At 44.0% G+C, this 541,838-nt stretch overlaps 2 protein-coding genes across 5 annotated transcripts; one reads left to right on the plus strand and one right to left on the minus strand.

Annotated features, from left to right (window-relative positions):
• Nucleotides 1–16,241: 16,241 nt before the first annotated feature.
• tmem117 (transmembrane protein 117) lies at nt 16,242–414,919 on the plus strand. 4 transcript variants are annotated; one of them, XM_041216475.1, is made up of 8 exons: nt 16,242–16,362; nt 55,245–55,553; nt 121,863–121,995; nt 190,884–190,983; nt 279,339–279,436; nt 337,886–338,045; nt 411,089–411,218; nt 413,385–414,919. In XM_041216475.1, the coding sequence occupies exons 1-8, from the start codon at nt 16,320–16,322 to the stop codon at nt 414,065–414,067; spliced, it is 1,656 nt and encodes a 551-aa protein (XP_041072409.1). In that variant the 5' UTR covers nt 16,242–16,319; the 3' UTR covers nt 414,068–414,919. The 4 variants fall into 4 exon arrangements, with proteins under 4 accessions (XP_041072409.1, XP_041072410.1, XP_041072413.1 ...); XM_041216476.1 differs by lacking the exon at nt 16,242–16,362 and adding an exon at nt 45,191–45,217; XM_041216479.1 differs by lacking the exon at nt 16,242–16,362 and adding an exon at nt 54,407–54,578.
• Nucleotides 354,717–355,048, minus strand: LOC121293413 (stress-associated endoplasmic reticulum protein 1). The gene has a single exon (XM_041216481.1). The coding sequence runs from the start codon at nt 355,012–355,014 to the stop codon at nt 354,814–354,816; it is 201 nt and encodes a 66-aa protein (XP_041072415.1). The 5' UTR covers nt 355,015–355,048; the 3' UTR covers nt 354,717–354,813.
• Nucleotides 414,920–541,838: the final 126,919 nt, after the last annotated feature.

Here is a 541,838-nt window from a genome sequence, read left to right on the forward strand (position 1 = left end):
ATACTTGGTGTCGATACCAAAGTCAATCCAACATATAATAAAGAAAGATGCGAAATGTTTAATTTTGGCGAAATGTCATTGACCTGAAACCTTAACTTTGTTTCTCTATAAACAGATGCAGCCTGACCTGCTGAGTGTTTCCAACATTTTCTGTTTTTGGTTCTGACTTAATTTGTTAAATCATTGTGCTAACTTTCCAGGAATAGCTATAAAGAAAAGCAAGGCTTCTCATCTCCCATCACTCGTTTTCACCAAAATAAGTTATATTGTTTAAGTTATAATCAAAGACTTTATAAATATTCTTAACATACTGATAATCCTGATTTTTAAAGCTCGATCTTGGTAAAAAAGCAAATGATAAAATTTTTAATTTGTGCTGTGCTAGTTGAAAGCCACATGCACCCAGAGATGATCGCAATATTGTTAACCCTACCTTCTCATAAATCAAGGATTTGATTTTCAATTCAGGGTCAGGGATCGAACACCCGGATAATTTCTGGGACCTGATCCTATGATGCAATCTAACTGAGCTGGAGCTGAGTGTGGTGCCTAATTAGCCTTTGAAGCTATCCGCTGGTTCCCACCATGGACTTAATCAGGGTAGAGGTGGGAAGGTGGTGGGGTCCCCACCCTCCATCTTCCTGTTTGATTAAATGTCTGCTCTACCATCAAACTTGTCACAGGAGAGGATGCAAGATTCCACCTGATATCACTGCATCTGAAAATGCTTTACAAAAATATTTGAAGATCTTATCTGCAATCACTATGTTGGGAAAGGGAGTGATAGAATGGGAGGCAAAGTCATCCTGTCCTCATTATTGAATGTTCATCTTCTGTTTGTGCAGCTAATGTGCCTCATTCCCACATGGATAGGGTAGGGGGGTGTAGAGGTTCGTTAGCAAGGGAAGGGAGCTGTCTCCCAGCGGGCTCCCCACTTCCTGATGTCAGGTCCCTTGATCAAGCACTGAGTGCCTTTGAGGCTGTCCATGAGCCTCTCCCCTGGGCCCTGGCCTTAACCATCAATCAGATTGATAGTAGAAAATAAATCCTGAGATTTGAGAATTCTATTGTGTATTGTTGAGTGAGGCTTAATTTTATGTAAGAATCACAGCTCTTGTGACAAATGCTCAAGAGTTGACAAAGCTATAATTGCTTTCAAACCAGCACTGGGGAAGGTCTGGCCTATACATCACCTGTTCTAGATTGTGGGTACTGCATCTCACAAGGTAACCATTTTTATCCTTCCATGGGATGTGGGCATCACTGACAAAGGCAGCACTTGTTGCCCATCCCTAATTGCCCTTGAACCAAACATTTCAAAGGGCAGTTAAGAGTCAACCACATTGCTGTAGGTCTGGAGTCACATGTAGGCCAGACTGGGTAAGGATGGTAGATTTCCTTCCCAAAATGACATTAGTGAACCAGGTGGGTTTTTTACAACAATCAATGGCAGTTTTATGGTCACCATTACTGAGACTAGCTTTACATTCCAGATTTATTAATTGAATTTAACTCCCGCCAACTGCCATTGTGGGATTAGAACACATATCCCTAGAGCATTAGCCTGTGTCTCTGGAATACTAGTCCAGTGACATTACCACTATGCCACCATCTCCTGAAGGGGAAAAAAATTACAAGCACTATGGAGAGATAGCATGAAAAACAATAGGCACTTAAATTTAATTTTATAAAATATTTTGCCAGATGTAAACAAATTGTTCCAGATATTTTTCTAATTAGTATTACTAGAAACTATTCATTTTTCTGAATATTTGGCTCACTTACTATAGGTAAAATGGTATCAATCAGAAAGTTATTTTAATTTGTTTAGCTGCTTCACAATGGTCAACATTATACTTTTTAACTAAATTGCCAGAGTAAACTATAATAATAACTTGCATTTATATAGCGCATTTAATGTGAAAAAAATCCCAGGGTACTTTACAGACTTATAATCAGAAAAAATGGATGAAGGAGACGTTAGAAGCGGTAACCAAAATCTTAGTGAAAGAGCTGGGTGTTAAGGAACATCATAAAATAGCAGAGAGAGGCAGCAAGGCTTTAGGAAGGCATTCCATGTTGTAAATTCATATGGCTGCCTTCCCAGCCACCAATACACTATTTTGCTCAGTGTCATGTTGCGGTAATTATGAAGTTGTGTTGTTTTACAGAATGTTTTCGTACACTTTTTTGCCTTCAATTTTTTAAGTCCCAAATTATTAAATGTTTATGATATCAATCATTTGTTTAGTCTAAAGGAAAACACTGCAGAAGCTGAAAACCTGAAATAAAAACAGAAAATGCTGGATTTGCTCTGTAGGCCTGGCAGCATCTGTGGAGGGGGAAACAGAGTTAACGTTTCAGGTCATAAGATGAAAGTTCATAGATTTGAAAACTCTGGGCAAAATCGTCTGGTCCCTTTGGCTGTGGGGGTCATGGCAGTCATGAGCAGACAATACGGCGAGCAGGCCAGAAATAGGTTTCATGCAGTCACGAAACCAGTTTGTGATCATCCTCTCCACCCATCAATGGTGGGCTGAGATTCCCGCTATCGCACGTCAGGAACCTAATTTCAATAATTTAGCATCTCATTATAAGCCCTGCTCACCAGAATTATCCCCCCGTCATGGTGGATCATCCAGGTACGACTGCTTGATTGCACACCAACATGTTTCACAACTGTATATAATGCACCAGGCGACCTGCACTTTGCTTGGGATTTCAAGGTTTGTTTGCCTACCTCCCTTCAGGCAGCATTCATGATCATCAGCGCCAGGTTTCGCAGGCAGCACCACATCACTTTTAGGGGAGCTCATGGGCAGGTCTCGACTTACCAGAACAGCCGTAAGGTGGGGGTGGCTTTTCAACCGCTGCACGGGTATGGCTTGCTTGGGAAAAGGGAAAAAGTGGCATCAGGCAAAGGAAGAGGCTGCAGGGCAAGGGGTGTATCGGGGAAGAGGGGTATCCCTGGGTGTGCGTGGGGCAAATGTTGATCTGTGCAAGTGGCCTCAAGATGGTGAGGGCTGAGGAGGCAGTCTCCAGAGGAGATGAAGCCAGATGGAGATGTGAGGATGCGTGTGAGAGGGTGAGTGGTAATGAGTGAGCTGGCAGTGAGTGAGATACCAGTGAATGTGTGATGGACGTGTGAGTGGGTGAGTTGAGACTGATGAGATGGTTGATTTACCCTGGTGTCATAGATGAGATCATGTATCCATTTTCTGCACTGGCTGGCCAACCTCTTGTGTGCAGCATTGGCACTGACCACCTCTGCCCCTGCTTCCCAAGCTGGAATGAGACTGATGGGCCTCCTGCGGGAGTGGGGGTAGAGGATGTCATGGTGGACCTCCATGGCGTCCAAAAGGTGTCTCAGGGATGCCTCACGGAATTGGGGGGGAGGGGTGCTTTTTAGGCTGTGTCTTTTCTGGAGCAGCCCTGGGTTGCAAGCATTGAGAGCTGTGCACACAGCTACAGTTTAAATTTGGCACCTGGCATGAAGTAACGGCATGGTGGGCAAATCAGAGGCTGGCAGCCAGCGATCATTTGCATGACTGCATAATTTATGAGGTGGGAAGAGGACAATATGGCGTGAAAACTTGCATTTGCAGCTGATGGATGAAACGCCTTTTTTCACACCCGCTACCACACTTAGAGCAAATTTGGAACGTTTCCGCTCTCTGTTTTTCTCTCTCCACAGATGCTGCCAGGTTTGCTGAGCATTTTCTGTTTTTATTTGTTTAGTCCAATCAAGTTTGTATCCTTTTTTCAAAATTGAAGCAATCAATTATTATTAAATCAGCATATTATATAGAGATTAAAAAAAAAACATTTATGCACACTTCATGTCAACTTTTTCTATGTTAATTCCTATGACCAAATTTATAATGAAAAGTGCTGTGCAAACTCATCATACTATAATTAATGTTAAGAACATAAGAAACAGGAGCAAGAGTGGACCAGACAGCCCTTTGAGCCTGCTCCACCATTCAGTACAACCATGGCTGACCTTGGGCTTCAATTCCATTTTCCTGCCCACTCCCCATATCCTTTAATTCCCTCAGAGACCAAAAATCTGTCTATCCCAGCCTCAAATGTATTCAACAATGGAGCATCCACAGCCCTTTGGGGGGTAGAGAATTCCAAAGATTCACAATCCTTTGAGTGAAGTAATTTCTCCTCATCTCAGTACTCAATGAAGAGCCCCTTATCCTGAGTCTGTGCCCCTGTGTTTTAGATTCCCTGACCAACGGACACAATCTCTCAGAGTCTACCTCATCAAGCCCCTTCGGAATTTTGTAGGTTTCAATGAGATTGCCTCTCATTCTTCTAAACGCCAGAGAATATAAGCCCAATTTGCTCTCATCATAGAACAACACCCTTCATCCCAGGGACCAATTTAGAGAACCTTTGTTGTACTGCAAGGATATCCTTTCTTAAATGTACACAGGGGAGGCAATTGGGTAGAGATATTGTCACTGGACTGGTAATCTAGAGACCCAGGGTAATGCTCTGGGGACCGGGGTTTGAATCCCAGATGGTGGAATTAAAAGTCTAATGATGACCATTAAACTATTGTCAATTGTCTTAAAAACCCTTCTGGTTCACTAATATCCTTTAGGGAAGGAAATCTGCCATCCTTACCTGGTCTACCTTACATGTGACTCCAGGCCCACAGCAATGTGGTTGACTCTTAAGTGCCTTCTGAACAAGGGCAATTAAGGATGGGCAATAAATGCTGGTCTAGCCTGTGAAGCCCATGCCCACATCCAATAAATAAAAAAAAAACTGTACCCTAGATGCAGGCTCACCAAAACCCTGTAAAACTGTACGAAGACCTTTTTGTTCTTGTCCTCCAATCCCCTTGAAATAAAGGCCAACATGCCATTTGCCTTCCTAATTGCTTGCTTCACCTGTACAAGCACACCCAAGTCTCTTTAAACATTAACACTTTTAAGTTTCTTACCTTTTAAAAAATATTCTGACAGTGGAGGTACACAGCATCACCAATGGAGGGTATAATTACAGCAAGATAAGTTTGCAAGGCAATTTTCATTATAAATATGAACATAATGCATAACTTTAAAATGGTGCCTAAGTTAGATCTGCTTGCCTGGTTTCAATTATCTCCTGGCTTCACCTGAATACTACGCGTGGACTTGGCTTCTAGCGTTAACACCACAGGAGATCAACTATAGTCCACAACTGAGGGATTTTGCATTTTTCTTAATATCAAAGCTGGGAGCAAGTAAGGTGGTATTACACAAAACTACATATTAATATTAAACATCAATTATGTGGATAGGAGCTGGAGCTGTTCTACTTTGAGAAGAAGAGATTTGATAGATGTGTCCAAAATCATGAGGGCTCCGGACAGAGGAGATAGGGAGAAACTTCTGGTTGGCAGAAGATTCAAGAAGCAGGTGTCACCGAATTAGGGCAATTGACAAAACAAGCAATGGCGACATGAGGAAACATCTTTTTATGCAGTGACTTGTCAGGATCTCAAACACACTGCCTGATATCGTGGTGGAGGCAGATTCAATCAAAAAACAACTGGATCATTATCTGAAGAGAAAACAATTACAGCACCACGGGGAAAAGGGGGCTGGGAGTGGGACTAGGTGGGTTGCTCTCACAGAGAGCAGGCACAGACTCAACAGGCTGAATGGCCTCCTTCTGTGCTGCAACTGTTCAATGATTCTATAATATTTCCTCACTGAAATCTGCTTTTTAACACTTCACAGCCAATTTACTTTAAAATTCAGAGTACAGTTCATAAATATACACCAAGGCCTGGTGCTCAGCCTTTGGATGAAACAATCATGCTCAATTTGTGTCTACCTTTATCCATCATACACACATACAGCCAATTCACTCAAGATTTGTATCATTAACCAGGTTGACCTGTTTCATTTTACATTGTTTTGGCTCAAGCTGTTGCATTGACCTATTGTAATGTAGATCCCCGTATAACCTATGCTTCTTAGAGCGTCTTGAAATAATTCCAACAGGGGTGCCACCAGCACAAAACTGGCAATATAGTAGCAGAATCAAACGTTTAACAACGTTTTATCTTCAGAAGGCTAAACCAAGCTTATTTTCATGAACTTGGGGGTCAGAGGTTGCTCAAAGAGATGTCAAATCTATTTCAATGCTAACTTTACTAAATTATCACCAGTTGGATAAAGCTGTTTGGGCCGTAACTTCCGAGCTCCCCAGCATCATATTGGGGGAGCACCCCAAAGATGCACTGGGGAAGCCCCTTCAGAAGTTCCTAGGTAAGGTTTGCACAGCAATTGCCCGGAAGTGCAAACTTCCCCTGGACAATTGCCCTGCACTGGGAACCATCCGAAAATGTGATTTAAGTTGCGAACTTCAGATGTTCCCGACTGGGTTACATCAATAGTTACCCAGAAAAAGTTAAAAGGATTAAAAACACTTCTAACTCCTGGGTAACTATTATACACATGCTGACTTCACCCACAGTCCCAACCCCCCATGGGACTCCCCCAACCCTCAACCCCCGACCCCCCGGGCCTTCTCCCACCCCCTGACCACCCACGCCACCCACACATGACTCCTCCCCCCACCCCAGCAGTCCCAACTCACCCCCATACTCCCTCCTCATGCCCAACTGGACCCAACCCAAGGCCTTTATGCCACCCCACCACCCTCCACCCGAGGCCCAATACCCTCCCCCCATATCCCTCTGAGCCCAGCATGACCTGATGCGACCTCCGACTTTCAACTGCCTGACTTCCGACCCCCCAACCTCCAACACCCCCCCCCACCGACCCCCATGACGCCCAACATCCCCCTGATCTCCAATCCTCACCAACCTCCGATCCCCCACTCTGACCTCCGATCTGCCACCACCCCCACCCCCAACACCACCCCCCCCAACCCAAATCCAACCCACTTACCTTAGACACTTACCTTCTTCCTGGTCTTTCAAGGGTCTTTAAATTTCAATGGCCCATTGAATTTATCTGGTTTAAGACAGCTAGTGCTGTAAAGAAGGGGATGTGGCTTCCTTCCCTTCGACTGTATTGGACTTCGACGCTACACGGCCTGGATCTCGCCGGGCCCTAGTCTGAAGGTCGGGCAACATAGCATCAAAAAATAATTGAGCTAAGCAATTGGGCACGGAGTGGCAATCCAACGCTTATTGCCACTCCAAGGAAGTTCAGATCCATTATTTTGTGTTTTTAACAAGGTTAAAAAAATTCATTTGTGCAATTACCATAGCAATATTTTGGATCTATTTTATTTTCCTACAAAATCAGGCCTCCTATTTTCTGCAAATTGCTCACCTTTATTTCTTTATTTTATGTTTCTCATTCCTTTCTTGAAAGATTGGCCATGGAACTCACCCCCAGATCTTTCCAGTGCTGCTGTGTAAATGGAAGACTTGGCAGAGGATGACTTGCATTTCAGCTTTCCCTTCCCAAGGGAAAGGTCCAGTTTCCACTGAGCAATTCATCCCTAATGACATCCCAGCGACACGAAGCTACAGCAAAATCAAAACACTGCGGATGCTGGAACTCTGGAATAAAAACTGAAAACACTCAGCAGATCAGAAAGCATCTGTGGAGAGAGAAACGGAGTTAACATTTCAAACATTAATTCTGTTTTTCTCATTCCACAGATCCTGTCTGAACTGCAGAGCATTCCCAGCATTTTCTGTTTTTACTCTAATCTACCCACTGGAAGTTGCAACTTTGGCAAGCATTGGATTTGACAATCTCTTTTTATGTATGCCAACCTTTTAAAAATAAAAGCTGAATATATTTTACTGGGGTTGGAATCTGTGGATCTTGCTAATCATAAATGTCCTTTCTAACCTACCAATTGTTGATGCAAACCTGCATTTTGTTATATTTTGATAGTCATTTAGAACACATTTTTGTGCCATCACTCTACCCTACCATTATTGAATAAGAAAAACATTCTGTCTCCTAGGAATCCCTTCCCCTTTCCTTGTTTTTTAAGTTTATAACAACGATCACCATTTCCTCCCAACATTAATTTAATGCCCAGACTCGTCCACCCTCTAATCAACTGCAATTAACACTCTTGTGCAAACGCTTCTTTCCATAGCTCCACCACTTCTTTTTAAAACCAGTTTATGCTGTCAGGGATCCTGGGTGTTCGTGTTCTTTACCAAAATGCTGTTATGGAGCTTAAATGTTTTCCTGTCTACTGGAAAATTAACTAAAAACTACGGCTGAGGAACAATTAGAAATATTGGAACAGTGTTTCATTTTATTGAAGAGTAAACTACCATCTGCTTCATGTTTATTTGTCATTCACTTTGACATTGAAAGTCTATTCTTCTGTACTCTGTATACTGTACTGCTTTCTTTCTGATTGTGAAACCTTGCAGCTGCCAAGAAAGGAACGACAAGGATCACTGGGGCAGTTTTCCTGCGCATGCAAGAATCCATGTAGTATATGAGCATTGCAGCCACTATCTTCAATTGTTAGATCTGCATTAATCAATATGTCTACTTACAAAGCTTCGTGAGATGGTGATAGCTAAACTTAAATAGTAAGAGCTTTTCAGTGAGTCTGTGGCAATTGCTTTAGTTCTCCATATTGATGCTGAGGCTGCATCAGTGGTTATTGAGCACAACATATGTAAATGTTCTGCTGAAGGTTGCAGACTGTTTTATTATCGAAGGAATTGAGTGCAGATGCAGAGCTCTGTGATTTGATACCTGGTTCAGGCACGAGTGAAAATCATTCCTGATTGGCTAAAAGAAGTATAATGATCTTTAAGAATGATGGGGTATTTACTGATTGGTTGACAATTTCCGAAGGTGAGCATGCCACCTGGTGCCAATGTGCACTGTGCCCATGTTTTTAAAAGTTTAACTTTAAAAGCACTTTGAAGTTTATTGGCTCTCTACTTTTTAAGAAAAAGATTAATTCTAATAACATTTATCATAACATTTAGCTTAGTATACGATTATACCTGAATATGCCTTTATAGCTTTAAAAATTACATTGATATAGATGTACTCAGTCGATCTTAAACTTTGTGAAGAACAGTTATTTAAAAATAATTCTTCCCCTATTCTATAAACTCTGTTTCTAAAAAGCAAATAGATGTTTGCTGACATTATACAGGACAATTGAGATGGCAATATTATTTTAAAATAACATTAAACAGTCAAAATCTGTGTTAAGTTAGGTGATTTGGAAGAGTCTTTGTTCTGGATCATAAAATAAATAGAATTTAGAAAAACAATTCTGATAGGGATTGCTTATTATAATTATGTTTTGTTAACTTTTATTGGCTATTATAAAAACTGAGAGTAATAACACCATTGGAAGTTGAAATTTACATTTAAATGATGTATCCCTGAGAAGTCCACCCATCAAATCTTCATTTCCTAATCACTGGCTGGGATTTTACTCTTCCGTAGCACTCAGCCTTGGAGATGGGTGGGAACAAAAATCATGGGGGTGAGGGGAGGACCGAATTCTATTATTATCATGTTGGGTTTGGATTTTACTGGCAGCGAAGGACAAGTTGAGCAAACAGTGTGAACTTCCTCAAAAGCACCAACTGAGACCTTGTTAAGATGATTAAAGACCCAATTGAATGACATTTTACAGGCCCGTTTGAATTTTACGATGTGTACGGGGGCCACAGGGCATAAGAGTCCCTGGCAGGTAGTTAAGGGCAGCAACAAGGTGGCAGCTGAGCTCATTGCTGTATTCAGCAGCGGTGGGATCAGGTAGCTGTCTTCAGAAGAAGGCTGGTGCAGCATGGAACGACCGGAACCATTGGGCAGAATTTTTGGGTCAGCGAGCGGGGATGGGGCCCGCTCACCGACGCATAAAATGACACGTGGTGACGTTGGGCGTGCGTCCCGACGTCATCGCGATATTTCATTCGGTGGGCGCACGCCGGAGTTGGCTGCACGCCCGCCAAAATGTCAACGGCCACTAAAGGCTATTAAGAAATCAGTTAAAGCAGTTAAGCGTGCTGCCTATCCAACCTTCAGGTTGACGGGCAGGCAAAGAGCCCAGGCAGCCTTCGCATTTTTCATGGAACCTCATCCACGGACGAGGTGAGGTTTCATGAAGTGTTTATAAATTGAGTAAAAATTTTTTAAAAGAATTCATTGACATGTCACATGAGGGGACATGTCTTAAAATTTTTTCTTTCCTATATTCAGCTTTTTAAAACTTAAACTAATCTCCCTGAGGCACCAAAGAGCACAGGCCCGAACTCAGGGAATCTCACCCAGCCCTCATCGGGAGCATTCAGCACTTCCGGGCGCACGATACGCTAGGTGGGCCTTAATTGTCCTACCTACGTAAAGTGGCAGGGCGGACCTGATCAGGGGCCCCCACCCATTCCCCGCACAACCACCCCCCCACCACCACCCCCCCGACGGGGGGGGATATTCTCCCCGTTATGCTGCAAAGGGGGGGTTGAGCCTCCATCATGCCATCTAGGTTCTGGCACGGGGATCAATATAGAAGGTCCTGAGAAGGGGGTGGGGTGGGCAGTGTTGATGAAACAACTGGCAAAATTTTCATACAACCTGCAGTGCCTGTGCCATGGGTATCTTCCACTCAGGAGGCGGGTCCTTCGGCAGGGAGGAGACCTTGAGTGGGAGCAACCCTGATGGTGACCTTCAGGGGTAATCTCGGGAGGTGAAGTGGCAGAAGGCTGCAGAGGGGACTGGGAGCAGCTGCCAGCGTGGAGAAGATGGGGCCGTGTAGCAAGTATGTACAGACAGAGGATGAGTTACCTCTGGAAGTCAGAGCAGCAGTGTCACCAATGACTGTGCCTCTCCTGAGAGGCCTTGACCGATCTTTGTGCCATGCTGACAGAGAATGAGAGTCATGATTACATTGGTGGTCACCCAATGCCTGTGGTTGTCAAGAGGCTACAAGTCCGGCTCATTCCAGGGGCCACCGGAGATGTGTGGCATCCCCCAATCAAATATACACCACGGCATCAAGGCAGTGACTAATGCCCTGTGCAGGAGGCCCAGCCAATACTTGCACTGCCGGACTGATGCTGCCAGTCAGGCTGTGAGAGTCAGAGGATTTTGTGCCGTTGCTGGATTCTCCCAGGTGCAAGGAGTTATGAATTGCTTGCATGTGGCCATCAGGAATCTGTAGGCTAACCAGTGGCCTCACCAACAGAAAGGGATTTTGTTCCATCAATGTGCAATTGATCTGCAACCATTACCAGCATTGTGCGCACTGTATTCAGAGAGCAACCATGATACTTACACACTCAGGCGCTCCCAGGTGCCCAAGCTTTTCCCTAACCCTGGCCCCCCACCACTGCCCCCACCCCCCCACCTCCCCCCCACCCCCCCACCCCACAACCCACTTGCCTTCAAGGATGGGTTCTGACTGACAAGGGATACCCACTGAAGAGATGGCTGCTGTTACCTGTGAGGAATTCTAGGACATACAAGGTAAGCCACGCAACAATCTGAGTCACTATTGAGTAGACCACCCTCAAGATGAGATTTGGGTACCTGGATCATTTTGGTGGGGCTGCAAGAATCTCCCAGATAGTAGTAGTCTGCTGCACTTTACACAACCTGATGCTGCAGACGGAGGATGAGTGAGGCATTCTCAGATGAGGGGGATGATGAAGAAGCTTATGACCAACTGCAGCATCCAGAAAAACATGAGGGGCTGCATGTATGGCGCCATGACATAGATGAAGGGAAGGCATGAGAGGTGCTCACTTGCATGCAATTTGGATCCTCATCCCACTGCTTCCATCCTACCAAATTGGATGGGTTAGATTTGTCCTGCTTTTTGCGGATGGGACATACTTGGGCAATTTTCCGCATTGCTGGGCAGATGCCAGTGTTGTAGCTGTACTGGAACAACTTGGCTCTGGGCATGGCAAGTTCCAGAGCACAAGTCTTCAGTACTTTTGCTGGAATATTGTCAGGGCCCATAGCCTTTGCAATGCCCAGTGCCTTCAGCCATCTCTTGATATCACGAGGAGTGAACGTAATTGGCTGAAGGCTTGCATCTGTGATGTTTGGGATCTTCAGAGGAGGCTGAGATGGATCATCCACTTGGTACTTCTGGCTGAAGATTCTTGCAAATACTTCAGCCTTATATTTTGTGACAAGACTGCAGAGCTTAGATCTGATCTGTTGGTTATGGGATTGCTTAGCTCTGTCTATTGCATGCTGCTTAAGCCGTTTGTCATGCACATAGTCCTGAGTTGTAGCTTCATCAAGCTGACACCTCATTTTTAGGTATGCCTGGTACTGCTCCTGTCATGCCCTCCTCTGCTCTTCATTGAACCAGGGTTGATCCCGTGGCTTGGTGATAATGGTAGAATGGGGGATATGCTGGGTCATGAGGTTATGGATTGTTGTCGAGTACAATTCTGCTGCTGATGGCCCACAGTATCTAATGGATGCCCAGTCTTGAGTTGATAGATCTGTTTAAAAAATTATTCCACTTAGCACGGTGATAATGCCATATAACATGATAGAAGGTATACTCAATAGAAGATGGACTTCATTTCCACAAGGACTGTGCGGGGGTCACTTCTACTGATGCTGCCATGGACAGATGCATCTGTGGCAGGCAGATTGGTGAGGATGATGTCAGGTATGTTTTTCCCATGTTGGTTTCCTCACCAACTGCTGCAGACCCAGTCTAGCAGCTATGTCCGCTAGGACTTGGCCAGCTCAGTCAGTAGTGGTGCTACCAAGCCACACTTGGTGATGGACATTGAAATCCCCCACCCAGAGTACATTCTGTGCCCTTGCCACCCTCAGTGCTTCGTCCAACTGGTGTTCAGTATAGGAGGAGTTCTGACTCATCAGCTGGGGCCGGGGGGGTGGGGGGGGGGGGGTGGGGAGTTGGCAAAACATGACAATCAGCAGGTGGTTTCCTTGCCCATGTCTGATGCGATGCCATAAGACTTCATAGGGTCTAGCGTCAATGTTGAGGATACCAAGGCAACTCCTTCCCGACTGTGTACCACTGTGCTGCCACCTCTACTGGGTCTTTCCTGCCGGTGGGACAGGACATACCCAGAGATGGTGATGGTGGTGTCTGGGACATTATCTGTAAGGTATGATTTCTTGGTAATGACTATGTCAGGCTATTGCTCAACTAGTCTGTGAGACATCTCTCCCAATTTTGGCACAAAAGGTTAAAGGTTATGAAAGGATTTGATAGATTGGGCATAGAGAAGATGTTTCCACTTGCGGTTGAGACCAGAACTACGGGCCATAAACATAAGATAGCCACTAATAAATCCAAAAGAAAATTCAGGAGAAACTTCTTTAACCAGAAGTAAAAACAGAAAATGCTGTAAATATGCAGCATGTCAGGCAGCATCTGTGGAGGAAAACCAGAGTTAACATTTGAGGTTAATGTCCCTTTATCAAACCCTTCATCCTTTGCCAGAGAATTGTTAGAATATGGGACTTGTTACTACAGGGAGCAGTTGAGGACAAACTAGATAAATACATGAGGGTGAAAAGTATTTTGATGAGGTTAAGTGAAGAATGTTGGGAGGAGGCTCATTTGGAGCATAAACACCACATGGACTTATCAGGCTGAATGGTCTAATTCTGCATTGTAAATACTTGGTAAAATTATAATGTACCCCATGAATCAGACCTGTTACAGATGGAGAGAGGAATAACATTTTCCCTTTTCCCTCATCTCTCGATTGTCCTTGTGTTTAGAGGGAGTGTTTCACCTTTTTAGCCTTAAGACTTTTATGAATAGACATGAAGCAGGCTTTCGGGTAAATTTAAATTAGAAAAAAGGATGACGTTTATTCACACAACATCTCGAAATGTGAAAACAATGAAAAACACTTGCTCCCTCATGCACGCAGACAAACACACACAAGTAAAAATTCTAGATTCTAGAGAACACTGCATGCAGCTAGAATGTTAACAGAATGTAATAAGTAAATCACATTCAAATTGAATCATTTAAGATGTACATGGTACAGGTCTGGATGGGTTCTCTCTCATGGTTCCTTGGAGATGAATGGAAGTTGGAAGTCTCTAGATTTCTACACAAGGTTATGGCCAAGTTTCTGTAGAGAAAACAAATTATTCCCCCTTGCACTGCCTGGGTTGACTGATTGCTACGTTGGGTTCTGTCCTCCTGGCTGAAGGATTGGTACCTCTTATACTGCTGATTTCCAGGCTGTCTGGTTTCCCCCCTCGTTCTTGGGTAATAAGATTCATTATCTGTAGGCAGTCAGATGATCAATATTTCTATTGTCCATCCAGAATGATTTGGAAGTCTGAAGCAATTGCTACACAATGGGGAAATGGATGGGTTATTCAGACCCGCTTTACAATGAACTGGTTTCTGCACATCTCTCTTTGTCAAACCTCAAACTTGGAGACATGAAATCTGGACTTGAATTTTGGGTGAATACCCAGTCAACAGGAGGTGTAAATTCACAAGTGGTTTCGTATTGTGAATGCCTATCCAAGGGAGGGCATTCTGTCCACAGTTATTTACGTTTTAAGAACTTTCCAGAAGTATGTCAGACATGAGTTAATCTTTTGTTTGGAAATCCCAAAATCTCACCTGAACCTTGGTGGTCAACTTGGGGAGCATTTTAACCACTTTTTAAAGTTAATTTCAAAAGGTCCGCCTTGACTGAAGTCCACACTTGAAATTTAGGAACCTAATATCCTTACTGGGGATGGCAGACCTGAAAGGCGCTTCCTTCTGGATTTCACAATAGTAACCTCAATATAGGAAAACTCTTGGCTCTCCTTTCAACTGAACCTCATTGGTACATTCATCTAGATAGTGGTAAGTGGGCTTCGGCCTGATCTATGTGGATTAGTGCTCTAGAATATGCCCGTTTACATTACAGATGGATGACAAATGGTCCTAGTTGCTGTCAGGTCATGGAAATCTATCCTACAATGTAAACATAGGGGAGGGAAATTCCAAAACATCAGCATTGGTTTAGTTGGTAGGGTCACATTTGGAGGCACAAAGTTTCCAGTTCAAGTTCAATTCTGAAATTTGGGGACACAACCTAGACTGACACTTCAGTGCAGTGCTTAGGGAGTGCTGCATTGTCAGAGATGCTGCCTTTTAGATGAGACATTAAACCAGCTTTGGTTGCCTGTCCAGACAGATAAAAAGATCCCATGGTACTTTTTGAAGAAGAGCAGGGAGTTTTTCTAGTACTACGGCCAACATTTGTCCCTTATTCAAAACAGATCAACCAACCAAATATCTTACTTTCTGTTTTGGGGGCCTTATGGACAAATTGCCTGAAAAGATGGTGAAAGCAGATTTCAACTGAATAGATGTTTCAATGAGTCACATTGGCATGGTTGGCGGAATAGCCTCCTTTTATGCTGTCTGATTCTATGCCTTGCTGTTTTGAGGCAGTTTTTAAATTATTTTCTTTTTTGCATAATAGCATAAATAAATCTTCCCAAGATATAAAAGTTAAAAGTAAATTTTGTGTTTAAAAGTAAGCATGAATCCCTGACAGTACAAATGCTATTTTGTATGGCGTTATTGATCAGAAATCTATTCAATCAAAAAAAAAGCCGAGGCTATTTTGTCTTTTAACATTTTACAAGTAAATTCTGAAATGTACATCAAGGTAATTATTAACGTTAAAAAAGCCATTCGCTGCATGTCAAATTTTTGATCTGTAGCAGTAGAATGTTTCTTTAGTTTTGCAGCGGTCCATTTATCATGGATGCAACAGCAAACTGTCAAATGCAGCAAATTGATCATTGAGGATAAACCTTTACAAAAAGCCTTTTATTAGAGTTGAAAGGTATTTAAAATCATTTTCTACTTCAGAGTAGTATTATTTTTAGAAGTGCTTTAAATGTAAAAATAATTTTATTCTTGACAATACAGCTTTAACTGATTAGCTAAAAGAGCAGCTGCCCCTCCTTTTGCAAAGATACTTATTTATACTGTACAGTAATAACACATCCCTCACATGCTTGGGGAATTTCTATAAATAATAATTCTAAATTGAGGATGAACAGTGCAGCTTTATAAACCTGACAAATCTCCAACTGCTGGAGTGATAAATAACTCTTGAAACATAATCTAAATATTGAGTTTGTGGAAAATGAAAGGACAGTAGGGGCCAAGTGCTTTATTGAAGCAAATGACTCAGCCCAGATTGTGCTTTCGTACTACAAAATCCTGGATGAAACAAGAGGCCAATAGAAGGAAAGCTGCATGACCACACTGTGACTGCCACAAATGCACCAGTCTGATACAGCCCAGAGTACAGAGACAACAGAAGAGAAAAAGGAAAGCTTTGTGAAGGCCAGGACATGAATCAGGACAGCAGAAAATGCAGGAATTTGAATATGAAAGGTAAGGGCACAGGCCATCAAAACCAATGGTTTAAATCTGAATTTAAACAATATACATTTAGCAAATAAACCTGAATTGGATGAATATTTGGTTTAAAGTAAAATAGGCCCTAATACTATTACTGGCTCAGGCTATCTCAAAGTAGCATGCTAACAGATGTCCTTGCAATTTCTATTTTACATAGCAATTGTTATGAATACTTAGTCTGTACATGTACAATAACACATGTATTATAATGCACAACTCTTTTGTTGAAAATAAAAACATATATTTAGTGATCTGAACCTATTTTATATTTAACTAGGTTCAGCTATGGAACAATACTATCAATCCATTAAAAAAAGACAAAAAGGTATCAGATTAAACTGACAAAAGATAGGAAATAGTCCAGGAGCTTTATGGGAATGATCATTTAAATTATGTATTTGGTCAGGTAAATATTAATTCCCTAAAAGCACACAATCATGGGAAAACTTCATGTATGGAATACTTGAGACGTGGCTTATCACTGTCGGCCCAATTTTTAAGCAGACCACATCTGATCTATTGTTAAACTAGTGAATACTTTACAAAGTACAGTACTTTGGAAAAGAAAACATTAGTAAGCTTTGCATTTGATGTTTGTGATGAATATGCATTAGGTATTCACAGAGGATTCTTTCACTGGGTATTGCATAGTTGTTTTTTGTGACCACACAGTAAACAAAGGGGCTCGATTGTGGCATTTTGCACCTTATCAGCCCACTGATTGTCTGTACATGATACATTTAACAGCTGTTTAAAAAATCTTTTAATGTAAAGCTATATTAGCCGATACCTAGAAACCAATCAAGGTTGAGAGCACGGTAACCAATTCTGGGGAAAAAATGGGACATTTCACTAAGGGGGCCATTGGAGGAGAGGGGGTACTGCTGGGACTGTAGGAGTCGGGGGAGAAGGCATTCAGTTTTGAATCTGGACTCAGGCCTGAGACAGCCTCCATCGCTTGACCTGGATTTATAACTACCCTTACCCTGAATAGGGCCCAAGACTGTCACTGCCAATTGTGACCACAGCCCTTGGACACCTGTTGAACCTCGTCTAACCCAAATTACCCACCCGACAAAGCTGAACAACACCCAGAGGAGAATGCCGGCCAGTGCTTGTGGCTGTGTGGGCTTGGGCCTGCACATGTGGAGCAGCGCAGTGGGCATGTGCAGACATTAAAGATTCAGACTCAAGAAGAATCTGGAACCAAAGGCATTCCAGGAAACTCAGACCCAGGAAGGGGGACAGAAAGCCAAATCCTGGGACAGTCCCAGAAAACCTGGGATGGTTGGTCACTCTGGTTGAGAGAGAGAGCACTGTGTAAGGCAGTTATGAACAGTAGGAAATGTTGGAAGGTGAAAGATCTTTTTCCTACTTGTTCTGAAAGTTATCTTTACATCATAAGTCCAACAGACTGCTAGGCACTGCGCCAATGGTAATTAGTTACAACTTTGCCAGAATATCCAAATGTCTTTTGAGACAGGATTGCTAGGGGCACATATAAAAGGATCAAAAAAAGGCTTCATGTCCATCAGCAAAGAAAAGGGCTTCATTGAAATCCAAGACAGGGGAGCCATTCCTGATCACAATGAACAGTTGGAGAGACCAGAAGACCATAAGACATAGGAGCAGAAATTAGGCCATTCAGCCCATCAAGTCTGCTCTGCCATTCAATCATAGCTGATAAGTTTCTCAACCCCATTCTCCCGCCTTCTCCCTGTAATCTTTGATCCCCTTACTAATCAAGAACCTATCTATCTCGGTCTTAAATACACTCAATGACCTGGCCTCTACAGCCTTCTGTGGCAATGAATTCCATAGATTCACCACTCTCTGGCTAAAGAAGTTTCTTCTCTTTTCTGTCCTAAAAGGTCTTCCCTTTACTCTGAGGCTGTGCCCTCGGGTCCTAGTCTCTCCTACTAATGGAAACATCTTCCCCACGTCTACTCTATCCAGGCCTTTCAGTATTCTGTAAGTTTCAATCAGATCCCCCTCATCCTTCTAAACTCCATCGAGTATAGACCCAGAGTCCTCAAACGTTCCTCATATGTTAAGCCTTTCATTCCTGGGATTGTTCTCGTGAACCTCCTCTGGACCCTCTCCAGGGCCAGAACATCCTTCCTGAGATACGGGGCCCAAAATTGCTCACAATATTCTAAATGTGGTCTGACCAGAGCCTTATAAAACCTCGGCAGCACATCCCTGCTTTTATACTCTAGTCCTCTCGAAATAAACACCAACATTGCATTTGCCTTCCTAACTACCGACTCAACCTGCAAGTTAAACTTAAGAGAATCCTGGACTAGGACTCCCAAGTCCCTTTGCACTCCAGATTTCTGAATTCTCTCCCCATTTAGAAAATAGTCTATGCCTCTATTCTTCCCACCAAAGTGCATGACCTCACACTTCCCCACGTTGTATTCCATCTGCCACTTCTTTGCCCATTCTCCTAACCTGTCCAAAACCTTTTGCAGCCTCCTCGCCTCCTCAATACTACCTATCCCTCCACCTATCTTTGTATCATCTGCAAACTTAGCCAGGATGCTCTCAGTTCCTTCATCTAGATCATTAATGTAAAAAGTGAAAAGTTGTGGTCCCAACACTGATCCCTGTGGAACTCCATTAGTCACCGGCCGCAATCCTGAGAAGGATCCCCTTATCCCCACTCTCTGCCTACTGCCAGACAGCCAATCTTCTATCCATTCTAGTACCTTGCCTCTAACACCATGGGCTGTTATCTTACTGAGCAGCCTCCTGTGCGGCACCTTGTCAAAGGCCTTCTGGAAGTCCAAGTAGATAACATCCATTGGATCTCCTTTGTCTAACCTACTCGTTACCTCCTCAAAGAATTCTAACAGATTTGTCAGGCATGACCTCACCTTGATGAAACCACGCTAAATTTGCCCTATTTTACCATGCACTTCCAAGTATTCTGAAATCTCATCCTTAATAATGGACTCTAAAATCTTACCAATGACCGAGGTCAGGCTAATCGGCCTGTAATTTCCTGTCTTTTGCCTCACTCCCTTCTTAAACAAGGGGGTTACATTTGCGATTTTCCAGTCCTCTGTAACCCTCCCTGACTCGAGTGATTCCTGAAAGATCACCACTAACACCTCCACTATCTCTTCAGCTATCTCCTTCAGAACTCTGGGGTGTAATCCATCTGGTCCAGGTGATTTATCCACCTTCAGACCTTTCAGTTTTCCTAGCACCTTCTCCTTGGTAATGGCCACCTCTGCCCCCCGACTCTCTTGAACTTTGGGTATGTTACTCGTGTCTTCCACTGTGAAGACTGATGCAAATTACCTATTCAGTTCCTCCGCCATTTCTTTGTTCCCCAAAACTACTTCGCCAGCGTCATTTTCCAGCGGCCCAATGTCCACTTTTGCCTCTCTCTTACCCTTTATATATCTAAAAAAACTCTTGCAATCTTCTTTTATATTACTGGCTAGTTTACCCTCATATTTAATCTTCTCCCTCCTTATTTCTTTTTTAGTTGTCCTCTGTTGGTCTTTGTAGGCTTCCCAATCCCCTGGTTTCCCACTGAGAGATGGTTTGAATACTACCTTCAGTTGTACTCTAGGGAGAACAATGTCACCTTAGCAAGAACTTCTTCCTTGAACAGAGGCCCAAACAATCCCCATCCACCACTACTCTCCTCTGTCTGGCTGAACTCGTTGTCTCACTGAACAATTTCTTCTTAAACTCCTCTCAGTTCCTCCAAATAGAAGGTGTGGCTATGGGTACCCGCATGGACCCCAGCTATGCCTGTCTCTTTATGGGGTATGTGGAACATTCCTTGTTCCTGTCCTACTCCGGCCCCCTCCCACAACTCTTTCTCTGGTACCTCGATGACTGCTTTGGTGCTGTTTCATCCTCTCGTCTGGACCTGGAAAAATTTATTAATTTTGCTTCCAATTTCCACCCCTCCATCATTTTCACATGGTCCATCACTGAAACTTCCCTTCCTTGATCTCTCTGTCTCAATTTCTGGTGATAGACTGTCCACCAATATTCATTACAAGCCTACCGACTCCCACAGCTACCTCAACTACAGCTCCTCACACCCCGCTTCCTGTAAGGACTCCATCCCATTCTCTCAGTTCCTTCGCCTCCGTCGCATCTGTTCTGATGATGCCACTTTCAAAAACAGTTCCTCTGACATGCCTTCCTTCTTCCTTAACTGAGGTTTCCCACCCACGGTGGTTGACAGGGCCATCAACTGTGTCCGGCCCATCTCCCGAGCATCCGCTCTCACATCTTCCTCTCCCTCCTAGAACCATGATAGGGTCCCCCTTGTCCTCACTTATCATCCCACCAGCTTCTGCATTCAAAGGATCATCCTCCGCCATTTCCGCCAACTCCAGCATGATGCCACCACCAAACGCATCTTCCCTTCACCCCCCCGGCGGCATTCCGCAGGGATCATTTCCTCCAGGACACCCTGGTCTACTCCTCCATCACCCCCTACACCTCAACCCCCTCCCATGGCACCTTCCCATGCAACCACAGAAGGTGCAACACATGCCCCTTTATTTCCCCCCTCCTCACCGTCCAAGGGCCCAAACACTCCATTCAAGTGAAGCAGTATTTCACTTACACTTCCCTCAATTTAGTCTACTGCATTCGCTGCTCCCAGTGCAGTTTCCTCTACATTGGAGAGACCAAACACAGATTGTGTGACCGCTTTGCGGAACACATTCGGTCTGTCTGCAAGCATGACCCAGACCTCCCTGTTGCTTGCCATTTCAAGACTCCACCTTGCTTTCCTGCCCACATGTCTGTCCTTGGCCGGCTGAAATGTTCCAGTGAAGCTCAACGCAAACTGGAGGAACAGCACCTCATCTTCCGACTAGGCACTTTACAGCCTTCTGGACTGAATATTGAGTTCAACAACTTTTAGATCATGAACTCTCTCCTCCATCCCCACCCCCTTTCTGATCCCCCTTTTTTCCAATAATTTATATATATTTTTCTTTTCCCACCTATTTCCATTATTTTTAAATGTATTTCCATCCATTGTTTTATCTTCACCTTTCAGCCTATTTCGATCCCTTCCCCCCACCCCACCCCACTAGGGCTATCTGTACCTTGCTCGTCCTGCTTTCTACCCTTAATGTCACCAATTAGCAAATTTCTTATCTAATATCACCACTTCTTTGTCCTTTTGTCTGTAACATCTTTTGGCAATCTCCACCTATCACTGGCCCTCTATCCAGCTCTACCTGTTCCACCACCCCCCCCCGCCCCAACTTAAACCAGCTTATATTTCACTCTCTTCTATTTTTCCTTAGTTCTGTTGAAGAGATATACAGATTCGAAACGTTAACTATGTTCCTCTCCGCAGATGCTGTCAGACATGCTGAGTTTTTCCAGGAATTTTTATTTTTGTTTTTGTTTCAGAAAGAACTTCCCTATAGGGAGCTCTAGACATCATAGAAAGCCTGCCTGTCATGGCAGAGCTGAATATTGAGCCCTCAGCATAGCTACTGACTAACGATAAATTGCCTGAACTCATCAAGCATGGGAGACCAGCAGTTCTGCAGCATCTGCACAAACTTCTCTGTCTCTGCTGAAGGGAAGGGCAGTGTCCCAGGATATCTGTGATGCAAAGATTGTGACCCTGTACAAGAACACAAGCGATCACAGTGATTACAACAACTATTGTGGCATCTCCCTGCTGAGCATTGTAGGAAAAGTATTTGTCCGTGTTGCCCTTGTCGGACCGCAGATGCTGGCTGAATGCGTCGATCCCGAATCCCAATGTGCTTTCAGACTTGTAGATCTACAACTGACATGATCTTCTCAGTCTAGCAGCTGGAAGAGAAATGCTGTGAACAAAGGAAATCACTATAAATTGCCTTCATCCATTTCACCAAGGCATTCGATCACGTGAGCAGAGGCTGTCTATTTAAGCTGCTGGAGAAAATTGGCTGCCCGCTGAAGCTGATCCATGTGATCTCCTCTTTCCATGACAACATGATGGTCAAGGTCAGCTATGACGGGCCATTCAGAACCCTTTGAGATCTGGGTCAAACAGGGTCGGGTTCTGGCACTGACACTCTTTGGCATATTCTTGTCTTTGCTGATGTCATATGCCTTCAGGTCATCTACAGAATGTGTCTACTTACATACCAGAACTGACAAAAAGCTGTTCAGCCTTACTCATAAAAGATCCAAGACAAAGGTGTGCCAAGTCCTCATCAGAGAGTTGCTCTACGCTGATGATGCTGCACTAGCATTTCATCCTGAGGAACACCTTCAGCGGCAAATGGATAGACTCTCTCAAGCACGTAAAGAGTTTGGTGTGACTATCAGCATCAGGAAGACAAATGTCATGGTCCAGGATGTTGCCATCCCACCATCTATCAGCATTGACAATGTGACACTGGCAGCTGTTGATAGCTTCACATGTGTAGGCTCCACAGTCACCAGCATTGTCACTTGATGCTGAGATCAACATACTTCATAACACCTGCAGCTGTCCCGTCCAAGCTGAGTAAGAGAGTGTGGAACAACAGCAACATGACTGAGAACACCAAACTGCATGCATCCCTGGGGCACTGTCCCCTCCCTCCAGCAGAGACAGAGAAGTTTGTGCAGATGCTGCAAAAGTGCTGGTTTCCTAAAGTTGGGGAGTTCAGGCAGGTTAGCTGAGCATTAGCTATAGCACCATGGTGCAAACCATCGTCTTACTGCCACAGGAAGGTTGCCACCAATAAAATAACCTTTGTAATGCAAAATTATGTATAATTAGATACCACATTTGAGAGAGAGAGAGAGAGAACATTGTGAAGGGATAAGGCAGTTATGAACAGTAGGAAATGTTGGAAGGTGGAAGATAGATTTTTCCCCTATTTGTTTGCTCTGAAGGTTATCCTTATATCAATCATATTGATTAGCTGAATCCATCATCTATTTGCTTCTCTAAATGGGGCACTGATGTAGACACATGCCCAATAGCACACCAAAGACTGATGCAATGTCTTAATTCACTCTGGTGACTGGGGAAGCAATGTATGTTGTAGTGTTCCGAGTTCATTTTATGTTAAATTACCAAATGTGACTTTTTTTGCCTAGAAATTGGATCACATTGCGCCATTTTTATGGATGAGGGCACAAAAATAGGAGCTGGGGTCAGTCATTTAGTCCTTAAGGCTGCTTTGCCTTTCAAAAAGATCATCTTCTACCACAGCTCCACCTTCCTGCACTATCTCCATATCTCTTAATTCCCTTAGTACTCAAAAATCAATCAGCCTCATTTGAAAATACACAGTGACTGATTACCCACAGTTCCCTGGGGTAGAGAATTTCAAAGATTCACAACCCTTTGAGTGAAGAAATTTCTCCTAATCTCAGTCACTGATTGACCGATCCTTTATTCTGCAACTGTGACCCCTGTGTTCTAGATTCCCAACCAGGGTAGGCATTTTCTTTGTGCCTAGACTGTCAAGCCCTTTAAGAATTTTATGTTTCAGTCATATTGCCTCTCATTCTTCTAAACTCCGTGGAATGTAGGCCTTGTCTCTTCATTGTAGGAAACAAGCCAATGAACCTTCATTGCAATGTTTCTAGGGCAAGTACGCCCTTTCTTGGATGGAGACCAAATCTTGCACACAAGTAGTTCAGGTGTGGCCTCACCATGCCCTGTATAATTGTTGGAAGACTTATTTACTCTTAAACTTGTCACGATCTGTTTAGGGACAGTAACTTTTGGCTTAGAGTAGACAAAGCTTGAAATCCCAGTTACTCACCAGGAGAAAGAAGCCACATGATTCCATGGCTTTAAACAAACAAAATACACATTGCTGTACAAAGCCAAAAAAGTAAAACAATTTACAATATCTATCTTATATTCTAACATTCAGAATTAACATGAGGTAAATATGAATTAATAGGCAACCTGTGGTTGAACACACCACATTGCATATTAAATGACAGATGTTACCAAGACAGATTTCTCAGCAACCCGCCCAGATGTCTGTGACCTCTGTGAGTCATATAATCTTGTTAAAACTCTGTCTCTCTCACAAGGGGTTTCAAGTCTTCACTTTTGAAGATCTAGCTCCTGAATTCCCACAAAAGCTGCTCTGACTCAGACTGTCCCGATGATTGCTCACCAACCAATAATTCAATCCCTTCTCCTGAGACTTGGTTCCATCGGATTCACAAAGTTGCAATCCTGCCTCTAATTACTGGCACACTTCTAACTCTTGCGCAAACTATTAGCTTCAGTAAGCGGGCACTGCCTCTGTGTTTCTCTGAACTCCAGTATCCCAGCTGCTCTGAGTTGAAAATCACGCCCAGGGCTTCTTCTGATCCTTGACCTGCTCCAGCACGGAATCAGTGAATGTCTGCCATCTTCTCAGCTCCCTAGGACTTCTATAAGCCGTAACTGCCTAGTGCCTGCTAACAGTTTCCAGGGGTTCTCTGTGAACTGCAAACCACACAAGGTCCAAACTGCAACCAAACCCCTCTCCCATCAAATGCACAGATAAACCAAAACCAGAGAAATTTCTTAAGCTCCGCCAATCTCCATGGCGATGAAGATTCACTGAATTTTTTTGGACTAATTTAGCTCTAACTCCCAAAACAAAACATACCTCTTGACTTTTGAGTGCGCTTCTTTGCAAGCAGTGTAGACATCACCTCTCCAAATAAGTAAGTCCACCTGCTGCTTTATGGGTCTTAACTTTCTAGATGTTAACCCCTTAAGTCAACATGACCCCAACCTTTTAAGTGTAATAGACACCAAGCTGCTTTAGCTGAATTTATCCCATTTTCTAAATTTTAACCTTCGTAGAGCTAAACATTACCTCTAAAATGTTAACATAAACCATGAACTAGATATTCCTCACATATTCCAATCTCTTCATTGAAAAAGCTAACGTACCGTTTGTCTTCCTAATTACTTGCACTACCTGAATGCTAACTTTCTGTGATTCATATGCAAGAACACGCAAATATTTTCCAGTCCCTCTCTACTCAAAAAATATTCAATTTTTAAATTTTTCCTACCAAAGTAGATAACTTCACTCGTCGCCTCATTGTATTCCATCTGCTGTTTTTGCCCACTCACCCAGCCTGCTTATGTCCTTCTGCATGCTCCTTGCACTCTCAACGCTAACTTTCCTAAACTTTGTATCATCAGTAAACTTGAATGTTTTACACTCAGTCCCTGCACTTACGTCACTAATATAGTTCATATATGCACAATGAGCATTGAAGGATCTAGTATGGCAATGGGGTGCACTTAAGGTGTGTTCATTCTATATTGAAAATGTGCTACCCCCATGTTGGTAAAGGGCAGTCTGTAAGCATCCAGTGCACATGCTGAAATGGACAATGGACAAATAGTGTTTGTTTGAGGCTCCTTTTGCAAAATGCTATTGTGACCGACTACAGCAAGCACAGCACATGCTACAATTAATTTCTTCAGGCAGCCAAAGCAGCAGTCACCAGAATGGAAAATATGGACTCTTGTACTTACCTTATTGTGGAGCTGAGAGCGCCAAGAAAGCTCCTCCCAACTCCCAGTGGAATCCATGGGCTGGTTGCCGATTGCACTCCTGCTGATTGCCTCTTCCCCAACTTTGAAGCTGGATTTTCCTGGGCCAATAGAGATGGGAAGGCTCACTGATGCATTCCCACCTCCAGGGGACTTTCCCAGGGCTGGATTGGAAACAGTGTGAGCAGTCAATTAGTCCAATTAAGGCTCCAATTATATGTCATTTTGCGCCAGCACCAGTACTTTACCAATGCGGAGTGGCCATTGTGTACGGAGACTCCTGTCTCAATTGATGTGGTCTCCTGGCAACAGGCCAGAGGGCCAACGAAACCAAAGACTTCTTGCCCCAATGACAGGGCTGCAGGGATGAAAGGCCTGAGCCCTCTCTGTGAATAGGTCTGTGAAGATGTTTCCCTTCTAACCCAATGGCCCTACTACCTTAGGGCCTTTTACTTTATTACTTCAACGCAGGCAGCTGAGGGGACCTTCATCATGTTGAGGCCCCCCCCCCCCCCCCCCCCCCCGCTGGCCTGTCTGCTTCGGCAGCATCCGCCTCTTCCTGGGGGGCTGATGGCTTGACATCACTGCAGGCCCTCTGAGTGGGCCTGCAACATTGGGAGCCCACCTGCCTTCTGATGGTGAATGTGGAGGCAGCCAATTAGGACGTTGCCTCTTGGAAGGTTGGAGCTGAAGGGCGTGCTGATGACATGGGTGGCCTCGGGACTTCCATATTGGCCTGCATTGGACACGTGACACCTACAGGAAAATCCAGCCTATTAATTCACCTAATGGTCTCGACTGGCACAGATGCTGGCTGATCTTGCTGTGCCCCAGGATGTCTGGGTTCCCTCTGGGGTTGTGACCGGCATCTATATAGCTCACTGCTAATGAGCAAATGGAGAGACCAATTTGCTACCAGCCTCATTAGGTGCATGTTTCGTGTGCGGCAAAACCCAATTTCTTGGACATTATCCCTATGGAAACATGTTTGTTAACTTTATGTAAGTTTTAATTTAATGCTTTGTTTTCAGGGTATTTGCTCAAAGAAAACAATCAGCTAAGACTAACATGATCAGCTTCCATCTTGTCAAATAGATGATTTTAGTTAATGATTTCAATTGCCACCATTGAAATAGTAAAAACATTTTATGAGGTAATGTAGCTTTTTTTAATGGAATGGTGTTAAGAATCCATATATAGCCATTTTTCTTTATCATGGTCTGATGGACTATATCACCCTGCCAGCCAGCAACATTTCTGGGAGTAAAAAGCAAAAAACTGCGGATGCTGGAAATCCAAAACAAAAACAAAAATACCTGGAAAAACTCAGCAGGTCTGGCAGCATCTGCGGAGAGGAGCACATTTCTGGGAGTGTCTGTCTCAACAGCAATTCTGACTTGGAGTCATTTACCCTACTGAGTGAATTAGTAAACTTTTAACTCTTTAACTAACACATCTATTTTGTTTGAATCAGTCAAAATGTGTTGGATGCTCCAACGTCACAAAGTGATCAGTTCACAAATGTCTGCTCAGGGGAGTACCTCTAAAAAGCCAGGTTCTATTCTACAATCACATACAAACCTGAAGAATAATCAAATGGAGTGTGCAGTAGCCACTACAGACACAACAAACAAAATTGTCTACTATTTAGTATATCCTTTTTGAGTGGAATTTATGTGAGTGGGAGTGTGAGTGGGTCTATCAGTGGAATACTTTTGCTTGTGGCACAGGAGTTAACAACAGACCTTCTAAGGCAGGCCCATTTCATAATCAGTATATTTAACTGTGAGTCACAGTTCCCCTCTATTGTCCAATTAGCTTTTGCCATAATTGACATGCCGAAAGGAATGATTACATCAACAGAATGCCTGGTTATATTGTTGGCTGTAATCATTTACCCTGTGTTTCCAAGTGGAAGCAGCTATAGAAATTTCAGTTGCTGATGACAGTTGCAAAGATCTTGACATACTTGGCAGTCCTTGCATTTCTAGCCATCTCTTGTAGTGTCAAGGCTTTCCTCTTCCAATCGTTGTCATTTTTTGATATGTTGCCTCCTAATTACAATGTGCAATCAGCCAATGTTGGCTTGTGTCTCCCAATACACTTTCAGGGCAATACCTCATGCTCGGATTTGGGATTTGCCTTTTAGCTGTTAATTAACACACCTGTTACTTACCTCAACGGAGATGTTTGCTGCTGTGACTGGAACACCCCAGTGACAAGTCTCTAAGGGAATCATTTTTGACAACATAATTAGATACATCTAAAAATTAGATTTTGCATAAATTTAAACATTATCTATATTAAGTGGCATATTGAATTGAAAGGATTTCTCTTTCTTGGTTATTTTTGTTTAATTCTGTGGCAGTTGCCAAACCTGGGCTATTTAGAGACACTGCCTTCCATGTAGTTGCAACCTTTCCTTCCAGAATTTGTCCTAACTTCATTTTACATTTTATCTATCACCTTTCACCACCTCAGAACATCCCAAAACACATCACAGCCAACAGAGTATTTTTAACTTCAAATGAAAATTTGAATGAAGTGTAGTTGCTGTTTTAAGGTATGTAGACAGTTTGCACAAAGCAATGTTCCACAAACAGCAATATAATAAGTGACTAGATTTAAAAAAAATAATGTTGGATGAAGGATAAATGAGCTCCTCTGCTCTTCTTCGAATAGTGTAATGGACTTACCTGAGAGGGAAGACAAAGCCTTGTGTTAATGTCTCATCCAAAAGATGGGATGCCTAACAATCTAGCTTTCCCTCAGTATTGCATTGAAGTGTCAGCTATATGTCTTTGAAGTAGGGCTTGAGCCCGTAGTCTCCTGACTCAGAGTTTGGGCTGCTACCAGTGAGCAAAGATTGATACTTTTTTTACAACTTAATTTTCCTTCCCTTCCATAAGGTGGCCTGGCAATTCTCTTTTACTAGATATCTCTAATACAAAACCCTCCAAAGTAGTTTGTGCTGATGTTATTATGCCCAGACACCCCTTTCCCAAGTGGGGACAGTTGTAGGCCAAATGCCTTTTGAGTAGAACTGAAATAAGTAGAGGACTCTGAAAAAGAGTCATACGGACTTGAAATGCTAACTCTTTCTCTTGCGACAGATGCTGCCAGCCTGCTGAGTTTTCCAGCATTTTCTGTTTTTATTTCAGTAGAGGAATCCACTTGTTTGTTTTGGGAGAAGAGACTCCTTGAACTGCTGCAACAATAGTGCTCTCATTATCATGTTCGAAAGGGAATTTCAGGATATTGATCCAGTGACAATGAAGGAATGACAGAATGGGTGAGATTTTCACTCACTCAAAGACCATGCAGTTACAGAGCTAAAAAAGATTCTGTCATTCAATTGTTTCAGGAATAATTCCAGTCAATGGAGGGTTTTAGCTTTGGCTCCAACATCCTCCCTATTGAAAGGGCTTGTTGGTGCAAAATAATTCAATGCTGTCTTGATATGGAGGGCAACTACTCATGCCTCTAATCTGACATTCAGCTCTTGCATCCAAGTATTGATTGAATGGTTTTTGTAGAACCTGAACTATGCAATGGTGTGCAGGCCTGAGTAGGTGTTGCTTGATGGTACTTTTGATTATTCCTTCCATTAGTTTACTGTCGATTGGGGGGCAACTGAACAGTAATTGTTCAGGTTAGATTTATCCTGTTTCTTGTGAATGGGACATACCTGAACTACCTTCCACAATGTCAGGCAGATATTTGTTTCAGATATGTACTAGAATAGCTGAGCGAGAGATTAGCCATCTCTGGTGCAGAGGTCTTAAGCAGCACATCTGGAATGTTGCCTGGGCCCATAGTTTTTTGTGGGCCCAGTCTTTTCAACAGCTTCTCAACGTCATTTGGTATGAGGAAGCTAAGGAGTGTCATCCACATAGTACTTTCAGCAGATGCTTCTCAACACTTAAACCATGGCTCTCCCACTCGCATGCTAAGTACCACTATGGTTGAGGATGAGGTCGCCCAGCTTAATGGTGGTCAAGGAATGTGCTGGACTATGAAGTTACAAGCAGTGGTGGAATACAATTCTGCTGCTGCTGGTCCTCACAGCATCTCATAACTATCCAGTTTTGGTCTGCTAAATCTGATCTTAGTTTGTGCTACTTAGCAATGTGGATAATACCACATGATGCAATGGAGAATCAATTCATGGTGGAGACAATTCTAGAATCTAACTTTGAAAGTAAATGTGTGAAGTGAATTGGTCATTCTATTTTCCTCCATAGAAACATCTTCCAATTGATACCATGTTAATCGTTCTTGTTGATCCATCCTTTTCTCATGTGGTATTTTGTTTCAGAGTTCTCAGCTGCACAGCTGCCATTTATTCGCTATCATTGTTGCCAGTGCAACTTTTTTTTGCAGAACTGCAGTTGCTACTTTCCAACTTTGGTCACTATATATCTGAACATGGTGGTTACACGTCGTCCATATAGAACTGAGTAGGAGAACTGATCTTAAACCATGCTAAATATAAACAAATGCATGTTTAAGGAAGATGAAATGAATATGTGTTACAGGAATTCTCCATTGGTCAAGTTGGAATAGGACCTGAGTAATTATAGGCTATATAAAAGCTGATAGCATGTCTCTTTTTTCAGTAATAACTTTTGCCTCTTTGCTGAAAGTTGATTGTGAAATTATCAAATTGACATATACATTTCTGAAGTTAATCTTTAGGACATTTGATCCTAACATTTTTAGGTACTCACTATGGCTGAGTTGGTCTCATTCTTGATTCTGAATCAGAAGGCTGTGGGTTCAAGTCCCACTCCAGAGACCTGAGCACAAAATCTAGGCTGATACTCCAGTGCAGTACTTAGGGGTGTTACATTGTCACTCACAAATGCACATGAAAATTCCCAGGGAACTATTTCAAGGAGCTTCGCCACATCTGGGTCTCTGCTCTTTTGTTTGGGATGAAACTGGGTGGCCAGGTATCCACTTGAAATGTGCAAGAGCCTCATTAGCCCGTGCAAATTGAGGCCCTACCCACCAATAGGACCCCAATACAATTTTGAAATTGCACAAAAATATATCACAATGTCTTTGGCAGGTGAGAATATTTTTTACAGTCCTAGCCAATATTACCCCTCAACCAACATCCCTGAATCCCCGAAAGAACAGATTATCTGATCATCACCACAGTCCGGTTTGTGGGACCTAGCCATGCCTGTGTGCATTAAAAAAGTGACTACACTTTGATTAGGTGGTAATAGGGCTTTAGCCTGATTAAAATAGCAGCAGTTCCAGCCACATCTGGGTCTCTGCTGTTTTGTTTGGGATGAAAATAGGTGGCCAGGTACCCACTTGAAATGGGCAACAGCCTCATTAGTCCATGCAAATTGGGGCCCCGCCCACCAATAGGACCCCAATACAATTTTGAAATTGCACAAAAATATATCACAATATCGTTGGGAGGTGGGAATATTTTTTACAGTATAAAATCTAACAAACTAGAGATTCCTTTTCCACCCCCACCCCACCACCACAGTGCAGTGACATAAATTAAGAAAATTAATACAAAAGCAAAATATTGCAGATGCTGGAAATCTGAAATAAAAACAGAAAATGCTGGAAATACCCAGCAGGTCAGGCAGCATCTGTGGAGAGAGAAGCAGAGTTAACCTTCCTGCAGATTGAGAGGCAGTGAATGTAAATCCCCCCTCATCCCCCACTATTTAAGAAAGGAGGGAGAGAGAAAACAAGGAACTATAGACCTGTTAGCCTGACATCAGTTTTAGAGAAAATGTATCATAAAGGATGTTCTAACGGGACACTTAGAAAATAACAGTAGATTTGGGCAGCGTCAACATGGAGTTATGAAAGGGAAATCATGTTTGACAAACACCTTAGAGTTTTTTGAGGAAGTAACTAGCAGAATAGATAAGATGTGGTGTATTTGGATTTTCAGAAGGCTTTTGATAAGGTCCCCACAGGAGGTTAATAATGTACTGGCGTGGATTGAGGGTCGAGAAAACAGAAAGTAGGAATAAATGAGTCATTCTCAGGTTGGCAGACTAGTGGGGTACTGCAAGGATTAGTGATTGGGCCCCAAATATCCACAATCTATATTAATGGTTTGGATGTGGGGACCAAAAGTAATATGTCCAAGTTTGCTGATGACGCAGTAATTGGTGGGATGTGAGTTGTGGAGCGGATGCAAAGAGGCTTCAAGGGGACTTGGACAGGCTAAGTGAGTGGGCAAGAACATGGCAGATGGAATATAATGCAGAAAAATGTAAAGTCATTCACTTTGGTAGGAAAAACAGAAATATGGAATATTTCTTAAATGGTGAGGGGTTGGTAAATGTTGATGTCCAAAGGGATCTGTGCATCCTTGTTCATAAGCCACTGAAAGCTAACATGCAGGTGCTACAAGCAAGTGGTATGTTGACTTTTATCGCAAGAGGATTTGAGTACAGGAGCAAAGAAGTCTTGCTGCGGTTGTATAGAGCCTTGGTGAGATTGCACCTTGAGTATTATAGTTTTGGTCTCCTTACCTAAGGAAGGATATATTTGCAATAGAGAGAGCGCAACAAAAAAATTCCAGACTGATTCCTGTGATGGAGGGATTCTCCTATCAGGAGAGACTGAGAAGACTGGGCCTGTTTAGAAGAATGAGAGGTGATCTCACTGAAGCATACAAAATTCTTACAGGCCTTGAACAGGGTAGACACAGGGAGGATATTTCCCTTGCCTGGGAGGGTCTAGAACCAGGGGACACAGTCACAGAATAAGAGCTGGGCCATTTAGAGGAGGAATTTCTTCACTCAGTCATTGGGTATATCCAAGACGAAGGTCCAGTGGTGGATTTACAGTTAGTGGGGCTCTGTGCTCACCTTCATTTCTGGGCCTTCCCCGGGCTGGTCTGACAGACGAAGCCAAGAAAATACACAAATTGATCAGTGTTTCTTCACTGGTAAAAACATGCCTGTATCTGGGCCCCAACTATCATAGAATTGCCTTGTTGAAATCCAAACTTACCTCTTCTCTGAATGAAGGTAAAGTTGGTAAATATTGTGACGCGAGGTGAGTGAACATAGAACTTGCTGACGAGAAAAGCCAAAAATCAAGGACAGATTATACATGGAGAGAGGGAGAGAGAGTGCCTGCAGGTAGGTGAGGGAAGCTGACTAGATGCCCACTGAAACATCGATGTGTCAGTCCGTTGGTATAGCTTTGTTCAGAGACAGAGGTAGCAGACTGGGGTCCTGCTCCGGTGCCAACAGTTTACTGAGGCAAAACAGCACATCTGTTACCTAGGAGACTCGAGAAACATTGCACTTTACTGAGATCTCATCAGTCACTGGAAAATCTCTCAGTGGAAAAGCATGAGCTGCTGTTGTGGCTTCAGGCCGGACTGCGTTACAATAATTAAAATTAAAACCAAATTAAACCTCAGCTCGAGGTTAATGCTTCAACCTCTGACCAAACTAGCTGAGGTTTCACTGAAACTCCTCCCCCCATCAAAGTTTGCTGATTATTAAGAGAGAATGGGAATGTGCGGAGTGAGGCCCTGGGACTGGCCAGCATCTTCCCTCCAACGTCCGACCATGGTCTGTTTTCCAATCCAGTTTCTGGTGCCTCTCTACACTGGACAAGATGTCTGGAGTGAGAGCCAAAGAATATTTCTGAATATTTCTGTGACTATAAAACTAGCTGATACCATGTAGCCCAGAGCAGTGCCTAACGAATTTGTCTCTATTTGTTTCCTGCCATTGAGTCTAACTTGGCATTATTGAGGTAAGAAGTTAGCTGTAAGTGTATGTGTGTGGATTACAATTCCTCCTGTCCCAGCATGGTGGGCCGATGCTTTTAAAACCACCTCAGAGCCATACCAAAATTTAAAGACTTGCGATTATATAGCACCTTTCACGACCAGCAGAAGTCCCAAAGCTGTACAGCCAATGAAGTACCTTTGAAGCGGGAATGTGGAAAACGCCACAGCCAGTTTGTACCCAGTAAGCCAATTTAGCTAACGGCCCACCTTATAAACTGACATGTCTACTTAAATGGCCAGGACCATACTCGTGACTGACTGGGACAAAATGCCCCAGCTGTAAAAGACCGGATGAGTAGCATCAAAAATTCAAGTCAGTGAAACAATGAGTGTACCAGTTTTCCAGGAAGCTGCTGAACCCCGTGTGAATTCCAAAAGCAATGAAGCAACACATCTTGGATCTTAATCTAGGCTTCGTTTTAATCAAAAGCTTCCCACCATCCCCCTCATTAACCAGTAAGCTCCCACAAACAATGTGATAATGACCAGAACAAAAACAAAAATACCTGGAAAAACTCAGCAGGTCTGGCAGCATCTGTGGAGAGGAACACAGTTAGTGTTTCGAGACTGCATGACTCTTCAACAGAACTAAGGATAATATCACCACCTTCAACACCTCTTTGTCCTTTTGTCTGTGACATATTTTGGTTATCTCCACCTATCACTGGCCCTCTATCCAGCTCTTCTTGTCCCACCACCTGCCCCTTAACCCAGTTTATATTTCACCCCTTTTCTATTTTTCCTTAGTTCTGTTGAAGAGTCATGCAGATTCAAAACGTTAACTGTGTTCCTCTCCACAGATGCTGCCAGATCTGCTGAGTTTTTCCAGGTATTTTTGTTTTTGTTTTGGATTTCCAGCATCCGCAGTTTTTTGCTTTTGTGATAATGACCAGAATCTGTTTTGTGTGATGTTAATTGAGGGATAAATATTGGCTCTTCAAAATAGCCTCAAGGGGTCTTTTACATCAAAAAGGTGGCAACTCTGACAAGTTAGCACTTCCCTGGAGAGTCTGTCTAGATGGGAGTGAGCCCAGAACTGCCTGACCCAGAGACCAGATTGCTAGCACCGGAGCCACCACTGACACCTTTAACACGTGGCCTTGGCTATTCATTCAAACAACCAGTGAGTGAGCTTCTTACTTGCACTGGCAGTCATGAGCTGAGAGGAGCGGATGAACTTCACTAATGTTGGGTAAAGCGAGTTGGCTCATCGTGTGCCCCTAGCAGTCTGCTCTAGGCTTGTTAGCAAGTGGCATGTCTTGTAGAAGAGAGAGAGAGAGAGAGAGAGAGAATGTATGTCGGGGGAGAGGGATTTATCAAAAAAAAGGGGGAAATATAATTCCTGTGGCCACCTGGTTGAAAAGGAGCAATTCCTGGCTATTGGTTAATATGCTTTCTGAACATTTCAATCTCCTTTCAAATTTGCTTTTCTAAGCAATGCTCCCCTGGTGGAATGGCAGAGTCTTACTATTTACTCTGTGACAGAGACTGAGACAGACCTGCTTTGCAAAATGATCATTTGTCAGTAAAGTGAGTGCACCTGAAAGGTGTTTTCTTTGGGTATGTTTTCGTAGCTGATCAGAGGCAGAGATGTTGCCGAGACCACTCCAGGTGCTTGTCATTCCTGTCACACACGTGACTCGGCCCCAAAAAATAATACATTTACTCGGTGCCTCCCCTTTTAAATTTGCAGCTGCATCAGTTCACACGCCCAGTTTAAATGTTTTGAAACTCGTTCATTTTGGGGCCCCCTGTTGTTTGGGGGCCCTGTGCCCAGTGTGTTTCATTGTATATCCACCCCTGCAGAAACATGTAGATACTAAAGACATCAAGGGACACATGGGGATAGTGCGGGAAAATGGCATTGAGGTAGAAGATCAACCATGATCTCGTTGAATGTCAAGAGCAGGCTTGAGGGGCTAAATGGCCTACTCCTTCTATGTTCCTAGATGATCGTACTGAGACTACAGGAGAATCCTTTACCCTTTACAGTTCAAATGATGTAGATTACAATGTTAGGTTGAGACCACAGAGTTTTCACATGATTAGTTTTGGGAATTGGGAAAAATGTTGTCACTTTGGACTTTTTACCTAATACCTCCTGAGTGACAAAGTCATGAACCATCATGGACATGATGCAAACTGTTGGAAAGAATGTGCTTAACGAACCAATTGGTTGTTTCTCAATCCTTTTTTTTTGTTCTTGTGACAGGGTCACTGGAAGTTGTTGGAGCTTTATATGTAAAACTATGATATAACTGATCTGGGAGTGCTGATGCTACTTTTAAGCCAGCAACACTTTGCCCAGAACCGAAATTTAACAGCAAAAAACTGCGGATGCTGGAAATCCAAAACAAAAATAAAAATACCTGGAAAAGCTCAGCAGGTCTGGCAGCATCTGCAGAAAGGAACACAGTTAATGTTTCGAGTCTGTATGACTCTTCAACAGATCTAGTTCTGTTGAAGAGTCATGCAGACTCGAAACGTTAACTGTGTTCCTCTCCGCAGATGCTGCCAGACCTGCTGAGTTTTTCCAGGTATTTTTATTTTTGTACTGAAATTTAACATCTTGATTTGAAGGGCTTATTTTTGAGTATTTCCTTCATGGAATGTACCGAGGCCACTGAATAAAGAAGAAAGGTTGGAGAAATGCAAGCTTTGTATCAGCCTAACCATTTCTTCACTTTTTTTAATCAGTTGGATAGCCTGTATAAATGTTTAATAGTGCCATCTATAGGATCAAATCAAAGTTCCTCTCATATTGAAACTAGGGGGCTTGCTAGTTAAAAACATGTCGCACAAAGTTAAAGAGGGGGATGGTGGGAAGCTATTGATTAAAACGAAGCCTAGATTAAGATCCAAGATGTGTTGCTTCATTGCTTTTGGAATTCACACGGGGTTCAGCAGCTTCCTGGAAAACTGGTACACTCATTGCTTTTACACTCATTGTTTCACTGACTTGAATTTTTGATGCTACTCATCTGGTCTTTTACAGCTGGGGCATTTCGTCCCAGTCAGTCCCAAGTATGGTCCTGGCCATTTAAGTAGACATGTCAGTTTGTAATAAAATCAAAATATTGCGGATGCTGGAAACTTGAAACAAAAACAAAAATAGCTGGAAAAACTCAGCAGGTCTGACAGCATCGGTGGAGAGGAATACAGTTAACGTTTCGAGTCCGTATGACTCTTCGAGTCCGTAAGGGTCACAAGGATTCAAAACGTTAACTCTGTCTTCCTCTCCACAGATGCTGTCAGACCTGCTGAGTTCTTTCAGCTATTTTTGTTTTTACATCAGCTTGTAAGGTGGGCAGTTAGCTAAATTGGCCAGATGGTTAGCATGTGATTTGGGATAAGGCCTACAGTGCAGGTTTGATTCCTGTTCTGTCTGAAGTGGATGAGACCTGCCTTCTTGCCCTGCCTCTCAGAGTTGAAGGCAATGGCAATCCGCCATTGACAAACACTGCCCAAAAATAGCTCAGGATGAAGCATCAGCAGACAATGAACCAAGGAGCTGCCTTTGGACAGAGCACACACGAATGAATCAAATGATGTAGGCCCAATGTGAAGCCGAAAGCCATTTCAAAGGTTCAGTGTAAGGGCGTTTGAGGTAGAGCTACCAATAATGGACCACTTAGTTTTCTATTTGCACTAGATTTAGTATAAAATCTGGAACTTAATTTTAGGGCAGACGGTAGCATATTCGTAATGTCACTAGACTAGTAATCCAGAGACCCAGACTAATGCTCTGGGGACGTGGGTTCAACTCCTACCATGCTGGCGGAATTTGAATTCAATTAAAAAATCTAGAATATAAAGCAAATCTCAGGAATAGTGACCATGAAACTATCATCAATTGTGGTAAAAATCCATCTGGTTCACTAATGTCCTTTTAGGGAAGGGAACCTGCCATCCTCACTTGGCCTGGCCTACATGTGAGTCCAGACACACAGCAATATGGTTGACTCTTAACTGCCCTCTGCAGTGGCCTGGCAAGCCACTCCGTTCAAGGGCTATTAGGGGTGGGCAACAAATGCTGGCCTTGCAAGTGGCATCCAGATCCCGCAAAAGAATTAAGAAGAAAAAAATAATTGCACTTAAGTTGAAATATTTGGAAAGGCAAGGTTGGTATCTGAAAGAGTGAAGCAATAGTTCAATTTGAGAGCAGCAACATCGTTTAACATTCTTTATCTGCGTACTCGAGAACTTGCAGAAGAACAATGCCTCATTATATTATTGATAAATTATGTTTTTTTTAATGGTACATCTGACTCCAGCAATCATTTTTATTTCTGATAATGCAGCAATACCCTTAAGTTATTTGATCCTGAAAGTTGCTTCATAAGTACCAGTAAGATTGATGGTGTATTTTCTACTTTGGTAAGCATATTTTGAGGACCATGCAGGATTGCAAAATCTGAAAAATGCAGCGTTTTTTACACAATTTAAAAATCTCTCACAATTGAATGATATAAAACAGTAATGGGGCCTCCTGGTGGCGATTGGAGTATATACAATAATTAAAATTTTCCACCCTTTCTTAATTGTAAGGAGCTGTTAGCCAAATGTAAATACCCTTTTAATGATGTGATAAGTAACTCTCAATCAACCTTTCTGGCACCAGAAATTAAATATTACATGTATGGAGTTTCATCCCTTCAGATTTTCAATATTTTTGGAGAGGTTTTAAAAATGTGAAATTTTAAATTAAAGCATTTATTTTCTTCCTTTCTGACCTTTTCTTCCTCTCTCACTGATTTCAATATTTTTTCCTTCTCTTAATTCCTCTTTCTGTACCCATTGAACTCCCCTCCTTTTAATACACCTTCCATTTCAATCCTTCTGCTGTTTATTTTCCAGTTATTAAATCTCATTAGTTTGGGTTGATGCCCTGTTCACTCAGGTCCTGGGTGCTCTGTTTCCCTCTCTGTGCCATTACCAACTCACAAGTTCAACAACTCTGTGGGCCAAACTTTAGCTGGAGAGCGCACGGACAAATATAACTAATGGCAACTGCTATAGGTGCCCTGCTTCTGCAAAATCTGACCCAACATTTCATAAACCCCAAGGCCAGGATTTTTCAGTTGGCGTGTGGGGGCGGGCCTGATATGCTGGCGCATAAAATGATGCGCGATGACGTTGGGTGTACGTCCCGATGTCATCGCGCTGTCTCACGATGTTTCGTTCAGTGGGTGCGCCCTGGAGTCAGTTGCGCGCCCGCCGATAATTGATGGGCCTACTAAGGCCATTAATGAATGAATTAATGTCAAGTTAACGCTGCCTGTCCAACCTTAAGGTTAGCGGGCAGGTGAAAAGGCCAAGTGGCCTTTACATTTTTTAGGAAACCTCAGACGTGAGCGGGATGAGGTTTCCTGAAGCTTTTATGAATTAAATAAACATTCAATCTCCCTGAGGCAGCTCTGTGCCACACAGGTAGTGCTAGCGCCTCCACTCACGTATTACGCTGGGGGCCTGTGTAAAATAGTGGCGCGGAGCTGATCGTGGGCGGAGGCCAACTCCATGGCCGTCCGCACCCGATCCTGCCGAGCCCGCCTGACACAGGAAAAATTCAGGTCCAAGTTTGTCGTTGCACTGCCTCAATTTGAATGTAAAGGCTTTCTGCCTGACATTGTTCTGATTCCTTTCCAATTAGGCTTGTGTGTTTCTGATTGATAAGCAAATTTACAATCCCATTAAATAGCAGGCTCCTAAACATGTACAAACCTGCCTTTTTGGTACACAACTTCTATGATTGCTCTTCTGTCTTGAAGACTTGTTTTAAACTGCGCTAGGATTGTTACACAAAAATTTTTTAAAAAGTCTTGCAAGAACTGAATTAGATTGTATCATAAAAAGATTTGGTGACTCTTTTATAAATGAGATTTAGTGGAAATATCTGTGTGTTTGCAGAATATTCATAAATTAGTTCATCCCTTGATTACAGGAAAGAAAGGGATTATGAGCAATTAAAGAAAAGATTTTTTTTTACAATTTGTTGGAAGAACATCAAATAGGAATTAATGGTGTAAACTTGTATATAAAAATGAAGCAAATATTAAGAATTAATATGGTGGAAAAACTATGTACACGACAACAGAATAATTTGGGCAGTGTGTCAAGAATATAGGAGACAACAGGTAAGGAGGTCTTTTGATCAGAAAAGGAGAACAAAAGATGTCAATATTAACGAGGCATAGATAAGCTAAAAAGCAGTTGCAGAGTCTTAAGCGTGGGCAAATAGTTAATTATATTCTAATGCTATTTTTAGAACTATTTGGTTGACCATCACAGCAAATAATTGCGATGGGCACAAAGACCATTAGACTAGATCAGATAAGACCACAAGGCTGAAAAGGGCAGGGAAAACAAAATGGCCTGAATCTTCCGAGCAGCCACAATGCTGTGCCCATTGCAGCTGTGCATGAAGATTCTCCCGAACCGACACTGCTGTGCATTTCTTCTGGGATCTTCCCGCCTCACCCATTTACCCATCTCATCTCACCTGCCGTCTGCCACAGAACTCCATCAGACCGGAGCAGAGTGGGGGAGAGAGACACCATGCCCCCTTTTTACAGCACTAGCTGCCATACTCAGGTAAGTTTAAACATTCAGCCTTTGAGCGTGGGTGGGGGTTAGTTGGGTCGGGAACGGGGTAGTCTTGTCGGATCGGGATGAGTAGGCGGATGGTCAGGAGGTAGTTGGGTCAGACTAGGGGAGTGGTTGGCTGGTTGGGGGATGTAATTGGTCTGGGGGTGGTAGTTGGGTGGCCGAGGTGTTGGTCTGGGGATAGTCGGGAGATCTGGGGATGGTTGCGGGTGGTAGACAGGTCAGGGCAATCATGGGGTCAGGTCAGGGTGGTTGATGGATGGTGGATAGTTGGGTCTGGTTGGGCTGGGGTGGGGGTAGCTAGGAAGTTGAGGTGGGTGGGGGGCAGTGGCTTGAAGGGATACACAGGCCAGAGGGGTAGCCACGTCTGTTCAGAAAATGACAAATATTTAAACATTATTCCCTCTAAGTTGCAATATTCTACATTGCTGAATTCCTACATTGGTAACTGAAATAACTTTTATATTTTGAAACTAATTTTATTTTAATGTAACTTTCTATCTAAATTACCTTCTGCCTGCCACCAGTCTTGCCTCCTGAACCTCCTGCTCCCTGATCCTCTTGGTTGCAGGAGATCATCCTCCTCCCCAACCCTCAGCATTGTGGTCACTCCACCTCCCTGGCCTTCGAGTTGTGCCCTCTTCCCCCTCTCTGATCACCCATCCACTCGTAGAACCCCCCCACTCGCTGACTCACCCTCTCGCCGCTTCCCTCTCCTGGACTTGCATTCCTGTTCAAGATCCTGCCACAACTTGGTGACTGGCGCTAGGCCACAACTTGGAGTTTGGGGAGTGGCCACAATTCGGACGTCTGGGGGGGGTGTGCGGTGTGAGGCTGCTCCAAAGTGGCGCCAGGCCATTCACACGGGAAACTACGTTAAAACAAATCTCATGACCCTCAATGAGATTTACAGGAAAGGGAGAGTTGGGGAGCGGCACTTAGCAAGGATGGGAGCCGCCACTGACTTGCAGGCCTTGCCACGAAGAACAAGGAGATAACATGTTTTTTGTAATGTTGATTGAGGGATAAATATTGGCCAGGACACCGGGGAACATTCTCCTGCTCTCCAATTAAAATGTGCTTATCCAACTGTCCTTGTGAATAATTGGTTGTAACAAATTGAACCAATTCTGGGCTGACTCAAATACAAGCAGGCATGAGAATTTCCCATCTTTTATACTGGAACTCACTTAATTCCATGTTGCCAGGGCAACCTCGCAAATTGCAATATAACAGGAATTTCGATAAAGCAGGAAACAACAAACATTGAGGCTGGGCATAACAACATCTGTTTGCCGAAGTTCACACAAGCCCCTTACAATAAAGGTGAAAAGGTTATAACACACTCGTTATACAGCAGAAACAATCGACTTTGACAAGTAGCTGGTACCGGACTCGATCGTTCAGACGGACTGATGTGTACTAAGCTTTGTCTTCATGAACCACAAGAGTGTTAGACTGAAGCTAGCACAGACCCGCTCTACAGACTCTTTTTCACTCATCTCTAAATCTAAATTACCTGTGGTATAAACTACAGGGACGAAGGAGGTTCTGGTTTTTATCCAGAGAGGTGCTTATGCTAGATCAAAGGTCATAATATTTGGCCACTGATTTAATGCAGTGAAATAGTGCATTATAATTCTAGTTACACTGGACATTACCATGCTGCTAAATGACTCAGATATTACTACGTGTCAAATAGCTGTGATAAAGATGAAGAGAATAGGAAGTAAATATGAAAATAGGAAGTGTGAGCAGTTGGTGGAACGTTAATATTAACAGGGTTAAAACTGTTAACTGCTCGCTAATTGCTGGTTAACTTGTCATTTTGAGGCAGTAAGAATGATGGTCTGGACAAGGTATATTGACTTTTCTTCCCTTCAAGCAAAGGCAGAACTGCAAGCATTATTGATTTTGGGGAAAAAAAATTGGGGACGGGCATGAGATATGGTCCTGCCATTTATTTGATTTACTTACATTACATTGAAAGAGGAAGTAGAGGGAAAGTAAGTATGGAAGAGCAGGAATGGAGAAAATATGAATTTTTGAATGAGGGGGAACTTACTGGTTTTTTTTTCTAAAGGAAAGTAACCAGGAAGGGTGTAGTGGAATTATTTATTTACACAATGGTGGAGACTGAAAACTTTGGACGATGGGAGCTGTGGGTTGGATTTATTTATTTGAAGCAGCCCAGAAATGGATCAATCTGTTGAAGGGATTCTTTCTTTCTGCCTTCAATACTGCTTTCAGTATGGTTCATCGTGAGTTGGAGGATCCAGTGTTTAATAAACCTGGGGTAAGCACTGAAGAAACCTGCTTTGGACACCATGAAGTAGGCCTTGTGGTCTAGGGTATGTTAACGGCAAATCTTTATGAATAACTCATAAATATGTACATATTTACAGTAGAGGATGCAGGAATGGAGCTGACTCCAGTCTAGGTCTTTATACATCTCTATCCATCTCTAGACTGACCCTGGCTCTCAGTCATGTGCCTTCTTACATCACTGTGTGGGCAGTACTGTACTCCCACATTAACCTTTTATGAACTAGACCCAACTACTACAATTATTGACCCCTTCTGATTGAATCATAGAATGATACAGCATAGAAGTAGACCATTTGGCCCATCATAGCAGTACACCCGTCTACCCTGTGGGTTCTCATCAGTGTGCACTATTTTCCAGAGGACAACGGAAGGCCATGAATAATTGTATGACTAGATGATGTCCTCATCACAAAGTTAGCAGAGCCAGAACACTTGACCAACCTAGAGGAGGTGCTAAGGAGGTTCATAGAAGCCAGCATAAGGTTAAAGAAGGAAAAGTGCACATTTCAGGCACCAGAAGTGACTTATCTAGGCCACAGGATGGATGCCATGGGGCTGCACCCAGTAGAAGACAAAGTTCATGCAATAAAAGATGTACCATGATCATCCAATGTAACAGATCAACTACAATAGCTGCTTCTTATCAAATCTATCAAGGCAGAGAGCTGCTCTTAACAGAACTCCATAGTGCCCATCTGAACATATCAAAATTGAAAATGCTTGTGCAAAGCTATTTATGGTGGCCAGGCATTGATGGAGATTTTGAAAACTTGGTAAAGCATAGTCTCCGCTGTCAGCAACGACAGAAGTTGCCTCTTCCAGCTCCCATACATCCGTGGGAGTGGCCTGGTCAACCCTGTTCAATTACATTTCGATTGCGTAGGACCATTCTTGGGTTCTCGTTAATTGCAGATGCACATTCCAAATGGATGGATGGACGTGAAGTCAAGTTGCCGTGTCAAACGCAATTATAGAGAAACTAAGTTACAGTTTCAGCAAACATGATCCACCTGAAGTTATCATTTCAGATAATGACATTGCTTTTACCAGCACAGAGCTTCAGAAATGTATCGGTCTAATTGGTATCAGACATATTAAAACAGCCCCTTACCATCCCTCATTGAATGGCCTAGCTGCGAGGGCAAACCCTTAAGTCTCGTATGAAAAAACTATCGGAAGGCACTCCGGAATCTCGATTTTCCTGCTTTCTTTTCAGTTATTGTACAACACAACATTCCACTGCGGGTTCAACACCGTATGAATTATTGACGAAACGCTGCCTACATACACAGTCACACTTAGTGTTTCCAAATTTAGGGGAGAAGGTAATCAAAAATTGAACCATGACATACACAGCAAAGCTCGCAAATTCACTGTAGATGACACAGTACTTGTGCAAAATTTCGGAGTGGACCCTATTGGGCTCCTGGAACCATTGTCTCAGAGTCTGGTCCATTATCTTTTCAAGTACATGTGGGAGATAGAATCATCCGTAAGTGCGTAGATCATATTCGTGCCAGAGAGACATTCCATCAAACAACCTGTGATTAACGTCGAACTGAGGTGACTGATTGAATAGAATAAACATGCCCATTGTCTCTGTAGAGTTGCCAAACCCTGAACCACCATGTTTCGAGGATGTGTCTCATGCTGCAATTCCAGAACCTGTCAATCCTGTTGAGGAACCTCAAGAAACAGAGCTACGCCGCTCCAGCTGTATAAGGGGAGCACCTCAGAGACTTGACATGTAATCACCTGAAATTGCATATGTGTATATGTTGTTAGCTGTTCAAATGTTTCCCTGTTACTAGAAATTGTAAAAAACTAAAGGAGGAGGAAATGTGGTAACTGAGGGTATAGACTCTCCTGTTATCAGTCAGGGGTCACATGATGTTCTGTTAAGGCTCTGACCAGTGAGACTTAAGCACAGGCAATCCGGGGAGTGGAGCTTCCTGATGAGAGTCCTGGCTGAGCGTGTAGCACCTGAAAATCTCTGTAATAAAGTTTAGCTCTTTCTTGTTGAAACCTGGTTGCTCCGTTGAGTCATTACAGATATGTAGTGCTCAGGGAGATTGACCCCAAGATTTATGCATTGAGGGAAAACATTTACCATGATGTTCTGGTCCCGCCCACCGCGCGTGGGACGGAAAATTTGACGGACCAGCAAATAGTCCGTTAACTTTGGGCGGGAGTTTCCGATCCCATGGTGGGCGGGACCAGAAAATACCCCCCCAATGATTTTAATATGGGAAATATGAACAGGAAGTGAGTTTTAACTTTTTTTTATTCATTCAAGGGACGTGGGCATCGCTGGCTAGGCCAGCGTTTATTGCCCACCCCTAATTGCCCTTGAGAAGGTGGTGGTGTGCTGCTTTCTTGAACCGTGGCAACCCACGTGGTGTATGAAAAATACCTGAAAGTTCAGAGCGTTGAACAGTTCTCTGACCAAGACATGCTGTAATTTTTTTTTCTCTTCACTTTCTGTCTGGATAGATTGAAGAGCTTGTGGTCTGACATAGTATGCAGGTAAACTCTTTCTATACCTGCAGGGAAGGCAAAGGTCAGGAGCATGGACAGCAAACAAAGTGAGGGCTATTTCAGAGAACTTCTCTATGCTGATGATGCTGTGCTCGTGGCTCACATGGAAACTCAGCCACAAATGACTTATGGATTGTCTCCTATCCCTGTAACTTGTTCCTTCTGACTCGGCCCATACTTTGGCCACAACAGAGAGCCTCTCTGTCGTGGTAAAAATACTGCCTGAAAATCGTAAGCCCCACCCCCAAACACATCACTTCCCATTTTTGCTGGGGCAGGAATGGGGGTACAGCGTGTTTTACACATTCGCACATAGCCACTTAAACCATCAACTACTTCCATTGAAATAGGATTTTGGTAGCCTTGGAGTGTGCAACCCTAAGTGTGCAGATTAGACCTGGTAAGAGCAGGTCTAAACTTTGTGGGTTCATTTGGATACTCTTTACCCAGGGCCATCCACCCAGGTGACATTGGGAATATCTGGCTTATCCAAATCCCCTTTTCCTGTGACCTCATCATCTCCAGCTCCACAGGCTGAGGAGGTAACAGCTGGCTCACAGCAGGAAACCCAAACCAGACCGGGGCTCTCCAGATCTTGGCCCTCCAGAGGCCGCCCGCCAAAGTCAGCACAGCAACAGGGCTTAGCAGTCAGCAGGCTGCCTCCACCTCCACTGTGGATGTCCGGGGAGCACTAAGACGTAGCAGCAGGGTTAGGAAAGTTAAGAAGATGTAGTTGCACCACATGAGCACAGGCATTAAGCCCTTGCACATAACGTTCACTATAGTAATTAATTCCTAAGAATGTCTCCTTGTCTATGGGTCCTTGTTATGATGAGCAGTGTTCGTGTCATTTAGATGTGAAAACCTTGGTTCTTGCACAAGACAAAGGCAGGTGTCTCAATCCAGGGCCTCTTCCCTGTGCAGTGTGTAACCTTCAGCGCAAAGTGATGGTCTGGCTTCACACTCAGTGGACACATTACTGAAGCCTGCACCTCAGTGGTGCTGGTCATTGCTGCCAGAATGTTGTGGGCAGGTGTCACAGAGTTCCCTCATTCTCTCTGTGTGCTGTCAGCACATTTGAGGTGGGGCTGGCCCCCCATTTCTTCAGCATCTGTGTCCGCTGATGCTGTGGTCCTGAAGGGGACAGATGATGAAGGCTGCCAAAAGATCAGGTACATTTATATTTTCACGGCTGTGTCTCCATGATATAATTCTGATCAAAGAGCACAAGCAAACTGCCCTCAGCCAGACAGGAACCAGACATTCACAGAAGGTATGTGAAGATCTATGGAGTGTCCTCACTGCATGTCGTCATCATCCTACTGGAATATTGAGACTATTAGGGCCTCCGCTACATCTCCATGACATGAGCCTGAGCACTGAGGGTATGTGTGCTGCCATCAGTCACACAGAAGTCAAATGTTCACAGATGCAAGGTGAGGATGTCAGTACTGTCCTCGCTGCATCGTGTCATCATCCTCCATGAATCTTGCGGCTATGAGGGCCTCCTGAGTGCACCTGCCTTGCCTGGCCAGTGTGATGACCTCATCGCTGGCATCCTCGCTTTCGAGGACCTCATCCCCTTTGACGTCCTCCTCATCGGTAGAGATATGCAGCCCTTCCATCTCCTCCTCAGTCAGATCCTCTCCCCATTGCAGTGCCGGGTTGTATAGCACGTAACAAGATACATGCGCGACACCCTCTGGGGACTGTATTGCAGGGCTCCAGCAGACCTGTCAAGGCATTGGAACCTTAATTCCAATATGCTTACTGTTTGCTCCACCAAAGTCCAGGTTGCACCATGAGCTTTGTTATACCATTTATCTGTTGCATTCTGAGGCCACCGCACGGTGGTCCTCTGTGGGTAGCCCTTGTCCCTGAGGAGCCAACACTTCAGCCACTGTGGACCCTGGAAGATGTCAGGGATCTGAGACTTGCTGAGGATGTAGGAGTCATGGATGCTCCCTGGGAATTGTGTGCAGACCTTTAGGATGCATTTGTGGTGGTTGCAAACCAGCTGAACATTCAGTGAGTAGAAGCCCTTGCAGTTGATGTAGTTGACTGCTTGTTGCCATGGAGATCTAATTGCCATGTGAGTGCAGTTGATGGCACCCTGCGGCTGTAGAAAACCAGAGATCGCCGTAAATCCCAGTGCTCTTGCTTCCTGTCTTGCCTGACCCTGGTCAAAATGCACAAAGTCGTGTGCCTTCTTCAACTTTGCATTCTTGAGCTCCTGGATACACTTGTGGATGGAGGCTTGCGAGATCCTGCACAGATCACCTGTGGAGCCCTGGAAGAAGCCATTGGCGTGAAAATTGAGCGCCCCCGTCACTTTCACAGTCACTGGTAGTGGGTTCCCTCCATGTCTCTGTGGCGCCAAATCCTGCAGCTGTTCCCCAGACATGCACAGTCTTTAGTGACACTGGTTCTCAGTCATCTGCAGGAATGACAAGCACCATCTATAGACCCTGGTTCTAGCCAGGCACCTATGAGTGATGGTTCACAGTGGATCTTCAGCTGTGTGTGCAGGCCTTTTACTTAAATGCATGTAGTATTCAGAACAAATAAATTAATTAATTGCACAAATAGAGGTTAATGGGTATGATCTTATAGTCATTATGGAGATGTGGTTACAAGGAGATCAAAGCTGGGAACAAAATATTCAGGGGTATGTGACTTTTCAAAAGGATAGGTAGGAAGGAAAGGGTGATAGGGTAGCTTTGTTAATACAAGATGGAATAAGTACAATAGCAAGAAAGGATCTTGTAGATGTAGAATCCATACGGGTAGAGGTAAGAAATAACAAGGGGAAGAAGACACTGGCGGGAGTAGTCTATAGGCCCCCTGACAGTAGCTATGCTGTAAGACAGAGAATAATCAGGAGATAATGAGGGCATATAAAAAATACAGTACATTAATCATGGGTGATTTTAATCTTCATGTAGATTGGGAAAATCAAATTGACAGAGGTAGACATGAGCAAGAATTCATGTTTTTGGGACAGTTTCATAGAACAATATGTTGTGAATCCAACCATGGATCAGGCTATTTTGGATCTGGTAATGTGTAATGAGGCAGGTTTAATAAATGATCTCAGAGTAAAGGATCCCCTAGGAAACAGTGACCATAATATGGTAGAATTTAGCATTCAGTTTGAGAGTGAGAGATTTGGGTTGGAAACAACTGTGCTAAACTTGAATAAGGGTAATTACAATGCAACGAGAGCAGAGTTGGCTGGAGTGGACTGGGAAATCAGTTTAGCAGAAAAGACAGTTGATGAACAATGGCAGATGTTTAAGAAAATAGTTCATGACTGTCAACAAAGATATATCCCAGTGAGGAAGAAAGATTCAAAGAAGGGGATAAACCAACCATGGTTAATCAAGGAAGCTAAGGACAGTATCAATTTGAAAGAAAAACGTACAATGTAGCAAAGATTATTGGTAAGCCAGAGGATTGGGAAAGTTTTAAAAACCAACAAAAAATGACCAAAAAAAAAGAGGGAGAAAATAAACTTTGAGGGTAAACTAGCAAGTAATATAAAAACGGACAGGAAGAGCTTCTTTAAATGTATAAAAAGGAAGAGAGAGACCAAAGCGAACATGGGCCGCTTAGAGAATGAGGCTGGGGAAATAATAAAGGGGAACCAGGAAATGGCAAAGGAGTTGAATATTATTTAACTGGAGAAAGACTGCATAAGGCTGCAGCACAGAGGGATTTAGGACTTCTTGAGAATGAATGCCAAAAAGCTAACATACAAGTTGAATAGGTAATAGGGAAGGCAAATGGAATGTTGGCCTTTATTTCAAAGGGAATGGAATATATAAATAAGGAAGTCTTGCTAAAATTATACAAGGCACTAGTTAGACCACACCTATGATAGGAGTTCTTCATTCTCAAGGACTCCTAAATCCCTCTGTGCTGCAGCCTTCTGCAGTCTTTCTCCATTTAAATAATATTCAACTTCTCTGCTGCTGGTTCCCCATTATTATTTCCCCAGTCTCATTCTCTAAGTGGCCTATGTTCATTTTGGCCTCTCTCTTCCAATTTTGTTTCCCTTAGCTAAGGAAAGATATACTGGCATCGGAGGCAGTCCAGAGAAACTTCACTAGGTTAATCCGGAGTATGGAGGGATTTTCTTTTGAGAGGAGGTTGAGTAGGTTGGGCCTGTACTCTTTGGAGTTTAGAAGAATGAGAGGTGACCTTATTGAAATATCTTAGGGGGCTTGACAGGGGAGATGCTGAGAGGTTGTTTCCCCTTGTGGGAGAGTCTAGGACTAGAGGGCATAATCTCAGAGTAAGGGGATACCCATTTAAAACAGAGATGAGGAGGAATTTCTTCTCTCAGAGGGTAGTCAATCTGTGGAATTCTTTTCTGTAGAGGGCTGTAGAGGCTGGGTCCTTAAGTATATTCAAGGCTGATTTTTAATCAGTGAGGGAATCAAGGGTTATGGGGAAAAGGCAGGAAAGTAGAGGATTATCAGATCAGCCATGATCTCAAGACTGGCAGAGTAGTCTCGATGGGCCGAATGGCCTACTTCTGCTCCTACGTCTTATGGCCATAGTGCTAGATCACCAGGCTCTAGGATCCTGATGTTCTCCTTCTGCAGGATCAAAGAGAGAGACACATGGGTTGGCATATGTGTCCTGAGAACCTCTCTTGGTTAAGTCTGAAGGCCCCTTTACGCATGCCAGAGAGTGCAGGCCAACATTTGGATGACCAGTGTGTAGTGCGCTTCATGACTATCCGAAATCCCACCCACCCACCTCCACCCCATTCCACTTGACCGATTGGTGGCAACTTTGGCCACTGGACTGCATGCTGTGCTCTCAAATCAGGCACAGACTTTCTCCTAACCTGCACTGCAAGGCTGCGCTGTCAGCTTGAACCATAATGTATACTGGTCCAAACCTTAAAGACATTGCAAGGGGCTGTGAGCACCTCCACCACTGACTGTGCCATGGCCGCCTTTCACGAAGGGATTGTACAACTTACCCAGTTGTCTAATTGCTCTGCAGACCCCTAAAATGCATATTAATTTGCAGTCTGCACCTGAGGGGTGAAAAGTTATGGGGCATTTGGTGGCACGTTCATGCTTTTGTGTTGCTTGAGTGGGCAGAAATGCTTCAGAGGCCCAACTCCAAACCTGTCAATGGAACTGCTGCTGAACAGTCTGTGGAAGAATGCTCACTTTTGACAAGCTTTTCCAAGGCTGCTTCTCTCACCATCCGTCACTGCCCCCCTCCCCCACCCCAGCATGTGCTTGTGTACTTCCATCAGTCTGTGCTGCCTTGCACCACCACCAGTCCGCACCCCCAACCCCCCCCCCCCCCCACTCCCCACACACCAACCCCCATACCCCACCCACATTGGAACCCTGGACCTGGCACCGCACTGAAGGACAGCCGTGAAAAAGCGACTTACCTGTGCCCCCACCAAGTGTGTGGTGCCTCTTCCTTGATGTCTTATGGGTGATCCTTGCAAGTGCTGTGCAAGGTTGTGTGCGCTCACCTCCAAAATCTCCTCAAAGTTCAGGATGCCAGGTGCACACCTTTTAATGGCGGTTGTAAATCACGCCGCTCTGAAGTCATGCTGATGCAGGAGGTAAATTTGAGGTGGGGGGGGGGGAGGTGTGATTCCGGTGAGTAGAGCACAATTAAGAGATGCAAATACATTAAAATTAATTTCTTGAAGTTAGATGACGGAAAACGCGGCCAGCTATTGATGGGTGGAGCAGACGTTCGCAAAACTGGTTTTACGATGGTACGAAACCGATTTTTGGCCTTCTCACCATATCGTCCACTCACGGCTGCCATGACGCCCGGAGTCATTTGGAGCGGAAAAATCTGGCCATAGACTTTTTAATTGCTTCTTTCAGTGCTAGCCTGTGATTAGTGACAAGCTGTATCAAATAAGATGGTTGTTACCTATCCCCCTCCCTATAATCTTGTAGCCAGGGCTTAAATTCATCTCAAAACAATGACAAGTTGATTTGAGGATGTGGCTGAAACCCATGGTCATCTGAGCTGTAAGTGAGTGCTTCAACACGTGTTATTAGGTTGTCAGGGTGTCACTGATACCGTTCCTCTCCTCTCCTCCCACACACACCCCACTCAAAAAAACCCCTGATAATTGCATATCACAATTTTCAAACAAACACAATTATTGCGAAGAGGTTAGAAATAGAAAACTAATTATTGCAGCAGATATTGAATTAAAACCGATTAGATACATGAATAATAGCAAACCATCAATGGTCCACTAAACCCTCAATGCTTAATTGTGATGCATATTAATGAATATATGTAGCAGACAGCTTGAGAGAAGTTGCTGGCATGCTGATGTAGTTTAAGCATGTTAACTCAGTTGGACCCAAACCATTTCAATATCTTAATCCATAGAACAATCCAAACCATCTGTGCAGAAGATAATCAAGAGTTTAAGGCTTTTACACTGTTTAAGTGTGTCTATGTTTTGCATCAGTTCATGATATGATATTTTGAAGAAGCTTGTTCATGCACACACATATACTGTCAGCAGATGTTACTGGATTAGGGCATCTTGCTGTTTTTGTACCTCTTTCCTGACCTAAGGGCAATGAAGTCAATTGCAGAATGCCGATTGCTGCTCCAGGCGTGAACCAAATCAGCACAGAACAAGGACTGAACCTCAGACATTCTTGATCCAGTTCAGCTGCTTGCCGTCTAACCATTTTTAAGTAATGGGATAGCGTTCACACTTTTTGTCATTAAACTTCCCTTTACATGTTAAAGTTAGAGCATTCTACAATCTATTTATCAGTAACACTTAGAAATTTCATAGTAATTTTAGAATTGAATGGCCTAGTGGTGCCTCCTCATTTCATTTACTGATTTTCTTTTGTTGTTGCTGAGTCAAATGATTGGTGGTTTTTCTGTTGTTTGCTCAAGTGATGGGAAAAAAGGAACTTGCACTTAAAGGCTTAGTGCCTTCCCACATCTCTCTGAAAAGTCCCCACATGTTCATAAACGATGAATTACTGTGTGTAAATCAATACCCCACCCATTTTGCACAAGAAATGTTCTCCAAAGCAGCAACGGTAAGAATGACATAGTTAATCAATGCTCAATAAACGTCAGCCATGTTCTTCAGTTTTACCTCTACTTTACCCCCTCCTTTATTCACCACTTGCTGCTTCCTCAAGTTTAAATGGTTGCTATTATCCAACCAAAGGAGAAGGTAAAATGTGATTCAGTAATTATATTAACTGATATAGATACTGGGCATTATCATACACTTGTTTCAGTGCTTTATGTTATTTCTATGTGATGGTTAAAATTAATTGCATCATAGGTTTGCTGTTTTTAATTATTATTCTTTACATTGGGGAATTCGAATTAATTTATAATTTAATATTACAGTGTAATTTGTCGGGTTCAGAATGCAACAGGCTGTGCATTTACTAATTGATCCAGTAACCCAGGCAAACAGGAACTTATAACAACTTTCATTTATCATTGGGAGGATGGAGTCTCCACATATGGCGATTATGGGCTGAATCATCTCAGATTTGCGCTAAGTGCGGTAGCAGGCGGGTAAAACATCATTCTACCCGCCAGCCACGATGGTGGGTTTTTGTGCTGTATCATCCCAAACCCGCTACATTACTTATGCATTCTTGGGAAACACGTCGTTTTCATTGCGTGCGGGATCTCATTTGCCCGCCATGCCATCACCTCGCTGCTTCATCACGCTGGGCGCCATGTTTAAAGTCCAGCCGCGTACACACATCCCAGGCCTCGACTACTGCATCGAAGATGTCCACGAAAGGCAAAAAGACTGCAGTCCCCAGGTTTAATGACATGTCACTGGAATGCCATTTGGATGCCATGGAGGCCCACTGTAATATCCTCTACTCTGCTCTGGTTGCAGGATGGGCAGCGGCATCATCAATCCAACATGGCAGGCGGTGGTCAGTGCCAATGCAGATAGAGGAAGAATGATCTCAACAGTGCAGCCAGGGTATGGCAACCATCTTATCGCTCTAAACTCACACACTCAAACCCATCACATATTCACTGGCATCTCACTCACTGCCAGCTCAAGAGACATTACCATCCATTTTCACACACACATACCCTCACATGTCCGTCTGGCCTCATTTGCTCTGGAGACTGCCTCCTCAGCCCTCACCATCTTGAGGCCACTTACACAGATCAACATGTGCCCCCACACACACGGTGGGATACCCCCCTTCCCCAACACAGCTCTTGTCCTGCAGCCTCTTCCCTTGCCTGAGGCCACTTCTCCCCCTTCTCCAATCAAGACCTTTCCCTGCAGCCATTGAAAAACCATCCACACATGGCTGATCTGATAGGTAGAGACCTATCTGTGAGCTCCCCTAAAAGTTATGTGGTGCTGTCTGTGGAGCCTGGTGCTGATGACTGTGAATACTGGCTGAAGCAAGGTGGGCAAACAAACCTCGAAGTCCTGGGTGAAGTGCAGCCCGCGAGGTGTTTTCATGTGACATCAATACATTTCATTTAAAAGAAATCCTCAGTGGCCGCTTACGGAAAGTGTAAGACACTGAGCGTAAACTTTGAAATTAGAGTCTGTGTAATTGGTATAAGTATAACCTCCTGGATGGAAGTACAGCCAATGTAAGATGATAAGGTAATATGAGCTTCATTTCATTGTGCCAGGGAGGAATTGTGGGCAGATTCCTAATTTTTTTAAATCGCAAATTGAATAGCTTTGTGAAAATGTTACTTTTGAAATACTCGATTTGTTTAGTAATATGAGAGCAGTAAATAAGTTATTTTACATGTATTTAATCTGTTGTGTTTGAGTTCAGCGGAAGTGCAGGACAGCAGCTATATTTACACCACATAAAGATATATCAAATAACCACCCCTACTTATTTTTGAAATTGTGCGCAGTGTTTAGTGAGAGTAAACAGCTCTTTCCAGAATAACTTGAGACCAAAATGCCTTCTCCTGGTAACACTGTTTAACTTATTAACTACTATAAAATTGCTTTCCATTTTAACTTTGATACTGTTTTAAAAGCTTGCATTCCATTTGTGGGTTTAACGCATTGTTGGGCATGCTTTGCCTTTGTAATTATTATGAGGTTGGTCAAACTGGCTCAGCTGCTTTCTGATTTCACTGTTTGGGTAGATATGTTTTCTGAGACTCCATCCTACTCATGCTGATGAGGCAGCGTCTGGCATTGTTTATGACAGCCTCCCAATGATAAAGGGAAGCAGTCATAAACTCCTGCCTCAGGTCACATGTTGCAGGCTATGCTTTTTGCTTTAGAGCATAATTTTAATCTGAGCATATAACAGCATGAGGAGACCACTAGCAGCCCAGAAACTTACTCCTGGAAAGGATGGGCTGTAACTTGAGAAAAGAGTAGACAGCAAGGTTAGTATTAAACCTGGCATGCATCCTACGTCATTGTAGGTGTGTGATTTTAAATATACAATTATCATTTACCGTAAATGCTGAGGCAGATATTTTGGCAGTCACATTCTGGTATGTGGATTGTTTAGACAGTGAATGCAATTTAAATAAAAGGCAGGATTCTGATCTTTTTTTAAAAAGAATGCATCATTGTGCTGCCTGTTATTTAAACTATGTGGAACGTGGGCGTTTACTTTGCCGAGCCCTTTGATGAGATGGAAATGACCAGAATTTCCCACCCAAGGGAAATTTTGTGCAATAACGCACGGCAATTGGTTGCTCTTGTGGCCAGTAAGAGTTGTCTTTCAGTTTCTTAATGCTTTTCAGGAAACAAATGAAGTTTTTAATGGCAGTCTTTCCTTCTTTGGCCATACTTTGCACCTTAATTGCCATAGAACACGCATTTTATTGAAAGCCATTATTTCTCGTCAAAACAATTGCCAAACCAGAGAAAAAGCAATTAATATTTAGAATTTCCCTCATTTGGGCATCTAGAAGAGTGTTCATTATGAAACTTTAGCGTGGTGATGCAACTTTACTGAGCAGCGCAGCAGGTAAACATCTAATCATTTTATTTACATCTACATATTACTGAATCACTAATTAATTAATCTCTCTTTCATACAGACTGCAAGTTGAAGGGACGGCCCATGTGTATGAGGATGGTTAAAGCCTTTCGTTATTATTTCCAACATCCATGGAGTCGACTGGTTGTGGCCTACTTGGTGACTTTCTTCAATTTCCTTATTTTTGCTGAAGATCCTATTTCTCACAGTCAGACTCCCGCCAATGTTGCTGTTGTTGGAAACTGCTTCTCTTTCATAGCAAATAAGTATCCTGGAGGAGGATGGAGTTTCTTAAAAGTGCTACTGTGGTTGCTAGGTATTATTACTGGCCTTATTGCAGGAAAATTCCTCTTCCATCAGCGGATGTTTGGTAAGTCACAACTGAATCACCTTGAACAGTTGCTAAGGAAGCCATTTCATTATTTTTTTTCTGGTCATTGGATTTATTAATCAAAACCAACAAGTATTTTTTTGTATTGCTATTCAATTGCATCATCTGGAATGTTGGCACTTAACCAAAGTCTGTTCCTTGGGTATCAAATTAGTTTATGGGACGGAGAAAGTGCATTTATTAGCCACCCCGAGTAAAACACCCAAATGACCAACTTACATGCTGTGTTCTTTAATCAACCTTCTCAATTGTTGGATCAGATGTTGTACCTGCACCAGAAGAAGCACTACCAGCAACAGGAAACCTCCCTGCCCTGGCAGTCCACCAACCCCCTGATACAACTTTGTGTTGATGAGATTGCAGATTTTCTTCGGTCCTTTCTGTTGGTGCTCATATTCATCCTTTTTCACCGGTCTGCTTCTTGCCTAGCTGGTTGATAACTTAATTCACAGTAGAATGAAAACTAACAGCAGAATCCGACAGATTTCTTTTCACAAAGTTTACCCTTCTATGTTTTCACCTTTCAAAAGGCAGCTTGAAAGAAGATTAAAGAGTTTCTTTCAGGCCAATTTATAGGCCAAAACCTTGTTCAAACTTCAATTAAGTTACAGGATTCCTGGATTGTTCAGGATCCTCGGAGAATATTCTTGGTAGGGTTTTTTTAACGTCTGTGAATACAAAAAGGCACAGTAAAAAAGAAAAACCCAGACCAATAATGGAAACGTTATTTGGATTTTGTGCTTCATTTTCGATGTAAATGTTTGTATTTTAACTGAACTTTTGCCAGACTCATTCCATTGCTATGGCAAGAGGCACTGCCCTTCTTTTACCAGAATCACATAATATTGGTTTAATTTATTGGAGCGGATGCTCAGTCCATGCTGACATTAATCATTTGAAAGAAAAAGTTGTGAGGCTATCATTGAGCTATATAGCAGGTACCCAGAAAGTTAAACTCTCAACAGTTTACTATGATAACTTCAAAAATAAAGTCCAACTTGTTCTGAAGCTTTCTATTTCTTCCATCACATTTCTGAGTAGACCAGTGGATGTATACATTTAGTTTAATGTCAACAAACAATGTGTAGACTGGTTATCTTGTAGCTATTGCAGGAAAATAGCAGTCTCAGTGCTGCAATGTGCATAGTCCCTTTTCATGACTTGGTGTATGTACAACTGGAAGGGGTAATGAATTACCCGCTGTGACTCAAATGTTTATTTGTGTACAGGGAAACATTTCAAAATTGGAGGGAAAAGTGTCTAACTGGGTGCAGTTGGAATCATGAATTTCAATGTCAGTCATAGGAAAAAAATGACAGGGTTATAATTTGTTAGCTGAATAATATAGAAGGGATGATATGGAAGCAATATAGACATTGCAGCTGGGTATCATTCATGGTGCCGCCTGTGTCTGTCCTTTTAGAAAGCTGTTTCGTAGAAATGATAAACTGTTCTGCCTCTTGTGAATTATGCAAATTAAACTGGTGGGGGATTGTTCACTTCTGAAAACACGGGCTAGGATTCCTTGTTTTGGAGTAAAATTCTGGCTCAGTGGGACTTCTGCCCACCCCCTAAAATCTGCTCCATCAGCTATCTCCAACTCCCAGGTATCATTTATTTGTAAAAGTCAAGTTTAGCACTAACATCGGGAAGCACGTCTTCACACAGTTTGTGCTGATGCCCTTGTTCTGCAAGCATTGTTTAACTTCAAAACTAACCAATTATTTTGTATATCTTTTAAGGCCTGCTCACATTTTGCTCCTTTCAAGACCAGGGTCCAAGTTTTTCTGACCTTTCCTCTGACACTAGAGATAATCTCATGGTTTGTCTCTGTAGTAACTGCAGAATTTAGGGGCAGAATTTTTCTCTCGCCGGGTGGGTGCGCGTCTGACCTGAACGAGTATAAAATGGCGCGTGATGACGTCGGGGCGAGTACCCTGATGTCATTGCGCACTCGCACGATATTTCAGTCGGCAGGCGTGGGCAGGAGTCGCCTGTGCGCCAGCCAACAATTAAGCAGCCTATTAAGGCCCTTATTCAATTAATTGACGAGAATCTTTCACTGCCCATCCAACCAGTTCAGTTGGCGGCCTTTGCATTTTTGGTGAAACCTCATCCATGGGTGGGATGGGGTTTTGATCAGTGATTTAAAAAAAAAACCTTTTAACACTCATATTTAACATATCCCTGCTCACGATGAGGGGAAATGTTTTCATTATTTTATGTATCTTTAATTTTACTGTTAAACATCTTCAGCCATGAGGCACAGAGCTGCATCAGGGAGCTTTTACTGCGTGAACCTGTGAGCATTTGTGAACTTCCACGCTCATCCTCCCCCCCACCATCCTGGCAACACTGAGCGCTGCAGCGCACGATTCATGCTAGCTGCCCATTAATTGGCCAGCCGGTGTGAAATTGTGTTCGGGGCTCGATCGCAGGTGGTGGTCAGCTTCCCAACCGCTCCTGGGCCTGCCCGATGACCAGAAAATCCTGGCCTATATGTTTTCCCTGTGCCTAGCTGACTAGAACTGAGCACAATATTGAAAATGTGCCTGACCAGCTTCAGTGCTGTGGCCTCATATTTGTGTGCAGTAGATTTGACTATATAGCTCACCATTCTATTTCCTTTTGTTAGTTCATGTACTGCAATGGCTGGATATGCAAAATGTTAGGACTACTATCATTCCTGGCCATCTTTCCGCTTCTCTGTACCTAGTTTGAGACCATGCATTAACTATGGACAGGATTTTTCGCATGGCGGGATTTCCCTCCCCAGTCACGAGTAGATGATCCATCTTGGCCTCCTCCAAGATGCCAGTCTTCAGTCAATTCAATTTACTCCATGTGATATCAAGAAACGGATGAAGGCACTGGATAGTGCAAAGGCTATGTGCCCTGACAACATTCCGGCAATAGTACTAAAGACATGTGCTCCAGAACTTGCCGTGCCCCTAGCCAAGCTGTTCGAATACAGCTACAGCACTGGCATCTACCTGGCAATGTCGAATATTGCCCAGGTATGTCCGGTATACAAAAAGCCGGACAAATCCAACCCGGCCACTTACTGTGCTATCAGTTTACTCTTAATCATCAGCAAAGTGATGGAAGGCATCATCAACAGTGTTATTGAGTGGCACTTGCTTAGCAATAACCTGATTACTAACGCACAGTTTGGCTTCCACAGGGGCCCCCTCAGCTCCTGACCTCATTACAGCCTTGGTTCAAACATGGACAAAAGAGCTGAACTCCAGAGGTGAGGTGAGAGTGACTGCCCTTGACATCAAGGCTGCATTTGACTGAGTGTGGCATCAAGGAGTCCTAGCAAAACTGGAGTCAATGGGGATTGGGGGAAATATCTCCACTGGTTGGAGCCTTACCTAGTACAAAGGAAGATCGTTGTGGTTGCTGGAGGTCAATCATCTCAATTCCAGGACATCACTGCAGGAATTCTTCAGGGTAATGTCCTAGGCCTTCATAAGGTCAGAAGTGGGGATGTTCACTGATGATTGCACAATGTTCAGGATCATTTGTGACTCCTTAGATACTGAAGCAACCCATGTCCAAATGCAACAAGACCTGGACACCAATATCCAGGCTTGGGCTGACAAATGGCAAGTAACATTTGCACCACACAAGTGCCAGGCAATGACTATCTCCAATAAGAGAGAACCTAACCATCGCCCCTTCAAATTCAATGGCATTATGGTATGTTGGCCTTCATTGCAAGAGGATTTGAGCTCAGAAGTAGGGATGTCTTACTACAGTTATACAGGGCCTTGGTGAGACCACAACTGGAGTATTGCGTGCAGCTTTCATCTCCCTACCTAAGAAAGGATATACTTACCATAGAAGGAGTCCAGCGAAGGTTCACTAGCCTGATACTGGGGATGGCAGGACTGTCGTATGAGGAGAGATTGGTTCGACTGGGCCTGTATTCACAAGAGTTTAGAAGAATGAGAGGGGATTGGATTGAAATGTATAAAATTCTAACAGGGCTAGACAGACTGGATACAAGGAGGACATGAAATGGGCATGGGAGGCATGGGTAAGATCTTTTGAACTTACCTTTCAAAAGGGTCCCAAATCCAGACTAAGGTTTATGACTCTCCTGAGGGGCCATGAATGAGTAATGGAGAAGCTGGCTTTATTCCACAAAACTTGTGGGGAGCTATGGGATGCCTACACCCCCTACAATGGATTTGGGAGTGCAGGATGTGGGCTTGCTGCCTGCACCATTATACTGCACCTGTGAAAATGGCCAGTGCTGGGAGTCCCAGGATTGGGTCCTGTAAACTATTTTTAAATGGCTCTGGAGTCAGGCTGTCTCCATGAAAATCAGGGCCTTTGTCCATGTTTTTGGAAATCTGTCTGTCCAACATCACATTTTCTAGGTCACATAAGAACATAAGAAATAGGAACAGGAGTGGACCATTTGGCTCCCTGAGTCTGCTCCATCATTCAATAGGATCATGGCTGATCTTCTTGTGTTTCGATTTCCACATTCCATCTAACCCCCAATCACCTTTGATTCCCTTGCCTAACAAGAATCTATCTATCTCTGCCTTAAAAAGATTCAGTGACCCTGCCTCCATCACCTTTTGAGGCAGAGAATTCCAAAGTTGCACAGTCACTCTGAGAGAAAAGAAAATCTCCTAATTTCTGTCCTAGCAAGGTAGCCCCTAATTTTAAAACAGTGTTCCCTAGTTCTGGACTCACCCACAAGAGGAAACATCCTTTTGACGTCCACCTTGTCAAGGCCGTCCAGGATCTTGCATACTTCAATCAAATCTATATAGCTGCTCCTCTTCTTTGTTCCTAGTTATCAACTCCACTACCTTGCCAGTCACTGATGTTAGTCTGGAAATACTCAGCATGCCAAACAGCTTGCTTGGATAGAGAAACAGAGCTAAGATTAAGGTCAATGGTCCCTCAACAGAACTGGAAGAAATAAGTGATTTTCAAGTACAGAGCTCAGGAACAGGAGGGGTGAGGGGATGGGAGACCGGAACAAAAGGGAATGTCTTTAATAGATTAGAAGGCAGGGTTGAGTAAATGACAAAAGGGATGATGGCGCAATGCAAAAGGGGGTGGTCATGGAAATAAAGAAAGAAAATTGCAGATTTAAATGACAATAGCAGAACCATTACCAGGACCAGCTGTTTGAGAAAATTTGAGATGTGGTTATGATCTGAAGTTATTGAGCTCAATTTTGAGGCTGAACAATGCAAAGTGCCTAAACGTCGGAACCCACCTTTTATTTGGTGTTTGTCCCATTATTATTCCCTTTTGCCTTACACCATCATTCCCTTTGCCATTTAATCAGTCCTGCTATCCACCCTGTCACAGACCTTTCCCATTGGCTCTTTCCTACCACTTCTGCTGTTTCTGCTGACTTTCCTAGTTGTTTCTAAACTGTTAAATCTCAAACTTCTTCCAGTTGAACAGTCATCAGCCAGAGCTGTTAACTCTTCTCTCTCCACACACGCTGTTGAACCTGTTGAGTATTTTCTGTTTTTCAGATTTCCATCATCTGCATTATTTTGCTTTTGTAGTACTGATGTAAGTCTAATGTTGCGCCATGGGTGTGTTTGCCACCTTTCTTGAAAATAGGACCCATGCCGACTTGATTTCAGTCCAGTTGACTACCTTATAATGATTGTCAGCACTTTGTAGCCTTTGGCCTGAATCTCATTTAGCTCTAGTATATAATACCTGGCTCTGGAGATGTGTATCCAATATAGTCTTGAGTTTAGAATGCATCCATCTCACACAAAATTAACCAGAAGACTTTTAAAATTGAATATCTTAGCATGTATTATTGACTCCTAACACATTTTAATGTAGCTTCATATTACTACTATTATATTATTTTTAGAGAATAATTGGAAAACTCAGCAAAATATCTTTTATCACATTTGCCCCATACATTTGAATGTACAAGATGGGACAGGGCAATTGTGGTCTATCTGGTCCATTACAGTATCTAGCACACACTTCTGTCACCCCAAAGACTGTACAATGACCTTGGGATGAAATAAATTGTTTTCCTTTTGTGTCTTGTGACACATGGTGCAGATGGAACATTTTAGAGCGATGCAACATGCTGAGGACCAATCCATGATGCAAATACATGCTGTAAAGTTATTAATGATAAAGGGTAGAGTACAATGAGACTGGGATGTCACACCAATGACAATTCTCATAATAAACTCTCTCAAGCATGAAAGACCATAAGTTGTACCAATCATTTGGCAGGGTTGAAAGAATCTCAACAATTAACTGTCAATGGAGCAATGTTTTATTAGCTACCTTGGATATTCACTTCCAAATGAATGTAATAAATTTGAGCAACTCTTCATAGTTTTTAAAGTAGCTACACAGTGACCAGAACAAGTGCCTTGAACCAACTTGATTTTGTTCCTTGTTTCTGTCGGGTTGCTTTGAAATAATAACCCTGAATTTCCTTGCTGGTTCCAGCAGTTGAGTGGTGTTGGAATGACGATGGAAAATTTAATAACAAGGAAACTCATGGGGAAGCCCCTTCTGACAATTGTGTGTCTTTAAGAGGCTCCCCTGGAATTTTCTCATGTTTGCGGAACTGCCCTGTGATTCCCCTATGAGTTGTCACTGGCCTGACTTAGATACTTGACAACCAGTGGGGCTGTGCACAAGGGTCTCCTGGACATAGTTCATTTCTGCACTTCGCTTAAGTTACATCTGTTGGGGTGAGTATTGCAGAAATGGATAATCTTTGTCATCCAACAGCTAGAAGCTTACAAACTTTTGTGGCATGCCTTGGCTGGTGAATTTTATTAGTTCTTAGTCAAGTCACAAGTTGGACTACCACAAAGGGGTGTGAGTTTTTTCATCTTGAGCAAGGTAGGGAATGCCATTGAGGCTTAATCACTTAACCTGCCCCAGCTGCAACTTTGTTTTCCTTTATAGCAATGAAATTGCCCATGATGGGTTGAAAGTGAAACAGTATAACTTGATTTGACATTCGAGAATGATTGACAGTGAAACCTCAGAGTAGTATAATCACCCTCTGTTCTCCTAACTTCACTTAATGGCTTGTTCCCCAACCTATTAATCAGTAATGTATAAGTTTTGTGGTTTGAAGCTAGGGCTAAGTGAATCAGGATTTCAATATGCTCCATTGGTGCATAACATTAGAGATTAGGAATGCATCATTACTGAAAATAAGCTAGGGTGATCACTCGTCCCTGTCTTCCGTGTACAGTGCCTCGATGAAGTACTGTGTCCCTGGGAAAATAATGACCCACTAAGATACCCTGGCTCATGAAACTCATCTTCAAAATGAATGCTATACTATTAACAGCCTCATGGGTTCAAATCAGGAGCCACATGACCCCGGGCTGTCCTGTGGCCAGTCAATAAAGTGGGTGGGTCTGTGGGTACAGTGGGATTGGTGGGTGGGCTATCAATCTTCTGTTTCCAACCAGTAGGAAGAGCAGACTCACAGGGGGAGTTTAATATATGTAGAAATTACACTGTGGTTGCAGTGTGCATGATCCAACTCCACAAATCCCCAGATGGCCCCTGTAGTGTGCGTAGTTTCTGAAGAAAAACCCATTTCCCAGAACCAGAATACCTGAGTAACCAGGCGGGCTGGTAATAAGACTAATGAACAATAGCTGGTACTGGGCTGAGTCAATGTCTTGATAGAATAGGATCTTTTAAATAGGAAAAGATTAACCAAAGCTAGTGTTGGCCCCCCAGAGAGTGAGTCTGAGGAATTGATGATGGAAAATGAGGAAATGGCAGAGGCATTGAACAAGTATTTTGTGTCTGTCTTCTCTGTAGAAGACTTGGAAAACTTCTCAACAATACTTGAAAGAGGTGAATGGAAAGGAGGAACTTAAAACAATCACCATAACGGGGAGGCACTGGAAAACTATTAGACCTAAAGGCTGATAAGACCCCAGAACCTGACGGACTCCATCTTAGAGTCTTAAAAGAAGTGGCTCCAGAGATAATGGATGCATTGGTTATAATCTTCCAAAATTCCTTAGATTCTGGAAGGATTGGAAAATAGCAAACGTAACACCTTTATTCAAGAAAGGAAGGATACAGAAAGCAGAAAACTATAGGCCAGTTAGCCTAACATCTATCATAGAGAAATTGCTAGAATCCATTAGTAAGGAAGTCATAGAAACGTATTTAGAAAATCATAATACAATCAGGTCAAATCAACATGGTTTTATGAAAGGAAAATCATGTTTAATTAATTTATTAGAGCTCTTTGAGGAAGTAACAAGCAAGTTGGATAAAGGGAAACCTGTAGATGAGATATACTTGGATTTCCAAAAGGCATTTGTTAAAGTGCCACAACAAAGGTTACTACACAAAATAAGGACTCATGATGTAGGGGTAAGATACTAGCATGGAAAAAGGTTTAATTAGCTAACAGAAAGCCGAAAGTAGGGATAAATGGATCTTTTTCCGGTTTTTAAGCTGTAACTAATGGAGCACCACAGGAATCAGTTCTGGGTCTCAGCTATTTATAATCTACATCAATGACTTGGATGAAGGAACCAAATGTATGGTAACTAAATTTGCCAATGACATCAAGATAGTTAGGAAAGTAAGTTGTCAAGAGGAGGTTAAGAGTCTGCAAAGGGTGATAGATAGGTTAAGTGAGTGTGTTGGCAGATAGAGTATAATATAGGAAATTGCAAACCTGTCCACTTTAGCAGGAAGAATAGAAAAGCAGTATACTATTTAAATGGAGAGAGATTGTGGAACTCGTTGGTACAGAGAGATCATGGTCTTGATATTTGAATCACAAAAAGTTAGTATGGATGTACAGCAAGTAATTAGGAAGGCAAATGCAATGTTGGCCTTTATTGCAAAGGGAATGGAATATGAAAGTAGGGAAGTTTTACTGCAGCTGTACAGGGCATTGGTGAGACGCCATCTGGAGTACTGTGTACAGTTTTGGTCTAATTTGAAAAAGGATTTTTTTGTGTAAGAAGCAGTTCAGGGAAGGTTCATTAGACCCATTCCTGGGATGAAGCAATTATCTTATGAAGAAAGGTTGAACAGATTGGACCTATACACAGTGGAGTTTAGAAGAATGAGAAGTGATCTTATTGAAACATATAAGATCCTGAGGGGACTTGATAGGATGCAATAGTGAGGATGTTTCCTTTTGTGGGGAAGACTAGTATAAGGGGACACAGTTTAAGACTAAGAGGTCTCCTTTATAAGACGAAGATGAGGAGAATTACTTTTCTCTCAGATGGTCATCAGTCTGTGGAATTCTCTTCCCGAGAAAGCAGCAGAGGCTGGGTCATTGAAATTGTTCAAGGCTGAGTTAGATTTTTGATAGACGAGGGAGTTTAACATGGGAGGCAGACAGCAGGGTGGAGACCACAACCAGATCAGCCATGATTTTATCATTTGGGGGAGCAGGCTTGAAGGGCCGAATACTCTGCTGCTAAGTCTTATGTTCCTTGGGAGCCAGATCAGAGTGTGCTTTGCACTTTCAGGTGGTGTGGATGAATGGAGGGTTGTGTGTCCCTGGAAAGCTAGCATCATGGCTATGTTATGAACTAGTAATCCTAGTAATCCAGAGGTCTGGGTTAATGATGTGGAGACATAAATTTAAATCTCAATCTGGCAACTGGGAAAGTTAAATTCAATTAATTAAATAAATGTTAATGGTGATCATGAAACTAAAGGATCTTTGTAAAAACTCACCTGGTTCACTAATACTCATTTGGAATGAAATGTGCTATTGTTACCCGGTCTGGCCTTCATATGACTCTCGACCCAGAACATTCATAACTGCCCTGTAAAAAGACCCAGCAAACCACTCAGTTGTATCAAACTACAACAAAAAATTCTAATCAGCACTGTGGATCTAACTACAACAGATGGACTGCAGAGTTTCACGAAGGTAGATCACTACCACCTTCTCAAGTACTTAGTGACAGCAATAAAGGCTAGCCTTGCCAGTGATGTCCACATCTCAAGAATTAAAAAAAAGACTCAGAAAACACGGGCCTGAATTTTACCCTTGGTGGGCGCACGTGATTGGTGGGCCCGTGACCGGTCGGGAAAAGGGTCGCTGCCTGCGATTAGCCCCCGACCGCAATATCATGCAGCCTGGCCAATTAAGGCCTGCCTAGCGTAAAACAGGCCTTCCCAATGGTTGGACAGGTCCAGGCGGGGGGAGGGGCCTGTCGGCTGCTGGGTCCAATGGCGACCTGGTGGCCTGTTTAAAAATGGCACAGGCAGCTCCTTGAAGGCTGCCAGGGAAGAACATATTTGCAGTGTTCTGAACACCGAAGTTATGGCCCCAAGTGTGGCTGGAGACACCAGGTGGGAGGGCAGGTCGGGTGGGTACTCGGCCCCCCCCCCCCCCGGTTTTCAGACGAGTGCCTCGCGGTCCTCCTGGAGGAGGTGGCTGCCAGGAGGGACACCCTTGTCTCCAGAGATGGAAGAAGGAAGCCACTGCACCTAACAAAAAGAGCTTGGGAGGAGGTGACAGCGCAGGTCAGTGACCACGATGTTGTGAGGTGCACATGAATGCAGTGCCGCAAAAGGTTCAGTGACCTGCTGTGCTTGGGAAGGGCGAGTACTGTGTTGGCATGGATCAGTGTGTTGAAGTGGTAAAGGGTCTGGCTGTCCCCCAATGGAGGTCAGGGCCTGAGTGCCAACTGTCAATGACACTGGCAGTTAGAGGACTGCTGGAGACCAGGATGATGCTGAATCAAAGGCAGATGATGAGCCTCTGGAGTCATCCATTAGGCGGCGGATGCTGGAGCTGTCTAAGGGGGTGAGCCCTGGCTGCTTGGACTGAGTGCCTTGCGGCTCAAGGGCCACGACCAGGAGTTCCTCAGGTAGAGAGTGGACTAATCCATGCTTCTCTGCTCTTTCAGGAGAAGATGAACCATAACAACATTGAAAGGTCACAGACAGGTGGAGGCCCCCCAAATCTCTGAATCCTATCCAGATTTGAGCAGGATGCCTTGGAGCTGGAGAGGTACCACAGCATCTCGGCCAACCAGCTGCAGAGATGCTGGGATGTCAGACGAAGGTAAGAGTGCAGTGCACAGAGGTGAAAGTTTCAGATGGTGCAAACATTTTTATGTAGTCTCATCATTGATGGGAGCCTCAAAACTAGATTCCCAATGATCAATGAAAGAGGATGGCACTGTGATGCAGATCTCCATGGTCCCACCAGGGTGCCCGGCATGCACAATGACAGTGTGATGACTTAAACTAATGACATGTTGTTGTTCTTCCTTAGATTCTCCAGCACTCACTCAATCGCAGGACCCCGAAGAGTCACCCCTGATGCCAGAGGGCCGCCAGGCTTCACATGCACCTGTGTTGCACCCACTCTCTGAACCAGGCACCAGCGCAGATACCAGCACCTCGGTGGGCATTAGATCCTTGGCTAGAATGTTGGAGCACAGCGGCGAGGGCACTTCACACTCACTTGAGGAACAGGCGGAGACAGAGAGTGCGAGGAGGCTGGCAGTCAGTGGACTGCTGGAGACTAGGATGATGTTCAGTCGAAGGCAGATGATGAGTCTCTGGAGTTGTACATTAGGTGGCAGATGCTGGATGTCCAGCCGGATGTGCGGGAGGATCTGGCGGAGATCCATGAGGGTATGTGGGCCAGGGTCTCTATTGTGGAGGAGTCCATATGGAGCATGAGCACTGTGTTGACCTTCATGGCCGAGCACACTGCCTCCTCCATTGAGAGAGTGGCGACTCTCATGGGGAGGCATCTCCAGGAACTGAATCAGGGGTTCCTGGGATTGCACTCAGACCTGCAAGCTTTCACACAGGCAATGACCTCAGGTGGTCAGTGCCAGTGTGGGCGATGGATGAGGCACCCAGTATCCCAGCTAGGTGCCCGTCCATCAATGGCGAGCAGGAAGGGAGCAGAGCAACCTCACATTGCCGCACGAGCTGCCCGTTGTCTCTGTGGGCTCCTCTGAGGGCGTAGTGGACGACGGCAGTAGCTCCTCCATTTCTCTGCCAGTCACCGTGGCATCTGACGAGGCTGTGGTGATTGGGGGAGATGCCAGCCGTGACACTGGCTGCTCCCTCCCAGACAGGGCCAGCACAGGCTCCACTGGCCAGAGGATGACTGCCAGGGTCATCAAGGCCAACATGACAGCAGAGTCAGCTGGCTGTTTCCAATGCCACTGCCAACAAGTGGGAGCCACCAAGATGTAGCATTCGCAAATGTAAATTTAAGGCACCATGAGCACAAGAGGGACTGGTCACGTGTGATCTTCTGTTGTGTAATGTTTTGTTTAAGTTTACTGGTCTGGGAATGAAGACCAGAGAAGGTTATGTTAATTTGTTCGGATTGTCAAAATGAGAAAAACATTGTTTTTGTCGTAATGGCCTGATTATACTTCACTTTTTTGTTCTTTTGGTGCAGGGTATGCCAGTGTGTAATACTGGGCGTGAGTGGCTCTAAACTTTATTCCACAGGCACTGCATGGACTTTGGGTTCAAATGAAAGGGTCATTTCAGACATCCAGGATGGAGGCGGCAGCCCTGGCATGAGGTGGAAGCAGATCTTTGGCAGCCTAGCTGAAGGGGTGTTGGATCAAAGCGTCCCTGGTGTCCCTGCCTCCCTGAAGGATACAGAGGTCTGCCTCAGTGTTCTCCTCACTGTGCTCCTCTTCTGACTCACCACTGGATTCATCCTCTGTGGCCTGTGGAGCTGTGTCAAGATCCTCTTCCTCCAATGTGTCCCCCCTTGCCAGTGCCAGATTGTGGGAAGTGCAGCATGCAACCAATATCAGTGACACCTGCTCTGGGGGTGTATTGTAGTGCTCCCCTGAATGGTCCAGGCATCGGAAGCACATCTTCAGAAGACCTATGGTCCTCCCTATCACATCCCTTGTGCAGGCATGACTCCTATTATAACACTGCTCTGTCTCTATTCTTGGGTGGCGGAGAGGCGTCATAGGTCACCTTTTCAATGGACAGCCCTTGACACCTAGAAGCCATCCATCCAGTGGGGCTGGAACACTAAATAGCCTGGGCTCCTGGATGTGCCTGAGGATATAAACATCATGGGAGCTGCAAGGGTGCAGGATCTGCATTCTGTGGTCACACAATATCTGGACGTTCATCGAGTAGGATCTCCTCCTGTTGACGAAGGCTGACCCGCTGGCACTTTGATGGCCACATGTGTTCAGTCGATTAAACCCTGGATGTGGGGGAACCCAGCAATTGCTGCAAACCCTCCGGCTCGCTCAGTCTGGCTGGGCTCATCTGTATGGAAATGAATGAATATCAAGAACAGAGCTTCTGTCACGAGCTTGATACAACTGTGGACAGCTGATTGGGACACACCACAAAGACACTCCTACTGACCCCTGGAAAGAACTGGAGGTATGAGGGTCACTGTGACCTTCAGAGCCACTGGCATGGGGTGCCCAACCACAGTCAGAGCTGATCTCAGATCCAATCATCTGACAAATGGAGGTCACGGTCTCCCTGGAGAGGCGGAGCCTTCTTCGGCATTGTACCTTGGACATATTGAGGTAGCTGCATTGCCGCCTGTAAACCCTGGCAGCAGGATAGTGGGGTCTTCTGTGGCCCTTTCTGCCTTAGACTACTTGCTGGCCCAGCGCCCCTTGTGCCTGCGCCTCTCCTCCCACAGGTTACTCCCTTGGAAGCTGAAAAGGGACACCTGGCCTTCTCCCCCTTCTGCCCCTCTCTTCCTCCTCAGAGGAGGTGCCTCCAGTGGAGACCACAATCCCCATTACCAGGGGAACAGAAAAAAAATATTTATTTATTTATTTATTTATTTTTTACATCTTTTATGCTCTCCCCACCCCCACTAGAGCTATACCTTCAGTGCCCTACCATCCATTCTTAATTAGCACATTCTTTTATATAATATCACCAACTTTAACTTTAACACCTATGTGTTCTTTTGGATTATTGTTGTTGACATCTTTTGATGATCTGCTTCTATCACTGCTTGTTTGTCCCTACAACCACACCCCCACTCCACCTCTCTCTCTCTCTCTCTCCACCCCCCACACACACACCTTAAACCAGCTTATATTTCAACTCTTTCTTGGACTCGAACTCAAGTTCTGTCGAAGGGTCATGAGGACTCGAAACGTCAACTCTTTTCTTCTCCGCCGATGCTGCCAGACCTGCTGAGTTTTTCCAGGTAATTTTGTTTTTGTTTTTGTTTTGGATTTCCAGCATCCGCAGTTTTTTTGTTTTTATCTCTGTGTTTAATGGACTGCCACTGCTCTTCAAGAAATGCCTACCTCCTTGAAGAAGTTCTGTTCCTCTCTGCGACAAGATTTCCGTATCTCTCTTTTGCCCTGCTCACCTTCCTTGCTTTCCATTTCCCTCCTGGTGTTTGACAAGGTGTTTACTAAAACCCGCTTTCACAGCCACATCTCCTTTCTCAGTGACTGTCTCCATCTCCGACTTACCCCACGTGGATTTCAACTGAAATTCCACCCCTCATGTTTCGAACCCACCCAGGATTACAGGTATCTCCGGGACATAAAACGTTTCTTGGACTGCTGTTCCCGTCACATTCTGAAATCCACACTCAGGGCCATGCCCCGCCATATGAACACACTCGACCTCTCCCTCCAGCAGCACCGCCGTACCCTTTTTCAAAGCTGCGCGTGCCCCCAGTTTCATTTTATCCTTCGGCTCATCCGACGCCTCGACAAGAAACTTTTTCTCTTTCTCTCAAGTGCTAAGCAACGCAAGCTCCAACAACTCATCGACACCAACACCCATCTAGGACCCTCCACCCCGGCCTGTCCCTCCGTCCCCACCCCATCTTCCAATCCCAACCCCAGCCGTGTATTCACTATACCCCCTGACCTTCCCCTCTCCGATGCTGAACGTTCAGTGCTCAGCAAAGGACTTAGTTTCATACCCTTACGCCCTCACCTCAATGAATTTCGGGCTCGGCATGATGCTGAACTCTTCTTCCGCCGTCTTCGTCTCCGGGCTCACTTCTTTGGGCAGGAGTCCTCTCCCAGTTCAACGGATCCTTTTACCCATCTCCAATATTCTCCCTCCACCTGGACCCCTCCCTCTGGATTCTTACCTTCTCTCGATCTTTTCATTGAGAACTGTCGGCGCGACATTAGTCGTCTCAATTTCTCTGCTCCTCTCACCCATTCTAACCTGTCTCTCTCTGAACTTACTGCACTCCATTCTCTCAGGTCCAACCCTGACATTGTCATCAAACCCGCTGACAAGGGTGGTGCTGTTGTTGTCTGGCGCACTGACCTCTACCTCGCGGAGGCTGAGCGTCAACTCGCAGACACTTCCTCCTACCTCTCCCTGGACCATGACCCCACCACTGAACATCAAGCCATTGTTTCCAGGACTGTCACTGACCTCATCTCCTCTGGGGATCTCCCTCCCACAGCTTCCAACCTGATAGTCGCCCAACCTCGGACGGCCCGCTTCTATCTCCTACCCAAAATCCACAAACAGAACTGCCCCGGTAGACCGATCGTCTCAGCTTGCTCCTGCCCCACAGAACTCATTTCTCGTTATCTTGACGCCCTTCTCTCTCCCCTTGTCCAGTCCCTTCCCACCTACATCCGTGATTCCTCTGACACCTTACGTCACATCAACAATTTCCAGTTCCCTGGCCCCAACCGCTTCCTCTTCACCATGGACGTCCAATCCCTCTACACCTCCATCCTCCACCAGGATGGTCTGAGGGCCCTTAGCTTCTTCCTCGAACAGAGGCCCGAACAATCCCCATCCACCACTACTCTCCTCCGTCTGGCTGAACTTGTTCTCACGCTGAACAATTTCTCCTTCAACTCCTCTCACTTCCTCCAAATAAAAGGTGTGGCTATGGGTACCCGCATGGGCCCCAGCTATGCCTGTGTCTTTATGGGGTATGTGGAACATTCCTTGTTGCAGTCCTACTCCGGCCCCCTTCCACAACTCTTTCTCCGGTACATCGATGATTACTTCGGTGCCGCTTCATGCTCTCGTCGGGACTTGGAAAAATTTATTAATTTTGCTTCCAATCTCCACCCCTCCATCATTTTGACGTGGTCCATCTCTGATACTTCCCTTCCCTTCCTTGACCTCTCTGTCTCAATCTCTGGTGATAGACTGTCCACCAATATCCATTACAAACCCACCGACTCCCACAGCTATCTCGACTACAGCTCCTCACACCCCGCTTCCTGTAAGGACTCCATCCCATTCTCTCAGTTCCTTCGCCTCCGTCGCATCTGTTCCGATGATGCTACCTTCAAAAACAGTTCCTCTGACATGCCCTCCTTCTTCCTTAACCGAGGTTTTCCACCCATGGTCGTTGACAGGGCCCTCAACCGTGTCCGGCCCATCTCCCGCGCATCCGCCCTCACGCCTTCTCCTCCCTCCCAGAAACATGATAGGGTCCCCCTTGTCCTCACTTATCACCCCACCAGCCTCCGCATTCAAAGGATCATCCTCTGCCATTTCCGCCAACTCCAGCATGATGCCACCACCAAACACATCTTCCCTTCACCCCCCCTATCAGCATTCCGTAGGGATCGCTCCCTCCGGGACACCCTGGTCCACTCCTCCATCACCCCCTACTCCTCAACCCCCTCCTATGGCACCACCCCATGCCCACGCAAAAGATGCAATACCTGCCCCTTCACTTCCTCTCTCCTCACCGTCCAAGGACCCAAACACTCCTTTCAAGTGAAGCAGCATTTCACTTGCATTTCCCCCAACTTAGTCTACTGCATTCGTTGCTCCCAATGTGGTCTCCTCTACATTGGAGAGACCAAATGTAAATTGGGCGACCGCTTTGCAGAACACCTGTGGTCTGTCCGCAAGAATGACCCAAACCTCCCTGTCGCTTGCCATTTTAACACTCCACCCTGCTCTCTTGCCCACATGTCTGTCCTTGGCTTGCTGCATTGTTCCAGTGAAGCCCAACGCAAACTGGAGGAACAACACCTCATCTTCCGACTAGGCACTTTACAGCCATCCGGACTGAATATTGAATTCAATAACTTTAGGTCGTGAGCTCCCTCCCCCATCCCCACCCCCTTTCTGTTTCCCCCTTCCTTTTCTCTTTTTTTTCCAATAAATTATATAGATTTTCCTTTTCCCACCTATTTCCATTATAAAAAGAGAAAAAGAAAAAAAAAAAATATTTATTTATTTTTTTACATCTTTTATGCTCTCCCCACCCCCACAAGAGCTATACCTTGAGTGCCCTACCATCCATTCTTAATAAACACATTCGTTTAGATAATATCACCAACTTTAACTTTAACACCTATGTGTTCTTTTGTATTATTGTTGTTGACATCTTTTGATGATCTGCTTCTATCACTGCTTGTTTGTCCCTACAACCACACCCCCACTCCACCTCGTTCTCTCTCTCTCTCTCTCCGCCCCCCACACACACACCTTAAACCAGCTTATATTTCAACTCTTTCTTGGACTCGAACTCAAGTTCTGTCGAAGGGTCATGAGGACTCGAAACGTCAACTCTTTTCTTCTCCGCCGATGCTGCCAGACCTGCTGAGTTTTTCCAGGTAATTCTGTTTTTGTTTTTGTTAACAGAAGGCTCTCTGATACCTGGAAGGGTCCAGAAGGTCAAAATCCTCTGGGGGCCTTAGAGACATCAATGATTCCTGGAATGAAACCTAGAAATGCTAAGAATGAAGCTCGGAACAGAGATGCAGCTGTCAAGTTGAAATAAGGAACCAGCAGCAAACTATCTCCTAAACTCTCCACTACTCACACTGGCAATGCTGCTGACCCTTTTTATCCCGCCCGTGGAAGGATTTGCAAAATATTGGCTGCCCACATGCCCGTTTTGCCCGTGCGATGAGCGCGAAATCTCACAGGCAACGTAAAATCTGGCTCAGTTGGGTTTCAGGGCAAACTGTGAGTCATCAATTTTTGTTATGTTTTTAATGCCTACTGCCATCTGTTGGATGGTCCAGCAACTAGTGCTAAGGGAACATACCATCAATACATTGGGCAGCTAGTGCAGAAGATGCATATGTTGCAACTTGCCAATTATGTTAATCTAAAAGATAACTTGAGTAATGCTAATGGTATATTTGAGCAAAATTTGATATAACTGCACTTAAAATAACTTGCAAATCAAAATTCTATTATTCATTTCAATAGAACTTCATTATATCCTGATCAAAATGCTAAATGCCTGTAACATGCATTTACCATTATAGCCTCCTCTGCCTATTAGCTGAATCCTTACTCTAGTATTATTCATTACAATGCAAGCTTTTTCCTAATGCTTTTAACTTGTGCTCATAGCAGCCAGGCAACTGTGAGCAGATTTGTCTGCGATATTGAAATACAGGACTAAAGATGATTGTTTTCGTTCTGTCGTTACTGACTCCGTCCCTCTCCTTGACAACTGTCAGAGGCTGAACTAGACTGCTCACAACCTTGGTGTCACATTCGACCCTGAGATGAGCGTCTGACCACATATACATGCTGTCACTAAGCTTGCCTATTTCCATCTCATTAACATCACCCAAGAGTGCCCCCCACCCCCCTTAGCTCATCAGCTGCAAAAACCCTCACCTATGCCTTTGTTGTTCCTAGATTTAACTACTCCATTGCACTCATATGAAAAATGAACAAGGAGCAGGAATAGGCCATTTGGCCCCTCGAGCCTGCTGCACCATTTAATAAGATCATGGCTGACCTGATAGTAACCTCAAATCTGCATCCCACCTACCCCCGATAATCTATCACCCACTTGCTTACCAAGAATCTATCCAACTTTGCCTTAAAATTGTTCAAAGACTCTGCTTCCACTGCCTTTTTAGGAAGAGTTCCAAAGATTCACGACCCTCTGAGAAAAAAGAATTTTGCCTCATCTACGTTTTAAATGGGCGACATTTTATTTTTAAACAGTGACCCCTAGTTCTAGATTCTTCCATAAGAGGAAGCATCCATCCTGCCAAGTCCCCTCAAGATCTTATATGTTTCAATCAAGTCACCTCTTACTCTTCTAAACTCCAGTGGGTACAGCCTAGCCTGCCAAAGCTTTCCTCATAAGACAACCTGCGCATTCCAGGTATTAATCTGGCAAACCTTCTCTGAACTGCTTCCAACACATTAACACCCTTCCTTAAATAAGGTGACCAACATTTTTTACAGTACTGCAGATGTGGTCGCACTAGTGCTCTGTATAACTGAAGCATAAAATCCCTACTTATGTATTCAATTTCCCTCACAACAAATGATAACATTCTATTAGTTTTCCTAATCAATTGCTGAACATGCATACTTGCCTTTTGCGATTCATGCACTAAGACACCCAGATCCCTCTGCGCCTCAGAGTTCTGCAATCTCTCACCATTTAGATAATATGCCTCTCTTTTATTCTTCCTGCCAAGTTGGACAATTTCACACTTTCCCACATTATACTCCATTTGCCAGATCTTTGGCGACTCACTTAACCTATCTACATCTCAGCCAGCCTCCCACATTCTACCTTTTGTAAACTTGAGGTAATCCAAAACTCTGCTGCCTGGGTTAATGTTACTCACAAGAATCCCCACTCACCCATCACCCCTTTTTCGCTGACCTATATTGGCTGCTGATTGGCTCCATTGTATTGCCCCTCCCTATCTCTGCACCTTCCTCCAGCTCACAAATCTCCAAGAAAATTGTGCTCTTTAATTCTTGCCCCGATTTTAAATGCTCCAGCACTGGTGGCCATGCCTTTAGCTACCTAAGCCCTAAGTTCTGAAATTCCTTCCCTAAACCATTCCACCTCTCTCTATCTCTTTGTTCCTTTAAAATGTTCTTTAACACCCACCTTTTTGACCATCTGCCACCAAGGATCAGGTGACCTTCTGTGATTTCTGCACAGACAAAGGATTAACTCATGTCTGAACATGTTTCCAGAAAGTTCTTAAAATGTAAATGACCGTGAGTGGAATGCCCTGCCTTGGCTTGGGCAGCGTTTTGACCACTTTTTAAAGTCAATTTTCAAAAGGCCACATTGACTAAAAATTCATTCATGGGATGTGGGTGTCGCTGGCTAGGTCAGCATTTATTGCGCATCCCTAATTGCCCTTGAGAAGGTGGTGGTGAGCTGTTTTCCTGAACTGCTGCAGTCCATGTGATGTAAGTACACTCACAGTGCTTTTGGGGAAGGAGTTGCAGTATTTTGATCCAGCGACAGTGAAGGAATGGTGATATATTTCCAAGTCAGGATGGTGAGTGACTTGGAAGGGAACTTCCAGGTATTGGTGTTCCCATGTATCTACTGACCTTGTCCTTCTAGATGGTAGTGGTCGAGGGTTTGGAAGTTGCTGTCTAAGGAGCAGGGCATCTTTGTAGATAGAAAGAACTTTTACACACATTGGGCCTGTTTTAGCTAAACAAAATAAGTGACAGCCATTCACTGGCTCATTCCCCAGGGCAATGGCTTGACCAATCAGACTTAAGCTACCTGATTTAAATTTCAAATAATGCTTGGTAGTTAACTGTCAGTCACCATCACAGGTACATTCTCCATGGCAATGCCTGTACCAATCAGAATCCACTTGCCAACCAATCAGCATTCTCTTCTCTGTTGTTTTCCCCTTATATTGGTATTCTTGTGAAGTGTCCTGATGAGTGCAAGATGAAAGCTTTGACATTTCTCTTTTTTCAGCAATATAGAAACTTTCCAGAGAAGTTGTCAACTTACCATATTAGACATCAGGTGACTTGTATGGCATGCATTTTTTGATCAGTGCCTTTTCTTTTTTTAAAGCAGGTCTTCTTTAAACAGTTCAATATGTCTGTGGTTAGCTGGTGAAGTTGTAGGTAGATCTCACTCAGTCACAGTTTTCTGTCATTGTTACCATATGGATATCAGTTCTTGTGATTGCTAGAGTCCAGAAAGTTAGAGTCTAGTGAGGATTCCTTCACAGAGAAGTTACAGTTCAGGTGGGTTCAGCTAGCTGAAGCAAGGTTTGCAGAATTCCTTTCAAGTTAATGATGACGCAGTGAGATGAGGTTGGTATGCAGAGACTTGGTCTGCTTGGCAGGCAATGGCAGGAACCTTCCAGAGAAATAGGTACCGATAAGGCTTAAACTTGATGCAAGATGTTGGTAAGTCTGGAGTCCTGCTTTGATGTTTGCAGGATGCAGTTTAAACAGCAGACTCAGTTGTGAGTCTAGAAATGTAATATTAAAACTTCCCAAAGGCCAGGAGCTTATGTCATGTGATGTTGCCCATTCATGAGTGTTATGGCATAGCCGATGATAAATGCTGAGGTGTTCAAATCCCAGAGGGAAGCTTGAGACAACTGCCACAACTATTTTTGCAATTTGTGTATTTTGAGATGTGGGCTTTGAATTCAGTAGTAAAAAGACCACTGTTTTTTTTTACAAAACTAGATTAAGCATTTATTAATAAGAAAAATTATTTTAAACACACACGTATGTCTATAAATTACTACTATAATAACTTCTAAATCCCCTAATTAATCTGACTTCCAGTTATGCCTCTGTTAAGGCAACAGTAAGATACATAGATTTTAAAAGACCCAGGCCAAGAAACATGATACCCTGAACAATCCAATTCAAAGTGAGTTTTCTTAACTTCAGTTTGTTGTGTACAGCAGCTTGAGGCATAGATGCTGAAAGCTTTTCACACTTGTTAGATCTTAAAATGCCTGCCTTTACACACAGCCTTCTCTCCTTTATGCATATTTTCCCCATTGAATTCAAATTCCCATTGTTTCACTATGTCTTTTGACTTTACCTCCCTGATCATAAAAATTTATCACAGTGACAATTTTACCAGTAATCTTTTAGGAAAATAAACATACTGTTTCTTAACTTTTGCTGGTGAAGTATAATATTTCACTCCCTCTTTTGAATTCAAGCTAGTCTAGTTTATTTAAAAATGCAAATGTACTTTTATACCTTACATTCTAAATTTCCCCCATGTTTACCTACTTAACATTTCAAACCTATCTTACTTTCTAATCCACCAAAGCCTTCAGACAAGCTGCCTTTAATCTAACTAAGTCTTTCTCTCTCTCACACATGTACACATACATGCACACACACACACACACACACACACACAGCCACCACTATTTTACAATATATTCCAGTAACATTATTATATGTTCCTGACATGAGTCCATTTCAGGCAACAAGCAGTTTCTATGTCTCTGGTCAAAATTAATTGATCACCTTAGCAAATAGATGGTGGCTTTTACTGTCTGTGCAGGTATAATGAGTTTGGATGGCACTCCCTTTGCTATCGGACCAGGCTGGGGGACAGATTGCCTGCTGGTCCCTTGGTTTTGTAGTTTTTATTATTTGTTCATGGGATGTGGGCATTGCTGGCTAGGCCAACATTTATTTCTCATTCCTAATTGCCCTTGTTCAGAGGGCATTTAAGAACCAACCACATTGCTATGGGTCTGGAGTCACATGTAGTCCAGACCAGGTAAGGACAGAAGATTTCCTTCTCTAAAGGACATGTGTGAACCAGGTGGGTTTTTCTGACAATCAGCAATGGTTTCATAGCCATCATCAGACTTTTAATTCCATATTTTTATTGAATTCAAATTTCACATCTGCCATGGTGGGATTCAAACCCAATCATTACCCTGGGTGTGGCTGAAATACTTGTCCAGTGACAATACCATTATGCCATCACAATGAGAGGTGTGAGCTTCCATAAGGATGAGGACTGAGCTTTTGTCTTGTAACTGCTGTTGGAAATTTCCACTGTAGCCAACGCGTGAATCGTGTGGTCTGTAGCAGCCATCTTTTGGTTCAATAGGGTCCACTTTTCAAATAAGCAAAAAAAAAGTCTTGATTTAAAAACGTTATGATCACTTTCATGTCTTAGGGGCATGACATTAGTGAGAGGGCACCTACATGTTGAAGCACCATCTCAGTTACTTCCAATTCTGGCTGCTGCTCCTCTCAAGCTAAAAGGCCTCTGATTGTGTCTCCAGCTTTGAGAGACTGTCTGCCTTAATTGGACAGCGAACCTGTCTCCATGCCAATTAAGGGGTCGCTCGGTCAAAATGCCAAATAGTGACTGCTTCCTGCTGGGGATTGGTTGGAACCTGGAAACAGTCCTTTTCAGCTTTCTGCCCCTAAAGTGGAAATTCAGCCCTCATCCTTCAGGGCAGAGTGAAAACAAGTGCAAGGGAGAGCTGCAAAAAAAAAATGATAATTTTTAAAAAAGCATAGAATACTCACGGAGTGAGGGAACTTACTTCAGCCTGACTGGAACAATAACATTTAAAATATCACAAAGCAATTTACAGGAGCATTATCAAACAGATTTCACCTTAAGCCACATAAGGTGATAATAGGTCAAAAGGCAAAAGCCTTGGTTAAAGGAGCAAAGTGAGGTGGAGATAGTGAAGGAATTCCAGGGATTGGGGCCTAGGCAGCTGAAAGCACACCACCAATGGTGGAGGGATTTAAATCTGAGATTTACGAGAAACCAGAATTGGTGGAGCACAGAGATCTCAGAGAATTGTAGTGCTGGCAGAGGTTGTAGCGATCGGGAGAGTTGAGGCCTTGGAGTAACTTGACAACAAGGGTGAGAATTTTAATATTGTGGTATTGCTGAACCGGGAACCATTTCAGGCCAGCTTGAAGATGGAACAGAGTAAGCAGAGAGAGAGAGACAAGATGGGATCAGAAGCATGAAAGATTCCCCAAAACATTGGGCAGAATCTTGCCGTCGGTGAGCAGGGGGCGGGGCCCACTTGCCGACACATAAAATGATGGGGAATGACGTTGGACGGAACACCCCTACGTCATTCTGCCCCATTTAAATTTTCAGGAAGGCGTGGGCACAGCAAAATAAGCTGCAGGCCCGCTGACCTGTCAGTGGTCAATTGAGGCCATTGACAGGATCATTTAACCAATTTAAGGACGGCAAATAGAGAAAACATGAAACCTCATCCACCGACAGGATGAGGTTACGTGTAAGGTTTTAAAAACTTTAATAAAGTTATTCTGTAAATTATGAACATGTCCCAACTCATGTGATATTGTCACATGAGGGGGACATGGAAGGGATTTTTTTTTTCTATTTTTATCATTTTTCAAAGTCCAGGCGATCTCTCTGAGGCTGCACTTAGCCTTAGGGAGACGTGCGCTCTTCTGTGTGCATGCGCGAAAGAGCGCACTCTTGGTTTTAGGGAATCCCCCCCCCCCGCGCCTACACAGGAAACGTATAGCGCTTCCCGCCAGACTTCACGCTGAGCAGGCCTTAATTGGCCCACCCATGTAAAATGGCGGTGCTGCCCGCTTCACTGGTGGGGATCGGCTCCGCGCCCGCCCACCCGACAGGCAAAAAATTCTGCTCGGTGAGTTTAATCTAGAGGTTTGGACAGTCGTGCAAACAAGGTATGCACGTCTAAATTACCCAGAATGCTATAATCCGTGGTTTAATTGTTCGATTAAACGTATGTATAGAATGATATATAACAGCCTCCGATCACAAGAGTTTCTGTTGATGAGTTAAGCTGATGGGGCAACTAAGGACAACAATTCTTCACAATGAATGAGTGGAATATGAAGGCTGTCATTCATTTATTAAAAAAAATCTGTGAGAGATGGGTTTGCTTCCCAGTGTGAAATGAAAGTTTTTCTCTTGGAATTGGTGTTTTTGTACAGGGTAGCAGTTTAAATGTATTCTTCCGATGCTGCACTTTATGAGCAGCATATTATGCTCTTTGTACAGCAACGTATTAAAATATTCAAATATCAGATGTAAGATAAGAGAGCAGTGTAGAATGACTATTTCTTTCATGAGTACATTAAATAGTATGTCAGACTGTATACAGTTATCACTGAAGCCAGATGTTCAGAAGCCAAATGGAAAATCCTGTTGCATTTTCACTTTAGACTGCGCTTTTTTTCTTTGACTTAGATGCTTGTTGGGTTCATAGTCGGACTCTTTGGAACAGAGTTTTTTGGCAATCTCTTTTTTGCTGTAGAGGTATCCCTGATTTATGGTGCCTGTTCTTGCAACACTGCTCCAGGCCTAAGGAATTGAACCAACATCTGCTGCTAGCTGTTAATTTTATTTAGCAAATATACCGGTATCACTGTTGTGCTCCTTATGCTGTGTAGCACTTCTAAAAGGAGAATCATGGCACCAGCTGGCATCTCAATCTTCACTTAATGGCTTGTCATATTGCAAGGTACCTGCTGTCTTGTGCCTAAATCCTAATAATTCATCTGCCTTGAAGCATTCTGACTCATTTCAGCTACAGTTAGGTTTACTTATGATGATTGCAACAGATCGTGGATCGTGTTTTATAGAAATAAAATTTTGTAGCACAGGAATCCTACTGGGTATAACTAATTAGACAATGAACTACACTGGAATCTGATCTTCACAAGATTTCTCATCATTATTGCACTTGGTAAGTATTTGTATGGCACAAATATGGAAGTGATAAGCTGGTAAGTCCAGTGGAATCTATCAGCCACATGGCAATCAAGATTTAGATAGGATACCTTGGGTGATATTTTAACTCATTCAAGATGCATCCACTTGCACAGGAATAAAATTGGGCCCTTTGTGTTTCAAATTCACAGCATTTAGGGCATCCGTATGAAGAACAATATTTATAATGTGACAGTCATTCATGAATCAGTTCCACTAATTAGTAAGTATTGGCTTAGTGAGCAAAAACATTGTAGTTTAGGACTAAATTGATGTAGACCAGAAGATGACATGTTTGAACGCTGGTCTGTGCTGATTTAGTTAATCTCTGCTACTTAACAAAGAAGTGTCAACATTTGCTTGGTATATGAAATGCTGATTTTAAAATCCTGATTTGATGTGTGGCTTTATACCTTTTAATACAGGAAGCTTCCTGCTATAGAATTGCCAGATTGCTTCGTAACTAACTAATTGTGTGTCATTTTGACTAATTTGCGCCAGAGCAATCAATTGACAAATGATGTGAGCTTTTACACTTCAGCTGACATTGTAATATCGATTAATAAAGCTAAATGAGATAGAAGGAATTGAATGTTTGCCTATGGAAATATTGAATTCCTTTTTATGCAATAATTTGTTTGCTGATAAATTAAGTGCTTTGAAAATGCTGTGTGGGCAGTCGATATGTATATTTATAATAGCACCTCTGTGTGGCTCTCTGGGGGTAAATTTCTCATCATTTCTCATCACTAAGATATTTTGGACTCTGCGGGTATGTTATATTTTGTTCAGGGTTGAGGAATTTCAGGGCTGCCTCTGGTTGGACTTAGTAACATTATTTACATCAACCAATTACAGTTTGTTTTTATAAACAATCTTCTAGTTTCTCATTCACCTCATCATATTAACCACTGATGTCTTCAACATGAGCTGATCTTGTGAAGTTTTATAATTTGCTGCTTTTTCAATTGGTTATTTCAGGGAAGAGTTGCCAAACTGCTTTACTCTGCTAATGATGTCATTACTTCAATGCTTGGTACAAACAACATAAGAGATAAGTGTGTGTCTGAGATCTGCACTTTATTTTCAAACACATTGATGGTTAGTGCGTTGAGTGTGATCTGAGATAAGGACTTGGGAATCTATGCTGGTAAAGGGGTGCTCCTGGATCTTCTGTTAAAGAGACAAAAACTACAAAAAAATGAATGGCAAGTCATGTACCAATATTGCCTCATTATGAGGAAAATACATTTAAGCATTGAAAGTTTATCTATTTCAATAGAATGGCCTAGATTTTGTGGTCAGCGGTGAATCAATAACACTCCCTGCAAACCTTGAAGAAAGCTATCCACAATAATCTAGCAATCTCTGTGGAAGGATTTTCCCTTTTTCCAACTTTAATTTGAATATGGCGCCAAATCAAAGGGATTTCCTGACACTTAACAACCGCAGTGTCATCATGCAAGGTAAGGAATCAATCGCATCGAAGAATTCTCACAGAGAGCAAATGAGGAAGTAAAATACAATGATTATCCATCACTTTTTTTAATATATTTTAGAGGTCAAAATGAAGATTAGGAAACCCATTAGAAGCTGAAATATCATAAAGTTATGATAAAATATTTTTTATTGTATTAAACAATGGAATTATTTTACTATAATGGAAAAATTTGAGTTCCCACAAATATAAAATTAGTTTTCTAGGAGCAATGAGGTCCTTCAGTAGTTGTTATGAATTAGTATGTTATATTAAAAACTCAATTATATTTCATTAACAAGGCTAAATGTTTTTGGGGATTTTTCAACAGCAACATTGTAATGTAAAAGGGAAGTTTTCATCAGTTCTGTGATGCCTAGAAGGTGATTATCTACAGGACTTCAACAGCGCTCCCTTTGGAGCAGCAAGGAATCACCGACAGTACCTTTGGATTTCCGGGTTTAACTGTGATAGATCCCAGGAATTGCTTACAGTTCTGCCGTCCTTACAACTGAAAACCTGAGCCAATATTTTTTCCGGGATGGGTGTCATTCAATTCCGAAATTTGCACAAGTAGGTTGAACTAACCGCACAGCTGGAAAATCTCAGTCTCTGTTTTCTTCTTGTCAATAAACATTCAGCACTGGAGAATGAGGTGGAAAAACCATTAGAGATGGCACTTGTGGGTTCCAGTGTGAATTCAGCAGTGCCTGAGATGATCATCTGCAGACAGAAACCTGCACGTGAACTTTCCACAGTATTCAACAGCTGTTCTCAGTAAATGGAAAATAGGCTACTCTGGAACTTGCTTTTGGTGTAGAGATGAAATGAATCTGCGCAGAAATTTTGAGTCAATTTGCATGCAAGCTAAGTATATAGGAGTTCAGGGTTCTATATTGTTGTCAAATCTGCTAAAATTTCAGTGGCTCAGAAACTTTGGGCTGCATTATGTGTGCCCTCGCTGGTTGTGTTTTCGACGGGGGCGAGCATGTAAAATAGGGTGGGTGCCCACCTTCCCTCCCAGAGCTCGGCTTACCTCCATATCAAAGTAGGTGAGTGGGCACCGAAATCGACAGCCTGCCTGCCATATCTCAATAAAGAGATCAAGGGTCAATTGGGCTTGTTAAAAGGCGAATTGGCCCCGATAATACACTGCCAATGCCGTAATACGGTTGGCATGGGCACTTGGGTAGAAGTGGGCAGGAAAAAGGACACTTTACCCACCGGCTGCAAGGTGGCTTTTCATGCTGTAGTGTCCCAATCCTGCTTTGTTAATCATGCATTCCTGGGAAGCACACCATTTCTGATTTACTCACCACGCTGTCACCTGGCTGCTTCATCATGCTGGACACCACATTTAAAGTGCGGCTGTGCACATGCCCCTCAGTGACTCCAGCCCAGGACTGCTGCAAAGAAGACATGGCCCCAAAAGGCAAGACTGCACCCCCTCCCAGGTTTAGTGATGTGTGCTTTGAATGCCTTTTGGAAGCTTAGGAGGCCCGCCATGATGTCCTCTACCCCGCTCAGGCCACAGGAGGGGCAGTAACATTACCACCCTGGCTTGGTAAGTATGGCAGTGCTGATCAGTGCCAATGCTGCACAGAAGAGGTTGGCCATCCAATGCCGATAGAGGATGAATGATCTCACCTGTGCCACCAGGGTATTGCAACTAATCTCACCACTCTAATCTCACACACTCAAGCCCATCAAACATTCGCTGGCATCTCACTCACTGCCGGCTCAAGGGACATGACCACTCACTCTCTCACACACACCCTCACACCTCCACATGGCCTAATCTCCTCTGGAGACTCGCTCCTCAGCCCTCACCATCTTGAGGCCACTTGCAAAGATCAACATTTGCCCCCACACACACCCTGAGACACTCCCTTTCCCCAGTACAGCCCCTGCCCTGCAGCCTCTTCCCTTGCCTGAGGCCACTTGTCCCCCCTTCCCCATGCAAGTCCTAGCCTTGCAGCCATTGAAAAGCTGGACCCACCTTATGGCTGGTCTGGTAGGTAGAGACTGGCCTCAGAGCCCACCTAAAAGTGCTGTGGTGCTGTCTGCAAAGTCTAGCGCTGACGACTGTGAGTGCTGCTCGAAGCAAGGCAGGCCAACAAACCTTGAAGCCCCAAGTGAAGTGCAGCTCGAGAGGTGCTTGCCACTTATGAACAGTTGTGAAACATGTCAGTGTGATGCTCAGATGATCCAGTGTGGTGGAATGATTCCGTCAAGCTGGGCTTATAATGATATGTGGATGTATTGCAATGGGATTCCCACTGATGGCGGGAAATGCAGCCTGCCATCGGTGGGTAGAGCAGACGATTGCAAACTGGTTTCACGACGTCATGAAACTGATTTTTGGTCTTCTTGTCTTATTGTCCGCTCGCGCTGCCAAGCACGCCTGACTCCAGCTGGCACAGAAAACTTCGCCCTCCATTTCCACTGTATTTTGAGGAAGAGAGTTCTAAAGATTCGAGCCCCTCTGAGAGAAAGAATTTCTTCTCATCTCTTTCTCAAATGGGTGACTGCTTATTTTATTGGCCCCTAGTACTAGATTCTTCCACAAGAGGAAACATCCTTTACACATCCACCCTGTCTAGACCCCTCAGGGTCTTGTATGTTTCAATCAAGTTGCCACTTACTCTTCTAAACTAGTCTAAGCCTAGTCTGTCCAATCTTTCCTCATAAGTCAACCCATCATTCCAGGTATTAGCCTAGTAAACCTTCTCTGAACTGTTTCTAACGCATTTACATCCTTCCTTAACTAAGGAGACCAGTACCTCCAGATGCGGTCTCATCAATGCTCGGTATAACTGAAGCATAACCTCCCTACTTTTGTATTCAATTCCCCTCGCAATAAATGGTAACAATGTACTTGCTTTCTTGATTTCTGTATACTAACCTTTTATGATTCATGCTCTAGGGCACTCAAATCCCTCTGCATCTCAGAGCTCTGCAATCTCTCACCATTTAAATAATGCTTCTTTTTCATTGTTCCTGCCAAAATGGACAATTGCACATTTTTCCACTTTATACTCCAAGGAAGAGAGGGTACTCTCTGGGCGGAGGGAGCTGCCCCCGATCCGCAAATAGCACCTCACCCCTGCAAGTTAGTACCACCCTTTCTTCCTACCTGCCTGCTCCACTAAAAACACAGCCCCACCACCCTGCCTAAATTGCCCAAACCCTCCCTTCCCATGACCCCGTACATACCTGGCTCTGGGATCCATGGGCATTCTCCTTCCTGGTAGCAGTCCCGGCAGTGCCCACCAATGATCTCTTGGTGCTGCTGCGACTGATGGAGTTGCTGGCCAATCCGATTGACCAAGAGTTCCCAAGGGTGGGACTTCCTTTCCAGTGAGGGATGGAAGCCCCACACTGGCCCTGTTTAGTTGTGGGGCAGGCTGGCATGGAGTGGGTTGGCTCCATGCCGACATTGCTTTCGGGGACACAATGGTCTGCCCCCTGGCCGTAATATTCTGCCCTCTTTGCCTTGGACAACTTCAGCCAAATCTAATTTTCTAATTCATATCCCTAATGTTCCATTTAGTAACGGTGTAAAAAAAACAAACAATTTTCAGTGATGCAGATAATTTTGTGCAGATTGTTCTCTGGTGGGCATTTCTGACAATTGGGTAACCATTCCAAGTTGTCCTGAAATCTGGTTGCATGCCTTCTCCATAAATGACTGCAGTTCTTCTTGTGATGGTACTTCTGCTAGTTCGGTAAGGAATTCCAAGATTCTGATCTAATGATAATAAGGGGAAAAATGATGATTGTTCAGATCAGGAAAAATTGTGATTAGAGGAGAATTTGAAGATTATTGTGTTCTCACATTATTTTTTCAGTGGTAGAGGTCTCCTTTAGGAAGATACAACTGCAGTAATGTTCATATGTTGCTGCAGTGCATCCTGAAGTTCATACATACAGCAGCAACAGCGGCTGCTGGTGGAGCAGGGTGGATATTGAGCCCAGTCATAGGGTCACCAATAAAGTAAATAGCCCTGTTCTGTTTTGTTTGAGTTTCTTGACTATTGTGACTATATATATCAAGGTGAAGATGAATATTCCATTAACCTCCAGACTCGATCTTTGCAGATAGTGAAGAGACTTTGAGGTGTCAGATGACATCTCACTCATCGGACTACACAGCCTTAACCCCACTCCTGTGTTTACAGTACTGATATGGCTGGTCCAGCAAAATTTCTGGACCATGGCAATAACCATAATGGTGGTGGTGGGGGACCCAACGAAGAAGGTGCCATTGAAGATCAAGAAGAAGTTGGGCCTTTGATTTTTTTGGATATTTTTGGCCCCACATCTGATCTCAGGATGAAGGGAATGTTATTGAAGCAGCTGACTGCAGTTGGATAGCTCAAACCATGCTAATGTTTGGGATTGGTGAGCAGTGATACAGTGGTGATTATGATCATGAATAGGTATGGAGAAAAGACAAAGAAACCCAAAACCATAAAAATGAAAATGTTATTATTTTCTGAAATTTCTTTAATTTGGCATATCTAATGGAGGAGGAGGGAAATGCCCTTCCCTTCCCTACCACCCCAATTATGAGGCCTGAATCAATTCTTACCTTTATAGAACATCAAAATCAGTTTCCCCCCAATTTCAACTTAAATGGAGTTAAAAATGAACATGGGACTTACCCACTTCTTCTCTGCCCAGATCTGATTACCTACATTTATAAATTGCCGATGGTGAGTATCCATCCCAAGCTGACAGGGACTTCACTTCAAATATACAGATTGGACTCTGATGATTTGTTCCAGGCCCAATCTCTAAATTTAACCTGAAGCTTGAGCAGAGATACTGTGATGGCTTCGTCTGAGAACAGTAGTCATTGTCAGAAAGGCCCAGTAAGATTAGAATTTTTCTGTTTCCTTGTTGGGCTTCCCCCACTTCATTCCCCTGATCAAGGTTCCCACCTCATACACCTGAGGTATTCTCACTGCACCCCCCCCCCACCCCCAGCTACCCAAATTCCTGCTCCTGCCCACTGACCAGGGAATGGTTCCTGACGGCTTTGGACCAGAGTCTGACTCTGAATATGGAAATGAGGCCTGGGAGCCAACACCTCACTGGGCCTCAGCATGTGAGTTTGTTTCCCGTCCTGATTTAAAATGAAAGGCAGTGATTGCTGTAACAAAAACAAAAACTAAAATTGCTGGAAAAACTCAGCAGGTCTGACAGCATCTGTGGAGAGAAAGACAGAGTTAACTGTATGACTCTTCATCAGAACTAAAGAGAAATAGAAATGTGGCGAAATATAAGCTGCTTAAGGGCGGTTCAACAGGTGAAGCTGGATAGAGGGCCAGTGTTAGGTGGAGGCAAAGGAGAGATTGCAAAAGATGTCATAAACAAAAGGTCAAAGGGTTGTTGACAGTGGTGATATTAGCTAAAGGATGTGCTAATGGTGACATTAAGGGTAGAAAGCAGGATGAGCAAGTGACGGATAGCCTTAGCGGGGGTGGGGTGGGGGAGAAAATCGAAATAGGCTAAAAGGTGGGGATAAAACAATAAATGGAAATAAATTTTAAAAATAATATTAGAAATAGGTGGGAAAAGAAAAAATATAGATAAAAATAAATAAAATAAAATAATTGCTGTAATATGGGAATAATGATGAAAATGCTACCTATAGGAAACAGGTTGCTAATGACACTAATGACACTAACTGTAAAACTAATTTTTTTAGTTAAAGATGCAGTACAAAAGCACCCTGTTCAGTTCAGTCCCGCACAACCATTCAGTGAGAAGCCTCTGGGGAAATGGGAGGCGATTTTGCTTAAACCCAGGCTGCGCACTATGGGTACCAGGAGCAGCCCCTTCTGATATATTACAAAAATGATAACAATGCTTTTGATATCTGGTGTCCTTAATCTATGTTTACAAGCTGAAACCGGCAGATGGCACAGATAATTCTACAAGACTAGCTAGCTAAGCTGCTCATGCATTTAAAACCATGTTTAATTTGTTTAGCAGCATGCAAGATAGCTTTGCACCATGTCTGACTCATTTGTGACAGTTACGAAAGACTGTGGAAGATAAATCCCTTTCTGATGTTGCGCACAAAACTAGCAAACACCTCTGGGATTCAACAAAATGTCTCCAAGATTATACAAGCTATTTCACAATTTTTTTTTGAAATTGGCATAATCTCACAGTAGTTTGTGTCCGAAGTAGGTGGGGGAAAAAACCTCAAGTATATCATTAATACCTAAAGACATTTGATGATGTGCTTCCTGAAGCTAACAGTAATGTGCAGTTTAAATGTGTATACATAAATCTTTAGCTTTCCGTAGTACAGCTATTTAATGCATAGCTCCTCTTCTGCTGCAAAGATATAATTTTAGGAGATTTTTCAATAAAAGTCTCCCTTGTGTGCTGATGCTTCCACTTTTCCATATTTCAATCAGCAGCAGCTGCTGCCCCATCACTATCATCTGATAACCAAATGCTGCTGAGAATCAGTCCAAACTCATTACTACTATCCAGCAGGTACCGTAAAGTTTAGTGTATCCATGGCAGCCACTTGTAAGTTCCCACCACCCTCGAGTTTTAAGGAAGGGCTTTTTTTTCCCCTTTCTTATTTCATTTTTATTTAAAGTTGCTACTTCTGCATCAAGCCAGGTTTAGGAAGGATTCAGGGCACCTGCTGGATCTCTGGGACACTTTACAAACTGAAGCAGGGTCAGTCTTAGAAAGCAAATGTCTCACCTTGTTCCCCAAAATATTTAATACATTTACCACCTGAGAGAAGATTTCCGCACACGTGTGTGTGTGTGTGTGTAAGGGGGGTGGGGGGGAGGTGTGTGTGTGTGTGTGTGTGTTTTGCATGCTTGAAGTTTTTTGTTTGCAATTTACAGACCATCAATATTGTGGGGTCTTGTTGGCTGCAAAACTGCTATTATTGGTCTTACTGTCAGCATCTGATTACTGCAACTTTGATCAGTTTGCATCTATTTTTGCTAACAGACTGCAATATTTAAATAAATACCTGGATTCTCGCTAATAATTTTTAAAAATGAAAGATTCAGTTCGAGTGGCTAGGTTAAAATATAAGTATCAACTTGGCTCAAATGATAGCATTGTTGCCCCTTAGTCAGAAGTTTGTGGGTTCAAGCCACAGCATTTGAGTGCATAATCAAAGCTGGTAACCGCAGTACCCAAGTGAGCGTTGTATTTGTGAAAAGTGGTGTCATTCAGGTGAGATGTTAGGCTGAGGCCTGGTCTACCTGTTCGTGTGAAAGGAAAAGATGCCTTGGCACGTTTGAAGAAGAGCAGGAATTCTCCCAATGCCCTGGCTAATGTTCATCACCCGACCATCTCCAGAAAAACCAAATTAAATCATTGACCTCACTGTTTGTGGAACCTTGCTGTGTGCAGATTGACTGTAACGTTTGCCCACTAAACAACAGGAGCAAGACTTCAAATAGTTTTCTGTGAAGCAAATGCCTAATGAATGTGAAAGATGCTTTATAAATGCAAGGCTGGCTCTCTTTCTAAATTCAAAATAATTTCCAGCTAGCTTTTAAAGTCTTTCTGATCACTTACTTGTTACTTAAAGGCCAAGTTCATTAACAATTTTTATGCACCAAGCTGACATTGCAGTTTTCAAATGACTCTTTTGGGGGTGATAGTGAGGAGAAGCAAGCATTAACTGTTCTTGGATTGAAAGAAAAGATAGGGGAGAATTTTCTCCCCGTTGGTGGTTGGGGGGGTGGGGGGGGGGTGGTGGTTGCAGGGGTGGGTGCACAGCTGATCGGTGCCCCCGATTGGTTGGGCGCTGCCATTTTATGTGGGTGGGCCAATTAAGCTCTGCCCAGCATAACGCACACCCAGCAGTGCTGTTCTTTCCCTGTGCGGGCGGAGGGGGAGGGGGTGGGGGGGCATGGAGGGGGGGTGGGTGGGGGGGGGTTGCCTGAGCCGGGAGTGCGTCTTTTTGCGTATGCGCGTGAAAGAGTGCAGAAATCTCCCTGAGGCACGGAGGTGCTTCAGGCAGATTAGTTTTAAGTTTAAACAGTTTAATAAAGTGTTTAAAAAATTTTTATAACATGTCCCCTCATGTGAAACTGTCACATGAGCTGGGACATGTGCATTAATCTTAATAAAAATTTTTCTGAAAATTTTAAATCATTCATGAAACCTCATCTCGTCCGTGGATGAGGTTCCATGAAAAATGTGAAGGACGCCTGGGCTCTTTGCCTGCCCCCCCCCAACCTTAAGGTTGGACGGGCAGCTCAGCTGTTTGCCTTAATTGCTTTTTAACAAGCCTTAAATAGGCTATTGACCGTTCGGCGGGCTTGTAGCCGGCTCTGCTGTGCTCCCGCCGAACTGAAAGTTTAAATGACGCGTGGTGACTTCGGGGTGCACAGCCGATGTCTCCCTGTGTCATTTTACGCCTCGGCGAGCGGGCCCCGCCCCCGTTCGCCGAGCTGAAGATTCTGCCCAGTGTTGTACTTTTACATTTTAAAGTGTTAGAGAGTCCAGGTAAAATATTACTGCAGTGTGCTTATTATAAACGACAATCTGGTGAGCTTGAGCACTGCGAATTTTATTCCATGTTTTCAGTGCTGCCACAAATAAAGGTGTATGTGGAATGAGTAGAAATGACATATAAGTTTCCCTCACCATTATAACTGCAGTCAGCCATGGATAGTTTTAACTATAAACTGTTAATGAATTTGCACAATACTCTCTACGCAAAAAGTACCCAAGTTATATCCTTTGGCCCAAATTCCCTTGCAACCCCTGGCAATAAATCCATGAAGCTAAGGCAACTTGACACCTCTAACATGTAGAATTTCATGTGATGATTTGTCCTATTGAGTTTCTTGGGTCTGGATGTTTGAAAAATGTTGTCCTAGGTGCTGTTTGTTCACTGGGTAAATAAGTTCTAAATTAGTGCACCAAGATCTGTTAGTATTCATAGCTTGATCCATACAAATGAATTGGTCACATGTAGCTCAAGAGGCTCTATATACACCTAAATGTCCCATTAAGCCAAAAAAACGTGGACGCTTCTACTGTTTTGTGCTTATTTCAGATATGGTTCACATGCCTGAAGTACCACAGGTAAAAATAGACTGGAACAGCTGGTCCCAGTGCAATAACCACTTTGTTGTTCCCCTGCCAAGAAATGAGCAGTCAGGAAATCTAAACCAGGCATTATTTTATTTGGCTCATGATCCATTTTAATGCCATACACAATATCAAGATTTTTAAAAGCAACCTATTATCATAATTGTTAAGTCTAATCTTCCTTAACAATATTTAGGCTATCTCGTGCATAAACTATGTATTCGAAGATTAACAAAGCGCCATTACTTTATCAGTCACCAGTCTTAATCTAATCTCCCTAAATCAAAAAGTTAATACAATGACAAAAGCCATAAGCCTGGCAACACCAACACCTCTATGATGAAAGCAATATTACTTAATTTGGATTCTCAGCTTGTTGTGAAACAGTCATCTGATGTCTCAATCTGCCATTCAATTATTTTTGGTTATACTAGATTCTTCTTATTTTCGCTTTTCCAGTTGATAAAATATAAGTCTTATCACATCTCTCAAATATATAAAATATACTTCACATTATGGGGAGCTGGTGGCATAGTGGTATTATCACTGGACTGGTATCCCAGAGACCCAGGGTAATGCTCTGGGGGCCAGGGTTCAAATCCCACCATGGCAGATGGTGAAATTTGAATTCAATAAAAACCTGCAATTAAAAGTCTGATGATGACCGTGAGATGCTTGTTGTAAAAACCAATCTGGTTCACGAACATCCTTTAGGGAAATCACTCTGAGGCTGCTCTGTTTGTGTGCAAAAGAGCCTTTGCATCCTTCATGGAAGGAAATATGCCATCCTTACCTTGTCTGGCCTAAAGCAATGTGGTTGGCTCTTAACTGCCTTCTGAACAAGGGCAATTAGGGATGGGCAATAAATGCTGGCACCCACATCCATGAATGAAAAAAAAATTATTCTAAGTGCTGATCATTGTCAAATGTTGGTGCCATTCTGTGTCAGGTGATGATTAAGAGAGGAACATTGTCCAACACATGGAAACCATTTGTTTTAATTAGTGATGTGAAATGTTTAATGTCGCATTTGAAACGACAGTAAGATTGGTGTTGCAATAAAACTGCTCAAGGAAACGTGGAAGATGAGCATTTTTGCCATCAAGTATGTCCTAGTCATGTACGTTGGGCTTTGTCAAGGAACTTTGGTGATATGTTGATTAGTGCTCATTATGCTGAGATACATGAAATGAAGGACTAAACCCTGGCCCAAATGGTCTCTATGCAAGCATACTGAAGGAAACTATGGGGGATATCTGTTGTGCACTGACTAAAGCGTGGAAAGATTCAGTAGGTACCAGAGAAGTTATACTTGCATCAGTACCAAGAAAATGATGGAACGGAACTCTTGAATAGGTTTGGCACACAACTGAATAGTATTGACTTAATAGGTAGCATTAAATTAGGAGTGAGGAGGCCTGCTTGGGTACGTCTCCGAAACTTTGATGTTGTTACAAATAAATAACAGAAGTTCCTGTAACGTGGCTTATTTGGATAAAATATTCATAAAAAGCTATTAATTAAAATGAAGTCCAGGGAAATGATACATATGTATGATGCAAAGGTTAGGCCACAATTAGAGTTCTTGTTCAGTTGTGGGAGCTTCACTGTGGGGAAAATTTTTTCCCCATCGGGCAGGTGGTTCAGGAGTGGGTGCATGTTGCCGCCCGTGATCAGCTGCATGTCGCCATTTTGGATGGGCGGGCCCATTAAGGCCCACTCAGGATGACGCGCACCTGGAAGCACTTAGCGCTACCTGTGCGGGCGGGGGGAGGAGGGAGAGTCGGGGGCCTGTGCTCTTTCACGCGCATATGGAGCGGCCTCAGGGAGATTACTTCCATTATGAAAAGTTGAATAAAAGAATTAAAACAATTAAAAAGAATTTTAAAATTTTCAGACATCTCCCCTCATGTGACTGTGTCAATGAATGTTCATAAAAATGTTTATTAAACGTATAAACCCTTCATGAAACCTCATCCCACCCGTGGATGAGGTTCCATGAAAATTACGAAGGCCGCCTGAGCCCTTCGCCTGCCTGCCAACCTTCAGGTTGGATGGGCAGCCCAGACAAGTACCTCAATTAGTTTAATAATGGCCTTAATAGGCTTTTGACAGTTCGGCGGGCGTGAAGCCGACTCTGATGCGTGCCGGCTGAACCGAGGATCGGAATGACACGTGATGATGTCGGATGCATGCCCGACCTCACCGCGCGTCATTTTACGCATTGACAAGCGGGGCCCACCCCCACCTGCCGACCAGAAGATTCAGGCCAATGGAAAGGACGTGAAACTCAGCTTTTTGTAGAGAGACTTTAAATGCTTTGGAATGTTTCAGAGAAGGTTTTGAGGCAACTTAATGGAGATTTTTGTTAAATTATGAAGGGTTTTTAAAAAGTGAATAGGGAAAGAGTATTTCCTCTAGTAGGTGCTTTAGCGATGAGGGGTGTACCTACACCACATGGACTACAGCGGTTCAAAAAGGCAGCTTACCACCACCACCTTCTCAAGAGCAATTAGGGGTGGGCAATAAATGCTGGCCTAGCCAGCGATTCCCATATACAAATAAATAACATGTAAAATTCTGAGTGAGACGGGAGGTTAGAAATTGCTGTCAAGCTAAGAAATGCTCTCTAATGGAATGGTTGAGGCAGGTTATTGCATTTTTTGAGGGAAAAATGGCAAAGTATTTGATGCAGAAGAATATACTTGGCTATGGGGAGTGAGCCGGCAAGTGAAATCAGCTTTGGATTGCTCTAGATCTGAAACAGATGAGATGTGCCAAATGGCTCTCCTTTTGCATTGTAAATGAAGCTCAACCCCTGAAATGATCAGTGACCAGAAACTAGCAATGGAATGCAAATATTCATAAAATGACAAGAAAAAAAATAAGTATTTAAGGTTTAGAATAATTATCAATGAAAAAGGCATCAAGACTACAGTTGAATCAACAAGAAGAAAGTAGCAATGAAAAGAGAATTCATCATACAACTAAATTTACATCACTTATTTGCTTGTGCTGCTAATCTTGGTGTTAGAGAAATTGTGGTTGTCAATGAATCCTAGATTTATTGGATTTCATTACCGAGCCACCAGTTCTAGGATTAATGTTTCATGCAAAACAGAGTAAAAATAGATGAAAAATATCTATTCCTAAGTAAAGAGGGGATAACTCACTATGACAGCAGCAATATGGAATTTATTTCACAAGGCTGAGAAGGTCAGTAACTCATTAGCTCTGTAGGCACCATGAATACATTAGCAACAAACCTAGTTCTGCATTTCTGCTGTCAGTGAATGATTGTTTTTACTACAGCTGCGTTCACTCTAATCATTAGTTTCATCCTCTTTAGCAGGAAATTTTAATGGTACATTTAATGTTGCAAGAGGGGAATGTTTAAATGGTCTAGAAAGAGTTAAGACTGAGTGTTGTTATGATTACCTATTATTTCCACATGTAGTAAATACTGCTGTTTTTTAAAATTTCGCTGTTAGTATTAGTTCAGACAGAGCCACAGCTCTCTCTGCCCTCGTAGAACTGATGGGCTGGAGGCGCCTGTTGATTGGCCTCAGCTGGTTCCATCATGTTTTGGGATGAAGGCAAATAAATTCTCACTTTTATGTCTGTGAGGTGGAAATCAAATTAAAATGATAAAATAGTAAAATGTAGTTTAAAAAAAAATCCAACTTGCTTAGCGTGAGTAACCCATGTGCGGGAGAGGGAGAGAATAATTCTGTGAAACGCTATTGTTTGTCTGGGTTTGTTGTCTGTATTGGGCTACAACAATAATCTTATTGGTAATAAAATTACATGATTACTTATGAAGTGCCATCTTCCAACATTCAGCAGGAGATTGCTTCTGGAAAATAGAATGCCAATTTTATGTTTAAAATAGTAGTAGAATGTTATAAAAGCAAAAAACTGTGGATGCTGGAAATCCAAAACAAAAACAAAAATACCTAGAAAAACTCAGCAGGTCTGGCAGCATCTGCGGAGAGGAACACAGTTAATGTTTCGAGTCCGAATGACCCTTCAACAGAACTAAGTAAAAATGTAGAATGTTATCTTGCACTCTGGATGCCTCTAATATAAGTGATGATTATTTCCATATAACATGGGGAATAGTAAGAAATAACATAAATATATGCTTCCCCTCCATCCTCCCCAAACGCTGTCCCATTTTCTCAATTGTTTCCTTGAAGTTGTAACTCATGCTGTTGTATAATTTTAGACACACATAGGGCAAGATTTTGACCTCGTCGGGCTGGCGGACCTGGGAGTGGTTGTGAATCCAACCACTGCCCGTGATTGGGCCCCGACCTCGATTTCATGCTGGCTGGCCAACTGACGGACAGCCGGCGTGAATCGCGCCCTGCAACGCTGACCGCTGGTGGGGGTGGGGGGGGGGTGGGGGTGGGAGGAGGGCAAGCACAGAAGTTTGCGCATGTGTGCGGGTGTGCGCAACGAAAGCTCTGAAGGCACAGAGCTGCCTCAGGCAGCTGAAGATTTTTAAAAATGCAAAGAATTTAAAAATGTTCAAAACTCTGTCACATGAGCAGGGACATGTTATAAAGGAGATTCTAACATTTTTTTTGTATTTTCAATTCCTGTTGGAAACCTCATCCCGTCCGTGGATGAGATTTCATAAAAAATTCCAAAGGCTGCCCGGGCTGATTCGCCTGAACGCCAACCGTAGGGTTGGATGGGCAGTGAAAATTTCCATTTAATTATTATTATAGTGGCCTTAACAAACCTATTCATTGTTGGCGGGCACGCTGCCGGCTCCTGCACACGCCCACCGACTGAAATATCGCACGCCATTTTACGCTCAAGCAGACCGGGCCTAAGCCTGCCCGCTCAGCTAAAAATTCTGCCCATAAGGTTTTTTAAATTCTTTCATGGGATGTGGCCATCGCTGGCAAGGCCAGCATTTGTTGCCCATCCCTAATTCCCCTTGAACTGAGCTAGGCCATTTCAGAGGGCAATTAAGAGTCAACATTAATTGCCATGCCTTAAGGTTGGCCCAAGAGGCCTTTGTGTTTTCCAGGAACCCTCATCCATGGGCGGGATGAGGTTTCCTGATGGTTTTATAAAAGTGATGCATAAATTTGGTGAACTTGACAAACCTGTCCCAGCTCATGTGACACTGTCACATGAGGGGACATGTTTAAATAATTTTTTACTTGAATTTTTACAAACTTTTATTGCCCATTCAATCTCCCTGAGGCAGCTCCGTGCCTCGGGGAGATTACTGCACTCTTTTGTGTGCGTGCGCAAAAGAGCGCTGTCTCCGACTCTCCCTCCTCCCCCTGCCCGCACAGGTAGCGCTGAGCGCTACGGAACACGCATTACGCTGGGCGGGCCTTAATTGGGCCACCCATGTAAAATAGCGGCGCACAGCCGAACGCAGGTGGCGATTGGCTCCATGCCTGCCCCTACCCGCTCCCGCCAGCCTGCCCAACATAGGTAAGATTCAGCCCAAGATTACTAATTAGTCCTGGTCGTTACATAATACTAAATCTAAAATAGCCTGTTCTCTGGTCGTTTCCTCAACACAATGCTCTAGAAAATCATTGCTAACACGCTCCAGAAACTCGTCCTCCACAGTATTAGTGCTCATTAGGTTTACCCCATCTATACGCAGATTGGAGTCACCCATAATCACTGTATTGCTGATGCTACATGCTTCAATATCCTGATCAATATCATGCCCACAATACCACTACTGTTTGGTGGCCTATAAACAACTCCTAACAATATTTTCTAGCCCCTTGCTATTTCATAGCTCCACCCAAACTGGTTCCACATTTTGTTCTTCTGATCTGAGATCCTCCCTTACTGATATACTGATCCCATCCTTTATTATCTGCACAACACCAATTCCTTTTCCTTTTTTGCCTGTCCTTCCAAATTGTCGAATACCCTTGAATACTCAGTTCCTAGTCTCGGTCACCCTGCAGCCATGTTTCCACAATGTCAATTAGATCATACCCATTTACCCCCTTTTAATCATTTACCTTGTTGCAAATGCTGCCTGCATTCAGGTAGAGTGCCCTTAGCTTTGTCTTTTTGACATTACTCCACATTCTAAGCTTAGTTGATACTCACCTTTGTTTCACCTGCGTTCTAATTTCACTTGCCACTTTTCTACTTCCCATTACCAGCTTTGCTTCCTTCTAATTTGAGCTACCCCTCAGGTTTCCACCCCTCCTGACAAGCTAGTTTAAACCCTCCCCAACAGCACTAGCAAATCTCCATGCGAAGATATTAGCCCTGGTCCTGTTAGGGTGTAACCCGTCCAGCTTGTACAGGTCCCACCTGCCCCAGAACTGGTCCCAGTACCTCAGAAAACTGATGCCCTCCCTCCTATACCAATTTTCCAGTCATGTGTTCAATCGCTCAATCCTCCTATTCCAATGCTTCCTAGCATGTGGCACTGGAGGTGAGCCTGAGATCACTGCTCTTGAGGTCCTGCTTTTTAATTTCCTTCCTAACTCCCTAAAATCTGCTTTCAGGACCTCATTCCGCTTTCTATCTATGTTGTTGATACCAATGTGGACCTCGACCTCTGGCTTTTCACCCTCCCACAGAAAGATGTTTTGCAGCCGCTCCGTGACATCCTTGACCCTGGCACCAGGGAGGCAACACACCATCCTGGAGTCATGTTCACTGCCACTGAAACACCTGTCTGATCACTTGACTATGGAATCGCTTATCACTGTTGCTCTTCATCTCTTCTTCCTCCCCCTCTGTGCTGCTGTGGCACCCGTGGTTCCACAGACTTGGCTCTGGCTGCACTCGCCTGAGGAACCATTCCCCTCACTAATATCCAAAATGGTAAACCAATTAGTGAGCAAAATCAACTTGGGGACTCCTGCACTACCTGCCTGGTTCTCTTAGACTACCTAACAGTCATCCATTCCCTCTCTGTCTGTATACTCCTAATCTGTGGTGTGACCGCCTTGCTAAACGTATTATCCACGTCGTTCTCTGCCTCACGATGCACAACAGTGACTCCAACTGCCGCTCAAGTTCTGAAACCTGGAGGCTCAAGCCCCTGTAGCTGATGATACACTCTGCAGGTGTGTTTGTCTGAGACATGTGGTGCATCTTCTCATTTTCCGCAGGGTGTACATTCCACTTGGCCGAACTGACCAAAGGAGTAGCGAAGTCTTGCTTCAATTGTACAGAACCTTGGTTAGACTGCACCTTGAGCACTGTGTGCCGTTTTGGTCCCCTTACCTTAGGATCTCAGTGCCTCAGGGAGATTTCTGCGCTCTTTTGCGCTCATGCATGAAAGAGCACAGCCCCCGACTCTCCCCCTGCCCTCACAGGTAGCACTGAGTGCTACTGGCCGTGTGTCACGCTGAGCGAGCTTTAATTGGCCTGCCCACATAAAATGGTGGCATGCAGCTGATCGCGGGCTGCAATGGTTTCCGCTCCCACCCAGCCCGCCTGACACAGGCCAAAGAAGTGATGATAACTCTGTATAAAACACTGGTTCAGCCTCAGCTGCAGCAGTGTCCAGTTCTGGGCACCACACTTGAAGAAGTGTCCAAAAGCATTGGGGAGAATGCAGAAAAGATTCAAAAGAATGGTTCCAGGAGTGAGGAAATTCAGTTATGTGGATAGGTCGGGGCTTTTTGAACTTCCTGTTTTCATTCCCGTTCTCCAGCATCTGCAGTATTTGGCTTTTATATTATTGGAGAAGTTGGGGTTGTTCTCCTTGCTAAAGAAAGATTGAGAGGAGATTTGATGGAGGTATTCAAAATCATGAACAGCCAGGACCGAGTAGTTAGGAACAGACTGTTCCCATTGGTGGAAGTATTGAGAACCAGAGGACACCGATTTTAGGTGATTGGCAAACGGAGTAGTGGCGCCATGAGAAAAAGTTTTTTTTTAAGCAGCAAGTGGTTGAGATCTGGAATGCACAGCCTGAGAGCGTGGTGGCTTTCAAAAGAGAAATGGATCATTATTGGAAGATAAACAACAACTGTAGGCCTATAGGGAAAGGGCAGAGAGTGGCACTAGACAAATTGCTTTAGGAGAGAGCTGGCACAACCCAATGTGCAAAATGACCCCTTTACAGACGAACATAAGAAGAAGGAGCAGGAGTAGGCCATTCAGCACCTTGAGCCTGCTCTGCCATTTAAGATCATGGTTGATGTGATTGTAAACTGAATTCTGCATCTTACCTACCCCCACTAACTTACCACCCCTTTTGCTTACCTAGAATCTATCCACCTCTGCCTTAAAAATATTCAAAGACTCTGCTTCCATCACCTTTTCAGGAAGAGAGTTCCAAAGAGTCACAACCCTCTAATTGAAAAAATTTCACCTCATCTTTGTTTTAAGTGGGCGACCCCTTATTTTTAAAAATAATCACTAGTTCTAGACTCTTCCACAAGAGGAAACATGCTCTTCACATCCAACCTGTTAAGACCCCTCATGATCTTACATTTCAATCAAGCCGCATCTTACCCTTCTAAACTCCAGCAGATACAATCCTAGTCTGTCCAACCTTTCCTCATAAGACAACCCACCCATTCTAGATATTAGTCTGGTAAATCTTCTCTGAACTGCTTCCAACACATTTACACCCTTCCTTAAATAATGTAACCAATACTGGACATAGTACTCCAGATGTTGTCTCACTGGTGCTCTGTTTAGCTGAAACATAGCCTCCCTACTTATGTATTCGATTCCCCTCACAATAAATGAAAACATTCTATTAGCTTTCCTAACTACTTGCTGCACTTGCATACTAGCCTATTGTGAGTCATGCGTTAGAACACCCAGATCTCTCTGCAATCTCTCATCATTTAAATAATATGCTTCTCTTTTACTTTTCCTGCCAAAATGGACAATTTCACATTTTCCCACAATATACTCCATCTGCCAGATCTTTGCCCACTTATTTGACCTATCTATATCTTTTTGTAGGCTCCTTATGTCCTCTTCATAACTTACTTTCCTACCCATCTTTATGTCATCAGCAAATTTGGCAACCATTCAATCCCTTCATCCCTTTATCCAAGTAATTTATATAAATTGTAAACAGTTGAGGTCCCAGCACTGATCCCTGTGGCACACCACTTGTTATATCTTGTCAACCTGAAAAAGATCCATTGATGACTACTGTTTCCTGTTAGCTAGCCAATCTTCTATCCATGCCAATGTGTTACCCCCTATACCATGAGCTTTTATTTTCTGCAACAACCTTTGATGTGGTACTTTATCAGATGCCTTCTGGTAATCTAAGTACAGTGCATCCACCATTTCCCCTTTATAACCATTCTATGGTTCTATATCTTGCCCAAATGAACTTTAGTTTCTTAGGGCTGGGGAATAAAGACTTGGCCTTCATCTCTTTTGAAATTAAGGTACACTGTTGAAATAGATGTTGTAACTAATTTGTGAATGGTCAAATTGACACTCCGAGCCTTTATACTACAAATATAGCATTTTGCCTTTGCATTGACCCTGATATTGTACAATGTAAATTTTGTATTAAGGCCTGGCCTGACTCCAGAATAAATTGAAACGAGATTTTCTCTTCCAGCGTGTCTTATGCTGCACTATAGTATAACATCAGGTCCTGAATCCGGATTTAAGCTGCATCTGCACTATGACAGTGACACAAGTGTTCTGAAATCCTTTGCTTTGAACAGCATGAAAATCACATAGTATTACTTTAGATAGAAAAAGATGCTGTGAGCTGTTTAATCAAATTAATGAATAGAGAACAACTATTTTATTCTACGTTACCTCTTAAGTCAGAACCTTAAGTTTTGTGATTCCGTAGTTAAGTAGGGAATAGAAACAAAATATCCTAAGCTGTATAAATAATTGGGAATATAACATCCCCTATTCAATCTTTTACAGAGCTTGCATGCCATGAAAACTTAATCTAGTTGGATTTCCTGTTGTGCTTCCATGATCCCAATTCTTTGAGGATGAAAACAAATGCAGATCTGTAGAACATTGTGTTTCATAGTTTTAATTCTTCGTTGCAATTCTTCATTTGCTAGGATGTAGAGAATTGGGTCCAAGCAGGCATTCACACTGCAGATGATTTCAGTCAGTTCATAGACAGCAAGAAATAGATTGATATTTTCAGGTCTTAACAGATGATCCAGTCGTGAAACAATAATTACAAAAGACATAATGTGATACGGAACAAAGGAAATGACCAGAACAGCCATTGCAGTTGACATCAGCAACAAAGATCTTGCTGATTTCCGACGTCTTTGTTGGTTGTGACTGAACTTTCTGATTGCTCGACATATCCTGAAATAGCAAATCAGTAGAACGGAAATTGGAAAGATGAACCCAAGGAATAACCTGAATGTGGAAAATGAAATAAAGTAACCTAAGGGATCTTGAATCATAACTATGCAAACGGTTGTATTAGTCGATTTTTCCAATTTTTCAAAGTAAAAGAAGCCTGAGAGAGATTCAGTTACCACAAGGATCCATGCACAGACTGAAATGCCTTTTACCTTTCTCGTTGTCCACCAGCTCAGAGATTTAATGGGGTGAACTACACTTATATAGCGATCAACACTGCTGAGTGTCAGGAAGAGAATGCTCCCATATAGATTCGTGTAGAAAATAAATCTTTTAATATGGCAGAATACTGCCATACTGTAACCATGCATTTTGTATGAATGCCAGTAGATAGCAAATGGAGCAGTGAAGATCCAAGCTAAATCACACAATACTAGATTGAATAAAAATATGTTATTACGAGTCCGTAATCTTGTGTAACGGATATAACTTAGAAGTGCAGTCATGTTTCCGATAAATCCCAGCACCAGGAAGGAAGAACACATCGTCTCCAGCATATTGCAGTACCATTCCAGTGCCTTATCATCTCTGCAGTAGTTTAAATAGTAAGAAATGTTCTCTGTCATCTTTGTCATCTCTGTAAAGTGGATATGACATTCATTTATCAATATTACTAGTTAATATTGCTATCACAATGCAGAATTAATTAATGCGTATATATGCATTTAAAATAACTTGCAGTTAAATTATATTCTAGTTCATTCAGAGGGAATACGAATGTGTAGCAAATCGTCTTTATGTTAAGAGGAAGAAAGCTGCTCTTTATGATGACGCCAGTACACAATTTTCATAACTAGGATATGAAATGAAGCTCTGTGTGACAGATTTGAAGTGGTTCAAGACGACAACTCACCACCACCTTCTCAAGGGCAATTAGGGATGGGCAATAAATGCTGGCTTAGCCAGCGGCGTCCACATCCTGTCAATGAATAATAAAAAATAGCCTGAATGAGATATTCTCTGATTCACCACCTTTGGACATTCCTGTAAGCAATTCCAAATATCTCCTATAATCAGTTTACGGTTATACCAATCAACTGTTAGAGCTGAAAATTGAGTCTGCTATGATCCTCTTGGGTGTGGGTCTCCTGACAGCTATCTCCTGATGGGCTCAAATTAAGTTGGCCATTCTAACATTGTGTGAATGCCACTAGAATGTATTGACAGACTCTAGTGCCTTGAACTGATATGGCATGTGAGAAACATCATTCTGCCAGGCACTTCATCCACTTTCAGCTGATGAGTTGAATGGGATTTCCCAGAGAGATTGCATATTGTGTGCATTCAACTCCTTGTGCACTAAATTTAACTTCATAGTTACATCTTGATGTATGAATTCATCCGATATAGCCAAAAACTGTAAAATGTGACTGTCCACAGATTGCTTTCTCATGAGAATGATGTCCCTTCCTTTGACAAGAACATTCTTTTATATTTGAAAATGCTGACCCTGGGACTGACTCCATAATGTTGTAGACAGTTTAAACTTTCATAATTAACTTTTTCAGATCACAAGTATTCTATAGCAAGAAGCAATATTACACATTGTTATGTCAATCAGAATCTGTACAAATGCAATTGTAAATTTTAAGGTTTAAAATTTTTCAATTTTTTCAGGTGCTGCTTAATAAATCTTACATAATGGCCTTAATCTTGAAATAATTTTTAGTTAGCTATATTAGCTAGATTAGATGAGCTCCATTATTTGTAATGTATTAATTTACGCTGGTGGCCATGGGGGTGGGAGTTGGGGGCGGGGGAGTATAGAAGGCTGGAAATTACTGTCAATTATATTAATCTGCGAGTAATTAATGCTTTTAGATAGCATTCCTCATTTTTTGTAATGAATGCATTACTGCATTAAAATAATGGGCAGAGGAAAGTCATACAAATTCATTTAGCCTTTGCCCACTAAAGTTGCCGACTGTGATTTCTAGCTTCTCATTTTCTGGAGTGTGGCTGCAGAATATGGCTTCTTTAATTGGATTTTCAGCATTGTGTTAATTCTAATATTGCAAAACATGGAGCAGTCACACAATTTATTGGCAATCATTGCAAATTGAATGGCATTTGTAAAACAAGTTCTGCAACCTGTCCCAAATCTGTATGAACTACATCTCATATTTTAACATGGATTGCAGCAACCACTGCAATTAGATGCATCTAAGGGGAGGCTAGCTAAGAACATGAGGGAGAAAGGAACACAAGGTTATGTTGATAGTGTTAGATGATGTAGGATGGGAGGATGCTTATGTATAGCATAAACCAGTTTTGCTGAATGATCTGTGCTACAATACTGTAATTCTATTATTCTACAAACCTTATGGTTAGAACAATCATATTTATAGACTTAAATTTCCCAGTGTTATGAACAAGACCTTGGTACCCATCCCTCACTGTTTCTTGGTCATGAATGGCATTTGGATCTGAGGAGCATTGAGAAAAGTGTATCAGTGAAAATTTTACAGAGGAACTCCTGTCTTCCAAAATAAGCTTTTGGGCATTTTTCAAATTTGTTTACAATTAGGTTAGTGTCTTTTATTTTTTCAAATAAACTAGTCAGCCGGAATTAGGAGTTTCACAGCTAGAGTCAGGAACAAGCAATTTGTCATCCTGTAATCCTGGATATATACACAGGCAATCTGTAGCGCACCACTACTGCTGCCCTGGCTGAGGTTAGCTAAATCCATACAATTTGGGGATTAAGTCCAGAACGTTACTAGTTCAGTGCTGTGTTATGTAGTTATTTAATCATTTGGCTTGTTGGGAGCACTAAACACGCAATTATTATAAAAACAGAAGAGGTTTGAACTAATTTTTCTCCACCTACTTTAATGAGATTTTGAACAATTTAATAGCTGTAACCAAATTTAATACCCAACATTTTGAAAAATTCTCCAAGATACTTATAAATTAAGAATTGTTTTCCAAAATATCATCCACACAATCAATACAAGTCTGAAAAACAAATATAATTATTTGGAATGCATATTAAATATATGTTCCCATATTTTTTCTCCACTGAATGTATAATCTCACCACTTGATATAAAACCACAATTCATAACAAAATTAGACCTCAAAACTCTCTGAACATTAGGTCACTGCTTTCATAGAAGTGGAGGAAATAGGAATGTCTTGTTGTATAATACTTATGTGATATGAATTGGTTATACTGGCCAATTACTAAAAGATTAGTAAAGAATCTCCTGCAAGATCATTAACTTGTTTTAAGTAAAATCCTTTTCAATTCTTTGAATTTTGAACTTTATTATCTTTGAATTTCATGGTTCTAAATTTCTTAACTGGTTATTTGTTCAGTTAATATTATTGATCATTGCTTACAAGACACCAAATTAAGTATATCACATCTGCTTAAGAGGAATAATTAGACAAAGTGAACAAGTGGACTATCTAGTATATAATACCGTTATGTGAAAGTGGTTTACGGATGGCTGCAATACCACGGGGCACAGGAACATTGCTATATTGTGTGTGCACAGGAGTTTATTGAGTTTGCTAACACTATAAGAGTCATTGATGGGTACTGGTACAAACAGCATCCTTTTTTTAATATAATGTATCAGGGAGGTCGGAAATGCTGGCAGGGCTGCATTGACTTCTCTTACCAACTTGCTTTGAGATGACTTATACAAGGTCAACTTAGTCACCTATGAAGAACTGGGGTACTATTGTAACATATTGGCAACTATCATCTTCTTCATAAATAAATTATGTAGCATTGCTTCTGTTAGTATTGGCTAATGTTCCATAAACATTTTAGATCTGTTTAATGTGTTCAAATGCACATATTAATTAACTGGTTTATAGCATAGTTATCCCTAATTTTAGTGTCTATTTTATTGAGTGGTGCCATGACTTGCTTTAAAGCACGGTTGAGTTGAACTAAGTTACCGAGCCTGGAATAATTCTAAGGCTGAAGACTCTGTTAATGCTTGGCAGCAGAGTGGGATGTCATCTATTTATGTGACAAGTGACTAAACTTGCTGCAGAGGGCCTCAGAATATAAGGTGGAATCTTACGGCCCCTCCCACTGATGGGATTTTCCAGTCCCAACGAGATCAATGGACTTTTGAATGTCTCTCTGCATTTTATGGTCCCATCCCCACCATAATGGAGTCTTAAAATTCCACCCAAAAACTTGTAAAGTATTTTCTTCTTCTAATTTCTTTATTGATCATAAACATACAGTCTGACTATATCAGCCACATTTGAACATGCTGCATTATTTTATTAGAATGGAATAATATGCATCACCTTAGGTCTTGTTCCACCTCATTTTCTTTACGAAGACAGTACACTTTAATCAGTTTTCTCCAAATTACTGTATTGGAACTGAATTAAGAATAAGTCATCCTGGGGATAGGAATAGAAAGAACAGAGGACCAATGAGCCACAGGTAAGCCCCTCCCACTATCAGAAAGTGGTATTGATGGTGGCTATGAACAATTTCTAACCAAGGTTGCCATATACTCCAGTCTGAGAGAGAAGACTATTCAGCTTGTTGTGTCCATCCTGTCTCACTGAAGAGTTAAATTCCATTAGCTCCACTCCCTCACCCTTTCCCTGTAACCTTGCAACTTTTTTTCTCTTCAAGATACATATCCTATAGCTTTTAAGAGTGACAATTGAATCTGCCTCCACCATAGTTCCAGGCAGTGCAGTCGGATCCTAACTACTGGCTGTGTAAAAAAATACTTTTCCTCATGTTGCCGAACCATACGATTCCTTCTTAAAAAAGCTTCCGATGAAAGCTTTTCCTCATTTTAATTGTATTTGCATGACAATCACCAGCATTGTTGTTTTTAAAGGCTGCACTGTAACAGTAGTGTTCATTTACACTCAATGTGTGTACTTACCAAAATTTGGAGGCTGCACATATATAAATTGTTAGCTGAATACTTTTTCTTTGATTTATCCAGGTAACAAAGTGTGGTCTCCTTGGTCCACAAGCTCCACAATGAAGCTGTGAAGTGATATTTATAGTCCCCTGCATCGGCATAATCAAAAAGCTAGTGTTTGCATTTATTTGCATCTGCACAATGTTTGTGTTGATAAAATGAAAAATGAAAAATCTAGTTGTGTTTTATACCTGTTCAATCTAAAGAAAGTAGGCATGACACTTAGTATGGAAAATCAATATAACTACAAAGTCTGTGTGTTGCAATATAATTGTCTCTGCTATTATCTTAAGTAATGGTACTTTTTACTATGCAGCATTAATACTGAAATGTATTCCTTACCTAAGCAAAATGCTGCCCTCAAAGATTCAGATTTGCCTGGGGTCCAGAGCTTTATGAGACTTTTCCTTCATCTGTGCACCTGAGCTGTTCTCTTAAGCTCTGGCAAAGAGAGATGGTTGCTCTTGGCGTTTGAAATATTGCACAAGCCAGGATTCTGGCAGCTCTGTAAATTCTGTGAACAAAAGACTATGATTTCACTGATACGGGCCAATCTGTCTACTAATCACGCTGGAAATGTAAAGGATGTGCTAACACAGTGACTACACGATGCTTAAAATAAAGGATTGGTGCAAAGCAGAGGTATCTTTATGAAATACATGGATATTTTATTTTTATGTATGTATTAAAGTCCCAGATATATACTTGAGCAATTCAGTAGACCCTAACGCAAAATCAAAATGCTACATCTGTGCGTGGGAACAAATTGGCAATGAGGCTTTTTTTCCTACACCTTTGTTCACTTGGATTCATCAATCCCTACATCATCTCCCACAATAGAATGATACCCCCAACGAAACCTGCCTGATGGCCGCTCCATGCATTTGCTGTGTTAACCCTGAGATGTTACTTTCTCTTTACGATCGTCTTTTGGGTCTGTTGCTTGACAGTTGGAGCATCATCACTGCCTCTTGTGCAAAACAAATTTCAATGAGACGAGCTTAATCCCACAACAAAATGGTCCACGGATCAATGTCAGCTGTTGGACAATACAACCAGTAGCATAAAAATGGATAGAAATTTACTTGTTAAAAGTGATAGTAAATACAAAATTCCATTGAAATCAGTGACAAACATATTTCTAGTAAGTTATCTTTCCTTCCTTTCTTCCCTTTCTTTTATTTGAGTTACTGTGCCACTCATCCCTTGTTGATGTTTGCAGTTAACCTGATGTGGAATTGTGGAGGATCTAGAATTAGGAGGCATGGTTTCACAATAAGGAGTCTCTCATTTAAGATGGAGATGAGGACAAATTTCTTTCTCAGAGGGCCATTAATCTTTGGGATTCTCTACCTCTGAGACCATGGAGGCCGGGTCATTAAATGTATTCAAGGCTGAGTTAAACAGATTTTTGATCTACAAGGGATTCAAGGGTTATGGGGGCAAGCAGAAAAATGGAGTCAAGGCCACAATCAGATCAGCCATGATCTTATTGAAAGGCAGAACAGGCTCGATGGGCTGAATGACCTATTCCTGCTTCTATTTCTTATGGTCTTTCTTATGATCCTAGGATTGAAATTTGCATTTGTGCCATTCAGTAGTTGGTCATTATGAAGTGAATTAGAGCAGCTTCTGATGAGTTACATGACATACTTGACAGCTCTTTATGACTATGATTTAGAAGCTTGTCTTGTATGGAATTTGCAATCTTGAGTCTGTATCCTACCATCCTGTGACACTGCATATGAGCTCCAATTGCTGCACTTCTGTGCTGCCCCAAATATCCAAAAGATTATTGCATTATGGCAGGTTCTGCTCAACAGAAGTCTGCCTTTCAACTGTCTCAGACTGATACTTGCTCCTTGATATCCTTGTAGGTTCTAATGCTGTGTATTGCCACAATGATGTGACTTGTACATGAGTGATATTAATCTGTAACTTCACCAGCTGACCAAAAATATACTGAACTACTTAAAAAGGACTTTTTAAAGTTAAGAAAATACACTAATTAAAGATGGCTACCACAAGTCACCTAACTTTTGGTATTGCAAGTTGAACAGCTTTTGGAAAGTTCCACTGTGAATTGTAATTCAGACATGCCATAACATCCTTCTCTGGAATTTAACACCTGAAGAGGTCAATAACCACTTCAAAGGGATTTACTGAAATGTACTGAACATTTATGTTCCTATAAGAGTACCTCTCCAGCAGAGACAGAAAGTCTGCTAGAACAATATTTTTATGAAAGATGTTTTCCTATCTCATCACGATGGATACTGACTCATTCAGGGGTGTTAATGGCTGGGACATTACAGAAATTACTCATCCCAGCCGTGAAACAAAAGCAATCATTGGTGCAGACATCAGACAAGCAAACCCTTTCTGAAATCAGTATGGGGAGAGAGAGGTCTTGTGACTCAAGTAACTGTTTTAAAACCTCTTTGCACAAACTGCTAAATACAGAAGCAGTTAGTAATCTGGAAAAGCTGCCAATGAAGCTCTCCCACATTAAAACCATTTCTCTTACAGTTTAAAAATCCAGCACAGAGATAGTGAATTTTCCATTGAAAGGAACCTCAGGTGCAAAACCCATCGACTCCTGAAAGGGATGGATTGCGGATTAAAAAGAAATTGTCTTTGGCAAATGCAATTGCATGCACTTCAACTTCCAGAATCTAAAGGAACGTGGAAAAGTTTCTGTCACGCCACAGTGACCTGCCACGGACCCATAAACAGTGAACTCTCAAGATTTTTATCTTTCAGCATTGAACTTTACTTTAGCTAAGAAAGTAACTACCCACAATATAACTTGTAAATTTTGCATGTTTGTTTGTGTGTGAACGTGGGTCGCTAAAGTTCGAGAAGTGTGGGTTTACCTTTTTAATTATTTTGCTATCTTGACCTGGGTAGGTTTTTAACTCAATAAAAACAAACCCCCTTTTTGTTTTAAACCTCAAGAAAGACTTTGCAACCAGTGCGTACATGGTGAAATACAGATATTAAGAAAATTCCTTCACCCTTCTAAATTCACAAAAAAACCTGTTCCAGTCTGGATTGGTGATAGTATCATAGGGGAATTATATTTTAGCCCCCCTCACGTGGTCCTAACAGTATGCATGCACGTTGTGCTATATGTCCTCTTATTTTTCATTTGAACTACTTCAATTCTGTCATTGCTTAGAAAGGCTGGGGTATTTTCAGGATTGTATTTTCCCCATCATTTATATACAATGGAATAGATGGTGCCCTCTCGAATTTTGCATGCCACACATTACTGGTCTATGCTTGTTACATTTGGAAGATATTTTTTGTATTGGAAGCATTGCTGACCTTTTCCTTTAAAAGAATACTAACATTGCATTTGTAAGTATTTTGGATCAATCCAGCGGGCCAGTGTTCAGATCATTTTATTTCTCTCATGTCTCCAAACACTGATAGTGACCAATTTAACCGTGACCATTTTTCGAAAGCTGTTTCTTATTATTTGGGTGCTAAAATGATGCGTTTTTTTAGGTATGTGATTTAATTCATGACAAAAATAAAATAAAAATAAATTAATAATTTGATCAATATCCTTCAGTAATTTTGGGATATGTAAGTCAACAATCTTAAAATGCAGATTCCTCCCTTCCTTTTCCACCTATTCCATCAAATATTTTCTGCATTTCTTGGCTATCTAATGCATTTTGTGATGCTCTCCAAATGCAAATTGCTTACTGGGAACCACATTTGACTCTCTACTCACAACTATTATTTCTTTAGTGCTTGCTGAACATTACAAGTAGATGCTCCAGCAGTACAGGCTGATTACCATAGCACTTGACTCCATTCGGAATGTTGGGACACGAAACTTTCATTGATGAGAACTTTCAATGATTGTTAATCTACTGCTCTGCACTCGTTTTTAAAAAATCCATTCAGGGGATGTGGGCTTTGCTGGCTGGGCCAGCATTTATTGCCCATCTCTCGTTGCCCTTGAGAAGGTGGTGGTGAGTTGCCTTCTTGAACCGCTGCAGTCCATGTGGTGTAGGGCCACCCACATATCAGCCACCAATGTGTACTGATATTAGCTACCTTGTAGTATCGTGATTGTTTTGAAAGAAGAAAATGATCTTATTTGGAAAAACGCGCAAATGAAAAATACTCAATCGGTAAAAATATAAAACCATTACGACAGGTAATCAAACACCCTGAGACAGATGAAACACCTGTGTCAATCAGCCAGAGTGTAAGCAAAATGAATAAAAATCCTGACTAAATACTCACCCAGTTCAGTGTTACCATAACTGCTGAAGGAGCATAATAAAGAGGGATTACCTTTGTGCCCACATGCTTACAATCTTACATAATATTTCTTATGTTTGCTTTAGAGGTTGTCTCTGCCTTGTGCCATGCTTTTTGAGTTCAGTCAAAATTCTTTCTCTTTCTCTGCCTTACTTTTGTCACACTATGACAAAATGCAAAATCTCCCCCGCCGCACAATGCATTGCAGCTCAACAAAGTTAAGATACAAATGCCTTTTGTAAAGAACTTACTTTTTATTTTTCTTTGTGGCTTTAAAATTGGACTATAGCTTTAAAGAACTACCATGGCTGCAGTTGAAAGACATGTCCACTGATGCAGGAAGAGGAATATCTACAATGTTCCTATCCTGGAATATAGGGCTCCATAAGAGAATAGGATGGTGCCAGAAAGGGGTCCTGGACTAAGGGGAACTGCCTGATGACAGCATTTTAATTGGCTCCTGACCAGGTACCAGGGTTTTTTGTGTGGTAACAGTGAAAGCAGAACAGCTCCTAGCCTGAAAAGAAGGAAGACCTGAAACCTCTCTCTTTCTCCTGTGTTTGTAAGATTCCAGCAATTCTGCCATAATAGTTAGCTGGCTATCCTTCACATCTCTGTAACCTGCTTTCTCTGAAAACCCCTGTCAAGAGGAAAAGGGGAAAACTCACCAGTAGAGACATTGAAAAGCAAGTTTTTCAACCAGTGAACCACAGACTGAAAGTACTGGGAGACCACCTCATGTCACCAGCAACAAACTTCAAGGAATTTGGAAGAAATCAATCAAAGTCAACCCATCTAATCCTGTACTTTGGATTGGTGCTATTGAACTGTTTTATCTCACCCTTAAAATTCATGTTTTGTGTGTCTTATCTTTATGTGTGTGTATGTGTGTGTGTTAATGTGTGTGTGTGCTTGCGTATAGGGGTTTGAGAAGAGGTAGAGTTTAAGTTATTGAGTTGGAAGTTAGCAGTTCATATTTCTTTCTTTTGTCACTAATTAAAGACAATTTGTTCAATAAACAGTTAGTTGCTTATTAAGTTTACAAACCTGATGCTCGTATTCTGTTAAAATAAATTAAACAGTTAGGTAGAATTGGGGCAAACTGGTGGTTTGGTCAAACTTTTCACATATGTCGCAGCTCGGGGAGCAGTGGGGCTCGATATTACAGCGCACTATCCCCAGTGAATTGTGACACATTCCTCAGCCACTGAACTTTATACCTCTTAAAACAAAGCTCATTGCTTAAAACATGTAAAGTTCATAGAAAAAGGTATCAATTTTTACTAAACTTAGCAGTTTGGAATCCCCAGTGGCTCTCCAAACCTATTGGATTGTATCTGTCTCCTTTCTTCCATCTGCCCTTTCCTTGCTTCGTGATTTCCAGCCAGTTGAATTTCCACAATGGTAGACCATTTGATGCCAACCCTCATGGCATGTTCTATGCAGAATCTTATCCATTATTCTGAAGAACCATTGCCAGTCCAAGGCTTCAATGAATACTCAAAGGATCTGGTTTGTGACTTTCTATTTCAAAAGAAAACATTGATACAACTGTGAGTGGTGGCGGTTTTGTTTTGGATTTGATGTTTTAGATGTAAAAAATATATAGGAGAGATATGTTATATGGATATGATGTCAAGGTGCACATTATTGGAGGTGTACCAGGGAAGAAAATTATCTTATTACACTGGGAAGGAGAGAGTTTGGGAGTGGTGGGGGAGGAGGTGGGGATGCTTTCTAAGGCCAGAATTTTTCCCTCGTTGGGCGGGCTCGGTGGGAGCGGGAGGGGGCGGTCGAGAGGCTGACTGCTGCCCGCGATCGGCTCTGGGCCGCGATTTCACGTAGGCGGGCCAATTAAAGCCCGCCCTGCGTGGATCGCGAGCAGCAGCGCTGAGCGCTACCTGTGCTTGCGGGGGGAAGAAGGGAGAGTGGGGGCTGGTGCGCAGTTTGCACATATGTGTGAAAGAGCGCTTCAATCTCCCTGAGGCATGGAGCTGCTTCAGGGAGACTGAAGCGCTTTTTAAAAAAAAGATAAAGACAGTAAAAATTTAAAAAAAACATGTCCCCTCATGTGACTCTGGGACATGTTTTTAATTCCAAAATAAAGTTTATATTTAATGTTTATTTGCTTTGGGAAACCTCATCCCATCCGTGGATGAGGTTTCCTAAAAAATGTAAAGGCCGCTTGGCCTTTTCACCTGCCCGCCAACCGTAAGGTCGGACAGGCAGGGTAAATTTGATTTGAATTAGCTTGTTGATGGCCTTAATAGGCCTTTCAATTATCGGCGGGCGTGCAACTGACTCTGGCACGCACCCGCTGAATGAAATATTGCGCAAACTACGCCATGACGTCAGGATGCACACCCGACATCATCGCAGGTCATTTTACACTCAGGCGTTTCAGGCATGCGCCCACACACCGAATGTAAAATTCTGCCCTATATCTTTTGGGAGAAGGAGTAATGATTGATGTTGAACTAGGGGCTCAATTCCCTCTACCAAAGCTTGCATTTTTTAAATCAGCGACAAAGGTATATTTGAGAGTGACTTTGGATGATTTCTCTGCCAATCTTTCTTCTTCAAGTGGTTAAGAGTCTGCAGTCTTATTTTACTTTCCTCTCGTTAGTGTGTCAGTTGAAGTCAGTAATATGCCATGTCAGAAATGATGGAAGCAAACCTGGATTAACTATACCAGCATGACATGCCACAACCACCTGATTATATTGTCACTGCAGGAATAAGTGTATTTAACTCAATTATAGATTTAGAATGTTGCGGCACAGAAGGAGGCCATTCAGCCTATTCATAATTGTGCCATTTCTCCGAAAGTGCTTTTGAAAGTTATTATTGAATCTGCCACCATTTCAGGCAGTGCATTGCAGATCATTGTAGCTTAAAGTTAAGTTCTTTTTCCTCCATGCTGCTTCTGGGTCCTTTGCCAATGAGCTTCAATCTCTCTCTCCTCCAGTCATTGACTCTACTGCATTGGGAGCAGTTTCTCCATATTTACTTTGTCAGAAGCCTTCAAGATTTTGCACACGTCTATCAAATTTCCCCTTTACCTTCTCTGCTTTTACAGAGAATGACCTCAGTTTTCTAGTTCCTCCGCATTTCTGAAGCTTTTCATTGCTGATACCATTCATATAAATTTCCTCTTCATCATCCTTAAGGCTTTGCTTTCCTTCCTTAAATGTGGTGCCCGCAATTAACCTGGGGCCTAACCAAGGTTTTTGCAAAGCTTTGATACAATTTCCCTATTTTTGTACTCTATGTCTCTATGTATATAGCCAACCATTAACATGCCTTTTTAGCAGACTTCTCAACCTTTTTTGCACCCATGGCTGTAATAGCTGCTTATTGTAGTCAAATATTGAATTCAAACATCGTTGTCTAGCAACTGCTGTTCTAAGACCTTGTGCAAATAATACACATATGCCATCGGCTCACAGAGGTGATTAACTGTCTTTGCAGGCAAGAAAAGATAATTTATTCAACTTCTGACATAAAGTTGCTGCAGGCATTTTGGATGGGGTATGTGGAATAAAGGTGTTTCTTTATGTTGACTGTTGGAGCTGCAAAGAAAAACAAGGTTAGACGAATCTTCATTAGATTCTTTGTAAAGAAAGAAGTGCATTCATAAAGCTCCTTGGCACATTTTTGGGATGTCCCAGTTAATTATTTTTTTAGAGTGCAGTCACTGTACTGTCAACACAATTGACAACCTCCATGATTGTACAGTCAAGTCCCCACAGCAGCAAGTAAGTGAATGCCTAGATACTATTTTCAATGGTGCTGTTTGAGTGCAGAATGTTGGTATGGAAAACACCCTGCCTTCCTTCAAATAGTTCTGCCTAGAAAGTACACTTGGATGATAAGGATAAGTTGCTCTGGCTTGGGCCTTGGACTGGATTTTGTTTTCTTGTAACTTGATGGATATCCTAAAATTCAAAAATGTTTTACAGAGGTCATTTTATGTAATTCTGGCTGGGAATCAGACCAGTAAGTTTATATTAAAAGAAAACAAGGGCAGAATTTAATCGTCGCAGCAGTGGGCCTGTCCACCAGCTGGTAAACCATAAAGGCTGTTCCAGGCCCCCTGACCTAATTTAATGCCAATCAGGCACTTAGCTGGTTGGTGATGGGGTCCTTGGCGTCTTCTGGGTGAACGTCTTGCCTCAGAGAGCTGCCGGCTAATCAGAAGCCGACAACTCTCTAGGGCTACCAATGTCACCACTGGAAGTGCTGGCCACTGCCGGTACTGCAGAATGCCCAGGTTGCAGTCCATTTCTCGAGCCCTGGAGGGAAAGTAGGTGCGGCAGGCTCAATGGGGCCAGACAGGAGTGCCCTCAAGAGTGGGGGCTTGGTGCAGGAGGGTCAGCTTATAGGACACACCGGGGTCTTCATGCGTGGGTGGCCCTTGTTGCCACCCAGTCTCTTCATTGGGCACAGGCTATCCAAGTAGCCTTACATGTTGCCCACATGGTGTGGCCCCTGCCCGAGGCCTTTAAGTTGTCTTCTCCTTTGACAGACCCTTGGGAGCAAGGATCACTTGTTTCCACTGCGGTCTGAAATGACTGATAAGTTCTGTACATGATCTGCAGCCTCTGCCACATGAGGTCCAGGTGGTGCTTAACGGGTCAGGTAGTTGAGTTGTTAGGAAGTTTGTGGACTCTCTCCGATACCTTGACCTTGCCTCTGCATGTTCCCGACGAAGTCTCTCGATGTGTTTGGTACCAACCTGAATGAATCTTCTCTATTTTGGTTGGTTACAAGCCAGGGTTTCCCATGAGTTGACAGGGATGTTTCACCTCTTCAAGGATTCTTTGAAGTATTTTCGCTGTCCTCCTTAGATTCTACTGATGCAAGTGAATTCCTAGTAGACCAGTTGCTTTGGGAGTCTGGTTTCAGGCATAAGAATGACATGTCCTGCCCAGCAGAGCTGGCTTTTAGTGATTATCACCTTGATGTTGGGCTTGTTGGCTTGAGAAAGGGTTCTACTGTTGGACCACCTTTTTTGCCACTGGATTTGGAGGATCTTGCGAAGGCTCCTCTGGTGGTATTTCTCCAGTACTTTGAGGTGCCTGCTGTCCGTTGTCCAAGTCTCTGAAGCATATAGGAACACAGGGATCATTGCTGCCTGGTAAATCACAACCTTAGTCTAGGGTTTGAGATCATGGTCCTGAAATATTCTTCCTGAATTGGAAATGGCCAATGGCTGAGCAAGCACAATAGAGGCGATGATAAATTTTGTCGTTTATGTCCATCTTTATCAAGAGGAGTCTCATAAGATATGGAAAATGCTCCATTTTGCTGTTGATCTTAATTGATGGTGGGAGATGTGCTGTGGGAACAGGATGGAAGAGAACTTTAGTTTTCCAGGTGTTTAGCGAAATGCTTATTTTCAAAGATCGTTTGGAGAATGAAGCAACTGGAGCAAAGTTTTGAGTGAGTGCACGTACACACGTCATCTGCATACTGGAGTTCAATGACTGAGATTGGAATGCCTTTGGTTTTGGATTGAAGGTGACATATGTTCTCATTTGTTCTGTAAACTATCTGTAAACTAAATGGGCACTTATGGATTTCAGTTGACCTCTGGATTGGGAAAGCCATCCTCAACCCTTGACTAAATATGGGGGAGTTGGGAAGGTGACAGTCTCCACTCCACACCTCCCCACCCAATTATATGGTCCCCCTCCTTCCTAATGCATGTCCGGAGAGAGCATTAAATTCTGCCCTCAGCTGTTTGCTTCTATATATTGTTTTTAAAACTTAATTAAAGTGGCTTGTATATGTTGACTTTCGAAAGATGTTTGATAAAGTGCCACATATTAGTAGCTAGGAATAAAGAGACAGTGGCTGCATGGATATGAAATTGGTTAAGGGATAGAACACAGATAATAGTGCTGAACAATTGTTTTTCAGACTGGAGGGAAGTGTGCAGTGGTGTCCCTAGTGGCTGATGTTGGCACCTTTGCTCTTTTGATATATATTAACAATCAGGACTTAGGTGTACAGGGCATAATTTCAAAGCTCGCAGATGACATGAAACTCTGCAATGTAATAAACAAATGAAGTATAGTAATAGGCCCTAAGAGGACATAGACATACTGGTTCAATGGCAGACACAAGGCTCATGAAATTTAATGCACAGAAATGTGAAGTGATCCATTTTGATAGGAATAATGAGGAGTGACAATATAAGCTAAATGGTACAATTTTAAAGGGTTGTAGAAATAGAGATCTTGGGGGTTTATTAAGTATTTGAAGGTGAGAGGATAAATTGAGAAGGCTGTTAAGCAGACCTATGAGATTCTATTATGCTCAAATCCATTAAGGAAGCAATAGCAGGGCATTTAGAAAACTGTAATACAATCAAGCAGACACGGTTTTGAAAAAGAGAAATCATGTTTGACAAATTTATTAGAGTTCTTTAAGGATGTAGCAAACAGGGCAGGTAAAGGAGTATCAGTAGATGTAGTGTACAGGGTTTCCAATAGTCTTTTGGTAAAGCTATAGGGGAGGTGATGGCACAGTGGTATTGTCACTGGACTGGTATTCCAGAGACCCACGGTAATGTCCTGGGGATCTGGGTATGAATCCCACCACGGCAGATGGTGAAATTTAAATTCAATAAAAAATGAAATCCATTGCTAATTGTTGTAAAAACCCATCTGGCTCACTAATGCCCTTTAAGGATGGAATCTGCTGTCCTTACCTAGTCTGGCCCACAGCAATGTGGTTGGCTCTTAAATATACCATGAACAAGGGCAATTAGGGATGGGTTATAAATGCTGGCCTAGCCAGAGACACTTATGTGCCATGAATGAATGAAACAAAGTAAGGTACTACATAAGATAAAGAGGTCATGGTGTTGGAGGTGAGAAAAATTAGCATGGATAGAGGATTTGTAAGCTGACAAGAAACAGAGAGTTGGGATAAATGGGCTGTTTTCATGGTTGGTAGACTGTAACTAGTGGAGTGCCACAGGGATCAGTGCTGGGGCCTCAATTATTGTAGCCAAATTTGCTGATGATACAAAGATAGGTAGAAAATCAAATTGCGAGGAGGATACAAAGAGTCTGCAAAGGGATGTAAGGCTAAGTGAGTGGACAAAAAATTTGACAGAAGGAGGAGAGTGTGGGGAAATGTGAGTTTGTTCACTTTGGCAGGAAAAATTGAAAAGCAGAATATTATTAAAATGAAGAGAGACTGAAGAATGCTGCAGTACAGAGGGATTTGGGTGTCTTTGTATAGAAATCACAAAAAATTAGAATGCAGCGACAGCAAGTGACTAGGAAGGCAAATGGAATGTTGACCTTTATTGCAAGAGGGATGGAATATAAAAATAGGGAAGTCTTGCTACAACTGTGAAGGGCATTGGCGAGACCAAGGGTAGAATACTGTGTACAGTTTTGGGGCGGGATTTTCCCCCCGTTGGGGGTGAAGTTGAAAGGTGGGTGCGCACAGGCGCGCCTCTGATTGGCGCCCCCGATTGGGGGTGTGGTGCCATTTTACGTGGGCGGGTCAATTAAGGCCCACCCAGCGTGACATGTGCACAGAAGTGCTATGCGCTCCCTGTGTGGGCACAGGGGGTAGGGGGAGTCCCAAAATCGAGAGTGAGCTCTTTCACGCATGCTCACGATAGAACGCACTCATCTCCCTGAGGCTAAGTGCAGCCTCAGGGAGATCGTCTCTAAATGTCAAAAAGCTAAACATAGAAAAATAAAATTTCCCTAAGATGTCCCCTCATGTGACACTGTCACGTGAGTTGGGACATGTCCATAATTTTTACAAAAGCTTTCTTAAAATTTTTTAAAACCTACATGAAACCTTAAGGTTGGACGGGCAGGTCCTTTAATGACTTAATTGACTCTGTCAGTGGCCTCAGTTGGCCATTGATAGGTTGGTGGGCATGCAGATGATTTTGCTGCACCCCCGCCTACCTGAAAATTTAAATGGGGCACGGTGATGTTGGGAGTTCCGCCCGATGTCACTGCATGTCATTTTACATGTCGGCGAGCAGGCCTCACCCCCGCTCACTGGCGTATAAAATCCTGCCCTTGGTCTTCTTCCTTAAGGAGGGATATACATACATTGGAAGCAGTTCAGAGAAGGTTCACTGGACTGATTCCTGGGATGAAGGGATTTCCTTATGAGGAAAGTTTGCTCAGGCTGGGCCTTGACTCACTGGAGTTTAGAAGAATGAGAGGTGATCTCATTGAAACATGTAAGAATCTGAGGGCACTTGACAGGGTAAATGCTGAGAGGATGCTTTCCTTCATGGGGGAATCTAGAACTAGGGGCCACAGTTTAAAAATAAGGGATCTCCCATTTAAGATGGAGATGAGGAAGAATTTGTTCTCTGTGGGTTGTTAGTTTTTGGAATTCATTTCCACAGAGAGCAGTGGAGGTTGGGTCATTGAATATTTTCAAGGCTGAGCTGGACAGATTTTTGATGTACAAGCAAGTCAAGATTTAAAGGGGCAGGCAGGAGAGTGGAATTAAGGCCACAATCAGATCAGCCATGATTGTATTGAATGGTGGAGCAAGCTAGATGGGCCGAATCCTGCTCTGAAGATCTTATGACCTTACAATTCCTGACTTTATAAATAGAGGCGTGCAGTACAAAAGCAAGCAAGTTATGCTAAATCTCTATAATGGTTAGGCTTCAGCTTGAGTATTTTGGCCAATTTTGGGCACCACACTTTAGGAAGGAAGTCAAGGCTGTGGAGAGGTTGCAGATGAGATTTACGAGAAAGGTACCAAGAATGAAATACGTCAGTTATGTCGAGAGACTGGAGAAAATGGGGACGTTTTCCCTTTAGCAGAAAAGGTTAAGGGGAGATTTGATAGAGTTGTTCAAAATCTCGTAGGATTTTGATAGAGTAAGTAAGGAGAGACTGCTTTCAGTGGCAGAAAGGAAGATAGCCAGGGGACACAGATTTAATGAGATTGGTAGACGAACCAGAGGTTTTATGTGGAAACATCTTTTACATAGCAAGTTATGATCTGGAGTACGATACTTGACAGGATAGTAGAAGCAGATTCAAAAAATAGTTTCGAAAGTGGCGTATAAAATAATTTGTTTAAGATATTGATCTCCAAACAGAGGCTAGAAGGTACCTATGTTACACTGTATTATGATTTTGTTAATCAATATTTCATAAACGCTTAGGGTAGGATATTGAGGTCGGTGCATGGGGGTGGGGGGGGTGGGGGGGATGGGGTGGGGGGCGGGGGAGGAGGCGGGGGGGGCGGGGGGCCTGGCGGACATCACACTGGGTGGGCCTTAATTGGCCCTCCCATGTAAAATGGTGGTGGCGCACCAGCACGCACCCGTTCCTGAACGTCCCCCCCCGACTGGAGGAAAATTCTTCCCTTGGTGTAACTTTCCTGCTTTTGTACTTCAGTGCATCTATTTATAAAGCCAAGGATCCTGTACATCCTTTTACTAGCCGTCTCAGCTTATCCTGCTGCCTTCAATAACGTATTTGTGCACCCTCAGGTCTCCCTGCTCCTGCATCCCTTTGAAATTATACCGTTTTGTTTATATCGTCTCTTCTCATTCTTCAAAAGGAATCACTTCACACTCATGAGTGTTGAATTTCATCTGTCTTGTGTCTACCCATTTCACCAGTCCATCTATTTCCTCCTGAGGTCTGAGGTCTCTTACTATCTTTCCCATTGTATCCTACATTTTTGAGTTTCCTTCATTTAAGGTATAAAGATATTGAAGCACAATAAGATGTTGAGACACAATTTGGCTTTGACAAGGTTTCGAGATGATCGATCTCGAATGACCTCGTGGTAACACTTGAGCAGTCCAATTGCGCACCAACAAACGTCCTAACATTTCCAATCACAGTCTTGACTTGTACATTTTCAGTTCTTTTACAGGACCTTGAACCTCCTTTGACTCCGTACGTCAATTAATTTCACAGTCTCAATCTAGCACTGACCTGATGTAGCTTAGACATTCCACAACAAGGTTAGATACAGAAAATAATGCTTACCAAGCCATCCTACTCTAAAGACGACATAACAATTTGAAGGCTCATGACATGGACATTTTGAGGACACGCTATTATTACAAGATTTAAGCAGCCTTTAAGTGAAGGTTGACGATAGTCAACAGAAGGCCATTTTCTACAGGCAACCTTCATAATTGCTTTTCTTACAAATTAGACAAGCATTTGAAGCGGAAAAAGTTACAGGGCTATGAAGAAAGCAGGGAAGTGGGACTAATTGGTTTCAGAGCTGGAACAGGCTTGATGGGCTGAATGACCGCCTCCTGCACTTATCATTATACGATTCTGAAGCTGTTGCGCTGTTTAACATTATGTAATTAAAATTAGAAGACCTGTCAAGGTGAGAAAAGATGATGCAACTTTCCAAAGCTCATCTCTCTCTACATTGCACTCATGTTTGTGGGTCTGCTACACTCAAATAACAAATTATTCTAAACAGCTAGCTCTTTTTGAATAAAGACGTTCTTCCTGATGTGTCTAAAATTATTTTTAATTGACATCCATTTTGCTCCTACTTTTCTGAGCTTATGGTTTTGTGATGTTATTGATTGTGGGAGAATTTATGTAAGAAGTAAGCTTATTTAAAAAAAAAGAGGCAGATCACCATAGTGTATGTTTAAAGGAAGAAATTTCTTGCATTGAAATGAAGTAAGTTTGCCTTAAATTTTTCTTGCACTAGGTCAGTTACTTCGACTAAATATGTTCCGAAAAGATCATGGCTCCTGGATGGTGATGCTTTTTTCCACTATTCTCTTCCTGTTCATCTTCTCTCATATTTACAACCTGTGCCTCTTAATTGGTGGAAATATGAGGTAAGTTTGGCAGTTTTATATTTGATTCAATCACCCATAGTGAACTCAAATTACCTTCAATGCTGGATTAGCACTAAACAGAACACCACAGCAGTAGTGAGCTCCCTAGCTGATGCAAACCTATATTTAGACTGGAACAAAAACGCCTCTTACTGCAAATTGCAGAGGAAGCACTGGACATCAGGGTTGAAAATGGCAGCAACAGTACAAAAATGGAAATGGGGAAACCTCCCATAATATAAAGCAGCTACCTGCTTGCGTTTTCCATTTTGATTTTCATAGCCAACTTCAACCTTTTTAACAAGAACTTTGGTTTGTCCTTGCGTACAAGAAAGAAATAGATAACTGAAAATAGATTATAATGGAGAATCTTAACATTCCTCTCCAGCAACCCCAAAACCTCCACTTTTTAGTTTAAAGCAGACAGCTTTTTCTGCCACAATTAATCAAAATCAGTCTAAACTGCAGTATATAAACCATTTAACATAAACAAATTACTTGTTTGGATTTTCCAGCCTGATGCTTATGATTTCGCTTTTTCGTAAATCATAAAGTGACAACTTAAGATTGTGATGAATGCTTTTGGTATATTTTATAGGGCATAGAGGGATTATTGAACTGTAGTTGTATCTAACTGCCTTCAGTGATTCTGAAACACTACACTGAACATAGATATAAAACAACTGATACCCCTGATCATAATAACAAACACAGCCCACCAGAGTGAGGGGGACATTGCATCTTTAACAATTGTACTGCTATTACTTTGATCTGCTTTTAGACTTTATAAGGATAAAAAACTATTGTAGCATGATTGTTGTTAAAAGGTTGCTCATCTGAGTGGATTGTTAAGCATCATTATCGAGCAGCAAACCTTACTTTAAATCAACCAACGTTTTAAACATTCACTCCCTCCCACATTGCCGCATTCTGGCCAGCAGTGTGTGCTGTCTAGCAAGATGCAAATCACCAACAGGACCTTCCAAAACCTCTCTCGCCTAGAAGGACAACAGCAGCAGGCACAGATACACTGCCACCTCCAAGATACCCCTCCAAGTTGCACAGCATCCATAATTTGGAAGTATATCGCCGTTCCTTCATCATCGCTGGGTCAAAATCCTGGAAATCTTTCTCTAACAGCACTGTGGATGTACCTACAAAACAAGAACTTCAGTGGTCCAGGAAGGCGACCCACCACCACTTTCTTAAGGGTACTTAGGAATGGGCAATAAATCCTGGCCTTGCCAGCGCTGCCCGTATCCTATGGAAGAATCATTTAAAAAAAAAATAAGGGGTATGTGTAGTGGACTAAATTGAACTGAAAAGGGGTATAAATTGGATCTGGGTAGGAAATAGAGGCGAAAAGGACCAGTTTTGGTGTGGTGGTGGGGAGGCAGGGTTACGTCCTGCACCTCAAAACTACCTGGAATGGATTTGACCCCAAGGTGAGGCAATTTTTTTTCAGGCGTTCCTGAGGGCCACCAAAAAAAAAAACAGGTGTTAAGTTTCTGCCTGTTGGCTGCCCTGGGCCTGCCTGCTCTGGTTTTCATGCAGTCGATGCAGCCTTACAAACAGCCGCCGTGATAAAGTGTGCTTTTCTTTTTTTTAAAAAAAAGTTTGTGTGGAGCCCACAAGAGCTAGAGTGCTCCACGATATTCCTGAGGTCCTCTGACCAAGCCCAATTGTCCCTCTCTCATTCCCCTTTCCTCCGTCCCCAGCTCTTGCCTGGCGCAAGTGGCCCAGATTGGATCCTTCAATGTGGGTGAGCTGCTTCTAGTGGCGCGATAGGTGCTGGTCGTCCACATGCATGAGGCTCAAGGCCCACTTTCGATCAGTCCTTGGGTCCTCAGTTGGGGGCGCAAGGCTGCGACAGAAAAACATCTATTCTTAACGTGATATTTGTATCACCCTTAGCCTGCGCTGTTAAGAAACTTGAGTCTGAGTTCAATGCCTCCCCTTCAGAATTAAACACTTGGTGGAAATTCTGAGAATAGAAGCACTTTCAAATTTTAGAATTATTGGGATTCATAAAAGCTGGCTTTTAAGATGTAAGCAACGCTTGCATTTTTAATATAAGCCATAATTAAAGTACATTAAGAACGTTCACTGGAAAAACAATTATTGCATAGCTGAAAAGGGCGTGTGGCCCATTTTTCAAAAGGATACAGAGGCACGGCAGAAGGTGCAAAAAAGATTCACAAGGACGATGCTAGAACTGTGAGATTATAAAGATAAGAAAAGGCAAAGAGGCTAGGGCTCTTTCCTCAGGAAAGGGAAAGTCTGAGGGGGTGTCCTAACAAAATTACGAAAGTGTTTGATTAGATAGGTGGAGAAATTGTTTCCACTTGTGTGCCTTAGAATCATAAGCATAAGATCGTCTCCAATAAATCCAATAGGGAATTCAGTAGGTGCTCCTTTACCCAAGGAGCGGTTAGAATCTGAAACTTGCTATCTCACATGGAGTAGTTGAGGTGAATAGAATGGGAGCATTTACAGGGAAGTTTGACATGTACATGAAGGGAAAGGAATAGAAGGATATGCTGATAGAGTTATACGAAGTATGGCGGATGCTGGTTCGCATGGAGCATTAACGCCAGCATAGGCCAATTGGGCCAAATAGACTGTCATAATGCTGTAAATTCTATCTATGTAATGTCCTCTTTGCTTAAATCAGGGATGGCCCAATAGATATGGAGCTCACATTCTAGCTTTTTCTTGTCTTTGCCATGAGATCAAAAGGGGGTAATTACGTGAAATACTCATTGAATTTGGCAGACAAGACCAATGGAGATGGAAAAACACAAATCATTACCTAGTATGAAGGTTCTCTGTTTACGCCTTGAGGGCCACGGTCTGTTCAACTTCTCTGACAGCAACTGAGGAGCCTCGAGCCCGCTTGTCAAGATTCTTTTGCAGGTAGTGACAAATGTTCGTTCTGGATTTGTATGGTTCTGCCCTGGAGTCTAAGTTCTGCTAAAACTTTGAGGGTCAGAATATAATAAGCATCATTATTTGTGAATTTTGTGCCTTCAGAGAACAGAAAAGATTCCAGCCGCCTCTGCATTTTTATATCTAAGAGTCTCATCAAAATTCCCAATTTTGTTTGCAGAACTTCTCCTGATTCTTGAACATCTGCTAACATCTTGAAAGAGTGTTATTTTTTCTCGAACTGGTTCATTTAAAAAGTATAAAACTCAGCCCATGATATTTGAATGATCACTGAAGCTAAAAGCAAATAGAGCCATCTTGCATCAGCAGTGGAAGTGAAATCCAGATATACCAACATCAAGCACAGGATTCTCTGCAACAGAGTTTGAAAACACAAGCAACATAACGACTGTTGAATGCCTGAGAACATCAGTTGAGTCATCAGAAACTAAGGAACTTCCAATATTTCTGACCTAGAATTTTATAGCATAGAAGGAGGCTGTTCAGCCCTTTGTCCTGTGCTGGCTCTTTGAAAGAACTGTCCAGTGAATCCTACCCCACTTTGCCCTTTCTCCATAGCCTTAAAATTTTCCTTTTTCAAGTAGTTATCCAATTCCCTTTTGAAAGTTACTATTAAACCTGCTTTCAGGGAGTACATTCCTGATCGTAACAACTCACTGCTTTTTTTTTAAAGCCTCCTCCTTATCTTCTCTCTGGTTCTTTTGCCAACTAATGTCTCCTCTAGTTACTGACCCTCCTGCTATTAGAAACAGATTGCCCCTATGTATTTTATCAAAACCCTTCATAATGTTGACCTGGAATAAAAACCGGACTGCTGGAAGTGGTTCGGCTGAATAGGCAGCATCTGTGGAGGGAGAAACACAATGATGACTGTTCAGGTCGATGACCTTCCGTCAGTACTGGCTGGTGACTAATTCACTTCTTCTAACGCTTGGCTAGCTCAGACTAAGGTGCCCAAAGACCTAGTCCACTTTTTTTTTGAAAAAAGTGCTAATTGCAAAGTCTGTTTCTTTACTGCAGAATATCAGGTTCAGAGATGGGTGTGTAGTACATGGTTGACATCAGTATGGCATATAAAACACATGGTGTGAATTCTGATGTCCTTCCTGGACCTGATTTTTTTTCTATATAAACAGAAAGAGCTTGCATTCATATAGCACCTTTTAGGACTTCACAATAAACCAAATGTTTCACAGCCTATGAGGTACTTTTAAAATACAGTCTTTACAATATAGTGAAATGCAGCAGTAAATATGTGTACAGCTATGTCTCACAAACTGCAATGAAATAATGACCAGACACTGACCCTCCTGCTATTAGAAACAGTTTTTCCCTATGTATTTTATCAAAACCCTTCATAATGTTGACCTGGAATAAAAACAGTGCTATTTATTATATCTTAAAAATGATGCTGCTTGCAAGGTAAATGTTAATCATAAACACTGCGAGAACTTGACTATTCCTCTTTGAATAGACCTTTGGGGTCCTTTATGTCCACCTGAAAGGGTAAATGGGACTTCATTTCGATATCTCATTAAAAAGATGGGATCTCTGACAGTGTAACACTCCCTCAGTATTGAGCTCAAACGTCTGCCTTGATTTGTATGTTCAAGTCTCCGCAATTTGAACCCACAAACTTCTGATTTTAAGGTGAAACATTTGTGGCAAATTTACGCAGAGATTTTTGTTTACTGGATTAATGGTGAAGACTTGTTAAAGAACAGTTGCAATGATCGTCCTGTATTTTTCTTGCTGCATCCCCACCTTGTGTACATTGCCTGCAATACCAAACATCAGCACTAGGTGGTAGTCAAACATTTGGTTTAACGTTTCCTTTCCAGCTGCCAATTCAATTTCCAGGGCCAAATTTTCGTCTGGGTGTGGAGGCACATTTCAAAACGGGCACACTTAGGCCTAGATTTTCGCCATGACAGAGAGCCTGTTTTCGCCGGGACGGGAATGGGGAGCAGGGTGCGTTTTGCACATGCGCGTTTGAGGGAGGCAGCTGGCCATTTGAATCATCAGCTGCACCCCCCAGTCTCGTCGGATTTTGGTAACCCAGGAGAGTGGAACCTGAAGTGTGCAAATTAGACCCGATTTGAGCAGGTCTGAACTTGGTGCGTTTCTTTGGATGGCCAGGGGACCCCTTTGGAGCCCTTTATTCACAGCCCCTGAAGTGACAGAAAACAAGTTCCAACAGTCCTAACCTAAGGGAGTAGGTGGGGGTGGGGTGGGCGGTTGGTGGGGAGGGGGGGTTGGGCCCTGGGGGGGGGTTGGCCCTGGTGTCATAGGGCAATTGTTTTTGCCCCCACTGACTCGTGCACCCAGGTGCCAGGAAGAACTTTGTGCTGGTGAAGGGCGCATAGCGTTTCTTGTGAATGAATGGATGTGTATGGCACCCTTGGCACAAAGAGGCCACAGCAGCCAGTCACTGTGAGCAGCCCGAGGCCAGGGGGAGGGCAGAAGGTCAGGAGGGAGAGGCTGCTACCCTCGCACCAGGGAGGAGGGGGAGGAAGGGGAGGGGGGGGGTGGGGGCAGGGGGGAACAACCAGCTACTTCCCTGTGGGAAGGGTGTACAGACCTAGGACATCCTAACTTAATATGACAGAGAACCAGTGCCGAAGGAGAGGCTAAACCGTGAGGTGGTGACGGACGCATGGTCCAGCAGCAACTTGATCCACAATCCGATGCCCTGCCAGTGGCTGTGAAGGCAACCATTGCTTTCACCTTTCTATGCCTCAGGATCTTTCCAGGCTTCATCAGGAGATCTGCCTGGCAGATCCTGGTCAGCAGTATACAGCTGCTTTAAGGATATATCTAATGCCCTAAAACATCAATGAGTGTGTCTGAATCACATTAATATGGCTGAAACCCTCGACATCACTGCTTGTGTGTGGGGGATCACATTAATTTCCCTGTACATTTGGCATGTCAGACACAGAGAACCATGGCCTTTGCCCAATTAGCAGCCTGCCCTCAGGTGCAGGGTGTTATTGATTACACCCCTGTTCCCATAAATACCCCAACTCAACATGCGGACACCTTTGTCAACCAGAAGTCCTTCCACTCAATCGATGTCCAGGTGGATTGTGACCCCCACAAGGTCTCCCTTCATGTGTGTGCAAGGTCCCCCGGCAGTTGCCATGACTCTTTTATATTAAGAAATTCCCAACTCCCTCAGCTGTTACAACCACCAAAGCAGATCCGTGTTGGCTTCTAGGGAATGAGAACTTGGATAATGACCCTGTTTAGGAACCTACCAAAGGAGGCAGAGCACAACTACAACAGCAGCCTGGTCATCACAGGGAGTACCATCAAGCGGGCAATTGGCATTTTAAAGATGGGCTTCAGGTACCTCGACCACTCAGGTGGAGTTCTGCAATATGCCCCAGGTATCAACAATAGTAGTGGTGTGCAGCATGCTGCACAATATTGCGCAGCGGAGGAGCCTGAAAATCGATGATGATGATGCCATGGGCAGAGCTCCAGCCTCTGAGGAGGAGGAAGATGAGGAGGAGGAGAGGAAGCCCCTGTTCACTCGGAAGATCTGGAAACGGGTGAGGGTGAGGAGGCACCAGTGGCAGAGCAGCTGGAAGGCATGGCCATGTAGGTAGGGCTGACCCTATGCAGGAAAGGATCAATGTCAGAGGGGTCCTTGTGCAAAATAGATTCTCATAGGGCCCTCCGATATCACAATTGCCATCAGCCAGACTCAGGTAATATACTTCTACCTAAAGAACCCTGTACATCAACTCCACAGTTACTCAAGAGACTGCCCATCCCCCACAAGGGAGAGAGTAAACATCAATGAGTTGGACTCAGTCACATTCATATGGCTGAGATCCTCACCATCAAAGCCATGGGCCTCATTATATTGCAAACAAACTTGGTAATAAGTCATTCACAACCTGATTCCCTCACACGAATGCCAATGACTAAATGAGGGGCCCCTGCTGCCAAATTGCCCAAATCAAACCATGCCCACAATGAGGAGAGTGACACAACGTCAGTCTTCAAACCCAATGCTTGCTGATAGGGTTGTATGTTGCAGCGCACATGCAGATAAGGCACCTTGCGCATGAAGAGGTGATAACTGTGCAACAACTGCTCTTTGAAAGAACTTGCACACCATCCATTCCGGCCAACATGCAACATTCCTGGCTTCCATATACCCCTGCTCACTGCACAAAGCACATCCTGTGACACCAGAAGTGGATGGGATAATGAGCATGGCACTTTTCATCTTTCATTCGCCCTCTCAGTTTTGGCAGCTAACTAAATGACTGCAAAACACCTGTACCCGGCAGCGGCAGTTAGATGATGCCACCTCCATGGCTACTATGTCTTGAGATTCCACTCCGTGGTTTCAGTGGTTCAGTAGAGTACACTCTGATTAGGCAGCAACAACGACAATTCTCCCACAGGGAAAGCCCATGAAGCCATCTGCTCCAGGGCCGGCTGATAGTTAATAATATTTACAGCTATGACACTCACCCGACATGGCAATCATGTCTCCTCCAAGGCACAGGGACTTCACCATTGATGGCCAACCTATCAAATGGGCCTTGCTGAAGGCCCGCCTTATACCTGCGGCCAAGTTGTTCAACCCGTGTTAGGCCTGCCTCTGACCCCCTAACTACTTCCGGGGCGGCCTGCCTGACCCCTGTTCTAGACAACTCCTCCCAGGCTTGAAAATCGCAAGTTCGGGCAGCCATTTTTAAAGGTTGGTTTCGCGGAGCTGGGAGTTTGTCCGCCTCTGTGCCCCCGACCCAGGGGGTGGGGGGGGGGGGGGGCGGGGGGGTGCTGCAAAATCTGGACCTTAGTTACCTCCTTGGAGGAAATGCAGTTTTCCTCCACTTTCCTGACCGGACACCATTTTCATCGGGCCTTTTTGCGGGTTGGGAATGTCTAATGTGCAAAATTGTACATCCGCCGCTCCCCCACCCCCCCCACCCCCAGTGACGTTGGGTTCCCATTTTAAATGGTTGGGGGGGGGGGGGGTGTGAAAATCGGATTTCCTCCCGCGCACCGTTTTTGTCAGGTGACGTGGCATTTTGGAAGCCCATTAAAAGGATTCCAGGTTTGAGAGTTTGTGAATAAAATGGAAAGGCTGCTGAGAGTCTGGAACATTCTAAAAGCCCTCTCCATCCTAAAAGCAGAATATAGGGAGTTAGGACGTAAGTTGAAAAGTAGGACCTCAAAGGTAGTGATCTCAGGATTACTACCAGTGCCACGTTCTAGTCAGGGTAGAAATAGCAGGGTATAGCGGGTGAATATGTGGCTGAAGAGATGGTGTGAGAGGGAGGGTATCAGATTCCTGGGGCATTGGGACCAGTTCTGGGGGAGGTGGGACCAGTATAAACTGGACGGGTTACACCTGGACCAGGACCGGGACTGATGTCCCAGGGGGAATATTTGCTAGAGTGGTTGGGGAGGGTTTAAACTAAAATGGCAGGGGGATGGGAACCTATGCAAGGAGTCAGAGGAGGGGGAAATCAAGGACCAGAACAAAAGACAGAAAGGGGCATAAGAAAAGTGATAGGCAGAGAAATCAAGGGCAAGAATCAACCAGGGCCTCAGTGAAAAATAGTGGGAACGGTACAAGTAATGTTAAAAAGACAAGCCTTAAGGCTTTGTGCCTTAACGCAAGGAGCATTCGCAATAAAGTGGATGAATTAACCGCTCAAATAGATATAAACATGTATGATATAGTCGGGGTTACGGGGACATGGCTGTAGAGTGACCGGGGTGGGAACTGAACATCCAGGGGTATTCAGTATATAGGAAGGACAGGCAAAAAGGAAAAGGTTGTGGAGTTGCATCGCTGGTTAAAGAGGAAATTAACGCAATAGTGAGGAAAGTTATTAGGTCTGACGATGTGGAACCTGTATGGATAGAGCTGAGAAACACTAAGGGGCAAAAAGCATTAGTGGGGGTTGTATATAGACCCCCAAACTGTAGTGGTGATGTTGGGAATGGCATTAAACAGGAAACTAGAGATGCATGTAATAAAGGAACATCTGTAATTATGGGTGACTTTAATATGCATATAGATTGGGCAAATCAAATTAGTAACAATACCGTAGAGGAGGAATTCCTGGAGTGTATACGGGATGTTTTTTTGGACCAACACATTGAGGAACCAATGAGAGAACAGGCCATCCTCGATTGGGTATTGTAATGAGAAAGGAATAATTGGCAATCTAGTTGTGTGAGGCCCCTAATATGATAGAATTCTTCATCAAGATGGAGAGTAACGTAGTTGATTCTGAGACTCGGGTCCTGAATCTTAATAAAGGAAACTACGATGGTATGAGGCGCGCGTTGGCTATGATGGATTGGGAAATGTTAATTAAAGGGATGACGGTGGATAGGCAATGGCAAACATTCAAAGAGTGCATGGATGAAATGCAACAATTGTTTATTCCTCTCTGGCGCAAAAGTAAAACAGGAAAGGTGGCCAAACCATAGCTTACCAAGGAAATTAGAGATAGTATTAGATGCAAGGAAGAGGCATATAAATTGGCCAGAAAAAACAACAGACCTGAGGATTGGGAGCAGTTTAGAATTCAGCAAAGGAGGACCAAGGTATTGATTAAGAAGGAGAAAATAGAGTATGAGAGTAAGCTTGCAGGGAACATAAAAACTGACGGTAAAAGTTTCTACAGGTATGTGAAGAGAAAAAGATTGATGAAGACAAATGTAGGTCCCTTACAGTCAGAAACAGGGGAATTTATAATGGGGAACAAAGAAATGGCTGACCAACTAAATACATACTTTAGTTCTGTCTTCACAAAGGAGGACACAAATAACATACCAGAAATGTTGGGGAATGTAGGGTTTAGTGAGAGGGAGGAACTGAAAGAAATCAGTATTAGTAGGGAAATGGTGTTGGGGAAATTGATGGGATTGAAGGCCGATAAATCCCCAGGGCCTGATAATCTACATTCCAGAGTACTTAAGGAAGTGGCCCTAGAAATAACGGATGCATTGGTGGTCATCTTCCGAGATTCTATAGACTCTGGAACAGTTCCTACAGATTGGAGGGTAGCTAATGTAACCCCACTATTTAAAAAGGGAGGTAGAGAGAAAACAGGGAATTATAGACCAGTCAGCCTGACGTCAGTAGTGGGGAAAATTCTAGAGTCCATTATAAAAGATTTAATGGCTGAGCACATGGAAAACAGTGGCAGAATTGGACAGAGTCAGCATGGATTTATGAAAGGGAAATCATGCTTGACAAATCTACTGGAATTTTTTGAGGATGTAACTAGTAGAGTTGATGAGGGGAAGCCAGTGGATATATGTGGTTTATTTGGACTTTCAGAAGGCTTTTGACAAAGTCCCACAAAAGAGATTAGCGTGTAAAATTAAAATGCATGGGATTGGGGGTAGTGTATTGAGATGGATAGAAAACTGGTTGGCAGACAGGAAACAAAGAGTAGGAATAAACGGGTCTTTTTCCGAATGGCAGGCAGTGACTAGTGGGGTACCGCGGGGATCGGTGCTGGGACCCCAGTTATTCATAATATATATTAATGACTTAGATGAGCAAACTAAATATAATATTTCCAAATTTGCAGATGACACAAAGCTGGGTGGGAGGGTGAGCTGTGAGGAGGATACAGAGATGCTTCAGTGTGATTTGGACAAGCTGAGTGAGTGGGCAAATGCATGGCAGATGCAGTATAATGTGGATAAATGTGAGGTTATCCATTTTGGTAGCGATAACAGGAAGGCAGATTATTATCTGAATGACTATACATTGAGAGAGGGGAATGTGCAATGAGACCTGGGTGTCCTTGTACACCAGTCGCTGAAGGTAAGCATACAGGTGCAGCAGGCGGTAAAGAAGGCAAATGGTATGTTGGCCTTCATAGCCAGAGGATTCGAGTACAGGAACAAGGATGTCTTGCTGCAATTATACAGGGCATTGGTGAGATCACACCTGGAATATGGTGTGCAGTTTTGGTCTCCTTATCTGAGGAAGGATGTACTTGCTATAGAGGGAGTGCAGCGAAGGTTTACCTGACTGATTCCTGGGATGGCGGGACTGACATATGAGGAGAGATTGAGTCGATTAGGATTATATTTGCTGGAGTTCAGAAGAATGAGGGGGGATCTCATAGAAACCTATAAAATTCTAACAGGACTAGACAGGGTAGATGCAGGAAGGATGTTCCCGATGGAGGGGGAGTCTAGAACCAGGAGTCACAGTCTGAGGATATGGGGTAGACCATTTAGGGCTGAGATGAGGAGAAATTTCTTCATCCAGAGAGTAGTGAGCCTGTGGAAAGTAGTTGAGACCAAAACATTGTATGTTTTCAAGAAGGAATTAGATATAGCTCTTGGGGCGAAAGGGATCAAAGGTTCTGGGGAGAAAGCAGGAGCAGGCTATTGAGTTGGATAATCAGCCATGATAATAATGAATGGCGGAGCAGGCTTGAAGGGCTGAATGGCCTACTGCTGCTCCTAGTTTCTGTGTTTTTACGTTTCTATGAAAAGTAAGCGTAAAGCATTTTCACACCTTTAAATGTCATTATTAGGTGCTGTATTGTAATGTAGATGTTTTTTAATGCCATAATTCATCATGGGGATCTGTCCTTTAAAGGTAAGTAGTCCCTTACATTAACCAACATTGTATATTTGTTCACATGTATTACAATACTTTTCCAATGGAAAAAGCAACATAATACATTGAAAAATATTACAAAATGTCCTGTAAGCCCATACTGTCACCTTTTCTACTATGATTTAAATGGCGCTGGATGTTTAAAAAAAACTGGTTTTGACACTTGAAAAAAGTCTAACCATCTGCTCCCTTATATTGATTGACAGGCACCAGGCTTTGAAATTGAAAAGGGAACCTTTTGTTCTTTCCTTCCTTGAGAGTAATCATTGTTTGGACACCTGTGGCAATTATCAATGCTTAGCTGAGTTTCAAGTACTCATGGGGTTCAGCACAGTAGGTGTTCCATTCATCTGAGAATGAATGACCATTTCAAGAATTTGTAATAACAGATTGTCACTTTGCTGTGATCTCTGATTTGCTGACACAAATTAATAGGATTACAAATATTACAAAGTTTTTTCAACATGGCAGAATGCATTTTTCCTCACTACCAACAGTATGAAGGCTTTTATTAGATTGCGAGAGCTTTACTTATCCCCCCAAGGAAAGTAAAATATTTTCTATGGGTATTGCATAAAATTTGTGGACTGTGCCTTGTGCACATGGGGTGAGTGGCTATGGAGGAAACATGGGGGGCATGGAGGTGGCATGGGTGGCATAGATGATCTGAGTGGGTATGGAGGTTACATAGGGGCATAAAGGTGGCATAGACGATCTAAGGGCATATGGGTTGGCATAGTGGGGGGGTGGGGTGTTGAGTGTTGAGGTTTAGGAGGCCTTTAAACGCTGTTGGGAACTGGGATGTGCTGTCTTGGAGAACAGAGGTAGGCCTTTAAACTGTTCCACCTCCACACCCACACATCTCATGCACTCAAGCGTGACACGCAAACTGCACTGTAAACCTGACCCCAGTATGAAAAACAAAAATGGCATGTAAAGTCACACATGGGTCGGGTGTGCAGTTTGCGAGCCATGAAAGTATGCAGGTTGGGCTCCTCCAAGCCCAGAGGAAGATTTGGACCTGAGTGTTTGTGGAAAGGCCCATGCCATGAATGCCTTGGGCATGACACTGAAGATCAGCCAGGTTCCTTGGCTAGTCCTTGCCAAGTTTCAAATACAACTTATGGGTTAACTAGTTTTACTGCACCTGACTGGTGATGTCTGCAATGTTTCACAATCTTTGAGGAAGCTTATCAACTATTTTATGATCCAAATGCCAATTTTCAAGGTCAGTGCACTTTATTTACCAGATTCGTATTAATAACAAATAATAAAATGAAGTGTCTACAGAGGGATTTAGATAGGTTAAGTGAGTGGGAAAAATTTGGCTGATGGAATATAATGTGGAAAAATGTGAATGTGTTCACTTTGGCAGGGAGAATAGAAAAGCAATATGTTGTTTGAATGGTGATAGATTTCAGAGCTCTACAGTATAGAGGGATCTAGGTGTCCTGGTACATGAATCACATGAATCACTGGGTGCAGGTACAGCAAGTGGTTAGGAAGACAAGTGGGATCTTGGCGTTAATTGGAAGGGGAATCGAGTAAAAAAGTATGGATATTTTGCTGCAGTTGTACAGTTTGTTGATGAGACCACATCTGGACTACTCTGTACAGTTTTGGTCTCCTACTTAAGAAAGGATATAATTGCATTAGAAGCAGTTTAGAGAAGGTTCACGTGACTGATTCCTGGGATGAAGAAGTTATATTATGGGTAAAGGCTGAGCCGTTTCAAGACAGAGATTGACAGATTTATAGATAGTGAAGACATCAAGGGATATGGAGATTGTGTGGGAAAATGGCATTGAGGTAGAAGATCAACCATGATCTAGTTGAATGGTGGAGCAGGCTTGAGGGGCCGAATGGCCTACTCCTTATTTCCTATATTCCTATAATCATCACTCTTGGCTTGCAATGGTAAATATGTGCTCAAAATGAAGAGTCTCTTGTATTTAACCAATTTGTATTACATACCACTTATCCTGATTTATTTTGTGTGTGTGTGTGTGTTAAATGGAACTTGTAACATTTCTTGTTGGTGATGTCTCTGCACTGATGACAACACATTATTTCTAACTTTGATCACTTAAAACAAAGTAATATAAAAAGAAAATGAATGGTGCAAGAGGTGCCTAAGCTGCTTGCTTGTGAAGTGTCGCCATCCTATGCAGCATTGTGGCATCTCCATTAAGAGCACTCTCAATTCTCCTGTGAGGTCTCTGAGTTAGTTTGCCAAAATGATAGAACCATGGCCGTCATTTAAAGATCACAGATTGAAAAGCAGAATGCTACAGATGCTGCAAATCTGAAAAAAAATTTGAGGCTGGTGGGGTCAAAAGTGGGGTCAAGGGATATCCTATTGTGGTTCTGGGAAGGAGGGGAATGGGTGAAAGCGTGGGACATGTGGTGGAGAAGGTCAACTTTGACCCTACCAGCCTCCATATTCAATGGATTATTTTCCGCTCTTCCTGCTACATCCATTGTAATGTTACCACTTTCTTTCATCTTTCCCTTCCCTTTCAGCATTCTGAAGGAAATGTTTCCTCCATGAAACCATGGTCCACCGCTCAATCACTTCCAGCACCCTGTCCCCTTCCCACAGCACCTTTCCATGCTAACCCAGGAGATGTAACACTTGCACTTTTACCTCCTTTCTCCTCACCGTCCAAGGCCCCAAACACATCTTCCAGGTGAAGCAACCATTTACGTGTACTCCTTTCAATTTAGTATATTGTATTCGCTGCTCACAATGTGGCCTCCTCTATACTGGGAAGACCAAACGCAGATTGGGTGACCGCTTTGCGGAACACCTATGTTCAGTACACAAGCATGACCCTGAGCTTCCAGTGGCCTGTCATTTTAATTCTCCACTTTGCTCTAACACTGACATCTCTGTGCTTGGTCTGCTGCACTGTTCCTCAAAGTAAGCTTGAGTATCAACACCTCGCCTTCTAATTAAGCATTTTATCCTGGATGGCATTGAGCTTCTTGACTGTTGTTGGAGCTGCAGTCATCCAGGCAAGTGGAGCTAATTCCATCACTCTCCTTGTAGATGCAGGGCAGACGCTGGGCAGTCAAGAGGTGAGTTACTCGCCACAGAATCCCCAGCCTCTGACCTGCTCTTGTAGGCATGGTATTTATATAGCTGGGTCATGAGGACTCCAAACATCAACTCTTTTCTTCTCCGCCGATGCTGCCAGACCTGCTGAGTTTTTCCAGGTAATTCTGTTTTTGTTTTTGATTTATACAGCTGGTCTGGTTCAGTTTCTGGTCTCTAAATTTTCCAGTTCATATGAAAGGTCATTGACCTGTAACGTTAACTCGGTTTCTCTCCACAGATGCCGCTCTCGACCTGCTGAGTATTTCTAGTGTCTTTTGTTTTTCTTTAAAGGTCATGGTTTGTTTGGGCATTTCCTCTTTGTGGTACACAAATCCTTGACACCTCCATAACTTCTTCAGTTGGTGACATGAATATTTTAATGAGCATTTCCCCCTCCAAAAGAAACACAACACTACCATCAAAAGCCAGGAATACAGTGGAATTAGTGCTGGATGGAAATGTAGATAGGTGCTGCCTGTTTAATGGAAAACAGGAACGAGATGATCCAGTTTCATTTATAATCGTTAATGATCCTGACCATTGGAGAGGGAAGACTGAAGCAGCTCTGTGTGGATTAAATTCGAACCCAGGTCCACTGGATGAAAAAACAATGCTTTAACACACTAAAATATCCAGCCTTCCCCTGATTTGTGTTAACAACACTGGAGGGTCACTACACCGATCATGGCCTTTCGCAATTTCCTTTCTCACCGTGAAATGGGGCAGAAAGGCAACAGTAAAATTAGTGCAGGTTTACTTAAGGTTGCTAAAAGCTTTGTGGCTTTTAACGTTTTAAAATGAGTACCAAGCTCTTTGTTCCCCTCACCTCCCTGTCTGGATGAAAAATGATTCTGCAAGAAATAAGCGTTAAATAAATCAAAAACGGATTGTTCCAGTGGTGGATGATGGACTTTTGTCCCAGGAAAATGAACAGGAAGTTGCTGGATTTTGGTTGGATCTGGGAGACTCCCTTTCCAGTTCATTTACTTTAAGCTGAAAGGAGTTTTTTGGAGCACAAACATTTTTCTAAATGAAAGCTTACTGGGGAGAAAGAAAGGAATTCCCTTTCCTCACGAGACAAAAACCCATCAACAGCACTTCTCGCCGTACGTATTACTTTGATTAGAAATCCCATTTCCAACATCTCTAAGTGCCTTCATCTGCATAAATCATTCGCTAATTAACCACTGTTATTTAATTAGGGTCATCCTGTTTTCGACCAGTCATTAATCATACCTAATTTAAAAGTGCACCTTCTGTTCATGGATTTTTTTTTTGCCTGGTTCTTCTGAGAGCCGCTTCACAGAGCCTGTCACAGCTGCACCTTGGCTCAGTGTTCTGCCTTTGTGTGGTTATTATAGACGAGGGTAACAATGCAGCTAACAGATGACGAGGGTCATCAGTATTGAACCACGAACAGGCTCAGGCAGTTAATTGGGTTTCTGGCATACATGAAGCGGTTTGGGTTTTTCATACTGAAGGGAAACCAAAGTTGCTGCATTAATTTTTTTACTAGTGCTATATTTTCTACAATCGCTTGTAACCCTTTGGCTTTGAGCAACGTGCTTTTGTGGGTGACGAACACCCCTGATCTATTCCTTAGACCATCACAGCAACATATTGCACAGTGACTAAAATGAATATCAATCGGTTGCAATTGAATAAAAGCGCACAATGAAATTTTAAAAAGATTGCAAGACAAATAAAAAACCCAACCCAAAACGAAAAGTCCTGCCCGCAATGTTTGATGAAAGATATGGGATAGCATTGCTTTATATGACACTCTTCATAGCCTGTTGCACACTGATCTGTCACCAGTCGGCCACATTAAAAGGCTAATCCTCATCAATGCATGAGGAGATAGAGAAACAGACACCAGCTCTTAAACTGAGAATTTTGGTTGTGTTAAAGCAGCTGGTCTGAAGTCCAGCAAAATATCAGTTTTTACTTTAGTGTCTCATACATTGCACCACCACTACTTACAAAAAATATAGAAGTTGCCCAAAGCTCTTTAGTTTTTCTTTGTCATCTGAAAACTCACATGAGACTACAAAAGTTACAGGAAGCCTTTATAAGTCAATGGGTAGGCTTCATCGAAAGTGTTGTCTTCAATCCTGGGCACATACTTCAGGAAGGATGTGAAGACCTTGGAAGTGACGTGGAGGAGATTTATCAGAATGGTACCAAGGATGAGGGGCTTCTGTTATGTGAGACTAGAGAAGCTGGGATTGTTTTCTTTAGAGCAGAGAAGAGGAGATTAAATAGAGGTGATCAAATTTTGATAGAATAGATGGGGATACACCTTTTCCACTTGCCAGAGGTCCGGTAACCAGAGGAACAGATTGTCAAAAAAAAACCAAAAGTCAAATGAGGATAATTTTTTTAACGCAGCAATTTGTTATGATCAGGATTGCACTATTTGAAAGGGTGGTGGAAGCAGATTCAATAATAATTTCCAAAACTGGAATTGGATATATACCTGTAAAGATAGGTTGGAGAAGAGCAGGGAGTAGATCTAATTGGATGACTCTTTCAAAGAGTCAACAAAGACACAAGGGTTAAATAATCTCAAATCGGTGCTGTATGATTCTATGGTTTTTGGGTACATGCATGTATGTGTTTCAATAGCCAGAATTTTCACATCGGTGTGCAGGGGCAGGCCCGACACACGGACACGTAAAATGACGTGTGGTGACATCGGGCGTGCATCCCGACATCATCACACATCATTCAGATTTTTCGTTCGGCGAGCGCACGCCGGAGGCGGTTGCACACTCACCAAACTGTCATAGGCCTGTTAAGGCCAATAAAAAACCAATTAATGTAATTATCAATGCGGCCTGTCCAACTTAAGGTTGGTGGGCAGGTGAAGAGCCCAAGCGGTGGGATGAGGTTTCCTGAATGTTTTATTACATAAATAAATAATTTTTTCACATTTCATAAACATGTCCCAGCTCATGTGACACTGTCTCAGGGAGATTTCTATGCTCTTTTGCGCGCATGCGACTCTCTCTCCTTCCCCCGCCCACACAGGCAGCACTCTCGGCCACGTGTCACGCTGGGCGGGCCTTAATTGGCCCGCTCATGTAAAATGGCAGCGCGCAGCCAATCGCGGGCGGTGATGGGCTCCGCACCCGCCTGCGCCCACTTCCCACCGGCCTGCCCGGCAGGCAGAAAATTCTGCCCAATGTGTGTGTGCTTGTGTATAGTCAACATTTTACACGGGCTTGGGGATTGTTTCTCAATGGCTACTCATGGTTCAGCTGAGAAGGTAGAGTCAGGGCAATTTTGTTTCAATTTATTCTTTCATGGGATGTTGGTGTTGCTGGCTAGGTGACCATTTATTGACCATCCTGAATTGCTCTGGAGAAGGTGGTGGTGAGCCACCTTCTTGAACCACTGCAGTCCATGTGGTATATGTACACCCGCAGTGCTGTTATCAATGGTTTTACTTAGTGACATTGAGGGAATGGTGATATAGTTGCAAGTCAGGATGAAGCATGGACTGGAGGGGAACTTGCAGGTGGTGGTGTTCCCATGCATCTGCTGCCCTTGTCCTTCTATGGTAGAGGACGCAGGTTTGGAAAGTGCTATTGAAGTAGCCTTGGTGAGTTGCTGTAATGCATCTCATAGAGGCTACACACAGCTGCCACTGTATGTCAGTGATGGAGGGAATGAATGTTGAAGGTAGCGGATGGGCTGCAAATGAAGTGGGCTGCTTTGTCCTAGATGTTGTCAAACTTCTTGAGTATTGTTGGAGCTGCACTCATCCAAGCAAGTGGAGAGTATTAAACAAACTCCTGACTTGTTCCTTTTAGATGGTGGTCAGGCCTTGTAGTCACCACAGCATTTCCAGCCTCTGACCTGCTCACATGGTCACTGTATTTCTATGGCTGGTCCAGTTTAGTTTCTGATCAATGGTAACTCCAAGGATGTTGATAGTAAGGGATTCAACAATGGTAATGCCATTGAATGTCAAGAGGAGATGGTTAGATTCTCATTGTTGGAGATAGTAATTGCCTTGCACTTGTATGGCATGAATGTTATTTCAATTTATTAATCCAAGCCTGAATGTTGTTGAAATCTTGCTGCATATGGACATGGACTGCTTCAGTATCTGAGGAGTCGCGAATGGTGCTGAACATTGTGCAATCATCAGTGAACATCCCCACTTCTGATCTTATGATGGAGAGAAGGCAGCTGAAGACATTTGGACTGGAACCAATAGCAAGGATGTTTTACTTTGTTTTTATTGTAAAGAGTTAGGTGGGATCATAGTTAGGCTTTGTGTCAGCTGTGGCTCAGTTGGTAGTACTCTTGCCTTAAAATTAGAAGGCTGTGGGTTCAATTCTTAGTCCAGAGACTTGAGGACATAACCCAGCGAGATATTTAAGTGCATTACTAAGGGAATGCTGTTCTCTGGAGTTGAGAATTTCAAAGGTTAAGAACTCTGATAAAATTAATTCCTCTTTATGTCAATCTTAATTGGAGACCCCTTATTTTGAAACTTTGCTGCCTAATCTAGATTTCCTCACAAGGAGAAACACCCTGCCAGCATATACCCTGTCAAACCCCCTCAGAATCTTATGTATCAATAAGACCACCTCTCGTTCTTCTAAACTCCAATGAGTATAAGCTCAACTTTCTCAACCTTCCCTCATAAGACAATGCCTTCATCCCAGGGATCAGCCTAGTTAAACTTCTCTGAAGTGCCTCCAATGCAAGTATACCCCTCCTTAAGGAAAGTGACCAAAACTGTATGCAATACTCTTCGTGTGGTCTCATCAATGCCCTGTTTTGTTGTAGCAAGACTTCCCTACTTTTATACTCCAACCCCTTTGCAATAAACGCCAACATTCCATTTGCCTTCCTAGTTACTTGCTGTAACCGCCTGCTAACTTTTTGCGTTTTATACACGATGACACCCAGATCCCTTTGTACCGCATTCTGTAGTCTCTCTCCATTTAAATAATATTCTGCTTTTCTATTCATCCCACCAAAGTGGATAACCTCACATTTTCCCACATTATACACCACCTGCCAAAGTTTTGCCTGCTCTCTTAACCTATCCATATCCTCTTGCAGACTCTTTGTTTCCTCTTCAGAACTGGCTTTCCTACCCATCTGTGAATCATCAGCAAATTTAGTTACAATACACTTGGTCCCTTTATCCAAGTCATTAATATAGATTATAAATAGTTGAGGCCCCAGCACTGATTCCTGTATACTTAACAAGTTAGTTTATCAACCTGATCCTAACCCTAACCCTGAAAATGGCCCATTTATCCTGAGTCTCTATTTCCTGTTAGATAGCTAGCCCTCTACTCATACTAATATTACCTCTAACAACATGAGCTCTCATCTTGCACAATAACTTTTTATGTGGCACCTTATCAAATGCTTTTTGGAAAACCAAATACACTACATCTACTGGCTCCCCTATATTGACCCCACTTGTTACATCCCCAAAGACCTCTAATAAATTTGTCAATCACAATTTCCCTTTCATGAAACCATGCTGACTCTGCATTGTGTTACAATCTGGTTTGGGACCAGTAACTTTTTGTTTAAAATAGACAGAGTTTGAAGTCCCAGTTATCCACTAAAAGAATAAAAGCACAAGAGTCCACAATCTTAAATGAAGAAAATTAACTTTACTATACAAAATCAGAAGAGTTAAACAATCTACAATATCTATCTTACACTCTAACATTCATAATTAACATGAAGCAAATGTGAATTAACAGGCAAACTGTGGTTGAACACACCACACTGCACATTAAATGACACATGCAACCAAGACAGATCCCACAGATTTCTCAGCAACTAACCCAGGCTTCAGTGACCACTGAGAATCACAAGATCCCATTAAGGGCCAGCTTCTCAATTCCCTCACAAGCCACTCCAACTCAGACTGCCTCAACAACTGCTCACCTCCCAACAGTTCAATCTCTCATCCCAAGACTGTGTTCCACGTGAATCACAAAGATGCACTCCTGTTTCTAATTACTGGCACACTTCCAACTTTTTCACAGCTAGCTTCACTAAAATGCTCCCCCCCCCCACGCCCCCCCCCCACCCCGGGTTTCTCTGAACTCCAGTGTCCTGGCTTCACTGAGCAATAAATGGCTTCAAATGCTTCTCTGAGCCCTAACTGCCTGGGATGAAACCAGTGACCTTCAGTCACATTCTCAGCTCCCCCAGTACCTCTCTGAGCCCTAATTGCCTAGAGCCTGCTCACAGCTCTCAAGGCTTCTCTGTGAGCTGCAAGCAACTCAAGGTCCAAAACTCCAACCAACTCTCTCTCCCAGCAAACATACAGATAAATTGAAACCAGAGGACCTTCTTAAGCATCCAGCCATGATGACATGGCTTTTCAGGGTTCACCGAATGCTTTTAAACAAATTTAGCTCTAACTCCAAAAATAACATCTTTTTGCAAGCAGCATAGACATCACATTTCCAGCTCTCCAGCTACATAAGCCCACCTGCTGTTTTATGGCTCTATGACTTCTATTCTGACACTATCAAACAAACATGGGTAACCTTTTGAACTGCCATTTTCTTTTAGGTGGTCTGGCAATCTTTAAAGGCCAGCATATTACTTACCTTATCTTTACCACAAACATCTTCCCACAACCAAACATTACCTCTAAAATATTAACATGAACCATGAACACACCTTCCCGCCAATAAAACCAAAATGCACTGCCAATGTGATGTGTTTTCATTTACCTTTTAGAATATAACAACTTCCAAGGTGTTATATATCATAAAACTATCCGAAGCATGCAATACACACAATAGTCATTCCAATCCCCATTGCCCAATGAATCTCTGCTGAATTCTATGCCCAGTTTAAGGTGAAGGATATTACTTTTTATGATTTTTTCTGAAAGTTTTACTCTAACAATAATTATAATTCAAAGGCCCCATCTACAAAGAAGATTCCTCATTGTAATGCAGGAGTGAATTTTTAATCTCAGTCTTTAAAACAGAATGTGCCAATTTCAGCTTTTGAATATTATTTTCCTCAATGTCTGTAGATTTTCCATCTTTAAAGTCTACAAAGGATGTCTCAGCTAAGACCAGAGTTAAATTGTCACCCCTTTTGTTAGCTGTAGTCGTATCTTCACTTTTAAGTTCATTTTCCTGACTCAAACATTTTAAATTCTCTTTTGAGTTAAGCTCAAAATGGCATCTTATTGTGCCAACAACTCATTCCTTCTTTGATAAAAGCCTTCCTTAGCCACTTTAAAAATAACGTTCAGATGCTTTTGATGTTCAAGCGGAGAAGTTTGATATTCTTGTTTGGTCTGCGAAATTTAAACCATTTGTAATCGTTCAGCTTCTCCTGATCCCATTCAGATCAAGTTTTATTTAATGCTTTCTGAGTGATATCAACGTTCTCCTCATTTTGGACCTTGAATTTTCTTTTTTAAGTTTTTCAGCCTTCCATGCAATTCTCAAATTGCTTTATTCCAATCATTTTGAGGTTGTAACTGGTCTTTTGAACACAGTCCAGTTGCCTGGATTTTCTCAGCTGTACCCTGTATCTTAACAATGACAGGCATGGTTAATTATTGTGCTGTCTCAGCAATGACAGGACCACCTAAGTTAGTATTACCTGTCATTTAGGGTCATTCTGAGGCCTCAGTTGTTTCTGTGACGAGTTTTGATTTGAAAATTCTGCAGGCACTTTTGGCTGTCTTTTTACCGTCCAGTACTAGAATTACTCCATTTGTATCTTTTCTTGCATCAGTTTGTTTTTTAACTGGATCACAGATATGTGAGGAGTTTTTACTCACAGGAACCATTCCTGAATTGTGGCATACTGTCTCAGTTTGTGGAAAAATAACATTGCCCATTGTGTCATTTCCCAGTATAAAATCAATTTTCTTAATTGGCAATTTAGGAACAATTCCAACCACAAAAGAGAATAATTTCAATTTACTTTATGCAATGGGGAAGGCATACACTTTCCACCAACACCCTGTATTAATACATTCTGATTTAGGGAACTTTCTGAAGAAAGGTCTAAATCCTTTGCTAACAATAAGCTCTGGGCCGAACCAGTATCTTTCAGGATAACAGTCTTTCTAGGCTCTTTCTTGGACAAAAAATGGCATGACTTTCTCTTCAAGTATTAAACCCCTTATAATTTTTTGCATCCCTATCTATTCCCAAGGTAAAAAAAATAGTTGCAATGGGTTTCTCATAATCTTCACTTTCTGGTGCAGCTTTCCCTATGGAAATTCCAGTCACTTGCATCAGTGCCACTGGTTTAACACCCACTTCCTTCTCTGGTACAACCTTTCCTGAAGACTCCTTAAGTATCCCTATTACTGCTACTGGTTTCCTGTTCTGCTTCTAACAATTTTCTTTTATATGCCCTGTTTTATGGCAATGAAAGCATACTTGTTTCTTTACATCACTTTATCCTCCATGCTATCATTTTCATTGACTGGAACAGCTTCTGCCTTTACCCCAAAGCTATACTTCCAGCTTCTCTGTGGGTTTATAAACAGAGATCAACTGCCTCCTAACTGCCTATGTGATATATCATACCCATCTGTCAGAACTGCCACTTCCCTTACATTAGAAACCTTGCAATCTTCCAGGTATGATCTGATAGTTATTGGGATGCTGTTTCCAAATTCTTTCATTATTGTAAAATAGTGGTATCTGTGTCTATATATGTGTGTGTGTGTGTGTGTGTGACTTAATTGGATTAAAGGCAGCTAGTCTGAAAGCACGGTGGGATCACCTGATGGTGATCGCCATGGCGGAATGCAATTCCTGTGGGAGGCTGACATGAACCCAATTTGCTTCCCGATAGTACAGAAGTTGGGACTTACCATGAGGCCGTTGCTCAAATTCTCAAAATTCTGTTTGGGTTTCAGTGCCCGAAGCCACCAATCTCACAAAATTTCTTTCTCTCCAGCAAATTCTACAAATGTTTCATTTGGTTATTTCTTTAAAGTCTGAAATTTCAACTAATATCCTTCAGGGACAAGCTTGTAAGCACAAAGTACTGCAGTTTTAACTGTCTCATAATCCGAGGATTGTTCTGCTGAAAAAGTAGAATATGCATCCATAGATTTCCCAAACAAAATACTCTGCAAAATGAGATTCCATTGTATTTTGGTGACTTCAGTTTTGCAGCCACCTTTTCAAATGGGACTGTAATGGCACAGCCGATGGTAAACGCTGAGTTGTTCAAATCCCAGAGGGAAACTTGAAACAACTGCCACAACTGATTTGCAGTTTATATATATTTCGAGATGCATGCCTTGAATTCAGTGGTAATAAGACCACCAAGTCTTATAGGTTTTTACAAAACTAGATTAAACCATTTATTAATAAGAAAAATGATTTTAAACACATGCAAAGATGTACAAATTACTACTATGACAACTTCTAAATCCCCTACATAATCTAACTCCCCTACATAATCTAACTCCCAGTTACACATTTATTAAGGCAACAGTAAGACATAGATTTTAAAAGACCCAGGCAAAGAAACATGATACCCTAAACAATCCAATTCAAAGTGAGTCTTCTTATTCAGTACTTTGTGGCCAGCAGCTTGAGGCATAGCTGCTGAAGGCTTTTCACATGTTAGATCTTAAAAATGCCTACCCTTACACACAGCCTTCGCTCCTTTATATATATTTTCCTCTTTGAATGCAAATTCACATTGTTTCTCTATTTCTTGGGACTTTATCTTTCTGATAATAAAAATCTCTCATTGCATTAAGTTTTACCAGTAATCTCTGGGAAAAATAAACACACTTACTGAACTTCACCTGGCTAGGTGACGCATTTCACTACCTCTTTTGAAAACAATCTAGTCTGGTTTATTTAAAAATGCAAATGTCCTTTTACACCTTACATTCTAAACATCCCCCATGTTTACCATGTTTATATCAAAGCCTTCAGACTAGCTGCCTTTAATCCAATTAAGTCACACACTCACACACACACACACACACACACACACACACACATACAGACACAGATACCACTATTTCACAATAAATTCTAATAACATTATGAGAATTATTACATCTTCCTGACAGATAAAATATCTCTCAACTCCGTCCTCAGTGAATTTAGGCACTAGGCAGAGATTTTTCATTATATCAGTGCTCAGGGTGGGACTTGACTCATGATCCGAACTTTCTTTCACCCCATAACCTAAAGGTTCCTTTAGCCAGTTCATGCTATCTGATTTCTTTCTCTCTTTGAGGCATTCTGTCTCTTTCCTTGACTGGAAGTTTCCAGAGCCATTGGTGTTGGGCATCCTGGCGGGTGGGGAAGGGGACAATATGGTGAGAAATCGGTTTCTCGCTGGCGTGAAAGCACGGTGGGATCACCTGATGGTGATTGCCATGGCGGAATGCAATTCCTGCGGGAGGCTGACATGAACCCAATTTGCATCCCGACCGTGCAGAAGTTGGGACTTACCATGAGGCCGTTGCTCAGATCGTGGACATCCGAGGAGCAGAAGATGCTGGAGTCCTACAGCTACCGGACCCCAGAGGGTGGATCCTCATGGGCATGGTTTCATGGGAGGTTGATGTCTTGGGCCTGCTTCCGAACATTGTGGTCTTGGCCATGGCCTGCTTTGGATGATCGGCGAAGGCAGGGAGAGGAAGTTCCAGCTGTGAACGGGGAAGGAAGGTGTACTGGAGAGCCGGGGGTCAGGTCTTGGCAGAGGAATGTTTAGGTGTGACTAGGAGAGGGAGGTGTACCGGGGTCGGGGAGCTGAGTTTGGGAGTGGGGGGGATACAAAGGTGTTGGAGGGGGTGAGTTTGCGGGGGGGGGAGGAGGGAGTACATGGGAGGAGGGTGTAAGGGGGTGAATGCAGCAAGTGGGTACGTAGTTGTAAGGCAGGAGGAATGTGTAAGGGAAGGTGTTTGGAGGAGGGAAGGTGTTTGGAGGGAGGAAGGAGTCTGGGGTAAGAAGGTGCCTGTGGGGAGGAGAGATTTCGGTTGGGGGAAGATTTCCATAGGGAGGAGGGAGAAAGGGTGAAAGAGGGTGTAAGGATGGAGGATGGAGTAAGGGGTGGGGGATGTCCAGGCGAACGAGCAAGGGAAGGGTCTATGGAGTCAATTAAGTCAATGGAATCAATTCTTAGAGAATGAACTGAGGGTGGGTGTGGTAGGAGGGAATGGTCAGTATCAAAGAGGGCAGAGGTGGCTGGTAGGGTGGGAGGCTGAGGGTGCAACGGTAGCGGTAGAAGGGAGAGTGAAGGTGGTTGGGACTCGGAGGCAGACCCAGATCCTGGGGGTGGGAAGGAGGAGGTCAGGGAGGTCAGTGTTGATAGGGTGGGATTCTCAGGAAGGCAGGGAATGTGCATGTTCACCTGGACATCCTGGAAAGAAAAGGGTTCGGGTTGGTAGGTGACGGTGGGGGAGGGTGGAAAGTGATGCTGGGGTGGGGGATCAACAGTGATAGTGGAAAGGACATAGGTGACTAGAAGATGGGGAAAGGATGGGGGAGCTAATCAAAAACTTGACTATGACCATCCATGTTGAAATCGAAAGTGAGCGGAGCCTTGTGTTGGACAGGCACTGGAGCTGGTCAGTGGGTGGGAGGCGATACAGGTTGGCTCAGATGGACAACTGAAAGAGAGCCCCAGCAGGCACCATTGAAAATGCTCGGGACGTTGAGATGAGTGTGATGGATGAAGGCTCCATGTATGTGGGAGAGTGCTTGCACGAGGTTCCGAAAGGCCCTGCTACACACACACTTCTCCCTCCAGAATCATTTGTGGTCCTGCTGAGTGCGGCTGAGCTGCTGGTGGGTGGTGGGTGGGGGGTGGGGGTGGGGGGGGAGGTGGTGAACAGGGCAGGATGCAGTGGGAGCACTTACATAGCCTGTCAATGAAGCTGAAAGACACTATTACACATTATTCAGTGAAAGTGAATATATTTTCAGATTATAAAGTGACAGAATGCGTTCACCCATGCAACAACTTGCGATCAGAACTTCTTAACTTTTCTAGGGCTACCACTTCTTCAAGGTGCTGCCCTGACATCCGCAGGACGGTTGGAGACAGCCTGTGCAATTGTTGGCCCTGTTGTCTCTGATGACTTCGGAATGCATCCTCTAGAGAGCCGAGGCCTTGAAGGCCCCATCTTGCTTTGGCTGTCCTCTTGTGGGCCAGCTGCGGCGACAGAGGCTGAGTTTGAGGGGTTCACAGGCAAAGGGGATCCAGAGAGAGAGGGCAGCCTCTGAGATTCCTGAGTGGATGAGCCAGGGGTGTCTAGCTCCTCCCTTTGGATGCCCGAAGGCCCTGGCCTGACTCCTTGAAGGAAAGGAGCACCTGGAGGGACGTCGAGGTGCCCCATTTCCTTTTGCATTGCAACTACAGGAACTCACCCATGGCTATCACGAGGAAGTGCAGGTCTGCACACATCTCTGCATTCTGCTGGTCCAGGGTTCCCGTGACTATCCTTCCAATGGGGACCTCCATACACGTACATATGGGCACTACTTTATCACAGAGCAGGTGGACACACTCCTCCCACTCGTGTGCCACTCCGTTGAGGGCTTTCAACAGCTCTGCATGATGTTCCCCCGTCTTCTGCTGACTCTCCAGGATGAGTTGGAAGGCCGAATCCAGAGGCTCGTCATCTGACTCGGACCTTACAGATGCCTCTTCCCCAGCAGTCCTCCGAAAGCCGGGGAGCTCGGCTGAACCCACCTCCTCTTGCTGCGGACACGTGTCCGTGTGGTGACCACCAGATTGTGAACCCGAGCCTGCTCTAGATCTAGGTCCCACCGAGGTGTGTGTCTCTGCGCTGGTGGAGGGTGTGGGTAAGCTCTGTGATGGGTCTTCCAGGCTGCTTATTTCCATCTCTTCAATGGGGGAGGTGTCCTCTTGGCTGGAGGTGAGGACCTGGATGGAGCTGAGGGACTGGTTCCTGGCTGAGGGTGTCAGTCACTTGGCAGAGCTCCCTGTGAACCAAAGTAGAGATAATTAGTGCATGTCAGCAGAGTCAAAAGCAGGAGAGGGAGCACTCACGGTTGTGTTGAGAGGGGGATGATGAGTTGCAGGGTCCTTACACGGTTGTTTGCCGCTGACCTCACCGTCGCTGTCTTCTTTGCTTTCGTCGCCTGGGGCAGCCCTGGTCTGTAAACATGAAGTAGGCTGTGCGTTGGATCGAGGAAGCGTTGAGATCACTGTGGGGCGGGCAAATCCGAGCCCACCCACCAGTGATCAGGAGTGTTTCCCGTGAATGCAGTTACTGAGGCAGAGAGTGCCGGGAATGGGACGATACGGTGCAAAAAACCCACCATTATGGCTGGCGGGTAAAAGGACTTTTTCCTCGCCTGCTACCGCACTTTGTGCCTATCCACCCCTTACCTCCCTCCTCCCTTGCTAACCTCTCTCGCCGGAGCTGAAGCTGAAGCTTTCGCTTTTACCTGTTTTTCAAGTTGGAGCTTTTGATTTCTCTATCTCTTTCTATCTCCAGCTGCTTCATCCGCAGCTGAATTCTAGCTAGCTCAAATAAAAACAGAAAATGCCGGGAAATCTCAGCAGGTTTGCCAATATCTGTCTGAGAGATAAACAGCGTTAACATTTCAAGCCCAATATGACTCTTCTTTGGAACTCTACCTAACTCAAGCTGTGTGATGCCTGTGTCAGGCTTTTCTTTGTCGAATTCTAAATGCCATGCCATTATCTCAGCTATTTCTGATTCCTTAGCCCCTGCTTTTAACTCTAACTTTAACTTTTTTGTTAATGTGGTTAACCTAACCTTGGTTAATTGTTGCAAATCACTCAGGGATAAATATTCTCTCCCCAGAAAAGTCATAGCAATTGACAAAACCATTCTGCTTTACAATAAGTATAGTAAAATTTGTGGTGAAAATCTTATATTAACCTTATCAAGTCACGGCACCAGTATTTGTCTGTGGATTTGAAATCCTGCAATGTTTAAAGGAGACAAGATTTGAAATTCCAGTTACCCACTAGGAGATTAAAGCCACAGGATTTCACAGTTTAAAACAAACAAAATAAATTTTTATCTACCTTATGCCCTAACATTCAAAATTAACACGATCTAAATATGAATTACCAGGCAAACTATGATTGAACACACCACACTGCACGTTAAATGCCACATGCAACCCAAACAGATCCCATGGATTTCTCAGTAAGCCATCAGTGACCACTGCGAGTCACAATGCCTCAGGAGGTATTCTAAGTCCTTACTTTTGAATATCTAGCCTCTAGGGTAGAATTTTTGTGTTGGCGAGCAAAGGCGGGGCCCGCTCGCCGACGCGTAAAATAACGCGCGGTGATGTTGGGTGTGCATCCCAACATCACCGCACATCATTCAGATTGTCAGATCGTCTGTCAAAGACCTATTAAGGCCATTAAGAACATAATTAAAGTTGTTAAGAATGCAGCCTGTCCAACGTTAAGGTGGTGGGGCAGGCGAAGAGGCCAGGCGGCCTTCACATTTTTCATGAAACCTCATCCGCAGCTGGGGTGAGATTTCATGGAGGGTCCATTAATTAAATAAAAATTTTTGGAAAAATGAATGGACACGTCCCCTCATGTGACAGATTCATATGAGGGGACATGTCCTTAAAATTTTTCTTTACCTTGATTAAATTTTCCTGAACTTGAACTGATCTCCCTGAGGCAACTCTGTGCCCTAGGGAGATTTCTGTGCTCTTTCGCATGCATGCATGAAAGATCGCAGGCGCCGACTCAGGGAATTACCCCCTGCCCGCACAGGGAGCACACAGTGCGTCCGGGTATGCGTCACGCTGGGCAGGCCTTAATTGGCCCGCCTATGTAAAATGGGGGGAAAATTTTTCCCCTAAATTTCCTCAAAAGCTGCCTCAACTTGGACTGCTTCAATGACTATTCATCTCATGATGATTCAATCTCTCCTCCTGAGACTGCGTTATATGGGATTCACAAAGCTGCATTCCTGCCTCTAATTACTGGCATACTTCCTTCTCTTACACAGACAGCTAGCTTCACGAAGCTGGCACTGCCTGTGAGTTTCTTTGAACTCCAGTCTCCCAGCTTCACTGAACTACAAATAGCTCCCAGGGCTTCTTTTATCTCCAACTGCCTGGCACAGAACCAGTGACCTTCCCCCAACTTCTCAGCTCCCCAGGACCTCTCTGAGCCCTAACTTCCTGGAGCCTGCTAACAACTCCCAGGGCTTCTCTGTAAGCTTCAAACCACATGAGGTCATAACTGCAACCAACCCCCCTCTCCCAGCAAGCACACAGATAAATTGAAACTAGAGAACCTTCTTAAGATCCACCTATTTCCATTATGACATAACTTTTCACGGTTCGCTAAATGCTTTTAAACTAATTCCCAAAATACAACTTCTCTCTGGACTGCACATTTTTGCAAGCACTGTAGGCCTCACATCTCCAGTTCTCCAACTAAGTAAACCCACTTGCTATTTTATTGCTCCGTGCCTTCTGTTCTGACTCTGTTAAATAAATATGGGGCAAAATGTTTAGCTCGGCGGGCGGGCATGTGCCTGACCTGCTCGAGTATAAAATGACATGCATTGACGTCGGGTGAGCGTCCCCATGTTAACGCGCAGTTGTGTGATATTTCGTTCGGCAGGTACGCGCCGGAGTCGGCAGTGCACTGCCCACTGACAATTAAAAGGCCTGTTAAGGCCATTAAAGGATCAATTAAATAGAATATTTCGCTGCCCATCCAACCTTATGGTTGGCGGGCAGGCGAAAAGGCCAAGCAGCCTTTGCGCTTTTTAGGAAATCTCATCCACGGTCCCACTCACCCTCCTCCTCCTGCCCACACAGGCAGCTCTGAGCGCTGCTGCTCGCGTTTCACACTGGGCAGGCCTTAATTGGCCCGCCAGCGTGAAATCACCTTCTGGCCTCGATCGCGGGCAGCGGTCAGCTTCCCTGCCCAGCCCGCCTGGCAAGGATGAAATTCTGCCCCGTGGATAACCTCCTGAACTGTCATTTTCTTTTAGATGTTCTGACGATCTCTAAAGCCCAGAATTTTAGTTGCCTTACCTTCACAACAACCATCCTCCCAGAACTAAACATTACATCTAAAATATTAACATGAACCATGATCTGGATATTCATCACATTTGGAACATCCTGAAGTCATGAAAGGCACTGTATAAATGCAAGACGTTCTTGCTTTCTTCCATATCTTTCTTCCTTTTGAATAATTCTTTCAAATCTTTGAGCCTGTGATGAGGAATGAGTTTGTTTGCTGTGAACAGTCACTGGCCACCGTTCAACTCTTTTTTCAGACATCAAAAATGCTTTCCCATGCTTGGTGTGTATTCTTTGATGTGCACGTCAGAACCTTGAACTATCCCAACTAAACAATGGTAAAAGTAGGTAGTGAGAAAACCATATCCCGTTGAAAGTGCAATAGATACAAAACCCTTGGTGCACTAGAAAATGGGCAATTAACTATAACCTAGCAACTGCGAGCAGACACGTAGTTTAATGCGGCATCAGCATGCTGCTTGCCTGGCGTTAGTACTGGTAGATGGTTATATATTGCAGAGAAAATCACTGATAGCATTGTCACAAATGTACAGATCTTTTCAACTGCATCTTCTCCCTCCATATCTGACGACAGAGTTATGCTAAACAGACATAAATATTAATATCCTTGCATTTTGCTTGGCATTAAGTGGGATCATCCAGCTGGCACTTCCTGCTCACTATGTGCACTTCACATAAACCTGCCCTGAGCTCTCCATTTAGATATAGTTCAGGTAGCATTTGTGGCAAAATTTACATATGATACTAGAGATTATTATGGTTGTTAGATGAAGAAGAATAGCCAAAGAATTGTAACATTCCCCAGCACTGCTTCATTCTTCAGACCATTGTAATTGAAATGCATTAAGGAAAAGAGTTGAATGTATCTTGATAGATTTGAAATCAGCAGATACAGATTAGCATAATGGACACCGGTTTTGACAGCTGAAGTAGGTAATCACAATAATATTAAATTTGACTGCTACAGCTCTTGTATTTTTAATCAGCTGCAACTCAGGCATTTTGTGTGAAATATGTTTCCTATGTGACACTACAAACACATCTGCCTTCATATTTTATCGAAAGGGTTTTAGACTGCATTTAATGGTTTGTTGTGTATTATGTAGCTTGTCTTTCCTGATGGATTTAAAACCCCCTGTGTAAACCTTAAGAGTCTTCATTAAAAATGCAGCAAAAAATATTCAGCAGGAATTGCTGCCAAGTGTCCAACTGTGACACAAAATGCATCCTTTCTTCAGGGGCCCACAGGCAATATGTCGCTAATTGACCAAGAGAATCAACTTGGCCTTCAATTAAAGAATGCTTGGCCTTAGTTAGGTCAAGCATGAGTGATTGTAAGATAGAAATGGCATGACAAGTCCACAGCATAGAGCGAATGACAAGGGTTTATGTGGCACATAAAGTAAATTGAAGCCACTGACAATTATGCATTGGAGCTTTGTTCTTGTCATGAAGTGCTTTGCACTGCATCCTATGGATCGCATATATCTTGCGTGAAGATGGCCTTGGATGTTGTTGTAGGTCAGGATAAAACTGTAAAGTGAGAGATCTATCGATTTGGGAGTGGTTAAGGCTAGATTTGTCTGAAATTCTGAATTTCAGACATTGCAAAACACATGGCATAAAATAAGTGAAAAGTCATATTTACAACAACAGTATAGGTATTACATTTCATCAAAAAATGCAGCTCAGGTTCAAACTAGAATGCACCGATACCTTGAAAATCTGAAAGAAGGTGAAAGAAGGCTGGGCTAATTCCAGAGATCGGTGCTTACAACATAGAAACCAAAAAAAGACTTGCATTTATATAGCACTTTTCATGACCATAGGATATCTTATTTATATTTATACATATATTTGGTGTGGACAGGGCCGAATGGCCCCCTTCTGTGCTGTAAACATCTCTGAGTCTATGAGTCTGTATCCCAAAATTCTTTACAACCAATGAAGCAGTCTTTTTGAAATGTAGTTACTTTTGTAAGGTAGGAAATGCAGTAGCCAATTTGTATACAGCAAAATTCCACAGACAGCAATGTGATAATTACCAGATAATCTGTTTTCATGATGATGACTGTGGGATGAATATTGGCCAGGACACCAGGGATAACTCCTTGCTCTTCTTCAAAATAGTGTTGTGAGATCTTTTATGTCCGCCGGGGAGGGAAAACCAGGCCTCAGTTTAATGTCTCACCTGAAACATGGCACCTCTGACAGTACAGCACTGAAATGCCTTGATTTTTCCATTCAAGTCTTGGAGCTGGGCTTGAACCCATCACCTTCTGACTCAGAGGCTAGAATACAACCAACTGAACCACAACTTACGCACAATACCAAGTTTGCTACCTAAAGATTTTGGAAGTGTTTTTTATACCTTTGGGGTCTACCTGCAGTCAAGTAACGAGAGCATAAGAAATTCAGAATTTCAGACAAATCCAACCTTAACCATTCCCAAAGTGCTAGAACATATGAACTACGAGCAGGAGTAGGCAATTCAGCCCCTCGAACTTGCTCCACCATTCATTATGATCATGGCTGATCTCATTTCGGTCTCAACTCCAATTTCCCGCCCTCTTCCCATAACCTTTCAACCCGTTGCTAATTAAAAACCTGTCCATCTCCTCCTTAAATTTATTCAGCATCCCTGCATCCACTGCACTCTGAGGTATGAATTCCACAGATTCACGACCCTTTGAGAAAAGTAATTCCTCCATCATATCCATGCAGCACCATCATATCCTTGCTCTATTTCTAGTCTAAGTAGTGGATTAATTGTACGTCCTGTATCCTGGAGCTAGTTGGAAACTGTTTAACCAGTGAGTTCTTCTTTCCTTAAGATGGTGAGATTCTACTATTATATTTAGCATACTACTTTGTTTAAAAGTAGCCCAGTAAACTCAAAGCACATTGTTTCAACCTTAACAGCTCTTTACTTTGATGTTAGTATAATAGACATCTAAACTGTAAATTGGAGTATTCTAAACACAGTGTTATAACCTAAATACACTGGGGGCATTAATCTCACGTACACTTGCAGAAATTTTAGCAGAATAAGTAGGTCATCTTATTATTAATGCAGTAGCTCTGTAATGTATTTCTATTATAGATGTTTTCTAGCAGTAAATCTCCAAACCTGGTTTGTCACTTTACACAATTCTACTTTTCTGTTTTCTGCGCCATTTGTGTCTAATGTGTTCAGACACAGCAAAGGGACAATGGATAGAACTTTACTCTGTATATGGACCATGCTGTATGTCTCTGATCTAAAACTGCCTGATGTTTGCTAGTTGCCAAAATTGGCAGTCCCTTGCTGTACATGCTTGGATGCACTCCCCAAAAGAATATGGATTCAAAATAAAGCAAGACATGTACTGTTTATGCCCAAGCACATTTTCAAATAGGTTCTGATAGAGTTTACACAGGGTTGTCCAACATGCAGCCTGTGGACCACAATTCAGCCCGCCATACCTCTCTATCCGGCCCCCGGATATGCATGCAATAAGGGTACAACTGTAATCATGGGTGACTTTAATTTACATATAGGTTGGACAAACCAAACTAGCAATAATACTGTGGAGGAGGATTTCCTGGAGTATGGACATGATGGTTTTTTAGATTAATACATTAAGGAATCAACGAGAGAGCAGACTATCCTAGACTGGGTATTGTGCAATGAGAAAGGATTAATTAACAATCTTGTTGTCCATTGGGGAAGAGCGACCATAAAATGATAGAATTGTTCATTAAGATGGAGAGTGAAGAAGTTGAATCCAAAACTAGGGGTCCTGAATCTAAATAAAGGGTACTACAAGGGTATGAGGCGCGAGTTGGCAATGACAGATTGGGAACCTTACTAAAAGGGTTGGCGGTGGAAAGGCAATGGCTAATATGTAAGGAATGTATGCATGAATTACAACAATTATTCATTCCTGTTTGGCACAAAAATAAAACAGGAAAGGTGGCTCAACCATGGATTACAAAAGAAATTAGGGATAGTATTAGATCCAAAGAGGAGACATATAACATTGCTGGAAAAAGCAGCAAGCCTGAGGATTGGGAGCAGTTTAGAATTCAGCAAAAAGGATTGATCAAGAAGGGCAAAATGGAGTATGAGAGTAAACTTGCAGGGAACATAAAAACTGACTGTAAAAGCTTCTATAAATATGTGAAGAGAAAAAGATTAGCTAAGACAAATGTAGGCCTCTTACAGTCAGAACTGGGGGAAATTATAATGGGGAACAAAGAAATGGCAGAAGAATTGAAAACATATTCTGGTTCTGTCTTCACAAAAGAGGACACAAATAATTTCCCAGAAATGCTAGGGAACCAAGGGTCTAGTGAGAGGGAGAAATTGAAGAAAATCAGTTTTAGTAAAAAAATGGTGCTTGAGAAATTAATGGGGTTAAAGGAAAGAAAAATCCCCAGGTCCTGATAATCTACATCCTAGAGTATTAAAAGAAGTGGCCCTGGAAATATTGGATGGGAGGGAAGAAGAGAGATTGCCTGTCAAGGCGTTTGGCGGGGAGCGGGGGGTGATGGTGTGGGACAAGGTTCCCTAAAGGATTACAGGGGCAGAATTTTCCCTCGTCAGGGGGGTTGTGCGGGGGCAGGTGGGGGTGGGCGCGAACTGGATAGGTGTCCCCGATTGGGTCTACGCCACCATTTTACGTGGGCGGGCCAAGTAAGGCCCGCCCAGTGTGATGGGCGCCTGGAAGTGCTGTGCGCTCCCTGTGCAGGTTGGGGGGGATTCCCTGAGTCGGGGCCTGCGCTGTTTCACGCAGAGGTGCTTCAGGGCGATTAGTTAATGGTTTAAACATTTAAATAAGGAAATTAAATTTTTTAAAACATGTCCATCACGTGAGCTGGGACATGTCAATGAATTTTCAAAAAATTTTTAATTGAGTTTTTAAACACTTCATGAAACCTCATCCCACCCGTGGATGAGGTTCCATGAAAAATGCAAAGGCCGCCTGGGCTCTTTGCCTGCCCGCCAACATTAAGGTTGGACGGGCAGCTCATTTTATTAATTCGATTAGTTTTTAACAGGCCTTAAAAGGCCTTTGACAGTTTGGCGGGCGCGCAGCCTGCCTGACGTCACCATGTGTCATTTTATGCTTCGGCAAGCGGACTCCACCCCCGCTCGCCAACCTGAAAATTCTTCCCCAGGATTCAAGAGCAGTGGCTGCAGCAATCCGGGACAGCTGGACTGTGGGAGAGGGAGAAAGAGTCTTGGTGCTTTCACAACCATTTTGAACCTCTCTTCAACATTTTAATTTCCAAACCACCTGGGCCTGGCGAGAAAGAGAGAGAGATAGAGGAATGAGTGTCCTAACTCATTCTCATCCCCACACACCAACACACATTCACACCCATTCACCCAATGGGTCAAGGTGAGCGAATGAGCACCCTGAGACTGGGAGTGGGCCAGATACACACACACACATGCTCATGAATTCACTCTAAGGGTCATTTTTATTAATGACTAATTTTTTAAAATGATCAATTTATTGCTTTGACATTGATATTTTTGCTCAGAAAATTTTCTTTTCTTCATACCTCACTTTAAAAAAAAAATTCATGGCTAATGTTGTGCCAAACATTATCCTTCCAAAACTTGCTCATTGGTCCAAGGAGTGAGAAAAAATTGAAATATTGCCCCTAACATGAAAAGGCTGGACAACCTGAATTACAGTGTCCAGATCCATAATGATTGCAGTTGGAAGCAGAGCAACTGTGCTCACTACTTTCCTTTTGTTAAATTGCTCAATTGACTTTTAAGTGTAACTTGGAAGTATCTGCTCTTTGTAGTATCACAAAATCTGTTATGTATGTCAGACCTTGTTTTATGGGTTGTTTTCAGTTTTTAAAAAAAAAAACTCCTAATGGTAGGTTCTAAATTTCATAAATTCAGGTCACATTCATGGCATCATTTAGAGCTGATGCAAAGCAGTTTTGTCTTTGTACGAATACTAAACTTGTATTGTGTAAATTTGATCATGAGATCCATTCTGACTCCAAAGTGAAACAGAATAAAACTCTTTCCTCCAGGCACTTTTACCTTGTTTTGATCCAGTGACAGACCAGGCCCTGACTCTGGATTCAAACTGTGTTCACACTAATACTGCAGTGTTGGTATGAAGCACAAACCTGTGGTTGAGAATTTGTAGTAAATGAAATGTAATCCAGTAATCAAGATGACGGGATTACATAAGCAAAGGGGAGTGGAAATGTAAACATGGTTATGAAGAATACATTTGCACTTTTCCTACACAATGCAGAGAGGGAGTCCTCTTACATGATCAGCACGCAGAACAAGATAGCTGGCCAAATAGCTAATAAATTGTAGCTTGTTAAATCATTGCAAAGTATGCAAGTGAGGTTTAGGTGCCAGCCCTGGCACAGTAGTGGCACATTCATCTCTCAGTCACAAAGTTGTGGGTTTGAGCCCCACTTCAGAGGCCTGAGCCCACAATTTATGGTGACATCACTGCAGTACTGAGGGGTGAGTGATGCACTTTAGAGGTGCTGTCTTTCGGAAGAAACATGAAAATGAGGCACCACCTGCCCTCTTGGATGGGTGTAAAAGAACTCCAAGACAGTTTTAAAAGAAGTGCATGAGAGTTCTGCCAGTGCCCTGGGCAACACTTACCCCTCAACCAAGCTCATCAGATCAGATAATCTGTTCACTTATCATTGCTATTTGAGGGATCTTGCTGTGTGTGAATTATGTGCCATGTTTCTCTGCATTACAACTATATTTAAAATATTCAGTTGCCTCTGAATTGCTTTGGTTCATCCTGTGTCCTGAAAGTGATTTTATAACTGCAAGTTCCTTCTTATTTGCAACTAGATGTGTCAGAAGGTTTTACAGAGCAGAAAATGAGTTATTCACTTAATTAGGAGATGGGAGAAACAAACTCTGAGTGTTACAGGCTTGAAAAGAGAGCTTAAAGGAAATATAAAATGAGCAAGGGGAGATGGTGAAGTGGTAATTCTATTGGACTTGTAATTTAGAAGCCTCCAGGCTAATACTCTGGGTACATGAGTTCAAATCTCATCACAGCAGCTGATGCAATTTAAATTTGATTAATTAATGAAAATCTGAAATTAAAAGCTAGTTTTAGCCATGAAACTATCGTCGATTGCTGTAAAGACCCATCTGGTTCGCTAAGGGAAGGAAATCTGCCATCCTTACCTGGCCTGGCCAACATGTGACTCCAGACCCACAGCAATGTGGCTGACTCTTAAATGCCCTCTGAAATGGCCTCCCAAGCCACTCAGTTCAAGGGCAATTAGGGATGGTCAACAAATTCTGGCCCCGTCAGCGACACCCACATCCCACGTAAAGAATAAAAAGAGAACAAAGTAAGATAGCAAGAACAGTTAAACTGCAAATATGTTCTCATTTACTCAGCATTTCTTATCTTCTGTTAAAAGGAGCTGCCTAAATGGCTGATTCATACAGGCAAAAAAAAAAAATCAGCATTAAAGTACAAGTATTAAAAATTTGTTGGCAAGAGTAATGTCTAAAAACCTCCACTTGTAACTTGCAAGCCCTGTCTGGTTTTGAAGTATCTTGCTCTTAATTGAACTATAATGTAGATTATTCTTTTCCATGGTTGTTTGCCCATTAATTGATAATAAAAATGCTGTAGAGGGTACAACTACTCATTATTTTTACTCTTCCTCTTGGGATGCTTTGCTCTTGTAAATCCATCTCTTATGTACGCCAGAACACAGGGCTTGTAATCTTGGCAATGTTAGAATTTGCTTCTTCCTATTCTGTCCAAGCTCATTTTTATTATTTTGTGAAGGGGCAAGGCAAAAACAAAATTGGTGGCTCACACTACAACTCCATTAGGGTTCTTCTACAGTAGTTTGTACTGTAAATGTATTCAGGTCGTGAGTTCTCCAATTAAAAATAAAGCCTATATATGGTCATTCACATTGTGTTTGAGCACAGCTCCATTGCTGCTTCATCAATCCTATCATTTTAATGATGCAGGATCATGTTTAATTTCCGTTGACACCAGCTACAGCCATTAGTTGCTGGTGCACAATGATAAGGGTCTTCACAGAGTAACTGGCTAGTGATGAAAAATGATGCAGAACCTCACAGAATATTTGTTTCCTTCAGTTCGTAAATTGCAGTGGAACTCCCCAGCCTCCACACAAGCCTATTCTTTGAAAGTGAGTAATATTCTATCTCTTTTGCAAAGAAATGAAGAATGTTTGTTTAAAAATGGTTTGATGGAGAATTGTGAGTTAGTTTGCATCTGCCTGGGAAAATTTTAGAAACCAGCAAGGGATGACTGGAAAATAATAAAGCGGGAGAAATTGGAGGAAGAGAGAAAAATAACAAGAAACATAAGCACAGACAGGAAAAGCTTCTACAGGTATATAAATAGGAATAGAGGTTTTAAGGTTTGTCAGTCATGGATTACCTAAAATAGGCGGGTCGGAACTCATTAGTGAGTTTAAAGTAGTTTATTAAGTTTGTTAAGGAACCTCAGTTTGGATATGATACATAAGCTAAATAGATAGGGAAAGCATATGAACCGTGAAAGGTGAAAGCAGTTTACTGATCCCGAAGGAGAAACAGACAGAAAGCGCAGAGTGAGTTGATCTCAGGGTGAGCTTGCGGTGGCAGCCTTCTGCTCCATGGATGAAGTGTTAGGATGCTCTTCACCCTACACTCTACCCACACCCTCCCGGCCTTCCTCATCTGAAGATCTCCCACCCGGCTTTGCTCCATTTGAAGATCGGGCAGCTGCCTGACAAGGACTGCCCCACTGCCACCGAGCACCCTTATTTCTAGGGGCAAATTGTTTACCCTATTTCAATCACTTGTTTGAACAGCTCTGGCCAAGGACTGCAGGGCATATACCTAAGGTGTCACCTCCCTTCTGTCCATCACTTTAGCTCAGAATCATATTTGAATTTAGCTCGTGCTGGGAGCCATTTGTTATCCTTTACTAGACACTTGTATCGATAAGAGGATACAAGATGCCATCCTATTGACTTAGGAATATCAACATGGAAGTCTTGACTTCCTATCAACAGGAGGCCTTGACATTTCCAGGGCCTGTTTATGTGGTTTTCCAGAGAGAAAAGAGAAACAACTTTTTTTGCCAGGTGTCCTCATGCTATGCCTACTAACTCCGTAAAAATTCTTTAATATTCTGTAAAGCACCACTTCTTACGTAACTAAAGCAAACGTTGGTCCCTCAGGTGGTGAGACTGGGGAATTAATGAGAAACAAGGAAATACCAGAGACTTTGAACAAGTATTTTGTGCATGGTAATACAGAATTTGAATATTGCTGAAAAAAGAGACATGTCGAGGCTTTTTGTCTTGCACTCATCAGGACACTCACAAGAATGCCAATATAAGGGGAAAATAACAATTTATATTGTACGTGAAGAGAGGGCTGATTGGTTGGCAAATAGCATTGCCATGGAGAATGCACCGCTGATGGTGACTGACAGTTAACTGCCAAGCACTGGTTGAAATATAAACCAGGCAGCTTGACCTTGATTAGTCAAGGCATTGCCCTGAGGAATGAGTCAACAAATGGCTGTCACTTATTTTGTTTAGCTGAACAGGCGCAATGTGTGTACATGTTCTTTCTGTCTGCAAAGAACAGGGCCCTGTGTATTAATATATGTAGCTTCAAGTACACACAAATGCACCACACTGCGAGCACGACTGATAATCTTAAATTGGATGTCAGCGTAATTCTTGGCACATTGAGGATTATTTAGCAAATGTTGTTCAATCGCTTATATTGGTATTTTTGCGAGTATCCGGATGAGTGCAAAATGAAAAGCTTAGACATATTTATTCTTTCAGCAATATTTTGTGTCTGTCTTCACAGTGAAAGACACAGAAAGCACTGTAAGAATAGTAGAAAATCAAGGGGCAAAAGGTAGGGAGGAATTTAAAACACTCTCTAGGGAAAAAGGACAGGAAAATTAATGGGATTAAAGGCTGACAAGTCCCCTGGACTTGATGGCCTGCATCCCAAAGTCTTAAAGGCTGCAGAGATAGTGACGCATTGGTTGTAAACTTCCAAACTTCTCTAGATTCTTGAAAGTTTCAAGTGATGGAAAACTGCAAATGTAACACCAAGAAAGAAGGGAGTTAGAAAGAAGGAAACTGTAGGCTAATTGGTGTAACACCTGCCATTGGGAAGATACTAGAAGCATTGAAGAGGTAGTAGCAACACATTTCAAAATTATAATACAATCAGGCAGCATCAGCATGGTTTTTGTGTTTGACAAATTTATTAGAGTCTCTCGAGGATGTAACAAATAGGTTGGATAAAGGGGAACCAGTAGATGTAGTGTATGTGAATTTCCAAATGGCATTCAATAAAGTGCCACATAAAAGATTGCTGCACAAGAGCTCATGATGTGGGGGGTGATATACTAGCATCGATAGAGGCTTGACTAACTAACAGGAAACAGAGAGTTGGGATAAATTGGTCATTTTCAGGTTGGCAAACTGTAATTAGTGGAATGCTGCAGTGATCCAGGGTCTTAACATTTATGACCTTTGTTAACGACTTGGATAAAGGGACTGACTGCATTTTATGTATATTTGCTGATAATACAAAAATAGGTAGGAAAAAGGTTGTGAGGAGGATACAAAAACTCTACAAAGGAATATAGATAGATTAACTGAGTGGTGAAAAAACTAACAGATGGAGTATATCATGGGAAAATGTGAGGTTGTCCACTTTGACAGGAAGAATAGAAAAGCAGAAAACTGTTTAAATGGAGAGAGACTTCAGAATGCTGCAGTAAAGAGGGATCCGTGAATCCTTGTACATGACTCACAAAAAGTTAGTGTGCAGGTACAGCAAGTAATTAGGAAGGCAGATTGAAGTTATTGCAAGGGGGATGGAGTATGAAAGTAGGGAAATCTTGCTACAACTGCATGGGGCATTGGTGAACCACACCTGGGGCTGAATTTTACATCCTGTGGGCAGGTGCGCAATCGACCCAATTGGGATTAAAATCTCACGAGAAGACGTCGGGCGAGCGTCCTGACGTCACCTGCGCTCGTGCAATACTTTGCTCAGCGGGCGTACGCATAAGTCGGAAGCATGCCTGATGGACAATTAAGAGGGCAATTAAGCCCATTAATGGCGCAATGGTCTCTGATTTTTCATGGCCTGTCCAGCCTTACAGCTGGCGGACCGGCGAATTGTCCAGGCGGACTTTGCATTTCTCATCAAACCTCATCCAACGGCGGGATGAGGTTTCCATTACTAAACAAGATAAAAATAAAAATCTGTGGGTGGCGTTTTTATCATCTATATGCTCAGGTGCCTGATTGTGATTTTCAAAACCTTATTTCATGGTTTTCGGGTCTGCAGCTCCCTGCCTGCAGGGAGCTTTCTCTCAGCGCTCGCCCGTGGAAACGTCATTGCCCGGCCTCCTCACGCCACCACCCCGGCAGCGCTGAGCTTTTCAGTGCGTGTAGCATGAAATTGCGGTCGGTGACCGATCGCAGTCAATGGCCTGTTTCCCGACTGCTCTCAGGCTGGCCAGTTGCACTCGCCGACCAAGCTGAAAATTCAGGCGCTGGGGTACTTTGTACAGTTTTAGTCACCTTCCCTAAGGAGGAACATAACTGCAGTGGAAGCAGTTCAGAGAAGGTTCACTAAGTTGATTCCTAGGATGAAGGGGTTGTCCAATGAGGAAAGGTTGAGCAGGTTGGGTCCATACTCACTGGAGTTTAGAAGAATGAGAAGTGATCTTATTGAAATATATAACATCCTGAGGGGGCTTGAAAGGATAAATGTTGAGAGATGTTTCCCTTCATGGGGGAATCTACAGCTAGGGGCAGCAGTTTAAAAATAAGGGATCTCCCTTTAAGAAGCAGATGAGGAGATATTTCTTCTCTCAAAGAGTCGTTCATCTTTGGAATTTTCTTCCACAGTGAGCAGTGCAGGCTGGGTCATTGAATATATTCAAGGCTGAGGTAGGCAGAGTTTTGATCTACAGAGATTCGAGGGTTATGCGGGACAGGAAGAAAAGTAGAGTTATGGCCACAATCAGGTCAGATCTTATTGAATAGTGGAGCAGGGTCAATGGGACTGATGGCCTTTCCCTGATCCTATTTCTTATCATCTTATAGTCTTCACCTAGCTTTATCATCCAGACTGCAACTGGATATTTAATACTTAATTGGATATTTAGTGACTTCCATGGAATAATGTGAAAATAATTCTGAGAAATGATAGGATACCCTACAAATCTTTCTCTAGTCATATTGCATGATCTGTTGTATTATACCTTTGGATTGTTTATTTGTTGTCAAAATCAGTTAATACCGTAATGTCTTATATCCCAATTTGTGTGACAATTTAAACTTAATTCCTTTCTTAAAGTGGTGGGGTGGGGCTGGAGAAATATTGGCTTCTGTCACAAATCACTCACACTCATGGGGAATGGGGTCTAACCCCCTTCCATGAGCTATATCCGACACAGAGGCCGGGTAAATTGGGCCTATTTGCACCTACACTGCTCCAGTGAAGACATGGCCCTGAAAGCCAGGAAGAATTTAATAACCTGCTACTTTGTCCTCCACCCCCTCTCTGGCCTCGGGGTCCAGCAATCTCACCACTCCGGCTTGGGAGGCAGTGGCAGTGGTGGTCAGTGCCAACGCTGCACAGAGGTTGGCTATCCAGTGCAGAAAGAGGATGAATGATCTCATCCGTGCTGCCAGGGTAAGGCAACCATCTCATCACTCTAAACTCACAAGCCCATCACACATTCACTGGCATTTCACTCACTGCCAGCTCAAGGGACTTAATCACTCACTGTCTCTCACACACCCTCACGTCTCCATCTGGTCTCATATCCTCTGGAGACTGCCTCCTCAGCCCTCACCATCTTGAGGCCACTTGCAAGATCAACATGTGCCCCCACACACACCCTGGGATACCCCCCTTCCCCAGTACAGCCCTCCCTCTGCAGCCTCTTCTCTTGCCTAAGGCTACTTCTCCCCCTTCCCCAAGTAAGTTGTTGAATCGACACCCCTCCTTACATGTAGCCTGGTAGGTAGAGACTTGTCCGTGAGCCCCCCTGAAAGTGATGCGGTGCTGTCTGTGAAGCCTGGTGCTGATGACTATGAGTGCTGCCCGAATCAAGGTCGGCAAACAAACCTCGAAGTCCCAAGCAAAGTGCAGCTTACCAGGTGCATGTCGCTTATGTACAGTTATGAAACATGTCAGCGCCTGGATGATCTAGCGTGTGGAGATGATTCCGGCGAACAGGGCTTATAATGAGATGCCAAAGTGTTGAAATTAGATTCCCAACGTGCGGTGGTGGGAAACGTGGCCCACCATTGACGCGTGGAGCGGACGTTCGCAAACTGGTTTCACAATGTCAAAAAAAACAATTTTTGGCCTTCTTGCCATATTGTCCGCTCACACCACTAAGCACGCCCGCTGCCAATGGGAGCACAAAAATACCACCCAAAGAAACATAGAAGCAGAAAATAGGAACATGAGTAGGTCATTCGGCTCTTAGAGCCTGCTCCACCATTTAATATGAGCATGGCTGATCCTCTATCTCGATGCCATACTCCTGCTCTCTCTCCCCATATCCCTTTGATGCCTTTAGAGTCTAGAAATCTATCTACTTTCTTCTTAAATATATTCAGTAACTTGGCCTCCAAAGCCTTTTGTGGTAGAGAATTCCACAGGTTCACCAACCTCTGAGTGAAGAAGTTTCTCCTCATCTCAGTTCTAAATGGCCTACTCTGTACCCTGAGATTGTGACCCCTTATTCTAGACCCCCCCCAGCCTGAGAAAATATCATCCTGCATCCAGTCTGTTCAGCCCTGTCAGAGTTTTATACATTTCAATGAGATCCCCTCTCATTCTTCTAAACTCCAGTGAGTACAGGCTTAGTCGACCTAATCTCTCCTTATATGACAATCCTGCCATCCCAGGCATGTTATTTTGTTTTGTTCTTGGGATGTGTGTGACACTGACAAGGCCACACTTGCTGTCCATTCCTTGTTTCCCAGAGAAGGCAGTGGTGAGGTCACCAAGAAATCCAATAGGGAATTAAGAAGGAACTTCTTTATCCAAAGAGTGGTAAAAATGTGGAACTCAGTACTGGAGGAAGATGGTGAAGTGAATAGTATAGATGCATTTAAGGGGAAGCTAGACAAGCATATAGGGAGAAAGGAATAGAAGGTTACAATGTTAGATTTAGATGAAGAAAGATGGGAGGTGGCTTGAGTGGAGTATAACCACCGGCATGGACTTGTTGGGCTGAATGGCTTGTTTCTGTGCTGTATACCCTATGTAACCCTATGTTATCCTATGAACTGCTGCAGTCCTTGTGTTGATGTTGGCCAGACAATGGCATCAGGTTGGGAATTACAGGATCCTGACTCAGTGATGCTGAAGGAATGGCAATAATGTATACCCAAGTCAGGACATAGTGTAACTTGTATGTGATGGTATTCCCACATGGTTCCCTATTTTGAGCTAAAGAAGTGAAGTGTTGAACTAACCTTGGTGGGTTGCTGCAGTGCAAGCTGTGGACCATTTGTACTTCAGTCATGATGCAATAGTGGTGGGGGGGGAGGATATTGAGCCTGATGGCAAAGACACAAATCAATGGAACTACTCTCTCCTGAATGCTGTTGAGCTTTGAGTATTATGACTGCACTCATCCAGGTGACTGATGATCATTTCATCACACTCCTGTGTTACTTTAGTCATTTCACCTCACGACCAAAATTAGGTGCATTCTTTAGTGAAATTATATTTATGTTGTACTCTAGTGCTACTGCAAAGGGACTATTTACAAGTACCTTGCATGATAAATTAGTTAAATACTGAAAATAAGACATGGTATCCTCATGTCATTGAAGCGGCTGTTTCTTTGACTGCCAGTGGCGGCAAAAAGAATATGGAGAGCACACGCGAAGAATGTGATATCTTTCCCAGAATTCCCAACTTCTGGAAGGAACCTCTTCCATCATTGTGTGGCAACATTGAACTCATGACTCTTCTGGCTGGTACTTCCGATCTGTTCTAAAAAGACATTATGTCCAACAAAGCAACAAAAGTAACTGTATTGTAAACGTGGAGCAGTTTTTCTTTCAGGCCTTAAAAGGTTTCATTTAATTTAAAAAAATGTTCTCCCAAGCTACAGCGGAACATTAGTTGGACTGATTGAGGTGGCAGGGTCATCTGAGCACTGTTACAGAATAGTGAAATAAATTCTGGCAAATCTGGATCTGTATATAAACGTGCACAAATAATTAAGCATTTGCACCAAAAGGATACCCAGTTTAAGGGTCTTTAGTTATCAGATTTAGACAACTGGGGCTCTTTACTCTGCTAAAGTTTATATTCCACGGGATTTGATTAAAATCTTTGCAATTATGAAGGGATTGGATAGGCTATTGAGGAGGACTGGGGGCATTATTACAATTTTGAAATATAGAGTTTGGTTCAATGCTGGGAAATACTGCTTTTTGCAGCGAATCACAGAGCTCGAGAATAGGTTGCCAGAATGTGCAGCGGATGTGGGATCCACTGTGGGCATTCACAGGGGAAAGATGAGTTCTTGGGAGTGGAAGACATCTCTAGCCATAGGAGGTAGATATTTGAATGGAAAGCAATGATATCCCTTGGAGCTTCCTTGATTGCTTTTGGCGTAGGGTTGCCAATCTTCCCAGATTGCCCTGGAGCCTCAGGAACTAAAGGCTCCCATGACACTGCTGTGATCAATGCTGGAAATTAACAAACCAATAATATCATGGGAGGAAGTGGGAGGTTTCGAGGCTGTCTACCCAGTGGAATCAGGCAGCAGTATTAGGATATATGCCTTACTCCCTGTTCCCAACATTATTGATAGTGGCCAGAATGCCTGCCTTTGTGAGGCGGTAGGCCTTTTTAGTATTATGAGGTACGCAGGACCCCAATTCCTATTTAGGACTCAATTGCATGGAGCGTGCTTTGTCCACACTCTGCACAGTTTCAGCTGGTGATACAACTGAGGGGGAGCCCTGAAGTGTGGATGTTCAGATGGGTTTGATATTTCACCATGTTGGGGTGGGATAGGCTGAATAGACACCAGTTGGTCTTTTGCAATCTTTCTTTTGTTTGTAGACACGTACAGTGGTTATTTTGCACACAGCAAGATTCCAAAACCAACAGTAAGATGAGTGAATAGTCATAATCTGTTTGCAGTTGAAGGAGTAATAATGTGACGTACCGGACTGGTACCTACGTGAAACAGAAAACTTTATTACAGAGAACTTTTCAGAAGCTACAAGCTTGAACCGGGTCCTCGACAAGAAAGCCATGCACCCACACCTGCCCCCACCCCCGCCCCCACCCCCACCGGATTACCTGCGTTTAGGGCTCATTGGTCGTAGTCTCCAAGAACGATCATGTGACCCCTGATAGGCAGTAGGAAAGACTATATCTTCAATTACTATAGTGACCAAGAAAATTTCCTGCTACTCTTGGAGTAACATCCGTCAGAAGATACAGAGTCAATCTTGGCTTAATTTCTTATTCAAAGTCTCACTTAAAACTACTGTGTACAAAAATTAGAATGAAGAAAAACCAAATAACACATTCATTTAAAAAATACTGCTGGACGATTGAAGTGTTTTTTTCACAATCATTTCTGAATAGGCAGAAAAATTGTCTTCACTGAATGTCATAATACAATGGAAGCAAAATGAAAAATATATAGAGGCACACCAAATGCATATCTCTACATGGATACGTGAAATGATTGAAGACCAACTGAGAATTTGAATGTCATAGTCTTGCACAACTGCTAGTGCTATCCTCCAAGGATTATAAGGTGTGAGCTATTGAGGAGATTGTATCATGTGAGCAGCAACCACAATAGCAGCAAATGCTTGACCCTGACCTCTGAACTCCACACGTCAATGTGCAGCACTGGATCAGTAATCCGCTTCATCATAACAAGTGGAGCTCTGAAGAAACTAATAATGAAGTGATTAATGGGAGGATACCAGCTGCAGAGGAGGGGGGGAGGGGAAGAGATGAGGAAACGGATAATTCCAGTGGGACAGTCGGAGGTTCTGCTAAGCCTCTGTAGGTCACTCTCGGGTCTTTGGATGTTTCTGGTGAAGTTCAGAAAGAGCACTTTATGAAATTGTGAAGTAGGTTTAACAGTTAAAGCAATTACTTTCAGGCTGCCATGTATCTGTCACAGACAGCTAATCTGTATAATACAAAGGGACCTTGCTCAGGTATTGGCTCTGCTACCAGCTGGCGCCCTCGAAGATGAATCTCCATCTGATGCCCTCCAGGAGTCATGCTGACAGCTCCTGGGGAGATAATAGATGTGGCAACAGCTCACATTCTCAGCAGGAAGATAAAGTTCATATTCAAAACACGCTGAAGGCACTGCGAATGGTTCATTAAAACTGCGACATAAATGAGCCACAGCTTAACTGTTTGCTTTGATTATAAACCTCTATGAGAATTATATTTGGCTCCTAGAAGCTGAATTAAGATTACTTAAGCAAAGATAGCTCTGTGTCTTTGCAACTTCAACATAACTATTCTAAAAATACCCACAGACATCGAGACTTCATCACTTAGTTGTATATGAAAATCCAGAATTGTGTGCAGCATTTACACGCAATCTCATAATGCAGTCAATCTATGGAATATATTCTAAGAATTAATATACATTATTGTTTAACAAACTTCCAATCAATTTTTTTACTTCAATTTGTTAAGCCTGATCGCCCAGCACGCATTTCTGAACAAAATGCCAAATGAATTCATAACTTTGTACATCAACCTATAAATGAATGCAAAGAATATATTAATTAATAGGGAATTAATTGATTATTGTGTAGAACCAGCTGTATCTCAACGTCGGGGCGATCATGTGCGTTCAATGGCAACGCACAGACAGAAAGAAAGCAGGCTCACGCCCGTCACTTTACATATGCTGAGATCCTGAAGGCCTGACAACTCCAACTGCAACATACAACTGAAAAATGGTCAAGGTTCAAAACGCTTATTGCACATAAAACCAGATTAGATCAATTGGCGCATTCAGCTGATCAATTTCTCAATATTTCCAGAAAATTTCGAGGGCAAACTCGCCAACAGTACAATATTCTTTTCCCAGTCACTATGACAGGAGAGTGAACAGGAATTTAACTGCCAGTGGGGTGCGGGTGGGTGGGTGGTGGTGGAGGTAAAGCTCTGAAAAATGTCAGCAGACCCAAAATGATCCTGCCTACATTTGAAAGGTTTGGGGGAAACCCCTACGATGTTGCTAGATCAGTTATTTAAATATTTAAATAGTCAATTAATTCAATCTTTAACCCTAAATTCTGACTCTAATAACTCGTGTTTACCGATCTGTGTGAACCAGGACCAACTGGGCGAGATCACAGAGGGTACTCATTGATCACTGGAACTGACAGCCTTGCTGAAAGTCTTCAAACAATGAAATTGCATAGCTGCTGGCCCGCCTACGTGAAAGGCTTGTGCACGCAGCGCTTGTTCTGAGATCCTGACTTCATTGATTCATGGGCGACTTAAAACCTTTTGGAAGTGATTTCACTTACCTTGCACTTCAATCACATCTGAGCTTCCCTGCTACCAGCCATCACTACAACATTGGAGCAACTTTAGCATCAATAGCGTGGGGCTCTCTGATGAGGTAACGACTGGGAGCCGCCACACCAGCGTTAGCAGCATCAGGAGCAGCAGCAACGCCAGCAGCAGCAGCTGCCTTCTCCACATTCATATGCCGCTCCACAAAGCAGAGGGAATGGACACCAGCTCCTGCTCAAAGGAGGCGATAGTCCCAACACGGTATCCAGACAAAGGATCAGCTTCTTTGATATGATGGATCAATAGTGCCTTAGGAGGCTCAAGTTTTGACAGCAGGTCATTGCTGTAATTTGCAGCTTCCTAGAACAAGACTTCCTTCCGAAAGGACCACGTGGGTACATATTTCCAATGACAGTCAAGCCACTACAACCAACCACAGCAACTCCTTCCAAGGATCTGCTGGTTCTTACACTCTGCTGCCCATAAGTGTATCTCCCAGGTGACTGATGCCATGTTTGCCAAGGCCATCACTTAGGTCCACTTTGACACTGATGAGGTCAGACAAAGGGGGCTCCCACATTTGTTGCAGTGGCTGGATTCCTACAGTCATTGACTGTATATGTGGTAATCAAGGCACCCTCATGTCAGCCTGGAATATTTATCAATCAGAAGGGATTCCACTCCCTCAAAGTTCAGCTTACATGTGACCCCAGAAGGCTTTATATATGTCTGTGCAAGATACCCTGGAATCTGCCATGATTCATTCATTCTGCACAGTGACATTTCTCACAGGTTTTCACACCTCCACAAACTGTGAAAAGGTGGTTCCTTGGAGAGAAGGGCTCCAGATTCCTGTGAGGAACCCTATCACTAGTGCAGCAGCCACATGAACGCAAGGGCGATCATTTAGCAAGCCATTGGGTCACTGGAGATGTGATTCAAGTATCTGGACAGATCTAGGGATGTCCTTCAGTATACCCCATCAAGGATCTGGAGAATGCTTGTGGTCTGCTGTGCCTTGCACAATGCCATGCAGTGGGGAGGAGTGGAGCTGCAAGAAGAGGAAGGTGCAAACCCATTGGCATCTTTGGAGGAGGAGAAGAAGCTGGATGTGGTCATGGTGCCTGCAGTCACTCACCTGGCTGCTAGAGAAGCTCATGACAGACTAATATAGTCATGCTTCAGATAACCTGAGTGTGTGAGGCCAATGGCAGTGCACTTATAAACCCTGTGACACCGCCTCTCAACACAAATCATTCTCACAGTCAAAAATCCAACCATCACATTCATACCATTTCCTCGACTTCCAATCTGGTCGTCCCATTCTCCTGAAGGCTACTGTCCATTTGGAATTCAGGATGCAACAAAGCAGTTGGTAGAAAAATGAAGATTTTAAATAAAGTACTTGATTCATTTAAATCTGAGCAGTGCTGTGCTGGAGAATGTTGGGGAACTCAGAGTGTGGCGACTGGCACCTGGAAGTGGTACACCATTCAACTTCCTGACCTAACAAGGCCATTAAACCTTTTGAGACACCAGATCTCTGCCTTTGGGACTACATTCCTGCGGCTGACAGCCTCCAAAATTCCATCGAAGCCTGTTTGGTCTGCTTGACTGGCCTTCTCCTTTTGTCCCTAGGAAACAGCAAGCTCCTTCTGGTCCTCACTACCTCCATCAGGACCTCCAGGCAAGAATCAGAGAACTGGGGAGGGGGTAGAGGGAGGGGGTTGTTGGGGGTGGGGGGGAAGCCTTCTGATGTCTTCCTGCTCTTCTTCTTCCTCCAGCTTTCAATAGCAATGTCAGATTCAGCCAATCTGACCCCTGCTGGTATCCCTTTAACTGGAAAGACTTCCATTGACAGATGTGGGTGTCTATCCAGACTGCACTCTGCAATAAGTGGGAAACCCAGTAGTGGAATGCTATTGCAGTATAGGGTCTGTTAAGACAAAGGGATTCCCAACCTGAATCCAGCCCTGGTCTGTGAGTGGGTCTCTTTCAATAAAATTCCACCCAGTGAGTGTTTCTGCTGTCAGCCTCATTGAAAAAAAGAAACACTTGCATTTATATAGCACTTTTCACAATCATTGGACGTCTGAAAGTACGTTACAGCCAATGAAGTACAATTGTTATTGCAGCCTTTGAATCTAGACTCGACTTACAGCTTTATATAGCTAATGGTGTCCAGGTTTTTCCTATACCCTGTGTATATATCTAATGCAGAATATGAAGTGACGCACTTGGCAGAAACAATATGAAAATACAGTATAATCTAACTGGTACTATTTGGAGTGGGGGATGTTGGTGCAAGAGTAGAGAGACTTGGGGGTCCATAATCACACATTCGAAGGTGACAGGGAGAGTTGTTGAGGCAGTTAATAAAGCATAAGATACAATATTTAACATACTGAAATGTCAAAAGTGCTTCATAGGGGTATTGTTGTTCAAAGTTTGACACCGAGTCGCACAAGGAGACATTAAGACAGATGAGATGGATTTTAAGGAACGCCTTAAAAGAGGCAGTGTGGTTTTTACTTGACTTTGTAACTAGGATCACTGAATACGAAAACAAGGAAATCACAGGCTAGGATTTCCTGACCGGAGAGTGGGTGGGTCGGGGGGGGGCGGGGGGGGGGGGGGCGGTGGGGTGGGGGGTGGTGTGTGGTGTGGGTGGGGGTGGTGGTGGCGATTGTGTGGGTTTGAGGTTTCATGTAGGTTTTTAAAAATTTAATAAAAGTGTAACTAAAAGTGATGGACACGTCCCAACTCGTGTGACAGTGTCACATGAGGGGACATGACAGGGAATTTTATTTTCTCTCTGTTTTTAACATTTTTTAATGTGGAGCAGCTCTTAGCCTCAGGGAGATGAGTACACTCTTTCATGAGCATGTGCGAAAGAGCACACTCTTGGCTGAGGGAATCCCCCCCCAGCCCGCACAGGGAGCGCTAATTGGCCCGCCCATGTAAAATGGCGGTGCATCCCCGATTGGGGGTGCCAATCGGAGACGCACCTCCCAGCGCCCGCTCCTGAATATTTCCCCCGACGGGGGGAAAATTCTGCCCATGAGTCTCTGGGCTGAATCGTCTCAGATTGGCACTAAGTGCTGTAGCGGGCAGGTAAAGCGCCATTTTACCCGCTGGCCGACGTGGCAGATTTTCATGCCCTATTGCCCCAAACCCGCACATTATTTATGCATTCTCGGGAAACACACCGTTTCTATGCTGGGCGGGCTCCGATTCACCCGCCCGCCATCACCTCCCCACTTTGTCACGCTGGGCGCCATATTTTAAGTCCAGCTGCACGCACACATCGCAGTTCCTCCAGCCCATGACTGCTGTAGTGAAGATGTCCACAAAAGGCAGAAAGACTACAGCCCAGGTTCAGTGATGCATCATTGAAATGCCTTTTGGATGCCGAAGAGGCCTGCCGCAATGTCCTCTCCCCCTGATTTGGCTGCGGGATGGGCAGCGGTGTTACCAACCAGGCTTGGGAGGTGGTGATCAGTGCCAGTGCCCTGCAAAAGAGGACAGCCACCCGGTGCCATTACTGGATGAATTGTCTCATCCGTTCCATCAGGGTAAGTTATTCTGCTCACCACTCTTAACTCACACACTCACAAACACATCACACATCCACAGGGATCTCACACCTCAAGGGTCAACACCACTAACTCTCATACACACCTTCATATCTCCATCAGGCTCATATCCTCTTGAGCTTGTGTCCTCATCCTGCCCATGGCGCTGTTCACCACAGAAACATTCCGCGCAGTGCCCTGTGTCCTGCTCACACTCTCCATCTGTTTTCATGCAGGAGAAGCCTGAGGCTTTTGACCCAAGGAGTTGGTAAATGCCCTGACGGTGGAATCTTATGGGCTGAACTGAACCAGAGCCCTGCAATTTTACCGGCCCTCGCATCTCTCATCCCGACTCCTGGAGGTCGATTAAAATGCAGCCACTATAATTCTGACTATTGAGAGAAGAACGAGGTCTAATTTTAAATAAGAACAGAAAATACTGGAATTAGCTGGCAGGTTTGGCAGTATCTGTGGAAAGAGAAAAGGAGTTAATGGGGAGAATTTTCTCCCCATCGGGCAGGCCAGTCAGGAGCAGGTGTGGGCTGGCGCAGAGCCAATTGGCGCCCGCGATCGGCTGCATGCCACCATTTTACGTGGGCGGGCCAATTAAGGCCCATCCAGCGTGATGCGCCCCTGGTAATGCTCAGTGCTACCTGTGCGGGCGGGGCCTGGAGGGAGAGTTGAGGCCTGCGCTCTTTTGGGCCTGCGCTCTTTCACGCATGCACGCGAAAGAGTACAGAAATCTCCCTGAGGCACGGAGACGTCCCTCATGTGATAGTGCGCAGGCCGCCTGGGCTCTTCGGCTGCCCGCCAACCTTAAGGTTGGACGGGCAGCCCTGTCCAATTGGTTAATTAGTTTATTAATGGCTTTAACAGGCCTTTGACAGTTCGGTGGGGATGCAGCCAACTTTGGTGTGTGCCCCCCGAACGAAAAAAATTGGAATGACGGGCAGTGATGTCGGGATGCACGCCCGGTGTTCCCGCGCGTCATTTTACACATCAGTGTGAGGGGCCCGCCCCCGCATGCTGAACAGAAAATTCTGGCCAGTGTTTCAGGTTCTGCTGAAAGGTGAGTGTGCAGCCCACCAGCTTCTTGGAGGTGGCCTCAGGGGCTGGAAAGCTCATATGGTTCTAGGAAGGATTGCAGACATTCCTCTGACGGGGTTATCTCTCCACCTTCAGGCCCCTCACAGTGCTGCGGCTTCATTAATTTCAGCTGATTAAATAGGCCTATGCAATTGCCTCCAAGTTTTAGGTGCTCCCAGGTCTCCCTCTTCTCCTGCAGCGCCCACCTTTCCTGGTGGGGTTGCCAGCCTGATCTCATTTGCTGTGGACCCTCTAATTGGGCTTCTGGCTTCCTTGGTCTGCCTGTCTTCCTTAAATGGATGGGGCTCCTTGAAAGCTGACATTGGGATCACCACCAAAATTCAGCTTATTTCTCTTTCCGCAGATGCTGCATGGCCCTCTTGAGTGTTTCTGGCGTTTTCAATCTTTATTTCAGATTTTCAGTATTGCAATATTTTGCTTCTGCTAAGGGTACATGATCAATACAAATTCATGATCAGCTTGAATTTAAAGCTACAATAATACAGCCATCAGATGCATCAGCATCTTCCATTTCCCCCTGTTGAATTTATGTTTCCATTAGTTTCAATTGGGCAAACGAGGGGTGATATCACTGAAGAAAGAAATCATAAACTGAGCATGTTTAAAATCACTGGATTTGATCTCAGTGCAAGATAAACCGTTAATGTTTTGACAACATTAATATTTATAAATTTATAACCACAAATCTATAAGTAATCTCCATAAATGATTTTGGAGTATTTCTTAAATTTAATTTACAATACACACAATCGTTTCTAAATTAATTAATTCTAAAATTGAGGATCTATAAACTGATTTGTAGATTCCTGGAAAGGGATATATGCATTGATTGCAAGCAGACAGTCATAGCTTGCTCTGCTTGTAAATGCTTAGCTAGCTCTGGACCCTGTAGTGTATCAATATAGCACTTGTATAATTCTGAATGCTTGTTTGATGGAGGATTTCTTTAGATGAAAATTACAATAACACCAGTAATTTTTCCTGAATATCCGATTTGCGATATGGTTATTGAAATAGATCTAATAGCCGCTAAGGAAGTAACTTTTACAATTGGAAACTGCAATATAAAAACCTCATCACTGTTTCTAGCCCTGAGCTTTCTCATCTACCATAACAATTGCTTTACAGGTCAGAAGCAAATACGATGTATTAAATCATTTGCATATTTATGTATTGGTGTGTAAATTGGGCATCATGTTTTGGGCTCATTTAAATATTGATTTGTAAATTATTTTGTTTCACTGCTGAAAATGTTATATAGAGATCTGAAATGCTGTATCTTCTCATTAATCAGAAGCATATTCTACTGTTCAGGCTTGATGCTACTCCAGTGAATGGAGATTCGTAGTTCTTGGCCTGACTTTTGAGTGCTACAACTGTCTGTGACTGAACCAAAATGCACACAATCTTGCTTTCATACTTGACCCTGAGATGAGCTTCAAACCAAGCATCTGCTCCATCACCAAGATCATCTACTTCTACCTCCACTCTCTCATCACACATGTACTCGCTGACCTGGCTCTCGAACCAGCAATACCTTGATTTTAAAGTTCTCATCCTTGTTTTAAATCTCTCCATGGCCATGCCCCTCTCTAATTCTGTAACCTCCTCCAACCTTACAACCCCCCAAGATCTCTGCGCTCGTCCATTCTGAGTTCCTGTGCATCCCTGGTTTTAATCGCTCCACTATTGTTGGTTGTATCTTCAGCTTTGTAGGCCCTAAGCTCTGGAATTCCCTCCCTAAACATCTCCAGCTCTCTAGCTCTCTCTCCTCCTTTAAGATATTCCATAAAACTTACCCCTTTGACCCATCTGTCCAAATAGTTCTTCTGGTGTCAAATTTTGTTTGATAATGTTTCTGTGATGGATCCTCTTGGGATGTTTTACTATGCTAAAGACAGTAGATAAATACAATTTGTTTTTGCATGTCACTCTGGTGTTTTCTTTAGGGGTGGGGAGAAGCCGATATGATTATTACCTGTTTGCTTTAAGACCTTTTTTACTCTAGCAATAAAACAGGCAAACATCATTGACTGGCTGGAGAAATCTCTACTTTCCAGAGAATTGAGTCTTCCTAACTAAAGTTACACCGAACACAACAATGATGAGAACTTACTCCTCACTGGATTCCAATTTCCAATTTCTGCCCACCAAACCCGAGCCCAAACAAACAACAATTAAGACAGATGATCAAAAACTTGAACAAAGGGATAGGTTTTAGGGGGTGCTGTGAATGAGGGTGGAGAGATTTAGGAAGGGCATTCCAGAATTTAGGGACTCGGCAGCTGAAAGCATGGTCACAAGTGATGGAACCATTAAATAGTAGGATACAAGATACCAACATTGAAAACATGCTGAAGTCCTGAGGGTTTGGAGGGCCAGAAGAGGTTAAAGGTGGAGAGGGGCCACGGAGGGATTTTAAAACCAGCATAAGAATTTTAAAATTGAGGCATCACTGGACATGGGCTTGGAGCCAATATAGGTCAGGGATTATGGGGTGGTGTGTGAATGGAATACAGTTTCAGTTTCTAGAATGCTTGCAGTCAATATTATGGCTTGGATCTCTAACCTTGGTGGAATAAGATTCCTTCTGTGTGAGGCACAATATTGACACACCTTTTATTTAAAACTAGTGAAATTGAAAAAGAAAGGGCTCATCAAATGCAGAACCAACTACCCACAGTATACTGGCATCAACTTGGAAGGTGTGCTGCCACTGCTCAGTGGTCATTTGAAAATTTACAATTGTAACGTTGTCATAGCCACAGGTATTAATTTGGCCATTTATGTTTATTTTACAGGTATCATGAGTGCATACCTGTTATGATACAGCCTGGTGAAAATCATAGCATGCCTCACATTGGACACCCAGACCAACCATGTTAGATCTAACTTTCTCACCCAACATGTCTTTTTACTTGCTTTCATTTCAGCACACAATCAGATTCCGAGTGAGTTTATTTCTCCGTTCTATATGCTTCATGCATCCTGATCACCATGTCCCATGGCAATATATTACAGCAGTCAGTGCCATCTAAGTTTGACTCTTGAAAGCCCTAAAGCTGTCCAATGTGTCAGCTGTGACTTAGTTGATAGCACTCTAGCCTCTGAGTCAGAGATTGAGTGTTCAAGCTACCCTTAGGACTGAGCACAAAAATCAAGGCTGACTTTCCAGTGAAGTTACTGAGGGAGAGCTGCACTATGGAGGTGCCAGCTTTCAGATGAGACATTAAGTCATCTGCCCTCTCAGGTGGGTGATCCCATTACATTGCTTCAAAGAAGAGCAGCGGAGTTAATCCCAGTGTCCTGGACAATATCTATCCCTCAATCAACATAATGAAAACAGATTACCTGGTCATTTACATTGCTGTTTGTTGTGTGCACATGGCCTGCTGCAATGCCTACAGAGCAACTGTGACCATGTTTCATTGGTTGTGCTGCTTATTGAGATGTTCAGTGGTTGTGTAAATGCAAGTCTTTTTTTTGCTGTTTCTGAAGTAAAGGAACATCAAGTCATTAATGCGGTAGCCCAATCACTGGATAATGACATTACAACAGCCTTGGCTGAGGAAGGGGTACACCAGAATGATACCAAGGCTTAAGTTATGTGGACAAGTTGAATAAACTTTGCTTGCATCCCTTTGAGTTTAAAGGGCTGACAGATGAACCAGTTGAGGTGTTTAAAATGATAATAGGATACAGTATGTACAGCAAAACTATTTCTTCTAGTGAGGGGATCCAGAGCAGGAGAGTATAATCTTAAATTTAAACCCAGTCCATTTAGGGATGAAATCAGGAAGCACATTTTCATAGAGGACATCTGGAACTTATCCCCCCAAAAGTTGTGGATCCTGGGTCACTTAGAATTTTTAAATACAGGGATTGGCAGATTTTTGTTTGGTAAAGATAAGAAGTATATGGAGAAAAGGCAGGTAAATGGAGTTGAGGTACAAATTAGCCATGATCCAATTGAATGGCGGAACAGGCTTGAGAAGGTTAGTGGCCGAATCCCGTCCTTTGTGATGCTGATGGCTGAATTCAAGTGAAACCTCAGCCGCCTAAAGACCAGGAAACCATCACCGCTGGAAAAGTGTATGTGGTTAATATTACAAGGACTTTTGAAAGCCAAATCATTCCTTGAGATCAGTGAAGATTAATGATGCTCTATACTTTATGGTTCCATTTTGTATCAAAAATGAAATGTTCTGTGGAGAGAACAAGATTCTTCATAGTAGGTTAACTTCTGCCAGTCTTTATCTAATAACTTTTTATAATACACATCAACAGCAAACCACATTTTTTTTTCTCCATGTTTGGCGCTCTTTGTTTGGGTACTGTTGCCATGCCAGTATGCCCGGTTTATAACCACATCACCACAAATGTCCCTTAGCTAACTCATAACTTGACAAATGGTTTAAAAAGGCTGGGAAGATAAATCACTGTTCTCAGAAACCTACCATATCCAGTGTACTGGATGACACTAAGACAATGGGCGGAATCGCCCCTGTTTTGTACAAAGTGTAGTAGTGGTCGGGAAAAAGGACATTTTAGTCGCCGGCCACAATTTCATGCCGTATCGTCCCATTCCCGGCGAGTCCCACCTCATTAATAATGCATTCCGGGGAAAAACGCCGGATTACTGGCGGGATGGCCTCTGATTTGCCGGCCCTGGCGTTGCCTCAGCTCTTAAATAATCCAGATGCCATATTTAAAAGTTGTCCCTGCAGAGAACTAGCTCTCTCTAAGGTATCAGAAGCTGCTGCAAAGTCATGGCTGCCAAAGGGAGGAAACATGCTGCCCCAAAATTTAGCAACGCCTCCCTTGGGTGCTTTCTGGACGCAGTGGTGGCCCTCCGAGAAGTCCTCTACCCCCACTCTGGGCAAAGACCAGCATGGGAGGCAGTGGCAGCAGTGATCAGTGCCAACATACTCACAAATCCACCACAAATACACAGGGATCTCACTCACCGCCAGTACAAGGGACTTTAACATTCACTGTCTCACGCACACCTTCATCTGCTGTACAGATCGTGTCTTCATCCTGTCCATGGCACCATTCACCATCCACACATGCCAGGCATCCTTATCATCAGCTTAGCAGGCTGGCTGGCATCCTGCTACACTCTCTCCATGTGTATTCATGCAGGGCAAGCTGGCATACAACAAATGGGAGTAGTCGCAGGCTGGTGGAGAAATGCGCGACATCAAGGTCCTCACAGAGTTTGAAAATAAAGTCATCCAGCTGGATGGCGATGATGCTCCTGTGCTGACAGTGAGGTCGGTGGTGCACAACCAAGTGAAGATCCACCAGTACAATATCCATCAGACAACCATGCTGTGGGTGAGTTCCCCTGTTCCGCAGACCCCTGCCATGCACCAATTATCTCTCCTTGCTTTCGCAGGCACATCTGGGAAGCAGTTGAGGGGGTCTATGAGCCAGGTCCTCGACTCAAGCCCTGAAGACACCTCGGAAGATGAATCTGATGACATCCAAATTGAAGACCCGTCACAGCGCTCACCCATGCCCTCCACCAGCGCGGAGACACACACCTTGGTGGGACCTAGAGTAGCCTCGGGATCACAGTCTGGTGAGCACATCGCACTGCCTGATCCACAGCAAGTGGCGGCAGGGACTTCCCAGGTTTCCAGCACTCAGAGGACTGCTAGAGGCCAGGAATTTTCTGAGCCTGAGTCAGATGAGGGGCTTCTGGACTTGGTCATGCCTAAATTGCTGGATCTGCAAAGGCAAGTTCGGGAACATCGGGAAGGGATGTCCACTGCACTCCTCAGATTGCAAGGCATGATGGAAGAGTCTGTCTTCAGTTGGAGTGATAGCTCCGGCATGCCTACGCATCGAGGTCAACTCTGGTAGGATGGTGGCTGCCATGAAGACCTTGGTACTCCAGGACATCGCTCCTGCACTGCTGCGCTGGCTGAACTCCATTGCTGACGCCATAGTTGGCCTTCAATAATGTCAACATGAGAGGGGTGCGGGGAGCCTGATCTCATTCCAGCTTCCTCTTCTGCACAAGGAGCTAGTCAGGGGCCTAAGGGCAGCCATAGGGAGGAGGATCAGTTAATGCACACCCCGAGGCCATCCAGCCCATCTGAATGCTTTCTTCCTGTGACCCCAGCAGCTCCAGCTCCACAGGCCAAGTAAGGTAGCACTGCCACACAGCATGGCCCTGAAAGCAGGCTGGGGGCCTCCAGGTCTCAACCCTCCAGAGGGCACCCATCAAGGTCATCACAGATTGGGCGTAGCAGACAGCAGGCTGCCTCCACCTCCACTGTGGATGTCGGGGGAGGACCAAGACTTAGCGGCAGGGTTAGGAAGGTTAAGGAGATGTAGTTACACAGCCTGGGCATGGGTGTTGATCACTTGCACTTAATGTTCACTTTTGTAAATAAACTCCCAAGAATGTCTCCTTGTCTATGGCTTCTTGTTCTGATGAGCAGTGTTCGTGTTATTCAGATGTGAAACCTTGGTTCCTGCACAAGATAAAGCAGGTGTCTCAGTCCAGGGCCTCTTCCCGGTGCAGTGTGTAACCTTCAGAGCAAAGTGATGGTCTGGCTTCACACTCCCTGGACACATCTGTGATGCCTGCACCTCGATGGTGCTTGTTATCACTGCCAGAATGTTGTGGGTGTCACAGAGTTCCATCATTCTCTCTGTGTGCTCTCAGCAACTTTGAGGGGGTGCTGTGTCCCCATCTCTTCAGCATCTGTGACTGGTGACGCTGTGCTCCTTAAAGGGACAGGTGCTGAAGGCTGACCAAGGATCAGGTGCATTTAAAGTTTCACAGCTGCATCTCCCTGATCACAGAGCACAAGTAAGCTGCCCTCAGCCAGACATTCACAGAGGCTATGTGAAGATCTATGGAGTGTCCTCACTGCATGTCGTCATGATCCTCTAGTAATATAGCGATTATTAGGGCCTCCACTGCATCTCCATGACATGAGCCTGAGCACTGAGGGTATGTGTGCTGCTATCAGCCACACAGGATTCAGAAGTTCACAGATGCAAAGTGAGGATGTTAGGACTGTCCTCACTGCATCTCGTCATCATCATCCATGAATCTTGCGTCTATGAGGGCCTCCCGAACGTGCCTCTCTCGTCTGGACAGTTCGATGGCGTTATCACTGACATCCTTGCCTATGAGGACCTCATCTTCGTCATCCCCTTTAGCATCCTTCTTGTTGGAGGACACATGCAGCTCCTCCATCTCCTCCTCAGCCAGGTCCTACCCCCTTTGCAGTGCCAGATGTGGTGCACGCAGCAAGCGATGACAATGCGCGACACCATTGGGGGACGGTATTTCAGTGCTCCACTGGACCTGTCGAGGCACCGGAACTTCATTTTCAAGATGGCTATTGTTTGGTCCACCAAAGTCCGAGTCACACCATTAGCCTTCTTAAACCATCTCTCTGCTGCAGTCACTCTGCTTCATCAGCCACGTCCTCTGTGAGTAGCCCTTGTCCCAGAGGAGCCAACCCTGTAGCCTCTCTGGACCCTGGAAAATGTCAGGGATCTGAGACCTACTAAGGATGTAGAAGTCATGGACACTCCCTGGGAATTGTACGCAGATCTGTTGGCTGTGTTTGTGGTGGTCGCACACTAGTTGAACATTCAGCGAGTGCTGAAATGCCCTTGCATTTTAAGTAGTTGACTGCTTGTTGCCACGGAGATCTAAGCGCCACGTGAGTGCAGTGGATGGCGCCCTGCATCTGCGGAAAACCTGAGATCTGTGCAAACCCCAGCGCTCCTGCTTCCTAGATTTCCTGATGCCGGGCGAAATGCCTAAAGTTGCGTGCCTTTGCAAAGAAGGTGTCCATGACCTCCTGGATACGCTTGTGTATGGAGGCTTGCGAGATCCCACACAGGTCACCTCTGGAGCCCTGGAATGAGCCACTGGCATAAAAATTGAGTGCCACAGTCACTTTCATGGCCACTGGCAGTGTATGCCCTCCATGTCCCCATGGTGTCAAATTCTGCAGCAGGTGGCATATGTAACCAACCAATTCCCTAGACATGCGCAGCCTTCAGCGACATTGGTTCTCGGTCACCTGCAAGAATGACAAGCACCATCTATAGTCCCTGGGTCTAGCGAGGTGCCTATGAGTGACGGCTCACTTTGGATCTTCAGCTGCGTGCATATCAGGCCCCTTCATCTTGTGGGTGGTGCTCCTCCTTTTGCTGTGTCAGGTGCCTCTGCCGCTCTCTTCTTCTTCTCTGCTCCCTGTAAGCCATGAGGTAGACCGCTGAATCACCAGCTCCATGATCCTGATATTCTCCTCCTGCAGGATCAAAGAGAGAGACATGTGGGTTAGCATGGGTGTACTAAGAACCTCTCTTGGTTAAGTCCCTTCACACATGTAGGAGAGTGCAGGCCACCACAAGATGGCCAGTGTGTAGTGCACTCATTGGCTGCCTGAAACCCAACCCACCTATGCCCTACTGCACTTGACTGGTCCAAATCTTAATAAAGACATTGCAAGAGTCTGTGAGCACCTCCGCCAGTGACTGCACCATGGCCGCCTTTCACAAGGGGATTCTACAACTTACCAGGTTGGCTAATTGTTCTGCTGCCCCCTAAAATGCACATTAATTTGCAGTCTGCTCCTGAGGGGCGAAAGATTCTGGAGCATTTGGTGGCACTTTCATGCTTTTGCGTTGCTTGAGTGGGCAGAAAAGCTTCAGAGGCCCAACTCCAAGCGTATCAATGGAGCTACAGCTGAACAGTCTTAGCTGTGGAAGAATGCTCACTGTTGCCAAGCTTTTCCACCTCCCTCACCCCACTCTCCCCCCACCCTCCTGGCATGTCTTGAGTATTTCCTTCAGGCTGTCTATGCTGCCTTCCCCGCCCCCCCAAAGCCCCTCCCCTGGCCTGACCCGCACAGGAGCCCTTGCCCTGACACCCCACTGAAAGCCAGCTAAGAGAAAGCAGCTTGCCTGTGCCCACCGAGATTGCGCAACTCCGCTTCCTTGATGTACTACGGGCAACGCACGTGAATGCCACGCAAAGTTGTGTGCGCTCACCACCCGGTTCCCCTCGAGGTTCATGTTGTCAGGGGCGGGTCTTTTAAAGGCAGTCGTGAAGCACGGCGTTCTGAAGTTACGCCGACATGGGCGGTAAATTTGACGTGGGGGCATGATTCCGGCGAGCAGGGCTCATAATTAGATGCAAATGTATTAAAATGACATTCCCGACGTGCGGCAGTGGGAAACCCAGCCGGCCATTGACTATCGTAAACTGGTTTCATGGCAGCGTAAACCGATTTTTGGCCTACTCGTCATGTTGTCCCCCGCGTCCACCTTGACACCCAACGCCAACGGGGCCGGAAAATTCCGGCCGATATTTAACCTATCCGGTATTTAAACTCAACCTGCCTATCCAAACATCCTCCACTAGGTTCCAGCTTTAAACCACGGATGTCATACAAAACGTTAGCATGCAGGTACAGCAGGTATTTAGAAGGGCAAATGAAATGTTGGACTCCCTTGCAAGGAGGCAGGAGTACCAAAGCGGGATGTCCTGCTAAGGCTCTTTTGGTGAGACTGCAACAAGAGTACTGCGTACATTCTGGTCTCCTTATTTAAGGAGGGATATACTTGCATTGGAAACAGTTCAGAGAACGTTCATTAGAATGATTCTTGGAATGAAAGGGGTTGTCTTTGGAGGAAAGATAGGGACCACTGGAGTTTAGAAGAGGTGATCTTATTGAAACACATAAAATTCTGGGGCGGCTTGACAGGGTTGGTCCTGGGAGGATGTCCCCCCTTGTGGGGAATCTAGAACTAGGGGACACAGTTTAAGGATAAGGGGTCTCCCATTTAAGACGGAAATGAAGAGGAATTTCTTCTCTCAGAGGGTTGTTAGACTAGGAATTCTCTTCCACAGGGAGAGTGGAGGTGGGGTTATTGAGTATATTCAAGTCTGAGTTAGACAGATTTTTGATCCGCAAGGGAGTTAAGGGTTAAGGGGGACAAGAAAGAAATTGGAGTTGAGGCCAAAATCAAATCAGCCGTGGTCTCATTGAATGGCAGAGCAGCTCGATGGGCTGATTGGCCTGCTCCAACTGTTATTTCTTTTGCGATAGCAGAAGAATTGATCTGTATTTTAACCCTCAGAGAGTTATGATCGCATTGATGGATTGTGATCAGAGGATTTTTAAGTTCTTTGAAGAATTTTGTGACGATGGCTAACAATTCTACAACACAATACCCAGAATTGGAAATGTTCTTGGTTATTTCAAATATGGTTGCTTGTGCAAACTGGTCTCCTCTGCCTCATCTTGGCATAACACTGCATGTGTCTTATTAACTTGTGGACTGTGATTTTAACATATAGAACTTGATTAAAAATCTGGCAAGAAGCTACAAAGCAATCCTGTAATACCCTGCTATCTTTTGAACAACGGCGTCTTACCTCACTTTGCAGCTGGAGTTCCAGGGCAGAGTTTTATGTGGCCCCGGTGGGCATGTTTTCTGCCGGGGGCGTGTAAAATGTGGTGGGTGCCCATCCCACCGCCTTCCTGTCTACCCCAGAGCTCAACCCCATAATACGGGGTGGGGGAGGGGGGGGGTTGGGCGGGCAGGAGCTGAAATTGACAGCCCGCCCGCCATATTCAAATGAACAATTGAGGACTAACTAGGCTTGTTATCAAACTGACCCTGATAATACGCTGCCCACGCCATAAAATGTTTGCCGTGGGCAGCAGAGCGGGAATGCTAAACCCGATTTTTTTGAACTTAAGTGTTTAAAGGGTGGGAAGGAATGGGGGGTGTTGCTCTTTTGGGGCTGCCCTTTGCTGATCATGGGACGGCTCCCCTTAGGTTGAACCCACCCCTTCCTTCCTACCCGGCCCGTCCCATAAACCAAACCCCCTCCTGCGCTCTACGCTGCCCTCACCTTCTTAAACCTTCCTGGCCCAAGACCCCGGACTTACTTGCTCTGGGGATCCAAGGCCTTAGGGTCCTCTCTTCTCCAGCAGTCCCAGCAGCAGCCACTGGCCCCTTCCTTTTGCTGCCAGGATTAATGGAGCTGCTGGCCAATCGGATTGACTGGCAGCTCCAGAGGGTGGGACTTCCTCCCCAATGAGGGGCAGAAGTCCCACTCAGTCCTTGTTAATCAGCTCCGCAGTGCTTTATGGCTGTGGGTTGGGTTGGCATAGAGTAGGTCAGCTCCGTGCCGACACGGTTTCTCTACTCTTACCATTTGCCCAAAATGCAATAAGTTTCCCCCTCTACTCACGAGTTTCAAAGTCATTTTTTGCTTCATGTTACTTACCTACATCTCAGTAACTTTTTATCGCCTTACAGTTACACTAATTTAATGGGCTTTCACTTGGTGCAGTATTTTTTTTAATGTAGGTGTTAACTTGTTATAGCAAACAAAGGGTTTTAGTATGAGCACCTTAAGCATTTGTACAGGAAAATACTGGCTGAAAAATATGCCCCAGTGATTGTTTTGCATCAGATGATTTCTTTTCTATATCACTGCCATAGTACTCGTATTATTTTGCATGACCCTTTCAACCTTGTAAAACACACACTTAGATTAGCTTTTATAAATATATTTGGTTTAGTTGACAGGGCAGGCATGGTTTTTTTTCCTGGTAATCTAGTTTCCAGGAATATCTAATTTTTGCCAGTTTATTGCAGACCGAGATTCTGTCCTCTTGCAGCTATGGCAGACTGATTTGTTGGAAAGTGGAATATACATTTTACAACAAGTGCATTCCTATTATACACCAGCAGGTTGAGTTTTTAGATCCAACAGCAAATTGTCTGAATGTTCTAACTCCCAACCCTGAATCCAAATTTGCTATCTGAAGAACTAAATGGTATTTAGCAACGGTACATGCATACAGTCACATCTTGGGATAATCAGTTCCTTTGTATTAAAACTAAACTTGTTATTCAATGAATCCCTGGTTTAAAAGAATGAGTAATAATGCTTTCTGATTTGATGTGGGATTGATTATACATGATATGCATCAGAACCTTCAAGTTAGGGAATACTTTTAACATTGTGATTTTTTTTCTTGTCAATTAATTAACCAATGCCACTGCATTTAGAAATATGTCTTTATGTTTTGCAGTTCAAGCACATCTTCCAGGCTGCAATTTTAGATGTGCATCTGGGTCACAAGAATTATTGATCATAATTACATGGAAAGAACAACTCCCCTCGGATCATTTTCGTGGGCTAGATCGAGTCCAAGTCACTGCACTTCTGAGTTAATGCAGATATAAATCCCCATTCTCATCAAGATGATTATTTTAGGGTAGTGGAAGAAATCCGTCATTGTACATCTCACAATTCCATTAATGAATCACGCATCAGAAATTTAACAATGAATAGGTATTGATATTTTATGATTTACAGGACATCCCTTACTCAGTTGTTTAATAACGCAATCTATGGCATCTGTAGTGATATAAAAGTGACACCTAAAGCAGAAGCTTTCACATCTAGATATTACTTAGCATGCACAAGCAGATCAGCCCATTCTCATCTTCACTTTTAATATTTAAACACATTTATTAATTTCATCCTGGAACACCAAGATAACAGCTGGTGCAAGAAAAGAAAGAAAGAAAAGCTTTAAAATAATTCCTTTTGAGAACACTAAGCTCCCTCAGGCAGCATTAACTGAAAACATTGTAGGTTTCATTCAAGCCAAGCTTAATTATCCCAAATTATTCAAGGTGTTTCTTGGTTCATGCAGCCATAAGAATTATTTTATTGCTTGTTCTAGAGACTGTAACCAGGATATTTGCATAACAAATGTTATCATATCATTTTTGATCAGTGCATTTCATTTGCTCTCATAGCATTTGCTGTGCAATTAGTGAGAGTTAGTATCTCTTCATTTAAATACATTAAATACATAGGAAATGGTACATTTACTTATTTCACTCTCCTTGAACTCAAATGAGGTACAGAAAGATCACAATTGAGAAATCAGCTCCCTTAATAGGCATTTAGCAAGATCAACAGTGCACTCAATACATCCGTCCAGCTGCAGAGTGCACATAAGCATATGGAAGACATAGAAAGGATTGCTCTCTTGATGGTCCTTGGACTATCCTGAGTGGTGTGAGGGAATGAGGAAATGTCTTCTATGGGTTCTACTGATGACTGACCAGAGCATCCTACAGACATTAGGGGCAATCCCACATGAGGCTTTCAACAAACATCTGCACTTAGAAAATCTGTGGAAGGCGTCCAACTTAAAAAAAAGTGCCAAGATAAGCAATGAGGTCAATGTCGTTTGTCCCTTTCAATTATATTGATTATAAATTACTTTACTTCGCTATATTATGACTGCCACTTGTCTAATTTTGGTAGAAATGGCTATTCAAGGTTACAGCTGCCTGAAAGTTTTAGTAAAGTGCATTGTTGACCTGCATTTAGCTTGCAACTTACTATAACATTAGCAGGAAAGGTGGATAATGAGTATTCTTTAGAAGGATTACAACAGGCTCGAACAGTCTAACAGGCACATTAGCAGCAGAGGAACATTGTTCTGAAATCTTATATAGAGATGGAAATAGTTATACAGAAGTATAATGCTATTTCTTCATATTCCCAGCCTATCTAAATAAATAATATATTCACTTAGACACAGTCTATGACACATCAATCAAATTACCCCAAAGTCTACAGTTTTCTTGAGTAAAATGACACTGTCAGCTTATTATGATAACTAAAGTTTTTTAAACTCAGTATTAATCGAGTGACCCTTCTGTGATTTTGCTAAGCAAGGGGATCAGTGCTGGACATGAGACTTAATCAAGTTCTTATACAAGGGCACTATGGTACTTTATGTTTTATATTCGATCATGCTAGCTTTTTTTTATTCATGGGATGTGGGCATCACAGGCTAGGCCAGCATTTATTGCCCATCCCTAATTGCCCTCATTCAGTGAACCTGGAGTCACATGTAAACCGTACCAAGGAAGTGACGAAGGTTTCCTTCGTGAGCCAGGTGGGTGGTGGTCTTTATTAGACTTTTAATTCCAGATTCAAATTTCATCATCAGCCATGTTGGGATTCAAACCCAGGTCCCCAGAGCTTTACCCTGGGTCTCTAGAATACTAGTCCAGTGACAACACTACAATGCCACCGCTTCCATTACACATTTTACAGGTACTCTGACAATTCTCTTAGGTTAATACTTCAATTAGCTATCAGATCTGTGTAAAATTCTGAAATGTTTTTGGGAAGTCTAAGGATCTGCTATGGTATATTTCTGTTTCTGAATTTGCTTCATTGCGAACCATTTACGTATGGGATCACAGAAACATCATAAACCCATGGTCCAAATAGGAAACACAAATCTAATAGGTGCGAACCTTGGATTCTACCATTCCCTTTAAACAATTGTGGATTCTTTGTGAGCACATCTTGGAAAACAGTCCTGCATTTTCTACTGCATTAATTGTGAAGAACTTTGGGATATGCTGAGTTTGCGGAGTGTAGTATATAAATGCTGTTTTGTTCATTCTTTGTTTACTTGCATATTTTTACTGGTGGCTACACACCATATGAATTGCCAGGGATTAGTAATCTTTTTGTTTGTCCTGCAATAAGACTGGGTGTTGAATGATTGTCTTCAAAAATGGAATTAAAAACTTCATTAAGTAATTAATAAAGATGTTGAACATATAAAAGATTCCTTATCAGCTGACTTGAATTGTAAATAATTAAACTGAAAAGCCACACCTCCAAATAATCTAATGATTGAAAGAGATTCACATGTTCTGCCAACCATGTGATAATCCAGTGTTCTATGGAGGGGACAACACTATGGTAAATATTTTAATGTAACTCTTATAATACTAAATATCTGTATTTTTTCTACAGTCCCTACTTCATTAACAATTACATGGGCATGAGAAACGAAACCTTCATGAAGTTAGCAGCAGTTGGAACCTGGTTGGGGGATTTTGTCACTGCCTGGATGGTGAGAATAACCTTTCTTAATGAGAGACTCATTTATTTTCTGACTGATGATGTTTAATTGGAGATATAAAACTATGTGAATTTAATTCAACTCCTAGGTTGTGGCATTCTTCTTACAATAGGCAGATATATTCAAAAGAGGTATGACTAGGATTCACGCAACTGATCAACTTTCTGGGATTCAATGCCTTAAGATAAAATATTGGAATACTGAGCACTCAGTTCAGTTGCTGGATATGTGACTGATGCTTTATTGTACATGTGAATTGAGACTGAACAACAAAACTCATGCTTGCAAAAATGTGAATGTGCATAATATACCTTATCTATCCTGTGAAGAAAGCAGGCTAAAATGGGTTCATGACTGCATATAAATGCTGCTAAGTGTAAAGCCTTATCTGCACACTTCATATTGTAAAATTCAGAGTATAAGTGAATACATTACCATTGATGGTAATGGTTTCTGTATTATTACCATTGCTGAAATAAGTGATTTTTCCTCAACACTTTTGCCTTTAGTTCATGACAGAAGGTAGTATCCTGAAATATTTTGCATCTTCTGTGATCAAAAATCTTCACCTTGTGCATTCCATGGGTGGAATTTAATCCAGAGTGTCACAGCAGGAAACTTGGCAGCTGGGCCCACTAAACTGCATAGGTGGCCATGCATCAGTCTGCCAGTGGTGGGAAAACCTCCTGCAATTAAGTTGGAGGTAGAAAGGAGCTCGACTCACCTGCTAGTGGTGGGATGTCAATTATCTTCATTAATGAGCCCCTTGTCACCAATTATCCCTGAGTCCACCGGAATTAATGATGTCTCAGTGATTAAATCAGAGTCCTGTTGAGTTTCCCTGCAGCCTTGTGGCGAGAAGGGGGGGGTGGATGGGTCCATTGGTCACAGGTGCTCAGTACCCAATTGAGGTGTATTAAAGGCTTTGGGTGCTTTTGATAGAAGAGAGCTGGAAATCAGGTTTTTGCAACTAGTGAATGTTTATTGACTATTTATACCATATACAGAGGCAGACTTCAGCAGGACTCCATTAGAACCTTCTTCCCTCAGGTTCCAGTTACATGTGATCTAATATCACTGATGATGCAATCTAGCTATTAGCATAATAGCTAGTAACCATTTATACTGCACCTCCTCCCAAGTCTTCTGTTCTACTCATTAACTATATACACATCCTACAGCGCGCCCTCCCACCACCCCAACCTCACAGTCTCTTGTGCTGGTGGCCTCAGTCTCCAACTGTGTTCTCGGCTCTCTTTGAGGATGTATAGGACATATGCTCTCCACAATCTTCTCCTTGGAAGGCACCAACTCTGCAGACAGAGATTTCTGTTTTTTGGTCTGCAGTATAAAGGTGATGAGTAGAGGTTTCCATTTCTTCTCTTTTTCCTTTCCTCCTTCTTGGTATGTTGGGGAAAGATGAACTGCTAGCTGCTCTTAATTGACAGAATGAAACTCATTAGCTCCTGTGAAGATTTGTACAGCTGTAGATTTGTACTTCTACTGCAGCAATGAACAAAATATTACGTAATAAAAACAGAATTACCTGGAAAAACTCAGCAGGTCTGGCAGCATCGGCAGAGAAGAAAAGAGTTGACGTTTCGAGTCCTCATGACCCTTCAACAGAACTAGGTGAATCCAAGGAAGGGGTGAAATATAAGCTGGTTTAAGGAGTGTGGTGGGGGGGGGCGGGGGGGAGGGGTGGTTGGGGGTGGGGAGAGAGAGAAGTGGAGGGGGGTGTGTTATTGTAGGGACAAACAAGTAGTGATAGAAGCAGATCATCAAAAGATGTCACAGACAAAAGAACACATAGGTGTTGAAGTTGGTGATATTATCTAAACGAATGTGCTAATTAAGAATGGATGGTAGGGCACTCAAGGTATAGCTCTAGTGGGGGTGGGGGGAGCATAAAAGATTTAAAAATATTTAAAAATAATGGAAATAGGTGGGAAAAGAAAACTCTATATAATTTATTGAAAAAAACAAAAGGAAGGGGGAAGAAACAGAAAGGGGTTGGGGATGGAGGAGGAAGTTCAAGACCTAAAGTTGTTGAATTCAATATTCAGTCCGGAAGGCTGTAAAGTGCCTAGTCGGAAGATGAGGTGCTGTTCCTCCAGTTTGCGTTGGGTTTCACTGGCAATACAATATTACGTAATGCCTCACCCATGAACAAGTCAGACAAAGAGAAAGATGAAGAATATTCCTAAGGAAAAATGATGATTATCCTGCTAACACTGCAGGAATTTCCTTTTCTGTAGGTAGTAGTTCAACACTCCCTTTGGTGTGAGCTTGCTCCTCAGTGGCCTGAATATCTCTGGAACTTGACCAGAATGTATGCTGCCATCAGCATTAGCAGTGAAAGAAACATGCTGAAGCAGAGAAATTATACTTTCTTGTCCACCTATGGTGTTAGTAAGATCTGTAGTAAGCACCTCTGTGGTCAGTTAATCTCCAGATTTAACTTCGGATTCGATAGGAGAGATTTGTTCTACAAAGGTTACAGTGTCAATAGTAAGGATTTCTGGTCTCAGTTACTCATTGTACAAAAGAGTTGCTGAATCAGGTTGTTGTTGTATGTCATTGGCATTATCAGCAGAATGAACAGATGGATTTGAATCTTTATCACCTTCTTCAACAATATGCTGACCCCCTCAGCAGAGCTATCTGGGCTGTCACCATCATCATCATCATCTATGTTGTCTTCAAAAAGTGAAGCAAGGTTCAGGATCTTCTCCTGCAACAAGTTATCAATATCAGCGTCATCTTGGTTATTGTCCTCTTCCACTCTTTCCCAGAAAAGCAAATTAAGGTCTAGAATGTCATCTTGTGGCTGGTCACCTTCAACTTTGGCACACCTGTCTTCTGCTTCACTTGGCCTCCCCTCAAAGAGAAGTGAAAGAACCACGTTGTCCTCCTGTGGTCATAGGGATGGAGGTTTGTCTATGAAGACTGATTCACAGCGTCCTGAGTTAACTTGGGTTTCTGCTGCAATTAGTGAATAGAGAAGGTGCAAAGCTATACAAGCTTCTCTGCTCAACAAAGAACAATGTTAATTAGAAATGATATGTAGAGTATCAGTGAGCTGTATACCATTATAATGGAATGTAACAGTCATCTCTCTTCACGCCTTGAGTGCAATACCTCCTGGGCCATGAAGTGGAATGGTAGCTGGCTAGAGAAATTCAGACTTCAACCATGGTGTGGTATTGGAAAGAATGGACATTCCTGCTCCTGTGTCCAGATTAAAATTTGTCTTCTGGCTATGAACCGTGTATAGCAGAAAGAGTCTTGAGGCTCTGCCACTTCACCCAAGAAGAGTACAGTCTGTTCTTCAGTATCAGCTAGTTCTTGGACACTTGCAGATTGGGATGGTCTGTCTTTCAATTTTTGACCTGAAGATGGAAGCTCCTGCTGCGGCATACTATCTAACAAATGCCCCTCTTATGGCAGGAGCAGCAATGGGTATTAATGGTCGGGCACGTTTTATGCCAATGAGGTTTATTCCTGCCACAATGAGGATATGGAACAATGGCACTGACTGTGCCCTCACCATACTGGCTGTTTTCTGGCAGGCATGCACTGATAGCCCTATGGCGCATGAAGTGGACCGAGTTGGTGCTCTGCCCCCAGGAAGGCTTCCTACCACTTCGGATGAGTAGTCTGTTTTGCTTGTGGAGTTCAGCCTACCTGACTAACTGTGCTGCTTTGACAAAGTGAAATCTTGTCTCAGTGCAAGAAGCCCAACAATGGTTCATTAATCACCCCCACTACACTGTGGTCTCTGATGATCTTCTTCCTCAATGCCCTATATTCACAGTTATCTGCTAAGTGATACAGATTGTTTATAAAAGAATCAATATTCTCTCCAGGTTCTCTGCTGCGCTGGTTGAATATTTCCTGGTCTATTATAGCATTGCACAGTAGGCTAACGAAGGATTCAAAGGCCTTGGGGAGCTCTTTGCTTTTAGTGGTTTCCTTATCAAATCTCTGTCTTCTTAAAATGTTGTCGGCACAGTTGCTGATTGCATAAAAGAGAACGCTGACTGACCCTTGTCTGACTGAGTCCGGAGGCAGTCCATTATCAACCGAATTGGTGATACCAATTTCTCTAGTATGCAGCTTGGTTGAGGCCCTCTGTGAGGATCAGGCGCTCGGGCAGAGGTAAGACTTTCTTCATAGCTCTGTGCACTTGTAGTCGGCTGGTATGGGACTCCGGTAGTGATTAATTGCTCTGATTGCTGCTGTGGGGCATCCCTCGTGTACTCTGCAGGGCTGATGGCCTTCACTTTTCCCACCTCTAACGGTGTCGACTGGGATCTTTAGTTAACAGTTCGCAGATTGCTGTCAGCATGTATTATTATCACAATCGGGCTCTGGGTGTCTTTGATAGAAGGGAGCTGGAAACCAGGCTGTTGTAAACTATTGAAAATTTATTGACTATTTACAGAGGTGGACTTTAGCAGGACTCCACTTGAACCTTCTTCCCTCAGGCTTCCGTTACACGTGATCTGGCATCACTGATGAAGCACTCTAGTTATTAGCATAATAGCTATTAGCCCTTTGTACAATATGAGGGACCCGGCAACAGAAAGGGTGAGGCTGCTGAAAACCACCCCCTTCCCTCTTGCCTCTGACCCCCAAGACCTTGACCCTCAACCTGCCTCACTCAGCTTTGTTCAGCGATCCAGCGATGATTCATGGTGAAGGCTTTGGAGCGTTACCATCAGCAACACACTGGCCTCTGATTGGCCAGCAGCTCTTGGGGCGGGGGGGGGGGGGCGGCAGGAGTTCTGACTCCAGATTCAGAATCCCTCGAAAGGCCTGACGCTGGGCAGCTAAGTGCTTGAAGGGCACTTAATTTCATCAGCCTTTCCATGGAAGCAATATAGGGTCCCTACCCATTCCCCAGTCGATAGGCAAGATACTAGTTGTCGACATTAAATCTTGGCCCATGTATGGATCTGCACACTAAGGTTTAACAATTGATCACTGGAGGATGGGTGGGATACACATCACACAATTTCTCCCTTCTAAAAGGGCACAAAAAAGCTCACTATCAAGCTTAACAGGTAGCACTCTTGTCTCTGCATCAGAACGTTGTGAAATCAAATCCAGAGCCTTGAGCTGACACTCCCACTGCAGCACTGAGCACACTGCACTGTCAGAGGTGGATGTAAAAGATTCGGTGGCGCTATTTGAAGAAGGTGGTTGGGGGTGGGGGCCCATGGTTATTGCCTGTGTCCCAAATAATGCTTATTCTCAATCAACATAACAAAACCAGGTCATCTGGCTATTATCACATTACTGCTTGTGTGAGCTTGCTGTGTGCAAATTGGCTGCCATGTTTCCTACATTATAACAGTGACTACACTTCAAAACAACTTTATTGGCTGTAAGATGTTTTGGGACGTTCTGAGGTTGTAAAAGATGCTATATAAATGCAAGTCTTTTTTTCTGTTTCCTTTTGTTACTTTCTTTAGCATAGCACTAAAAATATTTTGTTACTTCTATCTGTGGGTCAAATAAAACAAGAGAAGACAAAAGGTACAAAGCTGAATTTGAACAACAGTTCAAAATTTAGAGTCTATGCGTGGGGAAAAAAGACTATGGGCGGGATTTTCCCCTCAGTGCACTGAGTGTGGTGGCAGGCGTGAAAAACAGCGTTTTACCTGCTGGCCGCAATGGCGAGTTTTCGCGCTGTATCGTTTGTTTCCCTCTGTATTAGCTATGCAGGTATGGGAAACATGCCGGATTGCAGCCAGGCGGCCTCTGATTTTCCCACACCACCTTGAGCTCACTGCTTCCTCCCTCCGGGCACCATATTTAAACAGCAGCCTTGCACAGCGTTCTCAATGCATGCAGCCCAGGACTGCTCCACTGAAGACATGGTCCTGAAAGTCAAGAAGACAGCAGGCCCTCCCCTAAGTTTACTGATGCCTCACTGGAATGCCTGCTGGCTGCTGTGGAGGCCCACCGCGGTGTCATCTACGCCTGTGATGGCCGGAGCAGGTCCACCAACCCCACCACTGCGGCTTGGGAGGTGCTGGCAGCGATGGTCAGCACTAATGCTGCACAGAGGAGATCAGCCATCCAGTGCAGAAAGAAAATGAATGATCTCATCCGTTCCGCCAGGGTAAGTCAACCATCTCATCGTTCTCAACTGACACGCTCACAAGCCCATCACACATTCACAAAGATATCACACAATGCCAGCTCAAGTTACATCACCCCTCACTCTCAAACACATATTCACATCTCCATCTGGCATATCTCCTCATCCTGTCCATGGCTGCATTTACACATTTACACATGCCAAGTGTCCTTATCATGTGTCCCAGCATTCGTCCTAATCTCACTTTCCATCTGTCTTTATGCAGGACTAGCTCGCACACAATTGCAGGGAGAGGGCCCAGACTCGGGGTGGTCAGGCTCCTCCATCGTCTGTTGCAATCTGAGGAATGCAGCTGACGTCCCTTCTTGATATTCCTGAGACTGTCACTGCAGCTCCGCCAATTGATTTAGGACTGAGTCCGGAGGCTCGTCATCTGACTAGGACAAAGCAGAATCATGGCTTCCAACAGCCCTCCAAGCGCTGACGACCTCGAATGTCCCCACCCCTGCCTGCTGTGGAACAGAACGTGTGCTGTACTCACTAGATTGGGACCTGGAGGCTGATCTAGAACTAGGTCTCGCCGAGGTGTGCATCTCTACGCTGCTGGGGGGTGTGGGTGGGTACTGTGACAGGCCTTCAATAGAGCTGTTCTCAGGTGTTCACGCATGGAGAAGGGTCATATATCGCGCAACTTCCTATGCTGTCTGTCATTCAGCAGGGTTTTCATGCCATGAGCCCATACTTAGAGCTTATACGTGCTCGTGTCTGCCAACTGCGTTTCCGACTTTTCAAGTGTACGTCTGCTGAACTCACCAATAAGTGGGAGCACTTTTCCATCTCAAGGTGCTGAAGCTCTGCCCCTCTCAGCCACATTATTGCCCTGACCCTTGATCCTACAATGCTGAGCCTTTCTCGACCTCTAATTGTCTGGGATGCAACCTCAAGACTCTCGTCACAAGGTCGGGATGCAGTGCTGTGCGCCCATCACCTAAACACTCGCCGAGATGAGTGATCCTAATTGCAAATGGTGATTTTGGACAGGATCAATGGAGCCTTTGAGCATGTTCTGGAAGCGCACACCGCGGCGTTAGACAGTGTTGAGGGGAGCAATGGGATAGATGAGAGTGTGTACTGAAGCTGAAGTCTGCTCTTTGTTAGCAACAACACGTGACCATGAGAGCTTCATGGTGTCTGAGAATTTTGGAGTTCACAAGGGCCAGTGCTGGCCTTGAGGCCGCAATGTGTGTCTTAAAGAGGGGGCATTTTAATGTCTGGCATGCGAGTGGTTAAACATCGTCATCCTCAGGCGGTCCACATGTTTAGTAAGGTGAGGATAAAAGCAGGCCAGCGTCGCTAATTAAGAGTGCCAGATGGTAATGTGATAGAGAAGAAGGTGACACAGAGGATTGGGCCATCTCTGAATAGTTGCACACCTGCGGAATGTCCTCGGCTGCCTTGACCCAAGTGTCACCTCTCCGTTTTACCATTGAGGTTACACACAATGCGTTGTCCCATTACTGGAGATTGATCTCCTTCAGGAACTTTGTTACATTAAAGACATAAACTACGAGTCCACTGAGGACAGCAGAACAGCTCCTGCCTCGTGTAGGCTGCCATGGTGACTGGTTTGCTGGAGAGATGCTTGAAGAGGCAGCACCTACTGATGTCTGATGCTGGGACTCCCTCTTCCAGTTAGCACCTCAGCTTAGCAAGGACACATGCTGTTGAGGATTCATCATCCTTCAAAAGATCAGGCCAATGTGAGCCTGATGTGTAACTATTCACTCTCAGATTGAAGTGAATGGTTGAAATGAGGGAAATCGCAGTGCTGCTCTCGCTGCTATTCATGTGGGGCCATGATGGTGGGCACTTGTCCAAGAGGGTGCTCACTGCATCTCATAGAATCTGGTGGAATCTGATGGCTATGAGGGACTCGCCTGGCCTGTGCTATGGCCTCTTCCCTGCAGCCTCGGCTTCCTCAACCTCATCGCCCTCATTCCTTTCAACGTCCTCCTTGTCAGAGGAGATATGTAGCTCCTCCATATCGGCATCTGCAGTGCCAGGTTGTGCAGTGCATAGCAAGCCACAATGATCTGTGGGACCTCCTGGGGACTGTACTGGAGTGCTCTGCCAGATCTGTCCAGGTATCTGAATCACATCCTTAAGATCCATATGGTGTTATCCACCAACGTTCGAGTTGCGGCTTTGTTGTACCTTCCCCGTGCAGAATTCTGTGGCTGCCGCATGGGCATTTTCAACCACATCCTTTGGGGGTGCCCTTTGTCACTGAGGAGCCAGCCCTGGATTCTGTGTGCTTTCTTGAAGATGTTTCGGAATCTGCAATCTACCCAAGATATATGAGTCATGGATGCTTCCTGGGTATCTGGCACAAACCTGAACAATAAGTTTCTTATGGTCGCAGAACAGCTGTACATTGAGTGAGTGGTAGCCTTTCCTGTTTATGTATTAGAGTGCCTGTAACCAGGGAGCTTTTATAGCCACGAGTGCAGTCGTTGACACCCTGCACCTGTGGGAACCCGGAAATCTCAGCAAAGCTCAGTGCTCGATGTCCTGGCTTGCTTGGTCTCTGTCACAGTTGATATTACTGGGGGTCTTGGCAAAAATGACAACTGTTACCTCATGGATGCATTTGTCAATGGACGCCCGAGAGATCCTGCAGAGGTCCCAGTGGAACCCTGGAAGGAGCCGCTGCCGTAGACGTTCAGTGCAGCAGTTACTTTCAGAGCCACTGGCAATGGATGCCCTCCCAGTCCCCATGACACCAATTCTTGGAGAATGTGGCAAATGCGAGTCACCAGATTCCTGGACATGGGGAGGCATCGGCCACACTGTCTCTCGTTTATCTGCAGGTAATGCACAGAACTCGCATGTCTTATCAGTCATGCCAGGTGCCTATGCACGGTGTTTCTGTGAGTGTCATCCTCTGCGTCAGGAGGGGGATCTGCTGCCCCTTGGTCTTGAGAGTTTTGCTCCTTCCTTAGGCAAGCGAAGCGTCTCTGTCACAAGCTTCTCCTACTTCTCTCCTGCCTGAGATAATAAAACAAGGCTCCATCTTCCTGATGGTCTCCTATCTGCCCAATCAAAAGAAACAGACATGAGTCAACATTAGCCTGCAAAGGCCCTATTTCTGTCAATGAATTGTCAGTGAATGTTGGTTTAATTGCTTTGTTCCAGTGCCAGCAGTTATTTACCCCAGTGCAGGGTACGTTTCAAGGTGCTCCTTCACCCCCCCCCCCCCCACCCCCCCCCCCCCCCCCCCCCCACCCCCGCCCCTGCCCCCCCGCCACCTTTCATGTGACTGACTGCTATGAGATTGCTTTGGCTGGATGCTTGGATGTGCTGCTTTCAGCCTAGACGCTGGGATCTTCGTTCACTGCACTCTAATACTACGCTCTTTGGTATAAACATGAGAGAAAATGTTTAGTAAGGACATGAGATCATTTGAGGGGGGCCTGAGGCTCCTCCTCTGTGACCATGCCAGCGCCACGATTGTAACACGCATCTGAACCCTGTCCGGTCGCCCAATTGCTCTGGAGCTCGTTATCGCTCGGGGGATTTTCAATGCTGCAAACAGAGAGTTAATACAAGGAAGTCGGTTAGTGCCATTTTTCTGGATTAGTCTTGCATGAATGGCTTCATAGCTTTACTCTCCTGATTCTCTGCATTGCCATTGAAAGACTCCTAACATGTCTCAGCTGTGCATCTCTCCTCATTTGGGAATACACAGTTCAGTTGGGTACCCCTTTTAATTGGCCCTCTGGTGCATGTACCTGCCCTCCATTCGGCCCTCAGAGCCCTCACCAGCAGAGCTTCTCCTCATTTTAATTTTGCACTGCGGCATCGCTGCAGGTTGGAAGATGATGGCGCTAAGATCTTGCTGCCAGACCAGCTTGGACCCTCCCTGTGTGAGTGTGAAAACCCCTTACATCACCCAGAGGATTCCCTCCCTCACAGACCTCTCAATCCTCCCCCTGTGATCTCATCGTGTTTGTAGTGGATATCCATTTGTTAGCCCCTGAACATTTTGAGGTGGATGTGCCTGTGCCCCGTGTAGACATCACCCCCTTCCCATCTTGAGGCCACTTGCACAGTTAAACATATATCCCCCCAACACCTTCGGCTGCCCCCACATTACCTTCTCCCGATCTTCCCCTGACTATGTGTGCCATCCGCGGCCCAGTATAGTGCCAGAAACCCCATGGACTGAGGTGCATGATGTCGCGACAATGCCTTGCGCACAACATGCTGGGCATGACTGAGACTGAACTGACCCGCCCTCCCCCTCCCGGGACTGGGACAGTCTTTCCAAGCTCAACAAGTGAAGCGCTTCTTCACTCAGCGATCCTCCCATTTTGACCCCAAGTGTCTTATGCCATTCTGTAAAATACTCTCTTCCCATCCTGGCGCTGAGGAAGCTAACCCTCCACACCACTCCCAACCCCGCCCCCCCACAGTGCAACCTTCCCCACTCTTACCTCCTAGTGGAGCCCATGCCCTGTAGCCCTTTCCCAGGCCTCAGGCCAGTTTCCCCCTTTTCCCCAGTGGAGCGCCAACCCTGCAGCCCTATAAAAGCCACCCCTGCCTTACCACAGGTCTGGCAGATCGAGACTTGCCTGTGAAAAGCCCCCCCCGAAAGCGATGTGATGCTGCCTGCGAAGCTTGGTGCTGATTACCGTGAGCGCTGAGCGATGCAAGGTAGACGAGTGAACCTCAAAGTCACGAGTGAAATGCAGGTCACCAGGTGCATGTCACTTACGTACCATTGTGAATCATGCTGTCCCAATTGCACACCATCGTGCCCCGATCATCTAATGTGACGGAGTGATTCCGGCGAGCAGTCTTTATAATGAGATGCAAATATATTGAAATGACATTCTGGACACGCTGCGGCAGGAAACGCGGCCCCGCCATTGATGGCTGCAGTGCACAGTTATGGAACTGGTTTTACAACGACGTAAAACTGATCTTAGCTTCTTGCAATATTTTCCACTCCTGCCCGCCATGACACCTGTTGTGGGCAGGAGCAGAAAATCCCAGTGTTTTCCGATTCTTCCCACCCACCGCACCCCCCCACCAACCCCCACGGCAGGAATTGCTGCAGGCAGGAGGGAAAATTCAGAGAGGCTGAGCTTCCAGCCCCCCTGTTATGATTCTCCACCTTGCTCCCACTCTGACCTCTTTGTCTTTGGCATGCTGCAGTGTTTCAATGAAGCAATGCAAGCTCAAGGAACAGCAATAAAAACAAAAACAAAGATAAAAACAGAGATAAAACACATATTTCAACCAGCTTATATCTCAACTCTTTCTTGGACTCGAACTCAAGTTCTGTCGAAGGGTCATGAGGACTCGAAACGTCAACTCTTTTCTTCTCCGCCGATGCTGCCAGACCTGCTGAGTTTTTCCAGGTAATTCTGTTTTTGTCAAGGAACAGCACCTCATCTGTATACTATACAGCCTGCTGGAATCAACATTGAGTTCAACAATTTTAGATTGTAACCTCTGCCTCCATTTTCTTTAATTTTTCTTCCCATTTCTCTCACTTCCTTGACTGTGCTTTCAGGTGGCAGCTATTCAGGATCCTGACATTCAGCTTCTGTTGACACATCTTTTGCTTCCTTACTTGTCCATTTATCACTCCCTTTAGCCTTGCTCCATGAAACCTTTGTCATTTAATCTCTTCTCCCCTCCACCCTATTGCACATCTCACTTTTTGTCCTTCTTCCCACCCTCCCCGCTTCCACTTTAATAAAATCTGTTACATTTCTAACTTTTTCTAATCAGTTCTGATGAAAGACCACAGACTCACCCCTTTAAAGATGGTGGGCAGAATGGGGAAATCCCACCCCCATTTCCAACAGATCCTATTTTCACCAGTAGGATAGGGGCTTGATTCACACATGAGGGAAACATAAATTCAGCAGGGCCAATTGAACTCAATGCTGAATTCAAATAAACCCCTAAGATAAAAGCAAAATACTGCGGATGCTGGAAATCTAGAACAAAAACAAAGATACTTGGAAAAACTCAGCAGGTCTGACAGCATCTGCGGAGAGGGATACAGTTGACGTTTCGAGTCCTTATGACCCTTCATCAGAAGTAAGACATGTAGACATGAGATGAAATATAAGCTATTTGAGAGGGGTGGGACAGGTAGAGCTCGATAGGGGGCCAGCCAAGATAGGTGGAGGCCAAGAAGAGACTGGCAAAGATGCCATAGACAAAAGGACTAAGGGGTGTTGACGGTGGTGATATTATCTAAAGGATGTGCTAATGGGGACATTAAGGGTAGAAGCAGGACAAGCTAGTAGCAGATGGCCCTAGTGAGGGTGGGGTGGGGGCAAGGGATCGAAATGGGCTAAAAGGTGGACATGAAACAATAGATTGAAATAAATTTAAAAATATGAGGGAAAAGAAAAATATATTTGTAAAATAATTATAAATTATTGGAAAAGGGGGATCGGAAAGGGGGTGAGGATGGAGGAGAGAGTTCATGATCTGAAGTTGTTGAACTCAATATTCAGTCCAGAAGGCTGTAAAGTGCCTAGTCGGAAGATGAGGTGCTGTCTCTCCAGTTTGTGTTGAGCTTCACTGGAACATTGCAGCAGGCCAAGGACGGACATGTGGGCATGAGAGCAGGGTGGTGTGTTGAAATGGCAAGTGACAGACCTCTTCTCACTATGGCAAAGGCCTTAACCCATAGAGTGGGAGTCACAAATTTTAAGAAACTCGCTGACTCATACTACTCGCCTTGGGAGTGAAAATCCAACCTGTTAACTCTGTTTCCTTCTCTGTAGATGCTACCAGGTTTGCTGAGTATTTTGAGCAATTTCTGTTATCTCACAACTCATGAGTTGAGTTTTAGTCTGAACGCTTGCTACTTTCTCCATACATTTCCCTTAATGCCCCAGCAATCGAGAGCTTAGAATCATCATCTCCGCTGTCCAGCAATCTGCATATATTAACATTCAAATAAATTGTTCAGGCCGCCAAGCAATTCCTCTGCTTAATTAGTTCCTGAACATAGGCATCGAACCAAACAATAAAAGTGATTAGGGTTGACATTTAAAACTGAAAGAAAAAGGGAAAATGCTAGAAACACCCGGCATGTCAGGAAGCATATGTGAAGAGAGAAACAGAGCTAACATTTCAGGCTGATAACCTTTCATTTAGCACTGAATATGCTGCCTCTTACCTGGATCTATAGAATACACCGTTACTAAAGAACAAGACGTCCTAATTGAAAATGAGTGGCGGTAATTTTAAATAAGAATTTGTAAGTTGGGTCAGAAAATAATTAATACCCTGCAGTGCCCACTGGTCACTTTTGCTTCACACAAATTTGTAGGCACCATTTGTTGTTCTCTAAAGTCACTCTGACACTCAAAGCAGTCAAAGAGACCTTACCCGTTGATTCCTGGAACTGTAAATGATTGATTAGTGACTGAAGATGAAGAGCATGGGGTTGATGTGAAGCGAAAAATGATCAGCCCTTGTTGATCACAGTGATCAGATCTAATTACTGAATCGGTTATGTACATTGGACACCATTGCCATCTAACGATGAGGCCCTGTCACTGCCACAGCTATCTGAATTCAATACTTTGGGCAGATTTTTACCATGGCGGGATTTTATGGTCCCACTGAAGTCAATGGACTTTTGAACGGCTTGCGTGCCGTAAAATTCCGCCCTTTGTACCTGATTTACCTCAACTCCCTGACATCAGGAAGTAGAAGAGAACTGCTCCTTTTTGCCACATGCTTAATCAAACATTATTGGAATTCTTATGAATTTAATTTACCAATCTATCTCTCCTATTCACTGAATCATAAACAGTTCATAAACATTTGCAATTACTTCAGTAATTGAGAAAACCACTGTTTTCAATACAAGCGTGAATTTTCTCAAACTAAACACATTGGCACAATCTGAAGAGGTTTGATAAATCATGTTTTTTTAAATCTTTAAAACTACAAATTCAAACTATAATAGTGCTTCTTCTTCATAGCGCTAATTACATTTCAGGGTTATTAACTTACATAGGATATACGAATCAGAAACGGCCAATTCAGCCCAACCAGTTCATGCATGTGTTTATGCTTCTCTTGAACCCCCTCCCCTCTTTCCTCATTGAAATTTTTCATTCTGACCCTCTATTCTCTTCTTCCTCATATGCTTAAATGCACCTGTACTATTTACTTCAATTATTCCCTGTGGTAGTGAGATGCACATTCCACTTTTTGGGTGAAGCAGTTTCTTCTGAATTCCCTGTTGGATTTCCTGTTAACAATTGTATATCGATGGCCTCTAATTATGCTCTTCCCCACTAGACGAAACATTTCCCCTGTACCCACTTGACCAAAACCTCTCATAATTTTAACTACCTCTATTAAGTCTCTCCTCAGCCATCTTTCTTTCAATAGTAAAAAGACCAGATATGGTGACCAGAACTGCCTGCGGTTTGGTCTAACCAAGGTTCGGTACAGGTTTAACATAACTTCCCTACTTTTCAATCCTCTCCATCTAGAAATGAAGTCTAGTGCTTAGTTTACCTTTTTTAAAATGGCCTTGCTAATCTGTGGAGCAGCTTTTAGTTAAAAGCAAAATACTGTGGATGCTGGAAATCTGAAACAAAAGCAAAAATAGCTGGAAAAGTTCAGCTGGTCTGACAGCATCTGTGGAGAGGAATACAGTTAACACGAGTCCGTGTGATTCTTCAACAGAACTGAGGATTTTTGAGTAGCTTTTAGTGATTGGTGCATTTGTCCTTATTGATCCCTTTGTTCCTCTACCCCACCTAGACTTGCACCTTCCAAGTAATAACGTGGCCTCTCTATTCTTCTTACCAAAATGTACTACCTCACATCGGTCTATGTTGAATTTCATTTTCCAATAACTGTCCATTCTTCAAGTTTATTAATGTAATCATGTAATTAGTGTCACCAGTGTTTAGTTTGCTCTTTCCTTTTAATGGAATATATATTTCCTGCATTCTATTGAACACTGTTTTAATTGCTTTACATTGTTGTTTATCAATATTGTTGCCCATTTTATTTTTCCAAGTTCTATTCTCAGCCTCTCAAAGTCAGCTTTTCTCCAAACAATTTAATCTGTTTCTTTGTCATACTTATGCCCTCCTCTATTATCATTTTAAAGTATATTATGATGGTCACTGTTGCCTAGAGTTTCCCTACTTATAATTCTTTGATCTGCACTGGTTCATTCCCCATTATTAGATTCAGCAGCTAATTATCTCATGTTGGGCTTTTTTACATATTGGGTTGGAAAGGAGTCCTGTACACATTGTAGGAACTCTATTCCCTTATCCACTTTCCCTCAGTTAATATCGGTATATGGGTCGAGTATCCTTTATCTGAAACTCTTGGGGCTGATTGCTATTCAGATATTTTTGGATTTCAGATGTGACATCTTTACTGCACACACTGGAGGCCTTACATTACAATAGCCTAAGCCTAGGCCAGCCATTGGGCGGAATCATCCCAGATTTGCTCAAAGTGCACTAGTGGGTGGGAAAAAGGATATTTTACCTGCTGGCAGGTTTTCACGCTGTATCGTCCAAGTGCCTCATTAATAATGCATTCTTGTGAAACATGCCAGATCGCTGGCAGGGTGGACTCTGATTTGCCTGCCCCACTGTCACCTGACGTCTTCTGTAATCGGGGCGCCTTTTTTAAAGAGTGCTCCTGCACAGAACTAGCACTACTAAGGGATTGGAAGCTGCTGCAAAGTCATGGCTGCCAAAGGGAGGAGATATGCTGCTCCCAAATTTAGCGACACCTTCCTTGGGCACATTCTGGATGCAGTGGAGGCCTGGCATGAAGTTATCTACTCCCGCTTTGGGCAAAGACCAGTGAGCAAGGTCACTAATCCAGCATGGGAGGCGCTGGCAGCGGTGGTCAATGCCAACACTCTGCAAAAGATGAATGATCTCCTCCGTTCCGCCAGGGTAAGTCACTCTTCTCATCGCTCTCAACTCACACACTCACAAACCCATCACACATCCACAGGGATCTCACTCCCTGCCAGTTCAAGGGACATCACCATTCACTCTCTCACACACACACCTTCATCTGCTGTGCGATCCTCTCCTTATCCCATCCATTGCACCACTTACTACCCGCACATGCCAGGTACCCTTCTCATCTGGCCTGGCAGACGTCCTGCTTACACTCTCTCCATCTGTCCTCATGCAGGACAAGCTGGCACACAACAGAAAGGAGAGGACGCAGACTGGTGAAGGAATGCCTGACATCAAAGTCCCGACAACCTTTGAAATCAGAGTCATCCAGCTGTCCGGCGACGATCTGGGGCCATCCTGTGCTGGCAGTGAGGTTGGTGGTGCTCAACCAAGTGAGGTTCTAGCAGTGCAACATCCATCAGACAGCCATGCTGTGAGTTAGTTCCCCTGTTCCGCGGTCCCCAGCCATGCACTAATTATCTCTCCTTGCTTTCGCAGGCACATCTGGAAAGCAGCCAGTAGGGTCCACAACGCAGGTCTTCAGTTCAAGCCCTGAAGATACCTTGAAAGAAGAATCTGATGACACCCTAACTGAAGACCCATCACAGCGCTCACCCACACCTTCCACCAGCGCAGAGACACACACCTCAGTGGGGCCTAGTTGTAGAGTAGCCTCGGGATCACAACCTAGTGAGCACATCGCACTGTCTGATCCACAGCAGGCAGCAGCAGGAGCTTGCCAGGCTTCCTGCACTTGGAGGACTACTGGAGACCAGAAATCTGCTAAGTCGGTGTCAGATGAGGATTATCTGGACTCAGTCATACCTCAGCTGCTGGAGCTGCAAATGCAAGCTTGAGAACATCAGGAATGGATGCCTGCTGCACTCCTCAGGTTGCAAGGCACGAAGGAAGAGTCCCTCCACTTTCAGTCTGAGGTGATAGCGCTGGCTTTCCAACATCGGTCCTGCATTGCTGTGTGGGCTTAACTCCATCACTGATGCCATAGTTGGCCTCTAACAGTATCAATGCGAGAGGGGTGCGGAGCAGCTCGACCTCACTCCAGCTTCGCCTTCACCTCAAGGAGTCAGTCAGGGGCCCTCAGGCACCCGTAGGGAGGAGGGTCAGTAGATGCACACCCCGGGGTCATTCATCCACAAGACTCCAGAAGTGTCCAGCCCATCCGAATTCCCCCTTCCTGTGACCCTAGCAGCTCCAACTCCACAGGCCGAGGAGGGTGCCACTGCCACACAGCATGGGCCCGAAAGCAGGCCGGGGCCCTCCAAGTCTCAGCCCTCCAGGGGATGCCCATCCAGGTCCTCACAGACAGGATGTAGCACTCAGCGGGCTGCCTGCACCTCTGCTGTGGATGTCTGGGGAGCACCAAGACGTAGCAGCAGGGTAAGGAAGGCTAAGAAGATCTAGTTGCACAGCCTGGGCATGGGTGTTAATCATTTATACATAATGTTTACTATTGTAAATACACTCCCAAGAATATCTCCTTGCCTATGGCTCCTTGGTCTGATGAGCAATGTTTATGTTACTCAGATGTGAAACCTTGGCTCTTGCACAACGTAAAGGCAGGTATCTCAGTCCAGGGCCTCTCCCCTGTCCAGTGTGTAACCTTTAGACTAGCGTGATTGTCCGGCTCCACATTCACTGGACACATTACTGATGCCTGCACCTCGGTGGTGCTGGTCATTGCTACCAGAATGTTGTGGGCAGGCATCACAGAGTTCACTCTGTGTGCTCTCAGCACCATCGAGGGGGTGCTGGGTCCCCATCTCTTCAGCATCTGTGACCAGTGACGCTGTGCTCCTGAAGGGGACAGATACTGAAGGCCGACAAAGGATCAGGTGCATTTAAAGTTTCATGGGTGCATCTCCCTGTTTACAGAGTGAAAGTGAGCTGCCCTCAGACAGATAGGATTCAGACATTCACAGAGGCTATGTGAAGATCTATGGAGTGTCCTCACTGCATGTTATCATCATCATCCTCCTGGAATGTTGCGACTGTTAGGGCCTCCGCTGCTTCTCATGACATGAGCCTGAGCACTGAGGGTATGTGCGCTGCCATCAGCCAGACAGGAGTCAAACATTCACAGATGCAGGGTGAGGATGCCAGGACTGTCCTCATTGGATCTCATCATCATCCTCCATGAATCTTGTGGCTATGAGGGCCTCCTGAGCACACTTGCCTCAGCTGGCTAGTGTGATAGCCTCATCGCCAGCATCCTCGCCTTCCAGGACCTCATCATCAGCACCTTCAACCTTCTCCTCACTGGAGGAGAGGTGCAGCTCTTCCACCTCCTCCTCAGCCAGGTACTTGCCCCGTTGCAGCACCAGTTTGTGAAGCGCACAGCCAGCGACGATGATGTGCGACACCCTCTGGGGACTGTATTGCAGTGCTCCACTGGGCTTGTTGAGGCACCAGAACTTCATTTTCAAAATGCCTATAATTTTCTCCATTTAAGTCTGAGTCACAGCATGAGCCTCTTTGTACCCTTGCTCTGCATCTTATTTGTTGCACAAGACCAGTGACTGTGGGACCTCCTTCTCAACCACTACTAAATCCAAGCTTCCTGGTTCCCTAATAGTCACACCCGCTCTTTGCTGAACTTGTGTAAAACACTGTATTCTAGATAAAACTATTCATAAAATCGTCCCTTTCTCTTATGTGTCAGAATCTTACCAACTTGCTCAATGACTCTATGCCAGAGATGCTGTTTACTTAGGACATTTTTGTCAGCCACAAATGTTCACATTCTGCAGGCACATTACCTGCTCTGCCATATTTTAGAATAAACTTATCTTAATTAATTAATTAACATCTTTATTCAATGATTATTGTGAGAAATGGATGTTTAGGTGTGTGTGTAATTTAAGTAAACTGGGCAGAGACAGATTGGGGGTTTAAAACATGAAAAGGATAGAGCTGTTAAGATGAGCTACAATTAATGGGTTAGATCTAATGTTTGCATTTTTAGATAAACTGAGAGTTTGAATATCAAAAAGGAGTCGGGCGTAATAAGAAACATGTTTGCAGCTTGAAGGAGTTCCCTAGGTAAAGAGAAGGGGGGATATTATATTTTATTGACCTGACAGCACTGTGGGTGTATCTACATGAACTTCAGCGGTTCAAGAAGGCAGCTCCCACCACTTTCTCAAGGACAACTATGGATGGGCAATAAATGCTGGCCCAGCCAATGAAGCCCACATCCTGTGAATGAATTAAAAAAAGAAAGCAAAGACAAGATAGAGACATGAAAGATTTTATATTTAGAAGGATTTGGGTTTCAAAGAGGTGTGAGAACAATGGAACCTGAGATGAAAAGGGGAGAAAATGTATTTTAGAGTTGCTGTTTGATCTGTTGAGGTAGCAGCAGCAGCTGAGTTGGGAGCTCTGGGATTGGAGGAGATGCAATTTGAATCAACCACCCAATCAAGCCAGAAAAATTTTGGCCTGCAAAAAGCAGTTTTATTCTGAAGTTTGGTTTTCCACAACAGAGTGGAAGTGGGTTACAGGTCATGTGGTATGCTTTTATTGAAGCTAAAACAATTTGCCTTGGGTAATATTACTAGATTTTGTACAGTTAAATATCTATAAGGGAGTGTTGCTTGGAAGATGTTTACTTGTGAGCCTGACCAAGTGGAGAGTTATTTTTTTGGGGAATATTTCTAAGACTAAACTTAATTGTGCGACTGTAATCTTGTGTGCTTAAGTTTTCTTTTATTCTTGTTAATAAAACTTTTACTTTTAATTTTTAAAACCCCAGAAGGGTTACTGGACCTCTTACTGCTGAGATCAGTAGTTCTTCTTCTCATTTTCAGAATACAGAAACAAAGAGCATGGCCCGTAAGCCAAGTTTCCCTCTGGGATTTGGTTTGTGCAGCAGTTAACAACGGCCATGGTCGTAACATTAACATTATTAATAGTTATATTAAATAACTTAAGTTAAACGATAAATATATTGTGGGACTTACACATTCCCAGTCCTAGTTTAAACTAAAATAAAAACATAAAAATGCTGGAAAAACTCAGCAGGTCTGGCAGCATCTGTGGAGAGAGAAACAGGGATAACATTTTGAATCCGTATGACTTCTTCAGAGCTAGTGAGAGGTAGAAATGTGATGGATTTTATACTGTTTAAGACGGGGTGGAGCAGGTGAAGCAAAATAGAAGGCCAGGGATGGGCGGGAGCTAAGGAGAAATTTGATAAAGATGTCATGGACACAGGACAAAGGGAGTGTAAATGGTGGTGTTAAACCACTGCACCAGTTTAGAGTTTTGATGCCTTGGGGGAGAATTTTCCCCATGTCAGGAGTGGGCTCGGTTCGGGGCGGAGCCGATCACCGGCTGCGATTGGCCGCGTGCTGCCATTTTACGTCGGCGGGCCAATTAAGGCCCGCCCACCGTGACGCATGGCCGGTAGCGCTGCACTACCTGTGTGGCGTGTGCACGAAAGAGCACAGAAATCTCCCTGAGGCACGGAGCTGCTTCAGGGAGATTAAGTACATATTAAGAATTTTTAATTAAGATAAAAATTATTTACACATGTCCCCTCATGTGACAATGTCACATGAGCTGGGACATGTTTATGAATTAAGCAAAATGTATTTATTTATTTGATAAAACCTTCAGGAAACCTCATCTCGCCCATGAATGAGGTTTTCTGAAAAATGTGAAGACTGCTTGGGCTCTTTGCCCGCCCACCAACCTTAAGGTTGGACAGGCAGCGTTGTTAATTACTTTAACTATCTGAATGCTGCATGGTGACATCGGGACATATGTCTGACATCACAGCGTGTCATTTTACATGTCAGCGTGCCTGGCCTGACCCTGCACGCTGACATGAAAATTCTGGCCTTGAGGATGTGCAAGGCACTATATAAATGTAAATTCATTATTTCTTCTTCCTTCGAGCAGGATGAGTTCTGACCTGACCTGACTGTTCAAATTCAGCCTTGGTTGTAATGCACCAGAACTCCAGGAAAGGATACTGAGAGGGTAGTTTCAGTCTAACCCACCCATCTGGAAACTAATTTCACTTTCCATTCTGATCCGATTCCGTCAGCTTTTCACTGGCTGGGTAGGTGAAGGTGATTCCCAGAGTACATTTAGCTGTTCCTAGAAAATGCACTTAGTAAAGCAGAAGAAAAACATTAACTCTGATTTAGCATATAATCAGCTTTTTAAGAGCAACTTAAACATCTCAGTGAGATTGCCAATTAGGGGCAGTTGTCTTGTAGGCTTATTTTTCTTAGCAACCACATGTGGACAACTCAAATCACACATAGACTTGACTATGCTGATTTTGGCTTCCAAAGGCTTTTGGAGCTGGTTATGAGTCAAAATGTAGTCATTTATGCTCCCACCATCAAAACAGTTTGTAAGAACCAGGGAGAAGAAACAAAAATGTCAAGTGCTTAGCACTTTTGAAGAATAAAAGTGCAGAAAAGATAGACTAATAAAGAAAAAAAAAGACATTTAACAAAGCACAGGAAAGGAACATGAAAAGGCAAAGAAGGTGAAAAAAAGGACATGTTGAGGAAATATGAAAAGCTTACTTTTATCTTTGTAGTTCAAGGTTAATGTTATGGTTGCAAATGTACTCTGGATGTTTCTGAATAGTTCTCAATAGCTAAGTGTTTATTTCAATATCAGGGTACTTAAGCTTAAAACATGACAAAGCAGCTGGGTCACAGGGACTCATCTCCTTGGAGCTGCCAGCTGCCTTATTTATTCATTCATGGGATGTGGGCTTTGCTGGCTGGGCCAGCATTTATTGCCCATTCCTAGATGCCCTTGAGAAGGTGGTGGTGAGCTGCCTTCTTGAACCGCTGGAGTCCATGTGATGTAGGTACACCTACAATGCTGTCAGTAAGGGAGTTCCAGGATTTTGACCTAGCGACAGTGCAGGAATGGCGATATATTTCCAAGTCAGGATGGTGAGTGACTTGGAGAGGAACTACCAGGTGGTGATCTTCCCATTTATTTGCTGCCCTTGTCCTTCTAGATGGCAGTGGTCATGAGTTTGTAAGGTGCTGTCAAAGGGGCCTTGGTAAATTCCTGCAGTGCATCTTGTAGATGGGACACACTGCTGCTTTGTGCGTCGGTGGTGGAGGGAATGAATGTTTGTGGATGTGGTGCCAATCAAGCGGGCTGATTTGTCCTGGATGGTGTCAAGCTTCTTGAGTGTTGTGGGAGCTGCACTCATCCAGGAAAGTGGGGAGTATTCCATCACACTCCTGATTTGTGCCTTGTAGATGGTCGACAGAATTTGGGGAGTTAGGAGGTTGGCTTCTCGTCGCATGATTCCTAGCCTCTGACCTGATCTTGTAGCCATAGTATTTATTTGGCTAGTCCAGTTCAGTTTCTGGTTAATGGTAATCCCCAGGCTGTTGATAGTCGGGGATTCAGTAATGGTAATGCCATTGGTTGGATTCTGTCTTGTCGGAGATAGTCATTGCCTGACACTTGTGTGGCGCGAATGTTACTTGCCACCCCAAGCCTGAATATTGTCCAGGTCTTGCTACATTTGGACTTGGACTGCTTCCATATCTGAGGAGTCAGAAATGGTGCTGAATACATTCTGCGCCCTTGCCACCCTCAGTGCTTCCTCTAAGTGGTGTTCAACATGGAGAAGCACTGCTGATTCATCAGCTGAGGGAGGGCAGTAGATAGTAATCAGCAGGAGGTTTCCTTGCCCATGTTTGTTGCCATGAAACTTCATGGGGTCTGAAGTCGATGTTGAGGACTCCTAAGGCAATCCCTCTCGACTGTGCTGCCACCTCTGCTGGGATGATGATTGTGGTATCTGGGACATTATCTGTAATGTATGATTCCGTGAGGATGACTATGTCAGGCTGTTGCTTGACTAGCCTGTGAGACAGCTCACCCAATTTCGGCACTAGCCTCCCGATGTTAGTAAGGAGGACTTTGCCTGGTCAACAATGGCTGAGATTGTCATTGTCATTTCTGGTCGTCGTTTTGTGGCAACTTGCTAGGCCATTTAAGACATTAGGTCTGGAGTCCATGTAGGCTAGTAAGGACAACAGGCTTCCTTCCCTAAAGGGAATTAGTGGACCAAATGGATTTTTACAACAATCGACAATGGTTCCATGGTCATTGTTAGACTTTTAATTTATTGAATTCAAATTTGGTCCCTGGAGCATTACCCTGCGTCTCAGGATTACTAGTCTAGTGACAATACCACTATGCCATCACCTCCCCTAAGAGTAGAGTGAGCCATTCAACACATAACCTATAAAAAAGTTATGTACCATAGATGTGAATACAATATTTAATAAAACACCATATTAGGGATAGAATTATGTTAACATATTTGTGATAAAGTAAAGCATTATTAAAGATTACAGTAGATTGCAGTAACAAAATACTTCCAACATTTTTATTTATAAAGGACTCCGTTCTTTTGAAAATGTTCAGTTTGCCCAGCTCTATCCTGTTATTGGTTCTGTTTATATGCTGTGTCCATTTATGTTAATGTGTCCATTAGCTGTTCCCTTTGTTCCCTTTCTCTTTACCTGCCATTCCTTACCCTGCATTCTAATTTTCCTTGTGTTGTCCCATTTGTTTCGCATGTGTTCTCATTCTCTTTTGCACCTGCCTTCTGTTATATGCATTTCTTTGTTTCACCCTGTTTTTTTTCTCTCTCTTCTGTATTGCTGTTTTGTGTTGTTTCTCTTGCAGCAGCTCTGGGGTTCTTTGTCTGTCCTCCGAGCACCTGCTCTCTCCTGTTCAACTGTTTTATTAAAGACCCTCATTGACTGAGTCGAAGTGCCACAGCAGTTAGATTTCCCTGAATGAACAAATGCACCGTGCACACTCCTTCACAACTATGGGAAGAATTTTCTGGTCGGCGAGCAGGGTGGGGCCCACTTGCCGGCATGTAAAATGACGCGCGGTGATGTTGGGCGGGAGTCCCGACTTTACCGTGCGTCAATTAGATGTTCAGTTCGGCGGGCACGCAGAAGGCCTATTAAGACCTGTTAAAAACCAATTAAAATAGTTAAATGAGCTGCCCGTCCGATCTTAACGTTGGTGGGCAGGCGAAGAGCCGAGGCGGCCTTCACATTTTTCATGAAACCTCATCCATGGGCGGGATGAGTTTTCATGAAGGGTTATAAAATTCAGTAAATTTTTAAAAAAATTTCATTGACATGTCCCAGCTCATGTACCACTGTCACATGAGGGGACATGTCTTATAATATTTTCTTTTCTGTATTTAGCTTTTAAAAACTTTAACTAATCTCCCCTGGGGCACCCCCGTGCCTCAGGAGATTTCTGCAAAAGAGCGCAGGTCCCGACTCGGGGAATCCACCACCGCCCCCCCCAACCACCCGCCCCCACAGGGAGCACTCAGCGCTTCCGAGCGAGCGTCACGCTGGGCGGGCCTTAACTGGTCCGCTCACATAAAATAGTGGCGCGCACCTGACTGGGGGCGCCGGTCGGGTTTGCGCTCGCTCCTGCTCAAGCCCCCCGCACAACCCCCACCCCCCAATGTGGGAGGGGGGGAGGGTGGAAAATTCAGCCCTATCTTTTCACATCTCACTCTGCCTGCCTGCAAGCTAACCTTTGTCGGCAAGCAATTGATGGCACTTGGCGGACATTTTATGAGGTTGTTTAAGTAGCTGTCTTGAGCTGGGGGAGGTAGAGGGCCTAAGGGCCGGATTTTTGTGGAATCAAGATGACACGGCGGATCTTTAAAAATAGCAGGCTGGACCTGGAATCTGACAGATTCAAGTTTTGCTGGTAGTGGGGAGAGGGTGGGGTGTGACTCACACAGGAGGGAATTCTGAACTCAGCAGGACCATTTAAATTCAGTGCGGAGTTCAAAAAGGCCCCATTTTAACTGTTGCAAGGACATTAACTCGCAGTGTGGGAGTCACAAATCAATGGAGTAGATGTAAACACTCTTGAAGGGCCGATAAGTTTTGTATAACTGTCACGACCTGAAGCTTTTTTAAATCTCCTGCATTTTAAAGTTAAAAACGAAAACAGGCTGCAGCTGCCACTGAGAGGGTGAGCAGGATTCTTTAATACTCTTTTACAGGATGTGGGCTTTGCTGGCTGGGCCAGCATTTGTTGCCCATCACTATTTGCCCTTGAGAAGGTGGTGGTGAGCTGCCTTCTTGAACCGCTGCAGTCCATATGCTGTTAGGGAGGGAGTTCCAGGATTTTGACCCAGCGACAGTGAAGGAATGGCCATGTATTTCCAAGTCAGGATGGTGAGTGACGCGGAGGGGAACTTCCACGTGATGGTGCTCCCATCTATCTGCTGCACTTGTCCTTCTAGGTGGTATGGAATGTGCTGTTAAAGGAGCCTTGGTTGGTTGCGGCAGAGCATCTTGTAGATGGTACACACTGCTGCTACTGTGTGTTGGTGGTGAAGGGAATGACTGAGGTGGTGGATGGAGTACCAATCAAGCGGGCTGCTTTGTCCTGGATGCTATCGAGCTTCTTGAGTGTTGTTGGAGCTGCACTCATCCAGGCAAGTGGAGAGTGTTCCATCACCCTCCTGACTTGTGCCGTGTAGATGGTGGACAGGCTTTGAAGAGTTAAAAAGTGAGTTACTTGCTGCAGAATTCCCAGCCTCTGACCTGCTCTTGTAGCTACAGTATTTGAATGGCTGGTCCAGTTATGTTTCTGGTTAACGATAACCGTTTATAGTGGGGGATGCAGCAAGGATATTGCCATTGAATGTCATTGCCTTTGTGTGGTGTGAATGTTTCTTGCCACTTATCAGCCCAAGCCTGATTAATAAAGTTATAAGAACATAGCAGGTAGCTTGGCTGAAACAAATAGGGAGTAAATAATATCCAAGGAGAAAGGGAAAGAAACAGGCAATGAGAGATGAAAACAATGTAGAATGGGCAAAGGATATCACTAATCTTAAAAAGAACAAAAAAAATCTAATGAATTGCCTTTAATATAATAAAAATCCAAGGCACTTCACAGGAGCATTCATAAAGTAAAATTGAGCCAAATAAGGTGATATTAGGGCAGAGAGAGGCATGTTTTAAATAGCATCTTAAAGGAAGAGAGTTGGCAAATCATAAAGGTTTTTGGAGTGAATTCCAGAGGTTCAGACTGAGGCAGCTGAAGGCACAGTCACCAACGGAGGAGCAGTTAAAATCAGGGATGTGCAAGAGGTCCAAATTAGATGAGTGCAGATATTTCGGCGGGTTGTGGACCTGGAGAAGGTTATAGAGAGAGGCAAGGCCATGGAGGGAATTGAAAACGAGGATGAGAATTTTTAAATCAAGGTGTAAAAAGGAAGTAAGAGTCAATGTTCCTAAAAACTGGAGACGTGAGGTGGATTCACCCCAGATTTGCACTCAGTGTAGTAGCGGGCGGGTAAAATGACGTTTTGTTGGCCGTGATGGCGGGTTTTCCCACCCAACCCCCCCCCCCCCCACCCCCCCCATCCCCAACGGAGAGAAAATTCTCCCCATAACCTTTGATGTCTCAGGGAATACAAACTGAGTTTATGTAATATTCCCTCATAACCCAACATTTGAATCCCTGGTAACATTTTGGTGAATCTGTATTGTACTCTTTCCAAGGCCAAGTCAGGAGTGTGATGGAATACTCTGCATTTGCTTAGATGAGAGCAGCTCCAACAGCACTCAAAAAAACTCGACATCATCCAGGACAAAGCAGCCTGTTTGATCAGTATCCCACCCACCACTTCAACGATTCACTCTCTCCATCACCAGAGCACAGTGGCAGTAGTATGTACCATCTAGAGGATGCAGTGCAGCAACTCACCAGGGCTCCTTCATCAGTACCTTCCAAAACCTGTGATCTCTACCACCTCGAAGGACAAGGGAGCACCACCACCTGCAAGTTTCCCTCTAAGTCACTCACCATCCTAGCTTAGAAATATATCAGCATTTCTTTACTGTCACAGGGTCAAAATCCTGGAATTCCCTCCCGAACAGCACTGTGGGTGCACCTACATCACATGGACTGCAGTAGTTCAAGAAGGCAGCTCACCACCACCTTCTCAAGGGCAATTATGGATGGGCAATAAATGCTGGCCTTGCCAGCGATGCTCAGATTCCAAAAATGAATTAAAAAAAAAATCCTTTCTGTGGCATGGTACCCAGATCTGGTCACAATTTCAGGTGTGGTCTAAGCAGGGCTTTGTATAGCTGTAGCAAAACTTCCTCCCCCTTAGATCTCTATGTATAAAAGCTAACATTCTATTAGATTTTTGAATTTGTTTTTTTGTACCTGACCACCAGATTTAAGTAGTTTCTGTATATGGATCCCCAAACCTCTTTGGGCCTCCTCTGTACCTAGCCTTTCACTATTTGGATCCTTGCACCTAACTGCATTGAAATCCATCTGCCCCAGTTCTGCCCACTCTTTGTAATCTTATACTCCCGTCTGTTGTGTGGGTTATAATGATATAAAAGCACCAGTCACTCTTAAGAGATTGGGTAAACACACTGTGGGTTCACTTATTAATTCTAGGCACGTGTGAACAGGTATATATGGACAGAAGACTTGGAGACAGCATCTGTAGAGCTGACTGCTGTATGCTCTGCTGAAAAGCAAAAGTGAAGCTAAAACTGGATAGCATTACATACTTCCTTTCTAATGATGTCACGTTGCAATCACTTAAAAGCATATTACAATACCATCTACAACACTTATTATGTCACCTACCTTTGTGTTGTCGGCAAACGATTATATGGCTCTCTATTATGTCTATATAAGTCATTGATAAATGTAGTGAATAGTTCCAGACCCAGCACAGATCCTTGTAGGAAACAATTAGTTACTTCTTTCCAATTCAAGTACATAGTATTACATAGGATTACATAGAATTACGGAATGATATTACATATACATTATTCTTACTCTCTGCATTCTAATGCCTAACCAATCTTCTAACTGGGTCAATAATGTGCCATCAATTTACAACAGCTTTAATTTTAACCATCCATCTCTTATGCAGAGCTTTATCACATGTATTCTGGAAGCACGTACAAATTAAACTGTAGACATTTCCTGCCTACTAATTTAGTTACTTTCTCAAAAAAAAAATTAGATTCATTAGACATGACCTAACCTTTATAAATGACTCTTTCTAAGCAATTCCAATTTTTCTTGACACTCAGTAATTTTGTCCTTAATTATACATTCCAATAGCTTCCCCATAACATATGTTACACTAGTAGGTCTTTCATTTCCTGGTTTCTCTCTCTCACCTTTCTTAAAGAGTGTAGTTATATTTTCAATTTTCTATATAAATTGAGTAGTATGCATGTGAAAGCAGGAAGCATTCAAAACAAAATTAAAGGATCAGAAATGTTAGTAACTATGGAGGGATATTGGATAATATCAATAATTGAGACATGGAGCAGGCTTTTGGGTCAGGACCCCGCACTGGCGTTAAATGGGGGTCCTGACACTGCAGTGTGTGTGAAAGAGTCATACGTCAATGATTTTCCCCGAATTGCCTAATTAGTGGCTAGAGGGCAGGCTCGGTGCCCAGTTAAGTATGGCAGTGGGTTCTCAGGAGGTAGGAGGCCCTCCAGCTTGGAAAAAGCAGCAGCCTACTATTTCAGGTAAGAAAGACAGAGGACACCTCCATCTTGAAGTATCGTCTCAACAACATCTGAGGGAACGGTCTCTTTCTTGGCATTGTCCTTATCTGCTGTTCTTCCTGGAAATTCATTGTATTTGTTTTCTGCAGCCAAACCTCCTTATTTAAATATTTGGGCAGAATTTTACGCCTCACGGGCGGGCACATGCTTGACCCAATCGGCATAAAATAGCATGAGAAGATGTCGGGTGAGCGTCTCGACTTCATCCCACACACGGGTAATCTCCAGGTTGGGGGGCGTGTGTGGGTATTGGAGCTGCACCCACTATCATTTAAGAGGCCACTTAAGGTCATCAGAAACCCAATTGAACCCGATTTTACGTGGCCTGTGCGATTTTGCGCTTGTCGCAAGGGCAAAATGGGCAGGCGGACAGCACACATTTTGCAAAACGTCATCCAGGGGCAGGATAAAAAGGGCCAGCAGCATTGCCGGTGTGAGTGGTGAGGAGTTTAGGAGATAGTTTGCTGCCGGTTGCTTATTCGAAAATGACAGTTTCATCTCCATTCTGAGCTTCGTTCTTGGCATTTCTCGGCTTCATTTCAGGACTCATTAGTGTCTCCAAGGCCTCCGGAAGATTTTGACCTTGTGGACCCTTCCAGGTATAAGACAGCCTTCTGTTAACTTGGTAATGGGGATTGTGGTCTCCACTGGTGGCACCTCCGCTGAGGAGGAAGAGAGGGGCAGAAGGGAGAGGAGGCCAGGTGTCCCAGGGCAGCTTCCAGATGATCGACTTGTGGGACGAGAGGCCCAGGCCCAGGCACAAGGGGTGCAGGCCTGCAAGTAGCCTAAGGTGGAAGGTGCCACAGAAGACCTCACTATCCTGCTACCAGGCTTTACAGGTGGTAATGCAGCTGCCTCAATATGTCCGAGGTGCAATGCTGAAAGAGGCTCCGCCTTTCCAGGGAGACCATGACCTCCATTTGTCAGATGGTTGGGCCTGAGATCACCTCCAATTGTGTTGTTGGAAACCCCATGCCAGTGGCTCTGACAGTCACAGTGATCCTCAACTTCTATGCCTCCAGCTTGTTCCAAGGGTCAATGGGGAATCTATGTGGTGTGTCCCAATCAACTGTCCACAGTTGTATCAAGCTGGTGACAGAAGCCCTGTTCAGGAGGGTACTGACATTTATTCATTTCTGTATGGATGAGGCCAGTCAGGCTGAGCGAACCAGAGGGTTTGCAGCGATTGCTGGGTTCCTCCACATGGAGGGGGCAATCAACTGCACACATGTGGCTAGTGGGTCAGCTGGGTGCCTTCGTCAACAGGAAGGGCTTCCACTCGATGAACGTCCAGATAGTGTGTTACCACAGGATGCAGATCCTGCAATCTGTGCACGGTACCCGGGCAGCTCCTATGACGCTTATACCCTCAGGCACTGACAGGTGGTGAGGTGATTCAGTGTTCCAGCCCAACTGGATGGATGACTGCTGGGTGACAAGGCTATCCGCTCATAAGGTGGCTTATGACACCTCTCTGCCACTCAAGAACACAGGCGGAGCAGTGTTATAATAGGGGTGATGCCTCCACAAGGGCGGTGATAGAGAGGACCTTGGGCTTCTGAAGATGCACTTCTGATGCCTGGACTGTTCAGGGGGAACACTACAATACCCCCTGGAGTGGGTGTCATTGATAGTGGTTACATGCTGCGCTCTCCACAATCTGGCACTGGCAAGGGGGAACCTACTGGAGGAAGGGGATCTTTATGCAGCTCCATAGGTCACAGAGGGTGAGTCCAAAGAGGAGCACAGTGAGGAGAACACTGAGGCAGACCTCTGTATCCTTCAGGGAGGCAGGGACGCCTTGATCCAACACCCCTTCAGCTAGGCTGCCAAAGATCTGTTTCCACCTCATGCCAGGGCTGCTGTCTCCATCCTGGATGTCTGAAATGACCCTTTCATTGGAACCCAAAGTCCACCAATGCCTGTGCAATAAAATTTAGAGTCACTCACATCCAGCATTACATACTGGCATACCAAAAAAATAAAAAAGTGAAGCATAATCAGGCCATTACGTCAAAAACAAAATTTATCCCATTTTGACTATCCAAAAAAAATTAACAGAACTTTCTCTGGGAGGGAGCAGCCAGTTCCACGGCTGGCATCTCCCCAGTCACTGCGGCCTCATCATAAGAACATAAGAACCAGGAGCAGGAGTAGGCAATTCAGCCCCTCGAGCCTGCCCCGCCATTCAATATGGCCTCAACTCCAATTTCCCGTCCTCTCCCCATAACCTTTCAACCCATTACTAAATAAAAATCTGCCTATCTCCTCCTTAAGTTTATTCAGCGTCCCGGCATCCACTGCATTCTGAGGTAGTGAATTCCACAGATTCACAACCCTTTTAGCAAAGTAATTCCTCCTCATCTCTGATTTAAATCTCCCGCCCCTTAGCCTAAATCTATGGCTTCTCATTCTAGAATGTCCCACAAGGGGAAACATCCACTCCATGTCTACTTTGTTTATCCCCTTTAGCATCTTATATACCTCAATTAGATCTCCTCTCATCCTTCTAAACTCTAGTGAGTAAAGGCCTAAACTGTTCAATCTCTCCTCATAAAACAAGCCCCGCATCTCTGGAATCAATCTAGTGAACCTCCTCTGAATCACCTCCAATGCAACTACATCCTTCCTCAAGGGGACCAAAACTGTGCACAGAACTCCAGATGCAGTCTTACCAATGCTTTGTACAGTTGCAACAACACTTCCCTATTTTTATACTCTATTCCTTTAGCAATAAATGCCAAAATTCCACTTGCCTTCCTTATTACCTGCTGTACCTGCAAACTGGCTTTCAGCGATTCATGCACGAGAACACCCAGATCCCTCTGCACTGAAGCATTCTGAAGTTTCTCTCCATTTAAATAATAAGTCACCTTTTTATTCCTTCGAGTAAAATGGATAACCTCAGACTTATCCACACTAAATTCCATCTGCCAAATTTTGGTCCATTTACATAACCCGTTGATATCCATTTGTAAATTTCTTATTTCTTCATTGCAACTTACTTTCCCACTTATTTTGGTGTCATCTGCAAATTTAGCTCTCGTACCTTCTATCCCTGAATCCAAGTCATTAATATAGATTGTAAATAGTTGGGGCCCAAGGACCGAACCCTGTGGCACCCCACTAGTTACAGCTTACCATCCAGAAAAAGACCCATTTATCCCGACTCTCTGCTTTCTGTTGGTTAGCCAATTCTCAATCCAAGCTAATATATTACCCCTAACTCCATGTGATTGTATCTTGTGTCTTAATCTTTTGTGCGGCACCTTATCAAAAGCCTTCTGGAAGTCCAGATATACTACATCTACAGGATTCCCATTATCCACTTTGCTTGTCACATCTTCAAAGAACTCTAGCAAATTCATCAAATATGATTTACTCTTCATAAAACCATGCTGACTCTGATGGATTGCATTTTTACTTTCCAAATGTCCCATTACTGCTTCCTTAATAATACATTCCAACAATTTCCCAACGAGAGATGTTAAACTAACTGGTCTATAGTTTCCTACTTTCTGCCTCCTCCCCCCACCCACCCACCCCCCCCCTTTTTGAATAAGGGTGTTATATTAGCATTTTTCCAATCCATTGGAACCTTTCCAGAATCCAGGGAATTTTGGAATATTATAGCCAATGCATCCACTATCTCTGCTGCCACTTCTTTTAAGACCCTGGGATGTAGGCCATCAGGTCCTGGGGACTTGTCACACTTTAATCCCAATAATTTGCTCAGTACTTTTTCTATAGTGATGATGATTGTTCTAAGTTCCTCCTTCTCTATACCCTCTGCACCACCTGTTACTATTGGGATGGTACTAATGTCCTCCACTGTGAAAACTGAGGCAAAATATTGATTAAGCATCTCTGCCATTTCTGTGTTCCCCACTATTAACTCCCCAGTTTCATCCTCCAAGGGACCAACATTCACTTCAACTACTCTCTTTCCTTTTATATACTTGTAGAAGCTTTTGCTATCAGTTTTTACATCTTGTGCTAGTTTTCTTTCATAATTTACCTTTGTTCTTTTTATTATTATTTTTTAGTAACCCTTTGTTGACCTTTAAAAGTTTCCCAATCTTCCAGCCTGCCACCGACCTTTACAATTTGGTATGCCTTAGTTTTTGCCTTTATGCTATCTTTAACTTCCTTGCTTAGCCATGGATTCTTTTTCCCCCTCTTACCATCTTTCGTCCTCTTTAGAATATATTTTGCTTGGGAGGAATTGGATATTTCCTTAAATATCTGCCACTGTTCATCAATTGTCCTACCTTGTAGTCTTCATGACCAGTCCACTAGGGCCAAATCTGCCCTCATGCCTATGTAGTTACCTTTGTTTAACACCAGAACATTAGTGTGGGAGTCAAGTTTCTCATTCTCAAACTGAACTTGAAATTCTAGCATGCTATGATCACTCTTCCCTAGAGGATCCTTTACTATGAGATCATTAATTAATCCCATCTCATTACGCAAAACCAAATTGGGATATCCTGCTCCCTGGTTGGTTCCACAACATATTGCTCCAAGAAACAAACTCTAATACACTTTATGATCTCTCCCTCGAAGCTACCCTTGCCAATTTGATTTGTCCAGTCTATATGCATAATAAAATCACCCATGATTATTGCCGTGCCTTTCTTACATGCTCCCAGTATTTTCTGGTTTATACTGTGCCCTACTGCTGAACTACTGTTCAGGGACCTATAGATTACTCCCACCAGGGACTTCTTTCCCTTGTATTTCTTATTTCTAACCAGACTGACTCTACATCTTGCTCTCCAGTGCCTATATCATTCCCCACAATAGTACTGATCTTTCCCTTTACTAACAAAGCTTGGACCTGCAGACTCAGATTCCGCAGTCACTGGCAGAGGGGCAGAGGAGCTGCTGCCATCACCGAGAGCGCCCTGAGAGAAGCCTGCAGAGATGACAAGCAGCTCGTGCGCCAACATGAGATTGCTCTGGACTTCCCTGCTCACCATTGATGGACAAGCACCTAGCTGGGATACTGGGTGCCTCATCCCTCTCCCTCACTGGCACTGACCACCTGAGGTCATTGCCTGTGTAAGGGCTTGCAGGTCCGAGTGCAACCCCAGGAACCCCCTGATTCTGTTCCTGGAGCTGCCTCCCCATGAGAGTCACCACTCTCTCAATGGAGGAGGCAGTGCACTGGGCCATGAGTGTCAGCGCAGTGCTCACACTCCGCATGGACTCCTCCACAACAAAGACCATGGCACGCAGACCCTCATCGATCTCAGCCAGAACCTCCAGCACGTTCCGCTGGACCTCCAGCATCTGGTGCCTAATGTGTGACTCTGGAGGCTTATCATCTGCGTTCGACTGGGCATCATCCTGGTCTCCAGCAGTCCTCTGTCTGCCGGCACCCTGGGCACTTTCTGCCTCCACCTGCTCCTCAAGTGAGTGTGACTCACCCCTGTTCTCCGACATTCTAGCCGAAGATCTAACACCCACCGAGACGCTGGCATCTGCGCTGGTGCCTGGTTCAGAGAGCGGGTGTGATGCAGGTGCATGTGAAGCCTGGCAGCCCTCTGGCGTCAGGGGTGGGTCTTCGGGGTCCAGCGATTGAGTGAGTGCTGGAGAATCTAAGGAAGAACAACAACATGTCATTAGTTTAAGTCATCACACTGTCACTGTGCATGCCGGGCACCCTTGTGGGACCATGGAGATCTGCATCATGGTGCCATTCTCTTTCATTGATCGTTGGGAATCTAGTTTTGAGGCTCCCATCAATGATGAGACTACATAAGGATGTTTGCACCATCTGAAACTCTCACCTCTGTGCACTGCACTCTTACCTTCGTCTTACACCCCAGCCGACCTGCCCTCCCACCTGGTGTCTCCAGCCGCACTTGAGGCCATAACTTCGGTGTTCAGTACGCTGCAAATATGTTCTTCCCTGGCAGCCTTCAAGGAGCTGCCTATGCCGTTTTTAAACTGCCCACCGGGTCGCCATTGGACCCAGCGGCCAACAGGCCCCTCCCCCTGTCTGGCCTTTCCCGACTAGTGGTGGGTGGGCCTTAATTGGCCAGCCAGTGTGAAATTGCGGTCAGGGGACTATTTCCCAACCGGTGGCAGTGCCCACCAAAGGTAAAAGCTGATAAATATTAGCAAGCAGGAATGTAATTTACTCAAATGCCGCTGCATTTCACTGCTCCGACTACCTAAATCTAAAGTTAGATAACAGGCTCCCAATCTAAAATTAATGAGCAGCAGAATGTGGGAAGACTAACCTCTCAGCTTGATCACTATTTAATGATCAATTCCGCGAGCATACCTGGAAATATTTTGGTCCTGTTGTAAAGGGCTTCATGATGCTATTTTACCTTTAAGCCTGGCAATGTTCCCCTTATTCTGAGGTAGTTATAAAATGTCAGATAGCAGTTTGTCAAGTGTAGAATAACAAGTAGATAACGAGTCTACTATTCTGCAAGCTGCAAAAGTAGAAATGTCATTGATTCACAGAATAGTGCTTACAGCACTATTATAAGAATTTTTTAAAAGATCCCTTAATCTATTTGCCTTTCCCTAGCTATATCTGTAACATCTGCCAGCCCTAAACTATCCCTCCCAGAGCCTTCAGTTCTGATTCTGGCCTGTTTTGCATTCCCCATTCCCTTTGTCCCACAATTGGCGGCTGTGCCTTTAGTCACATTGGACCCACACTTCCCTAAACCCGTTCCTTCTTTAAAGAGTCTGCATATAATTTGTCTCTTTAAACAAGCTTAGACATCTCCTTTTAATATAGCCTTCTTCAGCTTTTTTTTGATTATGTCTCTGTGTTTTGCTACAGTAAAGGCACTACTTAAATGCAAGTTGCTGCTTTCTTATTCACTGATTATAGCCGCAATGATACACAAGCTGACACACCATTAATATGTCCGTATAGGCCTTAGTGAATGACATTTTGGACCTGATGAAAGTTTGAACTCTTCATCAAATGGATACCATCAGCCCAGAAAAAAATGAATGGAAACCTTGGGGGGGGGTACTCTTTATAAAATGCAATGTATTGGTAGATTTTTACATCACAATGGTGATATCCACTTTATGAAACAAGCTCAGTCATGTTCCAATTACATCACCACACGTGCATATGATGTTAATACAATGAAAGTAATGCACAGCTTTCACAAAATCACAGTGCAGAAGATGCCCTTCGGCCCATCGAGTCTGCACCGACACGTGAGAAATACCTGACCTACCTACCTAATCCATTTACCAGCACTTGGCCCATAGCCTTGAATGTTATGTCATGCCAAGTGCTCATCCAGGTACTTTTTAAAGGATGTGAGGCAACCCATCTCCACCACCCTCCCAGGCAGCACATTCCAGACTGTCACCACCCTCTGGGTAAAAAAGCTTTTCCTCACATAAGCTTTTCCCCTAAACCTCCTGCCCCTCACATTGAACTTATGCCCCCTTGTGACTGACCCTTCAACTAAGGGGAACAGCTGCTCCCTATCCAGCCTGTCCATGCCCCTCATAATCTTGTACAGAGCTTTCCTCCATTAATTCTCCCTCCATAATGATGCCAATGTCTATGATTCCCCTCTAAAACACAAGCCTTTACACATTAGTTGATAGGCCATTAATGTAACAAGAAAGAAAGAACTTGCATTTGCATCGCATTTTATCATCTATGCAGAAACGTCCCAAGTATTTCTCGGAAAATGACTTGCTATGAAATATGGTTACGTAGGTTGCACTCTATGACCTTGAAAATTAAAGACTGAAAAATTAGAATTGTTCTAGCTTTTAGACGTTTTTACAACAATGGCTACTTATGTGATTGCAAGAAAGATACTAACCCTGTGAGCTGAATTTTTATCCCGGCGTGTGAGCGCACTGCCGACATGTGCAAGCATGAAATTGCACGCGATGATGTAGGGCGAACGTCCCGATGTCATCGTGCACTCGTGTGATATTTCAGTTGGCGCACGTGCGCGGGAGTCAGCAGCGCGCGTGCCAACAATGAAGAGGGCTGTTAAACCCATTAATCGATCAATTATAAAGAATTTTTCCCTGCCCATCCAACCTTATGGCTGGCGGGTGGGTGAATAGGGCCAAGTGGCCTTTGGGTTTTCGAGGAAACCTCATCCACGGGCAGGATGAGGTTTCCGATGTTGATTAAAAATAAACTTAAAGCTTTCAGACCTCGTTTGAAACAGGCCCCCCTGCTCATGTGACTCTGTCGCACGAGGGGACATGTTTACCTTATTTTTTAAATCTTTATTTTTAATGTTATAAATCATCAGCTCCCTGAGGCAGCTCTGTGCCTTCAGGCAGCTTTCGGTGCGCGCACCCGCACGCATGCGCTGACTTCCACACTCGCCCTCCCAACCCGGCAGCGCTGGGCGTTGCAGCACACGATTCATGCTGGCCGGCCGTTAGATGGCCAGCCAGCGTGAAATCGTGGCTGGTGGGACCATTGTGCAGCCTCTCCCGGGCCTACCTACCCGATGACCCCTGTGTTCCATTGCTGCCGTACCTCACTTGCGTTCAGTTTCATGATATACCTTTAGCTTTTGGTTACTAGATAAATCATAGGCCTGGATTTGGGGGTAAAACTAACAGTGAGGGTTTCAACATTCACCATTATTAAAGAGTAAATCAGACAGCAACTTCTTATGGCAGCACATGTACATGGGCAGAATTTATATTTTTTTTATTGTCTGCGGACAAAAGTGTTTTGTACATGAGGTGTGTGTAATTTTACCCTCAGAGTAGTTTTCCCAATTTAAGTAATCCCAGCAGTCAGCTGTTTTGTGAGTTTCAAAATAAAGATGGTTATTTATTATCCCACAATTGCCTTGCAGGTTTAAGAATGCGACGTCTGATACACACTATCAGATTAGTTACAGATGAAGAACAATCCAATACACTTACAAATTGGGATTATTCCAGTCTCTTTTGTAGCAGGCCTGCATGTTCTTCTATTAATTGACGCTTTGGCTGGTGTGAATGTCTTGAAAAGCAAAGGATTCTTACTAAGCTGCGAGCCTTCTTGTGCTTGAGTTGCCAGGAGGTTGGTTCTCAACTTGAAGTTGGAACAGTTTGGGGAGAGTCTTTCTCCCACTTTCAAGGTATTGCTGTTTATTACCTTGGTTTCTTTGTTGATTGAAGATTTGCACTAAGTGCGTTAGTAGGCGGCTGGCCGCGATGGCAGCTTTTCACGCCATATCATCCCAATCTCACCTCATCACTCCCGGGAAACACAACATTTTGATAGCGGGTGGGCTCTCATTTGCCCGCCATACCATCACCTCGCCACTTCCTCACACTGGGTGCCATATTTAAAGTGCAGTTGCGCACGCAGCTCTTGGTGCTTCCAGCCCAGGACGAATAGAAAACAAAGCCCCAAAAAGCAAAAAGACTGCAGCCCCCCCGATTCAGAGTCGTGTCCCTGGAATGCTTTTTGGACAATATGGAAACCCACTGTGATGTCCTCTGCCCCCAATCTGGCCGCAGGAGGTCCAGCAATCTCACCATTCCGGCTTGGTAGGCAATAGCAGTGATGATCAGTGCCGGTGCTGTACAGCAAAGGCTGGCCATCCAATGCAAAAAGAGGATGAATGATCTAATCCATGCCGCCAAGATAAGGCAACCATCCCATCACTCTAAACTCTCACACTCAAGCCCATCACTCATTCACTGGCATCTCACTCACACTGGTGGTGTCCCCAGCTCAAGGGACGTCACCACTCACTCTCTCACACACACCCTCACATCTCTATCTGGCCTCATCTTCTCTGGAGACTGCCTCCTTAGCCAGCACTATCCTAGGGCCACTTGCACAGATCAAACTGTGCAACCACACACACCCTAGGATACCCCCCTACCCCGATACAGCCCTAACCCTGTAGCCGTTGAAAAGCCACTCCCGCCTTATGGCTGGTCTGGTAGGTAGAGACCTGCCAGTGAGCCCCTGTAAAAGTGAAGAGGTGCTGCCTGTGAGGCACAGCATGCAGTCCAGCAGACGAGGCTGTCATCAATCGGTTAGGTGGAGTTGGATGGAGGTGGGTGGGATTTCGGTGCCTGGCTGCGCAGAGGGAGGAGCAGCACCCTCTGGAAAAAGGGGCAGCTGGGGCTCCCGCTCATGCTGCTGAACACCTACTGCAAGCTAGGCCGAGGGTCTGTAGATGCCACCTTTCATTCCTGCAGATGACTGCAAACCAGTGTCGCCGAAGACGGCAGATGTCTAGAGAACTAGTCAGCTACTGCAGTACTTGGCACCACAGGTACATGGAGGGCATCCACTGCCAGTGGCCGTGAAAGTGACCATGGTGCTCAATTTTTATGCCAGTGGCTCCTTGCAGGGCTCCACAGGTGACCTCTGTGGGACCTCTCAAGCCTCCACCCACAAATGCATCCACGAGGTCACGGATGCCATCTTTATGATGGCACACAACTTTGTGTATTTTGCCCGGGACCAGGAAAGCCAGGATGCAGGAGCACTGGGGAGTGCCCAGATCTCGGATTTCCCACTGGTGCAGGGCACCATTGACTGCACTCAGGTGGCACCCAGATCTCCGTCACAAGTGGTCAACTACCTCAACCGCAATGGATTCCATTCGCTGAATGTTCAGCTGGTGTGCACCCACCACAAATGCATCTTGCAGACCTGTGCACGGTTTCCAGGGAGTGTCCATGACTCCTACATTCTCAGTCGCTCAGACCCCTGATGTTTTGAAAGGTCCACAGAGGCTGCAGGGATGGCTCCTCAGGGACAAGGGCTACCCGCAGAGGATGTGGCTGATGACACGTGCGGCACCCTCAGACTGCCTCAGAGTGAAGATATAATGAGGCTCATGCTGCAACCCGCCAGTTGGTGGAGCAAGCCATCTGAAAATGAGGTTCCGGTGCATGGACCAGTCTGGTGGAACTCTGCCATACAGTCCACAGAGGGTGTCATGCATCGTTGTCTGCTGCGCCCTTTAAAATCTTGTGCTGCAACGAAGAGAGGAGCTTGTTGAGGAGGAGATGGAGGAGCTAGAGGTCTCCTCCAATGAGGAGGACGTCGTTGGGGATGAGGGTGAGGAGGTCTTCGAAGGCGAGGATGACGGGAATGAGGTTGTCGCACTGGCAAGAGGAGGCAGGCATGCTCTGGAGGCCCTCGTAGCTGCTAGATTTGTGGAGGATGATGACGACATGCAGTGAGGAGACACCATAGACCCTCACATTGCATATGTGAATGTTTGACTCTAGTCTGGCTGATGGCAGAGCACATACCCTCTCTGATAAGGCTTCTGTTATGGAGACAAAGTGGACGCCCTAATAGTCGCTCGATTCCAGGAGGATGATGGTGACATACAGCGAGAACACTCCAAAATCTTCACATAGCCTCTGTGAATGTTTGACTCCTGTCTGGCTGAGGGCAGCTCACTTGTGCTCTGTGATCAGGAACATATCATGGAGACTCAGCCATGAAACTTTAAATGCACCTGATCCTTTGACAGCCTTCAGCACCTGGCCCCTTCAGGAGCACAGCGTCACCGGACACAGATGCTGAAGAGTTTGGGGGCCAGCCCCACCTTAAAGGTGCTGAGAGCACACAAAGAGAATGACAGAACTTTGTGACACCTGCCCACAACATTCTGGCAGCAATGACAAGCACCATCAAATGCAGGCATCACTGATGTGTCTAGGGAGTATGAAGCCAGACCATCACTTTGGTCTGAAAGTTACACACTGCACAGGGAAGAGGCCCTGGACTGAGACACCTGCCTTTATCTTGTGCAGGAACCAAGGTTTCTTTTTTAGTGACACGACCACTGCTCATCAGAGCAAGAAGTCATAGGCAGGGAGAGATAATTAGTGCACGGCAGTGGCCTGTGAAACAGAACACATCACTCACAGTATGGTTGCCTGACGGAGGTTGCACTGCTGGACCCTCACTTGGTAGAACAGCGCCAACCTCACCATCAGCGCAGGAATGGTCCAGATCCTCGCCGGCCAGCTGGATGACTCTATTTTCAAAGTCTGTTCGAACCTTGATTTCAGGCATTCCTCCACCAGTCTGTGACCTCTCCCTCTTGTTGTGTGTCTGCTTGGCTTGCATGAATACAGATGGGGAGAGTGTAAGCAGGATGCCAGCCATGCCAGATGATAAGGATGCCTGGCATGTGTGGGTGGTGCAAAGGACGGGATGAGGATAATGAAGGTGTGTGTGAGATGATGATTCTCCTTGAATTGGCAGTGAGTGAGATTCCTGTAAATGTGTGATGGGTTTGTGATTGTGTGAGTAATGAGAACTGTGACTTATCCTGGCGGAACAGAGGAGATGATTCATCCTCTTTCGGCTCTGGGTGGCTGTCCTCTTTCTCAGGGTGTTGGCACTGACCACTGCTGCCACTGCCCCCCCAAGCTGGATTGGTATGTTACTACCTCTCCTGCGGCCAGAGCGGGGGGTAGAGGATATCACAGCCTCCACGGCATCCAAATGGCATCCCAGTGACATATCACTGAATCGGGGAGGCTGCAGTCTTCTTGTCTTTTGGGGCCCTGTCTTCTGTGCAGCAGTCCTGGGTTGGAAGCACTGAGAAGTGTGCGTGCAGCTGCATGTTAAACATGCGTGAAGAAGCAGGGAGGTGACAGCGTGGCGGACGGATGAGAAGCAGCATGTTTCCCGGGAATGCATGATTGATGCGGCGGGATTGGGACCATATGGCGTGAAAATCTGCCATTGTGGCCTGTGGGTAAAACATTCTTTTTCCCACCCTTAGTGCAAACCTGGGACGATTCCGCCCTTGGTGTTGCTTGCCCCGTAGACACAGGCCCCGGACCACTTGTAGATGGCACTGCATCAATATTGATTGCGAGTCATTGCCAGTTCAGTGCTGAAGTCCAATAAAAGTTGGTCGCCAAGTGTAATGAATTGCTGGATAGTGTTAATTTGCCACTAACCACAAAATCTGGGAAATAAATCACAGACTATGCTGTCCTCTTTAATATTTGACTTAATTCAACATTCAGGCAAACGTGCAAACAAGTATCAATTAACAGAGTAATAAAGCAAGGTTTGTGCTGAGCCACTGCATTATCTATCATTAACATGAAGAGTGAAAATTCTTTCATGAGTTGTTTCTGCCACCGGCTGAAAACACCATTTGTTGTTGACTAAACAGCACAACGACTGGATGCCAAAACCATAAATGAGTGTGTTGTGCTTTTTTGATCAGGAGGGATCTGAGGTATTTCTAATGCTGTGGTGCAATACAGAGTGCAACATAGCCCAAGTAAATAAGAAAAATCCATTGGAATTAATAAAGGCCAGCTATGAGCTAACCTTAAGCTGTAGGTCATAGAAGAAGGGATAACATGGTAAGATTGTCTTTTCAGAGAATTGTGTTGCTTGACAGAAGTTCAACCCCCCCTGTTGTTCTGGTCTTGTTATTTGTCAAAATGAAGGGGAAATTCAGTCTTGTGGGAATTTGGACACTTCTTAAGCAGGAGACATTCTGACACCACTTGGCAAGCTGTTTGACAGGTCTGTGGAAAACACATTTTGGTATGCTCAGCACCATATATGGGGAATATGCCTGAAGCAGTGTTTTAACTGACTTCACTTTGATGAGTTCTTTGGAGCAATGCTTTGCATATGAAATATTTTTTTTTGTCTACCTTCCAAACTAGTACTTGCACCATCTAGATTCTGATTTGGAGAAATAAGGAGCCCCACCATCAAACAAACAAGGCAATTGGCAGTACAGTGCAATCTGAGGCAGCAGAGCGGAAAGCGAGGCAACAATTGAACAACTGCACAGAACAAGAAGGCAATCGATCAATTTGTTTACCCCTTTCCACCATCCAAAATCGCACATACAAACATACATACGAGTATATAAATTAGGCCATTTTGCCCCTCGGGCCTGCTGTGCCATTCAATAAGAACATGGCTGACTTGATTGTGGCCTCAAAACCACATTCCTTCCTACCCCCAACACCTTTTGACTCTTGTTAGTGCAGAATCTGTCTACCTCTGCCTTAAAAATATTCAACGTTGCTGCCTCCACTTCTTTCCGGGAGAGAGAGTTCCAAAAACTCACGACTCTCTGAGAAAAAAAATTCTCCTCACCTCCGCCTTAAATGGGATGCCCCTTTTCTTAAGCTGTGTCCCCTATTTCTGGTCTCTCCCACAAGGAAAGAAACACCCTTTCAGCATCCACTCTGTCAAGTCCCCTCAGGATCTTATATGTTTCAATAAGATCACCTAAAGTTCTCCTAGACTCCAATGGCTACAGGGTAACTCCCTAACCCCAGGAATCAGTCGAGTGAGGCTTCTCTGAATTGCTTCTAACGTAATTATGTCCTTTCTCAAAGAAGGAAACCAAAACTGCACTCAGCGCTCCAGATGTGGTTTCACCAATGCCCTGTACAATAGCGGCAAAACATCCCTACTTTTATATTCCATTCTCCTTATAATAAACAATAACATTTTACTGTGAGGGGAATTGATACAAAAGTAGGGAGATTATGCTTCAGTTGTACAGGGCACAAGTGAGACCACATTTAGAGTGCTGTGTACAGTTTTGGTCACCTTATTTAAGGAAGGATGTAAATGCATTGGAAGCAGTTCAGAGAAGGCTTACCAGACTAATATCTGGAATGGGTGGAATGTCTTATGAGGAAAGGTTGGACAGACTAGGCTTGTATCACTGGAGTTTAAAAGAGTAAGAGGAGATTTGATTGAAACATCTTGAGGGGTCTTGGCAGGGTGGATGTGGAGACGATGTTTCCTCTTGTGGAAGAATGTAGAACGAGGGGTCACTAAAAATAAGGGGTCAACCCTTATTAAAACAGGAATGAGGCGAAATTTTTTCACTCAGTGGGTTGTGAGTCTTTGGAACTTTCTTCCTGAAAAGGCGGTGGAAGCAGAGTCTTTGAATATTTTTAAGGCAGAGGTGGATAGGTTCTTTGTAAGCAAGGGGGTGATAAGTTATCGGAGGGTAGGGAGGATGCAGATTTCAGGTTACTATCAGATTAGCCATGATCTTACTAAATGGTGGAGCAGGCTCGAGGTGCTGAAAGGCCTACTCCTGCTCCTTGTTTGTTCGTATTCCATTTGCCTTCCTAATCACTTGTTGTACCTGCGTGCTGACTTTTTGTGATTCATGTACCAGGACACCCAGATCCCTCTATACCTACAAATTTACTCCATAGGAATATAGGACATAGGAGCAGGAATAGGCCAATCAACCCTTTGAGCCTGCTCCATTATACAATAAGATCATGGCCAATCTGGTTTCAGCTCCATTTTCCTATCTGCATCCCATTACCTTTTATTCCCTTGTCTAACAAAATCCATCTAACTCAGCCTTTATTAAATATAAAGATTCAGCCTCCACTACCTTCTGGAGAAATTAATTTCATACTCTTAGGACCCTCTGAGAGGATCAATTTCTCCTCATCTCTGTCTTAAAAGGGAGACCTCTTATTCTTAAACTATGTCCCCAAGTTTTAGTTTCTTCCACAAGAAGAAACATCCTCTTGGTATCCACCCTATCCAGCCTCCTCAAGATTTTATATGTTTCAATAAAATAAGATCATCTTTCATTCTTCTAAACCTCAATGGACATAGGCTTCAGCTGCTCAACCTTTCTTCATAAGATAAGCGCTTCATCCCAGGAATGAGTCGATTGAATCTTCTATAATACGTTGCTTTTCTATGCTTCCTGCCAAAGAGGAGAAGTTCACATTTTCCTACAATACTCCATCTGCCAAATTTTTGCCCACTCACTTAACTTAACTATATCCCTTTGCAGACCCTTTGTGTCATCTTCACGACTTACTTTCCTACCTATCTCTGTGTCAACAGCAAATTTTGCAAAAATACATTCAGTCCCTTCATCCAAATTATCGATACAGATTGTAAATAGTTGAAACCCCAGCACTGATCCCTGTAGAACTCTACTTATTATATTTCACCAACCCGAAAATGACCCATCTATGCCTACTCTCTATTTCCTGTTAGCAAACCAATCTCCTATCCCTGCTAATATGTTACCCACTATGCCATGTGTAGTAATCTTTAATGTGGAACTTTGTCAAATGCCTTCTGGAAATCTAAGTACATCACATTCACAGGTTCCCCTTTATCCACATTGTTTGTAACTTCCTCAAAAACTCCAGTAAATTAGTTAAACATGATTTCCCTTTCACAGAATCATGTTGACTCTGCCTAATTGCATTGACATTTTCCAAGTGCCCTGTAACCTTCTTAATAATAGATTGCAGCATTTTCCCTATAACAGATGTTGAGCTAACTAGCCTGTAATTTCCTGTTTTCTGTCTCCCTCCTATCCTGAATAGAGGAGTTACATTCACTATTTTCCAATCTGATGGGACCTTTCCAGAATCTAGGACATTTTGGAAAATCAAAACCAATGCACCTACTATCTCAGCAGCCACTTCTTTTAAGACTCTGGGATGAAATCCATTAGGACCTGGGGACTTATCAGCTTTTAGTTCTAAAATTTACTCAGTACCCTTTCCCTGCTGATTATAGTAGTTTTAAATTCCTCCCTCCCTTTCACCTCTTGATTCACAGTTATTTTTGGGATGTTATTTGTGATCCTCTACAGTAAAGACAGAGGCAAAATATTTGTTCAATTCATCCACCTTTTCCATTATTAATTCCCAATCTCGAGAGGACCAATGCTCACTTGAGTTACCCTTTTCCTTTTTAAATCCCTGTTAAACTCTTACTATCTGTTTTTATATTTCTAGCTAGCTTTAGTTCTCTAGTACTCTAATTTCTCCCTCCTTATTACTCTTTTAGTCATTCTTGGTTGTTTTTTATATTCTGTCCAATCTTCTGACCTGTCCCTAATCTTTGTGGAATTATACGCTTTTCTTTTCACTTTGATACTATCTTTAATTTTCTTAGCCACAGATGGTACATCCTTCCCCAAGAGTCTTTCTTTCTCACTGGAATGTATCTTTGCTGAGTATTCTGACATATCTCTTTAAATGACTGCCATTGTATCTCTACTGACATATGCCCTAACCTAATTTCCCAGTTTGCTATAGCCAGTTCTGCCTTCATATCCTCATAATTGCCCTTATTTAAGTTTAAAACACTAGTCTTAGAACCATTCTTCTTTCCCTCAAAATGAATACAAAATTGAATCATGTTATGATCAGTGGTACCTGGAGGCCATTAATTAATCCTGTCTCATTGCATATTACCTGATCTAGAATAGCTTTCTCTCTGGTTGGTGCTAGAATATGTTGCTCTAAGAAACTGTCCTGAAAACACTGTATGAACTCATCTTCTAGGCTACCCTTGCCAAACTGATTCATCCAATCTATATGTAGATTAAAATTACCCATGATTATCGCTGCACCTTTGTCACAAGCCCCCATTATTTCTTCCTGTACATCCCATTCTGCAGTGTGGTCACTATTAGGGTTCTATAAACTATTCCCTCAAGTGACTTCCTACCTTCCCTATTTATTATCCCTACCCAAACTGATTCTACATCTTAGAACTAAGGTCATCCCTCTCTAATGTACTAATGCTATCATTAATTAACAGAGCTACCCCTCAATTTTTTCCTAGTTTCCTGTACTTCCAAAATATCACATACCCTTCAGTATTCAGATCCCAGCCATTGTCATCTTGCAGCCATGTCTCTGTAATGGCTATTTATAAATATTTATTTCTACTTGAGCTCTCAACCTCTCTATTTTGTTACGAATGGTATGTGCGCTTAGATACAGAGCCTTTAGTTCTGTCCTTTTGCTATTTTTGCAACCTCCAGCCTTATCTGCTGGCTCACTCTTAAGTTTGTACTCTCTTTCCCTTTCTGCCACCCTCTGACTATCATTTCCCTTATTGCTACCTTGCTTTATCTTCTCTCTTTAATTTATCACATCTTCCCATGCGTGATTCCTCGCCCTCACTATTATTTCAAAGCTGTCTCTACTGCACTAGTTACCATATATAACTTGCCAGAAAACTCATCCCAGCATAGTTCAGGTGAAGATCATCCCAACAGCCCAGCTCCCACTTTCCCCAGTACTGGTGCCAGTGCTGCATGAATCGAAGCCCATTTCTTCCACACCAAATTTTGAGCCACACATTTATCTCTCAAATCTTATTCACTCTATGCCAATTTGCTCGTGGCTCAGGTAGTAATAAGGCTTATTATCTTTGAGGCTCTGTTTTTTAATTTAGCCCCCATGTACTCCCTAAGCAGAACCTCTTTCCTAGTCTTACATATGCTGTTGGTACCAACGTGGACCACAACCACTGGATCCTCCTCCTCCCACTGCAAGTTCCTCTCCAGCTCTGAGCAGATGGCCTGAACCCTGGAATTGGGCAGGGAACATAGCCTTCTGGACCATTGTTCTCAGCTGCAGATGTCTGTTCCTACAGCTCTATGCTGTCCCTTATTACCTCTACATTCTATCAACTCCCCCTGCTTGAATGGTTTCCTGTACTATGTGCCATGGTCAGTTTTCTCATCCACCCTGTAAGCCCTACTTTCGTCCATACAGGTTGTAAGCACCTCAAACTGGTTGGCCAATTGCAACTGCTGAGGCTTCTCTGCTTTTAGCTTCTCGATCGCCTTACCTGCCTCACATACAGTCACACCTTCCTGCCCCTGACCACTGACCAAATCGGAAAACCCTATCCTAACGGATGTGACCGTCTCCTGAAATAAAACGTCCAGATAACTTCCCTCCTCCCTGATGCATCGCAGTGTCCACAGCTTGGCCTTCAGGGCAGTGACTCTGAGCTGAAGCTTCCCAAGCCGCAGACACACACATCCTTCTGTACTGCAATAATCTAATGGCTGCAGCGCATTATGGAAATAATTCTAGTCATATATGCAACATTATTATCCACAGTTTTGCTCTTCAAGGATATCAAGCCAGATCAAATCTTTGGGCAGGATGAAATTACATTTGAAGTAATATGTGATCAAGTCAGTTTTGTCCCCTGTTGCATTAAAGCTTCATAGGGAATCACACGAGGTTGTTAATACATATGACTTTATCTGCTCTAATCTTGGTGCCTAATTTTATGATCCTTTCCCACACTAAGTGGCCAATGATTCTCAATTAAAATACAGTGTAAATCTAGAAATTTCTGGGAGATGAAGGCTTTAATTCCACAAGGGAGGCAGCTTCCAAAGAAGTCAAATCCACATACTCCATATCCTTTCTTTTAAGGTATTATGAGTGAAACATAAATATAAGGCTTGGTTGCTTTCTGTAATCCATATATAGTATACTACAAGCTAAGCATTTTTAGACATCATATAGCAATCAATGGTGCTATACTTTTGGCTCACCCTGCCAGCCTTTGATATCATAGTGTAAATCATGGCACTCAAAATGATAGCAGCAAATTGGCTTTACTGTTAACAATTGCTTAGTACCCACATCTAATAAAGCAAATGTACGTGAGCTGTAATTGACTTTAACCAGTCCTTCAATATCAATGCATCATTTTTGAAGGTAGCTGGTGATAAGACAGTGTTTTTACCATATGCTGAACATTGTAATCCGGCATACACTGGGTAGACAAAATCCCTTGTGCTCAATCTGTGATTTTTCTTTTTAAACCTGTCCAAAATATTTTCCTTTCCTTGTCAGCTTAGTTTGACAACTCTGGAATTGAAAGAGCAGGCATATGGCCTGCTCCCAGGCTGCTGCCAATGACCCTTGTATCTAAGGTTCCAGGATAATGCAGCAATGACTGTCATTCCTTGCAGCTGGAAGATGTCTCAGTTTCCATTGGCACCTCCTTATTCATTGAGGCTCAAACCAGTAAAAGAACGACACTTGAACCTGATTTCATTTGTATCCTGCGGCAATGAGCCTCAGCGCCGTCAGGAATCCTTAAATTACTGAAATCCATATGTACATTGGGTAGAATTTTCCCAGGTAAGGGGAGGTGGATTTGGATGTATGTGGGCATTGGAGGGGGGGGGGGGCAGGGGAGGAGGGGGGCGGAGGGGGGGGAGGGGGGGAGGGGGTGGTGGGTGCGGGGGGGTGGGGGGTGGGTGGAGGGGGTGTGGAGGCAGAGAGTTATCAATGTGAGAAATAAACTGATTGTTGAGGATAGAGGGTGACCAAATGAGGAGGGTAACTGTGTGGAATGGGTGTGAGAAGACAGTAGGATGAGGTTGAGTTTGTGTGTTGACTGTTGAGATGGGGGTTTGAGGAGGAGGCTGGAGAGAAAGGAATGTATGTGACAGAAAGTTGTGACAATCAGAGTGCTGTACAGGAGAGTGCCCAATAAGTGAGAAACCGATGGCTGCCACCTGAGGGTTGGAGAATACTCACCTTGTTGGACCTCATGGGGCCATTAAACATATTGACGAGCTTTGACGAGGCTCTTCTCTAGAACTACAGCATTATCCTGCTTCCAGGCTCCCCGACCAATCAGGGAGGGCAGACAGGCAGATGTGCCTAAACAAGCAGTGGAAGATCTCTATTTAAAGAGGTCCTGGCAGAGCTCACAATGCCCGGCCAGGCACCACACTCTTGCAGCTCACTGCCGCTGTTGTTTGCAGCCATGCCTGCTTGGTGAGGCTGGCCGGCCTCCTCCTCTCTGCAGGGAAGAAGATTTCTCTTTTGCCCCTCACTGCAGTTAGCATGACCTCCAGGGCGACTCTGAGTGCCAGGGTGAGGAGGTGAGTGGGAGCCTTGCCCCATCTTTGCCTCCATCCTGCAGCAATTTCCTCCTTCCCACTGGTATATTCATTTCTTCACTCAGTGCTGCCATTGTGAGCCCTGCCAGAATCCCTTTATATAGAGATCCTTCGTTGCTTGTTTAGGTGCATCATCCTGCCCACCCTCCCTGATTGGCCAGGGAGCCCCAGAGATAGGGTGATAATGCCATGGCTCTGGGAAAGGGTCTCATCAAAGTTTGCCAATTAGTAATAAAAACAGAAAATGCTGGAAAAACTCAGCAGGTCTGACAGCATCTTTGGAGAGAGAAACAGAGTTAACATTTCTCGTCTGTATGACCCTTCAGAGCTAAAGGGAAGTAGAAATGTGTGCTACATAATATTTCTGTTTAGCCCTGAAGAAGGGTCATATAGACTCAAAACGTTAACTCTGTTTCTCCCTCCACAGATGCAGTCGGACCTGCTGAGATTTTCTAGCATTTCCTGTTTTTTTTCCAGATTTCCAGCATCCTCAATATTTTGCTTTTGCCAATTAGTCAAATGGGTTCCTGACCTGTAAGTGATCTTGCTGTTCCTGCAGGGCTGACTGTCAAAGTCATTTGGCAGAATGCCTCATCACCAGAGCTTTCAAACAATCACCAAGATATAGCTTGGCTGGTAGTGAGAAGGGATCTCAGATCCTTCCTGCATGTCTAGAGTCTCAGCATTCTGCTCTCAAGGTATCCTCCTACCTTCTGGTAGGTGTCTTTTCAAAGAAGGTCTGGAATTTTTGTCAAGGTTCATCTTCAGTAGTTCTGTAATGCAGAACTCTGTGCCCTGCAAGTTGTTCCCAGTGACCCATACCGAGATAAACATTAACTGCTGCTGGTCAACTCACTGAAAGGCTCCCTTTAGTCTTCCAGAAACTTGTTGGCCATCCAGTGCAAGGAGCTGTCCACGACTGAGTGTTGTAGACTGGGGAGGTCCAGGACTGCTTGCTGAGGGACACACTAAAGCTTGGGGCAGCTGCCGTAAAGGCTGAACTGGGAAAGACCGCTGTATAGGGCCCTAGTCCACCGAGGGGTTGAAATTTGTTTAAAACCCCCCCAACCCCCCCCCCAGGCTATGAAGTGTATATTGTAAATCTAACTTGCAATTGTCAGTAAAGTGGGGCACCAATTCTGAGTGCCAAATAGCATGTTGATAGAAATTGAACTTTGATGTTGCGCTTTATCCAATGTCAAATTTTAACTGTTATATAATGCACTTCTTATAAATTTTATGAATAAAGAATATTTTTGTAAATAAAAGGGATCAAGTCCAGAAAATTCTGTGCATTGAATGCATGCACACTGCATCCGCGTTACAACATAGTTCTTCAGAGCTAAGTACTTACATTTCACAACCAGGAAAACTTAGGAGCCACATTCCAGTGAAAAGGTGTGCATTTATATTGCACCATTCATGAGCTCAAGATGCCCCATAGCACTTTACAGTCAATGCAGTAACTTTGAAGTGCAGTTACTGTTTAATGTAGGAATTTGCACACAGCAAGTTCCCATACAGCAATAAAATATATGACCAGTTTTAGGTGGTGGTTGAGGGATAAACTTTGGGATGCACACTAAGAGAACTCCCTTGCTCTTTCTTGAATAGTGCCATGGGATCTTTTACAACCATTTGAGCGAGCAGGCAGAGCCTGAGTTTAACAACTCATCTGAATGCCAGGACCTCCAACAATGCAGTCTATACAGCACTGGTATTTGGCTTATGCGCTTCAGCCAAATATGGGAAATATCCTGGGCACAGCTGTGAGTAAACTGGGAATGTTTTGAGAGCTAGATCATGAACACAAAGTTTGGCCACTGAGTCTTCATCGTTGAGGGAACCAATGCAGAAGTCAGGACTTGAGTGACTTTGACATGTAAAAGGAGAGAAGACTTGCATTCATATGGTGTCTTTCATGGCCTCAGAATGTGCCAAGGCGCTTTAACAAATGAAGAAGTATTTTTGAAAAGTGCTCACTGTTGTAATGTAGGGAAACGTGGCAGCCAATTTGTGCACGGCAAAGTCCCACAAATAGCAATTAAATACATAATCAGTTAACCCAGTTTTTTTCTAGTGATGTTGGTTAAATGATAAATATTGACCAGAACAGCAGGAGGCCACTCTACTGATTTTTGACTGGTTCCAAGGGATCTTTTATATATATCTGAGAGTGCAGATGGAGCCTTGGTTCATGTAAGAAAACTTGGATGTGGGGTTTTTTCCTTTGGGCCAATTTAGTTGTGATGTTCTCTCTCAGCAATATCTTTAAAGCCTTTCATATTTGCAGTGATAGGAATTTCTGACATAGAAACCAGCTTGCCAAAGTCCATTAATTGATGATGCATTGCTTCTCGAGCAGCCTGTTTAATAATACCATTAGGCGGTGAGCAATAACTGCTCGGTTTTCAAGTTGAAATTATTTTGGTATTTATACCTTGTGATGTTTGAATAGATATGACACATTTCAAAGCAAGTAAAACATGTTTAAGACATTATATTTTGAAAACAGATGAATCAATCTGCCTACAGCCATCTTTGGTAATTGAACTACTCTGGGAGTAACTGCATAAACAAACTCAAAGAACCAGTGCTTCAAACGAATGTTGACAATACCGTTTTTGAAAAATGCTGAGAAATAATCATAATCATCATTAAAGTTCTGAATAGTTTCAGAATGAAATAGGCTTCCTGGAATAACTGTTATGCAACCTTGGAATCACTTTTGTCACCCCGTTTCCTTTTACCTATGGAGGGAGACAGGTTTAGACTGATTTCTGTCTTCCCATAATGGTTATATTGGTGTGATTTTTTAAAAATATACTTTCATGGGATGTGGGTGTTGCTGGCTAGGCCAGCATCTATTGTGCATCTCTAACTGCCTTTGAGATGGTGGTGGTGAGCTTCCTTCTTGAACCACTGCAGTCCATGTGGTGTAGGTACACCCACAGTGCTGTTAGGGAGGGAGTTCCAGGATTTTGACCCAACAACATTGAAGAAACGGTGATCATAATAGCACTGTGGATGTACCTACACCATAGGGACTGCAGCACTTCAAGGTGGCAGCTCATCACCACCTTCTCAAGGGCAATTAGGGATGGGCAATAAATGCAGGCTTAGCCAGCAACGTTCACATCCCATAAATGAATAAAAACATTCCAAGCTGGGATGGTGTGAGGCTTGGAGGGAAACTTGCAGGTGGCGGCGTTCCTATGCATATGCCCTTGTCCTTCCAGGTGGTAGAAGTTCTGGGTTTGGAAGGTGCTGTCGAAAGAGCCTTGGTGACTTGCTGCAGTGCATCTTGCAGATGGTACACACTGCTGCTACTGTGCAGTGGTGGTGGAGGGAGAGGATGTTGAAGGCGATGGTTATTATGAAAGTGATTATGAGTCGTGAATACAGAGTAGTACGGACAGAGATTATTTTCTTGTTTTTTTCCAATAACATAAAATGTAATCTTTTTTTGTTATTGAATTAAGTGAAGAGAGGAAGAATGCAATTTTTGCTTGGTGTGAAGTAGTTAACTGTTTTGCAGTGTCTGTTGTCTGAAATTCTAAGGGCAGAATCTTCCATTGTTGTTCAGTTTTGAGCTTCCCACTTTCTTGCTGTGGGTTTGTTGTTATGTTCCGCACTGCTGGTGAAGCACAGTGGATAAAGGCAAGCTCTGGAAAGCATTTCTCCCTAGCAAGCATTCAGATGAAATATCTTAAAGCTGAAGGTTATTTGTTATGTGAGGCAGGGCATGGGGTCAACCCTAACAAAACAAAACAGAAACTTTTTAGGGGGCACTTGCATAGAGAGTACTATAATGAAAATTGATAGACTGGTTCAATTAGATCTAAAAGTATTTACTGTCCAATATATCAAAGAAAAAGTGATATTTCTGCACAGACTTAATGTCTGGCAGGCAGAAAGAGTGAACTGCTAATAATTGTTCAGAGCAATCGATGCACATAGTTCCTCATCCAGGAAATTTCAAATATTGGCCTGTTTCCATGCTGTTGATATTATGGAAAATTGATCTTACTTACCAACATACCAAATGATTTAACATAAGAAACACTTGGTATGCGTGACAAATATATGACATGCATAATACATGGTATTGGTATCCATAGTAACTGCATACTTGATAGTAAAACCACGGTACAGATGTTAAATAGGTATGCTTTGGTTTAGTTTAATCTAGGCAATAGGTTGATGAATAAATCTTACTAATTTGATAGAGGCCAAATGGTTAAAACACTATTCTAATCACAATTTCATTAAAATATAATATTACAACAAATAATATTGGCTATACAGACAGCACAAATTTCTTAGCCCCAATTATTTTGTTACATTCTCCTCTCTTACTCTCAAGAAGTTTCCCTCTATTGCTCAGATTCTGTAACTCATATCCCTCTGCAAGTCATGCTCTACAGCACATACTTGGAGATCTTTTGAAAGACTGGGTGAGTTTTTTATATTCATTAATGGGATGTGAGCATTGCTGGTAAGGCCAGAATTTGTTGTCCATCCCTAATTGCTCTTGAGAAGGTGGTGGTGAGCCACCTTCTTGAGCCACTGCAGGCCATGTGGTGCAAGTACACCCACAGGTGCTGTTAGGGAGGGAGTTCCAGGATTTTGACCCAGCGACAGTGAAGGAAAGACGATATAGTTCCAAGTCAGGACAGTGAATGATGGAGGGGAAATTTCAGATGTTGGTGTTCCCATGTGTTTTCTGCCCTTGCCCTTCTCGGTGGTGCAGATCATTGATTTGGAAAGTGCTGTCAAAGGAGGCTTGGCACCTTTGCCACTGTGCGATGGTGGTGGAGGAAGTGAATATTTCAGGCGGTGGATGGCATGCTGACCAAGCAAGCTGCTTTGTCCTGGATGGTGTCGAGCTTCTTGGATGTTGTTGGAGTTGTACTCAGCCAGGCAAGTGGAGAATGCTCCATCACACTCCTGATTTGTGCCTTGTAAATGGTGAACAGGCTTTGTGCAGTCAGGAGGTGAGTTACTTGCCACAGAATTACCAGCTTCTGACCTGCTCTCTTGGCCACAGTATTTATAAGGCTGGCCCAGTTAAGCTCACAGCAAATGGTAACTCCCAGATTGTTGATGGTGTGGGTTTCAGTAATAGTAATGCTGTCGGACATCAAAAAAGTTCTCTCTTCCTAGAGATGGTCATTGCCTGGCACTTTTGTGATATGAATGGTACCTACCACCTGTCAGCCCAAGCCTGATTTTGTCCAGGCCTTACTGCATGCAGGCATGGAATGCCTCAGTTTCTGAGGAGTTGCAGATGTGCTGAAAACTATGCAATCACCAGTGAACATCCCTACTTCTGACTTTTTGATGGGGGAAGGTCATTGATGAAGCAGTTGAAGATAGTTAGGCCTAGGACACTACCCTGAGGAACTCCAGCAGTGGTGTCCTGGAGCTGAGATGATTGGCCTCCAAAAACCATCTTCCTTTGTGCTAGGATTTTCTCCTATTAGTGGCAAGTTTTCCCCCTGATTCTCATTGGCTTTGATTTTGCTAGGGCTTCTTGATGCAACAGTTAGTCAAATGCCTTGATGTCCAGGGCAGTCACTCTTGAACTCAGCTCTTTTGTCCTGTTTGGACCAAAGCTGTAAGGAGGCCTAGAGCTGAGTGACCCAGGCGAACCCAAACTGAGCATCAGTGAGCAGTTTATTACTGAGTGCCACTTGATAGCACTGTCAATAATACCTTCCATCACTTTGCTGATGATCGGGAGAATACTGATAGGGCAATGATTGGCCTGACTGGGTTTGTCCTACTTCTTGTGGACAGGACATACCTGGGCAATTCTCCACATTGTTTGGTAGATGCTAATGTTGTAGTTGTACTGAAACAGCTTTGCTCAGGATATGACTAGTTTAGGAGCACAAGTCTTCAGCGCTACAGCAGGGATGTTGATAAAGCCCATAACCTTTGCTGTATCCAGTGCCTTCAGCCATTTCTTGATATCATATTAGCTGAATATCATATCAAATTGGCTGAAGACTAGCATCTATGATGCTGGGGATCTCAGGAGGAGGCCAAGATGGATCCACTCAGCCCTTCTGGCTGAAGCTAATTGCAAATGCTTCAGCCTTGTTTTTTGCAATGATCTGCTGAGCTCTCCCATCATTGAGGATGGAATTGTTTGTGGAGCCTCTTCCTCTGGCTATTTGTCCAATTGCAAATCACCATTCACAACTGGATGTGGCAGGAGTGCAAAGTTTTGACCCGTTCCTTTGGTCATGGGATTGCTTAACGCTATGCAAAGTATTCAGTTTCCATTGTTTAGCATGAATGTAGTCCTATGCTGCAGCTCCATCAAGTTAGCACCTCATTTTTAGGTATGCATTGTCTCCTCACCAAGCGTACATTCTCAATTCATGATTTTTTACAGTCCCTCCCCTCTTTTTAGACAAGTATCTTGGGGCTACACATTACAACCTCACAGTGTGTAGGGAATTGCTGACATGAACCTGCAGCCTATTACTTTGTGACACCTTATTAAAGCTCCTGCGTACTGCACCATGAAAGCAGTCCATTTTGCACAGGTTTTAAAATTTGCAGTAAAAGCTTATGAATGAATGACTGTGGATTAGGTCAAGAAGATGTCAGATATTACCGTGAAATAGAAGCTTTCCATGTACACAAATTACAAACAGAAACGAATGCCCTTGAGAATTGAGACTTGTGCAGTCATCACATTCATGTCATTGTGAAGAGTTTTCACGTTTGCATTGACACAAATGTAAGTGTGACGCAAGTTAAAATGGCAAAGGTCTCCTGCCTACACTGTAAACAGAATGGCCGAATTCCAATCGGATACAAAACCACATCTAAAATTACGAATTTTATGGTATTTTAATAAGGTTTTCTTCTTAATGTGTCAGACAAGAGGTGCTTATTGACCATGCATTTTTGTTAAATTAGGCACCCAGAGAGGAAAGATCCCAAATGAATCTGTAAGCATATATCCACAGTCCTTTTTTGTCATTGAACTTAGGCCGACTTGTAGCCGGTAGAGTGACTTAAGTCAGTTGTCTGTGCATTGCAGTTTTCTGATACCAATATCTGAGTATTACAGCAATTATAAATAACAATACTTCTTCTCAAATAGAAGCACAAAAAGAATTGTGACCACAAAATCATAAAATACTTATTAATACAATGCCTCATGGTATCTCTCAAAGCTTCCCAAAGCAATTAATTGCTTTGTAGTTGAATGCATTAGACCATTTTGTCCATAGTAATGTCTCATGAATAGCTATTAGATGAAGGATCAATAAATTTTTTTTTTGTATGTAGTGCTTGTTGAGGGAAAATGTTGCTCAGGAAGCACAGGAACAGGAGTAGGCCACTCAGCCCTTTCATCTGCTCTGTTATTCAGTTAGATCCTGACTGATCTGTCAGCTAACTCCATGTCCCACCTTTGTCCCATACCCCGTAATACTTTTGGTTAACAAAAATCTATTAATCTCAGATTTAAAATTTACAATTTACCTCGCATTAATTGCTGTTTGCTAGGAGAATAAGGGCAGCAGGCACATTAACACCATCACCTAAAAGTTCCTGTCATTGTTCAGGCTGGTCAGTTTAACATCAATGGTGATTAAGATTTTAGAAACAAGAATCAGGGCAAAACACCAACAGGCACTTGGAGAGGTTTCAGTTAATTAAGGAGAGCCAGCATGGATTTTTAAAGGTCGATTGTGCTTGTGTTTTGGAATCCATGTACACCACTGTAATGACTCGCATGCTACCCTCTCCAATTTGTACCTGCAATTCATTCAGCTTGTTCTATACACTCCGTGCGTTTGTATAAAGAACACCTATTTGACCTGTACACTCTAACCTCTCCTTCTGCTTAAAGATTTACTCAAACATTTCTTATTTCTCTCTCTTGATATAATTTCATCTTTTAGTTTACACATTGTGTGTAGTGCCCAAAGCACAGTTTATGACTGTTTGATTACTCTCTTCCCTTTTGTTTGTCTTAGAAGTATTACTTATAATACATTTTTTACCTGACTATGCTGCCGCCCCCCCCCACCCCACCCCCCCCCCACCCCCCACCACCACTACCACCACTCCCCTGACCCCCACTATCCACTTGCCCGTATTCGAGTTTATCCTATTCGTCCTTTCTGCTGGGAGCCTGGTTCAAGCTCAAATCTGTTGGAGAGAATCACCAGCTGTCCCAGTACTGATGGAATTCCTCCTTGTCACACGTTTCACCTCCCTAATCTGCTTATCCCTCTGGCAATTTACATGTGGTTTAGGTGGTAATCCAAAGATTTTAATCCTTGTGGTCCTATTCTTTAATTTAGGTCCTAGCTCCTGTTACTCTCCAAACAGGACATCTTTCCTACTCTTTCCAATCTGTTGGTACCAATAGGGACTAGCTCAGCTGGCTCCTCTCACTCCCTCTCCAACATTCTTTAAAGCCAATTTGAGACAATCCCTCGTCCTGGCATCAAGTAGTCACATAGTGGGCATAATTTAATGCCCCCATAATAATTTAATATTCAGCAGGTTGGAGTCTTGGTTTTCTGTCTATGTCAATATGGCACCTCTGGCAATGCAACTTTCCCTTACTGCACTGAATTATCAGCAGAGATTATATGCTGCAGTCCTAGAATGGAAGTTTCAAAAAATTATTTTTGGGAACGTGAGCATCACTAGCATGAATGGCATTTGTGACCCATCCCTGGTGGGTGATAGAATTAAATGTCTTGTTGGGCCATTTCGGAGGGCAGGTAAGAGCTAACCACGCTGGTGTGGGATTGGAGCCACATATATAGAAACATAGAAAATAGCAGGAGTAGGCCATTCAGCCCTTCGAGCCTGCTCCACCATTCAATATGATCATGGCTGATCATCCAACTCAATAGCCTGCTCCCACTTTCTCCCCATATCCTTTGATCCCTTTCACCCCAAGAGCTATATCTAACTCCTTCTTGAAAACATACAATGTTTTGGCCTCAACTACTTTCTGTGGTAGCGAATTCCACAGGCTCACCACTCTCTGCGTGAAGAAATTCCTCCTTATCTCAGTCCTAAATGGTCTACCCCGTATCCTCAGACTGTGACCCCTGGGTCGGGACTCCCCCACCATCGGGAACATCCTCCCTGCATCTACCCTGTCTAGTCCTGTTAAAAATTTCATAGGTTTCTGTGAGATCCCCCCTCATTCTTCTGAACTCCAGCGAATATAATCCCAACCAACTCAATCTCTCCTCATATGTCAGTCTTGCATCCCAGGAATCAGTCTGGTAAACTTGGCTGCACTCCCTTAAAAGCAAGAACATCCTTCCTCAGATAAGGAGACCAAAACTGCACACAATATTCCAGGTGTGGTCTCACCAAGGCCCTGTATAATTGCAGCAAGGCATCCCTGCTCCTGTACTCGAATTCTCTGGCTATGAAGGCCAACATACCATTTGCCTTCTTTACTGCCTACTGCACCTGCATGTTTACCTTCAGTGTACAAGGACACCCAGGTCTCATTGCACATTCCCCTCTCTCAAAGAGGCAAAATATAGGTGAAATTGGGTAAGGACAGCAAGTTATCTTCCTTGAAAGACATTAGTGAACCAATCGCTCTTTTATAACAATACCACAGCTTCACGAACACTTTCATTGATAGCAACCTTTAATTCCATTTTTTAAATTCACCTTCCAAAACTGCTGTGATGGGATTTGAACTCTCAGTCCCTGCATTACTAGACCAGTAACATAGCCAGGATGCTAATTTGAATTTATTAGGTCTGAAAGCTCAGGGTAGTGCATATATAGTTACTCTGAAACTTGATTAGGGATCTAATTTTTTTTGGTAAATTTATGGAAAATTGCAGCTTAATTATAGCTTAAAGTTCCCCATGGGAACTTTTGTGGAAGACCTTCAACTCACAGGATCCATAACTCCTTTGCAAAGGTACAGTCTCAATGAACGTTGGTAAATCAATCCTGCACCTTTGGAGGATAAAAAATTCAGAAAAAGTATTGTGCATGATGCACTCATTTAGATGTAAATAAAAATCTCTCTTGGCTCTCCAACATAAAGTGGTCCAAACCTTTCTTTTAAATGTGAAAATACAATATTTTCGTTGCTAAACACACATATTTTCATAGCTGCTTTTCAAAAATAATGCAGGCCTGAGCTACTGGTCAGCAAATTTGAAGTTGTGTAAATGCTTTATATCCTAAATTATGCAAGCACTTCAATTGCTAGTTGTTAGCTGCCTTTTCTCATAGAAAATATAATCACCATCTGCACTGATATAATTACCCCCATTCAAAGAGCCTCCAGGACATGCCGGCTGGTTGCTGTTTGGATAAAACATATGTTTAAATGAAAGCTGTTCGTGACATTGAGTACAGTTTTGAAGTCATGCTCTGCTATCTTAGAGAATCAGGGAAACCTCAATGCCTTGTACTAAACTGAAGAGAAGTAGTTCTTATTGTTGTAGTTTGGAAGAGGAAAAAAAAAATCATTGTTGGAATCAGAATTTTAATTCTCTGCTGTTGTTTACTCCAACATTCACAAATCTGTATCTAAAGTACTAAATAAATTTAATTTGTGCAAACCCTTCAGTTGGCATTGCATTGTAAATTAGCTGGGAACATTCATGGGCATGGTTGAACCAGACTATACACAACCTCAGTGTCCTATTCAACTCCAAGAACTTTTGACTCCATATCCTCTCCACCAACTTTAACCCTTAACATTACTGATTCCACTTCTACTTCAGCCAATTTATTGATAAATCCTTCCTCACACCTTTGTTGTTTGCAGACTTGACTACTGCAATGCTCTGCTGGATGGCCTTCCCTTTTCCATCCTCAGCTCATCAGGGGGAAATCTAAAACTAGGAGGCACAGTTTCGAAATAAGGGGTCTCCCATTTAAGATGGAGGTGAGGAGGAGTCTGTTCTCTCAGCGGGTCATTAGTGATTGGAATTCTCGCCCAGAGGCTGGGTCACTGAATATATTCACGGCTGAGTTAGGTGGATCTTTTAAGGGAGTCAAGAGTTATTGTGAGGACACGCAGGAAAGTAGAGTCAAGGCCATGCCAGATCTTATTGACTGACAGAGCAGGCACGAGGGCTGAATAGCCTACTCCTACTCCTATTTCTTATATTCAAGGCCTGAATTTTTTGGATGGCGAGTGGGCTCAGTGGGATCGGGCGGGAACGAATGCGAGCTGATCGCCGCCCGCAATTGGCTCCACACTGCCATTTTACGTGGGCAGGTCAATTAAGGCCCACCCAGAGTGTAAGGCTTGACTGGTAGCGCTCAGCGCTACCTGTGCGGGCAAGGGGAGAAGGGAGAGTTGGGGCTAGCGCGAAAGAGCACTTCAATCTCCGAGGCGCGGAGCTGCAAAAAATAAAATAAAAGGTTTAAAAATGTGACTATGTCACATGAGATGGGACATGTTTTTATATTTATGAAAATGTTAAAATTTATTTCATAAAAGCTTTAGGAAATATCACGTGAATGAGGTTCCCTAAAAACAGTGAAGGCCGCTTGGGCTTTTCGCCTGCCTGGTTACCTGAAGGATGGACGGGGACGGGCAGCATTAACAGCTACAATAATTACTTTGTTAATGGCCTTAATAGGCTGGTTACATTTCGGCGTGTGCTTGCTGAACGAAATATCGCGGGACTGAGCGGTGATGTCGGGATGCATGCCTGATATCACCAAGCGTCATTTTGCACGTCAACATGTTGGCCCCCCCCACCCCCCACACGCTGACTGAAAAATCCTGCCCCATATGCTATCCAAAACCCTGCTACCCGTATCCTGGTTCTGACCAGGATTTACCACTGAAACGCCAACTTGTCCATTCTTCCACAGACACTGCCTGACCTCCTTCGTATGTCCAGCACTTTTTGTTTTGGTTTGGTTTTCCAGAATTTGCTATTTTTTTTTTTTGCTTTTTATTAATAATGTGAGGTTGCTCAGGTGAAGGGAATGGATTAAATTACCACCTTTTCGTAACATCATGTGAAGTAAGGTCTTTTGTTAACCTTTTTGCAGCTAATAATTTTCCAGTTTTACTTTCTTCGTTTCCAAAGCACACCCTAAACATGGAGCTGCCGCGCACCACCCCCAATATATGTCTACTAAGTTTTAACTGCTAATTCTTGCTGGATGACAGCAGCATTTGTCTGGCTGTATTTTGTAAAAAAGAGTGGTATACACAATCAACGGGTGCTTAAATTAAAAGGCATCAATATTTGCACAAGGCACTTTAGCTTTGAGCACAAAGGAAATTTCTCTTTTAGTTTTAGACTTCAACAAATGATGGTACAATTCTCCTTAAACTCTTATTGATCTGGTCATGTTGAGTGATCATGCAGCAAGCATTACGAGGCAGCTTTTAGTGAATATCCTAAGTGCCTGAATAACACATTTTTTTTAAGGCTCCATTAGTACACCATTTCCCACAGGGCACACAATTTGTTTCACTTGCTCTAATCAACTCCAGCACCATCTTTACAAATAACTGACTGCCATGAGGTTCGTTTTTCAGTGCTCAGCCTGTCTGATCTTACAGCTTAAAGAGCAACAAACCAGCATGTCGTAGGGTGGCTGAGTTGCTATTATTGATAGAGTTGATCTGCAGACACTTCTTGGATGAAAACATTAAGGGCAGAATGCTGCTGTCGGTATCGGGGCGGTGGGGTGGGGGGGTGGGGGCGGGGGGTGGGGGGGGGGGGGGGGGGGGGGGGGGGGGGGGGGGGGGGGGGGGGGGGGGGGGGGGGGGGGGGGGGGTGGGGGGAGGGGGGTGGCAGGCCTGACATGCTGACACGTAAAATAACGTGCGATAATGTCGGGCGTGCGTCCTGATGTCATCGCGCGTCGTTTCGATATTTCGTTCGCCGGTGTGTGCGCCGGAGGCAGCTGCATACTCAGCAAACCGCCAACGGCCTATTAAGGCCATTAAAAAGGCAATTAAAGTTGTTGACAGCGCTTCCCATCCAACCTGAAGGTTGGTAGGCAGGCGAAGAGCCCAAGCGGCTTTGCGTTTTTCAGGAAACCTCATCCACGGGCGGGATGAGGTTCCTGAAGGTTTAATAAAATAATTAGGTAATTTTTCTTGACTTCACAAACATGTCCCAACTCATGTGACGCTGTCACATGAGGGGACATGTTTAAATCATTTTTTGCTTTATTATTTAAAATTTTTTTATTATCTGCTTAATCTCCCTGAGGCACGGAGCTGCATCAGGGAGTTTGCTGTGCTCTTTCGCGCGCAGGTCCCGACTCTCCCCCTCCCCATGTCCGCACAGGTACTGCTGAGCGCTACTGGCCATGCGTTGCGCTGGGTGCACCTTAATTGGCCCACCCGCGTAAAATGGCAGCGTGCAGCTGATCGCGGGCGAAGATCGGCTCCGCGCCTGCTCCCGCTCAGCCCACCCAACATAGGTAAGCTTCTACCCTACGTTTATTTACAACATACTCAGCAGCAACTGCATGTGCGCTTTCAACTCCCACTCTATCTCTACACTGAGTCCTGAGGTAGCCCTCGCTACTGTCCTATTGGTTACTATAGATCGTGATCTTATTTAACAAGCATTATTCATAAAGGTACCTTACACACTAAATAACAACCATAATTACTACATTCCTCCCTCTTGAACTCGGCTATACATATTATATTTACAAGTACATATTTTTGAAGACAACATAATACACTGGGTAAGGAATTTTCAAGTTCAGTCTTTCGGGTGGTTTTCTGGTACACATGGAATGTTGCAGCTCCACAACTTCAGATTCTTTTTCAGGCGCCTCCTTTCCTGGAGTGCTCCGTTGGCACTTACAGTTCTGTATCCTCAACTCTTACAGGAACATAAGACATGTTTGTCCTGGGTTGGGTATCCTCAACAGGAATTGCAGACCCGGCCATGATCACTGGTGGAACCAAATCTTAGTGATTTGCCTCTCTCTTCCTTAAATGGTTCACATGTTTCCATATGATCCGGCCTTCCACATCTACGTGGCAAGATCGAGGTCCAGTCACTGCACTTATTTAACCCAGTAACCACTTGGGTCCATCTCCAAAGTTCTTCACATTTACCGTCTCTCCCACTGTAAATTTCCTCTCACGACTATGCCAATTTCATGGCTTCCCTGACTCCATTCCACCTTCCTCTCTAAATTCAGCATTATTAAGCTCAATCTCGACCTGAGACGGCATTTCAACAATAACTCCGCAGGTCTGACACCTATTGTTGTGTGAGGGTTAGTCCTATAATGAAAATAAAAATGTGCTAGCTTGGTTGCTAAGGAATTGCCAGTTAGCTTTTTCTTGCCTGCCTTGATCGTTTGAACCACCCTTTCGGCCTGTCCATTTGAGGAAGATGGTGAAGTTTTTACAAGAGTGATACCGTTGAGGCTGAAAATCATTGAAACTCAGCACTTGTAAATGCCATTGGCATTATCGGAGATGACTACTTCTGGTAGTCCGTGAATAGCAAAACTTTGATGTAGTTTCTCAATTGTAGCCGCCGACGTTGGTGATTTCACCTCATATACATCCAACCATTTTGAGCATCGACAACGAACAGAAACATTGTTCCCGGGAAAGGTCCAACGTAGTCACTGTGTAACCGCACCCAGGGTCTACCTGGCCACTCCCATGGATGTAATGGAGCTGTCGCTGGCAACTTTTGCAGTTGCTGACATTGCTTACAGTGCTTAACTAAACTCTCTATTTTGCCATCCGTCCCCAGCCACCATAGATAGCTGTGTGCTATGGTTTTCATTTGGGAAATTCTTGAATAGGCACTGTGCAGTTCAATTAAAAGTGGCTCCCTTCCCTATGGAGGAACTGTCACTAGTGCTTCCCACAATAAGATGCCATCCTGGCTGGTTATTTCATGTCTTCTGTTGAAGTACAGTTTTATTTCATCAGATTCGGACTCCTGTGACCAAACACATAGCACTTGATCTTGTACTTGATATAGGACTGGGTCCCGACTTGTCCAGTCTCTGATCTGTCAAGTGCACACCAACGAGGAGTCTAAGAAATTTAACAGTAAAACAGGTTCCTGTGGAACTGGGACGTGCTCATCATTTTCTTGTAAGGATAAACGACTAAGGGCATCGGCGCTTGTGATTTGATTGCTGGGCCTATGTACGAAACTGTATTCATATGCTGCCAGAATTAAGGTCTATCGCTGTATTCTTGTTGAGGCTATGGGTGGTATAGCCTTGTCCTCACTAAACAACCCTAGCAATGGTTTGTGGTCTGAAATGATTGTGAAATGGCGGCCATGTATGTACTGGTGAAATTTCTTGACACCAAAGATGATGGACAGGCTGCCTTTTTCTATTTGCGAGCATCACTTTTCTGCTGTGATGAGTGTTTTTGATACGTAACCTATTGGCTGTTCCGTGCCGTTGTCCATCCTATCAGAGAGCACTGCTTCCACTCCGTAGGGAGATGCATCACATGTCAGTACCAATTCTTTTGTCTGGTTATAATGCACCAATAGATTGGATGAGTGCAACAATTGTTTCATCTTTGTGAAAGCTTCTTTCTGGGGTGTCCAACTTTGGTTCTTTTTGAGTAAAGAATGCAGGGGGGGCCAGCACTGTAGACAAATTGGGTAAGAACCGCCCATAATAGTTGATCATTCCGAGGAATGATTTGAGTTCTGAGGCGTTCCTTGGCGCAGGTGCCTCTCTTATGGCTGTCACTTTCTCCTCAACTGGGTGGAGGTCTTGTGAATCTACCCAGTGACTCAAATAGATTACCTCCCTCACTTGGAACATGCACTTTTCTTTTTTTAAATGGACTCCAGCCTGAAAGAAACATCTTAGGACTTTTTCTAAGTTTGCCAACTGCCCTTTTTCAGTGAATCCTGTCACCAATACATCGTCTAAATAGACTACAGCCTGGGGCAGTCCCTGCAGTAAGCTTTCCATTGTTCTCAGAAAGATGGCATATAAGAGGAAAGGCAATCGTGTATATTGGTACAACCCTTTGTGGGTATCGATTGTGACAACTTCCTGGGAGACATTATCCAACTCTAGTTGTTGATAAACATGCCTCAAGTGAAGCTTTGTGTACGTTGTCCCTCCTGTCAGCTTGGCATTCAGGTCTTCGATATTTGGAATGGGCTGCCTGTCTAGCTTAGCTACTTTATTAAACATCAATTTGTAGTATCCAATTCACACACTTCAGTTGGGTTTAAGGGTGGGGACTATGGGTGCTGCCCATTCTGAGAACTGAACAGGTTGTATAATGCCCTATTTCTCTAGCCTGTTCAATTCATTGTCAACTTTTTCTCACATGCGTATGGCACCGGTCTCGCCTTCATGAAGTGAGGTGTTGCTTCTGGATCCACATGAATTTTTGCCTGCAGCCCCTTTTCCTTGAAGGTGGTGGTGTACTTTCTAAGTAGCTTTGGTAGCCCACTTATTCTCAACTGGAAAATTTCTAACTTAATCTCCTTTAACTAATTTCACCCCAGGAGGCTTGGCCCTTCACCTGCTATCACCATCAAGGGTAGCTTTGCCGATTGGCTTCCATAATGGACAGTTACTCTGCTTATGCCTTTTACTTGAATGTCGTCCCCTGTATACGTTTTGAGTTTGGCAGCTGTTTCTTCTAAACTTAATTGATGTTCACCATTATTCAGATATCTGAAGGTATGTTCCCCAATTGTTCAGGTGAAGCTCCCATGTCCATTTCCATTGTCACAGGTTTGCCATTTACTTTCACTGTGACAAATATTGGTTCTGTCTTTCCAACTTTCAGATTAAACAACGGGTAAATGTCTGAATTTGTCGTTTCAGGCTCTTCTACATTGTAGATTTCATTGGGCCTCCTCTTTTGTTTACAAGCCTGCTTGAATCTTTCCTTGCACTGCCTCATCATATGTTCATTTCTGTGACAATAGCAGCATTCAATTTTTTTAAACTGCCAATTGCTAAAAGGCTGCTTGTTTCCACTTCTATTGAAATTATTCTTCGATTTCGCTGCTAAGTTATTTTTCTTTATTCTTCGGCTAGTGGGGGCTGTTTCCTGATTCTCGGCAGAGCCTTGCATTTTCGCGCCCTTTTCGGCTGAGGTTTCCTGCCTGATGTGGAGGATGGCGCCATTTTGCCTGCCCTGTAGCCTTTAAATCTCTTACTGCGCTTTCCATGGCCAGTGCTAGCTCGAGCGCCTTCTTGAAATTCAAATTCACTTCAGACAATAATCTTTTCAGAATAGAGTCCTCTTTCACACCACTCACTAAATTGTGCATGTTGTTTAGAGCAATACCGAACTCACAATGTTCTGTTAGCTGCTTCCAATTTGCCACGTAGCATGTAATTGTCTCACCTGGGACTCTACTTCATGAATTAAACCTGAACCTCTGCATCGTGACTGAGGACTTTCGTAGGAAGTGACCCTTCACGAGGTCCACCAATTCATCAAAATTCTTCGAATCTATGGTCAAATTTCTCTTTCCTGTCGCCTCATGCTGAAAAAAGAACGTGAGGCATTGTATGTAATGAGACCAATCATCTGGTTCAAGAGGGTTAGTTCTCCCAAATTGTGTCATTTTGAGAGGGGATAACTCCTTCAATTCTAACGGAGCTTGCTACTTACAATCACTGGGCAAGATATAGTGCTGATTTCTTCCTAACTTGATTCCTTCTGTTCAATCCTGTTTTATCCTCATCGCCAGTTTGTTGTGAGGGTGGCCAAGTTGCTACTATAATACCGTTGATCTGCAGACACTTCTTGGGTGGAAACATTAAGGGCAGAATTTTGCCCTTGGCGGGCGGGCTTGGTGGGGGCGGGTGAGAAGCCGACCACTGCCCGTGATCGACACCACGCCATGAATGCTGCCTGTGGGGGAGGAGTGCAAGCCGGCCGCGCGCGAACTTCGCGCATGAGTGCGAGTGGGCGTTGCATTACCTCTCTGAGGTACGGAGCTGCCTCAGGGAGATGAAGAGATATATAAAAAAATAAAAAATTAAAAATGTAATAAAACATGTCCCCTCATGTGACATCAGCACACTCGAGTGGGTTGGGTAGCCCGTGCTACTCTCCCATTGGTTACAACAGATCATGTGGTCTTACTTAACAAGCATTACTCTTAAAGGTACAATGCGCACTAAATAAAACCATAATTACTATGCAGTAAGAAAGATGTAAAAACAAAACTCTAATGATATGTGATTTTGATGAGTATAATTTCGTTTATTCTACATTGGATCTTGTTAAGCTAAAGTAACCTGAACGATGTTGTTCCCATCTTTCACACTTACTCTTTGACTGAGATCAGCCTGTAAATTCAATGATTAGGTTCACAACCGCAGGTCGGCTTCAATATTCCTCTGGTTTGTACCCTTATATTAAAAAGGCTTGCATTTATATAGTATCTTTCATCGCCCTGGACATTTCAAAGCATTTTAAAGCCAATGAAGTACTTTTGAACAGCCTGGTCTTTTGCTGGTACCTCTCTCTGGTCATCCTAGCCACGATGGGGAAATTCGCCATCACATCACCTAGCGTCTAGCTAATAACACTAAACATTTGGGACTTTATTTTGAGATGTGACAGGTTTACATTGCCTGATATAAACAAATAAGAGTTTTGATGCATATTTCAAGTGAGTGAAGGTTAAAAATATATTACTTTTAGTATATGCACACATTTTTTGTGTTCATTCCTTTCATGCATAAGGCCCCTATTATGCCTAAGGTTCCCTTTATGGGTAGTCTTTCTTTACTGAAGCAACTCCTTTATAATAATTCCCTTCTCTGGTTTGAACCTATTCCTATTCCTGCAATTGAATTTGAAGTAGTGTTCCAAGTTAACTTTTGCTGCACCATTAACAATCACATTTGTTTACATACTCGTGTTGTCAGCTGCCTCTTTTCCAGGTGAAAAGCCCATGTTTCTCTGCTATTTCCTCATACCTCATACTTCTGGTTCTGGGGATTAGCCTCATGGCTCTCCAAATTAATAGAGTACATACTTAGACCAATGTTTGTACGGACTGAAGTGACTAAATCCTCTTTTTATAATTACCTGGACAAAATGAAACACCAAATAGACATGGCAAATTGTAAATAGAGTATGTAAGTATCCAAATAACAAGAAATCAGCTGTGGTAAACTTCCTTAAAGAATCAGCATCTCATGAGTTTTCAAATCCCTCCTCTTTCTGTCCTTTGTGTTGACTGCTAATACACCATGGTGTGTGTAACTCAAGCCTTACAGCACAAAGCCTATTCCTCCTGCCTCCCATGCAAACTACGAATGGCAGCAATTTTCTATCTGTTTATTCAACAATTTGAAGAGTACGTATATTATTATTCCAACAGCAACCCATGTGATTCAATCAGTCTACAAAGAATACTCATCACACACTCTTTCTGTTCAACAGAACGAGTTTTCACAAAATGCTGGAAAATGAAACAAGGCACATTATCCTGGCCTGTTATTAGGGACATGTATTTTACATAAAACAAACTTCTTAATTTGTAGGATCACTGAAGCTTTGCAGAGTTGTGAAGGAACCCAATGTATTTCACTAAAGTATTCTGTGTCTATGTATGGCATATACCTCCTCGATCTCATGAAACTTCATGCACCCCCCTCCCAAAAAAAGCAAAATGTACAGTTGTAACCATTGACACTTTAGTCAGTTACCCGACAGGCCCTGAGAAAAAAGGCTTTTTGGGGTTTCTGGATCAGCAGACACTTAGTGCTTCTTTAACTAAAAATGAAAAACCATTTCAGTAATATTTCAAATGCTGGCAATATCAAACTGCAGAGCAAAACATTTTCAACTTTGCGATTGAATGCTGTCTACCTATGAGTGATCACTGCTGACATTGGGATGCTTGTAATGAGAAACATATTCTGTCCTCTAGCACTAATATCTGTCATCTTATCGAGTGCAACATTTTAAACGGTAAGTGCGTGTGCAATCCTGTATTTTCTAAATGATGAAAGCAAAAATCTATAAGCCCTTTCCAATTAATTGAATGACGGCAAGTGTTTGAACAGTTTGGGGGGAAGGTATTCTGTTTCATTAATATCATAATTAGGGCCTCTAATTAGATATGTATTTATGAATTCTGCAAGGAGTGGTATTATTGAAACACAGCTGAATACGTACTAGCTGATTATCAAGTGTTGATTGGGTTGGTTGCATGAATGGAACTATTAGATTTGCTTTTCAGCATTTGGAGAGAAGTGTAAACAGAATTATCATCAATTCGCTCTTGGAGCTATTCAATTCCAAGGTCTTTGCAAGTCATTTTTCTCTCTTTGAAAAATGTTGGGAACAAATCAATTACAGTACAACTAACGCAACTGCATATTTGTTCCTTTGTTCTAGTCATCTTAAATTGTTTTTTTTTCCTTTTTAATGCAAGTAAGCTACAGTTTTGGGGTGAGCAGTTAACTAGGAAAGGGCAATGGAAAATCTGCAGTTTAGGTTCACCAAGCATTTACCAGCGAGTTGAGAGATTACGGTTATGAGGAGATACTTGAGAAATTAGGGACTTTGTCACAAGAACTGAGAAGTTAAAAGGGTAACTTAATGAAGCCTTCAAGATTCTAAAGGGTTCTGAAATGTAAGTTGTGTTTTCTTTCATTGAGACAGTACCGGGGGATGCAAACTTAAGATCACAAAGAGTTAGAGGGGTTATTAGAAAACAACAAGTCTGTTTATGCTGAGATGGGTAAGAATATGGACTTGGCTGTGTCACCAGCTATTATCAAAGCAGAGTTCATAACTTCCTTTAAAAACGGAATCAGATTATTGTTTGAAAAAGAGCAAACAAGAGAATGGGATTAGACAAATGGCTCATGGGGAAAAATATTTGATGGTGACTTGATGGGTAGAATTGTCTGGATAAACGCTCTATTATACTTTACCAATATTAGTTCCAATCTGTCACATGCAAACATTGAAATGCTGATATAATTTTAATTAAACACAGGCGTTATTTGCTTTGCTGACTTAGAATCATTAGCATCACAGAGAGAGGCCTTTTACCCCATTGTGCCTGGTCCCATTTCCCTTCTGTCTCCCCGTAGCCTTGCAAAATTTTCCTTTTCATGCGTATAAGCAGTTCCACTTTTAAAGTTGCTATTGAAGCTGCTTCCGCCACTCTTTCAGGCAGTGTACTCCAGACCAAAACAACTTGCTGCATTAACAAAAAAAAAACTCCACGTCCTTTCTGGTTCTCTTCTAATCATTTTGCCACTGGGTGATTTAGTCTTCCTGAAATTGAGGCTGGCATTTTGAAATAGACTCTCTGTGTGTACGGATATTCACCATGGCATTCTGGGTTTTAACGGAAAGAAATATAAACAAGAACACCACTTTATGTATTCATGTGACTTATAATAAGGACCATTTTTTGGTGATGTCTGCCCCTAAATGTGGCTCACATCTATATCTTTTGTTTGAAACCATGGCCAGGATTTTATGGCCCCACCACGGCGTGTCTCCCCCTGGTGGATGTGGAGAGCCATTTAAATCTCCATTCAGTCCGGCGGGACTGTAATATCCCACCAGGGGAGGGGGAGGGGCCATAAAATCCTGACCCATGTTTTAAGCTTTTTACTGAGAGCCTGCATTTCCTCAATAATATAACCTTACAGGTGTGCTTCAGCCACCTAGGTCAAGGCAAGTGGATCTGCATCTCGACACTTAGACTGGCATGCTCTGTTTACATTTAAAGCCACTTTCAGCTGTCTACTTACTATTCTATGTGTGAGTCGATAACATAGAAGGATGAAATTAGCCCACAGCCAACCACTAGATGGAGTCTGAGTGTTTTTGTGAAACTTACTCGATAAGAGCTATAAAATTGTAAGTTGCCTGTTGGTGTATTGACACATCTATTGAGTGTGTAATAATACCTAGGGCAGAATTTTCCCATTGGCGTGTGACAGTGGGACCTGCATGCCGACGTGTAAAATGATGCGTGGTGACGTTGGGCGAGCATCCCAACGTCACTGTGTGGCATCGCAATATGTCGTTAGGTGGGCGTGCGATGATCTCTGGTGCGTGCCTGCCATTAATAAACAGGCCACTTAAGACTCTTGATTCACCAATCGATACTGATTTTTCGGTGCCTGCGTATTCTTAGGGTCGGCAGGCAGGACAATTTGTATTAACCTCATCCACGGGTGGGATGAGAGGGCTCATTGGGGCTGTGAATGTGCTCTCTCAAGTATTGATTTTTCAAAGTTACTGATACTTGCCTGTGTGATCTGCAGTACTTCAAAACGCATCCCAGCTGCTTTTTCTGGATTCATAACCTTCAGGTCAGCACTCTACACTGAGGAATCTTTTCCGGGCCTGTAGCTTTCAGGAAGCCTTCCCTTAGCCTGGGTATGGGAGCTGAACTGTCCACTGGAGGCAGCTCCTCTGAGGGGGAAGGGAGGGCTAGAAGGGGGAGGAGGCCAGGAGTGCACATTCAGCCTCCAAGGGAGCCACCTTTGGGATGCCAGGCGCAGGCACAAGGGGGGCAGGGCCAAGAGGTTGTCCAAGGTGCAAGGGGCCGCAGAAGGTGCCATTATCCTGCTGCCAGGGTATACAGGCGGTGAAGCAGCTACCTCAATATGTCTGAGGTGCAGTGCCGAAGGAGGCTTCGTCTCTCAAGGGAGACAGTCAACTCTATCTGTCAGATGATTGGCCCTGAGATCTCCCCTAACTGTGTGGACACCCCATGCCAGTGGCTTTGAAGGTCACAGCTGCCCTTGACTTCTATGCCTCTGACTCCTTCTAGGGCTCAGTGAGTGATCTTTACGGTGTCTCCCAATCAGCTGTCCACACTTGTGTCAAGCAGGTTACAGACGCTCTGTTCAGACGGGCATTGACCTTCATCCACTTCCGTTGCGACCAGGCAAGTCAGAGGCTTCACGGCCATTGCTGGCTTCCCCCGTGTCCAGGGTGCTATAGACTGTACACATGTGGCCATCAAGGCGCCAGCAGGTGAGTCCGGAGCCTTCGTCAGCAGGAAGGGCTTCCACTCCATGAATGTGCAGATAGTGTGTGATCACAGGATGCTGATTCTACAAGTCTGTGCAAGGTATCCAGGCAGCTCCCACAACACTTACATCCTCAGACACTCCCAGGTGCCGGGGCTTTTCAGTGCTCCAGCCCGGCTGGATGGATGGCTGCTGGGTGACAAGGGCTATCCCCTCAGAAGGTGGCTCATGACAACTCTCTGCCATCCAAGAACAGAAGCTGAGCAGCAGTACAATAGGAGCCATGGCACCACAAGGGCTGTGGTGGAGAGAACCATCGGTCTTCTCAAGATGCCCTTTCAATGCCCGGACTGTTCAGGGGGCGCACTCCAGTACCCCCCAGATCGTGTGTCGCTGATAGTGGTTGCATGCTGCACTCTCCACAATCTTGCGCTGGAAAGGGGGGGGACACAGTGGACGATGAAGGCGTCGATGCAGTGGCTGCGGCTGCACACGGAGAGCCCAGCAGTGAGTCCGAGGATGAGCAAACACGGGGAAATGCTGAGGGGGTAGACACTGACCCAGGCATATTCCAGGGAGGCAGGGACACCCAGGAGGCTTTAATCCAGTGAACCTTCAGCTAGTAGACCACAGATGGACCTCCAGGCCAAGCCTGGGCTGTAGGCTCCATACTCGACACCTAAGTGCAAAATTTGCCAGGTTAGGAATGGTAATTAAGGGCCTTGTTGAGTGTCCAACAAAGCACTCATTACATTTTTGGAAACCATCTGCATGCAGAAGAAAACAGGCACCCTCAGCCATGGTGACATATCTGAATTTAATATGTCAAGCAAACAAGATTATGCAAAAAAAAAAGACAATAGTGTTACAGATCAGAACAAATCATAAAGACCTCATCTCGGGTCAACACAAAAGCACCAGTGAAAAACCTGTGTGTGCCTAAGGTGCCTATGTTTACGTTTCCTGGTGCTACATCTTGGTGTTGCCCCATTGCTGGGAGTGGCATCTGAGCCAGCCTGCTGATTCTGCTGTCCTGTTGGCCTCGATGACCTTGGCGGTCGTCTTCTGCCCCGTGGAGCCTGTGCTGGGCCCACCTGGGAGGGAGTGGCCAGTTCCACAGCTGGCATCTCCCCAGTTGTCACAGGCCCGCCGGATGCTACGGTCACAGAGTGAGGTAGAGGTTCTGCCGTCCTCATCCGGAGCGCCCTGAGAGGTGCCCGCAGAGCTGACAGGCAACTGCTGCGCCGACATGAGGTCGCTTCAGAACTCCCTGCTCACCGTGGATGGATGGGCACCAAGCTGGGAAACTTGGTGCCCACACCAACTGCCACACTGACACTGACCAGCTGAGGTCAATGCCGATGTGAGGGCTTGCTGGTCAGTGGCATCCCCAGGAAGCCCTGCTGGGTCTCCTGGAGGAGGCTCTCCATGAGGGTTGCTGCTTTCTCCATGGAGGACGCACGACGCTCGGCCATGAGGCTCATTGCTTCGGTGATCGTCCGCATAGACTCCTCCACCATGGAGACCATGCCAAGCATTGCCTCATGTATCTCCACCAGATGCTGATGATGTATCCTTTGCTGGGTGGGCAAGCAGATATTGCCGCATTTCATGCCCCTGCTGTGTAGCGGACAACTCCAGGGGCACATCATCAGGTACTGACAGAGCATGTGCCTGGTCCCCTACACTCCTCCGACTGCTGGCACCATGGGCACTCTCTGTCTCTGTCAGCTCCTCCAGCAACTGTGAAGTGCCCTCACCGCTGTGCCCTGGGCCACTTGCTGATGTTCTAATTCCCACTGAGGTGCTAGTATCTGCGCCACTGCCTGCCTGGGAGAGATGGTGTGACACTGGTGAGACTTCAGGCCCCTCAGGTGTGAGAGGGGGCCTCTGCTGCTCCTTCACCCCGGCCCTGCTCCGCTGATGCTGAAAGGGAGAACATGGACAGTGAATCAGTTAGCGTGGAGACAATGACAAAGAGCATCCCTGTCCCCCGGATCATTATGTGCTCATCCTTCCATAAGCAATGGTCAAGCTATGTTGCAAAATTAAATCACTGAATATTCAGCATTGCTATGGTTGTTGGGAGAACAATGCTGACCTCACTGTTGGGCATACAACCCTGGCCCTGGCACCCCAGCCTCATTGACACCAGTGGATCTGGGCACATGGCACCTCTCCAAATCCAGGGCCTCCTGCTCAAACCAGCTGAGAATGGCTAACTGTGCCTGGCCGCCACCAGTCCTCACACACTCTGCAGCACTTTGAGCATTCTCCTCCTGAAAATGAGAGAAGAGCATTGATTTGTGCAAATTGTACTTGGACTCTCCTTGTGCACGTCCCAGATTGGGACATTTCAGGGCTCCAGAGCCTCCTCACCCCGCTGCTGCCGAACACGCACACAAAGATGCTTAGGCCTGTTCCCCACCCCCTCACCCACCTTGGCCACATGCTGCCTACATCACATTAGGCACCACATGGTATATCCTTCCATAGCAAGGAGGCGCAAGCATTTGGAGTACAGAGGGTGGTAGATGATTCGTTGCCACGCTGCCTTGGAGCTCACCTCCCAGCCTGTCATCACCCTAACTTCAATATGTCCTGCAGTTCAAGCACTGCGCCTAGGTGCAGCTCCTCCAGGTTGCCCCAAACCAGTCAGGTGGGACTCAGTGTACCATATACTGCGGGAGCAGAACCCATCTCTTCATCACCCTCTCAGGCTGACCTCAGCATGGGCAATATCTGCTTTCCCACCCAGGAAAGGATACATCGTCAATGATTCAATGCAGTCACGACACTCAGAATTGTTGGGAAGGTGGGGGTCAACAGGGGGGGTAAGCCGACCTGCTGGGTTAAGTGACCAATGCCAACATGGTACTCACCCTGCCAGAGCGCAACAAACGCTTACGGCACTGGATCCAGGTGCGCCGCACCACGTCACAGGAGCTCACCACCTCCACTACCTCCTCCCAGGCACGTTTTGTCATGTAAGGGGGCCTCCTCCTCCCATCCTGGGGAACCAGCACCTCCCACTGTGTTGCCACCTCCTCGAGGAGGGCAGCAAGGCAGTCATCCAAAAAACAAGGAGCACACTGGACCCCCGGCCCTACCCTCTGTCCAGGCTTGCCACAATGGCCTATGCTCCGGCCTGGCCTGCCCGATGGCCTACCCTCTGGACTTGCATGAACTTCATTGCCCCTCTGCAGAGCCCTTCGCCCAGCCATTGTGAGCAGCCTTTCCAAGGCTGCCAGGCCTTCCTTTATACAGGCCTCCGGGTCGCCATTGGACCCGGTGGGCTGAGCGCGCTCACTGCTGCCTGCCCATTCCCGCTGTGCACAGGAGTTGTGAAGTACCCTGGGCGGGCCTTAATTGGCATAAAATGGCGGTGCAGACCCGATCCCGAGCAATGACCGGGTCCGCGCCTGCGCCACTCCCACTCCACCCCCCACCCAACCCCCACCCCCCCCCCACCCGCCACCGCTAACTAGAAAATTCAGCCCGTAGAAATATATCAGTGCTGAAGGCAAGTCTGTAATGCAGACATTTGCTGGACATTACCTCATTAAACCAATATGTTACATCGTAGTCAACCAGGCTTTTTTTGGATGTGACCTGTGAGGAATCCGCAGTCTACTCTATTTTGCTATCGTGAAACTGCCATGATCCAAACCACAACTTTTCTCTCATATTGAGTTTGTTCAAAGTTCTAACAGCCTGCACCTGTCTGAAGAATTGTTGCTTTTTGCAACTGGTTGATTTTTCTCGTGGAAGACACTGGTTCTTGTCGGGTATCTATCAGGCCATTTTTTTTGCGAGATGCCAAGATAGTTTGTGAGGTAAGCGGCTCACTCTCTTAATGGCGAAGAAGTAGGAAAGCACAGCATGAAGGTCCCGCAGAACGCTGCTTTCTGCTCTGATATCAATTGAGAAAGGGCACTTCGCTGGAAGGGTTTGCATCACTCATTACTTTCCTTGCACAATCCAGACAGAAGATTCAGTAAACCTTTGTTCAGGGTCAATTTCCCCAGGACCTTGACATTTCTGCATTATGTTATTTGAAAGGCTTTGGCGATGTATGCTGCTGAGCAGGATTTAGTCTGCATCAATCAATGTCAAAGTCTTCAAAGTAACATGATGTAAGTTGTATGTTACATTTTCCACTGATGCTTTAAAACTAAAAAAAAAAATAAAAATGATTCATTACTTAGTGACTACCTTACTGGACCTGTCGAAACCATCGCAATACTTGAAGTCAACCTGAGAAAAAAGCCTACATTAAATGCCCAGCAATGTTTATTTGTCAATTTTGATCCCAGGGAGCTCAGTGGTGTCAGCAAAACCTATACCGTCACCTCTGCAATTGATGAATTCATTGGGAAATGGACGTCAGTAGTTTAACTTGTTACTGACCTCACTTTCCGGAAGTATACCAAATTAGATATTGCTTTTACATAATTCATAACCCACAGCAGCTAACAGACCCTTTCTGTAAAATTGAGGGCAGTGCTAATTGAGTTATTTAGGTATTTTGTAGAGGCTTGTTTGTATGCCATCAGTAGTATTGTGCAGCGATTCATACGCACACACCTGGGTGAGACTTGCAGTTAAATCCCCCAAAAAGTGATTTCCTCCAAGCTTGGCTTAGTTTTGATGAAGATGAGTTACTGTCATCTCGAAAGGCAGCAGAAGACCTGGAGGACTCTGTGGCACATTCACACAACACAGGTTTAGCCCTGCTGTGAAGCAGAGATTGCCGATAAATATGGCTCATTACAACAAACATAACAACAAATGATGCTGTTTCTTAAAGTGACAATGTTTCTGAATTTGACAGTTTCCATTCAGGCTCAGCTCCTGCAACAGTCTGTTTTAAAAATTGCCTGTTAAAGAGGTGCCAATGTTGAATATGAGGCTTAGGGCACCAAACACTATGTGGCGACACGGTAATGCTATTTCATTGTCCCGACAGCCTCAGCATATTAAACATGGCAAATCTTTTGTGAGTTTTTTTTATTGAGTTTTATTGCAAACATGTTGTTCCTTCAAAAGGAGTCCAGATTTTGATTTTGTTGGAAGAAATAAGCTTTTCCAATTTAGTAATTTATATGTCACATCATTTGAAATGTTGTATCAAAGAGATAATGACATGATATGATCAACTATTTAGTGCACGTACATATTTAAATGGATACACTATTAGTACGTACTTGTATCAAACTTCATTTACATTGGTATGTGGTCTTTGCTGTTCATAGACCCTTTCACAGATATATTATCTGAAGAGCACTGTGGAGAACTTCAGCATTTTGCTCTTCTGATTAATAGGACTGCAACCACAGTTTTTAGCAAGAGAAGCTTTTGAACTCAAATGTTACACATGGGATCCAAAAGCAAAATATTGTGGATGCTGGAAATTTGAAATAAAACCAGAAAATGCTGGAAATAGTCAGCAGGGGCAGCACCTGTGGAGAGAGAAAAACAGTTAACCTTTCAGGTCACGATTTTCATTAGATGCTGCCTGATGTTCTGAGTATTTCCAGCATTTTCTGTTTCTGTACGTTGTACATGGGATGTTATTACATGGTGGGCACGTGCGTGAATGTGGGGCAGGGAGAGGCAGTGGTGCTGCTAAGCGTTTCTCAGAGCAAAAACCATAGGATAAAGCATTAAGGATTGTGCAGTATTCAACCACTGCCCAAGGCATCAGCCAGGAGCCCCGGACAGCTTTCTGCTCAGGCTCTTGTTAATGTTTACTCAATGGACCGCATATACAAAACAGACTCTCTGTTGATGAGATGCAAAAGCTGGTTAGCAGTTAAGACTGGCTGAGGGTGGGCATGAAGTGGGTGGGTGGAACCGATTCTAGGCAAGAATGGGTGAAGAACTGACCCAAATTATAATCCTTCTTGTGGGACATAGAAGCTCATATGCGCATACCTGTAATTTGCCTAAAAATAATTTTACTCAAAAATCCTGCAGTTAAAAATCCTCCTCTCGCATCATCCTTTTATGGGCCTGACCCTCTTCCTCTTCCTTTCTCTCTTCTCTCCCACACCGAGGGGTCTGTTTGTATGTAATGAGCATCATGGAATTGCAAAGCATTGTTGCTGCCTTGTCATTCAAATCAGTACAACAAGTGCTACCGATGACTGCCCTGTTTTGTGTTAGATTGTAGTAGTAACTGTATGCATGTATACACTGATTACTCCCTCAGTTTCAAGAGAATAGTTTTATTCTTCCGAACTTATTTCTTCTTTGAATTTTCTTCGCTTAATCCAAATCTCTGCCTTCTGGGGACTCTCCATACTCCTAATGATTATGCTTTTCCCTGGCTGAGATAGATAATCTTCCCTGACTATTGAGCCTTAGCCATAATGTCATGCCATGTTCACTGAAAATCTGATGAAAACCAATGTTGACCTCAGTTATCCCCTACACATAAGTGAAGGTTAATGGTTATTTTCCCACACAAAGGTCTGATGTAAATATTACCTTGTCCGAAGGGAGTATAGTCAGAGTCTTGAACAGGCATCATTTTATTTAATTGTTAAATATTTAATTAACAATATAATTAGACATTTTCAGTTACAGAAATACAGGTTCAAACACCTTTATTGCAGCAGCAGTTTATCCAATTTTAAATGTTTCAGATTGCATTCCAAATACAGATGATGGGGACTCTGATTTTACGATATTAATCTTGTATTTGATGTAACTATGACCCTCGGCAATTCTGGGGTTTACTGGCTGGTTCCAACTTCTCTAATTTTCCTAAGAAGCCCCAGAGATAAGAACCAGTTCTTTTTTTTAAAAAAAATTAAAGGTAATTGTCCTTCTCCATCGCTGAATTCATGCCTGAAGTGGTTATCCCTCTCTGAGGCTTTCTGTGTGGTTGTGACTGACCTGACATTGATCTGACAATATAGCCAACAAATACAAGCTCCAAGCAGTCTTGGGAAAACAACCAGCTGCCTGACACCCAGGAGTCTGTTCATAGCTGGCAACTGCCATCCTATCAGAGAGGTTGCTGCTCATGAATGTCAGTTCAATATTGCACGTTCTCATTAAAGGTTTGTCAGGAAATGACATTGCATAACCCTCCAGCAACGGAAAGTGAAAATGGTCCCTGCTTTTTTTTACAATAAGCAATTATTCCTTGTCTATTTGTAGAGCACGCTATTAGAAAATGCAACTGAAGAAATGTTTTTACCAGCACTGAACTAAATGGGCTTTGTAATACACGTATTAATTTGTTGTAATGACGTCTTGTTCCCACTGTTGCAAAAATTACCTGTTTGACAGTATAAACCAGCACTGCTGATACTTCAAGCGTTACTTTACTTGACAGGTAAGGTCATTGTTCTGAACAAGCTAATTCTTCCTACTGTCTTCAAATAAATGGTGCAATATATTTAATAAAATACAACGTGGTTGCCAAGAAAACAATAAAGAATTATTTGTTTGGTTCAGTTACATGAAAATAACTCACTGGCACTTTTCTTTATGTTAAAACAAGTTCAGTTTTGTTTTTGTAGTTTACACAGCAGGAGGGTAACCACCCCCTGGGAAGAGTTGAAAAATATCCATTAAGTACAGTCACAGGATTGCCGTGCACATTCAGATTGAGGTGTGTGGCATGGCAATTTGGGGCACCCGCTTTGCCTGCACGATTCGAGCTCCTGGCCGAGTGGATCCCTGTGCTGCTGTCTTTTTCTTAATGCTGCTGGCTGCCCCTGTGCAGACTAGGGAGCCTACTGGCGTTGTTCAGAAACCACTTGGTGCAACCAGTCTGATCTTCTTAAAGGCAGGCTGTTTCTCTTAAAGGGAAGCTGCACTAAAGTATATTGGTGGTAAAGTGAATGCTGGGGTCACGGAGAGGTTTCCAGGGTCACAATGCTGCATTGAAGGTATTAGTGGTGGTGGTGGACAGGGGGAAAGATGCGATGACTCCATGGGGCAGCGGGCATGGTGCAGGAGGTCCTCAAGGACCACCCTCAGCACGGATTGGGAGCAGGTGGTCAGGGAGGTGAATTCCCAGAGACTGAACCTGAGAACCTAACAGCAATGTCACAAGAAATCAAATGACCTTGCATGTGTGGTCAAGCGCAGTAAATACTTCTTCACATGACATCTCTTACCCACCACACCACCAATCTCACAATACCCAATTTACCACAGCCCCCATCACTCACCCAGCACCAGTTCCTGGCACGCAGGATTTATGCCTAATATCCTGACACACTATCGCACCTTCAAGCAATGATCAATACCGCCAGCCTCACACCCACTGTCCACATACCTCCAGCCATTTAGCTATGTTTTGAACATTAGCCAAACCGTGCTACACAATCATTGATGTTCTGCCCTTTGTCTTGTAGGACAAGGAGGCAAATAATAGGAGTGGAGCAGAGCAGAACCAGCAGGGGACAATGATGCCTGCACTCCTATCACCCATGGGGTTGATGGTTGTCTGCATCATGAGGCCGGTTGCAATGGAGCCCCTGGCATCCAGCATTCCTGAGAACGTTGAGAATGATGGTATGTTCCTCCTTATGCTCATTCTTAACTCACGCCCGACTCTCATCCTGCTATTTGGCATAATGAGCAAGCTGCTCTTGGTGTGACCATAGATCTCTTGCTTCGCACCCCAATCCCTTTCCCTCACACCAGCCTTCCCCTTCTGCTTTCAGACACCCAAGATCTGCCACCTGCCCAGTCAGTGCAGCCTAAGGAGGAGGAGAAAGTGCAACAACCTAGCATTGATGAAGAGACCTCATCATTTGATCTGACATATGCAGCCACCAGTTTAGATACTGGCACTGCACGCCCCTTGGAGACAAGTATAGAATTGGGATTGGCACGAATGAGTCATGTGGGCATGTGTGATCTGCAGCCTGGCCGGGGGTAAAGGATGGCTCATTTGCCAACTCATTGGATGGTGAGGATGCGTATGAGTTCTGACAGATGTGTACCTTGAGATGCTGGGTGCATTGGCTGGCCTACAGCCTCCTGTCACTGCTGAAGAGTATGGAGGTGTTCAGCTTCATATTGGCAGAGGGCATCATTGCAGAATCTCTGCTCCATCTACCTGTTGTGCTGCAGGCTCCCATTCCTGTTGGAGCCTTTGTGTGGGCAGGCCTACCAAATCCTCTGCCCCTGAGAGAATGTAGCAACATTCCCTGGAAAATCCATGAGCTCGCCATAGGACTCCAGTGTAATTCCAAATGCTTTACAATAGAAAATATCCTTAAAAATCACCTGCAGTTTGAATGCCTGGCCCTTTAAATAAGGCAAGCGCAGCGTTCTACAAATTAGTTGCCACGATTAACGGTACCCAAATTTGGGATCCAACATCAGCTGGTTGAGCCATGTGATGTCAGGATAGTGTCAATTCAAGGCCTTCTGGTGCACTCTGAGGACCCCACTGTGTGCATCTTTCTCCGCACAGAATGTCACACAGGCCGCACTGGAAGCAACTGGCAGCGTGAGGCACCCCCCACAGCAGTGATGCTAGGCTTCTGTAGCCTCCAATGTGGCTAGACAATTGATTTTTGTGCTCTGTAAATGTTATTAAGGTTATATAGAGATTTAGCAATTTACCATCACGATACTCGTGATGTAATGCTTTACTGAAATCTTAACGTGATGTTACAGTCCTATGTAAAGATTAGGGCCCGGATTTTTCACTGAGCGGGCAGGCACGCACCTGACCTGCTCGAGCGTAAAATGACGCATGATGACGTCGGGCAAGCATCCCAACATCATCGCGCACTCGCACAATATTTCAGTCGGCGGGTGTGTGTGAGAGTTGGCAGTGCACCCAACGACAAGTAAAAGGCCCATTAAGGCCATTAACAATCCATTTGATTTAAATTTTCCGCTGCTTGTCCAACCTTACATTTGGTGGGCAGGCGAAAGGGCCAGCAGCCTTTGCAGTTTTGTGTTTAAATCCCAAGGCGACTTCGTCCCTCACTATCTCTGTAATCTTTTTCAACCCTTCAATTCTCCCCACTCCACTCTGCCTTGCAGAACTCTTCTAACTTTGTCCTCTTGTTAATTTTCCCTTACATTAATGCACTCCTCCACCCCACAGAACACATTGCTTCTTAGACTTTAGCCTCTTATGTATCACTCCCCCCTGCTTGCCCTACCTTTAGCAGCCATATATTTAGCATTAGGCCACATATTCTGGAATCTTTACACCTCCATCACCTCCTTTAAGACACTTCTTAAAATCCACCTCTTTGATCAAGCCGTTTTTTCTTTACTCTAAGATCTGTTTCTTTGCTTTGGTATCCATTTTGCCATCTTACACCTCTGTGAAGTACAATTGGGACATCTTTCTACATTACAGGTGCTGTACAAACAAAGCTGTTATGACATGGCAGATGATGTGTACCAGGTGGACCAAACCCAGAAAGGAAACTAGGTCACACCAACACAACGTTTTTGCAATTTGTATTTATTACAAGAAGACATATGTACTGAATTCAGAAGTAATACGTCCACCAAGACCTTTAGAGATTTTAAAAATTAAATTAAAATATTTATTAGCAAAATAAAAGATTTCAAGCACATACATAAGGCTGCAATTACTACTATAATAATTCCTAAAATTCCTAATTAACCTGACTCCCAGTTACACCTCTTTTAAGGCAACAGTCCGACATATTATTATTTATATTTAAAACAGAACCAGCAAGTTAACACAATATCCACTTGACAGTGGAATTCAAAATAGATTTTCCCCAAATTCAGTTTCGTTACATAACAGATTTATGCACAAATGGATGGAGGCTTCATGGAGGCAATTTCACACACTCCTGTTAGATCTTACTCGGCCTTCTCCCACATAGACTTTCATTTTCCTTTATATATTTCTGTCTTTTTAATATGTTAATTCTATTGTTCCATATGCCTTTGAAACTGTATCTTCCTCATAATATAAAAACTTTCATGTTGCCAATGTTGTCAGTAACCTTTGGGAAAAATAAAAGCCCTCCTTAGCCTTGCTTATTTGGCTAGTTGTAAACAGACTAAGATCCCTTTGAAATCCAAATCCCTTCATTTATCAAAAATTCCCTTTGCACCTTACATGCTATGGCAGCATCTATGTTTACTCATTTGCATGTCAAGCACCTGACTTCTTTTGATTTCAAGCTTGCAGCCTACTTGACTCCAAATATAATTAAATCACACAGACAGACCCAACTATACTCACCTCCATAAACCTACTTCACAATAAACCAGAAAAATATTATGAAAATTATTATACTTTCGTCACACAGCAATGCCCCTTCATTTTTTGAAAATATGATTTTTCAGCTTTCAACTGACTGGGAATTTTGCAATTTGAACTGAGACGGAGCAAGTTGCTTAATTTGGTCACATTCCAAGTTGAAGGTGTGAAACAAACAAATCACCCTCCAAGGGAATATGAAGGCATCCATCGAAACTCATAACTGTCTAAGGAAGCAACATTAAAAATGTAAAGTACTGGATATTGAAACAATGGACACAGACAGACACACCCAAAACCTCTTGGAAATACACAATGGGTGAAGTATTTCAAGGCAGGGCTGCCGGTCATTAGAGAGAGAGATTGCAAGTGACTCAGGCCGTGTCAAGAAAGTCTTCAGCAGAAGAAACTGGCTGCAGACTGTTCCCTCTTCCCCTCTCTCTTTTGGAATAAGCAAACCGAGATCCCGTAATAATTGCAACACCTGACCACATCCAAGAAACCAGTTAACCTAAATCGGCCGCAGCATTTAAAATCTACGCCTCAAGGACAATCAAAGGACACTTAACCGTATATTCTTTTATCTTTTTTAATTGGATCTAATTCACCTTATTTCTATTACCTGTGTTCGCCTGTGAGCCCATTGACTGCATGAGGGCCGAATGCTTGAGGCTGCGCTTTTCTAATATTTCTCAGATTTAGTGGTCAATAAATTTGCGCTTTCTTTGACTCAAGAAAACCTTGTTTGATTGGCTCCTTATTGCCCACAGCTTAAACAGTTAAATACATTCTGGTTTAGAAAAGGCATACCTTGGTGAAAAAGAAACTTAAACTTTTGTTGTGACCAATCAATGAGGTTGAATGGAAGGGAGCCAGTTCAACCCTTCTCACCTGGTCTTAACAATTGTCACCTAGCTATTGCCTGTTTTAAACTATCACTCAAAGTCAAGATCTACTCCAATGGCTCAAACGTCAGAAAAAAAAGTAGGGCAGCCATGAAGGGCCACATGGTTTATTTCTGTGCTATAGAATTCTATGATTTTTAAGGTGAAACAATGTTGATTAATATTTTCATATGCTTTTCTGACAGTGGGAAATCATAAAACGCTCACTCAAGTAATTTATCAAGTTGGGTTAATAAAAACGTTCTTATTTAAATGGAGTAACTTGTTAGCAAGTTTAATGGTTGAAACTGCCACAGTTTGACCTGAAACGTAAAGAGTGTAAATTTATTTCTGAAATAATAAATGTGCCATTTAACATCTGTACAATGTCGATAAATATGATTCTGTCACTTTTGACAGTGAATGGGTCATAATCTATTGTGTAATTCATCGTGTACCCAGTTCTTTGAGATGTTTTGCCATAATAAGGTAATATATAACTGCAAAGTTATTAATAATTTGAGAATGGGTTGATTGGCTAATCTAACTGGCATACCTTTGCCTATTCTGACTTTTTTGCATGCAGTTTGATGGATTTTCTAATTTTATTTTACAGCATTGTCAGTACTCACAAAATGGCATAAAATTTACTGATTTTGCACTATTGTTTTGATGCACATGAATCAATCGACACAAGTAGAATAATGTAAGGGGAAATTTTAAGATCATATGACCAATGGGAAATAGGCTCCAAATATCTGTGGGGTGCCGAGATGTATCCACCCCAAGATCTCCTGCTACTGAGACCACCAAAGTTTGTGCAGTCAGTGGGAAATCCTTTTATTTCCTTAGCGTTAGGAAGCACCTATGGGTTCTGGGATGCCTGCCACAGCAGCAAGGATGTAAAGTCCTTGTTGCTCCCATTCTAATTAAAATAATTTATACTGCTGGATCTTTGTGATGTTTGGCTCATGATCCTGGGATGGGTCTCCACGTGGTTGGGGCCTGAATAAGGTATACTTTCACTACTGTCCTGTCCAGGCAGGAAGGAAAATATATATATCTACAGCAGCCTGGATACTTTATAAAATTATTACTTTATATTTAAAATGGATACAGGCTTTAGCCTGACATGCCATGGCTCATGCCAGAGGAATTTCTAAACTTCAGAAGCCAGCAGGGACCTTGTTACTTTTAATGAAGTGCTAATGCCCCCTGTGACTGCAGAAGATCAAATTCCAAAGAAAGGCACCAGCACCCTTTATATTTCTAAGGCAGGGTTCTGGCCAATGGGGACAATATGTCTGCAAGGACAAAAAGGACCCTGACTCTTCTATTAAACCTCCCAAGATTCCAGACCTGGAAAAGTACATCCTTTGTCCAACACCCAGGAGAAGAAGTGAGAGGTATGTCACATGACCTCCCCCAAGCTGCTAAAACCTGCAATATTGCCGAATGGAACTGAACTCAGGGAGTCTGCCGCCTAACAGGTAGCAGCAGAGAGAGCTCTCTCCAGGTACATTGCCGGGCCCTCATCTACACTGTGTACTACTGGCAAATTGGAACTCCTGTATCTGTGCCTAAAAGCCTCATTCATCACTGCGTGCTTTCTTCCATTGGGGAAGCTATTGCTTCTGAAAAGAGGGGTCACCCCGCATCAGTGTCAGCCTGCTTACCTCTGAAGGAATATACCACTGGACTTTCGATTCTGGACTCGGGACTCACGTGAAACCATAACTCTTATTTTTAACATGGTCTTGCCCTGTACCTCTTTCTTTCTCTTATCCCCCTTTTATGGTATGAGTGCAAAAAGGGGCAGATGTTGCAAAACCTCTTCTCATGTAAATAAACTAACCCTCTTAGTTTACCTTATCTCGAGTTTGCTGTGGGGTTATTAATGGAGGATTGGATCACTCTAAACTGAAGGGTTGGGGAAAACCACTTATAAAAGAGGAAATCAGAAATCAAAAACTTTCTGTTTATGGATAGGTAGTGAGAGGAGAAACCAGGGCTGTTTAAATTAATCCTCCTCCTGTCCATAAAACTAACCATACACCTGAAATCTTTGAAGACCCGGGTCACTGGGGCTCATCACCCCTGAAACCCCTCGGAATCATAATCTGGTATGGAACAGACAGAAGATCCACCGTCACACCAGGTCATGCTGGAAAACTCACCAAAAGGTACAGACATGGCCCATTTGGATCCTGGTCTATTTACTCATTCTTGCCTACTTCTACTAAAGTTACAGTGGGGATATGTCAGGACTGCTGTGGTACTTTGAGGCCATAAGGTCTGTACTCTGATTGGTTTTTCTTCTCCCTGGCAGAAAATGATCTTCCCTACCCTTAGTAAACCAACTGTGATAAGGAACTGATTATATGGGGAATGTGTATGAATCTGTTCCTCAGGGGAGTGCCCTAGGCCCAACCATCTTCAGCTGCTTCATCACTGACCCTCCTTCCATCATAAGGTCAGAAGTAAGGATGTTTGCTGGCAATTGCACAATGTTCAGCACCATTCACGACTCCTCAGATACTGAAGCAGTCTGTGTCTACATGCAGTAACATCTGGACAACTTTTGGGCTTGGGCTGATAATTGGAAAGCTACATTCCCTTCAAACAAGTGCCAGGCAATGAATATCTCCAACAAGAGAGAATCCAACCATCTCTCCTTGACATTCAATGCCATTACTACCACTGAATACCTCAATATCAATATCCTTGGGGTTGCCATTGACCAGAAATTGAAATGGACTAACCATATAAATACTGTGGCTACAAGAGCAGGTCAGAGGCTGGGAATTCTGTGGTGAGTAACTCAGCTTCTGACTCCCCAAAGCCTGTCCACCACCTACAAGGCACAAATCAGGAGTGTGACAGAATACTCTCCACTTGCCTGGATGAGAGCAGCTACAACAACACTCAAGAAGCTGGGCAGAATAAAGCAGCCCGCTGGATTGACACCCCATCCACCACCTTCAACGTTCACTCCCTCCACCACCATCACACAGTAGTGGCAGATACCATCTGCAAGATGCAATGCAGCAACTCACCAAGACTCCTTCAACCGCATCTTCCAAACCCGTGAACTCTACCACCAAGAAGAACAAGGGCAGCAGATGCATGGGAACATCGCAATCTGCAAATTCTCCTCCAAACCAAACCATCCTGACTTGGAAATATATTGCCGTTCCTTCACTGTCACTGGGTCAAAATCCTGGAATTCCCTTCCTAACAGCACTGTGGGTGTTCTTACACCACATGGACTACAGCGGTTCAAGGTTCACTACTACCTTCTCAAGGGCAATAAAGGATGGGCATTAAATGCTAGCCTGGCCAGCAACGCTCATATCCCATGAAATTATTTTAAAAATCTGTGACTTACACTCTGCACTGTAGCACATTCTTGTACCAGTGACCCATCCGATTGCTTCAATTTTAATTGGTATTTAAATATTGGCCTATTCATAAAAATGAGAAGCTTTCAGCTCACAAAGAAAGTTAAAACCATTAGGGATGCTATAACATTGCAAAAGATCACAGTATGTTTGTTTATAATTATCTACCTTGTATGACAGCAATATAAATTTTTATGATCGTCTCCAGTGCTCTTGCATGCCACATGTCCCACAGAATGAGCTATCTACTTGCTTCATGAAGGCCACATATTAAAGCATCAAAGCTTCTTAACACTTTGACTAAAGCTTCTTGACCAATGGGAAACATAGACTCGGGTAAAATGGAAAAATAAAACAAATAATCATCTGAGCAATGATGTAACATTTGCTTCCATTTTGTTTCAATGAAGGTCACAGATATGATGCTTCAAGATGCTTTGTATCCTGGTTGGGGAAAGACAGCTCGAGCCTTCTGGAGAAAGGGATACAACAGGGTGGTCTTGTTTTGGTAAGGCTGAACTGGCATGTTTACCCCAAATGTCTTTATTTATAATCGCTATGTTCCTGATTCAACATGAAAATATTCTGATAATCAGAATTGAGGCTTTTTGTTGTTCTTATTTAGCCGTCATTGCACTGTTGTTCCAATATCAAAGAGATTATAATTACAAACAGAAGTTATTAAATTTGTTTTATGCAATAATTTTTTGTCTTAATATTACAAGTCCTAAATTATTGTACAGATACAAATTCCTCACACTCTTTATACCACAACAGTATTTGTTTTTACGGAGGATTTACAGTCATGGAAACTAAGCTTGACACATTGATTTGCTGATTCACATTGTAGTCCAGGAAGAAGAATTTGAGCTTAATAACCATGGAGTAAAATTAACTTTGATGCTAAACTCTATTTGAACTTGTAGAATTGATCTCAATCGCATAGTTTTATGTGGCAGCGGGTTTGGTAAGTTTTGCTGTCAGGAATACTTAATCTTTTAAATTCAAAAGACAAGCAACATAGCCAAATTGGGAATGAGAATAATTAGTTGGAAACTGAAGAAGTTGCTCTATGTTGCATCTGTTATAGATGGAAATTTAAAGTAGGAGGGGAACCAATATTCAGCCATGAATTCCCATGCCTGAACACCCCCAGAAGGGCACCCTCTGCCCATTTAGAATCCAGCAATATCCAGCTGTTCAGGATTCCTGTGTGTATTATGCCATTTATAGAATCATAGAATGGTTACAGCACAGAAAGCGGCCATTCAGTGTGTCAAGCCTGTGCTGGCTCTCTGCGAGAGCAACTCACCTAATCACACTTCCTTCCCCTTTTTCCCCTAGCCCTGTAATTGTTTCCTCTTCAGGTCATAATTCAATTCTTTTTTGAGGTCCTTGGCTGAATCATCCTCCACCACGCTGTCAGGTAGTGTATTTCAGATCCTAACAACTCACTGCATGAAAAGATTTTCCTCCTGTCACCATTTCTCCTTTTGCCAATCACCTTAAATCAGTGCCAACTGCTGCTCTATCCTTCCACCAACGGGAGCAATTTCTCCCTATCTACTCTGTCCGGACCCCTCCTGATTTTTTATGCCTCTATCAAATCCCCTCATAATCTTCTTTTTTCTAAGGAGAGAAGCTCCAGCTTCTATCCATGTAATTGAAGTTTAATGTTAATATGGCACAGAATATAGTGCTTGCCAGGTGGTCACGTGCCCGACCTGAACGAGCGTAAAATGACTCACGATGACGTTGGGCTAGTGCTCTGACGTCCTCGTGCAGTTGTACGATATTTCGGGTGGTGGGTGCACGTGAGAGTTGGCAGCACGCCCGCCAACAACTAACAGGCCTATTAAGGCCATTAAAGTCCTAACTAAATGAAATTTTTTGCTGCTTGCTCAACCTTACAGTTGGCGGGCAGGCAACAAGGCCACATGGCCTTTGGATTTTTTGTGAAACCTCATCCACGGGCGGGATGAGGTTTCGATCAGTGGTTAAAAAAAAAATTTCAAACTAATTTCTAACATGCCCTGCTCTAGTGACAGAGTCTCATGAGGGGACATATTATTAACATTCTTAAATTCTTTATCTTTTATCTTCAAAATTCTTCAGCTCCCTGAGGCAGTTCTGTGCCTCCGGGAGCTTTTACTGTGTGCACCCCAGCACAAGCGCACACTCTGTGCTCGCCCTCCTCCTGCCCCCACCCCAATAGCACTGAGCGCTACAGTGCACGTTTCACGCTAGCTGGCCAGCATGAAATCTTTCTTGGGGCCCAATTGTGGGCGGTGGTCAGCTTTCCGACTGTCCCCAGGCCCGCTTGCCGTGCCCGCCTAATGAGGGCAAAATTTTGCCCATGAAGTATTGTTTAATACTACCTTACATAGTCCCAGCCTTGAGATTAAGAAAGGTGCAAAACCACTCAGTTGCAGACTATAGTCGATCTCCAGTGGCTTTGCATGCTAGAAACCCATGGTTTTATGAAGAGTAAATCATGTTTGATGAATTTGCTAGAGTTCTTTGAAGATGTGACAAGCAAAGTGGATAATGGGGATCCTGTAGATGTAGTATATCTGGACTTACAGAAGGCCTGTGATAAGGTGCCGCACAAAAGATTAAGACACAAGATAAGATCACACAGAGTTAGGGGTAATTTATTAGCTTGGATAGGGAATTGGCTAACCAACAGAAAGCAAAGAGTCGGGATAAATGGGTCTTTTTCTGGATGGCAAGCTATGGGGTGCCACAGGGTTCGGTCCTTGGGCCCCAACTATTTACAATCTAAGTTAATGACTTAGATTCAGGGATAGAAGGTACTGTAGCTAAATTTGCAGATAACACCAAAATGGGAAAGTAAGTTGCAATGAAGAAATAAGAAATTTACAAACGGATATGGACAGGTTAGGTGAATGGGCCAAAATTTGGCAGATGGAGTTTAACGTGGATAAGTGTGAGGTTATCCATTTGGTCTGAAGAATAAAAAGGCGACTTATTATTTCAATAGAGAGAAACTTCAGAATGCTTCAGTGCAGAGGGACCTAGGTGTCCTCATGCATGAATCGCTGAAAGCTAATATGCAGGTACAGCAGGTAATAAGGAAGGCAAATGGAATTTTGGCATTTATTGCTAAAGGAGTAGAGTATAAAAATAGGGAAGTATTGTTGCAACTGTACAAGGCATTGGTGAGACCGCACCTGGAGTACTGTGCACAGCTTTGGTCCCCTTACTTGTGGAAGGATGTAGTTGCATTGGAGGCGGTTCAGAGGAGGTTCACTAGATTGATTCCAGAGATGTGGGCCTTGTCTTCTGAGGAGAGATTGAGCAGTTTAGGCCCAAACTCGCTAGAATTTAGAAGGATGAGAGAAGATCTAATTGAAGTATATAAGGTTTTAAAGGGGATAGACAAAGTAGACGAGCGGATGTTTCCCCTTGTGGGGCATTCTACAGTGGGAGGCCATAGTTTTAGGTTAAGGGGTGGCAGATTTAAATCAGAGATGAGGAGGAATTACCTTTCTCAAAGGGTCATGAATCTGTGGAATTCACTACCTCAGAATGCAGTGGATGCCGGGACGCTGAATAAATTTAAGGAGGAGATAGACAGATTTTTAATTAGTAATGGGTTGAAAGGTTATGGGGAGAGGGCAGGAAATTGGAGTTGAGGCCGAAATAAGATCAGCCATGATCGTATTGAATGGCGGGGCAGGCTCAAGGGACTGAATTGCCTACTCCTGCTTCTAGTTCTTATGTTCTTAAGTTCTTACGTCAGCTAAGTCTAAGTGGAATCTTCAGGTGAAACCAGGAGATAATTGAAACAGGACAAGCGGATCTAACTTAGGTACCATTTTAAAGTTATGCATTATGCTCACATTTATAACGAAAATTGTCTGTTCAAACCTGTCCTGCCACAACTATACCCTCCGGCCTGTGGTGATGTTGTGGTGCCTCCACTGGCAAGAAAATTAATTACACATGATGGGCAGGATTTTACGTGTTGGCGAGTGGGGGTGGGGCCCGCTCGCCGATAAGTAAAATGACATGCGGTGGTGTCGAGGCAACTTCCGATGTCAACCCGCCGCATTTAAATTTTCAGGAAGGTGGGGGCGCAGCGAAATCAGCTGCTCGCCCGCCGACCTGTCAATGGCCAATTGAGGCCATTGACGGGGTCAATTAAGTAATTAAAGGACCTGCCTGTCCAGCCTTAATGTTGGCGAGCAGGCCAGCAGCCCCGGCGGGAACTAGAAAAAACATGAAACCTCTTCCACGGGCGGGATGAGGTTTCATGTAGGTTTTTAAAAATTTTAATAAAGCTTTTCTAAAAATTATGGACATGCCCCAACGCATGTGACATGTAAAATGGCGCCGATCGGAAGTGCGCCTATGCACGCCCGCCATTCAACATCCCCCCCGACAGGGGGAAAAGTCAGTCCGATGAGCTTACACAGCACTTTTCATCATAAATATTAGCATAGAAATTAATATAGCAAAAGTTGACATGACGTGTTCATACATGTTAATTTTTTAAATCTCTATATAGCATGCTGATTTTATAATAATTGATTGCTTCAATTTTGAAAAAGGATCAAAACTTTATTGGACTAAACAAATAAAAACATAAAATGCTGGAAACACTCAGCAAGTCTGGCACCATGTATGGAGTGAGAAACAGAGTTAACATTTCAAGTCTGTGAACTTTCAATGTGATGACCTCTCTCCGCAGATGCTGCTAGACCTGCTGAGTATTTCCAGCATTTTCTGTTTTTATTTCAAATTCCAGAACCTGCCATGCTTTCCTTTGGACTAAACAAATGTTTGATATCAAAGATGTATAATAATATGGGCATTATGAAATTGAAGACAGAAAAGTGACTATCCCTAGTGCTTTGGGTTGTTGTCACTGTTTATGCTTGTAGCCCTTTGCTTGTTTGGTCTTCCAGCTCAATACACTTTCTCTTACCCAGTGAGTGACTTGAAGGTAGTCAACTTTTTGTTTCTCTTGAAACCATTTATTTAGAACTATTTACATCCAAGACCTTATAGTAAGTTCATTGTTCTCTGGACACAGACTCTTCTGTGCCTGTCCTCTTGGAGCCTCTTGCTCATCTGACTCTGTTGTCATGCTTGCATCATCACTTACATCATCACTTACATCATTGATGAATATAACATAAGCATTAACCCTTTACACCTAGTACAAAAACATTCTATAAAATAACACAACTTCCGAATTAGAGCAACATGACATGAAGCAAAATAATGCTCCGGTATCTGTGCAGGCAGCCATCTAGGCTTCACAACATAGAATACCATCCCAAAGCCTTGCTGCCTTTCTCTGCTCTTGTATGGTCCTCCTTAATGCCCAGCTCTTTCACTAAACCTTTGCTCACCGCTTCTAATGTCTCCTTCATCCATTTTTGTCTGATTTTAACTCTGTAAAGTGCCTTGAGATTTTTTTTTACATTAAATGGGCGATATAAATGCAAGTTCTTATTAATTTGCATTGGCAATTTAGTTAAAAAGAGTAATGTTGACCATTGTGAGGCAGCTAAACAAATTAAAGTAACTTTCTGGTGGATATTATTTTATTGAATATATAAGTGAAACAAATACTTGAAAAATGGAATAATATTTATTAATACCAGACAGAAAAATATCTGGCACAATTTGTTTTTATTTGGCAAAATATTTTACAAATTTACGTTTAAGTATTGTTTTCATGCTATCTCTCCGTTGTGTTTGTCATTTTTTCCCTTCCCCTAAATGGTTACCTTGTGAGATGCAGTACCCACAATCTAGAATGGGTGATGTATAGGCCAGACCTTCCCCAGTGCTGGTTTGAAAGCAATTATAGCTTTGTCAACTCTTGCTCATTTGTCACAAGAGCTGTGATTCCTACGTAAAATTAAGCCTCACTCAACAATACACAATAGAATTCTCAAATCTCAGGATTTATTTTCTATTGTCAGTCTGATTGACAGTTAAGGCCAGGGCCCAGGGGAGAGGCCCATGGACAGCCTCAAAGGCACTCAGTGCTTGATCAAGGGACCTGACATCGGGAAGTGGGGAGCCTGCTGGGAGACAGCTCCCTTCCCTTGCTGATGACCCCCTACACCCCCCTACACCTTCCACGTGCGAATGAGGCACATTAGCTGCACAAACAGAAGATGAAAATTCAATAATGAGGAAAGGATGATTTTACCTCCCATTCTATCACTCCCTTTCCTAATGTAGTGATAGCAAGTAGGGTCTTCAAATGTTTCTGTAAGGCATTTTCAGATGCAGTATTATAGGGCTGAATCTTGCGGTGTGCACTAACCAGCCTTTCACGCCTGTTTTAGGATCACACTCTCCCCAAACTTGGTGCTTGGCGCATGCAGATGTTCTACTCAATTTTTATAGGTTTATGGCAGCCTAGCCAGTCACCCTTGAAGAGGCCATTGGAGGTCACCGGAAGCCACAAAGAATGCATCTCCTGCCTGTTGTGGGGGTCAGAGGGACAGTCGGGTGCTGAGAGCAGGTCAGGTTGGGTCAGAGGGGTGGTGGGGGTGTCAGGGGTCAAGGGAAGTCAGGGGATGAGTGTGAGTCAGGGGGTGTTGAGAGAGGAGCCGGGCAGGGGTTGGTCAGTGGAGTGATTGAGGGGTCAATTGTATATTGTATAGTTACTCAGGAGTGAGACTGGGATTTTTCTGTCTAACATTTCCTGGGTAACTACCCAGTAAGTAAGTTGGAGTTGTTTGAATTCTCCGACTCTAACTCAGAGTTGGAGACTTTTTTGGAGGGTCCCGGGGAGCAAGGAACAATTCAAACCATCTGGGAAATTCCCACAGAGTTATTGTGTTGCAACTTCCGAGGGGGTCCCATAGTGTATCTTGGGACTATTCAGAGACCAGAAAATCTAGGCCATTGCCTTCAAGCATAGCCTAGATAAAAAAAACCTTGAAATAAAATTGATAATGGGATGCAGCATGGACACAACCATTAATATAATGGATAGAAATACTAGGAGAAAGGTTTGAGTATGATTGGAACACAGGATGTTCCGTCTATGCTACAAAAGAGCTTGGGTCCATGCAGGTTCCCACGGCAACAGTTTTTACCTGGAGAAAGTGAGAGCAAGTTCAACCAGGTGGAGAAGTGGTGGATGGGACTAGTTGTGTTATTGCTCAAGGCTGCTGTTCGAGAATAATTTTTGAACAGTTTTGACTAAAAACATTCTGGAATATCCTAGTACCTACTAGTAACTGTTCTGGTATGAAAGATTTGGACCAATTGGCAGAATGAGCTGCCATGGGTGCACTGTGCTTCAGGTTGCTTTATTATCCATGCTGTTACTGAAATACCAGACAGGGGACAAGCAAGCCTTGTTACACAGGCGGATAAGCATAGGAAAGGTACTTGCTGATGACATGTATAAAGCTTAAGCTGGAGTAGTGGCTCGGGATTTCAAAGAAAAACTTAGTGATCAAGATGTCGGTGGACTCCACCACTGCAGGAAAAGTGAGCTTGAAGATTTTCTTAGCTCTGTTAGCAACATTTTCTTGGGAATGTAAATTGACTGATATAAAAGCTGCATTTTTGCAGGGTAAGAAATTTCAAAGGGCGGTGTTTTTTTTTAAACCGCCTAAAAAGGCAGGCGATAGAGAAAGGAAACTGTGGAACTTAAACAAGTGTGTTTATGGGTTGAATGATGCATCAAGGATGTGGTATTTCTCAGTTAGGTCTGTCTTGTTGTAAACGGGTTGTATTCAGCTAAAAGCAGATCCAACAATGTTCTACTGGGATCACAAGGAGAAAGTAGCAGGCATCTTTATGATGCACATTGATGATTTTCTGTGAGGAAGTTCTGCAGAATTTGAAAAATGAGTGATAGGTAAAATAAAGAAGGAGTTTAAGATCATAAATCAGGCTCCGGGGGCCCTTTAATTATATAGGGTTAGACATTAAGCAGAATAAGTAGAAACTGACTTTGAATCAAAATATTTAGAAAATGTCAGTCGCATCCCAATAAATTGGGCCAGGTCCTCACAAAAAAGAGGATCCTCCATCCAAGGAAGAAATAGACCAATTGAGAAGTTTGATTGGACTGTTGAACTGGCTGTGCACTCAGACTAGACCTGATGTATAGGAACTGAGCACTATGATGAAACATATTACAAATGAGGAAGTTCTGAAAGCAAATAGAACATTAAAGAAATTAAATTCAGAGAAATGCACACGCAATTTGGGTGAATCAGAAGATATGAAGTAAGTTATTTTTAGTGATACTTCATATGCCCCCTTCTGGATGGATATTCTAGTACAGTAGGGTTTATCATATTCTTGGTGGGAAAGAATAACAAATGTTGTTCATTGGCCTAGGAAGCAAAGAAAATAAGAAGAGAAGTTAAAAGCACCTCAGCAGTTTCTGGTAGAAACAATAGATATGGGGTTTTACTTATCAAACATTTTGAAGGAAATCCTATTCCTGAGAAAAATTTGCCCATTGAATGTTGCATGGATAACTATCCTCTGTGGGATAACGTACATTCAACAAAGAGTGTGACTAACAAAAGGTTAAAGATTGACCTTGCTAGCATAGAAGAAATGTTAGAGAGAAAAGAGACCTCTAAGCTAAAATGGGTAGATGCAAGTCACCAATTATTGGAGTGTTCTACAAAAAGGAATGCTTGCTTAAAGAAATTGTTGGTGATCCTAGAAGGGGGACATTTTGTATCATGATGGGTTATATGGAAAGAAAGGGGAATCTGTTAATAGTATGTTAATTATATTGTTAGGATGCACAGATGAAAGGCATTGTTTAATAAAGTACTTTGGGCAAATATAAATAGGGGACAGCTGGGAAACTGGGTGTGTGGGAAGAGAGCTACAAGACTGAACAGAATCAATAAACTCTCTCAATAAAGAAAAGCTCTGTGTCTTGGTTTCTGCTTCACCAACCAGATAGATCCTGTTAACAGATAGGGCCTCAGTTTAACATCTCCTCTGAATGATGGTACTTCAGATAGTGCAGCACTCCCTGACTATTACACTGGAGTGTCATCTTAGATCACGTGCTGTCACTGGAGTGAAACTCAGACCCACTTCTGACTGAGAGGTCAGAGTGCTGTCTTATGATCTAATGATCATTGAGCCAAGGCTGACACTTTTCCTTTCTTTCTTCCTTTTAGCTATTTTTATGTTTTACCTAAAGTGATAGGAAACCTTGGAGAAGATTTAAGCTACCCAGTCATTGTTCCCTTTGGGAAATCAGTGTATGCACTGTTTTTTCACTGGATTAATATCTCAGAAATGGTGATCCTCCATCACCTGACAGTCATGATACAGATTGTACAGAGAATTAACAGAATTTAATGGATAGACACCACATGATGTATCAATGTTTATTTTAGCATTCACCTGTCACTCTAATTCAGGGTACGCTTCACAGTGCTTTGTTAAGTTGTATTTTATGATATCATGGCTATCTAAGTAATGGCATGTCTGTTGCAAAGATTGGAACAAAAGTAGAAACTTGCTTGAAATAAACAGCAGAGGTAAATTTCATCTATGCTGCCTAGGGGGTAATGTGCTGGGATTTTAGCCTGCCCTTTATAGACCTACCTGATTTTTATTTGATGGATTTTAGTGGAAAATCTGGCAGGATCACATGCAGGGAAGATGGAAATCTATCTCTAAGTCAATCGGGAACTGTAAAGAGAAAAGACAAGTTAAATATCTGGGCAGTTATCTTCTATATAAGATACAAGCAGGTATAAGCTGAGCCTTTGAATCTGAACACGGGAAGGAATGAACAAAAACAGTTAATTTAATCACAGTGAGGTGATGGACATGTTTAATGAGCTGCAACTTGCTTAAAAGAAAAGCAGGAAATTATTGAATGAGATAAAAGGCCAGCTCAGCGAGGCAACAGAGCGAGATTAGAAACAAACAGAAAAACGTGATAATTGTCAAGACTCAAGGAGAAAGATGAGAAAATGGGCTAGGTTGGAAAACAGTCAGAAAAACCTGCAGATGAAGATCAAGAGAATGCTTATCAGCTTCAAGCATCATCTACCATGTCAAGATCCATCCAAATTCTATTTCTGGAAAAACAGAATCAATTGTTAGTTAAATTGATTACACTTTAGTAATTGTTTCAATGAGGCAGCAACTGGTAGATCACTATAACCGCCTGATGAGGATTTTGATTGCATTATACGTCAAATGGGACCAGGAGCTGTGTTCATTTTGTGTGAAGATTTGAAGTGCCAAGGTTCACTCTGCCAGATTTTATGGAGTCTGTCTTTATTACTGTTGCCTGTTGAGTCCCTAGTTTACTGACAGAAGCTTGGCAAAGCGGTGGGTGTGGGGCTGGGCAAAGACATTTTGTGCATCATTCATATTTAAAGGTACCAATGAAAGGAAGGCAAAACAAATGAGGAGGCAGGAAACAGAGCGCACATGTAGGTGACACAGCAGCATGGTATCTAAACCCCCAATTCAATGGCCTCAGAGGTGGAGGTGATATGGAATGTGTAGATGTGAGGAGGATTGAACTGCTAGGCAGCCATCCAGAGAAGGGATTTTTTTAAAAAAATTCATTTATGGGATGTGGGCTTCGCTGGCTGGGCCAGCAGTTATTGTCCATTCCTAGTTGCCCTTGAGAAGTTGGTGGTGAACTGCCTTCTTGAACTGCTGCAGTCCATCTGGTGCAAGTACACCCACAGTGCTGTTAGGAAGGGAGTTCCAGGATTTTAACCCAGTGACAGTGAAGGAATGGCGATATATTTCCAAGTCAGGATGTGAGTGACTTGGAGGGTAAATTCCAGGTCTTCCCATCTATCGGCTGCCCTTGTTCTTCTGGATGGTAGTGATGGTATAGAAGTTGCTGTCTAAGGAGCCTTGCTGAATTCCTGCAGTGCATCTTGTAGATGGCACACACTGCTGCTACTGCGCGTCATTGGTAGAGGGAGTGAATGTTTGTGGATGGGTGCCAATCAAGCAGGCTGCTTTGTCCTGGATGGCATCAAGCTTCTTGAGTGTTGTGGGAGTTGCACTCATCCAGGCAAGTGGACAGAGTTCCATCACACTCATGACTTGTGCCTTGTAGATGGTGGACAGGCTTTTGGGTGCAGGATTCCTAGCCTCTGACCTGGTCTTGTAGCCACAGTATTTATATGGCTAGTCCAGTTCAGTTTCTGGTCAATGGTAACCCCCAGGATGTTGATATTGGGGGATTCAGTGATGGTAATGCCATTGAATGTCAAGGGGTGATGAGAAGTCATTGCTTGGCACTTATGTGGTGTGAATGTTACTTGCCACTTGTCAGCCCAAGCCTGGATATTGTCCAGGACTTGCTGCATTTGGACATGGACTGCTTCAGTATCTGAGGAGTTGCGAATGGTGCTGAACATTGTGCAATCATCTGCGAACATCCCCACTTCTGACCTTATGATGGAAGGAAGATCATTGATGAAGCAGCTGAAGATGGTTTGGCCGAGGACACTATCCTGAGAAACTCCTGCAATGATGTCCTGGAGCTGAGATGACTGACCTCCAAAAGTCACAACCATCTTCCTTTGTGCTAGGTATGACTCCAACCAGCAGAAAGTTTTCCCCCTGCTTCCCATTGGCTTCAGTTTTGCTAGGGCTCCTTGATGCCACACTCGGTCAAATGCTACCTTGATGTCAAGGGTGGTCACTCTCACCTCACCTCGGGAGTTCAGCTCTTTTGTCCATGTTTGAACCAAGGCTGTAACAAGGTCAGGAGCTGAGAAGCCCTGGCAGAACTCAAACTCGGCATCAGTGAGCAGATTATTGCTAAGCATGTGCCGCTTGATAGCACTGTTGATGATCCCTTCCATTACTTTACTGATGATGGAGAGTACAGTGATGGGTGGTAATTGCCAGGTTGGATTTGTCCTGCTTTTTGTGTATAGGACATACCTGGGCAATTTAGCCGGGTAGATGCAAGTGTTATAGCTGTACTGGGACAGCTTGGCTAGGGCCAAGGCCAGTTCTGGAGCTAAGTCTTCTGTACTATTGCCAGAATATTGTCAGGGCCCATAGCCTTTGCCATAGTTACCAGGGTCAGTGTCATTTACATTATTGCAGAGGCTGCAGAATAAGATGGCACAGTATCTAGTTTAAAATAGCTAATAGAATTGTTGGCTAGCCCAAATATACAAATTGTTGCCCATACATGTTCGTATGGGGGCACAGTTCAAAAATAAGGGATCTCCCACTTAAGACTGAGACTCTCTCGGAGGGCTCCCTGGAAGGTGTTGGAGGTGGGGCCCATGGATATTTTAAAGGTAGAGGTTGATAGATTCTTGACTAAGGTGCCTAAGGTGGAATGTGGAGTTGAGGCCACAATCAGATCAGCCACAATCTTATTGAATGGCGGAGCAGGCTCAAGGGGCTGAATGGCCTACATCTGCTCATAATTCGCATGTTCATATTTACTGCTGACCCTTGATAACTCTTCTAGTTCCTTAAAGAATTGTAATTATCTATCGATAGTTCCTATACTCCAATAATGCAAATAGACGAGCTATAAATTAGGATAAATAGCTTTGACATCATAATCTTTGGTTTAAGGAGAATTGATACAAAAATCATTATAGCAGAATCTGAGTGACACTTTAGGACAAACTGAAAGTTGGGCATGTCTGATACAGTGTATATATAATCTTTTACCTTCCAACATCTCAAAATTTTTCTTTGCTTTCATTATAAGATGGTACACATTGTAGGTGTTCAAAACTGAGCTGGAAGGGAGTTAAGAAATTACAAGACCCTGAGGCCCTTAGAAGAGGCCACCCTGACATATTTGTAGAGAAAAGTGAAGGTACTGACCTCCCGCATGATCAAAGCTTGAACAATCGAGCTTTTTTGCCTTGTTGAGTCATTATTGATGGCAGGCAAATGTTGTCGGGTGTCGCCCTTCAGCTGAGATGCTAAAATGTTGCTCTGATAAGTACATAATGTATGGGATCAAAACAAGTAAACATTAAGGATCCCATCGCACTGTAAAAAAAAGAGTAGGGAATTCTCCCTGGGTGGAATTTTATGGCCCCGTCGCAGTGAGCCGTTCAAAAGTCCATTGACTTTGGCTGGACTGTAAAATTCCACCCGCAGCTTTCTAGCTAATAGTCTTCCCTCAATCAACACCATCAAAACAGATGAGCTGGTTGTTTAGCTAACCTCTGTTTATAGAACCTTGCTGGGCACAAAATAACTGGACCTCAAAGTATTACTTTATCCATAAAAATAAAAAAAGAAAAGCTTGCATTCATATGGAACTTATCACCGCCACTGGATGTGTCAAAGTGCTTTACAGCCAATGAGTACTTTTGAAGTGTGGTCTCTGTTATAATATAGGAAACGTGACAGCCAGTTTGTGCACAGCAGGCTTGCACAATGTGATAATACCCTATTTTTGTTGTGATGTTGAATGAGGGATGAATATTGGCCAGGATTCTGGGGATAACCCCTCCCCGCTCTTCTTTGAAATAGTGCCATGCGATCTTTTACATCCACCTGAGGGCAAGGGCAGGGAGAAAAATCATGGGCTCTTCTGCTTCTCCTGTTTCCGAACCCCTTAACAGCTATCCTTAACCCTCCCCCACAATTAAATGGAGCCAGTTACATGTAGCTGCTTTAGCAATTCTTTGAACTGGAAAATGTACCCGTTAAAACCAATTAGACTGACCTAAGCCAAAAAAGACTGTCTGACTTGAGCAGCTTAAAACAAAATTGGCCCTGGTTGTGGACAAACCATTTCATGATTTTGTTGTCACAGGGCAATGTCACAAAAACAATATATAACCTTAGTTTCCATTGGGTATATTGTGAAAATTATTATATTACTGATTTTTGTCTCAAATGCAAATTTTCTGTCAGGACTAGAAATATTTTTGCATGTAGAAACCTTTAACATTTGCAGTATGGTTTTCTTCTCACTGATCCAGGGCAATTTAATCAAGCTGTTAAAGATAATTTCTGTCCCATTGTGGTTTCCTACTTAGAAACATATAAGGAGGAGACAGTGGCATGGTGATAATGTCACTGTGGTGATAATCCAGAGACCTAGGCTAATGCTTTGGGGGAAAGGGTCCAAATCCCACTATGGCAACTGGTGGAATTTAAATTTAATTAATAAATCAGGAGCTGAAATCTAGTCTCAGTAACAGTGACCATGAAATTATCATTGGTTGTTGTAAAACCCATCTGGCTCACTAATGTCCTGGGAAGGAAATCTACCATCCTTATCTTGGTCTGGCCTACATGTGACTCCAGATCTCTTAACTGCCCTCTGAAATGGACTAGCAAGTCACTCAGTTCAAGGGCAGTTGGGAATGGGCAACAAATGCTCGCCTTGCCAGTGGTGCCAACATCCCATAAAAGAATAAAGGAAAAAAGATCCCTAATCGGATTGGCCAGCCTAGCCATTCTCACACTCGATGGCTAAGCTTCCTGTTATGGATGAATGTATTTGCTCTCTTATTGCCCATAATCAGTATAGTTTGTTGCCCATAATCAGTATAGTTTGTTGCCCATAATCAGTATAGTTTGTTGTCCATAATCAGTATAGTTTGTATTATCCTTGGAGTGTTTTCCAATTAAATAATTCTGCAGCAAGTTTTTGTGAGTTTAAAATAAAGAAGGGTATTTATCCTCACATACTTACCCTGAACCAGCGCAATGTCTTACACTTGGTCTCACACGTGCACACATGCACAAAGATTGGGTACAGGTAAAGATGGTGCATTTCTACAGGTTACAGTTAATTCAGTCTCTGATTTATGATTTCTAGTCTCCCACATGGCAGGCTTGTGGCTTCCTGAATCTATTTAATGATTTAAAGTCAAAGTGAGGGTCTTGTAAAGTGAAGAGTTCACAGCAGGTTGTGAGGTTTCATGTAGTGGAATATCTAGGGGATGGTTCTCAGGTGAATGTTGAAACTGGAACAGGTTAAGCACTTTGGTTGTTTGATGACTTGTAGCTTGTTTCAGAGTCTAGTTCTCAGAGTGGCTGATGACGGATATTCTTAAAAGGCAAAGATGGCAGAGGCATTTCTCTGTAGCTGTTGCCTTGTTGGTTTTTTTCTGCAGTCTGCCCTGGTCTCTCCGAATCCATAGATAAAACCCATATCACAAGCTGGTTTTGATCACATGACCAATACTGGCAGTTGCCCAACTAGAATGATTTGGAAGTCCAAGGTCATCGCTACACAATAGGAGATAGATGGTGATCTTTCATGCTTAACTTGTGGATAACTGGACTCATCAGCTTTCTTATTTTTTAAATTGTAAACCTGGAGACATAGAATCTATGAGGGCAGAATTTTACGCTCTGTGGATGGGCGCGCGCCTGATCCCGAATAGGCGTAAAATCTTGTGAGATGCTGTCGGGCGAGCGTCCCGACAGCATCGCGCACTCAGGCGATATTTCACTCGGCGGGCCTCGGGGCAGTCAGAAGCACGCCGGCCGACAGTTAAGCCCATTAACGGTACAATTGTCAGTGATTTTTCGTGGCCTGTCCAACCTTCCGGTTGGCGAACGGGCGAATTGGCCAGGCGGCTTTTACATTTTTGATGAAACCTCATCCCAGGGCGGGATGAAATCTCCTTTAGGAGATAAAATAAAAGGAAATATCTGGGGACAGCATTTTTACGAGGTATGCTTTCAGGTGCTTGATTGTGCTGCGTGGACATTTTTTGCAGCTTTTTGAGATTTATTTTATTATTTGTAGCTTCTTGAGGCAGCTGTCTGCCTTCAGGGAGCTCTCTTGAAGCACTTACCCCTGCCCGTGCTGACATCATTACCTGCCCTCTTCCCACCCCCACCCTGGCAGCGCTGAGCTTTTCAACGCGCGTTTCAAGCTGGCTGGCCAATTAACGGCCAGCCAGTGGGAAATTGTGGTCAGGGACTGATGGCGGTCGAGGGCCCCATTTCCCAACTACTCCCAGGCCCATCAATCACGCATGTCCGATGAGGAGAAAATTCAGGCCTCTGCGTTTTGGGAAAACTTCAAGCAATAGCAGGTGTGAATTCCACAGAGGGGTGCTGTCTGGCTACATCCATTCCAGGGGAGGCCCCCCACCCAGGGCTATTCAGTTCGGAACTTTCCAGAAGCTTGAAAGTCTGTGTTGAATAAGCAAAGGTCACCTGACCTCCTTGGCAGCCATCTTAACAGTTCATCAGTGTCCATTTTAAACAGTTCCAGAAGCTTCCGTCTGAACTCAGTCTGTGTGAAATGTTATGAATAGGACATGCTTTTACTGGGCATGACCTCCTCCCACTTGATGGCCAAGCTTTCCGGCCGCCTCCCACATAACAGTGGCCCGTCCTAGATAGTGGCCCTTCCCGATCTCCGCCTGCTCGATGCCCAGCTCCTGATCTCCTCCCACTTGATGGCCCTCCCCATAGCACTCACTCTCCAGAGCCTGGGAGAGGGCCATTGAGCGGGAGGAGGTGTGGACGCTTGGCCGTCGAGTGGGATGATGTCAGGAAGCTTGGCCATTGGGCAGGAAGAGGTGGGGAAGTTTACAGTGGCTGATGGCAAAATAGCAACTTGCATGATCCTATGTGTGTATGGGTCTCCGTAAAGTCTAGAGATACTGGTGCAGTTGAGTACTTTGCAGACGCGGTTAGTGAGCTTCAGAATGGAGTACCCAGTGAGCCAGTGCATAAGTGAGGTGGACCTAAAACCTTCTGACTAGATCCTCACATGGTTGCTACCAATGGTGTCTTCTGCTTTTGTAATTCTATTAAAACTGGGCAGCCGAAGCCTAGAGTTGGTGATGTCTAGCAGGAAAGATGGTGAAAGTGTTGATGACTAGCACATTAATTACCTGTTTGATCCATACATGAGTAGCATGTTGCCTGATATTGAAAAAAGGGAAGCCACAAAGGGTTAGATGAAGTGGGACAAGGCTCTTGTGGAGTGTAAACACTGGCATTGTCCAGCTGGATCAAATGGCCAATTTATTTGCTGTAAACTGAATGCAATTCTATGATCTTAAGGATATCCTGGAAGGAAGTGGAGGCAGAAATACAAGGGGAATCAAAACACCTATATAGAGGAATCTGCAATCTATATTAATGACTTGGATGACAGGTCTGAATGTACGGTTGCTAAATTTGCTGATGACATAAAGGTGGGTAGGAAAGCAAGTTGTGAAGAGGACATAAGGAGTCTACAAAGGGATATGGATAGGTTAAGTGAGTGGGCAAAAAATTGGAAGCTGGAGTATAATGTGGGAAAATGTGAACTTGTTCACTTTGGCAGGAAGAATAAAAAAGCAGTGCACTGTTTAAAAAGAGAGGGATTGCACTAATCTCTGGTAACTTAAGGATCAGGGGAAATTAAATAAATAATAAAGGTAAAACAGCAAAAAAGAGCGAGAGCAGAGCGGCTGTATAAAGAGCAGAGCGGAGCAGCGGCATAAAGAACGGGAATTTACCTGTGAGGGAACAGACTGTGAGCGGAGCGACTTAATAAAGAGCGGGAGTATACCTGGCAGGAGTGAAGCAGCTGTATAAAGAGCGGGAGAAGAGCAGCTGTATAAAGAATGGGAATTTAGCTGTGAGGGAGCGGAGCAGCTGTATAAAGAGCGCAGTGGAGTTAGTTCTCACCCAAACACTGGATGTCCTGGTACATGAATCACAAAATGTTAGTATTCAGGTACAGCAAGTTATTAAGAAGGCAAATGGAATGTTGATGTTTGTTGCAAGGAGGATGGAATATTAAAGTAGGGATGTTTTGCTACAGTTGTACAGGGCATTGGTGAGATGACACCTAGAGTACTGTGTACAGTTTTGGTCTCCTTATTTAAGAATGGACATAATTACATTGGAAGCAGCTCAGGGAAGGTCCACTTGACTGATTCCTGGGATGAAGGGCTTATCTTGAAGAAAGGTTGGACAGGTTGGGCCTGTATCCATTGGAATTTAGAAGAACGAGGGGCGATCTTACTGAAACATGTAAGATCCTGAGGGGATTTGACAGGGTGGATGCTGAGAGGATGTTTCCCCTTTTGAGGGAGACTATAACTAGGGGGCACAGTTTAATAATAAGGGGTCTCCCATTAGGCAGAGAGGAGAAGAATTTTTTTCTCTCAGAGGGTCATGAATCTGTAAAATTCTGCTCCCCAGAGAGCGGTGGAGGCAGAGTATTTGAATGCTTTAAAGACTGAGTTAGATAGATTCTTGGTTGACAAAGGAGTCAAAGAGTATAGAGGATAGGAAGGAAAGTGGAATTGAGGTTATAAACCGATCTTATTGAATGGCAGAGCAGGCCTGAGGGGCTGAATGGCCTACTCCTGCTCTTAATTCATAAGTTCACATGTTGGGAACTGGTGACTTTGCTTGCTGTAGACAATACTTCCTCCACTAGTCAGATGTGAATTCCTCCCTCCAATTCCTACCACACTCTGGCATACCCTTCCGGAAGCATTGCTGGACCCTTAATTGTGCTAAATTTACAAATTGCCTCCAGCTTCCCCAATTCACTGCTGCTTTTTTACTCAAAAACCATTTTTAATCATGCATGTTCACTTCCACTACAGACTCTGTCTGTTTCTAGACTGCTACAGCCCCCTCCAGTGCTACTTGCAGACTGATGCACAGTCGATGAATTCAGGATCTACCTTTCTCATGTTTAAATGAAAAATTGTATTGTTTATTTTCAATATTCCATTTTCAGCAACCATGAGCTCTCTCATCAACTTTGCCCCACCTTCAAAGCATGTTCCTTGGCTTGTGGTGTGCAGATTTTATCATATTTGACAAACCTACTAGAGTTTCTTTTCAGGATGTAATGAACACAATAGATAAGGGAGAGCCAGTGAATGTGGTGCATTTGGATTTTCGGAGTGCTTTTGATGAAATCCCACATAAGAGGTTAGTGTGCAAAATTAAAGCACATGGAATTAGGGGTAATATATTGGCATAGATCAAGAACTGGTTAACAGACATGAAACAGAAAGTAGGAATAGATGGGTCTTTTTCGGAGTGGCAGGTGGTGAATAGTGGGGTACCACAGGGATCAGTGCCTGGACCCCAGCTATTCACAATATATATTAATGATTTGGATGAGGGAACCAAATGTTATATTTCCGAGTTTGCTGACGACACAAAACTAGGTGGGAATGTGAGTGGTGAGGACAATGTTAAGCGGCTTCAAGGTGATTTAGACAGGTTGTGTGAGTGGGGAAATACATGGCAGATGCAGTATAATGCAGATAAGTGTGAAGTTATCCACTTTGTTCGGGAAAATAGAATGGGATAGTATTAATAAAATAGTGATAGATTGGGAAATGTTGATGTACAAAGGGACCTGGGTGTCCCTGTACACCAGTCACTGAAAGCAAGCGTGCAGGTGCAGCAAGCAGTTAAGAAGGCAAATGGTATGTTGGCCTTCGTTCCAAGAGGATTTGAGTACAGGTGCAAAGATGTCTTACTGCAGCTGCGCAGGGCCTTGGTGAGACCACACTTGAAGTATCGTGTGCAGTTTTAGTCTCTTTACCTAAGAAAGGATATACTTGCCAAAGAGGGAGTGCAGCTAATGTTCACCAGACTGATACCTGGGATGGCAGGATTGTCATATGAGGAGAGATTGAGCTGACTAGGTCTGTTTTCACTGGAGTTTAGAAGAATGAGAGGGGATCTCGTTGAAACTTATAGGGCAGAATTTTCCCCCCGCTGGGTGGGGGAGGTTAATGGGCCAGCACGTGCGGGCGTGTTTCCGATCGGCACCCCCGATCGGAGGCGTGGCGCCATTTTACGTGGGCGGGCCAATTAAGGCCCGCCCAGCGTGACGTCCGCAGGGAAGCGCTATGTGCTCCCTGTGTGGGTGGGGGAGTCCCTAAAATCGAGAGTGCGCTCTTTCGCGCAAACACATGAAAGAGCGCACTCATCTCCCTGAGGCTAAGTGCTGCCTCAGGGAGATCACCTCTACTTTCAACAATATTAAAAATAGAAAAAAATATTCCCTTACATGTCCCCTCATGTGACAATGAGATGGGACATGTTCATAATTTCCATAACAACTTTATTAAAATTTTTAAAATCCTACATGAAACCTCATCCTGCCGGTTGATGAGGTTTCATGCTTTTTCTCATTGCCGCTGGGGCTCCTGGCCTGTCCGCCAAGGTTGGACAGGCAGGTCCTTTAATTGCTTGATTGATCCTGTCAATGGCCTCAATGGCCTGATTTTGCTGTGCCCCCGCCTTCATGAAAATTTAAATGGGGCAGGGTGAGGTCAGGAGTTCCGCCCGACGTCATACCACGTCATTTTACGCCCCTGCTCGCCAATGGTAAAATCTTGCCCATAAAATTCTGACAGTGCAGGACAGGTTGAACACAGGGATGATGTTTCCTCTTGCTGGGGAGTCTAGAACAATGGGTCACAGTCTCCGGATACTGGGCAGGCCATTTAGGAGTGAGGTGAGGAGAAATTTCTTCACTCAGAGGGTGGTGAACCTGTGGAATTCTCCAGCACAGAAGGCAGTGGAGGCCAAGTCACTGAATATATTTAAGAAGGAAACAGGTAAAATTTCTAGATTCTAAAGGCATCAAGGAGTATGGGGAGAGAGTGGGCCTATGGCATTGAGATAGAGGATCAGCCATGATCATGTTGAATGGCAGAGCAGGCTTGAGAGGTCTTGCTCCTATTTTCTATGTTTCTATTTTCTAGTCTATTGTAACTTTATGTTTAAGAGTGTGTTTCTCTTCTTTCCAATATTTGACTGTTATTAATATTTGATGTTTGTTCAATTTAATTTTTCCTGCTGCTGACATTTCCACTTGACACTACAGACTGGAACTTCTTGTACAGTGTCTTTATTTTATGCATGGTATTGTATATAACAGTTTACAGTTCAATAAAATTATATCCCGTACAATATCTATTTTATAGTAAATTCAGCTGGCACAGTGCACATATTGAAAACTCAATATCAGTACCTGCAAGACAAGTTACTCTTATAGCTACTGCTGTGTTAGGCGTTTTCATTGTTAAATGTGTTACGCTGTGTGACACATAATTGGTGCTATTTTGTGGTGATAGTATATTGCCTTGAAATTGTGTAAGCAGTTCATCGGCTTCCCATAAATTGCTCAAAGTGCTTTTTAATTTTTTTCCCCAAAGTAACTATCATTTCTAGTATGCAAAGTAACAGTTTGGACAAAACTTTAAAAATCTAAAGCATTATACATTTTGAAATAACATCGTTAAATTTGTGCAGTGGATTGCCATTTGTGTCTTTTAATACATTAATTTAAGATTTTTATTTGAAGGCCTCAGCCTTTCCCTAAAACTGGGCTTGTATTTGATGTCTTCTGCTCAGAGTTGTAACTCTGTGCTCTGAATGTGGATTGTGCAGTCTGACTACATGCAGCATACCTAGATGTTTCCATACCATTCAGTCAACTACTTTGATGGGATAATTTTTGTTCACCTCCAAGCACTTTCTGCCCAATAACCAAATGCCCAATTCTTAACTGTGGCAAAATTTATATTGAGTGTTTTTTCTGAAGATAAGCTGTATGTATATGTCAGAGAAAAACATGTCACTTCTGATTCCAGACCTATCGCAGCCTTTGTTTCGTGTACGATAAACTTTAAAACGTTTAAGTTAAAACAGACGATAGAGAGGGAGAAAGATTGAGTGAATTGGAATATAATCCTAGCCTCTTTTTAAAACTATTCCGGATCCAGGCATACTGCTTGGTGTTCACGCTCACTTAAGGTTGAGAAACACAGGCCTCATATCACACTCAAATGAGTCTGAAGAACTGATTTAACTCTCCCCACAGGAAAGGAACCTCTAGAGAATATTACTGTTCTCCAGGTAGCCTTTTAAACAAATTTTCGCTACATTATAACAACCTGGATATTCTAAGGGTCCAGGCATCTCTCCTCAGCAATATACTTCTCTGTTGAAGTCTGCACAGAGATGGGTTTTCAAGTTTGGATACAGAAGACTAAATGAGATAATGTATTTCCTAAATATTATAAAAGTTTACTAAAGAACCAAACAAGCAATTCATTTTTGATGGTAATCGCAACATTGAAAGTTCTAGGAAAAGTAAGTATAACCTTGTTTTTAAGAGAATCCAAGTCTTATTAAAGTTGCAGAGAAATATTTAAAATATCTATCAACATTTAAAGTAGTATTTACCTTAAATCCCCGAGTAGAAAGCTACCGAGTCTAGCAAGATACATCTATCCCAATTAAAGGGAGAACTATCATCACTACGCTACAGCGGCTACCTTTACCTTGACAGATGCGGGAGTGAATCTAAAGATCCTGTTGTGTAGTTCCATTATTTATACCCCTAAAGAACTGAACCAGCAGGAAGCATGTTGGACACTCATGCCAGACAACATCCTTCATTTCTAGTCAACATACTTCAATCAAACAGAGTGCTGAGAGGTGCAGATAGTGGCCACTTCCTTGCAATATCCATTTCCCAGGATTGAGTTGACAAGTTATTTAGGGTCATCCTTAAGACCATAAGACCATGAGATGTAGGAGCAGAAGTAGGACATTCGGCCCGTTGAATCTGCTCCACCATTCAATGAGATCATGGCTGATCTGATAATACTCAACTCCACGTTCCAGCCTTTTCCCCATAATCCTTGATTCCCTTACTGATTAAAAATCTGCCTATTTCAGCCTTGAATATATTTAACGACCCAGCCTCTACAGCCCTCTGCAGTAAAGAATTCCATAGGTTAACTACATCCTGAGAGAAGAAATTCCTCTTCATCTCTGTCTTAAATGAGCGACTCCTTACTCTGAGATTATGCCCTCTGGTCATAGACTCTCAAACAAGGGGAAACAACCTCTCAGCATCTACCCTGTCAAGCCCCCTAAAAATCTTATATGTTTCAATGAGGCTCCCATTCATTCTTCTAAACTCAAATGAGTACAGGCCCATCCTACTCAACCTTTTCTCATAAGAAAATCCATCCATACCCAGGATCAACATAGTGAACCTTCCCTGGACTGCCTCCAATGCCAGTATACCTTTCCTTAGATAAGGGGACCAAAATTGTTCACAATATTCTAGGTGTGGTCTAACTGATGCCTTGTATAAGTTTAGCAAGACTGCCCTATTTTTATACTCCATTCCTTTTGAAATAAAGGCCAACATTCCATTTGCCTCCTCTATTACCTGCTGAACTTGTATGCTAGCTTTTTGTGATTCATAAACGAGGACCCCCAAATCCCTCTGTGCTGCAGCTTTCTGAAGTCTTTCTCCATTTAAATAATATTCAGCACCTCTATTCTTCCTTCCAAAGTGCATAACCTCACATTTTCTCACATTATATTCCATCTGCCAAGTTTTTTGCCCTCTCACTTAACCTGTCTATATCCTTCTGTAGACTCTTTGTGTCATCCTCACCACTTGCCTTCCCACTTATTTTTGTGTCATCTGCAAACTTGGTGATCGTCCATTGTTAGATTGTGGTATCTTACAAATTAGCAATATTTTGCTAAGGTGATGTGAAGGCTAGTAACTATTTTTAAGAATTGTCTTGTGTTAGACGATATGCCACAGAATGTTGTTGTCCTTGAGCACACAGTTATGCTCAGGTATGTTTATAACCTTTGTCCAGCTGATGAACTCTGCTTATAATTTTTAATCCCTACTTCATAAGAGAATTACTCTTTTTAATCTTATAACTCCTTATTTATAGCTGGATTCTCTGATAATACTGGATTCTATTCTAAAGTATCTGATAAATGGAGACTTCGATAATAATGATCTGATTGGGCATAGTCAACATGGATTTATGAAAGTAAATCATGTTTGTTGAACCTGGAGTTTTTTGAGGATTTTACTAACAGAATTGATAAAGGGGAGTCAGTGAACGTAGTATACTTGGATTTTCAGAGGCTTTTGATAAAGTCTCCCACAGGAGGTTGGTTAGCAAAATGAAAGCACATGGGATAGGAGGTAATATACTGGCATGGATTAAGGATTGGCTAACAGGCAGAAAACAGAGAATAGGAAGAAACAGATCATTTTCACATTGGCAGGCTGTGCCTCGTGGAGTATGGCAAGGACCAGTACTTGTGCCCCAGCTGTTCACAATATATATCAATGATCTGGATGTGGAGGCCAAATGTAATATTTCCAAGTTCGCAGCTGACACAAAGTTAGGTAGAAATGTATGTTGTGAGGAAGGTGCAAAGCAGTTTCAAGGGGATTCGGACAGGCTTAGGGAGTGGGCAAGGACATGGCAGATGGAATATTATGTGGAAAAATGTGAGGTTATCCACTTTGGTAAAAGGAACAGATGTGCAGGGTATTTCTTAAATGGTGAGAGATTAGGAAGTGTAGATGTGCAAAGGGACCTGGGTGTCCTTGTCAATAAGTCACTGAAAGTTAACATGCAGCTGCAGCAGGTAATTAGGAAAGTTAATTGTATTGTAGCCTTTATCTGAAGAGGATTTGAGTACAGGAGTAGCAAAGTCTTGCTTCAATTGTATAGAACCTTGATAAATTGCACCTGGAGTACTGTGTGCAGTTTTGTTCCCCTTACCTTGCAAAGGATATTATTGCCATAGAGGGAGTGCAACGAAGGTTCTCCAGACTTGATCCCAGGATGGTGGGACTGTCCTATGAACAGAGATTGGGGAAACTGGGCCTATGTTCTCCAGAGTTTCTAAGAATGAGAGATAATCTAATTGAAACTTACAAAATACTTAAAGGAATAGACAGGGGAGATGCAGGGTAGATGTTTCCCCTGGTTAGGGAGTCTAGAACCAAGGGGTACAATTTCAAAATAAGGGGGGAACCACTTGGGACCGAGATGAGGAGAAATTGTTTTACTCAGACCCGTTGTGAATCTTTGGAATTCGCTACCTCAGAGGGCTGTGGAAACTCAGTCACTGAGTATGTTTAAAGCAGAGATTGACAGATTTCTAAATACCAATGACATAAAGGGGCATAGGTATAGTGTGGGAAAAAGGTATTGAAGTGGATGATCAGCTATGATTGTGTTGAATGGCAGAGCAGGCTCAATGGGCTGAATGACCTTTTCCTGCTCCTAGCTTCCTATGTTCCTATAACTTCATTTTTGTAGCTGCCTTCCTTCACATGAGGTCAAGTAAAGGGAAAAGAGTGTGGGAGAGAAATAATGCTTTTCTTTTCATATTATTCATCAAAAAAGCCAAATTTTAGAGCAATCTGTTATCTCCCCTTGCACTTTGTTGTCAGAAAAAGTCAGTTGTGTATGCCTATGAGACAGAAATTTTTGTTCTACATTTATGAGACCGAGAGAGAAATGGATGGAGAATATTACTTTGACAAGATGTTAGGCAGGCAATTTTATTCCCCTCATAATTCAATTTATTTTGCTTTAAGCAAATTCTTGATAAGCAAGGGGTTGAATGGGAATTGGAGTTAGGTTATAATCAGGTCAGCCATGATCTTATTGAGAGTCGGAGCAAGCTCAAGGGGCCCAGTGACCTACTCCTGCTCCTAATTCGTATGTTCACAAGTTGTATTTTAACAGAAAGCAAAAATACCCTTGGGGGAAATGGGCATTAGAGTTAGTGGCTAAAGAGGGCCTCAGGCATTTTTGGCATCTTTCCTTGGGAGAGTTGAGTAAGAGTGGCAGCGTGGATGGAGGTTTAATATTGGGTGAGTGCCAGTGGAACAGAGGGTGCATAAGTTGAGTGTGTCATTTCAAACAGGAAGTGTTAGGAATGGGAGTGAGGGGATAGTAGGAGGAGGACTGGGTAGCAGGAAGGTGAGGAGGTAAGGGCTACAATTAGAATGAAGGGATGGGGAAGGATGTGATTGGGGATTGGGAAAGAAGCCAGTAAAGGCCCACCCCAAAATGCAGTAGCTCAACCCTCTTGTACACCACCCAAAAGTAGGAAAAGAGAGGCATAGAAGAGGACAGGGAGAGAAGTAAGTCAAGTTAAGGGGACCGAAGCATTAGTGAAAAGGAATGGGAGGGAGAAAGAGAGAGAAGCAGAGGAGGCGAAACAGTGAATCAGAATGCTGAAGAAACCATATGGAGAGAGAGCAAGAGATAGAATGTGACCATACTTTCCTACTTACTGTAGGCAATGCCTTTGGAGATTGATTAGTAATGTAATGTAAATAAGATTTTTTAATATGCAAAATGAAACAATTTATGGTCCCAATACAATCATATTATCTTGTTAGAAATTTGTATGTTATGTAACATATAAAGTATGTATATTACAAAATTTATTAAATACATAAAATGTAACTTGAATACATAATACATTTATATATTATGTAATGGTGTCATAGCATTTACATATATAAATATTATTGTACATAATTATATATAGTTACGAATATGATCCAACTGGTCACAAATAAAAACCCAGGAGATCTGGGGCCAAAGCTGGGCTTCAAAGTTGGGTTTTAAAATGGCACCCATGCATAGGTGTACACTTCTGGTGCAAAGAATGCTGCACACCGTACTGATTAAGGGGTTAGTGCCAATGCACTGAACATCCACCAAGAGTATGCAGAGCAGGGGAACATGGGGCAGAATTTTGCCCTCATTGGGAGGGCATGATGGACAGGCCTGGGAGCTGTTGCGAAGCTGAATGCCGCCCATGGTCAGGCCCCGACATGGATTTCACGCTGGCTGGCCAATTAACAGACAGCCAGCGTGAAATGTATGCTGCCACGCTCAGCGCTGCTGGGGTGGGGGCGGGAGGAGAGCGAGCGCAGAAGTGTGCACATGCAAGGGGATGCACGCAATAAAAGCTTCCTGAAGCACAAGGCTGCCTCAGGGAGCTGAAGATTTTTAGCAATAAAAGCAAGGATGTTAAAAGTAACGAAAACATGGCCCCGCATGTGACTCTGTCACATGAGCAGGGCCATGTTAAATACGAATGTCAAAAGCTATTAATTTTTTAAAATCACTGTTAGAAACCTCATCCCGCCCAAGGATGAGGTTTTGCCAAAAACGCAAAGGCCGCTTGGCCTTTTCACCCACCCACTAACCGAACGGTTGGCCAGGCAGTGAAAAATTTGAGTCAATTAATAGACTGAGGGCTTTAATAGGCTGCTCAATTGTCAGTGGGCCCGTTGCCAACTCCCGCGTGCGCCCGCTGATCAAAATATCGTGCGAGTGTGCGATGATGTCAGGACGCTTGCGCGACATCATCGCGTGTCATTTTACGCTCATTCGAGTCAGGCACATGCCCGCTTGACAAGCGAAAATTTCTGACCGTGACGTCAGTCAGCGTTCAATGCTATTTTATGGCAATGCCCCTAATTTGGAGCTTTTCTGCCCAGCTGGTTCCCTTTGTTAAGCTCGCACAGCTGAACACAACATTAAGAATGCACACTACAACATCACCGCTATTTAAAGGGGTCATCGTCAGCTATTTACAGATTAGCTGCTAATCCATTTCCTCTGGCTGTTGCTAAAATTCTACACTTTTTTGGTGTTTTTCAAAAGTGAAAAGTCAGCAGGGTGTGGTATGGAAAACACCGAGGTACTTTTCACTGACTTTGTGGCTTCTGCAAACATCCTGAGGTGTAAGCACTGAAACAATAGACAGCCCATTCTTAAGCCTAGGTGCAGCTGAAGGATCTCCACTCACTTTAATAAATGACTAACATTATGTATGGAATTCTCAGGTGAAAGAAAGCTGGAAAAGTTTACAAATTTGAGGATCTCTTTGTGGATCAGAGAGTCTGGAGAGAGGGCGATCACATTCATTAGCAATATCAATTATTTGTATGAACCCCAGAATCAATGGGGAGTTTACAAGTAAGTTGTAAACAGGAGAGGTAGTAAAATCCAATTACTTCTTCAGTTCACAAAGGATTTTTAAAGTTGGGGTAATTAACCTAAAGGTCTGTTTGAGGACATCCTAAAACATGCCACATCATCATGGAGACGTGGGAGATGGGAGGTTCTTTTGTTTAACTTACCTGGATGTTTGCTTGAAAGACAGTTTAGCTGTGGATAGGGGCTTAATCTCAGTTTGGATTTCACGAGGGGAATGCAGCTGGAAGACTTACTCTTATTTGCAGCGAGTGGAAGAAATCTACAAGTGGTCCTCACGGAGCTTTGTGGCAAAGGAAGCAATCAACAGATTTATCTGGGAAGCATTGAGAAGGGAACCAGAACAAGGGACTAAGGCATCCACAGTCAAAAGATATTAAACAAAGAGCCTGCCTTGGAGAACAGCTGGAATGGAGGAGAATTAAAGTAAATTCCAGAGGACTGTGGTATGCTTTTGGGTAGTCCCAACAAAAGCAAATAATTCTAAGAGATAATAAAGTATAAGAAAATTCTTGGGAAGTAAGGAGTAAATCTGAGCGTATATCATGTGCAGTTATAAACAATATTGTTAAGGTTTTTTAAAATCATTTCCAGGATGTGGGTGTCACTGACTAGGCCAGCATTTATTGCCCATCCCTAATTGCCCTTGAGAAGGTGACAGTGAGCTGCCTTCTTGAACCACTGCAGTCCAATTGTTGTAGGTATGCCTACAGTACTGTTAGGAAGGGAGTTCAGAACTTTATCCCAGTGACAGTGAAGGAACGGCGATAAATTTCCAAGTCAGAATCGTAAGTGACTAGGAGGAGAACTTCCAGATGGCAGTGTTCCCATGTATCTACCGCCCTTTTCCTTCTTGATTGTAGCAGTTGTGGGTTTGGAAAGTGCTACCTAAGGAGCCTGGTGAGTTTCTGCAGTGCATCTTGTAGATAGTACACACTGCTGCTGCTGTATGTCGGTGGTGGAGGGAGTGAATGTTTGTGGAAGGGGTGCCAATCAAGAAAGCTGCTTTGTCCTGGATGGTGTCAAGCTTCTTGCGTGTTGTTGGAGCTGCAATCATCCAGGCAAGAGAAGAGTATTCCAGTACTCTCCTGACTTATTGCTTGTAGATTGTGGCCAGGCTTTGAGGAGTCAAGAGGTGAGTCACTTGCCACAGGATTCATAGCCTCTGACCTGCTCTAGTAGACACAGTATTTATAGGGTAGTCCAGTTCAGTTTCTGGTCGATGGTAACCCCCAGGATGTTAATAGTGGTGGATTCAGCGATGCCACTGAATGTCAAGGGGTGATGGTTAGTGTAGTAATTGTGGTTTTGTTTGGTGTGTAATGTACCTTTAAGAATAATACTTGCTAAGGAAGATCACATCATCTGTAGTAACCAATAGGAGAGTAGCACAGGCTACCTCAGCAGTCAGTGTAGGGATAGAGTGGAAGTTGAGTACTCACGTGTGTGCTTTGTATATTTTAAATAAACTTAATGTTTTCACTCAAAAAGTCTCTATCAACAATGGTAGCAACTCAGCCACCCTTACAACAAACTGGCAACAAGGATAAAGCAGGTCTGAACAGTAGAAATCAAGTTAAAAAGAAATCGGCACTGTACCTTGCCCAGTGATTGTAAGCAGCAAGCTCCATTACAATTGAAAAAGTTATCCTCTCTCAAAATGCCACAGTTTGGGAGAATTGATCCTTTTGAACCAGACACAGATGATTGGTCTTCTTACATAGAACACCTAACATTCTTTTTTCAAGCGAATGAGATTATGGGGGAAGAGAGGAGGCGAGCGACCCTCTTGAGTACTTTTGGAAGCAAAACCTACAGTTTGATTTGAAGTTTGATGGCACCCAGTGCCCTATGTTAGGGAAGGAAACAGTTAAAGAAGTTCAATTGCTAATTATTAGGTTGTTTAATCATGTACCCATTTATTTGTATAAAAGGGATGACAGCTGAAACTGGTACAGTCTTTGGAGAGTCTCATGACAAGCAATAAAACTCTGTCTGAAGGAGTCTTTCTTGGTTTCAGTCTTTACTTTTAAATAACAATTGGAACTTAACACCTCAGATTCTAAAATTTTGATGAATTGGTGGAGCTCGTGAAGGGTTATTTTCAACTAACTCCCTCAGTCACAATGCAGAGCTTTAGGTTTAATTCACAAAATAGGGCCCTGGGTGAGACAGTTGTGGGCTACATGGTGAACTTGAAGCAGCTAACGGAACATTGTGAGTTTGTTCCGACTCTGAAAGACATGCTCAGAGACTGTGTGTGGTGTGAAAGAGGACTCTATTCAGAAAAGATTATTGTCCGAAGTGAATGTGGATTTCATGAAGGTGCTTGAGATAGCGCTGGCCATGTTAGGCACAATAAGAGATTTGAAAGCAATACAGGGTGCGCAAAATGGTGCCACCCTCCACATGGGATGGGAAACCCCAGCCGAAAAGGGTGTGAAATGCAAGACACTGCCGAGAATCATCCCTTGCCAGTTGTAGAATAAAGAAAAATGACTTAGCAGGGAAATCGAAGAGTAACTTTAATAGAGGTGGAAATAAGCAATCTTTTAGCGATTGACAGTTTAAAAAAATTGAATGCTATTATTGTCACAGAAATGGACAATGAGGCAGTGCAAGAAATGAATTCAGCACTTCTCTGAACAAATTGAATAATTAGTTGGCAGAGAGGACACAACAATGGTCAATTTTCCAAGAGGCAGCAAACAAACACAAAAAAAGACACGGAAGAGCTGAAGAATCAACTAAATGAAGCCCAAAAGGCTTTGGAAGCAAAAGTCGCAGAATTTTCCAAGAAGCAGATAGATAATGAAATTTTGGGAGACTCACAGAATCATACAGTGCAGAAGAGACCCTTCGGCCCATCGAGTCTGCACCAACATGTGAGAAACACCTGACCTACCTACCTAATCCCATTTACCAGCACTTGGCCCATAGCCTTGAATGTTATGACATACCAAATGCTCATCCAGGTACTTTTTAAAGGATGTGAGGCAACCCGCCTCCACCACCCTCCCAGGCAGCACATTCCAGACCGTCACCACCCTCTGGGTAAAAAAAGTTTTTCCTCACATCCCCCCCTAAATCTCCTCACATCCCCCCCCCACCTTGAACTTGTGTCCCCTCGTGACTGAACCTTCAACTAAGGGGAACAGCTGCTCCCTATCCACCCTGTCCATGCCCCTCATAATCTTGTACACCTTGAGCAGGTCGCCCCTCAGTCTTCTCTGCTCCAACCAAAACAACTCAAGTCTATCCAACCTCTCTTCATAACATAAATGTTTCATCCCAGGCAACATCCTGGTGAATCTCATCTGCACTCCCTCCAGTGCAATCACATCCTTCCTATAACGTGGCAACCAGAACTGCACACAGTACTCCAGCTGTGGCCTCACTAAGGTTCTATATAACTCCAACATGACCCCCGTTCTTTTGTAATCTAGGCCTTAATTGATAAAGGCAAATTTACCATATGCTTTTTTCACCACCCCACTAACATGTCCCTCTGCCTTCAGAGATCTATGGACACACACACCAAGGTCCCTTTGTTCCTCAGAACTTCCTATGTCATGCTGTTCATTGAATACTTCCTTGTCAAGTTACTCCTTCCAAAGTGTATCACCTCACACTTTTCAGGGTTAAATTCCATCTGCCACTTATCTGCCCATTTGACCATCCCGTCTATATCCTCCTGTAGCCCAAGATATTCAATCTCACTGTTAACCACCCGGCCAACCTTTGTGTCATCCGCAAACTTATTAATCCTACCCCCCACATAGTCATCCATGTCATTTACATAAATGACAAATAATAGCACAGATCCCTGCGGTACGCCACTGGACACTGGCTTCCAGTCACTAAAGCATCCTTCTGTCATCACCCTCTGTCTCCTATAACTAAGCCAATTTTGAATCCACCTTATCAAATTACCCTTTATCCCATGTGCATTCGCCTTCCTTATAAGTCTCCCATGTGGGACCTTGTCAAAGGCTTTGCTGAAATCCATATAAACTAGATCAACTACACTACCCTCATCTACACACCTGGTCACCTCCTCAAAAAATTCAATCAAATTGACCTCCCTTTGATAAAGCCATGCTGACTATCCCTGATCAAACCTTGCCACTCCAAGTGGAGATAGATTGTCTCCTTCAGAATTTTCTTCAATAGTTTTCCTACCACTGACTCACTAGCCTGTAGTTCCCTGGCTTCTCTCTACAATCCTTCTTAAATAGCGGAACCACATTAGCTGTTCTCCAGTCCTTTGGCACGTCCCCCATGGTCAGAGAGGAATTAAAAATTTGGGTTAGAGCTCCTGCAATCTCCTCCCATGCCCCCATCAGCAGTCTGGGACACAAATCATCCGGGCCTGGAGATTTGTCCACCTTTAAGCCTGCCAACACCTCCAATACCTTGTCACTCCCTATATCAATTTGCTCAAGAACCTTGCAGTTTCTCTCCCCGAGTTCGATACCTTTATCCTCATTCTCTTGGGTGAAGACGGATGTGAAGTATTCATTCAATACACTAGTGATGTCCTCTGGCTCCACCCATAGATTGCCCCCATGGTCCCTTATGGGCCCTACTCTTTCACTGGTTATCCTCTTCCCGTTGATATACTTATAGAATATCTTGGGATTTTCCCTACTTTTACCAGCCAGAACTTTCTCATATCCTCTCTTTGCCCTCCTAATTGCTTTCTTAAGCTCCACCCTGCACTTTCTGTACTCCACTAATGCCTCTGCTGATTTGCTTCCCTTGTACCTGCTAAAAGTCCCTCTTTTCCTCCTCAGCATAACCTGAATATCTCTGGTCATCCATGGTTCTCTGGCCTCACTGCTCCTTCCTATAACCCTAGAGGGAACACGTTGAGCCTGTACCCTCCCCATTTCCTTTTTGAATGCCCTCCAATGCTTCTCTGTAGATTTCTCCACAAGTAGCTGTTCCCAGTCTACCTTGGCCAGATCCTGCCTTATTTTACTAAAATCCACTCTCCCCCAATCCAAAACAATTTTTTGCAACTTGTCGATTTGTTTGTCCATAACAAACTTAAACTGTACCATGTTGTGGTCGCTATCACTAAAATGCTCCCCCACCACCACCACAGCTACCTGTCCGGCTTCATTCCCCAGAATTAGGTCCAGCACTGTGCTGTACCTTGTTGGACCCTCTACATATTGACCTAAAAAGTTCTCCTGTACACATTTCAAGAAATCCGCTCCACCTAAGCCCTTAACACCATGTCTATCCCAATTAATGTTGGGAAAGTTGAAATCACCTAATATAATTACCCTATTGTTATTATTTTTACACACCTCCGCAAATTGTGCACATATTTGCTCCTCAATTTCCTGCTGACTATCTGGGGGGTCTATAATAAACACCTAACAACGTGGCTGCCCCTTTTTTATTCCTAAGCTCTACCCACAAAGCTTCATTCGATGCCCCCTCCAAGATATTATCTCTCCTTACTGCAGTAACTGACTCCTTAACTAATAATGCAATGCCTCCTCCTCTTTTACCCCCTCCCTTGTCTCGCCTGAAGATTCTATATCCTGCAGCCACTGAGCTCCGACAAGTTGAGCTGTCATCTGAGAGAAGTCTGGTAAATAGTGAAGTCAAAAAGGTCAAGATTAAAGTCTGTGCTAGAAAGAAGAGGGCACATAGAAAGAAGATACTGAAATACTAATAGTGCTTTAATTTTGGCAGCATAAGAATATACTTTCTTACATAGGCCTGACAATCAAATCGCAAACGCCGATGCCCTTAGTCATTTGCCTTTACAAGAAAATGATGAGCACGTCCCAGTTCCAAAGGAACTTGTTTTACTGCTAAATTTCTTAGACTCCTCGCCAGTATGCTCTCAACAGATCAGAGACTGGACAATTTGGGACTCAGTCCTATCTCAAGGATGAGAACAAGTGCTACAGGGTTGGTCACAGGAGCACGTATCTGATTAAATGAAACCGTACTTCAACAGAAGACGTGAAGTAACCAGCCAGGATGGCATCTTATTGTGGGGAACACAAGTGATAGTTCCTCCAAAAGGAAGGGAGCTACTTTTAATTGCCATCTAGGAATTTCCCGAATGAAGACCATAGCATGCAGCTATCTATGGTGGTCTGGGAAGGATGGTGAAATAGAGTTTAGTAAAGCACTCTGTGCAATGTCAGCAACTGCAAAAGTTGCCAGTGACAGCTCCATTACACCCGTGGGAGTGGCCAGGTAGACCCTGAGTGCGGTTACACATTGGCTACTTTGGACCTTTTCCTGGGAACAATGTTACTGCTCATTGTCGATTCCCGTTCAAAATAGCTGGATGTATATGAAGTGAAGTCACCAACGTCAGCCGCTACAATTGAGGAACAATGTCAAAGTTTTGCCGTTCATGGATTACCAGAAGTAGTTGTTTCTGATAACGGCACGGCACTTACGAGTGCTGAGTTTCAACGGGTTATCAGCCTCAGTGGTATCACTTGTTAAAACTGCACCATACCATCCTTCCTCAAACGGACTGGACAAAAGGGCGATTCAAACATTCAAGACAGGCATGAGAAAGCTAACTGGCGATTTTTTGGCAACCAACCTCGCATGCTTTCTTTTTCATTACAGGACTACCCCTCACACAACAACAGGTGTCACACCTGCGGATTTATTGTTGAAACGCTGTCCCAGGACGAGATTGAGCTTAATAATGCCGAATTTAAAGGGGAAGTTGAAAAGGAGTCAGGGAAGTCAGACAATTAGACACGACTGACATTGTCGTGAGAGAAAATTTACTGTAGGAGAGCCGGTATATGTGAAAAACTTCAGGGAAGGACCAAAGTGGTTACCGAGTGAAATAAGTGCGGTGACTGGACCTCTAACCACATGGAGGTGGAAGGCTGGATCATCCATAAACATGTGGACCATTTAAGGAAGAAAGAGACAAATCATTAAGATTTGATTCCACCAGTGGTCATGAATGGGTCTGCATTTCCTGTTGAGGATACTCAACTCAGGACTGACATGTCTGATAAAAGCAAAATACTGTGGCTGCTGGAAATCTGAAACAAAAACAAAAATTGCCTGAAAAACTCAGCAGGTCTGACAGAATTTGTGGAGAGGAAGACAGAGTTAACGTTCCGGATGACTCTTCATCAGAACATATCTGATGTTCCTGTAAGAGTTGAGGATACAGAACTGCAGGTGCTGACAGAAGCACCTGATGTTCAGACAATTCTGGAAAAGGAGGTTCCTGAAAAAGAATCTGAAGTTGTGGAGCTGCGATGTTCCACACATATCAGGAAACCACCCGACAGACTGAACTTGTAAATTCCTTACCCGGTGTAAATATTATGTTGTCTTAAAAAAATTATACCTGTAAATATATAGATATATAGCTGAGGTAAAGGGGGAGGATTGTAGTAATTATGCTTTTAATTAATGTATAATGTACCTTTAAGAATAACACTTGTTAAGGAAGATCAAACGATCTGTAGTAACCAATAGGGGAGTAGTGTGGGCTACATCAGCAGTCAGTGTAGAGACAGAGTGGGAGTTGAAAGCACATGTATAGTTGCTGTTGAGTATGTTGTAAATAAACTTGATGTTTCCACCCAAGATGTGTCTGCAGGTCAACTCTATCAACAATAGCAGCAACAGAGCCACCCTTATAACAGTTAGATTCACTCTTGTTGGAGATGGTCATTGCCTGGCACTTGTGTGGTGCGAATATTACTTGCCACTTGTCAGCCCGAGCCTGGATATAGTCCAGGTCTTGCAGCATTTGGACATGGACTGCTTCAGTATCTGAGGAGTCATGAATGGTGCTGAACATTGTGTAATCATCAGCGAACATCCCCACTTCTGACCTTATGATGGAGGGAAGGTCATTCAGGAAGCGAATGAAGATGGTTGGGCCGAGGACACTACCCTGAGGAACTGTTGCAATGATGTCCTGGAACTCAGATGATTGACCTCCAACAACCACAACCATCTTCCTTTGTGCTAGGTGTTACTCCATCCAGTGGAGAGTTTTCCCCCCGATTCCCATTAATAGTGCTTGTTTTGTTTAAATCTTACATCTACAATAACATTTGTTTTTGTTTAAAAATGTGAAATCTTGTGGTATCATTCCATTGGTTAAAACGAGACTGGATTTCTCTTTAAATGTTAATAGTCCCTAACAGGGCAATAACAAGAGCAAGAACCATATTGCCAGTGCCTGTGAAGTTAACCATGGTCTTTTTGTGTCTGGTTTATTCCAAGCTGGTGCTAGAGACATTAGCACCATCTCACTGCTTGCATTGCACTGCTACATAAGGGAGATCCCTGAGGCACCCTACACAAAGAGAGATAACTACATTTCATTCTCTCTTGCCATAGAGAAGCAGGCGCATTGAGTCCAAGAGTTTGCATTGATCGCAGGCTTCTCCATGCGGAGGTTTCCAATGACTGCATGCACATTGTTTTACATGCATCTCATGTCAACCCTGTCATGCACCTGAACCAAAAGGAATTCCAATTCCATAATGCATGGCTAGCATGTGCCCATACGCAATGCATAATGTAGGTAAATGTCCAGTGTCCTGGCAGCTTTCATGGTGTGTTCATTCTGTGGCAGTCCACTATGCCATCTGAATTTCAGCCACCACTGCAAATTGACTACTGGGTGGCAAGGACTATCCAATAATGACATGGCTCATGAGTCCAGTTCACAACCCACCATACAAGGAAAGCTACACTGCTGCAAAAAATATGATAGAGCAGACCATTGGCTCCCTGATTTCACCACTCTGACCGCTTTGGAGGAGCCCTGCAGTACACGGCTGAGTGGATCTCAAAATTTATGGTGATATTCTGCATGCTGCGTGACCTTTCTCTCATGAGGGTACAGCCCTCTACCCCCACCTGTTAGATGAAAGAAGGAAGAGGAGGAGGGATGAGAGGAGGATGAGGCAAGGAAAGCGCAACCTAGACAACCCCTCTCTGCCTAGAACAAATTCAAATGTGATACCAATCACCTCAACGCCAATACCCCATTCACCAACAGCCCCACATTCCTCACCTTCCCTCTGTCATTGACCATCCCTTGGCCACAGTGCAAAAATAAAACCAAACACAAAATACACGTTCAAAATCAAATTTAATATTAAGCCATACCACATTGCATAAAAAATTAAACAGTTCACCCTTGTGCATTCCCCTAGTGCCTATCTTCAATGTGCATTTGCCTATCCTAGTGCTCTTTCGAGTGTTGTGTGTTGAGCAGGCCTGGCTTTGGACTACATTGTCCCAGCATGGGCAGCAGCAGCCTGGCTGATGGGCAACAGGAAAGGCACTGGGAGGGTGGCAAAGATTGGGATCACAAATGCTGCAAAGTTCATGCTCCATCGGACCACAGCCGCTCTCTGGGGCGGTGCTTCAGCAATCCCAGTAATCTGCTGGAGGATTGGTGTGGCACCAACCTGGAGAGCGCTGGACTGCTGTGACACTTCACAAGCCCCTTAGAACACTGGTACCTATGAAAGAAGCAGTCTGACCTTCCAGAGGAGCACTCAAGTATTGGGTAGTTGCTGCATATGCACAATAGAAGCAGAGACATTGGCCTCCAGACTCTGTATCATTCTTTGTGAAAATCCTTGTGTCAAGTTGGTGCTGGACTCCTTCATGCTCCTTGACATTGAGCACATCTAGGCCCTTGTAGCAGAAGTCATGTGCGAACCTGCCTTCTGGCGAGCTGGCATCCATGCTATGTATGGCCCAGTTGGAGGCCAACTCCAACAACACACTTGTGGAACCAACCAGCGCCTGATGGCCAATGTCTCGCCACATGCAGATCCCATCTCTATGCTACCCTCTAAAATATGCCAGTGCCAGTATCTCAGCTGATGGTTGTGGGCATGAAATCAAGTGTTGGTATTGCTGTCATCTTAGTCTTCCTCCAGGCAGGTTGTACTTCTTGAGTATCTGAAAGGAAAAAGAGACATAGGTGAGGTTTTGGAGAGGAGAGAGGAGAAAGTAAGAAGTGTTTTAGTTATAGTTTCTCACTCAGCTGAGATTGTGGATTGAAGGGGAAGTAGAATATGAGGAGGAGGATTAGGTATGAGGATACCATCATCTTCAAGGGCTATTCAATTAATGCAACCTCCCTAGTGTTGAAATAGCACAATTTTTATTTGCTTTATTAACATCTGTCAATTTAGCATCAGTAGGTGTACCAGGTCATTTCATAAGGATATAAATTATGTTTTTAGGTTCTGGGAGGAAGTCTATGAGACAAATTAAATGCGCATACTTTGTTACATTCATACAGATATAACTTATATCTAATGACAGAAAATGTGCTAGAAAATGCTTAATTTGCATATGGAAAATATAATTTATCTAATGTGTTATTGTATCTCTGAAGCAGAACCATTCTATAAGGATATGCTATTTTAAGTATGGGGGAAAGTGTATTTTCCAACTAACATACATTCTACTTAAAAATTATTTGCAGTTGGTATTGTTTATGGGCTGGATTTTGTGGTCAGGCGCAAAGCAAAGGTACTCGTTGCTGACCTTGAAGAAAGCTGCGTGCAAGGATTTAGCGAATCCCTGTGACATAGTTTTCCCCATTGCTGATAGCAGTTTAAATCTGGCATCAGCTCAAGGAGATTTCCAGGCATCCAGCTACAGTGATATCAGCAAGCAGGGAATATAGCCAATCACATTGAAGTACTCTCACAGACAGAAAGACAGGAAATTAAAAGCACTTTTAATTTAAATTTTTAGATGGTGAAATAAATGATTATGATTGGATTAAAATAGAAACTAAAAATATCAAAAACAATCTTTAAAACAAGTTTTTAAAATATGTAGAATTTTTTTTAACAATGAAGAAATGTGATATTCCACAAAAATAAAACTATTTTTTCAGGCCCATTAAAAGTGTTTGGCAGTAATCATGAAGTTATACATTATTAAAACCTAGTTACACCTCATTCAACAAGGTGGAACTTATTCAAGTGTTTTTAGAGCAAGACCGACAGTATATAACAACAACAACTTATATATAGCACCTTTAGCATAAAAATGTCTCAACGCACTTTACAGGAGAATTATTAAACAAATATGACATTTAAGGAGATAATAGGTCAGATGAACAAAAGCAGCATCTTAAAAAGGAAAGTGAAGTAGAAAAGTGGAAATATGTTGGGAGGGCATTCCAGGCCCTAGGACCCAGGAAACTGAAGATAAGACCACAAATGGTGAAGTGATTAAAATTGGGGAATCTCAAGAAGCCAGAATTAGAGGAGAGTAGTTTTCTCAGAGGGTTGTGGGGCTGGAAGAGATTACAGAGATAAGGAGCGAGCCCTGCCAGCGATCAGTGAGCACAGGAGTGTTAGGTGAATGGTATTGGTGCAAGGTTTTGGATAACCTCAAAGTTGATGGTGAGCAGAATTTGGAAGATCAGCCAGGAGTTAATTGGAGTAGTCAAGACTAGAATGTAACAAAGGTATAATGGCAGATTTCAGCAACAGATAGGCTGAGACAGGGCAAAATCAGGCAATGTTACAGAGGTCTTAGTGACGGAGTGAATATGAGGTTGAAAACACATCTCACAAAGTGTGGAATTTTAAGGCCCCGTTGCAGTGGGGGGGGGGGCGAGGCCAGGTCTGAAAAATGCAGTGAGCCATTTGAAACTCCATGGACGCCGGTGGGACAGAGATCCTGCCAGTGGGTGGAGCTGTAAAATTTCACCCAAAGGCTGTGAACAAACTGTCTTTGTCTCAAATTGTTGCCAGGGAGTGAGATGAGTCAGGAGCTAGGAAATGAGTTTGGAGCAAGGGCCACAAACAATGGTTTCAGCCTTTCCAATATTTAGTTAGAGGAATTTTTTTCTCATCCAGTACATCACTGGATAAGCAGTCAGATAGTTTAGAAATAGTGGAGGAATTGAGGGAGGTGGAGGTGAGTGAGATAGTTGAACTTTTCATCAATTTTGCTTAGGGATTCCGCTCTGTGAGGACCTCAATGGTGCATCCTCTGGATAACCACAGAATTACTGACTGGATATCCACATTATTTTGTGTACATGTGGATTCCTGACGTTGCTGTCAGCTTCAGTGGAGTAATGATGGTGAATGCTGATAACTTCACCATTATCACCATCGTAAAGTCTGGGCCCTGGGTGAGTGTCCCGATGTCATTGCACACTCACGTGATATTTCAGCCAGTGGGTGCGTGCGCGCCCACCAACAATTAACAGGCCTATAAAGGCCATTAAAATACCAATTAAATGAAATTTTTTGCTGCCCTTCTAACCTTACGGTTGGCGGGCAGGCAAAAAGGCCAAGCGGCCTTTGCATTTGCTAGGAAACCTCATCCACGTTGGGAAGAGGTTTCCAACAGCAATTAAAAATTGTTTTAAAATGTTAACATTTCATTAATAATATGTCCCTGCTCATGTGACAGAGTCACATGGGGAGGCATTTTTTTTAACATTTTAAAATTATTTTTAAATTATTTATTTTTCATTTTTTAATTCTTCATCTCCCTGAAGCGGCTCTGTCCCTCAGGGAGTTTGTCCAGTGCACACACATGCGCATACCCGAACTTCCGCCCTCGCCCTCCTCCTACCCCACCCAGCCCACCCCACCACACACCCGCACAGGCAGTGCTGAATACTGTAGCATGCGTTTTACGCTGGGCGGGCCTTAATTGGCCCTCAGCATGAAATCGCGGGCGTGGGTTGGCTTCCTGACTGCCCCCGGTCACCCCTGCTGAGCCAGCCTGACGCGGGTGAAATTCTGCCCATAATATTCTCCCTTTTAGCCTAATGGGTACCTCTGCAAGCTCCAGGTGCCATGTACTGCTGAAATTTATTTGGGAAGCCTATTTTACAATCAGTCTGTTTTTCCATCTTACCGTGCACGCTAAAGCCGTGTCTAAATGAAATACAATGAGCTGAATCTTGTCGAGACGTTAGTAGCCTTACCTGCTGGCTGGAGAGCCGGTGAAAGACCCGAGGTGCCTCTTATCAGGAAGGCCCGCCGAACTACAAGCCAATCGGGCCATGGTGACGCAACTGGCCAAAACTTCGCTAGGAATAAAGACCCTGCGGGTGCACGACTTCCCAGTGACAGCTGCCAATCAATCAGAGGCCGGCAGCTCTTGTGCTTAGCAGTGCCACTGGGGAAGCCATGGCTCCCCCAAATCCCCCCCCACCCCCCCCCCCCCCCCACCCCAGGATCTCCGAAGACCCGGGGTACAGATAAGTAATGTGGTTGTGGTGGGGGGGGGAATGGGGGTTTGCGGGATGAGGGTTGTGGGGAGGGGGGTGCAGGGGGGTACGAAGCAAGGGCAGGGGTGGTGGGTCTCAGTGAGCCCCTCCCTTCCTGAAGGCATTGATTGCCTTTGATTGAGGCACTTCTACCCACCGCCCTCCCCTAACCCACCACCCACGCCGAGGTGACAAGCGGCCTGCACAGGTTCACCTGCCCTGTACGCTGCATGGCAACAGGTCCACTTGCAGCTGGGTTAATCCCAGCAGTGGTGGGATGAGGCCCTTAAGTGGTCATTAATTGGCGTCAGGGTGGGAAGGTTGACCATTGGCCTTTCCAACCAGAACTGAATTCTGGTGGAGGTGAAAAGGCAGCAGGGATCAGTTATGCCATCAGCCTGCCAATGTAAATGCCCTTTCTGCCTCTAAGCTCTCCATTAGCAAGGGCAGAAAATTCCGCCCTACATTCATATTTTACCCCAATAAAGACGTGCATTCCCTACAAATGTTATAAATGAAATTTATTGATAATAATGTGGCAATTATTTTGCTGCATAATTCATTATTTTCCTCCACACCGATGAGCTTTGTTTCTGCAGACTCACTTCACACTGTTACTCAAGCAATCAGCTTACATTTTTTTGAGATGTAACTGCAGGTCATTGCTTGTTTTGAAAGGCTGCAATTTAGAACTCCTCGACTGCTTAGGATTGCATGGTGCCCCACATGGAGCACTGATGGCTTCTCTGTGAGGGTGGGATAGATTCTCATCTTCACTGCCTGGGTGATAATTTAGTCGATCAGATTGCATACCATTGATCAAAAACTGTCTGATTTTCATTCCATTGATTTTTGCCATGAAGATGAAAATCTATTGTGATATTTCAAAAAATACGAAAAATATATTCTGAGGGATATACTAAGTTTATTTGGGAAATTGAATTAAAATAAGTAATTAGTAATTTCTAGGCTAAATCCTTGTAAGCTATTGGCACTTCCTTTCAAAAAGTAAAATGTGATTGGCCACCTTGTCTGTTCCCCCACGAGCGATTTCCAAACTTTTATCGGTGGGGGCCATGCTGTTTTGGCTTTGCAACAACAGCGTCAGTATCCCAAAGGAAAACAATGTGATATGTGAGAAAGCTAGTTGGTGAAGGATAGAACTGGAGCCAATCTTTACTCAGTTTAACATTTATTTACAGAGTGAAACTTTACAAGCTTACACCTCCTAACTCAACTACACTCCAGTTTCAGTGAGTGTCTCTTTACATCTTCTCAAGTGAAACCCCAATTACTGCCCTCCAACCTGCATATAATTAACCAGAATTGATATACAATTAATAAATGAACTTTCATTGAAAGAAATATTTTTGATTATCATACAGCAAGAGCAATAACATGCACATGGATTAACAATATAGAAATCTGGTGATCTCATGGAATCTTGGGCTCAGGTACCCTGGTTGAAACTCAACGTGTAAAATCTGCCAGAGGTTCTGATTAATGGCTACTCTAGTACATATATAAACATTAACTTTCCTTAGTCTCGAGGATGAATGGTCTATCGCATTTCATAATTTTTGACCATTTTTCTACAAAGATGGGACTTAATTATGATTTATATCGAAGTATTGCTTTACATTAACACAATTTCACCATGCTTTAAAGTCTATCTCACAGTAGATATTCATATTTGAGGTTGGTTTGAACCAAAGTCTTCCATACAGAGCACATTGTGGCCTGGCCAGGCATCCATCCTGGGGGAGGGAATTGGTGGTATCCAGTTAATTGCTATGTCAACTAACCAGCGCTTTGATCGAAAGGCTACAGGGTGAGGCTACTCCATTTCCTGTAGAGATGGAACAAAAGAACGTTAAACATACACTCTGGGTCAGTTCTGTTGTAGGGTGTTGGTTACAGTTTGGTAGGTCTGAAGAGGTCTTTGTAGTCATACATAGATTAAATATGAGTCTTTATTGACTCTTAGAACTATTTACAAATATACAGTAAAGTGTACAAGCTAGGAGCTGTCTGCATGCTTGCAGGTACACACGACTCTGTCTAACACTCAGCTGACATTGGGTGTGGGTCATGTACTGTCTCACATAACTGTGTGGTTGGTACTTTACTCAGTCCCACATTAACCCTATATGTGCCAGATTAACCCTATATGTTCCACTACATCTCCCCCAAGTCGTTATCCAATGCGTTTTAAGTGATTATAGTTTACCTTATGTTTACAGTGTTATTACTTTCATACTTTTACATTGTTATTACTACGTTATCACTACCCCATTTCTTCCCATCAACTCAAAGGTTCAGGTACTCTGGAGGCTTTATAGCCCTTCCATATCTCATTCGCACTACTGTCGGAGGAGCAGTAGGCTCTGTTGCTGCTGGTTCTTTCTGTAGATTTGGAGGTTGTTCTGGCACCTGGGTATGTTTTCATCCTTTCCTTCCATTTATTTGGGTTGAACCGGAGTTGGTCGGTTTGGCTGCTGCACTTGGTGGTGGTTGCTAACTCATTTCTTGTGAAGAGGACAGACATCGGCATTGTCATCCCCTTGTCATTTCTTTCACTACTCCTGTCATCGTGTGAGTTGTGACGATGTCCTCTGTGGTTCCGATGACGAGAATGAAGTTTAGTGGTACAGCCCTGACCACAGCCCGATGTTATTCGCTGAGCAAGCCAAGTACCAGAGGGGAAACCTGTCTTATTGATCATAATTTTTTTTGTATTTTGAAAGTGAGGGGAAAACAGAAGCATGGAATCCCAGTAATAATTTTATGATTTTAAAATTAAATGATTTATTAACAAGAAGAACAATACTGTAAATGCACAAGATTAATATTTCACAGTTGAAAGGTCTTACAAAACATTCCCCCGCCCCCCCCAAAAACCCACTTGATCAGAACACGCAAATAAACTACTTGGCAACAGCGCCCTTATAAATTTTAACCATAAAAATCCAGTAATATTACGCAAGGCAAAAATTGCCGTTACTTTAATAAAGGAGACCACACAAGTTCTCACTCTCTTTCACTTGCTGTGGAAAATCAAAGGACGTTCGGAAACAGGCTGCTTTCTTAAACAAAGCTTGAAACTGGATGGCTTCAAATTCACAACTTTTCTCAGCACAGAGCTGGTCTCAGGACATCTCCCCCAACAGCCAACACAGCTCAACTTTCTTTAAATATCCTTTTCCCCTTTGATCTTAAACTCCATTGTTCCAAGCACCTCTTTGAACTTAAGTTTTCCGATATATAAAAATCTTTCATGTTTTCCTATTGCCTCCACTTTCAGGTCAAATAGAATTTAATAACCTTCCCTTGTCTACCTATGAAAACTTTGTAAGTTGTAAAAGTCCCTTGACACTTCTAAACTCCCATTGAAATTTAACAGCTGAAAAGTCTAGTCCTTATCTATCATCTGATGCAAATTTTAAAACCCAATCTATTAACCGGAACATTCAACTTCACCATTGCCTCTCATTACAAATGCATGCATCTAGTGTCTGTCCCTTTCATCTCTCTGCTCCCACAGACAAACTCTCTGTACTAACCTTCCCCAGTTTAATGACACACACACACAGACACAGACACAGACACACACAAACTTCTTATATCACCATATTCCCAAAAATATTTTAAAAAATAACATCTTTACAGGTACACTTCACTGCTGCATTTCACTGTGTGCAATGGATGGTTGATGACAGATTCCATCATCTTTTGTGGTTTTGTTTTGCTGGCTGAGAGCTGCAGCTCAGACTCGGAGATCAGGTTTTGGCAATGGGGTTCTCTAAAACTGCACTCCTGACTCACAATTACTTTAAAGGTTTCTCAGGACTTGCCTGCAGTCTGGAATATCAAAAGATTTAGCTCACCCTTGCAATTTCTGCTGACTCTGCATTCTGAAGCTGGTCTTCCAACGGAGATTGAATGGAGTCTTCTGCTCCAGCGAGGAATTTTATGTTACTGCCTTCAACTTCCAAGCTTCTCTTTGGAGCTTTCTCCTGGCAATTTTGCCTCTGCACCTCTGCTTCTGGAGCTTCTTTTCAGGTCAGAATGCTTCTTAGAATTCTTCCTCAGTCTTCCAGCATTTTGGTTTGTCCCTGAATTTCAACGAGGTTTTGGCTGTTTTCGCGAGCTGCCAACATGCTGTAAAGTGTTGGTTACAGATCAGTAGGTCCGAAGTCATCTTTGTAGTCATGCATAGGTTAATTGTAAGTCTTAATTGACTTTTAGAACTATTTACAAATATATAGCAAAGAGTACAAGCTAGGAGCTGTCTCCATGCTTGCTGGCACCCACGGCTCTGTCCAACACTCAACTGACTCTGGGTGCTGGCCATGTGCTCTCCTACAGCATTGTGTGGGCAGTTCTGTACTCAGTCCCACATTAACCCTATGTATGCCACACCCTTATACTACAAGTTCCCTCAAAGACAGTTGAATGGCGAAAGGGCCTAGGCTTTAGGTTTCAGGAAAAAGACTTTTCAAGTAAAGGACATGAATTTAGCTGGCTAAAATAAACACAGGGCAGAATTTTCCCGTTGGCGTGCGAGACCAGGCCCCGCACACACGCACATGAAATGATGCGCCATCGCGATATTTCATTGGGTGGATGTGCAATGCTCTTCGCTGCACGCCTGCCATTAATTAAGGCCCTGGACACTCCAATCGACCTCGATTTTTCGGCACTGTTCAATCTTCGGGTCAGCACACGGGCGCAACGGTCAGGCGGGTGGGACACATTTGTATAAACCTCATCCACGGGCGGGATAAGAGGGCTTACTGGGGTTGCGGGTGTTCTCCTCAAGTATTGATTTTTCAAAGTTTTTGAAACTTGCCTGCGTGATATGCAATGCTTCAGAACGCATCCCAGCTGCTTTGTCTGGACTCTTAACCTTCAGGTCAGCACTCTGCAGTGAGGAATCTTTTCTGGGCCTGCAGGTTTCAGGAAGCCTTCCCTTAGCCTGGGAATGGGAGCTGAACTGTCCACTGGAGGCAGCTCCTCTGAGGAGGAAGGGAGGGCTAGAACGGGGGGGAGGCCAGGAGTGCACATTCAGCCTCCAGAGGAGCCACCTATGGGAGGACAGGCGCAGGCACAAGGGGCGCAGGGCCAAGAGCTAGACCAAGGTGGAAGGGGCCGCAGAAGACGCCATTATCCTGCTGCCAGGGTATACAAGCAATGAAGCAACTACCTCAATATGTCTGAGGTGCAGTGCCGAAGGAGGCCCGTCTCTCAAGGGAGACAGTCAACTATATCTGTCAGATGATTAGGCCTGAATGCACACCCCATGCCAGTGGCTCTGAAGGTCACAGCTACCCTCAACTTATATGCCTCTGGCTCCTTCCAGGGATCGGTGGGTGATCTTTGCAGTGTCTCCCAATCAGCTGTCCACACTTGTGTCAAGCAGGTTACAGATGCTCTGTTCTGACAGGTATTGACCTTCATCCGCTTCTGTTAGGACCAGGCAAGCCAGACACAGCGAGCCAGAGGCTTCACGGCCATTGCTGGCTTCCCCTGTGTCCAGGGTGCTATAGACTGTACACATGTGGCCATCAAGGCGCCAGCAGGTGAGCCCGGTGCCTTCGTCAACAGGAAGGGCTTCCACTCCAATAACATGCAGATAGTGTGTGATCACAGGATGCAGATTCTACAAGTCTGTGCAAGGTACCCAGACAGCTCCCACGATGCCTACATCCTCAGACACTCCCAGCTCCCGTGGCTGTTCAGTGCTCCAGCCCTCTTTGATGGATGGCTGCTGGGTGACAAGGGCTATCCCCTCAGAAGGTGGCTCATATAACCCCTCTCTGCCATCCAAGAACAGAAGCTGAGCAGCGTTACAATAGGAACCACGGCACCACAAGGGCTGTGGTGGAGAGAGCCATCGATCTTCTCAAGATGCGCTTTCAATGCCCGGACCGATCAGGGGGCGCATTCCGGTACCCCCCAGATCATGTGTCGGTGATAGTGGTTGCAAGCTGCACTCTCCATAATCTTGTGCTGGAAAGGGGGGACACAGTGGACAATGACCTGGGCATACACCAGGGAGGCAGGGACACCCTTGAGGCTTTAATCCAATGAACCTTTAGCTAGCACACCACAGATAGACCTCCAGGACAAGCCTGGGCTGTAGGCTCCATATTCAACACCTACGTGCAAAATCTGCCAAGTTAGGAATAGTAACTAAGGGCCTTGTTAATAAAGCTGAATGTCCAACAAAGCACTCATTACATTTTCGGAAACCATCCACATGCAGAAGAAAAAAGGCACCCTAAGCCATGGTGACATATCTGAATTTAATATGTCAAGCAAACAAAGTTATGCAAAAAAAAACAATAGTGTTACAAATCAGAACAAATCATAAAGACCTCATCTCGGGCCAACAAAAAGCACCAGTGAAAAACCTGTGAAGTGCCTAAGGTGCCTTATGTTTACGTTTCCTGGTGCTGCGACTTGGTGCTGCCCCATTGTTCGGAGTGGCATCTGAGCTAGCCTGCTGACTCTGCCGTCTTGTTGGCCTCGATGACCTTGGCGGTTGTCCTCTGCCCCGTGGAGCCTGTGCTGGTCCCGCCTGAGAGGGAGCTGCCAGTTCTGCAGTTGGCATCTCCCCAATCGTCACAGCCTCATGGGATGCTACCGTCACTGGGAGAGGGGCGGAGGAGCTCTTGCCCTCATCTGGACCACCCTGAGAGGAGCCCGCAGAGATGACGGGCAGCTGCTGAGCTGACGTGAGGTCGCTTTGGACCTCCCTGCTCACCGTGGGTGGATGGGCATGTTTTGCAACATGCAGCGGACAATGCGAATCTTGACACTCGCTCTGTCAAGTACTACCTGGCTGCTGCCGAACACTCAGGTCTGTCCCCCGCACCCCCTCCCCCCGCCGCCCCCCCCACCGGCCACATCACATTAGGCACCACAAGGTATATCCTTCCATAGCAAGGAGGTGAAAGCACGTGAAGTGTAGAGGGCAGCAGATGGTTCATTGCCACGCCATCTTGAAGCTCCCCTCCCAGCATGTCATCACCCTGACTTGGACATGACCTGCAGTTCAAGAACTGCACCTAGGTGCAGCTCCTCCAGGTTGCCCCTAAACCAGTCATGTGGGTCTCAGTGTAACACATGCTGCGGGGGCAAAACATCTCTTCATCACCCTCTCAGGCTGACGTCAGCATGGGCAATATCTGCTGGCCCACCCAGCAAAGAATACATCGTCAATGATTCAATGCAGTCACTACACTCAGATTTGGGGTGGGGGTGCGAGGGGTCAGCAGTGGGGGGTAAGCCGACCTGCTGGATTAAGTGACCAATGCCAACATGGTACTCACCCTGCCAGAGTGCAACAAGTCGTTGAAGCGCTTGTGACACTGGATCCAGGTGCACCCCACCACATTGAAGGAGCTCACCACCTCCGTTACCTCCTCCCAGGCACGTTTTGTCATATAGGGGGGCTTCCTCCTCCCATCCTGGGGAACCAGCACCTCCCGCTGTGTTGCCACCTCCTCGAGGAGGGCAGCAAGGCAGTCATCGGAAAAACGAGGGGCACACTGGCCCCCTGCACTATCCTCCGGCCTGGCTTGCCCCGATGGCCTACCCTCCGGACTTGCATGAACTGCATTGCCCCTCTGCACAGACCTTCGCTCAGCTATTGAGAGCAGCCTCTCCGAGGCTGCCAAGGTCTTCCTTTATACAGGCCATCGGGTTGCTATTGAACCTGATGGCCTGAGTGCGCCTGGTGCCGCCCGACCACTCCCGCTATTCCCGGGAGCCGTGAAGTATGCTGGGTGGGCCTTAATTGGCCCACCAGCATAAAATGGCGGTGTAGACCCAATCGCGAGTGGCGATCAGGTCCATGCCTGCCCACACTCGCTCCAGCTCCGCCCCTCCCGCCGCCAACCAGAAAATTCAGTCCATAGAATCATCCAGCACAGAGGGAGCCCATTCAGCCCATCATATCTATGCTGGCTCTTTGAAAGAGCTACCCAATTAGTCCCACTCTCCTGTTCTTTATAGCCATAGCCATGCATTTTTTTTCTTTTCTAGTATCCATACTTTTATTATTTTGCTCATTTCTGTGGAGGGACAAAGGCAAAGTTGTGTTGAGGTGAGATTTGCTCTGTATGGTTACTCACCCACAGTAAACTAAAACAGTTTAATAACCCGTGTTTGGCTTATTGGGTTATGCTATTGTCAGCCTAGATATCGGGTTGTGGAAATACACTCCTGATGTTGAGGGACATAGATTCACTTGCAGCAGAGGTCAGTGATACTAACCCAAGAGAACATCCAACGCTGATCTGAAATTGTAACAGCGTCTGTACAATCCTACGTTTTTCTGAAGCTGTCTGGTACAAAATGCACAGACTCCTTCGGATGCGCTTGCCCTTCGATTTTCCCTCCCCACCATGAAGAAAGACTTGAGCAGCGTTCAGCATGAGTCTCCATTCCAACACTTCAAATGTAGCGATTGGGTTATCCTATTTCGGTCACATCTTTCCCTTTTAGAAATCCTCCCCATGCAATGTTTCTTTCCTGACCGAGAGTTTAAGCAGCGAATCTAGTCTCAGGCCGTTCCACAGTTGGGAATTAAGAGGTAGTTTTCAGGTATGAACCTGTTTCTTAGAATTCATGCCACAGAGCATCAGCGTTTCAACATGCTTGCTGCTATGTAACTATTTTCAGTATTCCTTGTTAATATAGTTTATTATTCAATTATGTATTGTTAACAATAAACTGCTACCACTTTTTAAAATCTCATTCATCACACCACTATAGCGCCATATGCTACAGTCTGAAATTGTTCTTCAGTTACTCCTGAGAGTGTTAACATTGCGTTTGTAAAGGTTAAATGAGACTTGTATTTTTCAAGGAAAACCCTGCATAAATAATCAGGTTTTATGGATATCATAAGCCTATGCTGCTGCCCGTTGATTTAGTTTGGCTTGTATACACTTGGCACCTCTTGGGGAATCTAGTTGCAAACACATCTTCTTGGGATCAGGAACAGCAATGGCAACAAATAAGATCCTTAGCTCTAAATGAGCTAAGATATGCTGCGTGCTTTTTTTTTTGCAAACATGAAGCTTGCTTTAATTGAAGCATATCCTTGATTAATGCTCAGTTCACTTAAGTATGAAGACTTTTATGGATTCAATCATTTTAAGTTACCGAATGCACATCCTGCAAGCTGTCTAATGGAATGGAATTAATGCTTGGAATGTCTCCAAAATCGTGCACTGTCTCTTGGGAGGGATTAAATATTTATGATGAGTGTTTGCAGTGAAATTCATGTGGAGGTTCCTACAGCTTTTTTTTTTGTTTAATTTATTTCTTTGTTCTTGTGCACACCATTGCCTTGCAGTACATAGGTTTGTGTAAGATTTTGCTTGACTGATGGGAACAAAATGACATTTAGTAACACACAGACTTCCTCCAAAGACTTTACAGCATAATTGTATTTGTCACTGGGAAACGTAACAGGATTAATATTAAAATGCAAAAGTGCATGCTGAGAGTTAATAGTCAGACTCAGTAATAAATACAATATGAGCTAATAACTCATAACCTGAATCTACATTCTTGCTCATGTCACACAACAAAACTCAGACTCTGGTTTGCATAGCAAACCAAAGGGCCGTGCTTCACCGGGTCATGACATGATGATTCAACTGGACTATCATAGGCTTTAAAAAATTGCAAGTGATCATTTGGGCAACATTTTGAAATTTGGACATGCATGCGGTGGAAAAGACTGGCAGCTGGTCAGGAACTTAAAAAGTTTGTGAAGTGGATTTTGCCGTGGCTCTTTAACTCAATCTGGCATTGGCACCCTACTTCTGGATTTCCTGACCAATTGAGACTGGCAGATGTGATCATGTTCCTGTAGGCTGCTTGCAAGTGGCTACGTAGCAACTCAGAAGATACTCCTCAGGCCGCTTACAAATTGTCCTCTTGAAGATACTGTACGTGTATGTCCCGTTGTTAAGGGCAACGTGTCTAGTCGGGCATTTCATTCAATAGCTGAACCACACACAAGATAGGGAGGGTCCCTGTTTCAGTTAGTCTGAATTAGACTGTGACTGACTCTAGCTCCCTCTCATTCGTCTCAACAGCACACCAACTACTTCCTTATTTCAGTTTTAAAAAAACCTCCTGACATTTTATGACATTAATGCACTGTGAGCAAGGATTGGAGGTTAAAGTCATTTCAACTTAGCCCACATTATCGTAAATTTACCCTGATGGAAACATTAGCAAAACCTGTTTGATTTTGCTCACATCTGCAGCTGGATTTTACAGGGTGCTATATTCCCTGCTTCGCAACTAATATGTTGATTGGGTTGGGAGCCAACCTATCAAAAAGCCAGCTGCCTTGCATTAATTGGCTCAGGACGAGACTTCCACCCCCATCCGGGGAGGAAGTTCCATTTAAGGGAGCTGCCGGCCAGTTGGATTGGCCAGTAGTTCCGTATCCCAGCAGCGACATGTTCGAATGGTGATCTCTGCTGGGACTGCAGCCATTCATTGAAGGGAGGAGGTTATGAAGGCCTGACTGAAGGTCAACCTGGTGTATCAGAGGGGCCTGGCTGGAGTGGGGTGTGGTGAGGGACTGGGTTTGAGGAGCCAGGGAGGAGGGTTAAAGGGAGGTATCACACAGGGGAAGTGAGAAGGGAACCCCAATGGAGACTTCCTCCACCCCTTGCCCCATTCCAGCCCATGCAGCTAAAGCTGCCAGGCTAGATGCATGATGCGCCCCCCCCCCGCCCCCCCCCCCCCCCCCCGCCTGCCATGGGCAAAATAGCAGCAGGGCATCATGAGGCACCTATGTGGCCATTAATCGACCACTTACGGGCATCATTGTGCCCAATATCAGGCGCCTCCGTTCACCAACCCCCTATAAAATGGGTGACGTGGGGGGCGAATGGGAAGGCAACAGGCTTTACATTTTACGAGCTCTTCCCCAGCAGGGGAGCATAAAATCTAGCTCCAGAACTTGTGTAAATACCACAATGTCTCAAAGAACTGCTGCGGTTAATTACCTCTTTCTTTAATTTAACTGGAATAATAATGGTGTAATATGAAAAATGTAAAAATGCCAATATTTCCTGATAATAACTATTAAACAGTAATATAGTTGATACTTAGACATCTTTTAATGTATTAAAGTTAAGAAAAAAATTATAAATATGTTTCCTAAATGTTGAATATGATTAAATTGAAAACCATTTCAAATTCCTAACCTGTTATTTAAATACAATGTATGCAGTTGGACTCCACTGCAAGCTTTTGATGCATGTTGCTAATTAATTTTTAAACAATCTTCATTAGATGACTTGTATAGTAACTAGAATTTCCACCTATGAACTGTGATGAATCTAATTTTGATGTCGCTCTCCTCATTTGAGGATTTCCAATTGGCATAGTGAAGACACAAAATTATTGTGCAGCGTTTCCCCCTTATGTTAACTGAGCAAAATGGGGAAAGACTGCAGAGAGAGAGAGGAACTGGGTGCTGAAGGTTGCAAAGCCGGGTAAGTTCATGCTTGTTGGCGGGAGTGGGGGCATCCATCAGGGCTGGAGGTGGGGATCAGTTGGGTGGACAGCAGATCCCTGGGAGGGGGGGGATAGGAGGCCTTGTGGTTGGGGGAGCCGGTGGCATAGTGGTTCGTTTGGAGGCCATGGGGGAGGTCAATACGGGGGTGCCCGATTGCAGGGGTTCCTCAGACAGGTAGGTGCAAAGGTATTCACCTCCTCAATCCACCAAGTCCTAGTCCCGGTGGAGCTGCTGGGTGACCCAATGCTCAGGAAACTCGGCTGGCCAGAATTAAAGTTGAAAACGCAGAAAGACAAAACCAAATTTCCCACCTTGTTCCCATTCAGCCATCACTGCAACCACTAAACATTGATGAATGCAGATTGCTTTTTACATTTTATCTAAGTAGAATTTTTGTTGTGTTTGCATCTTGAAAAATAAGCTTTTTATTTGGAGGGTTTTGAACTTTTGTGCGTTAAAATAAAATGGCTTGTGCATAATGACTACAGAAGATTTATTATTCAAACCGTTAGTGGAAATTACTTTATTGCTAGTCAGCAAATGTCATGTCCCTAATGAAATGCAGAACAATTTATTATTTTTTTAATGGATATTGTTTCCTACAAATTGGAACATTCTTTCTATTCCACCTAATGACCTGCTACAATTTTAGCTGGAAGAGAGGCTGATCAGGCCTGTAAATTTCTCTATAGTTCAGTCAACGTAATAGTTTTGGGGAAGTGGATGAGTAACAGGCATTTCAGCAAGGTACAATTGTTTATTTACTGGTAAACTTAAAACTGAGTTGAATGTAATTATATTGTCTTAGTTAAAGGGCGCACAATTAGATTGCAGTAATGTTATATGGGCAAAGATAAAGGGTAAAATCTTTCCATACCTAAGGCTTGAAGGTGGGACTGGGAGGGAATTCAGAAATCCTGGCATCGGATTAACAGTCTGATGTGCTCCTGCCTTGTGCGACTTCCTGGAGGTGGGTCATCATCGGCTGAGGCTATCTGTCCATCTGCAGTGGGTAGTCCATTTGAAAAGTTAGCTGCCTATTAGTGGACTGATTGGGGACCCAGTGGAGGACAGGCCCCTCCATTGAGCGCTGAACCTGGCAGGTTCCTGGAATTGGCTTGCTTTGGGGTGCCTGCGAGGTCTCCTGCCCTTACCCATCCACCATCAACCCACCCCACCCCCTGACCACGAGAGCAGCACGGATTAGCTGTTTGCACCCACTCCACAAGGGTTTATTTCTTGACAAATCTAACCTCTTCAGGTGATGCCTCAAGACGGAGATGCCCTCACAGCCCCCATCCTGCAGCGGCAGCCCACCTCTGCCATTGGACTAACCGTCCTTCCAAAGCTGAAGGCTCTCTGATTGGGCTAAGAGCCCCAGGAAATCGCCCACTGTCCTTAATTGGATAATGAATCCAGAGGCGGCAATTAGGAGGCCACCTCCTGGAAGATCATGCTGGTGGATGCGTTGTCAGCAAGTGTGGTGCAGGCACCCGGAAAGATCCCCGCCCCTCGATTACTTTTATAGGGAACAATATTGCATATGGAATGCTCTCCTTCATTGGCAGAGGTTTGGAGTATAAAAGTGAGGATATAATGTTGGAATTGTATAAAACACTGGTGAGGCCACAACTGGAGTATTGTGTGCAGTTCTGGTCACCACATTACGGGAAGGACGTAATCACTCTGGAGAGAGTGCAGAGGAGGTTTACAAGAATGTTGCCAGGGTTAGAAAAGTGTAGCCACGAGGAGAGATTGGATAGGTTGGGGTTATTTTCCCTGGAACAAAGAAGGCTGAGAGGTGACTTGATTGAGGTGCACAAAATTATGAGGGGAATAGATAGAGTGGACAGGATAAAATTGTTTCCCTTGGTGGAGAACTCTAGAACCAGGGGACATAGATTCAAGATAAGTGGCAGAAAGTGTAGGGGGGACATGAGGAAGAACTTTTTTACGCAGAGGGTAGTGGGTGTCTGAAATTCGCTGCCCAGTTGGTGGTAGAGGCAGAAACTTTAAACTCTTTTTAAAAAGTATCTGGATCTGCACCTTAAGTGCTGTAAGCTGCAGGGCTATGGGCCGGATGCAGGAAGGTGGGATTAGAAAGGGCACCTGGGTGTCCTTGGGCAGGCATGGACAAGATGGGCCAAATGGCCTCCTTCTGTGCTGTAGCTTTTCTATGGTTCGAACAAGGTTCCGTCCTAAGTATTTGAGGTCCAGAATACATCCTTACAATGTTGTAGAGGCATGTGCTAATTTATCCTCAAATCAATCTAATGCTCAGGCCAATGATAGATTGGTGTTTTTGAAAAGCAGCTTGCAATGTTTCTTGGACTCGAGGTTGTGTAAACAAAGTGTGCAAGTAAGAGTTGGAAACCAGTCCTTTTTAAAAGTTAAGCATCACCCCGTTTTCAGAATCTTTGGAGTGTGAAGTGAAAGTATATGAGATCCACTTTAGAACAAGATCTAATGCGTACGAATCTAGACATATGAAGTAAAGACCCTTAGGCTGGCTGAGGAGTGAGAGTGGGGGCTCGGTTAGCTTTCATGCTGTTGAATAAAATCTCTCATTTTCTCATTCAGGAAAAGCACTTCTGGTTGGAAGTTTTTTTCTTCATCTGTGGATATCACTTTTATCTTCCTTTTCCTTTAACCATTAAGGATTCACAAAGATCTGTGTCTCTAATGTATGTATACAATGCAATCAAGATAGGCAGTTAAACTTGACCTCAAAATGGTAATCCGGGAAAAGTGGAATTTCTTTGGAATTTCCTTTTGACATCTTTTGAAAGGAGGGTGCTCTAAGGCAGATAAGTACAATTTTACGTGCAGTGATTTTAGACATAAATGTTTCAGTTTTCATTTCCTAATACTGGTGTAGCAAACCTGGTTAACTGGGATGGGGACTTTTTCAGCTTTTTGTTGAATTTGTGATGTACTTGCAGGCAAAAACTGCTGTTTAGTTTCTTCCGTGGATTGTGGTATTATCTAAAAGCCTTTCCCTTTAGTTGTAAACAAGATAGGGCAGTTGGGTGGAAGGCATTCTCTTGCCCCACACATTGACACACCCATTAAATGATATGCTCTGTCATTAACTCAATAACAAGAGGTGGATTCACTCATGTGCCGATTAACGGCCAGTCAGCGTGAAAGGCGTGCTGAGTGGCTCAGCGCTGCTGGGATGGGGGCAGGAGGAACACAAGCGCAATACTCTGCGCATATGCTGGGGGAGCACACACTGAAAGCCCTCTGAAGGTAGGGAGCTGCCTCAGGGAGCTGAAGAATTTAAAACCAATGAATAAAGTTTTTAAAAATCTGGAAAGAATGTACACGCAGTGGACTCACTCACCTTAACGTGTATATTTGAAACATTCTGCCTAAACATTTTAACTTTTTTATTTATTTACAGTAACCTCATCTCGTCTGTGGACGAGATTTCCTAAAAAAAAAATCCAAATCTGATCTAATCGCCTGCCCGCTGACTGTAACGTTGGATGGGCAGCGAAAAAATACAGGTTGATGAATTGATTAGGCCTCTTGGCTGTTGGCGGGCGCGCTGCCGACTCTCGCACACGCCCACCGACCGAAATATCGCGCAAGTGCGCAATGATGTGGGGACGCTCGCCTGACGTCATCTTGTGCTATTTCACGTTCAGACGTGTCGGGCGCGTGCCCACACGCAGAGCAGAAAATCCTGCCCCAAGTGTAATTTTCACGGGAAATTGAGATTTGAAGACCAGGATAATTGGATTAGATCTGATGATCCCAATGATCTCTTGGCTGGCTTTCCAACACCAACTTGCATCAATTTGTCCTGATCCAAAATTCTGCAGCTTGTATCCTAACTCTCACCTGGTCCTATTCATCTGTCATCTCTGTGCTCGCTGACCTACTTGGATCCCAGTCAGGCAATGCCTTCATTTTAAAGTTCTTATTCTTGTTTTCAAAGCTGCCCCCTATAGCTTCACCCCTCCCTATCTCTATAAACTTTGCCAGCCCTATAAGCCTTCAACATCTCTGTGCTGCTTCATTTCTTGCACATTGTGCACCCTAATTTTTAATCACTCCACCATTGGTGGCTGTCAGCTGTCTTACCCCTAATCTCTGGCATTCCCCCCCTAAATCTCTCTGCCTCCTTACCTCTCCCTCCTTTAAGATGCTTCTTAAAGCCAAGTTTTTGGCCATCTGTCCTGCTATCTCTTACTGTGGCTCTAGAATCATTTTTATTGATAATGCTGTTGTGAAGCACCTTGGAACATCTTGCTATGTTAAAAGCATTATATAAACACAATGCATACTGAATTCAGTCTCCATTTGAAAGTCATTATGTTCTAATCCTCATTAAGTGGAAAAGCACAGTAATTTGGGAAACAGAACACACATGATGAGGTGCTACAGTGCTGCCACTGGGTAGGAGGATATAATTAAAGTGTGATGGTTTACGTAGGCAGTTTCCAATACACATATGGATATAGAAAATTACCTGGGTAAAATGTTGACACACAGATGTGATAACAAATATTGAAATTTTGTTGAAAGAAATTACATGTATATGCAAGACACCCATGACGAATGAGAACAAATCATTACTTGACCATTGCTGGAAAAAGAGACATGTTGTCAAAGCTTTCCATCCTGCACTCATCAGGACAGACACAAGAATACCAAATTTCAACAATTTATACTGCATGCAAAAAGAGTGCTAATTGTTGGCAAGTTGAATCTGATTGCTTGAGATTGCACCAGGGAACTATTGTCCACCATGCTTTTGTTTAATTCATAAAAGGCTGGACATGTTCCTTTTGCCTGAAGAGGACAAGTCTCTGTCTATGAATATATCTAGCTTTTAGCAAGCAAAAGTAAACCACATTACGAGGCTGACGGATAATCTTAAATTGGCTGCTCATGTAAATCTTAGTACACTCAGGATTATTCAGCAAGTGCTGTCCAACTGCGGTGTCACATCTACTATTAAGACATTATGTTCTAGGAAAGGAACATGTAGAACCAGGGAGCAGAGTTTTAAAAAAGTGGTCTCCCATTTAAGATGGAGATGAGGAGAATTTTTTTTTCTCCTGGAGGGAACTTAGGCTGTGGGATTCTCTTCCCCAGCGAGCAGTGGAGGCAGGGTCATTAACAGCCTTATTCTTCTACCTCTAAGATAAACTGCAAGCACTTCAACAGGCATCGCAATGCTAGGTTAATTTAAGTGAACTGGAACTTTTATGTTTCGGGAATTCTTCCAGGTTGCCGCTAGAAACATCAATGACATATTCCGCAGATTTATGAAATAAATTGCAGATAGCTCACTTGAAACAAATTCAACACCAACCCTATCAACTACCAGTAACATAAGCAGATAGTGCATTTTCTTGTAAAAAATGGCAAGACAATGTGGCCCTACCTGTTCCCTCGCACAATTAATTACATGGACAGAAAGGATTCTTCACTCTGACAACAGAGACACCCTGGCTGTGACATCTTCAGTGACTGCTTATCCTGCTGAAGTTCTTTATTAAAGCTCATACTTGGGCGGAGACAACTTAGGTGAGGTGCCAATGAAATTCTCATCTTCGACAACATAAATTACAGCCTTCAGGAAAGGAAGGTAAATGGCAGGAAATCAGAGGGAAAATTGGAATAGAAAAAGAAAACTGCTATCCCTCAACATGTGGAGATGATACATTGGTTTGTCATTTAGACCATGAGCTCTCAAGTTGGATTCTTGACCTGAGGCAAGTTAACTAATCACAGATATGACAACTGTGAGGGCATTCAAAAGTGCCCATGGATTAGAGGGAGAAAAAAACAAAGGGGGTTCCCATTTCTGATACCGATTGTGACATTGGGAGAAAACAGATTGGCTTTTGGTGTAGTGGACTTGATGGTGGAATAATCTGCTGACCCTTACACTGTCCTGTTTTGGGTCCATTTTGTTTAGACATTGGTATTTGTGAGAATTGATAAGCAGCATAGCAGTCAAGACTCCTACGTTACACAGTAGCAGCCACATTCCTTGACTGTTGTGAACCATGTCCAGAATAGGACATCCAACCAGAAAGAAATGGATGTTTTGTTTACTTCAGTTAACAACAGATAGACCGATTTATTGTAGATTAGTTGATGGTGGCCAATCACCCAAACTAAAAGAAGGATGCACAGGAATGTAATGACCAGGTAAAAAGCTGATGTACGTGAAGAAAATGAGGTCTGTTTTCGTAAATGAATACTTGTGTTTGTGAAAAATAAAAATTAAAACTTTTACTTTGAGAATTGCCAAAAAAGCTTTTGCACCATTCCCTTTGTTAACTTACGGGCAGCAAGTGAAAATGTATTTATCTTTTCTGCTGACAGGTCTGTGCTGATCACCCTGACAAGTGTTGTCGTTATTGTCATCACCACTGACTGGATCAGTTGGGACAAGTTGAACCGAGGGTTTTTGCCAAGTGATGAAGTCTCCAGAGCCTTTTTGGCCTCTTTTATCCTGGTTTTTGACCTCCTCATCGTCATGCAGGTATTGGTGCTTGATTTGTTAATTCTTCAAAAACTGAAATGTACTTTTCAAAGCTGCATTACTTTCAGCTCTGTTGGTAAGCACCGTGGGAGGCATAGTCCTTATTGATGTTCGATAGCATCATTCTGGGACCTGATTACGACCAACATAGATGGTAATCTAGTTATAGTTACCACATGGTTACATAATAGGGTCACCTAAGGCCGGGATTGTCCGGCCCTGCTGTGGCAGGACCCACCGCAGCGAAAAGTCCAATTGACTAGGCGGGACTGGAAGATCCCAGAGGCGGTTGGGGTTGGAAAACCACAACCTAAATGTTTGGAAATTGGTCTAAGTATCTACTGGTTTCTCTAGTTTCTCAGGGAAATCAGTTCACAAAGCACAGCATAGATAAGTCCTTTGAAGACTTAAAGAAATGTATTTTCCATGCCTAAGTGTACCTCTGTGACGATCGGCATCCTAAGGGTTTTAGTGCCTTTTAATTTAGTTTAATTTTTTCATGGGTTGTGGCCGTCGCTGGCAAGGCCAGCATTCGTTGCCCATCCCTAATTGCCCTTGAACCGAGTGGCTTGCCATACCATTTCAGCAGGCTATTAAGAGTCAACCATGTTGCTGTAGGTCTGGAGTCACATGCAGGCCAGACCGAGTAAGGGTGGCAGATTTATTAGTGAGCCAGATAGATGGGGCAGAATTTTCCATGCACGTCCGCGCATAAAATGATGTGTGGTGACATTGGGCGAGCGTCCCAATGTCACCGCGCGCCATCGCGATATTTCATTGGTCAGGGCACGCGATAATATCTGCTGCACGTTCGCCATTAATTAACTGGCCACTTAAGGCCCTTGACTCACCAATTGATGCTGATTTTTTGGCGCCCGTGCAATCTTCAGGTCCACGCACCGGTGCTACGGGCAGGCGGGTAGGACACATTTGCATAAACCTCATCCACGGGCGGGATAAGAGGGTTCAGTGGGGTCATGAGTGTGCTCTCTCAAGTATTGATTTTTCAAAGTTATTGAAACTTGCCTGTGTGACCTACAAAGCTTGAAAACACATCCCAGCTGCTTTGTCTGGACTCTTAACCTTCAGGTCAGCACTTGCAGTGAGGAATCTTTTTTGGGCCTGCAGGTTTCAGGAAGCCTTCCCTTAGCCTGAGTATGTGAGCTGAACTGTCCACTGGAGGCAACTCCTCTGAGGAGGAAGGGAGGGATAAAAGGGGGAGGAGGCCAGGAGTGCACATTCAGCCTCCAGGGGAGCCACATTTGGGAGGACAGGCGCAGGCACATGGGGGGCAGGGCCAAGAAGTTGTCCAAGGTGGAAGGGGCCGCAGAAGATGCCATCATCCTGCTGCCAGGGTATACAGACGTTGAAGCAGTTACCTCAGTATGTCTGAGGTGCAGTGCCGAAGGAGGCTCTGTCTCTCAAGGGAGACAGTCAACTATTTCAGTCAGATGATTGGGCCTGAGATCTCCCCTAACTGTGTGGGTGGACATCCCAAGCCAGTGGTTCTAAAGGTCATAGCTGCCCTCAACTTATATGCTCTGACTCCTTCCAGGGCTCGGTGGGTGATCTTTGCAGTGTCTCCCAATCAGTTGTACACACTTGTGTCAAGCAGGTTACAGACACTCTGTTCAGACGGACATTGACCTTCATCCACTTCTGTTGGGATCTGACAAGTCAGACACAGTGGGCCAGAGGCTTCGCAGCCATTGCTGGTTTCCCCCGTGTCCAGGGTGCTATAGACTGTACACATGTGGCCATCAAGGCACCAGTAGGTGAGCCCAGTGCCTTCGTCAACAGGAAGGGATTCCACTCCATGAACGTGCAGATAGTGTGTGATCACAGGATGCTGACTCTACAAGTCTGTGCAAGGTACCCAGGCAGCTCCCACGATGCCTACATCCTCAGACACTCCCAGGTGCCGGGGCTCTTCAGTGCTCCAGCCCGGCTGGATGGATGGCTGCTGGGTGACGAGGGCTATCCCCTCAGAAGGTGGCTCATGACCCCTCTCTGCCATCCAAGAACAGAAGCTGAGCAGCGGCACAATAGGAGCCATGGCACCGCAAGGGCTGTGGTGGAGAGAGCCATTGGTCTTCTCAAGATGCGCTTCCGATGCCTGGGCTGTTCAGGGTCCGCACTCCAATACCACCCAGGTCATGTGTCGGTGATAGTGGTTGCATGCTGCACTCTCCACAATCTTGTGCTGGAAAGGGGGGACACAGTGAACGATGAAGATATTGACGCAGTGGCTGCGGCTGCACACGGAGAGCCCAACAGTGAGTCCGAGGATGAGCATACACACGGAAATGCTGAGGGGGTAGACGCTGACCCGGGCATACTGCAGGGAGGCAGGGACAACTGGAAAGCTTTAATCCAATGAACCTTCAGCTAGCACACCACAGATGGACCTCCAGGACAAACCTGGGCTGTAGGCTCCATACTCGATAATTAAGTGCCTAATCTTCCAGGTTAGGAACAATAACTAAGGGCCTTGTTAATAAAACTGAATGCCCCACAATGCCCTAACATTTTTGGAAACTGTACACATGCAGAAGAAAAGAGGCAGCCTCAGCCATGGGCACATGTCTGAATTTACTATCACAGGCAAAGAAACTTAAGCCAAAAAAATAACATTGGTATTCCAATTCAAAGCAAATCATAAAGACCTCATCTCGGGCCAACTCAAAAGCAGCAGTGAGAAACCCGTGGTGTGCCTAAGGTGCCTATGTTTACGTTTCTGGGTGCTACGTCTTGGTGCTGCCCCATCGCTGGGAGTGGCATCTGAGACAACCTGCTGACTCTGTTGCCCTGTCGGTCTCGATGACCTTGGCAGTTGTCCTCTGCCCCGTGGAGCCTGTGCTGGCCCTGCCTGGGAGGGAGCTGCCAGTTACACAGCTGGCACCTCCCCAGCTGTCGCAGCCTCACCGGATGCGATGGTCACTGGGAGAGAAGCGGAGGAGCTGCCACCCTCACCCGGAGCTCCCTGAGAGGTGCCCTCAGAGACGGCAGGCAGCTGCTGTGCTGACGTGAGGTCGCTTCAGACCTTGTTGCTCACCACTGATGGATGGGCACTGAGCTGGGAAACTTGGTGCCCAGACCATCTCCCACATTGGCAATGAGCAGCTGAGGTCAATTCCTGTGTGAGGGCTTGCTGGTCAAAATGTATCCCCAGGAAGCCCTGATGTGTCTCCTGGAGGAGCCTCTCCACAAAAGTCACCACTCTCTCCATGGGAGACACATGGCGCTCAGACATGTGGCTCATTGCTTTGGTGAGCATCCGGGTAGACTCCTCCACCACAGAGACCAAGCCAAGTGTAGCCTCATGTATCTCGCCCAGATGTTCCAGCACACCTGGCCGCATTTCCTGCCCCTGCTGCTTCATGGATGACTCTAGAGGCACATCATCAGGCACCGACTGAGCATGTGCCTGGTCCCCTACACTCCTCCGACTGCTGGCACCATGGGCACTCTCTGTCTCTGTCAGTTCCTCCAACGACTATGAAGTGCCCTCACCGTTGTGCCCCAGGACACTAGCTGATGTTCTAGTTCCCACCAAGGTGCTAGTATCTGCACTGGTGCCTGCCTGGCAGAGATGGTGTGACACTGGTGAGACTTCAGGCCTTCAGTTGTGAGAAGGGGCCTCTGCTGCTCCTCCTCCCGGCCCTGCTCTGCTGATGCTGAAAGGAAGAACAAGGACATAAGGACAGTTAATTTGGAGACAATGACAAAGAGCATCCCTGACCCCCGGATCATTATGCGCTCATCCTTCCATAAGCAATGGACAAGCCATGTTACAAAATTAAATCACTTAACATTCAGCACTGCTATGGGCTGTTGGGAGAACAATGCTGACCTCACTGTTGGGCATACATACCTGGTCGTGGTACCCCAGCCTCATTGACACCAGTGGACCTGGACGCATGGCACCTCTCCAAATCCAGGGCCTCCTGCTCAAACCAGCTGAGAATGGCGATCTGCGCCTGGCCGCCACCAGTCCTCACACACTCTGCAGCACTTTGAGCATTCTTCTCCTGAAAATGAGAGAAGAGCATTGATTTGTGCAAATTGTACATGGACTCTCTTTGTGGATGGCCCACCCCAACTAGATTGGGACATATCAGACCTCTAGTGCCTCCTCATCCCACTGCTGCCGAACACGCACACAAAGATGCTAGGCCTGTTCCCCACCCCCCCACCCCCCACTTGGCCACATGCTGCCTACATCACATTAGGAACCACACGGTATACCCTTCCATAGCAAGGAAGTGAAAGCACGTGGAACGCACAGGGCGGTAGATGGTTCCTTGCCACGCTACCTTGAAGTTCCCCTCCAGCATGTCATCACCCTGACTTCGACATGTCCTGCAGTTCAAGCACTGCGCCTAGGCGCAGCTCCTCCAGGTTGCCCCCAAAACAGCCATGTGGGTCTCAGTGCACCACATACTGCGGGCGCAGAACCCATCTCTTCATCGCCCTCTCACGCTGACCTCGGCATGGGCGATATGGCAATATCTGCTGGCCCACCCAGCGAAGGACACATGGCGTCAATAATTCAATGCAGTCACTACACCCAGACTTGGTGGAGGGTTGGGGTGGGGGGGGTAGGGGGGGGACGCGGTGCAGCAGGGGGGAGAGACGACCTGCTGGGTTAAGTGACCAATGCCAACATTGTCCTCACCCTGCCAGAGTGCAACAAGTCTTTGAAGCGCTTGCGACACTGGATCCAAGTGCGCTGCACCACATCGCAGGAGCTCACCACCTCCGCCACCTCCTCCCAGGCATGTTTCGTCATGTCGGGGGGGCCTCCTCCTCCCATCCTGGGGAACCAGTACCTCCCGCCGTGTTGCCACCTCCTCGAGGAGGGCAGCAAGGCAGTCATCAGAAAAGTGAGGGGCACACTGGCCCCTGCCCTTCCCTCCGGCTTGGCCTACCCCGATGGCCTACTATCCAGACTGGCCTGCCCCCATGGCCTACCCTATGGACTTGCTTCACCTCCATTGCCCCCTCTGCAAAGCCCTTCGCCCAGCCATTGCGAGCAGCCTTTCCAAGGCTGCCGGGACCCTCTTATATACAGGCCGCCGGGTCGTCATTGGACCCGGTGGGCTGAGCGCGCCTGCTACAGCCCGCCCACTCCCGCTGTGCATGGGGGTCGTGAAGTATGCTGGGCAAGCCTTAATTGGCCCACCTGCGTAAAATGGCAGCGTGGACTCAATCGCCAATGGCGATCGGTCTGGGCCTGTCCATGCCCACTCCTGCTCTGCCCCCCCCGCCAGCCAGAAAATTCAGCCCATGGGTTCGTATGACAATCGCCAATGGCTTCATGATCACCATTACTGAAACTAGCCTTTCAATTATAGATTATTAATCCAATTTAAATTCCACCAGCTGAGGTTTGAACCCTTTTAACAAATGTACAAGGAATTTAGTTCTTTTCAAATTTTAATATCAATGATTTAAATTGAACCATATTTAAAGCTAAAACACGCAGCTTTTAAGATAAAAGGAATGAGGATTTGAAAGAACATTTTCTTTTAATTCTTTCACTGGGTGTGCCATTGCTGGCTAGGCCAGCATTTATTGCCAACCCCTAATTGCTCTTGAGAAGGCGGTGGTGAGCTGCTTTCTTGAATCGCTGCAGTCCATGTGGGGTAGGTACACCCACAGTGCTGTTACGAAGGGAGTTCCAGGATTTTGACTCAGTGACAATGAAGGAACGGTGATATATTTCCAAATCAAGATGATGTGTGACCTGGAGGGGAACTTGCAGGTAGTGGTGTTCCCATGCATTTGCTGTCTTTGTCCTTCTAGTTGGTAGAGGTTGCGGGTTTGGAAAGTGCTGTCAAAGGAGGCTTGGTGAGTTGCTGCAGTGCATCTTGTAGATGGTACACACTTCTGCCACTGTGTGTTGGTGCTGGAGAGAGTGAATGACTGAATGTAGAAGATAGTGGATGGGGTGCCAATCAAGCTAGCTGCTTTGTCCTGGATGGTGTCAGGCTTCTTCAGTGTTGTTGGAGCTGCACTCATCCAGTGGAAAGTATTCCAAGACACTCCTGACTTGTGCCTCCTAGATGGTGGACAGGCTGGTCCAGTTCAGTTTCTGATCAATGATAACCCCCAGAATGTTGATAGTGGGGGATTCAGCGAGGGTAATGTAATTGAATATCAAGGAGAGATGGTTAGATTCTCTCTTGTTCAAGATGGTCATTGCCTGGCACTTATGTGGTGCAAATGTTGCCTGCCACCTATCATTCTTGCTGCACATGGACACGGGCTGTTTCAGTATCTGAGGAGTCCCAAGTGATGTTGACACTGTGTAATCATCTGCAAACATCCCCACTTTTGACTTTATGATGGAGGGAAGGCTATTGACGAAGCAGCTGAAGATGGTTGGGCCTAAGACACTTCCCCTTCAGCAGCCATGTCCCAGGACTCAGATGATTGGCCTCCAACGACCACAACCATCTTCCTTTGTGCTAGTTATGACGCCAACCAGTGGAGAGTTTTCCCACTGATTCCCACTGACTCCAGTTTTGCTAGGGCTCCTTGATGCCACACTCAGTCAAATGCTGCCTTGATGTCAAGGGCAGTCACTCTCACCTCACCTCGGGGGTTCAGCTCTTTTGCCCATGTTTGGACCAAGGCTGTAATGAGGTAGGATTCTACGAGTATGACTATGTCAGGTTGTTGCTTGACTAGTCTGTGGGACAGCTCTCCCAATTTTGGCACATGCCCCCAGTATTGGTAAGGAGGACTTTACAAGTTACCAGGACTGGGTTTGGTGTTGTTGTTTCTGGTGCCTTGGTCAATGCTGGGCGGTTTGACTGGTTTCATTCCTTTTGGTACAACTGAGTGGCTTGCTAGGCCATTTCAGAGGGCCAGGCCTGGAGTCACACGTAGGCCAGACCAGGCCAGGTAAGAACGGCAAAATTCCTTCCATAAAAGAGAGTTAGTTAACCAGATAGGTTTTTGTTTTCCAGCAATCAATGATAGTTTCATTGTACTCGTTACTGAAACTAGCTTCTAATTCCACATTTATTAATTAAATTCTATCAGCTGCCATGATCTGAAGCCATGCTCCCAGGGCATTAGCCTGGGCCTCTGGATTACTGGTCCAGTGACATTACCACTACGCTACCATATCTCCCATTTGTTTTGTTTTAACAAACTTAATGTACCTAAATGAATGCATTTGCTCATTATATTCATCGTTTAAAAAAAAACTGTAACTTTATTATTGTACCTAACAGAAACAGTTTTTATATATTTAGCAAAACTCAGAATGATGTATTAAATTGTCATGTGGTATGCATTTTCTATAGTGACCAGAGAAATTATATACTTTTGAAAATATTTTCCAGTGTTGAATATTATAAATGAAAGGTAAAAGACAAGTAAGAATGTCCATTAAGCTTATAAGTGCTGATGCGTTTCTCAGTTAATAAGTGATAACCTTTTTTAAATGCTAATTAGCATGCATGCTATTACTTTTGATGATTATTTCACCCAGAATACCATGTACCGACCAACAGTAAATACTGAAAATTACACAGTATCTATGATCCCAAATTTCTTCTCCAACCCTCTCCACAAGCTGGTGGAATTTAATTAATAAATCTGGAATTAAAAGCTAGACTCAGTAATGGTGCCCATGAAACTATTATCGATTGCTGTAAAAACCCCCATCTAGCTCAGTAATGCCTCTTTTACAATGCTCCTTAAGCTCTCCCTCTTTGACTAAGCCTTTGGTCGTCTATCCTAATGTCTCCTTCTTTGACACAGTGTCAATTTTTGTCTGATTATATTACTGTAAATTTTCTTGGGGTTGTTTACTATGCTAAAGGCAGTATATAAATGCAAGTTTTTGTTGTGATACACATTCAGATCTGGTGAACAAGTGATTCCCTCATCCTTAATACCAGTTGTTGTCCAAATTAATGCTTCAACTAAAGTACACCATTCTGAGTAAAATTTGTAATGTAAAGGATTGCTTGACATTATTTGAAGATGAGCAGGTGCTGTACCTATACCTCAAAAACTGATAAACTGGTAATTTGTCTCCATCTGTTTGATTGTAGGATTTTGGTGTTTATGAATTGACTGCCATATTTGCCTACAATGACAGTGGCTGCACTTGAGAAATAATTAATCGGCTGTGCATTGGCTTTGAAACATCCCTACTTTGCCAACACAAGTTCTTTCTTATTATATCCATAGGTTTTCCCTGTAGGTCTCTCACTTTTGTTTCTGACACAACATTGAGTAGCAGTCACAATTTATAGGATTTAAACTTGTCAACAGCAACCATCAGTGACAGGAAATACTAATCTGGGAGCAGATAGTGTTTCATTTCTGCTACAAAGTAGTCCCTTGCCATATCTATCGCTATTTATTGGCCCCCTTTGCACTTCTTTCCCCGTCTACCCCCTACCTCTTGGTTAGATCTTAGCACCTCAGCAATCACTGATTCTTTCCTCTGTGATTTCCTATTCATGGATTAAGTTGGCATGTCCTTTTGCCACCAGGACTGAGCATAGTTTGCAAAGAATTAATACTTGCCAGTATGTACCCCTAAAATGACTGAGTTAGGTTCTATTCATCGTCTACACAAGTGCTGATCATCTTTCTTTATAATACAGAGCTGCATGCTTCAGAGAGAGATGATTATAAGAATAGAGTACCATTATTGCATTGATATAACTACCCAATAATCAGAAACCTATTTGGAGCGGTGGTTTCATATGCTTCAGCTGTCGCTCTGTCCCTAACCTTGCATCACTTGATTTACAGCTACTTTTTAAACTAACTCTATAGCCGAAAAATACCAAACAAAATAAAGCTTCCCCCCCGCTCCTCTGATTCTTCTTATTATAGTGAAAGAATAAGTTTGTGTCAGAGTTCATTGGCAAGGCTTCCTTCTCATCAGTGTGGCCTGGTAATTCAGCCTTCCGTTATTTTAATTTATTTTAATGGTTCACTCTCATGTGATGTTATTTGAAGGTGAAGGAAAATGCTGGTGAGCATGAATGCTTCAACATTAGGCTACCTTTTGATTTTTTTTTGCAGTGTTTTTCCTGTGTTTTATGATGCCTGGATTATGATAGGTTTGCATATTATCTGGACGCATGACTCTCTATATCCCTGCTCGAAACCGATGCATTATCTTGCATTGTGTTCATCCTTTCCTACTGAGTGTTTAAAGAGCTAGTACCAGGATAGAGTTACTGCAGCATGCAGGACTGCATAGGTGGGAGATTGTCCTTAGCAGATGAAGAAACGACATAAAGTAAAGGCCTAAAAAGACAACCCTGTATTTTGAGGCATGATATTAAAATAATGAAGATGCAGCAGCTATCTCATCAGAGCAAATGTCACCTTTGAACTCCAGCAAGCTGCAGTAAGGAGTGAGGTGATGCAGGTTCACATCCTGAACTCAGTATACGTTTAGTTTTTGGATGACAAAGTTACAAAGTATTTACAGCACAGAAACAGGCCATTCAGCCCAACAAGTCCATGGCAATGTTTACAACATATGAGTCTCCTCCCAACCCTTTTCAGCTGAGCCCTTCTATACCTCTCTCCCTCATATGCTTACCTAGCTTCCCCTTGAATGCATTGATGCAATTTGCCTCAGCTGTTGGTCAGGATTTTCCCCTTGGAGATTTGGGGGTGCGGCTCGCTCACCGAGGAGAAAATGACCCGGGATGACGTTGGGAGGAATCCCCGATGTTATCCCAGGCCGTTTAAATCTTAAGGAAGGTGGGCCGACAGCGAAATCAGCTGTCCGCCCGCCAACCTGTCAATGGCCAATTAAGGCCTTTGACAGGCTCATTAAGATAGTTAAATGCCCTGCCCATCCAATCTTAAGGCTGGTGGGCGGGACAGGAGCCCCAGCGGCCTGTAGATTATTAATGAAACTTCATCCACTGGCAGGATGAAGTTTCATTACTGCTTTGTAAAAATTTAATAAATTTTATGAGTTGTTATCAACATGTTCCATCTCGTGTGACATTGTCACATGAGGGGGACATGTTAATAATTTTAAAATGTCTCTATTTTTTGACTTTAATTACCTTTCATTAGACTCCCTGAGACAGGACTTTGCCTCAGGGAGCAGTGTGCTCTTTGACAGTTGGGGATTCCCCCCCACCCCAACCCCCCCCCCCCCCACCCCGGAACAGGAAGTGCATAGCACTTCCTGTCGGGGATGCCGCTGGGCGGGCCTTAATTGGCCCGCTCACTCAAAATGGCGGTGGGCCCCATTTCGGTGGCAGGGTTTGGCTGCACGTCCGCTGCCCAGCCGGTGGGGCCTGCTAGCTATCTGAAGGCTAAATTCTGCCCGTTGTCTGAGGGAGTACGTTCCACATTCTAACCACTCTCTGTGTAAAGAAACATATCGTGAGTTCCCAATTGGATTTATTGGTGACCATCTTATATTTATGGAACCCAATTCTGGTCTACTTTATCAAACCCTGAATGTTGTCCAGTTCTTGCTGCATACAGGCACCGATTGCTTCAGTATCTGAGTCATCGTGAATGGCGTTGAACATTGTGTAATCAGCAGCAAACATCTCCACTTCTGACCTTTTGATGGAGGGATGGTCGTTGATGAAGCAGCTGAAGGTGGTTGAGTTTAGGAAACCACCTGAGGAACTCCTGCAGTGATGATCTGGGGATAAGATGATTGGGCCTCCAAAAACTACATTCACAGCCATTTATCTATTTTATTCAGTTCACTGATTTGCTTACGTATTGCTTACCTGGGCAACATTCAGGCTTGGGCTGATAAGTGGCAATTTACATTCACACCACACAAGTGCCAGGCAATGACCATCTTCAACAAGAAAGAATCTAACCATCACCTCTTGACATTTAATGGCATTACCATTGCTGAATTCCCCACTATCAACATCTTGGGAGGTTACCATTGTCCAGAAACTAAACTGGGCCAACCATATAAAACTGTGGCTACAAGAGCAGGTCAGAGGCTGGGAATTCTGCAGTGACTAACTCACCTCCTGGATCCCCAGAGCTTGTCCTCCATCTACAAGGCACAAGTCAGGAGTGTGATGGTATACTGTCTACTTGCCTGGACGAATGCAGCTCCAACAACAGAAGCTTGACAACGTCCAGGACAAAGCAACCAGCTTGATTGGCATCCCATCCACCATCTTAAACATTCGCTCCCTGCACCACCAGCACACAGTGACAGCAGTGTGTACCATCTACTGGATGCACTGCAGCAAGCCTCCAGCGATAGCATCATCCAGTTCCAAGACCTCTACCATCTAGCAGGACAAGGGCAGCAGATGCATGGGAACACCACCACCTGTAAGTTCCCCTCCAAGTCACACAGCATCCTGATTTGGAAATATATTGCTGTTCCTTCACTATCGCTAGGTCAAAATCCTGGAACTTCCTCCCTAACAGCACTGTGGGTGTACCTACACCACATGGACTGCAGTGATTCAAGAAGGTGGCTCACCACCACCTTCTCAAGGGCAAGCACGGATGGGCAATAAATGCTGGCCTAGCCAGCGATGCCCACATCCCATGAATGAATAATAAAAACCTACTTGTTCCTTTAAAAACAAAATAAACTGTAGATCTGAAATAAAATCTGTCAATATTGGAACTATACAGGGAGGAGAGTAATACTGAAAGAAGTGCCATTTACTCCACTCTACATTTCTTTCTAGCAACTTTGAAAGGCTCACCATTGACAAGGCTTGTGAGTTAGTCTCCCATTTGGTCATTGTTTCGTACAGGAAGACATGCTTCTGCAGGGTGAGAATAAAATACAAGTTGACCGAAGAAATGCTTCCTGAATTTTAGTTTCTAATGTTCAGCAGTGCTTGTAAACTGCAGTAGGGAAAAGCACAAGTGCCCTCATCCCTGCTGTCAAACCTGAGGAATAATACAAAAATGTGCTTCTCTGTAATTTGGTGCTTTAAATTGATTGTCATTAGAAGCTTTCCAGCTAATTGAGTTTCATGGAGAATGTCACAAACATCCATCTAAACAGGCTTGTGATTGAAATTACGTTAAATGTGTCAGAAAATGGACACCGTAACAAAGGAGCTAAACGACGAAGAGAAAAAAGAAATTACAAGTAATTAGACGGGGGTAATGTGGCACAGCATTTCAGAAATTTGCACAAGTCGTGATTTTTCGGTCAAATGCACTGTCCCACGTCAACAGCAGAGGCCTGTGAAATTACCCTCATTATTGTGTCAGTTTAAAACAAGCTTTAATAAGTATGGACCTTTTCATTTCCAGTTACGTTGACATGATTGATATTTCAATAAGGAGCCTGACAAGAATCAGATCAGCAGTGTCTTGGCTTTGTGCCTTAGACTTACCAACATTTGAAAAAGAGAGGCAAGGATGCATTTGACTATTTTGTAGATTTTAATAATGTTATAGATTTTAGCAACTTAAATATTGCATGATATTTCATAATAAGACTGAGATGGGTAGATAAATGTTTTTTTTAAATTTATTCTTTCATTGGATATGGGTGTTGCTGGCAATGTCAACATTTGTCGCCCATCCATAATTGCCCTTGAACTGAGTGGCTTGCTAGGCCATTTCAGTTAATCACATTATTGTGGAACTAGAGTCACATGTAGCCAAGACCAGGATGGCAGATTTCCCTCCCTAAAAGACATGAGTGAACCAGGTCATGGTCATCATAAATATTCCAGATTTAGTAATTGAAATCAAATCCCACCAGTTGGTGTGGTGGGACTTGAACTCATGTAGCCAGAATATTAGCCTGGGTCTCTGGATTACTAGTCCAGTGGCATTACCACTGTGCCACCATCTCCCCCCATTCTTAGCATTCTCTTTGCTTCATTTAAATTTAGTGCTGGATTTAGGATTTAGATCAGCTAAAGACCATAAGTAATAAAATGCTGGAAGTCTCTAAATCAATTCTTGGTAAACCATAATCCTCATTAAAATGTTTTCCAAATTGGATACCCTCTTGCCCTCAATGTAAGAGACAAGGTGGAGCTTGCTGTTGTGTCTTCTGAAGTTCAATGGGACATCATGGAGGGTCAGACTAGCAATGCGATGGACTGTGCTACATTTGACATAGAAAAATGCAAATTAATGTTTCTGAATAAATTGATTGCTGTATGCCAATGCTCATGTTCCTAAGAATGCAGTTAATCTAAATTTGGCCCACTTTGATGTAATCAGGACCCAAAATGTCATTTTGTTTAACGGCAGAAGGAGATGGTGAAATATTGGTCTCTCTACACAGTACTCTGTTACGGTACGATATAAGGGCTGAGAAGTATTTCCATACACATAAGTCAGTAATTCAACCCTGCAGCAAAATAGTAATACCTGTTGAGCATTACGATATTCTCCCCTCTCCATGTGTTGTTCTGTCACCCACTTCCTTCTCCACTTGTGCTTCCTCTTAGTTCACTGTTGATCCCCCTTACATCTGTAAAAATGTTTTTGTACTGCAATATAGCATTGGTGTGAAGCAGCACTTTGCACAATCACTAAACTAGTGTAAATCCAAATCCAAACTTGACTTGAAAGAAGTGATGTGAGAATCGCTGGCAATAGTAACCTCAAAAGCCTACTGCTTGATACTACATTAAGGACCACCCACTGTGTCAAAGACTCAGCTTACAAAGGACTTATGGGCCGATAGATTCTCAAGGTCCTTCTTAAACCTACACAATAGCTGGGATTTTCTTGTTCATGTTTTGGAAGCATTTTGGGGTAAAGCTTTCGCTTTTGGCACAATTGATGATCCAGGTGCAAATTCTTTAGATTATAATTTATAAAAAGCTGGTTTGGCCTCAGTTGGAGTACTATATCCAGTTCTGGGCACCACACTTTAGGAAGGCATGTGAAGGCTTTCGAGAGGGTGCAGAAAAGATTCATGAGAACGGTTCCAGGAAAGAGGGACTTCAGTTGGATAGGTTGGAGAAGCTGGAATTGTTCTCCTTGGAGAAGAGAAGATTGAGAGGGGGTTTGATAGAGGTGCTCAAAACCATGGGGGGACTTGACCGAATAGATATGGAGATAGCAAGAGCTGAGAACCAGAGGGCACAGATTTAAGGTGATTGGCAAAAGGGCCAGAGGCGAGGTGAAGAAAAACATTTTTATGCAGCATGTAGTTAGGACCTGGAATGCACTGCTTGAGAGTGTGGTGGAGACTGATTCAATCGTGGAATTGGATAATTATCTGAAGAGAAAAATTTGCAGGGCTTTAATTGGGAAAAGGTGGAGGAGTGGATCTAGGTGAGTTGCTCTTGTGGGGAGCTGGCAAAGATACAATGCACCAGATGACCACCTCCTGTGTTGTAACCGTTCTACGGGCAGGATTTTCCGGTCATCGGGCGGGCAAGGCAGATGGGCCCGGGAATGGCCGCGAAACGGTTCACCACCCGCGATCGGGCCCGGACCACAATTGCACACCGGCTGCCAATTAACAAGGTGAGGAGCCTGAAAAGGGAACACTTTTAAAATGATGTATAGAAATGTTTCATTTTTGAAAGTTACTTCTGGAACTCTCATCCTGCTCAAGTGGTTGGGAGGGCAGCAAAATGACAAATTAATTAACTGCTTAAGGGCCTTATTAGGCCTCTTATTGTCGATGGGTATGCAGCCGACTCTCTTGTGCACCTGCCGACTGAAAGATTGTGCGAATGTGCAATTACATCGGGACGCTCGTCCAGCGTCATCGTGCGTGATTTTGCACCCCATCGGGTTGGGAGCGCGCCCACCCGCGGGACCTAAAATCCTGCCCCATGATTCTAAATTATGCTCGAAATTGTGCCCCTTTTGAGAAGTGCTTTTTTCTTTTGATCATCCCCCGATCTCATTTGCTTATTGCCAAACACAAAATCTGCCATGAACCAGTGCAATCAGCCAGCATTTTAAAATATTTTCTTTTTAAAAGAATTACTTATGTTTGATATTTTTAAAAGTGGTAACTAGGTGAAATTTGATTACTATAGCTGGAAATCATAAAATAATAATATTAACAAAATTACCCTCCATGCTTACTTTACTAAGAAACTGAAGATTATATTCCAATATAACTAGCAAACCCTTCTTCACATATTTTTCAGGTTCTTTTCAATCATTTTAAATCTGGTTACTCACAGTTACAAATTTGTGGAGGGGATGTAAAGGCTCACGAACAGTGGATAAGGTCTGGAGAATTGTCAAGTTGTGAAATTATTTAAATCCCCAGCCCTTAAAAAAATAAAAAAACAGCCTGCCGGTGTCAATGAGAGTTAAAAAATTCTGTTCCAGCAGTTACAATAGCTGTTTATTGATATTATGCCAAGGGCTATCATTATATCATTATTAATGCTTGGCTGTTTTCCAGAACCTGAAAATATGCCAGTGGGGTGCCCCAAGTTCACAGTCTGACTGACAGGTCAAAGAGGCTATTAAAGGGTTATCTGTCTTTGATGTGAGGTGTATTTGTTGAGAACAGGCCCTGGCCCTGAGTTGTCCATCTCTAGCTCCCAATGCCTCACACTGCAGGAGCTAAAGGGCCTGTACTATTTTATGTAGACGAATGCTGCAAGTCCTGAGAAAGCAGTGTTGAGAATTCCAAGGCAGGGGGTGGAAGAAGAAATAAAAAGACCCTATTTACAGGTTCCTTGGGCAACACTGTCTGAGCATGTGGATATATGGTGAAGTGGAGCCCTGATGAAATTGTCTAGAATGACAAAATGGTCAATTTAACAACAAACAAGTCTCAGGAAGCTCAGGGTTGAGCATAAAACACATTCTCAGGCTTAAGTTTGATATTTTAACTCCTGGGCCTGCACCCGCTTAACCAACTCCCTCCAACTCAACTGCACACTGCCGGTCAGCTGCCAGCTTGAAAATGATTCAGAGCTAGCAGTTGGCTGCCAGGTGGGAGTAGGCCTTTGGGTGGTGAGAGGCTGGCATCTGTGAAAGGCTCGCTGGTAATCAGGGTCTTCCAGGAGGGTAATGGTGAATCTGGGGCGGAGGAGGCTAAGATTTTCCTTGTGGAGCCCAAAGGAGCAGTGCTGCTCTTCACTCTCTTTCTTTTCCCTGACAGCTGGTTACCTACCTTCACCTGGTGGAAAAGCTGCAGTGACTTCCCCAATGAGACACAAGTTAAAATGGAATCATGAGTCCCATTGATGGAATTCTCATAAACCTCTGAGGCTCTTGCCTGCTTCCAGTGAGGGTGTTGCAGTCTCCTGACTGCAGTAAGAAGTTAAAATGGTGGTCAGCAGGAGCAAAGGAGCAGGCCAACAAATTAATACCCCAATTTCAAAGGTGCCCTCTGAACCCCTGCCTTGCAACCATACCCTCCCCCCACCCAATCCCAGTCCATCCTGGTGCTGCTGCCCTCCCCCTCCCCCCAAACTCCCTAGCACTCCAACCCTTCCAGGTGGAATGGGTTAAAGTTTTTCTAAAAGACACATAATACTTCAACCCGATGAAAATAGAGGATTCTAAACAAAGCCATGCAGTTTAAACAGAAGGGATTTTGAACTGGAAATTGTGCTCCGTCTCTGAAACGCAGTAGTAACTTGAATAATTTAACTTTCCAAATATCAAACATCATGGCCAGAATATTACTCTGAGTGGGCAGGCACGCGCCCAACACGTCCAAGCAATTACAGAAAGATCAATTCTGTAAAATCCATCGTTTGTAAGACAAAGGAAGTGTTGGAATGGTCAGACTCACAGCTGGAATTAACAGCAAGACACTTAAAAAGGTACAAAGATTTGAATTTTGTCCATTTCACATGCCCATCCGAATACTCTGAATAATCTGGAAGATAGCTGATCCACAAACAACAAAAATGAAAAGTGCCAAGAGCCAGGGACCGACTGATGATTTTTCATCTGGTGTTGTTTTCGAACTTTTTTGAACACTCCCTCGCTGCGTGATGTTTTTACTGTGTTTCTCATTTGCCATCCGGATCCTCTGTTTGGCCACCATTGTTTTGCTGGGCCAAAATGCCACACAAACTGACTTGGTCGTGTTGGGCGCCTGCCGATAATTAAAAGGCTTAATTAAGGTCACTAACAAGCCAATTAGCTTGAAATTTATGCTGCCCGTCCAACCTTACAGTTGGTGGGCAGGCGAAAAGGCCGAGCGGCCTTTACATTTTTTGAGAAACCTCGTCCGCGAGCGGGATGAGGTGTCCTAAAGCTAATATGCATTAAATAAAAACTTTAATTTGAATCAAAAACACGCCCCATCATCTCATGTGACACAGTCTTTATTAATTTTTTTAAACAGCGCTTCAATCTCCCTGAGGCATCTCGATGCCTCGGGGAGATTGGAGCGCTCTTTCACGCGCATGCATGAACTACATGCAAGGCCCGACTCTCCATCCTTACCCCGCCTGCACAGGCAATGCTAAGCGCTGCTGCTCACGATCCACGCAGGGCGGGCATTAATTGGCCCACCCGCGTGAAATCACGGATGGGCTTCCGGACTGCCTCTGCCCGCTCCCACCAAGCCTGCCCGACGAGTGAACAATTCTGGCCCATGTAATAGGTTAATACTTGGGACCCGATTTTAACCCAGCGTAAACGAATGGGTTTTGAGTGAGGTAAAATCAAGTCTTTGGTGTGGAAAGTAGGAGCAATTTTGTATGTTGCAGTTTTTATGCTTAAATGAGGTGCACATTTCTCCAAGGCTGACCATATATAAAATAAGCAGTAAGCCCTGAGGATGCGATCACATTTTCATCTCTTCCAACATGCTCAGCAGCCCCTTTACAGTTTTCGCCAGCCATATATAATAAACATTAATTTGATATAAAATTGACCAGCAGCTGACAAAGCAATAGATGGAAATCAGATTTGCAGAGTTAGAAATGAACCAAGAGTCTGATATGAAGAAATTGGTTCTCAGGTCTATTGAAAATGCAATAAAAGTGTCTTCAGTAACTGAGATAACAGATCAATGGTGTGGGACTCATCGTGTTTCCTGGCAAGCTCATGTTCAACAGAAAGCCAAAGACTTCAGAGAAAATCAGTCCTAAACTTGGTGAAAATCTTTTCTTTTAAAAGTTGCTGGGACAATAAATGTGCACTGTTGGGATGGATAAATAGAAAGACCATGTTCCCAAAATTTGGCTTCATAGTGCTGCTAAATACGGCACAATAGTAGCCAGCAGATGAAAAAATGGCTTTTGATGACTTGTGTTGCTACCTCCATCGACTGTCATGCTTGGAAGGCTGATAGTGACGGCATCACATGTGTATGCCAGAAGCTTATGGAATGTGCTGATCTTGACATCATTCAGGATCTAATGCCAACTGGGTGCCTAATCTAACATCTTGGAACTCACCAGCCCTGTTAATGCCCCTCTTAACATGTTCAGCTAAGCCGCTCAGCTGCTCAAGGGACCCTTCCACCTGCACTATTTAAAGGCATTGCCATTCAACTTTCTAGAGGAGGAGCTTTTGACTTTTGCTCCTGCAGAGTTAGTGGAAATACTGTGTACTATGTTGTTGGAGGATTTGATAGAAGTTCTTTCAGCCGGACGGGGGTGAGGCTGGATGAAGATGAGGTGGGACGTGCAGCCGTACCTTCCACTTTCCAGGTCTTTGCTGCTTCTTCTTGCTTTGGGCCACCTTGTCCTGCAAGAGAGAGAGGAGAGTGCCGATGAGAGTGGTGCAATGTGTTAAGAGGATGTACCTGTCATAGTTGAATAGCTAATGAGATGTGAGTGTGGGACTTGTAGCAGGAGTATATTTGAGAGTGAAGTAAAGCATATGATTGTGAGGCATGAGTCCGGATTGTCAGACACTGTTGAGGTGAGTGATGAGAATGTGGGGCATTGAGTAGTGTATGAGGTTGGTTGTGTGGTTGATAGGAATGGCATTTGAAGATGCGTTCACTGACCTTGGTCACTTGTGTGAGATCATTGAACTTTGTCTGGCATAGTTTCCAGGTCCTTGGAGCCAGTCCCCTTGCATTAATCTCCATGGCTCTCTGCTTCCGATGCCTCCTAAGTGCTTGCATGGCCCCTGCAGAAAGATGACCTCTCTTGTCCTTTCCAGCTACACCACTACGGTGGAGACCCTGCAAGCCCTCTCTCTGAGGTGCTGCTCTGTTTCTCAGATTTCTTACAATAGAGAAAGTCTTTTGCAGCCACTTCCAGACTCTGCTGCAGCCAGAATGCATCTCTTTTTTAAGAGGCGCAGGTTAACTTTAATTGGTGCTAGCCGTGCATGAACCTGGGTCCCCTGCTAAGAACACAGTTAGTCAGCAGCATGCAGAGTGCTGGACTGCACATCACATTCCTGGAGATGAAGCATAGCAAAAGGTTTCTGGGTTGCCTGAAGCACTTCCATTGAGCGCAGGTAATCGTACATCACTATCCCCGTGGTTTGCTAATAAGCCTAATGCAATTTTTAGTGTAACCTTCATATTTCTTCACTTATGCCCATGTGAATGGTTTAATTTTGTCAAGAAGATTAAAAGGGGACTTTAAAAAAACGAATGAACGTGCGATCATGGTGGATTTACGTTTTGGCTTTCGAGTTCTAAGAGAAAAGGCTAAACAGATGTTTCAGCCAAAATGTATAACTGGAATAATGAGCAGTGGCTGGAGCCAGGAGCCTGATTAGAGAACACTTGGCAGCCCCAGATAGGGTGAGTGTTGGGCTGTGAGGCGGAGAGACCGATTAATCAGGTGGAATGTTCTGGTGCTGCTTTTTGCAGCTTTGATGCGCAGCAAGTACAATCAACAAAAATCACCCCCTCCCCCAAACCCCGCCTCCTTCTCCTTCTTCCTCCCCAGAGCTGCATGTGGTTCCTGGGCACGCGAACAAGGACAAGCCGTTAGCTCACACATCAGCCTCCGCTATCACTGTCTCGTCTCTCTGGAGCCACAAATGGGTTGTGGAATTATTACCCCAGGGCTGTTTCCAGACACTCTACGCAAAAGACTTATTGATGAATTCCACCCACACCCTGAGGCTCTGTTTTCACACAGATGGTTTGACAGAGCTGGATTTATGCACCTCAGCAAATCTCAGCCACTATTTTAATAGTTCTGATACCTTATTAGGGTATCAGTTGAACTATTGCCTCTACTACTTAAAAAAGGTAATTAAAGTTGTTACATGTTCTTCCACTATTTCAGAAATTCTTCAGCAGTCGATTTAAATTCATAATTAGTATTATAATCTAGATGGAGGTTGGTGATTAATCCATTTCAAAAAAGGTCCTTTGACCGTAAAGGTTTGCAGACCACAGTGTTAGTAGTGCAGTGGTTTTGCAAACTGGAATCCATGGACCACTGGGGATCTGTAGTTACTTTCCAGGGCATCCATGAAATAATCTCTTTAATGAACAAGTAAGAGAACAACACAAGGAGGAAGTAGAGAAGGAAGGGAAAAAAAAAGACAAGCCACCTACTTTGTATAAATGAATGATGATCATACCCAATTTTAGGAAGTTTTTGGCTACAGAACTGTCAATGCAAGTAGAATATCTCTCAGGAACCTGCCTTTTTAAAATTCATTCACAGTTGTGGGTGTCATTGGAAAGGCCAGCATTTGTTGCCCATCACTAATTTCCCTTGAACTGAACACAAGGGGGCAGCTAAGAGTCAACACATTGCTATGGCCTGGAGTCACATGGAGGCCAGGCTTCCTTCCCTAAAGGGTCTTTACAGCAATCAATGATAGTTTAATGGTCATCATTAGTGAGGCTAGCTTTTTTGTATTCCAGGTTTTTTATTGAATTTAAACTCCATTTGAACCCTTGCCCCTAGAGCATTGACCTGGGTCTCTGGATTACTAGCCCAATGATTTTGCCACTACGCCACCATCTCCTCGTTAACTGGCTCCACTAAAGAGGGACATGAGGCTGGTAAACATAACCTCTATCATAAGAGACAGATTGCACAACTGATAACAGGTAGATTTTTTAAAATGTCTTGTGTAAAGCATTTTCTGATACAGGGATACAGTTTTAGTGAAGACCTGTGACTTGTTAGAGGTTAAGTAAGTCACGAATGAGATTTATGAACCAATTATGCATGTTTGAATAAAAAAAGCAACTCAGGATTTTTATACCAAATCTCTCAATTTTTAATGATTCTATCTCCTGATTTATGAGACAGTGGGGTTGACATTACTGGGAGCAGGAAAAAGCAAGAAGCCCCTTGAATTATAGGTGGAATGGATCTGGCCATTTCAGGCTGCCAGACTTCCCAGCTTAAGTAACCTGCATTATATCCTTGGAATAGTTCAGTAACTCCAGCAGTGATGTCAAGCGCTTGCATTTAGAGGATCCTAACTCATATCCCACCCTTAACTCGCCATTCAAAATTGATTTCCCTCAGTGGCAGAAATTTTTAGACGCTAAAGATTGTTGAGATAATAGGTCCTTACAGAAAGACATATCTTGCCCATGCATCAAACAAAATTAACGTTCCTGAAAAAAATCATGGATTCATTCTGCCAGTGTTGGCCACTAGAGAGGTCATCACAGTGGGTAAAGGTGGGGATCTAACAGAAAAAAAAAACTAACATATGGTTTAAAAAAAAGAACTGGCGCAAAAGTAGCACTGCAGCATCTCACCAAACTTACTTCAATAGTATTTTCCTTCTCTGCGATCTCTATCACAAAAAGGATGAACATGTTGTTATTGGGCTATTATTTACCCAGGGTTGAAACAAAAGACCTGCAAGAGCACCCTTGCACCTGCTGCCGCGGTAGAAAATTAGCATTTGAATAAGTTTTAATAAATAAAACAAAATCTGCTGGAAAAACTCAGGAGGTCTGACAGCCTCTGTGGAGAGAAACAGAGAAGAAGAAAATCTGAAGAAGAGTCATACGGACTCGAAACGTTAACTCGGTTTCTCTCTCCACGGATGCTGCCAGACCTGCTGAGTTTTTCCGGCATTTTCTGTTTTAATTTCGGATTTCCAGCATCGGCAGTATTTTGCTTTTGTCTTTTGAATAAGTTGTTCATTTTTTCAGCAGCTTAGGCTGTCTGAAAAGTCACCCCAAAGGGGCGAATAACATTGCTCTCTCACATCAATTCTAAACGGTAAAGTGCTCTCAGTGCCAGGCTCATGTGTGATATGTGGTGTTGTGCAGGGAAAATTTATTGCTTTGGAAGAGCTGAAATTGCATTTCTTTCAATCTGCATTCAATAACTCAGCCCCTTGTAATGTAGTCTGACCAGCTATAGAGGTGGTTAATCTATCACTGGGTGGCAGGAAGCATAATACAACAAATGTTTTCAGACAGGGTAAATTGAATTTTCAGCCACAGGCTGCCCACTTAGCAGAGTAAGCCTTTTTTTCCCTTTTAAGATACCCTGAAGGGGAGGGGAGAAAGGGTAATAGTGTAAACTGGAGTAATTGTAAAAATGCATAGGACAAAGACTATGGATTGGGAAAATTAAAGCACTGGGTGGGTGTCACTTCAATTCCGAGCAATGCCTTTTAACTAAGACATTAGTTTGTGCTTAATATTTCATTTTTCACTGTATTGTGACTTTAAAATGGTTTTACCCTGAGAAATTTTAAGGTTAAATTAAAAGCTCGATTTCAAATATCGACAAAAAGCCATTGGGATGGAAGCAGGCGGCAATCTCACTCGGGAATGTGAGTTAAGGCCTGACAGATTTTAATCTCTCCAGTCAGCACTTTGGCTATTTCTGGTGCATGTGGCAGCTGATCGGTGGAGAAACTACCAGATGACACAAAGATTGGCCAAGTAGTGGATAGTGTAGAGGATAGCCATAATCTCCAAAACAATATAGATGGGTTGGTGGAGTGGGTGGTAAAGTGGCAGATGGATTTTAACATAGAGAAGTGGGAGGTCATACATTTAGGGAGGTCAAACAGTTACAGGGATTACAAAATAAATGGGAATATACTAAGAGGGGTAGATGAAATGAGAGATCATGGTGTACAAGTACACAGGTCCCTAAAGGCAGCAGTTCAAGTAGACAAGGTTGTAAAGAAGGCATATGGAATGCTCTCCTTCATTGGCAGAGGTATAGAATATAAAAGTAAGGATATAATGTTGGAATTGTATAAAACACTGGTGAAGCCACAACTGGAGTATTGTGTGCATTTCTAGTCACCACATCACAGGAAGGACATAATAACTCTGGAGAGAGTGCAGAGGAGGTTTACAAGAATGTTGCCAGGGTTAGAAAAGTGTAGCTACGAGGAGAGATTGGATAGGTTGGGGTTAGTTTCCTTAGAACAAAGAAGGCTAAGAGGTGACTTGATTGAGGTGTTCAAAATTATGAGGGGAGTAAATAGAGTGGACAGGATAAAATTATTTCCCTTGGTGGAGAATTCTAGACCAGGGGACATAGATTCAAAATAAGTGGCAGAAGGTGTAGGGGGGACATGAGGAAGAACTTTTTTACGCAGAGGGTAGTGGGTGTCTGGACTTCGCTGCCCAAATTGGTGGTAGAGGCAGAAACTCTAAACTCTTTTTAAAAGTACCTGGATCTGCACCTTAAGTGCTGTAAGCTGCAGGGCCTGGTGCAGGAAGGTGGGATTAGAAAGGGCACCTGGGTGTCCTCAGGTTGGCATGGACAAGATAGACCGAATGGCTTCCTTCTGTGCTGTAACTTTTCTTTGGTTCTAAGTGGCAGCAGAAGTCCACCTGTTAGCAGTTGGAAGAAGGAAACTTTTATGTCTTGGGTATTTGAGTTCATTGCCCAAGCAAACTCTAACTGCATGCCTTCCTATGTTCTCATCAATTGCTGCTTGCAATTGATAACGGGGAGAGACTGATTGAGATTGAGATATAGGGCAGAGCACCAAATCATACGTGCTCACTCAGAAACCTCCAGAATTAGACTTACAGTTCCCAGTTGCCCATGTTGTACAGTGATTCATCAGTGCTGTCACATGATCAGTATACCTGCATTCTCTTAAAGGAACAGGGTACCTCACTTTACCACAGAAACCAGCCGTGAGGTACATTTTTTTCTGGATCACACAACTGGAAGGTTTGGGGAGGAACCTGGGCCGATGTTTCCACGGCTTCAGGGCATCGCCATGAGGTTCAAAACGGGGTCAGAAGGCTGTGTTATGTAGGGAACAGTCACTTACCTGTGATTGTCCCTAAATTAGCCAATTAGTGGCCAGAGGGGAGGCTTACCTTCCAGTAAAGCACAGCAGGCTGGCTCACTAAGCTGGAGGACGAATAGGAGGCCCTCCAATTCAGAAGCAGCAGCAGGATGCATTGGTAGGTGTGAGATAGAGCCACAAGATTGGTACACAACTCTCTCCAACCTTTTTAAATTTAAAAATAACATCTGTAGCCTGGCCAACATTGTTGGGGGGAATCCCTTCACAGGGTGGTTTGTAGCTGCAACTGAAGCCAGACAGGCAAGGAGAGCCTCTAGCTTGCCTGGAGTGCTGACCCCCAGGTCTGCTATCAGTAGGCCACCTCCAGGTAACTGCCTTATCCCCCGCTGTGTCCGGGCATCTGGAGGCTGCCAGGAAAATTACAATTGGTTTTCCAGTAGACCTTAATGGGCCTTTAGTTAGTTGAATTTGGCCCGGGGGCAGGATGGAGCTGGGGGAACCAGCACTCCGAAATTCCACACCTGCTCGCCTCTCTGCCTGCCACAATCAGGGCCTAAAAGTTCAGCCCCAGGACTTTCCTTTTGAAGCCCAGAAAAAATGGGCACCAAAGCTTCCCAATAGCTACATTTGGACAGGTGACTATAGCGGACCCGCTGCAGATGAAGGTGCCATTGGAGACCCAGGCATGTCTTGGGGCCCCAATTTGCATTCATTGATGAGATTCCCCCTGGAATCCAGTGGGACACACATCCGTCAATAAAACCCAGATCAGCGGAAATGGAGCGGGAACAAGGCACTTCTATTTTAACTGGTCCCCATCTCCTTTCCCTCTGATCGGGGAAGAATAAAAATTTTCCCTTCCCCCTCTCAAAATTATTTCCCTTGAAAGCCTATTTCAAATTTAAGGACCTTTAGCAAAACTACCTAAAGCTTAAAAATGCTGACTCTCAATCGAAGGTAAGAAAACCTTTTTGACCCTGTGGATTGCTTTCCTATCTGCTTTACGTACCAGCACTTTTTTATCTCTTCCTGATGACAGCATATTTTCAGTGTCTATCTGCAGTGCTTGAATTATTACCTGGTCTATGAAATAGGACAAGTTACTTACTGGAAGACAGGATATCAGAACTGCTTTTGGTGAAAAACTATTGGAGAGGGTTTTTTTCCTTCTTTAAAACTCTGTGTTTCTCCACATTTGGATTTAAAAGAGTAATCTTCATATCCTCCAAAACAATCATAAAGGAAAGTAGAAAAAAGGGTTCTGAAGGACAACCACAGAATACAAATAATTCTTAAAACAAAGCACATTTTAGCCATGCTACCTGAAGCACTTTACAGTTGTTCTTCCATTCAATCTATAAACATTAATAAGACAAATCCACTCTCGTCTTCAAGTCCGCTAAGTGTCAGTGTTTCCTGCTTTTAAAAGAAATATCTGTTGTATGATGCTGCATGTGTCTGCGTGCCCCTGTAATGTAAAGGTGATCGGCAGAACAAGGGCTAATGTGTGACTGGCGAATAGCACTGCCCACAGTATGATGTATCGAGTGACATGGTAATAGACTCAGAGAGAACAGTCTAGAGAGAACACACTGGAGGCAGCTACCTGCATGGTGAGCAGCACAGATCTATAAGTAGTTAAAGATTACCAATAAAGAGTTCAAATTTAAGCATACATGTCTCAAGACCTTCTTATCAATGAGCCACAACAGTCGACACTATCCTACGACAATATCAATTATTTATGGTGCCAGATTTTTTTGTTGTGACAATCTTAGCCACTGTTCAGCTCTGGTTTAAACCTTGATGTTGATCAGAAAATTCAGTCGGCCTTTAACGACATTTCAACCCCACAAATGTTTTTATTTTGATTGACAGCTTTCCGTTCTAATGTTGCTCATATAGAAAGTTTCACACAACAATAAAACAAGATTCTTAGCTGAGCAATGCCATGCTCATCACATACCCTCTTGGTTTGGAGAGGAAGGTGGGGGGGCGTTATGCATCCTTCTTCCCAGTTGGGTTTCCTCTTCATTCTAGGGGATAATGATACTTTCATACAATATGAGCTGAGGTAGGGAGTAACCTAAGGTATGTCAGAAGGCTTTAATATGGCAGAATAAGTTCCATGGCTTCAGACTTGTCATCAGAAACAGAGGGCGAAATTTAACATAACTGACATGGGTTCAGCCCACCAGTTGGAGAACCAGGGGAAACAAATGCCACATCTGAAAGGGAGGCCCCACTAGATTAATTGCCTGATGTGCCCTTAATTATCCAGCGTCAGGCCTGCCCCGGCATTCAGGACCCCAAGGGCAGAAATCCCACCCACCAAGTGCTGCTGGCCAATCAGTGGCAGGCAGCTCTCCATTAGAGGCAATGACACTGGGTGGGAGCTGCCTGAAATGCAGGTAGGGAGTGGCCTAGGATCACCGAAGGACCCAGGCCACAGGTGAGTGAAGGAGGGATGAGGGTCACAGGGATGAGTGTCGCAGGGAGGGGGTCGTGGTGGGAGTGGGGGTGGCAGGTGATTGGAGGCAAAGGCAGGCACAGTAGCTTTCAGCGGCCACCCCTCCTGCCTGATGCTTGGTCCCTGACTGGGCATTAAGTGCCTTTGAAAGGAGGGACCCTCACAAAAGATCGCAGGCAAAGAAGACAGGAAAGCCGTGCTCCTCACATGTCATCCCACAGCCATCACTAAATTCCGCTTGGCTCAGGGATAATTGGTATCATTTGGCTCAATGACAATTTGTCACAAGCAGATGAGTTTCTCCCATGAACGGTGCGTTCTGCCTTCAACTTAATCGCGGGAGGTTTGACTTGTGGTCTCTCCTGCGGTTAAATGGGTCGGTCCTCCATGCTTCCCACCACAACTGTCTGCATCCAGCCCATAATTTTCACTGGAGTCAACCACAATAATTTTTGATGCACCTTCCTTACACAAACTTACGAACCTAGTCAAATTGGTCCACTAATAGCTGGAGATTTGTGTATTGCTTCATTGTAGTCGATGGGCAGCGCTTTACTGGTGGGCTTCAGATCGCCGACATTAAGGTTAAATGGGGGTCAGAAGCTGGCACAATGGGGGCAACAATCACCCGGCAGTGATTTTCCCTGAATTGACCAATTAGTGGTGAGAGTCAGGCCCATCGTCCAATTAAGGATGGCGAGCGGGCTCTCGATGCTGAAGTACCAATTGGATGCCCTTCAGCAGTGAAGAGCAGCAGGCTGCCTTTTCAGGTAAGTGAGAGAAAGGGTGCCTTAAGATGGACGTGTCTTATTCCATGTTTTTATGCTTTAAAATAAAGAAACTCTTCAACAGCCGGGCCCCCATTTTGGAGGGGGAGGGGGAGCCCTCCACAGGCAGTATGTGGCTGGAGCTGAAGCCAGGCACGGAGGGGAAGGGGAGATCTCAAAGCCTACCTGGAGCACTGCCCCCTCTCCCCCCAGACTGCTGTCAGAGGGCCACCTCAAGGTAGCTGACCTGTTCCCTGATGCCTGCAGGGGAGGCCTCTGACAATAGACCTTACCAGGCCTTAGACAGGCTTCATTGACTACTCACCACGTGTGGGCAGGTAGCCCTGATCCCCCCCCATCCCACCTCAGTGAAAATGGACCCTGGGCGGGATGGAGCTGGCAAACTGGCACGCCGGCCAATAGCACAAATCTCTGTGCCCAGTCACCAGCACGCTCACTCTCGCCGGAATCTGAAAATCCAGCCCTGTATCTTTCTGGCACCAAAGGTTATGGTTTTTTAAAATGAAATTTCAGAGAACCACGATGGCGTTTAAACCTGGTATTTCCATGTTGAGAACAATTGCTAGTAATTAAAATGTCAACGTTGATATCATTGTGATTGAAGTTAGTCTCACCAATCATAACGTGTAAGGAATGTATAACTTCCTCATTCCGTAAAAAGGTAATTAACATGGAGGTTTATTTACTCTAAAGTTTTGGATATTCAAAGGTGAATGCATACATTATGAAGGGCCACTTTTTTCTAGGAGCTTTGATTCTCCACAAATCAGATAATCATGTGCTTTCAGGGATTTGCAACAAACTATATACTGCTCCACTTATCTTTGCTCAGAATATCTTCAGTCCCAAGGGTTACGGCCTTATTCTTCAAAGAATGTGAAAATATCAATTCTTATTTTTCATTTCTCCTTTAACTGCCTAGCTCTGGTTCATTGATGATAGAATTGTAGTAATGCCATAGCGACGTGATGCAAATGTGGACAATCAGAATAGAACGAATATCTGCTTCTTTGAAACAATAAATAAGATGGAGAAATTAAAGTGACCTTACAAGACTCCGAATCTTACTTGAAATGGTTTAAATTCTACTCCCATCGATCATAATTGCAAATTACTTTCTTCATGATAGGCTGGTTGAATTGTAAATATCTCATAATTCTCCATTTGTTGCCTTTCTCTCCAAGCTCTTGGCAGTCATAGTTTTAAAAAATGCTGTTTCGGAATAAATAAACAAGGCCATAAAGCAACATTGTATAGATTAACATCTATAGCAAATTATGCATGAGAATGATAGAACTTATCACAAAATTAAATGTTCCAAGTTATTAATTCCATTGACTTTGAATTTTTTATTACCTCGCTAGTTATTTATTCTATCTATCTGGAAAAATTATCACTTTAGAATGTTGTAAGAGGTTAATCAAACTTTGCTTTTGAAGTAAAGTGGTCTAAATGATAATGAAAATGTAAATTACATAAGACATTTAACATAAGGCAATTCAACACAAAGCAGTTATTTTAAAATGTGGTACTATTCCCCTTTAGGATTTGGATGCCAAGCCATGGGTTTTATGAGCTCATTTTATAATTTGAAGATTTATTCTAGTATGTCAAATTTATTCAGGCAATATACTATTGAAGGGCCAATAAATTTATAATATTAACTAGCTTCTAAAATTTTAAGACTGAATTTGATTTTACATTATGTTTTCACTTATTTGTGAGTTTGCTTGCCTTTTTGTAAACAATATATCTCAACTAATGGATGAATTTCAACAAAACTTGGTACTTGGTTAGGGAATGGCCCAAGGAAGAACTAATAAATTTTTGACAAAGTTGCAGATCCGGATCCTGGAATCTTTTTAAATGATCCGTTAATGTTGGGCATTAGGATGAATTGACTTTTTTCTAGAATGTTGTGAGTTGCTTGATTTAGACTGTTGTTGATTGTCTTAGCAGCTGTGGTGGAATTTGTTATAGCTGTCAAAATGTGAGCAGAGTTTTCAGAGCAGGTTGTTGGATGTGAATTGGTCTGACACCTCCTCAGTGTGATGGAAGCTCTAAATGAAAATATTTCCAGCTGTGTAGTAACAGAGCATCAGGAGCTGCGTAATTGTAGTAACATTGAATTAACAGTGTGGGGGAGATATGCACTCTTCACTTGTATGTATTTATTTTGAGACTTCCTCTTGAGATAGTCGAGAGAGAGGCAGGGGCAAGGAGCAGGGAGCATAGACCACAGCACCCCATAAGACTGCGCCCATTGTTTCACTTGCTGTATTATCGCCTTAACTTTACCACTTTCTCATCCTTTAAGTGTAAATAATTGTTTGACCAGCTCATCAGTATTTTTTAAGTATTCAGCCCAGCGCTGTGTATGGTATTTTGTTGTGCATCAAGTGTCTGCTACATTCACTACAGAACAACAACAAATCACTTGTCCTGTGAGATGTAATAAGGTTCGATATAAATGTAGTTTCTCTTCTTTAATGTGAAGCATTGACAAAGCCTTTCCTTTACCACACTTCCAGAAGATACCTGAATGTTTTAAAATTGATTTTACATACCTAAGCAACAAGAAGGTGTGCCAGTAATTGTAGCTATACAGCATTTTCTTCCACCTGGGAGACTCAACTTTGAATCCCAATGCTGACTAATGATCACACTTGGGTTCTGAAAATGTTGAATTTGCTAATTTTGGATGACAAATCCACAGGAGGAAGGCAAATAATTTTGAAGTGCTCAATTTCCATATTGCTTAAGCTAATCAGGTGGTGGTTCTGCTAAGGGACCACTGATGGTGTCATTGAGGTGATCGCGCACCAGGCCATCCAGTTTCCCAGCAGAGAATGTTATCACAGGTGCATGTGGATGTGAAAATAATGAGGGAAAAGTAAATTGAAAAGCTGCACATTATCTAACATAAGAATGTAAGAAATAAGAGGTGGAACCAAATGGTCAACTATTCCTGCTCCACCATCCAGTATGATAATGGCTGATCTTCTGGCTCAACTCCACTCCCCTGCTCATCCCTCGTCTGTTGATTCCATGTGAGATCAAAAATCTATCCCAGCCTTGACTGAATATATTCAATGATAGTGTATCCACAACCTTCTGGGGTAGAGAATTCCAAAGATTAACAACCCTTTGAGCAAAGAAATTTCCCCTCAAATCAGTCCTACATGATCGGCCCCTTCTCCTGAGGCTGTGTCTTTGTGTTCTAGGTTCCCCAGCCAGGGGAAACAACGTCACAGTATCTATCCTGTCAAGTCCCTTCAGAATCTTGTAAGGTTCAATGAGATCATCTTTCACTCCTTTAAACTCCAGGGAATATTTACTGAACATAATTGTGCATCAACTGAAAATATACAAAGAGGTACACATGAAACCCAGTGTGAAGCCTTGATTAGGCAGATCTCACATAAAAAATGTAATATCCATCATTATTCAGAGGATAACTTTGAATTAATTCGTAATTCATCTTTCTTTGATCCTTGGGCTATATTAGGCTAGCACAACACTGTAGTAGCTCAGTTGCTGTAACAATAACGAGGGACAAGGGCCTGAAATTTTCCCTCGGTGAGTTGGGGGCGGGGCCTACTCGCTGACGGGAAAATGACACGGGATGATGTCGGGAGGAACTCCCGACGTCATCCTGCCTCATTTAAATATTCAGGAAGGCGGGCGGACAGCGCGATCAGCTGTACCTCCCGCCGACCTGTCAATGGCCAATTGAGGCCATTGACAGGATAATTAAGCCAATTAAAGGCCCTGCCCGTCCAAGCTTAAGGCTGGCGGGCAGGCCAGGAGTCCTAGCGGGCTTCTGAAAAAACACGAAGCCTCATCCACTGGCGGGATGAGGTTTCATGTCCATTTTTAAAAAGTTTAATAAAATTTTAGTCATATTTATTAACATGTCCCATCCTGTGCGACATTGTCACATGAGGGGGCCATGTTAATAATTTTTTCATTATTCTATTTTTGATATTTAAACCACTTTCAGTGATGTCCCTGAGACAGCACTTAGTCTCAGGGAGATGTGTGTTCTTTCGTGTGCATACGCAAAAGATCGTACTCTGACAGTTGGGGAATCCCTCCCCCAACCCAGTACGGGAAGCCCGGCCCGCTGGGTGAGCCTTAATTGGCCCGCCCACTTAAAATGGCGGCGGGGCCCATTTCGGGGGCGGCGATTGGCTGCCAGCCCACTGCCGAGCCAGTGGGGCCCACCTGCCCATCAAGGGCAACATTCTGCCCTAGGTGTAAATGAATAAATGTAATTAGAACTTAGCTGCTGATAAAGAGAAAATGCAGGTCTGGAGATAGGAACAGTGTTAAACTGATGCCCGGATCATTTCCAAGACTTCCATTTCCAGAAGAATGGAATAGAGTGTTTACAGGAAACAGAGTGTGAGGACATGTAGGTCTGAGAGTTGGTGGGCTTATAGCGAATATTGTTCGATGGCTTATCCCTAGAAATGGAGACAGAGGAAGGGAACGGAAGAGTCACAGATAGAACATGTGAAGCCGAGGGAAGAATGAAAATTAGAAGCAAAGTTGACGGAATTTAAGATGGTGATTGGCTCATATATTCTTGAGCCATTGCTCTCTCTGCTAAGGGTAATTTCCCAGTCTTTTTCATAACAATACATGGCTAGCACACAGGTAGACTATCAAAGAGACACAAATGCCTGAAATCCATTTGATCCAGGCACTCATTTGATCAGATAACTCAATATTTGTCATTTCTTTTGGAGCACAAATTGAGCTGTAGCGTATATGCAAAACCCTGCAGTACTGTATCATAGGCAAGCTCTCAAGGATATATATGTTTTTCAACACACCAAGTGGATGCATCATTATTGGCAATGCTGCACATATCAACTGAAGATCATTTAAATCAATGCTGTTTATTTAACAATTGGGGGGAAATTTCTGCAGCACGTTGAAATGATTTTTCAAGTGTTCTTTTTTAAATCAAGACCTGTATCAGTTTAAAATTGGTGTTTAAGAGAGATTGTGCGAGGAAACTGAGCAGAATTGTGAGCTCGGTGCGCGAGCGCTCGCCTGACCAGCTCGAGCAAAAAATAACGTGTGATGACATCGGGTGATCATCCCCACATCATTGCGCACTTGCGCAATATTTTGGTTGGCGGGCACATGCTAAACTCGGAAGCGGGTCAGCCGACAATTAAGATGACAATTAAACCCATTAACAGCACAGTTAACAGATTTTTCATTGCCCATCCAACATTATGATTGGCGGGCGGGCAAATCAGCCAGGCGGCCTTTGCATTTTTCAGGAAACCTCATCCAAGGGCAGGATGAGGTTTCCATTGTTAAAACAATATAAATCTATGGACAGAATTTTTGTACTGTTTACATTCAGGTGACTGTTGATGACGCTTGGACATTTTTTTGTTCTGATTTTGAAGTCTTTATTTAAAACCTTTGAAGTCTTCAGCTCCCTGAGGCAGCTCTCTGCCTTCAGGGTGCTACCTGTGAGCACTCGCCCGCGCTGACTTCAGCGCTCACCCTCCTCCCGCCCCCACCCTGGCAACAGTGAGCACTCCAGCGCGGGCTTCACGCTGACTGGTCGGTTAATTGTTCAGCCAGCGTGAAATCGCAGTCCGGGGACGATGGCGGGCGGTGGTCTGTTCCCAGCTGCTCCTGGGCCCGCTGATTGCACCCGCACGCTGACCTAAAAATCCTGCCCAGTGAAAATACAGCTCAAAAATATACACCATTGAAGCAAAGAAAACAGGAAACCACTGAAGCTATTCTAAGCACCCTGAAAACTTTTGAAAATCAACCTCCGGTTGAATGTGCCGACTTGACTGCTAACTAACTTGTTACAGGTGTCTGGTTGTGGTGTAAGACATCAGATATCAGCTGTTTAAAGGACGCAATCTGACCTTTCAGGGTAAAGTCAATTTTAAGACGTACGAAAGACAAGAGATAGTCACGACTATCGGTCCAGATATTCGACCCCAGGTCAGGCGCGCAAAGCTGGGAGATTTCCCGGCCCTGTGAGCCCAACCTTTAATAATGTCCGCATCCCCCAAGTTGGATGTTCAGTCAGGGGGGTGGGTGGGTTGGGGTGTGGTGTGGGAAGCGGGGTGCGGTGGGCTGAAATAGTTGGGGTGAGCAATGGAAGGATGAATGTGAAGGCTGCTGGGTGTGGAGGTGGGCTGGGTGGAAGACCTGTCACTGCTCCAGCACTGTGTTTAAATAAATAAAAGATTAAATAAACACCCCTTCACCCCCATCCCCCACATGCTCCCTATGCCCTATCCTTGCCAATCTATGCCACCCCTGCCCTCACCCACATCCCCATGGCCCTTCATTTCCCCCACACCAACCCACCCCCCCCCCCCCGTCTATTACTCTTTGCCCTTAGCACCTTCTCAACTCACTCAGTTTCCGTGGACATGTCCTTGACATATTTGACAGCTTTGACACTTCCTTGACAGTTTCTTGACTGTTCCTTGACAGCTGCACAGTTCTTTGACAGTTCCTTGACAGCTTTGAGAACTCCTTGACAGCTGGACAGTTCCTTACAGCTTGACGGTTCCAATGAATTTGTGCATAAAAAATGCATAACCATGTTTTATTTAACAATTGCAAAGGGTGCCTTATATCTCTCAAAGGGTACCTTACCTCTACCAACGGTACCCTGGGACCCTAACCAAAGGGGTACCTTACCTCTCCAAAGGGTTCCTGGCTATCAAAACAAATTCACCAAGTTCAGGCCTCCTCTTATCTGTTCTGATCCACACACTCTGTGTTTCACACTCCTGGTCTACCAAAATCCCGCTTCAGTGGAGGCAGCTGATATTTTAAATGGCCAGCGGCCTCCACAATTGCATATGTGTGAACCCCAGCCTGACTCCAGTCCCGCGCCTGCGAAGATGGGAAATGCCGGGTTTTTCGAGCGGGAATTAGACTTCTCAGTCATTTCTGGGATTTTCACCCCAATAGAGAGAAAATCTGGGCTTCTATGTGCCTTTGTGGTAGAAAAGCCTGGTTTTGCATTTCTTGTGGTAGAATGCTTTAGGGATAGATTGGTGATCAGAATGAATATGATATCCTTCATTCAGTCTGTTTACCATGTGAATTATTTGTCATTTTATTCCTACTTATTTGGGATATTAGACAAATGGCATATTTTTCAACCCTACCCACTCTCTCCCCCCACCTCTTCCTTGCATGCATTGCACCTGATAACTAATCTAAAGACAGTAGTTCATCTCAAAGGCTATAGGTATGGTTTATTGATTATTTACTCACCTCCTATTCTATTATGATCCTGTTCGAGATTGTTAACATTTAAAGAGAAATCCAAACACCCAGTAATTAACTGACAACAATGCCACAAGATATCATATTTTTAAACAAAAACAAACTTTATATATACAAAAATAAATTAAATAAAGCAAGCACCACAAACTTAACACTATAGTTTATAGAGGCTTATGCTATAAACTCAGTTCTACTTGTTACTTCTCCCCACCACACCCCCAAACCACCAAGAATCCCCTTGTATGTTATGGGGATCTTGATGGTTCATTCACTTTTCCTGGGACCAATCCAAAGGTATGCCACAGCTCTCCAGAATTCACATTGATTTCTCCTCAGTGTTCCAGTTATTCTCAAAGCTATGACATTTCATTGGGAACCTTCCATTAGTTTTTGGCTAAGTGCTTCTCCAATTTTCTTCAAAGACTTCATGATTGTGGGCTCTTCAGTTCAAGCGTGGGCTACACTGTCTTCTTGCCTAGGGGTTTAAACATCAGGAAGACCCCTGGTGCCTAATGGTCCTCTATGTTCCCACAACTTTTGTACAGCTACTTGTCCCACAGCTGATTCCTAGCTCCTGGCAGATGCTTTCTCACTGCTCGTTCCAAGCTGACTGACTGCTGGCTGCTTGCTTCAGTGAGAAAACACACACATACATACACACACACACACACTCGCACACTCACACACACATAAAATAAACAAAGGAACATCCTAAGACCCCACAGCCCATCTCCATGACAACATGGCATACATGGCATATTCCAAACAGAAATGTAAACTAATTATCTTTTTACCTTCAACACAATTCTTTGATTCTGCAACCCATATGAGTAACTTGTACCTATAATGGATGTGATTACCTTTTCTCCAGACTTGCTGGGTCCTATTAAGGAACTTCTGATCTTATAAACTCCTCATGAACCTACATGAATGATTTAAATCTTTTATTGAAACAATGGTAAATCTTCTGACTTTATTACTAGCCCAGAGATGGGTCATTCATTGTTTAAGCTTTACACCTCTATCTCTGGCCTTGGAAGAGAAACACAGGTTATCTTTTAAAGGTAATTACCTCAGCTTGTTTAATTTGCATATACATTAGAGGCACACCAGTTTCTTAACCAAGTTGCACTTAGCTTATATTTAACACTTTAATTCTGAAGGTAAAAGTTACATTCTAATCTAAAATATTTGCAACAACACTGGATGAAGGGTGAATAGTTGTAGCAAAGGAAAACCTCAGATGTAAATGTAACACTGAAATATTTGGCTAACATTGACATTTTATAGATTTTTGATACTTTTTGGTTGTGTCCAGCATTGTTGATCTTAATCCAAGTTATGCAAGAACAAAGGACTAACCTTGCATAAAGTGCAATGATTATTCTAATGCTGGTGTAAGCAGCTGCTGCTACACTAAACTGTAGATCCAACTTCATTGAATTTGTATCTCATCTAATGAGGATATTTTCCTTTTGTTCTTCCAGTATTCAGATGATAAATGAGCCTTTGCGATCATTAAAGCTTTTGTAGTTAACATCTATTAAGTGGATCCAAAATGAAAGTATTTCATGTTGCAATCAACAATTGCATCTACCAGATAGACACTTCAAACCAGCAGCTCCCCTTTTAACAAACATTAACTAAAACACACATCTGTTCTAACACATGTGCATTGACTGGAGATTATAAAGTTTTACAGATTCATGCTAAAAATAGTTGCGATGTGAACTTAAAGTTCCTCAGATGCATGAAAGAAAGGCTTTCATTAAAATCATCTTTCACGACCACTTGATGTCTCAAAGTGCTTTACAGCCAATGAAGCACCTTTTGGAGTGTAGCCGCTGTTGTAATGTGGAAAACGCAGTGGGCAATTTGGGCACAGCAAGCTCCCACAAACAAGAATGTAATAATAACCTGATAAATCTGTTTTGTGACGTTGATTAGGAGGTGATTATACCAGGAATAACTCCTCTGCTCTTCTTTGAAATAATGCCATGGGATCTTTTACGTCCACCTGAGAGAGTAGACAGGGCCTCAATTTAACATCATATCCATATGTCTAAACAATGCAATGCAACTCTGTGTTTATCCTGCTCCTCTACTGCTCTGTGTCTAATTTGACTAAATTGAATTGTGATGATGTCTTCTCCACAAAATTGCTGAGCTGAAGGGTATAACATAAAGTGGCAGTATGATAAGTCTGCTATCGTTTCATAATTTTTGTTGGAGCAGAGAAGACTGAGGGGCAACCTGATCGAGGTGTACAAGATTATGAGAGGCATGGACGGGGTGGATAGGGAGCAGCTGTTCCCCTTAGTTGAAGGGTCAGTCACAAGGGGGCATGTTCAAGGTGAGGAGCAGGAGGTTTAGGGGGATGTGAGGAAAAACTTTTTTACCCAGAGGGTGGTGATGGTCTGGAATGCGTTGCCTGGGAGGGTGATGGAGGCGGGTTGCCTCACATCCTTTAAAAAGTACCTGATTGAGCACTTGGCACATAACGTTCAAGGCTATGGGCCAAGTGCTGGTAAATGGGATTAGGTAGTTGGGTCAGGTGTTTCTCACGTGTCAGTGCAGACTCAATGGGCCGAAGGGCCTCTTCTGCACTGTGATTCTGTGATAATAAGTATATTTTGGGGCACATTCAAACTTCAACAAAATTAATAACGTTAGAAAAATATATACTTGTTCACAATGACCCTGTATTGAAAGACAAGTGGATTGCATTTATATTTCTGGCATTATCCTTGATTGTTACAGCATTCTGTTTCTGGAATGCAAGTCTTTTCATCGTCTTTATATTAAACATGACATCAATCAGTAGCTCCAATGTTAAAAGCTTGGAGCTAAGAATATCTACATTTGTTGATTGTTGAAAACAGATGCTGTTAGTTTTAAGAACTTATTGAATTTGTACATTAAACTTAAATTAAACTCACCCCAGGAAGTTAATGCTTGTACTTAGCAGTGTAAGTAACCTATTAACAATGTGATGATTGTTAATGCAATGTCAACAGATCTCTTGGACCCAGAAAGAGAATAGGTTAAACTGTTGAGCTTTATTCCATGGTAAATGTTCTTAGAGATTTGAAAAATCTAAGAACGTAAGAAATAGGAGCAGGAGTCAGCCATTTGTTCCCTCGAGCCTGTTCCATCATTTAGTAAGATCATGGCAGATTATGGCTTTAATTCCACTTTTCTGCCTACCAGTGCCCCCTCCCCCCGCCAACTCCCCCACCCCCTCCATAACCGGATCAAAAATCTGTCTAATTCACCATGAATATATTTGATGACCCAGTCTCCACTGCTCTCTGTGGTAGAAAATTCCAAAGATTAACAATTCTCTGAGAGAAGAAATTCCTTCTCATTTCTCTTATTTTGAAACTGTGACCCCTAGCTCCATACTCCCCCATGAGGGAAAACATCTTCACAGCACCTACCGTGCCAAAACCCCTCAGAATCAATAATAAATTACGTTCTTAATTTTCCCTACTTTTCCTGTCCATCCCTTTTTCTTTCTATCTCTTAAGTTATTTTTTCTCTCCAATTTGACTCTAATTCACCCTCTTTCTTCATCATTCCCCTGTCTCTTTTCCCAATAGTTTTCATTTGTTAAGGAGAAAATCTATTGTTCCAATTGTTCACTAAGATCCCTGATGCCTTATTGCCTTTGCTCTACTCTTAACAGCTCATATTTCCAGCAACGTAAAAGGCAAACGCTTTTGAGCTGAAGGGTGCAGGAAATGGTGCAACTAATACTGTACAGCATGAGATGCCCTGCTCATGCAAGAGCTGGGCCATTATATCTTTTGTAAGGATAGATATTTTTCAAGCAAATCCAGTACTGACTATCTATTTCAGCCAATCATCTGCCTTACACTGTTGACATTATCTCATACTGTGTAAATATTATATAAATTGTGTGTGAAAATTGAAAATAAAGCTGTTTGTCAAGTTGGTCAACAAAACGTGATCCCAATTTAAGTGCCATTTCTATTGTTATATTATGTTAACCTATTATGGATCAGACTCTGGTTCTTCTGAAAAGAAATCATTTCATTGATGTTTTTTATGCTTAATTATTTTAACAAATGTTCCATAAAGCCAAATAAAAAAGTCAAATTTTTAAAATGTAATTTGACTTAACATCGTGCATTTGTTCTTAGGAATGGAATATGCAAGTGTAAGCCAAAATTCAATTTTTCAATATTTTAAGAAGGATCCCTTAAAGTCAGTGCATCATGACCAATCAGTACCGTAATCAATATATTAAGCTTTGCCTACATAAAAAGGAATGTTTCACTGATATACGAATATTGCTTTAGTAATATCCCTGAAATGAAACTATTGCTCATTCAAGTAGCTATAAGTCCATTGTTCTCCCAGATCTCCCTAATGGAAAGACTGGAGATAGCAGTGACTCTACTCAGCACAATAAGATCAGTTTTCTCTCACAGGGTATATCGGTGGTTTGCTAAATGTAGTAATGGTCAATTAAAAGTGGATTGTGGATTAAAATTCAGAAACTAAGGACACCAACCATGAGCAGGTATAATCATTTAGTGAAATGGGAAGGAATTTTATTGTTTTTGAATCTCATCTGGTTAATGTACTGTGTTTCACTGCTTAAGACCAGACTAAGGCTGAAAAGTTACCAGCTTAAATTATCATTTTTATTGAGTAAGTGGACTGTATGGAGTTGTATGGGCAATATAATTCACAATTACATTGGAAGCTTTAACCTTCATTGATCAGCAATATTTTGTAGCTGATATTAAAATGGGTTTGTGTAAATGAAATGAAGAAACGGGTTTGGGGGAGGATTCCTTCTAGCAGATTTCGGTGACCGATATGCCTCTTTATTCTTTAAGAAGCTGAAAAGTTTCTAGCAATGACACCAGAGAGCCAAAGCATTGGGAATGTCTAGAATGAGATAAATTAATGTACTACTGAGTTCAAGGTATCAAAGGTGGAAGCAAGAGGCTCGTTGAGCACACCTACAGCCACAGTTATTGTGGTGAATGGAGGGCAAAAATGCCAGGCATTTCAGAGTGTGGTAGTGCAGTTGTAAATTACTTGGAGAAGACCTTTTTCCAGGGACAGGATTGGTTATGGTGGGGGTGGGGGTATGCAGGTGAATGGTGAGAGCTACAAGGAAGTGGTTGTAGATTCATCAGCTACATCTCAGAGAGTGGCACTTTCACCTCTGGGTCAGAAGGTTCTGGGTTCAAGTCTCATTCAAGATACATGAGCACAAAAATCAAGCCTGACCCTCTAGTGCAGTATTGAAGGAGTGTTGCGCTGTCGGAGTAGCGGCCTTGCAGATGAGAAGTTAAACCAAGGTCCCGCCTTCCCTCTCAGACGAACATAAAAATATCCCCTTGCATTATTTCAAAGAGGAGCAGGGGATTATCCCTAGTGTCCTGACAAATGTTGACTCTGTAAGCAACATCACTAAAACACACTGACCCTGATCTTCCGAGCAGTGGCACGATTGTTGGATTGCTGCTGCACTCACAAATTCTCCCGACGCAGCATTGCTGCCTATTTCGAGCAGGGTCTTCCCATCCCAGCTTTCACAGAAACGTGCAGCGCAGCATCTATTGGGGAACTTCATTGGAGCAGAGTAGAGTCAGGGAAGATAGGACACTGCCCCTTTATATGGCACTAGCTGCCGTATGGTGAGGTTAAAGTTCCAATTTAAATGTTAGTGAATGGATGAGTGAATGAATGGGTGGGTGAGTGAATGGGTGCATGAGATGGGTAAGTGGGTGAAGTAGGTGGGTTGAGGGGAGGTGAATGAGGTGGGTAAGTGGGTGAGGTGTGTAAGTAGATGAGGTGGGTGCATGGATAAGTCAGTAAGTGGGTAGGAGTAGGTGGGTGAGGTGGGTATGTGCTTAGGGGGCTAGGTGGGTGTTATGAGTAAGTTAGGGGGTAGATGGGTGAGGTAGATAAGTGGGTGATGTGGGTAGGTGGGTAGGAGGTTAGAAGAGTGAGGTGAGTATGTGGGTGCGTGAGTAGGTGGTGGTAGGTGAACGGTAGTTAGGTCAGGGAGGTAGTCAGCTTGGGGGAATAGTCAAGTGGTTAGAAGGGTAGTTGGGTGGTTGGGGAGGCTTGGTCAGGGTGGATCGTGGGGTAGTCAAATGGTCAGTGGGGGTAGTCGAGCCTGGTCAGGAGGGTAGACGGGTGGCTGGGTGGGGAGCTAGTTGGGTGGTTGGGGTTTGGTCAGGGGGAATCAGAGGGCTAGTCAGGGGTTGGGGTGATTGAGGAGTCAGTTGTGTAGATGTTTGACTAGGTTTTAACCTGTTTAACATTTTCTGGGTAACTGCCCAGGTAAGTACCGTGGAACTGTCCAGAGTCTTTGACTCTAGCTCAGAGTTGGAGACATTCACAGAGGGTTCCGGGAATCAGGGGAATTGCCCATCGAAAGTTGGAACTTCCCGGGCAGTTCCCATTTAAGTCCTTGTGTCAGGACTTCTACAGGATCCTGACGCGCATCTTCGGTCATATGTCCAGTGTCTGATGTTTGGCGTTTCCTACATTACAACAGAGATTACGCTTCATAAGTACTTCATTGGCTGTAAAACACTTTGGAATGTCCTAAAGTCATAGAAGCCCCTATATAAATTCTAGTCTTTCTTTACAAATGGCTGTTTCAGTGATTGAGATCATGTGAGTAGAGAGGCCTTGGCATGAGGTGGCATTTGTGAATTACAGGGGTATCTCAATCTGGTGGAACAATAGTATTTCAGTATTCCAAAGAGACCATTCAATCCATGGCACCCTTGTGTACCCCTCAGTCACCCCCGAAACCCCCTCCCTTCCCTACCCCACCTTTCCCTGCAGGAGGCACAGTGCCTTTCCTTTCACTTCCTCCCTTCTCACCCTCCAAAGCCCCAAAATCTCCTTCCCTACGTGTACTTCTTTCAATTTACTGTCCGGTATTCACTGTTCACACTGCGGTTTCCTCTGCACTGGGGAGATCAAACACAGCCTGGGTGAACACCTTGCAGAACACCTCTGTTCAGTCCACAAGCACGACCCCAGGCTTCCAGTTGTTTGTTATTTTAATTCTCACCTTGTTGCTATGCCAACCTTTCTGTCCTTGATTTATTACAGTGTTCCAGTGAAGCTCAACACAAGCTTGAGGAGTAGCATCTTTCAACTCGGTCCTTTACAGCCTTCAGGACTCATTGAGTTCAGAAACTTTGGATCATAACCTCTACCTTAATCTTGTTCTATGTGTTCTTTCTCTATTTTTCTTTTCCTGTCTTGGTCTTGTCTTGTTTCTTCTTTATCCCTTCATGTTGCATTCAATAGAAACAGAAATACCTGGAAAAACTCAGCAGGTCTGGCAGCATCGTTGGAGAAGAGCACAGTTGATGTTTCGAGTCCTCACGACCCTTCAACAGAACTAAGTAAAAATAGGAAAGAGGTGAAATATATATAACCAGCTTATATATCACCCCTTTCCTATTTTTACTCAGTTCTGTTGAAGAGTCATGAGGACTCGAAATGTCAACTGTGCTCTCCTCCGCCGATGCTGCCAGACCTGCTGAGTTTTTCCAGGTATTTCTGTTTCTGTTTTTGTTTTGGATTTCCAGCATCCGCAGCTTTTTGCTTTTATATACGTTGCATTCAATGGTTTTTATGTAGCCATTCAAGCCTCATTTGGGCACAACCTTTGCTTCTTTACTATATCCATTACCACTCTCTTTGAGTGTTGCATCATGAAATCTTTTGTCATTTACTCTTCCCTGCCCTCAACCCTTTCCTCTTGTTCTTCCCGCTCCCTCCCCGCTCCTTTTGGCTTAGAAATTCGTACATTTTTGTTTTTCTTCAGTTCTGCTGAAAGGTCACTAGACCTGGAGCGTGGCTCTGCTTCTCTTCACAGATGCTGTCTGACTTGTTGAGTTGTTCCAGCAGTTTTTGTTTTTATTTCAGGTTTCCAGCATCTGTGGTATTTTGCTTTTGGAACAGTAGTAGTTCTTTATTATCATAATGGGATCACTCTTTTATTGGATCCATTTTTATTTTTGGTATGGTGAGTTCCTTCATTACAACTTGGTCAACATCCTGGAATTCGCTACCTAGCATCATTGTGGGATCATCATCTCCACAAGGTCTGCAGCATTTCAAGGGATAGGCCTACCACAAACACCTCTGAGCAACTTAAGGTTGCCAACCCTCCAGGATCACCCTGGAGTCTCCAGCAATTAAAGATCACACTGCTGGACACTGCCATGAGCAACCCGGGAGGAAAGTCAGAGGGCCATTTAAAAAAAAATAGTGCGTGTTTTTAGAATTTTCTTTGAACACTTTGCTTATTAGTTGTAAAAATATCTGAGGTGGGGAAAATGGCCATTTGACAAGCAGTGCGGTTGAAAGGCTTTTGATCATATCTCCAGGGATACATGCGATCAGAGTTGGCATCCCTAGGGCAACTAGGAACAGGCAAGAAATACAGCCTTGCCAGCGGCCCACAGGTCACAAGAATGCAGCGATAAAGGTAAGATAGCTGAGATGGGGAAAAATGGCTTTTTGACTGTCTGTGCGATCGGAAATATTTTGAACGTATCTCCGTGGCGAAGAAGAGAAAATGCAGCTTCATTCAGCAGCCAGATCATAATTTCGGGCTGTCCCATTTCAAATTTCTGTCCTTACTCATTTCATAAAAGCGTCGCTTTTCTCCACTCGCAAAACAATCAGCAAAAACAGTTCAATGGAAAAGCCCCAAAAGGCAGCGCACAAAACGAATAAAACGGTGAAGGACTACTGTCCCCACAGCACCCAATATGTTTTTATAAAGGCATTGCAGCTGGATGCAAGGAGCACAGCCTTACACATATTATGGATTCAAACTCGCTCATCAGTAAGTTAACCAATTTCTGAATGACAACTCCACTCAATCTAATTAACAAGCGCAGCGGCTGTGGTCCAGCAGCTGAGAAACCAGCCGACAATCAAATGAACATCGTGAAAATGATCGAACCTCCATCAAGCAGCAAAATCGATTGTGCGTCACCTCAAATAAGTCAAACTCTACCATTAAAGTGAGGATTTAATACAATGTACCAGCAAGGTAAACACAGCAGCTTAACATAAGCTGCAGAAAAAAAACAGAAACGAAGGCAGGATTTTGCCTCTTTGCTCGGCGGGGGTGGGCCAGGATCCGACCCCCGCCCGCGATCAGCATCACACGACGATTTCACGCTGTTGGGCCTAGCAAGGCCCGCCCGGCGTGAAGCGTGAGCGGCAGCGCTGGGCACTGCCTGTGCAGGGTGGGGATTTGGTGGCGGGAGTGGGGGGGTGGATGGGGGGAGCAGCCCGAGCATGAATTTCGTGTGGGCGAGTGTTTCATAATCTCCGTGCCTCAGGGAGATGAAAAGATACATAAAAAAAATTTTAAAAATAAAAATGTAATGAAATATGTCCCCCCACCTGACTCTCTCACATAAGCAGGGACATTTTACTGATGAAAAATTAAAGTTTCCATTTTATTTTTATTTGCGTTTGGAAAACCTCATCCCGCCCGTGGATGGGCAGCGAAAATGTTAATTTAGTTGATTACTTAATGGCCTTAACAGACCTGTTAATTGTTGGTGGGTGCGCTGCCAACTCCGGTGTGTGCCCGCCGACTGAACTATCGCGTGACTGCGCGTTGACTTCAGCACTCTCGGCCGACGTCAACATGCGTCATTTCACGCTCGTGCGGGTCGGGCACGCGCCAGTCCGCCGAGTGAAAATGTCTGCCCTATGTTAAGCAATGCTTTGATGCATTAGTTATTTGAGCACTATTGCTTTTGTACCATCCTGGCTTGAGGATAGTGTCCAGTTAGAATGGACCTTGTAAGCTACAACTCAACTTTGCTCTGAGTTTAAAAAAGAAAGACATAAATCCTTATCAAATCTAGCAGTAAAACCTGCGTCCTGTTAACATTTACACAGAATATAATATCGGATATCGACCTGTTTTCACAGTTGCCTGCAGCTGAAATTATGTAAATGGTATGAGCGTGCAATTGTAAGATCCTTCTCTTCCTTCACCAGCAACTGTTAGTGTTTGTTTTGACTGGCTAGAGGAAAGCCAGTGTCCCTGAGCAAAAAGGCAAATGTTCCACTGGGATCACATTTTTAATTTATACTGATTTCGTTGATTGGGTGGGGAGGTAAGGTCTCTAATCCTTGGGGATTAAGTTATATTCTAATGGAGATTACAATCACAGAGACCTGCTGTGATTCCAGGCTTCAATCTTGCCAATCGCTGGATCATATTGAACATCATAGGATTTGAAGGTGTTGTGTCTGAGATCCCCTAAAAGTTGGTGTGAGGAGGGGGAAACACAGGTTCTAAGAAGAGAATCACAATGCATTAATTTTCAAAATTGAAATAGCAATATTGCTTTCTTTCAAACATGAAAGTGGTAACATTATTCCTCTCTCATCAGTTCTAGATTCAACAGGGGGTGATTTTGAGCTGTGGGCCAACGATTTCTCACCTGAAAAATAGGTGACTGACTATTGAATAAGGAAGGGGCACTTTGAACAGATCATTGATGCACAAGGCCTGTCAAATGTAATTTTCAGTTAGGCGTTTAAATAGGTGAGCAGCATACCTGCCAATTTCAGGGTAGAGGCTGCTTCACTACAAAAATTGGGGTCCTGTGCCAATTTGGGACCTCAATTTCCTTTTACATAAGGATAGAACACTGAGTTATTTGAAGTAATGGAGAGCATTGAAGGTAATGCAGTTGATGTGTACATGTACTTTCAAAAGGAGCTTGATAAAGTGGCACAAAATAGATATCTTAGCAAAATTGAAGCTGAAATGATTAAAGGGGCAGTAGCAGTATTGGTACAAAATGAGCTAATGGAAAGAAAGCAGAGAATAGTGATAAATAATTATTTTCCAAACTGGAGTGAATTATAAAGCATTGTCGCCCAGAGATTGGCATTAAGTCCAGTGCTCCTTTTGATATATATTAATGAACTGGATATGGGTATACAAGACATAATTTAAACATTTCCAGGTGATATGAAATTCAGAAATGTAGTAAACAGTGGTGAGGATCAAACAAGACTTAATGAGGACATAGACTGGTAAAATGGACAGGAATATGGCAAATGAATTTTAATGCAGAGAAATGTGAAGGGATCCATTTTGGTGGAAAGAATGAGTAGATTAAATATAAAATAAATGGAACAATTTTTAAAGTTGCAGGGACAGAGAGACCCGTGGGTGTAACCTTTGAAAGTGGCAGGACAAGTTTAGAAGGCTATTAAAAAGATATACGGATTGTAGTTTTATAAAGGCATGGAGTAAAAATGCAAAGAAGTTATGCTAAACCATTATAAAACTCTGATTATCCCTCAGCTGGGGAATTATACCCATTTTGGGACACCATACTTTAAAAAAGGCATATTGGCCTTGGAGCAGGCGCAGAGGAGGTTTACCAGAATGATACCAGGGATGTGGGACTTCAGGTATGTGAAGAGATTGGAAAAGTTGGGAATGATACGTTAAAGCAGAGAAAGTTAAGAGGAAATTTGATAGCAATGTTCAAAATCATAAAGGATTTGACATAGTAAATACGGAGAAACTGTTTCCAGTGGCAGAAGGCCGGTAACAAGAGGATTCAAAATTACGGTAATTGGCAAAAAGAAGAGGCTACCTGAAGGAAATTAATTGTGCAGAGTGTTCTTAAGATCTGGAATTCACTGTCTAAAAGGGTGGCAGAAGCAGATTTGATAACTTTCAAAAATGAATTGGATAAATACTTGAAGGGGAAATATTTGTTGAACTATGGGAAAAGTGCAGGGTAGTAGGGCTATTTGGAAAGCTCTTTCAAAGAACCAGTACATGCCCACGGGCCAAATGGGCCTCCTTCAATGCTCCTCCTCCTTCTTCTCTCCTCCTTCAAATGTATCATTTTATGGTGACTATTCTTTTGGAAGAATGCTCCTCTTGGCCCCTGCAGGTCAGCTGAGTCTCCGAGTCAATTCCTCCACAACCAAAGGACTGTACCTGAAGCTCACCATTGATATTTAAATGAGGCCAGGACCTGATTCAGCCCTCCAGATGCCAGCTTTGGGTGGGTGACTCGGGCACTCCACCAACTTCACATCTGTTTCAGATGAAAGTTAAACTTATCTTGGGCATATCTGATCAAAGTGAAGAGTCTGAGACTCAATGACAACTGTCGCATATCTCTCCACCCATCTGTTCCACTTTCAGATCACACAGTGCCACTACACCCAGTAAACAGGACACAACTAAGAACCAGAGCTGTTCGTAAAAGTTAAAGGTGTTATCAATAAACAAGAGAGCACTCCTAGCTGTTCATTTTGCAGCACTGTGAAACTCTTCAGACTCTAGCATCAAGAGTTGCATTTGTATGGTAAGAAGGAAGACACATAGAAATAAACTCAGCCACTGAATAGCAGGCAGGGCCTCTACAGAAGTTGGCATTTTAAGGAGGATGTAAAAAGAAAGAGCATGCATTTATATAGTGCCTATCATGAGTTCAGGAAGTTGCAAAGTGCTTCACATCATGCAGTCTCTATTGTAATGCAGCAGGCAATTTGCATACAGTAATGTCTCACAAACAGCATTGAGATAAATGGCAAGATAATCCTTCTTTCAAAGTGGTTTTGGTTCAGCGATTAATATGGAACGGATCCTCTTGTCACAAAAAACGATGTTCACCTGTCTGAAGGTGGTCAACTGTTCAACTGTCAGCCATGACCTGCAGTGAACCAAAAGTCTGTGTCCATATCTGCTATATTGTGATAATTTTTTTATTTCCATCCTGTCATAAGAACATAAGAAATAGGAGCAGGAGTAGGCCATTCAGCCCCTCAAGCCTGCCGCACCATTCGATAAGATCATGGCTGATCTGTGCCAGGCCTCAACTCCTCTTTCATGTCAGCTCCTCATAGCCCTCAACTCCCCGATATTTCAAAAATTTATTATCTCCTCTTTAAATTCTTTCAGTGATCTAGCCTCCACAGCTCTCTGAGGTAGAGAATTCCACACGTTCACTACCCTCTGAGAGAAGAAATTCCTTCGCATCTCAGTCTTAAATGAGTGTCTCCTTATTCTGTAACTATGTCCCCCAGTTTGAGATTCCCCCACTGGTGGAAACATCTTCTCAACATCTACCCCCTCACATGTCAAGCCCCCTCAGAATCTTGTACGTTTTAATAAGATCACCGCTCATTCTTCTAAACTCTAATAAATAAAAGCCTAACCTGCTTAGCCTTTCTTGGTAAGTCAACCCCTTCATCCCAGGAATCAGCCTTGTGAATCTCTTTTGAACTGTCTCCAATGCCACTAAATCCTTTCTTAAATACGGAGACCAAAACAGTACACAGTACTCCAGGTGTGGCCTCAACAACACCCTGTACAGTTGTAACAAGACTTCCCTATTTTTAAACTCCAGCCCCCTAGCAATACAGGCCAAAATTCCATTTGCCTTCTTAATTACTTGCTGCACCTGCATGCTAACTTTTTATGTTTCATGCACAAAAACACCCAGATCCCTCTGTGCTACACTCTTTTGGAGTCTCTCTTCATTTAAATAATTGTCTGCCTCTTGATTCTTCCTATCAAAGTGACCTCACACTTTCCTACTGCCAAGTTTTTGTCCACCCACTCAACCTATCTATATCCCTTTGCAGATTCCTTATGTCCTCATCACAACATGCCCTCCCACCTATTTTTGTATCATCAGCAAATTTGGATACATTACACTCTGCCCCCTCCTCCAAGTCATTAATATAGATAGTAAATAATTGAGCCCATAGGACTGATCCTTGTGGCACTCCACTAGTTACGTATTTCCAACCTGAAAAAGACCCATTTATCCTGACTCTTTGTCTTCTGTGTGTTAACCAATCATCAATTCATGCTAATGCATTACCCGCAATACTGTGAGCTCCTATCTTGTGCAATAACCTTTTATGTGGCACCTTATCGAATGCCTTCTGGAAATCAAAACACACTACATCTACCGGTTCCCCTTTATCAACTCTGCTTGTTATATCCTCAAATAACTGATTTCCCTTTCACAAAGCCATGTTGACTCTGTTTGATTGCATTAAGCTTTTATAAATGTCCTGCTATTTCTTCCTTAATAATGGACTCCAGCATTTTCCTATTGGCAAATGTTAGGCTGACTGGCCTGGTCTTCCTCCCTTGTTGTACAGGGTGTCACATTAACAGTTTTCCAATCTGCTGGGGCCCTCCCAGAATCCAGTGATTCCTGGAATATTTTGACCAATGCCTCCACTATCTCTGCAGCCACTTCCTTCAAAATCCTTGGATACAGGCCATCAGGTCCTGGCAACCTGTCTGCCTTTAGTCTCATTAGTTTGTCAAATACTTTATCCCTCGTGATAGAGACTGTAACAAGATCTTTCCTCCCATTAGCTCCTTGCGTATCTGATATCTTTGGGATGTTTATAGTGTCCTCCACTGTGAAGACGGATGCAAAATATTGGTTTAAGTTATCTGCTATTTCCCTGTTCCCCATTATCAATTCTCCAGCCGCACCGTCCAAGGGTCCCACACTGTCTGCACTGACGGTCAGCACTGCCAAATTTGTACAGTGCATTTCCTCAGTCAGATGCAGTCACATTATGGAGCAGTCTCCACCAACCACCCCAACAACAAATGCATTGCTTTTACACAACAACAGGTACAAAAAGTAAGAAAAAAAATCTAAAGCTGCTTTCAATGTAGAAAATTATTGTTTATTCAGGTACTGAAGTGGGCCACTTAAATTATGAGAGCTTGTGTTTATTTATTTTGTTTCCTATGGCTTGAAGAAATATTTCACCAATAATTTTTTTGCCAAACTAATTGAATGACTTTAAGCTTCATGGCAGTATTAGCCCTACAGCATAAACACCTCCACAGCCAATTAACAACCTCTGTTTACCTGATTAAAGCCTTCAGAAAATAGGGTCACATCTGATGGGCATTTGAAATCAATAACACGTTTGAATGGAAATCTTAGAAGTAGCATATGCTGCAGGATAGGATTCAGACTGTGCAGATATGTCCCATTATTCTACTTTTGGGCTGTCTCTGAAGCTTGTAATTTTTCATGAGCTAAACAAATTTGCAAAGTTTTATTAGTGAAAAGACACCACCATGTGTCAGCACGCATACATCAGTGCTTGCAATAAGGATGACCCTGAGGCAATCTTCTTCATCGAATCAGATAGCCTGATTCTTATCGTAAATTTTACCATGTCATGAAATCCATTGACCTGTATGTCCCTGGGAGTTAAATTAGCAGTCTGTGGAGATTGCAATATTTAAGGTACAGAATGTTCCAATGCTCACTACATTGGTTTCTGCCTAGCAACAATGGTGGGACCCTCTGGGAGTGTTTTGATAAGTCACCAGATCAGTTCAAGGGTCAGTGAACAGCTCTTCTTGATGTAGCAAGTTTTGGGGAGTCTGCCATCCAGCAAGTGCCACAGGGACATGGACAGGTAGATCTCCCACCTAAGCTGAGTTAAAATATTAGAGAAAGGGCTATGGGGAGCAGACTTTAAATAAAGAGAGCCACTGGGGCAAAAGTACTCCATTGGAGTAACTGTGTTCTGCTTGGCACGGCCTTGGATCTGAAAGTGTGCTTGTGAGTTGGTGTTTGAGTGTCCTTGAGAAACCAGGGAGAAGGAATCTCAGAAGGCGAGATTGAAACCCTGTGAGATGGGAGATTGTTAAAGCCGTCCAAGTGGGAGCGACCTTTGGAGAGATCTTCAAAGGTAGAGATTGGAAACCTTCAAGATAAAGATGAAGTTTCAGTGAGATTGGTTGATTTACAGTGGGACTAACGTCTGTGTGATTTGTTGAGAAATCCATGGAATCTGTTTCTGATTGCATCTGTCATGTGCTGTGTCCGCACACAGTTCATCTGTTAATTCACATGTACCTCATACTTACCCTGAATGCTAGAGTGTAGGATGGATTTGTAAATGGTTTTATCTTTCTGAACTTGTATAGTAAAGTTTGATTTTGTTTGTTCAAAACTTGTGGAATCTTATTCCCAAAGCAAGTGTCTTAAATCTCAACCTTTTCCGACTTCAAACAAAATGTTATTGGCCCCTAATCAGATGTCCCCCCCACATCACGGGGCCTGGCCAAGGTTCTCAACAATCATCATGACCAGGTCGGTTGCTTTTAAGTTGAAGTTCTTCAATTCTTCAATACCTAGGGAGCTGCTCTCATCTACAACTGAGGAATCAATCAGAAGCAGATCATGTTTGCTGTTATACAGTAAGCCCACACACCTAGAGAATTACCATTCAGCTGTCATAATTCTCCAACTTCTACTGTAATAGTGTTGACTGTGATGCACCCAATATCATTTGGCAATGACAGGCCATACAGTATTTTTGCTCTTAATAGGGATTTTCCACTTGGCATAGCGCTGTGAACTCGAATCAATTCCCCTCTCCAAAAACTTCTCTTCATTGCAAAGGCAGATGTGGCCTGCTCAGTATTTCCAACATTTTATGTTTTTATCTTCATATATAGTTTGTTTCATGTTGCTGTCCATTCATTTGAACTCAGACTGAATTTTCAGCTCCTCTTCCTATGAGTTGGCAAGTCACTCATTACGAAAGTTATTATTGTGTGGCCATGATAACATCAAAGAATTCTAGCCTGCAGAAGCTGCCAATTTGACAAATGAAGCCTGCCAGTGTTCTCCACTTCGCTTCAGCTATTGAATGAAAACCTACTCTGTTGCTCAATCTCTATACCTTTTATCATTCCTCTTTTCCAAGTAATTATCGAGAGTCTTTTTATCAGAATTTTTGGGTTCTGTTCCTATAATCATTTGTGGCCTAGAATTCCACATGTTAAACACCTTCTATGTAAAGGTTCTTTTTCCTAACCTTCCTAATTAATTTTCTTTATGGTTTTCTTAAATTTGTGGCCATTGTGTGATTGTCTTATTAAATAGCGAAGACAATTAATCACCAGCTTGTCCTAGCTATCCCCAGTGTTGACCTCTTCAGTCATCCTTTAACCTTCCCAACTCCAAAGTGGTAAGAAAAGCCTTGGGGCCAAATTTTCATCCTCAAGGCAGAAATTGCAGTTTAGACCATTTCCCATTGTCACGATCCCACTTCCTGCCCAGCAGTGCCTGCCCACCATATTTTCATGGTGGGGTGGTGTGGACAGGCTAGATTTGGGCAAAGCCTCCAGAAGCAGGCCCGAGGAAGGAATGGTGTTAAGACGGATGTTGAGCCAGGCAGGTTAGAAGAAGGCCTGCCTCCGTTTGTTAATAGAATCTAAGCTGATTAGTGAAATCAAAACCAAGGGCAGAATTTTTAGCTCGTTGGGTGGGGGCTGCGCCCGACCCGAATGAACGTAAAATGATGCGCAATGATGTCGGGCAAGTGTCCCAACGTCATCGCGTACTTGCACGATATTTCGCTGTGTGGGTGCATGTGGGAGTCGGAGCCCCGCCTGCCATTAGTTAAGAGGCCAGTTAAGGCCCATGACAATCCAGTTGATGGTGATTTAACGTTGTCCGTGTGATTTCTTGCTTGTCGCACAGGCAAAACGTGCAGGCGGGCAGCCCACAATTTGCAAAACTTTATCCACAGGCAGCATAAGAAGGGTCAGCAGCTTTGTCAACGTGAGTATTGAGGAGTTTTGGAGATAACTTGCTGCTGGTGGCTTATTGGTACTTGGCAGCTTAATCTCTGATCGGGGTTTCACTCTTAGCATTTCCAGGCTTCATTTCAGGATTCAATAGTGTCTTCCAGGCCCCCTGAGGATTTGGACTGTGTGGACCTTTCCGGGTATCAGACAGCCTTCACTTACCCTGGTAATGGGTTTTGTGGTCTCCACTGGAGGCACATCCTCTGAGGAGGAAGAGAGGGGCAGAAGGGAGAGGAGGCCAGGTGTCCCAATGCAGCTTCCAGGGGAGGGACCTGTTGGAGGAGAGTCGCAGACACAAGGGGCACAGGGCCAGCAGGAAGTCCAAGGTGGAAGGGGCCACAGAAGACGCCACTATCCTGCTGCCAGGGTTTACAGGCAACAATGCAGCTACTTCAATATGCCTGAGGTGCATTGCCAAAGAAGGCTCCATCTCTTCAGGGAGACCATAACCTCCATTTGTCAGATGATCGGGCCTGAGCTCTGCTTCGACTGTGTGGGTGGACACCCCAAGCCAGTGGCTCTGAAGATCGCAGTGGCCCTCAACTTCTATGCCTCCGGCCCTTTCCAGGGCTCAGTGGGGGATCTGTGTGGAGTCTCCCAATCAGTTGTCCACAGTTGGGTCAAGCTGGTGACAGCAGCTCTGTTCAGGTGGGTTCATTTCCATACGGATGCGGCCAGCCAGGTAGAGCCAGAGGCTTTGCAGCGATTGCTGGGTTTCCCCACATCCAGGGTGCCATCGACTGCACATGTGGCCATCAAGGCATCAGCGGGTCAACCGGGTGTCTTCGTCAACAGGAAGGGCTTCCACTCCATGACCATGCAGATAGTGTGTGACCACAGGATGCAGATTCTGCAAGTCTGTGCAAGGTACCCAGGCAGCTCCCATGACACACGCATCCTGAGACACTCCCAGGTGCCGAGGCTCTTCAGTGCGCCAGCCCGACTGGATGGACAGCTGCTGGGTGACAAGGGCTATCCAGTGAAGAGGTGGCTCATGACACCTCTCCACCACCCAAGAACAGAGGCAGAGCAGCGTTACAATAAGAGTGATGCCTCTACAAGGGCAGTGATAGAGAGGACCATAGATCTTTGCAAGATGCGCTTCTGATGCCTGGTCCATTCAGTGGGTGTCACTGATATTGGTTGCATGCTGTGCTCTCCACAATCCAGCAATGGCAAGGGGGGGACCCACTGGAGGAAGAGGATCCTGATGCAGCTGCGCAGGTCCTCATGATGAGTTCAGTGGTGAGTCAGAAGAGGAGCACAGTGAGGAGAAAGTTGAGGGCGTGGAGGCAGACCTCGGTAACCTCCAGAGAGGCAGGGACACCAGGAACACCTTGATCCAATGCTCCTTCAGCTAGGCTGCCAAATAAGAACTACCACCTCATGCCAAGGCTGCCACCTCCATCATGGATCACAGAAATGACTCTTTCCTTGGCCCCCAAGATACACTTAGTGCCTGTGCAATAAAGTTTCAAGCCACCCACGTCCAGCATTACATACTGGTCTACCCTGCACCTACAAAACAAATGAAGCATACTCAGGCCAATAGCACAAAAGCAAATGTAATTTAATGTTGGAACTCACATAGTATTGAATGGAACGATATCCGGTGTTGGTATTCACACCATTAAAAAAAGAAAAGCAAAGTGGGGGAATAAAAGATTGCCCGTGACTGGTCCATCTTGTGCTTACGTGCTTTAAACTTATGTTTATTGGTACTATGTCTAGGTGCGCCCCCCCTCGCTGGCACTGGCATTGGACACAACCTGAAACAAAAACAAAAAAAGCGACAAAAACTCAGCAGGTCTGACAGCATCTGTGGAGAGAAAAACAGAGTAAACGTTCTGAGTCTGTATGACTCTTCTTCAGAGCTAAAGGGAAGTAGAAATGTGGTGAAATATATACTGTTTATGGGGAGTGAAACAGGTGAAGCTGGAAAGATGGAGGCAAAGGAGACATTGCAAAAGATGTCCTAAACAAAAGGTTGAAGGGGTGTTGATGGTGGCGGTACTGGCTAAAGGAGGTGCTAATGGTGACATTAAGAGTGGAAAGCAGAATGTGACAATGGCAGGATCAGAGTAAGCACTCTGGAAAGTGACAGATGGCACTAGTGGGGTTGGGGTGAGGGGAGAGGAGACAATGGTGGGAAAAAAGATCGAGAAGGCTAAAAGCTGAGGATAAAACAATGAATAAAAATTGAAATAAATTTTAAAAATAATAATGAAAATGAAAATAGGTGTGGAAAAAAAAGTAAATAAAAGTTTAAAAATAAAAATGAATATACAAAAAAGGGGATCAAAAAGGGGGTGGGGATGGAGGAGAGAGTTCATGATCTAAAGTTGTTGAACTCAATATTCAGTCCGGAAGGCTGTAAGTGCTTATTCGGAAGATGAGGTGCTGTTCCTCCAGTTTGCGTTGAGCTTCACTGGAACAATGCAGCAGGCCAAGGACGGACATGTGGGCAAGAGAGCAGGGTGGAGTGTTGAAATGGCAAGCGACAGGGAGGTCTGGGTCATGCTTGCGGACAGACCGAAGGTGTTCCGCAAAGCGGTCACCCAGTCTGTGTTTGGTCTCTCCAATGTAGAGGAGACCACATTGGGAGCAGCAAATGCAGTAGACTAAATTGAGGCTTGACACATCCGAATGTAATATGACATTGGGCGTGCGTCCTGATGTCATTGCGCAGGCTCGCAATATTTCGTTTGGTGGACGCGCCGGGATAAGGTTTTCTGAAGCTAATACAATTTAAATAAAGACTTTATTTCGAATTTAGAAACATGTCCCATCTCACATGACATAGTCACACGAGGGAACATGTTTCATTACGTTTTTATTGTCTTTAATAATTTTTTAAAAAGCGCTTCAATCTCCCTGAGGTGGCTCAGTGCCTCAGGGAGACTGAAGTGCTCTTCTGCGTGCTTGCCCGAAGTGTGCGTCAGGCCTGCTCTCCCTCCTCCCACCACCCCCCCCCACCCGCACAAGTAGCGCTGAGTGCTGCCGCTCGCAATCCACACAGGGTGGGCCGCGAAAAAAATTGCGTCAAATCGCGGTGCGAAGCCGATCGCAGGCGGTGAGTGGCTTCCCCATGGCCCCCGCCCACTCCCACCGTGCCTGCCCGACGAGGGAAAATCCTGGTCCTGATTCTGTTCCAGGAGCAGCCTCTCCATGAGAGTCACCACTCTCTCCATGGAGGAGGCAGTGCGCTCGACCATGAGGATCAATGCAGTGCTCACGCTCTGCAGGGACTCCTCCACAACAGAGACCCTGGCACTATACCCTCTTGGATCTCCGCCAGATCCTCCTGCACACCCAGCTGGACGTCCAGCATCTGCTGCCTAATGGACAACTCCGGAGGCCCATCATCAGCCTTTGACTGAGCATCGTCCTGGTCCCCAGCAGCCCTCCGATTGCCGGAGCCCTGGGCACTCTCTGCCTCCACCTGCACCTCAAGCAAGTATGAAATGCCCTCACCAATGTGCACCGAGGTACTGGCCGCTGAACTAATGCCCACCGAGGTGCTGGTATCTGCGCTGGTGCCCGGTTCAGGGAGTGGGTGACATAGGTTCTTGGGGAGTGTGGTGGTCCTCCAGGGTCAGGGGTAGGTCCTGGAGATTGCTGATGGTGGCAGATCTAAGGGAGAAGAAGGACATGTCATTAGCTTAAGTCATGACACTGTCACTGTGTAAGTCAGGCACCCTGGTGAGAAAATGGAGATCTGAATCATGGTGCCATCGTCTTTCAATGATCAATGGGGAATCCAGTTTTGAAGCTTCCATCGATGATGAGACTGCACAAGAATGTTTGAACCATCCGAACCTCTCATCTCTGTGCACTGCACTCTTACCTTCACCTGACACCCAGCCTCACCGCAGCCGGTTGATTGAGGTACATGGCGCCTCTCGAGCTCCAAGGCCTCCTGCTCATACCGGGAGAGGATGAGGGGGTGTGGGGTTCCTCCGCCAGTCTGTAACCTCTCACTATTATTATGGGATATCTTCTCCTGAAAGGACAGAGGAGCATTGATTAGCCCACATTCTACCTGCAGCGCCACTGCAGCCTGGCCAACCCCGGCTGAGGAACACCTCACAAGGCAGATCCGGGTCATGGCCCTCGAGCTGTAAGGCACTCAGTCCAAGCTGCCAGGGCTCACCCCCTTGGCCATCTCCGACGTGAATGACAATTGGCACTCAGACTCTAACACCCCTGAGCTCCATGGGTGGGATGGCCAGCCCAAAACAATTGAACACACTGACCCATGCCAACATGATACTCACCCTTCCTGAGCGCAGCAGGTTATTGAAGCGCTTCCGGCACTGGGTCCAGGTGCGCCGCACCACATCATGGCTGCTCACCCAGGCTGCCACCTCCTCCCATGCCCTCTTTGTGAGGTGCGGTGTCCTCCCCCTCACCCCCACCCCCCCCACCACCCCCCCCACCCCCCACCCCCCCATCTCTGGGGACAAGGGTGTCCCGTCTGGCAGCCACCTCCTCCAGGAGGGTGATGAGGCACTCGTCGGAAAAACAGGGGCACCGAGTGCCCAGCTGACCTCACCTCCCGCCTGCTCTCTACATCCTCATTTGCAACCATGTCGCTGCTGCAGCTCCGACGCGGGCAGCCTCCCTGGGGCCCCCTGCGCTATTTTTGAACCGGCTGCCGGGTCACCACTGGACCCAACGGACAGCAGGCCCCAGGCCCCCACCCACCCCCCTCTCGGAGGTTTTCCAGCTGGCATTCACGCTGACCGGGCCTAATTGGCCTGCCAGTGTGAAATCGCAGTCCGGCCCCGATCGCAGGCGGCGGGTCAGCTTCCCAACCGCTCCCACCCATCCCCACCGAGCCTGCCCGACGAGGGCAAAATCCTGCCCACAGAAAGAGAGGGTAGAATTTTGCCCTTGATGAGCGGGCGGGCCCCATTGGCTTGGTGGCGGGCGGGCAGCCGATCACCACCACCGAAACAGGCCCTGCCGCCATTTTAAGTGGGCGGGCCAATTAAGGCCCACCCAGCGGGCCGCCCGATGGGAAACGCTATGCGGTTTCTGTGCGGCCGGGGGAGGGTTCCCCAGCTGTCAGAGTGCGCTCTTTCACGCATGCGCACATCTCCCCGAGGCAAAGTGCTGCCTCAGGGAGATCGCTGAAAGGCTGGCAAATATAAAAAATAGAACAATAAAAAAAATTCATTATAATGTCCCCCTCAATTGAAAATGTCACATGAGAGATGGGACATGTTAATGAAATAAACAAAAACTTTATTAAAAGTTTTTAAACCCGATATCAAACCTCATCCCGCCGCTGGATGAGGTTTGTAAAAAAAATCACTTACCCGCCTGCCCTTTGTGCCCGGGCCCCGAGCCGAAGTTCGCACGGGCCCCTCAAAATCGTCGACGATTGGCAAGTTAATGGCCTTAACAAGGCCTTTCATTAATGGCGGCGCACGTCCCACTGCATAGCGCACCCGCCGACCGAAATATCACGATGCCCCGCGCTGACATCGGGGCGCTGGCGTGACGTCAGCGCTCAACATTTTAAGCGCAGGCGTGCGGACTCCGCCACCCACACGTCAGCCAGAAGATTCTGTCCAATGTTTCTGCTGCTGAGCTACTTTTAACGACACTCTTATTTTCTTTGCTTCCCAGGCTAATGGACAACATTTGGTTTACTTTCCCAGCAAGAATATAGTAAACCCTGCTCGACTAGAATATATATCTGGAAGGTGGCATGTCACGCTTCACTAAAAATGACTAACTTCACGGGCGGAATTTTTACCTCGTCAAGCCGGCAACAAAACCGCCTGCCGCCCGCGATCGGGCCCCCACTCCGATATCATGCTGGCTGGCCAGTTAACGGCCAGCACTGAAGTGTGCGCAAGCGCGTTGGTGCGCTCAGTGAAAGCTCCCTGAAGGCACAGAGCTGCCTCAGTGAGCTGAAGACTTTTAACATTATAAATAAAGAATTGAAAAATAAGCAAAACGTGTCCCCCCGTGTGACTCTGTCGCACGAGCAGGGACATGTTCAAAATGAGTTTGGAAAGTTTCTTTTAATGGCTGGTCGAAACCTTATCCCCGCCTGTGGACAGCCCTCCTAATTGTCGGTGGGCCTGCTACTGACTCCCGCCGACAGAAATATTGCGCGATAGTGTGATGACATCGGGATGCTTACCCGACATCATCGCGCACTATTCCACGCTCGTGCCTGTCAGGCACGCACCTGCATGCCAAGCTGAAAATCCTGGCCCATGTCTTCTGGATCATGTTTTCTGGCCCGTCTACATCTTTAACTCATTTTGCCAATCCATGAATCTTATCTCCTGTCCCTCATCTTGCACATTCAGTCGATGTTTGCGTTTGCCAGTGGTTTTTCCCGCTCTCCCTATAATGGCGGCACTTCTCCATTCACTGGCCCCTACTGGCATAGACGTTACTCTAGTGCCAACTTTGGGTAGTTATCCAATGGGATAAATAGCCTTATCCTGTGCTTCAGTATCACTTTGTTCATATTCAGTAAGCCCTTTATTTGCCATAACCTGCTCCTCATAATTGTCCAACACATGTGTATGCGAAGTGCGTGGTGCCTCTTCACTTTCAATTACCTTTTCAGCTTCTGCAAATGTATAATCAGTGCCAATTAGCCTTGAGGAATAACCCCAACAGTTTGATTGCCATGTTGTAAAATTACTGTTTCTTCTTCACTGCCTATAATCTTACACCAGCCTTTCCACTCTTTCTGCCCTTCTCTTTTAGAATATACCATGTCCCTGGATTAAAATTTACTTCTGAAGGCCTTATGTGGTGCCATAAGGCTCCTTGAATTTTCTCTGAAACCTCAGCCTTGATGAATGCCTTTCTCCCTGCATACAGGGCATTCAAGCCCTCAGGAAAAAAATAACCAATTGTAGTCCATTCCAAGACTGGGTGATGATCCCGCATCACTGAAGGTATTTTTGGATTTCTCCCATAAACTAATTGATACGGACGGTAGCCCCAAACCATTTGAAGTGAATCTTTCGCATGGACAGCCCGGACCAGGGTAGATGTCAGTTTACAGCTCGATCGGTCAGCTAAGATTTTGTGGAGCATCTCATCAATTAATGCGTAGTTTCTTTCACAAGCTCCATTACTAAAGGGACTTTCCACAGCGCTCATTACTACGAAGTTCATGTTTTCACACATACTTTTAAATTAATCATTGCAAAATCATCCCCCCCCACCCCCCCTCCCCCGCTACCATAGTGTTGGTTAGGAATTTATCTGGTGCTCCCACTCCAGTTGCCATCCATTTTTCCATTATCTTATCTACATTACCTTTTTGCCTTTGCTATATATTACTGTTGACAGACTGAATCTAGTTGCCATGCCTATGAAGTGTAAGAGAAAAATGTTTTTGTCCTTACCCCATATCATCAAGTCCATTGCTACGATTTCATTAAAGTCCCTTGCTAATGGGAGACTCACTATAGGCTGTGATGGTATTCTCCTATATTTCTTTTTACATATATCGCACTTCATATCGCTCTTCTATAAGTTTATTATATTCAGCATCCTTTACCCTTGCATCCTTTAGTAGGATTTTTAACCTATGATAAGATGGATGGGCAAACTGCCGATGTAGTTTTAAAACAATTCACCTTCTTTTCCTTTAAACTTCTACCCCCTCGATGTCATCAACACTACTTTAATATTGTGATTAAAAATGTTAGGTCTTGTTAAGGTGATACCATAATGTCCTGATTGTGTAAACTCTAAATCTACAGATTTCCCAAAAACAATTTACTTATTGTGTCCCATATTTAATTTCATTTGAGCCTTTTTCATAGATGGCTTACTCAACAGTAAGGGTATTTCATTGAATGCTACATCTGTGCTGATAAAGGCTTTACCCCAGCTATTTACATGGAATCACAATTCTCCTTAGTGATTTTAACATTTTGTTGTCCCTGAACCTGAAATAAATAAAACTTTCATATTCCTTAAACTTACTTCAGTCTTTACTGTTTAGACAATCCAGCTAATGCTTTAACCAATCCACTTCACATACTATGGATTTGCACCCACTGTCTAACATAGCACAGAGTCCGCAATTAGAACATTGATTACCAGACTAAAGCTTCTGGTGGCCTGTATGGTTCCTTCTGACTGATCAATATCCTCAGCTTCACCTTCCAAATCTTCCATGTCATGTGTCATTTCAAAAATCCTGTTGATCCATTTTGGACAATTCATCACATAATGATATATTGAGTCACATTTGAAATACTTGTTGACCATTCCTCGGTTATTCCTGGGGTTCATTCTCCTGTCATAGTTGCCAATTCCTGTTGTCTGTTAGAGTTAACAAAAAGGTCTCTATTCTCATATGTTTTGTTTGTCTTCTTTCATTTTGATGTTTGCGCCTCATATCTAAACAGTCTCGAAATACTGTCAGCATTAAATCCTACATCAATACTTTTGTTACCTTTGTCATTTCAGTTTTCAATATGGTGGTGTTATTGTTGGGCGAGAATATCACTTGCAATCGAGATGCTATGCAAGATGAGGAAGTCTGAAGTACTGCTGTTATTGGTTTAGTGACCTTCATTCTTTGGCATTCATTACTTTCACAATCCTGGACCTACCTGGAAAATTAAACTGCAAATCCCACTAAATTAGAACCTAAAATTCAATGATCCTGGGTTTACAAACTTTATGGGCAGGATATCCCCTTCGTCAGGTGGGCGCAGCGGGCAGGCCTAGGAGTGGCCATGAAACGGACAGTCGCCAGCGACCAAGTCCTGACTGCGAATTCTCACTGGCTGGCCACTTAACAGCCAGTCAGCGTGAAAGGAGCATTGAAATGCTCAGCGCTGCCGGGGTTAGGGTGGGAGGAGGGAAAGCGTGGAAGTCTGTGTATGCACCAGGCACGGAACTGCCTCAGGGAGCTAAAGAATTGGAGACTGACCAATAAAGATTTTAAAGGTGAAATAAACATGTCCCCACATGTGACATGTTTGAAATGATGGCAAATATTTTCACTGGTTTTTCATTTGCCATTGGAAACCTCATCCACCCCCCCCACCCCGTGGATGAGGTTTCGTTAAAAATACAAAGGCCACCTGGCCTACTCGCCCGCCTGCCAACTGAACAGCTGAACGGGCAGCGAAAAATACAAAGTAATTACTTGCTTAATGGCCTTAATTGGCCTCTTAATTGTCGGCGGGCGGGCTGCTGACTCTCACACACGCCCACTGACTGAAAGATCGTGAGAATTCGCGATGACGTTGTGATGCTCGCCTGACATCATCGCGCGTGATTTTATGCCGGATTGGGTCAGGCGCGCGTCTGCCCAATGAACGTAAGATCCTGCCCTACTTGTCACTGTTCTGCTTTCTGGGGCAAAAGAAACCCCCAAAATTTCCATTCGGTGGGGGGAGGGGGTACATTTAATGAAACTCACTGAAAATTAGAAAGGAAGTGCAAAAGCAGAGCAGAAGGTTATTACTGATGACAGCCCTAAACTCCATATCTTCAGCCTCTGCTTTGACCTCCCACCCCAGGCTCTATGTGGGATTAGAGGATGGCTGTTAGCAAGTTAATCTCCTATAATTTTTTTCTTCTCATATGCTATATTTTATTAAAGTCAGAGTAGATTCAATTGTTGGGCAGTAAAAAGTGCCAAGATGTAGCCCTTAATGAATATGATGACAGGTGTATAAAATATCCACCTACATTAAATGAAAGCATTCATTTGGGATAATACACTTCAGGTTGTAAGTGAAGATACATTTCGGAGGAAAGCTGAGGATGCAAAGTGCACCTTACTGAGTAATTCACATTGATGAAAGAATTGTAATTGTGAGGGATGGTTAATTTTAAGTGCCAAATGTGCTTAGTACGCTGCATTAATGGCTAGTTATGGGGTCCACTTTCTCAGCTGACCTGGTAAGATCATTAAATTTCTTCTTCGACTGCTTCCAAGTGAATTGAATGAAGGGCACTTGCCGGCTCCTATCATTTGTTTGGTTACTGCTCCTGGGGTATTGCCATATTCACATTCTTACTTCCTGTAGAATATGCAATGATTCTATCCAAGAAATGGGCTACTCTCTGTTGTTTCCACCCCTTTTACAGATGCTCTTTCCCTAAAAAGAAACTTGCTGACATTCAAGTCTGTAAATTACCAAGCCTGTCCCTTTGAGCTGCTGCAGCTCTTTAAATTTTGCAGTAGTGTCTAACTTGCTGCCTTTAAGCCAAAAAGACATTCAGCCTATCACACAAATGAGTAATGTGGTATATGAATTTCATTGCTAGTATTATGCTAGGTATGCAGCCTATCCATCCCAAAGATAGCAGATCATATCAAACAGCATGTCCCAGCCACTATTTGCAATGGGCAAGGTACAGCCCGTGGTTGCAAAACTCAAAACACAGTGTCCTACATGAGATGTGATTCCACGATTGGACAAAATTTGCTAAATAATCCTCAGTGTGCCAAGAATTACACCTATTTAAGATCGTCAGTCAGGTTTGCAGTGTAGCACATTTCTGTGTACTGGAAGCTACACATATTAATACACAGGACCCTGTTCTTTGCAGGCAGAAAGAACATGTACACACAATGCGCCAGTTTCAGTTAACAAAATAAGTGATAGCCATTTGCTGACTCATTCCTTGGGGCGATTGACCAATCAGGGTCAAACTACCTGGCTTAAATTTCAAACAATGCTTGGCAGTTAATTATTAGCCACACACCGATTGGTGGCATTCTACATGGCAAAGCCCCTGTCAGTCAGAGTCCACTTGCCAACCAATCAGCACTCTCTTTTTATCCAGTATAAATTGTTGTGTTCTTGCAAAGTGTCCTGACAAGTGCAAGAGAAAAGCTTTGACATGTCTCTTTTTTCAGCAATACTCAATGTCTAACCACAAGTGGTGAGATCCAAATCCCAGGCATTTTAAACTCTCAAAGCTCAGCCACAAGATTATAATGTGAAATCCATCTGCACCCATCATACTCAAAGTTGGATGTGCGCTTTTCCACGCTGCCTGACTTCCAGGCAAGTCCACCCCGGAACTGAAAATCTATGCTACTATGTGAACAGAAACAACACCAGCGACTTAAAGTTACACAGCAACTTCAAAGTAGGGAAACATCACAATGCACTTAGGAACAAAATGCACACTGAGTAATCAATGAGTTGATTATCACTTACTGGAACCAGATTTTGGTCAGGATCCCACGCCATATGGAAAACAGTCACCAGTTGCGATTTTCCCAGAATTGGTCAACTAATGGCCAGAGGTCAGGCTTGCTGTCCAATTAAGGATGATGGGTGGGCTTTTGAAGCTGAGGGCCAATAGGAGGTCTGCCAGCACGGAAAGAGCTTCAACCAGCCATTATAGGTAAGGGATGTGTGAGAGAGAGAGAGAGAGAGAGAGAGAGAGAGAGAGGGAGGGCGCCTCCATCTTGCTACTTTTAATTGTTTTAAATTTAAAAATGGCTACTGCAAGCTGGGCCACCATCACTGAGGGGAAATCCCTCCAAGGGGTGGCCTGTGGTGGCAGCTGTGACCAGGCAGGCTGGGAGGGCCTCAAAGCCTACCTGGAGTGCTGTCCCCGCTGGTCTGCTACTGGTAGGCCGCCTCTAGGCAGCTGGCCCAGCTCCCGATGTCTTGGAGAAGCCCACAGGTCGACTAGAAAATTCTAGCCTGCCTCTGTTAATTGTATTTAAGGGGCCATTTATCTGCTATAATTGACTACCTGCCACTGGCAGGCGGGCGGCCCTTCTCCTCCCGATCCCACCTCCCGGTTAATGGCTCAGGGTTGGGATGGTGCCAGAAAACTGGCTCGCCAGCCAGGGTGGGGCAGAGGGGTGGGGGTGAGGGGACAGTGAAGTTTCACCCATACACATCCCCCTACTTTTCTCCATTGGGAGCAAAAATTCTTCCCAAGTTTAAACTGTTGAACTGCTTTGAAGCATTAGCGAGCAAGTCTTCCATCCAAATACAATATCCTGGGGCCAGTTTGCTAAAGCAAATGATAGCTTTATCTGCTCATTCAGTTGAAATAGTCCTGCTCGCTACAATTACCCATTTTATTGCTGGTAGAATTCCTTTGCAAGATTTAATGACAAATTATTTATTCTGGATTCTGAATATTCATTAATACCATTGATAGCTTGTTAATTTTGTATGCATTGATTTTGAATGAATTGTTTATAGGAGAATCATCAACCATAGCTAATGATGATAGCAAATACAAAATAGGATGATGGTTTTATGCCAAAATAATACAGCAATACTGGGATCCTGTCATTAAGATTGAAAGTGAGTAAGGTTGTGTTTTACTGATTCCATTTCCATTCTTTATGACCTATACAATGGGATTGTCAACTTACTAGCCCTCATGCCAAAATATTGCTCAGATTTATTTCAGGTCCCTGCGGTAGGCTGATGATCATATTTTGCATGCACACTTGTAGCCCTGGTCTGTGGAAAATTAACAATGTGATTTATGGGGCCAGCAGCAAAGACTCTACTATGTAAATGTGGGAATAAAAAATGCAGGAAAAATTCATGTCAACACAGGAGCTCCTGACAAATATTTCTCATGAGCACGTCCATTGAATAAGGTTTTAGCGATCAAGTTCAAATGGTAATCACAGATGGAGGGGATAAAAAAAATCTGATTTTGCCACAGAAATCAAAAAAGGAGATGGCTGAATTGCAGCAATGCTAACCGAATACTGTAGGAATCGCTGGTGCGTTGGAAACATTCAGCGAAATGGTCCCAGATTGGCCATTAAAAAAAACAAACGGTTTAGCAAGACTGTTGGTTCTGCTGATAGTAACTTGGAGTGAACGATAGTTTCCAGCTCTAGGACATAGATGTGTTTATCCTTCAGCTCAATGTTTCTCCTCAGTCCAGCTGACAAGGTTAAATCCCTTCAGCTTTATGAATGCTAAAGGAGCTCATATTAAATTCCTCACTGCTATGTTAAAGGTGGTATTAATCCGCTTATTTTAATGGAGCTAATGCCTCTAATCGAAGAGTGGAAGGAGAAACTTGACACAAATTTGTTAAGCTTTTGTACCACAGCATTTCTAAAACTTATTTCTCTGCTGTAGCATTGTTAGGAAGCGATGCCACATCAAGATGGGGCTTTAGGTCAGGTTTTCCTGTTTAAAAGTTTAGACAGTATGTAATAATGTAACACGTAGTGGATGGTGTTCCACATTATGCTCATTTTCCTCACACTTTGTTTTCTTTACCAGCCTGTTCAATCAGTTGAAGAGTGGTCTTGGTGTTCTTTGCCTTACCTGAAGGTGTTGGGGGCTCAATTCAACTGAGGCAGAAGGGCAGAGGAATCAGGATCAATGTTCCCTCCAAGCTGCCTGGATATCTGGCCACACAGCAATTGGGAATGTGCCAAACGGGGAACAAACAGGTCACAAACACACAGCATTCCCATTCAGATGCGCACATCAATAGGCATCCGTCAGTTTTAAAGGGATTGCGCACTGCAACAAACCAGCCTCGCACAGGGATCAAGATGCGTAATTGCAACACAGGCAGCAGGCAAACTTTGTCCTGCCTTCTCATTTCAAAATTTCAGCATCCAAATGGTGCTAACCATGCTGTATGTATCAGCAGCAACTAATAAAGTAAGTAGTTAGTATGACTTAAAGCTAGCCTGCATCTCTTAAAGAGGAGGCCATTTTCTGGCTGGAACAAGTGTTGGCAGTTGTGCCAGAATCTTACCTGAGATACATGGAATAATAGTGCAACACTGTGAAGCACAGGCTCCACGGATGCAACATTGGAGGTTTTTGGAGGAGATGGTAAGCAAGAGAGAGGACATACACTCAGAAGATAGTGGGAGCAGATACTGTGGAGGTCAATGACAGGAGTCAAGCCATGAGGACCTGGATGCAGCGCACCAAGAAGTTCAATGAGCTCACATGAGTCGTCAAAGTCAGTAAATGCATCTTCAAATGTCACATTCTACCAAGTGAACAACTAGCCTCAGTCACTGTTCAATTCATCACATCCCCATTACTCACCTGTCAGTCTGGACTCATACTTGACAGTCATGAGCTCCATCACTCTCTTAACACTGCTGCAAGCCTCATATCCACATCTCACTACTTATACACACTGTCAGCCATTCAACCATGATGACCATGTCACACAAACAGATTACACAACACTACCTGACAGATTTCCCTCTCTTTTGCAGACAGGGTGATAGTGCATAACCAAAGACAGCAGGAGCTTACTGGAGGCACACATGCATATCCTAACTCCCTATGGAGGAGACAATACTTGCCACTGTTGGAACGGCCATTGGTGAGGCAGTGACTCATTGTGGGGCAGAAATAATTGAAGATGTTGGTATGTTCATACCTAATCCAGATGGTATGAGCCTCCAAGTCTTCCTCTTCCCATCTCTCTGCACCACAATTTTATCCTTATGCCTTTACCTTTCAGATACTCAAGTGGTACACCTGGCCAGGCAGTGGACAAACACCACAAAGAAAGTGATGTTGGGGAAAGACCATTATGTAATTTCACACTAGCAGTCACCAAAGTCACCCTGACACGGCTCATATCTTACAGCGTTGGTTTTCAAACTGAGGTTCACAGACCCCTGAGGGTCTGCAGAGACCTTCTATGACTGTGACATAGGGCCAGCTTTTTAGGTGGATGACAGTCCAGGGCACTGTGGTAAGTGGTAAGCAAGTGACTAGTGAGCACAGGGATGTTCCGCTCCTTTGTGCTTCTGCTTTACCCCTACTCTACTAGTGCTGTGATCTGCTTCCATGATGCTTCTGATTTCTCTCAGCTCCTACTCTCTCCAGGCTCCTGCATTTTCTGGTCTCCTGCTCTCTCCAAGCTCCTTCCAAGGATAGGCAAGCTGTGCAGCAAGAAGCAGACACATCCATCTCACTGATTTGTGGCAGTAAATTTCTGTCTTCTTAAAAGCATTCTTAAGACAATCTTTTACATTCAGCACTTTCATATTATGAATTTTTTAAAAATTCATTCACGGGATGTGGGCTTTGTTGGCTGGGCCAGCATTTATTGCCCATCCCTAATTGCCCTTGAAAAGGTGCTGGTGAGCTGCCTTCTTGAACCATTGCAGTCCATGTGGTGTAGGTACACCCACAGTGCTGTTAGGGAGGGAGTTCCAGGACTTTGACACAGCGATAATGAAGGAACGGCGAAATATTTCCAAGTCAGGATGATGAGTGACTTGGAGGGGAACTTCCAGATGATGGTGTTCCCATCTATCTGCTGCCCTTGCCCATCTAGATGTTAGTGGTTGTGGGTTTGGAAAGTTCTGTCTAAGGAGCCTTGGTGAAATCCTGCAATGCATCTGGTAGATGGTACATGCTGCTGCTACTGTGCATCATGGTGGAAGGAGTGAATGTTTGTGGATGTGGTGCCAATCAAGTGGGCTGCTTTGTCCTGGATGGTGTCGAGATCATTGAGTGTTGTGGGAGCTGCACTCATCCAGGCAAGTGGGGAATATTCCATCACATTCCTGACTTGTGCCTTCTAGAAGGTGGTCAGGCTTTGGGGAGTCAGGAGGTGAGTTAACCATCGCACGATACCTCCTAGCCTTTGACCTGCTCTTACAGCCACAGTATTTATATGGCTGGTTCAGTTCAGTTTCTGGTCGATAGTAATCCCCAAGATGTTGATAGTGGGGGATTCAATGATGGTAATGCCATTGAACATCAAGGGGCGATGGTTGGATTCTCTCTTGCTGGAGATGGTCATTGCCTGACAATTGTGTGACACGAATGTTACTTGCTACTTGTCAGCCCAAACCTGTACGTTGTCCAGGTCTTGCTGCACTTGGACATGGACTGCTTCAGTATCTGAGGAGTTGCAAATGGTGCAATTGTGCAATCATCAACCAACATCCCCACTTCTAACCTTGAGATGGAAAGAAGATCATTGATGAAGCAGCTGAAGATAGTTGGGCCGAGGACACCACCCTGAGGAACTCCTGCAGTGATGTTCTGGAGCTAAGATGACTGACCTCCAACAACCACAACCATCTTCCTTTGTGCTAGGTATGACTCCAACCAGCAGAGAGTTTCCCCCTTGGTTCCCATTGACTCAAGTTTTGCTAGGGCTCCTTGATGCCACACTCGGTCAAATGTGTCAAGGGCAGTCACACTCACCTCACCTCAGGAGTTCAGCTCTTTTGTCCATGTTTGAACCAAAGCTGTAATGAGGTCAGGAGCTGAGTGCCCCTGGTGGAACCCAAACTGGGCATCAGTGAGCAGGTTATTGGTAAGCAAGTGCCACTTGATAGCAATGTTGATGACCCCTTCCATTACTTTACTGATAATAGAGTAGACTGATGGGTCAGTAATTTGCCAGGTTGGATTTGCCCTGCTTTTTGTGTACAGGACATAACTGGGCAAGTTTCCACATTGCCGGGTAGATGCCAGTGTTGTAGCTGTACTAGAACAGCTTCACTAGGGGCATGGCAAGTTCTGGAGCACAAGTACTATTGCTGGAATATTGTGAGCATCCATAGTCTTTGCATCATCCAGTGTCTTCAGCCGTTTCTTGATATCACTTGGAGTGAATTGAATTGGCTGAAGACTGGCATCTGTGACACTGGGGACCTCCAGAGGAGGCCAAGATAGATCATCCATTTGGCACTTCTGGCTGAAGATTGTAGCAAATGCTTCAGCCTTATCTTTTGCACTAATGTGCTGGGCTCCTCCATCATTGAAGATGGGAATATGTCTGAAGCCTCCTCCTCCAATGAGTTGTTTAATTGTTCACCACCATTCATGACTGGATGTAGCAGGACTGCCGAGCTTAGATCTGATCTGTTGGTTGTGGGATCACTTAGCTCTGTCTATCACTTGCTGCTTGGCATGCAAGTAGTCCTGTGTTATAGCTTCACCAGGTTGACACCTCATTTTTAGGTATGCCTGGTGCTGCTCCTGGCATGCCCTCCTGCATTCCTCGTTGAACCAATGTTGATCCCCTGGATTGATGGTAATGCTAAAGTGGGGGATATGCCAGGCTATGAGGTTGTATACAATTCTGCTGCTGCTGATGGCCCACAGTGCCTCATGGATGCCCAGTTTTGAGTTGCTAGATCTATTTGAAAGCTATCCCATTTAGCATACATTTGTGGTGCCACACAACACGATGGAGGGTATCCTCAATGTGAAGGCAGGACTTTGTCTCCATAATGACTGTGCAGTGGTCACTCCTACGATCACATGCAATGGTGGGATTCGAACCCGGGTCCTCAGAGCATTACCCTGGGTCTCTGGATTATTAGCCCACCAACAATACCACTACGCCATGGCCTCTGCACCATTATTACATTATAATTTGGATGGGGGTGGAGGTGGCGGGGAGACCATGATTGCATATTGAGCCTTAACTTCCGCGGAGTCGATTGCCACTCTGCTCCTACTTGTTTACCTATCGATCTTTTCTCGCTCAGTCTTCCAACTCAGGCCGGGCGAAAACTGCACAGGGCAGCACACTCCCGGGGCCTTCTGTCAAGAGCTTCAGAGTTGGACGCAAGGAAGCCATTGCTCATTTTTTTACTGCACAGGCTGCTGTAAATCAGTTAGGTTTAAGGTCCAGACACTTTCAAGCCAGGCAGAAGGTAGGTTTGTCAGGTAAGTGGTTAGAATTTGGGATTGGCAGTTTGGGTGGGTGGGGGGGTTGGCGGGGGGGTGGGGGGCGGTGGTGGTGGTAGCTGGGCAGTCGGGGTGGGGGTTTGGGGGCTCATTCAGTCGGTGGGGAGGGTCGGGCAGTCGAGGGAGGTCATGTATTTGGTGAGGGTCAGGCAGTCAGGGGGCTTTCAGGCAGTCAGGGGGGAGGATGGGAGGGTTGGGCTGTTGGTGGTGGGAGGGTCAGGGGAGGGCAATTGGGAGGGGGTCAGGCACTCAGGCGGGAGGGTCTGGGGGGGTTTGGGCATTCAGGGGAGAGGGCCAGGGAGTCGATGGGGCAGGGCGGGGTGGGGCATCAGGCAATCAGTAGGGTGGGCTGGGCTGTCGGCCGGAGGGGGTGGGGAGGGTTAGGTCAGGCCTGAGAGGTGTAGTCGGGGGCTGGGGGAAGTCCTTTAGGTGGGTGGGAGGCGGTTGGGGGGGTGTCCTACTGTAGGGGGGGGATACCCATTTGGGGTGAGAGCCCTGTGGGAAGGGTGGTCCTTTGGTGGGGGTAGAGTCCCCTGCAGAAGGTAGTTGGGGGTGGGTGGGGTGAGTCCTATGAGGTTTCGGGAAGGGTCAGGGTGACCTTTTGGGGGATGGAGACATCTTTGGGGAATTCCACCCCCCCCCGCCCAGTTAAACTGCCCTGGAGATCAGAAGTTACAGCCCATTATTTATAAAGGTGTCCTTCAATGAAAAAAGCCTGAGTATCACTGCTTTAGAAGATGGATTAGAGGTTGGATCTGTGTAAGGTGAGACACCAGGGACCAGTGGCCTGCAGCCAGGGTAGGAGGCAAGGATAGAGCAGTTGCCAGCTCGCCGGAATGAGGCTCTTGATCTTGCAGTCTACAGAATAACATTGATGAGTGCGCACAATAAAATACTTGGTGCATTGGGAATCCTACCAGAAAGCTCCTGGTCAATGTCAAGGAGCATGGAAGAGCCCAGCACCAACTGGGCACTGACTTTGCGCAAGGTTTGGATCCCATCCTGTCCAGCATGAACTTGGTGACAACTTCCATTAGCCTGTGAACCCGCCCATGATGCAATGTCTGATGGCCAATATCACAGCACAAGCAGCAGCCACCCAACGTCTGAGTGGAAGTTGCATTGGAGGCTGACACTATGATAATGCTTACTGACATGCAATCCCAGACTGCTGCCAGCATGTCTGTCGATTATAGCGTGCAGAGTGTCATGGCCATCCAGCAATCCATCCTCCAACAGATTACTAAGATTGCTGATGTGCCACCCTGTGGGAGAGGCAGTGGCTCTGTAGAGCACGAGCCTGATGACCTTTCTCAGAAAATAACCTTCTTATTCCCACTTAACTACTCCCCCAGTGCCTTTGCCATTGCCTGTCAGTCAACCAGCCCAGATTGCAGGCACCTTGGAAGGAGCAAAATGTATAAAATACCATCAACACTGTCATTTTACAGCCATACGTTGTTTCTCACTGAGGTTCAGACTTATTCCCCAAACACTCTAAGCAAATATGGCCTCCTGCTGAGAGTAACCCATCCCCTCCTTCTCCTCCTTCTTCCAGCATCTCATCTTATTCTATGTGACCTTTATACTTCTTCCAAGTCATTGTGTATTCCAAAGGGAGGAACAATGGGTTTGTGCATTAGCCTCAAAGTCAGTAAAAGCTGCTTCATCATCTACTACACCACTCCCTGTAAACCTATGTAACTTTAAACAACTGCAGAAGGCATCAAATACTTGTTGAATCAAAGCCGTAGCCTGAAGAAATCAATCAGCAACTAACCTGTGAATAGTTAATGGTCCCTTTAAATAGCCCTGATGGAGTTTCCTTCCTGCTGCTGAATGTATGTTCAGTTATGCAAGGTTAAGAGAGGGCGTTAGTTGCAGGGTTGAGCACCGCTGGTGTCAAGCCAGTGTCACTGATGTCCTAATCTGTCTGCTCTGCATACTTCTGACTTCGGCGTCCGTTCACTGCATGCATGCTAATGACCTCACCAATATAGCTTCTGGCAAGATTTGCTTCAAAAGCGGGTGGCTATGCCAATGCCGCTATTTTGGAACTCTAAGGGCATTTGTAACATCCAAAAAATGATATCAGGCCCAGTTTGTCAGTGAGGTGTCTCTCAGTAGGGGGCAAATATGCCAACATGGTCTCTATGACTCTATGTGGGATGAGAATAGTTAGGTATTTGTTTGACTGGCGCAGTCTTGATGGGCCAAAGGGCCTTTTTCTGTGCTGTAGACCTCTATGACTCTATGCCCTTATATGGAATTTTAGGTTGGTTTAATTTTGCATAGCAGTGCTGTACCTTGAACCTTTTTGAGTTTGTGAGAATAATGCACTTGGCATATTTAACTGTAATCATGTATGGCTTTGTATCACCAGCTGACATGAGGAGTTGGGCGGAAAGCAGCAGGAATTATGAATGCTGGGCTGAGTGCTGGCATCCCCATTTTGTGTGTAAGCTTCTTATTGTGTGTAAGCTTGTGTAATAAAAATGGGCTTCAGCCTTTAATCAGTTTGACATATGCTGGCTTGGAAATAAATGGTTCTGACCATTAGATAATAAATGAAGAAAATCAAATTGCAGTCTGGTGATTTTAGATTTTTTCAGTGATCCTTGAGGCATGTGTTAAACATTTGAAAACCATAATATTGCATAATGCACAAATATGCTGAAAAGATAATAAAGTTATGGTTTCAAATAGAATGGATTGGTAGATTGGTACTTTGGGCTAAAAATCCTTTGTGTCAGTGTCATATAACATATAACGTTGCATTTATTGAGCCAGCAGTGTAATAGGTTGATGATAATATATGACAGGGCATGCTATTCAGAAAGTAAAAATGATTCTGTTTCCATTAACTTTACAATTCAAGTAAGTGATGTCTTGAGGAAAAACAGGTGCGTAGGAAAATGAATGCAGATTTCACACAAAAGAGACAGGTCAGCTCATATTTTAACATGGTTAATACAGGAACCTTATGGCAGTAGATTTCTCATTTATCACTAAGCTATATTATACGGTAACTAGTTGCTGAAAAAGTTGTGCTTTCTTTCTGTTAGGATTGGGAGTTTCCACAGTTTATGGAAAATTTGGAAATCAACCTTCCTGGTCTTCCCACATCACATATTCACTTAAGACTGCCTCATTTCCAGAAAATATTCAAGGAAGAATACCTCATTTGTATAACAGGTGAGAGACATAAATATCCATAAAAGAATTTATAATGGAACTGTAAAAGTTAGGACAGAATGCATGAGTTTAAATGGGGAATGAATTATGCCTGTACGCTTTAGTCCGATTATTCCTCACTGTGCTAACCCTACTTCACCTGAAGATTATGGCTATCCTGACTCTCTGTGCGCGACACCATGAGAGTTGATGAATATTCTAGTAAAAAAGCAAAAACATTGCAGAACAAATAAATGTTAAAAGTCTTTTTACTTTCCATTTGCCACCTTTTGTACCTAAAGATATTTGCCTGATGCAGAAATTTATCCAAAGATAAATAATTTTCTTAGTAACTAGGAAGTTCAAAATCATACTTGATTTAGTTTGAAATCTAGGAAAGGAAAGTGATTGAGGTCTAATATATAAAAGCAAACACCCCATCCATCACCTTGAACGTTCACCCCTTCCACCACTGGTACGCATTGGCAGCAGAGTGTACCATCTACAAGATGCACTGCAGCAACTCACCAAGACTCCTAGACAGCACCTTCCAAACCTATGACTTCTACCACCTAGAAGAACAAGGACAGCAGATGCATGGGAACACCACCACCTGCTAGTTTCCCTCCAGGCCACACACCACCCTGACTTGGAAATATATCGCCGTTCCTTTGCTGTCACTGGGTCAAAATCCTAGAACTCCCTCCCTAATAGCACTGTGCATGTACCTACACCACATGGACTGCAGTGGTTCAAGAAGGCAGCTCACCACCACCTTCTGAAGGGCAATTAGGAATGGGTAATAAATGCTAGCCTAGCCAGCGACACCCACATCCCATGAATGAATACATTTTTAAAAAGTCGATGACCTTTCATAAGAACTCTTTTCAATTTTTGATAAACACGCAAGCTTTTGTAGAAAGTTTTATGCATGGTCCTTAACTCAATTAGAGACCATAGGCATAAAATTCATGCCGCCAATTACCCTCCTGGGAGTTGTGCGTTGCACTGCCATTTGCTTCTGGACAGCATGCATGGTGAACCTCCTTGAGAAGGGCACTCTCACTTGTATTCCCTGCGTACACTGGAAGCAGCTGAACTGGTACTATCCTGATATTTCCAAGCCTACCGGCTGATGTGGTGCCCATTGTCCCAGGTCCATTCAACTAATTAAGGCCATTAAGTTACCAATTAACATAAAGTTTTCACTGCCCGTCCAACCTTACGGTAACAGAGTCGCAGAGGGACATGTTTTATTACATTTTATTTAAAATATTTTATTTTTATATCTCATCATCTCCCTGAGGCAGCTCTGTGCCTCAGTGAGATTGTGCAGCGCTCACTCACGCGCATGTGTGATGTTTACGCTCAGCCTGCTCTCACTCCCCACCCCCCTCCCGCACAGGCGGTGTTCAACGCTGCCGCTCACGTTTCACGCTGGGTGGACCTTAATTGGCCCACCAGCGTGAAATCACGGGCAGCAGTCAGCTTCCCGGCTGCCCCCGACCACACCACCGAGCACCCCTGTCAAGAGCAAAATTCTGCCCCCAGTGTCCCTTGATGTCCCTTATCACCTGCTCCCAATCCCTTCTGAGTGTGGTTCCTGAGGATCTCCTGAACCCTGCACAGTCTCCCCTCCTGTCCACCTCCATCACCAACAACCCCAGCGCTCCATCTGTGACCCTGGGGCCCTCTTTCTTCACCAGTGTTTCATTTTACTCATTTAGATTTGCAGCAGTAATATTCAGTAGCAGCCTCCTGTAATTCAGCGCAGCTTCTTTTTGAGAGGGACAGATTTCCTTTAAGAGCAGAGGGCTCGCTGCACCACGTGCAATCAGCTGAATGCTGCTTGGCTCTCTACTGAGCACAGAGGCAGCCAGCAGCACAAGAGCCATTCAGCCCAACACAATTGTCAGCTAAATGAGATGACAGCACCAAATTTACATGTTGCTTACCTCCTTCATTGGAACCAGCATGGGAAGATCGTGAAATGCAATCCCACACTTGAAAAATGGAGCATAAAATTGTTTAGCCTTATATATTTTACATAAACAAATTGTCTTACTGCCCCACCACCACAGTCAAAAGAAAGAGAAGTACTGTTTCATGTTGTGTGAATTTTGAAGACAATTCATGGATTAAGTAGAATTTTCTAATTCTTACAAAATTTATCACATCTATTTACAGGTAAATGGTTTAACTATGGCATTATCTTTCTTGTGCTGATTTTGGACCTGAACATGTGGAAGAATCAGATATTTTACCAGCCACCTGAATATGGCCAGTACGTCGGGCCTGGGCAGAAAATCTATACAGTGGACGATCCAGAGTCATTAAAGGATTTAAACAAAAGTACTCTAAACTGGGAATGGCGATCAACTAATATTAACCCACTCACTAACAGGACCTATGCCCAGAGTGACTTGTTTTTGCACAGCAGGTATATTGGTGCCAGACTTGGTGTTAAGTGTCTTGCTTTTGTCCCAAGCATCATGGCATTTATCTTGTTTGGGTTCTTCATCTGGTTTTTTGGAAGATTTCAGAAAAGTGAATTAATTGAAGACAAACAAGATAATTTGTATGTAAAGATCAAGAAGAAATCACCATCTGAATTTAGCAAAGATTTAAATGAGCCTGCAGAAGAGGGACACAAATCTGAGACTATAAAGGATGAAGCACTGATGTCCGCAGGGACGGAGGTGGCAACAGCTACTGTACACGGTACAACCTCTACTTCTTCTGGAGGTTTCCTCAAGGATTCACAGGGCAACAGTGTGCTTGAAGCAAGGCCAGACACTGAACACATGTCTCCTGTTGTTCTTCCTGATCCATCAGCAAAAAAGTTACCTGACACAAATGTTCAAGTTTAAACTTAAAATAAGCACAGGCCTTAAGCAAGATTTTAGCTTTTCATTTTTACACATTTATAGACCTTTCTACAATTAGTGTTACAGTGGCATTTTGACTTAAAAATTACTGACCTAGGTTTTAAAAACTAACTAACCAGAGTATGTAGGTGGTGGTCCTGCAGTGGAGGGCAGAAATTGCTTTTATTTTTGAAAAGCATATTATTGTGCCTACACCTAGACATTCCTTTATGTCTTGCCTTTCACAATAGCACACGGTTTATGTCAATGCTGTATTAAATTGTATGGTAATATAGTATTCATCTCTAACACAAGGGTAAAATGAAAAATACCGTACTAGTTGTGCCTTGAGAAGTTCCATTTTGTACTGTTGTCTCAAGGAATTTTTTAAAATCTTAGATTTTCACCTTCACAAAGCAAAAACATTAGTAGTTCTTGATTCTCTGATGGGATTACTCGAGAGACTGCCAGACCTTAGCTCATGTAATACTGCGTTCTTCTGAGGCTGAAATTGGTACTGGAAGTTTGGTATATGAATAGGTGATTCTAATGCTTAATTGATTATGGCGAAGATAGTATTGTCAGCTGAATTACACATGCAAAAAGCGCTGTTGATTAATCTTTTAGTTCTGATGAATTGGCTGCCTGCCAAAGAAAGCTGTGAAGGTGATGGGGAGGAGACAATACTGCTCTGTGTGGGCCACTGTGTACAAAGAGGATATATTTCACAATCTGTATTTCACAATCAGAATTGCATTGCAGTAATGTATACTAAAGCACAAACATCTGACTGTATTTATGTATGTAAAAATACTAACTACCTACAGATGTAGAATAAATGGTGTAATCCTTTCAGTTTATGTCCATTGTTCTTTGCAGACCAACTGAGTATCATTAATTATGGTTTAAAAATGTCAGCTATTTTGATGCATGAAAATCTTTAAAAATAAACACAGCTGTGTGTTTAAATGGATTTTCCGGCTGTACCACTATTGCCAACTTTTTGCTTGTGTTCTCTGTCGAATTCGACAGCAGCTAATCTTTCAGCTTTTGGTTTACAAGTTAAGTGTAAAGGAAGGCGTAAAATGGTACCTGAGATTTTCCCTCAGTTACATCTGCTCATCTCGTATTTGTCAAGCCTGATCTATCAGTTTGAAAATGAGAAGTATTATATTCATATTGCAATTAAGCAACTAGTTAGATAGAGACTAATGAAATGAGTTAGTTTAGAAGATGGAAATATAAGCTCGTAGTGAGATACTGATGGCTACTGGATGCAAAGTTGTTTTCACTCCTAATAAATCCAATTATTCCTTGATCATTCAGTGATGGTTTAATAGGAATCTCAAAACTAATATATCACAGCGCTTTGCAGTCTTTGCCACTGCCATGTCTTTCATTGTCAAATAAGGCAGATGTTCAGTCCACATTCTAATTTTGCTAAAAACTGTAATCATGATTACTGCATCACATTTTACCTTGTTCAGTCATTGCCCGTATTTTATTGAACTGAAGATTATGATTTAAATTGATTTTAAAAACTGGTAAACCATTTAACTGAAGTGACATAGTTATACCTGAGCTTATAACTTGGGGCTGAAAGTGAAAAGCCTCCCCAGTATAAATATACTCTAGTGTAATGCCATGCAGTGAATCATATCAGGGCCATGTTGAAATAGCAAGGGATTCAGTGCCCATCCAGAGGAGAGCCTAAAACTTTAATTGAGTAACTTTGAAGTAAAGAAATACACGACAATCTCAACCAATTGTTGGGTTTGGAAGACATCAACTGTTAACGAATAGGTCAAGGACTTGGCTGAATGACAATGGTCATGGTAAACAGACCAAGTTTGGCAACAGCTCAGGATGGGGGTTGAGAACAACAAGAATTTTAGTTGACTGCGCAGAGATATCAGATAATTCCGTGAAATTAGATGATTTGTTAATTTCAAATTATTTACTTTGTTACAACAATGTGCCGAGCTTCAACCTAGGCTTTGTGCTGGTGTGAATTTTCTTATTTCCCATTGTAATACCCCGTCTGAATGAAATTTATGCTTAATTATAATTTCCTTTTGTTCTGAACTCACCTCAGTTGGGAACCAGACTGAGATTATTCAAACTTATTTAATGTAATATTCAGCTGTGGGCAGATTTTGAAACCAATTTGCATTTATAGAATTAAAGCAAAATACTGCAGATGCTGGAAATCTGAAATAAAAACAGAAAATGCTGGAAAAACTCAGCAGGTCTGACAGCACCTGTGGAGAGAGAAACAGAGTTAACATTTCGAGTCCGTATGCCTCTTCTTCAGAGGAGAGGTAGAACTGTGGTGGGTTTTATACTGCACTAGAGAGAGAATGGAACAGGTGGAGCAAAATAGAAGGTCAGGGATTGGTGGGAGCTCAGGAGAGATTTGACAAAGATGTCATGGACTCAAGAACAAGTAAGTGGTAATGATAGTGTTAAAGACTAAGGCAGGTGCTAATAGTGGCATAAAGGTCAGATAGCAGAATGTGTTAATAGCAGAACAAGGGTCAGCGCTCTCTGAAAGCAAAACACAAAAACAAGTTACAGACTGGCCGTGTGGGAGAGGGGGTTGGGAAACATCAAAATGGAGGACAGAGTTCATGGTCTGAAGCTGTTGAACTCAATGTTAAGTCCGGAAGGCTGTAAAGTGCTTAATCAGAAGATGAGGTGCTTTTCCTCCAGTTTGCATTGAGCTTCACTGGAACATTGTAGCAGGCCAAGGATGGACATGTGGACATGAGAGCAGGTGGTGAATTTAAATGGCAAGTGACAAGGAAGGTCGGGGTCATGCTTGTGGACAGAGCAAAGGTGTTTCACAAAGCAGTCACCAAGTCTGCCTTTGGTCTCCCCAATGTAGAGGAGACTGCATTGTGAGACTGCGCAGATGCCTCTTCCCCAGAACTCTTCCAAATGCCGGTGAGCTTGGCTGACCCTGTCTTATCCTGTTGTGGATGTTGTATGATGTTTTATGTGCCTGCATGCCACTGTAATGTAAAGAGTGCTCATCAGTGCAAGAGTTGATGTGGAGTTGGAAAATAGAACCACCCACAATATGATACATAGAATCACATGGTAATAGACTGACAGAACAGTTTAAACAGAACACTGGAACCAGCCTACATAGAGGTAACAGCACCATGCATGACAGCAACCTGGGATCTGTAAATAGTTAAAGATTGATAATAAAGGGTTCATGTTTAAATACACAAGTCTCAAGACCTCATCACTGAGACATCTAAAGAACCCATATTATAACATGGTTGGCAGCGGTGGGCACTCCTAAAAGATGTAGCATCAGAGATAGCATCATAATCTGACGTGGTGATCTGTAGTAATATGAAAAGTGGCAGCCAAATGCATGAACCCAGAACAGCATCCCAAGGTATGAAAAGCTAGAAGCAACTGAAGCCTAACTATAGAGACATGAACCTAAGAAGAAAAAGTTGAGGAAGCTTCAATACAGACTTGGAAGTGAGGAATTCACCAAAGTGTGTGGAAGTCCATTATAGAAAATTGCAAGAACCTAAGTGACACAGTTCATGAGATGGTGAGCAAAAATACAAAAAAGTAGCTGTACTTAGATTTTAGAATAGGTGGCAGTCCCAGGGGCTCAGCATTCAGGGGGCAGCTGAAAGAGAACTGCAAGTAAAAAACAAAGGTTTTTTTAAAAAAAACAAACTTGTAAAAATCAGCTGGCAGAGTAAAAAGCGTAAGCAGAACCTGCAGAGTTTAAAAACAAGACCTGCAGATTTTATAAACAAAGTGCTGTCACTTTAAGTTTAAATAAAAGGACACCAATTGGACTGTGAGCCCACCAAACCTCCATGGCATGGGAGGTTCAAAAAGCCACACAGGAGTTTAAAAAAAGAATTGTCCAGAAAAGAAATGCTCTTACCTTAAAATTTGAAAACAGTTTAAAAAACAGAAGGCCCAGAATTGCCAGGGATCCCACCAAAACCTGGAATAGCACCGGAAATGTACACAGAGAAACCAACAGCTGCAGAAACAACTTGAGAGGGAAAAAAATGGTTACTGCACTGACAGCTCTTGAAGCGGTAACAACATTTCAAGCAGTAACCGCAAAAGGAGAAACCAGTCATGGATGGAAAATTAGAAGATCCAGGCACATTTTTTCTATGAAAAGGGATAAACCAGACCCAAGAATTGGAGTCTTGGAGAAGACAATTTTTAGTTTAAAGAAGAACTGCAAGGTTAAATAAAGAATCAGAAGTACAAGTTGATAAGTTTTTATTCATGTTTAATTCATTTGTGGGTGAAGTACTCCACAGCCAATGAATAGATCAACACCTGACAACATTTGGTGAAATATTAAATGGCTTTGACAGATATTTTAAACCCCAATTGTGGAGAGTGCAAATCCTAATTGGAGACAATAAAGTGCCGAGGGCAACAAGAGATTCCAGAGAAGAAGTAACTCCCAATAAAGCATTGAGATCAATAAAAGACCCCGGAGAGAGGGGGCAACTCCCAAAAAAGTGCCAAGGGCAACAAGAGACCCCAGAGAGTGGGCAACTCCCAATAAAACACCAAGGGCAACAAAAGACCCAGAAACAGGGCAACAAAAGATACCATAGGGAGGGCAAAAAAGACTCTAGAGAGAGGGCCACAAAAGATCCCAGAGGGAGGGCAATAAAATCTCCCAGAAAGAGGGTGACAGAAAACCCTAGTGAGAGGGAGCCGAAAAACCCCAGAGTGAGTAGATGGCTGTGAATGAAGGAAAGCTACCTGGAGTAACTCAAAAGAAGCAAAACATGCATAAAGTAATGAAACTGTTCTTCAGGAAGATGTTTGCATCAGAGCTGAACTGGAAGATTTGGAGCACAAGATTCAAGCTGAGTATATACCTTTCAAAATGCATAACAAACTGAAGTCTTCAATGAACCAAGCTGTTTGAGGTTTGAACAAATAAATTTCAGAGATGGCACAAAGGTGCCAAGAGGAAATAACAACCCTCAATTCCACAGTTGGTAAATCAAAGCAGGAGTTGGGAAAGCTCAACCAGATGTACAGGCAAGCAAAACAGCAGGGAGAAAAGACACACAAAGAAGTTGTGACCCTGAAAGACTCATTGAAGAATCATATACAGCCATTGAAAAACAGCGGCCTCTCCAACCGCAGAGTAGGTGGGCTGCAGTAAGGCTATGAAGCACTGTCTTATCATGCTGCCACTGAGGCTCATGCCCCCTGCATCATTCAGTGAGGTGAGTGTGAGCAGTTAAAGGTTCACTAACCCTGTCGGTGCGGATGAAGTCATCCATCCATTTCCAGCATTGCAGGGCGGTCATCTGCTAGAGGCCCTGGGCACTGACTGCCCTGGAGACTTCCTCTGATGACAGGTTCGTCTCCCTGGTTAGCCTCCTCCTCCCATTCTGTGGATAGAGGGCATCCCTCCTGGCCCTCAGTTTGTCAAATACACCTAGGGAGGCATCGCTGAGTTTTGGTGCCAGAGCTCCCTGTCCTCTTTGGGCAACCTCTTCCCTCAACATTGCGTATATTGCTATCTGGGCACCTTTTATATATGGCGCCCAGATATGACGGTGGGATGCACGCCATCCAGCCCGCACCTCCGCGCAATACATCGGGAAATCCTCTAATGCATAATTAATAAGGCAGGGGCTGCATGACACCACCTGAATTCCCGGTAGCCTCTGCGGTGGGAAACACTCCCTATCCCCACTGCCGCCACAGGACTTCGTCCCAGAATGGAAAATTCCACCCAGAATTTTTGACCATCTGCCCTAATATCTCCTTATGTGGCTCAGTGTCAAATTTTGCTTTATAATGTTCCTGTGAAGTGCCTTAAGATGTTTTAATACATTAAAGGTGCTGTATAAATGCAAGTTCTTCTTGTTGTAGCTTTTGCACTGGACTAGATCTTCATTTCTCCAGCCTTTTCCTCTGCTCTACAAGTGTCCACAGATAAGCACATGCATCACAAGCCCAACAGTCAACTGTAATTTCTGTATCAATTATTTCTGAATTTCAACAAATACCTTTTCTGAATAAGGCTTGTGTGGCCAACTAAAACTTCCCATTTATCTGCATTTCACAGGTGGTAACATGTATTCCGGAACAGGCACATGTACACACGCGTGCTGCCATGTACCAACTGCTTGATTCTGAAATATTTAAGCCATAGGTGATTATATTTAGCATGCATGTGATTGTTCAGGAATTAAGGTATGACTTGAAAAATACAGTTACACTGAAGGGCCTGTTACTCCCTGGTCTTGAGCAGCTCTGAGCTTAATTCGGTTGCCAGCTAAAGAGCAACCAAGTGAAGGCTCAATTTTCGGGGCTTTATGTTGGGTAGTAGCTATTCTCCACTCAGCCCCTCTCCAGCCAACATGGGTGAGGTCAGCAAACGTAAGGTTTTGGCCTGAAAATGACATTTGACCAATACATTCAATGGCCTTCAAATAAACTGAGCTGCTTTCCCATTCTCGCAAAGAATGCTGTTAATAGATTTGCAAATTGAATAGTGTCACAAACTCTTAGCACTTGTTATAGATTGAAAGTTCTGAGTCTTGATATTTGCTTTTACGCATTATTAGTCATGACCTACCATAGTTCATACATTAAAACTTGTTGAAACACTTATACCAATAAATTCGCTCACCTATTCAAAGTGCGGTAGCCACAATGATAGTATTTTACAGCACAGAAGGAGACCATTTGGCCATTAAATCAGTGCTAGTTATGTGAAATAACGAGATCCCATACTCGGTGAAGTTACATGAAAGATCTATTCATTTAGTGTAATTTCCCCTGTTCAACTGTTATACAGCAAATAGTAATGCACATTATTCAGTGTATTTCATTTTGGAAATATATAAGTCTAGAATGGTCTTATAACTGTTAATAAGATCAATGCAATGCAGTAGCAGCATGCAATTATCTCTTTTTTACCTGAGGCCCCTGAATATTGCAGTGTAGATCCAATGTTTATTCACTCTTTTAATTATAGGCAGAGGTATAATCAACCTGTTTATTATTTCACTAGTATTGTAACTTTGAGTCTAAATTAATGATTGCTTTCCTTTTTGCAAGGCATTTAATCAAATTAAAGGTGCTGCACGGAATAGAAAGTCAAAGCAAATCCCATAAAATGAGGTAATCATAGCCTGCTTTGCTTCGCAAAGCACCCAAATTAATTTGAATACGTATTTTTTTTTTGTGCACAGTTTTGAGTAGCACAGTGAGAAAGGAATCCCATCAGTCTCACGGTTAGCAACGCATGCTTCTCACTGGAAAGCCTTGCCGTTAGCAATGTCACAAGCAATCTTTATCAATTTTACAAGTGAGAGGATGTGTGACAAGCTGCAATCTGCAGGCTTAATCCCTACTAGCCTTGTGACATCGAACTTGGTTTATCACACCAGTACTTTTCTTATTTCACTGTTAGCAACTACCAAAATGTTGTCTGACTTGAGAGTTCATTTTCAAAGGCATGGGCTATTTTCCTAAGAGTGCACGCTCTATGATCCACATCCCTGCTTCAGTCTTTTGTAATTATACCTACCTTTTGAAAAATGTTTAACATTTGTTGATGCTTTTGTAGTTGGCCGCAGTAATTATGTTGGAAGTCATTAATTTTGATTGTACTTGGTACACAGCTGCATTTGGTGGCCTTTGTTAATGATTATGAATGTCACTTTACATTTTGATTAAATAGAAGTACAAGCTACTACATGGTTACAAGTCTGATGTAATATTTATAGCAAGAGTGAATCTCACTGCAGTGTAAATGATCATAAACTTATCTTAATAAATTAAATATTGTTTTATAATTGTCAGACTGCCCAATAGTGCTGATATAAGTATTTTATTGTATAACTAACATTGAGATGCAAGTATACTGAAAAACATCAGCGGAACTCATTTGGTGCAATTCTTGCATCTGAGTCAGAGGTTTGTTGGTCCAAGCTGCACATCATGAACACACATGCCCAGATAGGCACAGGATCACATACTGGTGAGCACAGTGGACAGTCTGATCCACAGCAGGGACCTCCCAGGTCCCCAGCATTCGGAGGGCTGCTGGAGGCCAGGAACCTGTCGAGTCCGAGTCAGATGACAAGCCTCTGGCTTCAGTCATGTCACAGTTGCTGGAGCTGCAAAGGCAAGTTCAGGAACATCAGGAAGGGATGTCCACTGCACTCCTCAGATTGCAAGGCACGATGTTGGAATCCATCCATCTTCAGGCTGAGGTGATAGCACCGGCATCGCAATGCACTGAGGGCAACGCTGGCAGGATGGCAGCTGCCATGAAGATCTTGGTCCAGGATGTCGCTCCTGCACTGCTGCGTGGGCTTAACTCCATCGCTGATGCCATAGTTGGCATACGAGAGGGGTGCTGGGCATCTCGATCTCACTCCAGCTACCCCTTCCCCTCATGGAGTCAGCCAGGGGCCCTCGGACAAACATAGAGAGGACGATCAGCATGTGCATACCCCAGGGCCATCCACTGAGGTGACTCTGGGTGTGCCCGGCCCACCTGAATCCCCTCTTCCTGTGACCTCCGCAGCTCCTGCTCCACAGGCTGAGGAGGGTGCCACTGCTGCAGTAGGACCCCGAAAGCAGGCCGGAGACCTCCAAGTCTCGGCCCTCCAGAGGACCCCCGCCAAAGTCATCACCGACAGGGCATCGCAGTCAGCAGGCTACCACCACCTCCGCTGTGGATGTCTGGGGAGAACTAAGATGTAGCAGCAGGGTTAGGGCAGTTAAGGAAAAGTAGGTGCACAGCCTGGGTATGGGTGTTGGTCACTTGTACATACTGTTCACTATTATCAATAAACTCCTAAGAATGTCTCCCTTCTGTTGGCTCCTTGTCCTGATGAGCTGTGTTCTTGTCACTCAGATGTGAAACCTTCCTGCACAAGATAAAAGGCAGGTGTCTCAGTCCAGGGCCCTGTGCAGCCTTCAGACCCCAGTGATGGTCCGGCCTCACACTCCCTGGAAACATTACTGATGCCTGCACCTCAGCAGTGCCGGTGATTGGTACTAGACTGTAGTGGGCAGGCAGCACAGAGTTATTGCATTCTCTCTGTCTGCTCTCAGGACGTTTAAGGTGGGGCTGACCCCCATCACATCAGCATCTCCGACCAGTGATGCTGTGCACCAGCTCCTGAAGGGCTGTGGTGCTGAAGGCGGACATAGAATCAGATGCGTCTAAAGTTTCATGGCTGCGTCAGTATGAGATGGCCCTGATCATGGAGCGCAAGCGAGCTGCCCTCAGCCAGACAGGAGTCAGACATTCTCAGAGGCTGTGTGAAGATCTATGGAGTGTCCTCACTACATGTCATCATCATCCTCCTGTGATCGAACGACTATTAGGGCCTCCACTGCACCTCCATGACAGGAGCATTCTCACAGGGGCTTTTGGCGCTGCGATAAGCCAGACTGTAGTCAAATGTTCACAACTGCAATGTGAGGATCTATGAGGACACCCCACTGTATGTTGTCATCATCCTCCACAAATCTGGCAGCTATGAGGGCCTCCCAAGTGGACCTGCCTCATCTAGCCAGTGTGAGAGCCTCATGCATGTCATCGTGAGCATTGAGGACCTCCTCGCCCTCATCTCCGCTGTCGACTTCCTCTTCTGAGGAGGCCTCCAGCTCCTCCATCTCCTCCTCAGCCAGCGTTGGAGCGCCAGGTTGTAAAAGGAGCAGCAGATGACGATGATGCATGATACCCTCTGTGGGCTGTATTGCAGGGCTCCACCAGACTGTTCCAGGCACCGGAACTGCATCTTCAGCATCCCAGTGGTCTGCTCCATCAAGATGCGAGCTGCAGCATGATACTTTCGCTCTGCTATAGTCTGAGGCCACCGCACAGGTGTCATCAGTCACGTCCTCTGCAACTAGTCCTTGTCCCTGAGAAGCCTCTGTGGACCCTGGAAGACTGCAGGGATTTGTGACAGACTGAGGATGTAGGCATTGTGCACAGTCCCAGGAAACCAAGCGCATACCTGCAGGATGTGCATCTGGTGGTCGGATACCAGCTGCATGTTCAGTGAGTGGAATCCCTTGTGATTAATGAAGTCCGCCATATGTAGCGATGGAGACCTGAGCGCCACATGGGTGCAGTCGATCACACCCTGCACCTGTGGGAATCCCAAGATCAGGGCAAATCCAATGGCCCTTGCACCCTGACTGTTCCAGTCCTGGGCGAAATGCACGAAGGTGTGTGCCATGGAGAAGATGGCTTCTGTGACCTCATGGATGCATTTGTGGGTGGCAGATTGTGGAATCCCACAGACATCACCTATGGAGCCCTGAAAGGAGGCACTGGCACAGAAATTGAGCGCCACGGTCACTTTCACAACCACTGGCAGTGAATGCCCTACAAATATGCCCTTGGCCCCAAGTCCTGCATTAAGTGGCAGATATGAGTGACCAGGTCCCTAGACATACACAGTCTACGGCGACACTGGTTCTTGGTCATCTTCAGGAATGCTAGGCGGCGACTATAGACCCTGGGTGTCACTAGGTGCCGCCCAGCCACAGCTCACTGTCGCTCCTGGGCAGCGTGTGCGGGAACCCCCACAGCCCCTTCTTCATGAGGTTGCTGCTCCTGTCTTTACACAGCCAGGAGCCTCAGTCACTCTCTCCTCTGTCTTCCATGGTCTCTGTAGGCCATCAGGCAGACAGCTAGGTCACCAGGATCCATGATCCTGACGTGGTCCTCCTGCAGAATGAAAGAGAGAGGTTAACATGGGTGTACTTAGCATCCTCCCCTAGCCCTGTGTGACCGCCCACTAATGCTTCTAGGGAAGTGGTGGCCAGTCCTCAGATGGCCAGAGACGAGTGCGCTGCATGGCTGCCCTGTCAGCCTGCGACATGGGGGATACTGGTCCAATCTAGGATGCTGAGATTGCAAGGGGCTGTGAGCGGCTCCAGCAGTGACTGCTACATGGCCAGCGTTGGCGAGGAGTTTGTACAACTTGTACAGTCCAACTGCTGTGCAGTCCAGTAAAGTGGTTGCGGACTCTAAGTCTGTGCCGGGGTGTAGTGGGGTAAGGTATGGAGAGATTGGTGGCACATTGGTGCCTCCGCATTGCTTGCATGGGTGGGCAGGCTAGGAGCCCAACCCCAATCATATCACTGTGTCTGATCTGTCTCAGTTACAGAGGGATGGTCAGTTGATACAAGTGTCCCTACTGTGTGACCACTTCCCTCACCTACCCTGCTCCTCACCTCGATTGCTTGTGCTCAGAATCCAATGCCAGGGCAGCAGTTGACCCTGGACACCCCCACCCCGAGTACAGTTGCCTCCGGGGCAGGGCAGCAATTGCCCCTGGACACCATCCCACCGCCCCACCCCGAAAACAGTCATCTCCAGGGCAAGGCAGTAGTTGCCCCTGAACACCAATGACCTCCCCAAAAACAGTCGCCCCCCCGAGGCAGGGCAGCACTTCACCCAGGTCCCCTGGTGCCCCTGAAACCTGCAAAGCAATCGGCCACCCTGGCGAGCTCTGCAGAACGATGCTGTTCCCTCACCTCAGTTCCTCCAAAGCGAAGGCTGCCAAGTGCAGGTCGCCTATGTGCTGCTGTGAAGCACATCGACGTATGTTCCCACCGACATGGACGGACGAACCAGCGGGGGCCCAGAGCCTGGTGGGATGGCCTTTTAATGAGATGCTGATGTATTACAATGAGCTCCCTGCCGACCGTTGGCGGGAAACGCAGACAGAGTGGACAATCGTGACATGCCTTCCCACCGTCGTCAACCAGGCCACGCCATATTGCCCACGCTCGCCAACGATCACACCCGCTGCCAGCGAGCACAGAAACTGTGTAAGCAGGGCTAAGACAGTGTTTCTTCTCAAGATAAGGGGCTGATGAAATGTGTGAAGTTCACTCATCCACGTCTTGATGGTCCAAACAATATTGACCTGGTCACTTGTGGGGAGATGGTGGCATAGTGGTAAAGTCACTGGGTTAGTATTCCAGAGACTCTTGGGACCTGGGTTTAAATCCCACCAAGGCAGATGGTGAAACGTGAATTCAACATCAGGAATATCTGACAATGACCCCATGGACTGATTGCTGTTTAAAAAAAACCTATCTGGTTCACTAATGCCCTTTAGGGAAGGAAATCAATGCCCTTTAGGGAAGGAAATCCGTCATTCTTATCTGCTCTGGGCTAAGTGTGACTCCAAACCCACAGCAATGTAGTTGACTCTTAAATACCCCTGCTGAGCAAGGGCAATTAGGGATGGGTGATAAATGCTGGCCTAGCCAGTGATGCCCACATCCCATAATCTTGTGCTTATGGTAGTAAAATGATTCTGAAAGGTGTTTGAGGTCACATGGAATTAAGAGGCTCATATAGCCATGATAATGAAATGGTTGTGACTGATAAGAGTTAACTTTCTGTTTCTAAGTAGTTATTCTGATGTCATCTTCATGTATATTTGATGTACTATGATTTAATGGTAGTAGAGATCAAAAGTAGAATTAGCATAAAAATTGGCAGTGAGCCATGTATGCTGGATTGTGGAGTGGAATGTACCTGAGCATTCATACTGAATCATGTAATATGAGCTCAATGAGGTCCCATGCGCTCATACTGGAATTGTGAAGTGTGATGTCTGAACGAAGAGCTGATTTTGCAGTTTTACAATTGTGTGTGTATTCCAGTGTATAAAGGAACAGATTAAAATGAAAAAGTAGGCCAACATTTGGAAATTAGAAGCAATGTTTTAGTACATGTAGCTCAGTGGTTGGGAGATGTGAGGCAGAGAGTTGGAAAAAAAGGACATTCCAGGTTTGGTGGGATGGGAAAAGTAATATCCTCCAAGTGTTAAAGCTAGGGATACACCTTTCAACTTTGTATAAATAACTTACTCTGGGAATAGAAACAAATACATCCAAACTTTTAGATGACATTAGGTTAGCAGAGCTGATGGGCTTAATGTCCTAATTTTGTTTCTGTGCTACTATCCTTTACACACAATTGCTATGCTTCAAAGTACTCACTCTGTGGAGCACTTTGAAAGATGTCTGAGAGTTTTAATAGATGGCTGTCATGTTTTCTACATAATAATCTCTGTACTTCAAAGTAATTCCCATATATGAAGAGTTTGAGATTTTTGAGAGATGTGATAAAGTGCAATATAAATGACTACTGCATTTTCTACATTACAATAATCACTGCACTTGAAAATACATTGTCAAATGTGAAGCACCTTGAGCTATTTCTGTGATACTTGATATGGTGCTATATTAATACAAGTATTAGGCTGTAATATTTCATTATATGAGAATTTTCATGACTAAAATGATATGAAACAATATTAAAGAAAACAGTCAACTTCTTAATTACCATACAGATACACCACTGATGTCTTTAAATGCTTTCTAAAACAGTATTATTTGAACATCGTCTGTCAGCACCACTGACAAGATAACTACCTTCAGAAGCTGCAAAAATGCTAATAGACTTTTATACCCTAGAAATGGCTTTTAATGACTTCAGTATCTTGGCATACCACATTTATATCTTCAGTAATGTTGGAAATTTATTCTCTTCTTTGGCAATTCAAAGCATGAAAAGTGTTCAATTTTGACAGATTTATTGATGAACTTTGCAGAATGATATTCTATTTGTTACGTCTAAAATCATAGATGGAATGAGCCAACTAACTTGGTTAATTAAAGTAACTTCCTAGTGCTTATGGGTTCAAATCCTGCCCCCTTGTATTTCTCAACCTCTTAAATGTTAAAAGTGGAACACAATGTATAACTCACACTTTGTATAATGTGCATGGGAAATGGATGTGTGGATTAAAATTCCCATATCCTTGCTGGAGCTTACTATTGGTATCAGTGGATGGTATAAGAATCATGTGGCTTCTTTCTTATAATTAAAAATTAAGTTTTTAAATATAAAAAATCAGTACTGAGCCTTAATCTAAAGGCATGTCTCAGGATTCTTCTTGACAAGAGTGGACTAAGAGGAATTACTGCAAGGACTTGAAGCAGAATTTAATGCCCTCCTTGAGATGGGTTTGGAGTTTTGGAGGTTTTAAGTGAAGGATCAATAAATGGACCAGTTGTTAGCTGTACATACAAACAACTACACAACAATGTAAGATATGGGATTGTGCTTGCTGTACTAATCTTTGAAGACATTCGCCTTCCCCCAGGACTGTGCCCAAGAGAATACCAAACATTTTACAATCAATTGGTGAGGAAAGTAGTGAGGGATTTCCTGACTAAGAACTATGCCCAGAATAAATGGGCATCATGAGATTTAGAGACAAAAGGCAAAGAACGAGAAGGGGATTGTAGGAATGGATAGGTATCGGTGTCATAGCAGTTACTGCGGCCTGCAATAGGAAAGACATTGAGAATATGTAGGATCACAATGAGGAGGCAACTGAAGGGAATATTATCAGGACTGAATAAGGAGAACAAAGACGTCATTATGAAATTGACTCAAATTCTCCTATGGGTCCAGGATGAGAGAGTCATATCTCAACAAATTAAGGAAGCCTTTAACAGACTGATCGAGGATAAGGGAGAAGCTGAGCAGGACATAGCCAATGTCATTATGTGCTCCATTTATTGTAGTCATATGCTAGGTAATAGTTGGGCTCAATAACATAGAGAATAACCAGATTCCTGTGTCCATAAATGAAAGCATGATCAGTGCATGGTATACAGATCATCATGATGCAAGGGGAGCACGACAGCATGGATTGTCTCACCTATTCAAGGGGAAGAGAAACTATCAGAACAGGACATTCCAGTAATTGCTGTAAATCGGGAGGTGGAGGGGAGAGAGGAACTTGGTGAAATTACAATCACTAGGGAAGCAGTACTGAGCACAATGATGGAGCTGCGGGCTGACAAATCTCCGGGTCCAGGTGGACTTCATCCTCCTGTCTTAGGAGGTCGTAGATGTGTCGGTATTAATTTTCCAAAATTTCCTAGTTTCTGGAAAGGTTCCATCAGATTAGAAAGTACCAAGTATAACCCCTCTATTCAAGAAGGGAGGGAGGCAGAAAACAAGAAACTACAGGCCAGTTAGCTTGACATTTGTCGTGGGGAAGGTGTTAGAGTCGATCATTAAAGAGGTTATAACTGGGCATTTAGAAATGTTCGAGGTAATCAGGAAGAGTCAGCATGAAAGGGAAGTCAAGTTTAACCAATTTATTAGAGTTCTTTGAAGGAGTAAGGTGCACTGTGGATAAAGGGGAGCTTGTAGACGTGGGGTGCTTGGATTTCCAGAAAGCATTCGATAAGGTGCCACATCAAAGGTTATTGCGGAAAATTAAAGCTCATGGTGTAGGGGGTAACATTGTGCATGGGTCACACAAAGTTAGTATGCCGTTACATCAAGTAATTAAGAAGGCTCATAGAATGCTATCCTTTATTAAGAGAGGAATTGAACTTAAAAGTGAAGATGGTATGCTTCAGTTATATAGGGTACTGGTGAGAAAGCACCTCGAATACTGTGTGCAGTTTTGGTCCGCTTATTTACGGAAGGATGTAAATGCATTGGAGGTGGTTCAGAGGAGGTTTACTAGATTGATACCTGGAATAAGTGGGAGGATAGGTTGGACAGGCTGGGCTTGTTTCCACTGGAATGTAGAAGACCGAGAGGTGAATTGATTGAAGTATATAAGATCCTGAATGACCTTGACAATGTGGACATTGAAAGGATGTTTCCTCTTGCGGGGCAGTCCAGAACTAGGGGGCACAGTTTTAAAATTAGGGGTCACCGTTATAAGACAGACATGAGGAGAAATTTTTTCTCTCAGTTGTGCAACTTTCAAACTCTCTGTCTCAAAAGGCGGTGGAAACAGGCTCACTTTAAGGCAGAAGCAGATATATTCTTGTTAGGCAAGGGAATCAAAGGCTATTGGGGGTAAATGGGAATATGGAACTCGAAACACAAACAGATCAGCCATGATCTTATTGAATGGCGGAGCAGGCTCAAAGGGCTGAATGGCCTACTTCAGCTCCTATTTCGTATACTCATATGACCATAGTGCCTGTAGTTGCTACCCTTACATGAAGACACTGAATGGGGGTTTTTGAGGTGGAATCCATCGGAATCTTGGAATGGGATACACATGTATTCTATGCGTTCCCCCCCAACTATTCTAATCATCCAAAACTACACATAGGACCGCCTTAATGTTGAATGCTGTTCAGAAATAGAAAGTGTTCATATATGTTAGTGCGATGTTAGGAATTCTGGGAAGGCAGCTTGTGGTTTTATACTGGATCAGGAGTCACCCACATGTGACATGACTAGCCTGAAGTGGGGAAAAGACCATGCTAGATACATATATCTTGAGATAAAGACCTATTGTGTTAATGCCAATGCCTGTGAGAAGTGTATTGGAAAGAGTTACGCCCCATTAAAAGCTCCACCTTTTGCTTTAAGCCGGCTCAAATAGGGAATCATGTCTTGTTCCCCATGCCAATCCGAAATATCACTGAACTAAGGGTAAACCTTTCAATGCAAGATAATATGCTCAAAGCGGTAGCACAGTTTGGAGATCCTTTTCCCCTCTATCACATTAAGTCTGACATCCATAATAGGGAGGATGGCACAGCAGCATTTAGCCAAAATGAAGCAGAACAACAGAGGGGGCAAAAAGGTAAGGAAACTGGGGAAAGTGTCTTGGTTGGAAACTGTCTATTATGTTATGTAACATCCATGGCTCATGACATTGTCAATGCTGATGATCCTGATTCAGGCATTGTTGTTAATTGGTGGCATTATCATGCTCTGCTATTTGAGATGCTTGGTTGGAAAATTGAATAAATGAACTAATAGCTTCGAGGTATTGATCAATGGGAAGCAGTAATTAGTGAGAGATCAATATGCCTATTTCACCCTCAAGGTGGGGAGTCTTGTGAGAAAATCATTTTTTAGAATCATACTTTACAAGGGAATCAAGTCAGCATTCAAAGTCTGAAGATTTAACATGTGTCTGCCTAACCTTAAGTATCGGAGTTCACCAGCATGTTATTCCCAATGGCATAACTGGAATTATGTGCCACTTCCGCTCTCTTTTTATCCCCATTTCCCACGTGATTACAATTAAAATTTTAAGTGCTAGCAGCATGTACAGGAAGCACATGTGATCACATAGTAGAGGATGTTTTCAGAGGTGAAACCCGCCATTAGCTGACAATACTGTAGCTGCAGGTGGGTTATAAAATAGTCTCCTGATCAAACAGAGGGACTCTGCACCACAGCCAAAACTTTCCTGCCCGACTAAAATGGCATTTACATAAGACTTGAGAGCACAGCTGTTTTTCAAAATTAAATTTCACTTGTGAATATTTCACATTACGTTGGTTTCACTTTATTCACGTGTACGTTATTGTTATTTGTTGAGACTAGCTTATTCAGTGAGCTAAATATATTGGCAAACCTCATGACTGGCATGGATTGATGGTTACAATGGAATTAGGGAGATTCCCTTTATTGAAGAAACAATGTTGTGTTTTTTCCTTCACTGTTTTTTGAATATTCATGTTAGTGTCCAGTGTTATACTCGCCACTCTGTGGGACATGGCTGAATGTGTAGGCTCAGCTGGCCCTTACTTCTACACATTGTAAAGAGGATTGTTCAAGATCATTCTCAGTGGGGATAACAGAAACATAGTAGGTGAACGCAAAGCTCTGTAAGGACTCTGCCAGTCAACACCCTGAGATGGACACACATTTGGACAATACTGACAATGCTCTTTAGGCCCCTCATCTTTTTACCTTGACTGAATGTTCCCACCATTCCCCCCCACCACACCAAGGAGGCCAGGCCCTTCCCACTACACTCTTCCATGCTCCGAATCCTACTTCCCACCCCAGCAACCCCCGCCCCCCCACCACCCCACCCCCCCCCCCACCCCCCAACCCAGCCCCACCCCTACCACTGGTTCACATTTGCCAGTCCCAAGACCCCATGCAAGCTGCCACCCCCCTGCTCACTTCCCTTGTGCTGTTGAGTTAAACAATGAAAACCACTGACCTTACACACAACTGCACAAAGCTGACTGGCGCACACCATCTTAAAATAATTGTGAGCCACTTTCCACAAGGTTCCCGTGCACCGCTGACTTTATCTTGAAGGTAGGATGTTTTTTTCTCTGAGGGTTGTCCAACTTTGGAACTCTCTGTCTCGTAAAGCGGTGGAGATGGGGTCACTGAATATTTTTAAGGCAGAGGCAGATATATTCTTGTTTGGCAAGGGAATCAAAGGCTGTCAGGGGTAGATGGGAATATGGAACCTGAAATGCAAACAGATCAGCCATGATCTTATTGAATTGTGGAGCAGGCTCGAAGGGCTGAATGGCCTACCTCTGCTCCTATTTCGTACGCTCGTATGACCTTGCTCGTGGTTTTATACTGGATCAGGAGTCACCCACATGTGATAGGTCTGGCCTGAAGGACTAATTAACTATTTAGGGTGTAAGAAAGGAGGTGGAAACCATGTTAATTGCTGTGGAGAGAAGTTAGCTCCAAAGGGAAGGGGTTGGCCCCACCCAGGATCCGAGAATTGAGTAGATCACAGGATCCTGAAAAATAAACTATAGATGTCTGAGGGGTTTGTGACAAAGAGAAGTCCAAGAAGGACGAGAAAGAGAAGTCAACAAGGTGAATCCAGTCCAGGTTTTGGTGTGCTCCATTGACCATAGCCAAAACAGGGCGCGCGCCTGACCCGCTTGAGCATGAAATGATGCGCGTTGACGTCGGCTGAGGGTGCCGACATCAGTGCACAGTGACGCGATAGTTCGGTCAGCGGTCCGTTGCACCAACAATTACAAGGCCTGTTAAGGCCCTTAAAGAATCAATTAACTTAAATTTTTCGCTTCCCGTCCAACCTTACATTTGGCGGGCAGGCGAAAAGGCCAAGTGGCCTTTGCATTTTTTTTGGAAACCTCATCCACGGGCAGGATGAGGTTTCCAGAAACAAATAAATCTAAGATAAAAGTTTTAAAATTTAATTAATAACATGAGCCTGCTTATGTGACAGAGTCATGTGAGGGAACATGTTTCATTACATTTTTATTTTCTTTATTTTTTTTTACAACTCTTCATCTCCCTGAGGCAGCTCTGTGCCTCAGGGGGATTATGAAGTGCGCACTCGTGCGGATGTATGAAGTTCACGCTCGGGGCCTTAATTGGCCCGCCAGTGTGAAATCGCGGTCCAGCCCCAACCTCCCCCGCCCGCCCACAATGAGCCTGCCTGACTTGGACCAAATTCTGCCCAGGAAGTATAACCTGTTGAGCCGTGTTAATTACTGGCTAGTTTACTAAGTCATATTTTATGCTTAATAAATCTTTCCACTTTGCTGCAATTTGACAGTCTTGCTATTATCATGCCTGGCAAACAGGACGCACACTTTGTAAAGCCTGACCATCTTAGGAGTGTAATGGACAAGATAGGTATGATTTTTTATCATTATTCACCATCACTTCAGCCTCCTCATGATGCCCTACCTGGTCTCAACAAAGACAAGCACTCTGCCAAGTCCATTGCTGATGGTCTTGACCATGAACTCTATTCTCCGCATGACCACCTTGTCGGTCAGCTGAATACCGGGCCCTTGGGCCCTGTTTTTCTTGGGGTTGAGTTTCAGGTGGAGTGAGTCTCCAGGCTTCAGTTTGGCCTCAGGGAACTGAGATGGGTAGGTCATGCTGGAATGCTCATCCAAGTTCGGATCTAAGATTTCCTCTGGAGTGATGACCTGTGGGATTCCCAGCCAAACATCAGCCTGTTGAATGGCTTCACAAGCATTGTCCAATGGCTTAGTGCCATCCCAGGTCTCCCAGTCTGGGCAAAGTTCAGGAGAGTGACTGTCCACCAGGGTGCCCAAAGCTTTGGTGCTTTGCCAGTCTTTGCTGAAACTGGTGATGGGCATATTGCGCAACTTGATCGGGCTCCAGCCCAGCAGTCTTTGCTTGGGAGTTTGCTTCTTGGCCTTGTTGTCCTCCTTGTGTCACATGGGCATTAAGATAGACTAGTGGAGGATGAGTGTCCATATCAGGCCTAGGATCAACTTAAGGTTTCCATCCATAATGGCTTTGCTGTCAATGGACTGCATCTTAATATTCTCCCTGTCCAAGAGCTCCAATCCCATTGAAGTTTTCACCAGCAGGCTCCTTGATTCTGGAGAAGGCCTGCTGCTGGCCACTTAAGTGCCTGCACTTGATAGACTGGCCTTCCCCAAAGGAAGAGCTTTCTCTGGCTCTCCGGCCAGGGGGGTGAGACGCCTGTTGCCTGGATTAAATACTGCCCATGGTGTTCTTCGGGAAGCAGTTTTCCAATATTAGGGGATGGAACAAGCACCAACATTGTGCAATGGATCTGCAGATGAATTTCAATGGAGAGAAGTGTGTAGTGATTCATTTTGGTAGGAAGTACATGAAGAGACAGTATAAAATAAAGAGTACAATTCTAAAGGGGGTGCAGGAGAAGAGGGACCTGCGGATATTTGTGCAGAAGTCATTGAAGGTGGCAGGGCAGATTGAGAGAGTGGTTCATTAAGCATACAGCATCCTGGTTTTATTAATAGGACATAGGGTATATAAGCAAGAAAGTTAGGTTAAACTTGGATAGAAGCAAAAAACTGCGGATGCTGGAAATCCAAAACAAAAACAAAAATACCTGGAAAAACTCAGCAGGTCTGGCAGCATCTGTGGAGAGGAGCACAGTTAACGTTTCGAGTCCGAATGACCCTTCAACAACATTGGTTCGGAGTATTGCTTCCAGTTCTGGGCACCACACTTTAGGAAAGGTGCTGAGGCATTAGAGAGTGCACAAAAGATTCACGAGAATGGTCCCAGAGATGAGGAACTTCAGTTACGTAGATAGATTGGAGAAGTCGGAACTGTTTTCCTTGGAAAAGAGGAGGTTGAGAGAAGGGTCTGGAGAGATTAGATTGTGCCACAGAACTATAATATTTTTCACAATATTATTGTGGGTTTATGGTTATCTGTATGGCTGATTTAATTAAATAGATTGCAAGGTTAAAATTATCAAAAGAAGTTGGGTGTAAAAAGGCATTTGAAATGGATGAGGGCAGCATGCAGGAAATTTGCATTTTAAGATAAATGGAAAGGTGCTTGCTTTTCAAAGAGATGGTAAGATATTTACAACTAACAAGATAGATAGGGCAAGGTTAGTATGTTTATTTTTCCAAAAAGGCGGTCGGGCATACTGACAACATGAAAGGCTGTTATATTATGGGAAAAGTATCTTTCCAAAGACCAATAGAACAGAGGAATTTACAGATTAGAGAGAGAGAAGATGTATATAAAGAAGGATGGAAGGCTATGTAGGGCTGTGGCCATGTGAGATTGAAAGGTACACTATGTGAAGCAGTCCTTGGGGAAAAGCCTCCAGCCACTTTAGCAGAGGCCTGCTGTATCCATAAATAAAGTTGTATTAAAAGCCTTTGGAATTCCACTGTCGGGTGAGTGCTGTGGTAACCTTGCTGGATTGATTGTATAATTTCAAATCTATTTTGGACTGTTGCCTTAAAGAGGGTGTGTAGTTAGGAGCCTGTTTAATTAAGAATTTTGAGAACTGTTAAGACTAACTAACCATGCAATTGTAGTCCTGTGTGTGTTTATTGTTTTATTTTTTTTCCTTTTGTTAATAATTTTTTTAACTTTAAAATCGCTAAAGGTGTTAGTGGACTCAATTCTTCTGAGTTCAGTGCATAAGCCTTCTTGTAATAAATACAACTTGCAAAACAGTTGTGATAGCTTAGCCAAGTTTCCCTTGTGGATTCTGTCCGCCTGGCACTTATCACCTGCCACCTCATAACAATAGGTGAAAAAACTGTTCCCATTGGTGGAAAGACTGACAGCAAGAGGGTACAGATTGAAGGTAATGGGTAAAAGAAGTGATGGTGACATGAGGAAAATCTTTTTCACGCAACGAGTGGAATGCACTGCCTGAGGGTGTGGTGGAGGCAGGTTCAACTGAGTCATTAAAGAAAGAATTAGATTGTTATCTGAAAGAGAAGAAGGTACAGGGCTATGGTGAGAAGGCAGGGAAGTGGCACTAGATAAATTGCGCTATGGAGAGCCAGAACGCCTCCTCCTGTGCTGTAACAATTCTGTAATTCTGTGGAGGGGAAGAGAAAGTAAAACTGAATTCCCACCTCAATCATGAACATTTCGATCTGTGCCACTTCAGAGGTATATCCTTCACTTCCAATGTCCTTTTAACAGACAGATCACATCTCTTAAAGATTTTAATTTTGTTTGCTTCTAGACTCTTGGTCCATCTCAATTCCTTTGGGTCCAAGCTAACGCCTGTGATAACTGATAGCTCTGTACGGATGTCTTTCAGGTCCAGCAAACAGCAGGTTATATAAAACTTGATAAAACACATCATTCAGGACTGTAGACTCAAGCTGTTCTCATGGGGCACATACATGTGACTGGAGTTAAAAAAGGAAGTGTTTATCCCTAATCTACTGCATTAGCACTTTATGAAGACAACTCTTGACATCCATTATGTATGTCAATCTTCCAGGACATACTTCAAATAAAGATTAGAAGAAAATGAGAATATGAAGCACAGGACTTTCCACAGGCTTCGGACCCCAACATAAGTACCAAATGAGGGTCCTGAATAACATTTGCTGGGAGTCAGACCAGCACAGCTATTTTCCCAATGATGCCTTCTGATTGGCCCATTGAGAGAGATGGGCACTGCTGATGTGGGCAGGAACCGTGAGACTGAGGTGCCCAATGAACCATAAAAATAAATAATTTCAGAAAGTGGGATAGCAGTAGGCCTCTTGGAAAGGAGGGGAAACCCATCTGCTTGGATTGTTGGAGCCACTAGGGTGTCTTTTGATGCCTGCAGCCCCCTCTTTTGGGGGATAGAACTTCCAACGCCATTGGCCCTCCAGACCGCCACAGGGAGCCCGTCTCCCTTAAGTTGACAGCCTCCGCAAGCAGTGGGAGTGGGTGGGGGGGCCTTCCATGGGATCCCAGGGCTGGAAAAGCACCTCTAATCACTTTAATTAGCTAAATAGGCTGCCTGTCTCCGTAGTGTGAGCAGCCAATCTGCATTCCTGGCCATACCTGGGAAACCTCCCTGGCCTCCAAATCATTAGGCCAGGAAAATATAAATGTATTGAGGGGTAAAGTAAGCATTTATTTTAATTAAAATGTATACAGTCCTGTGAATTCCTATTATAAAAATAAACAAGCTTCCATTATAAAATAATATGGAGAAGTTAGCTGAGCTTTGAATATCTTATGTCGACAAATATGTTTGAAAATTTCTTTGCCTCCATCCATCACTTATATTTGCCTATGATTTTGTATTGCCGTACTCAGTGTAAGTTATATTCATGTGCTGCTGACCCCATTATCTTTACCTATGCATTAACAAATATTCTATGTATTTGTCATGGTTGATGGAGCCATTTGATGTTTAAATTACTCATGGAGCTAGGGTTTATCAAGCAAATCCTAATCACGAGAATTCAGTATGTTTTCCTGCCACCTGTCACTAGGGTAAGACTAATAGTTCTAATTTATTTTTGAATGAAGATAACATAAAGAAATAAAATGATACAGCATGGTGCTAATCCAGCACCATGAACTTGAATCAGTTCATGAGAGATTAATGAAACTTTTTCAGTACTCCTTGGGGTGCAGCAGGTCCTTTGGGAAGGAACCCATGGATTTAAAAACAAAAACTGCTGGAAAAACTCAGCAGGTCTGGCAACACCTGTTCAGAGAGAAGCAGAGCTAAAGTTTTGAGTCTGTATGACTATTCTTCAGAGCTTTTGGATTTGCCCATTTTGTAACTCTTTAAGATGTGATTTAGGCAGACAACACAAGTTCTAGTTCTCTTTGGGGTCCATTGCCCTTGCACCAAAACTAACTACAGGAGAAACTCATGGCCTTACAAAATGTGAACTTGTAGTCAAGGGGAAAGTATGTTGGGACTGTTGCATGGAATATGTATATGAAATTCACAGGATATAGACATAGGATATAGATCCACCTTATATTACAATTTGCTTCTGGAATAAAGACTCTTTTTCTCGATTAATTTCTATATGAATCAAATCACTTGGTTACTATCTGCCTACTTTCCTTCAGTCTGAAGCATTGTTTTGTTCCTGTAGGTTAAGAAAAACACATTAAATTCATTACATGAGTTACAATTACACTGAAAACTTTCATGTGAATCTTGCTCTTCTGAGAAAGCCCCAGTGCAGAAATCTATTGTTCAAAAATACCAGTTGTCTGGAAATTTTTTGAGTAGACCCAAGCAAGTCATGGACTTGCCACTCAACTGTTCGGAAGCTGCAACAATGGAATCACCTATTCCCTTGAAGTCATCAGCAACATTTTAGTACAATGCTTTGGTCATGGAAACATGGAAGGTACAGCATTTGGATATGTAAAACAATTTTTATTACTGCTTAATAAAGTTTTATCACTTACATGTTTCAGGTAAATATTTATATCTATGGTATTTTCCAATGCACATATTTGTGGTTAGGCATTCCAATATCATTCTATAATCCAGGAAATTCTGAAACCCTGAAGTGACTTGGTCTCATTAAAGCATTCTGAAATGAAGAAGTTACAGTGTATAATTAAAGTAGTTTTTGGAAAACGGGAGCAATTTCACAGGTTTAATATCTGCACCACAAGGATGCCTGAACGATTTGCAACTAGTCTCTCATGAATGTCAGACATTCAGGATGGCTGCTCTAAAACAGGCTTTAAGCCCCCTCCACATGGTAATTATAGGTTGATGCCTGCTTTAGGACCTCTTTGAGAAATTGGGTTGCATTGGGCACAAGCTGAGCCTGCTCTGGTCAGGTTTTCCTGGTGTGAACCCAGCCTGGCGAACGGTCACCACTGGGAGAGCAAGTTAATTGTTTTTCAAGTTTGATGTGAAGCGAGAAAAACAGAGGGGAGAGACTAGTGATGAGATCCATCTTGAGGTGTGACGAATGCAGGTAGCATGATCAAATTATTGTCTGCGTGTGTTGGTTCTATAACCAATTGTCAACCCATTATTTTTTTTCCAAATTGCATTTGGTTAGGGAAATTTCTGAAACAACTAAAGTTTGCATTTTTTCATGATAAAGTTTTGTTCTGTGAAAATATGACTGGCTATTGCTGGGAATTAAGAATGCACTGTGTTATTGCCATTTTATCTTGTTACTACTGCAGTCATGTACCCTGCCACCCTCCCTCATGTGTTGTGCTGCCTAAGGAACAAAATGAATCTTCTAAAATTTTATAATTTTAATTTAAAAGTTTTTGCATATCTTCATTCCTACCTATAACTGTAAAAAATCATATATATTTCAAATGGTTCTTAGTGGATATACTGTAATAAAACACTAGACAGCTAGAGCACTACATACAATTCTGTTTATCACATTACAGAGAGGTTGTGATTGCGCAAGAGGAAGCCCAGCAAAGATTTACAAAGATGTTGCCAGGAATGGAGAATTTTAGCTATAATGAAAGGTTGGTCAAGCTGGTGTTATTTTTAACTTAAGAGGCTGATTTAATTGAGATGTATAAAAATATGAGTGGTCTAGATAGAAGATTGGATAGGAAGGATTGTTTCCCTTAGCAGAGAAGTCAATAAGCAGGGAGCATGGACTTAAAGCAATTGGTAGAAGGATTAAAGGAGAGTTGAGGAGAACATGTTTCTCTCGGGAGTGCTATGGGCCTGGAACTCACTGCTTGAAAGGATGATAGGGGCAGAAACCCTCATCACTTTTAAGAAGTACTTCTATGCACTTGAAGTGCTGTAACCTACTGGGCAATGGACCATGAGCTGGAAAGTGAGATAAGGCTGAACAAGCCTATTGGCTGTTACAGACATAATGGGCTGAATGACTTCCTTCTGTGCCATAAAATCCTATGATTCTATGAAAGCAATATTTTATCTCTCTTTGCACCTGAGTTGTATGTGGTGCCATTATGCTGGATAAATGGATATATGCAAAGTTAATTTTAGTGCTGAATTCATATTTGCATGCTGCGATGCAGTAATGTCTCTTCTAACATTCCCTCTCCTGAAGACTGCAATTGGTCCTTGACTCCTCATAAGAGATTGGCTAATATAAAATAAAGACAGAAATGTTCATAGCTATCACACACATAGAGCTACAAGTGCATTAAGGGTAATTAAACAATTTCATAAATTGTTGAATTGTCATGTCACATCAAGACTCTGTGCATAATTTTTAATAAGCCTTCTAGTGAAAACTCATGAATGAAACCATTAACTGTATCTGCACTGTATATACGTCTGTGTGTTTGAAGCGAGTGCCTCTTAACTTCAACTCTACAGTTGAGTGCATGTTGAGTGAGGTATTCAAACTGACAGGTTTGATTTTTAAATATAATAAAGCGCAAAATGGACAGTTTTGTTTGGATTGACTGCAGGTATGACTAGTACAAGAAAACAAAGAGCCAAGGAAAACTTTTCCAGATTGAGCCACATGATATTGGGTGAATGCATATGATGCTTACTCTCTCTATCTGCCCCATGCTATGCCTGACCTGGGATTGTACGATTATGTCATTTTCCTACTGTAATGGAATAGAACACTGTACACCTTTCTAGGTCAGGTACAAAGCCAGGCGCAGAATAAATCCTCCTATTCTTTCTCTGGCCAGATACCTCAGTGCCAACTCCTGGTTAGTGTAATTTTTTGCTGTTGGCACATGCCTACTTGGGACTGGATTGACATTGCACAAAATCATGCCTTAAAGATTCTACTGCCAGCAGACAGTGGAGATGTTCAACCAATAGTCTGGACAGGATCTGAATCCAGGTCCCAGAGATGATAGGCCAGTATCTAATCTACCGCACACCCAGTTCCCCTGTATTCTAAAATATAACTGTTTAGAGGGCTCACTGGTGTCTCAACTGCTCCAGAGGCACCTGTTGCATGGGCTCATTGGCCTAATGAGTCATCTTAGCGGCCCACTTCGTATTTCCAAAGTTATTTATTCATTGTCCAAGGGCACTACTGCTGTCACAATACATCATAATTCTTCCTTTAGCCTGTTGGCCTAGTTCATGGGTTTCTCAATGGCTGCCATCAATGGATCTCAATAATCAGCTGATGGCAAGTGCTTTGCCGTGGGATAGGTCAGGTTAATTTTTCTTGAAGCACTTACAACAGCGTAATAGCACAGTGGATGGTAAATGCTGAGCTGCTCAAATCCCAGAGGGAAACCTGAAACAGTTGTCACAACTCTTTCGCAATTTGTATTTATATTTTGAGATGTGTGCCATGAATTCAGTAGTAATAAAACCACCAAGTCCTAGAGGCTTTTTACAAACTAAATTAAACATTTATTAATAGAAGAAAAGATTTTAAATACATATATAGGTCTACAAATTACTACTATAATAACTCTTAAATCTCCTAATTAATCTAGCTCCCAGTTACACCTCTGTTAAGGCAACAGTAAAACAACATAGATTTCAACAGACCCAGGCAAAGTACACAATACCCTGGACGATGACATTCACTGTGAGTTTTCTTAGTTTCGGTTCCTGCATACAGCAGCTTTATGCATAGAAGCTGGAGGCTTTTCACACTTGTTAGATCTTAGAATGCCTTCACCTTAAAAATAACCTCATTTCCTTTATACAGGTTTCTCCCTTTTTGATGTAAATTCCATTGTCCCAATATGTCTTTGCAACTTTACTTTTTCCATAATATAAATCTTCCATAGTACTCATATTATCAGTACTCTTTGGGAAAAATAAACACACTGTTTGGCTTAACCTCTTCTGGCTAGGTGTAACATCTTACCATCTCTTTGAAATTCATGACTCTGGTTTATCTAAAAATACAAATGTTCCTCACACCTCACATTCTAAACCTTCAGCCGTGTTTACATATTTAGCATTTCAAACCTAGCTTCCCTTCTGATAACTCACAAGCTCTAAACTAGCTGTGATTTCAATTAAAACCCCCACGCACACAACCTCAAACAGAGAAACTAATCCAAACCCCACTATTAACCTACCTTGACAATAACTCATAATAATATTATAAAAATTATTATATTTTCATGCCAGCAGGAAAGAAATTGCTGATCTCAGCTGTAACTGAACACACAAAGGTTGCTTTTGGTTAATTACACTCTTGGTTATATGCTAATTATGCTCACCTAAGTTTTTTGGGGCGTGGACTTGGAACACCATGAACAGAATTCTCCCATGCCCCCCTTCAGGATTTAATGGTGGGCAGGGGACGGGGTAGAATTTGGCGGTAGGTCCAAAAATCGGTTTCACGCTGATGTAAAGTGATGGTGGGATCTTCCTCTATTGCCTGCCATTGGGTTGCAGTTCCATCAGAGGCCGGCATGAAACCGATTTGCATTCCACTAATGAGATGCAGATGAAGACCCGACTGGAATTGCATCCCCATGCCTGATCATCCTCAACGCCAACGGGAAATCACACCCGTCCAGAACACACCTGGACCAACGTGGCGTGTGAAAGTCGGGTTTACCTTAACATGGCCTTGGGCAGCTCGAGGAGATCTAAAGGGAAAATGGAGACTTCCAAAGGCCGGACGCTGGAACACCACGTGCAGCACTGGGTGGGTAGAGCATCCACCGTGTGGATCTTCTCAATGGACCAACTTTGTCCAGGGCTTAGACCTTCACTCAGGGCTACAACCTTCACCCGGAGACTCTGCCCAGGGCTCGGATTGTCCAGCTGCAGGTGGTAGGCTGCTGAAGTACTGTTCGTTGGCGAGGGTCTATTGGGACGGTGGTGGTTGAAAGAATGGGAGGAGACGAATGAGGAGGTGGTGTAGAGGTTCAAGCCTAGCAGGGGAGGTTGAAGGAGCTGGGGGAAGAGGGAGTCATAGGAGGTCTTCAGTGGGTCAGCTGAAAGGGAGCGGAGGGTGGATAGGATGTGGTGGGTTGCAGGCAATGAGGAGGGGTGCGCTTTTGCAGGTCTGAAGGGGTACAGGGGTGTGCAGAGGTCTGAAGGTGTTCACAGGGAGGGGTCAATGGAGTCAATGGTGACTCCTGGGTACCAACTAAGGGTACCCATGGTAGGAGCATATGATGGGGGCTAAAAAGGGCAGAGGTGGGTTGGAGGGTGAGGGTTCGATGGTATCACGTGAAGGGGTGCTAAGTTATTAGTGGGGATGTGTCCCCTGGTCCTAGATTAACAAGCAAGGGGAAACTTCTACTTCATCAAGCCCTGTAGGAATTTGGTAAGTTTCGATGATTCCACCTCTCATTCTTTGAAATTCTAGACTAGAGAACACAGGCCCAGTGTCCTCAAACTCTCCTCATCAGACAATCCCACCATCCCAGGGATTAGCCTGGTGAACCTTTGTTGCATTCCCACTATGGCCAGTATATATTTCCTTAGGTAAGGAGATCAAAACTGTGCACAATACTCCAGGCGCTGTCTCACCAAGGGTGGAATTTCCTTGCCCATTGGCATCAGGCATCATGGCAGGCATGAGCAGACAATATGGCAGGAAGGCCAAAAATCGGTTTCACTACATCACAAAACCAGTTTGTAATCATTCACTCTGTCTGTCAATGGTGGGTCGCATTTCCCGGCTTTGGACGTTGGGAACTTCATTATAATACATCTGTATATCATTAAAAGCCCAGTCGGCTGGGATCATTCCCCCGTGCTGGACCATCTGAGCACATTGGTGTGATTGCACACCGACATGTCTTACAACAGCATATATAAGGCATGCACCTGGCGAGCTGTACTTCGAGGGGAACTCAGAGGTGAGTGCACAGTAACATTGTGCAGCACACAAGAGGTTTGCCTGTTGGACTTCAAGGTTGAGTCACCGCGCATTCAGGCGAGGGCACAGGCAAGTCACTTTTTCCCAGCTGGCTGGCAGAGCGGTGCCAAGTCAAAGGCCGCCCAGTGGTTGAGGTGAGTTGGGGGGTGGGCAAGGGCTGCCCTGAAGTTGAGGTGTTGAGGGGGTGTAGAGAAGGGCTGCTCTGCAGTTCAGGTGAGTTGGGGGGGGTGTGGTCGAGGGCTGCCCTGCGGCTCATGGTAGAGCACAAGCGGCATGGGTTAGGGAGGGAAGCAGCCATGCATTAGGGAAGACTTATGTTAAGTGACCATTCTTCCACAGCTGAGACAGTTCAGATGCAGCCACAGTGACATGCGTGGAGTTGGGCCTTGGCTGATCTACCTACTTGAGCAACACAGAGGCATGAAAGTGTCACCAAGTGCTTCAGAGCTTTTCACCCCTCAGGCGCAGACTGCAAACTGATGAGCATTTTAGTGGACTGCAGAACAATTGGACACTTGCACACGTTGTACAATCCCCTTGTGACAGCTGGTCATGGAGCAGTCACTGGTGGAGATGCTCACAGCCCTTTGCAATGCCACCATTCAGGTTTGGACCAGTCTCCCCCGTGGTTCAAACTTACAGTGCAGCCTTGCAGTGTGGGTTAGGAGAATGCCTGTGCCTGAGCTGAGAGCACAGCATGTAATCCAATGGGTGAAGCTGCTGCCTATCAGTCAGGTGGAATTGGGTGGAGTCTTGGGCAGCCATGCAGTGCACTAAACTCTGGCCATCCAATTGGTGGCCAGCACTCTCCGAGATGTGTTAAAGGGCCTTTAGACTTAACCAAGAGATGTTATTCGAACACCCCTGTTGCAGGAGGAGTACATCAGGAGCATGGAGCCTGGTGACCTAGCTGTATACCTCATGGTTTACAGAGAGTGGAGAAGAAGGAGAAGAGAGTGGTGGAGGCGAAGAGAGTGGGCAGAGGGAGAAGCAGTACCATTAGGAAGAAGGGGCAGCTGGGGCTCCCGCATACTTAGGACTGAGATGAGGAGAAATTTCTTCACCCAGAGAGTGATGAGCCAGTGGAATTTGTTACCATAGAAAGTTGTTGAGACCAAAACATGGTATGTTTTCAAGAAGGAGTTAGATAAAGTTCTTGGGGTGAAAGGGATCAAAGAACATGGGGAGAAAGCGGGAGCAGCCTATTGAGTTGGATGATCAGCCATGATCATAATGAATGGCGGAGCAGGCTGGAAGGGCCAAATGGCCTACTCCTGCTCCTAGTTCCTATGTTTCTACACACCAATGAAAAGCCACAGCGAGCCATCACTGGTCAGTTTCCAGCTAGACCCAGGCTCTGTAGACACCGCCTTTCATTCCTGCAGATGACTGAAGACCAGTGTCTCTGAAGACAATGCATGTCCAGGGAATTGATCGGTCACATCTGCCACCTGCTGCAGGATTTGGCACCACAGGAACATGGAGAGCATCCACTACCCATGGCCATGAAAGTGACTGCAGTGCTCCATTTTTACACCAGTGGTTCCTCCAGGGCCTACAGGTGACCTCAGTGGGATATTGCAAGGCTCCACCGACAATTGCATCCATGAGGTCAAATATGCCATCTTCACGAAGGCACACAACTTTGGGTATTTCGGATGAGACCAGGAGAAAATGTTGGGATTTGTCCAGGTCTCAGGTTTTCCATAGGTGCAAGGTGCCATCGATAGCACTCAACTCAGGTCTCGATGTGAAGAAGCGGTCAAATATGTCAACTGCAAGGGCTTCCACTGGCTGAATGTCCAGCAGGTGTGGGACCACCACAAACGCATCCTGCAGGTCTGCGCATGGTTCGCTGGGATTGTCCACAACTCCTACATTCTCAGCGAGTCTCAGATCCTTGATGTCTTCTAGGGTCCACAGAGGATGCAGGGATGGCTCCTCGGGGACAAGGGCTACCCACAGAGAATGTGGCTGATGACACCCATGTGGGGCCTCAGACTGCAGCAGAGTAAAAGTATAACCAGGCTCATGCTCAACTCGCACCTTGGTGGAGCAGGCCATCAGAATGCTGAAAATGAGGTTCCGGTGCCTAGGCTGGCCTGGTGGAGCCCTGCAATATAGTCCACAGAGGGTGTCACGCATTGTCGTAGCCTGTTACGTCCTTTACAACTGCTGCTGCAACAGGGAGAAGACCTGGCTGAGGAGGAGATGGAGGAACTCCACCTATCCTCCGATGAGGAGGACATCGACGGGGATGAGGGTGAGGAGGTCCTTGAAGGTGAGGATGAAGGCGATGAGGCCCTTGCACTGGCCAGACAAGGGAGGCGCACTTGTGTGGCCCTCATAGCTGCTAGATTCATGGAGGATGATGATGACATGCATTGAGGAGACACCATAGATCCTCACATTGCATCTGTGAATGTTTGACTTCAGTCTGGCTGATGACAGTGCACATACCCACTGTGATAAGGCTCCTGTCATTGAGACACAGCAGAGGCCCTAATAGTCGATCAATTCCAGGAGGATAATGACGACACACAGTGAGAACGCTCCATAGATCTTTACATAGTCTCTGTGAATGTCTGACTCCTGTCTGGCTGAGGGGAGCTCACTTGTGCTCCATGATCAGGGCCATATCATGGAGACGCAGCCATGAAACTTCAAATGCACCAGATCCTTTGGCAGCCTTCGCACCTGACCCCTTCGGGAGCACAGCGTCACTGGTCACAGATGGTGAAGAGATGGGGACCAGCCCCACCTTGAATGTGCTGAGAGCACACAGAGACATTCTGGCAGCAATGATAAGTATCATCAAGGTGCAGGCATCAGTAAGGTAGGAGTGTGAGGCTGGACCATCACTGCGGTCTGAATGCTGCACAAAGCACAGGGAGGAGGCCCTGGACTGAGACACCTGCCTTTATCCTGTGCAAAACCAGGGTTTCACATCTGAGTGACACGAACATAGCTCATCAGAACAAGGAACCATAGGCAGGGAGACATTCTTGGGAATTTATTTACAACAGTCAACATTATGTACAAGCGATTAACACCTTTGCTCTTGTGGTGCAACTACATCTTCTTAATTTTCCTAACCGTGCCATTACGTCTTGGTGCTCCTCCGATATTCACAATGGAGGTGGAGGCAGCCTGCTGACTGCTACGTCCTGTCTGTGATGACCTTGGAGGGTGCCCTCTGGAGGGCCGAGACTTGAAGGGCCCTGGCCTGCTTTCGTGGCCCTGCCATGTGGCAGTGGCACCCTCCTCGGCCTGTGGAGCTGGAGCTGCTGGGGTCACAGGAAGAGGGGATTCAGATGGGCTGGGCAGTCCCAGAGCGTGGATGGCCCTGGGGTGTGCGCCTCCTCTCTATGGGTGCCCCAAGGATCCCTGTCTGACTCCTTGAGGAGAAGAGGAAGCTGGAGTGAGATCAAGCTGTCCTGCATGCCTCTCGCTGACACTGCTGGAGGCCAACTATGGAGTTCAGGCCGCGCAGCTGTACAGGACCGAAGTCCTCGACCAAGATCATCATGGCAGCCACCATCCTAACAGTGTTGACCTTGGTGCATTGGCATGCCAGCGCTATCACCTCAGACTGAAGGCAGACAGACTCCTCTATTGTGCCTTGCAATCTAAGGAGTGCAGCTGACATCCCTTCCTGATGTTCCCAAGCTTGCCTTTGAAGCTCCAGCAACTGTAACATGACCGAGTCCAGAAGCTCATCACCTGATTCGGATTCAGCAAATTTCTGGCCTTCAGCAGTCCTCTGAGCGCCAGGGACCTGGGTAGTATCTGCCTGTCTGCTTTGGATCAGAAAGTGCGATGTGCTCACTAGATTGTGATCCTGAGGCTACTCTAAAGCTAGGTCCCACTGAGGTGTGTATTCTGTGTTAGTGGAGGGTGTGGGTGAACACTGTGACAGATCTTCAATTAGGGTGCCTTCTGGTTCTTCTTCAGAGGTTTCTTCGGGGCTTGATTGGAAATTTTAACAATTTGGCACACTGGTCAGCCAGTAGAGCTGATGAGGCCTGATGTACTTTGACAACCAGACCTTATTATCATCTGTGTCAGTTCCAGGCTTGTGAAATATTGGGCAGACTGGAGGTAAACCTGACAAGGATAAAGGGAAGTTCAGGAGGAGCTTCCCAAAGTTAGTTGGGAAATGGGTACGATTGTGGAGTGGGGCAGATGGGGTAGGATGTGAACTGAGGTGAGCATTTCTCTCAAACCTCTGTTGAAGTACTCGTAGATTTTACTTCTAATGTGTACTCTACCCAATGGGCAGTTAAAATGGTATTTGGGTCCTATATGTCAGACATTGTTACTACACATGCAAATTACAGACAGTCTGACCTCTCCCCAAGTTCAGGTTCCAGTTAAAACAGAAATTTTGTGCCAATCCAATAAGTATAATTATGAAACATCAATAGTGATGCTTTGCTTATCTGTAGACATTTCTCTCAGATAGAACCGTTAACCAGAACTCCTGTGGTTTTACATGTGGATGTTCAGGTACACAGCCAATGATCAGTACTGCACCAGAATTGCTGGAACATTCATTATGCAACTCTGAGTTGGCCCCCTTGGCACCTTACAACACAATCCCTTCTGTGTTTCCGTTTGTAACAGCCACCACATTCAGGTTCATGAGAGATTTGTCCTTGTTTCAGTTATCTCCAACTTCAGCCTCTCGTTAGACCATTAGACTCTGAAAAAGAATTGCTAGCTACGGATTGAATAGGATAAAGCAGCAATGAGGTTATGAAGTTTAAATCCATCTTGGCTGACATTTAAACTCAAGAACTCTAAATCAGGAATTCTGTTTGAGCTACAGATTCTGCCAATCGACAAATATTCAAATTTTTAATCCTCCTTACCTATTCACTGACAAAGCACCACAATTAATATTTTGTAGTCAAATCTTTCCTTTCTATTTCAGATGGAGACCTACATTTCCTATGAGTTTGTGCATAATTGATAGACATCTGTGTTACAATGCAGCTTACTAATCTTCATGTCTTGCTTAAGGCTTTGGGATTTGCCACATCTAACACAAATTTTGCATGTGACCAAAATGCAACACTTCTATATCTAACCCAAAGCTTCATAAATGACCCCAAATCTCTCAGTCTTCTCATTGCCCCTGCAACTCTCCGTTCCTTATTTAACCTTCAAACAATCTTGTCTATCTTGTAACCTCTTTTACTTTGGTATATCTTTGACCGAGCTTGTTTTAACCAAACTGGTATTATCCTATTATTTGTGGGAGCACGTTTAAAAGGAAAGTTAGAGGTCGACAATTTCATTACATTTGTTCTGAACTAGTAACATTGTGCGTATTGGTCTGGATTTTCAACTTTGAGGTGGGTAGCGGGAATTGGGAAAATTCCCAGCTTGGCCTGCCCACCTCGGGAAGAAGTGCCTGCAAAGGCAGGATTTCTATTGCTGGGGAGCATGGGTGCAGGCCGGAGTTGGGCCAGCCGACGCGGGAAGAAGTTTGGAGGCAGCCGTAGGGACTGCCAGGAGTGGAGGCAGGCTGTTTAAAAGACCTGCTTAAGTGCTGTGGGACTTTGTCTCAGTTAAGGTAAAAACACAGGCCCTTCCACCCTCAACTCTCACACCCCCTCACCTTCCAAGCATTCCCCATGCCCCATCCATGCCACCTCTTACTACCTTGTGTGGCACCTCATGCCCCCTATGCCAAGCTATGCCCTTCCACCCACACCCCATGGTCTCTCATGCCCCCAATCCCAAGCTACGGCACTTTCATGCCCATTGACCCACTATACACTGTCTAGAACCAACGAACCTTGTAGTAACAGCAGTAATTCATTCATAACTTTCTCCTATGTTAAAAAAAGTCATTTTGCTACAAGCTAATAAGTGTCAATCATCAAGACTCTTTAAAGTATCAATGACAAAAAACACAAGCCCCTGAAACCACTCAATATTGTGTAAACAAGACATTGTGAAACTGACAGCAGCGATCAGAAAGCCTGAGGGTGTCAATCAAACAATGTTTTCTCTGGGGCACAGGTGTTTCAATAAGCTTAATGGATGTCTGAGCTCTCAGTCAAGCCTCATTATGTATTCTAGGTTGAGAGCCCAGACAATTACTTTTGGTGATACAGTTGCGCCCCCAGAGAAAACATTGTTTGATTGACAGCTCAGGTTCTCTGATCTCTGCTGTCAATTTCACAATGTTTGTTTACACGACCTTTAATTTCAAGGGCTTGCGTTTTTTTGTCATTGATCCTTTAAATGGTCCGGATGATTAATAATTTTATTAGATGGTAGTGAAATGACATTTTTTCAGCATAGGAGAAAGTTATGAATGAATTTCTTTCAAAGCTTTTTTTTAGTGTATAGTGGATTAATAGGCATGGATGCATCATAGTTTGGCATAGGGGCATGAGGAGGACCTTTCAAAAGTACTTTTTAAAAGGTCTCCTCATGCAGACCAGGGTTCGTAGCTTCTCTACAGGGTTGTGAACCACAACTCTTTAAAAACCTGGCCCGACTCCATGAAAATTGCAGAGGAGTAGGACACGCCTATCTCCACAACGGAGCCGGTCAGGTCAGGAGTGTTGGATTTGGGCTTTTGACAGGAACCACCCTGAACCCTTTAAAGAAAAAGAATGTTTTTCCCGTCGGCCACAATGGTGGGTTTTCATGTCCTATCATCCCAATCCCGCCTCACTAATCATGCATTCCCGTTTCAATGGCAGGCGGGCTCTCATTTTCCCGCCACGCCATAGCCTCGCCGTTTCATCACGCTGGGCGCCATATTTAAAGTGCAGCCACGTGCACACCTCTCAGTGCTTCCAGCCCAGGGCTGCTGCACAGGAGACATGGACCCGAAAAGTCAAGAAGACTGCAACCCGCAGGCTTAATGACGCAGCCCTCAACTGCCTTTTGAATGCCGGGGAGGCCTACCATGGTGTCCTCCTCCCTATGGGTGCCTGACTCCTTGACGATCAGGTTTGCTCCACCAACTGGCAAGTTGCAGCATAAGCTTTGTTATACCTTCGCCCCACTACAGTCTGAGGCCGCCGCACGGGTGTCATCGGCCATGTCCTCTGTGGGTAACCCTTGACCCCAAGGCGCCAACCCTGCAACCTTTGTGGACCCTGGAAGACGTCAGGGATCTGAGACCTGCTAAGGATGTAAGAGTTGGTGACACTCCCTGAGAATTGTAAGCAGACCTGAGGATGCATTTGTGGTGGTCGCACACCAGCTGAATATTTAGCGAGTTTTTTTTATATATTTATATATTTGCATTGACGTAGTTGACCGCTTGTTGCCATGGAGATCTGAGCACCATGTGAGGTGCAGTCAATGACACACTGCATCTGTGGGAAACACGAGAGCTGGGCAAACCCCAGCGATCTTGCATCTTGGCTTTCCTGGTCCCGGGCGGAATGCACAAAGTTGTGTGCCTTCGCAAAGATGGTGCCTGTGACTTCATGGATGCATTTGTAGCTGGAGGCTTGCGATATCTCATAGAGGTCACCTGTGGAGCCCTGAAAGGAGCCACTGGCGGAGAAATTGAGCACCACTGTCACTTTCACAACCACAGGCAGTGGATGCCCTCCATGTCCCCATGGCGCCAAATCCTTCAGCAGCTGGCAGATGTCACCGACAAGCTCCCTAGACATGTACAGTCTATGGCGACACTGGTTCTCAGCTATCTGCAGGAATGAAAGGCAGTGTCTATAGACGCTGTGTCTCGCTAGGCACCGACCAGCAATGGCTCACTGTGCCTCTTCAGCAACTTTTGCGGGACCCCCAGCTATCCCTTCTTCCTGAGGGTGCTGTTCCTCCCTCTGCCCAGCCAGATGCCTCCATTGCTTTCTTCACCTTCGTCTCCACTCTATGGGGATGATTCTGGCGGGCTGAGATTAGAATGATATGCAGATGTATTAAATTGAGGTTCCCAATGGCGGGGAACGCAGCCCGCTATCAACGGGCGGAGCGGGCGATCGCAAACTGGTTTCACAATGTTGTGAAATGGATTTTTGCCCTTCTCGTCATATTGTCCTCGCACGCTGCTGAACACTCCCGACGCCAGCAGGCACAGAAAATTCCAGCCTAGGTTAATAACTTACGCTACTTTCAGTGAGGATGGGAAATGTGAAATGTGAAAAGCCAGAAGGAGAGTGAAGTAAAGGGAAATAATGGCTCCGTTTTTGCATAGCAAACAGATATGTACTCTCGATTTAAATTTGCATTGTTTGACCTTGGGGATGATATTGCATTATATCTGCAATACGCACTGAATCCGATTACCTTTGTCAATATTAGTGCTTAAAGTTAAGCAGAGCAAATAGAAATTTCCTCTGTTATTGAACACTCAATTAAACACACAAGAATCAATTATTATTACCGTTATCTGTTATTTATTTATTGCTATCAGAAATTCCTGCCCTCCAACCCAGAAATTCCTGACAGTAAAAAATGACCTGCGTAATGCTACCTGGGATGGTGAATTGCAAGTCCATCATTATCTTTTACATAACACTATATTTGTAAATAGAGAAGCTTGTTCAAACTACTATCATAAGGTATCATCATTGAGAAGATTGCAATAGCTTGGCAGTCTGTTGCCAAGATGGATAATGCCATCACTGTTAATAATAGGTTAGGCCATTGTAAGTTGTTACCATAAATCTCTCAAATCTCTTGCCTCCTTGTCTTCCCAGTGATATAGGACATGCCCAGAACCACAAAGTATAAATGTCAATTTGGACGTTTTACACGTGGAAGCTTTTCTCTGAGCAGGAACCATTGGTGTGTGTCTAACACTCTAACCTGTGTCCTCCAATGTTGCTAAAAAAAATCTATGGAAATGAAGAGAGGTGCAAATCAGATCGGAAAAGTAATTAAATGGAGTTATAGAGAATAATATCAAGAAACTTAGAGGCTGAAATTCAGTGTTGAGGAGTAGAAAAGATTTTTGCTTGGCAAGGCCAACAACTTGAGGTGGGACGTGGGTTTTCTCTGTGAAATGTACCCCTTATGTTTTGCTACAGGTGGGGAAATAGGCAGAGTTTTCCACACACTTTGCTGGGCACATCCTCACTGTGTCCTGATCAAGCCATCCCTTTATATGAGAACACGAACAGCTGCAGGAAACATTATTTACTGAAAGTTGTTTCTCTACACCTACTAAAATGTACATTGGTTATGCAGGTAACAACTTCAAGAGAAAATGAGCACCTTCTTGAAGTATTTTTTCATACTTTGTGGTTCACCTGCAACACGACTGAACTATATGGGGAGGATTTTCTCCCCGTCGGGGGTTGGGCGGGAGCGGGCACAGGCGGGTGTGCAGCTGATCGCTGCCCGTGATTGGCTGGGTGCCACCATTTTACATGGGCTGGCCAATTAAGGCCTGCCCAGTGTGATGAGCACCCAGAAGCGCTGAGCGCTCCCTGTGCGAGTGGCGGGGGGGAGTTGTGGGTGGGGGTTGGGGGGTGGGGGGTGGGGGGGGCGGCGGTGGGGGGTTAGGCTGAGTTGGAGCCTGCGCCCTTTCCCACATGTGCATGAAAGAGCGCAGAAATCTCCTTGAGGCACAGAACTGCCTCAGGGAGATTAGTTTGCTTTTTTAAAATTTTAATAAAGGAAAAAAATATTTAAAGACATGTCGCCTCATGTGACACTGTCACATGAACTGGGACATGTCTATGAGTTTTATTAAAAATTTTTATTAATGTTTTAAAACCTTCACATCCCACCCATGGATGAGGTTCCATGATAAATGCGAAGGCTGCCTGGGTTCTTCGCCTGCCCCCCAACCTTAAGGTTGGACGGGCAGCTCAGTTAATTATTTCAATTGTAATTTAAATGGCCTTAGTAGGCCTTTGACAGTTCGAATGATGCGCGCCCGCCGAACTGAATATCTGAATAACGTGCTGTGACATCGGGATGCGTGCCTGACGCCACCGTGCGTCATTTTACGCATCGACGAGTGGGCCCCACCCCCGCTCGCCGACCCGAAGATTCTGCCTTACGTAACTAAGGCCAGGTGCGGGTTTCAGTATTAACAAGTTTGCAAATTCCAAGCAAGTTGGACCAAAGATTGAAAACTTCAGCAGCTATCCAGTGCCAATCTAGGTGGTGGAAGTATTACTGCATGATTTACAGGACATAAAATCTAACTGGTAAACTCCATGTATGAATGCCTGGCATGTTTACACTATTTGTCTCTACGCACTGCTTTGGGTTAGCACCTGGCTGAAAATATAGCAGGTAGGAATGTAACATGAACAATGAATGTTCATCTATTGAATCTTCAGATTGACTTTTCCAGTCTCCTTTGCCACTTCGGCATTTCAGACCTCTGGGCCTAATATGTACTGTCCTGAGATTATCCAACATAATTTTGTAATACCTTGAGTCTTAGGAATGTGGTTATTATTTTTTTTCCTGATTCTTAAGGTAAATTTAATCACTGTGGCTTTCAATACAAGCTGTACAGTCAAATAAGCTATTAGAAACCAAAAACGAGTCTAGATGTTGAACATTTGCATTTCTTGCAGCTCCAGTGTCTATAAATATGCATCTATTTTGTGTGAATTATTTCAGGTATGTATCAAATTTTATAATTCATAATTCATAATTATGAGAAACTTGCCTTTAAAAAAAGTCACCATTCCTAGAATTAGCTGTCAGTACTTGAAGTTCAAGATGACTTTTCTGAATCTAAAATTTAAATGGTAATTTTACTCCTTCAAACATCAGAAAATTACTGTGGGCCACTCTTGACCCAGAGAATCATTCTGCCAGCTCCCTGGACCTACCTGCAGCCCACCCCACCACCCTCAGAATCATTCCCCCTCCCCTTAGAAACAACATATAGCTCAGGGTACTGAGACTCAGTACCCCCACCACTACCCACCACTACCTCCCAGCCCTCAGGAACTACCTACAATTCCTAGTCCTCAGGTCTACTTCCTCTTAAACCTCCGGTCCTATCTGCAGCTTTCTGCCCTTGAACTCACTTGCCAAGGTCTCCCACCCCCTCAAGGATTTGCCTCCAGCCCAATGCCCTTGGGCTTTTTCCTCCCTTACCCCTCAGGATCTACCTGCGGTTACTGCTAATGTCAACCAACCAATGCTCCAGTGGCCCATAACTGGCAATCTCTTAAAACGATTATTTGGCATCTGTAGCTCACTAGTCAAATGCAAATGAAGCCCATGCCTCAAGATGGTTTGGTTGGCTGCCAAAATGTTGAGTTCCAGCACTGGGTGTTTTAACTGAAGAGAATTGTGAGGAATGGTTACAAGGAAGTTATCTCAACCATGGATTCAGAATGAGTAGTTTATAGCTGTTACCTGAATTTCAATATCAGATTAAAAACTTGAAATTAATTCAAAAATAATTTGGGTAGCAGCATGTACCATCATAATGATAGAAAAACATAGAACAGTAGAAAAGTTACAGTGCAGAAAGAGGCCATTCAGCCCATCTTGTTTGCGATGCCATGAAGAGAAAAAGAGAAACTAGCCACTCATTTTAATCCCACTTTCCAGCACCTGGTCCGTAGCCTTGTAGGTTACAGCATTTCAGATGCAGATCCAGATAGCTTTAAACTGAGTTGAGCATTTCAGCCTCAACCACAAAATTAGGCAGTGAATTCCAGATGCTCACCACCCTCTGGGTGAAAAAGCTTTTCCTCATCTCCCCTCTAATCCTCCTAACACCCACCTTAAATCTATGCCTCCTGGTAATTGACCGCTCAGCTAGGGGAAAGAGGTCTTTCCTGTCTACCTGATCTAGGCCCGTCAATTTTGTACACCTCAGTTAGGTCACCTCTCAGCCTCCTCTGTTCTAAGGAAAACAATTCTAGCTTATCCAGCCTTTCTTCATCGTTGCAATTTCAATCTCCTCTGTACTCTCTCCAGAGCAATTTGTCCTACCTGTAATGTGCTTACCAGAACTGTACACAAAATCCCATCTGTGGCCTAACTAGCTTTTTATGCAGTTCCAGCATTACATCCCTGCTTTTGTATTCTACACCTCATCCAAAAAAGGAAAGCATTTCATAAGCTTTCTTTACCACTTTATCCACTGTCCTGCCACTGTCAGGACCTGTGGTCATGCATGCCAAGTCTCATTTCCTCTGGCCCCCTCAATACCATCCCATTTATTGAGTATTTCCTTGCTTTGTTTGCCCTTCCTAAATGCATTATCTCACACTTCTCTGGATTGAATTCCATTTGCTACTTTTCCACACACTCAACCAAACCACTGATAGCATTCTGGAGACAACAGCTTTCCACTTCACTATCAATTACACGACTAATTTTTGAGTCATCTGGAAATTTTCCAATCATGCCTCCCACATTTAAATCTAAATCATTAATATATATGACAAATAGCAAGAGCCCCAACACTGAGCCCTGTGGAACACCACTGGAAACCACTTTCTACATGCAAAAACATCTATCGACCATAACCCTTTGTTTCCTGTCACTGAGCCAATTATGGATCCAACCTGCCACCTTCCCCTGTATCCCACTTTTCTGGCCAGTCTGCTAAGTAGGAACTTGTCAAATGCCTTACTGAAATCCATGTAGACAACATCCACTACACTACTCTCATCAATCCTCCTTGTTACTTCCTCAAAAAAATTCGATTAAGTTAATAAGACATGATCTTCCCCTAACAAAATCTTGCTGACTATCCCTGATCAATCCATTCCTTTTTAAGTGACAGTTTATCCTGTGTCTCAGAATTGATTCCAATAATTTACCCACCACTGAAGTCAGACTGACTGGCCTATAACTTTCTGGTCTATCCTTTGCACCCTTCTTTAATATTGGTACAACAGTCATAGACCTCCAATCCTCTGGTACCTCGCCTATATCTAGTGATAGATTGGAAAATGATCCTCAGAGCATCTGTTATTTCCTCCCTGGCTTCCTTTAACAAACTGGGATACAATCCATCTGGCCCTGTGATTTATCCACCTTCAAGGATGCCAGTCACTCCAGCACTTCTTCTCTCATTATGCTTATTATATAGAACATTTCACCCTCTCCCTCTTTAACTAGAGTGTCTGCATTATCCCTCTCCTTCGTGAAGACAGAGTCAAAGTACTCATTGAAAACCTGTCCACATCTTCAGCATCAATGCATAAGTTACCATGTACATCTCTGACAAGACCTACTCTTTTCTTAGATATCCTCTTGCTCGTACTGTACTGGTAAAACATCTTTAGGTTTTCCTTGATTTTACCTGCCAATATTTTTCCTATCCCCTCTTTGCTTTCCTAATTTCATTTTTTACTTCACCCCTGTTGTTTCTATACCTCTAGGCTTTCTACAGTATTAAGCTTTTTGTGACTATCATAAGCTCTCTTTTTCTCCGTTATTTTACTTTGTATGCTTCTGGATAACCGGGGGCACTAGATTTGAAGGTACCACCTTTTTCTTTGTGGGGACCTGTCTACACTGTGCCCATAGAATCTTACTTTTGAATACCTCCCATTGACTTGACATTGTTTTCCCCTCTAGTAGCTGTATCCAATCCACTTTCACCAGTTCAACTCTTAACTTTGTAAAATTTGTCTTCCTCCAATTTACTCCTGTTCTGTCTTTGTCCTTTTCCATAATGGTCACCATCACCAAAATGGTCCCCCACGCTACTTCATTCATTTGGCCAATTTCATTTCCTAAGACTAAATCTAGTATTGCGCCCCCTCTCATTGGGCTTGTTATGTGCTGACTAAGAAAGTTCTCTTGAAAGCAGTTCACAAATATTGTGCCCTCTGTGCCTTCAAACTGTTCATATCCCAATTGATATTAGGGTAGTTAAAGTCCCAACGATTACTGTCCTATTGGTTTTGCACCAAGAAATTTGCCTTCACATTTGCTCTTCTAACTCCCTTCCACTATTTGGGGGTCTATAGCACACTCCTAGCAATATGGCTGCCCCTTTTTATTTCTGAGCTCAACCCATGTGGCCTCATTTGATCCTTCATTTAGTATATCATCCCTTCTCACAGCTGTAATTGTTTCTCTAACCAATAATGCTACACCTCACATTTTTATCCCCCTCTCTATCCTGCCTGAAAACTGTATATCCAGGAATGTTGAGCTGCCATTTTTGCGCCTCTTTAAGCCACGTTTCCGTTATAGTAATGATATCATTCTGACATGTATCTATCTGTGCCTCGGCTCATCGGCTTTATTTGCTATATTCCTTGCATTCACATATGCACATTTTAACACTGCCAAATTCCTGTGCTGTACACTTTTTTCCAGTGCTTCTTCTGTCTTTCAGAGTCACTCACTAATTCTTCATCTCCATGCTCTGAGTTTGCTCTCAGGCTGCCAACCCTCTGCCAATTTTGTTTTACCCTCCTGGAGCACGAGCAAATCTCCTTGTGAGGATATTCATCCCAGTCCTGTTCAGGTGTAGACCGTCCTGCTTGTACAAGTCCCACCTTCCCCACGACCCATTCCAATGCCTCAGAAATCTGATGCTCTCCCTCCTACACCAGCATTCCAGCCACATGCTTAATCGCTCAGTTCTCCTATTTCTATACTCACTAGCACGTGGGACCGGGAGTAATCCTGAGATTACTGCTTTAGATGTCCTGCTTTATAATCTCCTTCCTAGCTCCCTAAAATCTGCTTTCAGGACCTCATCCCCTTTCCTACCCAAGTCATTGCTACCAACGTGGACAAGGACCTCTGGATGATCGTCCTCCGCCAGAAGAATGCCCTTCAACCGTTCTGTGACATCCTTTACCCTGGCACCAGGGAGGCAACATACCTTCCTGGAGTCATATCTATGGCCACAGAAACACCTGTCTGTCCCCCTAACTAATGTTCCCCTATCAATACTGCTCTCCCCCTCTTCTTCCTCTCCTGTACAGCAGAATCACCTGTGGTGCCACAAACCTGGCTCTGACTGCACTCCGAGGGAACAACATACTTACCAGTATCCAAAACAGAAAAATCAATTGGCGGGTGGGACCCTAGGGGTCTCCTGCACGACCTTCCTAGTTCTTTTGGATTGCCTGGTGGTCACCCATTCCCTTTCTGCCTCCAGGCTCCTATGCTGTGGTGTGACCACCTCTCTGATCATGCTATCCACATAGCTCTCAGCCTCATGGATGCACCACAGTAACTCCAGCTACCGCTCATACTCAAGAACCCAAAGCTCAAGGTTCTGCAGCTGGTGACACTTCCTGCACATGTCTAGGACATTGGTAGTGTCCATAGCTTCCCACATATTACAGGACACACATTACACACCATCGAGGTGTCCTGCCATTGCTTCAATTTATTTCCTTTATGTTAACTTACATTACTTTATTTTACCTGGCCTTGACTTAACTTTACTTCCCTATTGCTTGTGTTTCTTACTGAAAGCTAAGTAGCTCCTTCTTTTAAGAAGCATGTGTTTTTCTAATTTTCAGCTACTTGAGGACCCTCCGTAACAACAGCTACTCACCAACCAATGAGCTTGTGTTCCTCCTGTGATGTCACTCTTGGATGTTTTGAAAACTTAGCCTTCTTGTGCAGCTTTTTAACTCTGGTCGCCTGCAGGTTGATAAAGATAAAGAAAAGTCGTCGTTGTCCTCAAACTCCTCCTCTTCCTCCTCAAACTCCTCTTCCTCAAACTCCTCCTCCTCAAACTACCTTCTCACCAAACTTGCAGCAGTTCCACTTTCTAACAGTTGCACACCATAACAGGGCACTTAAGCCTCTCTTCTTTATACTATTGAGGTTCAAATGAACCTTCTATCTGGCAGTTATAGAATCAGATTAGGCCAGTTCCTTAATTTACTAATCACAGCTGCTCTCTAGCATAGGGCTTGATTTGCTTAATTAGCCTTGTCCAAGACTCTAAGAAACTTAAAACTAAAAACAGTAAATGTGAGTTAAATGCTGAATTGCAAGCAAGCAGTATTAGATTTTATAAAAGATTAACCCTTAAAATTTAATATTTCGCTCCCTTCCCACCTAACTCGCAGCGATTGCACTCTGTAACAGTGGAACAGTGCACTTCATGTCATTGAATGTAATAACGTCACAATGAGCTAAGAACGACTGTGCAGTGGCAACTGCAAGTTTATTACGTGACAAGTGGTTGGGTACCAGGAAATGAAACAACCACCACACATTATACTGAATATCCAGTCAAGAGCCAAGAGGTTAATATCTGGATAAAGTTATTTCTTTTTCTTCAGTTGACCCTTTTATCAGATTTAGCGTTTCAAGCCTCTTCTCGATGGAACTCAACCAGAGAAGAACTTCTAAAATCACAACGTTTTGCATGGGATTCCCACGATGGGAACGGAAAATTTGGAGAGGCAGTCAAAAGTCCATGGATTTTCAGCGGGACAGGTAAACACTGCCCAATGACTGTGGCCTGATTACTTTCTGGGGAAGAAGTCTGTATTTACTCAATTCTCATGCTGCATTTTGTGACCATTTAATGTTTCTGTGCCAGGCAAAGGAATTCCCCTCCTTATTTCTGAACAATATAATTAATACTGTACACTTGATGTACAATTAATCCTAGACTTTACCTAGTTGTCTAATTGGTACAAAAACTCATTCAATTTTTCATTTTTGAAACTAAGTGCCTTGGCGGGCGGTTTCCATAGCACATTGCTGTGCGTCCTGGCAGGAAATCACACCCGATTTCACTCGCGGAAGCAAATTAATTATACATTAGCGAGTATCTCTCTGAATCACGTGGTGGATTGGGAACTGATCCGTCTGCTCTGCCATCACCTAATGGCACCTGAATCTTCGACCCCATATTTAAATGCCACCTGAACACACACATTCACAGCCCAGGTTTGGGAAGGATGATGGTCTCCAGGTAGCTGCGTTGAAGAAGAAAGCTGCTGCAAGGTTCAGTAAGGATTCCCCCAATGGCCCTCCAATGGAGACCACAAACACCAGGATGTCCTCTACCCCAGGGATGATTCCAGGAAGCCTGCCTGCCTCACCTTGCCAGCCTGGGAGCCCATTGCAAGGGAGGCCAGCTGGTCAAGCACCCACTCAGGAAACAGCATCCAGTGCTGGAAGAGGATGAGTGATCTCATACGCTCCGCCAGAGTAAGTCAATCTTCAACTCACTCCATTCTCACACTCGCATCAGAGCATCATGCACTTGAAGGGTTACACTTCTCAGGGATCTGACACAATATTAGCGGGCGGGGTGGGATGCATCACCACTGATTTGTCTCATGGGCACTTTAGCATCACCAGCATCTCATCTATGATGCAGCACAAACTCCATCCTCAGCCCTTGCTGGGGAGGGTTCAGCACACACAGCAGGCAGGCATGCTTCCCAACCTCTCCTCCAAGCCTTCTCATTACATTCCATCCATTTCTCTTCATCCCAGGCCAAGCTTGTCCACAGCAAGGGGAGGGAGGGCCAACATCCTGCAGCTGACCAGGTCGGAGGAGGATGTCACTGAGTTGGCAAGCGAGGACAGAGATCGCTCCTGTGGTGAAGCAAACATTGGCCTCTCCCAGCAAGCCAGTATGGATGAGCCCTCCATGAGCTGATTGCACCCTGACATTCTCAGTGAGGGCATGCAGTGTTTAATTCAGCCTACTCATGAACTAAATCTGCCTGCTCTTCCTCACAGGCACAGCAAGTCCAGACAGGCCAGCAGAGCCAACATAAGCCCCAGCCCCAGGCCACTTCAGAGGAAGATTCTGAGAAGCCTTTGGAAGAAGATCCATCACTACATTCGCCTGCACTCTCCACCAACTCAGAGGGACACACCTCGGCGGTCATTGTTCCAGATCAGGCTCGTGGTCACATTCTGGGGAACACCTCATGGACACATCTGCACAGCTGACACAGGTAGTTTCAGCCCAGGTTTCTGACACTTGGAGGACTGCTGGAGATAACCACCCACTGTGTCCAAGTCTGATGATGAGCCCCTGGACACGGCCATGTCACACATGCTGGAGATGCAACAACAGACGTCGGAATATCAGGCAGTGTTGCGAGAGGCAGTCAACAGACTAGAGTAAAGGGTAAAGGAGTCCGTCTGCATTCTGTCTCATGTCGTGTTTCTGACACGCGAGAACCTTGAGTTCTCCAAGTGAGGAGTATGGACCACCTTGGAGGCCTTGGTCCAGCAGGTTCTGCCGGATTTGCACTCAGACCTGCACTCCATCGCTATAGACACTGGTGGGATCCATCAGTGGCTAGGCGAGGGTGGGGGCAGAGCACCTTGACCTCCCTCCAATTGCCCTTGTCCTGAGGGAGTCATGCAGGGGCCCTCAGGCACCAATAGGGAGGAGAACTAGCAGCTGGAGACCCCCGAGCCATCTACCCAGGTGACTCCGAGAGTGGCCAGCCAATCCCGAACCCCCCCCCCCCCCCAGCCTGTGAACCCATCACCTTCAGCTGTATAGGCTAAGGAGCATTCGCCTGCCCCACAGCAGGACACCTAAAGCAGGCTGGAGCCCTCCAGCTCTCGGTCCTTTAGAGGATATCTTCCAAAATCATCAAAGACAACAGGGTGTACCAGTCAGTAGGCTGCTTCCACCTCTGCTGCAGATGCATCTAGACATAGCGGTAGAATTGGAAAAATTAAGAAGCTTTGAAATCACTTCTGGGTCATGGATGTTCAATCACTGTTAATATCATGCACTTTTGTTAATACATTTGCTGTTCATGAGAATGGTCTCGTCATCTGAAAGGTTGTGCATTTGCATCTATGTGCCTTCTTATTGCGAGGGTGAGCCATGCCCCCATTCAGTGTTTGCTTCCCTTTGTGAGCCTCACATGTAGCTGACTCAAGATACTTATTCTACCTGTGTGTTAAGTCAGGGAGATGTGTCAAACACTTTACTGGAAGTGTTTGCAAAACACATTAGCAACTATACTCCTTACAAGACAGCATGGAGTTAGGCGTTCTCACTAGCTTGCAGGAGCAGCTGTAACTGTCTCTCCAAATGAGAAGGCTGCCTTCATTAGTAATGCCAAAGCACAAGACCTACAGCCACGATGGTCTCTGCAAACATGCACACATCTCAATGTCGGCAAAAAGTTTCTCAGAAAGTTGACGATGACTGCATCAAGTCATTTGTCGGAATATCTTCACTGTTGTGGAGATTATCATTTCCCAGAGCATTTGACGGCACCCAGTGCCCCAGATTCGAAGAATTTTGATGAATTGGTGGTACTCATGAAGGGACATTTTAAACCTAAGCCCTCAGTCAGGGATGCAAGGTTCAGGTTTAATTATTGAAATAGAGCCCTGGGTGAGACAATTGCACACTACGTGGCAAAATTTGAAGCAGCTAATGGAACATTGTGAGTTCGGTACAGCTCTAAACGACATGCTCTGAGATCATTTAGTATGTGGTGTGAAAGAGGATACGATTATTGCCCAAAATGAATCTGGATTTCAAGAAGACGCTGGTGATAGTGCTGGCCTTGGAAAGTACAGTAAGAGACTCACAAGCAATGTAGGGTGCACAAAATGACACTGTCCTCCACATCAGACGGGAAACCTCGCCAAAAAGCAAGGCTCTGCCAAAAAGCGGGAAACAATCCCCGCCAGCCAAAGAATAAAGAAAAATAACTCAGCAGCGAACTCGAAGAATAATTTTAATAGAGGTGGAAACAATCAGTCTTTTAACAATTGGCCGTTTAAAAAAAATCAAATGCTACTTTTGTCACACAGATGGGCACATGATGAAGCAGTGAAAGGAAAGATTCAAGCAGGCTTGTAAACAAAAGAAGAAGCCCAATGAAATCTGCAATGTGGAAGAGTCTGAAACAACAAATTCTGACATTTACTCGTTGTTTAATCTGAAAGTTAGAAAGACAGAGCCAAAATTTGTCACAGTGAAAGTAAATGGCAAATCTGTTAAAATGGAAGTAGGCACAAGAGGTTCCACTGCCATAATTGGGGAATATAATAGTGGACATCAATTAAGCTTAGAACAAATAACAGCCAAGCTAAAAACATACACAGATGAAGACATTCAAGTAAAAGGCGTAAGCAAAATCACTGTTCATTATGGCAGCCAATTGGCACAGCTACCCATGATGGTGGTAGCAGGTGAAGGGCCAAGCCTCCTTGGGCAAGATTGGCTAAAGGAGATTGTTACACTGGTCCGAAATCTTCCAGTTGAGAACAAGTGGGCTACAAGAGCTACTTAGAAACTATGCTACCATCTTCAAGGGTGAACCGGGAAAAAGCAAGGGCCTGCAGGCCAAGATTTATGTGGATCCGGAAGCAACCCAGTGCCTTACACACACTGAGAGAAAAAGTTGACATTGAACTGAACAGGCTAGAGAAACTGGGCATTGTACAACCTGTTCAGCTCTCAGAATGGGCAGCACCCATAGTCCCCATCCTTAAACCCGACCAAAGTGTCCGAATTTGTGGGGGACTATAAACTAATGGTTAACAAAGTAGCCAAACTGGACAGGTACCCCATTCCAAAAATTGAAGACCTGTCTACCAAGCTGGCAGGAGGGACAATGTACTCAAAGCTTGACATGAATCATGTTTATCAACAACTAGAGTTGGATAATGCCTCCCAGGAATTTGTCACAATTAATACCCACAAAGGGTTGTAGCAATATACACAATTGCCTTTCGGTGTTTCCTCTGTTTGTGCCATCAGAGAACAATGGAAAGCTTATGACAGGGACTGACCTAGGTTGTAGTCTATTTAGATGATGTATTAGTGACAGGGTTCACTGGAAAAGAGCATTTGGCAAACTTAGAAAAAGTCTTAAAACGTTTTTTGCAAGCCGGAGGGCATCTAAAAAAAGAAAAGTGCATGTTCCAAGTGAGGGAGGTAATCTATTTGAGTCACTGGGTAGATTCACAGGACCTCCACCCAGCTGAGGAGAAAGTAAGAACCATAAGAGAGGGCCCTGCGCCAAAAATCGCCTCAGAACTCAAATCATTCCTAGAAATGATCAACTATTATGGGTGTTTCTTCCCCAATTTGTCTCAATGCTGGACTCCTTGCATTCTCTACTCAAAAAGAACCAAAGTTGGTCTTGAGAGGTGCCCCAGAAAGAAGCTTTCATTAAGGTGAAACATCGAATCTAGTAGTGCATTATGACCAGACAAAAGAATTGGTGTTGACATCTGATGCATCTCCCTACGGAGTGGGAGCAGTGCTCTCTCATTGGATGGACGACAGCACGGAACAGTCAATAGGTTACATATCAAGAACGTTCACCACAACAGAAAAGCGATGCTCGCAAATAGAAAAAAGCGGCCTGTCCATCATCTTTGATGTCAAGAAATTTCACCAGTACATACATGGCCACCATTTCACAATCATTTCAGACCACAAACCATTGCTAGGATTGTTTAGTGAGGACAAGGCTATACCACCCATAGCCTCAACAAGAATACAGCGATGGACCTTAATTCTGGCAGCATATGAATACAATTTAGTACATAAGCCTGGCAATCAAATTGCAAATGTCAATGCCCTTAGTCATTTGCCTTTACAAGAAAATGATGAGCACATCCCAGTTCCACAGGAACTAGTTTTACTATGAAATTTCTTAGACTCCTTGCCGGTACGTGCTTGACAGATCCAAGACTGGACAAGTCAGGACCCAGTCCTATCTCAGGTAGGAGAACAAATGCTACATGGTTGGTCCCAGGAGCCCGAATCTGACAAAATGAAACTGTACTTCAACAAAAGACATGAAATAACCAGCCAGAATGGCATCTTATTGTGGGGAGCACAAGTGATAGCTCCTCTAAAGTAAAGGGAGCTACTTTTAATTGAACTGCACAGTGCCTATCCAGGAATTTCCCCAAATGAAAGCCATAGCACACAGCTATCTATGGTGGCTGGGGATGGATGGAAAAAGAGTTTGGTACTGCACTGTGAGCAATGTCAGAATTGGGTTTCTTTTTCTATCTGCGCGTATCCCTTTTTCAATGTAGTGAGCGTTCTTGACATATTAGCTATTGGCTTTTCAATGCTGTGGTCCATCCGATGAGAGAGCACTGTTCCCACTCCATTTGGAGGTGCGTCACATTTCAGCACCAATTGTTTTGCCTGGTTACAATGCACTAATAGATTGGACAAGTACAACAACTGCTTCACCTTTATGAAAGCTTCTTTCTGGGACACCTCCCAATGTCAAAAGTTGCCAATGACAGCTCCATTACACCCATGGGAATGGCCAGGTAGACCATGGGTGTGGTTACACACTGAGTACGTTGGACCTTTCCTGGGAACAATATTTCTGCTCATTGTCGATGCCCATTCAAAGCGGTTGGATGTATATGATGTGAAGAGACCAACATCGGGCGCTAAATTGAGAAACTATGTCAGAGTTTTGCCATTCACGGACTACCAGAAGTAGTCGTTTCAGATAGTGGCACGGCATTTAAGAGTGCTGAGTTTCAACGGTTAATCAGCCTCAATGGTATCACTCGCGAAAACTGCACCGTACCAACCTTCCTCAAATGTTCTGTCATATGTTCAAGGCAGGCATGAAGAAGCTAACTGGTGATTCCTTGGCAACCAACCTAGCATGCTTTCTTTTTCATTAAAGGGCTACTCTTTATTCAACAGCAGGTGTCACACCTGCGGAGTTATTGTTGAAACAATATCTCAGGATGAGATTGAGCTTAATAATGCCGAATTTAAAGGGGAAGTAGATAAAGGAGTCAAGGAATCCAGAAGACTAGACATGGCTGGCGTAGTCATGAGAGGAAATTTACCGCCGGATAACCGGTATATGTGGAAAACTTCGGGGAAGGACCAAAGTGGTTACTGGGTGAAATAAATGCGGTGTCTGAACCTCTATCTTACCACGTGGAGATGGAAGGCTGGATCATCCATAAACATGTGGACCATTTAAGGAAGAGAGAGACAAATCACCAAGATATAATTCCACCGGTGACCATGACCTGGTCTGCGTTTCCTGTTGAAGGTACTCAACCCAGGACTGACATGTCTGATGTTCCTGTAAGAGTTGAGGATACAGAGTGGCAAGTGCCCACCAAAGCACCTGATGTTCAGGCAACTCCGAAAAGAAGGGTTGTAAGGACTCAATGTTAACTCTGTTTCTCTCTCCACAGATGCTGCTAGACCTGCTGAGTTTTTCCAGCGTTTTCTGTTTTTGTCTCAGATTTCCAGCATTCGCAGTATTTTGTTTTTATCTGGAAAAGGGGGTTCTGAAAGAACAAAGAATCTGAAGTTAAGGAGCTGCGATGTTCCACACGTATCAGGAAACCACCTGGAAGACTGAACTTGTAAATTCTTTACCCAGTGTAAGTATTATGTTGTCTTGAAAAATGTGTACTTGTAAAAATAATGTGTATAGTCAAGTTAAAGGGGGAGGAACATAGTAATTATGGTTTTATTTAGTGTGTAGTGTACCTTTAAGAATAATACTTGTTAGAGAAGATCACATGATATGTAGTAACCAATAGGAGAGTAGCACAGGCTATCTCAGCAGTCAGTATAGAGACAGAGTTGGAGTTGAAAGCACACATGTAGTTGCTGCTGAGTATATTATAAATACACAATGTTTCAACTCAAAAAGTGTCTACAGAACAACTCTATTACAAATAGGAACTCAGCCACCCTAAAACATTAATTACCCTGGATTTGTTTGGCTATCAGAGTGTCGTGGGCACATCTTCCAGGTTGTGCTTCTTCAAGGAAGTCTTCCTCTTTTCTCTCGGCTCTAACTCCATTTCTATGTTGAGACTCCAAGTAATTTGAGGGTGCCCCCTGAAAGGGCCCCTGAGTGCAGTTCTGGGCCCCTCCTATACTCATTCAGGCTCCTCCTGTGCAGATTCCTTTTCAGTTTCGATTTTAAACTGTGCAATAACTTTGGTCTTGCAAGATGGTGGTGATGTACTTTTACTTTGAGACCAGTTTTGACCCCTGCCCTGTGAGCGTTCAGGTCCCTCCAATCTCTCTGGAACCCCTCGCTGTGCAGGTAGAGCTCACTCCTGTATTCTCCAGCCTCTCCCAGGAATCCTGGATCACATTGTTATTGTGATGACATTCCAACCCTCCCACCTGAACCCATCACTGCTGATGTCCCCATGCCCAATGTGGACCTCACCCCTCCCCCATCTCGAGGCTGTGTGCACAATCATGTACAGGGGAGACCACCTCCTCCCCCCACCACCCCCCCCACCCCACTCCCAGGTGAGTTTCAAATGCACCCCTCTGTATTTCATGTTCCGTCTTTACAGGCTTCAGATGCCTCCCCTTAGCATGACCGCCCCATCTGCAGCCCAGTACCAAGCCAGACAAGACCATGGCCAGAGACTGTAACACCATGACCACGCCCTGCATACCAAGCTATGCTTTATCCCAACTCAGCACACAGGCTATGCTTCTCCCCGGAGCAGGACTACAATGTGAGTGCCATGTGTAGCCCTGCATTATGGCTTGCAAAGCCCAAGGATGGCCTTTAATCTCTCACCCTGACTATGAAATGCACTAAGCCCCAGGACTGCCTTTATCTCTCACCCTCACTTCTTGGCCCCAGATCAGGGATTGTCTTTCAATGAGCTTTCCTGTTCCTTCTTTACTGATGACAACACAGTCTCCCTCCCCCACACACTCCATGACTGCCTGTGCAGCCCATCCCACTTGTGTTTCAGAGTCTGCATGCATTCTGCTCCGTTCATGCAGTTCGATTCCCATCCACCCCCTTCTGTGTCTGCGTTCCAGTCTTCCAGCTCCAACTTCCCCACCCTTGGTCTCCCCCTGACAGCCATTGACTATTATTCACAATGAGAGGTTGTGATAGAAGAATTAATCCAGGCTGGTCTTTTAGTTCAAGCTGATTTATTTTTCAAGACAATTCCTCAATGCTTCTAACTTCCAAGTAGCTTCCACACAGTGTTCCAGCTGTATCTTTTTATTCTATTCAGGTGGGATAATCAATGCCCATCACCTGTTTAACTAGCAATTGGTTTTAACAAGGTGATTGCCATAGTAACAGATTCCCCTCTTTTTTAAGAAACTTAAGAATTTTTTTAAACAAACAAGAAAATAATGTCACGTCTTTCCACATCTATAATTCCCGAATTCTTTTACCACACATATATAACAATTATAAAACAAAAAAACATTTTTTTTATTGCATCATTATAAGACACCCCTCTTCCAAAACATTTAATAATTTCTTAGAGCAAGCACTTCTTTTTGTGAAACAGTCTGATAGTTGGTGACTTATGTCAGCCCATTGTATCTTAGAGATCTCTCTCCTCTCTAACATTTCTTTTATGCTGGCTAGGTCTATTCTTAGCTTTTTCTCAGTGACACTTTTCAAGGATGAACGTTGTTCCAAAGAAATCGATTATCAACATAAAATTCTATGGGCAAAATTTTCTCACATTGCCTCTTATATAATATTTCTATCTGTATATTGGATAAGTAACCTCCCATATCTAAAGCTTCTGCCAAAGCTAAGCGTTTCAGCAGTTAAGGTGCTTTTCACAAACCTTTTTATTTGCTTGGCCTCCCAAGTCAGTGGGCAACATTTACCATTCTTTCCCACCAAGAATATGATAAACCCTGCTGTGCTAGAGTGCCTATCTAGAAGATTGGCATGTGAAGCATCACTAAAAATGACCAACCTCATATCTTCTGGATCACCTAAGGCTGGAAACTTGAGCACACATCTCTCAGAATTTAATTTTTTAAGTGTTTTATTTCCTCTCAGAATGTGCTTAACTGTAGCATGTTTCATCATGGTACTCAGCTCCAACACATCATAACTAGTTTCAGGCCTAGCCTGAGCGCACAACCAGTTCAACTGCCCAATCAAACTTCTCAACTGTTCTGTTTCTTCCTTGGTAGGAGGATCCTCTTTTTGTGAGGATCTCCCATGAGTTATTGGGATATGATAATGTTTTCTAGATAAGATTGTTGATTCAATGTCACTCCTAACTTGCTCTGCTTAATGCCTAAATCTACATATTTAAAGGCCTCTGAAACCTGACTTCTGACCTGGAATTCCTTCTTTATTTTCTCGATTACCCATTGTTCAAATTCTACAGAACCTCCCCCACAGGAAATCATCAACATACATGAGAACGATTCCAGCTAGTTTCTCCTTATGGTGCCAGTAAAACATCTTGGGGTCTGCCTTTAACAGACTGCAACCTGTTTTCAACAAGGACAGACCTCACGGAAAAATACCAAACTCTTAATGCATCATTCAATCCATACACACACTTGTCCAATTTCCATAGCTTTCCTTCTACATCCCTGGCTTCTTTGGGTGGTTTCAGAAAAACTTCCCTTTGAAATTTCCCCCCTGTAAAAACACAGCCTTTTTATCAATGGATGTGCACTCCCAGGACTAGGGTGCTAAAATAGCTTAAAAAAATCTTCAAACTCACTTTCCCTGCAGTAGGTGAGCCCACTCTGACATCCTAATTTTCTAGTCTCTCTTCAAAGCCTTGGGTTAATAATCTTGCTTTGGCTTCATATGTGTTATCTGGGAGTACCTTTTCTGTACACATCCATCTGTAAGATAAAGCTGGCTGTCCTAGTCAGGTATTTCAGAATATACCCCAAATTCCTTCCAGCTTTCTAATTCTTTCTGTTTGGCTTCCTTTATCAGGCTTACTTTCCAATTTATTAGCAGCTACTAGAATCTCTTGGTCATAAGGACTTATACTTACATTGAGATTGCTAGCTTGCTCTCTTGTTCTCCTTGTTAAGCTACAACCTCTACTCACATTCCTCTCCCTTTCTAGACTGCTACTATATGATTGCTCTCCCATGCAAACAGAACTCCATTCGCAAGTGCATGATTTTTTTCTAAGGTCATGATCACTTTCTGGTCCACTGTCAGAACTCATACTGCGCTTTCTGGGTTTTCACATCTTTACCTCAGTTGTCAATTGATAGGGCTTGTCTCCTGTCCTTTATTCTGCACATTTGGCCAATGTTTGTATTTACCAGTGGCCATTCCTGTCTCCCTATGATAGTGGCATCCCTCCACACACTGGTCCCTTCTGACATGTATGTTACCGTTGTTCCTACTTTGGGTAGTCGCCCTTTTAGACGAAAAGCATTGTCTTGTACTTCAGTATTATTTTGTTCATAGTCAGTCAACCCTGTATCTGCTGTCGTCTGCTCCTCATAACTACCCAGTGTATGTTTATGTGGAATGCATGGTGCCTCCTCGCATTTTATGTCCTCTTCAGAACCTGTAAAGGTCTAGTCAGTACCAATTAACCGTGAAGAATGTACCCTAACAGTTTGATTGCCGTGTTGCACAATTACTGCTTTCCCATCACTCCCTATTACCTTGCCAGGTCATTTCCACTCTTTCCGGCCTTCCCTTTTATAATATACCATGTCTTCTTGTCTAAACTGTATTCCTGATGGTATTATGTGGTACCATAGGGCCTGCCGAATTTTCTCCGAAACTTCATCTTTAATGAAAGTTTTTCTGCCTGCATGCAAAGTGTTCAGATGAGCAGAAAAAGTGGAGCTAATGCTAATCCTTTCTTCAGGGGGAGCATCCAGTAACACCGATGGCAACTTCGGATTTCTCCTGTACACCAACTGGTAGGGACTGTACCCTCCAACCATTTGCAGAGAGTTGTTTGCGTGCACCGCCCATGCTAGTGCTGTTTGCAATTTACAATCTGGTTGATCAGCCAATATTTTATGTAACACGTCATCTATTACTGCATGGTTTCTTTCACAAAGACCATTACTAAACGGGCTCTCAGCTGGTGTGTGCCTAACTCTGATGTTTAAATTTTTGCACATATCTCGAAATTCCTCATTGACGAATTCCCCGCCATTACCCATGAGGAACTTTGTTGGTGTTCCTAATCCTGTTCCTACCTATTTCTCCATGACCTTATCAATAATGGTCCTTTTGTCTTTACTATGTATCACAGTGGATAGGCTAAATCTGGTTGCCATATCTATGAAGTGTAGTAAAAATATACCGCTATTCTTATCCCAAACTTTCAAGTCCATTGCCATTGCATCGTTAAACTCCCTGGCTAGTGGCAGCTCACAACAGAATGTGGTGGTGTCTTGCGAAATTTAAGGCAAATTTCACACGGAGCAGTGATTTGTTCAATAAGGTCATCATATCCTTTATCGACCACTCCCGCATCTCGAAGTAGAATCTTCAGTTTCTGTGGCACCAGATGTGCAAACTGTTTGTGTAATTTCCAAATGGTCTTCCTTTTGTCCACCAAATTCTTATTCTCAGCAGCTAACAAAACTTCATGAACTTTTTGATGAGAAATCTCTGGCTTCCTTGGTGGCAAGCAGTAATGGCCTGACCGAGTAAAATGTAGATCCACATTTTTTCCAAACATGACTGCCCTATCATTCTTTATATCTAGCATCATCTGAGCCTTCATCACAGGTCAACTCAACAGTAGTGGTATCTTGCTAGAAACCTCATTAGTACTGATAAGCAGATTGACCCCTGCTATCTTACAAGACAGGACCACCCGTTTGGAGGTTGTTAATGTATTGTCACCTCCGAACCTGAAGCAGGTGGAGATTTCATACTCCTTGACCTTCCGCTGGTCTGCCTCATCAGAGACTCCAGTTAGCAGACAAGCCAGTCCATGCCATAAACCGTAGAAGTGCAACCACTGTCCAGAACTGCACAGTTGAGGGAATCTACCATCAAGATACTCATCACTGGATTCAAACTCTCAGTGATCAATACAATTCCATCGTGGCAGTCACTGTCATCATTTTCAGTTTCAGATGAATCTGTCTTGTGGGTCACTTCAAAAACACGATTCCTTCGCTGTGGGCAGTTCATCATGTAGTGACACTAGGATTCACACCTAAAACATCGATTAACCACTCCCCATTCATTTTTTGGGTTTAAATGCCTACAGTCACCATCCCAGACATGCTTTTTGCCCTGACTCTCAAATTGGTTAGGGTTATGACCACTTTCAGACCTCTTGTCATTAACCCCATCCTTGTATTGGAATCTTCGGCTAATATTTGGTCGACCGTGAAATTTGGTTACCATTGAATCCTCTATCTTTTGTTTTACAGCATAGCTGTTCACATTTGCTAAAAAAAGTGGCAGGGAACGACTGTTTCTCCAGAAATGTTTTTAGGGCAGCAGCCATTTGATCTAAAGAGAGATTTTCTCCCCTGGAACTGAACTCCTGTTAGCACTAAAAGACAATCAACATGGGAAATGCAAATACAGTCCAGTAATTTAATTGCCGATACTGATTCTGGAATTTCAAGTTCAAATCTCTGTAGTCTCCTGTACCATTTATTAAAATCCATGATATATTCTTCCATGCACTGATCATCTCATTTCCTAAACCTATCAAAGATTATTCAAGCTTCATACACTTCCAATAACTCACCCACTTCCAATAACTCACCCACTTCCAATAACTCATCCTTTTTGGAAAACTTATCCAAAAATTGTAACAAAAGGTTTAATCCCTCTTCATGATCCAAATCATCCACTCTCCACTCTGAAAATACCTTACTCCTTATCTTACTTTTGGCTTGTAATGACAAAGCCTAAGCTATACCTTGCTTCTTCCAGCGTTTAGAAGTAACCCAGGTCCACGTTTCAACTTCAGCCTTCCATTGCTGATCAGGTTCAGAGTCAGAAAAAATTGGTGGATAATCAAAGCTTGCGATTTTGCACCTTCCTTCCAACATTCCATAACTTAAATTGTCAACAACAGTACGTAAGACCATAAGACATAGGAGCAGAAATTAGGCCATTTGGCCCATCGAGTCTGCTCCACCATTCAATCATGGCTGATAAGTTTCTCAACCTCATTCTCCCGCCTTCTCCCCGTAACCTTTGATCCCCTTACCAATCAAGAACCTATCCAGCTCGGTCTTAAATACACTCAATGACCTGGCCTCCACAGCCTTCTGTGGCAATGAGTTCCATAGATTCACCACTCTCTGGCTAAAGAAGTTTCTCCTCATCTCTGTTCTAAAAGGTCTTCCCTTTACTCTGAGGCTGTGGCCTCGCAGTACACTTCCTTTCCCTCAGAGGGTTGAGGCAGAAATCTTCATATACAGCAATCAATCAGCAAAGCTTAAAGTTCAACCTCTGCTACCATGTTATTCACAATGAGAGGTTGTGGTGGAAGAATTAATCCAGTCTGGTCTTCTGGCTTAAGCTGGTTTATTTTCAAGACAACTCCTCAGTGCTACCAACTTCCAAGTAGCTTCCACACAAAGTGTTCTGCCTGTATCTTTTTATTCTATTTAGGTGGGATAACCAATGCCCATCACATGTTTAACTAGCAATTGGTTTTAACAAGGTGATTGCCATTATTAACATTGACTCCACACCCCTCTCCAACCCCGCCATTACCCATTGCCACCTGTGTCTCCATCTTCCTTCCCCATCCAACAACCAACCCCCCACACCACCTCCACACACACCAGTCACAATTCTGGCCTCTGTCCCATATGCAGCCCTGCCTGAGCCCCAAAGAAGACACCTTCCCAAAGAACAGAGGAGGTCAGTGAGCAGAGCAACCCAACACCCCCATCAGGGTAGCATCTCACTGGCACTGGTGATAACCCGGAGTGGCCGGTAGGCTTTGAATGTTGCACTCACCTCGAAGTCGCAAGCGAAGTGAGGGTCAACAGCTGCATGCTACTTATTTCCAAACATGATTCGGACCGGTCTAATTTTCCGCTGATGTGACGCTAGACAGGGAGGGTCAATGTAATTCCAGTGGATAGCATTTTTAACACGCATTCATGGCATGGGACTGCATACAAATGGCATTTCTGCCACGGTTCAACAGGAAACCTGACCCGCCAACAGCCCGGCATGAAAGTGGTGAGGAGAAAATGCCAAACTGTTTTCCTGCCGGCGGGAATCCGATCTTTGGCCTCTCCAAATTTTCCGCTCCTGCCCACCGTGGAGCCTGCCACAGGCAGGATGGGAAAATTCCACAATGTTCTCACCAAAGAGGAATTGTTGCTCCTAGATAAGACTGGTGAGAAAATGTAAACTAGATTGTAAATGTAAACTCAACTAGGATGGCCAATAACTAAATTAAAACCAACAAATTGTAAATCGGCAATAAAGTTGCATTATGTTCCTGGTGTGTGAAAGAACTTCCTCAGAAATTATGATTGATTTGAAAGGCTTCTTTTTACTTCTGATAACCTCTTGAGGAGCAATATATCCAGGTCAGTTGTAAGAGGAAAAGTTAATGGGCAGGCAATGCTAATAAATGCAGAACATTAATAGTGATCCTCTCCAGCAATATGATCTCCATATTCTCAGTTGAGATTTTGTTTAAGGGGGCTATTTAGATAAAGACTGATGACCTGTGGAAATAATTGGCAAATACCTTTAGAAGGAGTTGTTTTCCCGACTGTAAGAGCTATGATTCTGATATGTCATGGTAATAAAAGCACAAAGCAATAAAAAAAATCAGTGCACAGATTATCAGTTGGTCCACGAAAACATATGTACACGTAACACCTACTTTATTTGTGAAAGGAAAAGCAGTAATTATGAGCTGCTTTGTGAAGTTATTCTCACAGGTTCTAAATACGAAGAAAGAACTGTTAGCTTCATATAAACAGAGCCAATTTTTTACTGCAAGTGTTTCATTTTTTGCATTTTAAGTTTGGTTCTTTTCTCATTGAGGTGCGAGATCGCAATATTACAGCACCAGAGAAAGACATTTTCGCATTTCGCATTGAGGGAAATCAGTACTCAGGTGAACAATTTCATTAGAAGCTGTGCTTTCCCCTCTTTACTCTGACAAACCCTTCCTAACTCCATTCCTACCAGTGCATTCACACACGCTTAGAGGTGAGACTGCATGGCTGATGCTGAATTAAATTATCGCTAAGTATGAGACAGATTTATGTTGTGGATTTGTGTCCAACGAGAATTCAGCTGAGATTGCAGGAACTCTATTAACTGTGACCTTTAACGCTGTTAGTAAAAGATGACTTTCATTGCTTTACCCTAGGCTGCTTTTAAACTTAGGCCCTAAGGGTTTAGCATAGTAATTGACTGGCACTCATAATTTAATCATTTTTGCTTCAACTTTTAGGTTAACAACATATCCAATTCTTTTACCATTGGTTTTAATATCCACATGTCTCAGAACTAAAATTTCCATTACAATAATATATTTTGAGAAAAGCACAGCAGCAGTTTATAATCAAAACAGAGCTGCCAATAAACATTTGCCATTAAATATACCACAAACGTAGGATACTAAAGTAGTGATTTTAGTGATATCTCTTGGGTCATATGTGGGTTCCGAATGACATTTTGTACAATCAAGCAAAATAGTTTTTATCAAGATCTTTTGTCTATCAGAATTGTAGAAGACAATGAAATTAATTTATATATCCCTGAGCAATATAACTGTATTTATTCTTTTCCCCATGCAAGACCTTTCGGAATGTTGATTCTTTTGCAAGTGTTCATTAAATCTTCATTTTAATCATAGAAATGATTAAATCAGGTGAGGAACCAGGTTTCTCCACAACCACTATTGTCAATGATGGCCATTTTAGAGCAAAATTCATTCACTGCTGCACAGTGGAATTGGGAATAGACATAGAGAGGTATATGGGTATCCCCATGTTCAGATGCTGCACTTCAAAGCAATGTTTCTAACAACATAAGAAATACGAGCAGAAGTAGGCCATATAGCCCCTCAAGCCTGCTCCATACTCCATAAGAGTATAGCCGATCTTTGACCTCAACTCTGCTTTCAAGTCTGATCTCCATATCCCTTGATTCTCTTAAGAGTCCAAAAATCTAGCTATGTCAAGCATGAATATACTCAACAACTCAGTAGCCACAACCCACTGGGATAAAGAATTCCAAAAATCCAAAACCCTCTGAGTGAAAAAAAAATTCTCCTCATCATAGTCTTAAATGATTGACCCCTTATTCTGAGACTCTGGATGGTATCTTCCAATCTCACCAGCAACGAGAAGCTTGAGCAGGGGGGAGAAACTTAATTTGGCGTGAGGCCGAAAATCAATTTCCTGATGGCAGGATGAATATAGCGATTATGTTCTCGGGACTTTAAAAGCAGGTCGAGCTTCCTGATGAACAACGTGAGGAAGTCCCTTTCCATGAAATTGCATGTCATACATGCTTAGTAAAAGGCCAGCTTGCCAGGATTAAGTTTCCCCCTCCAGATTAAATCCCCTCCAGCAAGAAATTAGAATGTTCACATTCATGACTGCAAATAAGTGGCATGCACCTGGTGAGGTAGACTTCTTCCATGATTAATGGTGAGTTGCCACTGTATTGTCCTCTTTGGGGTGTGTTTGTAGATGCCAGGCTATACCCAAGACTGGGTGGTGACAGTACAAGTTGCGTGGAGGATGACCAAGGAAGGGTTAGTGGGGAAGGGTGGAGCAGTGGCCAGGCAATGGCAGAAGGGATAGTGTAGGATGTGTGGGTGCCCTTTAAATATGGCGGCTGGACTTTTGACCCCATGAGGTAATGGTAGAAACAGTGACCTCCTTGCTGCCCCACCGCAAGAATCAGCAAGCTCCTCACGGATATATATTTAATGAGCTGAACAGTGTAAGATCGCACGTGGTCAGCCATGTCATCCCCTCCCCCCGCGCCCCCTACCAAGTGGATATCACTCCCACTTGCAGTCCCACCACCAAACGTAAACCCTAGAACATAAGATTCCGGCCTCTGCTCCCTAGTTCTACACTCCCCAGCCAGGGGAAGCAATCTCCCAGCATCAGTCTGTCAAGCTCCTCAGACTCTTCAAAAAGACCTAATTCTTCTAAACTTCAGAGTGTATATATAGGTTCAATACACTCAACCTTTCACCATTGGACAACTCTCTCACCCCAAGAATCAATCTAGTGAACCTTCATTGCGCTGCTGCCAAGGCAAGCATATCCTTTCTTAGATAAGGAGACCAAAACTCTAGGTGTCACCAAAGCCCTGTAGATGCTTGCCTGAGAACTTCATCCTCATGGTTTGGAAAGTGAGTTAGACATAACAAATGACCAAAATATTGCATCAGAAAGAAAAAAAAATTGTCAAAGCAGCAGATCCTTTTCTCATATGTATATATATTTGATAGTCTACCAAATTCATAAATGTTATACTGTTGAGACAAACCTGCCTTTATAAAGTTTTATTGTCTCGTCTAGATATCCAGACACATTGATAATTTGATGTTTGCAGTAAATCCTAGTGGAAGGACATGCTGGATGAGAAGATAAAATGTGGCAGTAATAGTGGACACATGATACCTATAGAAAAGCTGTCAATAAAGCTATTAGATAGCAGATACATAGGATGGATATCAGCATGCACAAAATAACTGGAAAACAAAGCCAAATGTGTTCAGAAATCAAATTAAAGGATCATGTTGGATTATATACCAAGCTAAGGAAGTTTTCAAAAAGCACGAGTTATTATTAATTCCAGCTCTGCTGAATCCCCTTGATCCATATTCCAAATCCAAATCTAAATTGATACTTCATGGCCAACAATGCAGTACTAAAACGCATGGTAGCGGATTTATATTCCTACTTAGTGAGTTCAGTGTTTAGGTTTATGATAAAGGCAGAGTGATTGAGTCTGAAACAAAAGTGTTAACATGATGGATATCACCTGGAACAAGTACCACAATGAAGTCAATAGTATCTTGTAAAGTGTGGGTCTGGAGATGGGAAAAACATGTTTTTTTTTTCCCTCAGCAGGATGTACATTCTTTGCTGAAGCTTTTGCCAGGTTCATGCGTCTTACTGATGTGAAAAATGAGCTATTGATTTTTCTACTTTGCAATCAGTGAAGAAAAGCCAAAGAAGCGACAATATTCCGAAGGGACGTGAAAATGGCACTGAAATCAAATAAAACAAAGAAGATGCTCAAGCTGTAGGGGGATTTCATATTTTGGACTTGACTTCTAACTTCTGGGCAGAAATGTAGCAAAGAGCAGTTAAGGGAAAGGCAGCCAGGCTGACCCGATTTAACAACCCCATTCATTTGCCAACTTCCTGATCAAAACTTCCAGCTGCTCAGCCATTATAATTGGGTTGAAAAGGGCTGTTGCTGGGGGAGTCAGGGGGGACAGGACCAGGCGCAAGTTAAGTGGATTGGTGGGGCCTACATTGAAGAGCAATCATAGCCTGATGATGTCGCTCGAATCAGATCTACATATTTAAAGAGGATCCCACTGGTTTCGGGCTGTGGGCTGACCTTGAATCCGGTAATTTAAATTGCAGTTCATAGGTGGGAAAGGAGTGGGAAAGCTCCCCATCCCACCTCATTTTAACTCCCCTTGTCTGATTTCTGCCAGGTAGTAGTAGTAGTAGGAGTGGAGGGATGGAATGAGTTAAAACTGAGGCTGCGATTTCTCATAAAACCTGTTGGATAGCATTGTTTCATTGATTATCTGTGACCAGTAAACCTTTGTGTAGATTTACGGTCTGGTGAAATGAAATCAATTCCCATGTGCCATGTTGTATTTACTGCACATATTGGCAGTTCGTAGTGAAGAGAAATCTTGGGAATGAAATTGCTTAAAAAATGTGATATTGGAAGTGGACCACATTGTGTAACATGCTTAAGTCATTAAACATTTAAAAGAATTCAGACACCAAGGTCAAGTTAAAAAAATTAGAGCGGTAATATTGAAAAGGACAAAAAGTGGATCCAGAAATTATGACTGGATAATACCAATCTTGGGTTTTAAAAATCTGAAGATTGTAAGTGTGAAAGAGAAACTGGAGGTGTTAAACAGCATTGAGAAATGAATGCTTAATGCGAGGCATTGCAACTCATTTTGATTTCAACCAGGACAAGATAGAGCTTGCAGGATGGCATATTTATAGATTAGGAGGAACAAAAGGAGAAGGTTCAGTTGGTGTGACTTTTCAAGTTTTTATTTATTCTTTCTTGTGATGTGGATGTTGAGCCCAGCATTTATTGCCCATCCCTAATTGCCCTTGGAAAAGTGGTATTAAGCCACCTTCTTGAACCGCTGTTGTCATGCGGTGATATGAAAGAAAAATTCAATTTTAATGAACTTGGAACTTTCAAAGAGGGTTAAGCTATACTCAAGATCCTCAATAAGATCAATCTAAGATTTCCCATCTAAACGATTTGTAATTGACTTTGTGGATTATTGTGTTTTCCTTCACTGTCGCTGCTCATCTGAAACAGATAGAAACATGTTTGTACTCGAAAGAGGGATTAAACCTTCTGTTACAATTTTTGGATAAGTTTTACAAAAAGGATGAGTTATTGGAAGTGGGTGAGTTATTGGAAGTGGGTGAGTTATTGGAAGTGGGTGAGTTATTGGAAGTGGGTGAGTTATTGGAAGTGGGTGAGTTATTGGAAGTGGGTGAGTTATTGGAAGTGTATGAATCTTGGATGATCTTTGATAGGTTCAGGAAATCAGATGATCAGTGCATGGAAGAATATATCATGGATTTTAGTAAATGGTACAGGAGACTACAGAGATTTGAACTTGAAATTCCAGAATCAGTATCGGCATTTAAATTTCTGGACCGTACTCGCATTTCCCACGTTGATTGTCTTTTAGTGCTAACAGGAGTTCAGTTCCAGGGGAGAAAATCTCTCTTTAGATCAAATGGCTGCTGCCCTAAAAACATTTCTGGGGAAACAGTTGTTCCCTGCCACTTTTTTTAGCAAATGTGAACAGCTATGCTGTAAAACAAAAGATAGAGGGTTCAATGGTGACCAAATTTCGCAGTCGACCAAATATTAGACAAAGATTCCAATACAAGGATGGGGTTAATGACAAGAGGTCTGAAAGTGGTCGTAACCCTAACCAATTTGAGAGTCAGGGCAAAAAGCATGTCTGTGATGGTGACTGTAGGCATTTAAACCCAAAAAAATGCATAGGGAATGGTTAATCGATGTTTTAGGTGTGAATCCTAGTGTCATTACATGATGAACTACCCACAGCGAAGGAATCGTGTTTTTGAAGTGACCCACGAGACAGATTCATCTGAAACTGAAAATGATGACAGTGACTGCCTTGATGGAATTGTATTGATCACAGATTTTGAATCCAGTGATGAGTATCTTGATGGTAGATTCCCTCAACTGTGCAGTTCTGGACAGTGGTTGCACTTCTACGGTTTATGGCATGGACTGGCTTGTCTGCTAATTGGAGTCTCTGATGAGGCAGACCGGCGGAACGTCAAGGAGTACGAAAGATCTACCTGCTTCAGGTTCGGAGGTGACAATACATTAACATCCTCCAAACGGGTGGTCCTGTCTTGTAAGATAGCAGGGGTCAATCTGCTTATCAGTACTAATGAGGTTTCTAGCGAGATACCACTACTGCCTCCTGCCAGACAGCCAATCTTCTATCCATGCTAGTACCTTGCCTCTAACACCATGGGCTCTTATCTTACTGAGAAGCCTCCTGTGCGCCAACTTGTCAAAGGCCTTCTGGAAGTCCAAGTAGATAACATCCGTTGGCTCTCCTTAGTCTAAACTACTCATTACCTCCTCAAAGAATTCTAACAGATTTGTCAGGCATGACCTCCCCTTGATGAAACCATGCTGACTTTGCTCTGTTTTACCATGCACTTCCAAGTGTTCTGAAATCTCATCCTTAATAATGGACTCTAAAATCTTACCAACGACCGAGGTCAGGCTAATTGGCCTGTAATTTCCCGTCTTTTGCCTCATTCCCTTCTTAAGCAGGGTGGGGGTTGGTGGGGGGGGCGGGGGGGGGTTACATTAGCGATTTTCCAGTGCTCTGGGACCCTCCCATACTCCAGTGATTCCTGAAAGATCACCACTAACGCCTCCACTACTCTTCAGCTATCTCCTTCAGGTATAATCCATCTGGTCCAAGTGATTTATCCACCTTCAGACCTTTCAGCTTTCCTAGCACCTTCTCCTTGGTAATGGCCACCATACTCACCTCTGCCTCCCTACTCTTTTGAACTTTGGGGATGTTACTCGTGTCTTCCACCATGAAGACTGACGCAAAGTACCTATTCAGTTCCTCCGCCATTTCTTTGTTCCCCACTACTACTTCTCCAGCTTCATTTTTCAGTGGCCCAATGTCCACTTTTGCCTCTCTCTTACCCTTTATATATCTAAAAATACTCTTGCAATCTTCTTTTATATTACTGGCTAGTTTACCCTCATATTTAATCTTCTCCCTCCTTATTTATTTTTTAGTTGTCCTCTGTTGGTTTTTGTAGGCTTCCCAATCCCCTGGTTTCCCACTGCTCTTCGCTGCATTGTATGTTTTCTCTTTAGTTTTTATGCTGTCCCTGACTTCCCTTGTCAGCCATGATTGCCTCGTCCTCCCTTTAGTATGCTTCTTCTTCCTAGGGATGAATTTTTGCTGTGTCTCCCAAATTACTCCCAGAAACTCCTGTCATTGCTGTTTCACTGTCTTTCCTGCTAGGCTCATCTCCCAGTCAATTCTGGCCAGCTCCTCCCTCTTGCCTCTGTAGTTGCCTTTATTCAACTGTTATACCGTTACATCTGATACCAGCTTTTTCCTCTCAAATTGCAGGGTAAATTCTATCATATTATGGTCACTTCCTCCTAAGGGTTCCTTCACCTTAAGCTCCCTTATCAAATCTGCCTCATTACACATCACTAAATCTAGAATTGCCTGTTCCCTAGTGGGCTCCACCACAAGCTGCTCCAAAAAGCCATCTCGTAGACATTCTACAAATTCCTTTTCTTGGGATCGACTACCAACCTGATTTGCCCAGTCTACCTGCATATTGAAATCCCCCGTGATCACTGTAACCTTGCCTTTCTTACACACCTTTCCTATCTCCTGGTATATCTTGTGCCCCACATCCTGACTACTGTTCGGCAGCCTGTACATAACGCCAATTATGGTTTTTTTACCTTTGCGGTTCCTCAACTCTACCCACACAGATTCTACATCATCTGACCCTAAGTCGTTTCTTGCTATTGATTTAATTTCATTTCTTACTAACAACGCAACCCCACCCCTTCTGCCAATCTGCCTATCTTTTCGATAGGATGTATATCCTTGATATTTAGCTCCCAGTCCTGATTCCCTTGCAGCCTTGTCTCTGTGATGTCCACCACATCATACCTGCCAATTTCAATCTGCGCCACAAGCTCATTTACCTTATTTTGTATACTGCATGCATTCAGATACAACCCCTTCAGTCCTGTATTTCCCATCCCCTTTCTCATTGTCGCCCCTTTAACTGATGTGCTTGAAGTTAGATTCCTAGCCCTTTCCAAACACTCTGTCCTATTGTGTGTTCTGGGGACTCTCTTGGGCTCTCCTTTCTTTTCAGTTTTTTCAAAATTTTCCATGAAGTTGAATCCACCCCCCACACCCTAACCTGCTGCTTTGTTTCCCATTAGTCATACCTTGGAGTTTTACCCTTCCCTTCCCCTCCAATTTCTAGTTTAAAGTCCTGTTGACCACCCTATTTATCCTTTTCGCTAGAACATTGGTCCCAGATCGGTTCAGGTGGAGACCGTCCCAACGGTACAGATCCCTCCTGTTCCAATACTGATGCCAGTGCCCCATGAAATGGAACCCCTCTTTCCCACACCACTCCTTTAGCCACGTGTTTACTTCCCTTATTCTCGCGTCCCTATGCCAAATAGCACGTAGCTCGGGTAGTAATCTGGAGATTATAACCCTTGAGAACCTGTTCTTTAATTTAGTTCCTAGTTCCTGATAGTCACCAAACAGGTCCCCTTTCCTAGTCTTACCTATGTTATTTGTCCTGATGTGGACCACAACAACTGGATCATCCCCCTCCCTCTCCAATATCCTTTCAAGCCGGTCAGAGATGTCCCTCACCCTGGCACTGGGCAGGCAACGTACCATGGGGGGCTCTCGATCCTGCTTACAAAGGATCCTATCAATTCCCCTAATTATAGAATCCCCTACAACTACCACTTGTCTTTTTGCTCCCCCCCTCTTGAATGGCCTCCTGTGCCACGGTGCCGTGGTCAGCTGGCTCATCCTCCCTACAGCCCTGTTCCTCATCCACACAGGGAGCAAGTACCTTGAACCTGTTGGACAAGGTCAAGAGCTGAGGTTCCTCTGTTCCTGAACACAGGATCCCTCTACCTGCCTCACTTGAAGTCACACACTGCTGACCCTGACCACTGACCAAATTTGAGGTACTTAATCTACCGGGTGTGACCGCCTCCTGATACAAAGCGTCCAGCTAACTCTCCCCCTCCCGAATGTGCCGCAACATCCAGAGGCCAGAGTTCCTCCAGCAACCAACACTTGCTGCAGATGTGGTCAATGCGGCTCACAATGGGATCTGCCAGCTCCCTCATCATACAGCTCCAGCATATCACCTGCCCAGCCATCTTGACTTAGATAATTAATTTATTAATTAGCTTTGCAGTGCTTTTTTTTCAAATTTGGTGCAGATTTCCTACAAACCAATCAGGTCACAGCTTTCCTGTGATGCCACTTTTTCAGTTTTGGCTTCAGTTACTCTGTGCCCCAAGGTCACCGCTCTGATGCTCCTCCCTCTGAAGCTGCTCCCTGGAGACAAGGCCGCGAATCCCCAAGGTAAGCTAGACTCATACTCACCACTCCAGTGCTCTTCCCTGTGATTCTGCTCCTTGGAGACAAGGCCAAGAATCCCCGAGGTAAGCTAGATTTATACTCAACGCTCCGGTGCTCCTCCCTCCAAGTCTGCTCCCCGGATTTACTCACCAATAAGCTGCTTTTTCTTTAAAATCCACTTTCAGAAGAGTGTCCCTCGCAGGTCTGATGTACTCCTGAAGGCACTGCCTCTTCCTCTCTCTCTTTTTTTAGGTTTGAGGAGGAGGGAGGGATGGAAACACTACAGCAATGAAATGCTTGAGGCTATTTCATTCTTTGACAGTGGGTCCTCCTTGATTTCCTCATGAGTCGCAGTGTCTGCGGTGACTTCTCCCAGAATGCTTCAGTCACTTCTCACCAGTGCCCTCTGTTGGACAATGTCACATGAGTTGGGACATGTCCATAATTTTTACAAAATCTTTATTAAAATTTTTTTAAAGCCTACATGAAACCTCATCCTGCCTGTGGATGAGGTTTCATGTTTTTTCTAGTTCCCGCCAGGGCTCCTAGTCTGCCCACCAACCTTAAGGTTGGATGGGCAGGTCCTTTAATTACTTAGTTGACCCTGTCAATGGCCTCAATTTGGCTGCGCTCCCACCTTCCTGAAATCAGGCGCGGTGACATCGGGAGTTACCCCCAACGTCACCATGCGTCATTTTATGCGTAGGCGAACGGGCCTACTGAAGGGCAATTAAATATGGGCAAAAAATGCTGGCCCGGCCAACAATGCCCACATCTCATGAACGAATATTTTTAAAAATTTTAAGTGTAAATTGTCTCCCGACAAAAGAAGTCAGTTACAAGTTTTCAGTTCAACCCCTCCTGCACCTGCTGTAAGTGACCACTATGGTGTGCTTGACTAATGAAAGCTATAATATTTGCATCTATACCCTTTCCTGTGAATGTTCTATTTCTCATCTCAAAAGAATTCCATATCTAATAGAATTATAACAGATATATTGAGTCTGAAACAAGTGGCACAGATCAATCGTTGTCAGGCAACAAGTCCAATTGTCCCTTTCAATGTGGAAGACTGAAATTGCATGATTTATTTGTGATAGCAGGACAATAATTTCTTACTTAGAGAGATTTCTGAATTGTTGAAGGGAAATGATGTCTTCGGCCCAATTCCAAAACGTCTACCTCATTGCGTAAAATCGTGTCATAAATGATGATGGGGGGATTAGGTCTTTGGAAACCTTTTAGCAAATCATAGGGCTGAATTTATTTTTGGGAAATTGGGTGCTGATCCACTTTACCAGATTTACGAAAATGTGGAATTTTCCAGACAATATTTCAGCCGGCCTAAAGATTTCCTGTACAAAAAAATGCAACAGTGTCATTGGTATAATCAAAATGAGTTGCAGTGTCTCACATTAATCATTCATGTCTGTTTAATTCCTCCAGTTTCTCTTTCTCTTACCATCTTCATATTTTTAAAGCCCAAAGTTGGTATTATCCAATCACAATTTCTGGGTTCACTTTTTGTTCTTTTCAATATAACTGCTCTGATCTTTTTAATTCAACCTTGGTATCTAAATCCTTTTACATGTTTAAGAGCCTAAACATGTTACACAATGTGGTCCACTTCCACTGTCACATTTTTATAGAAAATGTCCTTTCTTTTTCCCGCAACGGTTATCCCAACTTCCCATCCTAACTCGCTCGAAACGTTAATTGTGTTCCTCTCCGCAGATGCTGTCAGACGCAGCGAGATATCGCAATGACGCACGGTGACATTGGGACGCTCGCTCGACATCACCGCGTGTCATTTTACTTGTGGTCATGTGGGGACTGCCCCCCCCCCCCCCACCCCACACACCACCCCCCCCCCGCCCCCCCCCAACCCCACCCACCCCCCCCCCGCCGCCCCACCCCCACCCCACCCACCCCCCCACCCCCCCCACTCGTCAAACGAAAAATTCTGCCCAATATCACACAGCTTACTCATAACATCAGAACGTCCACCTGCAGAAGAAAGGAGTCACTCTGAGCCTTATTCACTTATCAAAATTTAGCGATTTAACAAAAAAGTTCAGTTAAAAAAATTACAAATGTGTTGCACATCACACCAAGTGGTCATGAACTAATAGTGGGGCAACATAAAAGCACCAGTGAGAAACCCATGGTGTGCCTAGGGTGCCTTTAATTTATGCTTGCGGGTGCTATGTCTAGGTGCTCCCCCTTCATTGGCACTGGCATCTGAGACAGCCTGCTCACTGTGCTGTCCTGTTGGCCTCAATGACCTTGGCAGCCGTCCTCTGGTGCCTTTGATGGCTCCGCCTGGGATGGAGCGGCCAGTTCCACCGTTGGCATCTCCACAGCCTCATCGGATACCATGGTTAGTGGCAAAGGGGTGGAGGAGCTACTGCCTTCATCTGGCGCCCCCTGAGGAGCCCATAGAGACGACAGGCAGCTGTTGCACTGATGTGAGATCACTTCAGACCTCCTTGCTCACCGTAGATGGATCGGCACCGAGCTGGGATGCTTGGTGCCCTAACCATCTCATCTCCCACACTGGCACTGACCTGCTGAGGTCAATGCCGCTGTGAGGGCTTGCAGATCCAAGCGCAATCCCAGGAAGCCCTGATTCTTCGCCTGGAGGAGCCTCTCCACAAGGGTCGCCACTCTCTCCGTGGAGGAAGCATGGGGCTCGGCCATGAGGCTCATTGCATCGGCGATGCTCCATGTGGACTCCTCCAGCACGGGCACCATGCCACGCATTGCCTCATGTATCTCCACCAGATTGCCCCTCATACCCTTCTGCACTTCCAATGTTTGCTGCCTCACGGACAACTCCAGAGGCCCATCATCAGCCACCGACCGAGCATGTGCCTGGTCCCCTGCAGTATCACATATGCTGCGAGTGCAGAACCCATCTCAGCTCAACCATCTCAGGGCGGACTAGGTATGGGCAATATCTGTTGGCCCACCCAGCGAGGGAAACATGCCGTGAAGGATTCAATGCTGTAACTGCACTCAGAGTTGTTAGTAGGGGCGGGGGAGATGTGGGGGGGTGGAGGCGGTGGGGGGTGGGGGGGGGTGGCGCTTTGGGGGAAAGGCTGCCGGTTGCATTAAGTGACTTCTGCAAACATGTTACTCACTCTTCCGAGCACAGCAGTTTGTTGAATCTCTTACGGCACTGGACCCACGTCCGTCACACCACTTCATGGGAGCTGACTATCTCTGTCATCTCCTCCCAGGCACATTTGGTCAGGTCGGGGAGCCTCCACCTCCTGTCCCTCGGACGCAGGACTTCCCACCGTGCTGCCACCTCCTCCACGAGGGCGGCTAGGCACTCATCCAAAAACCGAGGGGCACACTGCGTCCTACCCTCCGGCCTGGCCAAAACCGCTGGCCCTACCCTCCGGCCTGGCCTGCTCCGCTGGCCCTACCCTCCGGCCTGGCCTGCTGTCCAGGAGTGAGTCATAAGCCCTTCTACTGGTCATTGTGATCAGCCTTTCCAAAGCTGCCAGCGCTTCATTTAAACAGGCCGCCGGGTCACCATTGGTTCTGGAGATCATTGCACTTCTGCCACTGATCACCCAGTACCGCTATCCTCAGGAGTTGCATTACGTGCTTGTGCCTCCTTGCTTTGCAAGGTTAGACTGTGTGGGCCGTAATTGGCCCGCCTGCGTTAAATGGCGGCGCGGACCCAATCGCGGGCAGCGATCGGGTCTACGCCCACCTGGACCTACTCCCGCTCGGCCCACCCGACATGGGGAAAATTCTCCCCACCACTTTTGACATATATTCACTGTCATTATGCAGGCAAACGAGGCAACCAATTTATACACAAGATCACACAAACAGAGACATGAGATGAATGGCCAGTTAATCCAGTTTTCTGATTCCTTTGAGCATTGAATTTTGGTCATGACTTTGTGATAAAAGCCTGCCAAATCATCAACAGGGCCTTAGCTCCCCTCAAAACATGGGAACTGAGGTCACTGTTAGCTGACTCCAGCTCTCAGATTCTGAAGGCTCGGAGCGAAACAAACATAATTGCGAACTTAGGCTCCCCTCTCTATCTCTCTTCTTTGAAAACAATGATTAATGCTAGTCATGTATAGAGAAGCTCAGGGCCATAGCCTTGATCTGATCCCTCACTTGGCAGGTATATCGAGAACTTGCATCTGGAATCTGGCATATATTTTGTAAACAGTAAATTGCCTACAGGGGCCACATTTTTGCATTAAGAAACAGTTTGGCTCTATGATGGTTAACATATCTTATTGTAAACACCCATTATGTGACTCTGTTAAGCTCTGGTGTTTACCACTTCACTTAGCAGTCACGTATAACTGACAGTCGGAGTCCACTAGCCACAGCACGGTGCAAGTTCCAGGTCAATACAAAGCTGTCCTTTGGTCGTTGTTGATTAGCTCAGTATTCTGAGTACAGTTTTGGAGTATCATGGTCAATGTATTTCAAAGAAATTACTCAACATGCTTCCGAATATCAAAAACAATATTTTCAAAACATGTTAAAAGATGGCATTTTTAATTTTTAATAATTTTAAGCTGTTTAAAATAATATTCACTTGGTAGTACAGAACCTGAGTATTGCTGTAAAAAGAGACATGTCGAAGCTTTTTATCTTGCACTCATCAGGACATTCTCAAGGATACCAGTATAATGGGAAAACAGCAATTCATACTGTATGTGAAGAGGATGCTGATTGGTTGGCAAGTGATATTGCCATGGAGAATGCACCACTGGTGGTGACTGACAGTTTAACTGCCAAGCATTATTTGAAATTTAAACCAGGCAGCTTGACCCTGATCAGTCAAAGCATTGCCCTGAGGAATGAGTCAGCGAATGGCTGTCACTTATTTTGTTTAGCCGAAACAGGCACAATGTGTGTACATGTTCTTTCTGTCTGAAAGAACACGGCTCCGTGTATTAATATATGTAGCTCCCAGTACACGCAAATGCACCACACTGCGAGCACAACTGATAATCTTAAATTGGTTGTCAGTGTAATCGTTAGCACATTAAGGATTACTAGCAAATGTTGTCCAATCACAGAATCACATCTAACGTTGGACATTGTGTTTTGAGTTTTGCAAGCATGGGCTAATTGGGTATGGTCTGTATCCTGCCAATTGCGAGCAGCGGCTGGGACATGCTGTTTGATATGATCTGCCAATCTTTGGGACCTACAACCTACATGCATCACACTAGCACTGAAATTCATATCCCACGTTACTCATTTGTGTGATAGGCAGAACGTTTTTTTGGCTTGACAGCAGCATCCTGTTAGTGGTGAATACCACTTGTGTTGCTACTGCATAGTAGCAGCGTGAAACAGCTAGCTTCACCTGTTGTTCAAAGTTTTGAGATACCTTGCCCTTCCAGGGTAATCTGAGGTAGACTTGGCACTTTTCAGGGCTGAACGTGATGGCCTTAGGTCTGTTCAGAGGTTAGAATAGAGGGTACGAGGGACCATGGGGGTGGGTGGGGGACTTGAGTTGGCATGGATGGGGCATGGCGTGTGTGTGGGAGGTGAGGAATGAGGGCTAGGGGCTGTTTTTTGTTTAATTGGTTTTGTTATAACTGGGACAATGTCCCAGGACATCGAGGCAGGCCTTTTAAATGTCCACCTCCACATCCGGCAGCCTCTGTGGCTGCCTCTGAATACTATCCAGGGCAGCTGGCCTGAATCCAGTTACGTCCTGTCGCCCCGGAACAAAAACCCTGCCTTAGCAGGCATTTCTCCCAAGGCAGGCGTTCTGAGTGGAGAAATATCCTGACTCTGGCTATTCACCTCGACGGTGAAAATCCAGTCCTAAATCTCTCCTGCCCTCCTCCACCCTTTCACAGACCTTCCCTTTTGTTCTTCTGAACTCTCCCCTATTCCACTTGTTGAAAACATCACATTTCTAACTTTCCTCAGTTCTGATGAAGGGTCATCACAACCTGAAACATTCATTAACTGTGCTTCTTTCTACAGATGCTGTGAGGCCTTCTGAGTATTTCCAGCATTTTCTGTTTTTATTCTGTAAGCCCTTATCTTGCATATTAACCTTTGTGTGCCACCTTATTTAATGCCATTTGGAAACCTAGGTATACAACATTTACTGGCTCTCCTTTATCTACCCTTCTAGTTACATCCTCAAAAACTCTAATAAATTTGTCATAATTTCCCTTCTGTAAAACCATGGTAACTCTGCTCATAATAAGATTTTCAAAGTGTTTGTTAAGGATTCCTTAACAATAGATTCCAGCACTTTCCCAACGACTGATATCCAGGTAACTGGTGTATAGATCTCTGTGTTCTCTCTCCCTCTTTTCTTGAATAGCAGTGTTACATCCGCTAACTTTACAATCTACCGGAATAGTTCTGGAATCTCAGGAATTTTGGAACATCCTAACCAGTACATCCACTATCTCTGTAGCTACCTTTTGTCAAACCCAAGGATGTAGGCTATCAGGTCTTGAGGATTTGTCAGATTTTAGCCTCTTTTCGCCAATACTTGATCTGTGCTGATATTAATTACATTATGTTCCTGACTTTTATTAGCCCCTTGGTTACCCCTATTTCTGATATGTAATTTTTGTCTACTACTGTGAAAAATAGTTGTTCAACATCTCTGCCCTTTCCTAATTTCACATTATAACTTCTCCTGTCTCTGCCTCTAGGGGAACAACATTTATTGTAGCTATTCCCCTTTTTGAATGCAGTCACAGTTTAAAAAAAAGGGGTCTGGTATATATGCTAAGGGCAGATACCTGCACCGCATTGTAATTGTCAGAGGTGCGGGCCCACCTCCTCTTGGCCAGCTTGCTCAGCTTTAACTTTTCAAGCCCTTTCATTAGTAAGAGGCGGATTGTCTGTCCATCTCCAGAGGGAAGTCCCACCTCATAGAGCTGCCAGCCCCTTGGAGGCCAGCAGCTCTGCACAACAGCAGCACCAACAGGAGGGGTGGCCACTGCCAGTACTGCAGGTTGGCCAAGGAGGCAGCATTCAGCAATGGACCTGGATATTCAGGTGCATCTGGGCTCTTGCTCATGCCAGGCTGACAGGCCCCGGTGAGGGGGTGTGGGGGTTATGTTGAACAGGGCAGGGGAGGAAATGTGGATGTATGGCGGCAAAAGATGTTGGGGGGGAGGGGGGGGACCAGGGGTCCGGCAATAGGCACCCTTTCCCTTTAACTGGCCAGCAGCCTGCACATTGAGCACCGGGCCTCTTCTGCCATATTGGGCATTAGTTGCCCAGTCAAGGGCCTCAAATGGGCCACGGGTGGGTGACCCACCTGACCCCTCCCCTTCCACTTGTAAAATCACGGTGGGGGTGGGGCAGGGGACTACTGGCGGGCATGCTGCCTATGGCACAGCGCCCTAATTTACAGAGATAAAAACAAAAAAACTGCGGATGCTGGAAATCCAAAACAAAAACAGAATTACCTGGAAAAACTCAGCAGGTCTGGCAGCATCGGCGGAGAAGAAAAGAGTTGACGTTTCGAGTCCTCATGACCCTTCGACAGAAGGGTCTGTCGAAGGGTCATGAGGACTCGAAACGTCAACTCTTTTCTTCTCCGCCGATGCTGCCAGACCTGCTGAGTTTTTCCAGGTAATTCTGTTTTTGCCCTAATTTACAGGTTTCCCCCCCTCCCCCACCATGCTTGCTTTTCTGCCTGAAGGTGGCCTGTGAAATTTAGCCTATGAAGATTGAGATTGAGTAAATCTGTTGAAACTAAACATTAGTACCCACTGAATGCAGGCAAGTGGTTAATATTTTTGTAGAAATCATGGTTTACTGTGTCACTCATTGAAGTGGCATGTTATATTCACAGGACCCTGGTGCAACACCCTGCCAAAGCCTTGTGTGTGCTCCATTACAAATAGGAACATTCCAAACTCATACTTGCGTTGTATTTTAAGGTTTTATTCACTGAAGCATTAGCATAGAGTGCTGGTAAAGCACCCAGCCGCTAAAACAAAACACAACTTCAAAATACATACCAATTAGGATTCAAATTTCATTGTCAGGGAATAGAAAGGTAATCTTATTGAATGTTTTACTCTTTAAAGAGGGTCATTCTTCATTAGTGTATTAAATGTGTTACCATCCTTCAATCTTCATAATGATATACATAACTATCAGTTAGAACAGAAGGATGCCACATTTAATTTAAAGCTGTCTTCAAATTGGGGGGTACTAGTAGTATCAAAAAAAATATTATATTGTGCAGCTCTTTGTATGTATATAATTATTAGATCTAACTTATAATGGTGGATAATGTTGGCATATCAAAAAGCATTATTTGCTCCCTCGCTCTATTCAGTACAAAAGCACAAATTGTAAAAATATTTGTTTTGTGCAGATGTTACAAGCACCGCAACAATTCTGAAAAAGAAGATAGGTTATTACATTGCAACCATTCAATTAATCTTTATGGAAAACTACTTGACATTCTAAATGAGATTAGGTCGCCCAAGGCCAAGGACAGTGGATTAATTGAACACACAGGGGCTAATTTTCACCATTACTGCTCATGCAATCATTTGAGGGAGTGGATTGTCTGTCTGTTGTGAAACTCAGCTGATTTTTAACTTATTGAATTCAGTGGAATGAAAATCCGTTAGGGCTTGTATAACTGGCGAACAATCCACTAAACCAGTTCATCGCCCAAGACGTGAAGGAGGAACATTACTCCCGGGTTGTTACATTTTGATAATACACTGCTCATCATGTTTGTCTCTATGAGGACTTGGTAATAAGGCTTTTAAAGTTGGTCAATAATGTTAAGTAACACAAGCAATGGAAAATATAAATTAACATAAGCTTTAAGAGCACACTTGCTTTGATAAGTCGCTATTGGTCTAATAGTGCTGCTTATGCCTCCAACAGCGCCGGTAACAGAAAATGTTTGGCTTCACTACCACATGTCTATCAGTTTAGGTGCATGCTGATCAACTGCCAATGCCATTCACGGTAAAAAGTAATAGTGAGGTTGATATTATTTGAACTGCACAAAGAGAAACACTAAACACATAATTTGTAAGTTCTTTGTATTCAGATGATTTGCAAAAAGAATAAGTAAAGAAGTCTTATTCAACCTTGGAGGGCTCTTGTCCTATCAGGAAGAGGATTGTGTTGCTTTTGTATTCCCTTCGGCCATTAAGGCAAAAGATGTCAGTTCTTCCTCTTTAGGACACGTTGGCAGGATTTTGCTCCCTGAGCCTGGACCCCAACGTCGGAGTCAAATGGGGGTCACAACCCACATTATGGGAAAAGGTCAACTGACAATGATTTTTCCTGGATTGGGCAATTATTCACCAGGGGGCAGGCTGCCCTCCAATAGGAGGCCCTTCAGCACTGAAGAAGTAGCAAAGAGAGAGGGCAGCTCAACATGAAAGCACACTCCCTGACTTAATAAACTTTTAAATAAAAACACTCAGCAGCCAGGCCATCACTGTGGAGGAGGAATCTCCTTACAGGGCAGCCTACAGCTGAAGCCAGGCGGGTGGGGAGGGCCTTAAAGGCTGCCTGCGCACTGGATCCCGCAGGACAGCTGGGCAAATGCTCAGGGTTGGCCTTTGAAAAGAGACCTACAAAGAGCCTTAATTGGTTACTTGTTGCTTGCGGGTGAGTAGTCCTACCACCTCCCCCTCTCCATACTGCCTCTGGGAAGATGGCCCAGGGGCATATGGTGCTGATTAATCAGCATGACGACTGGCAGTACATATCTTCATGCCCATCCACCATCCAGATGCTCGAACCCATCTGGAGCTAAAAGACCTACCCTTCATTTCAGCATCAAATACACTTAAGTCTGCACTGGAGTGTTGCTTTGGGCTGCATGAGAATACTTTAGTTGGAGTTTGGTGAGAGGGGGCCTTTTAAGGGTTAATTTCTGTCCATAGTCTAATCTTTCTTTAATTTAGCAACTAACTGAAAGCTGCTTTTTTGGTTGGGAGAAGGTGAGTTTTAGTCCATCTTTAAAACAGCGTTTATATAGGTTCTGCTTGCAGCTGTAGCTGGTAAACTAATTAACTGGCTTAAATAGGTTTTCAGAAGTCAGATTCAGACAGCATTAAAGCAAGCCATCTACAGTGCTGCTTCGGGCTGCATTAAAGTGCTACAGTTGGAGTTTGGTGAGGGAGGGAGTTCGCTGAAGAGGAAAGGAAGTGATCCTTTCATTTTCTACCTTTCCACAGTAAGAAGCGCTGCGGCTTTGGTAAGTAGGAGCTGGTACACATTTATTCCGTCCTTAATATTCTCTAAATTGGAGGATGTAAAAATAAAAAGAGTAATTTAAGGGTAAGTCATGGCAGGGCAGCTTGGCCAAGCGGCATGCTCCTCCTGTGTGATGTGGGATGTCAGGGACACTTCTGGTGTCCAGGACAACCATGTGTGCAGGAAGTGTCTCCAGCTGCTACTACTCAAGGATGAGATCTTTGTGGATAGTTCGTACAGTGAGGTAGTCACACTGCAGGCAGAAAGGGAATGGGTGGCTGTCAGACAGGGTAATAACACTAGACAGGTAGTGCAGGAGTCCACTGGGTCCATCTCCCTCTGCAACAGATTTTCTGTTTTGGACACTGCTGGGGGCTGGGGGTGACGGTTTCTCAGAGGGATGCAGCAAGAGCCAAGTCTGTGGAAACATGAGTGGCTCAGCTGCACAGGACAGGAGGTGCGGGGGTGGGGGGGTGGGGGTGGGGGTGGCGGGGTGGTGAACGTTAGAGCAATAGTGATAAGGGATTCTATTGCAAGGGGAACAAACAGAGGTTTCTTCAATCACAGGCGTGACACCAGTATGGTATATTACCTCCCTGGTGCCAGGGTCAAGGATGTCACTGACTGGCTGCAGGACATTCTGAATGGGGAAGACAAACAGCCAGAGGTCATGGTCCATGTTGGTGTTAACAGCATAGGTTAAAAGAGGGATGCAGTCCTGAAACAGGGAGCAAGGAAACAAATTAAAACTCAAATTAAATCTGGTAATAACAGGATTACTCCCAGTGCTACATGCTAGCGAGATCAGAAATAGGAGAATAGACTAGATGAATGCGTGGCTGGAGAGATGGTGTAGGAGGGAAGGATTTAGATTCCTGAGGCATTGGAATTGAGTCTGGGGAAGATGGGGCCTGTATAAGCTGGACAGATTGCATCCGAGCAGAACTGGGACCAATATCCTCGCAGTGGTATTCACTAGTACTGTGGGGAGTGGGTTTAAACTAGATTGGCAGGGGATGGGAACCTGAGCGGTGAGACACAAGAGGGAAACACAGAAAGGAATGAAAGACAGAAAAGTAGAAAGCAAAAGTGGAAGGTGGAAGAAACAAAAGCTAGCAGCAAATAGGGCCATAGTACAAAAAAATGCAAAAATGTTAAAAAGACAAGTCTAAAGGCACTATATTGGAATGCAGAGCATTCGCAATAAGGTAGATGAATTAACAGCACAAATAGATGTAAAAGGGTATGTTATGATTGCGATTACGGAGACATGGCTGCAGAGTGACCAAGGCTGGGAAACTGAATATCCAAGGGTACTCAATATTTAGGATGGACAGTCAAAAATGAAAAGGAGATGGTGTGCCATTGTTAGTTAAGGATGAGATCAGTGTGATAGTGAGAGAGGATATTGGCTTAGAAAATCTGGATGTAGAGTCAGTCTGGGTGGAGCTAAGAAGCGACAAGGAGTGGAAAACAATAGTGGGAGTTGTCTATAGGTCTCCAAACAGTAGTGATAAGGTAGGGGATGACATTAAACAGGAAATTAGAGATGCATGAAACAAGGGTACTGCAGTGATCATGGGTGACTTCAATTTACATATAGCCTAGGCAAACCAAATTAGCAATAATACTGTGGTGGAGGAATTCCTAGAGTGTATATGAGATGGTCTTTTTAGACCCATCTTTTGAGAAACAGACTAGGGTACAGACTATCCTGGATTTGGTATTGTGCAATGAGAAAGGGCTAATTAATAATATTGTTGTGCGAGGTCCTTTAGGGAACAGTGACCATAACATGTATTAGGAAACAGTGACCATAACATGAATTCTTCATTAGGATGGAAAGTGGAGTAGTCTGATATGAAACTAAGATCCTAAATCTAAACAAAAGAAAGTATGAAGGTATGAGGCATGAGTTGGCTAAGATAGATTAGGGAACTTCAATAAAAGAGATGGTGGATAGACAATGGCTAATATTTAAGGAATAAATGTATGCATTGCAACGGTTATACATTCCTTTCTGGGGCAAAAATGCAACAGGAAAAGCAGCCCAACCATGGTTAACAAAATAAATTAAGGATAGTATTAGGTCCAAAGAGGAGTCATATAAAGTTGCCAGAAAAAGTAGCAAGCCTGAGGATTGGGAGCAGTTTCAAATTCAGAAAAGGAGGACCAAGAGATTGATTAAGAGGGGAAAAATAGAGTATGAGAGTAAATTTTGCAAGGGATATAAAAGCAAACTATAAAATTTCCTATAATTGTGTAAAAAAAGTGAAGAAAAATGTAGGTCCCTTACAGTCTGAAACAGGAAATTCTATAATAGAGAACAAGGAAATGGGAGAGCAATTAACCAAATCCTTTAGCTCTGTCTTCATGGAGGAAGACACAAATAACTTCCCAGAATTACTAGGGAACCAAGGAGCTAGCAAGAAGGAGGAATTGAAGGAAATTAGTATTATCAAAAAAATAGTGGAGAAATTAATGGGATTGAAAGCCGATAAATCCTCAGGGCCTGATAATGTATACCCCAGGGTACTGAAGGAGGTGACCGTGGAAATAGTGGATGCGTTGGTTGTCACCTTCCAAAATTCTATAGATTCTGGAACAATCCCAGCAGATTGGAGTGTGGCAAATGTAACCCCACTATTTTAAAAAACAGGGAGGGACAAAACAACAAATTATAGAATGGTTAGCCTAATATCAGTAGGAGGGAAAATGTTAAAGTCAATTATAAAGGATGTGTTAACAGGACACTTAGAAAATATCAACTGGATTAGACAAAGCCGACATGGATTTATGAAAGGGAAATCATGTTTGACAAATCAACTTTGACAAACCTACTGGAGTTTTTTGAGAATGTAACTAGCAGAATAAATAAGGGAGAACCAGTGGATGTGGTGTATTTGTTTTAAGAAAGCTTTTGATAAAGTCCCACATAAGAGGTTAGTGTGTAAAATTAAAACACATGGGATTGGGGATGATATATTGGCATAAATTGTTACTCACAATAAGAGATTGTGGTGGAAGAATTAATCCAGCCTGTTCTTTTGGTTTAAGATGGTTTATTTTCAACACAACAACTCCTCAATGCTACTAACTTCCAAGTATCTTCCACACAAAGTGTTCCAGCTGTATCTTTTTATTCTATTTAGATGGCATAATCAATGCCCATCATCTGTTTAACTAGCAATTGGTTTTAACAAGGTGATTGTCATATTAACATGGATTGAGAATTGGTTAGCAGACATGAAACAGAAGGTAGGAATAAATGGGTCTTTTTCAGAGTGGCAGGTGGTGAATAATGGGGTATGACAGGGATCAGTGCCTGGGCCCCAGCAATTCACAATATATATCAATGATTTTGACAAGGGAACCAAATGTAATATTTCCAAGTTTGCCGGCAACATGAAACTTGGTGGGAATGTGAGCAATGAGGAGGGTGTTAAGAGGCTTCAAGGCAATTTAGACAAGTTGAGTGAGTGGGAAAATACATAGCAGATGCAGTATAGTGTGAAGTTATCCACTTTGGTAGGAAGAACAAAATGGCAGAGTATTATTTAAATGACAATAGATTGGGAAATGTTGATGTACAAAGGGACCTGGGTGTCCTTGTACACCTATCACTGAAAGCAAGCATGCAGGTGCAGCAAGCAGTTAAGAAGGAAAATGGTATGTTGGCCTTCATTGCGAGAGGACTTGAGTACAGGAGCAAGGATGTCTTACTGCAGCTGTACAGGGTCTTGGTGAGACCACACCTGGGGTATTGTGTGCAGTTTTGGTCTCCTTACCTTAGAGTAGAGGGAGTGCAGCAAAGGCTCACCAGACTGATTCCTGGGATGGCAGGATTGTTGTATGAGGAGAGATTGGGCCAACTAAACCTGTATTCACTAGAGTTTTGAAGAATGAGAGGGGATCTCATTGAAACATGTAAAATTCTGAGAGGATGGGCAGACTGGATGCAGGGATGATGCTTCCTCTGGCTGCGGGGTTTAGAACAAGGGGTCACAGTCTCAGGATACTGGTTAGGCCATTTAGGACTGAGATGAGGTGAAACGTCTTCACTCAGAGGGTGGCGAACCTATGGAATTCTCTACCATAAAAGGCTGTGGAAGCCAAGTCACTGAATATATTTAAGAAGGAAATAGATAGATTTCTAAAGGTGTGAAGAGGTATGGGGACAGTACGGCAATAAGATTGGGTATCAACCATGATCATATTGAATGGTGGAGTAGGCTCGAAGGGCCAAATGACCTACTGCTGCTCTTGTTTTCTATGTTTCGACATAAGAAATAGACAGCCAGGTGCAGAGGAATGCTCCCTCTACTCTTCCCCATCAACATGCCACCGATGCATGAAATCTGTCGTCCTTACCTGATCAGGCCTACACGTGACTCTAGACCCAGAGCAATGCGTTGACTCTTAAATGCCCTCTGAAATGACCTAGCAAGCCACTCAGTTGTAACAAACTGCTACAAAGCCATAGAAAAGGAATGAACCAGACAGACCACCCAGCATCAGCCTGGGCATCGGAAACGACAACGGCAATCTCGGCCCTTTCGACCCTGCAAAGTCCTCCTTACTAACATCTGGGGGCTAGTGCCAAAAATTGGGAGAGCTGTCCCACAGACTAAGTCAAGCAACAGCCTGACATAGTCATCCTCATGGAATCATACCTTCCAGATAATGTCCCAGACACCACCATCACCATCCCTGGGTATGTCCTGTCCCACTGGCAGGACAGGCCCAGCGGAGGTAGCAACACAGTGGTATACAATCGGGAGGGAGTTGCCCCGGGAGTCCTCAACATGACAGTCTAAATCCATTTCCTTTTCGTCCAAAAACACGCAAAAATTGGCAGTTGCACTGTGAGGCAACTGGAAGGCTGAAAAAGAAAAAGTATCACTCTCGCACATTAAGGACTGATGCTGGTTTTTTAAAAATTCATTCACGAGATGTGGGCTTCGCCGGCTGGGCCAGCATTTATTGCCCATCCCTAGTTTCCCTTGAGAAAGTGGTGGTGAGCTGCCTTCTTGAATCGCTGCAGTCCATGTGGTGTAGGTACACCCACAGTGCTGTTAGGGAGGGAGTTCCAGGATTTTGACCCAGCGACAGTGAAGGAACGGCGATATGTTTCCAAGTCAGGATGGTGAGTGGCTTGGAGGGGAACTTCTAGGTGATGGTGTTCCCATCTATCTGCTGCCCTTGTCTTTCTAGATGGCAGTGGTCGTGGGTTTGGAAGGTGCTGTCTAAGGAGCCTTGGTGAATTCCTGCAGTGCATCTTGTAGACGGTACACACTACTGCTACTGTGCCTCAGTGGTGGAGGGAGTGAATGTTTATGGATGGCTGCTTTGTCCTGGACAGTGTCAAGCTTCTTCAATATTGTGGGAGCTGCACTCATCCAGACAAATGGGGAGTATTCTATCACACTCCTGACATGTGCCTTGTAGATCATAGAAAGGCTTTGGGGAGTCAGGAGTTGAGTCACTCGTTGCACCATTCCTAGCCTCTGACCTCCTCTTGTAGCCACATTATTTATGTGGCTAGCCCAGTTCAGTTTCTGGTCAATGATAACCCCCAGGATGTTGATAGTGGGGGATTCAGTAATTGGGCAATAGCACATGCAATAGGGAGATGTCAACCTATTATTGTGATAGCAATACAAACCTAGAATTTTTTAAAAGTTGTACATTTTTATGTAAGCCACATCCACATATAAGCTACAATCTTAATTAATGATTGCCTTTGTGGCAAAAATGCTCACTAGGATGTTCATTCAAGCATTAAAATTTAAACATAAGTAAATGTCAAAGAATATGCTGAAAAACAAGCCAATGGCTAGTGATTATAGAGCTCGAACACAAGTATAATGGTAGGGAAATACCATATTTATTTGTATATGAAATTAATTTTGAGGTACTCATCTTAAAAGTCCGCATTTCACTCTGCTCTTTTATAGTTGCTATTTTGCAAAATCTAGAAGAAACAAAATAAAAGACTTATTAGCTCTTTTCAGTGAGATAACAACATAATGTTAGCACTTGCTTTCAAGGCCCTATCTTCTGCCCTTCTTGGTCTATTAAACAACAGGCAATTGCTTGGTAGAGAGGAAAGAATTCTTTAAAGGTAGTTTTTGAATTATATGACACAAAGCTTGTAGCTTAAATCAGGTCTGGTAATTATATGCCGACCAAAGATACAGTAATAGGTTTTTACTATTGCTTTAACTACACCTTACAGTGCTCCTGCTTTTGTGATTGATAGTGAAGGACACTGCTACAGTGTATGCTATAAAGTTAATCAATAGCACATATAAAAGGAACTACTCAAGCATCAGCTCTGGATGCCCGCAGTTCTGCTCCATCTGCAAGATGTTGCCATAAGACTCATTAAATTAGTTCAGGTTAAGACATGCTTTTTCAACCATGAACCTTTTAGGATTATTATCGAAATGCTGTTTTCACACAGGATGGTGCATAGATGAAGGACACTTTGAAGAAAGAATAGTGTGTGTTTTGAAGTGCGTTGCATACATGCATACACATACACACAAACAAATAATGTTTTTGATACATTGGCCCAGATCTTCCGGTCTCTGGATGGTCAGAGGCGGGACATACCCTGGAAGATGTGCTACAGGATCCCTTGGATGTCCCAAAGTAATGACTCTGTGGGAATTGCCCAGAAAGTTTGAGCTCCTGACTCTGAGTTAGAGTCAGAGAACTTGGACAGTTTCCACTTACTTACCTGGATAGTGAGCCAGGAGATGTTAGACAGAAAAATCCTAGTCTAACTCCTGGGTAGCTATACAACTGATCCCCACTCACTCACACTGCCCGTCTCAAATACCTCGACTAACCCCTGCTCCTATCTTATAGCCCCCGATCGACCTGAATACTCCCACCACCTGACTCCACACCTGACTCGACCTGATCCAAACCCACCACCCAATTACCCCAACTCGATCTGACTAGACCTGACCTGACTTGACTAGCCCCACCACCTGACCCGCTCCCAACCCGGCAATCCCTCCCAACCTGACTACCTCCTGACCCATCCACCCATTCACTCACCTATCAGCCTTCCACCCTATCAACCCACCACCCCTACCCACCTGCCATCCTATCATCTAAAGTTTCATGAACTGCCCCAGTGGCAAGTATTTAATAGCAACTGCCTCACACTAGGGAATAGGAGGATGGGGGCTTCTGGACTTGGCAGGGCAATTTTTTTTGCCCCTACTGACTTTTGCACCCAGATGGCAGGAAGAATATTGTGCTTGAGAAGGGCACATTGTGCTGTGTACCAAGGAAGATACAAGATAGACGTGGCACCCTGATACATAGGAACCATGGAAGCAAGTCAATGTGAGCAGGTAGAGGCCAGAGGGAGGGCACAAGGTCAAAGGAGGAAGAGGTAATGCCATGTGCACCTGGAAGGAGGAGTAGGAGATGGAGGACAACCAGTTGTTACCCTGCGGGAAGGTGGTGGGGCTAGTCAAGTCAGGTCAGGTCTAGTCAGATCAAGTTGGAGTAATTGGGTGGTGGGGTTGGTTCAGGTCGAGTCGGGTGTGGAGTCAGGTGGTGGGAGTGATTCAGTTCGATCGGGGGCTATAAGATAGGAGCAGGGGTTAGTCGAGGTATTTGAGACGGACAGTGTGAGTGAGTAGGGGATCAGTTGTATAGATACCCAAGAGTTAGACTAGGATTTTTCTGTCTAACCTCTCCTGGCTCACTATCCAGGTTAGTAATGCCTCAATATGACAGAGAACCAGTACCGAAGGTGACTGAGGTTAACCTGTGAATTGGTCATCAACATACGTCACATGGTCCAGCAACAACTCAAACCACACCCTATTGACACCCATGCCCTGCCATGGCTGTAAAAGTAACCATGGCTTTCAAATTTTATGCCTGAGGCTCTTTCCAGGGCTCAGCAGGAGACTTGCCTAGTATATCCCAGTCAGCAGCACACAGCCGCGTTAAGACTGTAACTACTGCCCTGTTTACTTGTTTGTGGGGAGCACATTAATCTCCCGTAGATTTTGTATGTGAGACACAGAGAGCCTTTGCCCTAATACCAGGCTTGTCTCAGGTGCAGGATGTCATTGATGCATCCATGTCACCATAACGGATCCATACTCGGACTCTTTCATCAACCAAAGTCCTTCCAATCACTCGATGTACAGATGGGTTGTGACCACAACAAGTTTTTCCCTCCAGTCTGTGCAAGGTTCCCTGGTGGCTGCCATGACTCCTTCACACTAAGGACTTCCCAACTCCCTCAGCTATTTCATCCACCTGCGCAGATCCATGGTTGGCTTCTAGAGGACAAGGGGAAATCTTTAAGATCCAGGCTAAGGACCCCATTTTCAGAGCCCTCAAACTGATGCGGAGTACAACTACAACCGCAGCCATGTCACAAGGCAAAAAATCGAGCAGGCCATTGGCATTCTAAAAATGCGCTTCAAGTGGAGCTCTGCGTGCAGTATGTCCCAGCAAGGGTATCCTGAATAGCGGTGGTGTGTTGCATGCTACATAACGTTGTGCAGCGGAAGGGCCTACAACTCGAAGAAGATGATGCCAGGACCAGAGCTCCAATCTCTGAGGAGGAGGATGATGGGAAGATGAGGATGATGAGGAGGAGGAGGTGGAATCCCTTATCCATTCTGACACTTCTGAAATGGAAGAGGATGAAGATGGCAGGGCTGCTGGGAGGTGTGGCCATGTAGCCAGGACTGATTCTGTACAGGGGGGTGGGGGGGGCTCATTGCCAGACGCATCCCTGTGCAACATAGATTCACACTAGGTCCTCCAATATCACATTTGTCATCAGCCAGCCCCTGGTGAGAGTACAGAGTACAGAATCATTTGGGGAAGAGTACAGAATCAGAGGAATCAAGATTTTGGAGGGAGAACGTTGTAAAGCTGGAGAAAGTTAGAGATAGGGAGAGGTGAGGCCACGAAATGAGTTAGAATTAGGATGAGGATATTAATTTGAGGTATTGGAGAACTAGCAGCCAATGTAGGTCAGCAAGAACCGGGTTGATATGTGAGTGGGACTTGTTGCTGGATAGGAGTCAGGTGACAGGGAGTGGATAATGGGAGTTTGACTTCGAGAGTATTGTAATAGTTGACTGTGGAGGTTTCCTAGGCATAAATGAGAGTTTCAGCAGAAGCCAGACCAAGGTAGATGTGGAGATGAGGGATGTTACGGAGATGGAAGTAGCCAGTTTTTTTAATGGACCAGATAACCAATGTAATCACTCACTGAATAACTGCTCTATTGTAAAACAAACTGAAATTAAAGAAATATCATCACTTTCTCAAAGAGTTTGGGGACGGGCTTGATACTGCTCAGAAACCTCTTATTTTCATATAACTGTCATTTTAAGGCACAATAGTGAGCAAAATATTGCCTTTGAACAAGGAGTGACAGATGAAATCAATGATGGTGTCATGTCACTGATGACATTAAGAATTTAGGAACTTAAGAAATAGGAGCAGGAGTAAGCTGTTGAACCCCTCGAGCCTGCTCTGTCATTCAATAAGATCATGGCTGATCTGTTTGTGTTTTGAATTCCACATTCCTATCTATCCCTCCCACTGCCGCCACCACCACCCCCCCCCCCCCACCCACCCCTCCACCACCCTCTGCCCCACTCCGCCCCTCCCCTGGAAACGTCTGATTCCCTTGATAAGAATTTAAAACATCATTGTTCTTTGCTCTGTTTACAAGATGAGGTAAGGAGAATTCAAAGGATTCCTCCTCCACAATATCACCCCTTGAAACTGAAGGGTTTTAAAACCTGTTAATTGCATTTTAATTAACATGGAGCCTGTAGTGGTATTTCAGTGTCAATTCCTGATGTTACGTCGACGCTGCAGACACCATGAGCTCAGTTTGTGTCAATGATGTTTTTCATTTCACAGCAGCCAACTCTACTCATCAAATTGAAAATCTGATGAGCTCAGTTCTTCAGGGGCAGCATGAACTTCAGATACAAGACCATATCCTTTTTTTTAACAGTTTCCTCCACCAGGTGCTTGAGCAGAAAATTACATTTGTAAAATTTATGGTATAAAGTCATTTGCAACTTTATTGAGTAATCTTATTGGGCAACAATTGTAATTTACAAGTTTTGTTTTGATGTTAGCCAAATGTTTCTCATTGCTAAAAATAAAGAGGTGACCTAGCAGCTGGAGTGTTCACTGAGCCCTTCCTTCGCCCTCTCCCTTCTCCATCCAGTCCTCTGCCACAGTTATCCGATTGAAATTCCAGATGGCATCTGCTAGTTACCTGACCCTTATCAAACCAATCCCAGCTCCAAGAGGAAAGAAGCTTATTCCTTTGGGTGTGTGCCCATAAAATTAGATGAGGATTTGTGAAATCGTTTTCGAACTCTTGCATTTCTGTCAATTGGGCATAGAGGTAGCTGGTTGGATAAAGAGACCTAATGCCTCCATTCACTTAAGGAAGGGTTATAAAGTGCAACAATATCATCGTATTGGCACGGAAAATGTGATTAGAAAAAAAAATGGCATAATTTGTCTGTTATAAAAATTCAACTGAACGTAATAACACCGGGAAACACATCAGGTGTTTCATTACCAAATTAATTTTATGAGGCTTAGAATATGATGGCTCAGACAGGCTTTTTGTAATGATACTAGCCGATTAACGTTATATGTGTACTCTCAGTATAACCAACTGCTCAAGCTCTTCACTCAACATATGTTGAGCCGTGCTGTAAATTCTTTGGAGCGTAAAGAAAATAATCCGGCTTAGTTCTGCTTCAAACAGTCTCACCCAATGGAAACCACACATCTGATTAAGCAGCTTTGAAGCTCAATGTAATTTTATGGCTCTGGAACCTGCCTCCAACCATAAAACCCTGACCAAAAGTGGTTTTGCTTTTCATTCCAATTCAATTATTCATTATCATATAAAGCGAAATACTATGGATGTCGGAATTCTGAAGTATAACCAGAAGATCTGGGAATATTCGGCAGGTCAAGCATCATCCTTGGAAGGAAATGTTTGTCCCACCTTCACCAGAAGCTTGGTTTGTATTTTGTCCTCTGCAGTTTTCAGAAGAGCAGTTTGACCTCTGACAGGTAGTTGAGCAACATTTGTGGGAGTGCAGTATTCAATCAAGATTACTTGATGTAGGGGTGAGTTTTTGCAATTGAAGGGTTTTGATTATAGGAATCTATCAGGCTGTAACTTCAATGGTTTAATACTATCACATGGGATGTGGTGCTATGTTATACTCCTGTTTCCATTCAACAAGACAAAGGTGTTGGACGTGCAGATTTGCTTGTCATTAATCACCGGTTTAATGTTTGTGTGAGAAACACATTAGTGGATACAAAAGGTGATCCCTACACTAGGCCAGAGGCAGCAACTAAACAGCTGCTAGACGGTTTATTAGTTAAAGCCATATTCTAGGGCCTGATCACATTACCAAGGTTGGCAATTCAGTGCATTAATGAAGGAGTATTGCATTGTTGGTGGTGTTGCCTTTCAGGTTATATGTTAAACTGAGATCCCATTTGTCTTTGTTAGTAAATGTAGAAATTCACATAGTGCAATGTTCGAAGAGTAGGTCGGTTCCTCCAATGTCCTTGCCAACATTTAATCTCTTAACCAACACTAACAAAACAGATTAATAGTCATTCATCGCAATGCAGTTAATGCAAATTTGCTTCACTTAAATTGGTCCCTGTGTTAATTAGCTCCAAACTGTTTTTGGACCTCCTGAGAACATGGAAAATGTCTTTTAAACACAATTTTCTTTCCTCCTTCTTTCTCTCATTCTCTCCTCCCCTCTCTCCCTGCCTCCATAGATATGGACTAGATTTCTAGGCTGCTCCCCCACCCCGCCCCATTTCCCCCCCAGGCTTTTTTCTTTCCTATGCCACTGGTTTTAATGGCTGGAAAAGATCTGTTAATATTACTATCTTCAAATTCTCCTACAAATCCAGTACTTTAATAAAGTAAGGTGTTGGTGAAGGCACTTTTATTCTGTCTTTGCTTTTTGGGAATTTTGTTCCATGGCCCTTTCTTCATGTGTGAGTCTGTTAGTAAGAAGTTCATTTGCAGAGGTCATTGCAAGCACACTTTATCCACCTGGAGTCCATGGAAATGCAATTTCAGGAACAAGGATATTTCCACTCCCCACCCCTAGGATTCTGGAACCAGTTGTGGTCTACACTAGCAAATTGAGATTGGATAACTCAGGATAGGCTAAGGATAAAAACAGGGTCTTCCTTATTTGTATAGGTTAATGTTGAAAAGTCCGAGGAATACTCTGGTACAGAATTTCAACACTCCGGGTCCAGATGCAATATTCAAGTGGTTTCTTTATTACACATGTGGGGAGTAAACGCTGGGCAGTCCAGACGCTTCTCCACCAAGGCTCAAATGAGCACAGTTTATATATTTTTTACTATCAGTTACAACTTAATGGTATTAGTTAGGCAAAGGCCATAGGACAATGAGCCCCCCCCCCACCACCCCTCCTCTGGTGGGCTGATAATTGTGTTCTGGTGCAAGGCAAGGACTGGGTATTGTCCTTTTGGAGACAGCAAAGAATGTATGTTTGTTCTATACAATAGGTTTACAGGGGCTGACTGGATGTGGTTCGAGGCTATCAGATGGTGCAAAATGGTCTTCCCCATTTCTTAATTGCAAATTAAAGCTGAGCCCTTTGTACAAGTTTTTAGCTTTCATGTAAGGCTGTGATTGTCTGTGTATGCTTTGGCGCCCTAGCTGCTGGTCCTGGCTGGCATTAAAATAAATCCAAATTTTCTGCACCTTAAATGTCATATGTTGGATTTACCCATTGAACCAGAATGAAAGTTAAATTAACTAAAGGTCTTACCATGCAGACAAGTTTGGGAATCTTGTCTGCTTTCCACCAATCACTGCTAAACATTCCCTAAGGTTCACCTACTAACTAATTAATCCTACTTACTCATCTAGATGTGTCTTAAATGGCAAACTCACACTGTGCCAGTACTACTTTTTATCACACAGTCTATTATTAAGGTTTTTTTTCATTCAGTTACGGGATGTGGATGTCACTGACTAGGCCAGAATTTATTGCCTATCCCTAATTGCCCTTGAGAAAGTGATGGTGAGCTGTCTTCTTGAACTGCTGTAGTCCATGTGGTGTAGGTACACTCACAGTGCTGTTAGCGGGAGAGTTCCAGGATTTTGACCCAGCGATAGTGAAGGATCAGCGATATATTTCCAAGTTAGGATGGTGTGTGGCTTGGAGGGTTTAACTGGTCTAACTGTTCAAAGGGTTGAAGGTATGTTTTAGATTTATCGAACTGGATTTAATGGCCACAGCAGTGCCCACCAGCCGGAGGATTGCATGTCCATCAGCCAGTTAACTGCCTGCTGTCACAGCTTCCATACCTTTAAGGGTGATGAACCTGCCTCCAGCAAATTGGAAGTCCAACAAACACTTCAGTCCCAGCAGCGCCACTGGGAGCAGTGACCATTGCTGGGATTGCAGCAGGCCCCAGAACACCAAAGATGGAGCACGACCGATTAGCACACGTTAGTGGATCAGGCTTGCTGGGGCCAGTCGGATTGGTCCTGGTGAGGGTGGGGGGTGGGGAGTGGAGTTGGGGAGGGGTGTGGGGGGTTGGATGTATCATTGTGGAGGGCATTGTGGGGCTCTTTCAGTGAGGTAATTTCTTGCTGTGGGTGGCAAGGTGCCCTTTGTGGCTAATCAGAAGGGACCCCTCCCTTCCACTCCCCGCCGCACCCCCCACAACATGGCAGCCCCAAATGACATAAAGCCCTCCCAACGCTGGAAGAATACCAGCGGTGACTGGATGAGGCATATTACTAATTAATGGCCTCAATTGGCCTCCAGACAGGAAGGCCATCTTGACCTTGCCCACCGCTGACTTAATTAGAGTGGTGGGAGGTGTAGTTGGAAAGCGATAGGCACTCAGCCTCTAACCTTCCACCCCCTCAACCCAATTCAGCCACCTCACAGCCTGCTCCCAAGGAGAGTGGGGGGGGGTGCGGTGGGGGGGGGGGGGGGGGGGCGGTTAAATTCTGCTCATCATGTGTTAATTGCTTCATCAGAAGAAAGGTAACTTATTAAAGATGAACTCTAGGTTCCAAGCAGCAGTTAGAGCTTTGGAGGTTAAATCTCCAGATTATAGTATACAACTTTCTGATGTAACATAGAAAGTTGCCTGAACTACGTCATGATCAGTAGACATGAAGGAATATATCATCTTATTTCTGGTTTTTTTTTAAATGGACAAATGGCTAACACAGCAAACCCTGGAAAGTAACACTCCTCACAGCGTAAAAACATTCCAGCCAAGCCAAGACGAAGGATAGCAGATGAGATGTCGGCACCAGCCAGGTATGGAAAAAGGCAGAGCTATTTGTGACTCCTCATCTCCAATGTTCTGCTAATGGTTCTATAGTTTCCTGTTCAAAACACAATGGGTAGGATCTTCCCCCCGTAGGGGGGTTGTGCAGGGGCGGGTGTAATCAGCACCGCCTGGTTGGGGGTGCACTGCCATTTTACATAGGCAGGCCAATTAAGGCCCACCCAGCATGATGTCCACCAGGAAGCGCTATGCACTCCCTATGTGGGCGGGGCAGGAGGATTCCCTGATCCGACAGTGTGCTCTTTCGCGCATGCGCACAAAAGAGTGCACAGACCTCTGTGAGGCAAAGTGCTGCCTCAGGGAGATTGGCTCAGGTTTGAAACATTGAATAAAGATGAGAAAAAAAATTACTGACATGTCCGCTCATGTGACAGTGGCACATGAGCTGGGACATGTCAATTTCTTTTATTTAAACATTTAAAAAAAAATTTAACACCCTCATGAAACCGCATCCTGCCCTTGGATGAGGTTTCATGTTTTTGCAGAAGCCCGCCTGAGCTCCCAGCCTGCCCGCCAACTTTAAGGCTGGACAGGCAGGTCCATTAGCCATGTTAATTATATTTTTAATGGCCTTAATAGGCATTTGACGGTTCGGCAGGCGTGCAGCCGATTCGGTTGCACGCCCGCCGATCTGAAAATCTAAATGACATGGGGTGAAGTTGGGATGCATGCCCGATGTCACCCTGTGTCATTTTACGCATTGGCGAATGGGCCCCACCCCTCGCTCGCTGAACAGAAGATTCTGCCCAATGGGTTTTAACAAGGGAGGCTCATTAGCTGAATAGCTCGACCTGAAACCCTGTCACATGAACGAGACTTGAACTGTTTGAATTGCTTTAATTATACAGCTTTCGGATTTTGTCTTCAGTATGCTGTTTAACACCTGTGGCAGGTCACACAGAAGCCAGCTCTGGCCAGGTTGGACAACTGTACCCCATCTAACCTGACTCTGCTGGGAAGACTTGTACTATCGTCTACAGAACTGATTCAATCTCTGTGTGCCTACTTCATCTTGGAACAGCAACGCCACTGGAACATTAAATCTGACACCACCAGTTGTCAGCCAGCCAAACTCTGTGAAAGAATTTCTCATTGGACTTTGATGCTGGACTCTGGGTTCACGTGAACCCATAATTCTTATTTTTATCATGGTCTCTGCCCTGAACCCCTTTCTTTCCCTTATCCCTCTTTTATTGTATGAATGAAAAAAGGGGTGGACATTGCAAAACCCCTTTCCCACTTTTTGTGTGTATGTAAAGTAAACCAACCCTCTTATCTTACCTTATCTTGAGTTTGCTGTGGGGTTATTAATAGAGGATTGGATCCCTCCAAACTGAAGGATTGGAGAAGATATGCCACCGCTAATAAAAGGGGGAAATCAAAAATCAAAACCTCCATTCTGTTTATGAACAGGTAGTGAGTGGAGGAATCAGGGCTATTCTAAATTAAGTGCCCTCCTTTCCGTAACAGAAATTGGGGACTTCCAGGATTGATCCAATTTTAATTTGACGAACGTCCAAGTTCAGGGATGAGCCAAATTATGGATAAGAGTCAATTGGAAGCCGAAAACAGGGAAACTCAGTGGCTGGGACCAATTTTAAGGCAAGTAACTAACTATAGTAAATTTCTTGTCCTAACACTAAGAAAATGGAAACGTTTGATGCCCAAATGTTTGTTCAGCAAAAGAATTTAAATGGGGAAAGTTTGGAGACCCTTAGCACAGACTAGTTGAAAGTTGTATCTAGGGAGATACAGTTCAAATTGCCCAGCAAAATCAAAAAAAGTGAACTAATCCTGGTGTTGGTAAAATATCTGGATCTCACGTCACCAGTTGAGCAGTTGGATGGAGAGCTCAATCATGATTCTGAATCCCCGTCCCAGCCAATTTTGAGCTGGGAAAGCTTAAATTGCAGCTCAAATTTCAAGAGAGGGAAAGAGAGAGAAAGAGAAGCTCAGGAAAGAGAAAAAGAAAGAGAGAGAGAGAAGCAAAGGAACAGGAAAGGGAAAAAGAATTCCAGCTCTGAAAATTGGAAATGGAGCTAGCAGCTCAAATGGAGACAGAAGCCAGGCAATTGGAAGCAACAAGGAGAAATCTCTCTCTACCCGGTAGCATCCGTTATACCCCCTAACCCTGAGCCACTCTCTGGGGCCCTCAAGTATGCGAGATTCCTTCCTAAGTTTGAAGAGCGTAATGTGGAGTAATTTTTTACCACCTTTGAGAAATTAGCAGGGCTGCGAAAATGGCCCTCAGAGATCTGGACATTTTCAATTCAAGTGCAGTTGTCAGGGAGAACCCAAGAAGTCTACTCCATTCTGCCTTCTGAGGTGTCCCTAAATTATGAACAGACTAAGGCTGTCATCCTCCGTGCCTATGAATTAGTCCCTGAGGCATACCGCCTGCAATTCTGGAACGATTGTAAGAAACCCACACAAACCTACATCGCGTTTGAACGGCTGAAACATCGCGTTTGACCGATGGATACGGTCCCTAAAAAAGCTGTGCACCAATGAGCGGTTACGTGAGCTAATACTGTTGGAGGAATTCAAAAAATGCCTTCCCTCCAACCTGTGAATATGCCTGGAGGAGCAGAGAATCCTCACAGCCTGGGGTACAGCAGTCACAGCAGACAGCTGTGACCTCACCCATAGGCCTGTAAACTCAGGCAACCCCTTTCTAAACTGTACCCCTGAGCATTGGAAAGAGAAGCAAGGCAATCTAGATAGGAAAGGCCCTCCACCTAAAAAGGAAAATACAAAAGAGGGTGCAAGAGACCCCCAGGAAGCCTGAAAGCAGAACTTCCAAAGACCGGTGTGTTCTCATTGCAACAAAATAGACCATTGAAGACCTGAACGCTGGAGATTGCGAAACAAGCCTCTTGGCCTAGTAGTGCTTCACCCAAGTAGTCCCCCAAAGAACACCCCAATGCATAGTGCAGCAGAGCCTCTCAATATAGAGACTTACCCTTCGGAGGGCGCTAAGTGTAGCTGGACTGGACAAAATCCCTGAGAGCTATCGGATATTTTTCCTGCCAGGAACAGTGTCCCCGTACCTGTCCCGAATGTGAGCAAGTCCATTGTACTGCTGCGGACACAGAGGCCAATCAATCCTTAATATTAGAGAGAAATCTAAACATACCCCCACCCTGAGTCCTACCTGAAGGCCAAAGCACTGATCAGTGGAGTGGGAGGGGTTACCGGTCTGTCCCTTCCATTGGATCCAGCTACAGTGTGACTTGGTTTTGGGCCCAGTGATGGCAGGGATCATCCCCGAACTGTCGGTGACTGGAATCGATTTCCTACTCGGGAACTATTTGGCTGGTATCAAATCGTTTGCTGCCCATATAGTTTTAGACCAGTCAAACAAAGAGAGGGACACTTAATGGCTAGGGAGGTTATCCCAGGGATTTTCCCTGGCTGTGTAGTGACCCTATCCCAGGCTAGGCCAGCCAGCTCAGTCAGCAGCTGATCCAGCTGGATGAGCCAGAAGTCAGACTAGCAGAAACATTCTTTCGAAACCTGACTGAAGGGGAGGAAGTGCTCAGCCGAACCTCCCTGATTAAAGCCCAGCAGACAGATCTTGAGGTCTGGAGCATAGCACAGACTGCCTGCTCAGAAACAGAAGCCAGCCAGGCCCCAGAGTGCTACTACCTACAAGATGGTGTAGTAATAGGGAAGTGGAGACCCCTGAGGAGGCCTGTACATGAAGACTGGGCAGAGCTCCACCAGGTTGATCTGCCCCCTGAATGCTGTCAGGACATTCTAAAAATAGCCCATGCTCATGCCGATGGCTGGGCACATAGGTACCCATAAGGCTTTAGCCCCTGTAAGTACGCATTTTCACTGACCCCGTCGGTGGTCCAATGTAGCAGACTACTGCAAAACCTGCCAGGTTGCAGGAAAGCCCCAGGCCGCTATTAAACCAACCTCCTTCCAGCCCATCCCAGCATTCGGTGAACCCTTTGATCAAATGCTGGTAAATTGTGTGAGTCCCCTACCCTGAGCCAAGACCAGTTACCAATACCTCCTACATAAGGGATCTAGCCACCAGGTTCCCTGAAGCCACCCTCCTCTGGAAGATCACAGCCTAGGCCATGATCAAAGAGCTGACCCAGTTCTTCACCTGGTCCGGCCGGCTGAGAGAGGTCCAATCAGATCAGGGGACGAACCTCCAGTCCCAAGTGTTCCAGAGAATTATGTACAGTTTAGGTATAACCCAGCTGAAGTTCTCAGCATACCACCCTCAGCCCCAAGGAGCACTAGAGTGATAGCATCAAACTCTGAAAACCATGATTAGGACACGCTGCACCGAATATTCCCATGACCGGGACGAGAGTTTGGGCTTCCTGTTGTTCACCACCAGGGACTCACCGAGCGAGTCCACCCCCTTTGAACTAATTTACGGGAATGAGGGAATACGATGCCCAAAACTGCTAAAGGAGGAATTCCTGAGAAAACCCAGGGAAGATAGCTCCATGTTGGAGCATGTCTCCAACTTCTGAGAATGTCTCTGGAACGGCCAAGGAGCAACTGAAAGCTTCCCAACAGACCATGATGTGCCCAGGCCCAAACTCTCCGACCTGTTGACCAAGCCTTAGTGCTATTGCCCCTACCAATCGGCCCTTTCTGAGCCAGGTTCAGTGGTCCGTAATGGGTGGCAAAAAAAATTAGCGAGGTAAACTATCTGATCCACAAATTGGATTAGAGAAAAAAGCCCCAGTTGTGCCACCTTCACCTGTTAAAATGGTGTTACAGCCAGGAGCCCAGCCAACTTGTGGGTATTTGCCAGTAGGCAGGAGAAACAGAGAATAGCCTGGAGGCTCCTGCCGAGGAGGGACTGGAGGATCCCCCCAGTTGAACCCTGGGCCCCCAGGATGGCCTTGAAAGACCTCCGTGCCCAATTAGCCCATTTGACCAAGGAACAGAGGGAGAAAATGGCAACCCTGTGAAGAACAGTTGAGGGAATTCTTGAGGATTGTATAGTGAAGGTGGCTCACTCGGCCTACCAGAGCAAGATTAACCTTTTAAAAGGGCACCTATGACCCCCAGAGTGAGAGAAATCCCTGCATTTGTTACCCCAGATGGCCTGCACCAATGCAAAGTCACACCCTTTGACCTTAAAAATGCCCCTGCCACCTTTCAGAGACTGACCAATCAGGTAGCCGCTAGCCTCAACAATTATGCAGTGTATCTGGATGATCTGATCATCTACAGCGACACCAGGAGTGATCGCTTGATCCACGTGCGGTCAGTGTTCCAGGTTCTGAAGAGAGCCAACCTGGTGGTGAACTTAGAAAAGAGTGAGTTTACCCAGGTCAAGTTAACTTACCTGGGTCATGTGATGGGACAAGGGAGCCTCGTGAAGCCTAAGCATGGGCCCTAATCGGTTTCCCCACTCACAGGAACCAGAGGGAAATCCAGTGTTTCCTCAGAATGTGTGGATTCTATAGGAAGTTTGTTCCAAACTTTAGCAATCTAACTGCCCCCTTAACCAATGCCCTAATAAAGCACTCAAAAATGGGGTGGAAAAAGGCCTGCCAAGAGGCTTTTGAAAAACTGAATGCTGTCCTGATAAATGAGCCGATACTAGCAGCCCCGACTTCAGTGAACCTTTCAGAGTAGCTATAGACGCCACTGTTCCAGGGGTGGGAGCCATCCTGCTTCAGAAAGATGAGTGCGGCATAGACCATCCCATTGACTATCTTTCAAAAAAAACTCAACCCTCACCAGGAACAATACTCCGCAGTGGAGAAAGAAACTTTAGGTCTCCTGCTAGCACTTCAGCTCTTTGAAATTTATGTTTGGCATGGGTACTGGGAGACGCTAGCATACACAGATCACAATCTTCTGAAGTTTTAGGAAAAATTTGTGGCTATTGTGCTGGAGTCTGCTCTTGCAGCCATTCAACCTGCGAATCACCCACATTACTGGAAAGGACAATGTCCTTGTGGACGCTTGTTTCAGGTTTAAACCACTAAACAGAAGTCTAACAGGGAACTGCCTTTGCTAGCTGTGTGATGTGCCAGTGTGAATGAGAGAATGCATGTATGCTTCTTCACTTCTTGTTCTTCCTTCTTAAGACCTTCTTAAGACCACTCCATATCTGTCAGTTCCTCAACTCATCTCTCAATATCATCTTAACTATTGTGTATTCCTTTGCTTTGTTTGCCCTCCCCAAATGCATCATCTCACACTTCTCTGGATTGGATTGCATTTGCCACTTTCCCGCCCACTCCACCAAACCATTAATATAATTCTGGTGACAACAGCTATTCGCTTCACTATCAACTGCGCGCCCAATTTTTGTGTCCTCTGCAAATTTCCCAATCATGCCTCCCACATTTAAGTCCAAATCATTAATAGATATGACAAACTGCAAGGGCCTCAACACTGAGCCCTGTGGAACACCACTGGAAACTTTCTATTCACAAAAACATCCATCGAGTCTCTACTTTACATACATTATTGTGGTTATGTCTCTTTGTGTAGCTAAAGTACTCAGGGTCTGAGCAGAATATGAATTACGCTTGAATATGCTTTGAACCCTTTGAACACATTGACCTTGTGCCACCCGTACTATGCTCCCAGCCTGCTGTGTACCAATGTACACTTCCACATATCTGTCAAATTATCTAATTATTTTCTGTATTTGGGCACCCCTACAGTTTCCCAGTTGATATTAGGGTTGTTGAAGTCTCCAACTGTTACTGCCCTCTTGCTTTTGCACTCAGAAGTTTGCCTATATATTTGCTCTCCTAACTCCCTTTCACTATTTGGGGCTCTGTTGTACACTCCTAGCAATGTGGCTGCCCCTTCTTTATTTCTGAGCTCAACCCTCATTTGGTGCACCATTTAGTAGATCATCCCTTCTAAACGTTGTAATTGTTTCTTCAACTAATAATGCTACATCCCCACCTTTTTTATACCCATCTCTATCCTGTCTGAAAATTCTATATCCAGGGATGTTGAGCTGCTATTTTTGCCTGTCTTTAAGGCAAGTTTCCATTATAGCAATGATATCATGCTGCCATTTACTTATCTGTGCCCTCAGGTCATTGGCTTTATTTGCTATACTTCTTGTATTTACACGTGCACCTTTTAATGCTGCCAAATTCCTGTGCTGTACACTTTCTAACCTGTGCTTCTTCCATCTCCTGTTCCCTGCTCCGAATTTGCCCTCAGGTTCCCAGCGCCCTTCCAATCTAGTTTAAACCCCTCCCTTCCCCCACGCCCAATAGCATTAGCAAATGCTCCTGATAGGATATTCGTCCCAATCCTGTTCAGGTGTAGACCACCCAGCTTGTACAAATCCCACCTTCCCCAGAACCCATCCCAATGCCTCAGAAATCTGATGCCCTCCCTCCTACAACAGCTTTCCAGCCATGTGTTCAATCGCTCTATTCTCCAATTTCTATACTTGCTTCCACTTGGGACTGGGAGTAATCCTGAGATTACTGCTTTAGAGATCCTACTTTTATATCCCCTTCCTAGCTCCTTGAAATCTGCTTTCAGGACCTCATCCCCTTTCCTACCCACGTCACTGGTACCAATGTGGATCATGATCTCTGGCTGACCACCTGAGATGGATTTTATTTTCAACCGATATCCGTATGTTTTAATTTTTCCAGGAGGTGTTATTGGTTAGCAAGTGGGAGCAGGAGCCCTGAGTCTTTTTTTCCTTTCTTTCCAATCCATGGATTTTCAGACCAATTGTTGTGCTCTTACTGCTGCCTGATCAAGATAACATAAAGACCTGAGCTTGGGAACATCCTAATCTATGTGTCTCAGCACTTCACGAGGGATTTACAACAACAACAAGTTATATTTATATTATGCTTTAATGTCAGAAAAATATTTTAGGAGGGGGGACTTGGAAACAATAGGGAAAAGGAATGAAGAAGTCGGATCCTCTGAGCAAGAGTGATGATGGCATGATAGAATTTCACATTTAGTTGCAGGCTGAGAAACTTGGTTCTGAAACTAGTGTCTTAAATAAAGGCAATTGCAAATATATGAATACAGGGTTGTCTATAGTGGAAGGGGAAAATAGGTTAAAAGGAAAGATGATTGATAAGCAAACAATTAAGGAGATAATTCATAACTCTCAATGAAAATATATCCCATTGAGAAAGAAAGATTCTACAAGTTAGAAGCACCATCTATGGCTAATTAAGGAATTAAGGAAGGTATCAAATTGAAAGAAAAACCTGACAATTCTGCAAATATTAGTGGTAGGTCAGAAGATTGGGATAATTTTAGAAACCAGCAAAGGATGGCTAAAAAATGAAGAGGAAGTAATTAGAATATGAGAGTAAATTAGCAAGAAATATAAAAACAGATCTTATACAAATAAATAAAAAGGAAGAGAGTAGCTAAACAGAGAGTTGGTATTTCAAAATGAGACTGGGGAATTAATAATAAGAGATAAGGAAATGGCAGAGGCTTTGAACAAATACTTTGCATTGGTCTGCATAGTAGAAAACAGAAAAAGTATTCCAATAATAATTGTAGAAGATCAAGGGGCAACTTAAAAAAACTCATAAACAAAAACAAAAATACCTGGAAAACCTCAGCAGGTCTGGCAGCATCTGCGGAGAGGAACACAGTTAACGTTTCGAGTCCGTATGACTCTTCAACAGAACTTTTGCTTTTAAAAAAACATCATCACTGCAGAAAAAGTGATAGGAAAACTAATAAGGATAAAGGCTGACAAATCCCCTGGACCTGATGGCCTACACCCTAGGGGCTTAAATGAAGTGGTTGCAATGATTGTTGAGGCATTATCTGTAATGTTCCAAAATTCCTTAGATTCTGGAAAGGTAAAACCGCAAATGTAACACCTCTAGTCAAGAAATTAAGGAGACAGAAAGAAGGAAACTATCGTCCAGTTTGCCTGACATCTGTTATTGGGAAAATTCTGGAATGCATTATTAAGTAAGTAAAAGCAGGACATGTAGAAAATCATAACAGAATCAAGCAGAGACAGCATGGTTTTGAGAAAGGGAACAAATTGATTAGAGCTTTTTGAAGATGTAGCAAGCAGGCTGGATAAAGGGGGACCATTAGATGTAGCGTATTTGGGTATCCAAAAGGCATTCTATAAGGTGCTACATGAGGTAAAAAATATGAAGCTGGGGTAATATATTAGCATGGATAGAGAATTGGCTAACTAACAGGAAACACAATTGAGATAAATGGGTCATATTCAGGTTGGCAAACTGTAACTAGTAGGGTGCCAGAGGGATCAGTGTTAGGGCCTCAATTATTTCCCATCTATATTGATGACCTGGATAAGAGGACTGACCATATTATAGCCAAATTTGCTGATGATACAAAGAGAAGTAGGAAGGCAAGTTGTAAAGTGGACAGAAAGAGTCAGCAAAGGGATTTGGATAGGTTAAGTGAATAGGCAAAAAAGTTGCAGATGGCGTATAACGTGGGAAAATGTGAAGTTTCCACTTTGGCAAGAGGAATAGAAAAGTAGAATATTATTTAAATGGAAAGAGACTGCAGAATGCTGAGGTACAGAGGGAGCTGTGTGTCCTCGTACATGAATCACAAAAAACTTAGCATGCAGGTACAGCAAGTAATTATAAAGGCAAATGGAATATTAGCCTCTATTGCAAATGGGAAGGAATATAAAATTAAGGAAGCCTTACCACAGCTGTGAGCATTGGTGAGACCACACCAAGACTATTATCTAGTTTTGGTCTCTAGGGATGGAGGGATACATCTACAATGGAAGAAGTTCAGAGAAGGCTCACTAGGTTGATTCTGGGATGAAGGGATTGCCTTGTGATGAAAGGTTGAGGCCTATACTCATTGGAGTTTAGAAGAATGTGATCTTATTGAAACATTTAAGACTCTGAGGGGGCTTGACAGGGTAGATGCTGAGATGTTTTCCTTGTGGGGAATCTAGAAATAAGAGGCACAGTTTCAAAATAAATGGTCCCCCATTTAATACAGAGATGAGGAGGAATTTCTTTTCTGAGGGTTGTTAATCATTGGAATTCACTTCCACAGAGAGCACTGGAGACTGGGTCATTGAGAATAATCAGAGATGAGTTTGAAAGATGTTTGAACTACAAAGGACTCAAGGGTTATGGAGGCTGACAGGAAAGTAGAGTTAAGGCCACAAACCTAAGCCATGATCTTATTGAATTGCAGAGCAGATTCGAGGGGCATACATCTGCTCCTATTTATGTTCTTATGTCAACCACAAGTGATTGGGTGAGTTAGGAGAGATGACCAAAGGTTTGTTTGCAAAGATGAGGCAAGAGAAGGTTCTTAAAAGTAAAGAAATGAAGGGGTCTACGGAGAGAACTCCAGAAAGTATGACATACCTGTTCTCAATGAGACACCTAGGTTGTATGGATAATTAGAGCAACCATGGTTTATTAATGTTTTCATGGATTCATTCCTTTACAATAAATTTTCTTCTTTACAAACATTTTAAACTATTTATTCTCCAACATTTTCATTTTTAAATCATTTGATTATAAATTTAGATTGGTATGTGCTAATTTTGTTTAAAAAAAGGGACACAAGCATGTGAACTAGGAGCAGGAGTAGGCCACTCGGGGTCTCAGGCTTGCTCCACCCTTCAATAACATGGTGAATGATCTGAATGTAAGCTCAACCCCACATTCCTGCCTACCCCCAATAACCTTTCACCCCCTTGTTAATCAAGAACATATATAGTTCTGCCTTGAAAATATTCAAGGACTCTGCTTCCACCACCTTTTGAGGAAGAGAGTTCTAAAGTCTCACAACCCTCTGAGAGAAAAAAATTCTCCTCACCTCTGTATTAAATGAATGACCCTTTATTTTTAAGCAGTGACCCCTAGTTCTAGATTCCCCCACAAGAGGAAATATCCTCTCTACATCCATCCTATCAAGACCACTCAGGATCTTAAAGGTTTCAATCAAGTCGCCTCTTACTCTTCGAAAGTCCAATGGATACAAGCCTAACCTGTCCAGCCTTTCCCCATAAGACAACCAGCCCATTACTGGTATTAGTCTAATAAACCTTCTCTGAACTGCTTCTAATGCATTTACATCTGTCCTTATCTAAGGGGACCAGTATTGTGCACAATGCTCCAGATGTAGTCTCACCATTGCCCTGTACAACTAAAGCATAATCTCCCTACTTTTGTAATCAATTCCCCTCACAATAAATGATAACATTCTATTAGTTTTCCTAATTACTTGCTGTACCTGCATACTAACCTTTTGTGATTCATGCACGAGGGCACCCAGATCCCTCTGAACCTCAGAGCTCTGCAATCTCTCACCATTTAGATAATAAGATTTTTTTAAATTCTTCCTGCCAAAATGAACAATTTCACATTTGCCTATATTATACCCCACTTGCCAGACCTTTGCCCACTCATTTAACCTATCTATGTCCCTTTGTAACCTCCTTATGTCCTCTTCACAATTTACTTTCCTACTTGTCTTTGTGTCATCAGCAAATTTAGCCACCATTCATTTGGTCCCTTCATCCAAGTCATTTATATAAATTGTAAAAATGTGACACCCCAGCACTGATTCCTGTGGCACACCACTTGTCACATCCTGCCAACCAGAAAAAGACCCATTTGTGCCAACTGTCTGCTTCCTCTTAGCTAGCCAATCTTCTAATCCTGCCAATGTGTTACCCCCTATACCATGAGCTTTTATTTTCTGCTGTAACCTTCGATGTGGCACTTTATCAAATGCCTTCTGGAATTCTAAGTAAAGTATATCCACTGGCTCCCCTTTATCCACAGCACATGTGACTATTTCAAAGAACTTCAATAAATTGGTTAAACATGATTTCACTTTTACAAAACCATGTTGAATCTGCCTGATTGCCTTGAATTTTTCTAAGTTCCCTGCCATAACATCTTTAATAATAGCTTCTAACATTTTCCCTATGACAGTTGTTAGGCTAACTGGCCTATAATTTTCTGCTTTCTGTCTCTCCTTTTTTGAATAAAAGAGTTATATTTGCTATTTTCTAACCTAATGGAACCTTCCCCGATTCTAGGGAATTTTGGAACATTAAAACCAGTGCATCAATTATCTCACTAGCCCTTTCAAGACCTTAGGGTGAAGTCCATCCAGACCTGGGGATTTGTCAGCCCCACAGCCCCAACATTTTGATAAATAGCACTTCCCTGGTGATTGCAATTTTCCCGAGTTCCTTCTTCCCTTCCATTCCCTGATTTACAACTATTTCCAGGATGTTATTTGTGTCCTCTATAGTGAAGACTGAAGCAAAATACCTGTTTAGTTCATCTGCCTTCTCCCTACTTTTCATTATCAATTCCCCAGACACACTCCCTATTGGACCAATGCTCACTTTGTTAACTCTTTTCTCACTTAAATATCTATAGAAACTCTTATTATCCATCTTTATATTAGTAGCTAGCTTTCTCTCATACTCTAATTTTTCCCTCCTTATTAATCTTTTTGTCATTCTTTGCTGTTCTTTATATTCTTTCCAATCTTCTGTCCTGCCACCCATCTTTACATAATTATATGCCTTCTCTTTTAAGTTTGATACTGCCTTTAACTTTTTTAGTTAACCACGGATGGTGGGCCCTCACCTTGGAATTTTTCTTTCTCATTGGAATGTATCTAATCTATGTATTCTGAAATATCCCTTTAAATGTTTGCCACTGATCTTCTACTGACGTCTCCCTTAACCTCATTTGCCAGTTCACTTTAGCTGGCTCTGCTTTCATACTCTCATAATTGCCCTTATTTAACTTTAAAATACTAGTCTTGGACGCACTCGTTTCTCCCTCAAAATGAATGTAAAATTCAATCATATTATGATCGCTGCTACCTAGGGGTGCCTTCACTATGAGGTTATCAATTAATCCAATCTTGTTGCTCAATACCGGGTCTAGTATAGCCTGATCTCTGGTTGGCTCCAAAATGTGCTGTTCTAAGAAACTATCCCAAAAACATTTTATGAACTCATCATCTTTGCCCATCTGATTTTTCCAGTCTATATGTGGATCAAAATCCCCCGTGGTTATGCTGTCCCTTTCTGGCAAACTCCCATTACCTCTTCTTTTATACTCTGTTCTACTGTATGTTACAATTAGGGGGCCTGGACAACACTTCCACAAGTGACTTTTTTGCCTCTCAACTCAAGCCTCTTCTACATCCAGATTTCCTGAACTTAAGTCATCGCTTTCTAATGTGCTAATACCATTATTAATTAATAAAGCTACCCCCTCCACCTTTTTCTAACTCCCTGTCCTCCTAAATGTCACATCCCCTTCAATATTCAGGCCCCAGTCTATGTCACCCTGTAGCCATGTCTCTGTAATGGCTATCATTAAATAAATACTTATTTATTTCTATCTGTGCTATCAGTTCATCTGTTTTGTTTCGAATGCTACATGCGTTTTTAGATACAGAGCCTTTAGTTTTGTCCTTTTAATTGATGATGTCCAAAAACCGAATGAAACTTCCCTGTTGGATTCCACCTCTTAATTATCTGACTCCATTTTATGCAGGAGGCTGAGCTCCAACTGCCAGACCCAAAAGTGGGAAGTGAGCCTGCTCCAGCTGGCAGCGGGACCCTGGGCCAGCATATTGGCTGTGTGGGCCAATTAAGTAGCAGCTGCTTTGTCATATGGACTGGAAACGCTAACTCTGTCTTTCCACAGATGCTGTCAGATCTGCTGAGCTTTCCCAGCAATTTTGGGTTTTGATTCAAGCATTCCTCAGTGACTGGAGGGGGTGTTGTTGAGGGCACGTGGCACCATTGACACAAGACTGACCATTGCCACTGGGGGCTCCTCCGTGGGCAGCCACGAGGTTTTGCTCAACAGTCTCTCCCTGCAGCATCGGGATTCCCATGGTGTGGCAAAATGCCGTGGGGATGGGGGAAAAGCCCTTAATTGACCACTTAAGTGGTTCAATAGGGTTCATGGCAAGCAGCCAATCTGCCCGTTTCCCACTACTGACAAAATGGCATGGCAGGTATTCCCAGACACTTTGCTGTGCCATTTTGCTAGCCTCCCCACCTTCCATCTCACCAAGTGGCTGGTAAAATTCTGGCCCTCCCCACTGTTCTCTATACTGTGGGACAGTCAAACATTAATGGCTATTTTATAAAGGCCTTATGGTTTCGATAAAACTTTTTTCTCCTGTCTGGTTGCCAGCTAAGTAAAAGTTATTGCATTAAATGCATCAAGAACATCAATCTATTCAACAAGCCCTGAAGAATTTGAGCTTGAGTTTTCAGGGCCGAACCATTGAATTTTGTGCTGTCGTAATTTTTAATTGTTAGAATAAAAAGGTTTTAAATAAAAGATTTGAAATACTCCTGTTATTGTTTGAAGTGAATTATACTTTACAAACATCCGAATTGAAATAGCTAGCAGGAGATTGTACAGAGTGACATTAGGTGGCTTCTAATTAATGGGCACTCACATTATGATAAAAGCAATATACTGCAGATGCTGGAAATCTGAAACAAAAACAGAAAATGCTGGGAAAACTCAGCAGGTCCAGCAGCATCCGAGCTCTGAAGGAGGGCCATACGAATTCGAAACACTAACTCTGTTTTTCTCTCTCCACATACTTGTCTGAGTTTTTCCTGCATTTTCTGTTTTTGTGGCACTCACATTATGATTGTTAAAATGAATTAGAAATTCAAATCAAGTTCACATTCTTGAAAATGCAGTTTATTTCACAGTTCACTAAAGCAGATATTTTGGGTGCTTATTTGTTCTCTGCCAGCAGAGCATAGGAGCGACATCTATGCACACTGGAGAAAGAAAATGGAAAACTGCTGGAAGGTTAAAGGTTGCAACGCTTTGATACGAGGGACCATGTAATAGCAATCACTTTAAATTAGTGGATGTGCTTTACTTTAATGCAAATATGTATCTTTTTTGTAACCATAAAATAGACAAGTAAAATGTAACAATCCTTATGATACTAGAGACCCAAAACTAGACTATCTAGAGAGAATTATGGACTAATTCATTTGAAGCTACCAATTTTAATATACTTTTACTTATGCTTAATCCTTTTTGTTAAAACAAATGAAGAAAGGAGTTTTATTCTTTAAATGTATCAACTTCAATAAAAGCATCAGGTATTGAAGAAATTGAGAGACAGTATTGAAAAGTTGCATTCTTCCCTATATCGTGCAATTTGTCTGAGGGACGTGGATGAGGCAAGACGCTGTTGTGTTAAATAGAGATTTCTCTTTACCTCTAATTCATAAGTTAGTCAATCACACCGGAGCTGGCCAAGTGGGGGAGCCCTGGTTGCTTGGACTGAGTGTTTGCAGCTCAAGGGCCACGACTTGGATGTGCCCTGCCAGGTGTTCCTCAGGTGGGGTTGGCCAGGCTGCAGTGGCGCTGCAGGTACGGAGTGGACTAATCAATACTCCTCTGTTGTTTCAGGAGACAGCCAACAACAAAATAGAAAGGCCGTGGACCAGAGGAGGCCTAGCTAGCCTCCTAATCCTCTCAAGGGATGAGCAAGACATCCTGGAGATGGAGAGCCAGCACACCCCATGTGCAACAGGGTGAAGGTAAGAGTGCGGTGCACAGTGAGAATTTTAGCTTGTGCACCCATTCCAGTGTAGTCTCTTCATTGATGGGACCCTCAAACCTGGAGTCCCCATTGATCATTGAAAGACGATGACACTGTGATGCAGATTGCCATTGTCTCACCAGGTTGCCTGGCATGCACAGTGACAGTGTGATGACTTTTAAGGTTGATTTTCCCAGACATTTCCTAACTTGGGCTAATAAGTAGCGAGCAACATGTGTGCACCACAAGTACCCATCAGTGACACCATTTCCAAAAGAGAATCAAAGCACCTTCCTTTGACATGCAATGCATTGCCATGGCTGGGCACCCCCCTATGAACATCCTGATCGTCACCATTAACCAACACTTAACAGGAGCAGCTGTATAATGGCTACAAAGGCAGGTCAGAGACTGGGAATTCTGCGGTGAGTAACTCATCTCCTGACTCTCCAAAGCCTGTCTGCCATCTACAAGGTACAAACCAGGAGTGTAATGGAATACTCTCCATTTCCCTGGATGGTTACAACACTCAAAAATGTTAACACTATCCAGAACGATTAGCAGCCTGCTTAACTGCCACCTCAAACATCCACCTCCTGTATCACCATCATATCATGGGTGCAGTGCATACTATCCATAGGATGCACTACAGCAACTCACCAAGGCTTCTGCAGCACTTCCCAAGCCCACAACATCCACCAACTTAAAGAACAAGGGCAGCGGGTGCATGGGAACATGATCACCTCCAAGTTGCCCTTCAAATTGGACAGGATGTTCCCCTCATTGGACAGGCACAGTGGGCGGGTCCAGGAACAGCCACGAAATGGACCTCCACCCGCAATCGTGTTCCGACAACAATTTCACGCTGGTGGGCCAACTAAGGCCCGCCCAGCATGAAAAGCAGCTCCACACTGGCAAGGTTGGGGGGGTGGGGGGGGGGAGGGGGGGGGGGGGGAGGGGGGTGGGGGTGGTGGGGGGATGCCAAGCAGGGGTCAGGGCTGTCGGCCGCCCAGTCCAATGAGGACCTGGCAGCCGGTTGAAAAGCGGCACAGGCAGCCCCCTGGAAGATTGCCACAGAGGACACCCCCTGAATCTTTGCGATGGACCCAAGTGTGGCTGGACAGGTTGGGTGGGCGCTCGGCCCCCGGCTTTTCTGACGAATGCCTCGCTGTCCTCCTGGAGGAAGAGGCTGCCAGGCGGGACAGCCATGTCCCCAGAGGTGAGAGGAGGAGGCCACCACACCTCACCAAGAGAGCATGGGAGGATGTGATAGCAATGGTGAGCAGCCATGATGTGGTGCGGCGCACATGGGTGCAGTGCTGTAAGCTCTTCAATGACCTGCTGCTCTCAGGAAGGGTGAGTACCATGTTGGCGTGGGTCAGTGTGTAGATGTGTTAAGGTCTGGCCATCGCCCCCTGAACCTCGGGGTGCTAGAGTCTAAGTGCCAGCTCTCAATCACACCGGAGCTGGCCAAGGGGGTGAGACCTGGCTGCTTGGACTGAGCGTTTGCGGCTCGAGGGCCACGACTTGGATGTGCCCTGCCAGGTGTTCCTCAGGTGGGGGTTGGCCAGGCTGCAGTGGCGCTGCAGGTACGGAGTGGACTAATCAATGCTCCTCTGTTGTTTCAGGAGGAGACAGCCAACAACAAAATAGGAAGGCTGTGGACCAGAGGAGGCCTAGCTAGCCTCCTAATCCTCTCAAGGTATGAGCAAGACATCCTGGAGATGGAGAGCCAGCACACCCCATGTGCAACAGGGTGAAGGTAAGAGTGCGGTGCACAGTGAGAATTTCAGCTTGTGCACCCATTCCAGTGTAGTCTCTTCATTGATGGGACCCTCAAACCTGGAGTCCCCATTGATCATTGAAAGACGATGGCCCTGTGATGCAGATTGCCATTGTCTCACCAGGTTGCCTGGCATGCACAGTAACAGTGTGATGACTTTAACTAATGACATGTCCTTGTTCTCCCTTTTAGGTTCACCAGCAATCGCTCTGTGGACCTGAAGGGCCCCCCCGACACTGGAGGACCACTGGGCATCACACTCGCTTTCTGAAGCAGGCACTAATGCAGATACCAGCACCTCGGTGGGTATTAGAGCAGCAGCTAATATCTCAGTGCACATTGGTGAGGGCACTTCACAATCCCTTGAGGTGCAGGCGGAGGCAGGGAGTGCCCAGGGTGCTGGCAGTCGGAGACCAGGACGATGCTCAGTCGAAGGCTGATAATGAGCCTCTGGAGCAGTCCATTAGGCAGCAGATGCTGGATTTCCAGTGGGATGTGCAGGAGGATCTGGCAGAGATCCATGCAGGTATGCATGTCAGGGTGTCTGTTGTGGAGGAGTCCATGTGGAGCATGAGCACTGCGTTAACCCTCATGGCCAAGCGCACTGCCTGCTCCATTGAGAGAGTAGCGACTCTCATGGAGCGGCAGCTTCAGGGACAGAATCAGGGGTTCCCGGGGTTGCGCTCGGACCTGCAAGTCCTCACACAGGTACTGATCTCAGGTGGTTGCTGTCAGTGTGGGAGATGGATGAGGCACCCAGTATCCCAGCTAGATGCCCATCCATCAATGGTATCCAGGGAGGTCCAGAACGACCTCACGTTGGCACAAGGTGCTTCTCATCTCTGCCGGCTCCTCTCAGGGCACTCTGAATGCTGTTAGCTGCTCCTTCTCCCCTCCACCAGTGACCATGGCATCTGACGAGGCTGCGATGACTGGGGAGGTACCAAGCATGGCACTAGCTGTTCCCTGCCAGGCATGGCCAGCACAGGCTCCACTGGCCAAAGAACGTCTGCCAAGGTCACCAAGGCCAACAAAACAGCAGGGTCAGCAGCTGTCCCCAATGCCCGTGCCTGTGAGGTGGGAAACGGGGACCAAGACATAGCACTCGCAAGCGTAAGTTAAACACACCATGAGCATAAGAGGGACAGGTCATGAGTGATTTTATGTTAATTTATGTTTACTTTATTTATACGGGCCTGGGAGCAAAGACCAGAGAAATTTATGCAAAAAGTTGGAATTGTCAAAATGAGATAAATTTTGCTTTTGTCGACATGGCCTGAGTAGGCTTCACCTTTTTGCTTTATTGGTGCTGGGTACGCCAGTATGTAATTCTGGCTGTAAGTGGCTCTGAACTTTGCTACACAAGCACTGATTGTTCTTTGAGTTTAAATGAAAGGGTCCTTTCAGACATCCAGGGTGAAGGTGGCAGCCCTGGCATGAGGTGGAAACAGATCTTTGGCAGCCTAGCTGAAGGAACGTTGGATCAAGGCATTCCTGGTGTCCCTGCCTCCCTGGAGGTTACCGAGGTCTGACTCCACACCCTCAGCATTCTCCTCACCGAGCTCCTCTTCTGACTCAATTCTGGATTTATCATCTGTGGCCTGTGCAGCTGCATCAAGATCCTCTTCCTCCAGTGGGTCCCCCCTTGCCAGTGCCAGATTGTGGAAAGTGCAACATGCAACCACTACCAGTGACACCCGCTCTGGGGGATATTGTAGTGCACCCCCAGAGCGGTCCAGGCATCGGAAGCACATCTTGAAAGACCTATGGTCCTCACTACCACCGCCCTTGTGGAGGCATGACTCATATTGTAACACTTCTCTGCCTCTATTCTTGGGTGGCGGAGAGGCATCATGAGCCACCTCTTCAATGGATAGTCCTTTTCACCCAGCAGCCATCCATCTAGTCAGGCTGGGACACTGAAGAGCCTCGGCACCTGGGAGCTTCTGAGGATGTAAACTCCTTGGGAGCTGCCAGGGTACCTTGCACAGACGTGCAGAATCTGCATCCTGTGATCACACACTATCTGCACGTTCATGGAGTGGAAGCTCTTCCTGTTGACTAAGGCACCGGGCTCAGCTGCTGGTGCCTTGATGGCCACATGTGTACAGTCTATAGCACCCTGGACACGGGGGAACCCAGCAATCACTGCAAACCTTCTGGCTCGGCCTGGCTGGCCTCATCCATACGGTAAAGGATAAAGGTCAGTACCCACCTGAACAGAGCTTCTGTCACCAGCTTGATGCAACTAAGCACAGCTGAATGGGAGACTCCACACAGATCCCCCACTGAGCCCTGGAAAGGGCCAGAGGCATGGAAGTTGAGGACAACTGTGACCTTCAGAGCCACTGGCATGGGGTGTCCACCACATAGTTGGAGGTGATCTCAGGCCCAATTACCTGACAAATGGAGGTCACGTTCTTCCTTGAGAGGCAGAGCCTCCTTTGGCATTGCACCTCAGACCTATAGAGGTAGCTGCATCGCTGCCTGTAAACCCTGGCAGCAGGATAGGTGTGTCTTCTGTATCCCCTTCCGCATTTGACTACCTGGTGGCCCTGCACCCGTGTGCCTGCGCCCCTCCTACCACAGGTCCCTCCCTGGAACCTGCACAGGGACACCTGGCCTCCTTTCCCTTCTGCCCCTCTCTTCATCCTCAGAGGAGGTGCCTCCAGCGGAGACCACAATCCCCATTACCAAAGTAAGGGAAGGTTGTCTGATACCTGAAAGGGTCCACATGGTCTGAATCCTGGCAGACAGCAATGAGTCCTGAAGTGAAGACTGGAAATGCAAAGAATGAAGCCCTGAACAGAGATGAAGCTGCCAAGTACCAAGTAACCAGCTGCAAACTATCTCCAAAACTCCTCACTACTCACACTGGCAATGCTGCTGACCCTTTTTATCCCAGACTTGGATGAGGTTTGTGAAAATTTCAGCTGGCCGCCTGCTCGTTTTGCCCATGCGATGAGCTGGAAATCACACAGACAAGGAAAAACCGCATTCACTTGGACTCTTAAGGGCCTTAAATGGCTGCTTAATTAATGGTGGCGCCGCTCTGACACCTGTGCGAAATATCACACAATTGCGTGATGATGTCGGGACACTCACCCAACGTCATTGCGCACTATTTTACTTCCAATCGGGTCAGGCGTGCACCCGCCCATGGGACGTAAAATTCTGCCCGTGTCCTGACTTAAAAATGTATTGCATTCCTTCATAGTTGTTGCATTAAAACCTTGGAACTTCTTACCTGACAGCATTGTGGTAGAACCTTTCACCATATGGATTGCAGTGGCTCAAGAAGGCTCACCAGAACTTTCTTAAAGGGAGGAAATAGACAACAAATGCCGGCCTTGATAGACACATAACTGCTTTAACGATTGGCTGAAATCCAAATTCTGACCAGCCATTCCTTTTGAAAACTATGTGTAATCATAGTAAGAAAGATCTATTCAGTGTTAAAATATTCTGCTAGTAATTTAGTATATGTGATATAGAACTTGCAGCAATTATTGCCATCTGTTTCATTCTTCATAACACTGTGTAAGTCTATTAATGTAAGTCTTTGAATAGCTGCAATGTCAAGGAAAGCCATATTTAATCATTGCCTCTAGTACTTGCTGCATGCTTAAATTAACAACATTGTGAGGACTGGATGTTGCAGTGGGTTAGCACACTATCTTTTCAGCTCTGGACTTGCATTTAAAGTTATCCTAAATTTGCTGTATTGTTTTTAAATTGCCCACTAATTATGATTAAATTAGCAAATTCACTCAGAGCTTTAATCAGTTGCTGATATGAAAACTGATGTAGTAAATGGCCTTTGCTTGAGGTTGGGATTGAAGTAAATCTTGGGGTGCAGTGGAAGAGACCCAATTCTGCACCTGTAATGTTGTGCCTGACCTGAAAGTTCATTATGCTGACATGAGCTCCCAAAATAAAGAAATGTTTCCTTCATCAGGACTGATATTCCACTTTTAAAGCACCAAAAAATCAAATTAGAAATTACAATATATTGTTTTTCTTTAGGGGCCTGGACAAAAATGATCAATGAATGAAAGTTCACTAAAAAAAAGCTATCGTCATCGTTATCAAGGTCTCCATTTCATTCTCCCAGTTTCTCCGTCTCCATCACATCTGTTCTGATGATATTACCTCCCATAACGGCGTTTCTAACACAGATTCCTTTCCCTCAACCGAGGATTCCCCCCACTGTGGCTGACAGGGCCCTCGACTCATTTCCTGCACTTCTGTCCTCACCCTTTCCCCTCCCTCCCAGAAATGCGATAGGGTTTGCCTCGTCCTCACTTTCCACCCCACCAGCCTCCACATTGAAAGGATCATCCTGTGCCATCTCCAGCATGATACCATCATCAAACATGCAATCCGCCCCCCCCCATCCACTCTCAGCATTCCGAAGGGACGTTCCCTCCACGACACCCGGTCCACTCCTCTATTACCCCCAACACCTCGTCTCCTTCTGACCCCACCTTCCCATGCAATCATAGGAAGTGTAACACCTGCCCTTTTACCTCCTCTGTCCTCACCCTCCAAGACTTTAAAAACTCCTTACAGGTGAAGCAGCAGTTTACTTGTGATTCTTTCAATTTAGCACATTGTGTTCACCACTCATGATGCTGTCTCCTCTACATTGAGGAGGTCAAACACTGACTATGTGAACATTTTGTGGAGCACCTCTGTTCAGTTTGCAAGTTTGACCTTGGGGACCCCCCCCCCTCCCACCGCCAGTTGTTGGCCATTTTAATTCAACACCTTGCTCTCGTGCTCAAATTTCTGTCTTCGGCCTTTTCCAGAAAAGCTCAGCACAAGCTTGAGAAGCAGCACCTCATCTTCCAATTAGGCACTTTACAGCCTTCTGAACTCAACATTGAGTTCAATATTTTGGACCAAGAACTCTGTCCTCCATTTTGATTTTTCTTTTTTTGCCAAGTGCTTGACATCATTTTATTCCCTGCAATTTTCTTGCCTCCTTAATTCTGGAAGATGTAGATTCTTTGGGGATGTAAGGGTGCCTGATGCCATATGGAACCCTCGCTTAATTATTCATATTTGAACCTTAGTGGTGAACATTCACAGGCTATTTGGCATCATGACTAAGTAGAATATTGTCCTATAACCAGCAGATAATCACTTCCAGCAGGAATCACTAGATAGTAGAAGAAGAAGCCTGATGAATTCTCCCTTTCATACATCGAGGTCACTGAGGTCACTTGTAGCACCTCTACCATAGTTGAAGTAAGCTACCTCATGGTATGCAAGGGATTGAACCTGTGATCTTTCTGGGTCTGGTTAGTTCAGAAAGCCTTTGCTAAGCAAGATCAAGATGTCTCTCAGAAATGTCTCTAAATGCTGATCGTTTAACGTGAGTATATAGCCACTACAATGCAGTTCGATCACCCACCGTGTCCTGAAGACATGCTTTATGTCAAACAATGATTTTTAATCCACTAGCTGGAAACCTAAATCGAACTTTTAAAAACAGACTTTTTAATAAACAGAGATTATAGTGACTCGCAGCTCAAGATGGCTACCCCAATTTCCATTCTTATGCATTCTGCATTCCGAATCATTGGAGTGGAGACAGTCTGTCCGCATAGCCCAACAAAGGCAAGGGGCTGAATAATACACTCCCAAATCAAAAATGTTTGCCAATTCATGGAGCATATTATAGGGTGTGATGACTTCTGGCACCTTTTACAACATCATCACTTTGGTTCCCAGTAATATGATAAGCGGGCGGGGCAAAAATTCGGGAACATGCCCGCATTATTCAAATAGCAATTGAAAATCCAATTAAGGCAATTAACTACCCAACTCACTGCCATAATATAGTCAGAAGGCAATAATACGCCTTCAGGTTGAGATTCACGACAGGCGGGGAATCCGTTTTTTCATGGGCAAGCTTGTTTGGGTGGGTTTTAAAACTGCAGCTGAGACCAGAGTCTCAGGTTTGCAGTTCAAACTCCATTACCTTCAGGGACTGCTCATCTGAGTGGGCAGAACAACTTTTGGATTTTTTTTCATGAGGAGGACTCTCCTCTGATTCAGAAGGCTCTCTTGATTGAATAGTTTCCTGACCGGTATCCAGGGGTGAGGGGTGAAAAGTACCTGAGACAGAGGACGATTGTGGGCTCATTTGGAGACACAACCTCCAGCGAGGAAGAAAGAAGGATTAGGAGGAGGAGAAAGAGGAGGAAAATTGTGAGAAGAAGCTGAAAGGAGTGATGTCAGGACAAGGGAGAGAGCTGATTGGTAGGTAGTGGGTAAATTGTGTTTTTCCCACTTTAAAGTGGAATCTCAGCCTTTGTTTTTTTTTAAGAAAAACGAAATAGTTTTCTACTTGGCTTGGGAACACAGTGGGTCTCAGGATGCTGTGATTCCTCACAAAGGGGACAGAGCAGCGCCAGACCCCCAAGGATTAGGAAGAACCCAGAAAAGCCTCAGAAACATAGACAGACTTATGCCATCCCAAGGGTATACAGGCAGCGATTTAGCTACCTGTAACTGAGCGAGACTCAGTGCAGAAGAAGATTCAGGCTTTCCAGGGTCACTATGACCTCACTTTGTGAGAGGCTCAAAGGGGGAGATATCACCCAACAACCTTGGGGGCCCCCTGGTGCCTATTGTGGCTGTATAAAGAGCGGGAGTTTACCTGTGAGTGAGTGAAGTGGCTGTATAAAAGAGTGGAACAGAGTTTACCTGTGAGGGAGCCGGTTCTCTCTCGTACACTGGGTGGTGCTGGAATTTGAAAGGAGCGATGTCAGGACAAGGGAGAGAGCTGATTGGTAGGTAGTGGGTAAATTGTGTTTTTTCCACTTTGAAGCGACATTACAGAAGGTAAGAATCTCAGCCTTTGTTTTTTTTTAAGAAAAATGAAATAGATTTCTACTTGGCTTAAATTTAAGGAAGTAGCCTTTTAATTAAAAACAAACAAAATTTATGGCAAGGGCGCTCAGTCCCATATGTTCTACAGCCTGAAGCATGTGGGAATTCTTAGACACTCCTTGCAATCTGGATGACCACATGTGCAGGAAGAGCCACCGGCTTGACCAGCTTGAGCAATGGGTTTCAGAGCTTGAGCATCAGCTGGAGACTCAGTGGTGCATCCGCGAGGCTGAGAGTTACATGGATAGCACATCTTTAGATGTGGTCACTCCGCAGCTTAAGGAAGTGCAGTCAGAGATGGAATGAGTGACCACCTGTCAGAAGAAGGGAGGCAGACAGATAGTCAGGAAAGCCCCAGACTGCATCTCACTCAAGAACCGTTCTTCTGTGTTGGAAAACGGTGAGGGTGAAGGTTCCTCTGGAGAGTGCAGCCTGAGCCAAGTTCATGGCACTGTGGGTGGCCCAACTACGCAAGGGGGGAGGAGTAAAAGTGCATGAGCAGTAGTGGTAGCAGACTCAACAGTGAGGGGTGCAGACAGGCGCTTCTGCGGCTGTAGATGTGACTCCAGGATGGTGTGTTGCCTCCCTGGTGCCAGGGTCAAGGATGTCACAGAACGGTTGCAGAGCTTCCTGAAGGGGGAAGGTGAACAGTCAGAGGTTGTGGTTCACATTGGAACCAATGACATAGGTAGAAAGAGGGATGAGGTCCTGCAACAAGAATTTAGGGAGCTAGGTAGCAGATTAGAAAGCAGGACTTCAAAGGTTATAATCTCTGGATTACTCCCTGTGTCACGTGCTAGTGAGTAAAGGAATAGAAGGATAGAGAGGATGAATGCATGGCTGAAAAGATGGTGCAGGAGGGAGGGCTTTAGTTCCTGGATCACTGGGTCTGTTTCTGGCGAAGGTGGGGCCTGTACAAGTCGGACAGGTTGCACCTGAACCGGAATGGGACTAACATCCTTGCGGGGAGGTTTGCTAGTGCTGTTGGGGGGCGGTGAGGGTTTAAACTAATTTGACAGGGTAATGGGATACAGAGTGGAGGAACAGTAGGGGGTGATGCACAGCCAAAAATAGAAGAGAACCTAAGTCGGTCTGGAAGGCAGAGCAAACATAACCTGTTAAGGCACAAAGGATTAATGCAAGGCTGGATTGCATCTACTTTAACACAAGGAGTCTTACAAGTAAGACAGATGAATTGAGGGTGTTGATTAACACATGGGAATATGATATTGTTTCTGTCACAGAGACATGGTTGAAGGAAGGGCAGGACTGGCAGCTCAATATTCCAGGGTATAGTATCTTCAGGTATGATGGGGGGGTGGGGAGGGTGGGGGGTGTAAAAGCGGGGGTGGCATTGTACTATTGATCAAGGCGTTAATTCCTGCAGTAAGGAGAGATAGTATCTTAGAAGATTCCTCAAATTATGTCCTATGGGTGGAACTTAAAAACAAAGAGGGGGCAATCGCTTATCTGGGAGTGTACAAAAAGCCTCCAGTCAGGGTGAGATAGAAGAGCAGATATGTAGGCAAGTCTCTGAGAAGTGTAAAAATAATAGGGTAATAATATTAGGGAATTTCAACTTCCCCAATATTAACTGGGATAGTCTTAGTGTGAAAGGCTTAGAGGAGGCAGAATTCTTAAAGTGCATCCAGGATAGATTTTTGAGCCAGCATGTAGAAGGCTCTACAAAAGAAGGGGCGGCACTGGACCTAACCTTAGGGAATGAAGCCAGGAAAGTGGTAGAAGTGTGAGTGGGAGAGCTATTTTGAGAATAGTGACGATAACTCTGTAAGATTTAAGGTAGTTATGGGAAAGGACAAAGATGGACCGGAAATAAAGGTGCTGAATTGGGGGAAGGCCAATTTAAATATAAGACAGGATTTGGCCAAAGTGGACTGGGAGCAGCTACTTGTAGGAAAGTCTACATCAGACCATTGAGAGTCATTCAAAAACGAAATAGAGAGTGTTCAGGGCCAACATGTTTCCATAAAGGTGAAGGGTAGGACCAACAAGTCCTGGGAACCTTAGATGTCAAGGGATATAGAGGATTGGATAAGGTTAAAAAAGGAGGCTTTTGGCAGATACAGAGGGCTGAAAACAGTGGAAGCCCTAGAGGAGTATAGAAAGTGTAGGGGGGGGTGCTTAAAAATGTAATTAGGAGAGCGAAGAGGGTGCATGATAAAACACTGGTGAGCAAGATAAAGGAAAATCCCAAGGCATTTTCTAAATATATTAAGGGCAAGGGCAAGGGACATAGTAGGACCCATTAGGGACAAAACTGGCAATCTATGCATGGAGCCAGAGGATAGAGGTGAGGTTTCAAATGATTACTTTTCATCTGTGTTCACTATGGAAAAGGATGATGTAGGTGTAGTAATCAGGGAACAAATTAGCATTGAAAGAGAGGAGGTATTAGTGGTTTTAACAGGCCTAACAGTGGATAAATCCCCAGGCCCAGATGAGATGTATCCCAGGCGTCTATGTGAGGCAAAGGAGGAGATTGCAGGGGCTCTGCACTAATTTTCAAATCCTCTCTGACCACAGGAGAGGTGCCAGAGGACTGGAGGACAGCGAATGTGATACCATTATTCAAGAAGGGTAGTAGGGTTAAACCAGGTAATTATAGGCCAGTGAATCTAATATCAATGGTACGGAAACTATTGGAAAAAGTTCTGAAGGACAGGATTAATCTCCACTCAGAGAGACAGGGATTAATCAGGGACAGTCAGCACCGCTTTGTCAGGGGGAGATCATGTCTAACAAATTTGATTGAATTTTTTAAGGAGGTGACTGGTGTAGATGAGGGTAGTGCAGTTGGTGTGGCCTACATGGACTTCAGTAAGACTTTTGGCAAGGTCCAGCATGGAAGAATGGTCAAGAAGGTAAGAGCCCATGGAATCCAGGGCAATTTAGCAAATTGGATCTGAGGGACCTTGGTGTACATGTCAATAGATCCCTGAAGGCAGCAGCATAGATAGATAAGGTGATTAAGAAGGTATATGGGATACTTGCCTTTATTAGCCGAGGCATAGAATATAAGAGCAGGGAGGTTATGTTAATTAGGCCCAGCTGGAGTACTGTGTGCAGTTCTGGCCGCCACACTAGAAAGGATGTGATTGCACTGGTGAGGGTACAGAGGAGATTCACCAGGATGTTGTCTGGGCTGGAGCGTTTCAGCTATGAAGAGAGACTGGATAGGCTAAAGTTGTTTTCCTTAGAGCAGAGAAGGCTGAGGGGGGACCTGACAGAGGTATACAAAACTATGAGGAGCATAGATAGGGTAGATAGGAAGAAACTTTTCCCCTTAGCGGAGGTGTCAATAACCAAGGGACATAGATTTGAGTTAAGGGGTAGCAGGCTTAGAGGGGATTTGAGGAAAATCTTTTTCACCCACAGGGTAGTTGGAACCTGGGACACACTACCTGAGGGGATGATAGAAGCAGGAACCCTCACAACATCTAAAAAGTATTTAGATGAGCACTTGAAACGTCGTAGCACACAGGGCTACGGGCCAAGCACTGGAAAATGGAATTAGAATAGATAAGTGCTTGGTGGCCAGCACTGACACAATGGGCCAAAGAGCCTGTTTCTGTGCTGTATAACTCTATGACTTTATAACTCTGAGAGCCACACCAACACCAAGGCCATAGTGGGACAAGTAATTGGACTCCTAAAAATTCGCTTTTATATCTGGAGAGATTTGGAGGTGCATTACAATAGTCCCCATCACGTATGTCTCTGATGGTCATGGTTTGCTGAGCATGCCATAAAATCACCCGACAAAGAGGAGATGCCCTGGAGGATGAAGATAGGCCAATCCTCTGAGGACAATGGCAATAATGACATGAGGGACCATGCTGATGCTCTATTCTGCAGATGGCCCTGGCCATGATTGAGTGAATAGCCTTGACCACAGGCATGCCTTAGTATGGCAAAGGTTTCTATGGAGCTTCTTGCTGCAGCCTCCAGAAGGGGCTTAGAGAAATCTTGCCCCTCGCTTTCCCAGTTGCGATGATAGAATCCCATATGCCTCGTATCGAAACATTCTCCATCACCTCACATGAGAACACAATTCCTCTTGCCCTCCCTCAACATTTGATTCCTTCCCTCAGCCTTCAGGCACAAGCCCCTAAGCCACAGCAATAAATAAGAGCATAAGCATGATGGAATGTAAGTTTAGTGTTTATCTACAAGCTTTCAAAGTATAACAGCATCAATAAATAATAACCTCTCCCATGAGCCCTTATTTGTGACTAATGTGGATATTTGCTAACATGTTTATGAATGCTCCCCCTTCACTTGCAGCTGCTCTAGAGAGGGGTGTCGGATCTGCCACCTTCCTTGACCTGGATGACTTAGGTAGACGTACTCTATGTGGCTGGGGCCTTGAGCAGCCGGACACTCCAGTAGACTCTTGCTGAGATGCATGCAAGTCTTCAGTCGCTGTGGCAATGGCTAAGGCCTGCGTCAATAGCCGATGGACGGAGGAGATGCTGTCCCCATCAGAAGTGCCAGAGAGGAACTTCCAGATGGAGGTAGCCGCTGCTCATCCTCCGCCACTAGGGCCGGTTGGTCCCCCTTGTCAACCAGAGAGGTTCCAGGAGCTGGGTGGGCAACCAAGCTCCCAGTTCCCCTGTCACCCTTGATCTGAGCCTCTGAGAGCTCCCCGACAATTGTGTCTGCAATATACTCGGTTTGTCCCTCCAGGACAGTTGCCAGTCTGTTTATGGAGGAAGCTTGATGTTCTGAAGAATGGGTAATCACAGAACTCATGGTTTGGATGGACATCTCCACAGTCCAGGCCAGAGCACGCAACCCCTCTGGTATACCTGCCAAATCTTCATAGACCTCGTGCTGAACATTCAGTATCTGCTGCCTTACGAACAACTCCAAAGGCTCATCATACGACTCAGAATCAGTCTCTGGATCACCCTGGACACTCCGAGGCCTGCTCCACCACAATCTCCAGCAGCTGCATGTGTGAACATAAAGTGCTCTCACCAGTGTGTGCGTGACCCCTGTCTGATGCGTTAAATCCTGCCAAGGTGCTTGTATCTACGATGATGCTGGGTGCAGCAAGAGGGTGTGACGCTGCACCCCCCGAGGGTTCCACCTTGTAGGAGGAGGGAGGTTGCTGGATGGCTTTGGTTGTGCTGAAGAGGCTTCTCCTTAAACAGAAAGAAATCAGTAAGGGCATAGTCCGGTATCTAATCACTTGACACATCGGCCCAATCACACAAAGCACATAAACCATTTCGCGGTCCGACATGAGTGAATGAGCTCCACAATCACAATGAACCCTTGAATGATGATCTGAATCTTCTGATCAAGAAGGTTGTCCAATGTGTGAACTCTATTCACCAAACACATTGCAAAATTTCTAACCTCCATTAAACTACCAAAAGCCATCTCCTGCAATCAACCAGTCTAATACTTTTTGTCATCTCACCAGAACCAAGCCTCCCTCCAATCTCACTACTGCCCATACTCCTGGATGCGTCAAGCTCCTGCAGGGCCAGCACTTTCTCCTCTTAAGGAGTCAGGACTTCCATGTTGCGTATACCCTCGCCTGTATTCTCTTACACGAGTTGTGGGCTCGCTTCTCCTGAAAAGATTTGACACAGAGATTTCATCGAAAATTTAATTCTAGCATAAGTCATACCCCAACCCTATTATCAGGTCAGCACATGCCTGATTGAAGCCCATGCTCATGTGTCATAAAGTAACTACCTGCTGTATAATTAGACCATTGCTTGATATGCACAATGGCATGGTCTAGGACAGCTATGTACTTGTGGAATTGTGCAACATTTGAGGAGCTAACAACAATTATATCCTGCGTTCACTAGTGAGACCTGTATCACACTGATCCAGGATTGCTCATACTGATGCCATACCCACCCTTGCTGTGAGGTCATTGGGCCTTTTATGGTACTGGGACCAAGTCCTCCTCACTATGTCAACACTGTTGACCTCATCAGCCACCTTCTCTCAAGTAGCATGAGTCTGTCTGGGCTTCCTCCTCTTCCCAGGGTTCATCATGAGCTGGTCTCATCTGTCATGTACTGTACACAGGAGGGCAACAAGGGCAGCCTCACTGAATCTGGGGGCAGCTTTGCCCCTTCTGCGATGCCCCTCGCTCTGATGGCGCAGACATTTATCCATGGAAATATGTAATAAATGTACAACTCCTCAATGTCAAAAGGCAGGAGACTTGCTGATTTTTTTTAAAAACTGTGCCACCTTTGAAGATCGACATGGTTGGTGAAGATTAGTTCTAATTTAACTAGAGCCTGGCTAGACTGGAATCTTTACAATGTACAGTTTCTGCTCTTGAGTGATCATCTGATGGGTCACCAGACACTGTCCCATGCCAGGGGGCCCTTTAAAGTACTTATTCTGTGTCACTGCTGCAGCTTCAGAGACCTGATATGCCATCCCCCAGCACCCATTGGGTGGGATGATGGTCTGTAACCCACCCTTGCCACTAATTGGTGGCAATTTATGTATGATCAGATGCACACCAACAATGGGCCCGCCGCTGGAGCGCCGCTGACTTCTGGGTGCAGAACCTGCCATTGGCGCACAAACATATTATTCAGCACAATGTCTTCAGGGGAGTGTGAAGGACTCACATCTCCTGTCTTATTAGCAAGGTATCTATGGCAATCACCTGAGATATTCAACAGTTGGAGATAGGCAATTAAGACTAATCGCTTGGACAATGGGACCCTGACTAAGATAACTTTCTAAACATGAGGTAAACAAGTCACCCTTGGAATACATATGATGTCCTTTTTTGGATCTCCCGGCAGTTGGAGAAGTAAAGTCGTATGACAAGCTAAACCTTTGTATGTTTTAAGCATGTTTTCTCAACAGAACTGAGGAGAAGCAGCTTAGAGAGAAGACCCAAGTGATGGGCCTCTTGCCTCCCTCTTTCCAACCCACCTGCTAAGCTTCAAACCCTGTTTGCTGACTGTATCCATCCAAAGACTCCCTACTGCAACCAGAGATTTCTTAAAAGAATTCAATCCAGCATTACCATCTCCAGAAGAACAATCAGCTCGGTCATCTACATCTTTAATTGGAAGCGCAAGACCATTCAATAGAGCCTGAACCAGCCAAGTCGCAAAACTACAGACTGTGTATTCTTTATTCTTTTTATGGACTCTAATTTGGCCAACCTATCCTTCCCCACTCTGTAATCTGTATTTATGTATGTGTGAACTTCGAGTGTGTGTGTGTGTGCGTAAATGTGCGCTAAAGTTCGGGTGTATTTTGTTTTACTTAGATCAGTTTATGTACAATAAAGCTAACCTCTTTCTTTGTTAAGCTCACGTAAACCTGTCCTGTTGGTTCTTTTATGATCACAGAATGTAAACAGTTAAGTACTCACTGAATTGGTGAGCATATCCTTTTCCAAACAAAAAAACTTGTTACAGTCAAATGAAGAGAGGTCAAAGAGGGGAGCCATTAGACTCCCTCTCGCCAGTTTATGATTACAAATTACATGAAATGGTCACACACAACTAACTGATCAAAAAAAAACATTGAAGAGCATTAATAAGTGTGCTTTGACAACATTTTAAAAAATTTGGTGGAACTTCCATTTGCAAGTTATTAACAGAACCCTGCATTGGTTGCAAAGGGCATCTCTTGACCTGGACAATGAAATTTATTATAGAAAGGATGTTGGAAGAGGTTTACACCCTATTGCAAAGGGTTACAAGTATAGGCTGATGAAATCTAATGCTGAAAAACATGTAAAACCGGATATTGCTCTTTCCCAGGCACCTCTCATTGGTTAATCAGCTGGACTATTGTGTCATGTGCAGGGCACCACACTGTAGGAAGGATATTAAGGCTTTGGAGAGGGAGCAGAGGAGGTACACTAGAATGAAACTGGGAATGAGGGGCTCCAGTTGGTTGGAGAGACTAGAGAATCTGTGATTGTTCTTCGTACAGCAGAGAGTGACAAGGGGAGATTTAAAATGGGTTCAAAATCCTGAAGAGTAGATAGGAAGAAAATGTTTTCACTAAAAGGATGGTGGGTAATAAGAAGATACAGATTTAAGGGAATTGATGAAAGGACCAGAGGGGAGACAAGGATTCTTGTATGCAGCGAGTTGCATAATCTGAAATAGACTGCTGAAAGGCAAGTGGAAGCAGATTCAATAACAACATTCAGAAAGAAGTTGTACCTATTTGAAATTGAAAAAATCATAGGGCTATGGGGAAAGAGCAAAGGATTTGAGAAAGAGCAAAGGATTGGGGCTAACTGAAAATCTCTTTACAAGTTCCAGCTTTGGGACAAGTACCCTCCTTTGGTGCTAAATGATGTTATAATCTTATCAATCTTCTCTTTATTCAATCATCGGATGTGGGATCACTTCAAAATCAGCATTTAATGCCCATTCCTATTTGCTCTTGAGAAGGTGGTGGTGAGGCTCCTTCTTGAACCGATGCATTACGTGAGGTGTAGGCATTCCCACCGTGCTATTAGGT

This window comes from Carcharodon carcharias, chromosome 21 (assembly GCF_017639515.1).
Source record: "Carcharodon carcharias isolate sCarCar2 chromosome 21, sCarCar2.pri, whole genome shotgun sequence".
In the NCBI taxonomy this organism is placed as follows: Eukaryota; Metazoa; Chordata; class Chondrichthyes; order Lamniformes; family Lamnidae; genus Carcharodon; species Carcharodon carcharias.

Coding starts and splice junctions, on each gene's coding strand:
- LOC121293413 (XM_041216481.1), bottom strand. CDS start 355,014: ATGGTGGCCAAACAGAGGATCCGGATGGCAAATGAGAAACACAGTAAA.
- tmem117 (XM_041216475.1), top strand. CDS start 16,320: ATGAATCAGGACAGCAGAAAATGCAGGAATTTGAATATGAAAG. Junction 55,554..121,862: donor CTTCCATCAGCGGATGTTTG/GTAAGTCACAAC, acceptor TTCTTGCACTAG/GTCAGTTACTTCGACTAAAT. Junction 338,046..411,088: donor ACCTCCTCATCGTCATGCAG/GTATTGGTGCTT, acceptor TCTTTCTGTTAG/GATTGGGAGTTTCCACAGTT.